General features: G+C 45.5%; 1 long non-coding RNA gene across 1 annotated transcript; it reads right to left on the reverse strand.

The window, feature by feature from the left end:
• Nucleotides 1-57,333: 57,333 nt before the first annotated feature.
• Nucleotides 57,334-411,887, reverse strand: LOC119969048. The gene is made up of 2 exons (XR_005461288.1): nt 411,573-411,887; nt 57,334-57,597 (listed from the first exon to the last, which is right to left on the reverse strand). It is a non-coding gene; the product is annotated as an uncharacterized LOC119969048 (long non-coding RNA).
• Nucleotides 411,888-576,716: the final 164,829 nt, after the last annotated feature.

The raw sequence follows: 576,716 nt of genomic DNA on the forward strand, positions 1-576,716 counted from the left end.
ACCTTATTGTTAAAAGGTTAAGTACATCTGCAATTACTAGCTGAAATGGCTTTAATTCATAACTACCCCACAAATACTGCAACTTCACAATATTCAATGCATGACCATGGTGAGTGAGGCAGAGCATGACTAGAATCTATAATTAAGGACAAACAACAGTTCAAGAAATTTGAATTAATTAGAGAGAGCCACTAAAGATTTGTAACGAGTGGATCATATCTCATGAACCTAATTGAATTTTTTGTGAAGTAACTAAAGCAGTGAATAGGGACAAGACTATGGATATAGTTTCTATATGACCTTCCAGAAGGCATTCAAGGTGGTCCTGCATAAGAGATGATTAGATAAAATTGAAGTCATTGAAGGCAAATTGTTTGCCAAGGGATTTGTTAATAGTGTAGAGGATGCAGAGTAGAGATGATGGGCATGTACTCAAATTGGAGGGAGTTATCAAGTACTATTCCCACAAGGATCTGTGCTAAGACCTAACTTATTATATATTTACTGACAACTTTTATGATAGTGTAGAGAGACATATTTCCAAACTTGCTGATAACTCAAAGTTTGCCTGCACAATAAGCGGTGTGGACACAGAATTACAAAGAGACATTAATGGATCAAATGAACAGGGCCAACTGTGACAGGTACTTCAATGCAGGTGAAGTACGAGTTGGGTGAAGTTTAAAACCATCTCCTATTAGCTGAATTGACAAGCTAAAATATGATTGATAGTTTTTTGCCAGCCAAAGATATTAAAGGATAGAGAAGTAATTGGATCGAATTAAGTCACAAATGGCCACAATGTCACTGAATGATGGAATAGACTGACTTATGCCTGTTTCTTTTAAATGCTGTTTTTGCATACTTAATGGTGGATCAATTTTTGAATATTTGTATTCAATGCTACATCTGCCAATTGTCTGAAGTCGCTGCATAAACAACAGTAAGTGCCATTAACCAGACAGTTACATTCAACGACAGCTCTGCCACCTCCATTCCTCAGAGACTTTTACAGATTTAGCATCTTCTTCTTTTAAACTTGACAACTCTGACCCCAGACCCCCTGTGAAAACCCCTTCGCTGCCACACCACTCCACGTTCTCTAGACAATCATAGCCTTCCCCTGGTGACCCCAATACAGCCCTCTCCTGATTACCTTGGTCCCCCCTACCGATGACCAATGATATCTCGATCAGTGTCCAACAGATGTTGTGGGCATGCTGCAATGACACCAATGCCCATGCTAAAAGTGATAGGTACCATAGTAAAATCACTCAAAAAGGATGTGCTTTTTGGGCATATATGTTGTTCCTGGATAAAAAGTTGATTGTCATGCAATGTTACCCGAGGGTGTTTGGAAATTTGTTCCATATTTCTGAACTTAAAAATAATTTCTCAATCTCAAAAAAAACTCACCAAGTCCAATAAACAAAAAACACTAAAAGCTTAGTGGCACACAGGTTATTCTAACTAATTAATGAAGAAAAAGGACACTATTGTCCAAACACTTTGCGCCCAACGCTGATCCTGCTGCACTGGGTACATCGCGGGAGAGGCTCAAAATGGATTTTGCACCGGGAACAAAACCGCTCGTGGGTCACCTGACTCACAGTGCCAGGGTCGGTTTGGATCACGCCCCTCGCTTGGCATAATCCAGGTAATGATATTTAAATAAGTCATTAAGCTCATCTAAATATGCGAGCAAACGGTCTCCCAGCTCCCGGGAGTCACCAACTGCACTGGCGATGCCTCTCCTGGGTGCCGATTAATATTGGTATCACAAGGCGTGATGGCCAATCTGGGGGTCTCAGAGCCATTGGAGCCCCCGACTGCCGGGTTCACACTGCCAGGGGCAGGGCCATAACGGTTGGGGGGTGAATGAGGAGAAGTCCTGAAAGGTGGGATATGTTCATTTGGGGGCAATGCCAATTCCCACAAGGATGAATGGATGTGTGCATGGTCACCCCAATGGTGGGGCTGGTGGTGGGGGCAGATGGGGGGGGGGGGGGGGGTTAAGCTAACGTTATTGATGGAGGGTGGGGGAGGATGTTACCATTCTGGGATGGAGGATTGGGGGCATTGCCCATGTCTGTGCATTGTCCGTGTGTGACGGGCTCTGAAGCACATTTTGAGATCCCGGGTACCCATTCAAAATGGCTCTTGATCTCGGAGGAGCCGGTCTGACTGGCAGGTTTTGTTTCCCACTGCAGAAAGAATTTCTAAGTGTGGCTTTGACGGATGAGAGACTATCAAACCCCCCAAAAATGACCATGTGTGAGTGAATACAGATCTGGATCTCACCCAAAAAGTAGACAGAAACACCGCACCAAACCCGCCCAAAATGACCTTTGGGTGAACTGCGCCCGAAATGTAAAAGCATAACCACACTGATATCAGCAAATAATTTATCTTTCTTCTAAACCAAAACTATTTCCTCTCACCCCTCTGAAATAACAAAAACTATTTTCGAACATAGAACTGTACAGCACAGTACAGGCCCTTCGGCCCACAATGTTGTGCCGATCTAGTCTGAAACGAAGATCAAATCAACCTACTCTCAATCATTCTAGTTCACTCCATATGCCTATCCAATAACCGCTTGAAGGTTCCTAAAGTGTCCGACTCCACTACCATAGCTAGGAGTGCATTCCACGCACCAACCACTCTCTGAGTAAAGAACGTACCTCTGACATCCTTCCGATATCTTCCACCATGAATCTTATAGTTTTTTTTTAAATAAACTTTTTATTGAGGTATTTTTGGTATAGTAACAACAACAATATAAACAATATGCATTAAACCATAAACATAGTGCAAAAGCCATTTACCTCTCGTATAGGTCCCTCCCTTATTGACCCTGTACTCTAATCTAAACCACTACCCCCCCCCCCCCCAACCCCCCCCCCCCCCCCCCCCGGTCTGCTGACGATTAATTTACAGGAAAGAAGTCGACAAATGGTTGCCACCTCCGGGTGAACCCGAACAGTGACCCTCTCAAGGCGAACTTGATTTTCTCCAAACAGGGAAAGCTAGCCACGCCCGATAGCCAGGTCCCCGACTTTGGGGGCTTTGAGTGAGTCCCTCCATGCTAATAGTATCCGTCTCCGGGCTACCAGGGAAGCAAAGGCCAGAATGTCTGCTTGTTTCTCCTCCTGGACTCCCCGGTCTTCTGACACCCCAAAAATCACCATCTCTGGAGCCAGCGCCACCTTTGTTTTTAACACCGTGGACATGAAGTCCGCAAACCCCTGCCAAAATCCCCTAAGATTTGGACATGTCCAAAACATGTGGACATGGTTCGCCGGTGCTCCGGCACGTTTTGCGCACCAGTCCTCCACCCCAAAGAATCTGCTGTTTGGGCCACTGTCATGTGAGCCCAGTGAACAACCTTAAATTGCATCAGTCTGAGCCTGGCACATGTTGCAGACATGTTGACTCGACTAGACGCGTCTGCCCATAGACCATTAGGACCATAGGGGCTGGTTTAGCTCACTCGGCTAAATCACTGGCTTTTAAAGCAGACCAAGCAGGCCAGCAGCACGGTTCGATTCCCGTACCAGCCTCCCCGGACAGGCGCTGGAAGGTGGCAATTAGGGGCTTTTCACAGTAACTTCATTGAAGCCTATTCATGACAATAAGCGATTTTCATTTTCATTTCATCCTCTATCTCATCACCCAGCTCCCCCTCCCACTTGTACTTCAGCTCCTCGGTCTGCATCTCCTCTGATCCCATAAACACCTTTATAAATGTCCGAGATGCTCCCTTCTCCTACCCACCCTCTGGAAACTACCCTGTCCTGAATCCCCCTTCGCGGTAGGAGCTGGAAGGTTGACACCTGTTTACGAAGGAAATCGCGCACCTGCAGATACCTGAATTTGTTTCCCCTCACCAAACCAAACTTTTCCACCAACGCCCTCATACGCAGAAAGCTCCCCTCTATGAACATATCCATCCTCTTGATCCCGCTCGCCAACATAACCGGAACCCTCCGTCCATACTCCCCGGGAAAACCGGTAATTATCACAGATTGAGGCCCAGATCGATGCTCCCACTGCTCCCACATGCCGTCTCCGCTGGCCCCAAACTCTGAGGGCCACCACCACCACTGGACTGTTGGAGTACCGTGCCAGCGGGAACAGCAGAGGCGCAGTTACCAACGCCCCCAAACTGGTGCCCTTACATGAAGCCGCCTCCATAAGCACCCATGCCGACCCCTCCCCCACCACCTGATCATGGCTATATTAGCCGCTCAGTACTAGTTGCTAAAATTTGGCAGCACCAGCCCGCCCTCTCTCCGACTCCGCTCAAGGATTACCTTCCTCACTCGTGGGGTCTTGCCCGCCCAGACAAAGCCCGTTATCACTCTGTTGACCCGCTTAAAGAAGGACCGCGGAATAAAGATCGGGAGACACTGAAATACAAATAGGAATCTCAGGAGGAACATCAAATTCACCATTTGCACCCTCCCAGCCAGAGACAACGGAAGCGCGTCTCATCTCCGAAAATCGACCTTCATTTGGTACACAGTCGGGCCAGATTCGATTCATGCAGTCGGTCCCATTCCCGCGCCACTTGGATGCCTAGGTACCGAAAGCTTCCCTCTACTAACCTATACGGCATCTCTCCCAGTCGCCTCTCCTGTCTCCTCGCCTGGACCACAAACATCTCACTCTTTCCCATATTAAACTTATCCCTCAAAAACTGGCCAAATTCCCCCAGAGTCCTCATTATTTCTTCCATCCCGTCTATTGGGTCCGAAACATACAGAAGCAGGTCATCCGCATAGAGCGAAACCCTGTGCTCCACCTCCCCCGGACCAGTCCTCTCCAGGCCCCTCGAGGCTCTCAGAGCAATTGCCAATGGTTCTATAGCCAGCGCAAACAACAGTGGGGAGAGGGGGCATCCCTGTCTTGTCCCCCGGTGCAGTCTAAAATAGTCCGATGTTGTCTTATTCATTCGCACACTTGCCACAGGAGCCTGATACAGTAACCTGACCCAGTCAATAAAGCCCTGCCCGAATCCGAATCGTCCCAGTATCTCCCACAGATAGTCCCATTTTACCCAATCAAAAGCCTTTCTGCATCCATGGCGATCACTACCTCCACCTCCCTACCTTCCAGGGGCATCGTGATCACATTTAACAGCTTTCTTACATTGGCCACCAACTGCCTGCCCTTAACAAACCACGTCTGGTCCTCCTCAATAACGTCTGGTACACAATCCTCAATCCTGGAGGACAAGATTTTGGCCAGCAACTTGACATCTACATTCAACAGGGAGATCGGCCTGTCGGACCCAAACAGCTCCGGGTTCATGTCCCGCTTAAGAATCAGTGAAATTGTTGCCTGTGACATCGTCGGGGCAACACCCCTCTTTATGAACCTTATAGTTATGCCCCCTTGTAACAGCTACATCCACCCGAGGAAAAGATCACTGAACGTCCATTCTATCTATCCCTCTCATCATCTTATACATCTCAATCAATCCCTGTGGTACACCACTGGTAACTGGGCTCCAGGTTGAAAATTTACCATCTACCACCACCCTCTGTCTTCTATGTGATAGCCAGTTACTGATCCAATTGGCCAAATTGCCTTCTATTGCCATGCCTCCTTACTTTCTGTATGAGCCAACCACGGGGCACCTTATCAAACGCCTTACTAAAATCAATGTATACGGCATCAACTGCTCTACCTTCATCTATGTACTTAGTTACCTCCTCAAAGAATACAATCAAACTTATGAGGCAAGACTTACCCCTCACATATCCGTGCTGACTATCCTGGATTAAGCTGTATCTCTCGAAATGATCATAAATTCTATCCCTCAGGACCCTTTCCAATAATTTACCTATGACCGAAGTGAGACTATTCGGCCAATAATTCCCAGGGTTATGCCTATTCCCTTTCTTGAACAAGGGGACAAAATTTGCCTCTCTCCAGTCTTCTGGCACTATTCCTGTAGACAGTGAGGACATAAAGGTCAAAGCCAAAGGCTCTGCAATCTCATTCCTCGCCTCCCAAAGAATTCTAGGATATATCCCATCAGGCCCAGGGGACTTATCTATCCTCAGGCTTCTCAAAATTTCCAACATATCTTCCTTCCCACTGTCTACCTCCTCCAGCCTACCAGCCTGTATCGCACTATCCTCCTCAACAACATGGGCCCTCTCCTTTGTGAACACTGAAGAAATGTATTCATTTAGGGCCTCTCCTATATCTTCAGACTCCATGCACACATTCCCACTACTGTCCTTGACCGGCCCTAACTTTACCTTGGTTATTCTTTTATTCCTCACATAAGTGTAACAAGCCTTGGGGTCTTCCTTGCTCCTACCCGCCAAGGACTTCTCATGCCCCCTCCTAGTTGTCCTAAGCCCTTACTGGAGCTCCTTCCTAGCTATCTTGTATCCCTAAAGTACCCTAACTGAACAAAGAGCTTTGACAAAGAGTCTTTGGGCTCGAAACGTTAGCTCTTTTCTCTCCCTACAGATGCTGTCAGACTTGCTGAGATTTTCCAGCATTTTCTCTTTCGTGCCCGAACTGAACCTTGTTTTCTCATCCTTACATAAGCCCATTTCTTCTTCTTGACAAGACATTCAACCTCTTTTGTAAACCATGGTTCCCTCACTAGACCATTTCCTCTCTGCCTGACAGGGACATACATATCAAGGACACGCAGTATTTGCTCCTTGAACAAGTTCCACATCTCAATTGTGCCTATCCCTGACAGTTCCTGTTTCCATCTTATGCTCCCCAATTTTTGCCTAATCGCATTGTAATTACCCTTCCCCCAGTTATAAACCTTGCCCTGCTGTATGTTCCTGTCCCTCTCCATTGCTATAGTGAAATTCACCGAATTGTGGTCACTATCTACAAAGTGCTCTCCCACAACCAAATCTAACACTTGGCCCGGTTCATTACCCAGTACCAAATCCAATGTGGCCCCACCCCTTGTCGGTCTATCCACATATTGTGTGAGGAAACCCTCCTGTCCACACTGGATAAAAGCAGCCCCACCCAAACTATTCGAATATGCGGTTTCAATCAATATTTGGAAAGTTAAAGTCACCCATGACAATTACCCTGTGACTACCGCATCTATCCAAAATCTGCATTGCAATCTTTTTCTCCACATCTCTGTTACTGTTTGGGGGCCAATAAAAAAACTAACAAAGTGACCAATTGCCAACAGAGAACAACCAACCTTCTCCCAGCAGGGTGCGTAAGGTGGGCTTTGTGGTCACTCCATGATTAATGAGGAGATGCAATTCAATTTGAACAAAAAGGGTAAAGACTGCAGACAAAGCTTTGTTTGGCAATCCTGCAGAGGACTCCCAGCGGAGGCAAATGGTTTTGGGAAGTTGAAATGCTGGCCATTCAGAGACTGTGGCCAGGATTGTCCAATCTGAGTGCGCTCTGCCACCACTACTGGCGAGTTCAGAGAATTTGGCACTCAGTCAAAACTCCATTCACTGCAGCAGGACCAGAGAATCTCGCTGGTGTGAATGGGAACAGAATTCCAGCCAGCATGTTTTATTTCTGCCTTTTTCTTAAAGTAACAAGTGCATTCTGCAGTTACTGCTGCCATCATGTAAATTCCAGAACAATGAATGCTTAAGCAAATTAAATGAATGATAAGTTACATGTTATCCCAAATAGCCTAATCGTGATCAGAATGCTTATCTATAATGTTTAACATCAATTTGATGAAAAGAAACCTAATAATTCCATCAACAGTTCTTCCAAGACCATTCCTTGATGCCCCGACCACCCCCCCCCCCCCCCAACCCCGCCAAAATCAAAATAAATGCACTGGGGAACCCTTTGCGGATGTTCAAAGGATTTGCTTGGCAATTACCCGGAAGTGCGAAATTCCTCCGGATGATTGACCTACACTGGGAACCATTTGAAAATGTGATTCATATCACAAACTTCGGATGGTTCCAACCGTTTTACACAAGCATCCACAGTATTTTTATTTGTACAAAGTATTGTTGCTACTTCAATATCCTTCTTCTCCTTTTATGTTTGTTGGATTGTTGACTTTTATTTTTTAAACTGTGAATCCTGGTAACATTATGACAGAAATTGGCTTTGAGTTATTGAATTTATTATGAGAGGTTACTGTGTTATTGATTGCGTTCATTTACCTGCAATTCTTTATCAGCGATTTGAAAGAGCAAAATTACATTTTCCGGGAAATTGTGCCGTGATTCTCCTAGGCTCTTACTGTTTGTGTCATTTCTCCAGGTTTTCCATTGACCTAGCAGGTTATTGACATCAGAAAAATTCACACAAATTAACTTGTTTGTATTTTTCACCAACTACTTGACAGGAAATTACTGCTGAATATATTTTTTAAAATTATAACTACTTGTCGAGCAGCACGGTGGTGCAGTGGCTAGCAGTGCTTCCTCACGGCGCCGACGACCCGGGTTCGATCCCAACCCTCGGTGACTGTCCGTGTGGAGTTTGCACATTCTCCCTGTGTCTGCGTGGGTCCCACCCCCACAACCCAAAAAGATGGGCAGGGTAGGGGAATTGGCCATGCTACATTGGCCCTTAATTGGGAAAAAAAAGAATCGGGTACTCTAAAAACGTGTAACTACTTGTATTGACAACTCAAAATTAATTCCATCATGTCCTTGAAGAAGGTAATAATAATAAGCGCTTATTATCATGGTATGCTACAGATACAAGGCACCAAAGTCTTGCCGACAGCCAACCATTTAAACCATCAGTAGGACTGTATTGATGTGGAAAAATATGAAGTTACTTGCCAATTCCACGTAAATTACCAGTTTCCAGCATTGTGATCGCTAGTGAAAATTAATTGAGCAAATTGCACACAGTGTAACAGTAAAAACTGATTGGTGTAACCCTATTTTGTTCTCAGTCTTCCTGAATTAATTTACCTTAATTCTGGAGGCATTCAAAACCCTCAGGTTCAAGTATGCAAATCAATGAAGCGCATTTTGCCTTTAAGCACGATACAGAAACACTCAAGTCCCATGCCAGAGGTGCAAATTTGAAAACAGCCATATGGTGAGCTCCAAAAATTATTCAATTATATTTAACCCTGCTAAAGGTGCTTGTATCTGCGAGAAAGTTGAGAGTATGTATTCTGCTGATAACTGTAGGAAAGGGACAAGTCTGTTAGCAACATGGTCCAAACTGCAGCAGTTTCTTTAACTGAAAAGCAGCAAGAGACTGATTAGCTGCTGTTTACTCTGCCACACTGAAAGTTATATTTGCAAAAAAAATGGCAATTAGTTATGCTTGAAGTCACATCATTGGAGTCAGATAGAGTGCTTTTATTTCAACCTCTGCTCAGGAAATACAGAAAACGACAATACATTGAACTGTGAAGACCGAAGGGAACAAAAACTAAATCTAAAATAAGCAACAAGAAATTAACAAAGAACGTCAACATATTTGGCTGGCTAGTGTTCCACTGGGGCTCAGCATGGACTCAAGGAGCTATACATTGTTTTTAGACTGGGAACATTATAGGCTTCTGGTGTCAACCTTAGTCAAACAGTTTTGGACCAAAGCATCGCCCCCATTTTATTTTGTGTTTTTTTGCAGATTTGTTTTTTTTTTGCCCCGTTTGTTTTGTGTCGAAGCTTGCTGTCCTGCAGTTCCCACCTCATCTGGACACACCTTTTTTTTCTTTTATCTTCTTTTGGATTCAAACCATGTAACCTTTTGTCATTTCTTTTGTCCCGCCCTCCACCCTCTCACTGACCTCCCCTTTTGCTCTTTTTCCATTCTCATCCCTCTTTAAATTGTTCAGGGCCTGTGCATTTCTGACTTTTGGTTCCGATGGGGGGAAGGAGCCATGCACCAGAAATGTTAGCTGTGATTCCCTGTGCACAGCGGCAGAATGTCCATAGTTGTTATTTATATGTATTTCCACAAGGCATTTCATAAAGTTCCTTATAAGAGACTGTTAACTAAAGTTGAAACCTATGGAATGGAGGGCAAGTAGTGGTCTGATTAGGAAATTGACTGAGGGGTACGAGGCAGGGAGTATAGAAAATGGGCAATTATGAGGATGTGACTTGTAATGCCCTCAAGGATCTGTGGAATGGCCTCAACTATTCATCACATTTGCTGATGACTTTGATGAGCAGATAGATGACACAAATATAGGTGGCATGGTAAACAGTGTAGGTGAAGCATAAAATTACAACAAGATATTGATAGGTCAATTGAATGCGCTAAACTGTGGCAAATGGATTTCAATCTAGGCAAATGTGAGGCAATCCACTTAATAATAATAATAGTAATAATAATAATCGCTTATTGTCACAAGTAGGGTCAATGAAGTTACTGTGAAAAGCCCCTAGTCACTACATTCCGGTGCCTGTTTGGGGAGGCCAGTACTGGAATTGAACCCGCACTGCTGCCTCGTTCTACATTACAAGCCAGCTGTTTAGCCCACTGTGCTAAACCAGCCCCATGACATTCCAATGGTGCAGAGAGTGGATGTTTAAGTTTGGTGCTGATCAACCAGACTGCTCTGTCCTGAATAGTTTCATCTCATGGATATTTTGATCCACCAATCCCCTTGAAGCACTTCAGCTTTGTTCTACTTTCCTTGCCTCTCTTTTTGAAATCTTCTCCACCCCTCTCCATGCCTACCCAAACCTACTCCCTGAAAGGTCCTTCTTCCTTCCTCCTTCAGCCTCCACACTGTGTCAGAGTAATTTAAACTTTAATAAAGCACATTTCTGCACTTATTCTACTCTATCCTATTGGCTGGAAATTACAGCAAAAGCAACTGACACATTGCATGCCAAAAGTGCATTTTTTATTCAACAGGACTTTCTTTTGAAAATAAACTTCCTACTTAAACTAATGTTGCAGGGGGATGGGAACCAGATTAGGAAATTAGAGGTCAGTAAAGAGGCAGCAACTAAAGCCAGTAAGGTACTAGATAATAAACTCAATGTGACTAAGGGGAAGAGTAGACAGGGAAGAGATGATGAACGCAAAGGGACAGGTGGTCTGAGGAGCATTTTTTTTAATGCGAGAAGTGCAGCAGGTAAGGCAGATAAACTTAGGTCTTGGTCTAGTTCCTGGGAATATGATGTCATTGGTATTACTGAGACTTGGTTGAGGGAAGGGCAAGACTGCCAACTAAATATCCCAGGGTATAGATGCTTCAGGAGGGATAGAGAGGGCGGTAAAAGGGGTGGAGCAGTTGCATTACTGGTCAGAGATGATATCACAGCTGTGATTAAGAAGGGCACGATGGAGGATTCGAGCACTGAGGCAATATGGGTAGAGCTAAGGGGCGCGATTCTCCGCTCCTCACGCCGGGTGGGAGAATCGCGGGAGGGCCGCTCTGGCACCCCATGCGATTCTCCCAACCCCCCAAAATGGCGTGTCGCATTTTGCGGCGACCGGCGATTCTCCGGGCCGGATGGGCCGGTGGCCTGACGACGCCGACAGGTTCACGCCAGCGGCAAGCACACCTGGTCGCTGCCGGCGTGAACATCGTGCGACAGGTAAGTGTGGGGGCTGTGGGGGCGGAGAGGGGATCGAGCACCACGGACGTGCTCGTGAGGGGACTGGCCCGGGATCAGTGCCCACCGATCGTCGGGCCGGCGTCTCTAAGAGACGCACCATTTCCCCTCCGCCGCCCCGCAAGGTCAAGCCGCCACGTCTTGTGGGGCAGCGGAGGGGAAGACGGCGACCGCGCATGCGCGGGTTGGAGCCGGCCAACCTGCGCATGCATGGCTGATGTCACTTAGGCGCCGCCGACCGCGTCATTCTCGGCGCGCCGCTTTGACGCAAGCATCAAGGCCCGGTGGCCGAGTTTCTCACAATGCCCGCTCCTAGCCCCCCGGGGGGGGGGGGAGAATCGGGGGCGAAGAACGGCCTCCGACGCGGAGTGAAACACTCCGGGTTTCACTCCGGCGTCGGCCGTTGCGGAGAATCGCGCCCAAGAAATAGGAAAGGTGCAGTAACATTGTTGGGACTTTATTACAGGCCTCCCAAAAGCGAGCGTGAAGTAGAGGTACAAATATGTAGATAGATTATAGAAATATGGAGGAGCAATAGGGTGGTCATGATGGGAGATTTTAATTTCCTCAACATTGAATGGGACTCATGTAGTGTTGAAGGCGTAGATGGAGCAGAATTTGTAAGGAGCATCCAGGAGAGTTTTTTAGAGCAGTATGTAAATAGTCCAACTCGGGAAGGGGCCATACTGGACCTGGTATTGGGGAATGATCCCGGCCAGGTGGTTGAAGTTTCAGTCGGTGATTACTTTGGGAATAGCGATCACAATTCCGTAAGTTTTAGAGTACTCATGGACAAAGACGAGAGTGGTCCAAAAGGAAGAGTGCTAAATTGGGGAAAGGCCAAGTATAACAAAATTCGGCAGGAGCTAGGGAATGTGGATTGGGAGCAGCTGTTTAAGGCTAAATCCACATTTGAAATGTGGCAGTCTTTTAAGGAAAGGTTGATTTAGAGTGCAGGACAGACATGTCCCTGTGAAAATGAGGGATAGAAATGGCAAGATTAGGGAACCATGGATGACGGGTGGAATTGTGAGACTAGCTAAGATGAAAAAGGAAGCATACATAAGATCTAGCGACTTAAAACTGATGAAGCTTTGGAGGAATATCGGGAAAGTAGGACAAATCTCAAACGCACAATAAAGAGGGCTAAAAGGGGTCATGAAATATCTTTGGCTAACAGGGTTAAGAAAAATCCCAAAGCCTTTTATTCGTATATAAGGAGCAAGAGGGTAACTAGAGGAAGGATTGGCCCACTCAAAGACAAAAGAAGGAATTTATGCGTGGAGTCAGAGGAAATGGGTGAGATTCTTAATTAGTACTTTGCATCAATATTCACCAAGGAGAGGGGCATGACGGATGTTGAGGCTAGGGATGGATGTTTAAATAATCTAGGTCAAGTCGGTATAAGGAAGTGGGAAGTTTTGGGTATTCTAAAAGGCATTAAGGTGGACAAGTCCCCAGGTCCGGATGGGATCTATCCCAGGTTACTGAGGGAAGTGAGGGACGAAATAGCTGGGGCCTTAACAGATATCTTTGCAGCATCCTTGAGCACGGGTGAGGTCCCGGAGGACTGGAGAATTGCTAATGTTGTCCCTTTGTTTAAGAAGGATATCAGGGATGATCCAGGGAATTATAGACCTGTGAGCTTGACGTCAGTGGTAGGCAAACTGTTGGAGAAGATACTGAGGGATAGAATCTATTCACATTTGGAAGAAAATAGACATATCAGTGATAGGCAGCATGGTTTTGTGCAGGGAAGGTCATGTCTTACAAACCTAATAGAATTCTTTGAGGAAGTGACAAAGTTAATTGATGAGGGAAAGGCTGTAGATGTCATATACATGGACTTCAGTAAGGTGTTTCTTAACGTTTCCCATGGCAGGTTGATGGAAAAAGTGAAGTTGTATGGGGTTCAGGGTGTACTAGCTAGATGGATAAATGACTGGCTGGGCAACAGGAGACAGCGAGATGGAAGGGAGGGTCTCAAAATGGAGAAAGGTGACTAGTGCTGATCCACAGGGATCCGTGCTCAGACCACTGTTGTTTGTGATATACATAAATGATCTGAACGAAGGTATAGGTGGTCTGATTAGCAAGTTTGCAGATGATACTAAGATTGGTGGAGTTGCAGATAGCGAGGAGGACTGTCAGAGAATACAGAAAAATATAGATAGATTGGAGAGTTGGGCAGAGAAATGGAAGATGGAGTTCAATCCAGGCAAATGCGAGGTGACGCATTTTGGAAGATCTAATTCAAGAGCGGACTATACGGTCAATGGAAGAGTCCTGGGGAAAATTGATGTACAGAGAGATCTGGGAGTTCAGGTCCATTGTACCCTGAAGGTGGCAACGCAGGTCGATAGAGTGGTCAAGAAGGCATACAGCATGCTTGCCTTCATTGGACGGGGTATTGAGTACAAGAGTCGGCAGGTCATGTTACAGTTGTATAGGACTTTGGTTAGGTCACATTTGGAATACTGCATGTAGTTCTGGTCACCACATTTCCAGTAGGATGTGGATGCTTTGGAGAGGGTGCAGAGGAGGTTCACCAGGATGTTGCCTGGTATGGATGGTGCTAGTTATGAAGAAAGGCTGAGTAGATTAGGATTGTTTTCGTTGGAAAGACGGAGGTTGAGGGGGGACCTGATTGAGGTCTACAAAATTATGAGAGGTATAGACAGGGTGGATAGCAACAAGCTTTTTCCAAGAGTGGGGGTGTCAATTACAAGGGGTCACGATTTCAAGGTGAGAGGGGAAAAGTTTAAGGGAGTTGTGCATGGCAAGTTTTTTTACGCAGAGGGTGGTGGGTGCCTGGAATGCTTTGCCAGCGGAGGTGGTAGAGGCGGGCACGATAGCATCATTTAAGATGCATCTAGACAGATATGTGAACGGGCGGGGAACAGAGGGAAATAGATCCTTGGAAAGTAGGCGACAGGTTTAGATAAAGGATCTGGATCGGCGCAGGCTGGGAGGGCTGAAGGGCCTGTTCCTGTAATGTAATTTTCTTTGTTCTTTGTACTTTCCTACTCCTCAGGAGCAAAACATAAAAGTGCACATATTTCAGTTTGGTTCTGCTGCACTTGTTTGAATTTTGACTCAAAAAGAATTAGTTGAAAGAAACATGACCTTTATTACTGAGCAGACAAATGTTATTTTGACATGAGTTTCCATGTATTAAACAAGTCAATTGACTGTAAAATTGCTCACCTGTCCATCAGAGGTTTTTGTGACGAAGCTCAACTCAACAACTCATTTGATTGATGATGAAAGCTCAGATTACAATTTTGTTAACGATTGAAGGGAAATAAAAATATAAAAGCACCAAAGATGTTTCTATTGTCAATTATAGAATTGACAATAGATTCTATAATTGACAATTATGAATCAGAGTGAGAATGGTGTCCCAATCTCCGAGGAGCCAGACCTGCTGGCTCAAGGTCCTCCACACCTTATTCACAGCGCAAATCTCACTACCTCCAAAAAAATGTCTAAGTGTGGGTGGATAGCGATCTGGATCACACTCACCCACCTGGCAGGAATTGTACCATGTTTCCCAGCAGAGGTGAGACTTTTATTTGGGACAATTTCACCAATGTTGTCATACGTCTTGTCCAATACTTGACTATTGCTTTAATAGGAGTTGCGTTCTTCTCTAGCAGTGCCAGACAAGATACCAAGAAAAATCGCACTCTGATTAAAATTTCCTTTCCTATCGACAACTTTCCCTCTTTCTCACTAAATATTAATTTCCCTATTTAATCAACATTTATATTAGTCAGTATTCTATATACTCTACTTCCATCCAAGTTGCAAATAAATGACAATCCTGCATAAAAAGTTTGGAACACTTCCATCTTCAAGTAATATGCTGTCGACTCTCATACTTTGTGTCACCTAAAGTGGGATTTTCCTGGAAATCGACAAAGGCCAAAGGTGGGCGGGAAAAGCGGCATCCGCCATATACTCTGGGACTCATAATGAAACTTCAATGATCAAGTCCCAGGACATGTCGCTCACCGATTCTCCCACCATGCCATCAGCTTTGAAACGTGAGGATTGGGGCGCAAATTTGAAAGGTTACCCCAGCACACAGCGACCAAACCAGTCAACCCTGAAACCCCCCGCCCCGACACTGCCCATGCACCCCACTGACAGTGCCCAGCCACCCCTTAGCTGCCCCCTGGTACTGCCCGTACACTAGCAAGAGTTGCCTGGGCACTGCCCGGGGATGCCCGGCTAGTGCTGTGGCAGCACCCTGGCAGAACCCTCTCTCTCCCCGAAGTGGTGCATTTATCTGAGCTTCTCCGCCGAACCCAGTCAAGCTTCATGCTGTTTTGCCATCATGCCACTGTCGATGGGTTATTTTAATGGGGGGGGGATTTGTGATTCCGACATAGGGGCCTGACAATTAAATGGTATATATTCAAACTATGTTCCAGATGATCACGGGCCTGTCACTGACAGGAGAGAAGACAACTGCATCATGCATTTACGCCAACGTAAAATTCGATTTTGCACTTTGCGCAATATTTTCCACTCCCATCACCTACCCCGGTCGACATGAACAACAGCAGAAAATCCTGGCCTTAATCTTCATTACCTAACTTCTAATTTCTTCCCAGTTTCAATACCATTGTGCTAAAATATGGACCTTGATTTTTTTTTAAAATCGTGCCACTTACTTGTTGGATAGCAGTTTTGAAGTTAAAAATATGATATTATTCTAAGCAACGTGGTCTCATCTCACTGATTTCTTGGTGGTGCTCTACATGTCTGGTGAAAATAATGAGGCTGAACTGAAATGTCTTAGTCCTATCAATGCTGCAGTGTACAAAGGCTTATCCACATTGAATATGTCCAGTTATAAAAAAACTTCAAAGAAAGAAGAGATCAAAGAAAACTAATGGTAAAATGATACCCATCCTTTCCAGTATTTTTTCCATTTTACAGTGCTTCAGTTCATATTCGATGCTTATGTAAAGCTAAAACATGAAAACCAAAATTATGAAATATAAAATTATCACATCAAAGTTGAGCTGAATAGAAACCGCAGCACACAACTGTTCAATTATGTTGTACTGGAATGTGGGCTGGAAGAAGTAAAAGATAAGCATTTCATCTCAGTCCTTTTCATTATTCTTATTTATTATTTGTATTTTTCCCGAGCCAAACTTAAATCCCTGTACTCTTCCTTGAATAGACAATTCATTGAATTCATTTGTGGACTCATCAACTAAATGCTATTCATGTGCACCAGATTAGCAACTTTCAGCCACAGTAAATTTTTCAACAATTGTGGTATTATTATACATGCCAGTAAAGTCAGGGTTAATATAATATACACAGAGAGCCACTAGAGGGAACTAGTCTCAGATGTATATAAGGGATGATGCAGAGCCTTGTGGGACAGAAGGTTGGAGCAGGTGGCAGGAGCAGGTGCTGGCTAGAAGGACTGAAGATAGTGAGAGAGCAAGACAGCAGTTCATTACATTAGTGAGTTTTAAAAAAAAAAGTTAGAGTACCTAATTCATTTATTTTCCAATTAAGGGGCAATTTAGTGTGGCCAATCCACCTACCCTGCACATCTTTTGTGTTGTGGGGGCAAAACCCACGCAAACATGAGGAGAACGTGCAAACTCCAGAAGGACAGTGACCCAGAGCCAGAATCGAACCTGGGACCTTGGCGTCGTGAGACAGCAATACTAACCACTGCGCCACCGTGCTGCCCATGTTAGTGAGTTAGATCAATGCAAATAGTGAGTGTAGTTATGTATGATCAAACAACTGTTTGTTTCTTCGGGATAAGTGACGAATCCAGCTAGTACTGATAATAAAATAGTTTTGTTGGTTTACAAGACTCATTGTTCTGATCAAAACCATCTGGATAGAGCAAGGCAGAGTTCAACAAAGCAATGTTCATATTTTGTGAACATACGAGTAAGGAGGAGCAGCGCATTCGACCCTTCAAGCCTGCTCCTCCATTCAATAAGACCAATCTGACCATAACCTTCCGCTTGTCCTTGATAACCTTTATCCTTGTTTATCAAAAATCTATCTACCTCATCAAGAATCTATCTACCTCAAAGACACTTAAAATCCCTGCCTGCGACCGGCGGAGACCCTGTGCGAGCACCCGAATATGGCAAAAGGTATTCCTGTGCTCACAGAACGCCGGGACCCGATCGGATTGCAAACATGCCCCCCCCTTCACCCCCCAGCAACCCGACTACCTTAATCAGCGCCCAGGACCTTGCCAGACCTTGCCAGAATCCAGCTGAGAAGGTTGTGCAGTGCTGGTCCAAGGAAACAGAGGAGCTCCTACGTGACTGCTTAGAGACAGTGGACTGGTCCATACATAAGAACTCAGCGCCCAATTTAAATGAGTATGTCATCACTGTCACAGACTTTATCAGTAAATGTATGGACGACTGCGTGCCAAAGAAAGCAGTACATACGTTTCCCAACCGGAAGCCATGGTTCAATCGCGAGATTGACTCCCTACTGAAGGACAGGTCTGAGGCGTTCAAGTCAGGCGACCCAGACCTATACAAGAAATCCAGGTACGACCTCCACAAAGCCATCCGAGATGCCAAGAGAGAATATCAGACCAAGCTAGAGTCACAGGCTAGCGTTACAGACTCTTGGCGGTTGTGGCAAGGCCGAAACAACATAACGGGCTACAAAGCAAAGACGAGCAGTATCTCCAGCAGCAGCGCACCCCTCCCCGATGAACTCAATGCATTCTATGCTCAGTTCGAGCAGGAAACCAACGATCCGCTGTCGACTGCCCCAGCAGCCCATAACACACCCATACCCACCATGACAGCTTCCAAAGTCAGATCGGCGTTCCTGAAGGTGAACCCTTGGAAGGCGATGGTCCGGACAGGATCCGTGGTCGTGCACTCAGAGCCTGCGCGGACCGGCTGGCAGATGTGTTCATGGACATCTTTAACCTGTCCCTACTCCACTCCGAGGTCCCCACCTGCTTCAAGAAAATCTCCATCATACCGGCGCCAAAGAAGAACCAGGCAATGTGCCTCAGTGACTCAATGGCCCCGATGGCCCTGACTTCAGTCATAATGAAGTGCTTCGAGAGGTTGGTCATGAAGCGCATCACCTCCGTACTCCCAGAACGCTTTGATCCACTGCAATTCGCAGACCGTTGCAACTGGTCCACAGCAGACGCCATATCCATGGCCTGACACTCATCCCTAGAGCATCTGGACAACAAGGACTCCTACATCAGACTCCTATTTATTGACTACAGCTCTGCCTTCAACACCACAATCCCAGCCAAGCGCATGTCAAAGCTCCAAAACCTAGGACTTGGCTCCTCACTCTGCAACTGGATCCTCGACTTTCTGACCAACAGACACAATAAGTAAGAATAAACAACAACACCTCCTCCACAATAGTCCTCAATACTGGGGTCCTGCAAGGCTGCATACTTAGCCCCCTACTCTACTCCCTGCACACACGCGACTGTGTGGCAAAATTTAGTTCTAACTCCATCTACAAGTTTGCTGACGATACAACCATAGTGGGCCGGATCTCGAATAACGACAAGTCAGAATACAAGAGGGAGATGGGAGGGAGATAGAGAACCCAGTGGAGTGGTGCAGCGACAACAATCTATCCCTCAATGCCAGCAAAACTAAAGAGCTGGTTGTTGACTTAAGGAAGCAAAGTACTGTATGCACCCCTGTCAGCATCCATGGGGCCAAGATGGAGATGGTGAGATGGTTAGCAGTTTCAAATTCCTAGGGGTACACATCTCCAAAAATCTGTTCTGGTCCACCCATGTCGACGCTGCCACCAAGAAAGCACAACAGCAGCTATACTTCCTCAGGAAACTAAGGAAATTCGGCATGTCCACATTAAGGGGCTGGTTTAGCACAGGGCTAAATCGCTGGCTTTGAAAGCGGACCAAGGCAGGCCAGCAGCATGGTTCAATTCCCGTACCAGCTTCCCCGAACAGGCTCCAGAATGTGGCGACTAGGGGCTTTTCACCGTAACTTCATTTGAAGCCTACTTGTGACAATAAGCGATTTTCATTTTCATTCATTTAACTCTTACCAACTTTTACAGATGCATCATAGAAAGGATCCTATCTGGCTGCATCACAGCCTGGTATGGCAACTGCTCGGCCCAAGACCGTAAGAAATTATAGAGAGTCGTGAACACAGCCCAGTCCATCACACAAACCTGCCTCCCATCCATTGACTCCATCTACACCTCCTGCTTTCTGGGGAAAGCGGGCAGTACAATCAAAGACCCCTCCAACCCGCTTACTCACTCTTCCAACTTCTTCCATTGGGCAGGAGATACAAAAGTCTGAGAACACGCAGAACAGACCCAAAAACAGCTTCTTCTCCGCTGTTACCAGATTCCTAAACGATCCTCTTGTGGACTGACCTCATTAACACTACACCCTGTATGCTTCATCCAATGCCGGTGTTTATGTATTTACATTGTGTACTTTGCGTTGCCCTATTATGTATATTTTAAAATTTTCTTTTCATGTACTTAATGATCTGTTGACCTGTAGAAAAATACTTTTCACTGTACCTCGGTACACGTGACAATAAACAAACAAAATCCAATAAAGAGTCTGCTTTCACTACCTTTTGAAGAAGCCTCAATATCTGTGAAGAAAATGAATTTTGATGGGACAATCTTCAATGAAACACTAACCCTGTTATTTGCAGGTAATATGAAATACAGATTTCAAAGCTTCATTACTGACTGAATTTTGGTATATAATTAATGAATGAAATCCCCAGTACAACAGACAGTCAATGTTCATGGTCAGTGCAGACTTAATGGGCCAAATGACATCCTCCTGCCCAGTTGGGATTCCATGCATTCCGTGGTTAGCTAACAAATACGACAATGCAATGAATGCATTCTTCGAAGCAATCTCTACCGCCCATAAGAGATCAATACTTTTGCAACTGCTCTGTAATCTTCATGGTTGAAAACAGCACCAAAATTGGAGCCCGTAACTGTTCTTTTTTTAAATTATAGTCATAAGCCCTTTAGGGAATAAATTTTCTTTGTACCTTAAAAACCTACTCTGACACAGTACAACAAAACTGTCTCTTTATTTTACTGCTCACTTAAAAAAATAACGTACACCATGATTCTATATTAGAATAAAGAATGCCATCTAACAATATTCTATAACATCCCTACATCTTCAAAGCTTAAGGTAGCATAAAGCACTCACGTCTTGAGAATATTTCAGGCAGCCTATGAAATCTAAATTGTTAATCCAGCTAAACACATATAAGGATTTGCCACTCTTATGCTGCAATATGCATAAGCAAAATCACTACGTAAACACAGTAAGGAAACGCTACTCATTGTCTAAATGTGCAATGCTCCATTCAATTTAGTATTCAGTAGAAGTACCAAAGACTACTAGAGCAGGTACTGTTATCGAGTGAACCAATTACACTGTTAACACTCCTGCTTCACAGGAAAAGGTTCTTCACACACTCAACACTATTATGAAGAGAACTTAAGAAGTCTGCAAAATCGAGACTCAACACATGAAATTAATTCAGACTACCAATTCTCCTTCCCACTTTGTCAATCTTCCTTCATTGTTTCCAACTTTTTATGCATTTATTTCAGATTTCCAGCATCCACAGCACATTCGTTTTTTTCTCCAATTCAGACTTAGGCTTCCCATTTTCCCATCCACCAAGTCTCAGCCATTCATACATTCCCTGCATCTTCCCATTGTCTAATATCAGTATAAAATCAGTTATTTAACTGTCTTCTATTTTCTAAAACAAAAGCACTTGATTAACCATTCTACGTCTGTTGTGTGGGATGTGCTTTTCCCTTTCCCACTTTCTTGTTTTGTTCCTTTGAAATATTCACCTGGATTTTATTTTACAATTCTGATATTGAAACTATTAACTTGTCTGTTTCTCTGTCCACAGATGATGGCTGATTTTCAGAAAGTTTCCAATATTTTCAACATTGGTTTCAGGTTTTCAGTATCTACAGTTTATTTTCTGACTGTATGCTCTGTTAGTCGATGTTTACTTACACAAAATAAAACAGGTAGATTCAATTTTATGTGCTCCATTGATAAGTGGAGACGTATGTTTCTTCAAATTTAATAAAAATCTAAATTAACATCCATGTCAATATTAGATGGTATGGAACAGTAAGCAAGTCACTTGGCGATACATTGGATGTACTCTGGTAATCTGTCGTATAAACAAGCTTAGAAATGTAGTTTTGGAATGCAGGATATTAAGACAAACAGCAAATGATGCTGGATAATTTCAACTTCATCATCGAGAGTACATATGGGCGGTGTGGTAGCACAGTGGTTATCACTGTTGGTTCACAGCACCAGGGACCCGGGTTCTTTACCCGGCTTCGGTCACTGTCTGTGTGGACTCTGCACGTTCTCCCTGTGTCTGCGTGGGTTGCCTCCGGGTGCTCCGGTTTCCTGCCACAAATCCTGAAAGACATGTTTGCTAGGTGAATTCGACATTCTGAATTCTCCCTCAGTTTCACCAAACAGGTGCTGGAGTGTGGCGATGAGGGGATTTTCACAGTAACCTCATTGTAGTATTAGTGTAAGTATTCTTGTGACACCAACAAAGATTAATAGATTGTTATTATTACCGATGATGTGTGTTTAGTGCAAACGACTTGAAAAATATTGCACAAAGCTGTATACTGACAATTTCTGAGCACAATGTTATAACTAATTCATTTGTATTAAATTTTGTCTTTATTACTTTAACAGAAAGCTTAGCATGATTAAAATAAATGGGCTAATAGTTTAGTTAAAATGGTGGAAAAATAAAATTGAGGTGAGCATTGAGATGAACATTGCTCTCAGTAATTTCCAGACTTGTATACTTTGTAGAATAAATGTTTTCTGTTAGCTTACTGCAGTAATTTAATCTATTTGTACTATCCACACACTCAGAAACAAAAACTTAAACAAATTACAGCTCACCATAATCATTTGATTGAATTGTTCAAATCATCCTTGTCCCATCTTGATTTCACTAGTTTGAGTAAAGACCATTGAATAAATTATTCAATAAGACTTTATTTACATTATCTAATTAGATAATGATGACACCAAGTTAACATTGCATTCAAATCTAACATGACTAGTTAAATTCAATGAAATTTGAATAATTACCTTACCACATCTAAATATCTATTTATCTGACTCATCAGCACACAAAACGTAAGCATATTTGAATTACAAGCAGTAATAATCATTAGCTGAAAGGCTATGTGATGGGACAAAACAATTATTGACGTCCGTAATATGTTTACAATGTGTTGAGCAACACGGTGGCGCAGTGGTTAGTGCTGCTGCCTCACAACGCTAAGGTCCCAAATTTGATCTGGTCCAAGGTTTGCACATTCTTCCCTTGTTTGCGTGGGTTCGCCCCCACAACCCAAAAGATGTGCAGGGTAGGTAAATTGGCCACACTAAATTGCCCCTTAATTGGAAAAAAATGAATTGGGTACCCTAAATTTATATTAAAAAAAAGAAAAAAATGTTTACAGCGTGTTAAGAAATAGGAACTTACCTGGTTCTGAGCAGAGGCCAAAGACTCCTTCCCCTGGCACTGCCAAAAGTTTGAGGCATGAGCAGAGCACGGCAGGGTGACAAGCTTTGCATGCTCCATTCTAATTAGTTTTTAGTTAAAGGGCCTGGCCACCCAAGACATTGAGAGTGTGCTTCTACAATGCAAATAAGGATCACAAAACACAGGTTTTGGCATGGTATCGAGGAAGTCCCGGGACCAACAGAGGAAACCGATGGGAATGCATATTAGAGTGGGACTAGCTGTCTCATTGTAATGTTCATGTTTGCCAGAAAGTGAACTCATGCAGAATCGGCAAGATTCAAGTTGCAACATCTCACAAGAGCGTGTTTAATCTCGCGAGGTGTGGCGAGCCGTGCAGATCCTGGAAGAGGGATCTCCCATCAATTACCGGCCGCACTGCTTTTTGGGCGCACCAGTTGGTAGATCACGCTCTAGATCTTCAAAAGTCAAGAACTGAAATCTCTTGTGAGGGAGACAGAATTTTATTGTGATTGTATAGTTCACAGTGAACACAGACGTCTGGGTAGGTTGCTGAGAAATTAATGGAATCTGTCTCAATTGCATTTTCTACTTATTATGCAGTGCAATGTAACCATAGATTACTTGTTAATTGCATGGACCTCATATTGATTCTGAATGTTAGAGTCTGAATGTTAGAGGATAAGATAACTGATTTTTTTCCATTTCTGACTATGTATAAATTAGCTTATTTTCTTTGTTTAAAAACTGTGGAATCTTGAGGCTTTTTTTCCACTTATTAGGTGCCTGATTTTTTCAAACTGTCTTCCTTTTAAAAAGCTACTAGTGTCAGCTTAGATCTGGTCCGGGGTCATAATAAATGTTCAACATTAAATTAAGCCATAAATGTAAAATAGTTATTTGACAAGATGTATAAATATATCTGGCGGGATTCTGTTTCTGAGAAGTTGACGCCAACCCAGGATTTATGGACTTTCACAACAGCAAAACTGCCGCAACACCTGGACCGATTCCACTACTGTTCAGGGGCCAGCATCAGCACCATGTGGAACACAATCGATTCTAATGAGAAACAGTGCGGGATTTGTCAGTTCTGCGATTTACACTCAGGAAGCTGGCGAGCTGGAGCCGCATATATACACTGCACTCCATACACATACCATCCCAGCCAACAAGGTGGAGGCAAGGAGAGCAGCTCCACACTTCATTGACACTGGGTTGGAAACCTGTGATAAAGTGAGGGGAATCCAACGAGCTTCTTAAAAGTTCTTTATTTCAGCAGCAGCATCATACATGCAGAGGGCCCAGTTACCTTTCACCGCATCCTCGTTCCTTTTTAGCTGGCTCTACAACTGCCAAACTTTCATGCTAGTGCTGGGTTAACTCTGTCCAATTGAGCACGGGTCACAACTCATCCACAACTGGATGAGCCCTGTGCAGGTTATTACACCACAAAGTCGGAAACTCCTCGCAAGGACGCCCATTGAGGAGGAGAGGATAGGAGAGGATCAAATGCGTGTAAACCCCAAATGGCCAGACAACAAACCCCAAAAGCCCCAGGTTGGATAAGGCGCCACCGAACAGGGAAGCAGGGCGGGCCGGCAGGTACTCCACCAAGCATTACGTCCTGCCCGACACCCTCCCCAGTCACACAGGGGGGCGAAGCTTCCAACAGCCGAATCCGGGGGGTGGCACACACCACAGAATCGGACCCATCAGCTCTTGTCCCAATTCGGCATGGCATGCCTTCCAGCCTGAGGAAAGAGGTGGGTGGAAACATCATTCAAGGTCCCGGAACTTCATGGGCCTCCGACCAGGCCCGGAAGGAGGCTGCCAGCCATCGCCGATCATTGCGCCTGGGTGCAGGTGGCAGAGGCTGTCAGCACCGTGGGCAACATTATCCGGACTGGCCAACAATGCAGAAAAAACTGCACGAACCCATCAGGGTGGCCAGAGTCAGTAGGCAGCACTGTGCCCCTAGCACATCCCACACACCCGTTACCCGACAACCCCCCTCAGTCCAAAGGGCAGACAAACCCTCATCCTGTCCCACATGCAGACACCATACTAGCCACCATGGCTGGGTTTCTCGGCTACTGAGGCTGCCCACTCCATGGGCCCCATGAGTCAGACTGTCTGACACTATCATTTACTGTTTCTCCACGGCAACCCAACCCCACCCCACCCCAGGAGAAGGGTACGCACAACTGCCGGGAGCGGGAGACGACAGGAGGGGGACCGCCAGACCTGCAACCCTTTACCTTGCCTGAGCAGAGAGCCCTGGATGGGGTTGGCAGCCCAGAAGAAAGGGAGATTGCCGAGGTTGAGCTCTACCACGGCGAGAAAGTGAGACCATGCTTAGTTGTAGTTCCCTGTGACACGTGTGACAACCCCCCCATGATACATGCGCCAACCCCCCCCTCCCTCCTCCAATACCACCCTTCTCCCAACACCACCCTCAGTGAAGATGCCCCTGGGACACTATCTGGTGCTCACCAAACAGCTGCTCTGGTACAGCAGGTGGAGGTAGATACACCCAAGGGGGCAGACGGTTAGAGGGCAGGCTGACCCGAGGAACTAGCTGCCATTGAGACAGGTCTCGAGCTTTTGGAACAGACAGTCACATCTATAGTGGAGATGCAGTCGCAGAACCAGCGACTGGCTACATGTTCACATAAAACACCTATTCCCACCGTTACAACCAGCCACGATGCTCTCTCATCGGGGTGTGAGGGGTGGGCTGGTCTGGGCTGCCTGGGGAGGGAGGGATGTGGATGGGGTATGGATGAACGTTGCAGGGGGGGGGGGTAGGTGGACCCTGTGGGTGGTCTGGGCTCCACACCACCATCACCGCCTCCACACGACCATCCCCACTACCACCACCCCAGGGATGCGATGGGATTGTGTGATGGAACGGCCAGCTCATATGCAGGGATCACCCAGGTGGACGGTGGAAAGTACTACTGTAGGCAGAAGTCAGACATTGGCAAACTATGCGGAGCACCAGCGCTCATCGCAAAGCAGGCTGTCATCATCCTCCATCCCATGGCCAGACCCGCTGTTACTGCCAACGGATGGGTGGCGGGGAGGGGGGGGTCGCATGTGGTGTGGGCAATGACTTGGGTCAGGTATAATACGGTTTAATACCTGACTAACACTGGTCTTCATCCCCTCCACCAATCATCCCCCCCCCCCCCCCACCCCCCGACATAACTATCTCCCTGACCAGCCACCAGCCAGACCTGAATAGTCCCTGAACTGACTGTTCGCTCATCCACTCACTGAGAGACCTGGACCTTTAAAATCTTACCCGAATACAGCAGTTAATGTTGTGAAATGGGGACATGTCGTCTCCTTGCGCCCGATGGCTTTACACCCGAGAAACTGCACCGCTCCTTCGATGCTTCAGCCGTAATCAGGAGATATGGCTGAAAATTCATAAAAGGGTCCAGTTGCAGTGATATGAATAGACAGCAGCAATCCATTCAACATGGCTGACTCGAAACTTTGAGTAATTGTGTTCAGTTCCTGGGAGAATGCAGGTATTAACTCAGGAAAGTATGATAGGTGCCTCCTGGAACTGAAGCAAACAATTTTTTTAATGTTGCCAAATGGCTTTTCAGAGTGCTAGAAAACCCAAGTTACTTAACTTGAAGTTACCAGGCGGAGGAGAAACTTTGTTGCATTTTTGAATCACAAATCTGAAGTAACATAGGAGCAGGAGTGGGCCATACAAGCCCTTGGCTGGAACTTTCTAGCCGTTCGTGCCGGCGGGAACCTCCGGTCCCACCAATGGCTCACCGTGGGTTTCTCGGTAGTGAGACATTCAAACAACGGGAAATCCCATTGACAACAGCGGGACCAGAACATCCCACCATGAAACATGAGGGCGGTTGCATGGAAAATCCCTCCCCTAGAGTCTGCTCCACCACTCAGTTAGGCCTTCGCTCATCTTCAACCTCAACTCCACTTCCTCACTGACCCCATTAATCCGACAATTTTCTTAACATCCAAAAATCTATAAAACTCAACATTGCATGCACTCAATGACTGAAAATCCCAGTCCTCTGGGATGGAGAATTCCAAAGATTCACAGGAATGTTGAAATTTCTCATTTTCCTAAATGGCCACCTGATAATCCTGAGAGTTGAGCTTGTATCATCAGCAAACACGGACACATTATTTGCACTTAGTCTCTTCAGCTAAGTCACCAATACAAATTGTAAATAGGCATTGAGCCTCGCAGCACCCCATTAGTAATAGCCTGCCAACTTGAAAATAAGAATATAAGAACTAGGAGCAGGAGTAGGCCATCTGGCCCCTCGAGCCTGCTCTGCCATTCAATGAGAACATGACTGATTTTTTCGTGGTCTCAGCTCCACTTCCCCGCCTGCGCACTGTAACCTTTTGTTCCTTTACTGTTCAAAAATTTATCTATCTTTGCCTTAAAAACATTTAACGAGGTAGCCTCAACTGCATCACTGGGCAGGGAATTCCATAGATGGGTGAAGATGTTCCTCCTCAATGCAGTCCTAAATCTGCTTCCCCTTATTATAAGGCTTATCTGGTAGTTCTAGTTTCACTCGCCAGTAGAAACAACCTCCCTGCTTCTATCCTATCTATTCCCTTCATAATTTTAGCTGTTTCCATAAGATCCCACCTCATTCTTCTAAATTCCAATGAGTATACTCCCAGTATACTTCGTCTCTACTCATAAGCTAATCCTCTCAACTCCGGAATCAACCTTGCGAATTTCCTCTGCAAAACCGCCAGTGCCAGTATATCCTTTCTTAAGTAAGGAGACCAAAACTATACAAAGTACTCCAGGTGTGGCCTCATGGTAGCACAATGGGTAGCACTGTTTCTTTACAGCTCCAAGTGCTCAGGTTCGATTCCCGGCTTGGGTCACTGTCTGTGACATCTACAAGTTCTCCCTGTGTCTGTGTGGGTTTCTTCCGGGTGCTCTGGTTTCGCACAAGTCCCGAAAGAAGTGCTGCAAGGTGAATTGGACATTCTGAATTCTCCCTCTGTGTACACGAACAGGTGCTGGAATTTGGCGACTATGGGCTTTTCACAGTAACTTCATTGCAGTGTTAATGGAAGCCTACTTGTGACAATGAAGATTATTAAAATTACCAGCATTCTACAGCTGCAAAATAACCTCCCTGCATTTAAACTCCATCCTTCTAGCAATGAAGGACAACATTCCATTTGCCTCCTTAATTACTTGCTGTGCCTGCAAACCAATTTTTTTGCGATTCATGCACAAAGACACCCAGGTCCCTCTGCAAAGCAGCATGCTGCAATTTTTATACCATTTAAATAATAGTCTATTTTGCTTTTATTCCTACCAAAATGGACAATTTCACATTTATCAACATCTGTCAGACCCTTGCCCACTCATTTAAACTATCTATATCCCTCTCCAGACTTTGTGTTCTCTGCACACTTGGATTGACCACTCATCTTAGTGTCATCTGCGATCTTTGACAGATTACACTTGGTCCCCAACTCCAGATCGCCTATGTAAATTGTGAACAATTGTGGATCCAACCATTATCCCGGAGGCAGACCACTAGCCACTGATCATTAACCAGAAAACACTCATTTATTTCCACTCTGCTTTCTGTCAGTTACCATTTTTACATGAATCAGTTAATTCTTTTGTTTGTTGCCTGCTCCACCATGATGTTATTATTTGGTGGCCGATAGAGTACGCCTATCAGTGACCTTTTCTCCTTACTAATTTCCACCCAAATGGATTCAACCTTTTTCTCTACAGAACCGATATCATCTCACTACCGCCCTGATATCATCCTTAAATATCAGTGGTACACGACCTCCATTACCTCCCTGCCTGTCCTTCCAAATAGTCTGATATCCCTGGATATTTAGTTCCTAGCTGTGACCATCCTGCAACCTTGTTTCGAATGCTACAAGCATTCAGGGAAAGTGCCTTTTTGCAAGTTTTGATACTTCTTTTTGAATCCTAACACTTCCATCAATAACATCTCCTGAGTTCTTCTTCCCTTTACCTTTTTTCATAACTTATGATGTAGTTGAGCTCACCTTCCCATGTGCTGACCTGCTGCTTTGTTTCCTATCCTCTTTCCTAGCCTTGCCTACGTTGTTTGTCCCAACGTGGACCAGAAAACTAGATCCTCTCCCTCCCGCTCCAATATATTTTCAAGCCAGTCAGAGATGTCTATCATCCTGGCACTGGGCAGGCAACATACCATGCAGGACTCTAGATCCTGCTTACCACAGATGCCATCCTCCCCCTAATTATAGAATCCCCAGTTGCCAGGGAGAGGGATAGTCAATGACTATGGAACAGGGTTTGTCCAGGGGATAGAAGACAGTGATTTCAACCTTCCAAATATTTAGCTGGATGAAAATTATTTGTCCAATAATTTACTGGAGAATTAGTGGGCAATACTCCAAGCTCAGACCATTTGTGATTTCAGTGCTGAGGCTATTAGTGAAGACTGTTATAGAGGACTCTATGAAGGAGTGAGCTATCTCTAACAGCAACCTCTGGATTTCTGCATTCGACTACATACCTACTCCAGAAAGTGCTGACAGATTTCCTTCATTTTAATGCCGCGTGCCGGTCGCCTCACTGTTATTCTCATCAGAAATTTGGAGCCCTTGTGTTTACTTAGTAATAAGTGAAGCTTTGTTTTTACAGTTTACCGAACTAATAATGTTGCAACCAAAATCCTTGAGTAATCATTAAAATTTTGCCAGCAGCAAATGTTTCACACCTCATCAAACTGTCACATATGGGGTTGTTATTTCAGTATTTCAAGTCCACAACATTGCAAAGAGATGAATAACGTTAATTAATAAGGTGGCAATAATTCAGAAATGTTATGTAATAACTGTCACAGTATGAAATCCAAGGATTTATAACCATACTTGTGCAGTCATTTGTTAACTGTGCAAATTTCAAAGAAATACTTTGGGTTGGATATTTCAAACCAGCAATGTTAAGGCGTCTGCCCAGAGTGTTTCTTTAAATGGCAGTTTACATTAACGGTCTATGCAAGCGTCCATTCATCCTGCCCAATTTACAGTTTACTCAAACAAATACTCAATGTATATTAAACATATTCTACTGTTGTGCATAATGGTTATTGTTTAATTCCCATGAACCAAGCGCAGATACCAACATATTTAGGAAGTGAAATGAGAGTTGTTGGTTTCTTCAGTTTGAATTTATTTTTCATGTCATTGGTAACTGAAAGAACCATGCACGTGGATCTTTAAACACCGTTTTAAAGTGAGACATTCCTTTCGTAATGTCAAGGGAAAATGTTAGAAGCCATTGTTAAATACATCCCAGCAGGGCACTCAGATAAACTCAAGGTAATCAAGCAGAGTCAATATAGTTTTGTGTGTGCACATTTTCCCCATGTATGCGTGGGTTTCACCCCCACAACCCAAAGATGTGCAGGTTCGGTGGATTGGCCATGTTAAATTGCCCCTTAATTGGAAACAAAATAATTGGGTACTCTGAATTTATTTTTAAAAAACAGCTTTGTGAAAGGGAAATTATGTTTGACCAATTTATTGGAGTTCTTTTGGGGGGGGGGGGGGGGGGATGCGCTGCGGATGAGGGAAGACCAGTGAATATGCTGTACTTGGATTTCAACAAGGCATTTGATGAGGTGTCACATCAAAGGTTAGTGCAGAAACTGAAAGCTCATTGGATAAGATAGTAGCATGGTTAGAAGATTGGCGGGCTAAAGGAAACAGAGAGTAGGCTTAAATGGGTCATTCATGTAGAGTTGAGATTGGCAGGATGTAATGACCAGTGTGCCACAGGTATAAGTGCTGGTGCCTCAATTTTTCACAATTTATATAAATGATTTGGACTAAGGCACAGAAGTTGTGGTTGCCAAATCTGCTGATGATAGAGAGTGAGGTGGGAAAGTAATCTGTGAAGAGGACATAGAGAGTCTACAAAGAGATATAGATAAATTAAGTGAGTGGGAAAGATCTAGAAAATGGAGTATAATATATGGTAAATAAGAAATTGTTCATTTTAGAGGAAGAATAAAAAAATAGCATATTATCTAAATTGAAGATTGCGGAGCACTGAGATCCTGGTGTCCTTAGAATTTATAGTGCAGAAGAAGACCATTTGGCCCATCGAGTCTGCACTGGCCTTTGGAAGTAGCACCCCACCAAAGGCCGCACACCTCCACTCTAACCCGTAACCCAGTACCCCCACCCAAACTTTTTGGACACCAAGGGCAATTTAGCATGGTCAATCCACCTAATCTGCAAATCTTTGGATTGTGGGAGGAAACCGGAGCACCCAGAGGAAACTCACGCAGTCACGGGGAGAACATGCAGACTCTGCACAGACAATGATCCAAGCCGGGAATTGAACCTGGGACCCTGGAACGGTGAAGCAATTTTGCTAACCACTGTGCTACCATGCCACCCACCACGGTGCTACTATGCCGCATGAATCGGGAAAGGTTAGTACGCAGGAACAGCAAGTAATTGGGAAAGCTAATGGAATGTTATCTAGAAATCGTGGACATTGTTTCAAAATAGGTAGTCGCCCATTTCAAAATAGGGAGTTGCCCATTTAAGACAAAGATGAGGATATTTTATTTCTTTCAGAGGTGATGAGTCTTTGGAACTCTCTTCCTCAAAAGTTAGCGGAAGCTGAGAGTTTGAGCATATTTTAGATAGAGTCTTGATAAACAAAGGGGTGAAAGATTATTTGGTAGATGGGAATGTGGAGTTGAGGTTGCAATCAGATCAGCCATGATCTTATTGAATGATGCTGTAGGCTCAAGGGGCTGAATGGTCTACCCTAATTTGTATAGTCATACAAAATCCTGATGAATGATAGGGCATTAATACTTTAGAATGGATTCTCGACCAAAGATGATGTTTGGTTCACTAAAAATCTGCAGCACATACATTAACCAGATAGTGATACTTACAAAAACAAATATGCTGTAGTACTTCCATTGTTAGGATTACATGCCTCTTTTCACTGCAATGAACATTTAGCCCTTGGCACAACACAACTAATGTTGACATCAATCCACTGAAAATAGTACTGAAATGTTTACACAGGGCCTTAGAAGTTACACAATGCTTATATTCTGGCACTGCGTATTTTAAAACTTGTTGTCTCAGAGACATAATGGAAGTTTTTCATACCACTGAGTCTGTTGTGGAATTCAATTAATCATAAGCTCTGATGTATGGATCAGAAGGCTGATGTGCATCACGAAGCTATGCTGCTGCAAACCAGGAATAACTTTAGTCTTTTCTGCATATGCTCACTGATGTTTCTGATTGATCCACCAGGTCAAATCAAAAGAAAAGGACTGCATATTAAAATCTCTCCTCGTGTCTTTACTTTTCCTGCTTTATCTTAAAACACTATTTTTATTCCATTAGTAGTTTCTAATTAGTGAAAAAAGGTTAATTCCCCATCAATTTCTTTTACCATTTCTTTCTTTCTTAATATACATTTAATTCCCCCCCCCCCCCAATCTTATCCACCTTTCCTGCACCTTTCTCCTCTTTGCCTTCCCCTCCCCCCCCCCACACCTACAGTTCATCCTCTGAAGTTAGTTCCCTGCTGTTTGACCTTTCACATCTTTGGAGTTGCCAGGTATCGTTAAGATACTGCCACAAGATTCAAGGTCAAGTTTAAAGCAATTAAACCGTACACCAATTAGTAAGTTCAAACAAGACACGTTTATTATATTACAGTAATCTACTAATCATGCATATAAACTATAAGACTAGGCTAATCCTACCACTACTAGGCCAAATACTTATCTGGATAAGGGGACTGCCGGATCAGGGAAAAACGGCTTCTAGCTTTGTCCTGGGTCCGCAAGCTTCCATTGGTTATGGTCTAAAGGGGTCAAGAGTGTTTATTCCCGTAGCGTGCGTTGTGACTTACTTGCTGGCGGCTTCTGTCCAGACCTCTCCTGCACAAGGTTCTTCTGCTGCAACAGTGTTCTGCTGGGAGGGCTAGCTGGTCAAGGAGAGGCTGCCAGAGAGAGCGAGTTGGGGTCGGGGTCTCTGTTTTATACTCCTCTCAGGGTCTTGCGCCCACCTGGGCGGACCCTCTATACTCTTGTAATTGATTGGGTCTCTTCCCAATCGATTGATTTGAATTCCCCAATAGGGGGCCGTTGCTTGATCACTGGGGCGGTTCTTGGGACTTATTGTTTTGGGCTTCATTGGCGCCGAAAAGTCTGGCCTTCCATTCAATGTATCGATTAGTGTTAACTTGTGTCTTTTGTGCCTGGGGATCGCCCGGTATCGCCTCATTAATATGCTAACTGTTTCTTTTCATAGTGTTGTCTGGTTTCAGCAACAGCCAAAACTGGTTTCTGCAGCAGTCCAAATATACAAGCGCTCTGCAAGCTGCTTGCTTTTTACAACCTGTCCATTTTCCCGGCATTCCTTGCACTCTTCCATTTTGTGTTGGGCAGTGGTCACCCCAGGTGGCTACACTACCATAATTGGAAGCATACATTTGAACAAAACATCACAGTAGATATGGAACATTCATAACTTTTCGACCAAGTCTCCAAAGAATAAAGAAAATAACTTTGTTTTATTAATTAACATACCATTTTGAAGGAATATTTCAGTAAAGACGGACAAAAGGGATATTCTCTTATGTAAGTAGTATTGTAAATTGTAACATCAAATTTAAGTCCTTTGAAGAGAGTTTAATGCAGGACATTGTAACATTATTTCACTGGTGCATAAGAGTTGGAGTATTTCTTTTCAAACTCCAACATCACTTTGTTACCAATGACTGCACTTTTGCTATGACAAGGGTGGGATATACTGCACAACCCGCCTCGTGTTTCATAGCAGCAGGAGGTGATCTACCATTGGCTGGCGGCAGGATTTTCTGACCCCATCATTGCCAACGGGGATTCCTGTTGAATGCATCCCTCGCTGCTATGAAGCCTGTGGCAGGGGTGTGCAGATGGCAGAACCGGTAGATTCTGCCGGCATGTTCGGCCGGAAAGTTCTGGCAAGATATTAAGTACAGGTCAAGCATTTCTTGGTCAGGGGAGGAATAAAGAATGTTGAATCACCCACCAAGTGACGTTTGGGTTTAACAGTAGATAGCCAAAACAACTTTCTACCTGTAGCTGGTGTTTGGTGCGTACAGATTAGCATTAAAGGGGGGGTGGGAGAAATCATACAAACTAATTAGTGAAATATATTTTCTTCAATGTGTTGAGGTGTGCTGTACTATTCAGGCCCCATGGTTCAGCAACATCCAAGATCCAATCACTCAAAAAGGTCAAAGATTGGATTGAGTAGCTGAAGACTGTGAAACTACATCAAGGCAAGTTGGTGCAATCCGAAATTGAAAGGGTGGAGGGCGTGAGAAAAACTGCTGACAATATTTTCCTTTTGAAATGTATTTTATTCCAAACACAAACCAAATTTTGTTACAAAGAACATTCACGCATACCATTAATAAACAACAGCTTTTGACAAATAGTCATTCAGACTCAAAACATTAGCTCCCTTTTCTCTCCACAGATGCTGTCAGACCTGCTGAGATTGTCCAGTATTTTCTCTTTTTGTTTCAGCTTCCAGCATCCGCAGAAATTTGCTTTTAAATTAATATACGCAGTTTGCACAAATTTTCCTCTTTATATCCATCCCTTTCCCCCCACGGATAAGAACAGATGATAACCATCAGACGTAACACTCTTCCTCAGACCCCTGAGGGCAAACTCAATCTTCTCCAGGCTCAAAAATTCCTGTACGTCTCCCATCCATGCCACCACCCCAATGTTGATGCTGACCGCCAGTTCAGGGACAGCACGGTGGCACATTGGTTAGCATTGCTGCCTCACAGCGCCAGGGACCTGGTGCAAATTCCGGCCTTGGGTGACTGTGGAATTTGCACTTTCTCCCCGTGTCTTCTCCGGGTGTTCTGGTTTCCTCCCACAGTCCAAAGATGTGCAGGCTTAGTTGATTGACCATGCTAAATTGTCCCTTAGTGTGTAAAGATTAAGTGAGGTTATGAGATTGCAATGGGGTGGGCCTAGATGGAGTGCTCTTTCAGAGGATCGGTGCCGATTCAATGGGCCGAATGGCCTGCTTCTGCAATGTAGGGATTCTATGATTCAGCAATATGTTTCACTGGGCAATCAAGGAGGCGAAGGCCATCACATCGGCCCCCTTTGACCCCCCCTGCAGCTCCGGCATTTCCAACACCCGAATATCACCACGAAGCGGCGCGGCGTTAGCCCAAACCACAGTATCACCGACAAAGCCTTAAACCACCTCCCACCCCTCCAGTTTTTCACCCCCCCTAAACATATTGCTGTGGTTCACCGGCCCTCTTCCACAGCGATCTTTGATGAAAATATTTTCAATATAGATCATCACATATGTTCAAAAATATAACCTGCCAAGTTGTCTAAAATTACTTGAGTAAAAACAAAATACTGTGGATACTGCAAATCTGAAATAAAATCTTGAGCTAATCGAGCTATTTTCTGCAATACACGAACAACATCATTATTTAGATTGCTCCCGCTCCCCACCCCCCCCCCCCCCCCCAATCCCCCACCAGCTTGTCCTCAACCTCCCCGACAGTGACAGTGGAGAGAAAACTTCAAATGACCAGTAAACCCTTTCTGTGTGTGTGTTGGGGAACATATTTTAGCTGAGAGTTGAGGCAGAGATTCTGGTGAACTGAGAACAGGCAGCTGAAGCTGTTGAGCCCTGCCTCTCTCCAACCTTTCCAGCAAGCTCTGTGCCATGTTTGTTGATCAAGACCACCAGGGGGATACCGACTGCAAACAGAGTCCTCCAAAGACCGAAATCCTGATCAACATCACGGTCTCCGTAGGAACAACCAAACTAACCAACCACATCTTTGCACTGAAACATCAGAACTACTGAAGGAGCATCTGACCAACAGAGTCACCAAGCCACAAACTATATAGTCCACACCGGAAAGACCAACCCACCTAAGCCCACACCTCCACCCTATCCCCACAACCCAGTAGCCCCACCCAGTCTTTTTGAATACTATGGGCAATTTAGTATGGCCAATCGACCTAACCTGCACATCTTTGGCATCATCTTGGTGCATATTCTATCTTGCGAAATTGGTTATTTCCTATGAACATCCATGTGAAAGAGAATCAGTTACATTGTGTAAAACTGGCTGCTCATTTGCAATGAGCCAACTCTGACTTTTGTTGTTGATGGATGTACGAAATTGGAGCAAGCCTTGGCCACTCAGTCCTTCAGGCCTGCTCTGCCATTCAATGCAATCATGGCTGGTCCGATTGTTACCTCAACCCCACATTCCTGCCCACCTCGATAACCTTCACCCCCTTGTTTATCAAGAATCAAGAATCTATTTAGCTCTGCCGTAAAAATATTCAAAGCCTGTACTTGCACCACCTTTTGAGGAAGAGAGTTCCAAAGAATCATGACCCTCTGAGAAAAAAAGTTTGCTCTTTGCAGCCTGAAATAGGTGACCTCTTATTTTTAAAAGGGTGACCCCTACTTATAGATTCCCCCACAAGAGGAAACATCCTCTCCACACCCACCCTATCAACATCTCTTCAAGGCCTTAAAAGTTTCAATCAAGTTGCTTTTCACTCTTCTAAACTCCAGTGAATACAAGCCGAACCTGCCCAACCGTTCCTCTTAAGACAACCTGCCCATTTCAGACATTTGTATAGTAAACCATCTCTTTATTGCTTCTGACACATTGACATCGTCTCAAATAAGCAGATCAAAACTGTACATAATACTCCAGATGTGGTCTCACCAGTGACCCTTGTATAATTGAAACATAACTTCTCTACTTTTGTAATCAAACATTCTTTGTTCTCCTAATTACTTGCTATACCTACATACTGGGCTGGATTCTCAGTCAGCGGGATCCCCCGTTTCACCGGCAGCACACTCACGCGTGTGGATTTCCCGACAGCGTGGGGATGCCCACAATGGGAAACACCATTGGCCAGCTGCCGGGCAGGAGAAACTCGCTGCCCGTGGGGGCGCGCCTTACCAGGAAATGTGTGCGGTGGGACGGAGAATACCAACCACTAGTTTTTTTGCGATGCATGCACCTGAATACCCAGGTCCCTCTGCAATCTCTCACCATTTAGATGTTAAGTTTATTTTTTTGTTCTTCCTTTCACATTTTTTCACATCATACTCCATTTGCCAGATCTTTGCGTACTCTTAATCTTCATCTCCATAGCATTAATGCTGTTCCCCTACTAAAGTGCCCAAAATTGCATACATTCAATTATTTACTTAATCATTGCCTTGGACAATCATATCACTCTTTACTACTGCATTCAGTGGCTCTGTGCATCAAGCCTAAAATGCTATTGTCCTTTACCTGCTGACTCGTGTAATTGTTGCTTTTTTGAACAGCTACTTCTCCCTTTACAACTGCACCTGTCCTTCCAATCCAATGCTGCCAAGACTTGCTTTCCTCTCAGAATGTTACTTTATCTACATTAGGTAACCTCTCTCACCTATCTGTCTATTCTATGGCTTCCTGTATTATTATTACTTTTAAGGTACTTTGCTATTTGCCAAATTTTCTTCATTAATGTTTATGCAAATGCCAAGAGTGTTCCCCCATTTCTTGGTCTAAATCTGCTGCATGTGAGGGGAATAAAAGGTGAACCAGCACTGAGACACTACTTTCAAATCCTTCTCCAATCGAAGCAATCTTGTAATCACGTTCCTGTACTTCATGCGACACATCTGAATTTTTGTAATAAACATCCCATCAGATGCCTGATGAAAATTAAAATACACTTCACCTATATTCCTATTATTACAGAATCATACAACACAACCTACCCTGCCTGTGCCACTTCTTTGGTACAGCTATCCAATTAGTCCTCTTCCCCTGATGTTTCCTTCATTAGTCGTGTAAAGAAATTTCCTTCAAATATTCACCAATATTCCTTTGGAATGTTACTGCTGAATATATTTTCATAACCTCAAGCTGTGCATTCTAGATGACAAGTCTTCATTTTCATGTTGCCCATGGTTCTTCGGCCAATGACCAGAGTTCTGCATCCTTTGGTTATTTATAATTTTGCCCCTGAAAACAGTTCCTCTTTATTTACTCGTATTTTGGATACATCTGTCAAACCCCCTCTTAACCTTCTATGATGTTAACAAACTCAGCTTCTTCCCTTTCTCAAAGTAACTGATGTTCGTCACCTTAGATACCCTGTTGTAAATCTTTTCTCCACCCATTCCAAGGTCAAGACATCTTTCCTGAATTATGGTGCGTTGAATTGACTGTGATACCCCAGTTGAAGCCTAATCAGAGTTTTGTGAAGGTTTAGTTTTGTGACATCTGCAAATTTTAAAATGCTGTCATGTGCAATCAGTCACTTCTCAAAGAGTCTAAGGGCTGGACCTTTAGACCCACTGGGGTGGGAAGAGAGGCAGGTGGGTATGGAATTTCACATCATCAATTTGGGCAAGTGTGTGGGTCCCCATCCTGCCTCCAGGAAAATGGTCCATGAGCACGTTGGAGATTAGTTGAGATCCTACTTGTTGAACTTTCTCCCTAACTTCAGAAAATCTGACCATTGGAGCTAAATACCAGTTCTTGCTATGTCATTGGTACCAGCATGTACGTCAACTTCTGGCTCATCCCATTCTCCCTGCAAAATATTTTGCATCCTCTTCATAATAGTGTTACTGTGGCAACACATAAATAAATTGTGCAGGATTCACAATGAAGGTGACAGAAATGACTTGTCTGTTTCCCTAACAATGAAATTTCCTGTCATGACTGTATTTCTACACTTGTTGCTCTTCATGTACATTGGTGCAATGGTCCAGGCTGAACTCTTTCAAGGTGTCTTCCTTCCCAGCAGTCTCCCATGTTGGGTACCGGTTTAAGGATGATACACATCCTCAACAGCCCTGCCCCCCACCTCTCCAGAGTGGTCACCTATTTAATACGCTGAACTCTTTTTGCCTGTAGGGTGGTCACCTCCTGGAAATTCAATTCAAGAAAGTGCCTCCCAGTTTCACACAGTGAATTGCACTGCCCTTCAAGGTTAGAAATCCTGAGCTTGAACTCAAGCAGCTGGAGTACACATGGGGCGGGATTCTCCAATAAAGGGGCTCTGTTCCCACGCCGGCACGAAAACCGGCACCAATGGCCCCCAAAAGTGAGGAATTCTCCACTTTCCAGGGGGCTAGGTTCATACCGGAGTAGTTCCTACAGCTCAAGCTGGCGCCGAAGAGCTGGCACGAGTTCGCGCATGCGCAGAACGGGTGGCATACTTCCGAGCATGTGCGGAATGGGCGGCGTATTTCTGCGCATGCACGGGGGTTCCCTTCTCTGGGTCTGCCCCCGGGCAATATGACGGAACCCTACAGGGGCCCGGCGTGGAGAAAAGGAGGCCGCCATGGAACCAGCCCGTCCTCCAATCGGTAGGCACCGATCGCGGGCCAGGCCAACGTGGGGGGGGGGGTCAGATCCCCCTGCACCCCCCCAAGATGGCCCCCACACACTTACCTGCCAGGTCCGCCATGTGTGAGGTGAGTAATTCACGCCTGGGAGACTGGGTAAAACTTGTCAGCCACTCGGCCCATCGGGGCCTGGAAAATCGCCGGGGGGCCGTTGTGGTGTGGCGGGAATCCTGCCGGTGCCCGAAAAAATGCGCCGGAGAGGCGGGGCGGGATTCTCGTCTCCCCGGGAATTCTCCGACCCGGCGCAGTTTCGGAGAATCCCGACCACGGTCTCAGAGCCACATGGGCCGGGATTCTCTGCCGGCGTGATTCTCCCTTCTACAGGTGCCCAGGGGTTTCCCAACGGCGTGGGGCTGCCCCACAATGGGAAACCCCATTGACCGGCCAACGTAACGGAGAATCCCGCCGGCGGGTCGGGGTGGAAATGTGGGACTGCGGGGCGGAGAATCCAGCCCATGAAGTGTCCTGAAGTTCACATTATGACACAAGAATTGCAAGTAGCAGGTCTCAACTACCCATTTATGGTCTAAAAAATTCTCAATTCCTTCTTTAAGATTCTAGTTCATACCCTGTTTAAACAATCAACTTTTAATGAATGGCTCCAGCCCATGCTAATACTCATTGGGCATGATTCTCCGGAAAGATTTCTAAGTGTAGTAGTGAGTGGGAATTGCTGCGAGCTTCCCGGCACTCGGCCCAGTGAGGCCGGCAACGGCATTCAATGTCAATTAGTCCACTTAACAAGGCTTCTCGCTGCAAATGAAGGTTCACCAACCGATTTGCCAGCACCGCGCTCGCGTGGCCTTCGATTTTCCTGGCAATGCTTGTCAGTGACTGGGCCACTGACGAGATCGAGCAGCATTTTAGCTACACTTGCTCAACCAACCCAGCCAGCTCACAATGATGGTGGCGATGAGAGACCAGCATCCCCCCCCCCCCCCCCGATTTGAGGACGCTGACAGAGGGAGGTTCCAAGACACCATGGAGGCCAGGAGGGATGTTCTGTTCCTCCGAGGATCCCGAAGGGTGAGCCACAACCCGCCATTCACCCCCTCCCACCACTGTGAACAATGTGTATAGCTAGCGATGCCCTCTCTGTCTCCCCTCAGGAAAAGCTCTTCCATAATTGATGTGTCAGGCCTAAGAATCCTCCCCACCTTCTGGAAGCATTCCCGCGAGTTGACGGGGGTGGCTGAGGACAGAGCGGTCAACCGCACGGATGCCGAAGATGTGAGGAACTACCGGGCTCCACCCGGGGGGGCCTTTCAAATGTGAGTTGTTATCGCCTTACTGATGGACTGGCTCATCCCTCCCACTGACCACATGTCCATTCTCCCACAGTTCCTCCATCTGATGGTGCCGGCCCATCCTGGGCAGCACCTTCCCCAGCCTCCCAGGAGACCACCTCGGAGAAGAGGTCCGAGGATGCCACCATAATAATCGCGGCACAGCTGCCATCTCCACCCTCCACCAGCGCAGATACACGCACCTCGATGGGAAACGTTAGTGGACAGGCTTCTGGTGCAAATCTGGTGAGCACCACACTTCGTATGGTGGAGGCAGGAGTTCCCAGCCGAGACAATGGTCAGAGGGCTGCTGGATCCCAGGATCCAGCTGGGTCCCAACCTGGAACAAAGTTACCCGGAGCTGATAGAGACAATAGGGAGCAGCCGGGACATTCAGAGGGAGATGTCAGCGTCACTTCAACAGATGCACAGCTGCTTGAAGGAATTCCAAAGGCCACAGCGCAGGAGATATCACCAGCAATGCATGGCACCGAGGCCAACACTGCTATGGTGGTGACCGCAGAAGAGAGCCTGGTGTACGATGTTGGCACCATTAATGAAGGTGCCCAAGGCATCGTGCAGTTGGTGACAGCCACGGCTGAGAGTCTTGGTAGGCTGTCTGCCTCACTGGGAGATGTCACTCAGTACCAAGCTGACCTTGATTGATGTTCTGTGGGACATGTCCTGCTCTCAGATGGGAATGGCCGAGGCACTGTGGTGCTTGTCTCAGTCACAGGTGAGTATTGACAATGTGCTGCGGAGCATGACCCAGTCACTGAGGAGCATTGCCGAGGGGATCAACATGATGGTGTGGACCATGGAGACTTGCCAGGGCTGGCAGAGCCAGATGATGCAGGGGCAGCCAACTGGGAATAGGGGTGCTGGGTGCCAACCTAGACCCATTCCATGGTGTGGTGACAGTGGCCACCAGCTCCCACAAGTTCCATCACTCTGACGAGGCTGCATCTCCCAGTCAATACATGGGACAGGGCGGCACAGATGTGCATGTGCTGCTGACAAGTAAGCCGGGGCCCTCCGGCCTCAAAGCTCCCAGAAGACGCCTGCCAGGGGCATCGAAAGCCACGGGATGGGTAAGCATCTGGCTGCCTCCACCTCAGATGTGCATCCTGGGGAGACACCTAGATGTAGTGGTAGAGGTTGGAAGGCCAAGCACATCGAAGATCACTGAGGGCACCAGGGGAGGAGGTGGGGGTTGAGGGAAGGCACCGTCGAGAGAGTGGGGAATTGTATAACACATTAAACACCCTTGTGCACAACCATTATGACACTTATGTCACTTTCTTCCGCAATGCGGGCTGACCTCCGAACCCTTGGCCCATGTCTCTAGGCATCTCGCCCTCCCCATGCCACCCACCCACCCTCCAGCTGTGCACATGTCCCCAGAGCTGTGTCCCATCCGTTGGCTGTTTGGATGTTGGTTGCTAAGGGTGTGGTCTTGCCTCCCGCAGAGTTCAGGCATAGTGTCCAGACATCAAGGTGTGATTGGGATACTAGGCAATGACTCCCACATACAAATGACCCACCCATCCATGGGAATCCACTTGGATTGTGTGAAGTGGTCACTTAACCACGACTGGCAATTCCCCATTAGCAATAGCCTTCAGCCGCATGGTCAGATGCCTCGGCAGACGACAGGGTTATGGGTGGTCATTGGGGCAGATGGGCAGGGACAAGGATTCCCCCCAGAATGGGTACACCAGGGGTTGGCATGGTAGTGCCGCAAGCAGTTGCCCCACCAGCGTCTCCCACCCTCCTATGGCTGTACACCTCGGCGGAGGGTGCCCCACCCCAAGGCGAATGTCCCCCACGCCCTACTAAGCACAGGGTCAGCAAGCCCAGTGCCCCAGGCTCTTTGCCTGTGACCAAAGATGGCTATTCACCTCCTCGGCTCCCCACAGAAGCCTTTTCATTAGGTTCACGTTTTTCAAAAGGACTTCTAATCAGCGCTAGCACGGCCACTTGCTGGTGAAGCCGCTAAATTACGGAAGGCGTTGGATATGGAGTAGTTCCCATTAATTGTATGGAAATAGGCTTAAGTGGTAATAATTGGTTTCTCGCCACACTACGGCAAGATCCTAATTTCATCCATGGGAGCGGGCCGGTTGCATCGTGCACTGTTTGGCGTCTGGTGTGGTTCTCATTTTTGGTTTCTCCCGCTATTCACTGGCCTTGTTTCACTTGAGTGAGAGCATAACGAGGCCAGCGAATCGCACCCATTGTTTCTTATTTTCCCACTTTGTCAGAGTTGCAAAGCAAAGCTCAGAGTGTGGACAGGTGCAAACCACTAATCCACCTCTTTGCCTGCTCCAAAAAACAATTCAAATTGAATCCAATTCATGGTCCCAACAAGAGAGACATAACAGATCCAGGCATTACACATGACCTCATGCTCATCTTAGCCAAAAGGCCGAGAAGCGATCACACCCATTATTTCTGCTCCTATTGTTATACTTAAGTTAATTGAAGTGTTTTTCATTTCCTGGTTCCTCGATCGAACAAATATCTTAGAGAATGAGAAAAAGGAGAAATATGCAGCAGTTTACCTGCTTCCTATGATGTTACACTTTTGAGTTTACTCTTCACTCTGGTTCCTTCCTCTCACGCTTGAATATTTCCCTCCCACTTAGAACATAGAACATAGAACAGTACAGCACAGAACAGGCCCTTCGGCCCTCGATGTTGCGCCGAGCCATGATCACCCTACTCAAACCCACGTAACCACCCTATACCCGTAACCCAATAACCCCCCCTTAACCTTACTTTATTAGGACACTACGGGCAATTTAGCATGGCCAATCCACCTAACCCGCACATCTTTGGACTGTGGGAGGAAACCGGAGCACCCGGAGGAAACCCACGCACACACGGGGAGGGCGTGCAGACTCCGCACAGACAGTGACCCAGCCGGGAATCGAACCTGGGACCCTGGAGCTGTGAAGCATTTATGCTAACCACCATGCTACCGTGCTGCCCTGACTTGACCTGCTTTCATCAAAACTCATCTGGCTGTACTTTAGTGCAAGATATGAAAGTGAGAGGTTGCTACCAACTGATGTTAGAGAAACTGGTCTTTTGTTCCCAAATTCATCCTTCTTGAACAAATGTCTTAAGTTGGCTCCTTCACAGTTCCTTAATGTAATTTGCACATATTTTTTTATTTTAAACATTTTTATTCTCCTCTTTTTTCACATTTTCTCCCACATTTACGCCCACCAACAATAAACAATAATCAGTAACAAAATATGTCAATCCCCATATCAATAACAATGATCCCATCCTCCCACCAAACCCCAAGCATTAGCCCGCATGTTCACATAAACAAATGACAAAAAGTAATCAGGAATCACCCATAGTCACCATTAACACACACAGCCCCCCTACTCCCAACTCTCCCACCCCCCCCCCCCCCAACTAATGTTCGATGTTATCCAGTTATTGAAAGTGCACAGGGTCTAGAGGTTGCTCTCCAACCCATCAGGATCTGCCTTTGGGCGATCAACGAGGCGAAGGCTACAACTTCTGCCTCCGCACCCATTTCCAACCCTGGCTGGTCCAACACCCCGAATATGGCCTCCCGGGGGCCCGGGTCCAGTTTCACATGCACCACTTTAGAAATTACCTTAGAAACTTTAGAAACCTCCTTCCAGTAACCCTCCAGGTTTGGATAGGACCAAAACATAAGAACGTGATTAACACCTTCCCCCCCCCAACAACATTCACACATATCTTCTACTCCTTCAAAGAATTGGCTCATCCTCGCTCTCGTGTACCTTCAGCTGTATGAGCCCCAACCTCACACACGAGGTGAAGGCGTTCACTTTCCGGAGCACCTCACACCAGAACCCCTCCTCCATATCCTCTCCCAAATCTTCCTCACACTTCGCTTTGATCCCTTCCAGTGGTGCCTTCTCCTCTTCCAAAATTGCTCCGTAAACCGCCAACAGAACCCCCTTCGTAATTTGCATATTTAACAAGGTTTGAAAAATTGTGGCCAAAACCTCTGCTATCTCCCATCAGACATCTTTCAAACGCCCAGGAACGTGCTATCTAGCCTTGATGAATAATCTGTCCAGAATTATGTTTTACTTCAATCTCGGTGTTCACCCTCTTTGCATCCCTCGGAAGCACCAAGCACGCATCTTACGCTGGCTGCCAGTTAAATTGCCAGAGAGCGTGAAGTTGTGGTTAGGGGCCGATCGCGGTTATAAGTGCACATGATCCGCTTCCAGACCTGCCGATTGCCTGTGCCCAATGAGTGCAAGGTTCAGGCCCTCGTTTCTGTGTTATGTCTCAAACGTTTATTATTTTTCACATAAAGAGTTTTCTTATACTCCTTTTCACCTTCACACTACATTTTCTTTAATATTTTCAACTTTAGTTTATTCAGTCTTCCCTTTTATGTTTGCTAAGTTCTAAATTTTCTAACCACATTCTCCTTTGATGTGCACACTTTTCATCTCATGGGATAATATTTATTTTGTGCTCTATCCATTTCACCACATTTCAGTTAATTTGAGCCATGTCCTTTTATTTCTCTAATGTTTGTCTTCTTCCAGCCATACGGCACCATTATTCTTTTCTACATTTACGTCAAATCTGATTGGGCTGTGATCATTTTTTCCAGTTATTTTCCTACTCAAAGATCCATTGCATCCCCCACTTTATTTTCCAGAACTAAATCAAGTAAGGCTTCTTTCTTTGTTGGATTGGAAGCATGTTGCTCCAGGAAACAGTCTTTGATGTATTCTAAAAATAATTCACTAGTTGCTTTTTCATTGTGTGCCAAAATTACTTGGTGTTTCACTTTTTTTTGCAGCAAGCCATCTGTAACCTACCCTCTAATTTCATGTCTTTGTGAGATCAGCAGGCAATAGTCTCTGTCCTATTACCAGCTAATGTTAGTCACAGAAGACTACTGTTCCCTCGTGCCCATTAGCAGTTCTTTGTAAAACCTGTTCTCACTCATACAAAGGCTCTTTAAGCAATCTCAGAGAGCATTTTGGCATAGAGGGATATAATACTAATAACTGTCGTTTTCTTCCACAAAACATAATTTCACTCACTTAAACTCAGTCATCTCATGCTATTAGGAAATGTCTCTTTTTCCCCAATACTCAATATATCACAACAAGTGATACTGAAAAGTGAGCATGTGGATAGTGTACATCCAGTTGAAGTGAATTTTCAATTCTATGTCATGATAGTGAAACTTGTGCCATCATGTTGGATAATGGAAATTGTTAGAATGTTGTTGTGGAAATTAAACAAAACTTTTAGCTCGCAGCAGGTGATTTCAGTTTTAACATTGCATTTCTCTGTGGCGCTGAGGACCCGGGTTCGAATCCCGGCCCTGGGTCACTATCCATGTTGAGTTTGCACATTCTCCCCATGTCTGCATGGGTTTCACCCCCACAAACCAAAGATGTGCAGGTTAGGTGGGTTGGCCACGCTAAATTGCCCCTTAATTGGAAAAAAATTAATTGGGTACTCTAAATTAAAAAAAAACTCAAAACGTTGTATTTCCTTTCAAATATTTTATTGTGATGCTCTCAAATGATTTGAAGAGCCTTTATGGACCAGGAACCCTCATGCCCAAAGGAATTTAGGACTTTGACAGCAGCAAGGAGACTCTTCTGAGAGGAAGAATAGAAAAATACTTATCCATTAAAACCTCTAAATCTGTTGTTTAAGGGATGAGGGATCAGGCGAGCTTTGTATACAGGGGATCTTGAAGGTTTGAAAGGGAACGGTATCCTGTCACAGTCAGAATTGCAACGAAGCAGGCTGGGGGTGGTGTTGTGCTGCAATCAGCATCATAGTGGATTAGGCTGGGAATTGCATTGCAGTGAAGCAGACTGGGAACGATGTCCAGCAGTGAACATCTCAGTGAAGCAGTCTAGGAACAGTGTCCTGCAGTCAGTTCTAGCTGAAAAAAACCCAATTGAGACGCACCAGAGATAAGTAAAAGTCAGAGGCGGTTCAATAAATTGATAAGTAATTATAATGAGTAATACAAGGATAAGTAGATTAAGTTGATTGAAGTAGAATCAGATAAGGAGACAAAGTTAAGGTGAGAGGAGTTTCTTTTAAGATTAAGTAGTTTTAAAATTTCACAAGTAACACAAAGGGGAAGGTGATAAGTCCGAGGTCGTGGTACACATTGGTGCCAACAATATAGATAGAGTGAAGGATGAGATCTTGCACAAGAATTCAGGAAGCTGGGCAGATTAAAAACCTCAAAAAGGTTGTAATCTCTGATTTACTCCTGGCCAAGTGCTAGTGAGAACAGAAAAAGGAGAATAGGTCAGATAAATGCATGGCTCAAGTGTTGGTGCAGCAGGGAGGGTTTTGGATTCCTGGATTGCTGGGATCATTTCTGGGGAAGGTGGGGCATGTACAAGTACGACGGTCTGCACCTGAACCAGAATGGGACCAACAGGAATCAAGACAGAGGGGGCAGCACGGTGGCACAGTGGTAGCACTGCAGTCTCACGGCGCCGAGGTCCCAGGTTCGATCCCGGCTCTGGTTCACTGTCCGTGTGGAGTTTGCACATTCTCCCCGTGTTTGCATGGGTTTCGCTCCCACAACCCAAAGATGTGCAAGGTAGATGGATTGAACACGCTAAATTGCCCCTTAATTGTAAAAATGAATTGGGTACTCTAAATTTTTAAAAAGAAAAAAAAAAGGAATCAAGACAGAGGGAATTCAGCCATGTTGAGTTCCAAGGGAGTAAGGCAAAGGTGAATGGCCTCCACTTTAATGCTGGGAATATTATAGCTAAGACAGATGAGTTAAGTGCATGAATTGACATGTGGAATTGTCACATAGTTGCCATCACAGAGACATAGTTGGAGGAACTGGCAACTCAACATGATGGTGTACAGGATCTTCACGCAAGAAGGAGGAGATGGTGTCGCAATATTAAGTAAGGAGTCAGTTACTGCAGTAAGGAGGTACGATGAGCGCAATGTACCAGATGTCGCCCACCGGATTCGGAGTGGGACGCGGCCAATAGATCCTGGGTGAAGCCTCCCCCCGGGATTCCCAACAGCTGCTACACCTCAGCATTGTGATCTGGATCCCGCCCACAATGGGTGCCCACATCTCAGCCGGATCCCTTTCGCCACTGGTCCCCACAAACAGAAAACAGGTGGAAATGTACTTGGGAGTCTCCCAGGCGATCGGAGGCCCCTGGGTGGTTGGCCTCTGGGCAGGATGGTATCCTGCCACTAGTGGTGGCACATGGGCACTGCCAGCCTGGCAGTACTGCCATCGCACCGCCACACAGGTGCCAGACTCGCACGGCCAGGATGCCCAGGTGGCACTGCCAGGGTGCCAGGCTGGCAGCATCCAGGTGCCAGGCTGGCATTTTGCCTCTGCTAGGGACTGGGCCCGGGGGGCAAGTCCTGCCCATGTGAGGTGGGCTGTAGTTGGGCCTGGGATCCCCTTCTCGGTGAGTTGGGCATTGGTGGGGTGGGGTCCACGGAGTAGGGGGTGTGGGGCCATCGTTGGAGCGCCTCAGTGCAGGAAATTACGGTAAAGGACAGTCTTGGGGGTGTTCCCTGCCGTGGCCTGAAACAGCAATAAAGTCTGCATGTTCTCCCCGTGTCTGCGTGGGTTTTCTCTGGGTGCTCCTGTTTCCTCCCACAAGTCCCGAAAGACATGCTTGTTAGTTGAATTGAACATTCTGAATTCTCCCTCAGTGTACAGGTGCCGAAGTGTGGGACTAGGGGATTTTCACAGTAACTTCATTGCAGTGTGAATGTAAGCCTACTTGTGACAATAATAAAGATTATTATTATTATTATTATTAAAGAGGTTAGAGAGAGTGGATTTTTTGAGATGTATTCAGGAGAGCTTTGTATGTCAATATGTAGAATATCCAACAAGGTGCTGGATCTAATTCTGGGGAAGAAGCCGGACAAGTGGCAATGGGGGAGCATTTCAGTTGTCGTGATCACAACACAGTACGATGGCTTCAGATAGTTGGGGGAAGATTTTATGTAACCAAGGTGGGAGCTGGCCAAAGTATACTGTGAACAGCTTATTGTGGGAAAGTCTACAGCGGAGCAGTGGGGGGGAGGGGGGGGGGGGGGGGGGGGGGCGCGCGCGCGCGCGCAAAAAGGAAATGGGATGAGTACAGGCCCAATATATTCCCATTAAAGGAAATGTAGAAGCAACAAGCCCAGAGAATTCTGGATGTTTCATATTATTCAGGACCAGATACGAAAGAAAAGGGAGGCTTTTAGCAGGTACAACAGGAATAAATTAGTGGAGTATAGAAAGTGCAGGGGGAAACTTAAGAAAGCAATTAGGAAAGCAAAGAGGGGCATGAAAAAGGAGTGGTGGGTAGGATTAGAGAGAATCCCAAGATTCTGTAAGTATGTTAAGGAAGAGGATAACCAGGGAAAGTGTAGGGCCCATTAGGGATTAAATAGCAATCTTTACATGACATTGGTAGGATGTTAAATGAGTACTTTACCTCTGTCTTCACTTGGGAGAAGGAGCGTATAGGAACAACATTTGGGGAGAGGGACTGAGGTTCTTGAACAGTTTGATATAGGAAGTGAGGTTTTAGGTGGCTTAAAAGTGAACACATCCCTAGTTCGGGATGAGTTATATCCCAGGCTACTGTGGGAGGCAATGGATGAAATTACAGGGTCTCTACCCCAAATCTTTAATTCCTTGCTGGCCACAGGGGAGGGCCTTGAGGTTTGGAGGATAGGTAATGTGGTTCCACTTTTCAAGTGGGGTGGCAGAGATAAACCAAGGAATTACAGAGCAGTGGGTCTCACATCAGTTATAGGAAACCTATTGGAGAAAATTCTGAAGGAGAAAATTAATCTCCACTTGGAGAGGCAAGGTTTGATCAGGGATGTAAGGTCTTGTTCACTGAGGCTATATATATCAGCAGAGACCTGTTCTGGGCCTCTTGCGTTCAGACGTGTTGAGGGGGCTGATCCTCTGCTAGTAGGGCCTGTTTTGGGGATATTGCCTCCTTCAAACTGGATCTTGGTATCCATCCCATCCATTCTGCGGTGGGTCATGCAGCTGATGAGAAGGTAGCTGCTGCTGCTGCTGATGCAGTTGACCCTGGTGTCGTCTCTGCTCTTGAACATTGATAAATGTGGAAGGAGGAATTGCATAAACTGCTCCCATGACATGGTGAAGGTGGGCAGCAAGGAAGTGCAAGTGAAGGTTTGGTTAGGTGAAGTGCCTGCCAACTGATCAAAGCATTTACAGCTAGTCAGATTCAGCAAAGAAATTCCTCGTGCTGTGCACTTACCTTGGGAAGCCTCGAACATTGTAAACAGACCAGGAAACAAGTTTCATGACTGGGAAATTCAGGATTGATTGTCAAAACAGCAGATCCTTAACAACCTCAACAACTTCTTGATTACTTATGCAAAAAGTCAAATAAGTTCCCTGCACTCCTACAATCCTGCCCCAGGAGAAAGCTGGCAATGGTTGGCTCATCAGGATCTTGACTCATTGTCAATTTCTGCGTACAAGATATATCCCCAAATACATTTCCAATGGCTGGGCAAAAATTCTGCACAACTTGGACTTATAAATACATTTTGAACTGTATTTAAGCTAGGCCAAAATGCAGCGCAGTAACTTTTTTCTCCTTCAGCGACAGAACCATTTCATATGCACTATTAGAGTCATAGAGTCATTGATGTTTACAGCATGGAAACAGGCCCTTTGGTCAGCTTGTCCATGCCACCCAATTTCTATTACTAAGCTAGTCCCACTTGCCCGCATTTGGTCCATAGACCTCTCTACTCACCCTGCCCATGTAACTGGACTCCCAGCGACAATTTCAGACTTCCTTGTATCAAATCCCAGACTAACCTACAATTACACTTTCAAAGGCAGAACTGAGGACTATTATTTCTGGCATTGACCAATACAATTCATAAATAATTGGTAGTGAATTCATTTAAACAATGCATATAACTCAGAGATGAAAGGCATGATTTCAATTAAAAGTTATCCTTCTCTCCAAAATTGCATTTTCAATTTAAACTTGAGAAAATGCAATTGCCTGCACTGGTTCTGACATACTGCTGGGACAAAATATTTACACTGACTGTTACAGGGTTATTTTTCTCCACTAATCATTTGTCGATTTCCATACTTTCCCAGTGGTAACCTTCATTATGTGTGCTATGGTATTCTAAACTGGAAATAATTCACATGGGTACTCTATTTTAATTGGCCATGTTGTCACCCACTTTTGCGGGATTCTCCATCCAGAAATGCCGGAATCGCGAATTGAGATCAGGTGGAGAATTGGGCATCAGCCGAGAGTAGAGCTCAGCGTCAGGCACCCAACGGAACACCATGCTCTGACACCTCAATGGTGGCGTGAATGCGTTTCGTGCCCCACGCCGGTATACAAATCATACTATAATGGCCGTTAGCATATCATTAACCAGCCCGAAAGTCTCTGGCGTCCTACTCGCTCCGCCCATCTAGGTCACTGTCTGTGCGGAGTCTGCACATTCTCCCCGTATTTGCATTGGTTTCCTCCGGGTGCTCCGGTTTCCTCTCATAGTCCAAAGATGTGCAGGCTAGGTGGAGGAACCCCCCACCCCCACTTCCACCTCCCTCAGAACCCTCAGACCCCAGGCAACCCATCAGGTGTTGGCATCCCTCAATGCACTAATCCGGGTGGGAACGGAGACATCCAGAGCGTAGCCCGAACAGTGGGCGCATGCTGTGGCCCTTGCCTCCCTCCCTGGCACACTGACCCCCCACCCACCCCCACAGAGTGGGTGTCCCAACAGTGGCACCATCATCTAGCCCACCCTAAAAAGCCTCCGGCCGGCACCAATCCCGGCCTATCCATGTGCCCCTGCACCCATCCATCCTGCCCTAACCCATATTTTGCACAACCCATATGTTGCACAGAGGAATCACGGCACACTACAGCTACGATCCCAATGGGTGTCAACCCCCTCACCTAGCACTGTCCACGAGCCTTGCAGCACACATGTCACCAAGCATGGCTCTGGTCGGTGGCACATGGTTTCCCCCCCACAACCAGGTGGCACCTTGCTAGCGGGGTACCATGCGGCCAACCCAAGGAACGCACCTAAGGACATCTGTTGCAGTTGTCGCTGATGGCATCTATACATAGGCCACGGATTGACGTGTGGAACATGCAGGGACCAGGGGCATCATCGAGCGATGCAAAGGCATCCTGAAGGTGCAGTTGAGGTGCCTGGACCACACTGGAGGTCCCTCAAGTAAGCCCTAGGAGGGTCTCCCATATTGTGGTGGCCTTCTGTGTCCTCTACAACATCACACAGCAGAGGGGCGACATGCTGGAAGAGGATGTGGAGGAACGGCATGCCTCATCTGATGAAGAGGGTGTGGAGGAGGGCCAGGGAATGGGTTGTGTGCCACCTTCACCTGGGGGCACAGATACTGCACAGTATGAGATATTCGGACACGGAACCACAAGGTGTTGGAAGCTGGTGGTCTGTGTCTGCAGGGCACCCGGCCATGATGGGCGGTACAGATGTTGGTCTGTAGTGCAGGGTAGGGTGCAAGGGGGCTGTCGGCAAATGGGGTGTGGTCGCCCTCTTACGGTGGGGGAGTTGAGGGGTGGGGGTGTGTGGGACGGGGTGATGCCAGGAGCATGGAGGTGGCAATTCACCATTTCTGTCCTGGGGGGTTGCCATCCTAACCCAGCACTGGCTACCGGTCTGCCTGGAGGGGCTACATGGGGGTCTGCCAGGGGCAGGAAGTGGTGGCTCACCCAAGGCCGTCCCGAGGAGATTGTGCAGCTTTTTACGGCACTGCTGGCTGGTTCTCGTGCTGGTGCCCATGGCGCTGATTGCCTCTGCCACCTACGGCCAGGCACAGTTGAGGTCGCCGGATGGCAGCCTCCTAGCTGCCCTGGGAACAGTGTGCCTGTCTCTCCTCCACTGCATCCAGCAGTATCTTGAGCTCTGCATCCGCGAATCTCGGGGCTGCTCTCCGAGATGGCATCTCCTTGGCTGGAATGAGTGTGTTGGGGGTGGAGTGCTGATATACAACTCCGGATTGTCAGGCTCGCCAGTGCCAATCCTGAATGAAGCGAATCCAACGCCAGTTGGAATTACACTAGTCCCATGTGGTGCAAGTGCTGGCCCATTAGTATGTTCTGAATTGCTCTGGGATCAGTACCGCCATTGAGACTATGGAACACCTGGCATTCAGTCCCGGCATCAGCATTCGTTTCTCAAATGTCAACAATATCCAACAGGTTTGATGGCAGTTTGTATTAATTGTAATCACTAATACATATATGACTGGTATTACGAGAATGACTTACATGCAAAAAAAAGTTTTTCCTTAACACCAGCGTGTGCTTAACAAAAGTATTAATTGACAAGAAATAATAGAAAGAACAATTGGGCCTCACGGTAGCATGGTGGTTAGCATCAATGCTTCACAGCTCCAGTGGTCCCAGGTTCGATTCCTGGCTGGGTCACTGTCTGTGTGGAGTCTGCACGTCCTCCCCGTGTGTGCGTGGGTTTCCTCCGGGTGCTCCGGTTTCCTCCCACAGTCCAAAGATGTGCGGGTTAGGTGGATTGGCCATGCTAAATTGCCCGTAGTGTAAGGTTAATGGGGGGGATTGTTGGGTTACGGGTATACGGGTTACGTGGGTTTAAGTAGGGTGATCATTGCTCGGCACAACATCGAGGGCCGAAGGGCCTGTTCTGTGCTGTACTGTTCTATGTTCTATGTTCTAATTCATGAAATAACCCCTGCAGTATGTGGGTTAATGTAACTTCAATTAGGTTTTAGAAATAATGATTATTTCAAACTGCAATATATATCTCTATTTTGTTGTGTTTTATTTTCAAAATGTATCTGTCTGCGCTACAAGTATTTCCAGCACATAATTTGGTTTCATAGCATTTTTTCAACAAAAATTAATATAAAAATACAAACCTCTCTTGGAATGCAAAGCAGGTTTATACTTCTTCTTCAACTACTTGGCTGGAATTCTTCAGTCGTTGGGATTCTTTGTTCCCGTCGGTGGTGCACGCACCCCCGCCCCTGCAGGTTTCCCGGAGGCATGGGGAGGCTTCAATGGGAAATCCCATTGACAATCCCATTGACAATCGATGGGAGGAGAGAATCTTGCTGTGAGCTAACAGTGCGCCACTGAGAAACACGCGGCTGGGCGACCAGAGAATCCAGTCCCATATTTTGTTCTTCCTATGTACTTGCAATTAACCAATTGTTTTGTCATTTCAAAGAGCTTGAAACTGTTTTTTCAACATCTCTGACTGTGACAACCCTAAACTTTGACTCCCAGCTCTACTTCATGGTTGGGACTGGGAGAATAAGTCCCGTGGATATTCTATTTTAATCGGCCACGTTTACACACACTTTATTTCACCTATTACAGAACTACCCGAATGCCGCGGAAAAGGATAAATAAAAGAATAGTTGGATAATTTATTTTCTGAACTGCCTTAAATGTTGTAAAAACAATATATACGCAACACAACACCAGCATTTTTCTGACTGGAAAGCATTGTTTATTCTAAACTTGACCGTTATTCTCCTTAAGCAGCATTAGCATTCAATATTTGGAGGAGTGTAAAATAATTCTACTGTCTTGCCTGTGATTCTTCTGATCATTACAGAATATAACAGCCTCACTGCAGATGACAAGACAGATTTTCCTGGTCAAAGCAATGAGCATCTGTAACATCTGTTCATCTGTGTTCCTAATTTCTGTAATGCTTGGTAACCTCGGTCCAAAACATTCAGGGCAAAATTCTCCGCCCCCCACGACGGGTGGGAGAATAGCGGGAGGGCCTTCCCGACATTTTTGCCGCCCTCCCGCTATTCTCCCCCCCCCCCCCGCCGAAATCCCGACCCGAATCGCTGCCGCCGTTTTTTTTACGGCCGGCAGCGATTCTCAGCTGTTAGATGGGCCGAAGTCCCAGCCCTTTCCGCCGTTTTTACGAACGGCAAACACACCTGGTCTTGCCGTTCGTAAAAACGGCGTCACAAACTCGCTATTAATAACCATGGCACCGATTGGCACGGCCGTACCACGGCCGTGCCAAGGGTGCCATGGGCCCGCGATTGGCAGCGGGCCCGATGCCCGGGCACTACTTGTCCTTCCGCCGCCCCGCAGTATCCATTCGCGGGGCGGCTGAGGGGCAACCCGGCCCGCGCATGCGCGGGTTTCGCGCAAAAACGCGATGACGTCACCCGCGCATGCGCGGGTTGGAGTCTTCCAAACTGCGCATGCGCGGCTGACGTCATATGACGCGTCAGCCGGCGCTAACTCCGGCAAGCGGGCTTAACGATTTTCGTTAAGCCCGTCTTGCCGGAGCCTACGGCGTCGGGCTGCTAGCCCCGACCGGGGACCAGAATCGGTCCCCGGTCGGGAAGGGGCGCGCTGCCGAAAGGTTTTACGCCAGCTTTACGATTTCTCCCGTTTTGGGAGAATCTCGCCCTCAATTCCTCCACATGATTGCTAAACATTCCAAAGAATAGCTTAACCTTAAAACAATTTAACTGGGTCACTGTCTGTGTGGAGTTTGTACATTCTCCCCATGTCTATGGGGGTTTCACCCCCACAACACAAAGATGTGCAGGTTAGGTGGATTGGCCATGCTAAATTGCCCCTTAATTGGGGAAAAGAAATTATTGGGTACTCTAAATTTATTTTTAACAAATAAATTTTAAAAAATAAAATAAAAAACTATTTAAGTTAAATTCCTACCATAGGAACAGGCATAAGTTACTCATCCACTTAAACCTGTTCTGTCATTTAATCAAATCAATGTTTATCTGTACGTCAACTACATTTATCCACCTTTCACTAATAGCCTTTGATATTCTTAACAGACAAAGCTCTTTCTGATCTTATTTTTTAAGGCTATTAGTGAGTTATCATCAAATCTGTTGGGATGAGAATTCCACATTGCACTACCCTTTGTGTGGCAATGTTCTTCCTCATTTCTCCCTGATTGGCCAAGCTGTCATTCTAAGATAGCACCCCAATACCCTTAAATCCCCAAAGCTAACAGCTCTTCTGTATGTACGCTGTTTAATTTTCCTGCAATTTACATACCTCAATTCAATCTCTTCTCATCGTTTAAACTCAGGAGAATGCAAGCCACGTTTAGTCAACCAGTTCTCATAAATGAACCCTTCAAGCACTAGTACCATTCTGAAGATTATGTGCGATAACTCTCAAGTATGATCATAGTCCAAAACTGAATATAGCACTCTACATGGGCCAGTATTTTTAGGCCCTTCCTGCTGGCAGGATCTTTCGGTCCAGCCAAAGGTGACCCCATTATCCCAACTGACCCCCCCCCCCAGCCAAAGGTGACCCCATTAACCCCACTGACCCCCAGTCAAAGGTGATCCCATTAACCCCACTGCCCCCCCTCCCCCACCCCCGGTGGATTCTCCGGTAAACGCAGCAGGCAAACAACGCAAATGGCCATTGACTTCACGGGGACTGGAAGGTCCAGCTGTTGGGCAATGGCGAGCTGCCTCTGCAGCAGGGGTGTGGGGGGGATATAAAATCCAAGTCATGCGTATGATCATAGCCCTGCATAACTGAAGCATAAGCTTCTTCCCTCTGTATTCCAATATTCTAATACATTGTTCGACTGCATTTTGTCAATTGGTTTCAGTGGTGAGAGTACCTGGACCCAAATCACTTTGCTCTTGCATGGTTGCTTGCTTTGTCATTAAGACATTTTTTTCCCCAGATCTAAACTAGATGATCTAACGTTTCCCCACATTAAACACCTTCTGGTTGTTTTGTCCACTCATTTAATCCGCACATTCCTTTGGAATATTCTGGTCCCATGTTCACATTTCATTGTAGTTCCAAACTTACCACCATTTTCAAACTTGGAGATACAATGCAATATTCCTTCACCAGAGTAATTGATTAATATGGTGAAAAGCTACGACCACCTACAGATCCTTGGAGAATACTATTTCTACAATTATCACATCAACTATATTTTACATTAAATAATACAACTTGAAGTCATCTGTTTTCAGTCTCGACGTAGTTCATATTACCATGAAACAACACATGTCAAAGGTTTGTTCCAATGAAGTGAAATGGATATCTTAATCTTGTTTAATATTAGAATTAGATTTACATCTTGAATTTAAAAAAATGTACAAAGCAGAAATGAGTCTCGAGGACAAGTGAAAACTTTAAGTTGTGCCTAAATATGTTGCACTATTGAACAAGAAAGCCAACTGAAAAGCTATGAATCACTGAAATATGCAGAAGAAATTCAAGCACTTTTTAATCTCACGTATCTTTAGAAAGGGTGGAACATTATGATACATTATGACAACACTTGACACAAAAGATGACCACCAATAACACTTTAATAATTTATGCAAACAGATAATTCATTTACGTTCCTGCATTAAAATTCAATCAATTAAACTCATTGAATGTCCTTTGCCAAGATTTCCAATGTGAATTTCAAAACACAGGAAACATATTAAAAAGACCAATTTTCCCTTACTGTGGCTGTTCCATCTAAATAAAGATGCATGCCAGTATATTTGCTGGACTCTTTTCCTGGATTTTCCTCTGGCATAATAAGGAATCCATGCACTTCACCACTTACCTAGAGTCAAAAGAGAAAAGAAAATTGCTGATAAAGTGGCTTTTTCACAAAAGCAGATGTCACTTATATATCACATTTAGTATCTTGAATTTGTCAGAGCAACGTTGATTACTAGATTAAATCACTGGAGCATTATGTTCAAAAAGCTACTGAAATAAAACGGCTTCTCTCGCTGATGGTTGCTAATGGTCACAGTGTTGTCTGAACTGCAAGATCACTATCAATTTGGATCTAAAAGGTTTGAATAAGTGGTAAGCAGAGAAAGTGTGAAAGGAGTATACTGAGGGTTATCATCAAGCTAAATGATCAATCCAGGGAACAGAAGACTTACTCATGGTTGGCTTGTATTATATTTATTTTATAATTGCTTACAATAAAATGGCACAACCCATGCAATCAGCACTTAAACAACATTATTCTGAGCCAGGTTTGGAGTAATCTAAATCCGACAAAATCTAGACCTGTCAGCAACCACTACATATGCATATTTTAGATTTTCTGATATTAACTAAAGGTTTATGAAGAGGAGCTGTAATTTTGGCAAATATTCCAACCGGAAACTGAAGCCCCAAATTCCTTCCACCAGGTAAAGGGCACAGATTTTGCATGATATCGGAATATTCTCTATTTTCAGTGCAACTAATGTCCATTTCAAGTCCATTGATAACATTACATACATTTGAGACAAAACAAGCTAAGTACATGAGGGGAGGAAGGAATAAGGTGAGGAAGGAATAACATATGTTGACAGGGTTAGATGAAGAAAGGTGAACAAAAGCTAGTGTGGAACATAAAGGTTAACATAGAGCAAATGGTCAAATGGCCTGGTTCTGTGCTATCAATTTACTGTAGTTACCTTGATTACACTCTTCCCATCCAGCTACCTGTAAGAACACCTAATTTTCTTGTTGTTCCTTCATCATCTCAGTCATATCTGCTGAGGCAATGTCACTGTAATGATATCATGGCTGTGTTGTATAGAATTAGAATTTACAGTGCAGAAGGAGGCCATTTGGCCCATCGAGTCTGCACCAGCTCTTGGAAAGAGCACCCTACCCAAGCCCACACCACCCTATCCCCAGAACCCAGTAACCCCACTCAACCAACACCAAGGGAAATTTTTGGACACAAAGGACAATTTAGCATGGCCAATCCACCTAACCTGCACATCTTTGGACTGTGGGAGGAAACCGGAGCACCCGGAGGAAACCCACGCACACACGGGGAGAAGGTGCAGACTCTGCACAGACAGTGACCCACTCGGGAATTGAATCTGGGACCCTGGAGCTGTGAAGCAATTGTGCTAACCACTATGCTACCGTGCTGCCCACTAATGTAATTCACCGACTGACCTCGAGGAGTCTCACTAGTATATAAGTGAATGTTATAGTCAAGTGATCCCTCAGTTGGCTGGAGGGAGCTGGAGAGAGGTTGCTTGTGCATGATCAATCTATTATTTATATGTTGTTTTACACACAGTTAATGTTAATAAATTGTTTATAGCTTTAGCTACAAGTGTTCTTGTAATATAAATCAGGCCATCCGACAAGAACATTACAGTCATCTTTCTTGCCAAATTTTCCAAAATATCAATTCGCCCCAGCCACCAACAATTAGGATTTCCTCACAAAAGTGTCCATCCCATCACCTGATTTCACCCTTCTCCTGTGGGGACTGCACTTATTCCCACTTTCCACTCAACTATACTCAACATTCAACAGATCTTCTTTCATTATTTCTGTAATTTCCAGCTCAAACACACAACTGAACCAATCTACTACTTGTCTTTCAAACGCCCAAAGGGCCAGTTGCCTCCATAACAGCACCCCCTCTCCTCCAAACTATCAGAAGCCACAGTTTAGAGATTCCATATGCCTTCAATGCAATCAATCAAGCCATGAACTGGTGTTAATCTAATTAAGATTAAAGGGAAAGATATTGACCACCCAAATCTCCCTTATTATCTTCTCAGTGAGTGAGTGTAATCCATTCAGAATAATGTCTCTAGATGTTAGGCAGAGTGTAGCTTATTAAAGTCAAAGGCTTTTAAACAAAATAGCGTTCAACTTAGTAAAGCTATAAATTGTTGCTTAGTGGTTTAAAGGGTCAATAAGGCACTTTGTTAAGAGAAAAACATAAATTTATTTAACTACACAGATATATTCAGAAGTCCTATGATGCAAAGAATAAAATGGCATAAAATGCAATACTTATACAGATGGTGAACCATCGACCCACAATTAAAGGCCTGGCCACTGTCATCATATATCCATGCACAGTAGAAAGGGAACAGAGAAATGATTGAATTCAGCAAGTAAAAGCCTTTCGAGATTACACCTCTGACACTAGTCAATAAGACCATTCGAAAAAGTGCACTTTAGATTACATTGCAAACTTTGCAAGCTCATAAATCCTAATAATTCTCTTTGAATGCTACAATTTCAACATCAGAGGAAATATATCCTGCAACGTATTTAAGTGCTGTGAGGTACATCATGTCCAGTACAATTTTTTTAATAATCAGATGATACGACCATTGTAGAATATCAGAATCATATAGCTCAGAAAGTGGGCATTTGTCCCATCAAAGATGCAGCCACACTTTGAAAGAGTGACCAGCATATAAAAACAATTATGCTTTTCAATTCAATTTTGGGGTTCAAGGACTGCTTTCCTTTATTGTGAGAGACTTACACTACAACACCCAAGGCCCAAGTCATACTATAAAAGTAAATTCATGAGGAAATACTGAAGATGGAGCCGCTCAATAATTATAGTGGTGAGGGTAAGTAGAAACACATTGATGAATCAAAAATTGATTGCCCAAACACTGGAAAATGTTCCCAAAAAGATTTAAACATTTATTTATATAATTCTGTTTGGTTCTCAGGATTAAAACTGATTACGTTTCCAGTTATTTTACGGGATATAATTTGACCAGTACATCAATCTTCACCCTTTAATAAAGGCAGACTATTAGGATGCAATAAAAAAGGACTTTATTTGTCATCTGGTCACTAGAACATGAAAAGTAATCCATCTCCAATAAATATTTTATGATATGAAAAATATAATCACCCCGCCAGACTTTATAATTTAATCTGATGAAATAAAATTATTGAAATGGGAAGGGAGGGGTGGTTGTGGCTGAACTCGAATTTTAGAAACACGTTTTCTTGGTTGGATTTAGTTATTCTTCCCATTTAATTACAACATCAACAGTGACAGATTCAAGACAAAAGAAAGAAAAAATATTTGATATGTACGGGTTGAAGCGGTAAATGGAACTACTGATCCCTTGAGCTACACGACAGGAATACCACTCTTGATTAATAAGGGGATCAGGGGTTATGGGGAGAAGGCAGGAGAACAGGGATGAGCAACACATCAGCCATGACTGAAGATTTGATTGGCCGAATGGTCTAATTCTGCTCCTATGTCTTATGGTCTTAAAATATAACTCAGCCTACTTGAAAAAGATAGTAACATAGATACACACATCATGGGAAACTTAGACATTCGAAAACATGAGTCATAGAGCGGTAGTAGTAGATTACAAAGAATCAATTAATACATCACACCACATGCTGCTTCTGAATTGCACAAAGTTTCACACTGAGGCTGGGAGAGCAGCAGACCAATGTTGATTAATCTATTGCATCCTGTCACATAAGTGGAGGGGTCATCTAAATCATTACATAGAAGGCCAACAGCAGCATGGTCTCAGAGGAAAGATGCTCTATATGGTAGTCTGCCATTCAGAATAATACCAGTGTATCTGCAATGGGGAGCCCAATTAGTTGCACAGGAACATCTCCCAAAAATGCTCCTGCTGCTTCGACAGAAAATTTCAGAATGTAATACAGTCTCCAGATTAGAAGAAATCGAAAATAAATGTTTCAAAGCAACTAATAGCACAGATAGAACAATTGGCAAATTCCGCATTCAATTGTTTTTGCATTTGGGATTTGAGCGTCATTGGCAAATGGCAGAATTTATTACCCATTCCGAATTGCCTGTGAGCTGAATGGCTTCCGAGGCTAATGCAGACGGTATTTAAGTGTCAACCACAATACTGCTGGTCTGGAGCCTCAACAGGGCAAGGATAGAAGATTTCCTCCCCTGAAGGACTTTCGTGAAATAGATGGGTTTTTACTGTAGTCTCAACGTCTACAATACTGTGGCTAGCATGTTATTCCAAATTCAATTTGTTGAATTTCAATTCCCCACCTACTGTGGTGGGATTTGAGCTCATGTCTCAGAAGCATTAACCTAGGCTTCTGGATTACTAGTCCAGTAACATTATGAGCAAATGAGTTCCCATGCTGGACACATTTAACTACAAATAGAGGGCAGCATGGTGGCACAGTGGTTAGCACTGCTAACCCACAGTGCTAAGGACCCAGGTTTGATCCTGGCCCCGGGTCACTGTCCGTGTGGAGTCTGCACATTCTCTCAATGTCTGCGTGGATCTCACCCCTCCCAACACGGGCAGGTGCATTGGCCATACTAAACTGTCCCTTAATTAGTAAAAAAAAAGAATTGGGTACTGTAAAAAAAAAAAATTCAAATTGCAGACAGAGAAATATAGGGCGTAATCCTCTGGTCATGCGGCGCAGCGGCGAGCTGCTTTTCCGGTGCAGCATGACCATTGGAAGCCAGGAGACCCCACTCCTGGGATCTAATCTTCCCGCAAGGCCTTGTGAGATTCAAAGCAATCTCGTGAGTCGTTGCAAGGTGAATCCCACAATGGGCAGGATCACTTTTGAGCAAGTCTGCATATTAGAGCGAGACAGTAAGCCTTACTATAATGTGCAGGTTCCAGAGGTACCTGAGGCTTTGGGATTCAATCCCTTTGCTTCTGGGACCTCGGATGAACGCTGTTTGATACTGGTCCACACAAATGATGAGCAGTCGGAATGGCACTTGTGGAGTCTCCAAGGAGAACTGAGGCCCCCTGCTGCTTGCCCTTTGGGCAGGCTGCAGCCCTGGCACTGCTGGTGCCAGCTGGGTACCCTGGCAGTGCCATCTTGGTGCCAGCCTGGCATTGCTAAGGTGCCCAGGGGGCACTGCTAACAAGTTGCCAAGCTGGCATTTTCTGCACATGCGATCGGGCCAGGGTGGTCGGTGTGGGTGTTAGGCGGGGGACCCTTCCACGTTGCGTTCAGGCTTGGGGGGGGAGTCGGAGATTCTTTTGGGGCCTCAGAGATCTTTTAAATGGCATCCCGAACTCTCACTACAACAGGGAGTTCCGGAGAGCGGATCTCCCCATTATAAAAAAAGGGGCCGTGTGTGGCCTCGGTCGTGCATTCCCCGTCCAGGCCCCTTATTCAATACAAGTCACGTTGAACAGCCATGTGATTCTCAGCACTGCGAATGCCAGAAACACACAGCTAATCAGCTGCTCGCTTGGGGATTTTGTTCACTTTTGGGAAGGTCATACCCATAATATTTTGTTATATTATTATATTACTCCCATAAGATTTAGGAACTGTATTATCATGCATAGATAGATACATTACATATAAAATATATATTTACTCACGACAACACCGCAGTCTGTATACCAAACTCAGGAAGTATCATTATAGAGCACATAGCGATGTCAGTTGCAGCATGTGTGAATAAAAGTATGATTATTTGAAACTTCTGGGAATCACAAGAAATAACGGGCGGGATTCTCCATTTCTGCGAGTATATGTTGACCGTGACACAGAACTCGTGGGGTTCCACGACAGCAAAATTGGCGCCTCACCTGGATCGATTCCGCTACTGTGAAGGGACTAGCACCGGTACCACGTGGAACACAATCGGTTCCAATGAGAAATGCTGCGATATTTGCCGGTTTCGTGTCTGACACTCAGGAGGCTAACAAGCTACAGCCGCATATACAAACTTTACTCCCCACACACACCATCCAGCCAACAAGATGGCAGCAAAACGCGCAGCTCGTTTGGCCCAGGCCAACACCACACGGGTGGCGTCTGCGGTGGTGGCATTGTGGCTACAGTCTGGGCTGTGGATCAGCACGTCCAAGGCCCGGGCATTCTGTGCAGGTGCTGGCCGTGGCCCTGAACAGGATTGACGTCTAACAGGCAACCATGTGCCAGAGCCACTTGGAAATCACAGCGGCGCTCCGAAGCATGACCCCGTCACAGCAGGCCACGGCTGGGAAAGTGTGCGGCCGGCGTGACGCAGGTGCAGAGGGAGGTGGCCCAGTTCCAGAGGGAGAGGGTGCAGTCACTGGCTTATGTAACACAAAACCCAGAAGTTGCTGGCACAGTCAATGGGTGATGTGGTGCAGTCACATGGCCGCGAGCATGCAGACCCTGGTCGAGCCCAGGACTGGCAGCGCCAGGTGGCAGGGCAGCCTCAGGGGATAGCTCTGCTCGTACCCCTGTCCCATGGAATGGCACAGGCGCCATTGGCATTTAGAGGGAGGAGAGGTGATGGGGCCCATGCTGGTGACTCCCGCAGGGGATGTGCCCAAGCACCGCAGCGCCTCAGACTTCCCCCCTCCTCCCCCTTCTGGCCATGGTGCATCTGGTGGAAAGCGGGCGGAACAGGGTGGCATCATGCCACCTGGGAAACCCGAGCAGCAGCCGGGCACAATCAGGGCCGGTCATCCCAGAAGAAGCCCACCAATGGGGACCCAGGTCGCAGGGTGGGAATCACAGCAAGCTGCCTCCACTCCTGCTGTCCCATCTGGGAACCCACCCAGACATAGCATTTGTGTCCATCAGGCCAGAAAGTTAGACACTATTTAAGTTGTGTTTCTAAAAGCATGGGCGGAGTTTAGTTATGGGGACTAGGGCATAAATCGTACATACGTTGTCGCATTAAACACCTGTTACCACTGTTCCAACCTGTCTCGGTGCTCTGTCAAATAGTGTGAGGGGTGGGCTGGTCAGAAACGGGGTGCGGATAGGGAATGGGAGGACATTGTGGATGGCATAGACTCCCTACCTAGTTGGTGAGCCTGGAGGCGATCAGACCATCCCATGTGCGTTTGTCCTGGGCCACTGTCTTGCCCATTCTCCCCCTCCCCCACATCCTCTTCATAGGACATGGCCTGGTGTTCATCCTTCTTCTCCAGCACATTGCCCCTCTGCTGCACAATGTTGTGGTGGATGCAGCAGGCCACCACGATGTGGGTGACACTCTCGCTGCATGGGATTCATTGTAGCGGGCCTCGGCGTCGGTCTGTGAGCTCCAGATGGGTGTTATCAGCCATGGCCACATTGGATAACCCATGTTGCCCAGGAACCAGCCCTCAGCTGCGGGGGGCAGCTCGAACATGTCAGGACTCGTTAAGTGCGCTCGGATGAAATATGGACTGGGGGAGGAGGTATTTAGATATCTGCAGCTCCGGGATTTTGCCAAGAAGGAGGTTGAGAGCTTCCCGATAGCACCCGTCTCCACATTGGTGAAAGAGGTACTGACGCCAGGGGGAATGGAGACGGGGGTGCTGTTGGCGATTTATGGGAAGATTCTGGGGAGGACATGGTATCCTTTGAGGGGGTTAAAACTAAGTGGGAGGACGAGTTGAAGGAGATTATGGGAGATGGTTTGTTGTGCGAAGTGCTCCGGAAGGTAAATGCCTCAACCTCTTGCATGTGGTTAGAGCTGGTACAGTTGGAGGGGATCTATAGGACGCACCTCCCAAGGGCGAGGATAAGCCGACTCTTTCAGGGGTGGAGGAAGTGTGTGAACACTGTGGGATGGACCTAGCAAATCACGTTCACATGTTCTGGTCCTGTCCGAAGCTTGGGGAGTTTTGGAGGGAGGTTTTTAAGGTCATCTCGGGGGTGGTACATGTGAGGGCCAGGGCCCCTAGAAGACATTTTCGGGATGTTGGACTGCAGGCGGGTGTGGGCGCAGATGTCATAGCCTTTGCATCACTGGTTGCCCAGAGGCCGGCCTACAAGGATGGAGGTCAGCTTCTCCGCCCTTTGCCCTAGCTTGGCGAGGGGACCTGCTGGAAGTTTGACGCTCGAGAAGGTGAAGTTTGAGCTGAGGGGTAGAATGGAAGGGTTCTATAATTCAGGGACATTATTTATTCTGCACTTTCATAAATTGGATGCTATCGAACATTAGGTGGGGGAGGGGGAGAGTTATTGCGGGGGGGGGGGGGGTTGAGTACATTATTTACTGTGTATGTAATGACCGTTGATTCTCTTTTGGTCTTTTTGGTTTTGTTCTATTTGGAATGCAGGGATGATGTTTAGGATTGTATGTTGAAGGGGATGCTGGTTGGAGGTTTTATATTGTATCTGTTATTGTTGGTTATCTTTTGTGTATTTGATGAAAATGTTGAAAATGAGGAGAATAAAAAAAGGTTTTAAAAAAGTGTGCTAGGACGAAGGCATCGTGCATGCTGCCCGAGTATCAGGCGCAGACATGCATGATGTGCAGCTTATGGTCACATATCACCTACACGTTCATCAAGTGGAACCTCCTTTGGTTAATGAAGAGCAGCCTGTCATCTGCAGGTGCTCGTAGGGCGACTTGCATCCCATTAAACACCTCCTGGACCCGGGGCATCCTGTCAATGGCGGCGAGCCCGCTGTCCAGGCATTCCTGGTGGGCTCGGTCCACATTGAAATGGATGTATTGAGCCACCTGGACATATAGGGCCTCCATGACAACACAAATGCACCTGTGCACCGAGGTCTGTATGATCGTGGACCGGTCCGCATTTGGCGCCTGGAAGGAGCCAGTGGTGGAAAGGTTTAGGGCGACCATCAACTTAACGGCCACCGGGAGCGGGTGTCCTCCCCATAGCCCTGCGGTGCCAGGTGTGCCACGATCTGGCAGATATGTCGCACTGTCTCTCTGCTCAGCCAGACTCTGTGACGGCATACCCGGTCCAGCAGGTCCTCATATGACAGGCTTTGCCAGTGCACACGAGGTCTCATGTGGAGCCTCCTTGGCACCTCCTCGGCCTGTTGGGTGGCTTGCTGTCCATCCTGGGCGGCTGCCACGTGTTCTTCTGCAGCATGCTCCACTGCTGCCCACTCCACTGCAGCCCGCTCCACTGCTGCAGCTTCCTCCTCCTGGAGCAGATTCAGCATGTACAGCCGCAAGGCATCCCTCAGGGCTGCAGCGACCAGCAGGAAGGCCACCAATGCGGGCTGTATTCCAATATCCGTTGTCTGCAGGGGCAGAAAGACCGACATGTTAGTATGGTGCTTACCTCTGTGCCCAACTAGGTCCAATGGCCGATATGGGACCCTGGTTGGCACTGCGGGCTCTGCCCCCGAATGTCCCACCACCCTTTCCGCACCCCTGGCTCTGTTGGTACCCGGCATGTGGGGGCCTCTAGCCCTGGCGGCATCCCTGATGCCAGGGGTATCTCTACCTGGCGCTGCCTTTGCCAGCAGTACACTCCACGGCGCCACCTGGCGCCCCCGGAGGGGCTACAGTGGACGCTGCCCCTGGGTGGGTCGTCTGATGCCCAACCGGCAGGTGGTGGCGCGGTGTGTGTGGGGGTGGGGGGGTGGGGGAGGAGGTTAAGGCAGAGGGGTTCTGAAGGTGTGGGGGGACCAAAACAACTGGTGGCCTACAGAACCAGGGGCTAAGGTGGGTGGTCAGTGGGGTATAAAGCAAAATGGCTGCCTTGCCGGCCTCAGCAATGGCGGTCCGTGACTGGACACCGACCCAAGTCCCGTGTGGGGCCACCCCGACCACGCCCCCCCCCCCCCCCCCCCCCCCCCCCCCCAGCCCTGGCAGGCCCTTCCCACCCCAGCCAGCCAGCCTGGAGACCATAGTCCCACCTCTTTGTGCCCGACCTTCTTTCTCTCCCTCATCAGCCAGGACGTCAGTTTCACAATTCTTCAAAGCATAAGTGAACTGCACTGTCGAGAACTCAGCCCCTCGGAGGCAGAGAATCGCAGAGGAGAATACCGGGTTAGGCCTGCTCATGACATGCAAACTGTGTTTACTGTACGTGTGTTCTGGACAGCATTGAGGCCACTGTCGAGGTGGCAGAGAATCGTGATTTGGGGTCAAATTGGCGCCCGCCCCGATTTTGCCGTTGGAACACATTCTCCGCCCAATCGCGATTTGCGATTTCGGCATCAGCCAACGGAGAATCCCACCCAACATATTTGTTCTGTTTGTACAAACTTTCTATCAATTGGAAAATATACCCCAAAACGCGAGCCTGGGCACATTATTATTCCTGGATTACTAATGCCCTCCAACAGTGGCCTTAGTGCAGTAGCTGAGGAGCAGCTGGTTGGAAAGCATATCAGGAGAATTATGTGCCATCATATAGCTCAGCAAAAGTGACAGGAGGCACACCCCATTAAGCAATGACCTATTAGCCACTCCAGGAATGGAGTCTTCTAATGCTTACATAGCTGCATAACAAGTAGTTGCATTCCGAAGTAGCTGGTCTCTGTTTTATCTGTAATTGACTACTTGACGAATCAATCGCCAATTTTCAGATGTGGATCACATGGTTTAGTGACACACAAATCTACTGTACATTGGGAACAATTCACCACAGCAAGGGCACATTCACAAAGCACAAAAACTGACCAAATCTTCCAGTCTCCGGATCATCAGAGACTGGACCTATGACCATAGATACCATTGGGACCCTGCAGAAGACCTGATACACAGAACTCCATGGCAACTGCCTGGAAAATTTGAACTTCTTTCCATGCTGCCTGGCAACCTGCACCAAGGAAGATGGTTGGGGTTGTTGGAGGTCAATCATCTCAGTTCCAGGACATCACTGCAGGTGTACCTCAGTATCACAGGCCCAACCATCTTCAACAATAACCTTCCTTGCATGCTAAGGCAAGAAGTGGGGGGCAGGGGGGAGCGGTTTACTCATGATTGCACAATGTTGAACACCAGTTGCGACTCCACAGATACTGAAGCAGTCCATGTACAAATGCAGCAAGACCTGGACAATATCCAGCCTTCGGCTGACAAGAGGCAAGTAACAATCACACCACACAAGTGCCAGGCAATGAGCATCTCCAACAAGAGAGGATTTGACTAAGAGAGGATTTAACCATCGCCCTTGACATTCAATGGCATTACCATCACTAAGTCGCCTACCATCATTCTGGGGCTTGCCATCAACGCAAAAATGAACTGGACTAGCCATATAAATACTGTTGCTACCTGATCAGGTCAAAAGCTAGGAATCCTGAGGTGAGCAACTCATGTCCTCACTCCCCAAAGCCTGTCCACTATCCTCAAAAATACAAGTCAAGACTGTGATGGAATACTCTCTGTCATGTTCTGTAGACTGGCCAAACTAAATTATAAACTACAGAACATCTAATTTAAACAATTTATTATTCAACATCTATGTGATTAAGATAACTAAGATATATAAAATATTGAACTGCCAACACTAATTAACTATTGTAGAGCTCCTTCAAAATACGTCAGTCTCCTAGCATGATCTACTCCCGACTCCTGGAACCAGAGTCACATGATAGGTTAACATTAGTGGTTGGAGGTCGTGCATAAAATTATGTACATAACTGCTTTATGTACATAACTGCTTTATGTATATCATCACACTCTCCACTTGCCTGGATGAGTGCAGCTCCAACAACAATCAAGAAACTCAACACCATCCAGGACAAAGCAGCCAGGTTGATAGGCATCGCTTCCACAAATGTTGACTCTCCACCACCGATACACAATGGCAGCAGTGTGTACCATCTACAAGATGCCCTGCAACTCACCAAGTCTCCTCAGACAGCATCTTCCAAACCCACAACTGCTACCATCTCAGAGGACAAGGGCAACACCACCACCTGGAGGCACTACCGCCTGAAGTTTCCCTCTAAGCCACCCACCATCCTGATGTAGGAGCATACTGCCGTTCCTTTACTGTTGCTGGGTCAAAAGCCTGGAACTCTCTCCCTAACAGCATTGTGGGTGCATCTGCACCACATGGAGTGCAGTGAATTTGGAAGACAGCTCAGCACCACCTTCTCAAGGGCAATTCGGGATGGGTACTAAATGATGGCCTCGTTGATGATGGCGACGTGCCAAGAATGAATTTTTAAAAATGTCTCCAACTCTGAACTAGATTCAGAAACTTCATACAGTTCCATTGTACTTACCTCATCTACTTAGCTCACTCACCATACCCATTTACCCACCGACCCCTCCCCACTAACCACTTATCCATCGCACCAACCCTTACCAAATAGCCTCACCCAATCAATTTACCTACCCACTTACCTCACCCATCTATCCACCCTACCCCTACATTCATTCTCCAGTTACCCATTTGCTCATATTCAAAGAGTGGACATTAAAAATGAACATATAGCCGCTAGTGCTGTAAAATGCTTCCCCCAACTCTAGTCCACTTCAACAGAACTCTACATTTATGGAAACACTGGATCCTGAAGGAAATGCAGAGCAATGTCAAGTTGGGGAATTTGAGGGGAGCCACAATCTAACGATGGTTGCTACTCCTCAGATGATCCTGGCTATATATTCACTGAAAAGCTGATTCAACAACCAGGACAGGTGCAGGGAGCCCAAATCCTGTTCCAGCAACATGACAATTAAACTTTCAACTCACAAATCTCCTTTGAACTCGCTCCTGCACAGTTTAAGATTTATGTAAGCACTGCTCAGAATTAACTGGATTAAAGTCATATGGCGAGCGAATTGAGAGATGCTTTGCTTTTTAAAAAGCTTCAAATAAGATTCCAAAAAGATAGGCAATCCACAGGTAAAAAATCAAATGAAGCCTGCAGGACAATTTCAAAATGGCATTGCTCACAACCATTTTTCCTCCTCATAAATGTGACCATTCTGCTACAAGTTATTCAAGGTCTATCCTGTTTTCTCTTCCGAATAACTTTTCCTGAGTTTGGAAGTGCACAATTCCATACAAACAGCTGCTGCTAAACATTGCTGACAATAACTGATGGACTTGGGAACAAGTGCAAGAGAAGATTACATACTTAGTGTAGCAAAGAAAGACTAATTAACAGCACATATATCAGGTAAATGGCAGAAAATGACTTCCACACCAGAAAGCATTGATGTTTGAGAGTATTCCAGATTTACTTCTTATCCATAACCAAGTTCTTACAAAATTGTGGATGCAACTCGCATATCATCCATTAGAAGCATACAAATACACTCACATCAATCTGGTTACATATTGGTATCCAGAATGGATGTTAGATTGCTTTCATGGCAGCTATCAGTGATCGCCTGTACCTTAACAAAATGCGCCAGAGGGCTGACAACAAGCAACAATTTCCCACTAATTGAAGGAGATGGAAGTGCTGGCTGCTGATCGACTCACTTGTTCATAGAATTCCTACGGTGCAGAGGAGGCCTTTCAGCACACCGACTTAACACTGGCCCTCTGAAAGAGCACTCTACTAGGTCCACTCTCCTACCCTATCCCTGTAACCCCACCTAACCTGCACATCTTTGGACACTAAGGGCCAATTCAGCATGGCCAATCCACCTAACCTGCACATATTTGGATTGTGGGAGGAAACTGGAGCACCTGTAGGAAACTCACATGAACACGGACAGTCACCCAAGACCGGATCCGAACCCGGGTCCTTGATGCTGTGAGGCAGCAGTGCTAACCAGTGTGCCGTCCTGGTGTAGACGGGGCATTACCTGAGCCATTGACATACAAACTGAGGGAAGTGGGAGTGCAGTTTCAAAGTTGCAGTTTGGCTCCAGGCATCCTTGCTTCAGAATGCAAAGCTGCTTGATTGATTCTGAGAACATTGAGGCAGTGCCCTTGGCTAATTTACAGGCACATGTAATGTCTGAGGTCTGCTGAGCTCCCTGGAATACCCCCTTTGCCCTATATTCACAGACATGAAAAACATCATTCAAACTGACAATCTTCAGTCATTTCCTTATTGTAGCTTCTGGCATCGACATGACAAAGTGAAACATTGTCTCGCTATTTCCTGTTCACGTAAAGCAGGGCAAATCTAATCCAGTCAATTATCGCTCCATCAGCCTACTCTCAATCATCAGCAAAATGCTGGAAGGTGTCATCAATAGTGCAATCAACCAGCACTTCCAAAACAATAACCTAGTTTAAGTTCTATCAAGGCCACTTAGCTCCTGACCACATTGCAGCCTTGATGAACAATAGTACTGGATTCTAGAGGCAAAGCAATGGCAATGTTCCTTTACATCAAGGTACATTTGACCAAGTATATCACCCAAGATCCACAAACCTAAAGTCTAATGAATCAGAGGGAAAAATCTCCATGAACTAGAGTCTTACCCAGAACAAAGGAAATGGCCGTAGTTGTTGGAGGCCAATCCTCTCAACCCCAAAACATTGATGGAGGAGCTCCACATGAAAGGGTCTTAGGCTCAACCCAGCGTCCCAGATATCCCTACTTATATGCGTTCAAAGACAATTTATACCGATCACCTGTTTCTCTTAACCTTAAAATGTAATTGAAATGACAAAGCAAACCTTGATGAAATTGACAAGACGTCAACAAGAAGTGGGGATGTTTTCTGATAATTGCAGAGTGTTCACTATTCGTGACTCCTCAGATACTTGTGCAATCCATATCCATCTGGAGCAATACCTGGACAACATTAATTTTCATCCAACCCTCTTCCAGGAAATTACCAACTCATCCTGCAGAAAATCTAGTCATTGCTCTTTGACATTCAATGACATTACCACCATCAAATCCCTCCACCATCTGCATCCTAGAGGTTATTATTGACCAGAAGCTTAACTGGACTTGACACATAGGTAATATAGCTGCAAGAACAGTTCAGAGTCTGAATATTTTGTGGAGAGTTACCAACTCCTGATTCTCTAGATTCAGGAATTGTGCATCCGATGCCCCACATGGGCATAATGCCACCTGGGCACCGTGACAGTGCCAAGGTGGCGCCTTGGTGGCACGGCCAAGGTGTCCAGGTGGCACTGCCATGGTATAAGGCATCAGGGTGCCAGGGTACCACCCTGCCCAGAGGCCGACCACCCAGGGGCCCCCGATCGCTTGGGACTGGCCAGGGTGTCAGCTTGCCCGATGGCAAGTGGGCCCCTGATGAAGTGGGCCCCCTATATCAAATAAAAATGCAATAAGGAAACAAACAGAGACAACTGTTTTAGTAATAAAAAGGAATAAGAAAAAAAAGAGAACAGGACACAAAACAGTGCATGAAAAGGAACAACAAAGTTGAAGGAACAGACAAGAACATTTGATAACGTTCACAGCAAGGCTTTGGAATTCGTAAATAAATGTAATGACAGGATTTCACAGATGAATATGGATGAAAATCAAACATTGGAAATTGATGCATTGGAAACAGCACTGCCAGTTAAGAGGCAGAGGAAGAAGAGAAGAATGGCAGATGAGCTTATTGATGATGAAAGAAATTCCTCAGATTCTTTAGCTGATTTTCGAGTAAATGTGTTTAACCTAATAATGGATCGCATTGCCCAGTCACTAGAATCACGCTTTGTGCAACACAAACAGTTGTATAAAGATTTGTCCTGCTTGGACCCAGCAAAGTTTAAAACTATTGCAGAGAAGGACCTTGAAGATGAAGCATTGGAAGGTATTATTAAGCTGTTTCCACAAATCAGCAAAGATCAAGTAATATTGGAATTGTTTTCTTTTGCTTCAAACTTTGATGTATTAAAGTTATTGCTTAATGATGGTGAGAATATGGATTCCAGTTGCAACAATTGTAAAATTTGCAGCACTTGCCCATCGTGTGTACTAAAAATTCTGGCATCCAACAGACTTCATGACAAGGCATATGATAACCTTTATGAACTTTATAAAGTCATCTGCGCACTATCAGTTACTCAAGTCCAATGTGAGAGGACATTTTCAAAGCTAAAGATCATAAAGACAAGGTTAAGAAATTCACTGTCTGAGGAGAATTTGGAATCATGCATGTTGTTATCCATTAAAAGGAATTGTTAGATGAATTGTATGCAGAAGCAATTATTGGCAGATTTGCACAATCATGGAGCAAACACAAACGATTGCTCTTAATATAGTGGACTGCATGCAATGCTCTATTGTGCTTTTGAACTATCTGTTAATGTGTAAATTGTGCAGTAAACTATTTAAAAATATCAACCAATTACTTAAAATTTAAAAAAATAAATAAAAAATTCAATTATAACATTCTGTATTTACATTTAGTATCTACTGCCAGTAATATGTACAGTACATGTACACTGTAATTAATAAGAAATACACATTTTTTCGAGAAAAATTTTAATTGTACCCTTTTTGCCATATGTATTTTTTGAAAATTATATTTATTCGTTATGAAAATTAAATGATAGCATTGTAGTTGTGGGTGGGCCCCCTTTGTCTCCTGGCAACCAATATTTTTAGACCCAGTCCGCCACTGATGACGAGGCTAGCAAATCCCACGAGACGCCTCTCATGAGATTTACCAGCCTCAGCGCATCCCAAGTCCGACGCGGCAAGGCCGATAGATCGCTCCCAGAGTGACATGGGCGCTTCAGTACACAATGATTTCTGAAGGTTACATTATGTCCATCTAATGTGGTTGAAGTTTTGCCACAAGATATCATTAGCATGGTGTCTATGGGGTTCTTTCTTTCAGAAGTCATTTATTAAAGTTCTCACAAGAGATTATTAGAGAGAAAAAACTTGGAAAAGCCCTGTGACATCAAGCTGTAATTACAAGACAGAGAGCAGGGATGAAAGGAAGATTCTCTGATTTCAAGAATATAACAAGTGGTGTTCTCCAAGAATTAGCATTTGTACCTCAGCTTTTTATGATAGTATTTTAATGATTGGATCAAAAAAAGCGGTAAACACAAATTTTCAGATGACACCATGTTGAGCAAAGAGGAGCAGAAAGTTCCAAAAGGACAAGCTGGAATACAAGACGGGAAAGTAATATAATCTGCTCAAGATATAAAAAAAGCATAGCTTGATTGAGGGTTGATCTCATTGAGGTGTTATAAATCATGAAACAATTTGATGAATTAAATACAGATAATCCATTGTCTCTTGTCCAGAAGATAATCTTAAAATTAGAGCTAGGCCATGAAATCAGAAAGCACTTTTTACACAAAAATATCAGAAATTCCTCATCTAAAAGGATGCTGGATCACTTGGGGTTGATACATTTTGAGAAACAAGTGTATCAAGAAATATGGAACAAAGATTGGTAAATGGAGTCGAGGTAGAGGTAAGAAATAATCTAGTTAAATGACAAAGCATGTTTGAGTGGCTGGCTCTTGTTCTTGTTTATGGCACAATTATTCAGAGACAGGATGACTTTCACTGCCACGAATAGTACAGTCTAAATAAGGAGACCACAGATGTCGGCAGAGTCTACTGAGACAAACCTTTCAAACAGAGCTCTTGGGTGAAGCGCAAGTCATTTACTCTCATGTGGGACTTAGTGTGCCTTGGGTATCAGTGGGTGCAGCTGCTTTTGCATTGACTTTCATGATAACCTTCCCTTGCTGCTGTTGCCTGTCCTTTTTGTTGCCATCAGTAAAGCTTTACGTGACAACTGAAAGAAGATGCGGAATTTCCTTATTCCGTGTTACCCCTGTCTAGTGCCTTTCACTCTGTGCAACTAAAAATACAATTTTCTTGGGTTGCATTGTTCAAGTGGAAATGCAAAGCTGCACAATGTTCCTGAATTGGCTTTACTTGCTTTTTATTAAGTTAAAACTGACCCATGTGCTGGAACAGACTCAATTTTATCAATTTGCAATGACACAGAAAATTGTCTGGAAAAATGCAACACACGGAGGAATTTTGAAACTGATTTTTGGTAACGTTCAAATATGGTGTACATAAGTGACTGCTGGAAAATGTTGTGAAGCAAAAATAAAGCAACATGTAAAATAACAAAATAAATTGTACATGAAATAAGTTACAGCACATAAATTAAAATATATGTTTATTATATAAAGTGCATTAAGAATGTCACTCTAATGCTCGCTAATTTAATCAATGGCCCTCTGGGAACCGCTTCATATTGACAATTCTAACCATATGCTAACCACATGCTAAAAGATAAGCATTTGGTCAGTCACTGAAATTTATTTTTTGTTTGGAAGTCTTTTTGCATTATATATTCATATATAATATGATTAAATAATGTGATCTATTGTATTTAGATTTCATGAGAGGAAAATAAAGAGCAATAATCTATCAAGTTACATCTGCAAGGGAAATGTTGAGGCTCAGAATCTCTGCTTTTCGAGGAGTATAATGGTTTTCACTTGTGTGCCATTGCTGAATTATTCTACAGTGAATACAGAATAATTGAACGCCAAAACTTTCACAATACAACAGACAAGCTACGTGTGACATTTGGCTAGCTGGGGAATGTAGTATTAGCTCTATTTGCATTATGATGCTGGCAGACATGCCAACCTACAAAACTCTACTTGACAGTTTAGACACATACAATGTCACTATTCCTTACAACTTTGGACTACTTAAAATGCAGCAGGAGTCACAAAATAAAATTACAATGCAGAAATCTAAAATTAGATTGTTGTTCCATGGATTCTATATCACAGCCTGACACTCAAATATATATGGAGCACAGCAGATCCCATAATAAATTAAAATGCACCAGCTGGCATATATATGTGAGTCAATGATGTGATGGTCTTAAAACTATCCCAATTTTTATCTCTATAGAATGGGATTCCATAGTATGACAGTCTTTTCAGCATAATTATGCCCTTTTGAGAAAAGTTTTTAAAATCACAAAGTGTATTTTAAGTTGTCACATGATAATGGGTTTTTCTTCTTTAAAATAAATATCCAAGTTTCCCCATTTCTGATCATGAGCAGCAACTCAAAAGTGATGACGAATGTGTCTTTGCTCCAATTGTATTTCTTACGAAATTTGTTATTTCACTCAGCAGAAAATGGCCTGTTGCTCGTTCTGGGTGAGTGTGCTTAACACTCAATTTGGCTCTGTTTCGTTACTTAGCTCTGGAGTCGCCAGGTATCGTTAAGATACCACCACAAGTTTCAAGGTCAAGTTCAAAGCAATAAAACCATACACCAATTAGTAAGTTCAAACAACTGAGTTTATTATAATACAATTATAATACTACCCATGCACACGCTAAGATGATTAAACTGTTCCTACCACTAAATAAACCAATACTTATCTCAAAGGGAACTGCCGGATCAGGGGACAAGGTCTCTTGCTCTGCTCTGGTCTGCAGAATTCAGGTTGGTACGGGTTAAAAAGGGGTCAGGAGTGTATATCTCTGGTAGCGATCGTTGTGAGACACTTACTTGCTGGCGGCTGCTGTCCCAAACCTCTCCTCTCTCTCAGTCAAGATCTTCTTTGGTAAAAGCTGGTCGAGATGCTGGTCCAGAGAGGAGGGCTGTTTAAGAAGAACGAACTAAGTGTGGGACCTGTCTTTTATAGGTCCTAAGGCTTCGCGCCCTTTTGAGTGGACCCTTTTCCTGCTGGGAATCGATTGGGTGTCTTCCCAATCGATTTGTTTGAATCCCCCCAATACTGAGGCTATCTCTCGGCTACTGGGCGGGCCTTTAGGTGCTTTGGTTTCGAACCCCGCTGGTGCCGGGGTGTCTGGCTTCCCATACACTGTTGCAATCACTTCTCTATTTGTGTCCATTGTCCCTGGGATCGTTTCATTGCTATGTTAACTATCCTGGAGATTGCCTCATTAGTATGCGCAATGTTCATTTTGGTGCTGTCTGCTCTCTTAGCAGACAGAATACACATTGGCTTGGTGCAGCCTGCTTGTGCTGCAAACATTGTCCATTTTAACCTGCATGCTTTGCGTTCCTCCATTTTGTATTGAGGGAATGGCCAACTTCGGTGGCTACAGGCCTATCATTACACACTTCTGTGAACCATTGCTTTTCCACATCCATTTGTTGCTTTTCAGATAAAATACCGTACCGCCGCCCCCCCCCCCCCCCCGAACAGATGCTAGAATGTAGTGACTAGGAGCTTTTCACAGTAACTTCATTGAAGCCTACTCGTGAATATATGGGATTATTATTATTATTAATTGAGAAAGTTCAGACAATTGTACGCATGTGGTGTTAACTTGAGTCTCACCTTCCTTACTGATAGTTTTAACAAATGAATGATGTTGACTTTTTTTAAGCTTGGAGATGGAAATCCATTAATCAAACTCTACCAGATTGTTTGTATGTGGACTAGCTGGATCAGAAACTTAAGTCCAAGAAGGGCATTCAAGAAAGGTTCCATGACTTAATAATAACTTCTGAGGGAATGCAAAGATGGAACTGTAAATCACTTTAATATGGGATGCGAGAACATAATTGAACAATTGAATATGAAAGTACAAACTTGTGCACCAAAAAAATTAGTCTTGCACTGACGCAGATATAAATAAGCAAGAATATTGTTGATGAAGGTAGATGCTATTATAAAGGAGTCTCACTATATTTACCTTGTACCAACTATAAGAGGACAAGAAAACCAAACAGCAATACATGAGTCTTGCTGATCTGACTCTGCAATAGTGCTTACTCAAATGGGCATTACCATTATCCAAATCAGTTTGAGACTTCAAAATGTCAAGTTTATTATAAAAATAGTGACTACACTTCAAAAGTAATTGTGTGAGAAGCACTTTTAACTGTCTGGAGAATCTGGCAGGCACAATACAAGTTCATTCTTTTACTGCCCACAATTGTTGCTGCAGACAGTAAGGGCAGGAATCTCTGCTTGGGAGACGATGTCTGGTGCTAAATCAAACATCAGCATAAATCAAGAAGTGAGCCCTAATCCTTTGCCATGTTAATTTATGCATGGCTAGGATTACGGGGAACTCACTAGTGCATCCCGCTAGTGGGCCGCCATTTTGAGTGGGTGGCCCAATAGTGAGGTCCAGCAGCTGGGGCACCCACAATGCAATTCTGCCCCCTAACCCTGGGATTATCTGGTTCATATGCTCCCGCCCCGCCACAATATGAGGGTGACCCGACCCCCACACTAGATACCCCCTAATTAGAGAGGGTCCCATAAGATGCCCCCTAATTACATAAACCTCCACTGGAGACCCCCGATTAGAGAGACCCCCTGCCTGGAAGCTACAGAGAAGCCCAGGCAGAGGCAATGAAAAGAATCACAGCTTTAAAACTCACCTGTGCAATACACCCTGCTCGCTCAGGCAGAGCACCTGTCAATTCCTAGAAATCGAAACCCAGTCAGCTGGGTTTAAATTCCCTCAGATCTTTGATGTGCAAGTCTTTTATTCATTTCTCTGTGAAATTGGTTTCTCTAGGCTGTGTTTGACAGCTTCCACACAGACACAGACAGCTGTCTACATTGTTTCATTCATCTTCATACTTGAGTGGATTTGAAGTACCCAACTGTGAAACTAACCACAATGTTTCTAAACATTTAGCTATGATTGACAACTCCTAGACCACATGAAAGACAGTTGAGGGAGTTTTGTTAGTTTCACAACTGGGTACTTCAAAGCCAATCAAACATGATGGGCCTCGCGAGGTCCTCCATGTCAGAGCCACATTTGTCAAGACTTGCACCAATCTCCTGCCCAGACGACAGGATAATCACGCGGGGCTGGACAATATGGTGGCCGTCCCAGTAATAAGGTGCATATTGGTCTTAATTACCTATTTGCATCCTCCCACTGGGACGAGCTGCAAGCCTCGATCTTGGCTCTAGCGGTGGACCAGAGCATCAGAGCCGCCTGTTTTCTGCCCAACAATGGATTCTCTGCTGCATCGGAAACTCCACTACCAGCGGTGGGTTACATGGAATCAAGCTCGAAGTTTCCAAAAAAACAACTAAAAATGCAAAACAAAATCTCCTAAACTTTCAACTTAAAAAAAATTAAAAGCTGTATGGAATTGTTAGGAGCGAAATGCAGCTTGACTGCAGAAATAAAGCTAGGTGTTTTGAATTAAGGCTTAATGCTGTGGATGTCATTTTTATACCCAAACTTCATTCATTTCACAAAATAAATGCCTGATTATTAAAATCAAGTCTCATCACTTCATTTAGATGGCATAGCCAGGTTTCACACTCCACACAGCTGTATGGAGTTCTGATTGTCCATTTCGAATAAATCTTTCCTTTGAGTACAATGTGCAAGGACGCTATTCAGCCATGGACTTGAAAATTACATTACTTCTTGAAGTATATGAATTTAAAAGTTTTGATTGGCTTTACATAATACAACATGGAAGGTGACATAAACCATATTCATTTCTGATCACTGAATCCTATTCCATGAGCAGCTTATGCAGAAATTAAGGGAATGTTCGGCCTGAAAAGAAAGCATTATAGATACGGGCACAATTCTCTCAAAAACCTTCTAAGTTTATTTGTGGCCGGTTTTTCAGGGAATTTCCCTCCAGCTCGGTCAGCAAGTTCCCCATTGCTATTCAATGACACTTAGTCACTTTTTTTAGACCCTGGGGAGCGTCTCACCGGTTTAGCCCACACTCGGTAATTTATTTTAGCACTGCGGGAGCTGAACTCCCGAGATCGGGTCGTCGTTTTGAAAATGTGCCCCAATATCCAAGTCTCTTGTGGGTCCCCCAGATCTCCCACCCAGAAATAATGGCACCTCCCACACATATGGGCATGACCCTGCACCCCCCAAGTGAGAACACCCCGCTATGGGATCCCTGGGGGTCCCCCCCCTCTTCAGGCCCCACTACACCCACTTACAGGCCCCGCTCCTTTTATGACTCCCACCCGTCATCCCCTCTAACCTCCCAGAGGTCCCTACTTACCTGCCCTGCACACCCTTCAAATCCCCCCCACCCTCCTTTCATGGGTATGGCCCCCTTGGGTGCCGATGCACCTGGTCCATAATTGTTGGACCAGTGCTGAACGGCGCCCGGCTGCGGCCATGCTGAGCAGGCCAGTGGATGCCACGAGGCAAATGGATCCCGGGTAAGTTCGCTGAAGTCGGTTTAAAATCGGCTTCGTCGAGCACCATTTGGTCACGCTCCCTGTGGGCGAGATCTTGACTTGGATGCCTTGCAGGACTTGGGTGAATCCCGTGAAGTATGAAGATTTCTGGGAAGCCCACAAGGGCTCTCCCAGCATTCACCAGTCGCACGACACTCGAGCGAGAGTGCAATGTGGCCGATGGATCACGCCCTACCACTCATACATCATATTCTACAGGAGTAAAATTAAATTGGATCTGACATAAAGATGGAACATTCTTTCTGACATTAGGTTTGATTGTGCAGTAGGAATAATGCGTGAGGATGAAGGCTGGGTACAAAATGACAATGAAACTTCCACATATATCCCAACATGCAGTTGCACTATTGCAATGTCCGGCTAATTCACTGCCACCTGCATTTCATAGTATCAAAGAACAAAGAACAATACAGCACAGGAACAGGCCCTTCGGCCTTCCAAGCCTGCACTGGTCATAACACCAACCTTTGCCAAAAATCCTCAGCACTTCCTTGTGCCATATCCCTCTATACCCATCCTATCCATGTGTTTGTCAAGATGCCTTTTGAACGCCGTTCATGTATCTGCTTCCACAACCTCCAATGGAAACACGTTCCAGGCACTCACCACCCTCTGCTTAAAAAAAAACGCCTCACACATCTCCTCTAAACCTTGCTCCAAGGACCTTAAAACTATTACCCCTGGTGACTGACCCGTCCACCCTGTGAAAAGAGCCTGGCCATCCACTCTATCCATGCCCCTCATAATCTTGTAGACCTCAATCAGGCCACCACTCAACCTCTGTTTTCCTAATGAAAACAGTGAGTCTATTCAGCCTCTCCATGTAGCTAACACCCTCCAGACCAGGCAACATCCTGGTAAACTTCCTCTGCACCCTCTCCATAGAACAGTGCATAAGGAGGCCATTCGGCCCATTGAGTCTGCACCAGCCCTTGGAAAAATCACCCTACCCAAGCCCACACCTCCACCCTATCCCCGTAACCCCACCCAACCATTTCCCCAACCAAGGGAAATTTAGCATGGTCAATTCACCTCACCTGCACATCTTTGGACTGTTGGAGGAAATCGGAGCACCCGGAGGAAACCCACACATACGCAGGGAGAACATAAAGACTCCGCGCAGGCAGTGACCCAAGCCGAGAACTGAACCTGGGACCTTGCAGCGGTGAAGGAACTGTGCTAACCACTGTGCTGTGGTGCTGCCCTCTCCAAAGCCTCCACATCCTTCTGGTAGTGTGGTGACCAGAATTGTGCGCAATATTCCAAGTGCAGCCTTACCAAGGTCCTGGACAACTGTAGCATGACTTGCCAGCTTTTATACTCGATGCCCCATCCAATGAAGGCAAGCATTCTGTATGCTTTCTTGACTACCGTGTCCATTTGTGTTGCCACCTTCAAAGATCTGTGGACATGCACGCCCAGATCTCTCTGACTTTCTATAGTGTTTTGCCGTTCCCGGTATATTTCCCATCTACCAAAATGCATTACCTCACATTTGTCCAGATTAAACTCCATTTGTCATTTCTCTGCCCAAGTCTCCAACCTATTGATGTCCTGCTGTGTCTTCTGACAATCCTCAACACTATCTACCACTCCACCAACCTTGGTGTCATCCGCCAACTTACTAATTAGACTGGCTAAATTTTCCTCCAAATTGTTTATGTAGACTACAAACATCAGAGGCCCAAGCACAGATCCCTCTGGAACACAACTAGTCACAAACTTCCATTCAGAAAAACACCATTCCACTGCTAACCTTTACCTTCTGTGACCGAACCAGTTCTGTATCCATCTTACCACCTCACTTCTGATCCCATGTGATTTTACCTTTTGCACCAGTCTGCCATGAGTCATCTTGTCAAAGACTTTACTGAAGTCCCATGTAAACAGCATCCACTGCCCTCCCCTCATCAATAATCTTTGTCACCTCTTCAAAAAACTCAAAATCAAGTTAGTAAGGCACGATCTTCCCTTCACAAAACCAAGTTGGTGAGGCACGACCTTCCCTTCACAAAACCATTCTGTCTATCGTTTAAGAGTCCATTTGTTTCCAAATGGGTATAAATCCTGTCGCTGAGAATTCTCTCCAACAACTTACCCACGACTAACATGAGGCTCACCTGCCTAAAGTTTCCAGGATTATCCCTGCTACCTTTCATAAACAGCTGTAACACATTACCTATTCTCCAGTCCTCTGGGATCTCACCTGTAGCCAATGAGGATATAAAGATGTCAGTCAAGGGCCCAGCAATTTCCTCCCTTGCTTCCCTCAGTATTCTGGGGCAAATCCCATCCCGCCCCGGAAACTTATCTACCTTAATATCTTTTAAAATACCCAATACCTCCTCCTTTGTAATGTCAACATGATCCAGACTGTTCACACACCCCACCCAAGAATTATCTTCCACAAAGACCCTTTCTTTGGTGAACACTGACGCAAAGTACTCATTTTGTACCCCACCCACTTCATCTGACTCAACATATAGTTTCCTCCCACTGTCCTTAAGTGGTCCAACCCTTTCCCTGGCCTCCCTCTTGCTTTTTAACATATGAATAAAAAGCTTTGGATTCACCTTAATCCTACTTGCCAACGACATTTCATGACCCCTCCTAGCCCTCCTAATTTCCCTCTTCAGTACCTTCCTACTTTCTTTATCCTCCTCAAGGGTTTTGACTGTCCCCACCCTTCTCGACCATACAAAAGTCTCCTTTTTCTTTTTGACAAGGTTCACAATATCCCTCCTGATCCAAGGCTCCCTAAACTTCCCATTTACCAATCGACCGAATCACTTGGCCCAATGAGTCTGCACCGACCCTCCGAAAGAGCAGTCTACCCAGGCCCGTTCCCCTGCCCTATTCCCATAACTGTATGTGGTGATCATGGCTGGTCTACCTCACCTGCATATCTTTAGACTGTGGGAGGAAACTGGATAACCCTAAGGAAGCCCACGCAGACACGGGGAATGTACAATTCCATACAGACAGTTACCCAAGGCTGGAATCGAACCTGGGTCCCTCACCTTGTGAAGCAGCAGTGCCAACCACTGACAAGAATCAGACAATTTTTTCCCTCTAATTTTCTTATTCACAGCTTAAAACATTCTAAGGGTGGTAAAGCACAGGTGAAAACAAACAATCGGGAATCCATCAGCATTCCTTACAACCATTTTCTCCAATACTTTGAACCAAGAGGGAAATATCTTTCAATATCTTAACACTAATTCTTACCTTGTTTTTCCCTCATCAACAATTGATGAAAAATCTGTTATACAATTCATCATAACTCCGAAATGATTAAAGGAAATACACTATCAATTAATTTCACGACATTATCTTTGATTACTCACGTAGGAACTAGAACCAACTGAGATAGTCATATCTGTGGGAAGTGACATTTTTTATAAACATTCCATGCTACAAACTAACGATAGAGGGCGCATTTCTCAGGAAAGATTTCAAAATATGGTTGTAGGAGGGAATTGCTGCAAGCTTCAGGGCGCTTGACTCAGCGAGGCCAGCAATGTTATTCAATGATAGTTGGTCCACTGAACGAAGCCTCACGGGCTTTTCGCAGCAAATGAAGGCTTGCCAGCCGCTTCGCCTGGACCGCGCTCACCAACCTCCCCACTAACAAGTTCGAGCACCACTTGAGCAGCACTTGCTCAGCCAACCCCAGCCAGCTTGCAACAATGGCGACGAGGAGACCGGCCCCAAGATTTGGGGACACGGACCTGGGGAGTCTCTTAGACACAGTGGAGGCCAGGAGGGATGTTCTGTTCCCCTGGGGGCCCAGGGGGTTTATCCATAGGGCAGTCAGTGCTAACTGAGATGAGGTGGCTGAGACAGAGAGTGCCGGGTGTGTAACAAGGAAGACTGGCCTCCAATCAGGGAGAAGGTGAATGACTCAAGCCAGGGAGCATGAGTGAGTAGACACTCCATGCCCCCTCCATGGGAGAGTTTACCCCCCTTACCCTTTAACCCCACAACCCCTCCTTCACACACATCCCTCCCACCACTATGAACCACATGTGTGGCTTTTGATGCTTTCTCTGTTTTTCCTCAGGAAAAGCTCCCCCACAACCAGCGGGAGAGGGCCCAGACTGAGAACCCATAAGAATCCTCATTACCTGCGAGGAGCGGGCCCTGGAGGTGACTGGGGTGGCTGAGGACCGAGCAGCCACCAACATGGAGGATGGCGGACAACGCAGAGGTGAGAAACCACCGGGCTCCACCAGAGTAACTGCCATAATGTGTCAAAATTGCCTTACTGACTGACTGACCCTTCCTTCCCACTGACCACACGTCCATTCTCCTGCAAGTCCGCCAACCGACAGCGCTGGCCCATCTAGGGCGGCACCCTCTCGAGCCTCCCAGCAGATCATCCCGGAGGAGAGCTCCTAGGATGCCACCGTAATAGTCACGGAATGGCTGTCATCCCCACCCTCCACCAGCGCAGATAGGTGCATCTCAGTGGTCAGGCTTCTGGAGCACAATCTGGTGAGCACCACACTGTTGCTAATGTGCATCAGGTGCAGGCAGTAACCAGCAAGTGAGACAGCAGTTGGAGTGCTGCTGGATCCCAGGACCCAGATGGGTCCCAGCCTGATGCTGAGCCTGTGAAACAGAGTTACCTGGAGTTCATGGAGATGTTAGGGAGTGGCCGGGACATTCAGAAGGAGATGCCAGCATCACTCCAGCAGATGCATAGCCACTTGGAGGAGTCCCAGGGACTATGGGCGCAGGAGATGTTGCCGGCAATGTGTGGCACTGAGGCCAACACAGCTCGGGTGGCGACTGCAGTGGAGAGCCTGGTGCACCATTAATGAAGGTGTCCAAGGAGTCACGCAGTCTGCATTGACTATGGCTGAGAGTCTAGGCAGAATGTCCGCCTCACTGGGGGATGTGACCCAGTACCAGGCCGATCTTCAGAAGGTTCTGCGGGACATGTCCCGCTCTCAGGTGTGATTTGGCTGAGGCACTGCGGAGCTTGTCCCAGTCACTGAGGAGCATTGCCGAGGTCATCGACACAATGGTGTGGACCATGGGGAACCACCACAGCTGGCAGAGAAGGGCTCGAACCACCTGCCCCTCCTTCTCAAGGTGAATCCCAGGGCTCTATGGGCACTGAGTGGGAGGAGGGGGTGCTAAATGACACCAACACTTCCCATGGAGTTGCGATGATGGCCACCAGGTCCCCCGAGTTCCAGCCCTCTAATGAAGCTGTGTCTCACAGCCAGCACACAGGACAGTGCACGGCTGTGCCTGTACCGCTGACAACTGGCGATCTCAAAACACAGAGCTCAACATTATCGATGAAATGAATGAATTGTGATAAGTGAGCCAGAGCCCTCCAGCCCCAGAGCCCCCAGAGGCTGACCGCCAGGGACATCGAGGACTACGGAATGAGGTAACCAGCTGGCTGCCTCCACCTCAGATGTGCATCCTGGGGACACACTTAGACATCGTGGTAGATCTAGGAGGGCAAAGTACTTTGAGGATCATTGGGGGCACCTTAGGGGGTGGGGTGGGGGGGGGGGGGGGCGGAGGCAGCACCATCAGGACACTGGAGAATTGTCAAACACAATAACACCTTTCTGCACAATCAGTATGATGTCTCTGTCACTTTCTTCCGCAATGCGGGATGACCTCTGAACCCTTGGCCCATCTCTCCAGGCATCTCCCCCTCCCCACAGCACTCACCCACCCTCCAGCCATAGACATGCCCCCGGAGCTCTACCCCATCCCCTGGGTGTTCGGACGTTGGCTGATGCGTGTGGTGTTGCCTCCCACAGTGTTCAAACACAGTATCCAGGCAACAAGGTGAGATATGGATGCGAGGCAGTGACTCCCACATGGTACATGGCCCACCCAATCACAGGAATCCACTTGGGCTGTGCAAAGTGCTCACTTAACCACAATTATCAATTTCCATTTAGCGATAGCCTTCAGTCATGTGGCCAGAGGCCTCGGATGTCAGTGGTGATTATGGGTGCTCGGTGGGGGCTATGGGTGGTCGGTGGGGCAGACAAGCAGGGACAAGGTTTGACCCAGGAACAGATAAACACTATCCAGCGGTTGACATTATGGTGCTGCGAATGGTTGCCCTCCCCTCGGTTGCCCCCCCACCCTCCCAATGACAGCCCACCCCTGTGGAGGGTCCCCAACTCCCAGCCGAGGGTCTACCGCCCCCCACCTAGCACTGGAGTGGCAAGCCCAGCACCCCAGGGCTCTTTGCCTGCGACCAAAGATGGATACTCACCTCCTTGGCACCCCACAGAAGCCCTTCCACCAGGTTCAAGTTTTTCAAAAGGACTACTAATCGGCGCCAGCACTACCACTTGCTGGGGAAGACACTGAATTACAGGAGGCCATTGGATGGGGTGGCTTCTGTTAATTATCTGGAAATAGTGCTTAAGTAGTGATAATTGGTTTCTCGCCTCCGGTGAGATCCCGATTTCGCCTCTTGGAGTGGGCCGGTTGCATCGCAAACTGTTTGGTGCCTGGTCAGGTTCTCATTTTTGTTCCCTCCTGTTATTCAGCAGCCTCGTTTCACTTGAGTGAGTGCGTAAGGAGGCCAGAGAATTGTGCCCAGAGTCTTAAAATTCAGGAGTAACAAAGGGCATGAAACGTTTTTTGAACGAGTCCGAATGGAATGTCACCAACCGGAAACCTCAACTCAATTGATGTTTCCACAGATGCTACCTGAGCTGCTTAGTATACCCAGCAATTTTTGTGTTTATTTCAGATTTTCAGCATCCAAAGTATTTTACTTTTGCGTGACTAAAATAATGTTGCAATTAATAATCCAAACCTGTATTTCAGAAGACTGATTTAATATAGATGAGCTCTCATTCATTCCTTTAAAAAAAATTAGGGATTTTAAATTGGGCATAATTACATGATTAGTTCTAATAGTACTCAGTTTTATTAGATTTTAAAAAGACACTTAGCCATCATCAAAATTGGGAATGAAATAAATGACAGCCACTGTTCACAGTTTATGCAGCTTGCCTGCTCTTTTGCTTATGATCAATCCAAAATGGAGTATTATGAAGCTTTGGAGACAACTGGTAAATTTTGATTAGGATCAATCCGATCATGTTGTCAGGTGAGTTGCCGAGATCAAATCTCATCCTTTCCATATGGATAATATTCTGCTTTTCTATCGTTCGCACAAAGTAAACAATCTCTCAGTATACTCCATCAGTCAGATTTTTTGCCTAGTGAACCTATCCATATCCCTTTGCAGACTATGCTGTGCCCTCCTCAAAACTTGCTTTCTACTTGTCTTTCTGTCACACCATATTAGGGGAATGGGGGGTGGAGGTGGGGGGGGGGGGGGGGGGGAGACAGTCAGTGGGAGCCAAATAGTCAGAGATGGAGTCAGAGCACCGGGGGGAGTCAAAAGGTCAGGAGGGAGTTGGGGTGGGTCAGTGGGGAGTTCCCAGAGTCAGTTATGGTGCTATCACAACTATCAGCATTACATGGGTCAATGTAGTACTAAGAATAGCCACTAGAGGGAGCTGCAGATACTACTATATAAAGCAGTGATGCTAGACCTGAGGGGAAGTACAAGCAAAGCGCAAGCAGGAGACAGCTAGAGTAAGGTCATCAGAACATTTAGTGTGAGGTTAGATTATAGTTATACCAGTGAGTGAGATTAGCAGTAGGTGAGCGTGGTTAGATGTCATTGATCAATTCTGTATTTTAAAAGGACTAAGTGTCTAAACCCAATTTAGCAGTGTAAATAAAATCATAGCTTTGTTTAACTAAAAGCTATACTGTGGTCTTTGTGGAATACTACATAATTCATACTAAATAAGCAACACAAAGAATACCACATAAGTTGTATAGTAACCCAGACGTTAGACCTGTTCTCTTTTTAAATCAGCCTTTCATTCCCTGGGTAACTGTCTAGGTAAGTGAGTGAGTCAGAACCCTTCAAAGTCATCGACTGAAATTCAGGGGGTTAACTTCAGAGGGTCCTGGGAGAATTGACCATCAGAAGTTGAAACTTCCTGGGCAATTCACATGGAGTTCTTGCTTTGGTACATCATAGGGGTCCCATAGAAGTTACTTCAAGATGCATCAGTCTCCAACCAGCCAGAGACTGGAAGATCTGGACCAACATTGTTAACAGCTTCCAGGAAAAAGGCATGCAGACCAAATAAAATGATCAGAGATTTTTTAAAAAACCAACATTTTAATCATATATAACACAACACGGTGGCACAGTGGTTAGCATTGCTGCCTCACGGCACTGAGGTCCCAGCTTCAATCCCGGCTCTGGGTCACTGTCCGTGTGGAGTTTGCACATTCTTCCTGTGTTTGTATGGGTTTCACCCCCACAACCCAAAGATGTGCAGGGTAGGTAGATTGGCCACACTAAATTGCCGCTTAATTGGAAAAAATTAATTGGGTACTCTAAATTTATTAAAGAAAACAAATATATATGTATAACACAACATGGAGGCAATGACTTTAGGAACATTAAGCCAATAGCTCTATTGCTCAGATTTTACAGTAAAAATAACTTGAGGCTATGAGCTCTCACTGGAGATCTTAGATATGGCAGAAGTTAATGCTTGTCCATTCAAGTAGTAGTGAGTTTTTGAACAATGTGAAATGTTTTAATTACTGTCAAGCAGCCTCACTGGCACTCAAAAATAACCTTTGCAAGCATGGGGTCTCATTCCATCAAAGGTTTAATAATTGTTCGAGATTTTCAAAAAGTTAAAATTATGTTATTTCTTTGTTATCTCGCTTTCAATCGGATTTTCTTTTTCCTTATTTAGTTCTAACTAAGTGATTTGACATTGAATTAGGCATTCTAACTTACACTTCTTGGTCAAGACTGCATGCTTCAGTGAGAACTTTTTAATCCGACTGGTTAACTGGATAGCCCATTCTTTGCCCTGTTAACACAATTCTCCTGAAGAGGGTGTTGTGCTGCCGCAGAGTGTTAATGACTGGAAGGTCCAGTGTAAGTTTAAAGACAACAAAGAGCTCACATTTTTTTGTTCAATGCAAAATCCAGGCCATTGTCTTGCTTTCGCCTGTTGCTGCCAGGTATTACCCAGGAAGAAAAAACAGTTCAGACCAGTATTCTTGTTTCCCTTTTTTACTATTTGTTCATTCTGGGTAGCCCTATTGAATAATGTGTCTGTTCAATCCTTGGCAGATTTCTGCCCACACATATATCAAGTGCCAGGCATGGAGTCATCCATGACACACAAAAATATCAAATCGCCTGATTTTTGTCTGTCACTTGCAGATGGTGCATCTTGTTTGGAGCTCTTTCGCAAGGAGATTCCACAGTTCTGTCAATCTATCCTTACTAAACAAAAGTTTGTCTTCCTTAGACCCACCTCTTCTGTTTTAGCATGTCCTGACACACAATATATGGGAGATCCTCCATGTAGAACAATAGTAACACTTTAATGGCAACAATGTTATCCCTGTGGAGAAACTTAGAATTTAATCAAATGACAAACTCAATTTAATCAAATTAAAATCACAACTCTAGCTTCCTTCTGAATTCTCTTCCTTAATACTCGTTCCATCTGTGAGAGACACATTCTCCATGTTTTCTGAGGCCAAAAAGGTGGGAATCCTCTTTCTGAACTCTTTAGTCACAGATTGCAAATTTTTAAGCATATTAACACTTGTGCATTGTTTTCACCTTACAGCAATGTTGTTTCGGTCTCTTTGTGGTATGCAAGTGGTTGTTCGGCACTCCTGATACTGTTTACCCAGTTTTGTCATTTGTCACCTACATATTGCTTTGTACAACAATTTCCAGTTAAAATATTGTACCCATACTGTTATAGTCAAGGCAAAGAGGAATTACAGAGATCCCTGTTCCTTTCCATTCCATTCATAATTAGTAAGCTTTTAAAAGGAAAATCACTGAACAAAGAACAATACAGCACTGGGACAGGACCTTCGGCCCTCCAAGCCCGCACCGATCGTGACACCAACCTTTGCCAAAACCCTTTGCACTTCCTTGTGCCATATCTCTCTATACCCATCCTATCCATATGTTTGTCAAGATGTCTTTTGAACGCCATTAATGTATCTGCTTCCACAACCTCCCCTGGCAACACGTTCCAGGCACTCACCACCCTCTGCGTATAAAAACCTGCCTCGCACATCTTCTTTAAACCTTGCCCCATGGACCTTAAACCTATGCCCCCTGGTGACTGACCACTCGACCCTGGGAAGGTGTGCCTGCCCATCCACTCTACCCAGGCACCTCATTGTGTTTCTTAAGTGGAGGGACAGTTTCAATAACCAGCAGTGAGTTTCCATCAGTTTAAATAAAGATGATTGCTTTGATGATGGATGTGCTCACCCGAAAACATAATGCTACCGCACTCAGTCTCACATACAAACATACTCAAGGAAAGTACAATTGAAGAGAACAGTGCACTTTTACAAGTTATAAACAAAATGAACAGTTTAGAATTCACAAGGAGGTCCTATTTGGGAAAACATGCATTGCATGCCTGATGGAAAAGACGTGACTCCAGAAACGCAATTTAGCCAAATTCAACAGTCAGAGTCACGGGGCGAAATGGTTTTCAGGATTTTCTCAAAAATCTAGGCTTTCTGCAGGTCAGTTTGCTGCATTGGTTCAGTTGAAAAGGAACAGACTTGGAGACATTGTGGCATTAACAGTCCCTGGTTCTTAAGGCATAGATGCAATTGACCTTTTTGCTGCTGCCATTTCCGTCTGCTGACAGCACTTATAAAGATTAGACATGGCAAACATGACATGCCTTACCATATGGCTGCTCTCATTTCCATTTTCAAAATTTGGTGATGGTCTTGGCTTGATTAGCCACAACCTGCTTTATTTCCTGGTTTATTGTTGACACAATAACAATCTTTGTTTCAAAAAGACCCATTCAATTCAGGAACATCTTTTGGATGGTCTCAGGATATGGGTAGCTGGCACCTCTTTTTCTGGAATGTGTCCTTTGTCTTTGTGAGACAGTGTAACAGTTTTTGCATTTGCAGATCAGGTCAGATGACCCTCAGCAGCCATGCTTTGCAGCATATATTGTCCATTATAAAAATAAGTCAGTTCCAAAAGACTCCACACCAAGTAATGCTCTTATTTTAAACGTTATGAATATGACATACCTTTATTGGAACCCAGGACAATGTCTGTGAAGCTCACCACCCAGTTCAGGACTCTTATAGCAGACAATTGTTTGCTTTTGAGATTGCCATTGAGTAATATACATAGTAAAATAGATTTTCAAAAGATACCTCCAGTATTATATGTTTCTTAAGTGCTCTCTCTGGTGATGGGAAAGCTATTGCAGTATAAATTACTAGATGTGATAAAGGTCACCTTTATCATGCTCAGAAAAAAAAACTCAGGATGAACAAGCAGCTCTGGATGGCATAAGCAAGATCCAGATTACAATCACTTGGAGTGAGACAATCATTGTTTTCATTCATGAAAGGAGGTTTTAGAGACCTTGTTGAAAAGTGATGAACATTGATCCAATGCAACTTTAGAACTTGGCCTCCAACTACATCTCACATAGGAGTAGGTGTGCTGCTCTCAAGCTATTGACAATAACTTACTTCCATATGCGTTCAGGAAAAGCTTAAAATTTACAGATTTTTGCAATTACAGCACAAGAATTCCTCAGCAGATCTTTCAGGAAACATCCATATACACTCATTTCAAAGGGGTAACACTGAGCATTAGTATGGTAAAAATATTATGGTAGGTCAGTAATGTAGCACAAAGGAACATGAGACATGAGCATATTCACTAATTCTCACATAAAAATACCTGAAACTTTCGAGCCATTGCTACATTGAGAATCCATTTTCATAACAACAGCAATAAGGAATTGCTTACAAAGGTACAAAAAGGTAATTAAGTCTGGGAATTAGTAATAGTTTGCAGGCTTTAATGGAACATCTCCAGCCTTGGGTAACTGTGTGGAGTTTGCACATTCTCCACTTGTTTCCGTGGGTTTTCTCTGGGTGCTCAGCTTTCCGCCCACAGTCCAAAGATGTGCAGGTTAGGTGGATTCGTCATGATAAATTACCCCTTAGTATCCAGGGTTGTGCAGGTTCGGTGCAGTTATGGGGTTTCAGGGATTGGGCAAGAGTCTGGTTGGGGTGCTCTTTCAGAGGGTTGCTGCAGACTCGATGGGCTGAATGGCCTCCTTCTAGCTGAATGGAATCATAAAATCATAGAATTTACAGTGCAGGAGGCAATCTAGTCTGCACCTGCTCTTGGAAAGAGCACCCTACTTAAACTCACACCTCCACCCTATCCCCGTAACCCAGTAACCCCGCTAATCGTTTTTTGGACACAAGGGAAATTTAGCATAGCCAATCCATCTAACCTGTACATCTTTAAACTGTGGTAGGAAACAGGAGCACCTGGAGGAAACCCAAGCAGACATGGGGAATCAAACCTAAGACCCCGGAGCTATGAAGCAAATATACTAACCACTGTGCTACTGTGCTGCCCACATAGGTTGCCAAACATACTGCATCCTGTGGAGCTTGAACCCCGAGTTCTTCTTTTCATGCTGCGACTTGCATCATTTCTTTTTCTCACCCACAGTACGTTACAAGCTTCTTTCTATGCTGATGTTATGAAGCATCCAGTATATAGTGAAACCATTTTACTAACTCTTTTGGGGACACATCAGAAAGCTCCCCTGATAACCTTCCAACACAGTCAAGTTGAGGTAGCTCCTCCACCCTTGCCAGATACAACACTTGGAGAACTAACTAATCCTAGTGGTCCTGTTACAGTGGTGACTCTCCGCTATTGATCTCCTTCAACATGTTAACATTTTTGTTCAACACTTGCTCCTCTACTTGTACCTCTGTTTGCGCTCCCAACCACTTTGACATCGACTTTCATTTGTTTTCAGTAATATGTCATGCACTTACAATCAAAGCAGAATCATTCTGCATGACTGCATTCAATCGATTAAACAAAGCTCAGCAAGCAAAAAATCAAGTTAATTTTCATTTGAATGGTTCACTCAAGGGACCAATATCAGAGCCAGGGACAAAAGTCAGCAACCACTCCATTAAGGCAAGCATCACATTATATTAATCCGTAATACACAATTAACAGTTTAATGTCAACGCCGATGGTTTTTTTGGGGATAAATTAAGCATGAAGCAAAATGTATTGACTTTGATTTTCAATGTAATAATAATCAATACAGGAGACTCCTGTTCAATAAAGTATAACTGTGGTGATCTTTTGCAACAGTAAATTACTGTCCTACTATAAATATCTTTAGTATGTAGTGATCATAAATCAAGACAAAATTAAATCAATGCACCCAGTTCATGCAAACATTAGATGTCATTCTGTGGTGTTTCAGTGCACCCAGTTTAAATCAGGGTTGAATTTCACTCTGAAAGCAAATAACGTTTCAAGTTAAAAGGTCAGCTTTATTTGTTCTTGCATGTATAAGAGTAAAGGATGTTAAGGCGGTCAGATTAGCTCTAAAAACATCTACAATCGGGGCGAGATTCTCCTAGCCCTGGGCCGGGCTTTAAAGGCTGCAGCAATATTTTATCCCTCAATTGTATTCTTAACTTAAAGAAAGACCTATCAAAGTCATTCACATTCAAAATATTGATCATATGGCATAACTGTTTTGATTTCAGAGAATGTGGCAGCCAATTTGCTCACAAATAGCAATTAATAAAATAATCATATAATCAGTCAAACAACCAAAAAATTCCTATTGCAAATTGGTCCCTCCAGCCTCATCGTTGATCAATACCATAATATTTTGTTCACAATCACATTGAATATCAAAGTGAATACATCCCTGCTATTGTGCTTATATTATACCAAAATAAACAAAGGCTTACATTAATTGTTAATTGTGTATTAAGGGTGTGTACATTAATTCGGTAGCTATAATGAAGTGGCCAACCTTTCTCTATTTTGTTGAAATGAAATGAAACAAAAATCGCTTATTGTCACAAGTAGGCTTCAAATGAAGTTACTGTGAAAAGTCCCTTGTCGCCACATTCCGGCGCCTGTTCGGGGAGGCTGGTACGGGAAATTGGTCCTGTTAGGGAATAGGTCTAATGAACATGAATTCAATTTATTTTCTTGTTAAGCTTTGTTCAAGCAATTGAGTGGAGTCATGTAAAATTTCTCAGGCTTGACTGCAATGAGTTAAATAACTAGATAATCTATTTTGGCATGGTATGGGTGGCATGGTAGCACAGTGGTTAGCACAGATGCTTCACAGTGCCAGAGACCCAGATTCGATTCCCAGCTTGGGTCACTGTGCGGAGTCTGCATGTTCTCCCTGTGTCTGCGTGCGTTTGCTCCGAGTGCTGCAGTTTCTTTCCATAATTCCCGACAGACATGCTTGTTACGTCAATTGGACATTCTGAATTCTCCCTCAGTGTACCCAAACAGGTGCAGTAAGGTGGTGACAAGGGGATTTTCACAGTCACTTCATTGCAGTGTTGATGTTAGCCTACTTGTGACACGAATAAAAATGATTATTGTAGTTAAAAATGAATATCAGCCAAGTTAAAGGGAACTTCCCTGATTTTCACAAAGTGTCATAGGATCTTTTACATTCAATTGAAAGATCAGGAGAGAGCATGATTAACTGGCTCATCTAAAGGATGGCAACACTCTGTTGTCATGTAGTAGAGTGCTGACCTACATTATTGTGGGTTTATTTTGGGCTTTGTTGGATTCATACTGTAGACAATTTATTTATATTTATTCACGTTAACTAATAACAAAGGTGAAGTAAGGCCAAGACAAAGCTGGAGCTACTCTCGGAGATGCTTCATACTCATCTCCTCTTGGCGAGCGACGTTACTGTGACAGAGCTCTTTACACACATGTTCTGTAGCTAGCATTAGAGTTAACCCTTTACTCTACAGTTATGTACTTCGCCTTAAACACATGACCCAACTCATATGTACCACTGAGCCGACACATATCTGATGTAGAATGTTTTAAGACAACTTCAAACAACTTTATTCACCTTAGACATACTTCTATGTTTCCACATCAAATGATTTCTCTGCTTCCAAATTACTGGATTGTTTTTCCTTATAAATAGTAACATTTTAGGCAGTGAGAATGAATGAATAGTAAATCTGTTTTAGTGGGTGTTAAAGGAAGAATATTGGCTAGGACACTTTGAGAACATCCTCCTTCATGAACAATGCCACCCAACTGAGAGGCAAGATCACGACATATCCTATAAAAAAAATCACCCCAACTGTTGAATCCAAGCAGAGTGACCACAAGAAAATGGAAGGTTGGAGGCAAAAACAAGATTTAATGAAATACACAACTATTTTTGATAATGTCCCAGATAAGATGTAGTTTGTAAAATTCAAGTGTATGGAATTGGGGTAATCCATTGGCATGGATGGGTGGTATCGTGGTACAGTTAGTACTGCTGCCTCACAATGCCAGGCACTCAGGTTCAATTGCGGACTTGGGTGACTGCCTATGTGGAGTTTGCACGTTCTTCCACTGTCTCCATGGGTTTCCTCTGGGTGCTCCGGATTCCTCCCACAGTCTAAAGAAGTTGTTAGATGGGGTTATGGTGATAGGGCGAAGGAGTACAGGTACACTGCCCTTTCAGAGGGTCAGTGCAGACTTGAGGTTATGCGGAGAAAGCAGGATTAGGCTATCGAGTAGGATGCTTAGCCATGATCGTGATAAATGGTGGAGCAGGTGCGAAGGGCCAAAAGGCCTCTGCCTGCTCCTATCTTCTATGTATCTATGCATCTATGAGCTGAATGACCTTCTTCTGCATTATAGAGCTGTTTGCTAAAATGTGTAAATTAACCAATGTATGAAAATAGAATACATTGGGCGGGATTCTCCATTCCTGATGTTGGACACGTTCCATACAGCCTCTCTCTCTCCCTGATCAGCCACCGTGCCGGTTTCACTATTTTTAAAAGCACAAGGGAACTTCGCCGTCGGGAATTCGGCCCATCAATGGCGGAGAATTGCAGAGGCACCGGAGAATACTGGGCCAGGCCCGCTAAGGATATGCAAATGGCGTTTACTGTATGTGCGTTCTGGACCGCATTGACGCTGCTGTCGAAGCGATGGAGAATTGCGATTTGGCGTGAAATCGGCACCCGCAGCGATTTCAGCGTCGAAACCAATTCTCCACCCAATCGCGTTTCGGAATTCAGGCCTTGGCCAACAGAGAATCCCACCCAAGGTGTTTTTAAAAATACTATTGTAAAGCACTTTGAAAAGGAAATGCAATAATCAGGGTGGGTGACATACCCCAGCGAGTCGGACATTCTGCCGAAATCCTCAGCCATGGCCGTCACCGACTGTGCGACGCCTTGGAAACCTTCACTGATGGTGCCGATAGGATTCTCAAGGGGCTTGACAGGGTAGATGCTGAGAGGATGTTTCCCCCTGTGGGAGAGTCTCGGACCAGTGGGCATAATTAAAGAGGAACTAGAATCAACAAAGAGTTTGCTGAGATACTATATTCAATAAAAATAGATAAAAGGAGGAAGGACTAAAAAGGGCTGGCAGTGGTTAAAATGAATTAGTCACATGATCCAGAGGGGATGCATCTTAGGCCACAGAGACAAGTGTACAAATTACAGTGGTGCTGGCCACAATATTCGAATCCTTTTTAAATATAGGGATGTTGCAAAAGGACTAGAGGATTGTAAAGATTGCACCCTTGCTCGAAAGAGGGAAGAAACATAACCTGGCAATTAAGCCAGTCAGTTTAATATCGGTGGGCAGGTGGGGGTGGGGGGGATGTTTGCAAAAACAATTACATAATGAATTATTTAGATGAAGTAGTTAAAGAGAAGTTGTTTCCACTGGCTGAGGAGCTGATACCGAGAGGGCGTAGATTGAAGATAGTTGTCAAATGACTAGATACATTATGAAAAACTTATACGTAATAAGTCGTTAGGATTTGGAATGCACTACCTGACCGGGTGGTGGTGGTGGTAACTGATGCAAAGACACTCTTCAAAAGGAATTGATAAATACTTGACTAGCATAAGTGGGTTTATGGGTTATGGAGATAGGGTGGAGGTGTGGGATTGGATGGGGTGCTCTTTCCAAGGGCCGGTGCAGACTCGATGGGCCTAATGGCCTCCTTCAGCATTTTAAATTCTATGAAATCTATGAAATTTGCAATTGTTCACATGCATTACAACAGTACTTTTACAAATGGCAGAAATACCATAATGTCTTGAAGAATGACAAAAAACCCTATGCTGTCATCTTATTTATTTGTTCTGATTTTATTGGACTGACAGCTGTTTTAAAAATAAACTGCTTGAAGGGAGAATAGTCATCTCCATCCTTTTCCCTGCCATTGATTGACAGACATGGAAACCTATTCAAATGTGGTTCACGCCCATTGTGGGCATAAAGCTTGTGGCATCGCCACGGACGACAGGAAAATCATGAAATTCAATCTTTCTGGCAAGAACCGCATTTTCTGATTCCTGCAAGGTCTTCCGGCTGCCTCACCGATCCTGCACACGGCTAGTGTAGGCTCAAAATCACCCCAATATTTAATAAATATGCTAACATCCAGCAACAAAAAGGAAGATTCTTCTATGGCTAACAATTATAGATCCAAGAAGGTTATATTGTTTAGTTAAGTGACAAACAAACCCAGTCACATCTTAAGCAATAGAAAATTATTGGAATATGCAGTTATGCATCCTGTACAAAATAAAACAGATTAAAATTATAAAGAGCATGCTCTAGGCAGGTTTTATATTGCTTTTGCCTTTGAAATATGAAGATGTTTGTGTATAAAAATATTTACCTCCAAGGCAGGTTACATCGTCAACAAGCCAACATTCCATACTGTAGAAGGCCAGACATTTCCATAATATGCCATTACCACTTTATGAGTTTGAAAAACTTGTCTTTATTAGACTGCAGTTTCAAATCTAAAAGCTAATACTTGATCAGGTTGTAAAATATAAATGACAGTTTCATGGATTTTCTCATAAGTACCATAACAGATATTCATGAAGCATTTCAAAATTGTTACAAACAGGGGAAACTCTAACAGAACTACACAAAAAAGCCACCTGCAAGCATATTTCAGACGGACTAGAATAACATGAAGGCAACTGCGATTATTTCAATGTTCTCCTAACTGATACATCCATCTTCCACCCACATTCATCTCCCACCCATCGTAAGCTACAGTTCATCCGAAACTGTGCGACGACTTTTTCCATCCGACCCACCCATATGCTGTGGCGGGCGGGAACAAAGAATCCAGTGGCAGGTTAAAAATTAGAAACCCACTGGCATAAAAAATATTTGTGATTCCGCCAATGGCGGGTTGGTTAGCCCACTGTCCAGTGGCGTATGCCCCATTTGCATTCATTGCGATCTCATGACTTCTTGTTAAAACAGCTGCATGCCAGAATCTTGTCATGACTTCCAATTTTGCAACATACCAAGGTGAACTTACATCGGCCTGAAACTTGTTTGAAAAGGACTGGCCTCGTGGGCAGCACGGTGGCGCAGTGGTTAGAACTGCTGCCTCACGGCACCGAGGTCCCAAGTTTAAACCAGGCTCTGGGTCACTGTCCGTGTGGAGTTTACACATTTTCCCCGTGTTTGCATGGGTTTCGCCCTCACAACCCAAAGATGTGCAGGCAAGGTGGATTGGTCACACTAAATGGCCCTTTAATTGGAAAAATTAATTGGGTACTCTAAATTTATTTAAAAAAAAGAAAAGTGTGGCCTATAATATCAGACCACAGCTCACTCACAACTTTGAGGTGAGTGTCACATACATAATCGACCAGTCACAGTGCTATGCCAGTCGTGTTGCAATGTACACCACACGTAGGGTTAGTCTCCTCCCACTCTTTGCCTGCGTTATTCAGAAGGACAACGCTGTGTGTTGTAAAAGCCTCCACTTTCAAACACTGACCAGTATTGCACCCAGGATTGGAGAGTGCATTAATGTTTTGCTCCCACTGGCTCACACCATTGTCCACAAGGACACTCAGGCAGAACGCCGTATTCAGAAATAGCCATTTTAACTGTGGTGGGGATGATGAACAGAAAGGGGGCAATGGAGAAGGAAGGGCAAGCAGGTGGAGGAGGACAGGGAACAATGAAAGGGTGGGAGGCTGAAGTCTGACAAGGGTGCATGAAAACCCTGTCAAACAAAGGAGTCAAATGGATAATACGTTTGAATGGAAGGGGATGTAGACAGACTCTGGAACAGAACTAAAAGAACTTATGAAGAAGGTATCTTAGAGGAGCATCTTGCAATGCAATGTTTTTCACAGAAATTTGTTTTGAAACGTCGGTTGTGTATGAATGAAAATCAGTGTTTCTATAAAGAGAATAAATCTGTTCATTATATCTTAAACTGATGTGATGTTGGTGGTAGATCTGAATTTGTGCCCCTATAAATTGGTTCAGACTGAAACAGTGTGGTTAGGCAGTGCATGCTTGTAAAGATTGGCTCCAGTTCTGTCCTTCGCTAACTGGTTTTTGCAAAAGCATATGTAACCACCTACAACCACATGGCACTCCAAAATGTAATCCTACTGTGATTCTGGACTCTTGACAGTCATACCTCCAAGCTAAATCCCGTACTCTAGGACTCCTTCCCCACTCTCCACCTTTAAGGTGATCCCGAAAAGACCTCAACCCAAGCTACTGATCACCCTTTGGTGATTTCCTACTCTTTTGATTCCTACCTTTTTCTTTACTCTATACTATACTATACTTTTCTATACTAAAAAAGCATGTTCTTTTCAAAAGGATTAAGTTGTATGGAACCAATTTCAGAATGTAGTTTCAGATCCAAAACTATTACGAAAATGTCATCAAATTTTTATCAAACTGATCTAAGCCTCAAGAAAAGGCAGAGAAATAAGAAATTAAGGAAACAGAATTTCCAACAGTATTTTTGTCAAATTTACCAGAGCTAGTAATGAACATTAATTTTGGTACAGAGAACACATGCAGCCCCATTGAAAATAAATTAAATTACCACTATTACAATAAACACTGAGTAAGCATACAAGGTACATAATAGAATGCAACTGCAGTTAGAACATTTGTGTGAAAAACGCAATACTCAAAATTTGCAGTTCAACATCCTAATATCAACTGTACTTATCGTTATATTTGTACACTCACCTCAGCATTTGAGCACAGCGTATGCTGCCACTGAAGTGTATTTCTTGTTTTAACATTTCTGTACGATTTTCCTTCCCAGGAAGCATGGATCGCGTTCCCCGATGGGATGGAGAATAGGGGGTGGGATTCTCCGAGCCTCCGTGATGAAATCGCGCTCGGCGTGGGGGCGGAGAATGGGCGTCTGGCGCCGCTCCCGCGATTCTCCGGTCCCCAGAGAATAGGCAGGAATCAGGCACACGGGGTCAATGCAGCGCCGGTTGGGGCCATTGAAAGAGGCGCGTGTGATCGGGGGAGACCTATCTTCTTGGTGCCGGTCCATGTTGTAGATCGGCCATGTCGCGCGGGGCAGCCAACACAGGCCACTGCCGTGCGCATGCGCGGACCCCCGACCAGAAATGCGGGGCCCCGTATCAGCAGCCGGAGCTGTAAGGAGCACTCCGGGGCCCTAGTACCCCACTTCAGGTAGGAGAATCACTCTGGACTTTATCCAGGTAAGTCCAGAGTGATTCGCGCACATTTTTTCACGGGCGTGGGGACATGGCCCCATTATTGGAGAATACCGCCTTGGGATTCTGTGCAAAAATCGGGAACGACACCGGTTGTCAACCTGGTCACGATACTCCGACCCCCCCCCCGCACTGTTGGCGGGAAGGAGGCGTGCGCCGGCGGGGGATGTAAATTAATGCAAATGGGTCTCAATGGCCCATTTGCATCCATTCAACAGGCCCAGCACCTTGTGCTTTGGCTCTCCGTGATTCTCCAGTCCCCGTGGTGTGAATACTGTGGGCGCAGATCACTTGTGGTCCCTACCAGCGTGGCTTTGGCATGGTGGATTTCGAGGTGGGGCAAGGGAGAAACCCTACCTGAGGAGTTAACCCCTCCACGAGGTCCAGCATGCCAGGGCCATACTGGTAAAGACCATCTGAGCCCAGCCGAGGCCCCCCCTCACCCTGGGACCCCTGTAATAGGGGACCGCCACAGAGGACTCCTGTAATAGGGGTACAGTCCGGGATCTCTGGAACATAGAGATTTCCCCCTCCCCCAAGGACCCATGTAATAGGAGGAACCACTCCAGGGACCCCTGTAATAGGGTTATCTCTCAGGGACCCCCTGAGCAAAGGCATCACCCTCCACATGGACCCCCGTAATATGGGTACACCCCCAGAAGAACCTCCTGAATAAAAGGACCACCGCCCCACAGAAAAGAGATCTCTGTCTGGAAGCTGGAGAGCAGTCCAGATAGGGGCAGTGAAAACAATTATAGCTGTATCACTTACCTTGAAGCCCCACGCGTTTATTTCTCTAAGAACAGCTGTGACCTGCTTAGTTCCCACAGATCCATTCATTGCAAGCCCATGCACAGCTTTCTAGCAATGGTTTGTGATTGACAGTTTCTACAAACCATCTGAAGCTTTGATTGATTCATCTCCCTTCATGGTTCAGTGGTCTAAGTGCTGAAATGCAATGTTTATAAACATCAACCACATCAAAGAGAAGCAACTGCAATGCAATCTCATGCTTAAGTGATTGGAATGCACTTATCTCTCTTTGATGTGGTGGATGTTTGTAAACATTGGTGTTTCACCACCTGGGCCACTGAATTGTGAAAGGATATGAATGGATCAAAGCTGCAGGTGGTTTCAACAAGCTGTAAATCACAGACAACTACTGGAAAGGCATGGATGGCTTGCAGCTAATGGGCCTGTGTGAACAAGGCACAGGCCACAGCTACTCTTCTTGGAGGAATGGACAGTGGAGCTACAAGGTAAATTTTACAGCTGTAAATTGTCTCACTGTCCCTGTCTGGACTGCTCTCTAGCTTCAAGACAGGTGTTCTCATTTCTTAGGATGGGGGTGGCGGGTCACTGCATGGGATGGGGGTCCCTTTAGGTATGGGCCCCTGTCGAGGTCACCCTGTTACAGTGGTCCCTGGGGGGGGGGCTCCCTATCACAGGGATCCCTGGTCTGGGGGGAGGGGGCAGGTCACCCATGTACTTGGGGTACAGGGGGCACCCAGGTAATCTGATGGTGAGGGGCTGCTGTGTGGTACCGGGGGGGGGGGGGGGGGCTGTGGGGGGAGGGGTAGCTCATGGCTGCTTTGCTGTATGGGTGGGGGGTTTGACTGGCCTGAGGACCTCACTGTCGGGCCACCCACTCAAAATGCAAAAATGTGCATGGCAAGGAACACAGAATTGCTTGCCGGTTTGAGCTCTCTCTCTCTCTCTCTCTCTCTCTCTCTCTCTCTCTCTCTCGAGAGAGAGAGAGAGAGAGATCGGAAACCGGTTGCAATTCAGTTCTGGTGGGAGAACATAATCCTCCACATAGAGAATCCCACCCCATAAAGTCACCTTGCAAAGATCCATTTTTAATAATGAAAGATTAGTTGGATATCTCTGGCAAGATGATGCTGGATCACCTTCTTGTGGTGTTAATATTGTGTGGTGAAAGTTCGCACACTATTGCTAAGGTAAATAACTCCATGATTTTGTTCTAGCAGCTATAAAGTTCTGTGACTTGGAGGTGCTGGTGTGTCGTGCACATGCCAGCCTTAACTGTTAAGTTGTGAGGTCACAGGTTTGGGTGGCATTGCTGTTGAATGCTTTATGGGTTATTGTGAGTTATTACTATCCTACTGTAGATAGCACACACTACAACCACACTATTTAATGGTGGAAGGAATGACATTTGCAGCTTTGGGATGTGGATCAAGTGGATAGCTCTGTCCTGTGTAGTGCTGAGCTTTGAACATTGTTGTAAATTTACCTAGTTGTGTAACCAAAGGGTATTCCATCACACTCCTTGTGCATTACACATAGGACCATGATTTTAGGCGGTCAGGAGACAAGTCAATCAAAGCAGGATACCTAACCTCTGACCTCCTCTAATGGCTATATCATTTATGTGGCTAGTGAGGTTCGGCTTTTGGTCAAAAGTAACTCCCAACTCCCAATACAATGCTTGTAGCAAAGAACTCAGTAATGACAATTCCATTAAACGCTGAAGGGAAATGACTTATGCTCATTCTCACTGTAGATGGGCACTGCCTGACACATGTAGAATGTATGTTATTTTCACAGTTTAAACCTCACTACTGCTGATGGATATCCTATCGATTTTGTTATATAATTCACCACTCAATTTATTATGCTACGAGATGCTTTCCAGAGGCTATCGATGTTAAGAAGACAATTTGCATACACTCCACACATCTTTCAGCTCCCCACACCTATGCTAATGCAGTTTATGGATAGCTTTGCTGAGGGATTCTCCATCAGCGGGATCCTCCATTTCACTGGCAGCGCACCCACTCCCATGGGTTTCCTGGTGGCATGGATGGCCACAATAGGAAACCCCATTGGCCAGCTGCCGGAAGGGAGGATCCCGCTGCTGACGGCGGGCCGGGGTGGCGGGTGCTTGAAACTGGGGCTGGCAGGACATAGAATCCTGTCCATAATGTTTCGTTCTATTTAAAATACATTTTTTGCATCCATATTAAATGTTATCTGCCACTATTCTATTCACCTGTTTTGTTAACCACTACTCTCCAGTTTGTAACCACTTAGTTTTGACCAGTTTGCACTGATTGTGGAATTCAAGTTGCTCATAATGAATTAGAAACAGTTGGTGTCTCCACATTGATGTCTGCAGTTCACCATTCAGCACTTTCGCATCCACATTTTAAAATACTACTGTAGCAAATGGCTGATCTTGGGGTAGAAACAGATTTGTCTTACACCTGTTTCAGGCATAAGTCTGGAATAAAGTGCATTAGCACCTGTGCTTAAATTGTACAGGTGTTTGTCCCACTTGTAAATTAATTGAGGCAACTATCCTAGGCACTAAAGGACTTTAAAAAAAAATTATCAATGAAGCGAGAGTCAGTCATTGATCCTTCACATTCAAGGCTCAGCAGCACCCTCACCTACCAAAGGGACAATTTTTGATCAAAAAAGAATATTTCTACCTTTTATACCTACAAAACAAACCTATCCATAATAAACAATTGCTTTCTTTTTAAATGGTCCTATTATATTTTTCCAGGATTGCTCATCGCATTGTTCTGGAGATTAATCTTCAGTTTCTGGAGATTCCTGACTAGAGGTAGCCTTTCAACGAAACACACAACACTGCAGCATGGGACCCGACCTGGGGGTGGGGCATACGGAGAGGTGACTGTTGTGGTGATAACACCAATCAGAGCATTCATTGCTTTAAATTTGCTGATCAGCAGGCAATACAGAACAATATCAGGCTCCAATTGGTGGATTCCCCTCTAGGGCAGGGAAAAAGTTTGCCAGATGTTGAAAGATGGTGTCGACTTAGGAGATCCGAGTTGGTGTGAAATTTCTGAACTTTCTGATTCTCCCACCCGGCATGGGGGGTCGGAGAATTGCGCCCCTGGTGTCCAGAACTAGTAGAGTCCTTTAGCAAATTCAGCAGCCAACATCATTGAATGATTCTCACAGATAGCAAAGCAGGAAGCAATAAACTGGTTTTCATATTGGAATGTTATGAAAGCAAAATAAAAATTGAGACAAGGGACCATGGTAAAAGATGAAATTTCAAACTTTGAAACAAATAATTTTTATTTTAAAAATGTCTGCGGAATTATCTTTGAATGGTGAGAATTGGCACTCCACAAATATAAGTTGCACAAATATAAGTTTTTCAAATACAGAGAAGTTAATCAACAGTGATTAAAAAAACAAATTAGAGCATCAATTTTTTTCCAATTAAAGGGCAATTTAGCGTGGCTAATTCACCTATCCTGCACATCTTTTGGTTGTGGGGATGAGACTGCAGCCACCTGGGATGGCCAAGTCCCGATTCCAAAATGGACACTTGCAAAGAGTAAAGGGAAACATGGACAGTGCTAGGAAAACAAGCAGGTGCAAGGTTTGCCTGTGGATTGGAACTTGCAGCTCCCAGACAGAACTGATACTACAAGCCATTAGCATAGTAATGAGCTATCTCCGGGGACAAAAGAGAAACATTTAAGCAATCGGTACCTGGGCAGACTCCCCAGCACCAGTGGAGACTAAAACAAAGGCAGGCAACGACCCCTTTATTGGAGGAAATCAATACAAATGATTAGGACCTGGTCCAATTAATTGGGGCCAAGTTCAGGAAATGCCCAGAAGGGCGCGAAACCCTTCGGGGTATAAAGAGGAGTGCCCAAAGTCAGATCGCTCTCTTCTTCTTCACCTTCATCTTGGCCTTGGCTCTCAGCGACGAGAGACCCGCCAAGCACCAGCCAAGTAAGTCTAAGGTCAATCCACGCTACGAGATAGGCACTCCTAGCTACTATTCTATACCAGTTCGATGCCAGCAGCCTCAGAATCGGACAACGGCCATTGTTCCTCTGACTGAGTGGGCACTCGAAGCTAAGTATAGGCTTTTAGTAGTAGTTGTAGTTTAGTGAGTAGAGATTGTGCATGAGTAATAATTGACTGTGTGTGTAAATAAATGTGCACAGATTTCAAACATACTCACTGGTGTATCGAGTCTTTGATCAGTATTCGGTTTTGAACCTTGTTGTGGTATCAAAAAGATACCTGACGACTCTTGAGCAAAGGTAATTAAAACAGAGCAAATTAAGGAAAGGATAACGAGCAACAAGACCCACGCAAACACGGGGAGAATATGCAAACTCCACACGGATAAGAGTCGGGATTGAACCAGGGGACTCAGTGCTGTGAAGCAGCAATGCTAACCAGTGCACCACCATGCCACCTGATCACAGTGATTATAACTTAAGTATGTAATTAAAAACTCTTCATTCAATGGATTTAACATTTAGCAAGCATTTTTACTGCAAGAACAGTAGTGTAAAAAGGTGCACATCAAAGCAATGGCTTCTAATTGATTTCCATCTGTCAGGTTATCTAGATTTCAAATTTTAGCCTCGGGTGTGTGGATAACAGAGTATTAATGGTGAACATTGATAATTTCACTGTCATTGCAAACAGAAAATCAATGCTGTTGTTTCTGTTGTGTGCTTACCTAATCGTTACATTTACACACCAGCCCCACTCCTCCCAAGGGGTTTTGTGTACTTTGGGTGGAACTACGGGACAGCATCATGTTTTGACAGTTTGATCAGCTCTACTGGAATTATTTTAGTGCTGTAATTATGAAATCTTTGAAGAAACAATTGAGGGCTGGTTTAGCTCAGCAGGCTAGACAGCTGGTTTGTAATGCAGAACAAGGCCAGCGGTGCGGGTTCAATTCCTGTACCAGCTTAACCAACTATGCACCAGAATGTGGTGATGAGGGCTTTTCACAGTAACTTCATACTTGTGATAATTAATTATTATTAAAATCAGTTTTGTTTTAATATTTACCCATATCACATTTCCCGTTAATGTGAGGGGTGGCAATTGCTCAAAATGGACAAATTTTCTCCGCAGCTTCTGTGAGTAGATAATTTGAAGCTCAGTTTCAAACGCTTTAATCACAACCCCAGACAACACATTAGCAGGTAATCCTTTCAGAAATGGCTCCCAGTTACAATGAAGTAAAAAGTGCGAAAGAAACCCGCAATTGTGAAATAGCAGTATTAAGGACTGTCTTCAGATCTGCACAGGAACATTACATCTTCCTGTCCTTTCTGATTTCATTCTCTGAGTGCCCATCCAAAAACAGAAAATTGTAAATTGTTACAACAATTTCTCATGTGCCCGGTTTTCCTAATCCTCAATAGATTATTCTACTAATATCGTACAGCCAATTTCCTTGCATTATTTATTGCACCTAAAGTTGATCTCTCAAGCGATATTTTTCAAACAGCTTAAGTTACAAATTCTAGCATATCTACCTTGGGATCGAATTTAGCAGCATATTTGAACAATACAATTAGGACGGGTATTCACTTTATAACCTTTTGGTGATGTATTAGTTTTTTTTTACAACAACAACGAACCGTAATAAAATACCAACAATAACAATAATGATAATAATAAACATTCGCCCATCCTCAATGAACACCAAAACATATTAACAACAACTTAAATTAACACAATGTTAAGTTACATAACCATAGAAAAAATAGAAACAATAATAAGGAACATTTCCCCCCCCCCCCACACGCCCCAGGGTTGCTGCTGCTATTGACCAAGATACCTATCTTTGAGCCAGGAAGTCCAGAAAAGGCTGCCCCCATTTATGGAACCCTTGTATTGATCCTCTCAGGGCAAATTTGACCCTCTCCAATTTTATAAATCCCTCCATGTCACTGATCCAGGTCTCCACACTTGGGGGCCTCGCATCTTTCCACTGCATCAAGATCCTCCGCCGGGCTACTAGGGACGCAAAGGCCAGGACACCGGCCTCTTTCGCCTCCTGCACTCCCGGCTCCACCGCAACTCCAAAAATCGCGAGTCCCCACCCTGGTTTGACCCTGGATCCAACCACCCTCGACACTGTCCCCGCCACCCCCTTCCAGAATTCTTCCAGTGCCGGGCATGCCCAGAACATATGGGCATGATTCGCTGGACTCCCCGAACACCTGGTGCACCTGTCCTCACCCCCAAAGAACCTACTCATCCTAGTCCCGGACATGTGGGCCCGGTGCAGCACCTTGAATTGGATGAGACTAAGCCTCACACATGAAGAGGAAGAGTTGACTCTCTCCAAGGCATCCGCCCAAGTCCCGTCCTCTATCTGCTCCTGAAGTTCCCCCTCCCATTTAGCCTTCAGCTCCTCCACTGACGACTCCTCCACCTCCTGCATTACCTTATAGATGTCAGACACCTTCCCCTCTCCGACCCACACCCCCGAAAGCACTCTGTCCATCGCCCCCCGCGAGGGCAGCAAAGGGAACTCCTCTACCTGCCGCCTAGCAAACGCCTTTACCTGCAAGTATCTGAACATGTTCTCTTGGGGGAGCCCAAATTTATCTTCCAGTTCCCCTAGGCCCGCAAACCTCCCACCAATAAACAGGTCCCTCAGTTTACTGATGCCCACCCTATGCCACCCCCTAAATCCCCCATCAGTGTTCCCTGGGGTGAACCAATGATTTCCACCTAATGGAGCCGCCATCGAGCCCCTTGTTTCCCCCCTATGCCGTCTCCACTGTCCCCAGATTCTTAGGGTCGCCGCCACCACCGGCCTCGTGGTATACCTCTTAGGAGAAAGCAGCAATGGCGCCGTTACCAAGGCACCCAGGCTCGTACCTCTGCAAGACGCCATCTCCATTCTTGTCCACGCCCCCCCCCCCCCCCCCCCATCACCCATTTACGCACCATTGACATATTGGCCGCCCAATATTACCCCAAAAGGTTGGTCAGCGCCAGCCCGCCTCTATCCCTCCCTCGCTCCAGGAAAACCCTCTTCACTCTCGGAGTCCCATGTGCCCACACAAAGCTCAAAATATTGCTAGTCACCCTCCTAAAGAAGGCCCTAGGGATGAAGATGGTCAGGCACTGAAAGAGGAACAAGAACCTTGGAAGCACCGCCATTTTGACGGACTGCACCCTCCCTGCCAACGACAATGGCAGCATGTCCCACCTCTTGAACTCCTCCTCCATCTGATCCACAAGCCTGGTGAAATTATGCTTGTGAAGAGTCCCCCAGTCCCTGGCCACCTGCACCCCCAGGTACCTAAAACTCTCCCCTGCCCTCCTAAGCGGGAGCCTACCAATTCCTTCCTCCTGGTCCCCAGGGTGCACCACAAACACCTCACTCTTTCCTACATTTAGTTAATAGCCTGAAAAGGTCCCAAACTCAGCTAGCAGCTCCATCACCCCCGGCATCCCTCCCACCGGGTCCGCCACATACAGTAGCAGGTCATCGGCATACAACGACACCCTATGTTTCTCCCCACCCCGCACCAAACCCCTCCACCTCCCTGAATCCCTCAACGCCATCGCCAACGGCTCGATTGCCAATGCAAACAACAAGGGGGACAGGGGGCAACCCTGCCTGGTCCCTCGGTAAAGCCGGAAGTACTCCGACCTCCTCCCATTCGTGGCCACACACGCCATCGGGGCCTCATATAGCAGCCTCACCAATCTAATAAACACTTCACCAAATCCAAACCTCCCCAGCACCTCCCATAAGTACCCCCACTCCACTCTATCGAAGGCCTTCTCCGCATCCAGCGCCACCACTATCTCAGCCTCCCCCTCAATCGCCGGCATCATGATGACATTCAACAACCTCCGCACATTCGTGTTCAGCTGCCTTCCCTTAACAAAACCTGTCTGGTCCTCGTATACAATCCCTGGCACACAGTCCTCCATCCTGGTGGCCACGATTTTTGCCAGCACCTTGGCATCCACATTAAGGAGAAATATGGCCCTGTGTGAACCATACTGCTGGGGGTCCTTGTCCCTCTTTAGGATTAACGAAATCAGCGCCCGCGACATCGTCGGGAGCAAAGTCCTCCCTTCCCACGCCCCATTACGTGTCCGCACCAGCAAGGGGCCCACTAGGTCCACAAACTTTTAATAAAACTCCACCAGGAACCCATCCGGCCCCGGCGCCTTCCCTGACTGCATCGGCCCAATCCCCTTAACCAGCTCCTCCAGCTCAATCGGCGCCCCCAACCCCTCCACCTGCTCCTCCTGCACCTTCGGGAAAGATAGCCCCTTCGAGAAACCTCTCCATTCCCCTCCTCTCTACCGTTGGCTCCGACCGGTACAGTTCCCCGTAAAAGTCCTTGAAGACCTCATTGACCTCTACCCCCTTCCGCACCACATTCCCACTCTTGTCTCTCACTCCAGCAATTTCCCTAGCCGCATCCCGCTTGCGGAGCTGATGAGCCAGCATCCTACTCGCCTTTTCAACATTTTCATACACTGCCCCTTGTGCCTTCCTCCACTGTGCCTCCGCCTTTCTAGTGGTCAGCAAATCAAATTTAGCCTGTAGTCTGCGCCTCTCCCCCAACAGTCCCTCCTCTGGTGCCTCCACGTACCTCCTATCTACCTCCAGCATCTTCCCCACCAGTCTATCCCTCTCACTCCTCTCCCTGTGTGCGCGGATGGATATCAGCTCCCCGTGAATCACTACCTTCAGGGCTTCCCAGACCATTCCCACCTGGACCTCCCCCGTATCGTTCACCTCAAGGTACCCCTCAATACTTGCCCGGACCCTCCTACACACCTCCTCCTCCGCCAACAACCCCACATCCAACCGCCACAACGGGCGTTGGTCCCGCACCTCCCCATCTCAAACTCCATCCAATGCGGAGCGTGGTCGGAGATTGCAATGGCCGAATATTCGGCCTCCTCCACTCTCGGAATCAGTCCCCTACTCACCACGAAGAAGTCTATCCGAGAATAAACCCTATGTACATGGGAGAAGAAAGAGTACTCCCGTGCCCTCGGCCTCACAAACCTCCATGGGTCCACCCCTCCCATCTGGTCCATAAACCCTCTCAGTACCTTGGCCGCCGCCGGCCTCCTACCCGTCCTTGAACTGGACCGATCCAGTGAAGGAACCAACACCGTATTGAAGTCCCCCCCCATAATCAGACCTCCCACCTCTAGATCCGGGACTCGTCCCAGCATATGCCTCATAAAGCCCGCATCGTCCCAATTTGCGGCATACACACTAGCAAGTACCACCTGCTCTCCCTGTGCCTGCCCCTAACCATAACATACCTACCCCCCTTAGCCACCACCTCAGATGCCTCAAACGACACATTTTTCCCCACCAGAATCGCCACTCCTGGTTCTTCACATCCAACCCAGAGCGGAAAACCTGCCCCACCCACCCCTTCCTCAGATGGACCTGGTCCGCCACCTTCAGGTGGGCCTCCTGAAGCATTGCCACATCTGCCTTTAGCCCCCTCAGATGAGCAAGTACCCTCGACCGCTTCACCGGCCCATTCAATCCTCTCGCATTCCAGGTGACCAACCGGATCAGAGGGCGTCCCGCCCCCCTCCCCCCGTCGACTAGCCATAGCCCGTCGACTGCCCGCCCCAGGCCAGCACCCCCTGCCCGACCAAGTCCCCACAGCGACAACACCTCACCTCTGTCCCCCCAGCCCCCACCAGCTCCTTCCTGACCCTACCAGTAGCAACCCGGTATTCCCCTTTCCCCCCCCTCCCCCCCAGGCTAGGAACCCTCCTAGCCACGAACTGTCCTGCATTGTACTTCCGTGGGTCAGCTAACTTCTGCTGACCCCGGAAACTCCCACCAATAGCCCGACCCCTCCCAAAGTGGGATCATCCCCCATCCTGTCCCTCCTCCAGGCACCGCTCCAACGCGGGGAAGAACCAGTTAAGGCCACGCCCCCCCGTCATCGTCTCCACCCCCCAGCCCCGCAACGCGGGAAACCAGAGGAAAGCCTGTGCTTTCGCATTGCCCCACCACACCCTTCTGATGCAGCTCCCAAATACCAGCCCCACTCCATACCCCCAACACGATATAGAATACAACAAACCCCCCAACCCCCCCGCAAGATACAAAACTCAAACAGTGCCCCCCAACAAAAAACAGAACACCCCAATAAATAACCATATCAAAATTACAAAAGTACAGAAAAAGAGAACACAGCAACAGCAGAAATCAACAATAAAGCATTACAACCGACCCCGCAACCCTCAACCCCTAGGTCGAGTCCAGTTTCTCCGTCCGCACGAAGGCCCACGCCTCCTCCGGGGAATCAAAATAATAATGCCGGTCCAAATAAGTTACCCACAGGCGCTCAGGCTGCAACATTCCAAACTTTATCTTCTTCTTGTAGAGCACCTCCTTCATCCGATTAAACCCGGACCGCCACTTAGCCACCTCCGCACTCCAATCCGTACTACCCCATTCTCCTAATTGCTGCTCTTCACCTTCTTGGCCCAGCGCAGCACACACTCCCGATCACTGAACCGGTGGAACCTCACCAGCACCGCACGCGGGGGTTCGTCCTCCTTAGGCCTCCTGGCCAGTACTCTGTGCGCTCCCTCCAACTCCAGGGGCAGATGGAAAGATCCTGCCCCCACTAGCGAATTCAGCATCGTGGCCACGTAGGTTGTCAGATCCGACCCCTCCAGCCCCTCCGCAAGGCCCAAGATCCTCAGATTCTTCCGCCTCATGCGGTGATCAAGCTCCTCGAAGCGGTCTTGCCACTTCTTATGCCTCATGCCCTTCCACCTTACTCACGAGGACCACGGCCTCCTCCTCTCGTTCAGTGGCCTGCGCCTGCAACGCCTGGATGGCAGCACCCTGGGTCGTCTGAATTTCCGAGAGCTTTTTATTCGTTTCCTGCAGAGAGCTCAGCACCTCAGCCTTGAAATCTGCAAAACAGCGCAGGAGAGCAGCTTGCTGCTCCTGGGCCCACAGCTTCCACTCCTCTGGTGCTCCGCCGGCCGCCATCTTGGATTCCTTCCCCCGTTTTTTCTGGGGAGCTGCTGCCGTTTTTTCCCCCGTTCCACTCCGAGTTCGAGTCATGAAATGCGGAGAAAGTCGATCAGCACACCTTCTCCCACTGGGAGACGTCGAAAGAATTCCGTTTTGGGCTCTAAAAAGAGCCGAAAAGTCCGTTTGAATCGGGAGTTCACAAATGTGCGACTTCCTACGTCATCACCGCCACCAGAACCCTGGTGATGTATTAGTTGACATCAAGGGTTTTTGCAAAAGAAAATACATCACATGATCTGGAAGATCAAAAAATGTCAATACTGTAAGGTAAGGCCACCATAGTCCTGATGGCCATTGGCTGTAAATACTGTAGTATCCTCCTGGAGCCTATAGTCTATACAGAAATTTGACAGATATTCACTGTTGCAGAATGAAACACACATTAGAAGAGATTTATTTTGCTTTCAATTTGGAGTTCACAAATTTCAAGGAAGAAAACAAATCCATTAATTCCATAATAATATGCACAGAATATTTTCCGTTGTTACAACACAAATATCAAATTTTATATGCAAAAACAAAATCTGTCAAACCATAATGAATGAAGACCATGAGACAAAATTTCCTTTATTTCTCCTTCACTAGCCTCCAACCCTCGGGCCCAGATCTTTATGCAGTTGGCCAACTCCAGTAGCCTGCAAAAATGGCAGATCAAAGCCATGCCCGCATTCCCGGCAGATCTATTTATTGCCGGAAGGGGAAAATGGGGATTATGTGAATCACACTGTGAGAAACTGAAAATCAGCACGACCATTTGAAATTAGTGGCAAATTCAAATAGACCCCATTTGCACTGTTCGCAAGGATCTTAACCTCCAGTGTCAGAATCACGATTTTAACGATGAGGAGTAAATGCTCATGAAGGGAGGATAAAGTCTGTTGATGTGTCACAATCTGAAAATGTTTTAAACCTGCAGCCCTTTAAAAATGAAAAAAAAACACAGGCTGCAGCTATCAGAGTAAAACACCTGTTTTGGAGTATACTGAACAAGCTATCTGCTGAAACTTAGAAAATAGCATCAGCCATCTGTTCCCACATTTTCAATAGACTTCATCGTTGACATTTCTCAGTGGCTGTCAATACAACTGAACCCATTATTAATATTTGGCTACAGTTCAGAAGCTCAAATACCACATTTTTGCAGGGTTCACATTGTGATTAACAGTTTTAAGAGGAAGTTCAAAGATTTGCCTTCTTTAGTGAACAGGAAGGTTCCATGGGGATGTGAAAGGGTTATGTGGATGGAGAAGTGATATGGGACAGGGAGGTGGCATGGGAGCAAGTGGTGGGGTTCGGGATAACTGGGTTAAAGACTCAGGGAAACAAGGCAAGGCATCTAACCAGCCCATCTCGTCAGTAACCTGCCTATGTGACTGCTTCTGAACAGGCTCCAAAGGCTGTGGGCCTAATTCCACCCAATTTCGGAAAATTCCCAGCTTGAGCTTGCTGCCCCGATAGTGAAAATCCAGCTCTTGGAATTTAAGTAATCAGTACAGAGCTGGTATGAGCGGAGAGCATACACATGACTAAATACTTACCTTGTGCCAGGAGGAGGCCTCCTGCAACAGCTTAAAGTTGCACTTACTTTGTGATTGGTTGCAGTAGAACTTTCATTGCTTGCATATCAAATTTGTTATCCTATTTGGCTCTCTCATTTTGGAAATATGCATATGCTTTCCCATTACTTATATTTGAGATGGCATTTTTTGTTTGCTGCTCAGATTTGGAAGAAATATTTGTCCAATGTTGAATGACATCTCGGGCTGTACTGGTGGAATAAGAAGGGCCTGTTTTAAGAAGGCACCAAGAAGATCTTGCTAATCCCACTTCAAAATTACTGACTACATAGTCTCAGATACTTGTAGTCAGGAGGTGATAAATGGGATCAGCAATGTCCTGAGCACATCACTGCAGCATAACAACATATTCAATGACCTTATCAAGAAAGACAATGTTGATGGCTACTACTTCACATCTTTCTCTTCTCCATACATTCCATCAACTTCCCCTTTGGCACCCATGTTAATTCATTATGCACATTTCACCATCTCTTTTCCTTCACACTACCCTACTTCTGCATGCAGATATCTTGAACGATCCACTGACAACTTCTTATATCACCACACCACCACCGCCCCCCCCCCCCCACCTTGCCATAATTAGCCACTTCTTTCTACATATTGATTTTCACAAACATCACAGATGAGTGCAAATAGATTTGTCGTCAGCCTTCCAACCTGGTACCAGAAGACATTACACCATAAAAGACAAATGCCTGCAACTGAAAAGACTCTACAATACAATGTGGCTAGCAAACTTAGAGATTGGCAACATGTGAGGGATAAGTATTTCAATATTGATCAAGAACTCGCTTCTTTTTTGAAAAAATATTATTTTTATCACAAACATTCAGCAAAACCACAGGCATCCAATCCAGTTTTCCGATAGCCATCACAAACCTCCCCTGCGTATCCACCACAATGTCCCCACCTCAGATGCCACCCATTTATTCACCAACACCATCACCCCCTAGTCTTCATGTCCAGTCTCAAGTGGAACAACTGCACCACCCATCCTTTCCGCAAACTTGGCTGGTCCCCTATCTCTAAGTGCATCTCCTGCAAAAAGGCCACGTCCGCCTTCAAACTCCTCAGGTGCGCAAACACATGTGACCGTTTGACTGGCCCATTCAGGCCCCTCATGTTCCACATGACCAGCCTGATCAGGGGGCTCCCTGTCCCCCTCTCCTGCTGATCAGCCATATCTCTTTTTGGGCCAGCTCCCAATCCGTGTCACGCAACTCTCCAGGTCCACCCTTGGATATCCACCGTCACCGATCCTTTCCAACTGCGCCACACCAGCCTTGTCAGCAACCCTCCCGACCCTTGAGCAAAGTACCAACTCCAACTCCCCCCACCCCTGTGCCTGCCTCCCGGAAACACCCCCCCCCCCCACCTTGTTCCCATTACCCAGCCCGCCAGCTAGCATGGTGGCCCCTACCCACCTGCAAAATCCCGACCACCCCAACTCCCCTCCCATGATAACCATACTCCCCCCTAAAGAGCAACAGTCGGTGCACTCACCCTCGATGTTCCCCCACAAAAAGCCTGCCCTCCAGAAAGTCTGCTATTAAAAACATTTTTAAAAGGAAAAAAAACTTTTCAAACACATGCGTAAACGCCTCCAAAGTTCAATGTTTTCACTCTCCTCCCAGTCCATTGCCCCTTATAATCACCATCGCCTCTTCTGGTGTGAAACAAATGGTACTCCACTTCTGGAAAGTCAGTCAGAGGCGGGCCAGATACAGCACTCCAAACTTCACACCTTTTTTTTAAAGAGGACAGCCTTCACCCAGTTGAAGCGGCCCTCCTCTTCACCAGTCTGCCTCCAGGTCCTGGTACAGCCACAGCTCGTTCCCTTCCCAGATGCATTTCCTAGTCTGCCTCACCCACCGGAAAATCTTCTCCTTGTCCAGAAAGTGGTGCAACCGTACCACCATTCACATTGGCTGCTCAGCTGCCGGCGGCCTCATCAGTAGCCTGTGCACTCGTCCACCTCCAGCGACTGGTCAAAAGCCCCCTCCCCATCAGCTTCTCCAGCATCTTGACCACGTACGTGCCAGCTTCCGCACCTTTGATGTCTTTGGGCATCCCCACGATCCTAAGATTTTGTTTTCTGGAGTAATTCTCCAGATCCTCCATTTTCTCCTGCAGCCACTTTTGGGTATCCTGCATCACCCCCACCTCAGCCACCAATGATGTCTGCTGCTCCTCATGCGCCCCTACCACCTCCTCCATCTTCTTGTTCCCCGGGTCCTGTGACCCCAGCCTCTGTTCCACTCTCTTGATCCTTGATTGAATATGTTCCACAACCTTGGCCAGGTCTTCCAGGGCCTCTTTCCTCTGCTGGCAGAACTGTCCATTAAGGAACTGCTCCATTGACCACTGGTCGGGCAGAGCAGCTCCCATGCCCGTTGCCATCTTATCCTGTTGGATACAACGAAGACTCTCCTGCTTGAGCAACTTTTTTTTCTTGCCCCACTCCTAGTTTGTGGATCCATCCCCCAGTCACAACAGAGGCCTAAAATCTTTCCCAGGCACTCCTACACTTCTTGCATTCAAATGCTTTGCACTTTGGGCGGAAGAATGACTGAAAAGATCCACCTGGAGTGGGAGCCACCAAATGTGCAAACGCTCACTCCCTGGCCGCCAACAGAAGTCTGAGGAACTCCCTTCCAACAGCACTGAGTGTACCTACACAAGATGGACTGCAGCATTGCAAGAAGGCACTTTACCACCACCATCAATGGAACATTCATCTATTGTGAGTTGCAGCTATATGTTTCCACAAATACTATCTGCTAGATGAGATTTTAATGCAAAGTTGCAAGTTCACAGGTGAAAACTAAAGCAGTATTTTAGTTCAGGAGGTTGAAGACCAAAGCTTATGGGCGCGATTCTCCGCTGCCCAAGACGGGTCGGAGAATAGCGGGAGGGCCTTCCCGACATTTTTCCTGACCTCCAGCTACTCCCCCCCCCCCCCCCCCCCCCCCCCCACGGCCGTCCCACGACACGAATCGCTGCTCGCCGTTTTTAACGGCGAACAGCGATTCTCCCCTGGCCGATAGGCCGAGTTCCCAGGCCTTTACGGCCGTTTTCACGAACGCAAACACACCTGCTCTCACCGTTCGTGAAAACGGCCGCAAAGTGCCGTCCCGGACAACCATGGCACCGATTGGCATGGGCCCGCGATCGGTGCCCATCGGTCCGATACCCGCGCACTCTTTGTTCCTCCGCTGCCCCGCAGGATCAGTCCGCGGGGCGGCTGAGGGGATGATGGCCCACGCATGCGCGGGTTTGACGCATATGCGTGATGATGTCATCCGCGCATGCGCGGGTTGGAGCCGTCCAACCCGCGCATGCGCGGCTGACGTCATCGTGCGCGTCAGCCGCCGTGACGCTTGGCGCGCGGGCTTAGCGACGGTCGCTAAGCCCGCAATGCCGTTCTTCACGGGGCCGCGCTGCTAGCCCCGACCGGGGGGAGAATCGGGTCCCGGGAGGGGGCGCGGAGGCTGCCGTGAAACACGGACAGTTTCACGGCAGCCTTTACGACTCTCCGCATTTGCGGAGAATCGCGCCCTATGTGTTGTAGATGTTAACAGGACTGCAAGATTGAACCACCCACATATACACAAGAGTGTAAAATAAAAATTTGTTTGTGTGCTTATCAATATTATTTAGGGGTGCCTACCCTTTTCTTACAAGTGCAATTTTTTTAATAATATCAAAATATATGAAAACATAGCTTCTATACAATAAATTGATACCATCTTTGTTATTTAGTAATTAAGAAACAGTTGAGTACTTAAAACATCACAATGTATCTTTCTGGTATAAACAGAATACATAATTGAGAAACTCCATTTACACCTATTTATATTTTATAAATAGAATAAGCTTGCCTGTGTTTGTTCATTCTACTCAACAAATTTTCTAATCAGTGTCACCCAACTAGAGTTTACACATGTACTTCAATACTTCACTGCAAATTGAGCCAAAAAACACGATGCATGATAACCGCACACAGATTCTTTTTGGAAACAATCAGTCTGCATGAATCTGTAAAATAAGAAAAGACCTGAATGTTCATCAAGGTGGAGAGGCTCTCCATTACGAAAATGATGGGTGGTGGCCCCAATTAGGAAGCCCTGATCCCAAACAGGGGTGGAGGGGAGGCAATGAGGATGGATTTTAAGTTTCACATTTGTGCTTCACTGCACGTATTAAAATGCAATTGCCCGAGGCTGATCTGATTTTTGCTGGGAGGCTATCCAAACATGTCTTGTGCACTTAATATGAAGTTTAAAGCTGCCAGAGTTCTTTGCAGAGGTAAGGTATCCTTGTAGATATGGTCCCTGTCCCAGAATAGGTGGTGTGCCCTTTTGGAAAGGTTATGTGCCCTTTGGGATTATTAAAAGTAGACATAAATGTGCATAAAAATTACAAACTCATTGGACTGCAAATCGCATTGGAACTGTCAAGAGAGCTGTCAAAAGGAATTGCCAAGAAAGCTGTGTAAGGATGCAACAGAGCTGGTAAAGGCAGCTGCCAAACTGTCTAGGCATTTAAAACTACTGACCTTAAATGTTTGTGAGAAACTAAAACTGCAGTGCTTAAAGAAAGTATTTGCTATTTCGACCTGTCCATTGTTATCAGCCTGAGGGTCATCAATGGAAGATTAGTGCTGCACGATTGACTTCACAGCCATTCATTATCAGTGGGGTGCTCACCATTTCATAGCTTGATTGAAGGATCCAAGTGCTCATAAACTCTTTCACGTCAGACTGTGAATTCCAATTCCAACAAGGGATAAAAGGAATGTACACACAGTGAATATTTTAATAGTGAATTCATCCATAGATATTGAAGAACTTTATTTAATCTCAGTATGGGTTTAGAGATCTGCCAATGTTGGACACTAGGTCAGTTGGTATGGTGGGTTTAAGGGCTAAGGGTGGTGAGTGGGGGGCATGGGTTGGCACTAAGTTTGGATAGGAACTATAGAGGGCCATGGGATGGGCAGAGGGTAGACAATGTCATGGATGATATCAAGGACCATGGGTATAAGCAAAAGGCAGAGGGTCACATGGAGGGCAGGAGGGAACGGGGTCATTACTGGCATAGATTGGCATGGAGTGCATGAGGGGCCAGAGGAATGCGTAGAGGGGCATAGGTTGGTTTTAGTGGAGCAGAGGATGGGGTGGATGTTTGAGGTAGAATCATAGACCATAGAATTTACAGTGCAGAAGGAGGCCATTTGGCCCATCGAGTCTACATCAGCCCTTACAAAGAGAACCCTACTCAAGCCCAAGTATCTACCTTATCCCCATAACCCTCACTTAACCTTTTTGGGTGCGAAGGGCAATTTAGCATGGCCAATCCACCTAACATGCACACCTTTGGATTGTGGGAGAAAAGCTACGCAGACACTGGGAGAACGTGCAGACTCGCACAGACAGTGACCCAGCCGGGAATCGAACCTGGGACCCTGGAGCTTTGAAGCAACTATGCTAACCACTATGTTACCGTGCCGCCCTGCAGGCCAGCTGACGATGAAAGCAGGACATAGGTGACCACAAGGACAGCCATGTTCTAAGGCAGGCAAGTTAGAAGGCACACCTCTGCTCTCTTGGACTTGTCCCAGTTGTGTTGAAGGCCCTGTAGCCTCAACCCTCACCCACTCCCCATGCCACCTCATGCCCTCTACTCACTCACAGGGTCCCTTATAGCCCCCATATCAATTATGACCACCCCAACCAACCCCCTTGGCCATTTATAGCCACATGCCTACTCATGCCCTGCATCTACCCCATGCTCTCTTATGCAAATTATGCAAACTCAAAGCCTCTCCATGCCCAGTCATCCAGTCTATACAATGTACGGAATCAAACCTGGATCTCTGGTGCTGTGAGGCAGCTGTGCTAACCACGATACCACTGTGCACATTTCAGACACAGTTCTCCAGTACAAACATTCTTTTTCAAAGAACAGAGATTTAACCAAACATTCTATGATTTTTCACAGCAATTAAGTCAATGGTAGCAAATTTGATCTCATTACAAGAATTTTTGGATCGTAGTGAATTTGCCACTCCAAACATGCGCTGGAATACTTTTTGATGCGTTATTTTCCTGAAGGTAAAAATATAATTTTCTTAGGAGTGGTAGGAGGCAAAGGATACTTATATTACAAGGTGCATAAATCATTAAAAGTTAGATTTTGATTGCAATGTTCTGCTTATATACTTTCCATTTGAATCTTGAAAAGTACTGCTCCATAGCACTCCATGGTTCTAAGAACATATTCCAAAGATATAAAATGCAAATTACATTTTGCCGACATGATCAGTTTTTTGATCCATTGTCTAGCACAACCGGATTATGTTCTGTTTTAGCAACCACCAAGATACGTCAATCAATGTCAAGATAATGATGATTGACACATGAGCATGTTTTACATATTGGGGAAAAATTATGTTTGCGCAGTTGGTGCAGCAAGATCAGCTCTTCAGTGAGATGTTTTAAGATTTTACGATTCTATATACTTTGGAGACTTGGACAACCTACTACAGGCACCTCAAAGCACTGGAAAAGTATCACCAGCGATGCCTTTGTATGGATGCTTCAAATCCGGTAGCAAGAAAGGTGGTTCGACAGCTGCATCCTTTCTCAAACCAACGTGCCTGGCATTGAGGCGCCACTCACTTAAAATTAGTTTTGCTGTGCGCGACATGTTGTTTGCATGTCTGGCACCAAACTCAGAAAGCAACTGCTGTACTCAGAGCTTGGTCACGGCAGGACATTCCCAAGTGGACAGCGAAAAGGTTTTATGGACTCCCTCGATACTGACTCATGGGAGACACAAGCTTGTGACAGACCAAAATAGAAAGGGTTCATTCAGGAGGCCACAGAGCATATCGGGAGCCTTCATCAGTAACATACAGCGTTAAAGATGGGGCATAAGAGGGAACACACACAACTTCAAACAGCCCATCTAGTCAACCGTTCAAGTTACACCTGCCCCCACCTGTGTCAGAGTCTACCGATTGCACAGTGGATTCATTAGCCATTTTAGATCACATCAAACTGGAGTGGAAGCAAGTCAATCTCAATCCTGAAGAACTGCCGAGGAAGAGGGGAATAGCATAATGAGGAACAAATTTAACTTTTGGAAAAATTACTTAATTTCAATTTGACCAACTAGTCAGCAAAAAAGTCTTTTCAATGTATTAAGTCAATTATATCATTTCCTTGACCTCAGAATCAGAGGTCTTAAATTTGCCCTATCTTAGATAGGTGTCTGTCAGGCCAACTTACTCTCTCTGGGGCATGTGTAGCAAGGGAAACGTCGTTAGAGAAAAACAAACTCTGTGCTTGACTGACACAAGTATTGCAAGAAGAGCTCTCAGAAATTGGTCACATATTGATTTAATAATTTATTGACATTATGTGTGCAAAATAATGTAATGGACACTGCGTAGTGCTTAATAAGGGGCTGGTTTAGCATAGTGGGCTAAACAGTTGACTTGTAATGCAGAACCAGGCCAGCAGCGCGGGTTAAATTCCTGTACTGGCCTCCCCGAACAGGCGCTGGGATTTGGCGACTAGGGGCTTTTCACAGTAACTTCATTGAAGCCTACTTGTGACAATAAGCAATTATTATTATTACTATATGGAAAGGAAAATGAATAGCTAATGTGTAAGTGAGCCAGGACTTTTGAGCAATAACATCATATGCACATTGAGCACCATGAACTCTGTACTTGAATGTAACGTGAGCTAATTTGTAACAAAAGTGGCGATTAAAAACAATTATTATGGAGCAAGGAAAATCATGCAAGAACGGCAGCTTGTAACAAATAGAAGTTATATCGTCGAGAGAAACTCTGTCAGATATTTATGCAGTACTGTTGGGAATTAAACAACAAATATCGATACTGCAGAAATGATAACTTGCATCTATTTCAAACTGCCGTCTGTAATTAAATTGAGTGTGAATTACATATAGGAGTTTACAAGATTAGATGAATTGCACTTCGGAAATTCCACAAGAATAAATTGCTGCAAATAAAAGCACATTTATTAACATTACAGAATATCCATGCTTAAACAAGGAAAACAGAATTATTTTAATCATTAAAAAAGGAACATGGATATAATTTGTGTGTTCAATTATGTGACCAATTATAAATTATAGCTCATTTGAATTTCTCATTACAGAACATGAACAATTGATGGGTTGCCAGCATGAATGTTTTCTACTTCATCAGTTTATAAATGCTGCTGTGGACAAGTAGTTTCCTAGTTTGTCGATAAAGGCATCAAACTCAACGAGCTGTCTACCGGCTCAGAACAAATATACTTATGATAAGGACAATCCAAGTATTCATTCACCATTATTTCTCACATGTCAGATTTGGTACTGTGTCATCTAAAATTCAAGTCACAAAAGACATAAACCAGGCTATGGGTAGAAGTGGACATAAGCTAAATTTTGGACAAGCAAATTGGGCACCCATTACTCTGAGGCAATTGGAATGTAACTGGAACATGTGGTTATTTTCAGCGCCTGTCCTCAAGTAGGCTTCCAATTATCTCAAAACTGATAACATTAACTTTGTTGATTACAGCATAATCAGCCAAAAAAAAGGGGATAAAAGGAACAGGATTGTAAAATCATACTAGTATACAAAATGTCAGAACTCAACGGTGATATATATTGTGCCAAACTGCGCAAAGGTAAGTAAATCTGATGCACAGTTTAAGTTTCAGCAATACTCTTGGTATCAAAATGGACTCTCAGTTGAAGCAACAGAAAGGTAAATAATCCTAACATGAATGAGAGAGATTTACAACACAGAATGAGATCATTTATCCCCTTGTATCTCTGCCAATTCAAATCTAATCCCCCTGGCCCAGTCCCTTTCCACAGTCATTGATCAACCTTCCTCTGATTCAAATGTTTATCCAGAGTTCCTGTGCCCTGTGATTAAGCATTCCAAATGTTAACATTAGTCCAGTAAAGAAATTTCCTCGAACCTCTCGAGGATAAATTTGATGCCAGGGTCATTGAACACAAAACTACTCTATGAGCCACTTAAAGGCAATTTAAGAAAATGATTCAACTGTCAGGCCCATCGAGGTTAAATCCCCCATTTTCTTTCCTATCCATAATAACTTGGTAATTAAAGACAGCTCATTGATGCTGACAGCTAAATTAGACAGTGGTTAACAGCTGGGAGTGACACTGAGATGCCCACTTTGTACATATTGATTGAGCAGCTCGATCAGAGTTTTATTTTTCACCTGAACATATGGGACTACGATTTACTGTAGCTAGTGGAAAAGCATTCCATTGAGCATTTCATTTGTGTGACCTTTTGGACTGGAAATTAGAGAGCTCACCATCATGATAAACTCTGCAAGGCAGCTTGGACCAGTATAAATTGAGGCAAGCATGTGTCTGCTTAACCAGATTGAAATATTGTTCATGAACAACATAGTGTATGAACCGGGAAGAGTAAATTAGAACAGTGAATTCAATATCATATCATGAACAAAAAGCAAAGTTAAATGAGAGAAAGAAAGACTGGACTAAAAAAAACATCTATTTAACGTCTCGTAAATTTCTGATTGTAAGACTGACTTTGGTCTTGGTTGTCCTGCTAATTTTTGTCTACCAATCTTGGCATTAGTTTCTTCAGTAGGACTGGAAGTATTGTGAGGAGTTTGCTGCTCATCAGGAGTCAGGATAGGACTGGCTTCCAAACAAAATGTGTGATGTGTATATTTTTATATTTCTGTGTTTATGTATATATTTTGTGTAGATAGGCTGTGTGTGACCAGAGTTAATCAGATAAAAGATTGTTGGAGTCAGAAGTGAGATTTTCTGTGGGGTCTAGGACATTGTTAGACAACGTAGGCTGGTGAGTGGGCTCCATGAGTGGCCCCCCATCATCTCAGCGGGCCATCGGATTGAAATTGTGCATGTTCACTATCCATGACCCCACGACAATAAGATGAAATATATTTAATATACATTAAATATTTCATAATGAATTATAGAAACTGTTTAAATTACTTGTATATTAATAAAACTATTGGGCGGAATTCTCCGCTCCCCACGCGGCGTGGGAGAATCGTGGGAGGGCCTCCCGACATTTTTTACGCCCCCCTGGCACCCACGCGATTCTTCCCCCCCCCCTCGGAAAAAGCGCCGCTCGCCGTTTCTCACGGCGATTCTCCGAGCCCGATGGGCCGAGCGGCCGGCCCTTCACGCCCGTTTCACCATGGCAGCAACCACACCATTTGGGGCATCTAGGGGCCCGATTGGCACGGGAGCACCATGACTGTGCTTGGGAGGGGACAGGCCCACGATCGGTGCCCACTGATCGTCGTGCCAGCGTCCAAAACGGACGCACTCTTTCCCCTCCGCTGCCCGGTAAGATCAAGCCACCAAGTCTTGCCGGGCGGCTGAGGAGAAAGACGGCCACCGCGCATGTGCGGTTCGCGCCGTCTGCGCGATGAAGTCATCCGCGCATGCGTGGGTTGGAACCGGCAACCCGCGCATGCGTGGATGACCTCACAAATGCGCCGTTTGCACATCATTCCCAGCGCGTGACGAGGTTGCAGCCGGGAAAGACGGAGGCCCGCTCCTAGCCCCCCGGGTGGGGGTGAATTAGATGCAGGGAGCGGCCCTGAGGCCGTCGTGAACCTCGGCCGAGTTCACGACGGCCTCCACGATTTTGGCCACCAGTGGAGAATTCCGCCCATTAACTTCAAATGGTAAAAACAAAAGAAATATTTACGCTTTGATTAGATGCAGAGGTAGCACACAGCTCCCAGTCAACGTTGTATGCAATTAGCTTTGTGCCCTTGCTTCAGATGCTTTCACTTTAGTAATGCCAGTAGGGAATAAAAAGGCATGCGGATAGAAATCAATGGAATGTGACAACCATATGAAATGAAAATTAAATGAAAATTGCTTATTGTCACAAGTAGGCTTCAAATGAAGTTACTGTGAAAAGCCCCTAGTCGCCACATTCAGGCGCCTGTTCGGGGAGGCTGATACGGGACAATGCATGGACAATGGTTAAGAGGATGTCTCGTGGCCGTGCTCAGAACCCAGATGACCCGCATGTCACCCCTGGGCCGCAGGTTGCACATCATTGGTCTAAGGAATGAATGACTGAAGGTGTCATCTTCTTCCATTTTTTAAATGGACCTGATGGTGGGTTTTAGCTTGCAAAGTAAAGAGTAGATCTGAAATTTACATTTGGGAATAAGTGCTGAAATTGATGCATAACTATTGCATTTCAAAGGAGGTGCAAAGGTGTCAACACATATTTGCATTTTAAAGGAGATTTGTGAGCAAACAGGGGCAGGAATTTTTAATTTTATTGACCCTGAATAGAGGGAAAATAGGAACATGAAAGGTATTAATATTTGGGAACCTGAATTTTCTAAAAGAAAATTTGAAGACAATGGAAAACTAAGATGAAAAAGATTTTCATGACAATATGGCTTTAGTTGCTGTGGGGTGGGGGGGGGAGGGGGGGCGCCCTGCTGAATGCCACCTCCTGTGTATTTGGAGTATGCTGGATACGTTGTGAAAGTATTTTTACTGAAGGAAATTAACTCCCCGTTTGGGGTCAGGAAACTATTCGTCCTGTGACAGTGTTTTTGAACCACCTTTTGGAAAAACCACATCAGTGTGGAGCTATTCTGAGATGTTGTGGATTGTATTTCTTTTTAAAATAAAGCAATTTCTCAGAATGGGCAATATTTCCTGGATTTTATGGTTAAGAATTTATTAGGGGCCACTACGCTATGAAAGGCACTCAAGGCAGTGATGGGGGGGTGTTCACTTTAGTAATACCAGTTTCTGGATGGATTAGAGTTCCCCAAGGTGGGGGGGGTTGGGGCGCCGCTATTGGGCTGGTGGAGGTGATGGAGAGCATTGGAGCAATGCAGGCAGGTAGGCCAGGTCCGGATGGGTTCGCTGTGGAATTTTATAAGAAGTTTGGGGGGACCTGGGGCCTCTGCTGGTAAGCCCATATAATAGGGCGAGGTAAAACGGGGAACACCCCCCTACATTATCGAAGGCGTACATATCCCTAATACTGAAGAAAGATAAAGATCTGGAACAGTGTGGGTCCTACCGTCCGACATCACTATTAAATGTGGATGGTAAGTTGCTGGCAAAGATCATGGTCTCACACATTGTGAACTGTGTGCTGGGGCAATAAAGGAAGACCAGACAGGGTTTTAAAGGGAAGGCAATTGTCGGTGAATGTTAGCAGATTATTAAATGTGATAATAATGCCCCCTTGGGACAAGACGTACAGGTGGCAGTGGCAATGGACGCAGAGAAGGCTTTCGACCGGGTGGAGTGGGAGAATCTGTGGGAAGTGTTAGGATGTTTCGGGTTCGGGCAGGGGTTTGTGTACTGGGTCCGGTTGTTGTGTAAGGCGCCAGTAGCGAGAGTGCGCACAAATCGAGTCAGTTTGGGGTACTTCAGGCTATACAATGGGACAAAGCAGGGGTCCCACTGTTCCCAATGCTTTTTGCTTTGGCAATAGAGCCACTGGCTATGGTGCTTAGAGCTTTGAGGAGTTGGAGGGGGATTGGGGGGGGTGGGGGCTGGGGGGGTGAGCACAGGGTCTCGTTGTATGTGGATGGCCTGCTGCTGTATATTTTGGATGCACTGGGGGGTATTGGGGGAATCATGAGTATCCTGGAAGAGTTTGGCCGGTTTTCTGAATACAAGCTAAATATGGGGAAGAGTGAGGTGTTCCTGATCAAGGCCAGGAGACGTTTGGGAGAGCTGCCGTTCAAGGTGGTGGTGGTGAGCTTCAGGTTCTTGGGCATCTAGGTGGAGTGGGGACGGGCCCAGCTGCATAAGCTCGGCTGGTAGAACAGATGAAGGGGGACTTTAAGAGGTGTGATGTGTTGCCAATGTTGCTGGCCGGGCTAGTGCAGACAGTGAAAATGACGGTGCTGCTGGGGCTCTTGTTTGTCTTTCAGAACCTCCCAATCTTCCTCCCAAAATCATTTTAAAAAAAAAGTCAACGCTTTGATTTTGGGGTTTGTGTCGGCGGGGAAAACCCCATGGGTTAAGAAGGCATTGTTTGAGTGGGGGCAAGGGGAGGGCGGGTTGGCCTTGCCATATATAATGAATTATTACTGAGCAGCTAATATAGCCTTGGTTAGAAAGTGGGTAGTGGGGGATGGGTCGGCGTGGGGGCGGATGGAGGTGGCCTCATGCAGGGGAACGAGTTTAGGGGCATTGCTGATGGCACCTCTGCTGTTCTTGCCGGTCTGAGGGTATGGGGACAGTGGCAGAAGCATCCGAGGTTGGAAAGTACCTCGGTGTGGGTACCGATTTGTGACAATCACAGGTTTGCATCGGACGGGTTGGTTCCGAGGCTTTAGGGTGACGACAGGCAGGGATCTAATTGTTTGCGGACCTATGTGGGGGGGGGGGGGCAGCTTTACGAGCTGAGAGGACCTGGCGGAGGAATATGGGCTGCCCAGCGAGAATGGGCTTAGATACTTACAGGTTTGAGACTTTGTGAGGAAGCAGGTGTCGTCCTTTCCCGGGTTTGCTACCTTTGGGATTACAGGATAAGGTGCTATTGAGGGAAGGAGTGGGTGAGGTTCAACTCTCCGAAATTTATAATGAACTAATGGACTGAGAGGGAACACTAATAGAGGAAGTGAAATGGAAATAGGAGGACAAAGAGGTGGGGGGGGGGGGGGGGGGGGGGGGGGGGGTGGAAATGGAGGTTGGAATGTGGGATGAACCCTGAGGAAGCTAAATGTGTCCTCGTCATATGCGAGGTGCAGCCTTATCCAATTCAAGGTAGGGCACTGAGTGCACATGACAGTGGCTAGGATGAGTAGGTTTTTCAAGTGGGTAGAGCATAGGTTTGGTTGGCAAGTTTGGAGGCCCACGAACCATGTAACCATGTTCACATGTTCTGGGCATGTCCAAAATTGAAGGAGTTTTGGCAGGGGTTCGCAAAAATTCCGAGATGCTGAGGGTGAAGGTGGTCCCGAGTCCAGAAGTGGCGATATTCAGAGTGTCGGAAGACCAAGTAGTCCAGGGGTAAGAGGGGCCGATGAACTGGCCTTTGCCTCCCTGATAGCCTGGAGATGGATTTTGCTTGGGTAGAGAGACCCAGAGCCACCGAAACTGGTGGGGGGGGGGGGGGAGAAGAAGAGAAAATTAAGTCCACCTTGAGCGGATCGGTCCATAAGTGGAAAACGTTCATTGACTTCTTCAAGGAGGATTAAGTTGTCAGCGGGGGAGGATAAATGCGTTAAAACGGGGAAGGCAGGATGGGACAATGAGAATAGCAGGTGGTTTGGGGGGTTGGTTCGCTAGTTCTTTATTACGATGTTCCTGTTTGTTTTTGCTCTTGTTTTTTGTTTGTATTTACTATTTATACAAATGCCTTAATAAAAATATTTTTAAAATAAGAATCTATAAAGGCTGCTGTCAGAAAGTATAGTTTTATTATGTACCTTTGGGAAAACATTTTTGGGGTTGTTTTGTAGGATTTTGGAGAGTGTGGCTGCTACAGTTTGTTTTTTGCCCTGGACGTATACCACGTATAATCATAGATTGTTGGTATTGAGTTTTGAAAACACAGTGCATTTTGAGAGTTTAGTCAGGCTTTTGTTCACTGAGGACAATGAATATGCTTTAATTGGCTATGGTTTTATTGAGCTTTGCCAAGGTCGACACAAATGAGTTTGGTTTTGAGACGGGGACCATACAGAACACCATGCGGTTGGTTATATAACCAGGAAGATGATCTCCAAATTTTTCATCTGAATCAGCTGTTCCTACACTTGCTTCCTGAGCACGGGGGGGATACTTTCCTGGCATGAGCAGGAGTACAGATTTAGCATCCTCCCTCAACTTGATGTTTAGGCTTTCTTCAATCACCCTAATCCTGTCAAGAGCTTTAGGAAATCTTTTTATTCTTGGATCTAGGCCTTTATTAGTTGTACTCACCGTTTTTTGTACAAAATTAGGGGCCGGGATTCTCCGACCCCCCTGCTGGGTCGGAGAATTCCCGGGGGAAGGCGTGAATCCCGCCCAACTGCCGACTGCCCTATTCTCAGGTGCTGTTTATCGGGTGGCGGCAGGATTCCCGCCATGCCGGTCGGGGGCCGTTGACAGTGCCCACCCCCCCCCCCCCCCCCCCCGGCGATTCTCCGAGCCCAGACGGGCCGAGCGGCCGTCCAATATTGGCCCGTCCTGCCGGCATGAATCACTCATCCCATACACCGGCGGGACCTGACAGTTGAGTATGTGGGGTGTGGTTCTCGGGGGGGGGGGTATCCGACCCAGAGGTGGGGGCCCACGATGGCCTGGCCCGCGATCGGGGCCTACCGATCTGCGGGCGGGCTTGTTCTGTGACGGGACTTCTTTCTTCCACACTGGGCCCCTTTTGGGCTCCGCCATATTGCCCGGGGGTTGGCACGGAGAAGAGAAACCCCGCGCGTGCACGGAAATATGCCGGCCAGTCTGCGCATGCATGAGATCACACCGGCCGATTCATTCATGAGCGAACTTGCACCGGCTGGAGTGGCACCATCCCCTCCGGCGTCCACCTAGCCCCCGAAACATCGGCGGATTCCTTACTTTCGGGGGCTGTTGATGCCGGAGTGGTTGGCGCCAGTTTTCCCACTGATGTGGGGACTTAGTCCCCAGAAGGGAGAATCCCGTCCAAGGTCTTTTCAGCTGAGCAATGAACAGTTCCGGTTGTCGACCAAGAAAAGGGTCTCGTGGAAATTTTTGCCTTTGTACCTGATTTTCACTTGCAGAGAACCTTTCACTGGGAGTTTGATGATTCCTGCTTAAAACAGGTGCACTGTGGGTTGCATTAACCGTTGGGTCAGCAGCTATGGTTCTCTGCCTAATAGGCTGCTGCATCCAACGTAAAGTTTGTGGGATGGCCATCAACTGAGGTGTCTACATTTCAGAGTGGAAATTCAGGATCTTTGATTTCACCCAAGAAAAGTGTCCACGTGGTTTGTGTCTTAACCTTGTGAATCGTCCTGGGGTCTTCTGTGCATTTTGATATTTTGGCTTTGCATCGCTTCCGAAAGTGTTTTATTCGGTCAATTTCAAAGCTTTGGGCTGATTTTGTTGGATATTGACTTCAGTTCACTGTAATCATAGCCTCAGCCATCAGCCATTCTGTACAGCTCATTAATGAAGGAGTCGAGGGGTTCCCCGGACTGCTGGGCACGTTCATTAAATGTATTCTTTTCAAGGAATTTGTTACTTCTCAAGTTGAGTTAAGTGATCTTCAAACTGTGGTGGTATGATTAGCATAGCTGCCTGCCATTGGTGCAGAACACCGGCTTACCATTGGCCCTGGTCGGTCATGTGCCTCTCGACCGATTGGTTGAGACCAGGCATGTGACGGCTCCCCGATTGGTCGAGAGGCTGAGTTAACCCTGCCTCCAGGACGGGGTATAAATACCCAGTACTCCCGGCGGTCGTCCTTATACTGTAATCGACCGCAGGGCTAACATCTAGCTGATTAAAGCCATACTTTTGTACAGCAACTCGTCTCGCATTCAATTGAATTGGTACATCACAAACTTTATCAAATTTTGCATTTGATTTGTCGATTCCTTGCCCAGCTATTAGATCATTGGCAATTGGGGCTACTGAATAAAGCACTGTGTTCAATTTTTTAAAAATCCAGCTCTGAAGCAATCGTGGAGCTAAAGAACTTATTTTTCCAAAGTCCTCAATTATGCAACTGATCTGGACTTTGGATAATTCAAAATTGACCTGAAAATAAGGTTTTTAAATGGCAGGTTCAGCTTTAAGAGGTTTCGGAAAATCCAAGATTGTGACGCCATGTGCTTCTGCACAAAGGGTTTTCCAGGGATTGCTTGTTTTGTTGGACTCCCACAGTAATGGTGTCTGCGATCCTAGCATTTAGGTTTTTTCAACAGTGGTCATCTGGATTGACTGGATTGACTGGTGTGACTGGTTAAGAGTCTTCCCCGCTTTAGTGCAATGTTCTCAGGTCTTCGAAGCATCGAGTCCTGGCTTTTGCTGGGTTTTAAAGTATGCGTAATTAGTGATTAATTTTTAATTATCTTTTTCTTTTTGTTCAGAGCAAGCTCAGCTCCTATGTGATGAGATTCTATCTTGGCAATCGGGTTTCTCAGACAACAATTTAAATGGTAATTTCAGACCACTGCAGTACTGAACATTTTTTTCAGGACTTGTGATGTCCAGGAATTTTACATTTTTAGCTCACCCCTACTGATTCTGCACACTCGATCTTCAAGCTGGATTTCCACAGGATTCACTGAAGTCTTCAGCTTCCAAAACTTTCTTTGAAGTTTTTCTCTGGTGATCTCCTTCTGCGCCTTTGCTTCTTGATCTTTTCTTCAGGTCAGAATGTGTCTTGATTTTTTTTCTTCAATTTTCTAGGGTTTTAATTTTCCTCTGCAGTCTCTGTGAGTTTTTGAGTTATTCTATTTGCTGACACCATGCTTTAAGGTGTTGAGTGCAGTTCAACAGGTCTTATTAAGGTGTTCGTAGTCATAGGTAGTTCAAAAGTAAGCATTTATTAACTGCTGGAAATTAAATACATAGATATAGACAACATTCAAGCTAGGAGCTGTCTGAGGCTATTATTACATTTGCTTCTACACACAGCTCTGCCACCACAACACTGACTCCTCGGTGTGGGTCAGGTATTCCCTTACATCACTGTGCGAGTGGTATTGTTCTCTGTCCCACATTAACCCTTATACTCCACCGGCCTTGCCAGAAATGTCCACATCCCATGAAAGAATAAAATAAAGAAAAATATTCATATACCTCAGGAATATAATAGACACATTTCCTTTCAGAGTGAGTAATTTATTACTGCTCATTTCTGCAATGCATTAAAGTTTATTTCCTATTTCGGGTTTCCATACATCTGTCCCTCATCTTACACAGTGTTTGTTCTGTAATTGAAAACATTTTAATTTAGGGTTTTTAAATAATAAAAATTGTCGAGAGGAATGAATCCCTATTGTTGCTTAGCATATGGATTTATGAAGTAGAATATTTCCCATGTTGATTACACAACTCTTTCTGCTGTAGCTCTGTGAGCAGTGAGAGTACTTCCAATTACACTTCCAGTTTGTAGTTCGCCAGAATGTAGCTGGAGGGAAATTTTCTTCAGGTAAGCAAAAACAATTTTAATAAACCCAATAAATGGTGCCTTACTCTGGGAATAAAATGCACCACTCAGAGGAAAGGACTTGATGATTATTCGCAGCATTAATCTTAACATCTTTAATCAAAACCACTAAATCGGTCACATATTCTGCCAGCTGCTATGTTGGCAAGTGTTTGCCTATTCTCCAGCTGCACACATACTATTTTATAACCCAATGTCGTTGTGGTATTCCCCCGATCACATACATTGAAAAAGCAGTCCCATCTCCTTTAGGCTTCTCTGAAATTGACTGCTGCATTATTAAATGAGCCAAGAATTTGTTTCAAATTAATACCTTGCACTTGGCACAGCATACCAAAGTGATCATAAGTTGATTGGTGATGTGTAACTTGCATATGATTTCACACTGTATAAACTGTCGGTTTTGAACCTACATTAGGCAATCAAAGTTATTTGTCCAGATTTTCTCCAGGTATAATGTGGTTACTTTTCCTCAATTGGATCTTAATTGTTCTTTCAGAGAAGCCATTTGCAGACAAGGGGCTATAGTCAGTTATTCGGTTTCAACGAAGTAAATCTCAGAACACTTTTTGCACCATATTAAAGAATAACGACAGAAAAGCAATTAATAATCCATAAGCCTCAATGCATCTATATATTCTATTTTCAAAAAAAAGTGTCAGGATTTCCGGAGTTTTAAGTGGTTGAACATTTAGTAGCTCCTGCTCGAGGTGGAATTTTTGGAACTTTGCACCGCTATAGCGGGTGTCCTGTGCATGAACAGTGAGAGATAGAAATTCTCCTCCAGTGGGGTCTGTTTATGGCTTATCAAACGAGGAGTGGAATGATCACGGGGCAGCATTCTGGCCAGGAGGACTTTCAAAATGCGACAGAGGGGAAGATGGCAGGGAGCTCTGGGACATCGCAGCTGGCCCAATGATCTACTGAGCAGTTGGTGGAGTTTCTGAATGCCAAGTTCCAACAGCAGAGGAAAGAGGCCTTGGAGGACCTGGCTATGGTGGTGGAGCTGATCAGGACGGCTATTGAGAAAGTGGAGCAAAGGCTGGAGGTGCACAGTGAGTACTGGCTGGCCGTGTTGGAGGCAGATATGGTACTCATGGTGGAGGGCGGAAGCGGCTGTGGGAGAAGGTGGAGGGCCTGGAGAATCTCCAGACTGTGGGGCTGCTTGAAGGGATTGAGGGAACGTAGCCCACAAAGTATGCGGTGAATACGCTCGAGAAGTTGGTGAGGGAAGGGGGGGTCTTTGACCGACTTCCCGAAGGGGATCGGACACATCGAGCGCTGAGGAGGAGGCTGAAGGTGGGGGAGCAGCCGAGGGCGATGGTGAAGAGGGTGCATCATTTTCTGGATAAAGAGAAGATTCTGCATTAGTGAAGGAAGGAAATGTGTTGCGTATCTATCAGGACTTGGTTGTAGAATTGGCCAAGTGGCACGCTCGGTTCAATAGGGTCAAAGTGGCCCTCTACAAGAAAGGAGTGATGTTCAGGCTGCTTTTTCCGGCTTGACTGTGGGTCATGCACCAGAGTCAGGAATTCTATTTTGATACGCCTGAGGAGGTGAGTCAATTTATGTGAGACCATGGACTGGAGGACATGTGAGGACATTGAACTTTGGAGATGCCAGCACGGAGAATGTATGCTGGGTGGATTGTTGCATTTACTGTGTTCGGGCCTGGATTTGGTCAATGTGTTAAACTGATCTTGGGGATTTGTGGGTGAGGGGTGGTCGGGGGGGGGGGGGGGGGGGGGAGAGGCAGTTGCCTCAAGTGGGGTACACCATGCTCGCAGATAGGCTATTTGACGGGACTGAAATGGAAGGTTGATCCATGGAGGAAGTTGAGGAGGGGGTTGTTTTTCTGTTTCTTTGTTTATGGAGGGTTGGGAGAGTGGAGAGAACCATTTGAAGGTGGGGGGCTATGTTATTCTCTAAGTCTGAATAAAGATTGTAGACTTCCAGTTAACACAAATACTTTATTCAATGGGTTTGTTCTGTTTCCAGAGTTTAACTAGCTATAATACAGTCAAGAGGTATAATCAGTGAAGCTAATTAAACTGCCTATGCTGAGCTGTCTCTGTCTGCTGCTGCTGCTCACTAACCCTGTGCTTCTGAAAGAGTCGGATCCTCCCTTGGGCTGGACCCATCTCTGATGCTGCCCTCTAGTGATGCTGTGGCTGTTACACCAGGGACTACAGACAGATGTATGTGCAGATGTATGTCCAGATATACAGATCACTACAGGGGCCAGACAATCTTGAGGATGGGCTGGGTGGGGCAGGTATTCCATTTGGGGTTGGCTAGAAAGACAAGAGGGGTGGCAGTGTTGATCAATAAGAGGGTTGTGTTTGAGGTGGAGAGTATAGTGTCAGACCCTGGGGGTGGATTTGTGATGGTGAGTGGAATGTTGGAGAGGGTGCCCGTGGTGCTGATAAATGTGTATGCCCCAAATTGGGACGATGGAGAGTATTTCAGAGAGTTTGGCAAAGAGCCTGTACCTGGACACATACCGGCTGATAATGGCGGGGAGATTTTAATAGGGTGCTGGACCCTAGCTTTGACCGAACATGTCTGAGGTCACTGAAGGTGTCAGCAATGGCAAAGGAGCTGTTGGGATTTATGGAACGCATGAGAGGGGAAAACCCATTGCGGTTTGAGAGGCTGAGGGTGAAGCTATTTCCGTACTTCTCGCACGTCCACTGGCTGTACTCCCGGATTGATTTCTTTGCCCTGGACAACGCACTGTTGGCGGGGGTAGTTGGAATGGAGTATTCAGCAATTACGGTGTCTGATAATGTACCGCACTGGGTGGAATTTTGGGTAGCAAAGGGGAGTTCCCAGCGGCCGCAGTAGAGGTTGGATGTGTGGCTATTGGCAGATTAGGAGGTTTGCGAAAAGGTGGAGGTTGCTATCCAGAACTATGTGGAGCAAAATCAGATGGGGGAGATTTCTGCCTCCACACTGTGGGAGGTGCTAAAGTCGGTGGTAAGGGGGGAGTTTGTCTCAATCCGGTGGAGCGGGCTGAGAGTTTGAGGTTTGTGGAGGCTATTCGGAGGGTTACCGGGAGGTACCCAGTAGAGTCTGAGGAGGTGCTGTTGAAGGAGAGGCAAAAGCTCCAGATGGTGTTTGAACTTGTGTCCATGGGAAAGGCAGTACGTGTATATGGGGAGAAAGCCAGCAGGATGCTTGTGCATTAGCTGAGGAGCAGGCGGTGGTGGTGAGGGAAATTGGCCAAATGAGAGATGACGGGGGTATTGTTGTAACAGAGCCAGAGGAGGTGAATAGGGCGTTTGAGGTTTTTTTTAAAATCGGAAATTGTATAGCTCAAAGTCTCCGGTGGGGGATGAGGGCATGAGGTGGTTCTTGGATGGGTTGGAGTTCCCAAGGATGGCGGAGGGGAATGTAATTATGATGTCCTCAGAGGGCCACGATGAAATGGTCTTGGCAGTGGACGCGAGGAAGCATTCGATAAAATTGAGTTGGTGTACTTATTCGAGGTGCTGGGGTAGTTTGGGCTTGGGCAGGGATTGTGAACTGGGTTCAGCTGTCGTGTAATGCGCCTAAGGACCAACAGGTTAAACTCAGAGTATTTTGGGTTGCACCAAGTTGGGGGGGGGGATGCAGGTGCGTCCACTCTCCCTGCTGCTCTTTGCCCCAGCGATTGAGCCTCTGGTGACGATGCTTCGGGACTTTAGGGGGTGGAGGGACATTGAGCGGGGGCGAGGACGTGAAGCATTGAATTGCTTTGTACATGGATAATCTCTGCTGTATATTTCGGACCCGGTCGGGAGCTTCAGCAGGATCATGGGGACTTTGCAAGAGTTTAGCCTCTTTTCGGGGTATAAACTCAACATGGGGAAATGAGATATTCCGAATTAAGGCCCGGGAGCAGGGGAAGAGCTTGGGGAGGCTGTCGCTTTGGCTAGTAGGCGAAGAAATCAGATCCATCTCCAGGCATCGATTCTGTAAGAGTAGCCTCCAATTGGACTTTTACCAAACCATGAATGTTTGAATTGTTCAGTTATCATAGAATCCCAACAGTACAGAAGGAGGCCAACCCTCCCAAAGAGAACCCGGCCAAGGCCGACTCCCCCGCCAATCCCTATAACCCCACCCTAAAGGGCAATTTAGCATAGCCAATCCACCTGACCTGCACATCTTTGGACTGTGCGAAGAAATCGGAGTACCCAGAGGAAACACACGCAGGCACAGGGAGAAACTGCAAACTCCACAGAAACAGTGACCCAAGGGCGGAATTGAACCCAGGTCCCCGGTGCTATGAGGCAGCATTGCTAACCATCATGCCACCACGCCGCCCTGTGTTATGTTCCAGAATTCCCTCGGGATTCATATATTCATAGAATTTACAGTGCAGAAGGGGGCCATTCGGCCAATTGGGTCTCCACCGGCCCTTGGGAAGAGCACCTTACTTAATCCCACACCTCCACCCTATCCTCATAACCCAGTAAACACACCCAACCTAACCACTGTACAGTTCTCTTCAGAATAGACTTACAAAATGATCCCCCGTCAGACCACCCTACCCACCCTACCCAGCTGGCAGCCTACTTACCCTCCCACCCTCCCAATGTAACCAGCTGGCATACAGCCTACCCTGCCACCTTACCCAACTACCAATCTACCAATTTACTTCGCTCATACTCACTGACTAACACAGTGAAAAGCTATTTACATGTCCCAAAGCATTTCACTTTGTTGGTGATTGAAGACTCAGCAGAATAGGCAAATGCTGCCATAAAACGTGGGCATGCCTTGGCCTCCCCACACAATGCTGCACTAAAAGGAAGGACTCTGAGAATAGGTACATTTTACATTTTTGAAGAGCCCTAATCTAGAAATGCAACATTCTAGTGCAAGGTACAAAATTCGGTCTGGCGTGGCAAACCAATGCCAATTGGCACTCTTCGGAAGTTTCGGCCCATACATTCACTTATCCTGATTAGGTTGTTTGAACTTTCTAATTCAGGAAAAACAAATTGCCCTTTTTCAACAGACGTACCCTGTTGACAGGGAAAGGGAAAGATAGCACTCGCTGCCGCATGCGTGCTCTAACCTTTGAGCTTCTCTATTAGAAAAATATTGTACGTAGACACGAGCGCAGCAGATGCAGTGCTGAGTAGCACATTAAATAAAAAAAGATTGTGTCAGTTTATTGCAATAACAAAGTAGCCTTCAGTGGTGAGTTTAATTCGTATCCATCACACAAATACAGCAGCTTTATGCCATTCGACGTGTGCCAATGTTGAGGCCAGTGATAGCACTTTCTTGAAACAAGTCCAGAATTTTACTCTTCCCCAGACAAGTTTTGAGGTGTCAGATGGAAAAGTTAAAAGTGCATGGGTGGGATTTCCTGCAGGATCCCAGCTATCTCGACCCAGATGCAATTACACGGTGGGAATGGCTTGTCCTCCGGTGTCAAGCCCACCTTTTCCCCGAATAAGGCCCTTAGGTGGCCACTTAAGGACCTTTTCCCACCCAGCCTTGTTTTGTAGACTGCCGTGCATGGGTCAGAGCACAGTGGGAAACTGAGAAATGAATGAATCTCCATCTTGGGTGAGAAGAAGTGCGGTGCCTCAATCTGATATCCCCGCCCTGGCCTATTCCCCCCGTCCCCTCCAACTCCAACATACCTCCCCCCCGACTCCCCACGGTATCTCCTAATCTTTAGACTGAGGCAGTGCAACACCTCTTCTAGCCACTGTGACACTGTGCATGGATGGGCCAGGGAGCTGTTGGCTCTGTCCAAGGGCTTGAAATGGCAATAGGTTTGTGGGGGCGTAGGCCCAACAGTAAAAGTGGCAAAATCAGATAACAACTTTTGGAATTTGATGTTTAACCATACTTCTGCCCCTTATTTGAAGCTGTTGTATCATCTAAGTTTGAATGACAATATTATTCGCCTCACTGTTCTTTTGACAGTTAAACCAGGGCCACTAAGTTGTTCAAATAGATTGGGAAGGCAGCACAGTGGTACCATCTCTGGACAAGTAATCCAGAAACTCTGGGTAATTGTCTGCAGATCTGGGTTTGAATCCTGACACAGCAGATGGTAAAATTTAAATTGATTTATAAAAATCTGAAATTAAAATTGTAATGATGACGATGAAAACATTGTTGATTGTCTTTGAAAATCCATTGGTTCACTAGAGTTCACCAAGGAAAGAAAATTTGCCACCTTTACCTGGTCTGGCCTACATGTGACTCCAGATATTTCAACGCTCTCTGAAATGGCCCAGGAAACCACACCGTTCAAGGGCAAATTGGGATGAGCAATAAATGCTGGCCAGCCAGCGATGCCCACATTGGAATCTTGTAATTTTCTTGGAAGAAAAAAGTTGGTATAGTTTGACTTTGGATTAGTTGGTGCTTGCCTTAATACTGCATACTATATTTTTTCAATAACTGTGGGGAGTTTACATCATTTATTTACCACACTACAATATAATTTGCTTTATATGCAGGTGTCTTTAAAGAAACTTGGAAAGAGACTTGCACAAGAAACACATTTGATTTATAATACATGCACAGGAACAACAACTTAAATCAAGTTTTTGAAGGAAAAATGTTTGGAAATATTTTTTTGCATTTAATTTCTGATATTTGTTTTTGTAAGGATGCATGATAATGTAGCAATATTAAAGAGACAGATAGTTTAACTGGCTTGGCTGTGATAGCCTGGAAATTTGCAAGGCTTTTTAATGATTCTCATTTATTACTGGCCTACAAATGTGATCTGTTAATTTGTTTTTCATTTGCTCGTCAATACTCTACATCAAATGTAGAAAATAAGCTCTCAATGAATTTTATGCATAGTACTGTTGTACTGGGCTCCAGTGAACCAGTGCAACTCAAAACATTGAACATGGATGAACAATCTGTTTATTGAGGTACTGTGCAACATTATCGTCAAATAATATCAAACATTGTGCCTGATGTCTTCACAACAATCAATACACTGGAACAAACGGTTTCCACTTTGAATAAGGGTTCACTGTAATCAGTGGTACATATTAGAAAATGGATTTCCCAAGATGGTGAAAAAGTAGGGCCAATTACAGATAAAAGAAAAGGGGACTTGCACATGGAGACAGGAGAAACAGCAGAGATATTAAACAAGTATTTTGCAACTCATCTAGACAAAAACGATACTGCCAGGCTGAGGTGAGAGAGAGGAGGCAACTCATAAGAATTTACAATAGAGAAGGAGGAGGTGTTAGAAAAGCTATCTTTACTTAAAATAGATAAGGTACCAAGTCCAGATGAAATGCATCTCAGGGTATGCTGAAGAAAGTGAGGAAATTGCAGAGATAATAGTGATAATCTTCCAGTCTTCCCTTAGACACAAGAATAGTGCTGGAGGACCAGAGAACTGTGAATGTTACACCCTTGTTCAAAAACTTGTGCAAGGATAAAGCCAGCAACAGCAGACCAGACATTTTGACCTCCGTGGTAAGGAAACGTCTGGAAACTATAGTTCAGGTAAAGAATCAATCATCACTTTTAAATTTGCAGAGTAATTAAGGAAAGCCAGCATGTATTCATTAAGGGAAAATAATGTTTCATAAAATTGATGGATCTTTTTTGAGGTGATAACAGAAATGGTTGATAAGGACAACACTGCGGTGTATATAGATTTTTAAAAGGCATTTGACAAGTGCGGAGGCTGCCACGGCAGGTCAAAAGCAAGGAATGTGTGGAATTGACCTCCCTTGTCACCAAAGCCTGTCCACCATTTACAAGGCACAAGTCAGGAGTACAATAGAATACTCTCCACTTAAGTGCAACTCCAACAACACTCAAGAAGCTCGACACAATCCATGACAAACAGGCCCGCTTGATTCTTCCCCCTTCGACAAACACGCAAACGCTCCACCACCATCGAACAGTGGCAGCCGTGTGTACCATCTACAAAATGCACTGCAGTAACTCACCAAGGTTCCTTAGACAGCACCTTCCAAACCCACAACTACTACCATCTAGAAGGACAAGAGCAGCAGATACTTGGGAATCCCATCACCTGGAGGTTCCTCTCCAAGTCATGAACCACCCTGACTTGGAAATTTATCGCCACTCCTTCACTGTCATTGGGGCACTCCATCTCTAACAGCAGTGTGTGTACCTACACCCAAAGGACTGCAGCGGTCCAAGAATGCAACTCAGCACCACCTTCTGAAGGGCAACTAGGGATGAGCAATAAATGCTGGCCTAACCCGAGATGCCCACATCCCATAAATAAATTTAAAGAAAGGAGTAGGCCGTCTGGCCCATCGAGCCTGCTCTGTCATTCAAGAAGATCATGGCTGATCTTTTTGTGGACTCAGCTCCACTTACTTGCCCAGTCATAACCCTTAATTCCTTTATTGTTTAAAAATCTATCTATCTTTGCCTTGAAAACATTTAACGAGGTAGCCTCAACTGCTTCACTGGACAAGGAATTACAGCAATTCATGACCCTTTGGGTGAAGAGGTTCCTCCTCCACTCATTCCTAAATCTGTTCCTCCTTATTTTGATGCTATGCCCCCTCGTTCTAGTTTCACTCGTCCTGCTTCTACCTTAACTATTCTCGTCATAATGTTGCATGTTTCTATAAGATTAAATTCCAATGAATGTAATCCCAGTTTACTCAGTCACTCCTCATAAGCCAGTCCTCTCAACTCTGGAATCAACTTAGTGAATCTCCTCTGCACCCCCTCCAGTGCCAGTGTGTCCTTTCTCAAGTAAGGGGACCTAAACTGTACACAGTACTCCAGATGTGACCTCACCAGCACCCTGTACTGCTGCAACATAACCTTCCTGGTTTTAAACTCCATCCCTCTCGCAATGAAGGACAAAATTCCATTCATCTATTGCACCTACAAAACACATTTTGTGATCTATGCTCAAGGACACCCAGGTCCCTCGGCACAGCAGCATGCTGCAATTTTTTACCATTTAAATAATAGTCCATTTTGCTGTTATTCCTACCAAAATGGATGACCTCACACTTACCAACATTGGGCAGGATTCTCTGGCTGCGTCTGCCTGGCGACCAGGGAATCCCGCCCAAGGTCAATGGACTTCTCCATTGTCCACGACTCGCCCGTGGCATTCCTGCGGCACACGTGGCAGAAGAATCCAGCCCATGCTACTCCATTTCCCAGATTCTTTTAGAAAGAATATGCAATGTTACAGGAATAAGACAGGGGAGTTGGATGAGGTAGAATGCTCATTCAAAGAACAAGTGCTCAATATCCACCTCCTGCACTCTAAAGGTTCTGTGAAGCAGGCGTCAATCACAGAATTTAGGACACTGACCTAGCCTGTTATTTGTAGCTACTCCTGTGAGGACATGTGCTGGACACTCCTTCATTTTGACTTTTTTTTTTCACCTCAATTGTTTTTCTTTAGGTTTGCTTTCTTCTCCACACGACAAGAGCTTTTATAAATCTGGTTTATCTTTCACTGTCCAATTGGTATCCTGTTTTTGAATTTGTGCTCTTGGATAAAAGAATACACAGAGGGCGAAATTCTCCGACCCCCACGACGGGTCGGAGAATAGCGGGAGGGCCTTCCCGACATTTTTCCCGCCCTCCCGCTATTCTCCCCCCCCCCCCCCCCCCAACTCCCGGCACGAATCGCTGCCGCCGTTTTTTTACGGCCGGCAGCGATTCACAGCTGTTCGATGGGCCGAAGTCCCAGCCCTTTACGCTGTTTTTACGAACGGCAAACAGACCTGGTCTGGCCGTTCGTAAAAACGGCGGGAACAACTCGCTTTTTATAACCATGGCACCGATTGGCACGGCAGTACCACGGCCGTGCCAAGGGTGCCATGGGCCCGCGATCGGTGGGCACTATTTGTCCTTCCGCCGCCCCGCAGTATCCATTCGCGGGGCGGCTGAGGGGCATCCCGGCCCGCGCATGCGCAGGTTTCGCGCAAATACGCGATGACGTCATCCGCGCATGCGCGGGTTAGAGTCTTCCAATCCGCGCATGCGCGGCTGACGTCATATGACGCGTCAGCCGGCGCTAACTCCGGCAAGCGGGCTTAACGAAATTCGTTAAGCCCGTGATGCCGGAGCTTGCGGCGTCGGGCTGCTAGCCCCGACCGGGGACCAGAATCGGTTCCCGGTCGGGAAGGGGCGCGCTGGCGTCAAACCCGCCCGGGTTTGACGCCAGCCTTACGATTTCTCCCGTTTTGGGAGAATCGCGCCCAGAGAATCTGAAGAGGTAGAAAGTGAAGAAAGACAACTGGAGGACAGAGAACTATATATTACAGAGGGTACAAGGAGTCAAGAGTAGCAAGAGATGCGTTCCCAATGCACATGTGGAAAATGTTCAAATATGCCATACAGATAATTTGTCATTAAGCTTTTGAAAAGGCTATTTTTCTTTTCTGTTAGTACTTTGTAGTCTGGAAGCATTTATGGTCAGTTGTTTCACCTTGCAAGAAATCTGTGGTGCCACATTATGAATTAAATAAAAAGGTGCACTGATTAAAAATGATTTAGAAATGAAAATTCATTGATATTGTTTAGGCACCAAAGATTACAGCTTTATATAAATGTACGTTGTTATTTTATTTGTTGTCAGATTGTCCTTCCAAATATTTCAATTATATGTATTTGAGGAAGGGTCCGACATCAAAACATTAACCTATCTCTGTCTCTTTACAGATCTAGAGCCAGAATTTATCCATCATAACAAGCGCTCGTGCAAATTTACCACAACTCTGCTTGGACATAGATATGCTAGAGTTTTCTATGACCTGGTTTCGAATAGAGCCTCTGTTTACCGCAAGCACTGTGCAGACTGAGTAAAGATATTATGATACTTTTTTCTTGGTACATTGAGTTGTTACAATTTCAGATCCAAATGCAACATTCCTTAAGCTAGATAGCTGCACAGCTGCCCAGCAAGTAGGAATGTGCCATGAATGAAATCAACAGGTGCTTGCGAGCAGCAGCTCCTTTAAGATATGCACTTTCGCAGTCGGAATCCCATAACAATCTGAAAGGGACAGCACAGTGCAACAAAAGGGCTTCAGATAGCGATGGAGAATTAGAAGCAATGTTGTCTATACGCCATGCAAGAAGAAATGGGAATTGTGGCCTGGACTGGAGAGCTGGCTCATTTACTTCTTACATACGCATGCAGCTGCTGGCCAGCAGGAAATTCCTTTGGACAGCAAGGCATCCAAACAAGGTGATAATACAGTCGTAAAAAAAAATTAAATGACTCTCAGCTGGGGGTACAGGCTGGAATTTATGAGAGGGTACACGTCACATCAAAATGCCAATTAAAACCTGTTCCAGCAGGGACCTCAGTTCTCCACTGGATATCTCCAGAGGTCATCAAATAATAATAATCTTTATTATTGTCACAAGTAGGCTTACATTAACACTGCAATGAAGTTACTCTAAAAAAATCCCCTCATCACTGATGTGTTGGGTAAGCTGGGTCTATGTGGACTGCGTTTGAAGCAGTGTAGGGAGAGAGAGAGGCTTCCAACACTTGAAGAGATGCAACACGATTTTATTGAACAATTAACTATAATACATTCTTAACTGTGGGTTGACACTATGCTGACTTGACTGCAGACCCGAGGCTAACCTGACCAGACTAACTGACTACCACATGGTGTTTGTTCTAGCTGCTGCTCACGAGCTCTGACTCTCTCATGTGTGTCAATCACTGCCTGTCTGCACTCCATCATATACCTGGATGTATATTTTGACAATCACCACATTACGGCGCCTTGTCAGATACACCAACGGATAATTCAGAACGTCCAATTCACCTAATAAGCACATCTTTTGGGACTTGTGGGAGGAAACCGGAGCATCTGGAGGAAATCGGGGGACCACCTGGCCCAGAGGGACAAGGAGCCACCTCCCACAACACAGACATGGGGAAACATCCCCACTGACCTGGGGAGCCACCACCCCTCCCAACATGGAAAACCACCCCCACCGGCACAGAGAACCACCCCCACAGACCTGGGGAACTACACCTGCCCCCAGTCTCAAGAGTGCTCCCGGATATCTATCTTCATTTAAGTGTGCTGGTTTAGCACAGGGCTGATTCGCTGACTTTGAAAGCAGACCAAGGCAGGCTAGCAGCACGGTTCAATTCCCGTACCAGCCTCCCCGAACAGGCGCCGTAATGTGGCGACTAGGGGTTTTTCACAGTAACTTCCTTTGAAGCTTACTTGTGACAATATACGATTTTCATTTCATTTTCCGGAGATCTATCCACATTTTGTGGTCGACCGCCTTCTTTCTCCAATGTGGGCCAATGGCATTGGATACCTTTTCAATATGGCACTTGGACACGACAGTAGACTATGTGTCATCCAAGCCTGCCTCACCACTGAGTATGGCGCAAAACACCCGGGTGCATAATTAACGAGGTTGTGCTAGAATATTTTCACATTTTCCCACTGGCTGCCACAGCGAGAAACACTCCATGTCCCACCCCTGCCACGGCACTTAAGTCTCAAAATGGGAGAACTCTACTCATAGACTTTGCATAACCGATGAATCATTTGGCTGCTGTAAATCTCAAGACTTTGCTCATCACGTGTAAAACAAAATGTGCAAAACAGCTACAAGGCTTGTCTGAAAGAAATTTTTAGTATCAGATCCTGGAGACGTTCCTATTGTAATCAAAAAACGTACTCCCCTTTTTGTTAGGAAACTTGACAGTTCAAAATAAATTTAACTTAATTGAAAGTCATGTGAACAATCTGAAGCTGCACCTGACTGTCAAAACAAGCTGGGCATTTTAAGAAAAGGAGATATCCACAAAAGTAATAAACATTACTGTAAAGTATGCATACAAAGGCAAAAAGTCATTGTTAATGTATACCAAACTCATTATACGAGTATGGGAGATCATAAAAGATGCAACAGAGATTACATGGCTCAGGAAAGGTACATATCATGATGTGAAAATATTATAATATAGAAAGTGATGTTCATGCTTCGAATCATCTAGTCTCAGTCACCATTGCCATGTTGTTGAGGCAAAATATTTCATCCAATTATGAAAGAGCTGTGCAATATTAACAGGCAGAATAACGAACCATGATTTAATAAATACATAACACCAAGCTAACTAATTGTATCATGTCTACTTCAGTGTGGAAGATGACTAATCAGTCTCAGTTTGTTCTATTTATTTTCTCTTTCGTAGCAGAGAATCATTTAATTGCCTTTTACACTTGCAATAAAATAAGCCGACATAAAAGCAAAGTAAAATAATGGAACTTTAGAAATTTGGACTAAAAACAAAAAATATTGGATTTGGTAGCACCTGTAAAAAGAGAAAAACTGAGATGATGGGCTGAAATTTTGTGGAACATCTGAGGTGGGCCTGGAGGTGGATTTTCTATCAAAATTGTATTGTCAAGCAGTTTTCAGGTACAATCCAGCCTCAGCAATTTTAGTGGTGGTTTCACCTGGTGGGTAGCGGCAAGCAGTCGAAAGTGGCAGGAGATCATTTGATGAAGTAACAAGCCAGCTGAGAGCACTTTGGGGCAGAATAAACTTTTGGAGCAGAGGTATGGGCAGCATGCAGCCTCACAAGTATGTCCATGGAGAGGAGGCATTAGGACATCCAAACCACAGATGTGGAATTCCAAATTATGAAAGAGGAATAAATGGGTGAATGAGCAGAGTGGCACACACGGTGGCTATTGTGTGAGCAGAGCTCATAGAGTTTAGTGTTGGAGGAAGCGGGTAGGGTCAGGGAGAAGGTGCTCTTGCAGGGTTTGGGGGTACATCTCGTGGGCTTGGTGAAAATGCGGACAATACACTTTCTGTTCATGATGGATCTCCCTCTGGCTCAGGTTAAAGCCAAAGTAAACTGTTGCACATGTATCCCTGAGAATGAGATGCACATGGCCGATGTCCTCAGTGTCTGAATGTCAGTGGGCGCTCCTCGATAATCTGCGTCAATGCAGCTTTGGTCACATGACATTGGTGTGTAAATGGTGCCTCAGTCAGAGGGACCAAGTGGGCGACTAATGATGACAAGACACCATGAGCAGTGGCTCTCTCAACATCTTTATTGCCTGCCCAGCCTTTTTCATGGTGGTGCACTCAGGTGATCTATGGTATGACTCAATATAACAATTTTTTAATGAGCAAACACAGATCTCAGATAATTCTGATGCTTCAATGTTATTAAAGTCCTGGAATGAAGGGGTTGTGCATTACAAAGGTCAGGGGCATTGAATAGTCATGATGCCCAAACTGAGGGCCGCTTCTTCCCAGGTGGCATTGGCAGTCCTGTTACTGGTCCTCCAACCCGCACGGGGAACAGGGTGCCCCGTTTTGCCTCCACCGCAACCAGCAGCCTGGCCAGGTTGGCATTCCCGAAGTGTGGAGCAGGTCTACATGGTTCCATGGTCATGTGCTGCCTTGGAGTGCATTCAGAGGGAGCATTTATGAGCAGCCTCCCCTCTTAATAAGGTGCATTCAGGCATGATTCCAATGCATCAGCTGGTGGGACAGCTGGTTCTGCTGTGAAGCTCATGAGGAATCATTTTTGGCATTAGCTGCCATTAAATACAGGTCACAGTCATGCCGGCTCAGCCGTCGCGAAGCACCCGGGAAGTCGCTTCCATGCGACACTTACAACATTCCGCATTAAATCCCACCCACTGTGTTCCGCTCCTCTCAATGCCATTTCAGAATTCATGTGGCATTTAACATATATTGGCATCATAATCACCCAGCTCCTTCTTCAAACTAGATAAATGATTATTCCAGATTGATGACATGAAGGCTGGTTTCCAGCAAATCAAAGGAACTAAAATCAACAGTTTCCATCCATTTACTAATACCAGTAACCAGTACCAACAGCTAAAAGGATGTTGGTTATGCAGTCACAGTAATAAGGATATTGTCCTAAGATTAAACCTTAAGAACACCATTTGTGATAGAATAAAAGCACCTTATGCCACACCTAATTCATGTGACTATCACTCAAAGACTGCTTCACACTGAAAATATGAAAAATAAGTAAATTTTGTAATAATTCAGTTCACGCAACACCATTTGATTCCAACAGGCTCATGAATTAAACAGTATAATTTTGGCTACTGGGTGCTTTTGCATATTGGCACTTGCTCCCCACATTGTAGCCAAGGCTTGAAGCTTACAGAGCACTTAATCCAAGCAGTGTACGATAATGCAACCTAGAAATGCCTTGGAGCCCTGCATCTTCGGCACTATTGCACATTAGGCTCATTAATGCAAATCAAAGAAGGTCCCCAGGACATACTGAGTTTCTGAACAATGTTCCTTCGGCCAAGTGCTGACGTAAAGTGATTGCTGGAAGGAAAGCTGGCTCCCTTCAGTTGGGTTCTTGTGCATACAAGCACATTTAGTTTTCATTCTGTATGCATCAACATTTTTTCTGCGATATCACTACTGTATAAAGGAATTTATGGAAGGCCATCATGACAGATTCTTAATGCATTGAGCACCTATGCGCTATTCAGTAAATGTGAATATCACAGCTGTACTGCGGGAGGAAACTTCAGAGAGCTCATACACCGAGGCAATATGGGTAGAGCTCAGGAATAGGAAGGGTGTAGTCACAATGTTGGGGGTTTACTATAGGCCTCCCAACAGCCAGCGGGAGCCAGAAGAACAGATATGTAAGTAGATTTTGGCAAAGTGTAGAAGTAACAGAGTTGTTGTGGTGGGTGATTTTAACTTCCCCTCTATTGTCTGCGACAATAGGGCGTGGGTGGGGCAGAGTTTGTAAGGAGCATCCAAGAGGGCTTCTTGAAACAGTCTGTAGATAGTCCAACTGGGGAAGGGGCAGTACTGAACCTGGTATTGGAGAATTAACCTGGCCACGTGGTCGACATTTCAGTATGGGAGCAGTTTGAGGACAGTGACTACAATTCAGTAAGCTTTAAGGTACTGATGGATAAAGATAAATGTCGTCCTCAGATGAACGTGCTAAATTGGAGGCAGATGTTAGAGGGAAAATCAACGTCTGGCATGCGGGAGGATTTCAAGTGTAAATTGGTAGGAATTCAGGACCGGCACGTTCCTGTAAGGATGAGGGATAAGTATGGCAAGTTTCGGGAACCTTGGATAATGAGAGATATTGGGAGTCTCGTCAAAAATAAAAAGGAAGCATTTGTCAAGGCTAGGAGGCTGGAAATACATGAAGCAAGTGTGGAATACAAGTAGAAGTAAACTTAAGCAAGGGGTCAGGAGGCTAAAAGGGGTCACAAAAAGTTATTGGCTGGCAGAATTAAATCCCTAGGCTGCTGAAATTGTTAGGCCTAGGACACTACCCTGAGTAAGCTCCCATAGAGATGTTCTGGAACCGCAATGATTGATCTCCATCCATGATAACCATCTTCCTTTCTGCCAACTATGACTCCAATCAGCAAGAGTATTCCCCTTGATTCTTATCAACTCCTTGCTTGGGCTCCTTGATGCCACACTTGAACAAATGCTGTCTTTATGTCAAGGGCAGTCAACAGACTATCATGAAGATCTCTTGTTGTCAAAGACCCAGTTGTGTTTTATTGTTGCCAAAGACCCAGTTGTGTTTTATTTGGAAGGTTGGCAGAGTTAGTTCTGTGCTGGATATCTTCAATGTTGAACTTTTGAGAAAGGCAGCTGCCGAGATGTGGGAAATATTCAACAACTTTAAATGTCTTTCTACCAATAAGAACAACTGGATGTGTAGATGCTTGCCATGGGAATAGCTGGATTTTGCTCTTGCTGATGTTGAATGAGATACCAACAGTTTTGAGTTGAGGAGATTGAGGGTGGCCTGAAAGTCGCTTACTGTGTGAACTATCATCAGCACATTTTCAGTCATGTATATGCTACACTTCAATCATTTGGCAGCTCTTTATCCTCGTATTATTCCGATAAAAAATACACTTGATCGTAAAGTAAGTAGACATCACTGAACATAAAATGTTTGTTTTGTTCTAAAATATATAAAATTAAGATGAAGTGCTAGGTTTTATTTATCTATTGTGATTGCATGTGCATAGCCTGAAGTCAAGCATTTAGTCCAAGTGCTCTAATCACTGAAATAGCCGAGTGAAACACCTCAAACAAGGCAATTACAGAACTACACAACCCTTACAACTGGAAATATGTGGCTTACAATGTGTAACTGGCATAGCAAAAAGAGAAGGAAAGTCACACAGGTCCCACTTATTGTTGTTTCCCCGGTAAAGTGTAAATAGATTGAGAAGGTAGAATTAAGTTCAAAACAATTTCATTCATTCAATAAACTAGATTTAACTGGAGAAAAGGAAAAGCAAAGTACGATGTTTGATGGAAATATGAAATAAAAATAGAAAATGTTAGTTATCATCAGGTCTTGCGGCATCCATGGAGGAAGAAGCAAAATTAATCCTTTGTCAAACTAGAAGTTATGTTTTTTACTCCTGTCGTCTCGTTTCCATAATGGAGACAGTGGTGGTCAAGGCCACCGGCCACAGAGTGGGTGAGAGCATCACGTCACCTCGAAAGAGGAGTCCTGCCAAATTAATGGGGGAGCTGGTAGCATAGTGGTAATGTCACTACATTAATAATTCAGAGGTACAGGCTAACGATCTGGGGACACAGATGCAAATCCCACGACAGCAACTGGTGGAATTTAAAATCAATTACTAAAAATCTGAAATATAAACCTAGTCACAATAATAATGACCTGGTAAACTGCCAATGATTGTTGTAAAAATCCATTTGTTTCATTAATGCCAATCAGGGAAGGAAATCTGCAATCCTTTCCCAGTTGACCTTAATGTGTCGCCAGACCCAAACAATAGGCATAATTCTCTGGCCTCGTTGCGCTCTCGCTCAAGCATAATGAGGCCGGTGAATAGCGGGAGAGGCCAAAAACGAGATCCCCGCCAGACACCAAACAGTTTGCGATGCAACCGACGTGCTCCCATAAGCAAAATCGGGATCTTGCCGTAGCATGACAACATAGAACATAGAACATAGAACATAGAACAGTACAGCACAGAACAGGCCCTTCGGCCCTCGATGTTGTGCCGAGCAATGATCACCCTACTTAAACCCACATACCCGTAACCCAATAATCCCCCCCATTAACCTTACACTACGGGCAATTTAGCATGGCCAATCCACCTAACCGGCACATCTTTGGACTGTGGGAGGAAACCGGAGCACCCGGAGGAAACCCACGCACACACGGGGAGGACGTGCAGACTCCACACAGACAGTGACCCAGCCGGGAATCGAACCTGGGACCCTGGAGCTGTGAAGCATTGATGCTAACCACCATGCTACCGTGAGGCCCCAAAGGACAAGAAACCAATTATCACCACTTAAGTCCCATTTCCATAAAATTAACGAGAGACCCCATATCCAATGGCCTCCCATCATTCAGTGGCCTTCCCAGCAGGTGTTCACACTGGCGTTGATTAGTACTCCTTTTGAAAAGAGTGAACCTGGCTGAAAGATGAGGAGCCAAGGAGGTGAGTAGCCATCTTTGCTCATAGGCAAAGAGCCTGGGAGCACTGAGCTTGCTGCCCCAGTGCTCGGCAGGGGGTGGGGGACCCTTGGCTGGGGGTGGGTGTCCCTCTGCAGGGATGGGCTGCCATGGAGAGAGGGGAGCACTGGTGGGGCAACTGGGACAACCGCTCGCAGCACCACCATGCCAACCCTTCGATGGTGTGTACTCATCCCGAGTACACTTGGCCCTGCCCGTCTACCTCAAAGACTACCCATAACGCACCCCCCCACCCGACTGCTGAGGCCTCTGGCTGCACAGTGGAAGGCTATTGCTGATAGGGAATTGGCAATCGTGATTAAGTGAGCACTTGACACATGCCAAGTGGATTCCTGTGGGTGGGCATGACATGTAGTAGGTGGGAGTCATAGCCTAATATCCCAATCAAACCTCGATGTCTGGACACTGTGCTTGAACACTGCAGGAGGCAACACCACTCACGCAACATCCGAAAACCCAGTGGATGGGACAAGCTCCGGGAACAAGTCCATGGTCGGAATCTGGGCAAACGCCACGGGGAGGGGGCCAAGGGAATGGCTGAAGAGATGGGCGAGGTCCGGGGGTCAGCCCGCATTGCAGAAGAAAGTGACAAAGGCATCAAATGGTTGTGCAAAAGGGAGTTTAATGTGCTGTACAATACCCCACTCCCGGTGGTGCCCCTCCCACCCCTCCCCACCCCCTACCTAACTCCTCCCTCGGTGACTTCATTGACCTCAATGTGCCTGGTCCTCCTAGCTCTACCACTACGTCTTGGTGTTTTCCCAGGACGTACAGCTGAGGTGGAGGCAGACCTCTTCCGGGCCCTCAATGCCCCTGCCGGGCATCCTCGAGGGGCTCCGGGCTCAGCAGCACATGCACAGCCTTGCCGCTGTGTCCCGTGTGCTGACCCCATGCCATGGTCTCATCACTGTTGTCACTCCATGGGATGGGTAATCAGCGCCCCCTCATACCGCAGTGCCCATAGGGCCCTGAGGAAGACCATGGGGTGGAAGGGCAGCTGGTTCGAGCCCCAGCTGCCGCTTCACTATCTGGCTGGGCAAGCCTTGGCAGAACCCCAATATCTGTCCATGCCCTCGGTGATGCTCCTCAGTCACTGGGACTCCTCAGTGACTGTGACATGCTCTGCAGTGCCTCAGCCATGCCAACCTAAGACTGGGATAAGCTCTGCAGTGCCTTGGCCATGCGCATTTGAGAATGGGACGTGTCCTACAGAACCTCATTAAGCTCGGCCTGGTACTGGGTGACATCCCCCAGTGAAGCGGTCACTCTGAGCAGGCCACGCTCGGCAATACATCGCCAATGTCCACCTACTCCTGGGACACTATTCTCAGCAACCAGGACATGCTCTGGAGCACCTCAACGATGCCCACCCAAGACTACGACATGCTCTGCAGTGCCCCGCAAGGTCCACTCGAGACTGGGACACGTCTCTCAGGGGCTGGGGCATGTTCCGCAGAACGTTGGCAATGCCCACCTGAGACTGCGACATGCTCTGCAGCACCCCGTAAGGCCCACATGCATCAGGGACACATCCCTCAATGACTTGGACATGCTGTCGAGGTGCTCAGCCATGGCCGTCACTGACTGAGCCATGCCTTGGACACCACCACTCATCATGCTGATGTCGTGCTCCAGGCTCTCCACTGCGGTTGCCACCCTAGCAGTGTTGACCTCAGTGCAGCGCATAGACAGCTTTATCCTGCGCACCTGTAGCCTTTGGGACTACTCCAATCAGCTATGGACCTGCTGGAGTATGACTGAATCGCATGGCTGCACCTTACTGACTGCATCAGCTTGAGGACAGCCTAGTCCAGATGCTCAGCATCTGAATGTGACTCATCTAGGTCCTGCGATCCAGCAGACCTCGGGACTGCTGCCTTCCCTAGACCTATCTGATGTGCGGGGGCATGTTGTGGTATTGTGCTGGGCTGAGGTGAGGGGGAAGGTGCCAGGCGCAGGGCTGTCAGGGGGGTAGCAGATGGGGCCGGTGCTAGAGGGTCGATGCCAACTCACGTGTGGCCCGATGGAGGTCATTGAGCTTCTTGCGGCACTGAGTGGCCGTCCTCCTTGTGACACCACTCGAGCGGGTGGCTGCTGCCGCTGCCTCTCAGGAGACATTGGCTGACCGTCCAACTCCCTCAGGGGACAAGGTATCCATCAGTCTGGCCCGGTTCACAAACCGAATCACGGCACTGGTCTGCATGGTGGCATGGCTACGCACTCTCTTGTTGTGCAGTATCGATTTAAGTGCAAATCCTCCTCATTAGCAGGGAGCTGCCGGGCGCGACCCCGGAAAATCAGCCAGTGGGACAGTCTTTTGCGGTGTGAAACCCATGGAGCATCATTATTTACCCTAATAAACGTCAGATACTGGTGATGGCCTCACTGGGTTGGCTGTCGGGAAACAACCATGTTTCCGGCTCGCTTCCACACCATTATCTGTGTTCTCATCTGACAGATTCTGCCACATCTGCTGGGTATTTTAAGAACATTCCATTTCACCTGTAGATTTTTGTAATCCATCGTATTTGTATCCTAAAACTATATAACTGGGTTACAAATATAAATTCAAAGACAGGGTTGCATTTTTATCTCATTTTTCTCATGGAAAATGACTTAACACATGTCATTAGGAACTAGGCTGAGCATCAAGAGACTGAACAAGGATAATGGATAGGTACTCTAGTTGGCAGGATGTGACTAACGGCGTTCCGCAAGGATTTGGTTCAGGACTTCAACATGTTCACCAAATTAATTAACAACTTTAGATGTTAGGGAAGAAAGCCACATATCCAAGTCTGCTGGTGACACAACGTAAAGCAGCAATATAAACAGCGCAGATGGAAATTTACAGTGAGGTATTAATAGATTCAGTGAATGAACAAAACTTTAGAAATTAGAATACAGCTAACACATATAATCAGCTTGAAACCGGGAAAGGAATAGCTCAAGCGCTCTAAATTTTGTTTAACTGTAAGCTGCTTTGGGTTTCGATTCCCTCTGAACAAATCTAGTGGAATGATTAATCTTAGGTAATTATGATAGGCTTGGGCAAGGCACCACAGTTAGATAAATGCGTACATTTTTAAGAATTAATTTATGGGATGTGGGCTTCGCTGGATAGGTTTATTGCCAACCCTAGTTGCCCTTCAGAAGGTGGTGATGAGTTGCCTTCTTGAACTCCTGCAGTCTTTCAGGTGTAGGTACACCCATGATGCTATTAGAGAGGGAGTTTCAGGATTTTGACCCAGCGACAGTGAAGGAACGGTGATATATTTCCAAATCGAGGTAGTGAATGACTTGGAGGGGAACCTCCAGGTGGTAGAGTTCCCAGGTATCTGCTGTGCTTGTCCTTCTAGATGGTAGGAGTTGTGGGTTTGGAAGGTGCTCTCTCAGGAACCTTGGCAAGTTACTGCAGTGCATCTTGTAGATGGTACACAATGCTGCCACTGTTCGTGGTGGATGATGTGTTGGGCAGGCTGGATCGATGTGAACTGCACTTGATGCAGTGTAGTGAGAGACAGACCTCCAACACTTGATGAGATGCAACACGATTTTATTTAATGTCTTAACTATTAATCATGTTTAACTGTGAGTTGACACTATGCTGACTTGACTGGAGACCTATGTGCTAGCCTGACCAGACTGCATGGTGTTTGCACTGGCTAGCTCACGAACCTGACTGTCTCAGTGGCTGGGTCCCGAGAGAGCGGGAAACCGAGTGCCCTCTGGCTTTATAGTGTCCTGTCTGGTGATTGGCTGCTCTGTTCTGTGTGCTTACTGGCCATCCTGTGTGTCAATCACTATCTGTCTGCACTCCATTATATACATAGATGTATATTATGGTATCTCCCCTCCTTTGTTTTGTTAGATAATAAATATTAAGGTGCGTGTGCGTGGGGATGTGTATATGTGCATGACTATATACAGAATGTGCTAAAATGAACGTATATACATAGGAAGGTGTCGCTAGTGCACATATAGGGCAGGTGAAATGGTAAAACAATATTTACAGAGGTCAAAACGATGAGGTAACAAGATATACAAAAGTTCAGTCTATAAATCTAGTCTTTGTGGCGGGCGACGAATTCTGGTTGATCACCGCAAGGGTGGATCAGGGGCTGCCTGCACTTGGACAGGCGGGACCGCCGCCAATGCGGTGGTCGCAGGGGTCGGCAGGATTCCTGGTGGATCGGTGGCCTCATGGTAGGGCATGTCCGGGGGAAGCATCGTGTGTGCCAGGGCATCTCGGTTAGGTGGCGGGCGTGGAACTCTGCGCAGTGCCCTTCTGTAGGAAGGAACCATCAGCCATGCGGACGAGGAACGATCTCGGGGCCACTTGCTTGACTACCACAGCTGTAACTGACCAGCCGCCGTCAGGCAGTTGTACACGGACACGATCAGTTGGGACCAGCTCGGGGAGATCCGTGGCATGAGTGTCGTGAGCCGATTTCTGTTGGGCCCAAGACTGCTGCATCTTTTGTATGACCATGAGGTGGTCAAGGTTTGGAACATGAATGGCTGGAATCGTGGTTCGCAGAGTGCGATTCTGAGCATCTGCGCTGGAGACAACCCAGTGGACAGCGGGGATGCCCTGCATGCCAGCAGGGCCAGGTTGAAGTCGGAGCCTGAGTCTGCAGCCTTGCATAGCAATCTCTTAACAATATGGACCCCCTTTTCGGCCTTCCCGTTTGACTGCGGGTACTGGGGGCTGGAGGTCACATGACGGAAGTTGTATAAGCGTGCAAAATCAGACCATTCCCGGCTGCAAAAACAGGGACCGTTGTCACTCATCACCGTGAGCGGTATCCCATGCCTGGCGAACGTTTCTTAAAGGCTTTAATCACTGCCTTTGATGCGAGGTAGGACAGTTTCACCACTTCTGGGTAACTGGAGAAGTAGTCGACCAGGAGGACATAGTCACGCCCCTTGGTGTGGAAAAGGTCGACACTGACTTTGGACCATGGGGAGGTCACTATCTCATGTTACTGCAAAGTTTCTTTGGGTTGAGCTGGCTGCAATTTCTGACATGTGGGGCAGCTGAGGACTGTGCTGGCAACGTCCTGGCTGATGCCCGGCCAATAGTCTGCCTCCTGAGCTCTGCATCGGCATTTCTTAATCCCCAGGTAATCCTCATGGAGCTGGCCGCGCACCATAGCTCACATGCTCTGAGGAATCACGATTCTGTCGAGCTTCATGAGGATGCTGTCCACTACCATCAGGTCGTCTTTTACGTTGCAGAACTGGGGACATTGCCCCTTCTGCCAGCCATTCGTGAGGTGCTGCATCACTCACTGTAGCAAAGGATCCTTGGCTGTTCCCTCATGAATTTGGATGACCCTCTCATCAGAGGCTGGAAGGTTGGAAGCACATAATTGTACCTGCGCGTCAATTTGGCAGACGAAGTCCGTTTGTTCACAGGGTGTGGTCATTGTCCTGGAAAGGGCATCTGCAACAATGAATTCTTTGCCTGGCGTGTAGACAAGTTCAAAATCATAGCGGCGTAGTTGGAGAAGAATTCGTTGTAACCGAGGTGTCAAGTCATTTAAATCCTTCTGGATTATGTGGACTAGTGGTCTGTGGTCCGTCTCTTCCGTGAATTTTGGGAGGCCATAAACATAGTCTGAAACTTGTTGATTCCCGTTAGGAGGCCCAGGCATTCCTTCTCAATCTGCGTGTACCGTTGCTCAGTGGGGGTCATGGCTCTGGAGGCATACGCAACTGGAGCCCAGGACGAGGAGTCATCCCGTTGGAGGAGCACCACCCCAATACCGTCCTGGCTCACGTCAGTGGAAATCTTGGTCTCCTTGGTTGGGTCGAAAAATGCCAGAACCGGGGCTGTGGTGAGCTTTGCCCTCAGTTCACGCCATTCTTTTTCATGAGCGGGCAGCCACTGGAATTCCGTTGACTTTTTGACGAGATGGCGGAGGGCTGTGATGTGGGACGCCATGTTGGGAATGAACATCCCAAGGAAGTTGACCATCCCTAGAAAGCGGAGGACCACCTTCTTGTCCTTTGGGGTCTTCATGGCGTTGATCCGAAATCTTGTCAGCATCTGGCCGCACGTCTTGCTGCGAGATGTGGTCACCAAGGAATTTGATGTCTGATTGACCGAATGAGCATTTGGCTCTGTTGAGTCGGAGACCATGCTCATGGATACTGTGGAATACCTGCTTGAGGTGGGCGATATGTTCTTGGGGAGTTGTGGACCAGATTATAACATTGTCAACATACACTCGCACCCGCTCGACATCCTCCATCATCTGTTCCATGATGCGGTGAAATACACCTGAGGCAGAGATGATGCCAAAAGGCAACCGGTTTTTGCAGTAGCGACCGAATGAGGTATTGAATGTGCACAGCTTGCGACTGGATGCGTCCAGCTGTATTTGCCAGAACCCCTTGGCGGCGTCCAACTTCATAAAGAATTTGGCATGAGCCACCTCGCTGGTCAACTCTTATCGTTTTGGTATTGGATAATGCTCCCGCATGATGTTGCGGTTTAGATCCTTGGGGTCGATGCAGATCCAAAGCTCCCCTGATGGCTTCTTGACGCAGACCACGGAGCTGACCCAGTCCGTGGGTTCTGTGACCTTTGATATGATGCCCTGGTCCTGGAGGTCCTGTAATTGCTGCTTGAGGCAATCCTTGAGGGGTGCCAACACCAGACGTGGTGCGTGAATTACAGGGGTGACGTTCGGTTTGAGCAGGATTTTGTATCGGTATGGGAGCGTGCCCATTTTGTCGAACACGCTGTGGTACTGCGTGATGATGTCATCAATTTCAACCTGGAAGTTTTCATCAGGTGAGGCTGTTGCCTGTGAGGATGATATGGTGTGGATTCGCTGAACCAGGTTCAGGAGTTTGCAGGCCCGAGCACCGAGCAGGGATGCTCTGTCAGGTCCTACGATCTCAAACCGGAGCATCACTTTAATTGACTTATTGGACACTCCGAGTTGGCAAGAGCCACTGGCAGCTATGGCATTGCCATTGTAGTCAAGGAGGTGGCAGGCCGGTGGAAGAATGCTTGGTCTGATGCGGATGGTGTCGAGGCCAGATTTTGAAATGAGGTTCACCGATGCGTCAGTGTCCAGTTTGAACCGGATTCGAGCCTTGTTGACTGTGAGGACAGCACACCACTCATTGTCGGGATCCACGCTGAGTATCGGGAGGTGCTTCACTATCTTAGAGAAAGGCAGCGCATGCGTCGTAATGATGCCCACTCGGTATGGGGATGTGAGGCACTCAGCATCAGGATCTGGTGGGCTGTTTCAGTCGGAATCAGGCATGGCCTGCTGTATTGAACGGATGCTTCTGCACTGTGGTTGGGTTCGCTGGCTGCTGGGCGGTGGAGCAGATCTGCAAAGGACTGCGTAGTGGCCAAGCTTGCCCCACTGTAGACATCGTCATGATTTTGCCGGACATTGCCGCTTTAAATGGGCGGAGCCACAATTTGGACATGTCATGACGCCAACGTCAGTGCGTTCCGTGCGCCACCGCGCACGCGCAGTGCAGTTGAATGACGTACGCACCTGCGCAGTCTGGTTGTCTGTCTCGCTGGCCCCTCGGTCGTGGCGCGCATGCGCAGGGGCCCGGGAAAAGCTCGCGAAATGGCCACTCTCGTCGATATTTAGACACTGCATTTGTGCGATAGTCTGCACCCGTTCCGCCTCATGGGAGGCTAGCTTTGCAGTTTCCGCCGCCCTGATGTGGGAGTACCGATTGTTAGCATGTTCGTGGAGAATGCACTTTTCGATGGCGATAGTGAGGGTGAGCTGCTTGACTTTCAGGAGCTGCTGGCGAAGGGAATCGGAGTAGACCCCGAAAACGATCTGATCCCGGATCATGGAATCAGTTGTCGAGTCATAGTTACATGACTGCGCGAGGATGTGGAGATGGCTCAAAAAGGACTGAAAAGTTTCATCCTTACCCTGAAGCCTCTGTTGGAAAACATACCGTTCAAAGCTCTCATTCACCTCAATGTCGCAGTGGCTGTCGAACTTCAGCAGGACTTTTTAAAATTTTGTCTGGTCTTCGCCTTCAGTGAATTTAAGGGAGTTGTAGATGTGGATGGCGTGGTCCCCGGCTGTGGAAAGGAAGAGTGTGATCTTCCTGGCGTCCGATGCGGCCTCGAGGTCGGTGGCTTCGAGATAGAGTTGGAACTTTTGTTTGAAGATCTTCCAATTTGATGAGATGCATCACGATTTTATTTAACGTCTTAACTATTATACATGTTTAACTGTGGGTTGACACTATGCTGACTTGACTGGAGACCTATGTGCTAGCCTGACCCTACTTACTAGCTACCGCATGGTGTTTGCACTGTCTAGCTCACAAACTCTGGCTGTCTCAGTGGCTGGGTCCCGAGAGCGCGGGAAACCTAGTGCCCTCTGGCTTTATTTTGGTACTGTCCTGTCTGGTGATTGGCTGCTCTGTTCTGTGTCATCCTGTGTGTCAATCACTGCCTGTCTGTACTCCATTATATACAAAGATGTATATTATGACAGTGGAGGGTTTGAATGTTTGTGGATGAGCAATCAAGCGGTCTGCTTTGTCCTGGATGGTGTCAAGCTTATTGAGCTTTTTTGGAGCTGCAGTCATCCAGGCAAGGACTTGTGTCTTGTAGATGGAGGACAGGCATTGGGATGGGACGGGACGGGGTGGGGGGGCTGGGGGGGGGGGGGGGGGGGGGGGGGGGATGGGGTGGTATCAGGAGGAGGATTCCTAGCCTTTGACTTGCCCTGGTAGCCACAGTATTAAGGTTCAGTTTCTGATCAATTGGCACCTCCAGCATTTTGACTGTGTGAGATTCAGTGATGGTAATGCCATTCAATGTCAAGGGGCGATGGTTGGATCGTCTCTTTTTGGAGATGGCCACTGCCTGGCACGTGTGTGGCGCGAATGTAACTTGCCACTTGTCAGCCCAAGCCTGAATATTGTCCAGGTCTCACAACATTTGGACACAGACTGCTTCATTATCTGAGGAGTCGCGAATGGTGCTGAACATTGTGCAGTTGTCCTTATACATCCCATTTCTGACCTTATGATGGAAGGCAGGTCATTGATGAAGCAGCTGAAGATGGTTGGGCCTAGGACACTACCCTGAGGAACTCCTGCAGTGATGTCCTGGAGATGAAATGATTGACCTCCAACTACCACAACCATCTTTCTTTGTGCCAGGTATGACTCCAACCAGCAAAGAGTTTCCCCCTTGAATCCCATTGACTCCAGTTTAGCTAGGCTCCTTGATGCCATACTTGGTCAAATGCTACCTCGATGTCAAGGGTAGTCACTCTCACCTCTTTTGTCAATGTTTGAACCAAATAGATTACCATATTACAAAACTGTGCTGGACTTTTCTTTTAACCTTGCTTAAAAAGGATGCCTGCTGTAATGTAGAAGTTAGTTGGCATGTCAGAATAGAATGTGTTACTTTAGTGAATTACCACAGGTCAACTGCTTGATAAAGAACAAGAACAGTGGACTGAATGACAATCTACAAACGGCCCACAGGCCTTGTGAACAGCTTTGTGCATAAATAAACTAAGACAGCTCAGAGAGGAATCATGAAACTTTGGGAGTTAGTTTGACAGCCAGAGATGAATGTCACTGGGTAGCATGAAAATGGTCAGGGAGAGCAGCAGCATGTTATGAAATAAGGAAAGGATAAGACAAGAACTTGATTGATCCAAGACAGAAGGTGCATGCACATGTCAGGGAGTTAATGGTAGCTGGATAACATTAAAGGCAGGTTTTCATTTTATGGTTTGGACAAAAAGCTGCATTTTTAATTGGGTGGATTGAAATAAAGTAAATCTTTATAGGGTAATAAGATCAGATCAACAATCCATCCAGGCGTTCCCTGTTGAAAAAATATCAACGCAATGACTTTCGGCGGCTTCAGCGCAGTTACGTGGGGCATAAGAAGTCTCTTAAGGGCGACTCGGGTCCAACATTCCCAAGTGGTTCGAGAAGATAAGCTGATTTGGGAAACAGAAGTGGAAAAAAGAAAGAAAGAAAGAGTTGTTGAAAATGCCAGCCATTCGGCAAGGTCTGGACGGTACTCACCACAGCAAGTCTTCACTTAAATTTGTAATTGTGTTCCTGAAAATTGTGTTATTAAGTGAAACATAGCTTCCGAGAGGAATCAATGTTAAAAGCAGAGTTGGGTTCCTTGGGATATTTCTCACCCTGAAAAAGCAAGCTGAAATACTGTGCAGGTGCAAACTCAGCATCCTTAGCTGAAATAACTTGCAAAATAAATTGCTAAATATCAAAAAAAGACTGTATAAATTCAAATTAGATAGTATTCACCAGACTCTCTCTTCTCTTCCCATTTTGGTCAGTCCCCATGAGTTGGTGGAGATGCTCGACCTCCTCAAGGATACTTTGAGGACATACATTTCAGTTGTGGCAGTTTTGAAAGTGATTAGTGCCTCACTGAGCTTTCTCATTGACTTTAAAATGCCCACTCTGCCTTACCACCTGCAGAGTTGAACAAGAGCAAAAATAAATCAGGAAATTATGAAGTCAGGTTCCGGAAAGGCGAGTATTTTTCACCTGAACATGCTCTGAGACAAGGAAAGCAATTTTACTTGTGCACTGTACAAATTTTTGTGCATCTCTCTCAAAGACCTAAAAATGAACTCTGCTGCACTTGATTGAGAGTTCCACAGTGGACACACCCTGGAACATTAAAATTAAAATCAGCCAGCAGAGTCAAGCAATGGGTCTTTTCTTCACAAAACTGAGCAGGTAGGCTTCAACTTCTTCCTTGCAAAATGAAATCTTGTTTGTTTGGATATTCTTTTTGGAAAAGTTTCAGAGTTTGAGAAAAGAATTACGATTCTTTTGAGTGCAATCGAACTTCCAGGTATAGAAGCCACTAAAATGTACATAAATCAAAAAAGGCAGATCGAATGCTGGCCATTAAAGGTAGAGGGCTACAATACAAAGAACAAAGAACAAAGAAAATTACAGCACAGGAACAGGCCCTTCGGCCCTCCCAGCCTGCGCCGATCCAGATCCTTTATCTAAACCTGTCTCCTATTTTCCAAGGTCTACTTCCTTCTGTTCCCGCCCATTCATATACCTGTCTAGATGCTTCATAAATGATGCTATCGTGCCCGCCTCTACCACCTCCGCTGGTAAAGCGTTCCAGGCACCCACCACCCTCTGCGTAAAAAACTTTCCACGCACATCTCCCTTAAACTTTCCTTCTCTCACTTTGAAATCGTGACCCCTTGTAACTGACACCCCCACTCTTGGGAAAAGCTTGTTGCTATCCACCCTGTCCATACCTCTCATAATTTTGTAGATCTCAATCAGGCCCCCCCTCAACCTCCGTCTTTCCAACGAAAACAATCCTAATCTACTCACCCTTTCTTCATAGCTAGCACCCTCCATACCAGGCAACATCCTGGTGAACCTCCTCTGCACCCTCTCCAAGGCATCCACATCCTTCTGGTAATGTGGCGACCAGAACTGCACGCAGTATTCCAGATGTGGCCGAACCAAAATCCTATATAACTGCAACATGACCTGCCAACTCTTGTACTCAATACCCCGTCCGATGAAGGCAAGCATGCTGTATGCCTCCTTGACCACTCTATCAACCGGCGTTGCCACCTTCAGGGAACAATGGACCTGAACTCCCAGATCTCTCTGCACATCAATTTTCCCCAAGACCCTTCCATTGACCATATAGTCCGCTCTTGAATTTGATCTTCCAAAATGCATCACCTCGCATTTGCCTGGATTGAACTCCATCTGCCATTTCTCTGCCCAACTCTCCAATCTATCTATATTTTGTTGTATTCTCTGACAGTCCTCCTCGCTATCTGCAACTCCACCAATCTTAGTATCATCTGCAAACTTGCTAATCAGACCACCTATACCTTCCTCCAGATCATTTATGTAGATCACAAACAACAGTGGTCCGAGCACGGATCCCTGTGGAACACCACTAGTCACCCTTCTCCATTTTGAGACACTCCCTTCCACCACTACTCTCTGTCTCCTGTTGCCCAGCCAGTTCTTTATCCATCTAGCTAGTACACCCTGAACCCCATACGACGTCACTTTTTCCATCAACCTGCCATGGGAAACCTTATCAAACGCCTTACTAAAGTCCATGTATACGACATCTACAGCCCTTCCCTCATCAATTAACTTTGTCACTTCCTCAAAGAATTCTATTAGGTTTGTAAGACATGACCTTCCCTGCACAAACCCATGCTGTCTATCACTGATAAGTCTATTTTCTTCCAGATGTGAATAGATCCTATCCCTCAGTATCTTCTCCAACAGTTTGCCTACCACTGACGTCAAGCTCACAGGTCTATAATTCCCTGGATTATCCCTGATACCCTTCTTAAACAAAGGGACAACATTAGCAATTCTCCAGTCCTCCGGGACCTCACCTGTGCTCAAGGATGCTGCAAAGATATCTGTTAAGGCCCCAGCTATTTCGACCCGGTCCTGGGGACTTGTCCACCTTAATGTGCAACAGGTGATTAAGAAGGCAAATGGAATTTTGTCCTTCATTGCTAGAGGGATGGAGTTTAAGACTAGGGAGGTTATGTTGCAATTGTATAAGGTGTTAGTGCGGCCACACCTGGAGTATTGTGTTCAGTTTTGGTCTCCTTACTTGAGAAAGGACGTACTGGCGCTGGAGGGTGTGCAGAGGAGATTCACTAGGTTAATCCCAGAGCTGAAGGGGTTGGATTATGAGGAGAGGTTGAGTAGACTGGGACTGTACTCGTTGGAATTTAGAAGGATGAGGGGGGATCTTATAGAAACATTTAAAATTATGAAGGGAATAGATAGGATAGATGCGGGCAGGTTGTTTCCACTGGCGGGTGACAGCAGAACTAGGGGGCATAGCCTCAAAATAAGGGGAAGTAGATTTAGGACTGAGTTTAGGAGGAACTTCTTCACCCAAAGGGTTGTGAATCTATGGAATTCCTTGCCCAGTGAAGCAGTTGAGGCTCCTTCATTACATGTTTTTAAGGTAAAGATAGATAGTTTTTTGAAGAATAAAGGGATTAAGGGTTATGGTGTTCGGGCCGGAAAGTGGAGCTGAGTCCACAAAAGATCAGCCATGATCTAATTGAATGGCGGAGCAGGCTCGAGGGGCCAGATGGCCTACTCCTGCTCCTAGTTCTTATGTTCTTATGTTCTTATGTCTTTTAGAATACCCAAAACTTCCCCCTTCCGTATGACAACTTGACCGAGAGTATTTAAACATCCATCCCTAGCCTCAACATTCGTCTTGTCCCTCTCCTTTGTGAATACCGATGCAAAGTACTCATTAAGAATCTCACCCATTTCCTCTGAGTCCACGCATAAATTTCCGCTTTTGTCTTTAAGTGGGCCAATCCTTTCTCTAGTTACCCTCTTGCTCCTTACATACGAATAAAATGCTTTGGGATTTTCCTTAACCCTGTTAGCCAAAGATATTTCACGACCCCTTTTAGCCCTCTTTATTGCGCGTTTGAGATTCGTCCTACTTTCCCGATATTCCTCCAAAGCTTCATCAGTTTTGAGTTGCCTCGATCTTATGTATGCTTCCTTTTTCATCTTAGCTAGTCTCACAATTTCACCCATCATCCATGGTTCCCTAATCTTGCCATTTCTATCTTTCATTTTCACAGGAACATGTCTGCCCTGCACTCTAATCAACCTTTCCTTAAAAGACTTCCACATTTCAAATGTTGTTATACTCTGCCTTTCCCCAATTTAGCACTTTTCCTTTCGGACCCCTCCTGTCCTTGTCCATGAGTATTCTAAAACTTACGGAATTGTGATCGCTATTCCCAAAGTAATCACCGACTGAAACATCAACCACCTGGCCGGGATCATTCCCCAATACCAGGTCCAGTTCGGCCCCTTCCCGAGATGGACTATTTACATACTGCTCTAAAAAACTCTCCTGGATGCTCCTTACAAACTCTGCTCCATCTGCGCCTCCAACACTACACAAATCCCATTCAATGTTGGGGAAGTTAAAATCTCCCATCACAACCACCCTATTGCTCCTACATTTTTCTATAATCTGTCTGCATATTTGTACCTCTACTTCATGCTCGCTTTTGGGAGGCCTGCAGTAAAGTCCCAACAATGTTACTGCACCCTTCCTATTTCTCAGCTCCACCCATATTTCCTCAGTGCTCGAATCCTCCATCGTGCCCTCCTTAATCACAGCTGTGATACCATCTCTGATGAGTAATGCAACTCCTCCACCCCTTCTACCTCCCTCTCTATCCCTCCTGAAGCATCTATACCCTGGGGTATTCAGTTGCCAGTCCTGCCCTTCCCTCAACCAAGTCTCAGTAATACCAAAAGCATCATATTCCCAGGTACTGATCCAAGCCCTAAGTTCATCTGCCTTACCTGCTACACTTCTCGCATTAAAACAAATGCACCTCAGACCACCTTTGCGTTCATCATCTCTTCCCTGTCTACTCTTCCCCTTAGTCACATTGAGTTTATTGTCTCGTACCTTACTGGCTTTAGTTGCTGCTTCTTTACTGACCTATAACTTCCTAATCTGGTTCCCATCCCCCTGCCACATTAGTTTAAAACCTCCCCAACAGTGTTAGCAAAAGCACCCCCTAGGACATTGGTTCCATTCCTGCCCAGGTGTAGACCATCCGGTTTGTAATGGTCCCACCGCCCCCAGAACCGGTTCCAATGTCCCAAAAATCTGAACCCCCTCCCTCCTGCACCATCTCTCAAGCCACGTATTCATTCTGACTATTCTTGAATTTCTACTCTGACTGACCCGTGGCACTGGTAGAAATCCTGAGATTACTACCTTTGAAGTCCTACTTTTTAACTTATCTCCTAACTCCCTAAATTCTGATTATAGGACCTCATCCTGGCCCTGGTTAAACTGCACGTGGGCTGGAATTCTATTCCCCCACCAGCCCTCCCGCCTTGGCAGGAAACAAGCTGGTGGAGTAGACTGGTATTGAAACCAAGTTTTCAGATGACATGGCATAGGGATTTGTGCCTGCCCTTACCACCCTCCTTTGGGATTTCATCAGCAGTGAGGTAGGTGTCAGGCTCTTCAAAAAAGAAAATTAATGGCTACCACCTTAGGTAGAACTCTTCTACCGACCCTCTAATGCTGTACTTCACCAGCTCCAAATATAAGAATGACATGAGGTCACCCAACCAACTGTAACTAGGAAGCATTCACTCTTGCCAAATTCAACTTGTACCCAGAGAAGGAGCCAAAGCTGGGAAACGATGTACATTGGCCGATAATTGCCGACTCTTAATGAAGCCTGTCTGGTCTACCGAGATCACCTCTGAGAGGCAGATCCCCAATCCCAGTGTCAGCACTTTGGTAAGTAACCTGACGTCCGCATTTAAACATGAAATTGGTTGATACGACCAACATTCTGTTTGGTCTTTCTTTCTTGAGAATCAAGGGGATAGAAGCCTGTGTGAGGGTAGCTGGCAACAAATCGTGGGATAAGGAAACATTAAACATATGCAGAATTAAAGGTTCCAATTGCTCCTCAAACTTCTAAATTTCGATGGGGACGCCATCAGGGTCAGGAGCTTTACTCCTTTGCATCAACCCAATGCATTTCAGAATTTACTCTGGGCCTAACTGAGGAGTGGATTCCAACTCCTAACGCACCCCCCGCCCCCCTTCCACAGCTGTGATGGATAATCTATCCAAAAAATCAGTCATGACCAAACCCTCAACAAGAGTCTCCAACCTATGGAGACTCCAATATAATAATTCAAAATTATTCAAAAGCCCCAATGTCCTGAGGAGGGGCGGAAACCAGGCTGCAACTTAAGTCACATACCTATGCAATCATCTGGCAAGCTGCCTGTTGCCTCAACTGGTGAGCTGAGAGCCGACTGGCCTTCTCTTCATATTCATAAAACATATCCCTTGAGCACTGCAATTGGCCCACTTCCTATCAGTTGGCAATAGTTCAAATTGTGTACATGCAACCTTTTCTTACATGGCACCAAGTCCACCTAAAGAATGGGGTCCACCAGCCTCTGCTGCTCTGCCCTCACTGTCTTTACCATGTGCACTTCACAGAAAATTGTCTCCCCCCTGATAACCACCTTCAGGGTTTCCCACAGTGTAGAAGATGGAATAGACTTATTTTTATTAAATTTAAATATATTCCCCAATGGCGCGGACATGCGTTCACAGAATCTCGTATCCACTAATAATGCCCTATCTATCCTCCATGGCGAATTCTTGGAGGGACCTGTTTCTAGTGCCAAATCAACCAAGTGTGGGGTATGGTCGCAAATCACAATCAGTGAGTAACCCACCACCAAAGGGCGGAGAGACCTATCCACCCCAAAAACGTCAATACACTAGTATATCTGGTGCACATAGAAGAAAAATGAAAAATCTTTATCCACCTGGGTGCAAAAAGCACCATGGATCAGTTCACCCCCCTCCCCCGCAATGTGTTTCCATGAAAAAAAAACAAAGCTCTGGCCCCCGCCCCTGAAGGAATCAGACAATTGGACTTAGACTGATCGAGAACCTGAACACAATTTAAGTCACCATCCAAACTCAGCTGATACGATTCCTGATCAGAGTCAGAGGCCAGCAACTTCTTAACAAAATCCGTGTCATCCCAGTTTGGAGCAGTCATTAACCAAATCCACAAGAGGTCTTGTCAAAGATCCACAGAAAATAACATAGCTACCATTGGGATAAGCCAAATCTTAGCAGCAGAAAAGTTAACTTTTTTATTGATTCATGTTGCAGCACCCTCGGCCCTACCATCAAAGCCAGAGTGAAAAACATTGTTCCACCGCCCTCTTCCGCAACCTTTTCTGCCGCAAGTGAGTCTCTTGCAGAAACATCGGAATTTAAACTCTTAAGGTGAGAAAATACCCTAAGGTACAGAAATCAGGCCCACCCAAGATGTCCAGCAAACCCATTCAAGGCTAAACAAATAAAAATCTGCAGTCACCGCCAGCAAACTATCCCCATCCCCCCAAATCCAATCCTCGCCTTAGACTCTGCCACACCCAAATAAGTAGAGATAAATCAGCAAGGCAAACATAAACTAAAACCTATTTCTGCTAAACCGAAACAAAACAAGAACACTAAGCTCATCATCTAAAATTGAATGACTATAATGATTTGCAGTCAAGCCCATAACATTCCTCCCATTAGCTAGTTCTTCAGTTAGCAGGGTGGCTACCACCTCGAGTGAAGAAAAATGATTACAAAGAAAAATAAAGTATATCAACCCCTTAAAACATTTTACCCCAACAGGTATATTTTCATAAGAATTAGAACAAACCCCACATAAAACCAAACCCCAAACCTGAGCCGAAACTGTAAAAACATTCAACTCCAACAGGAACAGGAAAATGCAAAGCTAAACATGGAACCCCAGCAAGTCAACAATTCAACATGCCAATCCCCAAAAAACTCAATCATACCACGTCCAACCCATGTTTCTTTACAAAGGAGTCCACCTGTCCCGGTGCATCAAAACAATAGTTCCCCCCCCCCTCAAAAGTCACTCTTAGCCACGCTGGCTACACCACCCCAAACCAGACTCTGCTTTTGTACAGGGCAGCCTCGGTTTTGTTGAACGCAGCCCTCTTCTTCACCAGCTCTGCTCTGACATCCTGGAAGAACTTAATTACCCATTTCACGACCCACTCCGTTTATTTTAAGCTATAGCACTTCATGATTACCGGACATGGTAGTTGCTCAGGGCGAGATATCTGCCGGAGTGTAAGGTGAGCTCGGTCCAACTCAGGAAGGGACATGAATCCACCCCCCCCCCCCCCCCCCCCCCCCCCCCCCCCTCACCTCCCCCCATTTTCCGGAAGGTCTCTGCAAAATACTCAGGCAGCCCCATTATTCGGACCTTTTGTCTCCTGGAATGATTCTCCAAATCATTCACCTTGTCCTTCAGCGATTTATTTGATTTGGCCACCAGAGATATCTTTGTTTCCAGGGAGAAATCTGGTCATTATGCCTTGAAAGGGCCACCCACATTTTTGCATGGCTACATGGGCCTTCACCATTTCATTGGTCCTCTCCCAAGCCATTCGGATGGGAGCCATGGCCTCTTCTATTAATTTGCAGAGGTCCCCTGACACAACCCGCACTGTTTGTAAAATTCTGTCATCAAGGTGCCTGTGAGCATCTTGGCCATTAATGGAGGGGCCAGAGGCCGAGAGGCTACCTCCGCCATTTTCTCAACTGATGAACCCAGAGAGACCTCAATGATGAACTTCTCATGTATGCCATTTTTCCCACTCCCGACTTTTTTGGGCATTTCGCCTATATAGGATTCTTATCCCATTAAATATGTGGGTTGTTAAAAGAAAATAGCCAAGGTACTAAAGAAAAGGGCTAAAAAATGCAGTAATTTAGTGGGGGAGCTGCCTTGTATTCCTCATACAAAATGACACTGGAAGTTCAAATGAATGGAAATATTTAAGAGCAAGCTTGAAGATGATCTGTGGAACATTAATCTAGAGTCAGCATTTTCAAAATGTAAAGATTCAGCAATTGACCTGTATTTTGTTGCAAAAGTGACAACCCATTTGCCTTCAGCCCTATTATTTGTTTTACATAGAACATAGAACATAGAACAGTACAGCACAGAACAGGCCCTTCGGCCCTCGATGTTGTGCCGAGCACTGATCACCCTACTCAAACCCACGTATCCACCCTATACCCGTAACGCAACAACCCCCCACCCCTTAACCTTACTTTTTAGGACACAACGGGCAATTTAGCATGGCCAATCCACCTAACCCGCACATCTTTCGACTGTGGGAGGAAACCGGAGCACCCGGAGGAAACCCACGCACACACGGGGAGGACGTGCAGACTCCGCACAGACAGTGACCCAGCCAGGAATCGAACCTGGGACCCTGGAGCTGTGAAGCATTTATGCTGGATGGGCCGAGCCGCCGCTCCAACACACAGGGCGAGATTCTCCGCACTCCCGACGGTGCGGAGAATAGCGTGGTTCGTAAAATTTTACGGCCACGCTGTTCTGACGCCCTCCCGCTATTCTCCCCCCCCCCCCCCCACGCCCAACTCCCGACACGAAACGCTGCCACCGTTTTTTTACGGCCGGCAGCGATTCACAGCTGATAGATGGGCCGAGTTCCCAGCCCTTTACGGCTGTTTTTACGAACGGCAAACACACCTGGTCTGGCCGTTCGTAAAAACGGCCGTAAACACTCGCATTTTATAACCATGGCACCGATTGGCACGGCAGTACCACGGCCGTGCCAAGGGTGCCATGGGCCCGCGATCGGTGGGCACCGATCGCGGGCAGCGGGCCCGATGCCCGCGCATTCTTTGTCCTTCCGCCGCCCCGCAGTATCCATTCACGGGGCGGCTGAGGGGCATCCCGGCCCGCGCATGCGCGGGTTTCGCGCAAATACGCGATGACGTCATCCACGCATGGATGACGCCAGCCTTACGATTTCTCCGGGTTTGGGAGAATCGCGCCCACAGGGTCCAGCCGGCGCCGTCCACCCCTGGTTGCTGCCGGCGGGAACTCTGCGTGAACATCGGGGGGGGGGGGGGCGGCCTGTGGGGGTGGAGGGGGGGGAAGAAGGGTTCCTTCACTGGGGCGGGGGGACCTCCGAAGGGGTTTGGCCCGCGATCAGGGCCCACCGATCTGCGGGCAGGCCTCTTCCCCCCCTCCCCCCCTCCCCGGGCCTACATTCTTTCGCGGTCAGCCTCTGAACACCTACGTCATATTGCATCGGGGCCGGCACTTGTAAGAAGTTCCCCGCGCATGTGCAGGATGGCGCGGCCCAACTGCGCGTGCGCAGGATTGAAGTGCCCCAACTGCGCATGCGCGGGTTGGTGCGGCACCCATTTGGCACCGCGTAGGGACGCTGGAGTAGCATGAATCACTCCAGCACCGTGCTGGCCCCCTGTGGGGGCCAGAATAGGTCGTGCCCGGGTCCTGTTCGTGCCGTCGTGAAACTGAACGGAGTGGAGAATCGCCCCCACTGTTTTTCCTGTCATTCACTAAGGTCTTGAAAACTATATCCAAGCTGAAAGCCCGACTCCAGCAAGATTTGGTCCATGCAGATTTCTCTGGAATTAAAATAGAATGGCTGGCATTCATCAACTGTAATTCAATCTCATCATCTTCAAATTTCAAGACAGAGGCTTTATACAGTGAGGTATTGAAACTGGCTTTGCCCTTTAGACCAGACCCTTTCTCACAGGTAATCTCCTTACCTCAAACAAACCATCCACACATACCAAGAAGCCTAATCAATATTGGGTTAAATTCAAATAGTTATATTTCAATTGGAATTCACATTCAATGATGCAAAACTACAGTTAAAATGTTGTGTTTCAACAATAATTGTAAAATTCAGCTCACATCTACACTAGAGCTAGGAACAGGAGTAGGCCATTCAACCCCTTGAGCCTGACCCGCCATTCAATGAGATCATGGCTGATCTGTGGCCTAACTACATATACCTGCCTTTGCCCCAGATCCCTTAATATGTTTGCTTAACAATAATTTTATCTATCGCAGATTTAATATTAATAACTTATCTAGCATCAATTTCCATTTGTGTGCAGAAGTGCTTCGTAACATCAAAGGAAAAATGTGTAATATTAAATTATTAAAAAGGCATCACAAAGAATTCTAAACGTTACAGAATTTGAGGGGGTCTTGACCACACCGTGCACTATTGACCACTCCATTGACACTTTGTAGTATGCTCCTAAAAAATGGACACCAATGATCAAAAATCTAAACTCTCCTATGCAGAGAATTAAATGTTCAAGCTGTAAAAAATAATTGGTTTGCAAATACTTTTTTTACTGTCCAGCCCTACGACATTGCTTCCCTTGCAATCTTCTCATCCACTCACTTGGCAAAGTTGATGCATTTTCTGTTGGTTTAAGGTTGGCACGTCCCAGGTCTGAGGATTGGCAAAGTCTGTCTTCGGAATGCTCCCTAACTGTTTAAATCTCCCCTTGAGGGAACATCTATTTTCAAACCTTTAGGTCTTCAATTTTCTCAGCACTGCTAGCTTAAGTAATTCCTGCATAAATTAGAAAATAACCAGCCTTAAGCTGCTAGCTTCTATAGGTGCAGATATTGAAATCTCCTGGGCCAGACTTGGTGCTGTGGCCTTCTGGTGGATCACCTCGTCATCAAGTATTAGAAATGTCAAACAATGGAGTGTGGCACATTTCCAAATTTACCAAGCTCATTCATGGTCCTCATCTTAGGGCCTCACGGTAGCATGGTGGTTAGCATCAATGCTTCACAGCTCCAGGGTCCCAGGTTCGATTCCCGGCTGGGTCACTGTCTGTGTGGAGTCTGCACGTCCTCCCCGTGTGTGCGTGAGTTTCCTCCGGGTGCTCCGGTTTCCTCCCACAGTCCAAAGATGTGCGGGTTAGGTGGATTGGCCATGCTAAATTGCCCGCAGTGTAAGGTTAATGGGGGGGATTGTTGGGTTACGGGTATACGGGTTACGTGGGTTTAAGTAGGGTGATCATTGCTCGGCACAACATCGAGGGCCGAAGGGCCTGTTCTGTGCTGTACTGTTCTATGTTCTATCTTCCTCAGTGAAAATTACTTCAGTTTAGTTACTACTTCAATATAAAAATTCATAATTCTTGTTTTAAATTATCAAGTGGCAGGCAATTATCCAAATGTTTAATTGCAGGTTTATGATTTAGTGCCCCATCTTGGCTCGAATGCTGATACAAGTGCTTCTTCCTCTTTAGTTCCATGCCATGTTGTTTAAAAAAAACAAAACAATAATTATCCAGTACATTAGCAATCTAATAATTCTGAGATTTTCCAATCTCCTCTCCTGTTAGTGCTTCCTGAGATTTTTTCTCACCTTTGATTGACATACTTTGGGAGGTTTTCGTAGTCGGCTCTGTGTGTTCCATTCATCAGTTTGAAAACAGTGTCAAATCTCATTATCTGCATTTACCCCCCCCCCCCCCCCTACCACCCCCCTCCGGTCACACACAGTTTGCATTTTCAACGAAAGGGAAAATGCTGGAAAATCTCAGCAAGTCTGGCAGCATCTGTAGGGAGAGAAAAGAGCTAACGTTTCGAGTCCGATGAGCTTTGACAAAGAGTCATCGGACTCGAAACGTTAGCTCTTTTCTCTCCCTGCAGATGCTGCCAGACCTGCTGAGATTTTCCCGCATTTTCCCTTTCGTTTCAGATTCCAGCATCCGCAGTAATTTGCTTTTATCCAGTGTTTGCATTTTCAAGCTTTTCTCGCTAACTGAGGTTTTTCGTGTCCTGGTAAATCTGCATTACACCTCTCCCAAGGGTTATTATGTTCTTCCTATTTTGTATTTAATAGAAACATTCTCAGAAATCAGGAAAATGAATTGTGAAAATGATGTATGTTTAAATTTCCTCCAGGACTAACTTATAGAAGAGAATAGGGAACTGGAAGAAAAAGCACTTGGTGCTAAATCGTCTGTTTTGTTTCCAATTATTATTCCAAGAGCATCTAAAAGCAGCATTATTTCACAATGGATTATAGTTTCTGATTGATTACAACAATATTTGCACTCATCAAATGTGGAACATTAGAACACAAAACCTAGCATGTTCATTTCCCTTCCTGCTCCATCAGCGTCTGCACATGTTAGTTAAAAACAGACACTAGCGAACTGATCAGTTTCATCAAATTGACCAAACTCTTCACTGAATCTTACTTTTGAAATCACCTCATGGTTAAGTCAACAGGTTAAGTGCAATTCTTAAAGACCAACAAATAGTTTGCTTCTTCCAAATTCTAACACACTTTGATTCTTCTTGCGCCTCTTAAAAGAAACTTTGGCATGTGCTTTGTTTCTTGAGGAGGGAAAAGGCACACATTTGATTACAAATCCATTTCTAGTCATTTCTGAATTGTAAAAATCCTCTGCAGATTTTCTACTTCAGACAATGGAGCCCTGTGGTATAACTGGAACAGCAATGCTTCATATCATGACAGTAATCTTATAAGCAAGTTGCACTTTTGACAAGATTTTCAAATTCTGGGCAACAAGGCATTGTAGCGGGGTGATAGATTTTGCATCAAAAATAGCCTTGGCACAATAATATTCTGAAAACAGAAAGGAGATGCAAGAAAAAAAATCAGATCTGTGGGAAAGCATCAGTTATGTTCAGGTACTGGGACTTGTCCGTATTAATTTCAGGATATATTCCCAAAAATCAAGACAAAACAATAACCTCAAAAACAGTTAACATAATCATAGATAACGGTGTTCAAAAATAGATATTAAGATAGAATATTTAATAAGACTAACAGTGATGCTATCAATCCATGCTCATTGTTGTTAAGGAGTAAATTGGACAGCAAATTCCAGCACCCACACATGCGCAGTTAAAAGCAGAAATCAGCTCGCCAATTAGGTCCACAAGCTTTGCTGCACTGATAACTATCTAATAAAGAACACTTACTTTCATGAGTCTCATTCCTTCAGGTTTTAATCAAACTTGAACTTCAGCTCAACAGAGGGCCCTCCACGAAGTGCAAGCTGAATAAATCAGCAATTCAGGCACAGACTTAAAGTAATTTACCAGACAAGCAAAAGCAATGAGAAATAACATTGTTTTGGGCAGTGAGTGGAAGGTCTGGATGCACTGCCCGGGGGTGTGTGGAGGAGGCAAGTTCAATCAAGGCATTCAAAAGGAAGTGGACTGTTGGTTTGAAAAGCCAAGATGTGCAGGGTTCTGGGAGGAAGGTGGAAAAAGGATTTCAGGGGAATTGTTCATTTGGACCACCAATGCAGACACAATGCCCCAAATGGTCCCTTCTGTGCTGTACAAATTCTGCAGTTCTATGATCTGTCCATCTGAATATTGAGAGCCAGAGGGAGTTTTCTGACAGGTGTAACATTCCAAGCAAAAACTGATATTTAAAACAATAATGCTTGAGCTACAGTGCGCAGCTCAAATGTCAACTCAGCTCAGTTTGTACTTGGTGACAAAAAATGATTATTAAAAAAATTATTTTGGTACCCACTGTTTCAAGTTTCAGCCTTTGCACAGAATGTTCTAACCGCCAACTCCCTCTGGCTCAAATCATTCAAACAGACTTCAGGTTGGTTTAAACATCATAGAATTACTACAGTGCAGAAGGCCATTCGGTCCATCGTGCCTGTACCCACCACCTTAAAGGCATACCTAGGCCCACACCTCGCCCTATCCTTGTAACCCTACCTAACCTTTTTTGGACACTAAAGGGAAATTTAGAATGGCCAATCCATCTAACCTGTACATCTTTGGCTTGTGGATGATAACCAGAGCAACCGGAAGAAACCCACGCAGACGCAGGGAGATTGTACAAACTCCACACTGACAGGAATCCAAGGTCTGAATCGAGCCTGGGTCCCTGGCGCTGTGAGGCAGCAGTGCTAACCAGTATGCCACCATGCCGCCCCTAGACATTGACAGTAACCTATGAAACAGAATTTATGCTGATCACAAATCACCTTTCGCCTCCAGCTATAAAAGTCACATTTTTTCTGAAGTGGAGCACTGGGTATGGCTTCAGCCTTGGGAACAAAAATGAACCTCCCCACTCCAAGGACATGAGAGTTTAAAAATTGTATCAAGTTTGGAAACTAAATGGAGAGTTTAAGAGTTGCATTTATTTTAGCCTTGTTCAGATTATAGTCATAGATTTAATTTTGGGACAAAAATATTGCTTTCATTTTTTTCTAGTTTATAAACTTACTTCTGCTTCTGAAGACTGAATTGAGAGATAATGGTGCCAAGGGGTAGTCCAAAACCAAATGTTACAGAGTTTGATGCTGGTTAACCTGGGTGCTTTATCAATTGCTTTCTTAAAGCTCATTGCAAAATAAACACCACTGAAAGTTCAGGGAATGGGGATTCACCCATATTTTACCATTTCTTGGTTTGCTGATTGTAGTACTTTGCAGTAAGAAAATATTCACATCCTTTGAGTTTTGCTAGCATGGGTTGGCTGAGTGCAAGTCAGCACTTTGACTGTTGCGAACAGCCAAAGGGATATGCTGTTTGATATGATCCATTGGGACGTGCGGTCTACGTACTGAGCATCAGACAAGCACTGAAGTTCAAACATTACATTATTCATTTATGTGGTAGGCAGAACATCATCTTGGATGGATGCCACTGAATAACAACAGCATGGATTAGCTAGATACACCTATTTTACAAACCTTTGGGATACTTTACTCATCCAGGATAATTTCAGGTCGACGCGGCTTTTTTCAGGTTCAAAAGTGGAGGCCTTAAAAGCCCATTTATGAGTATTCACGATACACAGCGAGGAATGATCTGATCGGGGTAGCCATTATCCTGCAGGATAGTTTTGATGTGCTCTATTTTGGCATCAAGCGTGCACAGTGACCAAATGGCTTGGATGCTATTTACAAGATTTTTTGATGTTTGTGTTCACAGGATGTGAGTGCCAGTGGCTAGGCCAGAATATATTGCCAATCCCTAATTTCCCTTGAGAAGGAGATAGTGACTGCCTTTTACTGCATTTAATCAGGTGCACCCATAATGCTGTTTGGAAGGGAGTTGCAGGATTTTGAACCATTGACAGTTAACAAACACCATGGTAGTTCCATGTCAGGATGGTGTGTGGCTTGGAGGGGGGAACTTGCAGCTGGCCTTTCTAGATGGTAGAAGTCAAGGACTTGGAAGGTGCTGTTGAAGGAACCTTGGGGAATTGCTCCTTGGGTATGGTACACACCGCTGCCCAGTGAATCAGTGGTGAAGGACGCAAATGTTTAAAGTTGGTGTATGGCACACCAATGAAAAGGGCTCTATTGTCCTGGATGGTGTCCAGCTGAGAGCAGTTTTAGAGTTGCACTCATCAAGGCAAGTGTAGAGTATTCCAGCACACTTCTCACTTTTACCTTGCACAACGTGGACAGGCTCAGGGAGTCAGAAAGTGAGTTACTCACTGCAGGATTCCCCAACATAATTTGTTGTAGGAGGATTGAAAAGCTATTCAGAGCCTCTGCTATCTTTTTTCCCTCAAACATTATAGAATACACAGAATCAGTGCTTGAGGAATTAAAACAGAAAAGTTCAGGATGATTATGAACTACTTCCAATAAAGGGGATGAACTTCTGCCATAGAGGAGAAGGTGGGATCAGGCTATTGAGTGGGATGATTCATCATGCTTATAATGAACGGCCGAGCAGGCCAAATGACCCACTCCTGCTCATATTTTCTATGCTTCAATACAAAGCCATGATGCAACCTCATCTGGAGCACTGGACTCTAAATCTCAAAGGATAGACTGGCATCAGAAGGAATACAGCTCAGATTCACCAGAAAAGTACTAGGGTTCCAGGGATGAGACTGGCACAAACCAGGCTTGTACTCCCTGGATAAGGGGGAAGTTGATTGAGGTTTTAGGAATTTGCAAAGAATTAATAGCTTGAGAGAAATTTTCAGTTGGTGGAAGAGTCGAGGACAAAGGGAATTTTTAAAATCAGAGACAGGCTATTCACGTGAAGGGTGGTGGGAGAAGTGTGGAATTCTTTCCCACAAACATGAGTCGATGCTAATTCAATTGATAATTTCAAATCTGTGATAGCTTTTTGTTAGCCAAGAATGTTAAGTGCTGTGGACCCAAGATGGTTGGATGGCATCAAGATACAGATCAATCATTTGTCATACTCACTTTCAGCTCTTCTAATTACCTCATTGCAGAAATGATTGTCTTCTTTCTGCCCTGTAACTTTTCTATGGTTTATTATTTGTTTTGACTTTAATCCATCACTTATTTAAAAGTTTCCCTCTTGATTGTGGGAGGAAACATAATCTGGAGAAACAGTTTGAACTGTGCAGCATAAAGCAAAAACATGAAGGCGCTCGAGTGAGGATGGTAGATTTAAAATTACATTTGAAATCCACCGAGTCAGGTCTTAAATATTGTTGATAATCTAAATCCAGTATAATGAAAAGCTATCTGTCATACGCATATTCAGAGAATCTAGATGTGAACCGAATTGGTAGAATCTACGATCCGCGGGGAAATTAAACCACGTGTAATGTAGTTTATCAAGCTTCAGAATGATGGGAGGCATTAAAAATGATGGGTAAATTTGGCACTTAATCAAAATTAATAAATGAAGACTTTCTCATTTAAAGTACAAGTGATATTGTGAGCGCAATGATTTCAATCAGGTTCATGAACATTGGAGTGTGCAATATGTTTATTTATTTTTTTTAAATTATTTTTATTCTCCTTTTTCACATTTTCTCCCAAATTTACACCCAACAATAAACAACAATCAGTAACGAATGCAATGTCAAACCCCATATCAGTGACAGCGACCCCATCCTCCCAAACCACCAAACATTAGCCTGCATGTTAACATAAACAAATGACAAAAAGGAATCAGGAATCACCCATAGTCACCATTAACACATACAGTCCCCCTCCCCCCAACCCTCCCAGCCCACCCCCTAATGTTCGATGGAATCCTATTCTCGAAAGTGCACAATGACTAATGCCCACGAATTGTAGAACCTCTCCATCCTTCCCCTCAGTTCAAATTTGATCTTCTCACGAGTCAAGAATTCCAGCAGGTCCCCCCTGCCACACCAGGGCACAGGGTGAACAGGTTGATCTCCACCCTAACAGGATCCACCTTTGGGCAATCTACAGGTCAAAGGCTACAACATCTGCCTCCGCACCAGTTTCCAACCCCGGCTGGTCCGACACCCCGAATATGGCCTCCCGAGGGCATGGGTCCAGTTTCACATGCAACACTTCAGAGATTACCCTAAAATCCTCTTTCCAGTAATCCTCCAGCTTTGAACAGGATCAAAACATCTGAACGTGGTTTGCGGGGCACCCCCCGCAACATTCACACACATCTTCTACCCCCTCAAAGAGCCGGCTCATCCTCATCCTTCTAAGGTGTGCTCTATATACCACCTTCAGCTGTATAAGCCCCAACCTCGCACACAAGGTGGAAGCATTCACCTCACACCAGAACCCCTCCTCTATACTCCCTCCCAACTATTCTTCCCATTTTGCCTTGATCCCTTCTAGAGGCGCCTTCGCCTCTTCTAAAATAGCCCCATAAACTGCCGATACTACCCCCTTCTCCAGCAATGTGGAAGCCAGCTCGACTGGGAAGCTCTGTATCTCCTTTCTGGCAAAGTCTTGAACCTGCATGTATCTAAATATTTCCCCCTGCTCCAGCCCATACTTCGCTCCCAGCTCCTTCAATCCTGCAAACCAACCCCCACAAAACAAATTTTTGTGTGTCCTATTTCCTTTCTCCTCCCATCTACGAAAATTTCCAACACACTTCCCTGGCTCAAATCTATGCTTCTCCCGAATCGACATTTCCCTTGACCCTGACCCCAACCTGAAGTGCTGGTGAAACTGCCTCCAAATTCTCATCGAAGCTTTTATTCCCCGAGCATTTCTCCAGGACCATCGGGAGCGGCGCTGTTGCTAGCACCTTCAATCCTGACCCCCTGTACATACTCTCCTCCATTCTGACCCATTGGGAGGCAACCCCTCTGACCCATCTTCGTATCTTCTCCACATTTGCCGACCAGTAATAATACACCAGGTTCGGAAGACCCAAACTCCCTGCCTGCTTTCCTCTTTATTGAACAAGTAGTATATACAACTCATAATTTAATGTACAATATCCATACCAGGTGTTTGTTGCTTGGGAATTCAAACGGAGGACAGTTGAGCTCAGTACCCGAAGCTTTTAAAAATGTCATTACTCATCACAAATATTATTTTTTTATAAATTTAGAGTGCCCAAATCATTTTTTCCCAATTAAGGGGCAATTTAGCATGGCCAATCCACCTAGCCTGCACATCTTTGGGTTGTGGGGGCAAAACCCACGCAAACACGGAGAGAATGTAGCAAACTCCACACGAACAGAGACCCAGAGCCGGGATCGAACCTGGGATCCTGGCGCCATGAGACTGCAGGGCTAACCCACTGTGCCACCGTGCTGCCAATAGTATATTTTATTAATTTCTGTCACTCTCTGTATGTGATAATCCATAGACTTTTGCATCATGTTATGGTATTGGGTGCACACGGCTCACTCAACAGGTGTGGTACAACAGAAATGGAAAAGTCTTTTTAAAACAAAATAATGTTTATTCTATGAACGCAAGTTAACCTTTTTAAAACAAACATGAATATCTTGGCAACCATTAATTCAAATACACCCCCCAAAAAATACAACACTAAGTAATCTGTATGCTGTCTTTTAACATCCAAAAGACTTAACAAACCTTCAAACAGAAGCACATCAGAGTTTACATTCAATACTAAAATCATTTATAATTCTGAATTCACTAAATGATTAAGATAGTCTCTGGATGGCAGACTTCAGATGCAGCTCACTGAAAAACTCAGACACACCCAAGCTTTTTCTCAATCTGAAACTAAAAAGCAGAAGTAGAGCTCAGCTCCACCCACATTCTGCATCACTCCAATAGCATGAGCCCCATTTCTTAAAGGTACATTTCTTAAACACCCATTTCTTAAAGGTACTCTCACATGACAATCACAAGACATGAAAATTAAAATTCACCTTCATCTAAATAAAATTTAATTTGCTTATTCTATATCAGCAATTAATGTTTTCCTTCTGGAATAAAACAGTTTTTCCAATGAACAAGACATTAAAATGGTTTTCTGTTATTTTAATACAAATTATAATTCTAGCAAATTAAATTTTGAACAAGACTATTCAGTTCACCTAATAAAAGACGGTAGGAAAAATTAAAAAGCCGTCACAAACCAAAAATTTGCCTTTTAATAAGGACACAGAATGTCTACACTGAGTAAAATAAGAAATAGAGTTTTATTTTTACAAAACAATGGGTGCCAGAAAAGCAGCTCGCCATGGCACAGTGTGGCCATTAAAAGGCGGGAAACCCCACTCTCGGGTATACGCAATCTCGTGAGACGTTGCAAGGTGAATCCCGCCCACAATAGTCGGGATCACTTTTCAGCAAATCTGCATATTAGAGCGAGACAGTAAGCCTTATTCCAATGCGCAGATTCCCAAAGTACCTGAGGCTTTGGGATTCAATCCCTTTGCCTCAGGGATCTCGGGGCGAGTGCCGTTTGGTACAGTTCCCCACAAACGCAGACCAGATGGAATGGTACTTGTGGGGGTCTCCAATGGAATTGGAGGCCCCTAGCTGCATGCCCTTTGGGCACGGTGGTGTCCTGGCACTGCCAATATGCCCAGGTGGCACTGCCAAGGTACCAGATTGGCACTGTCAAAGTGCCAGGTTAGCACTGACAAGGTGCCAAGCTAGCATTGTTTTCACACGCGGGATTGAGCCCGAGTTGTCCGGCTTGGGTCTTGGGGGGTGCTGGTGGGGGGAGCCGGGGGACCCTCTCACATTGCATTCTGGCTGGGGTGGGGAAGGTCGGGGATTCTTTTTGCAGCCTCAGAGATCGGGGCGCCATTTAAAAATCTCGCTACAACGCAAAGTTCCCGCCAGCTCCCCATTGTAAACAACGGGGCTATGTGCGATCTCAGCCATGCATTCCCCTTTCAGGCCCCTTATTCAACACGAGTCATATTGAATAGCAATGTATTTCTCGACACTGCGAGTGTTGTAAAACATGCGGCTAAATGCGCTCGCTCAGGGACTTCGTTCCCTTTTGAGAAGATCGCGCTCAATATGTACACTACCCGGTCTGATCTCTAAATCATAGAACATAGTGTGCCGAAGGAGGCCATTCGGCCCATCGGGTCTGCACCGACCCACTTAAGCCCTCACTTCCACCCTATCCCAGTAACCCAATAACTCCTCCAAACATTTTTGGTCACGAAGGGCAATTTATCATGGCCAATGCATACCTTGGTTAATAGAGATACCCCGCCCTAGTGAGGGAGCTCATACTCTGCAAGGAGCACGGTCAAGACAAGCATTCCCATCCCGTAGGTTCCGTGCAGGATATTACACATCCGAAAAGCAAAAAGTAGCCCTCGACAAGATTAAGCCATGCAAGAAGTGTGTGCGGGGAGGAGGAGACAGTATTTTCACCTCGCCCCACTTTGAACTTCGCCCATTAGCTTCTCTGCTTCAGTGTTACACAATCAGGATGAGTGTAAAGCTGCCTGCCGGTTCACTTATTCCCTCTTTTGTGTTACTATCCAAGACAAACAGTATGTTGGAATCATTCCTGCTGAGGCTGAGTCTACATTCTTTCATGGGTATTCGGCAGTATCCTGATCACTCACTGCTCAAAAAAAGCACTTGCTCTTATATAACCATTGGTCATCTCAAAGTGCTTTAATTTTAATTAATAATCTTTATTGTCACAAGTAAGCTTACATTAACACTGCAATGAAGTTACTGTGAAAAGCCCCTCGTCACCACATTCCGGCGCCTGTTTGGGAACACTGAGGGAGAATTCAGAATGTCCAAATTACCTAACAGCACGTCTTCGGGACTTGTTGGAGAAAACCGTAGCACACGGAGGAAACCCATGCAGACACGGGAGAATATGCAGACTTCACACAGACAGTGGCCCAAGTCAGGAATCGAACCTGGGACCCTGACGCTGTGAAGCAACAGTGCTAACAAACCAATTGTGGTGTGATCACTTTTGTAATGTCATAAATATGACGGAAAATCTGTAAATCATCTGGGGCGGAATTCTCTGACCCCCCCGGAGGGTCGGAGAATCGCCCGGGGCCGGCGTCAATCCCGCCCCCACCGTGGCCCGAATTCTCCGCCACCCGGGAATCGGCAGGGGCGGGAATCGGCCTCACCAGTCGGCGGGCCTCCCCCCCATGGCGATTCTCCTGCCCGCGATGGGCCGAAGTCCCGCCGCTGACAGGCCGTTCCCGCCAGGGGTGTATCAAAGCATGTCTGGTGCCGGCGGGATTGGAGGCGCGGGCGGGCGCCAGGGTTCTGGGGGGTGCGCGGGGCAATCAGGCCCCGGGGGGTACCCCCACATTGGCCTGGCCCGCGATCGGGGCCCACCGACCGGCGGTGCCATGGGGGCACTCTTTTTCTTCCGCCCCGCCATGGCCTTCACCATGGCGGGGGCGGAAGAGAGCCCCCTCCGCTGCGCATGCGCCGGTATGACGTCAGCAGCCGCTGACGCACCGGCGCATGTGCGGACTTTGGCCGGCCGGCGAAGGCCTTTCGGCCCCAGCCTGGCGGTAGAATTCCGCACCTTTGGGGAGGCCCGTCGCCGGAGTGGTTCACGCCACTCTGTCCCGCCGGGACCCCCCGCCGGGTAGGGGAGAATCCCGGCCCTGTTTTCTGTGGTGCTGATTCAGGAGATAAATATTGGCAAGACATGAAAATGAAATGAAAATCGCTTATTGTCACGAGAAGGCTTCAATGAAGTTACTGTGAAAAGCCCCTAGTCGCCACATTCCGGCGCCTGTCCGGGGAGGCTGGTACAGGACATTGGGGATACTTTCCTGCTCTTATGCAAATTAGTGCCGTGGGATATTTTACATCTAGCCAAACAGACAGATGGGGCCCCTGAAACACAGAAGTTGTAACAGTACAATGTCTCTTCAGTACTGAAATTAGAGCCTCGATCTTTGTGCTCAAGAATTGGGATGGAGTCAAACACCAGAATGGCCCCGAGAAAGACGAATACTTCAAAGTTTAACAACAATGCAGTCAATTACCGAGAGGAGATACTTTTTCTCCATGGGAGAAGCCACCAGAGCAGTCAGCACCAACACAATGCAGAAGAGGACCAACATCCAGTGTAGGAAGAGGTTGAATAATGCCATCTGCTCCACCAGACTAAGTCGATCTTCTCCTCTCTTTTTTAAAAAAATAATTTTTATTGGAATTTTTTGAAAAATATATATCAACAAAACAATAATAACAATAATAATAGTAATAAACACCCCCCCGGCACCCGTAACAACGCATATAACAGACCCCCCCCACCCCCTCCCCCAACCCCAATAAACAACAAAATAAATTAACAATAAGCAAATTAACTTAAACACTATCCCCCTAACAACCCCCTCCCCCTTTCCCCCCCTCCCGGGTTGCTACTGCTGCTGACCTAGTACCTTATCATTGAGCCAGAAGGCCAAGGAAAGGCTGCCACCTCCTAAAGAACCCTTGTACCGACCCCCTCAGGGCAAATTTGACCCTCTACAACTGAATTAATCCCGCCATGTCGTTAATCCAGGTCTCCACGCTCGGAGGTCTTGCATCTTTCCACTGCAGCAAGATCCACCGCCGGGCTACTAGGGACGCAAAGGTCAAGACATCAGCCTCTTTCGTCTCCTGCACTCCCGGCTCCCCCCCAACCCCAAATATCGCAAGTCCCCAGCCTGGCTTGACCCTGGATTCCACCACCCTCGACACCATCCTCGCCACCCCCTTCCAGAACTCCTCCAGTGCCGGGCATGCCCAGAACATATGGGCATGGTTCGCTGGACTCTCCGAACACCTGACGCACCTGTCTTCGCCCTTAAAGAACCTACTTAACCTAGATCCGGACATGTGGGCCCGGTGCAGCACCTTGAACTGGATGAGACTAAGCCTCGCACATGAAGAGGAGGAGTTCACCCTCTCCAGGGCGTCCGCCCATGTCCCCTCCTCAATCTGCTCCCCCAGCTCCACCTCCCACTTAGCCTTCAGCTCGTCTACCGACGCCTTCCCCACCTCCTGCATTACCTGGCAGATGTCAGACACCTTCCCATCCCCGATCCACACCCCCGAAAGCACCCTATCCCTTACTCCCCGCGGGGGCAGCAAAGGGAACCCTCCACCTGTCGCCTAGCAAATGCCTTGACCTAAAGTTACCTGAACATATTCCCCGGGGGGAGCTCAAACTTCTCCTCCAGTTCACCAAGGCTCGCGAACCTCCGGTCGATAAACAGGTCTCCCAACTTCCTAATGCCCGCCCTGTGCCAACCCAGGAACCCTGATGCTTCTGCACTGAAGAATGGTCAATGTGGACTTTGTAGGTTTTAATGGCAAACTGCATTGGAGTCAATCTTACTTGATGCATCTTTCAATGGCCTCCATGTAAAGGTGATCAGGTTTGATCGTGAGTTACATACCCATCAATGTTCAAGGTATTATGCTATCCTGGTAGCTTGCAGTGTAATGTGTTCACGTTTACAGCTAGACATCAGCGCTATAGTAGTCACCACTTCTCCACCTGTGTAATGCAGAGCTACAGACCTCAGGTGACTCCTGAAATACTTGCTAGAGACTAACTACTGTGAGATCAGAAGTGTGTGACAAGGCCCCAGGCTGGGCTATTACATAGTGCTGCTGTGGACTTGAAGGTCTGGCTATTGTGTCTGCCAAATTCCCTGAGCTAGTTCTCCAATGGACAATCATCATGGTTATCTGATCAGGAGAATACTGGCAATGTACCTGGTTTCTGTACGGGCATCCGAGACTTCTGTAATGAAAACGTAGAGGCCTCATGTGTTTAGAGCTGAGCTCTTCTGACATGTGCTCTTTATTATCTAATCAACTAATTAATACTGAAATGCAGTGTCTGCATCCTCAAGCCACAGATGCACAGAATGTTTGGATACTCCAAATAAATGCAGGGTCATAAGTGATTGTCAGCAATCATATGATGCTCCTGCTGAAGCTCGCTCTGTGCACACAAAGGTGACCCAACCTTCATGATTGACAGTGACAGATCAGCGTGTCCTAAAGAACAATCTCCTGTGGACTCAGTATGATGATGAGGCCTGAACACTAATCTTGCATGAGGAATTGCCTGTGGAGAGATGCCACAGTCCAGATTTCAGATTGAAGGCTGCTGTAGGCAGTGGAATGTCAGCAGGATGCTAGAGACAGCCACATGCTTCAATGGCTGCCTAGCATTTCAAGCATGAGGCCTTCATCACACAGATTGTAAATATTCATTCTAAGATTGATAACCTCCAATGAGATGCTGAGGACAGCTTTAAAGTCATTAATGCCGAGGCAGCATGGAGGGCACAACTAAAATAGGCTCATTTTAACTAGTTATCATCATTGACCTGAAAGGTTGTGGGTATAAGTACCTGACAGGTAGATTTGTTATGCCCGATCTGTTATTCCTCTGTAGCCCCACCTTCATTCCTTCATGGAACTCAGTTCTTTTGACATTCTCCACATCAGAGGTGACACGCAACTTCTCCACCTGGCAATTCACCCCCTTTTGTAGCATCAGATCGTGCAGAGTGCAACAAGCCATGATGATGTGGGAAAGCCTCTGAGGAGAGTACTGTAGACTTCCAGCTGACTAATCAAGATACCTGAAACACATCTTCAACATGCTAATAGTGTGCCCAGTCAAGGAGCGTGTCTCAGAACGAGTCATATTGTACCTCTCCTCTGAAGCACTTTGAAGTCACTTAATGGCAGTCATCAGCCACATCTTTTGCAGGTTGTCTTTGTCTTGGAGGAGCCAATGCTTAATGTGCTCCTCCAAATGATTCAGGATGTACGAGCCAAGAGAGATCCCAGGATATCTTGCACAGACCGGCATAATCTTGTTCTGGTGGTTACTTATCAACTTAACATAGAGTAAGAACCTTTTCTGTTGATGAATCATAGTGGTTGCTGCCAGGGAGCTCTTACAGCAACACACATGCAGTCAGTGGCACCATGCACCGTAGGAGGCCAGAAAATGTTGAAAACCTCGCTGCTCTGGCAGCCAGGCTGGCTTCATCCAGGGCAAACTGGATTAATTTTGTACCTCAATAAATAGGGCAGCAGTAACCTCTTGGGTGCATTTCGGAGCATATGCTTGGGGTATGCCGCAGAGGTCCCACTGGACTCCTGGAACACGTGACTTGCAAAGGAAGTCCAGTGTAGTGGTCACCTTTTGAGTCATTGTCAATGAATGGCCTCCCAATCCCTGCAAAGTCAGCTCTACCCAAAGAACTTTCCAGATGTGAGTCACCTTGACAAGCAAAGGTTTCTATCGTACTTTCTCTCACCTATATGTATGAGAGGTCTTCGGTACACTCTCAGCTGTACCAAATGCCTTCACGGAATGTGTATGTCACCCTCGGCTTCTGATGGGGCTCACATTCCTCAGGATGCAGTTCTTCCCTTTGCCCCCACTGACCACCGCCAGACTGGAGCCCGCTTTCTGTCTATGGAGATCTACAGGGCATTAGGCATACGCAATTGGATCCTCTGGAAGTTGCATTTTCCAAAGAGAGGGGCGAACGGTCATTGGAACACAATCAAAATATGGCCCCAGGCAGAATGGATCTCGAAAGAATGCACACCATGTGTTAAAGTACACAAATTAATCAATTTTCAGTCGGCATTTGAAGCATGTTTCAACTGTACAGTAATCACCATTTGATGAAGTGCAAATTAGTAGAATACCCTTTTTCTCAGTCCAAAGTACAGTATTTGGCCCCTCCCACAAGCCAGATAGACCCTTCCTAGACCAATGGCAACCAACAAATGCCTAAAACATACTGAAAACGAATATAGACCTCTGCAAACATTCATGTGGCATATCACAAAAACTAATTTGCCAAATAACAAAGTCACATTAAATAATGTTCCCGTTTTCATTACAGCGCATGTATTTAACACAAATTATTCCAAAGATTTAGCCAGTAGGCACAAATGGAAACCATTACTGCCTGCTTCACCTGTAAAGCAAAACACTAAAAGGCAGTTTGTCACTTTGCTGTATTACATATTCTTTGTTTCTGCTGGTTTGAAGTTAACTGCCAGTTTCCCTTTGGGAGTTACTCTCATAAAGGAATGATGTGGAGATGCCGGCGTTGGACTGGGGTGAGCACAGTAATAAGTCTTACAACACCAGGTTAAAGTCCAACAGGTTTGTTTCAAATCACTAGTTTTCAGAGCACTGCTCCTTCCTCAGGTGAAACAAACCTGTTGGACTTTAACCTGGTGTTGTAAGACTTCTTACTGTGCTCATAAAGGAAGGTATTAGCCGAAGAATATGTGTGTCAGTTTGCTGATTATCTGCTTTAGATCTCTTTTTTAAGCAAAAAGTTTTTGAAATATAAATTCTTCTGGATTTCCCTACCAAGGCATCAACTCAGAAAAATTGATCCTTCACTTCCTTCTGAGCCACAGATGCACATATTGCACATGGAAGCAATCCTTCTTCGAGTTGCTTGGCTATGCAAAGATGCACATTTTTATAAATGTATTGCACAACTTTCTAGCTGCTAACTGCGACCTTATGATCAACATATTATTATTATTATTCCCAAAGCATCCCCCAGCACATGGAAGAAGCAGCAGCCATGCACTGTCATGGCAAAGTTAGAGCATGACTGATATTGTACATTGTTAATAAATGATCATTCAGCAAATGAAGTCACTTCACACCTGCTTGTTGCCTCCAACACACCCACAAACCCCTTTACTTTCCAAGACTTCTGCAAAGAGAGAAGTTCATATTTTCCTTGCATTATCCATCTCAGAAAAGTGATGGTCAATCTGTATTTACTTTAAAAGCCATTTATCAGGAACCACCAACCAAATACATCCCATTCAGTTTTCCACCTCAGCAATCACCAAACACAAATTATCGAGACATCTGTTCATTTGCTATTTGCAAAGACCTCTGTGTGTGCAAATTAGCTGCCACATTTTACGAAATTACAGTGACTGTACTTGAAAATAAACAATGTAGTGTTTTGGGATGCCCTGAGGGATGTGATAATAAATCACTACATAAATGCCAGTTCTTTCATGAACAGTTAGTGGTGAAGTGAAGGCTCGAATGTTCATCCAGATCATGACAGCAGGAGAATCGGAAATTAAACACAGAAGCAAACATGTTCGAGCACATTAAACCCCTAGAGTGCTGACGGAGGCCATTCGGACCATGGGGTTTGCACCGACCCTCTGAAAGAGCACCCTACCTCAGCCCACTCCACCCACCCTATCGCTGCCAGCCCTAATCTGCACATCTCTGGACACTAAGGGGCAATTTTATCATGGCCAATCCACTTAACCTGCATATCTTCGGACTATGGGAGTGTAGCCATGTAAAATGGCTACCTGTAAAGGATTGGATTGGATTTGTTTATTGTTTATGTGTGCGACCAACTGCAGCAGAACAACCAAGTTCAAGGACCCGCGACCAATCCTGAAGGACGAGCCCAGTTGAGAGGAACCCAACCACTTCCAAACTGACCACATGAACCCGGATAAAGGCCTCATCTCGCACAGTGCCGGTCACTCGAAGTTAAGTAACGGTCATCTTAGTTGTCAGGTGTAGTTTAGTATGGAGCTGTGTGTGTTATTGCATAGAGATACAAGTCTTGTGTTATTAATAAACTGTGTTTTTGAGCTAACATAATGGTTGTGTGGTCATTTGGGCGATATAAGAAACAGCTTGTGGTTCACCCCAAAATCAAGGAGGCAACAGGAGGAAACCGGATCACCCGGAGTAAACCCACACATAGGGAGAACATACAAACTCCACACAGACAGTCAGCCAAGGCCGGAATTGAACCCAGGTCACTGACGCTATGAGGCAGCAGTGCTGTCCACTCAGCCACATGCTGCCCCATTCAGTCAAATTCCCATTTCTGGACTTATAGATTCAGGACTTTAAAAATGAAATATTTGCAGGTAATCAACTTGAGCTTTAAAGACAAAAACAAAGATTAAATTACAAATCAAGCTATAAGAATAAAATTATGTTAACTATTTTGGTTACTTAGTCTTCTTCATATTTATTAAAACAATCAAATCCTAAGATTGTAAATCCCCATCATGAAGAATTAAATAACAAAGGAGGAATGAAGCAAACGTTTTTTTAAAGCCCATAGTGGATGCTGGTTAGGTAATTAAAGTGCAGTTGAGTGCAACAAAATTAACTTGGTTGAAAGCCAGGATGAGATGTGTCCAATGGAGCCTGTGCTCCTGGGAACCCCTGTCCCTCCAAGGCTGACACTGACCCAATTTATTTTTCTATCACAGCAAAATCAACATTCAACAAATTCCAGAGCGAAGAGGGTTAGCCCCTTTGTTGAAATGATGTTCGCCCAGCAAGTGACTTAATGTCTCAGAATGGAAAACAAGCACATTTTACTCAAAGTTTATTAACAAGCCTTTCACAAACAGCAGGTATGTCAAAAAGCCTTTGTAACCAATTCAGTTCATGAATTTAGAAAGAGGTGTTGGTAGAAAATGGAACTACAGAAAGGGGGAAAACTGGTGCTTGCAACTCATCTCACTCTGTTTCATCAACTTTAGCATCCATCTCCTCTGCTGCTGTGCCTAAGAAGCATACAATAATGTTTCCCGACTCTAAAGGATGGAATTGAGTTCTACCTCCAATGTACTCGGAGATGTACTGAAGAGATGAAGCGAGACTATGTTATCTTATATTTCCAACCTATCTGAATTACTGGACAGGGTGAATGACAGACAGATTTTAGCATCATGAGACGGAATAAATGATGCAGCAAAGAACACTAGTCAGATGTTGTTTCTCTACAAAATAGACATAATCTAATGACACCAAATCAAACAAACATGAAGAGTGCTATCCAGCATTTTTTTGTAACTTGTCCATTGAAATAAAGAGTTGCATTTCAGTGATTCTACTCAGTGCTACTCCTCTGCAATCATCTTACTCATTGCTTCCAATCCATATTCAGAACTTTTAGAAGTGCCCTTTAACTGGTCTGTCAACTTTTTTGTCCTGCTCACTGAGATTCGTGCAGGGCTCCGCCAGAAAATTTGCCCCTATGTTTTACATGTTGGAAATTTTTAAAACTACATAAACAAAACAAGGTAGGGTAGAAAAGAAAAGCGGTGCTGAAATAGTGTAGGAAAAACAGCATATCAGTAAAAGGTATCCTATTTTCCTCTGATTCCACCTAACTTAATGCACAATTTAATTTCCAAATTGAATAGGTGCAATAGTTTTGATAAAAGGATGTTTCCATTGAAATAGATTGTCTGCTCAGTGCCTTCTGATGCTTATGCGTGTAAAGCCATACAGAATGAGAAAACATTGCTTGACAGCTCTCGCTCTGCTGTCAATTTCACAATGTTTATTTACGCAAGGTTAGGAGTTTTAAAGGGCTTATATTTTATTTTATTGATTCTTTAAAAGGTCTGGATGATAGAAACTTATAGAGTTACAGTGAAATAACTTTTTTTTAAACATAATGGATATTGATGACATTTTACACATCCAATTGTCACTCTAGAATTAATTGGTTCTATTTAATGTATAGTGGCTCAGTGAACATGGCAGCACCATATGTTGACAAAGAGAAAGAGGGACTGTGGAGGGTGTGGTAGCATAGACCCTTTTAAAGGGTGAGCCCTCAGGGTCCACATGACCGCCTCGGGGCATATGACATGGGAGCGCGTGAACTCCGACGAATAGGGAAAAGGCATGGGACCCTGGAAGTGGGGTCCTGACATAATGGATCCTGGAGCCAGAGAGTGAAGACCTGTTTTGTGACTCGTGACTGTATATATGTTGCCTTTGCTTGTTACCAATAAACCTTTGTTCTGTTAAACTAGACGTTGCCCTTCCCTCGAACCAACACATTGGTTGCAAGTGTAACTGGATTGATCGCAAGTTTGCAGTGGTTTAGAATTTGAGGGGCGGGCGAGGGTAGGTGGGGGGGGGGGGGGGGAGGGGGGGAGGTGGTGAGAAGGCTGAATAATGAATAGAGAAGTCAAAAAGCATTGATTGCATCATAATATATTGAGTGAAAAATGCCCAAGATTGGGAAGTTAGACCTATTCAACAAGGTGGCCGAAGACTGGAGCCAGTATATTCAGTGGCTCAGTTACTTCTTTACAGAAAACAAAATAACAGAGCAGGATAAACGATTTGTGAGCCAACAACCATATAAGGAATTTGACATCCTCGGAAGCTCCTGACACAAAATCAGACCAGTTGGTGAATCTGGTCAGGGGACATTTAAATCCCAGACCGCCGATCATACTACTGCAATATAAGTGCAATTCGGCTATCAGTGACTCCATCTTCATTGTCAGACACGTTAAATGGTGATGCATTGTGAGTTTGGTACAGTGCTGGGTGATATGCTTCGATGTCATTTAGTATGTAATATTGACAACACAAGTGTGCAAAAGAAGCTTCTGGCTGAAACAAAGATTACCCTAGACAGGGCGATCAAGATTGTTCAGGCAACCTAGTGTGCCGAGTGGAGCACGTCAAGAACTTCAAAGGTGCAAGAGGTTGAGGTGAACTAGCTGTGGAGAGGAATGGCTGCTTGACACCTATCCAAAATGACAGGCACAGAGGAAATTCAGCCATGATCCCAGGAACAGGACCATAGTGAGTGGTCAGGAAATAAATTGGGTCATCAGCCAAGAAGTCAAGACAACTGCTACCAATGTGGGGAAGACTGCTCCCAAGAATCATGCCATTGCAGAAGGTTTATTTATTTTTTGGAGCATTCAGAAGGACCATATCACAAGTCTACAGCGGTTTAGAATTCGGGATGGAAGGGAGAAGCCTGAAAAGCGAACATAGAAATCAAAAAGCATTGATTGCATCAAAAATTACTGTTGACAAGCCCATCAGAATGTGCCAATCAAAAAAAAAGTAATGACTCCAGTGAACAGAGTGGAGAGGAATTCAATTGAAGAACCTGGACTAAACATGGTAAAAGTGAGCAAAACAGTCCCAATTGATGTAGTCCTCAGAGTAACTGGAGGATCACCAAAGATGGAGGTTGACACCGGGGCGTTGGTTATGGTCGTGTGTGAACAAACCTTCAAATATCTTCGAGGAGGAGTTCAGTCTTAAACTTGAGTAGCACAATAGCCAAGTTGGTGACATAAATCGGGGAGAGTCTGAAAGATTTGTGAACAACCATGATGCCAGTGTCATACCAGAAACAGAATGCCAGCTACCTATGATCATTGTCGGTCAGGTCTCATGGGACGTAATTGATTGCACCAAATCAAATTGAACTATTTGGAAATCTTCAACTTATCGGGCTGTGGACTTCCAGGAAGGCATATGCAAATATAAAGATGTTCCAAATATTCCAGAATGAGTTGGGTCAAATAAAGGGTATAAAAGGTCAAGATTTACATCATCCCTGAGTCTACACCAATGTTTTTCAGAGCAAGATCAGCCCTTTACGCATTGCACAAAAAACTGGAAGCCAAACTTAAATGCCAAGAAGAACTTGGAATTATCAGACTGATTCAGTTTTCTGAATAGGCAGCCCCCATTGTCCCTGCGTTAAAACCAGACTGCTCAGTTAGAACATGCGGGGATTGCAATCTTACAATCAACCAAGCAGCTCAAGTAAGTAAATACCCAATTCCACAAATTGAAGACATTTGTGCGATTTTGGTAGGGTTTGGCGGAGGGTGGGGGGAGAGAAGGTGGGCAGGCTCACATATCTATTTGCAGTTATATTTGGATGAAGATTCCTGAACGTATGCAACAATAAACAAGCATAAAAGGTCTGTTTTATTGCGCCAGATTATCCTTTGGCATATCCTCTGCCTGTGCGATATTCTAGTGCACAATGGAAAATTTGCTCCAGGGTATCCTGAAGGATGTGGACTACTTGGTTGCTGTTCTAGTAATAGGAACATCACATGAAGAGCGCTTAGTCAGTCAAGAAGAGGTATTGAGAAGATTTAGAGATGCTGGAATCCGGCTGAAGCACGAGAAGTGCACTTTTCAAGTTCATGACTGCAAAGGGCAGCACGGTAGCATGGTGGTTAGCATAAATGCTTCACAGCTCCAGGGTCCCAGGTTCGATTACCGGCTGGGTCACTGTCTGTGTGGAGTCTGCACATCCTCCCCGTGTGTGCGTGGGTTTCCTCCGGGTGCTCCGGTTTCCTCCCACAGTCCAAAGATGTGCGGGTTAGGTGGATTGGCCATGCTAAATTGCCCGTAGTGTCCTAAAAAGTAAGGTTAAGGGGAGTTGGGTTACGGGTATAGGGTGGAAACATGGGTTTGAGTAGGGTGATCATTGCTCGGCACAACATCGAGGGCCGAACGGCCTGTTCTGTGCTGTACTGTTCTATGTCTAAAGGGTCCAAAGTGGATTCAAAAGACTGCACCCACTTGATGACAAAGTGAGAGCCATAAGAGAACTCCGTGCACCTAAGAACATGGCAGAATTAAAGTCCTTCCTTGGGATAGTAAAACATTTCTGTCATTTTATTCACAACCTAGCAACAGCATTGGTGCCAGTTCACTTGCTCTTAAGAAACACCAGCGTGCCATTGGAAGGAACCACATGAGCAAATACACACAGATCGAGACGAACGGCATTGCTGTGGTAGAAAGCATGAAGAAATTTCACCAGTATGTTTATGGGCGACATTTCACAATAATATAGAACAAGCTTCATCTGGGGCTCCTTCGTGAAGACAAGCAGATACCTCCAATTGCCAGAGTACAACAGTGGGCCTTGTTGCTGGTGACCTCAGAATACATCTTTCTGCAAACACACAAATTTCAAATGCTGATGCGTTGAGTGGGCTCCCACTTCTAAGGAATAATAATAACAATCATTACTATTGTCACAAGTAGGCTTACATTAATACTGCAATAAAGTTACTGTGAAAGTCCCTTAGTCGCCACACTCCGGCACCTTTTCGGGTACACCGAGCGAGAATTCATAATGTCCAATTCACCTAACAGCACGTCTTTCGGGGCTTGTGGGAGGAAACTAGAGGAAACCCACACAGACAAGGGGAAAACATGCAGACTCGCACAGACGGTGACCCATGCCGGGAATCAAACCTGGGACCCTGGCACTGTGAAGGAACAATGCTAACGACTGTGCTACCATGCTACAACACCATTGGTGCCTCAAGAAATCATTCTGGCATTGAATGTTCTTGACACTTTGCCAAGTATTATCAGGTCGTATAAAGAATTGAACACACCTGTCTAAAGTAAAGCTCATTATCGGACCGGGTCACACCATAATATATCTAACTAGTAATATAACCTTACTTTAATTGGAAGGACAAATTCAGTTGCGAGGATGGAGTCACGTTCCGGGATTACCAGTGGTAGCTCCATCCCCAGCCAGAGAGCCCTTGTCAGAAGAATTGCACAGTGCCCATCCGAACCAAACACAAATGCTAGTTCAAAGCTACATTTGGTGGCCTGGCATAGATAAAAATATTGAGCGCATAGTGCGCCAATATGACCCCTACCAGACACAGCAGACGTTGCTACCCACAGCCAACGTCAACCCTTGGAAGCAGCCTGGTTGTTCATGGATGAGGGTACATGTGGACTTCGTTGGCCCTTTCTTGGGCAGAATATTCTCATCTTGGTCGACACGCACTAAAAGTGGTTGGAGGTTCAACAAATGGGAATGACTACTTTGGTGGCCACAATGGAGGCCCTGAGGCAGATGTTTGCTACCCATGGCCTCCCCGAAGTAATAGAGTCTGACAACAGCATTCCATTCACTGGAGAATAGTTTCTGCACTTTGTCCGAACAACTGGCATTAGCCAAATGGAAACAGCCCCCTATAGTCCTGCTTCAAATTGGCTAGTGGAGAGATCTGTGCAGACGTTCAAGGTGGCCATGAACAAGCAGTCCAGCAGACCACTACTGTCATGACACCCGAGACTATTGCGCAGTAAATTCCAGCACCACCTGACCTGGTGTCACGACACAGGTGTAATCAGATTTTATTTAAAATGCCTGAGGTCCTTGATTGAGCCCAATAAACTGCAGTTTCCAGGTTGGTAACTTTAACACAAGTAACATTTTATTATGTAAAGTATCATAATTAAATGGACGGAATTTGTAACTATCTAATACCCATTTTCCCACCCCCTTCCTACCCCCCCCCCCACCCCCCCAACACTCTATCTATATAATATATATACACACACAGACAAACAACACAGAGGGGAATATGAATAAAAATAGAAGGATAAAGATCTTTGATACACTGGTACGACTTTTAGTTGGTGTTTTTCTGAAGTTCAGATTTTGTTTAGATACTACTTCCTTTTAGGCTTGAGTTGATTTCCTCTAGCAAGGTTATCTATCTTCTCTACAGACTCAGCATCATTACAGGTTCACAACTGTTGCGACCTAAATGAGACCCATGGGCAGGGCAGATTAGGCTCCGTACGAGTCTCGCGGAGTATGAGCTTCCCCGCTGAGGGCAGGGGAATTAACCGGGACATAAAAAATGCAGCCCCAGTGTGGGTTGGGTGCAGGTAGTCCCTTCTGGGACCAGTGTATATAGCATCTTCAAGGGCACTTGAAAATTCAACCTGGTGTGATAGGGTGAAGTGAACCTACTGAAAAATTGATATTAACTTGGGACTTAATCTTGTATTGCCGCACATTTTGCCAGAACGGAGACATAAATTAAAAGCATTGTTAGACATAGTTAAATTGCATTAGTTATAGGAAACCACCTTTCCTTCGGTTTGGTGTATTAGGTTGCCTTTTGAGCAATACTTAGTTTATGTTGATTTTAGTTTGTTACAGTAAAAGTCTTAAAACATAAAATATTGCCCTTCAATTTTTTCTATCCATCTCTAGGAAATTTGTCTCTTTTTAAAAAAATGTTATGTGCCTCTACAGAGATCAAAGAACGGGTTAACGGACGGAGACAAGTAGGGCTAAATGGGTCATTTTCAGCTTGGCAAGTTATAATTAGTGGGGTTCTACAAGTATCAGTGCTTGTGTCACAGTTATTTACAATCCATATTATTTATAATTTTGATGAAAGGATCAATTTTAACGGAAACATTTTTGCTGATGAAACAATGCTAGGTGGGAAGTAAGATGAGGATGCAATGAGATTTCAAATGGATATACAGAGGTTGGGCAGAATGTTCCCAGCCCCAAAGCTTGTAGCTGTGAGACTGCTGAGCAAAGTTTCCACCAGCGGGACCGGCTACTAATCAGCAGATGATACGAAGATTGGTGGAGTTGTGGATAGTGAGGAGGGCTGTTGTCGGCTTCAAAGAGACATAGATAGAATGCAGAGCTGGGCTGAGAAGTGGCAGATGGAGTTTAACCCTGACAAGTGTGAGGTTGTCCATTTTGGAAGGACAAATCTGAATGCGGAATACAGGGTTAATGGTAGGGTTCTTGGCAATGTGGAGGAGCAGAGAGATCTTGGGGTCTATGTTCATAGTTGTTTGAAAGTTGCCACTCAAGTGGATAGAGCTGTGAAGAAGGCCTATGGTGTGCTAGCGTTCATTAGCAGAGGGATTTGTAGCCACCTAAGATGGACACTGGGCTACCAAAATGGAGAACTGCTAAGGCTGCAGGGAGAAAACAGCCTTAGCAGGACAAGCAGTCTGCAGAAGGCTAATTAGCATTCTGCACGTACAAAACCAGTTTATGGCCAGGTGTAAGATCTCAACCAAAGGTGTAAATGGCAACAACGCTTTGCATAGTAATGAGGTGATCCAGATCTGGGCCCACACAATAGAAACATTTGAGTTTGAATGGATACTTTGAGTGGACGCCCAGACGAAACGGCACCAGAAGTATCCATCACAAAAGACCCTAGAGACCGCCCCACCCATCGAGAAGAGACCCTCAGATTGGGGGATTTGTAAGATATCGATTGGGAAATGGCCCAATCGATACATGGCAGGTAAAGGCCCGCCCCGAAGAGGCACGGACATTGGGGGACCTATAAAGGTAGACGCCGCACATGGTTCTGTCTGTTGACTCCGGCCCAGATCAGCTGTTTTTGTGCTCCGGCTTGGACTGCTGTTTTGGCTCCGGCTCCGCTTCTGACTCCGACTCCAGCCTCCAGAAACTGTCTTTCATCACCGGCCGTTGAGCACCAGCCATCGTTCAGTAAGTGCCAAACGACGCTCGCTACGTGACCCCGGCATTACCTTTACTCTAGCCGACTATTAGAGAACAGAAGGTGCAGTCCGGAAAGGAACAAAGGCCTTGTCCCCTGACCTTGCTGGTTCCTACTTAGATAAGTATTTAGTCGTTTAATAGTAGAAATAAGTATTAGTCTTTAGCGTATGCATGCATATTTATTATATTTGTATAATAACTATCAATCGTTTGAACTTACTAATCGGTGTATAGTTTTATTACTTTGAACCTGACCTTGAAATACTTGTGAGGTGTCTAAATACGGCACCTGGCGACTCCGAGCTGAAATTACATACACAGAGCTGTAGTAGTGTTAAGCACACGGCCTTTAAACGGAGGCGTGTTAATACACTCCAATAAACGCGTAATACACTCAAGTAAAACGTGCAACAGATTGAATTTAAGAGCCGTGAGGTGATGATGCAGCTGTACAAAACCTTGGTCAGGCCACATTTGGAGTACTGTGTGCAGATCTGGTCACCTCATTTTAGGAAGGATGTGGAAGCTTTGGAAAAGGTTCAAAGGAGATTTACCAGGATGTTGCCTGGAATGGAGAGTAGGTCATACGAGGAAAGGTTGAGGGTGCTAGGCCTTTTCTCATTAGAACGGAGAAGGATGAGGGGCGACTTGATAGAGGTTTATAAGATGATCAGGGGAATAGATAGAGTAGACAGTCAGAGACTTTTTCCCCGGGTGGAACACACCATTACAAGGGGACATAAATTTAAGATAAATGGTGGAAGATATAGAGGGGATGTCAGAGGTAGGTTCTTTACCCATAGAGTAGTGGGGGCATGGAATGCACTGCCTGTGGTAGTAGTTGAGTCGGAAAAGTTAGGGACCTTCAAGCGGCTATTGGATAGGTACTTGGATTAGGGTAGAATAATGGAGTGTAGGTTAACTTCTTAAGGGCAGCACGGTAGCATTGTGGATAGCACAATTGCTTCACAGCTCCAGGGTTCCAAGTTCGATTTCGACTTGGGTCACTGTCTGTGTGGAGTCTGCACATCCTCCCCGTGACTGCGTGGGTTTCCTCCGGGTACTCCGGTTTCCTCCCACAGTCCAAAGATGTGCAGGTTGGGTGGATTGGCCATGAAAAATTGTCCAAAATTCTATGATTAACCTAGGACAAAAGTTCGGCGCAACATCGTGGGCCGAAGGGCCTGTTCTGTGCTGTATCTCTCTATCTATCTATCTAGCCCATCGAACAGAGATGGGAAGCCAACTTGAATAATCAACAATCTTAACAAGAGCTATTTTCCAGGCAATTCCCATGGCCCTAATAATCATCTAGAGGGGCCTGCCTGCTTGGCCCCTCCAATTAAACAGTTTGCACTTACCGCCTCAGCATGCCTCCATGTTGAGATGCCCTCTGAAACCCCTGACATGGCTAAAGAGAACCCTCCTGTCAACAGTGGTATGTGGAGGCTTCACAGCTGCTGGCCCTGTGACCCACATTCTGCCTGCATCCTTAATTGGACAGTTAGTCTGGAAGCTGCCGAATAAAAAGCCACCTCCAGTAACATTGCTGAGACAGTACTGCTGCCAGGAAGTGTGGGCTTGGGAACCTCCCCATTTGGTTCCAACTTCAGGGTCCTGAAGCCTGTGATAATATCCTGCTTCTTAATGAATAGAACGAAAAAAACAGAAGGAGTGGGATGTGGGAAAATGTGGGACAATATTAGGAAGAAATGCATAATGTTTGTCAAAAAGAGAAACAACACGGCAGCACAGTTGCTTCACAGCGCCAGGGTCCCAGGTTCGATTCCCGTCATGGGTCACTGTGTGTGTGGAGTCTGCATGTTTTCCCCGTGTCTGTGTGGGTTTCCTCCGGGTGCTCTGGTTTCCTCCCACAGTCCAAAGATATGCAGGTCAGGTGGTTTGGCCATGATAAATTGCCCTTCAGTGTCCAAAAAGGGTAGGTGGGTTTATTGGTTTGTGGGGATAGGGTGGAGGCGTGGGCTTAAGTAGGGTGCTCTTTCTAAGAGCCGGTGGAGACTTGATGGGCCGAATGGCCTCCTTCTGCACTGTAAATTCTATGATTCTATAAGTAAAGGAATTCAGAGGGATTTGGGGGTCCTGGTGCATGAAATGGCAGAAAGTCAACATGCAGTTTCAGAAATCAATTAGGAAGACAAAGGTACGTTAGTCTGTATTGCAAGGAAATCAAAGTACAAGAGTAAAGAATTAGAGTAAAGAATTATATAGGGCCTGGATGAGACCATACCTAGAGTAAAGTGTACAGTTTTAGTCTCCTTCCCAAAGGAGACCAAGCTACTTTTCTTAGAGAAGGCACGATGAAGATTTATTAGATTAATTCCTGGGATGAGAGAGTTTTCCTACAAGGAGAAATAGAGTTGAATGGCTTAAATTCGCTCAGATTGTGAAGCAGGAGGGGCAACCTCATTGAAAAGTATAAAAATCTTAGATGGTTTGACAAGATTGGTGATGTGCCCCTGGTTACAAAAATTTAAAAATCAGAATGTGAGTGTCATGGTTAGAACAACTATATTTATACAGTGTCTTTAATATAATAAAGAAGCCCAAGGTGTCACAGGAACATTAATACAAATATGTAATTGAGCCACATAACAAAATATTAGGTCAGATGACCAACAACCTCATCAAAGATGTAGGCTTCATGAAGCATCATAATCACCCATCACACTCTAAGGAATTACAGTCGTTTTATCAAACAGTCCATGCAATTATTCCTGTATCCTTGCTTCGCCAAGTAGTAATTTCAAGTGACTGTCTCAAGGTGTATTTTTCAGTAAAACCTGTACACATGAGTTTTCATCCCCCTAGCCATGACAGGATGAATCCCCCGGAATCATTAGATAGGTGCAGGAAATATCTCTTCTGGGGATAGTCTTCCACCCACATCTGGTTGCGACAGCTCACAAAGTCAAGCAGCCTTTTCTCTCTGACCACAGAACTTCTATTATCTGTCTGTATCTGTCTATGGCATTCATCAACTTGTAGAGAAGCCTGTAGCCTGATCTCAAAATTGTTTCACCTGTCCTCATCCCTGATATATTTGATATTTTTCCAAGTGAGTGGGCTTGGGCAGGGGGGGGGGGGGGGGGGGTGGGGGGAGAGAGAATCTTCCAGGTGATGGTGTTTGCATGCTTCTGCTGCCCTTCTCCTTACAGATAGATGGTAGCAGTCGTGGATTTGGAGTGTTTCTGAGTTCCTAAAGCACATCTAGTTGGTGGAAAACACTGCTGCCACTGTTCATCGGTGATGGACGAATGAATGTTTGTGGATGGGGCACCAATCAAGAGGGCTCCTGTGTCTTGGATGGTGTCCTGCTTTTCCAATGTTGTTCGAGCTGCAGTCATCCAAGCAAGCAGAGAGTATTTCATCTAACAGCTACAGATTATGAACAGGCTTTGGGGAGACACGAGGTGAGTTATACATCACAGGATTCCTCGCCTCCAGCCTGCTCTTCTAGCCACAGTATTTCTATGGCTAGCTTTTGGTCAATGGTAACCCCCAGGATGTTGATTGTGACAGATTCAGCAATGGTAATGCCACTGAATGACAAGGGGAGATGGTAAATTCTCTCTTGTTCGAGATGGTCATTGCCTGATACTTGTGCAGCATAAATACTACCTGCCACCTGTCAGCCCAAACCTGAATATTGTCCAGGTCTTGCTGTGTTTGGACATGGACTGCTTCAGTATCCGAGGGGTCACAAATGATACTGAACATTGTACAGTCATCAGCGAACATCCCTTTCTGACCTTATGATGGAAGAAAAGTCACTGTTGAAGCAGCTTAAGATGGTTGGGCCCAAGTCACTGCCCTGAGGAACTCCTGCAGTGATATCGTGAGATGATGGATCTCCAGCAAGCGCAACCATCTTCTTTTGTGCCAGGTATGACTCCAACCAGAGGAGGATTTCAACTGATTCCCATGCCTCCAGTTTTGCTGCTTGTTGCCTTGATGTCAAGGGCAGTCACTCTCAACTCATCTCAAAACAATTTATCTTAATTCTTGAATAATTATGACTTGCAAATAAAAAAGCAATCACATTGTTTGAGAACTAATTGATCATCCAATTAGAGGTTATTCAACTTTAAAACGTAGCTTTCAAATTGCTAATTTAATGATATATACAAAATTAGTAAGAATTAACAATGCAACAATATACTAAATGTAATGATAATTGTTTAGTTAGCTAATGAACAGAAAGTATCTTACCATAAAGACCAACTTCATTCTAAGGATTTGGGTTGCAATCAACCAACTCTGTAACACTATTTGAAGTACATTTTAGGAAAAGGGTATTTCCAAGAAAATGCTTTTTCACAAGAGTCATGATTGTTGGAGGCCTTTATCTTTCAGTATACAATTGAAAAAGGAATCATTACTTCAGGAAGGGATACTTTCACCACAAAACAGAAATTGATTCTCTGGCTTTTCTTGCAGACTGCAGGAATTGGCTACACTGTGTCTCAAAACCAGAAACAGCTCATCATGTGCTGACAGCGACACTTCCAACAGTAAGAAGCATGTCGTCTCATGGACCCCCGTACTTGCAATCTTCTGTATTCACTTCAAACATTCAGAAATGTGTAATTCTCTTCAGGCTGTCACACAACAACATTCCAAATGTACTGAAAGTTTCCATTATTGACAAGTTCTGGATTGATACCCAAGATAACGAAACACGCTAATAATTACTTTTGTGCTCATCGATAGACCTAATGCTTGTATCAACCGAATGGCTTTCTCTTAGTCTTCAGACCCAATAAGTCTGCACACGGTTCCTTATGAGAAGAGGAACCAGCATCTTTAATATGTTTTTCATTTTTTTTCACAACTTTCCAGCAGAAGTCATTGAAACTGTCACCTTAAGAGCTATTCAAATTAACGTGCCATGGTCTTATTTTCCGACTAGTTGTGCATTGAATCAGAAAGGATTAAAAGAAGTGGATGAAAGGAAATAAGAAAAAAAAACATGCTTGCTGTCATCCTTTTACAAAATTTTCTGTATGTGCCAGAGTGGTACATTGGAATACATAGAGTAGATACACAAGAATAACAATGTTTTTATTTAAATAAAATTTTAACATTCCAGCTGCAGGAAATAATACCTTAGTGAAACAGCTATTTGTATTTGGGCACCCTCCCCATGGTCTTCAAGGATACTGGGTATGAGCACATCTATGGAGAAAAGTATGGAAACTTTGATGGAAACTGAAACTTCATCCCATTATTTCCAGTCTGTTGCAGTGCATATTTAGAAGTATACATTATAAGCACAATAACAATTTTAATGGAAAATCCTTCTTTTATACCCGCACCAGTTTATCTCTTCATGCCCAATGTATTCCTAAATATAGTTCAATCTGACAATGCTGCAGAAACACTCACACATGTTTTGCAAAATTTCTATTATAAAACCATCACTGACTAGGATTTAATTAATCATTTTGGCATTCACCCAACACATTATAAAAAATGTCACCAACTCTTTTTGTTCACCAATGACAGCTGCTTCTTTGATCTCTCCACCTCCATCTCCACATTTACATCCTACTTTAAAATATCTCTCTTTGGTTCAAACATTTTGTCACAATTATGATACCTCATTTTTGACTGATTTTCCTTCTTTGTGGCATTTTCTACACTACATGCTTCATGGGGTGGGGGTTGTGTTGAAAGTAATTTGATGTGATAACTGATAAAGGCAGAAAAGAAAACTTATCCTCTCCTTTTTGGGCAAAACAAACAGGTGGAATGAGGGGAAAATTATTTTTATATGTTAGTGGTAATGTCCCAGAATCAATGCTTTCAAGGGTGGTAGAAGTCGAGATGATCAACCATTGCAGAAGAAAATTGTCAAGTCACTTGTAGGAAATAAACTTGCAGGCCTACAGCAGAAGAATAAGAATGGCTAGATTACTCTAAAAAGAGTAACGGGCTCAATGGGCTGAATGGACACCTTCTTGCATACCTTTAACTATGATAGTCTAAAATTAGTGATCGGAAAAAGAATGGAAACCCTACAAGGGAGAACAGAAGGACATATAGAACTCTGCCACCTGTTTCCTAATGCACACCAGGTCTCATTCGCCTATTACCCCAGTGCTCAATGACCTAACATTGGCTTCTGTTCAAGCAATGCAATAATTTTAAAATCTCATCCCCATTTTCAAAGCCCCCAATCTTTGCCCTTCCCTAACTCTTGTAATTCCCACAAACCTGCAACCCTCCAAGATATCTGTACTTATCTAATTTGGGCTTCTTGGCCATCCCTGATTGTAAGCAGTCTTCCATTGGTGGCCATGTTGAGACCATGTTTGGTGTTGAGACCCAAAACTCTATTTATCTTTGCTGCTTTCCTGCTTTAATCACTCGATAATTCATCTCTCTTCGATCAAGCTTTTCGTCATCTGCCTAATCGCACCTTACTTGTCTCAATTATGGTTTATCAAGCTTCCATGAATACATTTTATTACATTAAAAGTGCAATATAAACATAAGCTGTTCTTGTTTATCTCAGGAATGATAAAAATGTTCCCGAATCTGGAAATGTCAACTACAATATGCACTAACCATATTCAAGAAATTTCAGCAAAATTTAAGGTTCAACAGAATCTTCATTATCTGCCATACTGGAGACAACTCTGGCCAAAATACAGAAAGCAATTCTTGTAAATTATTAAAACATGCTGCAATCTTAATCTCAGACAAAAGTCATACATTACCTTTAAAATTACTTGCAATTGTATCATTTCTTTCATGCCCATGTGACACCTCAAAGTGCTTTGCAACCAAAGAAGTACTTCTGAAGCATATTCACTGTGACAATGTAGGAAACGTGGCAGCTATTTGGCACACTGCAAACTCCCAGAACCAACATGGATCTGGTATGCATTAGGAAACAGGTGGGCCAGGACTCACCGGATGCACTGCCGGCGCAGGTTTGCGCAAGCGTGCAACAGCAGTTTCCACGCCAACGCATACGTGTGATACCCGTTTCCGCACCGACATCTCTCAGCATGGCGTAGCAACACAGCGGGACCGTGCAGAAGAAGGTAGGACCCCACCCCGAATCGCGCATGCCCACTGATCGGTCGTCCCTGATCGCGGGCCTGGCCATCGTGAAGGCCCCCCCACCCCAGAGTCTGATCTCCACCCGCCCCTCCGCCCCCCACCAGGACGACGACCACGGCCGTGGGTCCAAGCTCCCGCTGGGTGGTACCATATGTGAACCATGCGGCGGAATTTGGCGGAAACTCGGCCGGTCGACCGCGAAAAATCACCACGAGGGCCTCGTTCAACAGCCCCCGACGGGCTAGAATTTTCGGCATCAACGGCGATTCTCCAACCCGGCACGGGCTCCAAGAATCCCGGCCGTGATGTATTTTTGTGATGTTGAATGAGGGATTATTATTGACCAGTGAATCGGTTATACCTCACTGGCTGTTCTTCGATATAGTACAGTGGTATCTTTGACATCCACCTCACAACTCTTTAAGGTGCAATACTGAGAGAATGCTGCACTGGAGCATCAGTCCAGAATATTGTGCTCAAGTCATCGAATTGCTGCGGTGCAAATTAGGTAATTCATCCATCGAGTCTGCACTGACCCTCTGAAAGAGCACCTGTACTTAGGACCATTCCCCCATCCTATCCTTGTAACGCCACCTAACATGCACATCTTTTGACACTAAAGGGCAATTTAGCATGATCTATCCACTTAACCTGCACATCTTTGGACTCTGAGGAAACCAGCGCACCCGGCGGAAACTCACATAGACACGGGGAGAACGTGCAAACTCCACAGAATCACCCAAGGCCAGAGTTGAACTCAGGTCCCTGGCGGTGTGAGGCAGCTATGCTAAACATTGTGCCGCCATGCCATCCCCAAAATCCTAGAGTAGACTTGAATCCACAACTTTCCAATCCAGAGGCAAAATTGCCCCTGAGACATGAGTGACACACGTTGAAATATAACATTTAAAAGTCAAATAACTGTAATCTCTTCGCCAGAATTTTATGATCCCCTGCCAGCACTTTTGTCGATGGAGGCTGGCCTCAAAATTCCTCAGATGGCCTTCACACCGCACTCCTGCTTGCTTCAACCACTTAAAAATTTTACACAGAGATTGGTAAGGCCAAGGCCTCCCTTACTCCATCTGAGGACATTGAGCAGTCAACGATTGACCACTTAAGGGATGTTTCCTTCACAGTCTTAAATCGCTGGGGGAGACGCCTCCATCAACCTCCTCCTTTTAATGTTGGGTGACCCCCTCCTCCTCTGAAAGGACAGGCTCCTTCAGGTCTTGCCTTGCCCCCTGGCCTCCACCAATATTCCCACCTGCCCTGTCCCACCTTCCCATAACTCCTGGTTCTTATGCCATGTGGACAGTCTGCAGTCCTAGTACTGTTCACTGCTAGAGCTGCTGACCAAACAGATTGACTGGCAGCTCTAAAGTGGGACTTCCTTCTCAATGAGGGGCAGACGTCCCACTTCCAGCCAATTAGTGCTTGCTGGGGCATTAAATAGCTGCAGGGGATGTATTGCCTGTTGACTCCTTGGGTGGCAGGGAAACCCCAACATCCTAAAAGTCCTGGCACTAATGTTTTACGACATATCACATTCAAAATTGCATTCATAATTTGAAGGAAGTTTGTTGAAAGCTTCCAAATGTTATTAGATTGATTTCCTTTTGTTCAGCCAGTCATCTGGCACATAAATCTATTGCCACATTGGTGACCCCAGATCAATCTACCTAGAAATCATGGGCCAGTAACTCTTAAGTGCTGTAACCACAATGTTTACAAATATTAACCATTTCAAAGAGAGTTAAGTGCTGTCAATTTCCAATTTAGCACTTCAAAGTCACGCAAGGGTGAAGGTGGGGTGATTGCGTGGGAGCAAACCCGATCCCACTGCCATCAGGAAACCGGAGCATAGAGGTTGACTCACTGCCCGGCACAAACCCCGATTTCAGCTGGACACGCGATTCTCCACCCGATCGCAATCCGCATTGCTGGCGTTGTGGGCAAGAGAATCAAGCCCATTGTTTATTGCAAGGGAAATTGAATACAAGAACATGGAGGTTATGCTTCAATTATACAGGGCATTGGTGAGACCACATTGGATGTATTGTGTACAGTACTGATCTCCTTATCTAAGGAAAGATGTAAATACGTTGGAAGCAATTCAGAGAAGGTTTACTGGACTAGTATTTAGAATTGGTGGGTTGTGTTCCGAGGAAAGGCTGCTGAAGCCTAGAAGATGAAGAGGTGACTTGATTGGAACATATTAGACCCTGAGGGAATCGAACAGGGTAGATGTCGGGAGAATATTTCCTCTTGTGGGAGAGCCTAGAACTGTTTAAAAATGAGGGATCCTTCATTTAAGACTGAGATTCAGAATTTTTTTTCTCTTAATGGATTGGAATTCTCTTCCTCTAAAGGCAGCTGAAGCAGTCTTTGAATATGTTTTCGTAGAAGTAGATAGATTCTATTTTGGACCCTATTTTTTTTTAAAGTCTATTTATTGTGATATTATATTTTTATAAAAAGTTTGCAACAAGCAAACAAACAAAAGTAGACAGATAGCCACAGGTGTCAATGTAAAACAGATGCATCACAAAACAGTAGTCATTCCATAATTGGGAACAAATAAGACCAGGTGATTCAGGGACAGGATATCCAACATGTCCCTTCAATGGATAAAAAGACACGTCTGCACCCAGACAGGATACAGGCAACATTATAGACCTACATCTCACCTTCAGCTACAAAACAAAATGGCAGAAGAAGAAAATAATATCCCGAGAACCCAAGTGCTAAGGAAAATCAACTAACTCTTACAGCTCAGTTTAAACTCTTCTCCAGACCTAGACTGAAACAGGCAACCATTCTGCATGTTCAAGATGGCAAAATGACAACAATAAAGACAAACCGAGGACCACACACAACCAAACCTTAATGCTCAGCCTAGGGTCCCCCATTGAATTAAACAATGGTGCACTTACAAAGTCCCCACTCCTGTGCGTCGATCTAAGACAAAGCAGATCACTGGACCTCCAGCACCACTACCGCCCTCAATAGGACAACAGGATATCTTGGGGGCAAGAAATAAAATATGTATAAACTGATGGCAATTGTCGGACAGGGCGGGGGGGGGGGGGTAGGGGGACCGATTCGAGGTTGGAAGGGACATCAGAGTGACCCCCAAACTGGGGTGTGCCCTTGGGAGAGTCGACCAACCCACCCAAGTGGTGAAAATAACTAAGGACCATCCACAGGCACCAAGATCACATTAGTCTATGCCTCAATTCTGAGAGCACTAAGTTTGCGGATCACATGGCAGCAGGAAATGTGGAAATTCAACAGGAAGTGGATCCTGTTCCTCATGGGCATCCAGTGGACTCTACTCCGAGAGAGGTTGAGGGACATTCTTTCACTAGCACCCAACCTCCTTTTTTGTCCACAAGTCCAACTCAACCGAGCCAAGATTCACCAGTGCCTATTGAGTTACCAATGGTTCTACATAGATTATAACATTGTCACAAAGCTCCGGAAGTCTGGTATATAGTCGAAACATGAGTGTCATTATGATTCTTTCCTTCAACGGGCTTGAAGTTTAAGGAGGAATGTTATGTTCTGTGTTGTGGCCGTAGTACAAATGCACACAGAACATCTAATTCTTTGATGAGTAATAAGTTTTATTGACAAGGTGAACACATGGAAAGATAACTAACAAACTATGATACAAACGGTAATGAGATAACTGAATTCTGTGAATTCTCCTGGAGCTACTTCTAGTGTGACACTCCTCTTGTACAACTTACTGCCAACAGCCCAATATCCTGAGTCACTTGGCAGATCTGTATTGCCACCAGCTGGTTGGAGGTTGCATCAATAACTATATACATTGATAAACAACTATATACAAAACTTGCACCGGCATATCACCATAGGGGAAAAAAGTGTAAGAGTGTTATAATCCTATTTGATTATATGTACGGATGTCTTTAACAAATGTGAGCATGCGGTTGTGATGTCATCCATAGCGTAGGCTTGTGCAGGTTTTCAATATCGGCACGAGTTGTGTATAACTACTGCTGGTGACTGAAACAAAGCTGTATTAGTATCTTGACATTTTCATAAGTAAAGATTGAATTTTTCCAACACTTTTGACTACCTTTCTGTGCTCAATTGACCACAGACTCTCTTTCAAGCCAGCCTGGCCCTCAAAAAACAAACCAGCAGCATCATAATCGGTAGCTTAGACCCAGACATATGCTGCTTTGCGACTGTTGGATATGAATGACACCGAGATGAGTATTTTGGTTTGCCCCCCCCCCCCCCCCCCAGAGGGGGCGGCATGGTGGCACAGTGGTTAGCCCTGCCACCTCACAGAGCTAGCAACCCGGGTTCAATTCCAGCCTTGGATGAGTCTGTGTGGAGTTAGCACAGTCCTCCCCGTATCTTCGTGGGTTTCCTCCAGGTGGTCCGGTTTCCTCCCACAGTCCAAAGATGTGTATGTTAGGTGGATTGGCCATGATAAATTGCCCGTCAGCTTCGCGAGAAGTGCAGGTTAGGTGATGCGTATAGTGCTGGTTGGATTGGTGAAGATTGGATGGGCCGAATGGCCTCCTTCTGCACTGTCGGGATTCTATGATTGTGAGGTGGAATCTTGGCAGACTGCACCAGCAACTATCACTGGCTCTCTTTGGGGGCAATTTCCCTAGTGCCACTCCCTACCTTTAGTCCCACAGCCAGGCACTTTCTTCCCTTTCAGATTCCCCCTCAAATGCCTCGATTGAACCTCGTACCACACTCTCAAGCAGTGCATTCCAGATCCTAACCACTTGCTGCATGTCTCCATTGCTTCTCCTGCCTATTACCTGAAATTCTGATCTCTCGTTCTTGATCCTCTCACCAATGGTAATAAGTTTCTCTTTAATTACTGTGTCCAGACTGCTCATGACTTTGAATAACTCTATCAAATGTCCTCTCAACCTTCTCTACTCCAAAAAAAAGCAACCGTTCTAAACTAAGTAAATTAAGTTCCGACGAGGAAAAAAATATGCAGTTACTATGCTGTTCGAGCAGGCATGTCGTCAACAAAGATGAATTGATGGTTTAGCTGGAGTGGAGGTGTTGCATATCAGAGAATTCTCATATGCTGTGAGGCTTCTTGTAGTTGAATTGCCAGGAAGTCAGTTTCTCAGTGAGCTTGAAATTGGAACAGGTTGGGGAAAGTTATTCTTCCACCTTCAATGTACAGTTGTTTTCCCGTTGCTGTGTCGTGTCTTGCAGCTAGTTTGATGGCTCTTCGATCTGAACAGCTTCTGTTTTTCAAAGAACAGTTAACAAACATAGCTGCCTTAATCATGTGATCAATTATGAGTTCAAAGTCCTTCTCCCAAAAATATTTGTCCGTTGTTTCTTCATATCCTGTTTTAACCTTTCATACATTGAGAGATTTTGAAACAGCACTGTTTTTTTGTAATGGAATGACTTCATTCGATTTAAATTAACCTTTTAAATGCCTTTCAGAAAAGACTTTGAGTTTCCATGTCTTTATGGCCCAGGGTGAAGTAGAAAGGCAAGTCAGCAGTTGTATGACAGCCTTGTTCTGTTGATAGTTCATCCTTAACAAAGGGATTCGAAAGGCAGCATGGCGGCACAGTGGGTTAGCCCTGTCGCCTCACGGCGCCGAAGTCCCAGGTTTGATCACGGCTCTGGGTCACTGTCCGTGTGGAGTTTGCACATTCTCCCCATGATTGCGTGGGTTTAGCCCCCACAACCCAAAGATGTGCTCGTTAGGTGGATTGGCCATGCTAAATTGCCCCTTAATTGGAAAAAATTAATTGGGTACTCTAAATTTATAAAAAGGAAAATAAAACAAAGGGACTCGTGTATTTCACAAACCTCTGGGATTCCTAATTTCAATTCGGTATTTGATTGAGTTTCGCGTCTCAACATAAACTAATATAACAAAAGTCAGCTGGTATGCTGCCAGCCATCTTAAAAGCTGTTGTGTCCATTTTAAAAATACAGTTCGAAAATTTGTTACATATTTAAACATGTACTGCAATCAAACACCCAGGTCCTACTGCTCCTGTTCCCCTTTATAACTGTACCGTTTATTTTATATTGTTCTCCTATAAAATGTTCTTCCTATCAAAATGATTAATTTCATACTCCTCCATATCAACTTTCATTTTCCACTTTGCCCATTCCACCAACTGCATCGAGGGAACAGCGTTGGAGCAGCACTCAGAGTATGGGAGGTTGAGGAGGCAGGTTGTAAATAAAGACTGTTATATCTAAAATATTGCAAGGGGTTTCGTTCTGCAGTTGGACAATTTCCAAATTTCTCAGAAACTCTGTCCTTCAAGTTTTACATCTTTGTTGCCTGAACCTGAGAGCACAGATATGATGTACATTATTACTTGCAAAACAGTCTCTATGACTGTACAACTACAGTAAAAAGGTTACAAATCTTTCTGGGAGTGTACGGTGGCATATGCATGGAACCTAATTCACTGACCGAATGTGTTATCAAACCTTCCCCATGCCGAATGTAAGTGTCCCTTATTTCATATCCTCAGAGCTTGTCACCTTGGCTGCTGCACTAGAATTTGGCCAACAATTAAGACCAAATAATTTCGACCAAATCAGCAATATTCGGTTTTATTCAGTAAAACACAAACACAATTTTATTTGCGTTCTATGCTTTCATCTCTTTGGTTTCATCAGCCATCTCTGCTCAATATTGAGCAAGCGACAAAGCAAAGCACTCTTCATTTTTAGGGCCAATTCCACTTAATTTCAGCTGCTACTTCAGCCTCTAGGCAGACCAGTTCCCAAATCTTCAACAGTATTTACTGTGAAACTGTTAGAAGATGACCAGGCACAATTCATGGAATGTGTCTTGCTTCTTAATTTTTCCACTTCAGAAATTATCTGACATCTGTGATTCAGCTTTCACCGCTACCAGCCAGCGAGTCTATGCCCTTCAGCTTTACGGTAACTCAATATCCTTTACAATATATGAGAACTGGTGGGTTGTTTAAAAATCTAAGGACGTGATTGCATCTAGAGCTACAGGAAAGTAATCATAGACAAGTGCCCGATATCTGCAGGTAAGAATATGGCCTATATGGTGAAGGATCACAAAGCTAACCAGTGAACAGATGCAGCCCAATTGTCATTGACAACACTGCCCAAATCTAATGTTCTTAAAATCTCTGTCTCCTTAAAATGAGCATCCTGATCAGGAATCCGTCAAATAAACACCTTCAAATGGGAAGGACTGCACAGTATAAAAGTGCCTTTTATTGATTTAACTGAATAGGTTATGGAATCCGTATTCATGCGTGTTTTTATATAATTATCTGAGAAGATTTATAAATCTCAGTACAATTTAGAATGAGATAGAAAGCCAAGAATAATAAACTAATCAATAAAATGATTAACACATCAAACTGTAAACCAGGTGATTAGTAATCATACAGCATTGCACAGGAATATGACCCTTTGTTTATTTCTAATTATAATCTAATTCACAACTCTTCAGAGAAACAATATTCAATACACTTCATTTTAATCAGCCAGGATTTCCTGGCCACTCCATCTACCTCAAAACTATAACATACCATCAAATCAGCAGTCGCGCTTGTTACGATCCCAGTTCATGTTATAACTAAACAGAAGGTCCCAGCTTGTTACAATCCCAGTTGATGTTATAACTCAACAGAAGATCCCAGGATTGTGCTGGCTCAAAAGACCATAAAATTTAATTTATGAAACGTGGAAGAACAGTGGTAATTAGTATTAACAAGAAGAGAAAAAAATAATTGAACATGAAAAGATTGAAGTATAATTCAATACTCCTTTACTTCCCCTCTTATCTTAACAATCACTCACAGGTTTAGGATCAACATGGATTAAAAAGTGCATCTTCATCTACAATGGTCACATTATCACAAAGTTTGTTTTAAGCACAAGATGACTGTGGGTAAATACACTTTCCACTCTGAAACCCAAATGAATGTTTGTGCATGTATTCTCAGAATCCCCCAGATGATTTTCGCATGAGAGTTTTCAAACTCAACTCTCAAAAACATGCTTTCAAATTTTCTCTCATAATTAGGTTTTCCCTGAGTGGTTTGCGCACTGGAATCCAGTCCATGTTTTACAAATGAAACTGTTAAACAAAGCTTCCACTCTACTTTTAACAAAAAAACCAGTCCAGGATTTTACACCAACCCCTTTAGGTCTTGATTGCTCTGAAAACTGCTCATAATTGCTTTAACTATTGATACCTAGACTGTAATAAAATGGCATCAGACAATTGATTTAACTTTGACGACTGCTGTCCAACTTTAAATCTGGTTACTGTAATTGTCTCTTTAACTCAGAATAGTCTGTTTACTCTTCCTTGAATTCTTCTGAACAATACCTTGGTCATTTTTCACTTAATTCCAGTCAGCCTAGACATACTTTCTGTCACAATTCCCTGGTTATCTGGTCTGTAACTTGTATTTTAGGAAATGTTCCTCTTCACAGCTTCTGTCCTGTCCAGTTTTTCTTCTGGCATAGTTGAGAGATGTTCACTCCCCGAGGTCCTGTCTCCAACTGCCAACAGATGCAGCTAAAAGTAAACTTAAAAGTTTTTTAAAAAGTCCTTACAAGAGCCTCCAGTTGTGAAGCACCCGCTGCTTGTTATATTTATTCTTTATGCAATAGCCCTCTTTAAGCACAAAAGAATCACAATTGGAACTGAACCCTGCCTCACACATACAAATAGCTTTGTCCAACATGAATCTAACTATACGTGTGTCCCCAGGCACAGAAGCATGATATTAAACCCACTTAAAATTACACCTTATTTTGAATATTTACCAATAGAAATATAAATCCCTTTAAATTACTTTTGTTTTTGTTACAGTGTAACTTTAAAAAAAGGACAAACTTTATGATGGAAACAACAGTGAGGCTAACAGGAGTATTATTTCTGTGCAAATGCACATTTAAACATGAAAATTCAGAAGTTGCTGTCCAAGATGCGATGCTTCACCTCCCTACAAGGTGTATTGGAACAACATCCTGCTGCCTTGCTCGCTATTCAAATGTATTGTGCAGCTTGACATTCATGTAATAGTATTGCAATGCAATCTAAACATGCCCAAAAATAGTACGGCTTGTCCTTTTCACTCTGAGTACATTTTCAATGATGTACTAAATTCTGTTTCTACTAAACAACATTTGAAGAACTGAAAAATAAATGGAATAATGATTCAACTTTCAATTATTATTGGAAATATTGAAATAGAATGTGTAATTACTTGCTTCTTTGTCTCTTAAACCAACTTTTCTTTCCCTCTTTATTTTGTTTTCTGTATTGATTTGGTACTGAATTCAAAATATTGGGTGCAATTCTCCGGAAAGATTTCTGTGCATAATAGTAAGTGAGAACTGGCGCAAGGTTCCTGATGCTTGACATAGCGAGGCCAGCAACTCGATTCAGCATTAATTGGTCCGCTTAATGAAGCCCCACGGTCTTCTCACTGCAAATGAAGGGAACACGCTCATCAGACCCCCGCTAACAAGGGCGAGCAGCACTTTGACAGCTCTTGCACAGCCAGCCCCACTCAGCTTGCAGCCATGGCGCCGAGAAGACCGGCCCAAAGATTCGGTGATGCCGACCTGCCAGGCTCTGAGACGGGAGGAGGTCAGGATATATGTCCTGTTCCCCTGGGGATTTCCGGAGGGTGAACACAGGGCAGCTAGAGCTGTCTGGGATGACGTAGCATCTGTAAGCTCTGGGAGCATGACCAAGCAAACTAGCCTCCAGTGCCGTAAAAAGGTCAATGACCTACACCGGGCAAACAGGTGAATAGACACCATTGCCCCTCAACACCTCCACCCCCCACCCCCCCAGCCATGAGACCTTCCCGTCCCCATACGGGAATCCACTCCCCCAACTCTCCGTGCAGCCCCCAACCCTCCCTTCACCCACCCTTTCCCTTCAGCCCTCCCCCACACCCTTCCTTCACACACCCTTCCCACCACTGTGAACTACACGTGTGGTTAACGGTGTCCTTTCTGTCTCACCATCGGAGAAGCTCTCCCACAATCACCGGGAGAGAGCCCAGACTGGTGGTGGTTTGCCTGACTTAAGAACCTTCACTACTTTTGAGGAACGGGCCTTGGAGGTGAAGCATGTGGCTGAGGACAGAGCAGTCACTAACACTGAGATTGGTGGAAGCCACAAAAGGTAGGATGCACCGGGCCCAACCTGGAGGACCTGTCAAACGTAACTTGTTATTGCCTTACTGACTGATCCATCCCTCCCACTGACCACTCCGGCCCTTCCCAGGTGACCCCCTTTCCAGCCTGCTAGTAGAACACCTCGGAGGAGAGCTACAAAGAAAACACGATGTGTCACACCAGTCATCCCCACCCTCTACCAGCGCAGATACAAGCACCTCGGTGGGAAATGTTAGTGGTCAGACTTCTGGGGCACAATCTGGTGAGCACCACACAGCTGTTGATGCATCGCAGGTGGAGGCAGGAACCCCCAGACAAGACAGCAGTTGGAGGGTTGCTGGATCCCAGGTCCCGGTTGGGCCCCAGCCTGATGTTGAGCCACTGGAAGTGGGTTACCTGGAGCTGCTGATGTTAGGGTGCAGCCAGGACATTCAGAGGAAGATGTCAGCGATACTCCAGCAGGACCATAGCCACTTGCAGGAGTCCCAGAGGCTATGGGCACAGGAGATGTCACCGGCAATGTATGGCATGAGGCCAACTTTGCGAGGGTAGCAACCACAGTGGAGAACCTGGTGCATAATGTCTGCGCCACTATTGAGGGAGTCCAAGACATTGCGCAATCGCTGACGGCCTTGACTGAGGGTCTCGGTAGAATATCTGACTTGCTGGGTGACCCAGTACAAGGCTGACCTTGATGAGGTTCTGTGGGACATGTCCCACTCGCAGATCAGAATTGCCGAGGCACTGTGGAGTTTGTCCCAGTCACAGGTGGGCATTGCCGAGGCGCTGCAGATCATGTCCCAGTCACTGAAGGGCATTGCCAAGGGCGTGTAAACATGATGGTATAGACCATAGAGAGCCACCAGGGCTGGCAGAGTCAGATGATGCAGGGGCATCCGGGGCTCGAACCAGCTGCCCCTCCTTCACAAAGAGAACCCCAGGGCCATATGGGCACTGAGCGGGAGGAAGTGGAACTGAGTTCCTCCCTGGAACTGTCCCATGAAGAGGGTACGGTGGCCACCAGCTCCCTCGAGGTCCAGCCCTCCGATGAGGCTGCGTCTCGCAGCCAGCATATGGGACAGAGTGGCACGGCTATCCATGTGCCATCGACAAGTGCACTGGGGCCCTCCGGGGACACCCTCCAGGCGCATCGAAGGCCATGAGACAAGATAAGCAGCTGCCTGCCTCCACCTTTGATGTCCACCCTGGGGACACACCAAGACATAATGGTAGAGCTAGGAGGGCCAAACACATTGAGGATCACTGGGGGCACCGGAGACGGGGGTGGAGGGAAGAGGAGTAGGTAGGGATAAGCGGGTGGTAGGGAGAGTGGGACGGCACTATTGGGACAGTGGGGAATTGTATTACATATTAAAAATCCTTGAGCACAAGCAGTTGCCTCTGTCACTTTCTTCCTCTATGCGGCCCTCCAAACCCTTAGTCCACCTCTCCAGGCATCCCCCCGTCCCTGTAGCACTCACCCACCCTCTAGCCGTGGACATGTCCCCGGAGCTGTGTCACATCCCCTGGGTGTTCAGATGTTGGCTCCTGCATGTGTGGATGGCCTCCCGCAGTGTTCAAGCACAATGTCCATGCATCAAATTGTGATTGGGATGCGAGGCAATGACTCCCACATGCTATATGGCCCGCCCACCCACGGGAATTCATTTGGATTGTGTGAAGTGCTCAGTTGACCATGATTACCAATTCCCTATTCGCAGTTGCCTTCAGCCACATGGCCAGAGGCCTCGGACGTCGATGGGGGTTATGGGTGGTCGGTGGGGTAGACGGGCAGGGGCCAGGGTTTCCCCAGGAATGGGTACACGATTCATGTTTTGGCATGCTGGTGCCACGTAGTTGCCCACACCCCCTTCCCATGGCGGCTCACCCTCTGAATGGTAACCCCCCACCCAGCCGAGTGTCTCCCACCACCCCGTCGTGTGCTGGGGCAACAAGCCCAGTGCACCCGGGGTCTTTTCCTGGAAAAGATTGCTACTCATTTCTCTGCTCCCCGTAGAAGCCCTTCTGCCAGGTTCAAGCGTAGCGTAAGCGTAACCAGCTGCCGAGGCTGCCGATGAATGACAGGGGGGGGTTGTTGAATACGGGGTGGCTCCCGTTAATGGTATGGAAGTAGGGCTTAAGTGGCGATAATTGTCTTTTGCCATGCTACGGCGTGATCCTGATTTCACCCACAAGAGGGGGGCCAGTTGCATCGCAAACCGTTTGGCGGGATTCTCATTTACAGCCTCTCCCGCTATTCACCAGCCTTGTTTTGCTTGAGCAAGAGTCCATGCGCCCATTAACTTACACTTACTGTCTCAGATTCTGTACTGTTCATTTACATTTCTTCAATCTGATTTGTTGAGATACAACGGTCTCACTGCTCAGCTCCCTCACTGCGCCACAATTACCTCATTTGGAAGCACCATTGACCGCAGGTTATTGTGCAAAACCCCATAGCAAGCCATTTAGAAAATGTAAATTTAATATCAGCTAATTACAATGAATTCCCACCCATAATATTTACTGAAGGTCCTCAACCTCGAAGACTCAGACTTATCAATAGGCAAATATAAACAATACCAATTACATGCAGACATCCAACGAACCAAAGGCCAATTGCTCACATTAAACAGAAGCAAACAAGCTATATCATGGCCAGACCACCAGATTGGCAGTTTCTGGTACAACTAAGGGGCCATCTGAAATTGAGTGTCTATTTCTGCGATTTTCTCATCCATTTATATTTGTATAATATAATGAATGTAGCCTGTAAGTTGTATTGCAATTACGTAACAGTCATATTTTGAGCAAATGTAGACAATTGTCCATCAAGCCTACTGTTCTATCAGTTTCCCACTGTGATTCCAGAATTAACTGTCTTGCCTCCTTAATATTAAAGTAATTTAAGCATTAGATCAATCCTACTTGAGAAACATTTTAAAGCATAATTATAGCCCACAATTATTTAATCCAACTTCCCGCTCTCTTTCTCCTCATACAATGAATGCTACAAATTAAATCTTCAACACCTTCTCTCCAGGCAATGGAGAGAAAGGTCATGCGGTATCCTTTTAGTACTATTCGGATGTCTTTAGAACTGTTGCAAATATCATGTGGAGTGCTTATAAAGCTATTATAATCATGACCAGCTGCAGAAAAATGGTGTTAAATAAACTCAATATTTTTGTAATGGCAAAAGAAAAGGAAAATTAGTGAAATGCAAATTAGATACATGGAGGACACAAAAATGGAACCTTCAGTAATACTCTAAAGCCAATATTTGAAAATAGACAGAATACATAATTAGATCAGAATCTCTCCATGCCAATTTGTCTAAAGAAGTAAAAGATTGAGCCATGAAACTAAGAAGGGACTGTGATTGGTTATCAATAAAGCAACATAAAATATAATAAAAGTTAAACCATTGTATTGAAATTAATGTCACAATTATTTCTTTGAAACCTAACCAACGTTAAAGAAAGTTTTGCTTTCATGCTAAACCAGAGGTAAAATTTGCATCTCCACTGCAATTTCTAACACTAATGGAGCCTAAACGTAATACTGTATTGTGGATTGAGCCATTTATTGATGTTTGGAACCTTCTTCAATTCTCCCAGTTAAAAATAATGCAGCTGAGTATACTGATTTGATCAGATGCAGAACGCTCCAACAAGGTGATCATTTGTCACATAAAACTAAACAGTGAAGGGTTGAAGTTCCATGGAGTCCTCCTGAACCTCTGCTGTAACTTTCGCAGAAATTTGTTGGAAGCCCTGTAGAAACTGAAGAAATTACAATTTATATAATTTCTCCAAGGCTTCGGCCAATTTCGCAAAGTTACTTTGCAGATCAGAACTCCTGCCAAAGTGGCCATCAACTGGCTAGTTAACCAATGAGATCATGGCTGAACCATATTTTATCCCCAGCCACAACAATACGCATGTACTTTTCATTTTAGTCTTTAACACTTTCTTATTAACAATTACGTATATGTCAATTGCTTGGTGATGCAAGAATTTTTTAAAAAAGTGCTCATAATGAATAAGAACTATGGTTATTTGACATATTTTCTAAACACGTCCACTATGGCCTGAACTGGCCATCATCTTATATCATGGCAATGATGTGCTGGTAACACATGCCACCGAAAATGCTAAAAGATCAAGGAAATAATCAACTGAGTTATGCTACGAGTTGAAATGTACAAAGCTGCCTGGCACATTTGCAGCACTCCACTGTCAATAAAAGTTCATCACCGCCACTCAACTCTCCACTGTAATTCACATCAAGTTTAATAAGAACATCAGTTTAATAAGCAACCTACTGCGGATTCTGGAATCTGAAGCAAAATAGAAAATGCTAGAAAAACTCAGCAGCTGTGGCAGCATCTGTAGGGAGAGAAAAGAGTTAATATTTTGAGCCTGCTTGACTCTTCTTCAGTTCTGTTTTCTCTCCCTATAGATGCTGTCAGACCTATTGAGTTTTTCCAGCATTCCCTGTTTAGGATCACTAGTGTGCTGGATTTACACTTTGCAGTTAGTTCGACTGAAAATAAAATAATGCGATTAACCTGCAATGATGGGCCAGCATGTTAGTACATCACTCTGGACATAGTGGGCGCGATTCTCCGCACTCCCGACGGTACGGAGAATAGCGTGGCTCGTAAAATTTTACGGCCACGCTGTTCCGATGCCCTCCCGCTATTCTCCCCCCCCCCCCCCCACGCCCGACTCCCGGTACGAATCGCTGCCGCCGTTTTTTTACGGCCGGCAGCGATTCTCAGCTGATGGATGGGCCGAGTTCCCAGCCCTTTACGGCTGTTTTTACGAACGGCAAACACACCTGGTCTGGCCGTTCGTAAAAACGGCCGTAAACTGTCGATTTTTAAAACCATGTCACCGATTGGCACGGCAGTACCACGGCCGTGCCAAGGGTGCCATGGGCCCGCGATCGGTGGGCACCGATCGCGGGCAGCGGGCCCGATGCCCGCGCACTCTTTGTCCTTCCGCCGCCCCGCAGTATCCATTCGCGGGGCGGCTGAGGGGCTTCCCTGGCCCGCGCATGCGCGGGTTTCGCGCAAATGCGCGATGACGTCATCCGCGCATGCGCGGGTTGGAGTCTTCCAATCCGCGCATGCGCGGCTGACGTCATATGACGCGTCAGCCGGCGCTAACTCTGGCAAGAGGGCTTAACGAAATTCGTTAAGCCCGCGATGCCGGAGTTTACGGCGTCGGGATGCTAGCCCCGACCGGGGACCAGAATCGGTTCCCGGTCGGGAAGGGGGGGGCTGGCGTCAAACCCGCCCGGATTTGACGCCAGCCTTACGATTTCTCCCCATATGGGAGAATCGCGCCCAGTATTTTTGGGTGTGCTTGCTCTAGCCAGCTTTGGCAGCTAAAACGCTGGAAGATTCATAAGGCAATTATTTTCAGGGCCCCCACATAGTTCTATGTTTTGAAATTTAAAACATTGCGATAGTCTATGCAATGAGCACTCCCTTGTTTCTGATCATTCTGGATGACCTAGTGGAAGAAGGTATACTACTAATTCTATGATCAACTATGCTGATTAAATATGACATATCCACTGTTCAGCAAAGAGACTTGTCCATCAACTCCCACAGATTACAGGCTTTCCAAAGATGCTATGGTTGGGATATTGTATCTACAGGAAGTATAATTACTCAGTAATTACCGTGGTAGTTGTGTGTAATGCCTAGCTGAAGATTCTTCTGAATATTAGGATTTAAAGACAATGGCTAAGATTTTCTGGTCCGCCCATGGCAGGAATCGTCGCAGGCAGGACAGAACATTTTATGGACTTGTCAAACGTCCTCAGACGTTGGGCGGGGTTTTCTCGTCCTGCAGTGGGTTTGATTGTAAATATCTCATTTAACATCAAGTTAGGTTACTTTTGACTCGGACAGAGTTTCCGACTACAGGACAACCTATTTCTTCCTGTAGCAGTGCCCATCGCTGTTCTTGTGCCAGTCCCACAGCAGATTATACTTTCATCCAAGCTTGTGACCTTGAGGCTCAATTTTGTTTCTTACTAGCCTCTTGAGCTACACCTTAGACAAAAAATTCTATAAGTCATATTCCATCTCATACTAATTTTTGATCACCTATCACTTTGTATTCTCACCACCTCTCTTCTACTGTATTCTCATTCCTATCAATGCCAGCTTCTTCAACTAAGCTTATGCCCTCAGCCCTTCTAACTTTGGCCAATTGTTCAGCACTTGTCACATACCTATCAAGGACAGATATACCTATCAGGGATGGTATAACGTTCGCCATCAAACTCAAACATCATGAAATTATCGTTCTAAACCACTCCGCCTTGGTACTTCTCCCCATAAATTTTGCAAAGTTCTCTTTACCCATTCCTTTCATACCCATTTTCTCAGCTAAATGTCACTGTCAATAATGCCCCAAACTCCCCAACAAGATAAAGGAGTTGGTATTGGTGCTTCTCAAAATATACAATATGTTAAAAAGAGACATTTTCTTCGATGTGCTGAATGGGGGAATTTAAATTTACAGCATGTGCAACAATATCATTGTCACTGCTATATAACAAAATTTGGTATATAAATAGCTCTTTTAAGAATTAAAATGTCCCAAGGCACTTCATGGATGGATTATATAACAAAATAAAGCACCAAGAGCAATAAGAAGAAATTCGATCATAGAGTTTACAGTGCAGGAGGTCTTTCTGCCCATCGAATCTGCACCGGCCCATGGAAAGATCACCCTACCTAAGCACACACCTCCACCCTATCCCCGTAACCAGTAACCCCATCTAACCCTTTTGAACACCAAGGGAAATTTAGTATAGCCAATCCACCTAACCTGCACATCTTTGGACTGTGGGAGGAAACCGGAGCACCCGGAGCAAACATGCAGACACGGGGAGAATGTGCAGACTCTACACAGACAGTGACCCAAGCCTGGAATCGAACCTGGGACGCTGGAGCTGTGAAGCAACTGTGCTAACCACTGTGCTATCGTGCCGCCCATTATAACCGTTTGGTCATGAGGAACTTGAGTATTGCTGAAAAAGGAACTATGTCGGAGCTTTTTGTCATTCAATCATTTGGACACTTGGCAGGAAAACCAAAATAAGGGAAAAACAATAACTTATTTGAAGTTTTTTGAAGAATAAAGGGATTAAGGGTTATGGTGTTCGGGCCGGAAAGTGGAGCTGAGTCCACAAAAGATCAGCCATGATCTAATTGAATGGCGGAGCAGGCTCGAGGGGCCAGATGGCCTACTCCTGCTCCTAGTTCTTATGTTCTTATACTGTTTGAAAAGAGAGTTCTGATAACTTGGCAAGTGGATTTTGATTGTAAGAGGTGAAGAGAATACATCAGTTGATAATGACTGATTATTAACTGCCAAGCATGGTTCGAACACCGAACCAACCAGTCCAAAAATGTGCGGGTTAGGTGGATTGGCCATGCTAAATTGCCCGTAGTGTCCTAAAAAGTAAGGTTAAGGGGTGGGGGGTTGTTGGGTTACGGGTATAGGGTGGATACGTGGGTTTGAGTAGGGTGATCATGGCTCGGCACAACATCGAGGGCCGAAGGGCCTGTTCTGTGCTGTACTGTTCTATGTTCTATGAAATTTAAACCAGGTAGTTTGACCTTAACTGGTCAAGGCATTGTCCAGAGGAATGACCTAGCAAATTGCATGTCACTTATTTTGTTGAGCAAAAACAGGTTCTTTCTGCCTGCAAAGAACAGGGCCTTGTGTATTAATATATATGAGGTACAAAGGGCAGAAAGGTAGCGCAGTGGTTAGCACTACTGCCTCACAGTGCTGAGGACCAGGATTCGATCCCAGCCTGGGTCACTTTCCGTGTGGAGTTTACACATTCTCCTCGTGTCTGCGTGGATCTCACCTCCACAACCCAAAGATGTGCAGCGTAGGTGGATTGGCCAGTGCTCCTTAATTGGAAAAAAAAATTATTGGGTACTCTAAGTCTATATTTAAAATTACACGTGATGTTAAGCTCAGTGCCACCAGCATCCATGTAGAAACTGACATGTTTTTGTATCAGCGACACTAAAAGAAAACAGACGTGCTAACTTCAGTTTCTCCGCTTGGGCACTGTGCTTGCATTGAACAGGATGTTTTTTGAAGTGGAATTATCAACCTTTACTTTGCATCTTAAAAATATGAACAAAATGTGGTGAAAAGTAGCATTATTTTGAATTTATTGTTTTTGAAAGTACAAAAACCTCATTAAAAATTGATTCCATCAGCGTCAGTATAATTGATCCAGAATGAAGAGACTATTTTATTTGGATATCCGATAACTTTTATTTGGGTGATAAAGCCTAACCATAATGTCTTTCTCGATTTCAGCCAGGAGCAGGCTTACGACATACCAGGGTTATAATTGTCAAGATTATTATGATACCACATAGTTACAGTGCAAGTCTGTCGTAAGTCAGCAGATACATCATCCTAATTTCAAAGCGAAATGCATTGTACTGTGGAATTCTATTCAATCCATAATCAGAAGAGCTCTCTGGAAGGTGAAGTACCCAGAACACATTAATCAAAAACAAAGGCCTGAGCTATTTATTGAAGCCAGAGACTGAAGACACGCTACCAGTAGGAAACAAAGAACCCTCATGTATCTCTTGATCCACAATGAACTATTCTGTCCTGCCTCTTGGAGAGTGCACAGTTCACAAGAGATCCTGATCAAAGCAATCGGCAGCCTCGGCCTCATTAATTAGGAAGGAGCTGGCAGGGGCAAGGGAAATGTATTCTTCGATGCTTCCTTGAGAACAACAGGATATGTTTTCATTTGCAGCCAAATATTCATCTTGTTATGGGAATATGAAATAAATATAAATTTAGTTCTCAATCTTAGTTCCAATGTGCAATGTGTTACTTAAGGGACAAAAAGAGAAAATTCTGGTTGTGCAGATTGGACCACAATAAAATTCCATACTTCGACTGAACAGGGCATCGAAGGGAGAAGGGACGAAGACCGTTAGCAGAATAGGGACATAACATAACACAAAAAAAAATCAAGTCAGAGGGAAAACAGCAGTAGCAGGTTTCAAGGGAGTCATACAAGGCTGGGTGACCTCTAATTCAATGCTAAGAATATTACAGGTAAAACGGATATGTTAAGTGTGAGGATTAACACGTAGAATTGTAATATAGTAGCAATCACGGAGACGTGGTTGAGGGATGGGCAGGATTGGCAGCTCAATATCCCGGGATATAGAATCTTCAGGCGAGACGGAGGATGGGGTAGTAGATAAGGAAGTATTGCATTATTAGTTAAGAGGTCAAATCCTTCAATTAGGAGAGATGATATCCTGGAGAGGGCATCAAATGAAGCTTTGTGGGTAGAGCTTAGGAATAGAAAAACAGATAGCAGTATTGCCAGGTGTTTATTACAAACTGCCAGATAGTCCACAGAAAATTGAGAAAATATGCATGCAATTCACAGAGGTGTGTAAAAATAATAATAGGGTAATTATATGTGGTGACTTCAACTTTCCCAACATTAATTGGGATAGTCATCGTGTTAAGGGCTCAGATTGAGTGGAGTTCCTAACATGTATACAGGAGAACCCTTTAACTCCATATGTCCAACAAGAGATGGTGCAGTGCTGGGCCTAATTCTGGGGAATGAAGCTGGAAAGGTAGGGGACATTTTGGTGATCGCGGCCACAATATGGTACAATTTAAGTTTGTAATGGACAAAGAAATAGACAAGTTGCAAAAAAAGGGTTTTGATTTGGGAGAGAGCAGATTTTAGTAAAATAAGGCAGACTTTGGCCAAAGTAGACTGGAAAGAGTTACTTGTGGGGAAATCTACAGAGGAACAATCAAAAAGAAAATCGGGAGGTTAGAGACCCAACATGTTCCCTCCAGGGTACCAGGCAGGAGTAACAAGCCTAGAGAACCACAGGTGACCAGAGACATTCAGGCTATGATGAGAAGGAAAGAGAGGCTTTTAGCAAGTACCAGTGGAGCAAATCAACAGAGGCATTAGTAGAGTACAAAAAGTGCAGGATGGAGCTTAAGGCGGCAATTAGGAGAGCAAACAGGATATGAGAAAGGTCTGGCTGGTAAAAGTAGGGAAAATCACAAGATAGTCTATTCGTATATCAATGGGAAGAGGATAACCAAGAAAAAATAGGGACTAAGGGGGAAATCTGTGAGTGGTGCCAGAGGACATTGGTAGGGTGTTGAACAAATAATTCACATCTGTCTTCACCCAAGAGAATGAGGAGGCAGATACGTAATTCAGGGAAAGAGATTGAGGCTCTTGAGTAAATTGTCACAGGGAGTGATAAAGTATTGGAGGAATTGGCAGACTTAGGTGATTACTACTTTCCCAACATTAATTAGGATAGTCACCGTGTCGGGCAGCACGGTGGCCTAGTGGTTAGCACATCCGCCTCACGGCGCTGAGGTCCCAGGTTCGATCCCGGCTCTGGGTCACTGTCCGTGTGGAGTTTGCACATTCTCCCCGTGTCTGCGTGGGTTTCGCCCCCACAACCCAAAAATGTGCACATTAGGTGGATTGGCCACGCTAAATTGCCCCTTAATTGGAAAAAATAATTGGGTAATCTAAATTTTAAAAAAAAGGATAGTCACCGTGTTAAGGGATCAGATGTATTTCCAGGTGGGGATTAGTTGTGTCCCAGGATGCTGCAGGAGGTGAGGGAGGAGATTGCAGGGGCTTAGAACCAAATTTTTAATTCATCTCTATCACAAGGGAGGTGCCATAGGACAGGAGAACAGCTAATTTGGTCCCACTGTTTAAGAAAGGTTGTGGAGATAAGCCAGGGAACTGCAGACCAGTGAATCTCACATCCGTGGTAGGGAAACTATTGGAGACAATTTTGTAGGAGAGATTCTATCTCCACTTGGAGAGGCAAAGTTTGATCAGGAATAGTCAGCCTGGCTTTGTTAGAGCAAGGTCATGCTGAACAAATTGTATTGAATTTTTTGAACATGTGGCCAGGTGTGTAGATGAGGGTAGCGCAGTTGATGTAGTTCACATGGATTTCAGCAAAGCCTTCGACAAGGTCCCACATGGGAGGCTTATAAAGAAGGCAAATGCACATGGGATACAGGGTAATTTGATTTGGATTTGGTTTATTGTCACGTGTACCAAGGTATGGTGAAAAGTATTTTTCTGCGAGCAGCTCAACAGATCATTAAGTACCTGAAAAGAAAATGAAATAAATGAAAATACATAATAGGGCAACACAAGGTACACAATGTAACGACATAACACCGGCATCGGGTGAAGCATACAGGGGTGTAGTGTTAATGAGGTCAGTCCATAAGAGGGCTGTTTAGGAGTCTGGTAACAGCAGGGAAGAAAAACGTGGATTCAAAATTGGCTTAGCTATAGACAACAGAGTGTGATGACAGACGGTTGCTTTAGTGACTGAAAGCCAGTGTCGAGTGGCATACTACAGGGATCTGTGAAGGTCCACCATTGTTTGTCATTTATATAAATGATATAGATGACTATGTAGGGGTAAGGATCAGTAACTTTGCGATGACACAAAGATTGGCCTGGTGGTTAACAGTGAGGTTTGGTGTCTTGGGGTACAAGACACAGACGGGATGGTCAAACGGGCAGAAAAGTGGCAGATGGAATTTCACCCTGAAAAGTGAGAGGTGATACACTTTGGAAGGAGTAACTGGACAAGGAAGTATTCATTGAATGGCCTGACACTGGGAAGTTCCGAAGGGACCTTGGCTTATTTGTCCATAGATCCCTGAAGGCATAAGGGCAGGTTAATAGGATGGTGAAAAAGGCAGTTGGGACTGTTGCCTTTATTAATCGAGGGATAGATTACAAAAGCAAGGAGGTCATGCTGGAGTTGCATAGAACTTTGATGTCACAGCTGGAGTATTATGTGCAATTCTGGTCGCCACATTATAGGAAGGATGTGATTGCACTGGTAGGGGTGCAGAGGTGATTGACCAGGGTGTTACCTGGGATGGACCATTTAAGTTATGAAGAGAGGCTGAAAAGGCTTGGGCTGTTTTCGCTAGATCAGAGTAGACCGAGGGCAACCTGATCAAGGTGTACAAGATTATGACGGGCATGGAGAGGGTGGATAGGGAGCAGCTGTTCCCCGTTGTTGCAGGGTCACTTACAAAGGGACATAAGTTCAATGTGAGGGGTAGGAGGTTTTGGAGGGAATTTGAGGAAAAACCTTTTTACCCAGAGTGTGGTGACGGTCTGGAACACATTGCCTGGGAGAGTGTTAGAGGCAGGTTGCCTCACATCCTTTAAAAACTACCCGGATGAGCACTTGGCTCGTCATAACTTTCAAGGATATGGGCCAAGTGCTGGCAAATGGAATTAGGTAGGCAGGTCAGGTGTCGTTCATGTGTCGGTGCAGACACGATGGGTCGATTCTGTAATTACTCCACTCATGCCTCCGTTGATTTGCTCCACATGTACTTGCTAAAAGCCTCACTTTTCCTTCTCATTATATCCTGAATGTCACTGGTTACCCATGGTTCTCAGGGCTTGTTACTCCTTTTTAGTACCCTTTCCATTAGATTTGTACTTGGATGTTTAAATTCTGATATTCTTTGTCTGTCAAGTTTCTGAAGTGCAAGCTGATAACGCTGCAATGAGGAAACCAGACATCTGGTTCGAGAGTGAAGAGGGCAATAAATTTCTGCTTCCCTAATCAAATCTGTTTAAAGAGTTATATTTAATTTTCAATGTTAGAGAGATTGACTAGCAATAATTAACATATTTGTTAAAAGGGTACTTAAACTGAAGTGGACAATGGGCATGATTTACAGGAAAAGTTTCCAAGTGTGGTAGCAAGCGGAAGTTGCCAGGTGCTTCCCAATGGCTGGCCCAGTGAGACCGTCACCTGTATCTAATGGCAATTAGGGCTGGTAATGATGCCCCATGGGGTTCATGTTGAATATGGCTGTTCCGCTTGCTCATTCACCTGGATCGCATCCAGCTGCTCCATGCTAACGAGGGGCAGCAGCTCTAAAACCGATTCTGCAGAGCAAACCCCAGACAGCACGCAGCCATGTCACCTCACTGACCTACTCAGAGATTCAGACCTGGCAGACTGTTGGACCTGGTGTAGTCAAGACAGGACACCCTGTTCCCCCAATGGGGTCAGCAGATCAGCCCGAGATCAGCCAGAGCCACATGGGAGGCAATGGACGAGGCCGTCAACTCGGGCAATGTGACCAGGAGGGCCGCCACCCAGTACCACACGGGACAGCATGGTAGCACAGTGGGTAGCACTGGTGCTTCACAGTGCCAGGGTCCCAGGTTTAATTCCCAGCTTGGGGCACTATCTGTGCGGAGTCTGCATATTCTCCCCATGTCTGCGTGGGTTTCCTCCGGGTGCTCTGGTTTCCTCCCACAAGTCCTGAAAGACATGCTGTTAGGTAATTTGGACATTCTGAATTCTCCCTCTGGCCAGGACTGTGGCCCAAACTGGCGCAGGAATGTGGCGACTCGGGGCTTTTCACAGTAACTTCACTGCATTGTTAATGTAAGCCTACTTGTGACAATAAAGATTATTATTAACTCAATGAATTCACTGGGCCACATGGGTGAGTTAGCATTGGCCCCCAGCATCGGTCCCACCTGCGCGCCCCACACATCCACCCTCCCCTGGCTCGTCCTCCAGCCCCTCCTGGTCCGTCTCCTCCTCGTCCTCCTCCTGAGATGAGGCCGCCTGTTCCTCCTCTTCCACCCTGCAGCATGTCCTCTCACTGCTGTGCCATGAAGTGGGTGACAATCCAGAGGGTGAACTGCAGTGCACCACCAGAGTGGTCGAGCCATCAGAACTGTGTTCAGCAGTTTCATGCACCATGAAATGACAGCTCAGGTGCCCACATGGGCATCGTTACATCGGGCATTCGCATGGATCTCTGACCTCTGTACTGTTGTCATTAGCCAGGACTTCAGCAGGTTTGTCTTAATCCCCAAGAGCCAAAGGGTCATCGTGCATTGTCCCTCGAAGACGGTGCAAGGCAACATGCACGTCATCTATTACCCCCTATGCCTGGACACCTTGGTGATGTGGCAGAATCCTACAACCTAAGCATTTTGATGGGCTTGGCCCAGCTCAAAGATTATGTAGTCAGCTGCCCAGGCAAACAGGGCATCCGTGACTTCTTTTAAAAAAAATATACTTTATTACAAACATGCATCAAAACAGGTTACAGCAAATATATACCCTGGAAAATATACTTCCCAACAATCAACTGTACAGTCTGTCCAGATTTTTCCCCTTTTTCACCCTCCCCCCACCCCCCACCCCCCCTGCGACGAACAGCTCATCCAACATGGTCACAAACATTCCCACCTTTCCTCAAACCCCTCTACTGAGCCCCTTAACTCATAATTTATCTTCTCTAACTGCAGGAAGTCGTACAGGTGACCCAACCAAGCCGCTACCCCGGTGGCTATGTCGACCGCCACTCCAGCAAAATATGCGCCGTGCAATCAGAGAGGCGAAGGCCACTGCATCAGCCTTCCTCCTCTCCAAGAGCTCTGGCTTCTCTGAAACCCCAAATATCGCCACCAAAGGGTCCGGGTCCACCACCTCCTCCACTACCCTGGTTAAGACCGCGAACACTCCTGCCCAGAAGCTTCCCAATTTTTTGCAACTCCAAAACATGTGTGCGTGATTCGCTGGCCGCTCTCCACACCTCTCACACATTTGCTAGCTCCTGAAAGAACTCACTCATTCTCGTCTAAGTCACATGGACCCTGTGCACCACCTTAAACTCTATCAGGCTCATCCGCACACAAGAGGAGGTCCCGTTTACCCTATGCCGTGCCTCACTCCATACTCCCCAATTGATTTCCCCTCCCCATGTCTCCTTGATCTTCACCACCCACTCACGCCCCTGCTCCCCCAGTCACTTGTGTATATCCCCAATTCTTCACTCCCCTTCCATATCTGGAAAGAGCTGTCACTCCAGCAGGGTGTTCACCGGTAACCTCGGGAACCCCTTCCAGATCTTGTGCACGAATCCCTAAACTGCAGATACCTGAACTCACTACCCCTCGGCAGCTCCGCCAGAGTGGCTAACCCTTCCTCCAAATACAAATCCCTCATCATGACCAGCCCCACTTCCCTCCATCTCCTGTATACACTATCCATCCTCCCCAACTCCAACCCATGATTCTCGCACAGCGGCGTTAGCGTCGACATCCCTTCCATTCTAAAATGCCTCCTCAGCTGATTCCATATCTTCATCATGAACTGCACCATCGGGCTCCCGGAATACCTACCCAGAGCCATTGGCGACGCTGCCCTCAAACTAGACCTCTTACAAGATTCCTCCTCTATCCTAACCCACTCTACCCCTTCACCTTCCCACCACCGCCACAGCTTGTCCACATTCGCCGCCCAATAATAATGAAGCAAGTTCGGCAACGCCAAACCCCCCTGCTGCCTCTGCAGCAGGGTCCTCCCCACCCTCTGCACCTTCCCCGCCCATACAAAGTCCGAGACGACAGTGCCCACTTTCCGAAGAAAGGCCTTTGATATAAAGATCGGGAGAGCCTGAAAGATGAACAAGATCCTCGGCAGAATATTCATTTTCACCACTTGGAACTTCCCCACCAACGTTAAGTGCAGTGTACCCCCCTCTCAGGATCATCCTTGGCCCCCTCCACCAGCTTTGTTAAGTTCCACTTATGGAACCCGGTCCATTCCCTTGCTACCTGAATCCCCAAATACCTAAACCTATCCCTCGCTACCGTAAATGGCATCCACTCTCAATTAGCCCACTGCCCCAGCTCATTCACCGGGAATATCTCATTTTTCCCGACATTCAATTTATACCGTGAGAACCCTCCAAACCTCCCCAGCAGGCCCATAATCCTTCCCATATCCTCCAACGCTTCCAAAACATATCAAGAGGTCATTGGCATCGAGCGACACCCGATGCTCCCTCTGTCCCCTCATAATCCCCCCGCCCCACCACTGACCACTAGAGCCATCGCCAACGGTTCTATGGCCAGCACAAACAGCAATGGTGAAAGTGGGCATCCAACAGCCATCTTAGATTACTCGCGAGCTGCCTGCCCTTCATGAAGCCTGTTTGATCTTCTGCAACCACCCCCAAGACACAGTCCTCCAACCTCCCCGCCAACAACTTAGCCAATACTTTCACATCCATTTTCAATTGTGATATGGGTTTATACGATCCACATTCCACCGGGCCCTTCCCTTTATTGGGGATTAGTGTGATAACTGCCTGCGCCATAGTCTCCGATAACTCCCCCTTCTCCAGTGCTTCATGAAATCTCCCCAACAGATGTAGTGCCAGGTCTGTCGCAAATTCCTTATAAAATTATCCCAGGTACCCATCTGGCCCAGGGGCCTTCCCGACTTCATACCCCTGATACTATCCAGCATCTCCCTCACCCCCAGGGGCTCCTCCAACGCCTGCCTCTTTGCTTCCTCCAACTGGAAAAATTCTAGCCCGTCCAGAATCTGCCCCATGTCCCCCTCCTCTCCCCCCGGGTCTGCATCGTAAAGTCACCATAGAAAGCATCCTATCTGGCTGCATCACAGCCTGGTATGGCAACTGCTCGGCCCAGGACCGCAAGAAACTTCAGAGAGTCATGAACACCACCCAGTCCATCACACGAACCTGCCTCCCATCCATTGACTCCATCTACATCTCCCACTACCTGGGGAAAGTGGGCAGCATAATCAAAGACCACTCCCACCCAGCTTACTCACTCTTCCAACTTCTTCCATCGGGCAGGAGATACAGACGTCTGAGAACACGCACAGACTGAAAAACAGCTTCTTCTCCGCTGTTACCAGACTCCTCTTATGGACTGACCCCATTAACACTACACCCTGTATGCTTCATCCGATGCCGGTGCTTATGTAGGTACATTGTGTACCTTGTGTTGCCCTATTATGTATTTTCTTTTATTCCCTTTTATTCCCATGTACTTAATGATTTGTTGAGCTGTTCGCAGAAAAATACTTTTTCACTGTACCTCGGTACACGTGACAATAAACAAATCCAAACCAATCCAATCCAGAGCCAGGATCGAACCTGGGACCTCCACATACTCCTTAATCGCTGCCCGCACCTCATCACAAAAACCTCCATCCACCAACAACCCCCGAGTGAAACCTCCACCCGGGCCTCTGCTCTCGTCCTGTTCTAAACCGAATCTCCAGCCAGTGGAGCGCATGGTCTGAAATAACTATCCCCGCATACCCTGCCCCCTCCACGCCAACCAAAATCCCCCAACTCACTTCAAAGTAATCAATGCTCGAATACACCTTATGGACGTGTAAAAAGAAGGAATATTCCCTTCCCCCTGGGTTCTGAAAACGCAATGGTTCCACCATACCCATCCTCTCCATAAACCCTCACAGCTCCCTCGCCATTCGTGCCCTACCCATCGACCTAGGGCTCGACTTATTCATGCTCAGCTTCAGGTCACAGTTAAAATCTCTTCCCATGATCAACTGGTGCATGGCCAGCAACCCCCTCATAAAACCCACATCATCCCAATTTGGAGAAAACACATTTACCAACACTACCGGTGCCCCTTCCAATACCCCACTCACAATCACATATCTCACACCCGGATCCCTCATCTTCTTTGTGCTCACATATCCCATTTCTTTGCCATTATAAATCGGCACTTCGCTCCATTTCAAATCAAACCCCAAATGAAAAACCTGCCCGGCATACCGATTCCTTAATGTAACCTGGTCCTTCACATGGAGGTGAGTCTCCTGCAGAAAGACCACCACTGCTTTCAAGCTCCTGAGGTGCGTTTACACCTGTGACCTTTTAACCAGCCCATTCAGTCCCAGGACGTTCCACATTACCGGGCTTACGCCTCCAAACTGGCATCCGTGACTTCACGGATGCACCTGCGGGCTGTAGGTTGGCATATGCCACACAAGTCCCCATTCAAGCCCTGGAATGAACCCCAGGCATAATAGCACAGGTGCCGCACCATCCCCTTGTTGAGGCGGAGCCCCCTGTGGCACATGCTGTCCGACAGCTCCTCGAAAGACCAGGGACGTCTGTACACCTTGGGCTGTTGCCGACTTCCCCCTTTGGGTCCCTCCCTGACCTGATGGGCGACCGGGTCCTCAGGCTGTGGCGTGGGCCTCTGCATATGGCGTGCCACCTCGAGTCTCTGTCGATGCTGCTGCCGTCTCCAGCTAGTGGCCGCCTGGGTTGGCATCACCACTGCGAGTGCAGCTGCTGCAGGGTCCACAATGTCACCCATAATGTGATACCTGTAGGAATTAGAGAGGGCGAGAGACCAATAATCAGCTGATTGCTCAATTTCAAAGATAGCTACTCACCTCTTCCGATCCCCATGGCAGCTATTGCACTTGCTTCACGTTTTTAAATAGATGTGCCAAAAGCTGTTCGTTGGGGAGCCGATTAGATCATTAGAGCCCATTAGATAGGGTGCCCCGTTCCCTTAACGAAATGGAGATTCGTCTTAATTGATGATAAATTCCTTGCCACGTCCAAATGGGGTGCAGATTTCACTGCTGAGAGCGAGCCGATTTGCTCGGAAACCTCTCCGCTTCTGGTGCGGATCCCGATTTTGGCCTCTCCCATCATCTAACCAGATCTGCGCTGGGTGCAATGTGGCCGTTAAATCACGTCCAATAACTTTCTTTGGACGGTTTAGTTGTTATGTACCGCACAAATATAGCGTCTTCACATCATTCAATGCATATCAGTGCTGAGGCTGAGGAGGATGATGTTTCTGCCAATTTGACCGTGGAGTATCGCATTTTGTGAAGCACCATTAGGAGTTCTGTATTTCACAGCACATCTGTTTCCTGTCTGAAATTATTGTAGCATTTCGAGGTAAAAAACAGCACGATTAGCCTCACCATTTTGACAGCAAATTATACGCCAATTAGTTCTATCGGACGGCCAACAGTTATTGTGCTGGAGGAAATTATGTGATGAAAGGTTCCATGACATTTTAAATTTTTTAGATAGAGGTTTACTTTCTTTCATGTGAGCTTATGACCACTGATTTGCACAATATGTTTGGTATAAGATTTCATATTACATTCAAAAAGCTGCAAAGGGTTTATTGTTCTTTGAATTTTGAATATTGCAAAGAGGAATTAGACAATATATATTTCTGAAATCATTATTGGGCATTAAAACACTATTTTCTTCTGTCATTCTCCTTTCTCAAAGGTACTGACTCCTTTCTCAAAGGTACTGACTCCATGCTGGGGTGGCAGAGGTACTGACTCCATGCTGGGGTGGCGGAGGTACTGACTCCATGCTGGGGTGTGGTTCCAACAAGGCCAGTTACACTGAGGTGCTTCGCCCAAGTAGCCCTTTTTGAATCTTGACAATGAACATTGCAGAAATTGATGTGTTTAAATAGCCAAATCCATCCATCTGTCACAATGCTCACACGAGTATGATTTCCATTACAGAATGTATTTCTTCCTCGTCATGCCATTTGCTGCCCCCAAGTTCAATATTTTCAACATTCTCCATTTTTCATGAACATATTTTCATCTCGGCAATATTAAATGTTCTTGCTTCATCAGCATGGCTACTGCAATTCCAATCTATACCTTCTTCACTTCTACCGCTTAATGTATCCACAGTAACCAAATTTCAAACGTACATAATTTCTGGTCCTATCCTTGCATCCTATCGTGTATGAAGTTTTGTCACCAATTATCCCTGTCCTCGCCAAAATTCCATCCAGTCTCCAAACCGGAACCATGAAGTTCAAATTGAACTATGAATCTATCCATAGCTTCACTCCATCTTCCCCCTGAAACCTGCAGTTATCCTGGCACAAACCCATCAGTGGTTGTGCCATCAGTTATCAAACCTCAACTCATGTGCACTGCTTTCTTAAATTTTCTACCTTCCTTAATCTTTTTTCTAATTTTCTAATGGTCATCAAAACCTTTATTATCGTCTTTGTTCACCTATCCTTACTTTTGACAGTGAGTCTATACTCTACTCTCCCTCCAAGTATATTTTGTCTGTAAAAGAGGAATTGAGTGAAATGTTTTGATAAACCCTGGATGATTGTTCCCTCCCTCCCCTCATTCAAGATGCTGGATATCTGAAATCTTCTTGAGGAGATCAGTCAACAGCACAGAATGGGAAATCAAACACCAAGCCTTTTCTATAAAACTAAACATTCATAGACGTTACAAAATTCAGTCGAGTTGGAGCCAACATTTACTCTGTGCACATAGAATTCACCGATCAGCTGAAACATAAGGAAATCTGCATTTAAGAATCTTATGGGACTTAACCAGAAAGTTAACCACAAAATGTTAGAGATTAAACCCTGGTCCAACATCTCGGTAATTCTACAATCGACCGCCCAATCACCACACCCTGGCCACCTGCCTGACCCGACTACCTCACCATCAACCCTCAAGCTGATCATCCCCTGCTAGCCCGACAGGACCACATCACAACCTGATACAATTGCCCCCTTACCCACTTTGCAGACCTATCCATTTATTCACTCACCCATTCACCAACATTTAAAGGCTGTTCTTTGCATGTGGCAACTTGTGCCATAAAATGAGCGTATCCGGTCTTCCCCAACTTCGCTTCAACTGGTTCCCCGGGCGAAGCCGTGCTGTACATTTCTTTGATGTTTGGGATCATAAGATCCTAGAAGAAATGCACAGCAGCATTATGTTGATAGAACCTTCATGCAGAGTGGCAATCGCTCATCACTGTCCCTCCTCAAAAGATTCAGGTCATTAGCTTGCTGCTGGGAATGAACACTTATACATTTATAGTCCTGTGTCCACCTTGCAGGGGTTCAGACAGGCATCAGAACTGCTGAACTCTGTATTTCCAACTGATGCTTAATCACACAAAAGTGGATTAAGTACATCACAAATGAATGCAAGTCTGAGAAAACAGGAGAAAACTCCATTATTGTATAAGTAAATTGCTTATGCTCGGATGAGATAATCAAAAAATATTCCTGAAAGTACAGCAGAGAAGCTATGTATTATTCTAAAAAGATAGATATGTCACCAAAGCTTTTCATCCATCAACCATGAGGAAAAGCAAAGGAATGTCTAATTCTATGTGATCACAACAATTTATACAAAAGAAAAGGGTGCTGATTGTTTAGCAAGCTGATTATGGTTGGCCGGGGGGGTAATAGGAAGAATATCGAATGCACTCAATCAACCCCTACTTGCAAAACACAAAACAAAATGTCTACTGTTAGATCTGATTCTATGATTGGGCAGCACTTGCTGAAAAATCCTGAGTGCACAAATAGCTGTACTCAGAACATGACTCATTTACACTTGACATACATTTATATGCAAGGATCATACATTCAAGCTTTTATCTTTTTTGAATTACTTGGAGGTTGGAGAGCCTATAGTTCTCCATGGCAATTTCTTGGCCAATTAGAGTTGACTAAATGCAACACACACCATGGGCGGCATTCTTCGTTGGCTGATGCAAGAATCGGAAAACGCAATTGGGCAGAGGATCGGTTTTGACGCTGAAATCGTGGCGGGCACCAGTTTCATCCCAAATCATTATTCTTCGGTGCCTCGATAGCAGTGTCAATGCGTTCCACTCTGCACAATCGGTAAACACCGTTGGCATATCATTAGCAGGCCTAACTCAGTATTCTCCGGGGCCTCGGCGATTCTCCGCCTCCATCAGGGCAAATTCCTGACGGTGAGGTTCACTAGTGCTTTTAACAAATCGTGAACCAGGCACCGTGGCTGCCGAAGGAGAGGGGCTACGGAAAGTGTCCAACATCGCCATAGTTTGCTCACTGTAATGCCGTTGGCCAGGGGGCATGGCCAGGTGGTGGGCTGTGGGGTCAGGGTGGATGGGCACCGAACACCATTGCCACAGCCTTCAAGCCAGTCATGCAGCTGTGCATGCCGCTGACGTCCCACTGTGAGAGCCACAGGTAGTATGGGTTGTCCACATCCATAGGTGCCCTCTGGCCCCAGCTGACCGATCAGCAGAGTGGGCGTGCTCCAGCGCAAACAGTGCCATCTTGTTGGCTGGGATGAGCGTCTGTGGGGAGTGAAGTGTATATATGCGGCTACAGCTCGTCAGTCTCTTAAGTGTCAATATCAAATCCGGCGAATCCCGCAACGTTTCTCATTGGAATCAATTGTGATCCATGTGGCGCCAGTGCTCGCCCCTCAACAGTTGTTGAATCTGTCTAGGTGCAGCGCCAGTTTTGCTGTTGTGGAAGTCCGCGAATCCTGCCTTGGCATCAACACTTAAGTCTCAGGAACGGAGAAGTCCACCGCATGTCTTTCAATAAGCATCAACACTACTGATCAAGTAAATGAAAAACAGCTTCAGAGTAGTTGGGATTCATCAAAGCCATAACAGAAGGCAGTTTACTGCAATTGTCGTATCTTACATTGTTCGCAACCATTCAATGTAAAGTTACAATTTACTACTATGCAGATTGTTCCTCACTTAATATTAAAGGTTTAAATCAGCTCAAAGTGAACAGATTACCCAAAATTATATTGCGTGGGTTCAAAATAGTTTACAAATGATTACCTTTGCCCTCACCTTCAACAACAAAGCCACTCACAGAAACCTTTTGCCACCAAGATTGTGGCCATCTATTCAGAGGTACAAATGCAGAGGCAGGCTGTGATGTAGTCCTATGTAAAATAAATGAACAGCCAAGCTCAATTGTGGAAAAAAAGTCCTCACTTAAAGTTGCAGTTCCATTTCTGAAAGAGGAGACTTTATAAAGTGAAGTGATTTTAAGCAAATCATATATTTCCATTAAAGTTATAATAAGGTTCTGAGAGCCTTCATCAGTACATTGCCTCCTTTTTGGTTAGGAGTCTGTTCTCAGGAGATTTCTGATCAGAATGGAGTGAAGCGGATCATAAACACACTTGGAAAAAAAACTCACTTCCAGCAATTTAAAGGTACCCCTCCCACCTGTCACTGCTCATTTCCAGAGTCCTTGTTCACAGTGCGGAGGTTGGGCAGCACAGTAGCATGGTGGTTAGCATAAATGCTTCACAGCTCCAGGGTCCCAGGTTCGATTCCCGGCTGGGTCACTGTGCGGAGTCTGCACGTCCTCCCCGTGTGTGCGTGGGTTTCCTCCGGGTGCTCCGGTTTCCTCCCACAGTCCAAAGATGTGCGGGTTAGGTGGATTGGCCATGCTAAATTGCCCGTAGTGTCCTAATAAAGTAAGGTTAAGGGGGGGTTATTGGGTTACGGGTATAGGGTGGTTACGTGGGTTTGAGTAGGGTGATCATGGCTCGGCACAACATTGAGGGCCGAAGGGCCTGTTCTGTGCTGTACTGTTCTATCTATGTTAGGAACTGGAGAGAGGGCAAGACAGGGAGCGGCAGAAGCCACATGTCAGAGGGTCAGCAACGAGACAATGAGTCAGGGAACGGGAGACACTGCTCCAAAGTCATAGGGAGGCATGGTGGTACAGTAGTTAGCAATACTCCCTCACAGCACCAGGGACCTGGGTTCAATTCCGGCCTTGGCTGACTGTGTGGAGTTTGCACATTCTCCCCATGCCCTTGTGGGTTTCCTCCGGGTGCTCCGGTTTCTTCCCACAGTCCAAAGAAATGCAGGTTAGGTGGATTGGCTATGCTAAATTGCCCCTTAGTGTCCAAAGATGTGCAGGTTAGAATCATAGAATCTCTCACTACAGTGCAGAACGATGCCATTCAGCCCAACAAGTCTGCACCTGCCCTCTGAAGGAGCACCCAACCTAGGGCCAATCCCTCACCCTATCCCCGTAACCAAATAACCCCACCTAACCTTTTGGACACTAAGTGGCAATTTAGCATGGCCAATTCACCTAACCTGCACAGTTTTGGACTGTGGGGGAAAACCAGAGCACTTGGGAGGAAACCCATGCAGACACAGGAGAATATACAAACTCCACACAGTTTGGTGCTGTGAGGCAGCAGTGCTAGCCACTGTGCCACCCACTAGGTGGGGTTGTGGGGATAGGGTGGTGGGATGGGCACGGGTGGGTGTTCTTCAGAGGGTGATGGGCCGAATGAACTTCTTTTGCACTGTAGAAATTCTACGGTTCTATTCTATTCTTACGTCAAATTGGCAGGAAACTACGTTAAAATGTATCTCGTGACGCTAAATTACATTACAGGACCCATGAACTTACTGAAATTAAAGTGAAACAATGTTAAATAGGAATTCACTGCAGCGACTATGTTGTGGGCAGCATGTAGAACTCAGGTCAAGTTAGGTAGAAGGCATGGTGCAGTAATGCAATAAATGTCTCTGTAATGAATTCTTCAGATTTCTTGTATCATCATAGCGAAAGTACAACGCATTGCCAAAGACTGCTCTAGGCTGAAATCCACTCGCACAAAGCTACTTGCATTGCATTCATTGCCAGTATGGTCAAACTATACATCAAAAGACTGAATAAAACACATGAATTAAAACATAAAAATATATGATTGTGTCAAGTAATACACAACTACCCAGATCAGTAATGATGGCATGCACGAACAGCTCTTCTTTTTCACCTTCTCCTCTTGGTATCTCACATCTTCACGACTTGTAAAATTACTCAAGGGTTTTAGTATAGATCTACCCTTTCTCTTGACCATCTACTGTACAAAGGCCTCTTAAAGTTTCTTACTTTATATCAGTTTTCAGGGTGGATCTGGATGGATTATTGACAATGCCATTTTGCTCAAGAAGTAAACCATACATAAACCATATAAAACAAACGTATTTGTCTAATCCTTGTGCTGGAATGCTTACCTTTAATACCATTCATCTGCCATTAGTTTATTGCACAGTTGCACATAGCTACTGTCCATAATCAATCAGGTCCTTCCATCATCCTTTCCTTATTTCGCCTCTTTCCTATGGTCTGTTCCATAGCTCTCTTAAATACCATCCTCAGAGACTTCATTACTTGCATTGGCCTGCGAATGGATAGCTCATAAGGCTTTCCAGCAAAAGTGGCCTATTTCATTGTCAGATCGTTGAATCATACAACTCATTGAATTTACAGTGCAGAAGGAGGCCATTTGACCCATAGAGTCTGCACCAGCCCTTGGAAAGAGCACCGTACTTAAGCCCATGCCTCCACCCAGTAACCCGGCCTGACCTTTCGGACACCATGGGGTAATTTAGGATGGCCAATCCATCTAACCTACACATCTTTGGACTGTGAGAGGAAACCGGAGCACCAGGAGGAAGCCCATGCAGACATGGGGAGAAAGAGATTGAACCCGGGTCCCTGGAGCTGTGAGACAGCAGTGCGAACCACTGTGCCACTGTACTGCCCCAATCGAAACAAGAGTTGTTTACTGAGCTAACTCCCATTCTACTTCCACACATCAGCAAGCTTAATTAGTCAAAATAAATAAAGAGTCAAACACAGCTTTTTCATGTGGTTAGTTATTTAAATATCTGCTCTGTTGATATGGTTAGTTATTTAAATATCTGGGACGGGATTCTCCGAACCCCCGGTCGCAGAATTGGCGGGGGTCGGCGTGAATCCCGCAACCGCCGGCCGCCGAATTCTCTGGCACTCCAAAAGTCGGCGCGGCGCGGGTTGCGCCGCCCGCCCCAGAGAATGGCGGGGACTGGCGCAACTCAATGTGCCCTGGGGCTGCTCGAAGTCTCCGGCCCACGATGGCCCGAAGTCCCGCTGGTTTTTTGCCGGTCCCGCCGGTGTGGATCAGACTAGGTCCCTTACCGGCGTGACCTGGCGGCGTGGGCGGGTTCCGGGATCCTGGGGGGGCGCGGGGCAATCTGGCCCTGGGGGGTGCCCCCACAGTGGCCTGGCCCGCGATCGGGGCCCACCAATCGGCGGGTGGGCCTGTGCCGTGGGGGCACTCTTTTACTACGCGTCGGCCGTGTCAGCCTCCACGATGGCCGACGCGTAGGTGACCCCCGCCCTGTGCATGCGCGGGGATGACGTCAGCAGCCGTTGCGCACCCGCGCATGCGCGGACACTCGCCAGCTGGCGGAGTGCCTTCGGCCCCGGCTGGTGTGGCGCCAAAGGCCTTCCACGCCAGCCAGCGGGGCGCAAACCACTCCGGTGCTGGCCTAGCCCCTGAAGGTACGCTGGGTACGGGAGAATCCTGCCCCAACTCTGTTGATGAGCTCATTTCTAACAATTAAGCATTATATTTAGCAGTATATAGAAACATTGAAAAAAGGCATAGGAGGCGGCCATTTGGCCCTTGGAGCTTTCTCCAGCATTCATTAAGATAATGGCTGATCATCCAACTCATCAACATGCTCCTGCTTTCCCCAAATATCCTTTGATCCCTTTAGCCCAAGAGCTATATCTAACTCCTTCTTGAAAACATACTATGCCTTGGCATCAATTGTTTTTGGTGGTAGTGAATTCCACAGGCTCACTAGTCTCTGGATATTTTTCCTCATCTCAGTCCTAAATGGTTTACCCTGTATCCTCAGTCTGCCACTCCTGGTTCTGGACTCCCCCGCCATTAGAAACAACCTTCCTGCATCTACCTTGTCTAGTCCTGTTAGAATTTTATAGATTTCTATGAAATCCCCCTCATTCTTCGAAACTCCAGTGAGTATAATCCAAATCAACTCGATCTCTCCTCATATATGAGTCCCGCCATTCTAGGATTCTGGTAAAACTTCACTGCACTCCCTCCATAGCAAGAACATCCTTCCTCAGATAAGGAGACCAGAATTATGCACAATATGCCAGGTGTAGTCTCACCAAGACCCTGTATAATTGCAATACATCCCTGCTCCTGCGCTTGAATCCTCTCGCAATGAAAGACAGCATACCATTTGCCTTCTTTTTCATCCGCTGCAACTGCATACTTGCCTTCAGTGGCTGGTGTGTTAGGACACCCAGGTCTCATTGCACATTCACATCTCAATCTATAGCCATTCAGATAATAATATGCCTTCCTGTTCTTGCTCCCAAAGTGGATAACCTCACATTTATCCACATCATACTGCATCTGTCATGCATCTGTCATGCATTTACCCACTCACTCAATTCGTCCAAATCACACTGAAATATATTTGCATCCTCCTCACAGCTTATCCTCCCACACAGCTTTGTTCCATCTGGAAACTTAAAGATTACATTTAGTTTCCTTATCTAAATCATTAATGTACATTGTGAATAGCTGGGGTCCTAGCACTGATCCATGCAGTACCCCACTAGTCACTGACTGCCATTTGGAAAAAGACCCATTTATTCCTACTCTTTGTTTCCAGTCTTCTCTCCATCTCAATACACTACCCCCAATACCATACATTTTTATTTTTATACACTAATTTCTTTTGTGGTACTTTGTTGAAAACCTTCTGAAAGTTCAAATAAACCACATCCGCTGGCTCCCCCCATCAAATCTACCAGTTACATTATTGAAGAATTTCTGTAGATTTGTCAAGCGTAATTTCAGTTTCATAAATCCATCTTGGTTCTGTCCGACCCTGCCACTGATTTTCAAGTGCTCTGCTATTGAATCTTTTATCGTGGACTCTAGCATTTTCCCCACTACCAATATGTCAAGCTGACTGGTCTATAATTCCCTGTTTTTCCTTTACCTCCCTTTTTAAATAGTGAAGTTATATGAGCTACACTCCAAACTGGAGGAACTTTTCCAGAATCTACAGAATCTTGGCAGGTGATCACTAATGCATCTTCTATTTCTAGGCCTACTTCCTTAAATACTTTGGGATATAAATTATCAGGCCCTGGGGATTTATTGGCCTTCAATCCCATTACTTTCCCCAACACCATTTCCTGACTAATATTGATTTCCTTCACTTCCTCCTTCTCACTAAACCATGTATTCCCCAACATTCCTCGTGTGTTATTTGTATCCTCCTTTGTGAAGACAGAACCAAAGTATGTATTTAGTTGGTATTATATTTCTTTGTTGCCACAAGGAGAAAGATATTGAGGTGCCTACACTTTGGATTCTTTCAAAACACAATGAGATGTTTATAGAGACAAGTTGTGCATACAACCGAAGAGGGAGAACTTTGCAAAGCTTGCACGAAGACTCTGCTGATGTCACTGCACATCACGTAACACTTTACCAGCAGCTCTAATACATAACACCCCTCCACTTTTACTTCATTCGTGCAATGACAACCATTAACTTATAATACAGATTTATTTATTCATTATTCTAGTCATACATACAGTTTAATTAGTCACTCTCTGTGGTGGTCGTACGTTCTCCATGTGTCTGCGTAGGTTTTCTCCAGGTGCTCCAGTTTCCTCCCACAAGTCCCAGAAGATGTGCTGTTAGGTAATTTGGACATTGTCAATTCTCCCTTGGTGTACCTGAACAGGCACCGGAATGTGGCGACTCGGGGCTTTTCACAGTAACTTCATTGCAGTGTTAATGTAAGCCTACTTGTGACAATAAAGATTACTTTTACTTTATTCCTTTTTGGTAGAATTTGTCTTCTGGATCTTGGCTAATCAAAACCTTGAAAGTGTCCTCATTCCCTTCAGTAGATGGTGTTTCCTGGGTGATTACTCAAGTATCTGTCAGATGGGTATTGGAAAGCCCTCAGAAACAGAATCTGAACTTGTAATTCTACCTGGTCTCTATTTTGAAGTATGCTCTTTAGATTTTCCGAGGGAAGAATCAAAGTTTCAGAGTATTTGCTTCATGCAGCAAGTAAGTGCTCAACATAACGTTGCCAAACTCTTTCATCATTCGTCTGTATGGTGTATGATAATGGACCTGACTTCGTCAGGTTCACAACAGGCACCCATTTCTCACTGGTGGAGCTCTGAGCTAGCATGCTCTCTCCCTGGTTGAACACTCGCTTTTTAGAGCTTTTCTTCCTCCAAGCAACTTGCGTTTCTTGTTGTTTGACAATTTTTAAAGTCTCAGGTTCGGTTGACAAATTAAACTGTATTTGTAGTTTCCTTTTGAACAGCATTTGCTGGTAAACTCTGCACTGCAGTGAGTACAATGTTCCAGGAATTTGTTTACTTTTCTTGCCAATGTCCCCTGATGCTTTGACGCTTTGACAAATGTTTTAAATGATTGCATGCTCGGCCAAACTATTTGTTCCAGAATGATACGGAGCTAACTTGATATGGTGCATACTATTTGCCTTCAAGTACTCCTCAAACTACTTCAAAGTAAACTAAATACCATTATCTCTAAATCTCCTCCGGCGTTCCAAATCTTGTGAATATTTGGTCTGCTCAGTCATCGTTGATTTTGTAATCTCAGACTCCAGCCATTTAGGCTGCGTCCACAGTCAATGAGAACATGCAATCCTCCAGTGGACTAGCATAATCGATGTGTGTTCTCTGCCATGGCTGTGTTGGCCTTTCCCATGGATGTGATGGTTGTAATGGCAGAGTGTTCCTTAGCTTTGACATCAGCCTATTTTCCTTTTCTCCATTTTGAGCATCTAATTCTGGCCACCAGCTCCTTCAACCTCACCACACCAGGATGTTCTTCATGCAGTTGGTCAAGGACTCTACCACGCAAGCACAAAGGGATAACCACGCGGATTTCCCATAATTAAACTCCATTCTGCATTGTTAACTCAAGTCTTTGTGTCGAGCTTGAGATCTGGATTTTTCCAATGAACGTCTGACAGTGTTCCTTTTTGGTCTATGTCCGCCACCTTCCCCATTACTGGATCAGTTCTCGTATACCTTTCAACTTCAGAAGATGTCACAGGTACATTATTCATGAGCAAGGAATACAGGATGTCAACTAAATATTCTTGACGTTCATGCTTGGTTTGTAATGGCAATCATTACAAATCATCAGCATTTGCATGCTGCTCTGATTTGCGATATTGGATATTGTAAGTGCGTGCCGACAATATCAATGACTATCTTTGCAATCTACCAACCCAAAGATTATCGTCAAGGGTCGATGATCTGACAGAAAAAAAAGTGAAATGATGTCTATAAAGTTAATAGTGGAATCATCGTACACAGAAAACGGTGCTCAAAGTCTCTTTGAGCGAAATTTGTTTCTGCACTAGGAAGAGTTTGTGAAGCAAATGCTATCAGCCTTTCCTCTACTGAAGGCATTGTGTGTGAGAGAAATGCACCAACCCCATAGGGTGAGGCATCCCAAGCAAGTTGCAACTTCAGTTTGGGATTATAATGAACTGACAGTTCTGAATTCTGTCAGGCTTCTTTCACCTTATGTATTCATTTTCACATTAATTTGACCAGTACCATACCTGTTTAGCACATAGCAAAATGTGTAAAGGCTTCAATTGTGATGCTAAATTTGGCTAGCATTTACCACAATTGCTCAATCCTAAAACATCCTTAATTGTGTCACATTTTGAAGGCATGGTGCTTCTACGATTGCTGACATTTTCTTCGGCTCCATGCATCAGCTTCTTCATCGATGATAGGTAATTTATGGACAGCTTGAAAAGGTTGCACTTTTCCTATTCAACTCTCAGATGGCGTCTCTTCAGGCGAGCTTACTAATTCTCCAAGTGTTCCCTGTTCACTTGAACCAGTGATGAGTATGACATCTCAGTAACACTGTACTCCAGCCAGTCCATTTAGAATTTGATCCATGGATTTTTGAAAAATAGGAGCAGATCTTATTCCAAAAGGAAGTTTTCATTTATATATCAGATCGTTGAGCACCACAATGGTGAGTAGTAGCTGTAATTCAGCAGCCATGTTCATTTGCAGGTATGCCTGTGAAAAATCAATGTTACCGAATTTCTGTTTCCCAGGAAGTCCAACAAAAAAGCCTTCTATCAGCTGCAGTTGATAATGATCTGTGCACAATATTGGGTTAATAGTTGTTTTAAAACCTCCACAAATTGTCACTGAGCCATCACGTTTCAATACAGGAAGTTTTGGTGTTGCATAATCGCTTGTAGCAACAGGTTCAGTGACTCCTGTTTGTACTAATTGTTCTAGTTTTTCTTCAACTTTTAGACTGATGGAATATGGTACAGTTCGAGCTTTTGTGACATTCTGGTGTGAAGTCTTGCTTGATTTTTAGCTTACCTCAACTCCAGTCATAGAACCTGATGAATCTTCGAATACCTTCTCGTACTTCTTTAAATCCATGAGTTAATTTACTGCTTCCCAGTTAAGCCTAATCTTTGCCAACCATGCTCTGCCAAATTGAGTCAGATAATTCCCACTGATAAGGTTAGAGGCAACTTCACCGTCTGTCCATTTGCTGCTACTTTCACCAAAATGCAACTTTTTAATGGTACAACCCACTTCAGTGTACATCTTTACACTGGATGGTTTTAAAGGCAGATGCTTCAGCATTTGATGATAAATTGTCTCAGCTATCAACTAAAAAGCTGGTGCAGTATCGACTTCCATTTTAACCTCATGATCTCCAAGTCATGGATGTATGCAAAAACGTTATTAATTGGCCCGCAGTGACGAGATGTTCCTGCAATACCTCTGCTAATCTTTCGAGTGATCTTAAGCTTCATCGAGTAGTTCATAGATATGACTAGTCTGTTTAGATGTGTTTTTGTTTCTTGCAATTTCTTGGGTGTAGGAGAGATTTTGACCAATGTGTCTTGGCGATATGGCCCTTCTTGCAACAGTTCTCGCATGTATTTGTTTTACTCCAGCATTCCCCCATTGAGTGTATAACCTGTGTACATTGGTGACATGGTTGCAGCTTTGCAGCCTTGTTCCTTGTGGTATCCATTTTTTGGATCTTCGCTCCAGCTCCTTTCTGTGAGCTTTCTTTCTTTGCTAGCTCCATATTGTGGCAAATTCCACAGTAACTATTAGAGTTAAATCACTGACAATAAACAGTTTCCTTCAAATAGCTTTACTGTAGAGCCCCCAAACCAGCCTATTATGAAGAGTATCACCAAATGTTGCACCAAATTCAAAATATTTTGCGTAAAGTTGCTACGAATTTGATGCACGATCAATAACCACAGAAACGAAGGAGTAGGCTGAATTGAAGGCTTTAATCTACAAGATGTTCCCCAGCAGCTTGATTACAGAAAGAGCAATGGCTGCTGGGAACATGGGTTATTTTACCCCGCCTCATTGGGCGGAGCTACCTTACGTCTTGACCAATGGGAAAGCAACACTTGGGCCAATGAGCAGCGAGCCTTCTCCATCAATGGTAGCTCACACTCCCAGGTACCATAGTACCTCTAGTCATACTACCACAGAATTGTAAAATGCCTTCATCTTCTTCCTGACTATGGCGGTGGAAAGAAAACCTTTCTGCACTCACTAATTGTCTATGAGAGATATGTCCCTGTCAAATTTTCATTTTGTCAATGTAGGACTTATCTCCAGCTTTTGTGGGGTGAACTAAATTTTGTTGCGTTTTATACCCCACTGAGCTGAGAAATGGTGAGACCTTTAGATCCTCCGGTGCCTGACTTGCTTTGAGATATGATTGGAATCTTTCATTAAATGGCTTCATTAAATGCATCCATGTCACCCATTGTTCCCACCATTTCAGATTCCGACTCCTAGCATTCATCCTCAACCAATTTCCTCCTTTATGATATTTATAGAAAGAATGCATAAGCGATCCCCTTTATTACAAGCAACTAAAATTATTTTGCATTTTGCCTGATTGCAGTTCTATTTTTGTTCCCGACTAGTGACTGTGCAGTTGGCAAACTTCAAAATCCACACTACCATTTAACTTTGCCATGTGCACGGACTCTGCAGCCCAGACCCGGCTCATTTTAACAGCAAGCAAGCTTTCCCTGACTGTCGGGCTTCTTACTCACAGTTGCAGTCAAAATTTTCTTTTTTAAACCTTCAGCATCGGCGATAGTGTTTCACCCAACGTGTGTGTGAGAGAGACAGAGTCCAGTCCCAAGAATTCTCCTTTGCTCCTGATGTCGTTTCCACTGGTTGGTTGACAATTTATTTCTTCCAGCAATTTTTCCTGTCTCAATTCTAGTTGCCAATTTTCTCTTCTGACACATTTCTTTGTTGCCGCAAAGAGAAAAGAGAAGGAGGTGCCTACACTCTGGATTCTTTCAAAGCGCATTGTGACGTTTATTAAAAAGGTGTTGCTGATACAATCTAAGACACAGAACTCCACAAAGCCCATGCAAACACTCTGCTGACATCACTTGAAGCTTGACCAGCAGGGATGTATTCTCGGATACGTAACAGTTGGTTAGCCATTTCTTTGTTCCCCATTATACATTCTCTTGTTTCTGACTGCATAAGACAAACACCAGATGGTATAAACACACCAAAATATTTGTCATATCCAGAGCAATGGGAAGCCATGAAATTCTTGTGCTACAAAAGAATTTCTGATATAGTTCAAAAAATATTATGTACATTTAATATTGGAGAAGTACATCAAAACAAGTTTCCAACCCTTAAAATATGCATTGTTTAAGTTGTTGATGGGCACAATTTAAAATGTTGCTCAAATACTCAATAAAGCAAAACATGCGATGAAAAATTTAGTACATTACAATTCCGGCTGTTTGCTTAAATCATGTGAACAATGTGGAGACTGAATCATTAGGTTGGAGTCAGTTTACAGATAAACAATGATAGATTCAACTAATTTTCTCAAAATCTTTTGGAATATTCAACAGCTATTCGTTCAACAGTTATTGATTGCTAATGTGAGGAGACACATGCTGACTGTACAAGTGACGAACTACATATGGAAAGCCTCATGGGACAAGGACCACAAGCAGGTCTGTATTAACCAATAAGTGGTTTATTTATATATACAGTCCCGGAGAAATAAGCAGAGTTCAGGACAGCAGGGATTGTTTTGGCTTCTTTTCTTGCCCACCCACTGATTCAGACAAAATGAATTTTATACACAGCTTCACATTTCATGAGCCTGTGATCAAGAGACATCAGCAGCAAGATTATGAGGGGGGAAAAAAACATTTAATTCTATCATCCCAATATGAACCTATTAACAATGTGGTTCAGCAATCACTGGTTGCAACTACTTAATATCTTCTTCTGACCAACAAAGTTGGGCAGAGCTTGTTTTCACCATGGAGGCGCGAAACAGGAACCCGATCTGTTGACAGGTTAGAACGTTTCCTCCCTGGGTGGACCATAAGACCATAAGACATAGGAATCGAATTAGGCCACTCGGTTCATCAAGTCTGCTCCACCATTCAATCATGGCTGATATTTTTCTCATCCCCATTCTCCTGCCTTCTCCCCATAACCTCGGATCCCCTGATTACTCAAGAACCTATCTATCTCTGTGTTAAAGACACGGTGAATTGGCTTCCACAGCCTTCTACGGCAAAGACTTCCACAGACAACTGAATAAAGTTCAGATTTTCACGGGTGTACACCTTTAATTGATATGTAGAGAGGTTCAACTTAGAACCAGTGGGGACAAGAGTAGAGGTGGGTCAGATGAAGTGTGGGACATATTTAGGTACCTTGCAGGAGTTATCACACAAAGGCTGCTGGTTGTCCCGAGGGAGAGAGAGATCTGTGATTGTGCCAAAATCTTCCAGAACACCAAAGAGAGGCAAGTTCTCGCAAAGGAGTCAGAGATCTGCATCCAGAGCAGCAAGTTCTTGTTCCACTGATGCCAATTTGAATCAAATAGTGGAAGCCGTCAGGGAGGTCTACTTCCTAGAGGGTGGCAGGAGAAGCCTACCTCTTCATAAAGAACAAGCGCCCATCTATTCATCATCATTTCTCTCTGCCTACAATTCCTTCAAGATCCACTTCTTGAGGGCCATTTGTGGAGAATGCAGTCGACCGCTAACACGATGGAGACTTTTGCAGTCGGGTATTGGAGTGGACCACATAGCTAATCCAGATATGGGAATTGCATCTTCAGAAGTCCAAATCCTACTTAATGGTTGCCCTGCTGACAGGTAGCAAGCAGCATTGGTTGTATCACTTCTGCCTGGGGCTCTTTTAGAATGGGTAGCCATCTTTTCAAGGAATTTGAAGATCCATGAAGATCTCTCCACATATCTTAGAGGCTGAAGTGAAGTTCTGATATAGCCTGCGCTGACAGAACATGAGGGAGTCATGTCAACTAGCAGCAAAGTAAGCACAGTCATGCAGAAAACTTGTTCTGGTTACAGACTGTCATAATATACATCCAGGTATATGATGGAGTGCAGACAGGCAGTGATTGACACACAGGATGACCAGTGAGCACACAGAACCACAGCAGCCAATCACCAGACAGGACACGACTACTATAAAGCCAGAGGGCCCCAGTTTTCCCGCTCTCTCGGGATCCAGCCTCTGAGACAGTCAGAGCTCGTGAGCAGCAGCTAGAACAAACACCATGTGGTAGTCAGTTGGTCTGGTCAGGTTAGCCTCAGGTCTCCAATCAAGTCAGCATAGTGTCGACCCACAGTTAAGCATGTGTTATAGTTAGTTGTTCAATAAAATCACGTTGCATCTCTTCAAGTGTTGGAAGCCTGTCTCTCTCTACACTGCATCAAACACATAGATCCAGCATACCCAACACATCACAGATCATTTGGACATTAAGGGAATGAAAACCCTTCCTACTGATGCATCTCACTGGCCAGTAATTGGGTACCTAGATGGCCACATGTTTGCAACTGATGATATCCTTGACCTGGAGGAATCCAAAAATGGAGGTAAAATGCAATTTACTATGAGGCCGTGTCTGTTGGTACAGAAATGTGCTGTCGAGCTCTGATAAAGAGGGCATCAGTGACCTGTGAGATGCAGTGGTGTGCCATTGTTTTTCAGATGCCACCAGATTCCGCAACTGAACCTGGGGTAAAAAGTCTGAAACAAAGATGTTCAAGATCATAATGACTTTGATGTCCACTGCAGGGCATGGTGATCAGTACTGTGGGGTCTTCAGCACTGAGCGACAGATCATTTGCCTGGACAAAGTCCCCTGCGACACTCGGTCGCCGCCATTTCCAGATAGCCCCATCTCTGGTCGTTAATCGTGTATTGAGGGCATGTCCTTCATTGCCATTTTGCCCTTCCTCTCCTGTGCCCTCAGTGTGCCTTTTTGCCCCTGCTGTGAAGTATGTTGTCTCTCGTTAATACGAAACCCCAAATCTGTCTTCCGTTCCCCCACTGACAGCAGGAGCATTCCTTCAGGGCCAGTGGCCATCTATTGTCCTCAGCAACTTTTCTGCTCGTATGACATGGCAGGGGATGCTAACACATTCAAAGCCTAGGTGGAGTAGGCCAATGTGTGTGGTCAAAATTTTAAAAATTCATTCATGATGTGTAAGTGATGCTAGTAAGGTCAGCATTTGTTGCCAATTTCATACTGCCCTTCCAAAGGTGATGATGAGCCCCCACTCTGAACTGTTGTGATCCACATGAGGAAAGGATAACATAAATAGCACCTCCAATGGTGCTGTATTCCCTCAGTACTGCAATAGTCATTCTGGATCCATTAATTCTACTGGAGGAACTAGAAAATTTAGGCTCCATCCAAATATTTAAGTGCTGGAGGAATAAGTAGATATGAAAATCAATGGAAAACGTATATGGGTCATTCACAGTTTAGATGCTTTGTATCAATGACTGAAATGACTTTACACCGAAGGATATCATTCACCCACTATCAGCTGGAATAGGCTCTTTTAGGAAGCGATGATGCCTGGCCATGCATTCTAACCAAGCATGAACACAATGGCATAGTTAACTGACGACTTTTTTGAAATCTAAAAAACTTAATGCAACAGAATATTCTTTTTGATATTTAAATGTAATGCTCATCAACCAACATATTAAAGAAGTGGCATTTGGTTTAGTAGCACATCTTCAATCACTGAAGAATTGTGTCATGCTGTCAAGTAAACTAAAATCAAATGAACAAAATGGTCAATACTTGAGGATAAAATCTGGACAGACATGTACATCTCAAGAGATAAATGAAGGAATAGGATTAAACTTGAAGCTTCTTGGGGGACGAAACAGAGAACACACATGGAACAGAAAAGCAAAAAATACTTTTTAGCTCACATCATAAGAGCATGGAACATCAGCTGTGGAACTTGAGAGAGAATGGCACCAAGGATGATATCAAGGTGTAAACAGATATCCTTTCTTCTTCATCATAAAATCTGTGACAAACCATGGATCCACATTATTCTGTGCTGACCATGCATGCAAGGTCAGCAAAAGTGGCAAGCTTTATTAATTAACAAGGGAATAAGAGTGCCAAAATAGAACTGTTCTGCAGTAAAATGCATTACGGATAAGTAAAGGAGAGCAAAAAAGCATGTCATCACATTTGTAAGTCATATTGTTGATCAGAAACACGGAAGAATGGAAGCTTCTTGTGATACTCTTTCCAAGACTACTGCAACCATAGGGAAGGCAACATGGTAGCATAGTGGTTAGCACAGTTGCTTCACAGCTCCAGGGTCCCAGTTTCAATTCCCGGCTTGGGCACTGTCTGTGTAGAGTCTGCACGTTCTCCCCGTGTATGCGTGGGGTTCCTTCAGGTGCTCCGGTTTCCCTCCCACAGTCCAAAGATGTGCGGGTTAGGTGGAATGGCCATGCTAAATTGCCCTTAGTGTCCAAAAAGGTTAATTGGGTTTACTGGGTTGAGGGGATTTGGCAGGGGAGGAGTTTCCAGGGGCCTGTGCAGACTCAATGGGCTGAGTGGCCACCTTCTGCACTGTAGATTCTATGAAAACATCAAAAACACAATGCCACCAAATTTTTCAAAGCATAGGTGTGAAATATCTGCTCGCTCAACACACAGAATATTTAGTACCTTACTTTTTAACCTGCAAATTGTCTGGTGCCTGTACATAAACGGATATAATTTTGCTTTAATTGAAAATATAATTACTAAATTCAAAAAGCTGCCTGAGAGTCTTGTGGCACAAGTGGTATCATCGCTATCTGTGCAGCGGAAACTCCAGGTTCAAATCCTATTCTGAGACTTGATGGCCATGGAAGGGGCTATAACGTGACTAAACAAGTTGATTATCAATCTGCAAATTTTTCTAATTCCTCTTACCGTTTGCTGTAAATGCGAGTTTCCTGACCAGCTAGAACCTGCAGAAGGCAATAGCAAACCACAGCAGTACTTTGCTAAGCTTAAAAATGAACCAATGCATGGAGGACCATGGTGACCAACAACCTATTAGGGCATAGCACCTAGCAAGAGGGAGCAGGTGTGAGTTAGAGAAAGCGCGAGAAGAGAGAATATAGCTGCAATAAACACAATAGTATGATTCAGTTGTTGGCTGGTATTAACATACTTCACGGGTGGGATTCTCCCATGCTGCGCCATATGGGAGAATCGGCGATCGCGCCATTTTTCCCGTGGCGCTAGTCTGCCGCCGGCAGGCGAATCTCTGAGGAGCGGAGAATTGGTGCCATTTGCGGCGGTGCATTTGGCGTGGCGCCGGTCGTGGGCCGTTTTACGAGGCCGGGCCACCGATTCTCCGGCCTTGATGGGCCGAGCGGCTGCGCCGTCCACACCTGCTCGCAGCCGGCAGGAACTCTGCGGGTAGGGTCGGGGGGGGGGGGCAGCTTGTGGGGGGAGGGGGTGGGGGTGGTGGGGGGGGGATGAGGCTCTCCTTCACCGGCGGGGCCTCCGATGGAGTCTGGCCTGCAATCGGGGCCCACCGATCGACGGGCCGGCCTCTCCAGCCCCAGCCCCTATTTTATTACGTGGCCGGCCCCTGAACCCCCACGCCATGTTGCATCAGGGCTGGCACGTTGAAGAAGTTGCCCGTGCATTCACAGGTTGACGCGGCCCAACTGCGCATGCACGGGTTGGCGCTGCCCCCAGTGCATGACAGGAAGTGAGGCTGGAGCGGCGTGAACCGCTCCAGCGCCGTGCTGGCCCTCTATGGGGGCCAGAATCGCTAGTGCCCGCGCCCGTTTCACGCCATTGTGAAACGCGACAGCATTCACGACAGCGCGGACACTCTGTCCCGCGATCAGAGTATCACGCCCCACAGAATCAGAAAGCTTGCTATTCTTGTGAATCAGTTGAGGGAGGCGAATTGGCTCTCAATGGTAACATCTGTGGAAATATTACAACAGATCCATCTCACTGTTTGATGAATCACCAAAACCAGCTCCATTTTCACTTTAGCAAAGGACAAACCAAGATATCCTCCTTTGACCACAATATAATGGGCGCAATTTAACAGAAACGTTTCACAGTGACATTTCTGGTGAGCTTTGCTGGGAGATTAAAGCAATGGGTTTAGCCATTTCAGCACATAATCTAGGCTGATGCTTCTCTTCCAAACTGAAGGACTGCTGCAGTGCTGAGATGCTGATTTTTGAACCATCCACTATATTCATTGGGTCTTTTGCCAACACTTTTCTCAATCAGCAGCAAAGTCTGATCAACTGGTTGGCGTCCCGATCTCCGAGGCCCCAATAAGAGTTTCCGACCTCTCCACCAGCCCGAAAGAGACATGGGAAAGTCCCCAACACCCATGCCGAGCAACCCCGACCCAATCACACGCATAAAAATGCCAGCTTGGCACCTTGGCAGTGCCAACCTGACACCCTGGCTGTACCCTTGCCTACTGCAAGTGCCATCTGTGCACCCAGGTGGCACTGCCAGGGTGGCACTGCCGGAGTACCCAGGTGGCACCAGTTTATTTCACTGATTTTGTTTTCTTTTCTAGTTTCTTTTATTATTTTCCAGGTTTTAAGTGAAGGAAGATGTGGGAAATACAACTTTGTATCTTGTGGGGCGGGGGGGGGGGGGATTCCAAAGCAGAGACTGAATTCCTCACTGTGTAAATTCAGAACTATAAATGCATGTTTGAAAGATACAGAAATAGAATGAGTCTTCCATAATATTTAATAGCTAAATAGTAAGATCCCGTTTGCAACAAACATTTAAAAGAGAAATTCAAATACCCCGTAATTAACCAACAACAATGCCACACAACTTCATTTAAAAATGTTATTGTATATTGTGAAAATGTAAGCAGTGCAAGCAGTATTAATAAACAAAATGGTTTCTAAAGATTTATGCGATAAACTGACCTTTGCTTGTTACTTTTTCTCCCAAGAAAATTTCTCTTATCTTCCAAAATCTTGAAGGTTCATTCTACCCCCAAGACCAAGCCAAAGGTATAATCCTCCAGAATTTACTTTAACTCTCCTTAGTATTCCAGCTTTCTCCAAGATAAAAGATTTATGTGGATCATTCGGATAGATTTTGGCTAAGTGACTGTCTAATTTTCTTTGAAAACCTCGTGACTTTGTGAACTTCTTGTCCTGGCTTTGAGCATACCTAAACTGCTTTTTGCCAGTCTGTACCCACAACTTCTGTACAGCTCTTTCCAAGCTAAATATTCAGTCTGACTGCTATCAAAAGGACCACTTGATGCACCATCGATTGCACGCGAGGCGAGTGATTTACCAATGTCAGGCTTCTGAGCATTTATACCTCGTTGATAGAGGCGTGGTTAACTCAGCCTCTCGGCCAATCGGTCGAGAGGCACATGACCGACCAGGGCCAATGGTAAGCCGACGTTCTGGCCCAATGGCAGACGAGTATGCAGATCATATCATCACATTCACCCCTTACGGAGAAGGAAGGCGGGGTGGGGGGGTGTGAACGAGACCCGGGGGGGGGGGGGGGGGGGGGGGAAGAACTGATGATATGAGTAGCCGTCGGGAGAATAATTTTCTCTCCGTACCCTTGTCGAATTTGGGGGCTTGCCACTGGCCCAGACATAACAATATTTACAAAAGGAAGTCCATGGGACCGTAGAACTCTAGATGGATTCGATCAGTCGTTTGGTGGTCCTTGACGTCCTGGCCGAGCGCCGTAGTGGAGGAGGTGTCGTCGGATCGGCTGATGGTCCTGCTGATGTCCTGGAGTCCGGGAGCGATAGACCTCGAGTAGTCTCCGTCACCTGAGCTGGCCGCGGAGACGCCATGGATGAGGGATGGGGAAGCTGAGTGGGGTGCTGGGGTGAAAAAGGGGAGGGGGGGTCTGTGGTGGGGGGGGGCTGCACGCCGGCGGGTGCCAGGTCCCGGAGGGAGACCGTGTCCTGCCGACCGTCGGGGTACTCCACATACGCATACTGCGGGTTAGCGTGGAGTAACTGGACATGCTCCACCAACGGATCGGACTTGTGCACCCGCACATGCTTCCGGAGCAAGATGGGTCCGGGGGTGACCAGCCACGTCGGGAGAGGGGATCCGGAGGACGACTTCCTAGGGGAAAACAAGAAGACGCTCATGAGGCGTCTGATTAGTTGCAGTACAGAGGAGTGAGCGGATAGAGTGCAGTGCATCGGGGAGCACCTCTTCCCATCGGGAAATAGGGAGATTTCTAGACCGGAGGGCTAGTAGTATGGTCTTCCAGATGGTACCATTCTCCCGCTCGACCTGTCCGTTACCCCGGGGGTTATAGCTGGTCGTCCTGCTAGAGGCGATGCCCCTGTCGAGCAGGAATTGACGCAGCTCGTCGCTCATAAATGAGGACCCCCGATCGCTGTGAATGTACGCGGGGTAGCCGAACAGTGAGAAGATGGAGAGTAGGGCCTTAATGACGGTCGATGTGGTCATGTCGGGACAGGGAATGGCGAAGGGGAAGCGGGAGTGTTCGTCGATAACCGCCAGGAAGTAAATGTTGCGGTTGTTAGAGGGAAGGGGCCCCTTGAAGTCAATGCTAAGACGTTCAAAGGGGCGGGATGCTTTGATCAGGTGTGCGCGCTCGGGGCGGTAGAAGTGCGGTTTGCACTCGGCGCAGATGTGGCAGTCACGGGTTACTGACCTGACTTCCTCGATGGAGTAGGGCAGGTTGCGGGCCTTAATGAAGTGGTGTAGGCGGGTCACCCCTGGATGGCAGAGGTCTGCGTGGAGGGAGCGGAGGCGGTCTATCTGCGCGCTGGCGCAGGTACCGCGGGACAGGGCATCAGGAGGCTCATTGAGCTTCCCAGGACGATACAAGATATCATAGTTGTACGTGGACAACTCGATCCGCCACCGTAAAATCTTGTCATTTTTGATCTTGCCCCTTTGTGCATTATCAAACATGAAGGCTACTGACCGTTGGTCTGTGAGGAGGGTAAACCTCCTGCCGGCCAAATAGTGCCTCCAATGTCGCACGGCTTCGACTATGGCCTGGGCTTCCTTTTCCACAGAGGGGTGGCGGAGTTCGGAAGCCTGGAGAGTTCTGGAGAAGAAGGCCACGGGTCTGCCCGCTTGGTTCAGGGTGGCCGCCAGAGCTACTTCTGAAGCGTCGCTCTCGACCTGGAAGGGGAGGGCCTCGTCGATGGCACGCATCGTGGCCTTTGCGATGTCCGCTTTGATGCGGCTAAAGGCCTGGCAGGCCTCCGTCGACGGCGGGAAGGTCGTGGTTTGCATGAGGGGACGGGCCTTGTCCGCGTAGTTGGGAACCCATTGGGCGTAGTATGCGAAAAACCCTAGGCAGCGTCTGAGGGATTTGGGGGTATTGGGGAGAGGGAGTTCCATCAGGGGGCGCATGCGTTCGGGGTCGGGGCCTATCACTCCGTTACGCACTACGTAGCCGAGGATGGCTAGGCGGTCGGTGCTAAACACGCATTTATCCTTATTGTACGTGAGGTTAAGGAGTTTTGCGGTTTGGAGGAATTTCTGGAGGTTGGCGTCATGGTCCTGCTGGTCGTGGCCGCAGATGGTGACATTATCAAGGTACGGGAAGGTAGCCTGTAATCCGTACTTGTCGACCATTCGGTCCATCTCCCGTTGGAAGACCGAGACCCCATTCGTGACACCGAATGGAACCCTAAGGAAGTGGTAGAGGCGCCCGTCAGCCTCGAACGCGGTGTACAGTCGGTCACTCGCGCGGATGGGGAGCTGGTGGTAAGCGGACTTAAGGTCCACAGTGGAGAAGACCTTGTATGTCGCGATCTCGTTTACCATGGTAGAGATACGGGGGAGAGGATACGCGTCCAGTTGCGTAAACCGATTGATGGTTTGGCTATAATCGATGACCATCCGGTTTTTCTCCCCCGTCCGGACCACCAGCAGTTGGGCTCGCCAGGGACTGTTGCTGGCCTCGATGACCCCTTCCGTCAGCAACCTCTGGACCTCGGACTTGATGAAGGATCGGTCCTGGGCGCTGTACCGTCTGCTCCGTGTGGCGACGGGTTTGCAATCGGGGGTGAGGTTAGCAAACAGGGAGGGAGGGTCTACTTTGAGGGACGCGAGGCTGCAGACAGTGAGGGGGGGTATAGGGCCGCCGAATTGAAAAGTCAAGCTCTGCAGGTTGCACTGGAAGTCCAGTCCTAGGAGTGCCGGTGCGCAAAGGTCAGTGAGGACAAGGAATTTATAATTTTTAAAAACCTTCCCTTGGACCGTGAGGTCCGCGATGCAGCACCCGGTGATGTGGACGGAGTGCGAACCTGAGGCTAAACCGATTTTGCGTGTTACGGGATGGACAGGGAGCGCGCAGCGTCTTACCGTGTCAGGGTGAACGAAGCTTTCCGTGCTCCCGGAGTCCAGCAGGCAGTCCGTCTTGTGGCCGTTGAGGTGGATCAGCGTAGTCGTTTTGGCGAGCGTGCGTGGATGAGACTGGTCGAGTTGAACGGCCGCGAGCCGTGGAGAAAATCCGTCGTCGCTGTCCGATTCCATGCTGGAGGAACCTTGCGTGGCAGATGTGGAAGTCGGTGGCCAGGATCCATATGTGGGGTGAACGGCCGCGAGCCGTGGAGAAAATCCGTTGTCGCTGTCCGATTCCATGCTGGAGGGACCTTGCGTGGCAGATGTGGAAGCCGGTGGCCAGGATCCCCAGGTGAGGTCTGTTCCCCAAGATGGCGGCGCCCAGGACCCGCACGTGGGGTAGGGGCCCCAAGATGGCGGCGCCCAGGACCCGCACGTGGGGTCGGCACCCCAAGATGGCGGCGCCCAGGAAGCCCTCGTGGCCGCTGGAGGCGGAGCTAGCATTGCCGGCGCTGTGAGCGGAGAGGCGCGCAGGCCGGCTCCAAGAGGTGAGTGACCGGCATCAGCTGTGGGGATGCGGAAGCCGGCTCCAGGACGCCGGCTAGGTGCATCAGCTGTGGGGATGCGGAAGCCGGCTCTAGGACGCCGGCTAGGTGCATCAGCTGTGGGGATGCGGAAGCCGGCTCCAGGATGCCGGCTAGGTGCATCAGCTGTGGGGATGCGGAAGCCGGCTCCAGGACGCCGGCTAGGTGCATCAGCTGTGGGCGGAGGTAAGGCGCGCGGGCCGGGTGCGGGGGGCCGGGGGCGGGGGGGAGCCGAGTCGCGCTGCGGGCAGGCAGGGACCGGGGGGCCCGGAGAGGCGAGCCGGTTGGGCGCCGGGGCCCGGGGGTGGGGGGAGCCGGGGTCCGGGAGCGAGGGAAGCAGGGCCGCTGCGGGCAGGCAGGGACCAGGGGGGCCCGGAGAGGCGAGCCGGTCGGGCGCCGGGGCCCGGGGGCGGGGGGGGGGAAACGTGCGCGGCGGGCAGGCAGAGGCCTGGAGGGGCCGGGGGGTGCGCATGTCGGCCGGCGGGGCGCGAGTCGGGAGCAGCTGGGGCGGCCCTGGAGGAGAGAGAGAGGCACACAGGCCGTTTGCAGAGGCCTGGGGGAGGGGGGAAGAGTGCTGTGCAGCTTCCAGAAGCGCTGCAGCCAGCGATTTGGCCTGGCAGACTGTGGAGTAGTGGCCCTTCTTCCCGCAGCTCTTACAGAGGGCGGAGCGGGCTGGGCAGCGCGAGCGAGGGTGCTTAGCGTACCCACAAAAGTAGCAGCGGGGCCCCGCGGATTTATCGGGGCGCCCCGCGGCACAAGCCTGAGGGAGGCCGGGAGCGGTGGGTAGCTGGTGGGAAGCATGCCAGGAGGCGGCCTGGCCAGGGTCATAGGTGCGAGCGCTTTGATCTGCGACCTCCAGGGAGGCGGAGAGAGTCAGTGTCTCCGTTAAACTGAGTTCGTCTCTTTCCAGCATTCGCTGGCGGATCACAGGGGACAGCATCCCAGCCACGTAAGCGTCTCTGACGAGTAGCTCCATGTGCTCTGTAGCGGACACCGCTTCACAGGCGCAACCTCTCCCCAGGGCACAGAGGGCCCGGGCGTATTGGTCTAGAGACTCACCGGGGACCTGCTTTCTGGTGGCCAGCAGATGTCGAGCGAATACCCTGTTGATCGGTTTGAGGAATTGTCCTTTTAGCTTCCGTATAGCGTCGTCATAATCCGTTTCGTCTTCGATTATTGAGTAAGCGGCAATACCCACGCTGGAGTGGAGGACGTGTAGCTTCTGTGCCCCGGTGGGGGGGGGGGTGGTTGTAGATGCCAGGAACCCTTCGAGGCAAGTCAGCCAGAGTTTGAAAAGTTCTGTAGAGTTCGGAGTTTGCGGGCTGATGCGGAGGCATTCGGGCTTGATGCGGAACTCCATCTTCAAAGTTGTAGTTAATTAAATTGATGCACCATCGATTGCACGCGAGGCGAGTGATTTACCAATGTCAGGCTTCTGAGCATTTATACCTCGTTGATAGAGGCGTGGTTAACTCAGCCTCTCGGCCAATCGGTCGAGAGGCACATGACCGACCAGGGCCAATGGTAAGCCGACGTTCTGGCCCAATGGCAGACGAGTATGCAGATCATATCATCACACCACTGTAGATTTCTTCCTCCAGCTTCAAACTGGGCAATTCTATCAGCCAAATTCCCCTTCACAATTCCCAAACTGAACTTAAGTCTCCATCCACATTCTGCACGGCGAACACTAAAGGTAGTGCTGCTCAAATGTACGCAGAACATGGATTTTCTTTGGCTCTCCCCACTCGGGTGAGCTGCAGCCTACACAAAAACAAACCTGCAATTGCCTCTGTATGTTCCCAAATCCAACTGCCTGCTTCTGTCTGCAAACACGCACAGCTAAATTAAACAAAATAATCTTCTAACCAAGGCTCCACTCTGACTCACTGGGCAGGAATCTCCATCCCAGCCAGCAGCGTGATCCTCCGTCCTGGCAGCTGGCCAATGGGGTCCCACTGTGGCCATCCTCACGCCGTTGGGAAATCCGCAGGTACGAGTGCGCTACCAGAGAAGCGGAGGATTCTGCTGATGAAGAATCCCACCCACTATCTTTGCAGAATGTGGCATGCTTTGAGATAGCTCAAACAGAATGGAAACAAATTAATTTGCCTGAAACACAACATTTTGATTATTTATATAGCTAATGGAGTTGGGTTAACTCTGTCACCAGACGGGCAGCATGGTGGCGCAGTGGGTTAGCCCTGCTGCCTCACGGCACCGAGGTCCCAGCTTCGATCCCAGCTCTGGGTCACAGTCCGTGTGGAGTGTGCACACCCACCCTGTGTTTGCATGATTTTCGCTCCGACAACCCAAAGATGTGCAGGCTAGGTGGATTGGCCGCACTAAATTGCCCCTTAATTGGAAAAAATTAATTAACTCTAAATTTTTTTAAAAACTTTCACCAGACTCCTTGATTCCATTACAAGCTCAGAAATGGATCATTCATTTTTAAATTTTTCACCATCAACTCAGCCCTTGTAAGATAAACATAGGTTAGATTTTAACTGTAATTAACTTAAAGTTTGTTTGAATTGCAGTTACTTCAGGGTCGCTCACCTGTTTCAGAATCTGATGCCCCCATTTATCTGCAGTTGATCATCATAAATTAGAGAATTTACAGTGCAGAAAGAGGCCATTCGGGCCATCAAGTCTGCACCAGTAACCCCACCGAACCAAAGGGCAATTTAGCATGGCCAATCCACCTAACCCTGCACATCTTTGGACTGTGGGAGGAAACCGGAGCACCCGGAGGAAATACACGCAGACACAGGGAGAACGTGAAGACTCAACACAGATAGTGACCCAAGCCAGGAATCGAATTTGGGATGCTGGAGCAGGGAAGCAACTGTGCTAATGACTATGCTACCGTGCTGCCCCTAAGTTGAAAGGTTAATTCCTTAAACAAAAAGTGATAGAACATGTGAATTATGAACTAGGTTTTGATAACAGACATTTTCATCTCAAAGTTAAAATTATTTTGCTCTTAGGCAGCTGAAAAGGGCTAATCACATCAATGAATTAAAGTCACCGGATGAAGAGAATGTATGGTTTTCAAATTATTCTCAATTTACAGACACGGAGGAATTATAATTAAACAATCTTGAGATACACATACACTTCACACCCTGTGAAATATTGTAATCCAGCTTCAGTAGAATCCCAAATTATGGTTGTTGCCAAAAAAAGGTGGCTGCACGTTTTGGTCAATTTTCAGGATTCTGGCCTGCTTTCTATATGTGTGGGTTCTGGTGACATGCATGACACTACTATAAAGTCATCTCTTATTTTTATTTTCAAAATGTCATCAATTCAGGGTAAAAGCAAACTATTGTTCTACTGATAAAGTACAAAAAGATGTTGAAGAAACACAAATCTGATGCACGGTAGCATAGTGGTTAGCACTGTAGCTTCACAGCTCCAGGGTCCCAGGTTCAATTACCGGCTTGGGTCACCGTCTGTGCGGAGTCTGCATGTTCTTCCCGTGTCTGCGTGGGTTTCCCCCGGGTGCTCCGGTTTCCTTCCACAAGTCCTTAAAGACATGCTGATAGGTGAATTGGACATTCCGAATTCTCACTCAGTATACCCAAACAGGTGCCGGAATGTGGCGACTCGGGGCTTTTCACAGTAACTTCATTGCAGTGTTAATGCAAGCCTACTTGTGACAACAATAAAGATTATTCAAATTTGATCGTATCTTTAATAAATTTTGAAAGTCGGAGAAAGGTTTCCAACCAGACCGGAACATTTTTTGATTTCCCAAATGTACTCAAGCGCATGTAAATGTCTGATATAATGAGTACTTCTACATATTGGTCTGATCAAGCTACTTTCCCACTGTAGCTATTAATTGTTATTTACTGTGATTCAACAATGTGCTATTTTGTGAAGCTTGGAAACTAATTACCAATACAACGTTACGTCAGAGACAATACATTTCAGTTGGAGGTGGTTAAAATCCAACAAGTTCACCAATGTGAGCACTAGGAATCAAAATATTTAGCATGTCAAAGTATAATTAATATTTTATAGTCAAATTTGATTTCCCATGGAGAAGTTTCTAAGATAATTCAAGCAATGAAATTAGTTAATTTAAACAGCTGAAATAAAAAGCATGCTTCATCGTTAAGTAAACAACAGGATGGGGCACAGTGGTTAGCATTGCTGCCTCAAAGCACCAGGAACCAGAGTTCGATTCCGATCTTGGTGACTGTGTGTGGAGTTTGCATGTTCTCCCCGTGTCTGCCTGGGTTTCCTCCAGGCGCTCCGGTTTCCTTTCTCAGTCCACAGATACGCAGGTTAGATGGATTGACCGTGATATAATTTGTCCTTGATGTCTAAAGGTCGTGTCGGCCTACAGGAATAGGGCGGGGTATTGCGCCTTGGTAGGGTGGTCTTTCGGCGGGTCGGTGCAGACTAGATGGGCTGAATGGCCACCTTCTGCACTGAAGGGATTCTATGATTCTATGATAGTTTAAACTATGATAAAAGCAGATCCACTTGCTGTTAAGTGGCGAAACCAGTCTCGCACCTACTGGAGTAAAATCATAGTTGGGCAATTTTCTGCACAGGATCACAATCACGCCCTGCATGGAATCAGCTCTGAATGGATCCAGTTTTATTTGCACAGCTGAATTTCTATACATTAAAATTAATGGGCTTGAAGTGTGTAATAATAAACTAAGTGGCACATAATAGCTTCCCAAGCTTCAGTCAACTAATGAAGAAGGAAATCAGTAAGTATGCTCACAATAAATTAATTAGCCATCAGTAAATTAAGGGTATGAGTCGAGAACAAAGGGCAAGGCTGAGTGTTAATTTTTAATCTGATAATATTCTAAGACAGTAATGATGTTGGCCTGGACTTTGCACTGATAATGATGACAGAACTGTCAGCATTCAGTGTCATTGCTTCTCTGAAACTGACAGCAACCGCAAGAATCCACACAGACATTTAAATGCATAAATCCACTGTAGGTAATTCTACACTTCCCCACAAGTTGTGCTGTTGAAGTCTGCCTAAAGTGACATCAATAAATCATTGACCTGATCAGAACTTGACTTTTAATACCATAAGTTTTGCTTCAAAAACAAAACCCTTGGAAAAGTTTCATCATGTTGAATGCAGTGTAACTGGGTTTTTAATTATGTTTATAATAATTGCTGAACAGCCTCCCTGACCCTCAATTTAAAAAAAAAATTTAAATGTAAAATTTCTCAATTATAATTGAAAAATCACATTATATCAAGCCAGATATTTTAACTCCTACTTGAAGATCATCTGCATGTCTCAATTAGGTTATCAAACAGAGTCACAAATGAGTGAAAACCTTTATTTCATTGTCTGTTGTCGGTTAGTGTACTTCAGTGAGATTGGCTGCCTAGCCGACTTGGCATTATTACTGTTGCAGCATGTCTCGCACCAGATTTCATTTGACATTGAGAAGGGGAAATTCCACATCAGCGAATACTAGACCTTTGTGGTTAGCTTTCTTTGGCGAGCGCTGTTGCTTTGTACGTGGTTGCAAAATCTGGGTCACTGTCATTGATTAATTCTAATTAATTCTAACATGATTAATTCTGGGATTTGTGATCAATTTCTATAATATCAAACATTTGTGTGTGCCCTCGGCCATTTTATTAGTGACCATGTTGACCATTCTAATTGGCAATAAAGATTAAATTATTATTTCATTTTTCTTGTCTTATAACCGTGGGCAAAAGATAGTATTGTGCTAGAAGCTGCCCACAAAGCCCTTTCACAGGGGAGTGATTCAAAAGAGGCTCAAAACATTAAGCCAGTACTTTGAATACAATGAATATGCACATTTTAAACATTTTCTTGAATAAACTTTGCAAAGAAACTAACAACCCCTACATAATTAGCAAATGGTTCTGTGCCTCTTTTAAGCCATTTTCCGTAATTTAAAGCTGGGGCCACTCTCAAGATGATGGATTAAAAATGTTTATTTTGTGATAAGCCCATTTTCAAATGTAGTAATGAAAGTGCAAAAGTTATCAAGATATTTTTTAAGAATCAAAAATGTTTTAGAACACTGCCCAATTGCAGTGATTCACTACAGTTTTTGCATTCGCTGACTCGTGTTGGAGCAAACTGCCTCGCTTGTATGTTATACATGTATAGGATTTAAATAGGGAATAATTGAATGAACTATGGAAATAAAAGTTTGATCTCTGGCTTATTTTTTCCCTCCCCTATGTGATTGGAGACGTTGTGCCTTAACCTTTCAAGTGTCACTCTGTCTAGAGAACAACATTTGTGCAGACTTCTGACAAAAGGATTTTTCTTTTGTATCTGCAATGATATGAAGTTCTTTAATCTCAGCTAAATTGGAGTGCATTTTGTTTTGTAAGGGCATTCACAATTTTACCCTGTAGCTCTCTCGAGGTTCTGCTGCACTAAGAAAATTGCATAATTGAAAGCATTCAGGGAGCCCATACTGAGTAACCATAGCTGTGGAGTGAGTAATTGCTGAGAGAATGGATTGACAGTAGAAACCATGAATTATAAAGACCACAAGCAACACAGAGTAAAGCTAACTGTTAATTAAGGCAGAGGAACAACCCCCAAGATACTCGAGCAGGGACGGAAGGTGATCATTCTTGCCAGGAACAATCATGCACCCAGAGGTGCTACAGGATTTTGGAGTGTGGTGACTGGCAAAAGAAAATGCTAGGCAAGAAATCTAGGATGGCAGACAGAAGAAAAATCATTATACAGAATATATCTTAGTTTGCAGAGATGATGCTTTGTAACAATGGATCATGTTGTAAAGCCCAGGTAAAGTAAATACTGACACAAAATATTCACATTTGCTGCTCAGAAGTACAATGCACTCAGGTCTCATCTCCCAACATATGCAGACAAAGGCCATAAATTGTAATACAGCCTGATATTTAAAGCATGTTCACTTATCTTATAGACATCTATAAAGTAATGAGGAGCACAGATAAGGTAGAAAGTCAACATCTTGCCCCAAAGGTAGAGGCGTCTAGAACTAGAGGGCATAGGTTTAAAGGCGAGAGGGGAGAGATACAAAAGAGAGCAGAAGGGAAATGTATTCACAGAGGTAGTGAGCATCTGGAACGAGCTGCCAGAGGCAGTGTAGAGGTGGGTAAATTGTTTTCCTTTAAAAAAAATTAGATACATGGGCAGGGTGGGAATAGAGGGTTATGGGCCAAATGCAGGCAAGTGGGACTAGCTTACGGATAGGAACTGGGCTGCATAGACAAGCTGGGCCGAAGGGCCAGTTTCTATGCTGTAAACATCTATGACTATGTACGTAACAGTATGTTACTGTTACTTACATAAAAGGTTTCATTAATCTAAATTTCCCCTTCACTTCAACAGTGACTAGCTGAGAAGCAACATGCAGGTTGGGGAGATGAAAATGAAGAGAAGCAACAGATTTGTAGGGGCTGGTTTTTCAAGAGTAGGATCAGTTTGTGTGTCAGAAACCTGCCTCCAATGGGAAACTGACTGCATTTCAGATGTTCATCGGGTGAGCCCTTAATTGTAAAGGAGACAGGTTTTAAGTCCAATTCGAGCCAGTGTAAGCAATCAGACTTTCACAATGACCTACACCATTGATGAAGGTACTGGAGGGCATCACCCAAACTATCCAGGCACCTGACCCAGGGACCTCTCAGCCTGTGATGCCCCATTCATCATGAATCTCATGTATTGTCCAGCCTCGTTGAAGATAATGGCCGTGATTTAACTAAATGGGAACAAAGTCCCATAGCGAGCACATTTAGCCACGTGTGTCCTGCAGCATCGAGAAACACAACACTATTAAATGTCACTTAGGTTAGATAGGGGACCTCAGAGGGGAACATAGTCCCATTTTCTGCACCAAGGAGCTCCCCTCGCCAGATGTCATTTTTAAATGGCATCCCAATCTCTGGAGCCTCCAACGCGACCCCCAACCGTACCATCCCCCCCTCCCCCAACACCTATGCAGGGCATGCCCAGCCCGATCGCCTCCAAGCAAACAAAATGCCAGCTCGGCACCTTGGCAGTGGCAGCCTGGTACCCTGGCAGTGCTCCTGCCAGCTGGCAGTGCCACCTGGGCATCTTGCCAGTGCCTGGCTGGCATCCAGGTGACACTGCCAGGTGCCTGGCTGGCACTAGCAGTGCCAGGTACTACCCGTCCCAAAGAGCATGCACCTGGGGACCTCCAATCCTCTGGGAGACCAGCACGAGTGCCTCTACAAGGTCCCTGCTTGTAGAGATCAGTACTGAATGGCACAACGGACGGAATTCACAACACATCTTGCGAGATTGCATTAGATCTCGCCAGGCAGTGTGAGCCGGGTAGATCCTGGGAGCAGGGTCTCCAGGCTTCTATTGACCATATTGCGCATTGGTGCACTGCTTTTCGGATGCAGCGTGGCCATTCGAGCACACCCAATATCCGTAACCTGAGTAATGCACAGGGGTGGAGTCGCTGACAAAATCCCACAGTTGTCCACAGCTGATCCTTGAAATGATCCATTGGCAAAGCAAGTCATGGCCACAGTTACCTTTACTGTGGATGACAGGACTTGGATTTCAGTGGTGCGAGGTCTGCAATGACGAGCACACAGATATCTTTTGCTGTCCTGCAGTCACAGTCGCCAGCAGCACTAGTTCCTGCCATGTTCAGGTATCACCAACATTTTTCCTGGCATCCACCTGCGGCCATGAAAATCTGGCCCCTGATTTTGTGTTTGAAATTGTACACAAATGTATATAGTTCTTCAGTGAATATGCTAAATCACAACTGTTCCAGATACCTATCTCTGCATTCGCAGCTTATACACTTTTTACATTTATGCTACAGATATGTCAGAAGCACAAGATCAGCAAGCAAGACCCTCTTAGCTATCATGAAGCAAATCAAACCCTTTGCAGCAGTGCAATAGTTATTTGTTTGTAGAGATAGGAGGACAACACAAGGACTCTGATTCCAAAGCATGACAGTTGGGTACAGTAACTTGCCAGCACCTCTCCAGTCACAATCAAGTACTTGGTCTTCATTTGTCTACTCGTGGAGTCAGGAGAACTTCCTGTATCCTTACAGGCCCTCCAGCTGAACATGGGCAGCTTTTGGGTGCCAAATGAGGAAACAGTTTGTTCAACAAAGCGGTAGCAGGACACCAGAGGCACACTTAGCAGACGTCAAGGTGATCACCAAACCTGTTTCTTCCCAAAGCACATCACTGCAGAAATATCAAGGAACAACAGAGTGCATACCATGAGAGGTAAGCACCGAAGCACACCATGCATCTTTATTACTGTTGCTCATTCTGGGTGAGTGTGCTTAACACTCGATTTGGCTCTGTTTCGTTACTTAGCTCTGGAGTCGGCAGGTATCGTTAAGATACCGCCACAAGTTTCAAGGTCAAGTTCAAAGCAATAAAACCATACACCAATTAGTAAGTTCAAACAAATGAGTTTATTATAATACAATTATAATCTACTCATGCACAAGCTAAGATGACTAAACTATTCCTACCACTAAATAAACCAATACTTATCTTAAAGGGAACTGCCGGATCAGGGGACAAGGCCTCTTGCTCTGCATTGGTCCGCAGACTTCAGGTTGGTGCGGGTTAAAAAGTGGTCAGGAATGTCTATCTCTGGTAGCGATCATTGAGAGACAGTTACTTGCTGGCGGCTGCTGTCCCAAACCTCTCCTCTCTCTCGGTTAAGGTCTTCTTCGGAAAAAGGCTGGTCGAGAGGGCAGGTCAAGAGAGGAGGGCTGGTCAAGAAGAACAAACTAAGTTTGGGACCTGTCTTTTATAGGTCCTAGGGCTTCGCGCCCTTTTGGGCGGACCCTCTACCTGCTGGGAATCGATTGGGTCTCTTCCCAATCGATTTGTTTGAATCCCCCCAATACTGAGGCTGTCCCTCGGCTACTGGGCGGGCCTTCAGGTGCTTTGTTTTCAAACCCAGCTGGTGCCGGGGTGTCTGGTTTCCCATACACTGTTGCAATCACTTCCCTATTTGTGTCCATTGTCCCTGGGATCGTCCCATTACTATGTTAACTATCCCGGAGATTGCCTCATTAGTATGCGGAATGTTCGTTTCGGTGCTGTCTGCTCTCTGCAGACAGAATACACATTGGCTTGGTGCAGCCTGCTTGTGCTGCAAACTTTGTCCATTTTAACCTGCAAGCTTTGCGTTCCTCCATTTTGTATTAAGGGAATGGCCAACTTTGGTGGCTACACTACTTGCAATAAGATATCACTTTATAACTTTTTATCACATTTATGCTTTCCAATAATCAGCAATAATAATTAGACTTGGCTCATCAAAAAAAAAGATTAACCAATGAACAAAATCAGGCCAGAAAATTCTGTCGGCAACACACCGACTCAAACTGGGACCTTGGATGGGTTATCTGAGAAATGCAAATCTGAATTAACTAGTGTAAGTTAGAAACATTAATTAATATCCTGTAAATCACTCAATTAATTTGGGGGCAAGGGCAAACTTTCACAGCATTTTATTTTCTTTGAAGCATAACTTGTAATTGGAGTGTCTTCCTAAAGAAATTGAGGAGGTCATGCGGAGTCCAACATTGAGAAAATTACCAGAGCGATTTAAAAAGCAGCGGAAATGAAATTAAACTTCTGTGGCAACAAATGGTACAGCCTGGCAAAGAAACTTCCAGAGGTGTAGATTCAGCAGTGACAAGTTGGATACAAGTCGTGTTGCTCTGCTTAACTAAAGATCAGAGCAGTGAATTGGATTGGATTTGATTTGTCATGTGTACCAAGGTACAGGGAAAAGCATTGTTCTGCATTCAATCCAGATCATTCCATTCATGAAAAAACATAGGACATACATAAATACACAATGCAAACAAATCAGCACAGGAATTGGGTGAGCATAGGGAGTGTAGTACTACTCAGGAGAGAAGATGTGTGAAGAGATCAGTTCAGTCCATAAGAGGGTCACAGTGGAGAATGTCCAAGGAGGGAGCAGTGGCTTGAACTACCTTGAGCACATGTAACCTAGCAACAAATGAGCAATGTGGCAAATTTGAAGGCAGCTATCTTTAGACCACACAATCGACCAGAAACATGAACTAGCTATTTAAACTAGAGTGTTTGTCAAACTTTTATGGATTTCTGCTAACCCTTATAATGCTTACAAGAAAGCTTGCAGCTCTTGCTTACCAGGTATTTCCATGCTGTAGCATGGCTTACTTGCATGCTGCAAATGATACTGCCACACACATTTAAATGACTTCAAGGCAAAAATGTACCTCATCTGCAATTCTGTATGTTAATATGTTAGACCTCATTCCAGCAAGTGGCAGCAGAACTACACCACGTGACCCTGGAACCTCAGGACACCTGGGTGAGGAATCGTCGTGGATAGTCAGGTTTTCTCTTCACTCTCTTATTCTAGTTTGTTAGTAGTATTTGTATGGTTTTCTCTCCAAGTTATTAATATTTAATAGATCTTAACTAGTCTCAAACTAGATGTTCCTTGGCGCACTGTCTCATCCTTGCAATGCACTAGAACGTAACAATCTAGATAAAGCATCTTTATCTACCCATTCACAAAATGTAATACAGAATAAGTTCTTCCCAGCATGTTTAGGACTCACATCAAACTTCGATTTTGTGTTTTCTTATTCAATTTCATACTGTTGGAAAAGAGTCTTCTTGTACACAGTATTGTAGCCCTGTTATGCCCATGTCCCTGCTCTGTTTCTGGAAGCTTTCCGCTGGAACAAATCAGCAATTCAAGTCTCACAAAAACAAATTCCACTTTACAGAACCCCACATCATGTACAAGCAACAATGTAGCTAAATCCCAGAGGATTTAGACAGTGATCTTGAGGAGTTTAAGTACTAAGCATTAGGAGGTTATCACAATGTACCAGGATGTTATAAGTTATTGTGGCAATCAGTGGAACGAGAACTGGCTTAAGGAAAAGCTATCAACCTTTTCAGCCGGCTGAACTCAAAGAAATAAGGGCAACACGGCGGCGCAGAGGGTTAGCACTGCTGCCTCACGGCACCGAGGTCCCAGGTTCTATCCCGGCTCTGGGTCATTGACTGTGTGGAGTTTGTACATTCTCCTCGTGTTTGAGTGGGTTTTGCCCCCACAACCCAAAGCTGTGCAAGCTAGGTGGATTGGCCATGCTAAATTGCCCCTTAATTGGAAAAAAAATGATTTGGGGACTCTAAAATTTATTTTTAAAAAGAATTCAAAGAAATCAACCTCCCATTGCAAATTGAAGGATGTTGACCAAGAATGATTGTTCATTGCAAATTGAAGCTGTCTCGAACTGCCAAAGAACTTAAACATCTGGCATGAGTTTAAGCCATATCTGTGTTGTCATGAAGGAAGAGGACTCTGCACTGCCTTCTCTCATGCATGTCAGCTCTAGCAGAACAGGTTCAAGACCAATGAGCATCTTTCTCATGAGCAGTTATACTATTACTATATATAGGCATTGGGCACGACTCGACAACAGCCCCCATGTCCAGCTTCAACATGTTTGGCACTTGGGCTAAGGGAATTTTGTCTCTTTTACCTCACTACTCCCTCGAGCTCTCTACCTCGCAAGTCAGATGTGCTGCAGGAGATCCTCATTGCAGGTTCATGGGAAAACCACTGTGAAGGCATTGCTACATTCAGCTCAGTGCAAATACCAATTGTCGCAGAGGAACAAAATCAGGCAGGACCAGCCAACTACCACAGAAGCAATTGTGACGCTGTCTCAGGGGTCAGTACCAAGTGCGGAACCATCTGATTCATAAATAATTCCCAACAGAAGTGGAAGCAGTAGAGTAAGTTAGTTCAAAAATCACTAAAAACATGCACACAAAATAGCTACAAAGTACCGGATAAAATGTTGGAAAATCATGCTTGCACTACACAAGATTTTTATTCTATATTTAACTTTGTTCCAAAACATTTATTTCTGATGGCGCTGAACAAAGTAACAGCAGAGCAAAATTGCTGGCAATGGATGAATGGCAGTAGAGGTAATGCAGAACATAATGTTGGGAACATCTGATTCTGTGTAGGTGGATATAAAGTTAAAAGGTGGGGTAGGATGGTGGTGCAGTGCTTAGCACTGCTGTCTCACAGTACCGAGGTCCCAGGTTCGATCCCAGTTCTGGATCACTGTCCATGTGGAGTTTGTACATTCTCCCCATGCTTGCGTGGGTTTTGCCCCCACAACCAAAAAGATGTGCAGGGTAGGTGGATTGGCCATGCTAAATTGTCCCATAATTGGAAAAAAGTGAATTGGGTGCTCTAATTTTATAACAAAATAAATAAGTAAAGTTAAAAGGTCACTTTATAGGCTTATTCAAATACTTCCGGATACAAATGTCTTCCAAGTTGCAAAGAAGCTTACACGGCGATATTTTCAGTGGTTGCTTGCAAGACAACAGAGGTTGTAAAGAAGCACCGAGATACCTGCAGAAATTTCTATACAAGTACCTTCTTTGATTTCCAATTTCCCCTTTCGTAAGATTTCTTTCTGTACATTGTTAAACCTGGCAGCACATAATAATAATAATAATCTTTATTAATGTCACGAGTAGGCTTAACATTTACACTGCAATGAAGTTACTGTGAAAATCCCCTAGTCACCACACTACAGCACCTGTTCGGGTACACTGTGGCAGAATTCAGAATGTCCAATTCACCTAACAAGCACGTCGTTAGGGATTTATGGGAGGCAACCGGAGCACGTGGAGGAAACTCACGCAGACACAGGGAGAACATGCAGACCCCTCATAGCCAGTGACCCAAGCCGGGAATCGAACCTGGCCCTCTATCCAGCCCCACTGCTCCACGATCCCTCCCCCTGACAACAGTATAAATCTGAACTCATTTTCAGTTCTCTCCAGCCTTGAGAAAGAGTCATCCAGACTCGAAACAAGAACTCCATTCTCTCTCCACAGATGCTGTCAGGCCTGCTGAAATTGCCCATTTGCTGTTTTTCTTTCAGATTCCAGCATCCTCAGTTTTATAATATTATGTATAATTGAGGTTTTACTTTAAAATCCTACTACCTTCCAATTGCATATTGGTGTCCGTCCCCCCTCCCCCCCACCTCCCGTGTGCAGCATGCATGGATGCATTGTATTTTGTTCCTACTATAAAGTGCCTTTTCTCGTGGTGTTGACTTCTCATTAATCAAGCACGTAAAAGGGGCACTCAAGCATGTAAAACGTGCCTTGCATTTGTCTGAAGGGCATGTACTCAAAAGAAAGTTAGTATTGAATTCTGTAAATACAGAGTACTGGAAAGGATGATGGAGTGCTCTCCATAGAGGCGAGGCAGGCAAAGAAAATGTCCTTTTCGGGCACCAGTACCATTTGTCACACACAATTTACAGTGCAGAAGGAGGCCATTCGGCCCATCGAGTCTGCACCGGCTCTTGGAAAGAGCACCCTACCCAAGGTCAACACCTCCACCCTATCCCCATAACCCAGTAACCCCACCCAACACTAAGGGCAATTTTGGACACTAAGGGCAATTTATCATGGCCAATCCACCTAACCTGCACATCTTTGGATTTGTTGACTTAAATGATTGCCTTTAATCCCATGGGTCTTCCACCCATTTCAAATATGATATTTTTATCCTTCACAAAGTTCCTTTAATTCACCTGAATTTAAAAAAACTTAGAAATTGTGCTCTAACTTCCATCACCGATGTACAAGACTTCTTCATTTACTACCATTATTTTTCATCCAAATTTGCTGCCAGTTAATTTACTTTCTCCTAAAAACTGTTCAATCGAAGCATTAGTCCAAATTTATTTATCCTGTGCACGATTACACCAGGCGAGTCACAATCTTTTGAAAGATTAATAATAATAATCTTTATTATTGTCACAAGTAGGCTTGTGTTAACACTGCAATTAAGTTACTGTGAAAATCCTCGAGTCGCCACACTTCGATGCCTGTTCAGGGACACAGAGGGAGAATTCAGAATGTCCAATTCACCTAACAGCACGTCTTTCGGCACTCATGGGAGGAAAATGGAGCACCCAGAGGAAATCCACGCAGAGTCAGGGAGAACGTGCAGATTCCGCACAGACAGTGACCCAAGCCGGGAATCAAACCTGGGACCCTGGTGCTGTGAAGCAACAGTGCTACACCGTGCTCAAACACAGTGTGCGGGATTCTCCCAGCCCGGGGCCGGGCCGGAGAATCCCCCCAACCGGGCCACGCTGTCCCGATGCTGGCACGTGATTCTCCGTGGAGCAGAGAATCGGCGGCGTTGGTGCCAGCCCGGCTCCGCTCGCGGGCCGCCGATTCTTGGGATGGGCCGAGCGGCCGCTCTAAAAAGGCAGAGTCCCGCCGACGCCATCCACACCTGGTCGCAGCCGGCGGGAACTCTGCGCACAGGGTCGGGGGGGGGGCTCCGCCCCTGGGGGAGGAGGCCTCCGATGGGGCCTGGCCAGTGATCGGGGCGCACCAATCGGCGGGCTAGCCTCTCGCTCCCAAGGCCTATTTTTTTCCACGCCGGCCCCTGAACTCCTGCGCCATGTTGCGTTGGGGCCGGCGTGTTGAGGGAGGCCACCGCGCATGCGCGGGTTGGCGCCGGCACCACTGCGCATGTGCGGATCCCGCAGTGCACAGTTCACACCGGGATGGGAAACTGGAGCGGTGTGAACTGTTCCAGCGCCGTGCTGGCCCCCTGTTGGGGCCAGAATCGGTACTCCCAGCGGCCGGTTCACGCTGTCATGAAATGCGATGGCATGGACCCTCTTGTCGCCGAATGGGAGAAGCCCGCCCAGTGCATCTGCAATTGGCAAATAACAAAATAAGGGCTATTTTGAACATCTTCAGATTAAATTGTGAGTCCACACCAGCAAAATCCAAGGGTAAATTTTCCTGAGCAGTATCAAAGACTGTGAAGAAAAATTAGTTCCACTAATCAGTCTAATTGACAAAAAAAAATAAGTTCATAGGTTACATTACAATTACACAGAACTCAAAACTGGAACGTATCCTCAGTATATTCAACCGTTGTTGCTCATAAATTGTCAAATGTGCCCAAGACAAGGATACTGGGATGCTTATCCTTGGCCCGTGACAACTAATTTCACTGCACAATGGAAGTTCATACGTGCAGCAATTGTAATTAGAGAAGAGAGTAATTCAAAACCAAAATACCGTAGATATTAGGAATCTGAAGTAATAGTATTAAATGCTGTAAATGCTCAGGGCTGGTTGAATCAGTGGCAAGAGAAACAGAATTAACAGTTAAATTGGATGAAAGATTATCGACCTGAAATGATCACTGGAGTAATCTACTTTCTCTCTGACAGTATTTTATAGGAAAACAAGTTTCCTGCAATGTGGTAAAGAGTAATTGGAAAAAGAGTAATTGAAAGCAAGTGAAATCTTAGTTAAAAAGGAATTCCTATCTGAAAATAATAATCCATAAATTAGAAAAAAGTGAAAAAAAACACAGACCAGCTTGGTTTATCCACTGAGGTGAGAATAATCTATATGGACTGATTGGGTGAAAAATAATCCTGCAAAAAAACAGATTAATGAAAACAAACTAAACTCCACGTAGCCCTCGTGTCATAAGAGGTAAAAAGCTACTGCAACAATGGCAGTATTTTGGAATGTTTAGTTAACCACGAAGGGAGTCCACACCTAGTTGCAGAAAGAAATAAAGTTTATTTGCAATAGGTATTGGGCGTAATTCTCCGATGTCGCGCCGGAGCGACCTCGCCGTCGTGAACTCGGTCGAGTTTCACAACGGCGTCGGAGGCCGCTCCTCGCCCCCTATTCTCCCAGCCCCCGGGGGCTAGGAACAGCGCCACGTAACTTACGCGTGCCAGGCCTTGGCGCCGCATGAAAGTGGCGCCGCGTAATTGACGTCACCTGCGCATGCGCAGGTTGGCTGGCGCCAAACCGCGCATGCGCGGTTGCCGTCCTCAGATCAGGGGGCAGGGCTACACCCCTAACCAAGGGTGCCCTAGACACGGAGGATTGATCTTGCGGGGCGGCGGAGGAAAAGAGTGCGTCCTTTAGAGATACCGGCCCGCCGATCAGTGGGCACCGATCACGGGCCAGACCCCTACTGAGTGCCCCCCTGGTGCTCGATCCTCCCTCCCCCCCAACAGGCCGCCCACGCAGCTTTCGTGCGTTGTTCACGCCGGCAAGCGACCAGGTGTGGTTAGCGCCGGCGTGAACCCGTCATACCGGGCAGGCCGCTCGCCGGAGAATCTCCGCTCGCCTGCTACAAACAGCGAGCGGCGATTCTCCGAGCGGCCTGTCGTGAAAAGCGGCACGCCGTTTTGGGGGGGGGGGGGGGTGGAAGAATCGCGTGCGGGTGCCGGGGTGGCGTGGCGGGAATTGCCCGGCACCCCTGCGATTCTCCCACCCGGCGTGGGTGTCGGAGAATTGCGCCCATTATTTTCACGGCACAAAAAAATCCCAGCCGTATCTCTCGTCTATGCCGGTACCCAAACTGGCCGACTTTGTACAGAGGTTTAGCGACGCATGATTTAGGGTTCCCCGCCCCCTTTAATGGGGGAGCTCTTATTCAGCGAGGCTCAAGAGAGGTTAATAATTGCCACTTTGTAAGCCCCTTGCGGGTTAAGACAGAATGGGAAATGTGAAGAGGTGCACAAACAAAAAGAACAGCCATTACAGTTATGAGAGAACCTGCTTAGCCAGTGTAGACACAAAATCAAAATACCGTGGATGCTGGAAATCAGAAATAAAAAGATAATACTCTGAGAATACTCAGGCAGGGCATTGTGTAGTGTGTAGTACAATAAAGTATTCTAAGATCCAGGCAAGTGACCAAAAGGAAGCGATGATGGATTGGAACAAAAATTTTATTTGACTTGCTCACTGCACACTACTCCCCAAAGGGGCTTCCATGCCTGGCCCACACTAGGGCAGGGGTATTTATGTCCTAGGGCACCCTTGGTTAGGGGTGTAGCCCTGCCCCCTGATCTGGGAAGATCATACCCGGGGGAGGCCACAGGGAACCTAATGCTAAAGACCCTGTGGCCTCTTTATAACAAGTATGCTAACCAAATCCCCATAAAGGGTTAACTGTAATAGTCTGTTTCATCATATACTCATCTAATCTGTGTGTCTAGGAGAAAGTAGCATAGAAGCAAGTGCAAGGGATTGTTCTCATAATATGTTAGAATAAAGTTACCGCTAATACTGGTAGCCATCTTCGGGACTTATTGAAAGTAATCCAAACCAACAATTCAATAACATATGATGGGCAGCAATTTGAAAAAAAAAGATGGCAATACAAAAGTCTCCACCAGAATGCTTAGAGACAGTCACAGGCCTCAATCAGCCTGATTTCACACCAAATTGGGTCTCACAGCAAAGCCAGTCTGAATACGTCAATGTATTTTTGTACACAATGGGCAACTGAACAGGCAACATCCCAGTTACCCCGGGGGTCGATAAAAGTAAAGCCACATATTCCAAAATCATGGATGTATTGGAGACATATTTCAATCTCTGCAAGAACACCAGCAAAGCTCATTGAATGTACCCAAAGATATGGGAACAGTATTGACACATTTACTAATGATTTCCACCAATTGGTAGAAGACTGTGAGTACAACAATCTTAAAGAGAACGTAATTTACAACAGCATAGTTGTTGGAGTAATGGATAATATATCAGATAACTTACAGTTTTAGAAATACTTCATTGGATTGCCTTCACCAGCATCAAGTAGGCAGGCCAAGATGAGGAGACAAAACCCGATTGATAGTCAGAGGAAAGAGTGAGAGTGTCCAAATCCAAAAGTAACAGATGCAGTCCTATTCTTCAGTCATAAAAAGGGAAAATAGAGAGAGAGACATGCAGCAGGAAAAGCAATGAATTACAGCAACCCAGATGAGCTGCTGCTGGTGTGGAAAGGAAAGGCATGATATTTGTTCCACCAAAGATGCGCAATGGCATTGGTGTAAAAACATGGGGCATTCTCAGGCAGTATGCCACTGTAGAAACTATTGGGGCACAAAGATCCTGGTAGAAGATCACAGGATAAACTTTAAAGTAGACACTGGCTGCAGCAGTTTCACTTCTTTCAGATGCTGAATCCTGCTTAATCAAGATAGTTCTTCAACCATTCTACAAAAAGCTACATGGACCAGGATAAATGAAACTGAAAGTTCTGGGTGGGCTAGAAGCTACTTTAAAGCACAAAAAGAAAGGAATTACTGAAGTATGATACATAATTCAATACCAGAGTTGTTCACTCTTAAGTGGAAAGGCATGAGTGGAATTGAATCTAAAGTGCTGAATAGAAGAAATGAAGAATGGTGAAAGTGAATCAGGAGACTGCAGTGCAGAATTTCTGAAGTTATTTGCATAAATTGGGAGAGCTGAAAACAGCATATTGTATGACACTGAGCCCAAAAATGAAACCAATATGCTTATATATACGCAGACAGATTCTAGACTTATTACTTCCAGAGGTAAAGAAAAATATTGATTGAGTGGGAAGACAAGGAGTCATTTCATCTATAAAACAGAAAAAGAGTTTGTGCGCAGGGATGGTATCAGCTCTGACGTCAAATGATTCCAAAAGAATACATGTTGATTTCAGACAACTCAATAAAACTGTAAAAAGAGAATCCATCCAATGCTACCAGTAGATGTGTGTTTAGCTAAATTAGGGAAGAGCTCAATTTTAACTAACTTAGATGCTAACAGCAGCTTTGGAAAATACTGACAGAAGGAGAGTCCAAACGTCTCGATTTACACTGCCCTGTTTGGAAGATCCTGGGTGGGACTCTCCATCCAACCAGCCCCGTTTTCCAGTGTGGAGAGCCCATGCCAGCAGTGGGATCCTCCATTCCGGCAGCCGGCCAATGGGGTTTCCCATTGTGGTCATCCCACACGGTCGGAAATTCCGCAGGAGTGGGGGCGCTGCCGGCAAAGCGGAGGATCCCGCCGATGGAGAATCCCGCTGCCTGTTTTGACAGTTTACCCTTTGAAATAACATTAGCACCAGGGATCTTCCAGCGAACAATGTATAATCTTTGAGGGCTGACAGTGTCGTTTGCCATATGGATGGTGTTGATACATGCATCCACTCAAGCTGAGCATGATATGAATGTGAGAGCAGTGCTGAGAAGACTAGAGGCAGGATCGACACAACAGGAATTTTGAGTGTTTACAGCCAACAACCAGGTTTCTTGTTTACATAGCGATTGTAAAAGGAATAAAGGTTGATCAACTGAAGACAATAATTGATGAAGAAAATAATTTCTAGTTCCAAATAATGTAATGGAGTTACAAAGGTTTATCTGAGTGGTGTATCAAGTGTATCATTTCTCAACAAGCTACTATGAGTTGTTACAAGTAATGAGCCCTAGCAAAGCTGGAGTGAATGGGAATCAGGGAGTAAACTCTCCACTGGTTGGAGTCAAACCTCATGTAAAGGAAGATGGTTGTGGCTGTTGGACTTCCTCAGGTGTCCGAGGACCAACCAGCTTTAGCTGCTTCATCAATGACCTTCCTTCCAACACAAGGTCAGATCTGGTGATGTTCGCTGATGATATCACAATGGTCTGCATCATTCGCGACTCGTCAAGACACTGAAGCAGTTCAAGTGCAAACGCAACAAGACCTGGACAATATCCAGGCTTGGGCTAACAAGGGACAAGTAACATTCGTGAAACTCCAAGTGTCAGACAATGATCATCTCCATTGAGAGAGATCAAACCTCACCTCTTTTGACATTCAATGGCATTACATTCACTGTGGGTTACCACTGACCAGAAACTGAACTGGACTAGCCATATAAATAGTGTGGCTACAAGTACAGGTCAGAGGCTAGGAATCCTGTGGCGGGTAACTCACCTCCTGACTCTTCAAAGCCTCTTCACCACCTACAAGGCGTAAGTTAGGAATGTGACGGAATATTCCCTACTTGCCTGGATGAGTGCAGCTCCAACAACACTCAGGAAGCTCAACACCATCCAGAACAGCCAGTCTGCTTGATTGGCACCCCTTCCACAAACATTCACTCTCTCCACCACGATGCACAGTAGTAGCAATGTGAACCATCTACCAGATGCACTGCAGGGTCTCACCAAGGCTCCTTCCGCAGCATCTCCCAAACCTACCATCTTGAAGGACAAGCGCAGCAGAGAAATGGGAACACAACCACTTGGATGTTTCCCTCCATGTCACTCATTATCCTGACTTGGAAATATCTCACCGTTGCTTCACTCTTGTTGGGTCAAAATCCTGGAACTCCCTCCCGAATGACAATGAGTGCACCTACACCACATGGACTGCAGCATTTCAAGAAGGCAATTCACGACAACCTTCAAGGGAAATTAGGGTTTAACAACAAATGCTAGCCTATCCAGTGAAGCCCACATCCCTTAAAAATGAATTTACAAAACGAATAGTGTTGAAAGAAGCACATCGAAGCGTCAGCGTGGAATATGGACGCCACTCGCCATATTGGCCATTTGGTTACCTATTTTACACCTGTGAAGCAAATGCAGCCTGACCCAATTTCTCAGCCATTTTCTATTCAATTATATCCTCTCTGGGTGCACTGGTTTCCTCCCACAGTCCAAAGATGTGCAGGCTAGGTGAGGAAGGTTGGGGGGGGGAGGTGGAGTGGGCATAGGTAGGGTGTTCTTGAAGTCATTGGAAAACTTGATATCCAGATGTATCACATGTACAATTCACAGACAGGGCTCAAAGAAACCAATAATGTCATATTTTCCTAAAAGGCCACGGGAATGCCTCGGAATGGAGCCATTTGAACATAAAGGTTAAATGTTCATTATAGTGGAAAATTGCTGCTCAAGGTTGATTGAAGTGAAATCATTACATGGACACAGATGGGCAGCAGGATTTTCCATTTCTGAGACTAACTGTTGACACCAACGCAGAATTCGCAGACTTTTACGACAGCAAAATTGGCACCACACGTGGACTGATTCTGCGGAGGGGCTAGCAAGCGACAAGTAACATTTGTGACACACAAGTGTCAGACAATGATCATCTCCATGTGCCATGCTTAATTGGCACCCCTTTCACAAGCATGGCACATGGAGAACACAATTGCATTTAATGCAAAATGGCGCACTGCCAAGCTGCAGCCTCATATACACACTTTGTGGTGATATGCATCACTGTAGATACACAAGGGGTTAGTGTAAGTAAACATAGACTAGCTAGACACTAGAGGGAGCACCAGAGACATGACACACAGACACTCAACCAATTGGTCAGTAAGATAGGACACGACCAATGGGCATTCACGATACACACAGAGATGACCACAGGAGGGCATTACACCAACCCATATAAAAAGGACTCAGCACACATGATCTTCCTCTTTCCAATGGAGACATTCAGTGAGTACAGACACAGGGTTGATTCAACAGCATACCCACCACGTGGATTGTAGCAGATTGGTTCGTCAGTCTGAGTAGCTATAAAAGGATTAACAGTAGAGGCGAATCCGAGTAGGAGAATTGTAAATAGTTTAATAAACGTGTTGAAGTTATTTCCACGTCTGAACCTTCCTTTGTCAGAGTGAACATTAAGGAAGCAGCTTATGCTACGCTAAGAGAATAACAAGACACACTTCACTCCCCACACATATCCCAGCGAACAAGATGACAGCGAGGACGGCAGCTTCACGCATACCCGAAGTCGAGCTGGAGATCATCTTGGACGCGATGGAGGAGAGGCAGATGAAACTGTAGCGCAGCCCGGGAAGGAGGCCGACAGCTGCAGCCATTTGTCATGTCTGGGCGCAGGTGGCAGTGGCGGTCAGCACCACCGCAATACCGTCTGGACCAGCAAACAGTGCCAGCAGAAAGGCCAGTGTGAGTAGGGAGTACTGTGCATCTGGCACAACCCGCATCCGACACACCCATAACCTATACCCCCGGACCTGGAGAATGACCGAACCCCCACCATCCCCCACATGCCGGTATCCATAATGGCTGCGCATGGCCAGGTATCTTGGCCACTGAGACCACCAGCTACCCACCCCCCAGGCTGCACGAGTCAGACTGTCTAACACAAGCATTTTCTGTTTCCCTCCCCCACAGGGGAAAGGAAACATGCACAACTGCCGGGAGCGGGAGACTGCCAGACCTGCGGCCCCTCACCCTCACATGGCCGGACAGAGAGCCCCGGACATAGTCGGCGGCCCGGAGGATTGGGAGGTTACCAAAATGGAGCTCAGCCACGGGCGAGGAAGTGAGACCCTGCTGAGTTGCAGTTCACCATGACACATGTTCCAACACCCCTCTCCAACAACCCTCATCACCCTCACCCCCACAACACCCTCATGCCCACTCCACCCTCACTCCCACAGCACGACCCTCCATCCCTCCCTGCTCCAATCATCCACCTTGTCTTGTGTCCTACAGGACCTGCTAGGGATGGGGTGGGTCCAGCAGGCATTCCTCACCCTAAGCAGTGCCACAACCAGAGTCCACCCCCCCCCCCCCCCCCCACCCCCCCCACCCCCCATGAGCTGAGCAGTGGCAAGTCAACCAGCTCGGACACCAGTCCTCCTCCCGAAATTCAGGAGACCGTGGAGCTCGGGTCAGAGGATGACCGAGTTTCCATCATAGCTATCTCCAACACTCTCCACCATCCCAGAGACACTCACCTCGGTTGCACGTGTTAGTGAAGAGGCTCCTGGGACAATAACTGTTCGGCCAGCTAGAGACCGGTTGGGTCACTCTTCAAAGAAAGAAGCGCAGAGTCTTAGGACCATCTTGGTGGGTAATGGAGGTGTCGAGAAATTGGGTGTCCATGGTGGAGAGGGCGCTGAGCGAGCCAGGAAATTATTAAGTATTTCAATCATGGAGAGCATTGGAAAAGTTACAGATGTAGGTGGGATGAGACTGGACAACGTGAAAACAAAGAGTCGAGATAGTACAAGGCCCCTTCCTGTTGATTCCCTATTGCCCTTTCTTTATTTTTGCTGTTATTAGTTTTGATCCACAGATGCTTAATTAACATGTATCTTAAGTCAAGCAGCAGAGAATGAGGAATTCAAGAAGTTGCAATGTCGTATACGATGCTGCGAGTGTCTGACCAGGAGAACTCAGACTTCTAAGCACCTGAGAGATGGGGTGGGATTTGATTTGATTGATTGGTTGATGATTTTGCCTGGTAACAGGTGGTGATTGGATCCTACTCAGAACAACAAGGGGAAAATATTCACCTGAAGGAATAAACCTAACAGCAAAAGAAATAAAAGCAAATACTCATTCAGCAATTATGGCCGCAATCTTCCGAAAAATTTCCAAGTGCTGAAGCAAGCAGGAATTGCCGTGTGTATCCCAGTGCTCGGTCTGGAGAGGCCGACAACACTATTCAACTTTAATTGGCCCACTTAACAAGGCCTCATGGATTCCCGTCCCAAATGCCAGCTCGCTAGCTGATTTACCATGACCGCACTCGCCAGCTCCCTGCTAACAGGCTCGAGCAGCACTTGGACTGCACCTGCTCAGCCAACCCCAGCCAGCTCGCTGAGGAGACCAGCCCCAAGATTCAGGGATGCCGTACAGATGAGGCTCCTGGATGCGGTGGAGGCCAGGAGGCATCTCCTGTTCCCCCCGAGGGTTCTGGAGGGTGAGCGACAAGGCAGCCAGTGCTGCCTGGGACGAGGTGGCAGCAGCAGTCAACTCGGGGAGTGTGACCAGGAGGACTGGCCTCAGTGTCGGATAAAGGTCAACAGCCTGCAACGGGCAGCCAGAGAGAGTAGACATCAACGTCCCATGCCCCACCTGCCCCCCAAGGGAGCATCCCCTCAGGCAACCCACAACCCTCCCTCCAGTGCCCTCCCCCTTCTGCACTCCCTCCACCCACCCCTCCAAACTTCCCCACACCCCGAACCTCCCTTCACAAACACTGCCCCCACCCCACCCCTCCCCCATAACTGTGAACCACGCATGTGTCTAACAATGTCCTGGATAAGCCCTCCCATTATCGATGGGGGAGGACACAGACTGGCGGTGGAGTGCCGGACTTGAGAATCTTTACCTCCTTTGAGGAGCGGGCCCTGGAGGTGTCTGGTGTGGCCAGGAACACGGCTGTCACCCACACTGAGGCTGGTGGATGCCACAGAGGTGAGGGATCACCAGGCTCCACCCAGAGGACCTGTTAAACAAGAGTGCTGACTGCCCATCCCGCCCACTGACTACATGTCCATTCCCCTGCAGGCCCAACAGCCAGTGGCACTGGCCCATCCCGGAGATCCCTTCTCCTGACTCCGAGGAAAACACCTCGGAGGAGAGGGGTCATCCCCACCCTCCAACAGTGCCGATTCACACATCTTGGTGGGAAATATTAGTGGTCAGGCCTCTGGGGCACAATCTGGTGAGCACCACACTGTTGCTGATGTCCATCTGGTGCAGGCAGGAACCCTCAGGAAGGACAGCAGTCGGATCCCTGGACCCAGCTGGGCCTCAGCCTGATGCTGCATCCCGGCACAGAGTTTCCCGGAGCTAATGCAGACAATAGGGAGTGGCCAGAGCAATCAGAGGGTGGTGTCAGCATCACTCCAGCAGATCCGTATCCAATTGCAGGAGTTCCACAAGCCATGGCGACAGTAGATGACGCCAGCAATGAGTGGCACGGAGGTAAAGACTGCCAGGATGGCGACCGCTATGGAGAGCCTGCTGCACGACACTGGCACCATGAGCGAAGATGTCCAAGGCGTGGCTCAGTCGGTGACTGAGGGTCTCAGTGGTAATGCCTGCTGCACTGGGGGATGTCATTAGTACCGGACCGAACTTGATGGGGTTCTGCGGGACATGTCCCGCTCTCAGATGCCAATGGCCAAGGCACTGCGGAGCTGATCCCAGTCACAGGTGGGCATGGCTGAGGCACTGCAGAGCATGGCCAAGTCACTGAAGGGCATCGGCGGGGGCGCCGACACGATGGTGCGGACTATCGGGACCCGCGAGGGCTGGCAGGGCCAGATTATGCAGGGGCAGCCGGGGCTCGAACCAGCTGCCCGTCTGTCCCAAGGTGAACCCCAGTGACCCCTATGAGCACTGACCGGGAGGAGGGGGCGCTGAGTGCCAATCCTGGCCAGTCCCATGGGGCGACGACCAGCTCTCCTGAATTCCAACCCCAACGAGGCAGAATCTCAGGGTCAGCACACGGGACAGGGCAACAAGGCTGTGCATGTGCCGATGAAAAGTGAGCCAGAGTCCTCTGGCCCCAGAGCACCTAGAGGACAGCCGCCAGGGCATCAAAGGACATGGGACAAGGTAAGCAGCTGGCTGCCCTCTCCACCTCAGATGAGGCATACACCAAGACATCATGGTGGGTCTAGGAGGTCCAATCACACTGAGCGTCACTGAGGGTATCGGGGGAGGGGTTGGGGGCTGGGGAGAGGCACTATCGGAAATGGGGTAATGTACATCACATTAAACAACTCTTTACACAATCATTATAATGATTGGCACTTTGCCTTTGGCACTTTCGTGCGCGATGCAGGATGACCCCCGGATGCTTTGCATGCCCTTGCAGGGGACCCTCCCCTCCCAATGGCATTAACCCACACTCTGGCCGTGGTCGTGTCCCGGGAGTTGTGCTTCATCCTTGAGGTGTGCGGATGTTGGCTGCTGCGTGTGTGGTGCTGACCCCCACACAGTGTGCAGGACAATGACATGCTAAGTGGCCCATCTACCCATGGGAACCCACTTGGCATGTGTCAAGTAATCACTGAACCACAATTGGTAGTTACCTATTACCGATAGCCTTCAGCTGAACAGCCAGAGGCCTCAGCATTTGCTGTAGGTTACGGGTGATCAGTGGCGCAGACGGGCAGGGACAGGTGTTGCCCCCGGCCTAGACAAGAGTTGGCATGGTGCCGCCACGAGCGTTTGCCCCCCCCACCCCCCCCCCCCACACACCATCCCACGGCAGGTCACCCCAGCCGAGGGTCCCCCACCCCACCAGGCACTGAGGTGGCAAGGCCAACACCCAACACCCCTGGGAAAAGCCTATTGGGAAAAGATTGCTACTCCCCTCCTCAGTTTGCCACAGAAACCTTTCCATTAGGTTCACATTTTTAAAAAGGAGTCCCAATGGGCCCCAGCATGAGTACTTGCTGGGGAGGCCGGTGAATGACAGAAGGCATTGTATGACGGGCGGCTCTCATTAATTGTATGGAAATGTGCTTTAAGTGTTGATAATTGGTTTCTCGCCATGCTACGGGATTTGGAATTCACCTACGGGAGCGGGCCGGTTGCATCGTAAACTGTTTGGCGCCTGGTGCGGTTGCCGTTTTTGGCCTCTGATATTCACCGGCCTCATTACGCTTGAGCGCAAGTGTAACGAGGCCGAAAGATCGCTCCCCAAATCTTGTAATGACCGAAAGTGTCCTTTCGGCATAGTACACACATCAAGAGTAGAACCATAATGAAAACTATTAACATTGCAACTATTTGCAAATCCTTGGAATTGGTGGCTACCTTGAGATTTGAAGGTAATTTTTTGATAGTAATAACACCAGTCAAGCTGCAACTAATGTAAGCTGTAGATGCCAAGTTCTTATGTTTGGTTTCAGCCCCCTCAGATTTCAGAGCTTTTAAGAGTAAGATTTTGATAATTATAATGCTAAGCTTGAAAAGAAAACAGCCAACTTTGATTAATCTTGCTGTTTACCAAATAAACTGTTGGCCAAACTCCATCATCAGGCCAGATCTTTATCATATTGTGCATAACATGGGTTAATATGGTTATGTATTTCACTGATAGATGGGATGTGGCACCTTGGCTGTGCTGTAGATAATCTCTTGTTCAAATCTCTAGCAATGAACCCATATAAATGCATATCCAGTTCACCGAACAAGCACATCTTTCGGGACTTGTGGGAGGAAACTGGAGCACCCTGAGGAAACCCACGCAACACAGGGAGAATGTGTAGCCTCAGCACAGAGAGTGACCCAAGCCGGGAATCGAACCTGGGTCCCTGGCGCTGTGAAGCAACAGTGCTAACCACTGTGCTACTGTGCCATGCAGATGGAACAAAAAGGTACCTGCATTTAACTTTGATGTTTTACTTGGAACGCCATAATACAAATGAGTTGTGTGTAATTCTCAATGTTATAGTTAACTGATGTAAAAGCTAAGGGCGCAATCTACTACCCGGTAAAGGCCTCCCCCCAGGCTTCGTGACAGGTAGTATGCCTCACAGGATCTAGCCAGACCCCGTGAGGTGTTGCGATCAGAATCTGACTCATAATTAGCAGGACCAAGCCTCGCGTGCCTCAGTAGGTTGTAAACCCACTTAGACGTGATTACCCGGGATCAACCAAGCTCCCGGCATCTAAACGGCCTCCCCAGGGAGACGCTAGCCAGGTGCCATTCAGTACAGGTCCACTCAAACGTGGACCAGGTGGAATGGCACCCAGGGGGTCTCCCGGGCCATTGGAGGCCCTTGGGTGGTCAGGGATAGAATGGCCCTTGACCATCCCTTGTAAACGTGGGTACCTTTGTGCTGCCAGGCTGGCACCTTGATACTGCCACTCTGACACTGCCAAGGTGCCTAGGTGGCACTGCAAAGCCACCATCGAACCGGTTACCTCAGCACCATGAGGCAACAGTGCTAATTCTTATTAAAACATTAGAATGAAGGATGGTTATTTGCACAATGCAATTAAGCTACTCCATTCATTTTTGAGTTGCTATGCCATGTAATTTGCTTGTATGCCTGGCAATAAGGATTGCATCCCAAGAGTGTTAACAGACCCAAGTTTGACTTGTGCTAATAGTTCCTGCTGTATCAATGTTTACTTGAAATCACAGGCAAATTGCAGAGAAATTGAACATAATGGCCTAGAATTCCGATCAACAGATGGTTGTACCCCGAACATATTCAACCCCAACACCCATCCAAGGAAGCGTTATGGAAGCCCTCAGAAGTTTCAAAACATCAATGTGGGAATTGTCGGGGAAGTTTGGACTTCCAATCGACAATTAATTTGCATCCTTCTCCCACCGATCCTGCACGATGAGGAAAATCCTAAGACCTAGTCGCTCTGGATTTAAGAGGACCAGTTTATTTAGTGACGAGATCTTGTTAGATCTTGTGCGGCGTTCCGGGCATCGCAAATCTCCCGAGAGGCCTCTCGCGAGATTTAATGGCCTCGCCGTGGCATCACGCCAGGTGTTTTTGAGGCCGTTCGATAGTAGCCGTGGTGTTATTTTTTCTGGAGGTTTTGCTTATCTTCACAGTAGTGACAAAAGGATAACCGGGTTGCCACACCGTCGGTTACTTTCAAGTAAACATTGATACAGCAGGAACTATTAGCACAAGTCACACTTGGGTCTGTTAACGCTCTTGGGATGCAATCTTTGTTGCAGAGGGGCCGAAGATGAAAGAGGGAAATCTTCCAAGTGCCTCTGATAATGGCACCACATAATCATGTGACACTATACAGAAGGACATTGGTTGCAATATATAATAGATATTGTTCCAGAAATTGCACATCAGCTTCCAACCTATTTTCTGACCAAGCAAATAAATTCCATTGCAAGATAATACTAACTGTCAAAGTGCATTACAGTAACTTTTCATGCTGTTGTTTACAACCTCCCATCGGAGTTGATGTCTAATGAACTCAGCAATTGTTAATTTACAATATTAGCGACATGGCAGCAGCCACTCGGAGATTGAAACACAAATTTTTCACTGATGACTCAAAGAAGTCACAAAATCCTGACTCACTTTTTACACTGCCATAAAAAAATTGAATCAATAAATGAAGGCACCTCAACTGCCAAGGTACTCTGGGGAAACTCAACACATCACAATTCTGTGGTTGGTGAGAAATGCTAAAATGGCACAAAGCACGGCAGATCTGCATCAGCAAGGAGAGACTAGGCTTATAACACTGAACATCCCACAGGGGTGCATGTCAACTGTGATCCAAATAGTTTGCCATTCAACTGTCATTTTTCAAATATGTTACATTCCTAGAATTTTTTTTTAACACCATGCAACATTTTATTTTATTTGACAATAGCAAAACAGCTTTTATACTGCTGTGACATGGAATGTGACTTACGTTCAAGCTGGTGAAGCTACAACACACACACTACTCAGCAGAAGCAGCACGCAATAGGCAGAGTAGCTAAGCAATCCCCCATCCAGATCAGATCAGGTCAAAGCGGTCTTCCTGCCACATCTAATTGTGCAGTTGTTAATGGTGATGGACAATTAAACACCGAGAGGAGAGTCCAATGAGAGTGAGAGAGAATGAGAGGGAGAAATTGATAGAGAGGAAGAGAATGAGGGAGAGAGGAAGAGAATGATGGAGAGAGGAAGAGAATGAGGGAGAGAGGGGAAGAATTTCTCACTGGAGCTTTTCTCACTGGAGCGAAGGAGAGGGGTGACGTAATAGAGGTGTACAAGGCGATGACAAGGGCAGCATGGATAGCACCTTGGCTTCACAACGCCAGGGTCCCAGGTTCGATTCCCCACTGGGCCACTGTCTGTGCAGAGTCTGCAAGTTCTCCCAGTGCCTGCGTGGGTTTCTTCTGGGTGCTCCGGTTTCGTCCCACAGTCCAAAGACGTGCAGGTTAGGTGGATTGGCCATGATAAATTGCCCTTAGTGACCAAAAAGGGTGGGAGGGATTATTGGGTTACGGGGATAGGGTGGAAGTGAGGGCTTAAGTGGGTCGGTGCAGGCTCAATGGGCCGAACGACCTCCTTCAGCACTGTATGTTCTATGTTCTACGAGAGGCCTGGATAGAGTGGCTAGCCAGAGACTTTTCCCTCGGGCGGAAATGGCTGTCATGAAGGGACATAATTATAAGGTGATTGGTGGAAGGTATAGGGGAGATGTCAGAGGTCTGTTCTTTACACAGTGGTGGGTGCGTGGAATGCACTGCCAGCGGAGGTGGTGGAGTCAGAGTCATTAGGGACATTTAAGCGACTCTTGGAAAGGCACGTGGATAGCAGTAAGTTGAAGGGGGTGTAGGTTACGTTGATCGGTCCAACATTGGGGCCGAAGGGTCTGCACTGTGCTGTTCTATGTTCTAATTTGAGATGGACCAATCACCTCCCCTTAAATTTAATGGCATTATCTGAATCCCCCAACATCAATATTCCAGAAGCTACTATTGGCCAGAGTCTCAACTGGACAAGCCACCTAAATATGGTGACGACAAGATGAGGTGAAACACTATCTAATGTTTTCGAGTAACTCACTGTCTAACTTGCCAAAGCCTGTCGACCATCTAAAGGCACAGTTTAGAAATATGATTCAATATGCTCCACTTGCATGGAAAAATGTAGCTCCAACACATTCAAGAAACAGCAAAGTATCCAAGCCAATGGCATCCGCCTGAGACACTTAATCCACCACCTTAAATATTCACTCATTCCATTACTGACACTAAATGGTTGCAGTGTGCACTATCTACAGGGTGCATCCAAACAACCTACCAAGGCTTCTCCAGCTACAGCTTCCAAACTCATAACCTTCACCTTGAAAAGGAAGGGCAGCAGGCATACAAGAATATTACCACCTGAAAGTTTGGCTTTTGGTCACACACCATCCTGACTTTGAAATATATTAGCATTCCAATTCAGTTCCAAGAGTTCGATTGGTAATCAACGGCAAGATGCGTATACCGACACCAAATTACCACTCAGGGGTATTTAGGCATGGGGAATAAATGTTGGCCTTGCCACCAATACCCATATCCAATGAATTAATAAAATACAACATATGTTTACTGAGGTGTCAGCCATAACTCCGTTGATAGCACCTACACCTCTGAAACACTCGGTTCCAGGTTCAAGTCCCATTCCAGGACTTAAGCACAAAAACAATCAAGGACAATTGCCCAGAGCAGTACTGAGAGAGTCCTTCATTCTCAGACACGAGGGCGAGCCAACGGTCGCGTTGCACTCTCCCTTGAGCTCGGTGCAGCAAGTGAATGCCGGGAGAGCCCTCTAGCGGGCTTCCCGGAAGTCTTCATGCCTCAAGTCCCGCAAAGCATCGGAGTGGCAAGATCAAACGGCGCATCCAGCCCCAAAAATGGGCTAAGCTAGTGAGAAATTACCCAGGCATCAATAACATCAAGTGTCATTCAATAGCAGTGGGGAACTCAGAAACGTTCTGAAAAACCCGTCATAAACTAATTTAGAAATCGGGGAGAATCGCATCCATGGTGTCCTTTGGATGCCTTGAACTGAAACCACATCTTGGGAGGATGAAAAAGGCCCTTGCCATTAATTTGAAGAAGAGCAGGGTAGTTATCCAATTTGTTCTGGCCAATATGTATTCCTCTCTCAGCAGCATAAAAATGTATTATTATTGCATTGCTCTTTCTGTGAGTTTCTGAGCACAAATTAGCTGTTGCATTTTCTGCACTTCATGTAGTATTCCAAAGATGCTTTCCCAGTTGTTTGGTGCGAACCCCTGAGCAATTACAGCAGAAGCAAATTAATCAAATTTGGCGACTAGGGGCTTTTCACAGTGAGATTTCCATGCCATTTTGTGCTTTCTGTATCTGCAGCTGAGTTGTCCTGTCGTAAGCGTCCTGAAATCACTGCTGGTACCATGTGTTGTTCCTCGTGTCTTAATAAAGCTCGCAGTCTCAAGTGTGGAGAAGATGCTTTATTGTGGGTTCGTTCAGTTTCCAGAGCTCGACCTAGAACTACCTTCCAGTGCTAACTACCAGCTTTGCTTGCCGTGTGTCCTGCTTACCAGCCCCCCTGCTGTGAAGAGTGTGTCCTCACTTCCTGTCCTGATCTATTAATATGGCTCTCCCGTGCTCCCTCTAGTGGTCGCTCAGTTGTGTTGCATCTGGTTAACTTGTGATCACCACACACAGTAACTTCATTGCAGTGTTAATGTATGCCTACTTGTGACAATAAATATTATTATATTATGAAGTTACTGTGTAAATCCCCAAGTCGACACACTCCGGCGCCTGTTCGGGTACACTGAGGAAGAATTCAGAATGTCCAATTGGCCTAACAAGCACGTCTTTCAGGACTTGCGGAAGGAAACCGGAGCGCCCGGAGGAAGCCCATGCAGACACAGGGAGAACATGCAGATTCAACACAGTGACCCAAGCCAGGAATTGAACCTGGGTCCCCAGGCGTTGCGAAGCAACAATGCTAACCACTGTGCTATCACGTTTACCTTTTATTCCTTCAGAGTAACATGTGTTACAAATATTTTAGTATGATTCGTCTTCCAAAAGGTGCTCCAGTTTGGGATACCTGTTTTCAAGTTTAGCTTAAAAAAAAAACATCCGACAAATTTTGTTCTGTAACAACGTCATTCAAGAGGGAGAAAGAAGGAGCAGAATTTTATTTACATTAAATGCTTTTTTTTGTGATATATTAACAGTCACATAGAGGATTAATGAGCATGGGGCCAATTACCAGAAGCAATATCTCAGACAAGGCATCTTAAGTTATGCCACAATCTTTCAAATATTATCTACCTCAAGGTGCTTGCACAGAATATGCTTACTTGCAATGACTGAGAAACAAGCTATTAATATGCCTGCATGCTCTTCAGCTTAACAATGCTATAAAGTTGGCAGAATTCACTGCAGGTAGAAGTATTAGTGCATTGATGCTACAAGTAGAATAATGAGGATGTGGTGCTTGAACTACATGCACATGGGCTAAGTAGAAAACATAGCTGAGATTACTTGCTTGCCAGACTCAATGCAAGCAGTAAATTTAATAAGTGCTTGAAAAGTACGACATTGTACCAAGTGGAAATAATATGATTTGTGCATGGTGTATAGCTCCACTCAAGCATCAGAGCCACCAACAGAATATAACTGCATTTGATGACGCTATTCTGTTGACAACTGGAATGAACAATGAATTAAATTGTACCCATTGAAAATATACAGTTATTACTGACTTTTACTGATTAACTGTGCGCTGCTGAAATAGAACCTTCAGAGCTGCATACAATCATTGCAATGACTTGATATTAAGCCATTGTATTACACCAGATGCTTTTGGAGACACCCAAGGTTGAATGGCTTGACAGTACAAAAGTAATTTTTTTCCACCAAAGATATAACATTCTCAACATTCTCCTAGTGGGTTCCTTCTCCAGGGCTCAGCCATGCAAAATTCTCGACAAATGTTCTTCTCCAACTTTCACTTTGATTTCCCAACTTTGAAATTAAGATTCATTCTTCTGATTTTCAGTACATCAAATCATACTTTATGGATACACCATTTTGCTTGGGAAAAAAATGAAAATTAGGACTTCAGCTACATTCTGCATCACGTCTCGTATCAGACTTCATGTTGAATACATCTTTTAAATATTATATGCTTAACACAAAAGCAAACCACTTAGTCCAAGGCCTGATGATATCAAAAACCACCACATCATTAAAGTTCACCTGAAGGGATTGAAGTAGGCTAATTATACAAGTGTGAGATAGTAGGCAATCCAACAGCCATTATTGCAAATATTGTTACTTGAATAGATATGGATACATGGGATAAACTAAATCTATGATTATTGATTCACTTAGCCTACAGTTAAGAGAAGGTTGCGTATTGCAGAAGCAAATTATGTACCTCCTGAACTTTTCTGAAATTATTTATTAACCGATTAATTTTCTTGAAAGAATAATCATTATCCAATTTATGTTTGCCTTATATAGTTTATTTATTTGAAAGATTTTGGGCATGATTTAATGCGCAAGAAACAGAGTCCCATTTTGGATGCTTTTTTTTATGGCCTTGACAAAGAAAACCCTGCCGAGGCTGCATTTACCACATTTCTAAATGCCACCCCAACCTCTCACTCCCCCCCCCCCCCCTCAGACAACCCACTGCAGCCTCAAGACCCCCCCTCCCCCCACTTACCATTTAGGGGGTCCTAGAGCCCTCCTTACCCCACCTCTTAAAGGAAGGGCACCCCCGCACCCAAACCCTGGCACAGATAACCTGGCATCTTGTCACTGCCAGCCTGTCAGTGCTCCTACCAGCCTGGCAATGCAGCCTGTGTACCCTGACAGTGTGGCACTGCCAAGGTGTCTAGGTGGCACTTCCAAGGTACCAGGCTGGCAGTGCCAAGGTGCCTGGGTGTGAGGAGTGCCAGGGTACACCATGCCCAGAGCCTGGGTGTCTCTTCCCCAAGTGCCACACATTTGTGTTGACCAGTCTCGTGAGATCTCGTTAGATTTTGTGAGACATTCTGTCGCAAATCTAGCAAGAGGCCTCCGACGAAATTTAATAGCCTCGTAGCGTCATCGTATCAGGCGCAATGAGGCCATTTGATCACGTCCCATATCTTGAATTTTACAGGTTACCTGATATTACAATGGCTCCTGCTGAACAAAATATTAATTGATAAGCTCTCGCTTAATAAACACAGTTGAAGGAAATGGCCTCAGTTATACTTGCTTTATTAAAATAACATCTAAGGATAAAGGCATCACTAGTAAGGTCGGCATGCACACATAAGCCACTGCTGAACGTGACAGAAACAAATCAATTTGCTCTGCCATGTGTGTTAAATTGCACCTTCATCTCAATGAAGCAGTAGGAAGAGTTTCTTTTAAATTTAAGAACCCATTTGTGGAGCATGGAAGATCAAAAATCAGCAAATAAATTAGAATGCTATCTTAGTTGACAATTTTCTGGCTAGGCAGTAACACCATACTGTGATACATCTGGAAATGTTCATTAATCATACCCCAAAATCAGTTAAATTTCCTGCCACCTGATGCCTCTAAATCTCATAATCTCTCTGCAGCTCAGATAATTCAATGAAAGGTCTCTTGCTCTTTAATTATGCTGTTCTTATACATATAGATTCAGTCCTTTTATACCTTTCCCACCTTTCGCAGGCACCGAATGTAATTTTGCAGCAAATGAAGTTTTCTGTCTGCTATTAATCTTTCAACTGCATGTACAAGAAGGCTCAGCAGTTTGATTGGTTTTCACCGGTAAGGCAGAAGATGGAAAGGATGGGGAAAGAAAATGGACCTGCTAGCTGCAACAGCACTGAGAAATTACAAAGTCTATTTCAAAACTAAAACTGATGAACAGAATTAAAACTCAAGGTTTGTCATTTAACAAAGGACAATTTCAAGCCCAAATTAAACAATATTTTAAGATAATGAGCTGCATTCTCCGCTTTGCGACGCTGGCAGTAAGAAATGCGATCGGACGGGAAATTGCATGCAATGGAAAGAAATCGCTGTTTGTGGCAGGCGCCGATTCCATCACCGTGCTCCAGTCCCACGCTGTCGGCATTATCAAAGAGTGAAGCCCGCTCGGGTAGACCCATGCAAAATCGTTATTTGCATACATTTAAGTGTCATTAGTAGAACACTTCATGTTCCACCCCTCTACAATTCACTGCCCCTCTTAGGCAGAGGTGTTCCAGGAGCAAAGTTTTGCAAGTTTTTACAAGAGGAGCCTGGGTGTCATAGCTAATGGATGGGTGGGGGGGGGGGGGGGGGGGGGGGGAGAAGCAGGAGGACAAACAAAACTCTCAAAAAGCCTCAAATATTGTCAGGCTTGCTGGGAGGTGGTTGTCCAGGTCAGGGACAGCAGCAGGGAATGACTTGATGCCATGTCTGAGAATTCGGGATGCCCCCTTGGGATCGGGGTGGCTTGGCTCAGATCGCCATTGCTGGAGTATGTGGATTTAAATGCATCCCTTTGGCACTACTTACGGATTCCTCACACTGCTGACTTCTCACTGTGTCCTGTGAATGTTCAGAGAGCCTCTGGTGATTTGGGAGCCCATCCAGGCCACCCCTCTGAAAACCCTCAGAGCCCAGCGGTGTCATCAAGGGGATGACCATGGCTAAGGTCAATCAGTGGCCCACCAGGCACTGGCACTCCTCAGAAGCATTGCCCCCCTGCAGAGGATGCAAGGGATTAGCAGGGCACACCCCAAACAAAGGTCACCTGCAACATGGCCTATGGAACCGTGCCGGGCCTCGACCCCTCTCAGGGCCTCATCAATGTCACACACTCCTCAGCATCATGAGCTGTGTCTTCCTGGTGAGGCTGGCATAACTGTCTGCCCAGGTGCTGTTCAGGAGGGCGGATCGGAGTGTCCCTCCTCCTCATTGGCATCGAACAGTGGGTCCACCTTGACTTCCAAAATCGGGAGGTGGGGGGGGGGGGGGGGGGGGGGGATGAGAAGAGAGAATACTGGAGGGGGGGCAGGTCCTCTGAGCCATCGTCATGGTTGCACGGACGTGTGATGAGTGGAGTGATTAAAAGCATCTCCAGCATGTCAGGCTCTTTAGCGCTAATTCTGGCCACAGCGGTTCCACCACCCGCTGGGCCGGGAATTGCTTTCAATTCACTCCAGCAGTGCTGGCCAATTTACATGTCCTGAATCGTAGAATTAAGAGCGGTCCCCACGGAAACACAAACCGCATGCTATTCAGTCCCGGCAGGAACTGAAATAATAATAATCTTTATTGTCACAAGTCTTTGACTCCCAAATGGAGAATCCAGCCCAATATGATTTGTGCATATGGCAAGTCTTGGCAATACTGAACTTACTTTGAGTACAGACATCCAAAGTGAGTCAGCTTTGTGTCATGTTAAATTAGCAATAACAATTGTACAACTTTGAGCTTCTACCCAATATGTGCAATGATTGCAGAAAAAGGTTTGACTCAAGATAATTAATTGCTGCTGGCTTAATGCTCTTCAATAAGTATTGTCTTGGCTAATGGTGAGGTTGTGGGGCGGGAGGGGGGGGGGGGGGTAATAGTCTTCACAATAATCATTTCAAATCTAAAGCTACCTTAAGAGAATGGAAAACAATTTTGAGGAGACTTTAAACTCAGCTGGAAGTCCAGAGAATCCCACCCATTGTGTTTTAAATAAATGTGCAACTTAAGTCCAACTTGATTCTCGGCTGGGTAATTTGCATCCGCTACTAACTGTAATGCGACTGCCAACAGCATAGGCCCATCACCTGCTGGCTTACTGAAAACACTCTCACTCTTTGAGAGTCCTCCCTGCATTTGGCTCTTCAGTACAGCATTCCACATGAAAATTTCAATTGAACATATTTTTCTTTTGATTAGTGTGAACAAGATTTCATTCCCCCTGTTTGTAAAACTATATTATAGGGTGCATCGATGGAATGATTTTTTTTTCTCTTTTTTTAAAGTTTAGAGTACCCAATTCATTTTTTCCAATTCAGGGGCAATTTAGAGTGGCCAATCCACCTAGCCTGCATATATTTTTTTTGGGTTGTGGGGGCGAAACCCGCAAACACGTGACCCAGAGCCGGGATCGAACCTGGGACCTCGGCGCCGTGAGGCAGCAGGGCTAACCCACTGCGCCACCATGCTGCCCTCGATGGAATGATTTGATGGTTCTTGTAAGCTGGGGGCGGCACGGGAAGAGCAAAAAGCGAACTACGAAATAAGGACAAAAGACATTTTAGTAACTTTGCAGTACAAGGTATATTTTGTGAAATTCTGCTAAGGGTGCATGTGGCTCATTTGTGATAGGTGTGAAAAATAAGGCATATCGTTTCCTGGGCATGCGAAGGGCAAACAAAGATAGAACTTGTATTTATATTGTGGATTTTACATTCTGAAAATGTATGAAAATTAACTAAGTCTGAAGTGCGAAAAATGCATCAGCAGACCTGTGCAACAGCAAGGTTCTCAAAAATAACCAATAAAACAAGTAAGATAAGATAAATAAACAATTAATCAATTTTCACAAAGTTGGAAAAGGTACGAAGAGAACAGCTCCGTCTTTCTTCAAACTGCACCGTGAAATCATTCTGCTCAGCCAAGACCATGCATTTTGTTTCCCCCGAGGTCCACAGCAACCATCTAAAACACACTATGAAGCAGTGCCAAGTGGATGAGGTGAAAGGAAATTATTACTAATTACATGCAGCAAGGTCAGCAGTCTCAAGTCATTGGAAGAAGATTCCAGTCTGGGGGGAAAAGGCTTCACTGTCCCTTCTCTGTCATGACCTTGCTAACTCAGTGAATCTGCACAATACAGCAATGGTTGTGTCCAGGGCCTCAAATGAATACCTGCCAGAAGGCTCAGGAGTTACAACTATGGGTTTGTGCTATGCTGGTCAGTGTTAAGCAGCACAATCAATTACATTTCCCTCCAAATGTCAGCAAACTTTGTCATTTGCAGTCAGACACAAGGGATTCAAGCAACATAATGGACTTGACTCACAAGTTCATTCCATGCAGCTTCCACCTGTGGTTTCTTTGGAGAATGGCCTTCAGCTCAAATTATTCTGTCGTGACAAGATTTTTTTCAGACGTATCCAAGCAATGATCTGACTCTGTCTACCAAGAATCAACGTGAATGTCTAAGTAATGGTGTATCCGAACACGGCATGCAACGTGCTCGCTCACCTGTCTGTCATAATATCAGTGAAAATCATCTGCCTCCTTCATTGCCCGAAAAAGTACAGAAAACACCCCAAAGGAATACTTACATCAGAAAGATAATGAGCTCCCTAACAAGGACAGCTGTGAAGTGACAAAAACGGTAATTAGCCATCAGGATGGTTCGAGCAAATTCCAAATGACTTCCACCATGTAACAAGACCAAAACAGAACACAAAAGAAAATTAGTTGCTGAGGGATTCAGCAGCATCCCATGACAAAAAATGAATCATTTTGCCAGTGATCCATCAGGATTCTGTTTTCTTTGTCATGATACCAATGGCAAGACAATCAAGTTAACTCAGAAAATTGCCCATCTTATTTTGATGCACATGGTCTCAGAATATAGCCAATATGGTATGATGGCATTAGTAATGACTACAGTATAAATATAACCCTTGGTTCTAATCTCCACATGTGGAAAAGTAGCAAAAAAGCCAACAGCAACCATTAAAACTAGATTTTTGATGCTAACGTCACATCCATCAGAAAATCAATGCTTATGCTCTTTGCAATGTAGGTCAGATCATGGAATTCAAATATAATTGATAGCTCATTCACCTCTGATTTAGAAGTTGAAATTTACGCTTTGTGACTTCAGCAATAATTTTGATGGGCATTTCAGTGCAGCATGGAGCCAGTGTTATATTGTTAGAGGTGCTGTATTTTTGTCAGGAGGTCAAACAGAAGTCTTCTTGACAAGGTGGGCTATAAAAGATTTTGTGCCACTACCCAAGCAGCAACAAATTCACCAGCATAACCTTCAAATGCAGCTCAACATAATCATTTATCCCATCTGCAGTTTGTGGGGCAGTTTACACCAAAATTGTATGTTATTTAAACCACAAACGCTGACCTTAATTCAATATGCACACTTCCTGATATCTTGAGGCATTGATGCACCATCAATTGGACTCGAGTCGTAGTGAAGTTCCAAACAACAGGCTTTAATACGCTAGATGTGAGCCCGGCAGTGGTCATACAGAGAAAGGCCGACTGCCAGCCAGTACGAGCTCTTATATCCCGCCTTGTAGGCAAGCTACCAACATCTCAGCATGACCAGCCACAACCAATTGGCAGAGAGGCACACGATGTGCCTGGGCCAATGAGCAGCGAGGCTGCTGTACCAATGGCAGCTTGATTCTCCAGTAATATGATCTTTCTAGCCATACTACCACAGGCATTAAATAAATGTTCTTTTTAATGATGTCTTTGTCATTTCCTTATTCCATATAATAATTTATTTTATCTCGGCCTTTTAAGTGATATGTTCACATCTGCCATTATAACATGCTTTTAGTAGCTCTTAGAATCTGTTTTTCTACTTCACTATTTTTACTGATGTTCACAGTGAGAAGTCTTACAACACCAGGTTAAAGTCCAACATGTTTGAGATAGATAGAGAAATACAGCACAGAACAGGCCCTTCGGCCCACGATGTTGCGCCGAACTTTTGTCCTAGGTTAATCATAGAATTTTGGACAATATTTCATGGCCAATCCACCCAACCTGCACATCTTTGGACTGTGGGAGGAAACTGGAGTACCTGGAGGAAACCCACGCAGTCACGGGGAGGATGTGCAGACTCCACACAGACAGTGACCCAAGTCGAAATCGAACTTGGGACCCTGGAGCTGTGAAGCAATTGTGCTATCCACAATGCTACCGTGCTGCCCTTAAGAAGTTAACCTACACTCCATTATTCTACCCTAATCCAAGTACCTATCCAATAGCCGCTTGAAGGTCCCTAACTTTTCCGACTCAACTACTACCACAGGCAGTGCATTCCATGCCCCCACTACTCTCTGGGTAAAGAACCTACCTCTGACATCCCCTCTATATCTTTCACCATTTATCTTAAATTTATGTCCCCTTGTAATGGTGTGTTCCACCCAGGGAAAAAGTCTCTGACTGTCTACTCTATCTATTCCCCTGATCATCTTATAAACCTCTATCAAGTCGCCCCTCATCCTTCTCCGTTCTAATGAGAAAAGGCCTAGCACCCTCAACCTTTCCTCGTATGACCTACTCTCCATTCCAGGCAACATCCTGGTAAATCTCCTTTGCACCTTTTCCAAAGCTTCCACATCCTTCCTAAAATGAGGTGACCAGAACTGCACACAGTACTCCAAATGTGGCCTGACCAAGGTTTTGTACAGCTGCATCATCACCTCACGGCTCTTAAATTCAATCCCTCTGCTAATGAACGCTAGCACACCATAGGCCTTCTTCACAGCTCTATCCACTTGAGTGGCAACTTTCAAAGAACTATGAACATAGACCCCAAGATCTCTCTGCTCCTCCACATTGCCAAGAACCCTACCATTATCCCTGTATTCCGCATTCAGATTTGTCCTTCCAAAATGGACAACCTCACACTTGTCAGGGTTAAACTCCATCTGCCACTTCTCAGCCCAGCTCTGCATTCTATCTATGTCTCTTTGAAGCCGACAACAGCCCTCCTCACTATCTACAACTCCACCAATCTTCGTATCAACACTAGCTTTCGGAGCACTGCTCCTTCCTCAGGTGAATCTGAAGGAGCAGTGCTCCGAAAGCTAGTGTTTGAAACAAACATGTTAGACTTTAACCTGGTGTTGTAAGACTTCTCACTGTGCTCACCCCAGTCCAACACTAGCATCTCCACATCATTGCTGATGTTCAGTTTCTCTCCCAATTTCTTGATCATAATTTTCTGGTGTCTAAAACTCTGACAGCTTTGGCCGACTACTAATCTTGGCAATAAGACAAGTTCCTCTTTTAATCAGAAACTATTCTTAAGCTCTTGGTTCACCACCAATAGATCACTGTTTCCATAGAGTAAAAGGATACCTTACCTCTCCAAAGAACTCCAGCAGCTTTAGACTCTCTCCTGTCAGGTTTGAAAGTGCTCAAGTCATGCTTTGGACTTCCACTGATGAAAATCACATCAGCCAGAGGCAGTTGTACTTTAACATATGCAGTTTACTCTGTGAACCACAGAAGAGCAACTTGAAAAGTTGAAACCCACTCCCACTACACACCCCTCCCTCCACTCCATACCCATCCAAATCCAGCCCTGTAACAAAGGTGCCATGTTCAGGGGCAGGAATTCTGGATTTAGTCCTACATTGCCATTTTTTTAATGATGGAGACACTCTCCACCTTATAAAAATTCTGGCCTCAAGAGTCTACTTATTAGAAACCCAGCCAGAGACTGCTACCATCGTCTCCAAGCGCATCCCTCTCATCTCTGATCTCTCACAATCAAACTACTCAGGCTTAATGTTATGACACCCTGGGCTACAGTGCCGTGAATTCCAGCCTCACTTGACCTGGAGTCACAACACAACTGAATTAACAAATAATTCTTTAACAAATGACCTGAAGTCTTTGTCCCTTGGCAGCCCAATAATTAGTCACCAGGATTGTAAATTTAAACACTATTAGTTTTAATTAATCATAAGAGCTATAATGAAATATGCAGCAAATACAATTAGTTAGCTATCATCTAATTTTTAATCCTTATTTTTTTCCCACCCAATACACACACAGGCACATACAAGACAAACAAACACAGAGGGGTGAAAATAATCAGTAAAAATTAAGAGTCTTTGTTTCAGATAGTTGTTTCTAGCACACTGTCCTTCAAACCAAACATGCGGTCGTCATTTGTGCTTTCCAGTCTGTAAGGTTTTCTGGAGAAAATACATGAGAGAGCAAGTCCTTCCCCTGAGTGTCCAGGATAAAACAAATGTCTTCCTTAGGCCTCTGGAAATTATCCCACTCAGGTAGGATCCAATCACCTCCTGTTACTGGGCAGAATATGGCCTTTTGGCTAATTCATTGGCTACCAGCCAACCAATCGAACAGGTTCTACCCCTCCCAACCCCTTGCTTGCCACAAAGTCTGGGTTTTGCCGTTCAAAACCTCTCAGCACCATATACTATAGGCGTGATCTACTGGCCACATTGTGTCTGAACTGGGTGCAGTGCAGCCGGTAGATGCCAGGAGAGCCGTCTTCCGGAATATACCTGGCTTGCCATACCTCAAGAGATCTAATGGGATTGTGGGTAGGATCAGTATTTGGGAAATATGTTCATTAGATTGAGACAGCGAGTCTCATTCGAAAATGCAGCTCGCCTGATCTACCAAGCCTCTGGGATCTAATCCCTTTGCCTCGGAGTTCTCAAGTGAGTGCCGTTGAGTGCTGGTCCCCACAAATAGGGACCAGACAGAATGGCACTTGGGAAGGGGGGTCTCCCAGGTATGCTCCGAGGTGATTGCCCTCTGGGTATGTGGCACCCTGGCACTGCTGGTGCCAACCAGGCTCCTTGGCACTGCTAATCAGGCATCCGCACAGTGCCACCTGGGTGCTAGCGTGGCACTGTAAAGGTGCCCAGATGGCATTGTCAGTATTCCAGGCTAGCAGTGTCAGGGTGCCAGGCTGGTATTTTTCCATGCTGGGGGTCGGGGGGTCGGGGGGGGGGGGGGGGGGGGGCACAAAAGACCACATTATAACTGAGTTGGGGCTTTGGGGGGGGGGTGTTCCGGAGGTCACGTCAGTGTGTAGAGGGATCTGATTTCCTCCTGCATGGAGGAGTTCCAGCGGGCGGAGCTCTTTGGTGCGCAAAACGAGACTAAGTGCAGCCTCAACGGGTGTTCCCCACTGAGGGCCCAGATTACAACAAAGTCCCGTTAGATAGCATGGTGCTTTTCGGCAGGAAACACCTGGCTAAATGCACTCGACAAGGGACTCTATTGCCATTTGGAGAGACTGCGTCCTATGTTGCAACTTCTTGAATTCCTCATTGTCTCTGCTGCTTCACTGAAAGATACATGTCCATTAAGCATTTATGGATCAAACATGATAACGGCATAAGAAAGAGGAACTAAGGGAATCAACAGGAGGAACTCGTATATCACTGTCAAGCAGACAGTGGGCCAAATCACATGATCATCCTTCATTTACCCTAAATTTAAAGCTACAATCTCAGAATATAACAATTTTAACACATACAATTGCCTGATCGGTTTATCGGTTTGATCCAGTGCCCATTCATCTTTTCCCCAGATAGTAATCCAGAGTTCATCATCTTTGAGGTTCTTTGGAATAATTTGAACCGTAACTCTTCAAGTACCCTCTGAAGAAATCCGTTGTCACTTGTATAGATCTACCATTGGTTCAAACATGTAAACAGAAAATAGGATCCTCCCCTTCTACTCTAGTTCTTCTCCATTCACTAAGTGATATCCTTAACCATGGCACTAGGCAACTGGCAGTCTTCAGGGCACTTTGTCACAGCTCAGTGAACAAGGTTTGTCCCCCTGACTATACCATACCCTACCACTGCCACATTTATCTTCAGATTCCCCACTGAATAGCCTCTTTTAGCACAAGTTTCTCACCTTCCCGTCAGCCTTTTTTCTCATTCATATAAGCAGTTGGTAATCATCAGATAAGGTCAAAGATTTGATTCACAATGGTGACACACAATATTTTACTTTAACTACCTGGTTTACCTATAGGCTTTCGTATTTTCGACAGCTTAATCAAAGTAATAGGGAGACTTTAGATGTAAAATAAGAAATACGGCTACTGCAGAACTGGTTTTAGATTATCAGGCTACTGTATGATATGCCAGTATAGATGCAACTCTCATCCCCCCACCTTTGTTCAAACCACCATCAGGCTATACCAAAGGCAAAAAATCTATCTGGTAAAATAACTGATTATACAATCTCAGCGTTCACCCAAAATCCATTACCCTGGGAGGAAGCATTCTGATTTCTCAATATTAGAGGAAACAAAAAGTACTACTCATAAATTATTACACTCATGTCGTCAAGATGCATACAAAGCTCAGTACATAATTCACATTGACTGTATCCTGATCCGGTTCATCAAAAAAAGGAGCAAGTAACTGTACACAGCAAGAAAATAATTCAAAGCTTCAATGTCAACACAAAGGAGGTCTGTGAAAATTATTTGGAGAGACCCCGTCCTATGTTGCAACTTCTTGAATTCCTCATTCTCTCTGCTGCTTCACTGAAAGATACATGTCCATTAAGCATTTGTGGATCAAACATAATAACGGCATAAGAAAGAGGAAATAAGGGAATCAACAGGAGGAACTCTTATATTACTGTCAAGCAGACAGTGGGCCAAATCACGTGATCATCCATCATTTACCCCAAATTTAAAGCTACAATCTTAGTAGTTTTCTCAGACGCGACCAAAAGTGAGCCTCCATAAGCAGCATCACAGTATGTGGGGCAATGACTGCTGGGGTGATGTTTTGCAAAGTGATGCAAAGGTCTGTTTGATTTTCTGGACAATACAAATGCCATGATTTTTTACTGAGTGTAAAAATAAAAGCATGCACAATTGAGCAAAATGCATCAGTGTTAAAACTAGGAGCACAAATCCAAATTGCAATTTTATGTCAGCGAGTTTTAGATTTCTTTCTTCAGACTTCATGTACTTAGTGTTTCTCCTCCCCACGTTTTCACCCACGCTTCATTGCAAGTAAAAGATATTCGTACATACATGGGTCTCAAATTGCAAAGTTAGATTCCATAAAATCCATAAACATGATTAAGTGGTGGTGTACTGGTATTGTCACTCAACTAGTAATCCAGAGACCCAGGGTAATGCTCTGGGGTTCCAGGTTCGAATCCCATCATGGCAGATGGTGAAATTTGAATTTAATTTTTAAAATCCTGAATTAAAAGTATAATGACGACAATGATTAAAGTCGTAAAAACCCATGTGGTTCAATGATGTACTTCAGGAAAGGAAATCTGCCGTCCTTACCCGGTCTGGCCTACACGTGACTCCTGATCCACACAGGTGGAGTTGACTATTAACTGCCCCCCTCTGAACTGGACTAGCATCTCACTCATTAAAGGGCAGTTTGAGATGGGCAACACATGATGGCCCAGCCAGCGATGCCCACATCCCAAGAAGGAATAAAAAAAACAGAGGCTTGGAATTTAGATCATTCTCAAGACATCAGTGTTTCATAGGCTGTCAGTATTGCAAGTATTTTAAAATTGACATTTATGATTTTGTCAAAGGGTAAGCAGTGTCAGGAATTCACAGAATGAGATATTTTTCAAATAGAGATCCTTTACGATCTCATCCAAATCTTGACTGAATATGTCTAGCGTAGATCTGGTTCTATGTGTACTGGGAAATAGGCCTTCCTCAGGTCAAGGAGCAGTGCTCCGAAAGCTAGTGTTTGAAACAAACATGTTGGACTTTAACCTGGTGTTGTAAGACTTCTTACTGTGCTCACCCCAGTCCCACGCCGGCATCTCCACATCAAGTTAAAAGAGATACTGTAGCCTGTTGGGTATTCATAAAGGCACCAGCAAAGTGATGACAACAGCAAAGTCTGATGGTAAAGAGGCCAACTCTGTATCTGCATAAGCAACATAAACAGTGGGGAAATAGCTGTGAAGAACAAGATGTGCAGTCAGGAAGTGAGCACAGTAGCCAATTGGAGAATGGCTGCTGCAAAGACTTGGACTGATAGTGATTTACCCCTGTGTCATGAGAAGAAACTGAGAAGAAATTTGACTCAAGTGAGTCACGACTCTTTGAACATTTGTCATTCAAGGACAATGATTGATTAGTGTCAGCCTGTGAGCACATGACTGGAAGCATGAGATCAGTGCCAACAAGAGACCAATCTGTATAAGGAGAGACAAAGAGACTTCATCAGCGTAACCTCGAAGCATAACAGCACTAAGAAAGAAACCCAAAGCCTCCAACTTGAAGACAAAGTCCAATTACCACAGTGCCCAGCCAAATGCGATTGTGTTGTGACGTCCTCTGTACGTTCCACTAGTTAGGTAAGAATTAACAGTTTAACCCATGCTTTTGAACTTCTAGTTATAATAAAGAAAGGTAGAATCATTTTCAATGCAGTGACTGAGAGAACCTCTTCTGTGGCATGAATCAGGATTTTATATGGTTTTCATTAAAAATGCAATTTGATTTAAAGATAAAGGTTGTGTCTATCAATTGACTGGAGCAAGGGTCTTGGTCAACACAAGATATGGATAGAAAGGTTATGAACAATACAGCATGCTGGAAAAATAAGGAAACTCTTAACATTGCATTCTGAACACTCTGCAGATAGCTTTAAAGGAACAAAATGGTATCTGTTCTCTACTAATTTTGAATTAACAATGAATTTGATAACACCTTTTTGCATTTTTAGGTTCAAGCCAGATTATGGTCTGTTTCCAATTTCACGATAACATCCATAAGGATGGGACAATGAACAGATTATTTAACAACCATGCTCCTTCAATATTCTCAACCTAGAAGAATCTGATGAAAGGATTAGATGAAGAGGGCCAATAAGTGGCTTGCACAGAGCAATGGAAAGTTGTGGAAAATAGCCTGTTTGTGTTGCAAACTCCATGAGGGTTATTCGAATCATGAGGAGTCCTGAAAAGGGAGGAAGTAGATTGCTTTAATCCACAGTAACGTAAAGGTACAAAGCGGCAAGGAGTAAGTGCAACTAGTCTCAGCTGGGACCATCCAAAGATATCAGTTCCCTTCTGGGTGTTTTTTGTACGAAGAAATTAATGAGCCCCGCTTTGGGCCTCCTCCCCTCTGGGGGAAGTAATTACATGAGCCCCACAGTCAGATCAATCAGGTCATCCCTGTGGATCTAGTGGGGGTTACAAAAAACCTTCCCCCTAAAGTCCGCAAGTCTCTCTGTCATAGAGGGTGGAGGAGACCTCCTTCATTGCTTCTTCAACGGTTACGCCTCTGGCTGTTGAGGGTTCAGATGGGGGCTGGTAATGCATTGGAATGCATCACTTCTGCACAAATCATCTGGGGCGCGGGGGGGGGGGGGGGGGGTGGCGGAGAAAGAGATTCATCTGTGACAGCTACTTGACGTGACCAACTTCCGAAAGCATGGACCTTGGTGACTCCATGTCAGACCCCAAGTCTTCCACCTCTTGCTTGTTTCTGGGCCCCTAGGCGGCATCGCTTCTTGACCTTGGGTGACGGGCAGGAGGGATGAAGGGCTGGCTCATCTGGTGGAGTCGGTCCTGATGCTGGCTCCCTTCCACTAAGGTGGTCTACAGGCTTTTGCACCATCTGCTCCCATGTTTTCACCATATATGGCACCGGTCCAATCTTTTTTAGTACGATTCCTGGTATCCACCGGATACCATCTCCGAAGTTCTGGGTGTATACAGCATCTCCTGGCCAAAAACCTGTCCTGTGTCTGTCTGCTGCAGTACTGTCTCTCGAGATCCTCTATACTTTCCCGCTAAAGTCAAGGAATGTCAGGCTAAGATGTGGCCTCAGCTTTCGGTCCATCAGTAGTTTCAGCGTTGCCACTTCAGTTGTTGTGTGTGGTGTGGTACAGTAGCTGAATATAAACTACACCAACCACATCTCCATGGATCCCATGGCCTGTATCCTCACTCCCCTCTTGAATGTCTGCACCGACCACTCTGTCAGATCATTTGAAGAAGGGTGGTATGGGATGGTCCGAATGTGCTTTACCCTGATTGACTTCATGAAATGAGAACTCCTCTGTTGTAAAAGGAGTGGCGTTGTCCATGACAAGCGCTTCCGGAATGCCGTTGGTACTAAACGAGAGGCACAACCTCTCGCTGGTAGTCCTCATGGTGTTCGGCATTCAGTGGTGTTCCATAACCATTTGGAATGGGCGTTGACTCGTGGCAGGAAAATCGAGCCTTGAAAAGATCCAAAAAGATCAGCATGCAAATGTACTCAAGGTCGGCCTGGCCACACCCAGGGGAGGGATTAGGGCGGTATGGTAGCACAGTGGCTAGCGCAGTTGCTTCACAGCTCTAGGGTCCCAGGTTCGATTCCTGGCTTGGGTCACTGTCTCTGTGGAGGCTGCACATTCTCCCAGTGTCTGCGTGGGTTTCCTGTGGGTGCTCCGGTTTCCTCCCACAGTCCAAAGATGTGCAGGTTAGGTGGATTGGCCATGATAAATTGCCCTTTAGTGTCCAAAAATGTTTGGTGGGGCTACTGGGTTGGGGGGGGGGGGGGGGGGGGGGGGGGGTAGGGTGGAGGTGTGCCTTGGGTAGGGTGCTCTTTCCAAGGATCAGTGCAGTCTCGATGAGCCAAATCGCCTCCTTCTGCACTGTAAATTCTATGATGCTATGATTCTGAGATTTTGATCTTCCTTTTTAAAACAAAATGTATTTTATTACAAACATGTATCCAAGCAGGTTACAGCAAATAAACACCCCTGAAAACATACTTCCCAACAATCAACTGCACAGCTTGTACAGATTTCTCCCCTTTTTCACACTCCCCCGCCTCCCTTCCTTCCCCCCACCCCCTTGTGATGCACAGCTCCTCAAACACGGTCACCAACATATCCCACGTTTTCACAAACTCCCCTGCCGAGACCCTTAACTCATACTTTATCTTCTGCAGCCGCAGGAAGTTGTACATGGTCACCCAACCGTGCCGCTACCCCCGGTGGTGATGGCGACCGCCACTCCAGAAAAATTTGCCGGCATGCAATCCCTGAGCTCTGGCTTCGCTGAAACCCCAAATATCGCCACCAAAAGATCCGGGTCCACCTCCTCCTCCACTGCCCTGGCTAAGACCGCAAACACTCCCGCCCGGAACCTTCCCAATTTTTTGCAACTCCAAAACATATGAGTGTGATTCACTGGCCCCCACCCACACCTCTCACACTCATCAGCTACCCCCAGAAAAACACACTCATTCTCACCCAAGTCATATGCACCCTGTGCACCACAAACTATATCAGGCTCATCCTTGCACAAAAGGAATTCCCGTTTAATCTTCGCAGTGCCTCACTCCATACTCCCCAATGAATCTCCCCTTCCAACTCCGCTTCCCATTTCTCCTTGATCTTCACAACCCGCTCATCTACCTGTTTCCCCAGCCACTTGTATATATCCCCAATTCTTCCCTCCCGTTCCACATTCGGAAGCAGCAGTCGCTCCAGCATGGTATATCCCGGCAAACTATGGAACCACCTCCAGACCTTACGCGCAAAGTCCCTAACCTGCAGATACCCGAACACACTGCCCCGCAGGAGCTCTACCCTCTCCATTAGCTCCTCCAGACTGGTGAACCCTTCCTCCAAATACAAATCCCTCACATTGACCAGCCCCACTTCCCTCCAGCTCCTGTATACACTATCCATCCCCTCCGGCTCAAATCCATGATTCTCGCACAGCAGCGTTAGCACCGACATCTCTTCCATCCTAAAATGCTTCCTCAGCTGATTACATATCTTCACCATGGACTGCACCACTGGGCTCCTCGAATACCAACTCGGAGCCATTGGCAACACTGCCATCACCATAGCCCCCAAACTAGACCCCTTACAAGGTTCCTCCTCCATCCTAAACCACTCTACCCCTTCCCCTTCCCACCATCGCCGCACCTTGTCCATATTCGCAGCCCAATAATAATGAGCACAGTAAGAAGTCTGCGACACTTGAAGACGTACTCGTACACCACCAATAGTGGTGTCCAATGACGCTGTAATCAGCTGATGCCAACCTGAGCAATGGCTTGTAATCCGTTCTGATCATGACGTGCCACCCCATGAATACATTGGTGGAATTTCTTCACCCACGAAAACTATAGCCAGCCCTTCCTTCTCGATCAAAGTGTATTTGCACTTTGCATCAGCCAAAGTCCTTGATACATAGGCTATTGGCCTCTCTATCCCATCGCCCGTCCCATCATCCAGCCACTGGGATAACACCACCCCCTCCCCCCCCCCCCCCCCCATCTTCCCAGTTCCATCTGGAGAAGCATTCCATGTGAACAAGAGAGGCATTGATGAGTCGTGAGTGTCAGCAGGTCAGAAAACAACAGTTGCTGCTTCATCTTAGCAAATACTTCTTCTTGCGGCATCCTCCATGCCAGTCCTGGTGTTATTTTAGTGGCGCATGCAGTGGTGCTAGCATGGTCACCAAATCTGGGATGAATTTCATGTAATAATTCACAAGTCCCAGGAACAACTGGAGCTCGGTTATGTCCTCAGGCATGGGGGCTTCTTTAATGGCCTGTACCTTCTCCTCCATTGGGTTCAGGTTGTACTTGTTTATCTAGTACCGTAGGTATGTGACCTGTTTTCCATGAAAAACGGATTTGCATGCCTCAGAAAGCCTGAGGACGACAGGTTTTGATGACATTAAAAGTAAGGGCACCACAGGAATTCAGGAGCATCACCTTCTGATGGTCATCTCTGACAACAGTGTTTGCCATGAAAAAGTAACACCTTCACAAAGTGTACTGGGCCCAGTCTTCTGGGTAGAGTCTTCTCTACTCACATCAAAAGCATAGAGTCTCCCGACGAACAGCATTTTCAAATCTGTGCTAAACTTGCTCCTCTGTAGCAAGATTCAGCCGTGGTCTGCACCTCCAGCAATGTCGCCTGTAGTTCCATTTTGTCCTCGTTGCCAATACTATAATCAGGAGGAATGCCGAAAAGGTAGGAAATAGATTGCATTAACCTAAAGTAACACAAGGCTGCAAAGCAGTGGAGAGTACAACTAGCCCCAGCCATGACCATCCAAAGATGTTGGCTCCCTTCTGGGCCAGCTTTTATCTGGAGAAATTACGAGTTCCACTGTTGGGCCTCCGCCCCTCATGAGGGAAATTGTAATGGTTGAGCCCCATGGGGAGATCAATCAGGTTGTTCCCATGGGTCTCGTGGGGGTTACAACAGGGGGTATTTTGCCCATCTTTTTTGGGAGTTGGGGAGCAGAATCAGCGGCAGGATCAGGAAATCCTGCGGGTGTCCCAAATTGCAGTTTATGCTGGCGGAATTTCCAATTTCAATTGTCCCCGCCTTTGACTTAATGGAAATCCCGACATTCAACGTCACAATCCCAATTCGAATATATTTAAAACTAATTACACCTCAGTCTCTCTTTCTCCACATGCCAACATGAAGCACGACAGGTCTCGCATTACGTGCATATGGTGAGCCGAGCCCACAGAGGCATACGGGCAAATATAGCCTCCACGGGGAGGAGGGCGAAGAGGAACATGCTCAGGCTGTGTCAGAGGGTTGTTCTGTGGGTGGGAGGTTCTATGATTCATTTTTGTATTGGGTGCCCTGACCTTTTAAAAACTAAGTTGCTGATGGGGTGGGCTCAATCAAAACGTGCCACACCTGCAGGCTGTCGTGGAGCCCATCTCTTAATTTATTTTCATCTATGTGCCGAATAATACGCAGGGAAAGCTGCATTTAAAGCTGGTGGTTCTCTTCACCGTTCTTCCTGCCCACTGCACCACTCCTATTTTTGAGAAGATTTCACCCTTTTTAACTATCTGTTTATGTCACCAAGCATCAAATCACAATAATTCCACGTTGAAATGATGTTGCAAAATAAATTGCATCCAAAATAAGGGCCAAATGATGGGAATAGGCTGAAACAAACAAATATGGTCATAAAGTCATACCATCACAACCATTTTCGTGTAACCCTCACCAAAATGTTGCATGCCCATGCTTTAATACAATTGATGGAATAACTGTTGATTGTACTATCACTGACAAAAGGGAAAACAAATGCTGGTTTCTCCAGCAACTGCAGCCTGGTTAACATGCCAATTTATAAATGCTAGTTGAGTGCTTCAACATTCATGCTAATTGTTTGGATGGTAAATGTAGTAGACATATGTAGCATTGCTGTCACTTTGGTTTAGTACCTTCTGTTAATGTTCCAAAGCTGGCTATGTTTTCTTACACAGATCCAAGACATATTGGTCGACAACTTCTGGTTAATATATGGATCTCGTTTTAGATAAGGAAGAGATTTTGGGAGAATATCCTCTCCACCACAGTCCAAAGAAAATCTATTATATCAAAAGGTTGAAAGTGGCAATTTTAATCCTCAGCAAGTGGCAGAAATCATGCAGGTACAGGAAACAATGAAGTTATCAAGTCCCAACTGCAATTTACTTGTAGGCTGACTGAGAAAACTGTTTTGGCTTTCCTGTCATGAGAAAATAACGGGAAGATGATCAGGGACCAGGAAAAACACATTTAGGACATTTTATCGATATTGCCAGGAAGAATAGAAGTGCTCTTCCACATCCAAAAGGAATATTTAGACCTTAACCTCTGAATTGATTAATACGAGGAGAGTTCAGCTACCACCTGAAATTATGCTTCTCCTGCTGCCCAGCTGCGGTTTGCTTCCCATGTCAAGCAGACAGTTAACACACAAACAGTAACTTGTATTTATATAGCACCAGAATGTAATCAAACATCCCATGGTGCTTTGTAAGACAGATATTAAGCAAAATCTGACATCAAGCCATGTAAGGCACGATTAGGGAAAGAGGTCAAAAGCTTGGGCAAAGATGTTGGTTTTAAGGAGCAGCTTAAAAAGATCTTAAAAGGAGCAGAAAAAAGGGGCAGCACATGGTGCAGTGGTTAGCATCGCTGCCTCCCTGCGCCGAGGTCCCAGGTTTGATCCCGGCTCTGGGTCACTGCCTGTGTACAGTTTGCATATTCTCCCTGTGTTTGTGTCGATTTCGCCCCCACAACACAAAGATGTGCAGGGTAGGTGGATTGAACATGCTAAATTGCCCTTTAATTGGAAAAAAAATGAATTGGGTACTCTAAATTTATTTTTAAAAAGCCGAAAATAAAAGAGGTAACAAGGCAGAGAAGTTTAGGGAGGGAATTCTAGAACTTAGGCAACTGAAGACAGTCACTCCTGGTGGAAGAATTATTAAGTGTGCAAATATCGGAGAGTTGTGTGGCTTGAGGGAGATTACCGAGATAGGAAAAGAGGCCATGAAATAATTTGAAAGGATGGGAATTTTAAAATAAACACATTGCTCAATTCAGAGATAATGCAGGTCAGTAAAAAGGGCTTAGTGTGTGTAAGGACGCTGGAAGCAGAGTTTCTGATTACTTCATTTATGAAGGGTACAATGCAGGAGGCAGACCAGCAATGCGTAGAATAGTCAAGGCTTGTGATAACAAAGTCACAAATAAAGGTTCCAGCAACATATGAGCTGAGACAGAAGCAGAGTGGAGCAATATTACGGAGATAAAAATAGGTGGGCTTTGTGGTCAGAAGCACTTTGCAAGGCATAATATCACATCAAAGTTACAAACAGTCTCCTTCAACTTCAGACACCATCCCCACCTCTCCAGGACAGGGTTGGACTTGGTGGTTAGGAAATCACTTTTGTAGCAGGAAAATGAAAGCTATGGTTTCAGTGTTCCCAATATGTTATTGGAAGAAATTTTTGCTCATCCAATACTGAAGTCAAAAATGCAGTGCAACAATTTAGTAACTGCAAAGGAGTCGAGAGATTGTGGTGTGATACAGCTGAGTGTCATCAGCATACATGTGAAAAATTAATGATGGTGTTTTTAGATTGCATCGCTACGGGACAGTGTGTGGGGATAGACATGTCTTGTTATGCTCTTAGAACATAGAACATAGAATGATACAGCGCAGTACAGGCCCTTCGGCCCTCAATGTTGCACCGACATGGAAAAAATCTAAAGGCCATCTAACCTACACTATGCCCTTATCATCCATATGCTTATCCAATAAATTTTTAAATGCCCTCAATGTTGGCGTGTTCACTACTGTTGCAGGTAGGGCATTCCACGGCCTCACCACTCTGCGTAAAAAACCCACCTCTGACCTCTGTCCTATATCTATTACCCCTCAATTTAAGGCTATGTCCCCTCATGCTAGCCACCTCCATTCGCGGGAGAAGGCTCTCGCTGTCCACCCTATCTAACCCTCTGATCATTTTGTATGCCTCTATTAAGTCACCTCTTAACCGTCTTCTCTCTAACGAAAACAACCTCAAGTCCATCAGCCTTTCCTCATAAGATTTTCCCTCCATACCAGGCACATCCTGGTAAATCTCCTCTGCACCCGTTCCAAAGCTTCCACGTCCTTCCTATAATGAGGCGACCAGAACTGTACGCAATACTCCAAATGCGGCCGTACTAGAGTTTTGTACAACTGCAACATGACCTCATGGCTCCGGAACTCAATCCCTCTACCAATAAAGGCCAACACACCATAGGCCTTCTTCACAACCCTATCAACCTGGGTGGCAACTTTCAGGGATCTATGTACATGGACACCGAGATCCCTCTGCTCATCCACACTACCAAGAATTTTACCATTAGCCAAACATTCCGCATTTCTTTTATTCTTTCCAAAGTGAATCACCTCACACTTCTCCACATTAAACTCCATTTGCCACCTCTCAGCCCAGCTCTGCAGCTTATCTATGTCCCTCTGTAACCTGCAACATCCTTCCGCACTGTCTACAACTCCACCGACTTTAGTGTCGTCTGCAAATTTACTCACCCATCCTTCTGCGCCCTCCTCTAGGTCATTTATAAAAATGACAAACAGCAACGGCCCCAGAACAGATCCTTGCGGTACGCCACTCGTAACTGAACTCCATTCTGAACATTTCCCATCAACTACCACTCTCTGTCTTCTTTCAACTAGCCAATTTCTGATCCACATCTCTAAATCACCCTCAATCCCCAGCCTCCGTATTTTCTGCAATAGACGACCGTGGGGAACCTTATCAAATGCTTTACTGAAATCCATATACACCACATCAACTGCTCTACCCTCGTCTACCTGTTCAGTCACCTTCTCAAAGAACTCGATAAGGTTTGTGAGGCATGACCTACCCTTCACAAAACCATGCTGACTGTCCCTAATCATATTATTCCTATCTAGATGATTATAAATCGTATCTTTTATAATCCTCTCCAAGACTTTACCCACCACAGACGTTAGGCTCACCGGCCTATAGTTACCGGGGTTATCTCTACTCCCCTTCTTGAACAAAGGGACCACATTTGCTATCCTCCAGTCCTCTGGCACTATTCCTGTAGCCAATGATGACCTAAAAATCAAAGCCAAAGGCTCAGCAATCTCTTCCCTGGCTTCCCAGAGAATCCTAGGATAAATCCCATCCGGCCCCGGGGACTTATCTATTTTCACCTTGTCCAGAATTGCCAACACTTCTTCCCTACGCACCTCAATGACATCTATTCTAATAGCCTGGGTCTCAGCATTCTCCTCCACAATATTATCTTTTTCTTGAGTGAATACTGACGAAAAGTATTCATTTAGTATCTCGCTTATCTCTTCAGCCTCCACACACAACTTCCCACCACTGTCCTTGACTGGCCCTACTCTTACCCTAGTCATTCTTTTATTCCTGACATACCTATAGAAAGCTTTTGGGTTTTCCTTGATCCTACCTGCCAAAGACTTCTCATGTCCCCTCCTTGCTCGTCTCAGCTCTCTCTTTAGATCCTTCCTCGCTTCCTTGTAACTATCAAGCGCCCCAACTGAAACTTCACGCCTCATCTTCACATAGGCCTCCTTCTTCCTCTTAACAAGAGATTCCACTTCTTTGGTAAACCACGGTTCCCTCGCTCGACCCCTTCCTCCCTGCCTGACTGGTACATACTTATCAAGAACATGCAATAGCTGTTCCTTGAACAAGCTCCACATATCCAGTGTGCCCAACCCTTGCAGCCTACTTCTCCAACCAACACATCCTAAGTCATGTCTAATGGCATCATAATTGCCCTTCCCCCAGCTATAACTCTTGCCCTGCGGGGTATACTTATCCCTTTCCATCACTAACGTAAAGGTCACCGAATTGTGGTCACTGTTTCCAAAGTGCTCACCTACCTCCAGATCTAACACCTGGCCTGGTTCATTACCCAAAACCAAATCCAATGTGGCCTCGCCTCTTGTTGGCCTGTCAACATATTGTGTCAGGAAACCCTCCTGCACACATTGTACAAAGAATGACCCATCTAATGTACTCGAACTATATCTTTTCCAGTCAATATTTGGAAAGTTAAAGTCTCCCATAACAACAACCCTGTTACTTTCGCTCTTTTCCAGAATCATCTTCGCCATCCTTTCCTCTACATCCCTAGAACTATTAGGTGGCCTATAGAAAACTCCCAACAGGGTGACCTCTCCTTTCCTGTTTCTAACCTCAGCCCATACTACCTCAGAAGAAGAGTCCCCATCTAGCATCCTTTCCGCCACCGTAATACTGTCCTTGACTAGCAGCGCCACACCTCCTCCTCTTTTGCCCCCTTCTCTGAGCTTACTAAAACACCTAAACCCCGGAACCTGCAACAACCATTCCTGTCCCTGCTCTATCCATGTCTCTGAAATGTCCACAACATCGAAGTCCCAGGTACCAACCCATGCTGCCAGTTCCCCTACCTTATTTCGTATACTCCTGGCATTGAAGTAGACACACTTCAAACCACCTACCTGAACACTGGCACCCTCCTGCAAAGTCAAATCTGTGCTCCTGACCTCTGTACACTCAATTTCCCGTACCCCAAAACTACAATCCAGGTTCCCATGCCCCTGCTGAATTAGTTTAAACCCCCCCAAAGAGCACTAACAAATCTCCCCCCCAGGATATTGGTGCCCCTCAGGTTCAGATGTAGACCATCCTGTCTATAGAGGTCCCACCTTCCCCAGAAAGAGCCCCAGTTATCCAGAAATCTGAATCCCTCCCGCCTGCACCATCCCTGTAGCCACGTGTTTAATTGCTCTCTCTCCCTATTCCTCATCTCACTATCACGTGGCACGGGCAACAACCCAGAGATAACAACTCTGTTTGTTCTCGCTCTGAGCTTCCATCCTAGCTCCCTAAAGGCCTGCCTGACATCCTTGTCCCCTTTCCTACCTATGTCGTTAGTGCCAATATGGACTACGACTTGGGGCTGCTCCCCCTCCCCCTTAAGGACCCGGAAAACACGATCCGAGACATCACGTACTCTTGCACCTGGGAGGCAACATACCAAACGTGAGTCTCTCTCGCTCCCACAAAATCTCCTATCTGTGCCCCTGACTATTGAGTCCCCAATTACTAATGTTCTACTCCTTTCCCCCCCTTCCCTTCTGAGCAACAGGGACAGACTCCGTGCTAGAGGCCCGTACCCCATGGCTTACCCCTGGTAAGTCGTCCCCCCCACAAGTATCCAAAACGGTATACTTGTTACTCTTGGCTTGGCATAAGCTGCTTCCTTGATGTTCACTCTGACAAAGGTAGGTTAAGACGTGGAGATAACTTCAACACGTTTATTAAACTATTTACAATTCTCCTACTCTGATTCGCCTCTACTGTTAATCCGTTTATAGCTACTCAGACTGATGAACCAGTCTGCTACAATCCACGTGGTGGGTGTGATGCTCACTGAGTGTCTCCACTGGAAAGAGGAAGATCATGTGTGTTGTGTCCATCTTATATGAGTTGGTGTAATGCCCTCCTGTAGTGGTGTCACCTCTGTGTATCGTGAATGCCCATTGGTTGTGTTCTATCTTACTGACCTATTGGTTGAATGGCTGTGTGTCATGTCTCTGGTGCTCCCTCTAGTGTCTATCTAGTCTACATGTATTTACATTAACTCCTTGTGTATCTACAGTGATGCATACCACTACATCCCCCTTTTCTTCGTGTTACATATTTTCTGTACACTGTTAAAGAAAATTGAACAAACTAGGTAGATAAGTGATGTTATGTACAAGTTATGATGACAGTGGTCATTAAACAATAAGTCCAAATCATATGCATGAGTACAAAATTCATCAATTATTATGGTCGAGTGTCTTTCTTGTTTGGTTGGTGAGGTGGTGATGTTGATGGTGGCATTGCAGTATCCCTGTGTGTAAGGAACCAAGAAGTGGTCAAATCACTTTGTTGTCTGATTTGGAGACTTTTTTTCTTCCGATGCTTGTGGTAGCGACGTTTGATGGCATCTGTCCTGAAAGCCAGGTTGCCTGTTGGTAGTACAGAAAAACGTGAATTGGGGAGATGCATCGTCCTGCCATGGTATGTCATTGTACTGAACTGAACAGTAACAGTGTACCTCATGGGCAAAGTTGTACCATGTCCTACCAGTTGTAGTTCCATTGGTGTAGTCTTTGTCATGCTTGTTGTCGACATTGTTGCCTTTGGTATGCTTCTCGTTATTGTCGTTGATGTGGTTTTCATAGGTTGTGTTGTTGTGTTGGATGGGTCTGTTGTTGTGTTTGCTGCGCTCAAGGACCACACTCTGTGGATAATACGAGTCCTTCACAGAGTTACTCGTGTCAGCGTGCTTTGTGGCATCTTCTGTTTCCTTGAGCCTGCCGTCACTGAATTTGCGGCGCTCCCCATCTGGAGTCATGTCCGACTTACTTGAACCAGTTTTGGCTTGTGGTTGCTCCCCATCTGGAGTCTGGTCTGTTTCACCCGAGTCGGTTTTGGCTTGTCGATGCTCCCTGTCTGGAGTCATAGCAGGTTCACTGGAGTCAGCTGAGATTTCTTCATGCTCCCCGTCCGGAGTCATTTCAGGTTCACTTGAGTCAGCTAACGTGTCTTGATGCCCCACGTCTGGAGTCAAAACATTCAGGAATGCATTGTGGAGAGGCTCAAGCGAATGAGGTTTGAAGTAACGTGGTGTCACCGGAGTCACCAGTAGACTCACTGTGATCGTCGAGTGCCTCTGTACACACTAGCTGAGGTCTGTCACATTGCACATCTTGTATGGGAAGTGGAATGCTGCCGTCACTTGTCTCACATACAGTGGATAGAGCCTCAGTAGCTTCTTGTTGTTCACTTGGGCTGGGTAGGCTGTCAGAGTCTTCTTCTTGTGGCTCAAACAATGTGGGTGGACTGTCATAGTTGCTTTGTTGTTCATTGGAGTGTGGTAGACTGTCATAGTCATCTTGCTGTTCACTGGAGTGTGGTAGACTGTCATAGTCTTCTTGCTGTGCAATTGAGCATGGCTGACTGTCATAGTCATTCTTTAGTTCACTTGAGCGTCGCAGACTTGCATTGTCTGCTGCTGGTTGCTCAGAGGAGGCTGCTAGACCCTCATGATCTTGTTCATGCAAGGACTGCGCTTTGGTGTCTTGCATCTCTTCTATCATGGAGTCTGTCCACGAGCTCGCTGTGGAGGCTTGTGTCACTGGAGTCACTTCTTGTGTGGAGGCGTGCAGTTGTCTCGCTGTTGAGTCTTTCATCGCTTCCTCTGTAGAGGCTGGGACCCTTTGTGGTGCGTGGATCACTCTCTGTGTGGAGTCGGGAACCCATAGCGGTGCATGGACCACTCTCTGTGTGGCAGCAGGCCACTCTCTGTGGGCATGTACCACTCTCTGTCTCTTGATGTCAGGCCGCAGCATAATCCCGCACTCACGAGTCGGGATGTCATATATGCTGGCTGAAGATCCTCAAACCCGAAGAACACATCCACGTCGGTGTTGGATTCTTCAATGTAGAACACATCTCGTTGTGGTTTGGATTTAGTACTGGGGTCACCATCTCCAATGAAAAGACCTTCATCTGAGTCGTAGGCTTCTAGGACCATATCATCACTTTTTCTGTCGGAGCTGGCATTGGGCTCGTGATGTCAAGAAGAAATAAAGGTCGGAGTCGTAGTATTCAAGGACTGTATCATCTCTTTGGGTGGTGCTAACTGCTTGTTGCAGGGTTCTGCGGAGGTTACTTTCAGCTACTGGTCGAATGTCAGGCATTGTGCTGTCGTTCCAGGTGAAAGAATCAGGTTTTACAGCTTTAAAAACATTTTTTCGTCTTTTGGGACATTTCCCCTTTAAGTGGGCGTGGTCCGGGGCCTCGGACGTCACGAAGCGTGTGACGTCGGTCGTTGGAAGCGATTGCGCATGTGCATATTGCTGTTCCTTTACTGGGGGACTTTTTTGCAATTGCGCATGCGTGGCTTCTCGTGCATGCGTAAACGGACCTTCCCATTCTGTGCGCTTCTCGCGCAACTGCACATGTGCAGTACCTTTTTCAAGATGGCCGCCGATCAAAATAGTCGTTCTCTGCTCCGGGAACTCAGCCTCGTGTAAATACTGGCCCCTCGCTTACCGTTTTCTGTTGGTTTGTTTGTGTTTTCCTCGCAGTATTGTTCGAATTTGTCCAGGACTGCCTGGAAGTCGCTCCTGTTTTGCCCTTTGGAGAACTTGAATGTTTTGAAGATTTCTTCTGCTCTGGCACCGGCGATGGTGAGCAGAAGCTCTATCTTTTCCGCAATGGCCTGGTCTTGTAGGCCGGCCGCCACCAGAAAGATCTCAAACCTTTGCCTGAATGCACGCCAGTTTTCATGGAGATTGCCGTGGCACTTGAGCCGCTGTGGAACCGGAATCTTCATCATCTTGCCTGGGTGTTGTTGCTGGTTGTCACTGTTTGCTGAGTTGTAACTATATGTATTGAAACAGTCACTCAACTGGTACCATGTCTTATTATGCTCTAGACATAGCATTAGCTGCTTCCTTGATGTTCACTCTGACAAAGGAAGGTTCAGATGTGGAGATAACTTCAACACGTTTATAAAACTATTTACAATTCTCCGACTCGGATTCGCCTCTACTGTTAATCCTTTTATAGCTACTCAGACTGATGAACCAGTCTGCTACAATCCATGTGGTGGGTGTGATGTTGAATCAACCCTGTGTCTGTACTCACTGAGTGTCTTCACTGGAAAGAGGAAGAGCATGTGTGAGGGTTAGGGTTAGGGTTATCAGCATCATACACCAGCACATGGCTTAGAGCAAGGCTGGTTCAGTTTGACTGAGTTACTACATTTAGATTAGCAGAGAGTCGAACTCATTGAGAACTGTGCTAATAGTTCAATAAAACACACTGAACTCACTTCAAAGTCAGGAGCATCTTTTACTCAAAACTGCATCAAGTGGCAGCTTGTGTTATTCCAAATGACATAACACAACAATTTCCACTAAGTAAAAAGCCTGGAACTCCCGCCCCAATAGCACAGTGGGCCAAATATATATATATATTATAAAAACAAATTACTGCGGATGTTGGAATCTGAAACGAAAGGTGGAAAATCTCAGCAAGTCTGGCAGCATCTGGAGGGAGAGAAAAGAGCTAACGTTTTGAGTCCAATGACTCTTTGTCAAAGCTAACAGACAGAGAGAGTGGGAAATATTGATACTGTGGAGTGAGAATGAAAGATGAGTCATAGCCACAGAAACCCAGGGAAACTGGGTGCTAATGGCCACAGATACCAAGGGGAAAGAGTGTGCATGGCAGTCCCCAGAGAGGACAAAAGATGAGAAAGGTCAAACAGCAGGGAAACTAACATCAGAGGATGAACTAGAGGTGTGGGGGGAGGGGAAGGGGGAAGCAAAGAGGAGAATGGTGCAGGAAAGGTGGATAAGATTGGGGGGGGGGGGTAAATTAAGTGTATATTAAGAAAGAAATGGTAAAAGACATTTAAAATGAAATGAAAACAAATGAGTCGAGGTGGGGCTGATCATCTGAAGTTGTTGAATTCGATTTTCAGGCCGGAGCTGTAGTGTTAACAAAAGACCCTGCTCCCATGCCCACATGTCTGTTCTTGGCCTGCTGCAATGTTCCAGCGAAGCGCAACGCAAACTGGAGGAACAACATCTCATCTTCCGGTTAGGCACACTACAGCCTTCCTGAGACTTGGAAGACTTGCTGAGATTTTCCAGCATTTTCCCTTTCGTTATATATATTATATATATATATATATATATACACACACACACTTTTTTAAAAAAAATACGTTTACCAAACAATATCAATACCAGTAGCTCCTCTTGAAAGATATTTTCCAAATAATTCTCTTTTCCCTAACTTCAGGAAGTTGGTGTAACAATATTTTAAGCAATAAAATGTATCTTAATTTATAAAAGTTAAAAATGTTAGTCCACATGAAAAAGTCTTTCTATCAATTTCTAAAGTAAAGATCCATGCATCATTTCTTGTTCCTAAGTTACAATTGTACGGGGCAGCATGGTGGCGCAGTGGGTTAGCCCTGCAGCCTCACAACGCTGAGGTCCCAGGTTTGATCTCAGTTGTGGGTCACTGTCCGTGAAAAGTTTGCACATTCTCCCCGTTTGCGTGTGTTTTTCCCCCACAACCAAAGATGTGCAGGCTAGGTGGATTGGCCACGCTAAATTGCCCCTTAATTGGAAAAAAATAATTGGGTACACAAAATTTATTAAAACAAAGTTACAATTGTACATTAACATTATTGATGTGAAATTGGAGTTTCTCTCAATCACCCTTCTGACAGCTCAAAATCAGCACATACTTGCTCAAAGTAGCCTCAACCATCTATTCTCATTTCAATTGGTTCACAATGTGGCTACGAAGCTTTATTTTTGCAAAAAATTTTTAAACTAGCATTTAAAAAAAAAAATTTGATGAAAACAAATTTGGGAATTTAAATTTTGATTATTTTGTAAATAATTTATCAATAGGAAAAAATGTTTTGCAATAATTTACTCATGCAACTATTGCAAATTAAATACAAAAATGGCAATTTTATACTCAAAAAACCCTTATTAATTCATTACAGATACAATATTAAGTCATTGTATTTGTAATTTACTCAGTGCATTGAAACAAACCAAAGGAAAGGATAACTCTTGACAAGCAACTGCAGCTTACTTAAAATCAATTTTTATGGCAGTGTTAGTCTTTGACAACCTGTACTTAATTCCTAATATCATCCATTAAAGTAATCTAGCATTCTTCCCATTAGTTCTGTTTCAAAAAGTATCAGATGCTTCAGTTCACTGCAGCACAACTCAATTATGAAACAATTGATGTCAGCACACAGGAAACACTACTGCAGATTTGCAGCATATAAATTGACGGGACATATAAGACAATTTAATGTTTCCGCCGCCAACAATCTGTTTTTACCTATACTCAGCGTATATGTCAGCCCCTCATTTTTCTGCTAATACAGGCAGGTTGAGGGCTTTACTTGCATGAGAACTCTCTCCAATGCTGCCTGAATGTGAAGGGCCGTTACTTTCAACACACCTCGAGAATTCTGTTGTCTTCTCCATGTTTGGATTAAAGGCTGTATTGAGGTCTGGAGGCAGCTGGTTCAGTGAGAACCTAAACTGATACTCGGTGAGCAGCATGTTGTAGCTTGATATCATTGTTGATGACACATTCCATCACTTGGCTGATCAAGATTAGATTAATGGGTTGATAATTGACTGGTTTGGGTTTGTTCTGCTTTTTGTGGACAGGGCTAGTTCTGGAACACAATACTCCAGCAGCATGTTGTCAGTGCCCACAGCTTTTGAAGTAACCAATGCCTTTAGCTATGATATCGCATGAAGCACATCGGATTGGGTGTAGATGGTACTTGTGATGGTGGCCCTCAGGAGCAATATGTAGTGGAACCAACCAGGAAGCAGGCTATTCTGAATTTGGTTTTGTGTAATGATGAGGGATTAATTAACTACCTCATAATTATGGATCCTCTAGGGAAGATGATCATAGCATGATGGAATTTCAAATTCGATTTGAGAGCAAGAAACTGGAGTCCAACACAAGCATTTTGGAGTTAAACAAAAAGTAATTAAAAAGGCAAGAGGACATATTTGGCACGAGTGGACTGGGCAGGAAGACTAAAAGGTAGGACAACTGATGAGTAGCAGTCGTTGTTTAAGGAGATATTCAATTCTAGTCAGCTAAAATGTATTCAAGAGGGGAAGAAAGATTGTGAGGGGGGAAAAAAAACCCACCATGGCTTAGCAAGGGAGTTAAAGTTAACATCAACAAAAATCAAATCATATCATATTGCAAAGGCCAATAACAGGCTGGAAGATAGGAAAACTTTTGAAGATCAACAAAAGGTAACTGAAAAGTAATAAAAAGAGCAAAGGTAAATTATGAAAGAAAAGTAGCACAAAATATAAAAAGGGATAGCAAAAGCTTCTATAAGTATATATACAAGGGAAGAGAGTAGTTAAAATGAGTGTTGGTCCCTTGGAAGATGAGACAAGGGAAACAGTCATGGGGAACACAAATGGCAGAACACTAAATCAATATTTTGTCTTAGTTTTCACAGTGGAGAACATTAGCATCATTCCAACAGTAACAGGTCATGCAGAGGTAATAGGAAGGGAGGAACAGTCATCATCAATAGGTAAAAAGTACAAAACAAACTATTGGGATTGATGGCCCACAGAATCAAAGAATCCTTGCAGTGCAGAAGATGGCCATTTAGCCCATCTAGTCTGCACCGAACTTTGAAAGACCACCCTACCTAGGTCCAATACCCTGTCCTATTCGTGCAACCCATCCTAAGGGGCAATTTAGCATGGCCAATCCGCCTGACCTGCACATCTTTGGACTGTGGAAGGAAACTGGAGCACCCGGAGGAAACCCACGCAGGCACGAGGAGAACGTGCAAACTCCACACAGTCACCAGAGGCCTGAATTGTACCCAGGTGCCTGGAACTGTGAGGCAGCAGTGCTAACCACTGTGCCACTGTGCTGCCTTAGGGTCTTAAAGAAAGTGGCGGTGATGGATGCGGGAAAGGTGCCAGTTGATTGGAAAATGCTAATGTAATGCCCTTATACAAAAAGGGAGGCAGGCAGAAAGTAGGAAACTGTAGGCCAGTTAGTTTAGCATCTGTCATTGGGAAATTGTTAGAATCCATTATTAAGGAAGTAATAATAGGACAGTTAGAAAGTCAAAATGCAATCCATCAGTCAGCATGATTTTATGAAGGATGAATTGTGTTTGACTAATTTGCCAAGTGGATAATGGGGATCCTACTAATTTGCCAAGTGGATAATGGGGATCCTGTAGATATAGTATATCTGAACTTCCAGAAGGCATTTGATAAGGTGCTCCACAAAAGGTCAATACACAAGGTATAACACACACAGGGTTGTGTAATTCATTAGTTTGGATAAAAGACTGGCTAACCAACAAAAGGCAGAGAATCGGGATAAATAGGTATTTTTCTGGCTGGCAAGATGTAACTAGTGGTTGCCACAGGGTTCAGTCCTCAGGCCCAACTATTTACAATTTATATTAATGACTTGGATGCAGGGAAAGAAGGTACTATAGCCAGATTTGCAGATGACATGAAAATAGGTGGGATACTAAGTTGCAATGAGGAAATAAGAAATTTAAAAATGGAAATAGATAGGTTAGGTGAGTGGGCCAACATTTGGTAGATGGAGTACAATGTTGATGCTCATGAGGTTATCCATTTTAGTTGGATAAATGGAAAGATAAATTAATATCTAAATGGGGAACCAACTTCAGAGTGCTTCAGTGCAGAAAGATCTGGGTGCCCTCATGCACGAATATCAGAAAAAAGAAAATATAGCAGGTAATAAAGAAGGCAAATGGAATTTTGGCCTTTATAGATAAAAGTATACAATATAATAGGAAGACATTGATAAGACTGGAACTGGAGTACTGTGTGTAGCTTTATCGAGGAGGGATTTGGTTGCACTGTAAGGAGTTTAGAAGAGGTTCACTGGATTGAATTCCAGAGATGAGGGGTGAGATCTATCAGCTGTATTGCGTGGGGAAATCAGCGTGGCACAGCTGCTGGCTGCCGGGAAATCCCTCTTCCGGGATCAACCTGGCTCTCCATGCCTCACGCGATACAACACAGTCTCATGAGACATTGCAATGTGAATCCCACCAACTATGGACGGGATCCCTTTCTGGCAAATCTGAGTGAGACAGCTAGTCTCACTCTAATGTGCATTCCCGAGATCTAACCAAGGCGTGGAATTTAACTCCTTCGTCCTGGAGATTTAGGATGAGTGCTGTTTAAAGTCCCCCACAAACGGGGACCGGACAGCACAGCACCCATGGTGGCTTCCCAGGTGATTGGAGGGCCCCAGGTGCTTGCCCTCTGGGCAGAGTGGCACCCTGGCATAGCTGGTGCCACCTGACCACTCTAGAACTGGCAACCTGACAATGCCACCTGTGCCAGCATGGCACTTCCAAGCTGTCTAGGTGACACTACTTGGGAGGCACTGTTGGGGTGCAAAATTGGCCCTGCCAAGGTGCCAAGCTTGCATTTTTTGTGTGACAGGGATCAGGCCCAGTGGTGCCTGGTGCAGGTGGTAGAGGGGAGCCAAGGACCATCTCTCAGTGAGTTGGGGTTTGGGGGGCTTGGGGAAGGGAGGTTCGGGTGTCACATTGGGGATTTGAGGCATCAGGGTGCCATTTCAAAATGTTATCCCATCTCTCCCTGCTCTGAGGAGTTCTGGCAAGCGGAGCTCCTCAGTGCAGAAAACAGGACTAGGTCTGGCCTCGGCCATGCAATCCCTGCTGAGCCCCCGATCTGTCCGGCTGTTAGATGGCATGGTGTTTCTCGGCGCTCTGAATGCCAGGAAACAGTCCATGGGACTTTGTTCCCATTCGAGTAAAACGCGCCCATGGGATTTGTCTTTTGAAGAGAGATTGAGCTGTTTAGCCCTATACTGTCATGTATTGAGAATAATGAGAGGAGATCTAATTGAGGTATACAAGATGATAAAAGAAATTGACAAAGAAGACAGAACAGATGCTTCCTCTTGTGGGGCAATCTAAAACGAGAGGTCACAGTTTTAGGATAAGGCGTAGCAGATTTAAAACAGAGATGAGAAGAAATTACTTCTCTCAAAGAGTCATGAAAATTCACAATCCCAGAATGCGGTGGATGCCAGCACAGTACGAGTACATTTAACGGTCACGGCGCCGAGGTCCCAGGTTCAATCCCGGCTCTGGGTCACTGTCCGTGTGGAGTTTGCACATTCTCCCCGTGTTTGCGCGTGTTTCACCCCCACAACCCACAAGATTTGCAGAGTATGTGGATTGGCCACACCAAATTGGCCCTTGATTGGAAAGAAAATGAATTGGGTACTCTAAATTTTATAAAATGAGTAACGGGGGAATAAACAGATTTCTAATTAGCAATGGGCTGAAGGGTTATGGAGAAAATTCTCTGACTGAGTCTTTTTGTGCTGGCTGTGCCTTCATTGAGATTGGGGATGTTTGTAGAGCTGCCTCCGCTGATTAGTTGTTTAATCATCCACCACCACTCAACTGAATATAGCAATTTTCCAGAGCTTTAATTTAATCCATTGCTTGTGGGATTGCTTTGTTCTATTGGCATGGCTGAATACCTGAGAGATTGTGTGGAAGCTTGAATGCAGTGGCAATCGGGAGTAGAGGACTACTGAAAGGAGAGATTAAAATCCTGTACATGGGTCCTTGGTAAAGGCATAGTCATCTTGTGCTGTTGGCCTCAGGTTGGCACCTCATATTTGATATGCCTGGTGCTTTTCCTCGTGTGCAGGATTGATCCATTGGCATGATGGTAATCATAGAATGTGAGACAATGCTGAACTATGAGTCACAAATCGTACTTGACTACAATTCTGGGGCTGATGGCCCATAGCCCAGTTTTGAGTTGCTAGATCTGGTCCAAATCCAGTCCATTTAGCACAGTGGTACTGCTATACAACATGATGGAAGATATCCTCAATGTGAAGAAAGAACTTCATCTCCACAAGGACTATGCAGTGCTCACACTTATTGTGGTGTTATGCATGTACACATTAATGTATACAGTTGTCCATCAGTGCACATAATTATCGGTACAACCTCCAACCAGCAGGTAGAAATAGAGATCCACCATGTGACTCGAGACACCAGCCAGTGATTGTAAGTCGTATAAGAGGATAGTAGCATTTGGAGTTGCTCCAGGAGAATTCACTGAATTAAATTTAGCAGCCATCATCTGTATTATAGTTTATCAGTTATCTTTCTACGTGTTTGTTAATAAACCATCATTCCAGTTAAACAATTAGACGTTCTGAGTAATCATTACAATAATCATTACACAGAACACAACACTTATTAATACTGGCTTGGGTAGATGCATCTTGTTATAATCTCAGCTGATGTTACGACTGGACAGTCAGGTGCCAGATTGGAACCCTGGCTCAATACACCATAACATTGATTTTTTTTGTTCAGAGACTTGGATCGCTGAGTCACAGGACTGCCAATTAACGCTTAACAAAAGAATAAAACATTTATTAAACATGAAAAACTAACTACAACAACTCAACCTATACCTTCACTGGCGTACACAGACTTTCAAGGATAACACCAATTAAAAAATATATCTTGTACTAAAATGTTCTTGTTAAGTACACAGTCCATGTAAACCAACAGGCCAACTGTGGCCAGACATACTACACTCTGAAACCAAGTGGCAGGTATCACCCAATATACCTTCTGTTGATTTCTCATCAAGTCCCCCCAGACCAAAATACTTATCACACCATGAGCCAACTGATCTCACTGTAACTTTGACTTTCACAGGAGGGCTTCTAGTCTGAAAGAACATACTTTCAGATATTTTCACACACAATACTTTCTCTCAGCTGCCTTCAAATGAGGATTCACTTCCTGAACTTTAATCTCTCCTTTCGGTAGTTCTTTGCCCTATATTGCCACTGCATTCAAGCTTCCATACAATCTCTCAGGCATGCAGTCATACCAATAGGGCCCAACAGCTTCAAAGGTTTATTAAGGTGTCACCGACCTTGGATTACTTCAGATGTCTGGTTTCTCACAAGTCAACTTCAGCAAATCGACAGATTTCAGCTCTGTCTTTAACTGAGAGTCTCTATCTGCCCCTTTAACTTCAGTGACCAGTACTTTGTTCTGATTCCAGTTCTTGATCTCTTTGACTTCATTCTTCCTGGGACTGTATCTTTCATTCACTGGTTTCCAGAACTATCTGTTCTTTAGCTTCTGGTACTTACTTTATCCTACTTACTCCATTGTCCTGCTCCTCTGCTGGCGTTTTCTGAGAGAGCTTTTTATTCTCAGATACCTAGGTCCAACTGAATCAACAATGCTCATGCTTTTCGGTGTGGGTCCATGGTTGCTAAACAACAGCCTAGCCTTTATTTAAACACTTTTTGTTTCCACATCATAAATCCTTCAATTACAATGCAGTCACAGTTTGAATTGACCAAAACCCACAGACAAAGAACAAAGAAAAGTACAGCACAGGAACAGGCACTTCAAGCCTGTGCCGACCATGCTGCCTGTCTAAACTAAAATCTTCTGCACTTTCGGGGTCCGTATCACTCTATTCCCATCCTATTCATGTATTTGTCAAGATGCCCCTTAAACGTCACTATCGTCCTTCCACCACCTCTTCCGGCAGCGAGATCCAGGCACCCACTACCCTCTGTGTAAAATAAACTTGCCTCGTACATCTCCTGTAAACTTCGTCCCTCGCACCTTAAACCTATGCCTTCTAGTAATTGAGCCCTCTACACTGGGAAAAGCCTCTGACTTTCCACTCTGTCTATGCCCCTCATAATTTTATAGACCTCTATCAGATCGCCCCTCAACCTCCTTCGCTCCAGTGAGAACAAACCAAGTTTATTCAACCTCTCTTCATAGCTAATGCCCTCTATACAAGACAATATCCTGGTAAATCTCTTCTGCACCCTCTCTAAGGCCTCCACATCCTTCTGGTAGGGTGGCGACCAGAATTGAATACTATACTCCAAGTGTGGCCTAACAAAGGTCCTATACAGCTGCAACATGACTTGTCAATTTTTATACTCAATGTCCCAGCCAATGAAGGCAAGCATGCCGTATGCCTTCTTGACTACCTTCTCCACCTGTGTTGCTCCTTTCAGTGACCTGTGGACCTGTACACCCAGATCTCTCTGACTGTCAATACTCTTGAGGGTTCTACCATTCACTGTATAAACCTTACTTATATTAGACCTTCCAAAACGCATTACCTCACATTTGTCCAGATTAAACTCCATCCGCCATCTCTCCGCCCAAGTCTCCAAATGATCTATATCCTGTTGTATCCTCCGACAGTCCTCATCGCTATCCACAATTCCACCAACCTTTGTCATCTGCAAACTTACCAATCAAACCAGTTACATTTTCCTCCAAATCATTTATATATATGCCGAACAGCAAAGGTCCCAGCACTGCTCCCTGCGGAACACCACTAGTCACAGCCCTCCAATCAGAAAAGCACCCTTCCATTGCTAATCTCTGCCTTCTATGATCGAGCCAGTTCTATATCCATCTTGCCAGCTCACCCCTGATCCCGTGTGACTTCACCTTTTGCACCAGTCTGCCATGAGGGATCTTGTCAAATGCTTTACTGAAGTCCACATAGACAACATCCACGGCTCTACCTGCATCAATCATCTTTGTGACCTCCTCGAAAAACTCTAGCAAGTTAGTGAGACACACCTACCCTTCACTAAACCATGCTGTCTCTCGCTAACACGTCCATTTGTTTCCAAATGGGAGTAGATCCTGTCTCGAAGAATTCGCTCCAGTAATTTGCCTACCACTGACATACGGCTCACCGGCCTGTAGTTCCTTGGATTAACCTTGCTACCCTTCTTAAACAAAGGAAGGAACAACATTGGCCATTCTACAATTCTCTGGGACATCACCTGAAGACAGTGAGGATCCAAAGATTCTGTCAAGGCCTCAGCAATTTCCTCTCTTTCCTCCTTCAGTATTCTGGGGTAGATCCCATTAGGCCCTGGGGACTTATCTACCATAATATTTTTCAAGACGGCCAACACCTCGTCTTTTTGGATCTCAATGTGACCCAGGCTATCTGCACACCCTTCTACAGACTCAACATCCACCAATTCCTTCTCTTTGGTGAATACTGATACAAAGTATTCATTTAGTACCTCACCCATTTCCTCTGGCTCCACACAGATTCCCTCGCCTGTCCTTCAGTGGGCCAACCCTTTCCCTGGCTACCCTCTTGCTTTTTATGTATGTGTAAAAAGCCTAGGAATTTTCCTTAATCCTATTTGCCAATGACTTTCAGTGACCCCTTTTCGTCCTCCTGACTCCTTGCTCAAGTTCCTTCCTACTTTCCTTATATTCCACACAGGCTTTGTCTGTTCCCAGCCTTCTAGCCCTGACAAATGCCTCCTTTATCTTTTTGACAAGGCCTACAATATCTCTCATTATCCAAGGTTCCCGAAATTTGCCACATTTATCCTTCTGCCGCACAGGAACATGCTGGTCCTGAATTCCTTTCAACTGACATTTGAAAGCCTCCCACATGTCAGATGTTGATTTACCCTCAAACATGCGCCCCCAATCTAGGTTCTTCAGTTCCTGCCTAATATTTTTACAATTAGCCTTCCCCCAATTTAGCACATTCACCCTAGGACCACTCTTATCCTTGTCCACCAGCACTTTAAAACTTACTAAATTGTGGTCACTGTTCCCGAAATGCTCCCCTACTGAAACTTCTACCACCTGGCTGGGCTCATTCCCCAATATCAGGTCCAGTATAGCGCCTTCCCTAGTTTGACTATCTATATATTGTTTTAAGAAGCCCTGCTGGATGATCCTTACAAACTCTGCCCTGTCCAAGCCCCAAGCACTCAGTGAGTCCCAGTCAATACTGGGGAAGTCTCCCATTACAACAACCCTGTTGCTTTTACTCCTTTCCAAAATCTGTCTACCTATCTGTTCTTCTATCTCCTGCTGGCTGTTGGGTGGCCTGTAGTAAACCCCCAACATTGCGACTGCACCCTTCTTATTCCTGATCTCTACCCATATAGCCTCGCTACCCTCCAAGGTGAGGTGTCCTCCCGCAGTACAGCTGTGATATTCTCCCTAACCAGTAGCGCAACTCCTCCACCCCTTTTACAGCCCCCTCTATCCTGCCTGAAACATCTAAATTCTGGAATGTTTAGCTGCCAAGCCTGTCCTTCCCTCAACCAGGTCTCTGTAATGGCAACAACATCATAGCTCCAAGTACTAATCCAAGCTCTAAATTCATCTGCCTTACCTTCTTGCATTAAAACGTGTGCACTTCAGGCCATCAGTCCTGCTGTTTTCAGCAAAATTTCCCGGTCTTCTCTACCTCAGAGCCATACTGGCCCTATTCCCTAGTTTTCCTTAAATTTTTTCACCCTCTGGTACCCCCCCACCCCCCGCCCCCCGCCATACTAGTTTAAACCCTCCTGTGTGACACTAGCAAACCTCGCAGCCAAGATATTTATGCCTCTCTGGTTTAGATGCAACCCGTCCTTCTTATACAGGTCACACCTGCCCCAGAAGAGCTCCTAGTGGTCCAGATAATGGAAACCCTCCCTCCAACACCAGCTGTTTAGCCACGTGTTTAGCTGCTCTATCTTCCTATTTCTAGCCTCACTGGCACGTGGCACATTGAGTAGTCCCGAAATTATAACCCTAGAGGTCCGGTCTTTTAACTTTCTGTCTGGCTCCCTGAACTCCTGCTGCAGGACCTTATGCCCCTTCCTGCCAATGTCGTTAGTACCAATATGTACAATGACTTCTGCCTGTTTGCCCTCCCCCTTCAGGATGCCCACTACCCATTCTGAGACATCCTGGAACCTGGCACCAGGGAGGCAACATACCACCTGGAGTCTCTTTCACGTCCACAGAAGAGCATATCTGTGCCCCTGACTATACAGTCCCCTATGACTTCTGCTCTTCTGCACTTTGACCCTCCCTGCTGAACATCGGGGCCAGCCGTGGTGCCACTGCTCTAGCTGCTGCTGTTTTCCCCTGATAGGCTCTTCGCCCCAACAGTATCCAAAGGGGTATACCTGTTTGAGAGGGGGACAACCACAGGGGATTCCTGCACTGAGCGCCTGCCCCATCTGGTGGTCACCCATCTCTCTGCCTGCACCTTGGGTGTGACCACATCTCTATAATGCCTATTTATGACACTTTCCGCCACCTGCATGCTCCTAAGTGCATCTAATTGATGCTCCAACCGAACTATGCAGTCTGTGAGGAGCTGCCATTGGTTACACTTGCTGCAGATGTAGTCGACCAGAACGCTGGAAGCGTCACAGATCTTCCACATCTCCGTTGGAGCACTGAACCCCACTGAGTGACATTTAAGCACTAATTAATTAACACTTGAATTATTGAATTACATTTAACTATATGGCCCTAACGCTAGATGATTTTTACTGTAAAAGTAAATGCTAAATACTGATCTCTGCCCTCAGGTTTAGTTACTGCGCTATCTAGTTAATCAAATCGATTTTTTTGCAATATTATTTTATTTTCAAATTTAACAGATTCCCAACCAGCCAATCAGGTCACAGCTTTACTGCGATGTCACTTACAGACCCCCCCCCCCCCCTCCACACACAATTTGAAAAGGTAAGAAAAATAAAAATTACTTACCTTCCGAGGATGCTCTCTGGTTCTCTCCCTGCAGGTTAACAATTACGGGCCAGAAGAGAGAGAACAAAATGGTAGGGAAAAAGCACCTTCTCCCACTCTGCACCAAATTACCTCACTGCACCAAATTACCAAGTTCCAATTCCCACTCTGGATGTGTCTCACTCACTCAGGCTGTGTCTCCTTCACCTGCGCAAAGCTTGCGGGCACCCTTGTTTAACGTGAAACTAACTAAGTTTTAATCCTTTCTTGCACAGAAACACAAATTTAAATTTACTTAAATTTCTAATACCCACAAATGCAGATGTAGGTTACGTAAAACTACCTCTGTTTCCTGATGATCTACAATGAGTAAGTTGGTGAGGGCAAGGTTAGATCGGATTTTCCCTCTTGTTGGGTCTCTTGTTTCCTGTCTCAGTCCCAGTCTGGCCAGTGTTTGCTTCAGTAGTGATGCTGTCAATCCATTCTGCTAAGTGATGAACATTGAACTCCCCCACCAAGAGTACATTCTGTGAACTTGCTGCCTTCAGTGCTCCTTCCAAGTGGTGTTCAACATGCAAGAGTATGATTCATCAGTTGAAAGGGGCAGTAGGAGATAATCAGCACGAGATTTCCTTGCCCATATTGGACCTGCTGGCGTGAGATTTCATGGGATCCAAATTACCCACTGTGCTCCCACCTTTAGTGGATCTGTTCTGCTGATGGGACAGGACAAACCCTAGAATGGTGATGGAGAAGTTTGGGACATCAGCTGTCAGATATGTTTTGGGAATTTCTTGTTTGGAGATCAGGCATGATGAAAGATTGAATGGAAGAGACTCAAGTGGCTGAATGGCAGACACCAAATAATATTTCCCAAAATATACTTCTCTGTTAAACTGAGACAGCTAGGTTTATATCTATTACACAAACTTGCAATCATCTGCATTCTTCCTCACTATTTGTTATTATCAAGTTGGGAAACATGCCAAACTATGTGCAAAATATTTACAGAAATAGCACACAAAATAACAAGTTCTCAAACCAGATCCCTTTGTTAAATCACTACACACATCCCCAAAACACATTCTTTCATTCTTAATCTTTGTTTCTGGATCCTAATTATCCCAATATTTTACACTCCAACACCAGGTGTTTCAATTTTCATAAGTCAAATGGTACTTGAAAGCCACCAACAATGCGACAAATGCAACATCAGTCATATTCCTTTTAGTAGCTACTCTAAGGGCAGAATTATCCTATTTTGAGACCATGTGCAGTGATGGGCTAATTTCTGCTAATTCCACCAGTTCAGCCCAGTTTGTGTCAGATTCGGAACATAAAACTAGCAGAAATTATCCCGGGTCTAGTATGATGTTAGTTACTCTTAAAACTGTGCGCCGCTTTCACTGATCATTGCTGTTTGCTACTTTCAGCCATGTTTCTATTTCTGATCACTTCAAGCACACAGCTCCTCTGGAATTTCAAAACAAGGTGCTGTAACAATGGTGGCATTTCTGAATCTGTGCCCAACGTCAATGCTTTGGGAAACTCTTTTTAGTCCAGCCATTGTTCACCATTAGTCAAAACTATTGACATATTTATTTCTTTTAACACTGTAATTTTTTTTAAAAAGCATGTCCACTGTGCACGCACAGTCAACTCAATTGAAACATAATCAGGATATCAACCTTATCTGAGCATGAATAACATTCCATGATTGGAATTCCACACAGATCAATACGGTTATTACTTTGTTTCAAGGTTTGGATAAATTTATGCAATCCACATACATATTTATGTTGCATCAAATTGTTTAATTGGATTCTGTGATACAGAGGCATAGCCTGTAACTTCTTGGCTCCCCAGTATTAGATTTGGGAGGTACTCAAAGATGCTCCAGGGAATCTGTAGTAATCCATGGGAGGCAGGAGTTCCGTCACCACACCAATATTTATTTTCAATAATGATATTACAGGAGCAGCTACAAACAGTGCTGCTAGCAGTCCAGTCAACTAAAGACTGGCTCACAAAGCCTACACAGGTGATTATATGGGCCCCCTCAATGAGCTATCATTGAGGGAGCTCATACTCCAATTGGCCAACCAATAAAGTTCATTATTGGAGTTCATTACACCTCTCCCCCCAAGGTCCGAGGAATTCCTGCCAGCTGGCATTCCTCTGAGCTTCTTCCTGCTCCTCATGTCTGGGTCTGTCACCTCTGTGTGGTCCGCCGGGTCGTTCTCCGAAGTGGGCGTGGTGTACCTTATAGGTGCCCGTCTTTTCCTTGATGACCTCCTTGGAAGTTGTTCTTCCTCCTCCTCGGGGAGGGGTGTCGCGGCGGCCTCGTCGACTGTGTCCATCTCTGACTCTGATGACTGGATGACGGGGTCTGGAGAAATTGCTTGGGGCTGGGTTGTGGGTATCCTTTCCGTCTGGGCTATCCCAGCTTGAGGCGGTCCTGCTTCGCCTGCCTCCAGGTGTGGTTCCGCTGCCCTTATTTGGTCTAGGTGTTTCTTCAGCACCTTACCTCCAATTGAAACCTCATAGGATATGGGCCCCGTTTGGGACTCTACCGTGCCTTTGACCCATGTTGGTCCATTCCCATAATTCTTGACCCAAACCGGTGCCCCCACCTGGAAATGTCTCTGCTGCCGACTATTATCATGCCCCCTGCATTGGGCCTCCTGTTGTTTCTCCACTTTCCCCGTTAAATTTGGGAAAAGGAGACTCAACCTCGTTCGCAGCCGCCTTCCCATTAAGAGTTCAGCTGGCGGTATGCCCGTTGTGGAATGCGGTGTGGTCCTGTAATCAAACAGCCAGCGGGAGAGCTTTGTGTCTATTGACGCTGCCGGCTGCTTCTTGAGTCCCGCTTTAAGTGTTTGGACCGCACTCTCTGCCAGGCCGTTGGTCGCTGGATGGTAGGGGGCCATTTTGATGTGACGGACTCCGTTTTCCTTCAGGAATTTTCCAAATTCCCCACTTGTGAATGCCGTTCCGTTGTCCGACACCAATACCTCCGGAAGTCCATGTGTTGCAAACGAGGCCCTGAGCTTTTCAATTGTCGATGCTGTGCTTGCCGTGTTTACCCAGTGGACGTCCAACCATTTGGAGTGGGCGTCCACTATCACCAAAAACATTGAGCCCATGAAAGGTCCGGCGTGGTCAATGTGCAGGCGGGTCCACGGTCTGCCTGGCCATTCCCACGGGTGCAATGGCGCCCCTGTTGGCACTCCTGGCACCGACGTACCAAGGCTGCTATGTCTGTGTCCAAACCTGGCCACCAAACGTAGCTTCAAGCTAGCATCTTCATTTTAGACACCCCTGGGTGTCCGTGATGTAACTCAGTTAAGATTGCCTGATGGCCCTGAGCTGGGACGATTACCCGGGCTCCCCATAATAGGAGACCGTCTTCTACGGTTATTTGGTCCCTTCTGCTCCAGTATGGGTGCATCTGGGGCTCCACTGGTCTTTCCAGTTCCCCTGTTAGCAGTAAATGCTTCACCTTGGCTAAAACTGGGTCTTTTTGCGTCCACAACCGAATATGTTGTGCGTCTACTGGTAGGGTGTCCAAAAAATTTAGAGTCATTACTGTCTCCTCTACTTTTGGTATTTGCGGCGGAGTGTCCGGGAGGGGAAGTCTGCTCAAAGCATCTGCATGTGCGACTCGCGTTCCCAGTCTGTGCTCCAGAACGTATCTATATGCCGCCAGTAGCAACGCCCAGCGTTGGATTCTAGCTGATGCAATCGGGGGTATTGACTTGTCTTCTTTTAATAACCCTAATAACGGCTTATGGTCCGTCACTATGGTGAATTTCCGCCCGTACAGATACTGGTGAAATTATTTTACTGCGAATATCACCGCCAGTCCTTCCTTCTCGATTTGGGCGTACTTCCTCTCAGCCATCGCCAAGGTCCTCGAAGCATAGGCTATTGGCCGTTCTTCCCCATTCCTTCCTCTATGGGCCAAGACGGCTCCTACCCCGTAGGGGGATGCATCACAAGTGACCACCAACTCCTTCCTTGGGTCATAATGCTCTAGGACATTTTCGGATGACAGCTGTTCCATAATGTCCCTAAATGCTCGGTTTTAGCGGCTGGACCATTTCCATTCGTGCCCCTTTTTTAGTAGCTGGTGGAGGGGTTCTAGGATGGACGCCCTATTTTCAATAAATTTTCCATAATAGGTTACCAACCCTAGAAATGATCGTAACTCCTGGACCGTGGTGGGAACTGGGGCTTCTTTTATTGCCCTTACTCTGTCTTCTAATGGATGCAAGCCTGACTCGTCTACTTTATATCCCAGGTACGTCACTTGTGGGGCCAGAAAAACACATCTTTCCCTTTTTAGCCGTACGCCTGCCTTTGCGAAACGCCTGAGCACTTCCTCCAGGTTCCTTAAGTGTTCCCTGTTTGTCCTACCCGTGATTAAGACATCGTCCAAATAAATTGCCACCTGCGGTAGTCCCTGCAGAATATTTTCCATCATACGCTGGAATATACTGCGGGCTGATGACACTCCAAAAGGTAGCCTAGTATAACAAAAAAGGCCGTTCAGGGTGTTGATCGTAGTGAACTTCTGGGAGCCCTTGTCCAGTTTTAACTGCAGGTAGGCGTGGCTCATGTCTAGTTTAGTGAACAAAAGCCCACCTGCCAATTTGGCATATAGGTCGTCTATTTTCGGGATTGGGTATTTGTCCAGCAGTGCGTATTTGTTTACTGTCTGTTTGAAATCTCCACAGAGACATATCGAGCCGTCTGGCTTCAAAATTGGTATCACCGGCGCTGCCCATTCCGAGAACTGTACTGGTCTGATAATGCCGTCGCGCCGTAACCTTTCTATTTCATCATCTACTTTCTTCATTAATGCAAAAGGTACCGTCCTGGCCTTACAAAATTTCGGAAGGGCTTCTGGGTCCACGTGCAAAGTTGCTTTGGCGCCTATGATTTCCCCCAAACCTTCCTGGAAGACCTCCGGGTATTTTTGGAGTACTCCACTCAACTGCCCGCTTCCACTCTGGAAAATTTTCATCCAATCTAATTTTAGGTCTTTCAGCCAGTTCCGCCCAATTAAGCTCGGTCCGGAGCCCTCTACTATCGTCAACGGTAATCTGAACAATTGTTTCTCATATTCCACAGGTACATGAGTCGTGCCTAGAACTTCCAGGGTTTCCCCCGTGTAGGTTTTAAGTTTCGTCGATGTTTTTGTTAGGGTTAGTGGCTGGAGTCCATCTATGATTTTTCTATATGCTGCCATTACCATTACTGATACGGCCGCACCCGTGTCTATTTCCATTATTGTCGGCCGCCCATTCACCCGTGGGGTAATCCTAATGGGTTCTGCTTTCTTCGTTGTAATATTATATAATTGTTCCCCTTCGGAGGAGGATGGGGCGTCTAGGTTGTGTACTTCCCTGCGTCCCCACCTGCTATTCCTCTTTTGCCACCTCCTTCTAGGGTTTCTGTCGTTGTTACCCCATTCTGTCTGGTGCCAGAAACGGTCTTTCTCTGTTGGGGGAGCCTCAGCCGGTACTTCCCTCTGTCTCCAGTTAGTCCTGGCAGACTTGGGGGCAGTTCTGGGGTTTTCCTTTTTCCCTCTATTCCTCAGGTTTTTCCTGAGAGCGGCTATCTGGTAGCAGGACCCGTTGTGGTAGTCCCTCTCACAGTTATCTACCTCCATTGGCGTGCCCTGTAGTTCCTGCGCCCCACTTGCAGCGTTTTCTAGGGACAGTGAGAGCTGTAACGCCTGCCTGCAGTCTAGCTCCGTTTCCGCCAACAGGCGTTTCTGTATTGTGAGGTTGTTTATACCACACACTAACCGGTCCCGAAGCATTTCATTTAGCGTCGGGCCGAACTCACATTTTTCCGCCAGCCTTCTCAGGCGGGTCAAGAAATTTGTGACTGACACCCTGTCTTCCCGCTTCGCTGTGTAGAATCTGTACCTACGCAAAATGAGGGGTGGTTTTGGGTCGTAGTGCTCTTTCACCAATTCCGTTACTTCTTGGAAAGTTTTTGTGTCCGGCGCATCGGGATAAGTCAGACTACATATAATGGCGAAAGCAGAGGGTCCGCACGCCGACAGCAGGATAAGCCGTATCTTTTCGTCCGTCAGTATATCATTTGCCCGGAAGAAGTAACACATTCTCTCCACATACTGGGACCAGTCCTCAATAGCCGGGTTGAATGCCTCTAACCTCCCAAAAAACTGCATTTTTTTAAATGGCAAGGCTTACCCTCCGAGTGCGGCAGCTGGTCTCCGCAAAATTCGTAGTTTTCCTCGTCGCCACTGTAGTAATCCACGGGAGGCAGAAGTTCCGTCACCACACCAATATTTATTTACAATAATGATATTACAGGAGCAGCTACAAACAGTGCTGCTAGCAGTCCAGTCAACTAAAGACTGGCTCACAAAGCCTACACAGGTGATTATATGGGCCCCCTCAATGAGCTATCATTGAGGGAGCTCATACTCCAATTGGCCAACCAATAAAGCCAATTGGAGTTCATTACAGAATCCCTCTCAGAAATTTCAGGTAAAGTTGAAACAGCAATTGTCCAGAAGGGCTAATGTACCAGGGCAATTGCACTGCGCTGGGAATCATCTGACATAATGATTTAAATCATTAACTTTGGATGGTTCTGCCAATGTTCTGCTAGTAGTTATTCTGAAAAGTGAGAAGAAATAAAACCACTTCTAACTGTGTTGTTCCTCATGTCTTAATAAAGCTCGTAGTCTCAAAGTTGGAGAAGATGCTTTATTGTGAATTTGTTCTGTCTTCAGAGCTTAACTTACGGGTACCTCAAATGCTGCCTGCCTTTGTGTCTGTGTCCTGCTACCAGTTCTGCCTTCCGTGAAGTGTGTCCTCACTTCCTGTCCCTGTGTATTTATAGTTCTCCCGTGCTCCCTTTAGTGCTTGCTCATTGTATTGCATCTACTCAGAACTACAATCACCACACTAACTACAGTGTAACTATTTAAAAAACGTTGACCAATCTCCGCACGCGACAGTCCTGACCACACAGGGGACACCCCCACCGCAATGAACAAGCTCCCAAGGAATTCTCCACTTTGCTGAGCCAAACCCCCCCCCCCCTTCATACGTCTGATCCTTCCCCCGACACCGCACATCTGACCCCACGTCCTGATGTCTGAAGCCCCATTTCTCCCTGGCATGTTATTTTTAATGGACATTTAAATTCACCTGCTTCACAACAGCTAGTATTCTAAAAATGATATGTCCTCCATCACTCCATTTCATTTAGACTCAGACGCTGGACCAGGGACCCACTGCAGCACCTGAATCTCGGCTGGCCCAAGACAGGGAGGTCGAGTGAGAGAGGCACTGAAGAAATTTAGCACACATAAGTGGGTTCAGAGTAGAAATCCGATGCAAATTGCTACTCCAAGGAGGTTAAAGCTCATAGAGAAGTAAACCTTCCATAAATCAGGCCTGGATGATCTGTTCCTTACTTCATGTGTTAAACACACAACTTTATTCAGGTGATTTCTCTAAAGACAAATGATTTTGTTTTTTGCATCTCTGAACAAGAAAAAATGGAACACTTGCAGTTTTCCACAGCAAAATTGTGGGGTTGACATCGTTCCTGACAAACATTCCAATTCTGATAATATGCAAATTAACTACACAGAAAACATGCAATGTCTAATCGAGTGAGGAATTTCACTCCCTTAATAACATTTGAATTCAAGACATTTTAGCTGTGTACAACTCTGCTCTTGTGACTTCTAATCAATTAAATGTGTGAATCAATCAGCTTCTGGTCAGATAAATGGGAAATCTTTTCGTAGTAGTTTTATAATTATTACAGATAATTTATAGTTTCGACCATGAATTAAAACAGAGTACTGGTACAAAAACAGATTCTAATTTATGCCAGAATTAGAAAGCATGCCAGTTTAACAGGCTGTGGGCGCGATTCCCCGCTCCCCATGCCGGGTGGGAGAATCGCGGGAGGGCCGGGCGAATCACGACACACCGCCCTGGCACCCCCCGCGATTCTCCCACTCCCCCCGCTCAGAGAATCGCCGCTCGCTGTTTTTCACGGCGACCGGCGATTCTCCGGCCCGGATGGGCCGAGCGGCCTGACGTTCCCGACCTGTTCACGTTGGCGGCAACTACACCTGGTCGCTGCCGGCGTGAACATGGCGCCAAAGGCTCGTTTGTGGCTTGTGGGGGGGCGGAGAGGGGAGTGAGCAACACGGCCGTGCTCGGGAGGGGACTGGCCCCTGATCGGTGCCCACCGATCGTCGGGCCGGCCTCTCCAAGGGACGCACTCTTTCCCCTCCGCCGCCCCGCAAGATCAAGCCACCAATTCTTGCGGGGCAGCGGAAGGGAAGACGGCAACCACGCATGCGCGGGTTAGAGTCGGCCAACCTGCACATGCGTGGCTGACGTCATTAGGTGCGCCGGCCAGCGTCAAGGCCCGGCAGCCGAGATTTACGGCACGCCGCTCCTAGCCCCCTGGGGGAGGGGGGGTGAATAGGGTGCGAGGAGCGGCCTCTGACGCCGTCGTGAAACTCGGCTGAGTTCACGATGGCCTTTCCGATGCTGCGAGGGAGCGGAGAATCGCGCCCTGTGTTTTTGTTGTACTGCAAGATTACTTAAAGCTGTGCAGTCATGAAACTTCAATTTCCTTCAGCATTGTTAGGACGACTCATCCAAAATGATTGTATAAACGGTTGCATTGGCTCTTCTGTAATAGTGGTGCTCAGAATCAGTTGCATGTTATGTGGTGAAGTTGCTCTGCATATCTCCCTATTGGTGTCAACCTGACATGCAAGATCAATAGTCTGTGTGATGTTTCAATATAAATGTACACAATCAAGTTGAACTCAGTAACCAAAACATGTACCCAAAACCTTCAACTTCATCTGGTACCCTGTGCCCCATAGCAAGGGCACACTTGCAATACAAGGTATCCTGCACATTCATCTCAGGAGGAATCTACAAGATGCAAGTGCACACCAGTACCTGCATCAAGACTGAAGCCAATTTATTTGAAGTGCATCATTTACACTGGACCAAGCCAGTATAATAAAGGCATTCCTCCGAATTCCTGCATCTGCAGCATTTTACTTTGAAATATTCTGATCTTAGTCAGGTAAAGCTGGATGCAACTCCATTTGGTATTGCTGTGCTCTGACTATGGAAGGTAAGAACATTAATAAACAGTATTATTTTGTCTCAAATTCCATGCAGGGAGAACATGATTCTATTGGGCAAGTACATTTCTGCATAATCTGGCTATTCTCAGGGCGTGCCTGAATTTTAAAAAAGGAGTCAATCAAATAGGGAATAATCTGAAGCAAAAAGCGCTGAGAAAGCAGAGGTGAGAGAATATGAAATAGCCAGAACTTTTCAGCAATTAAATTCAATTCAATTTATTTCTTTCAAAAAATTTTAGTCTCTCTTCTCATCTTGGTTTTAATCACACACTTAATTGAAACCATTACTGCAAGCATTTCATTCAAGTTTGACTTACTTTCTGATGCAAGGTCATCAATTTGAAATGCCACCCTTTTGCTCACTCCACAGATTTAGATTGTGGCGAACCTGGCACTGCGAGTGCTAGGAGGACACCCGCTCCTGGTGGCCATCAAGTTGACAGCGACTCAACTTCTGTGCCTCTGGCTCATTCCAGGGTTTAAATGGGGACATGTGTGGGATTTCACAAACATCGCGCACAGGTGCAGCCAAGATTTCACGGACTGCCGATGCTCCCATTAACATCCACTTTCACCAGACCCACCAGGATACTCGGGCTGTTGGATTTACTGCCATCGCTGACATGTCCCAGGTCCTGGAGTTATTGATGGCAAGTATGGCGCTCTCAGAGCACTGATTCAACAGGGGGCGACCTTCATTAATAGGAAGATGTTCCACTCCCTGAACGTTCAATAAGTGTGTTTACCAGCTGCGTGTCTGTACACGATACGCAGGCAGCGTGCACGTTGCACACATCCTGGTGCACTCTGAGGCTCCCAGCACTTCTGATGTGCTCCCTTGGGTACAGGACTGGCTGGTGGGCGACAAGATGTACCCATTGAGATCATGGCTGCTGACGCCTGTGCGGAGGCCCCAGACTGAGGTGGAGGGGCGTCATAATGATGCTCACCCAGCAACCAGGAGCATCATGGAGCGGGGCATCGGGCTCCTAAAGGTGTGCTTCCGCTGCCTGGACCACTCTAATGGGGATTCCACAATACAACCCCCAGAGGGTCGTGCACATAGTGGTGGCCTGCTGTATTCTGCACAACGTTGTGCAGCTGAAGAAGGGGGAAGAATGGCAGACTTTGTTGAACGAGGACGATGGCCTCGAAGAGCCAGGTGAGGATCTAAACATTGCTTGACAGTCCGCGGAATGATTTCTTCGGGGCCGAAGAAGTAGGGAGAACCTGATCAGCTTCCCATTTCGGCAACTTAGGAGGCCAAAACACTGGCAGCTCCAATGCCATTGCCACCTCCTCTCCCCGTTCCTTCTATCCCATAGCCTTCGTTCCCCCCCCCCCCATCCTCTATCTTGCCCCTTAGACTTTCACCACTTCCCCATGATCACAGCTCCTGCTCCCTTCTCCCTCGATCATCTCAGCATCACAAGGCAGTGTTGGGCCTGGGTGGCAGATGGAGAAGATAACGAGAGATGAGCTCTGGTGCTCCTGGCTCTTTAACAAAGTCTGCCTCCTGGCTCTTTAACATACCATGTCCCCCCAGATGATCCCTGGTAGTGAAATGGGGAACCCTTTTAATCAGCTATGTTATTTTGGGGGATGGATGGGGCATAATAGAGCAATCTTTGGGATCATAGACTTGCGACGCGGTCACACTAGGCTGTCTCACACTGCAGCTCCCATGGTCTGCCACTTCTCTGTGAGGGTGGATGCCTGTGGGAAGTCCATAGGCCTGATGCACCATGAACTCCTTGCCCCCCCCCCCCCCCCTCCTGCCATCGTTACCACCCAAGACCCAGCTCCAAATCAATCTTCCGAGCATTTGGAGGCAGATCGAACTGGTGAACCAAAGTGTTTAATGCTGCATTTTTACATATTGTGTCCCCTTCCCCCTGACTCACTATGTTCAACTACACCCATGCCAACTTTAGTGTCATCTATCTTTTTGATCATATGTGGCCTACCGCTCCTTCTAGGTGTTCCCTCAGATTGCATATCAGGAGTGAAGGCAGCCTGCTGCTCGTCTCGCCCTCTGCCCTGTGATGCTCTTGGCGACCATTCTCTGGAGGGCCTGGCTGAGTCCACCAACTTTTGGATGTTGACAAAGTGTCACCCTGTTCTGCCAGTTGCTCAGCAGGTGTGTCAGTGTCAGGTGGAGGGGATTTAGAAGGGCTAGAATAGGTTGGACCCCATCCCTTCTTCCTCCCTCGGGGTGCTTACTGGCTCCCAGCTACTCTATGGGTCAGAGGCCCAACTGGAGTGAGCTCCACTGGTCTCAATATCATCTGGCACTACCAGTCCTGGAGATCTACCATCGTTTGAACCATTCTACTGTTGCCCTTAGCCATCAACAAATGAGGCTTGTCCCTCTATGACTGCGGCATGTCCCTCTGTGACTGGTTAAGGTCAGTCAGCCCCTAGCCAATGCACTCTATGCCCTCATCCATGATCCTTTGTGAATGGACCAAGCTCTGGAGCGCCTTGGATATGTTGCTTTTGACCGGGCTCTCCTGTCCTATGCCTCAGCCTCAACCATGGATAGCACAATTTGACCAAAGCCTTGGAGGTCCTGACACATAGCTCTGACTTATTGCCACAAGCCTTCCACCACTGTTGCCACCCTTTCATCGTTGGCCTGTGTGTCACATCAGTGGCATCATCTCCTGCGCCTGAAGCCAATTGAACTTCTCTCATTGTACTTGCAGACGCTGGAATGTTGCTGATAGTCCCTCCGATACAAATTGTGGCTCAAAATCTGCATCTGCACCAATGATGGGATAATATTTTCCAGAGGCACGACATCTGTCTTGAGGGCTGCTGTTCCCTGGGATCGGGCAGCCCCCTGACCAGCGTTATGATGTACTCCAGCATGTGTCCACTGCTTATCAGAGGGTGATCCAAGAGCTTCATCATTAACATGCTATCCCACAAAGGATATCCCATTCTCTGCGATGGTGGGTAGTGCTGGTGTAAGCGGTGCCGTAAAGTCAGTGCCTTCCCCCGATGTCAACTCCAGGGTGTTTCAAGGTCAAGAGTCGGGGGGTGGGGGGGGGGGGGGGGGCTGCGACCATGGATGACCCAGCCCACCTGATGAGGAACCTTGAAGACAAAGGGCATGGGGTCAGCTCTTCGTAAAGACAGGGATGTAGGAGAGGAAATACTTGAGAGAGTGTATCTGGATAAATTTTCATTGGACACTCAATTCTTCAGTGCATGCTGAACTACATGTCAGCCACAACTCACTGCTCAGTCTCTCCTGTGAATTCCATGGGCCTGTGAACCCATATCTCAAGCTTGCCCCAGCCTATCTTCTGACACTCCTTTCGATTATGGACCGCTTTATCATTTGGTAACATAGCGAGACCCTGGCACACCAGTTTTATTAGGAGGGGGGGGCAGGCTTCTAGCTGGTGGCATAAGTAGGCAAGGCACCTGGCCAAGCAGGGCAAGCTATGTGTTGGGGTTCTGAGGGACATGTTATAGGTGGAGTTTTACTGACATACAAGGGTTGGTGGCAGATGTTGGGAATGATGCCAGCATCACACACGTGGTTACTCACCTGCTCTGCTCAAAGGAGGTTGTTCATCATCTTCCTGCATTGCATGTTGGTCCTCTTCGTGAGTCCACCAGTAATCACTGCATCTGCCATCTCATTCCAGACTTGATTCATTACAGCTGGCTGTTGTCTCTGTTCCACCCTGAGGAAAAGGGTATCGCTCCTCTCCTCAACAGCATCCAACATCTTTTGGATGTCTGCATCAAGGAATCACAGTGCAGGTCCTTCAGTAGCCATCTTCTTGGTTGGAATGAGAGTATGGGGTAAGTGAAACGTTTAAAAGCAGCTCCAGCTTGTCAGGCTCAAAAAGGGATTCCCGACCCCAGCGAAGCACAGACCTGAGGAAATCAGAACTCGGACGAGATGCATGTGGGCAGCGTGCATGGATGGAATCTCGCCTCCCCGGCACTCTTAACGACAGTGCAAAAAAGTTTGAATTCTCCATTGGCGGGAGCACTTAGACTTTGAAATGGAGAAACCCACCCAGTGTGTTCACAGCTTCTGGTCTGGTTCATCACTTTCTTGTCTGGTTCAGACACAACTGAATCAAGAAACCATTGCCCTTTATGCTGTTTAAACATTTTAAGTTTGTATTGTAAAGTCAGCTGCATCCCAATTCAAAACTGGGGATTTTGTGGACATTCTGACAATTCCCTTGACCTTCCTTCCTCCTGTAATACCTTGGAGGGTGTCGCTGTAGCCACTTTCGTATGCTTTGCCAAAGCTCTGCCCAAGGAGATGAGTTTTATAGAAATGCACCACGGCGTAATGGTTTATCTTATTGACCTCAGCTCTCGAAGCCGCCCATTATAATTACAACCCCAGTGGCCTGATTTTTAGGACTTTTCTTTTGGTTTTCTTTGACTCCCCCTCACTAGCTATTGATCTGGCCCACACCCTGGTCACTCACCTTTCCCAACTGAGCTTAACTTGGTTCTGTTCCTCTTGAAGCACTGTCCAATACATGGAACTGACAGGCTATGCACTGCCATCTCACCAGGAGGAACCAGTCTGCTTATCGGCTCTTTATCTGAGCACTAGCCCAGTGCTGTGTCGCCAAAAGGTTTCTTTACAGTTAGCACTTTGTCATCAACACTCTCCAACGCTGCAACTCTGTTTCAGGCTGACCAAAACCTCCGAGCATCATCTTATACCATGTAGCACAACTGAAGGCCGTTCACTCTGCCATGCCTATACGTAATCTTGCTATCACCTGTCTGACCACTGCTGGTCACCATATTGTGTTATTAGTCATCAGTACCTTGGACTTATTTAGTGTACAAGACACCAGTAACTCATGCTATGGATTCACGTACGAAACAAAGACTGGACACAAGAAAACTGTTCTACATTGGTATAAAGCTTGAAGGCAACAGAGCTGTGAGTGTTCTGTTCAAAGCAGAAATGAAACAAAGACTGGATCACATGACATTTTCCTTCTCTTGATATCTTTCCGATATCCCTTTGAACCATATTACAATGGTTGGGGTGGGGGAAGGAGGCGGATAACACCACCATGTTTCAACTAACACTGGTGAGATTCCATATCAATGGTAATGAAAATTATTAATTTTTAAATTAATTATTTCATTAAAATAGAAATTCCATGATATCTTGCAGGCACTTCCAGTATTTGAGTTGGGGCAAACCTATTTTGTAACCAATCTAAAGTGTAATTTATTTATAACTAGCATGCTTTTAACTTATTCTGCCTTTCAGCACAAAAAATATACAATACGGATTGGAAAGTTGAGTTATCGTCAATCTACTAATTAATTTAATTCATACATGCAGGTCAGTTCAATTCACATTCTTCAGTAATATATTATATCACGTGGCATAAATCAACCTATTCTCCAACATTCCAACTTCAGATTACAGTTGTAGTTTTGAATTATGGATTAAGATTAATTTTAATTTACGCATCCAAAAATCAATGCAGTCAGCACAGTTAACTTAATGTAAAATAAAAAAGTACCTTCTAGAACTATCCAGTTATCTTGGAAATTTTTGATATTTGGCCCTCTTAATTAGTGCTCGCACACAGAGGAACAAAGATACAAACGTTAAAGTTAGTACACAGGAGCTTTAACAGAGCCCAACACTAAATTAGAATGAAGGCAAAAGAAAATAATTCGACCTTAAGATAGTACTATGTGGTAAAAATGATTGTATTTTGTGTTTCTTGCTTGTATTATGAGTTAGGCAGTAATCATTTTACGATAAATCGATTTAACACCTGCTTAAAAATACATGCAAAACCATTAACATGCAAAAACAGTATAAATAATTCCAACTTTCTCTATCTGTTAGCTTTGACAAAGAGTCATCGGACTCGAAACGTTAGCTCTTTTCTCTCCCTACAGATGCTGCCAGACATGCTGAGATTTTCCAGCATTTTCTCTTTCGTTTCAGATTCCAGCATCCACAGTAATTTGCTTTCATGCAAAACCATTTCTAGGTAGTGCAGAACTTGAATATTGCTCAAACGAGAGACTTGTTGCTCAAGCTATTCATCTTGCAATCATCAGAGCAAAAGCAGGAATGCAACTACATCAATTTATACCACAGGTGATGAGGGATCTGTTCAGTTGAGAGCCTATTGTTCCCATCAGCATCCTTTGCTCCTGCAATATAAATTATTGTAATGGTTTGAAATTTGACATTCTTACATTTGTCCAAATGGTGTAAGACAGAAAGCTTCGGCAATGTCTTACTTTTCAGCAAAATAATTCGAAAGGGTTTTTATGTGAAATTCAGAGAAGATGCTTTTTTTTTAAATCGCACTTTCCAACATTGAGGAACAACCCAAGGTGCTTTATAGGTCGGGTATAGTAAGTATGAATGCCAAGTTAAAGGAGGGAAGATTAGGAGGGCTGAATAAAAGCTTTGTCAAAGAGAGGGTTTTATAAAAGTGCCTTTTGAATAAAAAGAGGAAAATGTAGTGAAAAGTTGTGGAGGCAGCAATTCTAATGTGGCCAGGCCGCTGAAGAGATGGTTTCCATTGACGGGGTTGCACCGGAGGCCAAATGCAGTCATGTAGTGACAGGGCCTGCAGCAAAGAATCAACTTCAGGATAAACAAATAAGAATTTTACTTCAGAGATGCCATCATATACTGACTTAAATATTTCAGAGAACTTATATTGTTGGATAACTTGTGAGGTGTTATTAATTCCACAAAGGAAATATTCATTGAATCATAGAATTTACAGTGCAGAAGGAGGCCATTCGGCCCACCGAGTCTTCACTGGCTCTTGGAAAGAGCACCCTACCCAAGGTCCACACCTCCACCCTATCCCCATAACCCAGTAACCCCACCCAACACTCAGGGCAATTTTGGATACTAAGGGCAATTTAGCATGGCCAGTCCACCTAACCTGCTCATCTTTGGACTGTGGGAGGAAACCGGAGCACCCGGAGAAAACCCACGCACACACGGGGAGAACGAAGGTTGACACTTTTAATTGTAAAAAGTCCGAGAAGCAACTCAATGGCACAATGTAAGATTTCATTTGGTTTAGTTATAATTTCTAGATTGATTAAACTATAAGATAATTAACTCATATTGGACATTGGAAAAAAACAATTTGTTCCACAAGGAAAATTATTAGTACTGAAAGATAAACAAATTAAGTTCCCTTTTTATAAAGCTACATTTTAGTTTTCATTTCATTACACAACACAGAACTCTGGAATGTCACAGGGAGCAATGGAAATGTATAAAAATGAGCTATTTGTAATGAGCACAGAACTTTTTAAAAACCGAAGTTATTGATCTCAGAACTGTAGCATGTTTTGAATTCCCAAATAACTAATGACTTGGACAATTGTCTGTTGAAGTATTATTCAGAGTCCCATGTGTTCAATAAAATATAACATTTTAATAATAATAATCTTTATTGTCACAAGTAGGCTTACATTAACACTGCTATGAAGTTACTGTGAAAAGCCCCTAGTTGTGACATTCCAGCACCTGTTCAGTTACACTGAAGGAGAATTCAGAATGTCCAAATTACCCAACAGCACATCTTTCGGGACTTGTGGGAGAAAACCTGAGCACCCGGAGGAAACCCACGCAGACATGGGGAGAACATACAGACTCCGCACAGACAGTGACCCAAGCCTGGAAAACGAACCTGGCACTCTGGTGCTGTGAAGCAACAGTACAAACCACTTTTTATCCAATGTTCATAGAACCTTATTGAAATCATTACACTTGCAATAGTATTTGTACTTGAAACAATAATGTGCTTCATTCATTAATTTTGATTACATTCCACCATTACCCATCACTTTTCAATGCCTTCCATCATCCTGAAGTTTGACAAACAAAACACCACATGCTTTAAATTTCCCCATGGATCCCAGACTCAATCTGGTTCACATATGGCTTCTACGGATAAAATAGTAAATGCATGTTAATTTAACTGGCATTGGACAATCAACAGCATTAAAGGGGCTCAGGCAACAGGCAGAAACTTTCTTAATTTTAAATCCAATTTTCTCATATTCCTCTGAGTGATGCTTTATCATTCAAATTCGCTACTCCCAGATTTTTCTCTCTTCCACAATCATATAGACCAGCACATAGCCCAGCCTCGTGCTGCCTGCCCTCTCAAACGGCACAACTAATCAGGGACTGCCCGCGGCCAGCATTCTTAAAAGCCTGTCGGAGCCATCAGGGACTTCTTCCCACAAAATGCCACAACCGAACGCTCCATGACCTTCTCCACAACGCAACCCTGAGTTTGAAAAACCCTGGCATAGAAGGTTAAAGGTCAAGTGCTGGAAAATGGGATTACAATAGTTAGATGCTGATGGTCAGTGCCTATACAATGGGCCAAAGGACCTCTTTCTGTGCTGTAAAACACTATGACTCTATAAAGATCTCGGAGTAATCACATAAGTAAACTATTGCAAGGGTAGATAGCCAGGCCCATGCATGTGTTTAAGTTGCATATGAGCCTCTATCCAGCTGTCTTTTGAACCCCAGCAACATATCTTTCTATTCCTTTCTCCTTTATTTTAATCCAACCTTCCCTGAAATGCATCTTTGTCATTTGTGACAACTGCTAATGGTAGTGAGTTCACATTCTAACCACTGAGTAAAGATGTTTTTCCCTATTGGATTTATTAATACATCAAAACATACATAGAAAATAAAAACATGAGGATGCCATTCAGCCCTTCGAGCCTGCTCCACTATTCATTATGATCATGGCTGAGAATCAAGTTCAATACCCAGATCCTGCCTTCCCCCATATCCCTTGATCCCTTTAGCCCCAAAATCTATATCTAATTCCTTCTTGAAATTACACAATATCCTGGCCTCAACTACTTTCTGTGGTAATGAATTCCACAGATTGACCACTCGCGAGGTCAAGATATTTCTCCTCACCTCAGTCCTAAAAAGGTTTACCCCTTATCCTCAAACTATGAACCCTAGTTCTGGACTCCCCCACCATTGGGAACATTATTTAACAATCTACCCGGTCTAATCCTGTTAGAATCTTATAGGTTTCTCTGAAATCCCCTCTTCTAAGGATTTTGCTCTATTTTAGTTATTTTTTTAAAATAAATTTAGAGTACCCAATTATTATTCCAAAATTGAGGGGCAATTTAGTGTGGGCAATCCACCTAACCTACACATCTTTTGAGCTGTGGGGGTGAAACCCACGCAGACACGGGGAAAATGTGCAAACTCCACACAGACAGTGACCCAGGGCCAGGATTCGAACCAGAGTCCTCAGCGCCGTAATCCCAATGCTAACCACTGTGCTACATGCTGCCCTGAAATCTCCTCTTCTAAACTCCAAAGAATATAATACTAACCAACTTATGTCTCTCCTCATATGACAGTCCTGCCATCCCAGGAATCAGCCTGGTAAACTGAACTCCCTCGATAGCAAGAGCATATTTCCTCAGATAAGGACACCAAAACTGCACACAATAATTACTCCAGGTGTGGCCTCACCCATTCCCTTTACAATTGCAGTAAAACATCCCTATTCCTACACTCAAATCCTCTCATTATGAAGGCAACATGCCATTGCCTTTTTTACTGCCTGCTGTGCCTACGTGCTGAATTTCAGTGACTGATGCACGAGGTCACCAAGGTCTCGCTGAGTATCCACCTCCCTCAATTTTCAGCCATTCAAATAACAAATAAGGGCAGCACGGTAGCATTGTGGATTGCACAATTGCTTCACAGCTCCAGGGTCCCAGGTTCGATTCCCGGCTTGGGTCACTGTCTGTGCGGAGTCTGCACATCTCCCCATGTGTGCGTGGGTTTCCTCCGGGTGCTCTGGTTTCCTCCCACAGTCCAAAGATGTGCAGGTTAGGTAGATTGGCCATGACAAATTGCCCTTAATGTCCAAAATTAAGTAGGTCCAACCATCTTCAGCTGCTTCATCAATGACCTTCCTTCCATCCTTCCTAGGTTAGGTGGATTGCCCACACTAAATTGCCCTTAGTGTTGGGTGGGGTTACTGGGTTATGGGGATAGGGTGGAGATGTTGACCTCGGGTAGGGTGCTCTTTCCAAGAGCCGGTGCAGACTCGATGGGCCGACTGGCCTCCTTCTGCACTGTAAATTCTATGATAATCTATGATAACTTGTCTTCTATCTTTGCTACCTAAGTGGATAACCTCACATTTATCCACGTTATACTGCATCTGCCATGCATGTGCCCACTCACTCAGCCTATCCAAGTCCCGCTGATACATCTCTGCATCTTCCTCACAGCTCACCCAACTTTATATCAGCAGCAAATCTGGCGATAATACATATAGTTCCATCATCCAAATCATTAATATATAATGTGAACAGTTGGGGTCCTAGCACAAATCCTTGTGTACCCCACTAGTCACTGCCTGCCACTCGGAAAAAGCTCCATTTATTCCAACATTTTGCTTCCTGTCTGCTAACCAGATTGCTATCCATCTCAAGACACTACCCGCAATCCCATGCGTTTTAACTGTCCATGGAAACCTTCTATGTGAGATCTTGTTGAAAGCCTTCTGAAAGTCTAAATAAACCACATGCACCAGTAATACCTGGTCAACGTCACTAGTTACATCTTCAAAGAATTCTAGTAGATTTGTTAATGATTATCTTTGTGGTGTATGAATAGGAGCACTGCAATTGGTGCAGAGCACTGGTTTCCCACTGGCTCTGGCTGGTCATGTGCCTCTCGGCTGATTGGCTGGGACTAGTCATGTGGCTGCTCACCAATTGGTTGAGAGGCAAGTAGACCCCGCCTCCGAGGTGGGGTATAAGTACCCAGAGTTCCCGGCGTTCGGCCTTTCACTGTAGTCGACCACCGGGCTAACATCTAGCTGATTAAAGCCTATGTTTGGACCTTCATCGTGTCTTGTGTCCAATTGATGGTACATCAATCTTATATTCATGGTTGAGTTTGGAAACATTTTATCAATGCTACCCCAGCAAATCTTTTCATAAAATTGAAGACATCCATCAGGTCACCCTCAATCCCACTTCTGGAAGAAAAAGTTTGTTTTTTGATCAGTACAAGCTCGTCAATTTTGGTACTATTCTATTAAATCTTTTTGCACACTCCAATGCCTCTATATCCCTTTTTTAAAAGACAGAGCTCAAAACTGTTCACAGCACAGGTAGCACAGTGGTTAGCACTGCTGCCTCACAGCGCAGAGCCCTGGGTTCATTTCCAGCCTTGGGTCACTGTCATGTGGAGTTTGCACATTCTCCCAGTATGTGTGGGTTTCCTCCAGGTGCTCCAGTTTCCTCCCACAGTCCAAAGATGTACATGTTCGGTGGATTGGCCACAGTGGGAGCAGTATGTACCAGCTAGAAGATGCACCCAACCAACTCACCAAACCTCCTTAGGCAGCACCATCCAAACCCATGACTGCTACCATCTAGAAGGGCAAGGGCATCAGATTAATGGGAACACCACTACCTGCAAGATCCCCTCCAAGCCATGCAATATCCTGACTTGCCGTTCCTTTACTGTTGCTGGGTCAAAATACTGGAACTCTCTTCCTAAGAGCATTGTGGGTGTACCTACATAACATTAAGGCAGCTCACCACCAATTGGGGATGGGCAATAAATGCTGGCCTAGCCAGCGACACCCTAATCCCAGGAACAACTTTTTAAAAATTTGATCTAGTGCATCTGTTTCAATGGGTTCTCCTCTCACGTTTTCAGGTAATTCTGGAGTCCTCCAAAAGTCCATCCTTGGTGACGTACAGTCTGCTTCCGCAACAATGGCAATGATACCGAATGCTGCCGCTCCACATCTTACACTCCCTCCAGTGCCTATTTCTGGATTGGATTGGATTGGATTTGTTTATTGTCACGTGTATCAAGGTACAGTGAAAAGTATTTTTCTGCAAGCAACTCAACAGATCATTCAGTACATGGGAAGAAAAGGGAATTAAACAAATGCTGTCAGCCTGCATGTCTAATACCCTGTTCTGTCCTGGATACACTTCATTGCCCTCCAGCCATCATCATCAGTCCTCATCACTAATTCCATTCGCTATCTGGCCATAACCACAGGTTGAACTATAGGATGCAGGTTGGCTGCAAGCACAGCTCAGAAAATGCTTCCCTGCTGATCCAGTCCCTGTGAAGAGGTTTCACCTTTGGCATAATCATGTAGGGACAGTAAGGTCTGCAGATATGGGAGGCAGCATAACAGTAGCTGCAGGCAGTCTAGCTCGTATGCATCATCTTTCCTGTATGCCTCCCCATCAACCCCACACCCTTCATCTTATGTCACTTTATCGGAAAATACAGATTCATTCGAGCAGCACCGTTTTAGAAATGGATTAAATCAAGCACAACTAATAATCATACTTTGACTGTCACACAACTGTGTAGTTTACATTTTGATGCATTTCTTTCTCTGAAATGCTGTACAATATTCACACTGCAATACCTTCTTTTGTACATCAAGTACAAGTTTATTAGATTAGTGACAATTTAATGTTCATGCATCATACTGCTTTTGAAATTTTCAAAATCTAGCTCCGTTCCACATTTTTATCATAGAATTTACAGTGCAGAAGGAGGCCATTTGGCCCATCGAGTCTGCACCAGCTCTTGGAAAGAGCAGCCTACCCAAGGTCAACACCTCCACCCTATCCCTATAATCCAGTAACCCCACCCAACACTAAGGGCAATTTTTGGACACTAAGGGCAATTTATCATTGCCAATCCACCTAACCTGCACATCTTTGGACTGTGGGAGGAAACCCACGCACACACGGGGAGGATGTGCAGACTCCGCACAGACTGTGACCCAAGTCGGAATCGAACCTGGGACCCTGGAGCTGTGAAGCAGTTGTGCTATGCACAATGCTACCGTGCTGCCATTGATCTCTTTTACTTTGTTAGTTGTCCTTATTGTATAAATCAGAAGGAATGTCACTTGAGCTGGTTTTCAGAAGTTATTTTTAAGAAAAATAATTACAGATCATTTGTCAAATACAAATTATTTGCACGGTTTATGAGTCGATCAGTCAGAGAACTGCAACAATGAACAGATTAGAAGCAATTCAGAAACCCAGACTTCACACAATTCAGAAAGTAAGGGCATAAAGCAATTTGCTGGTTGCATTGGTGAATTGCAAGGAGGAGAGGTAGGAATTAAATTTGAACTCTCATTAATTTGAGTGTACAATTTCTCTGATACAAACAGACCTTATGAATGGTGGTACATTTTAAAATCCACTGGAGAACAACCCACTTTAAAACTTGTAGAACCACAAACCTCAAAAGAGGCATCTTAATCAAATGATTAAGAAATAGAAGCACAAATTATCCCAATTTGGAAGACTGGATTGCCAGGTCTCAGTATGGAGCCCTCAAGGGTAAGGTGTGCAGATGGGAGGAGAAAAAAACATCACAAATGTTATTTTAATTGTCAAACCAAAATGAAGGGCCAAGGTCCATCATGCAGAACAGCACCATGATTGTGGATTTATAGGTGATGCAGCATTCAATCAATAAGTGGTGATTTTAAACACCAACATGGATTTAATACTGGGAAACAAAATTTTTAAAATTTGACAATTGGGATGAATTGAGTTACAAGTAGGAGATTGTGTAACAAACCTCAATGTAAACACATTGCAATGTCGGGCAGAGGAAGAACATCCAAACAGTGGACTGGATTCTCCGATTGGGAGACTGTGTTTCCCCGCCAGGGTTGGATTGCACCAATTTTACAATCTGCCTGGAGTCATAAAGCAGGATGCCATTCAATGTTTCACACCATGGAAATTTATGTATGCCGTGGAATACGAAGGATTCCCAGGGAATCCTATCGGGCCGCCACCTTGAACAGGCGCGATTGCGTGGTCTCGCAGTCAGTCACTACCCTCCCCCACACTGCAAATCAGCAGCCCCCCCCCCCCCCCCTCCCCCCGGCACTGCAACTCCAGACCCGGATTGCCTGGGTGCACCCCCTGCTGATCCCCAAGTACAGGGTTGACCAGACCCACACCACCCCCTCCCCTAGGACCCCTCCCACAGGGACCCATGCCTAAAGGAACTCCTTCCACAAAACCCCCCACACACAGAACCCCCACCAAAAAAGGGACCCTTGTCTGGAAGCTAGAGAATCATGGGGATGCCAGAGCATAGGGCACTGGAACCACTACAGAGATGCATTTATTGACATTCTCCCCGCTAGTATGCATCTTGGACTTCATTCACACCGCCAGCAGGGGATCTTGATTTTCCCTCCTGACGCCCAATTCTCCATCCCATCGGGGAACACATCCCAGGTCAGAGAATCCCACCCAGTGGGTCTAAATTTTAGAAGAAACATAAGAACAAAAATGGATCAGAAGGCCACTGAGTGCAGGTACAAAGGTTTGACAAATTGCGGGACATAGATGATGCAGAGTCAATCATATGATAAACTTTTTTTCTCAACTGCTACCTGGGAATGCAAACCAAGTTACTATCCCACTTGTGGAAGCAAGATTAGAGCCTTAGGCTTGAAAGGTTAAAAAAAAAGTGATTCAAGTAAATCAAGCTTCCTGGGAATAAGGAGAAACAGTATAATCTCACACACTATTGTATTATGCTGAAAGCCTTGGCCCATATCAGATTAGCAGAACCCTCAGGACAGGACTAGACATTCTTCATCTTGCTTTGTGAAAAATTAAAATTGAGTGGTTCTTAACACAAGTGCCAGTTTATTATGCTGCTTTGTGCCACAGCCAAGATGAATTGTACTCTATTTTCACAACTTAAATAACAGCAATGTGTTTAATTTAAATTGCCAGACATTTGAATGATTTTAGTAGAGAAAAAACAACTTTGAATGATCAGCAATCGACGGACATTATGAGGAAAAACTATAAACCTTCTGTGAGTTATGTAACTGCAGACCTAAAATGTAATTACCTTAAACCCATGCAAGAGCGTGAACCATGGGCTATATATGAATCTTCAAACGTTTACGCATCAAGTTATCATACAAAGCCAACATTTTTGAAATATTACCTGGACCTTCTGTCTTGAATTACAAAATTAGTTATGATTGTTTAGTAAAATTAATTAAAGTATGTAAACAGTTATTCTTGTTCGAGGGTCATCATAGCCAACAACTATAAAATCTAGAATTAGAACTGTATCATTTAATTTCCTATTTTTTAAAGAACACTGAAGACTTTACTCTAACATAGTCTTCCACAACATTTCCCAAGAGACACTTGATATTATCACTGCCTTCACAATAACAGCAAAGTTCTAGGTTTCACTTAAAAGAATTTAGCAGTAAGTATGCCAATGATCAATACTTCAATGGTCCAAGAAATGCATATTGGTTTGTCAAGAGTTCAGCCAACTATTCATTGAATATAATTTGCACTCAATATAAGTAAGCTTGTTTCTAATTATTCATTAACAAAAGAAACTTTAAAGACGGTACAAGGAGACAAACTATTTTTTGTTGTTCCAAAACATACCAACAGCAAATCAAAAGGTACAACTTTCATGCAAGTTCAGACTCCAGCTCAGGGAACACTTGGGTTACCAGTAAAAGGCAAAATAATTCACAAGAATGCTTGCAAAAACCAATGACATTCATTTACAGTTTACTTCCAACATATTTCTTGGAGATAATTTTATGAGCCTTTAAGTACTGTTCCCAAAATGTATAATTACATTGAAAAACAAATCAAAGAGGATTTTATTAACAGGTCTTTTGCAGAACACAGCAAATTACAAATGCATTTACATTAAGTATGTCAGTATTCGAACAAGCAACTGGAGGTCAGGTTTGATGGTTGACCAAGTTTAGTTGGCAGCCAAAGATCATGCGTTGAATTAAATTAGAGATATCTAGTTTCCCAACACCCCAGAAAATGTTTCACTGTATGGCTTGCTGGCAATCCATTAGAGTTTCCTGACCAGTTCTCAGCCTGTCAGTTACCCAAATTCACTACTCATGACCCAATTCATTTATTTTAAATATTTAATCAGTGTGGAGAGACAGACACTGCATATATTTACACTGCAGTTCTATTAGCCGCATAGGTCATAATAAGCATCGTAAAGCACACAGATGTCATGATAATTAAATGCAACTACTGTATAAACCAAGCAAAATTGTATTTTACAGCTATACAAATTCTAAAGATGTGTCTTGCTCAATTAGAATAGAATACCATCTTCGTCCCCATTGAAAAGTTGGTCTATTTCAAGCAGAAACAGTCTACCAATAAAGCTCTCCCCAACTCTACCAACTCTCCCCAACAAGCCGCCTCTCCTCCGCCTTACCCACTGGCAACAAACAAATCCTTCAATTGAGCCAAAAGCAGCCTCCGCCTTACATAAAATCCCTCCTCCGACACTTTAAGAGTGAACTTAATTTTCTCCAATTGTAAGATTTGTCATACCCCAAAACCACACCGGCATCTTCAGCGGTGCCACCAACCTCCACCCCAATATGATTAGTTGCTGGGCAGAGTGGCGAAGGCTATGACATCCCCCTCCCCTCCAGTAGCTCATGCAGCTCCAAAACTATGTCAATTGTGACCAATTGTCATGGCGCCATCCTCACTTCCACAATCTCTGCAGTGTCTCGAATATTGAGGCGCAGAATCCCCCTGGCTTCAGACAAGACCAAAATACATGGACATGATTTGCAGGTCGCCTTGCACACCTCTCACATTTGCTTCTCCCTCAGGGAACAACCTACTCATACGAGCCAGTGTCATATTTGCCCTGTACACCACCTTAAAACCGTGTCTGGCTCAAATTCACCCGGTAGATAATTTCATTCCGGCCCACTCCCCGAACCCTCCACCCCAATGTCTATTCCCAGCTCCTCCTTGCATTTCCGTCTTATCTCCTCCACTGGCACTTTCCCCATTTCCAACAAACACCCATAAATATCCTAAATCTTCTCTTTCCCCAGCTCATCATATGTTAACAATCGATCCAGTAGGATGTGCCTTGGCAGCTGAGGAAACAAGGGGATCTCCTTGCGCACAAGGTCTTGCACCCTCTGAATTCACCACCGACTTCTCTCACCTCCCACACCACCAGAACACCCATATGCACAATCCCTCCATTAAAGATACCTGCGGCACTACGAGCCAGGAAGACTGGATTGGCAGCGGGTCTGTTTCATGGGATGGAGGATGATGATAGCCACGTCGTGAGACAATGTCTTACTCATGCCCACAGAAGCAGCTTCCACCCGAGTGATCCCTGCATGCGAGCTGGCCAGTCCATCACATGGTCCTGTCGAGTCGCTGGGGAGGGGGTAGCTACACGGTCCACCCAGTGGGCCTCACTCGTCCACCACCCCTCACTCCCAGCGGCCATCACTGGCCGCCCCACCCCCATCAGACAGGGCACCAAGGCTGGTTTTAATGGTGTGCAAGTGTTTATCCTGAACAGTAATGTACAGTCTGCGCTGTAGCCCCTATATCTAAGCTGTGCCCTTCACCCCTGCCAACTTAACTGGTGTCTAACTTTCTTGCCTTTCGGGCCCTACCTCTACGCCTCTGTGGCTCCCCAGCTGGTATAGCACAAGTGGAGGCGGACTGCTGTGACTGCTGCCCTGCGACAAGGGTCCCTATTGGCTCACATCTCCTGGGGTGAACTGGCCTGGATTGGCCGGCTGCTCCTTGGGCGTTTCGGGTGGCATGGTGCCAGCCTGTTCTGCCCGCTGCCCACCAGATGCTCCAGGGACAGGAGGGCGGTGGGGGAGTCCGAGGTACTGTGATGTTCTGGGATCTCCCCTGCAGGAGTCACCGGCATGGACCCCAGCACCTCCTTCTCACTTGGGGTGCCCGATGGCCCCCGGGCTTCTCCATGGAATTGGGGGAGGGGGGGTGTGAGTAGAGACATCCCCCAAGGCCCCTTCAACACCTGCCGCTGCCAGTCCTGGAGGCCCACTCTGGTATCGACAAGGGTCTGCACATTCGCGGCCATGGAGCTCAGGGAGTGAGCTATCTCCGTCTGGGACTGTGCCACCACACTGAGGGTCTGTGCCACATCAGCCAGTGAGATGGCCGCGTCACCCATGATGTGGGCCACGTCTCTCAGAGTGTGGGCCATATCTGCCAGTGAGTGGGCTACCTCCCTCTGGGACTGGATCATCTCCCTCTGTGTCGTCTCTGGCACTGATTGGGGGTTTGGGGGGGCCCTTCCACTCTCTTGATGCCCGGAACGCAACAGCCAAAGGTTCAAAAGCTAACGCAAACAGCAGTGGGGAGACTGGGCAGCCCTATCACGTGCTCCTATTTAGCCGAAATAACCCAAGTACATGGTGTTCACCATGGGGGTGGCACACAGGAAACGCACCCATGGGTGGCCCAAACCCAAACTGCCCCAGGAGCTCAAACAAGTACCTCCATTCTACCCAATCAAAATCCTTCTCCGCATCCATTGAAATAATAACTTCCGGCGCCTTTCTCCGAGACGGAATCACCACCACATTCAACAGTCGGCTAATGTTGCTCGACAACTGTCGTCCCTTAACAAAAGCTGTCCGAGCCTCACAGACCACTTCTGGCATGCACCCCTCCAGCCTCCTCGCCAGCACCTAAACATGGGTGTTTAACAGGTAGATGGGTCTGTAAGACCCACACTCCACTAAGTCGTTATCCTTCATTTGAGATCAAAGAGATCGATGTCTGAGTCAGCGAGGCCAGCAGCTCCCCCAAGCCAATGCGTCATTATACATCCCCAGGAGATGGGTTGCCAACACTGCCAAAAATTGTTATTTTAAAAAAAAATTCTACTGGAAAGCCATCTGGCCCCGGCGCCTTTGCCAACTGCATCACCGCAATGGACTCCACCATCTCCCGCAGTCCCAGTGGTGCCTCCAATTACTGCCTCTTCCCCCTCTCCACCTCCAGGAATACCAGCACATCTAAAAAGTGCCCAACTCTATGACCTGCCCTCAGGGCTCGGACCTGTACAGTCCCAAGTAAATCATCTTGTTAATTTTCTCCAGTGTTGTCACCAGCACTCCTCCACCATCCCTCACCTGTTCTATCTCTCATCGCCTGTCATCTCAACTGATGGGCTAGCAGGAGGCGGACCTCCTCTCCATACTCATAAAACACTGCCCTTAAGCGACAAAGCTGGCCCACCACCTTCACTGGCGTCATTAGGATCAATCTCCCCTTGTAGCTTCTTCCTCTCTGCTAACAACTCTCCAGTTGGGGGTCACTGAGTATATATGGTCCACTTCCACGATGGTATCCACCATGCCCTCAACCTTGACCCTGTAACGCCTTTAGGATATTATCTCCTCCCGGACCACTACCTTCAACGTGTCCCAACCTTGACCCTGTAACGCCTTATAGGATATTACCTCCACCCGGACCACCACCTTCAACGCGTCCCAAAATGTGAAGGGAGGTTTCTCCGTGCTCTCAACCTTGTCCCTGTGGACCTTTTAGGATACTACCTCGTCCCGGACCACTGCCTTCAACGCCTCCCAAAACATGAAGGTTGAGATCTCCCCATTTTGGTTGAACTCCACATAGTCCTCTATCACCGAGCCCATCTTCTCGCAGAACTTGTCCGCCAGAAGCACCAAATTGAACATCCACGAGGGTCTCTGGCCTCTTCAAACTTCACATCCACACAATGTGGCACAAGGTTCTGAAATCACAAGCACTGCATATTCCGTCCCCCCTAGAGACTATTCTGTCTTGGATCCCCATTGGCGGGAGGTGTGGGAAGGATGGGACCTGTCTACGGACAAAGTCCCACAACTGTAGGTACCTAAAATAATTTCCTCTTACCAGACCAAATTTCTCCTCCAAGCTCCTCAAACTCGCCAGGTTCCCTTCCAGGAACATAGCGCCCACCCCCGCCCGCCGCCATGCTCGAAAACCCCCACCCATACTCCCGGGGGAAAACCGACGGTTGTCGCAGATTGGCTCCCAGACCGACGCCCTCATCTCCCCTACATGCCTCCTCCACTGGCCCCATATCCGCAGGGTCACCACCACTACCGGGCTGGTGGAGTACCTGGAGGCGGCAGCGGTAGAGGAGCCGTGACCAGGGCTGCCAAGCTGGAGCCCCTGAACGAAGCCACCTCCACCCGGTCCCAGATAGACCCCATACCCACCATCCACTTCCTTATCATAGCGATGTTGGCCGCCCAGTGTTGCACGTTTTGCTATGGGTGTAAAACGCGTTTATTGGAGTGTATTAACTTGTCTCTGTTAAAGGCCGTGTGCTTAACACTACTAGGCTCTGTATATGTATTTTTCAGCTCAGGAGTCGCCAGATGCCGTATAGACACCTCACAAATATTCCAAGGTCAGGTTCAAAGTAATAAAACGATACACCGATTAGTAAGTTCCAAACGATCAATATTTATTATACAATTATAATAAATACGCATGCACACACTAAGGGACTAAGCTATGACTAAACTAAGCAATCAGAATACTTAACTACACAGGAACAGGCAAGGTCAGGGAGCGAGGCCTTCGTCCCGGTCTTGGTCTGCAACCTTCAGAAAGCGTGCTTGTCACTGGGGGTCTAGCGGACTTGGTTCGCGTAGCGAGCGTCGTATTGGCACTTACGGTTCGGCGGCTGGTGCTCAACGGCTGGAGTCAGGATACGAGTTGGAGTTCTTGGTCAAAGCCGGAGCACGAAACAACAGACAGGACCATGTGTGGGGGTCTACTTTTATAGGGGTCCCCAATGTCCTTGCCTTTTCCTGGGCGGGCTTTACCTTCAGGTATCGATTGGATCGCTTCCAATCGATATCTTTTGAATTCCTCCAATGTGAGGGTCTTTCTCGATGGTGGGGGCGGTTTCTATAGTGGATACTTCTGGTGCCGCTCTGTCTGGACATCCACTCAAGTATCTTATTCAAACCCAAATGTTGCCATTGTGTGTGCCTAGATCTGGACTGCCTCATTAGTATGTAAAGCGTTCTGCCATTATCACCTTTGGTTTGAGATCTTCCACCTGGCCAGAAACTGGTTTTGCTGCTTGCAAAATGCTAATGAGTGTTTGCAGGCTTGGCTAAACTGCTTTTCCCTGCAGTCTTAGCGATTCTCCATTTTGTTTAGTTCAGTGTCCATTTTAGGTGGCTACAGTGGCTACACCAGTAATAATTAGTCAGACTCGGCAAAGCCAGCCCTCCCTCACTGCGGTTCCTCGCCAGCATTGCCTTCTTCGCCCGCGGGGATTTTCCCGCCCAGACAAAGCTCATGATCATCCTGTTAACCCTTTTAAAGAAGGACTGAGGGATAAAGATCGGGAGGCACTGAAAAATAAACAGGAATCTAGGGAGGATTGTCATCTTTACAGTCTGCATCCTCCCTGCCAGCGACAGCGGGAGTGCATCCTATCTCCGAAACTCTCCCTTCATTTGCTCCACCACCCTGGCCAAATTTAACTTGTGCAGCCTGCCCCAGTCTCGCACCACCTGGATTCCCAAGTACCGGAAATTTTCCTCAACCAACCTAAATGGTAGCCCTCTCAATCTGTTCTCCTGGCCCCTGTACCACAAACATTTCACTCTTGGCCATATTCAATTTGTATCCTGAGAACTGGCCGAACTTCCTCAACATTCCCAGTATACTTCCCATCCCGGCCACTGGGTCCAACACGTAGAGGAGCAGGTCGTCCGCATAAAGAGAGACCCTATGTTCTACCCCGCCCCTCACCATCCCCTTCCATCCCTCTGTGGCTCTCAGCGCAATCGCCAGCGGCTCTATGGCCAGTGCAAACAGCAGCGGGGAGAGCGGGCAGCCCTGTCTGGTCCCACGATACAGCCTAAAGTACTCTGACACTTCTCTGTTTGTCCTGACACTGGCCTTTGGGGCCTGATATAATAATTTGATGCAATTCACCAGTCCCTCCCCGAACCCAAACCGTTTGAGCACCTCCCATAGATAGTCCCACTCCACCTGGTCAAAGGCCTTCTCGGCGTCCATCGCCACCACTACCTCCACCTCCCTGCCCGCCGGGGGCATCATTATCACATTAAGTAATCTTCTCAAGTTGGCCGAAAACTGCCTACCTTTCATGAACCCAGTTTGGTCCTCCCCAATCACCTCCGGTACGCAGTCCTCAATTCTAACCGCCAGTACCTTTGCCAGGAGCTTGGCATCAACATTAATCAGGGAGATTGGCCTGTAGGACCCGCACGCCTCCAGGTCTTTACCCCGCTTCAAAATCAGTGATATAGTGGCTTGCGACATCATCGGCGGCAGGGTCCCTCTGTCCCTTGCCTCATTGAAGACCCTCGCCTAGACCGGGCCCACCAACTCAGAGAACTTCCTATAAAACTCTACTGGGTATCCATCCGGCCCCGGGGCTTTCCCCGCCTTCAATGCCTTTAGGCCCCCCATTACCTCCTCCACTCTAATCGGGGCCCCCAGCTCATCCACTCGCCCCCCACCTACTGTTGGGAGTGTTAACCCGTCCAGAAACCTTTTCATCTCCTCCGGTTCTTCCAACGGCTCCAAAGTAAACAGCTTGCGATAGAAGTCCCGGAATACCTCCTTTGCCGTTCCTGACTTGGCCAATGACTGGGGCTTGACCTATCCAACCTGGGATCTAACTCGCAGTTGAAGTCTCCACCCATTATCCAATCTATGCAAATCAAAGTCCAGTATAGATGCCAAAGTCTTCTTAATTAATTTCACATTTGGATCCCATTTGGGTGCAGACCTTCACTATTGAACCGGCGCCCTGCCAAGCCCCACTTACCATCACTTACAACCCTCCCAGGTCCTGCAGCTCACTGGCAACCACAAATACCACCCTTTTGCTGAACAAAATTGCGAGCCCAAAAAGCTCTAAAATTAATGCAGGAATACAAGGGTAGATATCGGTTGCTGGAGGCGTTGTTGTGTTCTGTGATATGGTCATTGCAATGATGTACACAATGATTGAACGAGAATGATTTATTAACTAACAGGTGGAAAGATAACATAGGAACTATAATACAGACAAAGGTTACTAAATTAGTTCAGTGAATTCTCCTGGACATACTCTAAGTATGACTATCCTCTTTTATGTCCCACGACCACTGGCAGGTGTCTCCAGTCATGCGATGGATGTCTGACACCACCTACTGGTTGGAGGTTGTACCAATGCTTTGTGCACCGGTATACAATTATATATATTTATGTGTACATGCATATCATCACACCCCCCTTCCTTTGGATGTATTAATATTTACAAACATGTGTTCTTTAAGCAACCTGATATGCATGATAACTTTCAACATATGATGTGCATGGTTTATTACAAGTTCAGCCCGTCAGGCTTGTGACGTGATCTGGTTGATCTCCTGAGTGATGGCAGAATCGGTGATCATGTTCCATCTTCATTTCTTGCTGATATTCATGCTCATTCTGTATTCAATGCTGCAGATGCTTCTCTGATCACTGGCTCTGTTGGGTGGTCGTGTCCTCTTCAAGTTTGGGATTACTCACCAGCTGTTCTGCTGGACTCAGTACAAAAGTCTGTTGCACTTTCAAAACGCTCTTTGGTTCTTTCGCAAGACTGAACCATTCTCAGTCATAATCAGTAACGAATGTGGACCTGCCTGTTGCAAAACCTTTGCCAGTCTTGGCCATCCATTGCCATTAGCATTTTCGAGTCTGACATAGACTATCATAGACCTCTTTCTGCCTCCTCTTTTGAAAGTGCAATTTCCACTCCAGTCGTCGATCCACAGGGAGAGTTGCCATGGAAGGCAGGGTCGTCCATAGCTGTCTATTCCTGAGAAACTGTGCCAGCAATAGTCCATTGACAAGTGGTGCTGAACGATAGCTAAGAAGCAACAAATAGATGTCTTTCTGGTTATCAATGGCATTTTTTTTAGCAGCTGTTTTACGATGTTCACCCTCTTTCTACCTTCCCGTTCGACTGGGGATATAGAGGACTAGAGGTGATGTGCCCAAAATCATAGTGACTGCCAAATTCAGCCCATTCAAGCCCCATTGTCCAACGTAGCAATGCTTGGGATACCATGCTGGGTAAAAATCGTTTTGGCATGCTGTAAGACACACTGAGCAGTCGGGTTCGCCAATTGTGCCACCTCCGGATAGTTCAAGAAGTAGTCAATAACTACAAGGTAGTCTCTCCCATATGAAGTGGAACAGATCCATGCCCACTTTTTGCCACGGACTTGCGATAAATTCATTCACATGTAACAGTGGTTTGCTTTGCTTGCAGCAGAATTTCTGACATGTCATAGTGGTCTTCCATGTCTTGGGTGATGGCCAGCCAATAGATTGTATCCCTGGCCCTGCGCTTGCACTTCTCAATGCCCAGGTGCCCTTCATGGAGTTTCTCGAGCATGAGCGGTCTCAAGGAATGCGGAATTACAATCCTGTGCTGTCATAAATGAAGGCCATTCACCTCACTCAATTCTGACTGCGCATTGTAGGACTTAGAGCAGGAACCCTTAAGCCATCCCTCTCAGAAACATTTTATTACCTTCTATAGGATTATATCCTTGGCTGTTTCTGCCTTTATTAGGCGCGACTTCTCATCGGAGACTGGAAGCGACGCAGCGATGAGATTTATATGTAGTTGGACATCCTTATCAACTAGGTGCACCTTCTTGATGCCCATGACTCAAGAAAGTGTGTCAGCGATGGCAAGGTACTTGCCTGGTGCATAGATGAGGTCAAAGTCGCAGCGCTGGAGCTTCATCATTAGGCGCTGTATTCTCGGGGACATTTGATGCAAATGTTTTGTAAGATGCCTTTTTTTGTCTGTAGGCCGTGGCATCATTACAATGGCCTTGATCTTTTCGTTATCCTGCTGCACACCTTGTGCCAAGAGCCTATCCCCTAAAAAGGTAATGCGATCAATCCTGATTTGGCATTTTGTTTTATTGAGCTTGAGGCTGTTTTTTTAAAACCCTTTGTCGGACACGAAGAAACCTTCCATCATGCTCTTTACGTGTGGACCCCCAGATTACGATATCGTCGACATAAACGTGGCCACCTGGTAACCCTTCCACTCCGTGGCAGGTTGGAAAATTTCATATGCCTAAATTATGCCGAATGGCATCCTGAGGAAGCAGCAGTACCCGAGAGAGAGGGAGAACAGTCCTTCCCTGCCAAAAGGGAAGTTCAAACTACAAACAGTTCCATTAAACAAAACTGCCAGCTTTCAAGCGAGTATATGACCACCTGCTCCCCCACCCCAACGGTAGCCCCACATTGGTGGAAAGGTGTCCAACAGGTAGCATAGACCACTGGAAAAGAACAGACGGATATGGGGCACGGAGGGAGAGAAAACACCCCTCTCTTCCCAAGAGGGGCCACAGTTGGAACCCAAAAAAAACAGCATCCAGGCTTTGAAAACTATTCAATCCAAAGACTGCAAGAGCGAGTTCTCTCTCTTCCACTTTCAGCCCAGCAGCAGGTCAACCATATTCACCCCTTGCTTCAGTCTAAGCCGACAAGCAGAAAGGCAGCCATTAGCAGATACACAGTCCCATGGCAGCTACAGATAGGCAAGTTCTCTCCTCCCTCTCACATTAGCAACTTGCAGCAGCAGGCTCCTCTCCCCCACCATCCAACAGGTTGCAGCATTGTTCTCCATTGAAGCAGGCTTCAAAGTCCGAAAAAGGCAGCCAATATCCAAAATAAAACACCAGGGGCAAAATTCTCCGACCCCCAGCAGGGTCGGAGAATCGCCTGGGGCCGCCGAAAATCCCGCCCTCGCCGTGGCAGAGATTCACCACCACCCAGGAAGTGGCGGCGGCAGGAATCACGCCACTCGGATCGGCGAGGCCCCTGCGGCGATTCTCTGGCCCACGATGGGCTGAAGTCCCGCCGCTGGGAGGCCTCTCCCGCCGCCGAGGTTTGAACCACCTCTGGTGGCGGCGGGATCGGCGGCGTGAGCGGTCCCCCGAGGTCCTGGGGGGGGGCGGGGGGCGATCGGACCCCGGGAGGTGCCCTCACGGTGGCCAGGCGGAACAGAAACCCACATCGCGCATGCGCCGGTGGTGACGTCAGCGGCAGCTGGCCGCTGACGTCACCGCCGGCGCATGCGCCGACCGGCGAAAGCCTTTTGGCCAGCCCCGCTGCCGGGGGCGCCGGTTTTTTGCGCCAGTCTTCTGGTGCCAACCGCTCCGGCGCGGGGCTAGCCCCCAAAGGTGCGGAGAATTCCCCACCTTTGGGGAGGCCCGACCCCGGAGTGGTTGGCGCCACTCCCCTACGCCGGGACCCCCCGTCACGCCAGGTAGGAGAGAATCCCGCCCCTGGTCTGGAAACAGGTTTACAGCCAGAAACAGCAGGAGCTCAGAGAAATACAACCTGCAGCCAGCAACAATTGCACCTTTTGGCAAATACATTGTTGAGCTGATTGTTAAAGACAGGTGATGAGTATTGCGTCAACTATCAGGGCACAACTGGAGCAGTTGGGTGTGGAGAACAGAAAGAGCCAGTTACTTCAAGGAGAGATTAACCCTACTCAAGGTAAATGACAAACTTCAGACTTATTCTTTCTCCACATGCAATTCTTGGAATTATTATGGTGGCAGAGGATGAACATTAAGCCTAGGTAATTGATTGTTATAAAAGGATGTTTTTGTCCCTGTTCTCTGAAAGGAAAAAAAGCATACTGCTGCTCACAAATTTAAGTTACAGAATGACAGAAGGACAATGCAAAATATCAGGCTTAAGATTAGGTAGGAGTAGAAGGTTTTCAAAGTGGAACATAAATGATTGATAAATGAAGCGGGTTTGGACCTTCTGTTACAGTCTGGATAAATTCGCCAAAAAGGATGTTATTGGAAGCATATGAAGCACCATCAACCTTTGATAGATTTATGAAAACAGATGATTTGACCGTGGGGAAATATATTATGGGCTTTGAGAAATGATACAAGGGACTGAAGAGAGAACTTTAAATTCTGGAATCTGTATTGGCATTCAAGTTACTCAATTATGCACACATTTTGCATTGCACTAGACTTTAAGTATTCTCAGGGCTTCGATTCCAAAGTAAAGATTCTCTTTTGGATCAAATGACTGATGCGATGCCGTAAAAATTATTTTTCGGAAGGCAGTCATGTCCAGCTACTTTTTATTGAATGCAGGCAACTCTGTCATAAAACAACAGTGGTGGATTTGATAGGGGTAAAGTTTCAAAATTTAGAAAATGTTAAACCTAGAGCCCAGTGCAAAGATGGGGTGACTGATCGGCGGTCTGAGAATGGTCGTACTTTTAACCAATTTGTGAGTTGAGACAAAAAATGTTGTTCTAGAATGGTGACCACAGATGCTTAAACCCAAGAAATGCACAAGGAAGATGTTATCAGTGTGATTCCAATTATTCTGCAATACGTTTCCCACAGCGAAGGAATTACGTTTTTGAAATAAAGCATGAAACAGATAATTGAGAGGCCGAAAATGATGATGGGGACTGCCATGATCAAATTGTGTTTCTCACAGAGTTTGAATCCAGTGATAAGCATTTTGATGGCTGATTCATTCAATTGTGCAGTTTTAGATAGCTGTTGCACTTCCTCAGTGTGTGGGGTAGACTGGTTTAACTGCTAACTGGAGTTTCTTAATGAGACAGATTGGCGGAAGGTCGAGGAATATGAAAGTATGATGTACTTCAGTTTGGAGATGACAACAAGCTAATGTCTTCCAAAAGGGTAGTACTTCCTTGCAGGATATCTGCGATCAACCTTTTCATCAGTCCAGACATGTTTTCTAGCGACATACCTCTATTGTTAACCAGATCTTCAATGAAACAAGCACAGATGACACGAGACATGTAAAATCACAGTGATAGTGTTCGGAAAAACTGTGGATCTACATTTTACTAGGTCAGGCAATTACTGTCTGCTGTTAAGGAAGTCAGAAATTTCGCAATGAGTTGAAGTTTTGTTAACTTTGGGATTAAAAATGCATTAAAAGAAGATTATTTGGAAGTTACATAGGCAGTTTTCACATCAGCCGCCACAAAAACAGAAGGAAGCTTTATTGCGAGATGCTGGGCTGCTTGATTCAGAACACGACAAACCTATTGGGCCTCTTTTGGCTCGATGCAAAATTTGTTTCAAATATCAGAGGACACCACCACATCCTGTTGTGAAGCTTTCCACTAGCCAGAGAATTTAACAATGTAGTGACAATGCACTTCAAAGTACGGGACAAAAATAGGGTTTTGTTTTGCTACCCTGTACAGAAATGGCAATCAGATCTTGAATATCTACTGTAATAGATAATAAGGACAAATGTCCTAGTGTCAATAAGGTCAAGGAGAAATGGATGGGAACAGCATCAGGAACACAAAATTCCTGACAGAAAATAGTGAGGTATGTGTAAAAGTTTTAATACCATAGTAATGCACACTACAACTGAGAGTGTGTTCAATAATGGTCTGTGCGAGAGGAACCATGCAGTCATAGCATGGGAAGTACATGCAAAGAATGCTTTGCAAATGGTTGTGGTGTACAGACCGAATGAATCCAAAGTTGCATTCGGTCCTATCAGAGGCTCCCCCTGCTGTCGAAGGAACTAGCATGAGTTCTATTATTTTCTTCTCATCTGAATGCTTTGCATGCAAGCAAATGCTTTCACTAAAGCCAAGGTTTCAGTGAAAATTTGGCAAGCCCATGGAACCACACAAGGTCAACAGGAATACAGTTTAGACAAGGAGACCTGGTATATTACAAAATAAGAGAAGAGCAGAAAGAATGTAAAGGCCCTGGCAAAATGAGAGGCAATGAGAGAAAGGTGGTAATTGTGCAACATAGGAATCAAACAATTGGGGTTCATTCTTCAAGACTAATTGGTACTGACTTTACCTTTACAAATTTGGACCAAAACAGAAAAGAGGCACTGTGCATTTCAACATATAGGGCAATTATGAGAAACCCAACAATGAACAAAGTAACACTGAAGCTCACGATAAGGCTATTTGTTCAAAATTGACAAATATGCAAAGTAGGAATGAAAGGGACATGCATGACAGAAGAGGCAGTGGCCACTGGTAAATATAAACGTGGATTAAATGTGCAGGTGAAGGTCAGGAGAAAAGACCCATGGACTGGCAAAAGAGGTAAAGATGTGGAAGGCCTGAAAGTGCAGGTGTTCTGACAGTGAATCGGAAATGGGTCATAATCCTTGGAAATTATTTCAGACTTGCAAACAGAAGTCCGACCACATATGGGAAAGATTATGTAGAGGTTGTAGCTTGAAAGGCTCAGCCATTGAGTAAAACAAGTAAAGAATGACAGTGCATCTGGTGTCAAAGGAAAAAGAGATCAATTGAGAAGGTTGATGGACAGTTGATCTGGTTGTGCCCTCAGACAAGACCTGAAGCTACTTATACTGTGTTTGAGCCAAGAACTAATGATGAAATATGCTACAATTGCAAAAGGTTCTAAGATGCACATTGTGTCAAATTACAAATAGTCACAGCTGGAACAGTTGTGTGTGGAGAACAGAAAGACTATTGTGCGAATATATCTGCTCAAGGTGTAAGACAAGCTTCAGACTTCTCTCTCCACATGCAATTATTGGAATTCTCAGGTATTTGATTTACTGTAAGGCATCCAAAAAACTTCATGATACCATTTTTCAGAGGTGCAAAAGATTTTTCGCTCTTTTTACTTACCCATATTATTTCCAAGCCTGATGCTCTGATTAGGAATTCAAACTAATTAGTGGAAGAGGGAAGACAAGTTAGAGCACGTTATTAGGCGCATGTTAGGAATACATGAGCGTACTGCTCCAGATGAAAACGTGTTCAGAAAGAGCATCGCTAAAAAGAATTGTTTCATAGACACTAGATAATCTTGAGCTTTATTTATGATTAAAAGCCTAGGAAATGCTATAGTTTAAAAAGGTTTTAAGTGGACTTTTAACAACACTTAAAAGAATAAACAACACACCACGCGAGCCCAAATCAGCAGGTTGATTTGACTTGAACAAAGGTAGTCTCCAACATTTCAGACCTCTGTACCTCAGCAAAACCTCACTGATATCCCTTAAACGAACTTGATTGCACTCAACTTCCTGATTTCAAGAAGCTCTCTCACTTCTCTATATATCCTGTTCCAGCCAGAGACCATGTAAGATCAATACCAGGTTTTAGTAAAGTGATTATGCCATGCACCCACTAAGAGGCCAGTGGATATGGTGAGCAGCCAACGGCAAGGGTTGGGGTGATTCTCAGGCCTCCCCCACCCCTTCCCAGGGTGGGCTCTTTGCTCAAACATGGGAGTGCCTTTGAATTCCAGCCTGCCATTGGGTTAATATCAGCAGCAGTGGGATGAGGCTCCTAAGTGGGCATTAATCCCACTACATTGGCAGCGGGGCAGAAAAGCTGTCCAAGGGCCGGGCCACCACAGACTTAACCAGGGTGGATGCAGGAAAGTGGCAGTGTTCCCACCCACCACTTCCACCAATTAAATGCTGCCGAACACAAACATTTGCAGTGGGGTAGGGGGCCACAAGATTCCATTTCAAAGCTTAGTGACAAAATGCTACTTTCAAAAACCACAAATTAGAATAGAAACACATGAGGTAACAGATGGCAACACACCAATGGCAAAAACAAATCAATGTAGAATGGTATAGTTGATATATTCCCACTTTCCCTATGCCTGCTGAATTATTTAACACATAATTAGCCAAAGTTATTAGTGCAGATTATTTTAAAAAGCTGTTGACTTAAATTACACTATTGCAGAGCTAAGATGATCCACTTGTTATTATCATATTCAAGCTTTTAATTATGGTTTGCAGTGAATAAATTGGTAATTTCAATGAGCAACCAACTGTCCATGTTTAGTTTGATGAGCTGACTGGCATAAGTTTGGTTAATACCTGTAACAACAAATTAATATTAAAATGCTACAAAATTCTTGTAGACCTCTGCGCCTGAATTATGTACAGTAAGAAGTCTTACAACACCAGGTTAAAGTCCACCAGGTTTGTTTTGAATCACTGGCTTTCGGAGCACAGCTCCTTCCTCAGGTGAATGAAGAGGTGGGTTACAGAAACACATACATAGAAAAAGTTAATGATGCAAGACAATTCTTTGAATGCGAGTCTTTGCAGATACTTAAGTCTTTACAGGTCAGATGGAGCAACTGGAGAGAGGGATATTCACAGGTTAAAGAGGTGTGAATTATCTCAAGCCAGGACAGTTGGTAGGATTTCACCCGAGGTGTGGTACATTGGCGAGACAGGTTTTTAAGTTTGAGTATGCCTTTTTGTCTCTATAGTATGTAGTTAACACACCGATCAATTCTGTACATCAATGTAGTCACATGGATGAAACTTATGGGCTACATGTATCCTGTTGACACCATCGGGTTTAGGTTTTGAAGAAGATTTTTGAAAAAGCATTGAACAGAAGAACTAAATACTGTGTCTAGATGAACAACTGAAATAATAATAATATTTATTGTCACAACTAGGCTTACATTAACACTGCAATGAAGTTACTGTGAAAAGCCCCTAGTCTCCACATTTTGGCTCCTGTTCAGGTCCACAGAGGGAGAATTCAGAATGTCCAAATTACCTAACAGCACATCCTTCGGGGCTTGTGGGAGGAAACTGGAGCACCCGGAGGAAACCATGCAGACACAGCGAGAATGTGCAGACTCCACATAGCCAGTGCGAACCTGGGACCCTGGCGCTGTGAAGCAGCAGTGCTAACCACTGTGCTACCGTGCCGCCCTATATATTTGCAGTTCACAATTTTTAGTTATGCCTGCTGCAAGTTCAATGGCTTTGGATGGTATATAGAAAGAGTGAGCCTACATATTTAGCCACATAATTTGTTTTCTTCCAGTGAGATTTTCATAAATCTGCCTCCAGAGGGTGAAGTTGCAGCCACTATTGGTAGTTGTGGTGTGAGGTAAATGAAGTGTTAGATGCATGAAAATACAAGTTTATGCAAAACCTGGTGCGTTATGCTGCCAGTGTTCTCATTGATTTCTTTTAAATGCAACTTATTTTTGCGCACTATCCTCCAATTTATTGGTTTATAACGTTCAAGTGGATCCATCAACGCAAACAATGGGCGACGACCATTGTAATGTTTACTTCTCACTGCTGCTTGTGAACCCTTGCTATGCACAAACTGGGCCTCCATATTATAACAATAACTACACTTCAAAATAATTCATTTGGCTATGAAGTAATTGGTGATTTTCAGACTGTGAAAAGCACTCCATAAATTTCTTCATTTACTTGTGCAACTATGTAAAATTAGGGAAGGGTGACAGAAGAGACAGATGCCAAAGAGAGAAATTAATTTCAGAGTGAGCGCATTTATGCAAATTTTTGGGTTAGTGGAGAAGAGGAAGAGGAGGAACTACTTATGAGTTGATGTTGCCATTAAAGCATGATTGTGAAACAATCCAGCTATTCATTCAATCAATTTTTGTTCCCTCTGCATTCTCACATTTATTTTGACGCAAGACTTCTGTCGTAATTCAATAGGATTGGATGCAAACTATTTCATAGAACTCCATGCAATTTATAAATCAATTTGGTTTGAATTGTTAGGAAAAATTTAATCTCCAGACAACAACAATATTTCCAATAATAGAATGTCAGCATAACATTGACGACAATCAAAGCAACTCTAAATTGCTCAAACCCTTAACATTCAAATAGCATAATAATGAGGAAACAAAACATAAATATTTAAGTTTAAGTTTAAGCAAGACTGCAAGAAAAGAAAAATTTGAAAGAGTAATTTTTGAAGAGGCTCACACCAAGGTGAGGTTTTTGAATTACATTCTAAGTCCTATGCTCATTAATAATTTTCAATAATTTTATTTTTGGTTTTGATTGAAATGTACAGAATTAGTTCCTTACTATACTGAAAATGAATTCAGCTACAATAAAAACCACCAGTATCAATATCACTATTTTCTTGTGAAAGAAATATACACAGAATTGACAGAAAAGATTAATGCAATGACAGAAAATGTCTGAACAAGGATATGTATCTGTCCGAGAGATATTGTCAGTTGTAATTCTCAATCGCGCTGAAAGTCCAACCACTTTTATGAAGAAAAAGCTACAAAGCAATTCTGGAATGCTTACCCCTTGGCAGTCGGTCTAGGTTAACTGCAGATCAATTGGATCTGCTCCAACTAGGACTGATCCATTTTCCAGCAAGACCTCCTTGATCGTCTTGGTCCAAAGGCGCCACCCTGATCGAAACCTTTTTGTAACCAAAGGGTTTCTGGGATACTTGATCAGTCCTTGATTAGTCCACATTAAAATGAACTTTAGTCCAAAATATCATGCGTGGACAATTTTCTCTATAGCCTGATTTTCCTGGCATCCCGATGAACATCACCTTTTGTTTCTCTTAAAAGTTCAACTTGTCGTACAGGTGGGCTGAGACCACCCAAACTGTGTATCAAACGAGAAGACAGCTTCCCCCAACCCCCTCAAATAACATGCTCCAAGAATCATTTTGCACCCGTGTTACCTTTGCAATTATGTTAAGAATATTCTTGTAATATTAATGATCACAATAGGCAATTTCAAATATCGCTGTTTCTCCAAGTGAATCTTCCTTCAAATAAATTAAGACATAACTACTACATTCATTATAAAACATTGATTGGCAAACTACCCTGCAAAAACATTGAGATGAACAAATTTCAATTTGATATTGATGCAAATTGTGCAATGCAATAAAGGAGTGAAGTCACAAGGACACATATCAATGTAACTCTAATGCTTTGCTTGAATCCCTGGCAACTGAGTTTATGGTGCAGTGCACAACTTGATTTGATTAGATACGCAATGATTAATAGTATTAACTACACAACTGTGAATTATGGAGCTCAAAAAACATTTGAAATTGATGCAAATGATGCAGTCACTACTCCATGCTACCAGTTAAGTTTTCCATAAAGCTGAATTTCGAATGCTTCAGAAGGGATGTTGTGAAACTAGGTACATTACTACAGATTGCACAGATCATCTAAAATTAATATACAAATATTATACAGTGAAGAATTCAAAAGCTGCAAAAACACGTGCTTTCACCTTGCATGCTGGCACCAAATAACATATTTGAAGCACGTGCCAACTGGCTTTGATGAAATTCTGTAACAGAGGCATATGTAACACATTTATTGCAATATTTTCTGTCAATGAATTACAATTTCTTATGCATGAATAAAAGCAGCAATTCAAAGTAATTCCAGATTACTTTCTAATATTAATGATTTTTGCAAACTTAAACATTGCCGTTAACAGTCTAACAGATCGAATAAGATCAGAATACGATGAGCTTCTATCACAGCATAAGCTGTGAAGCATTGCAGGGCAATTTCGAAGCCACAATGCTACTCAAGGCGGATGTCATAAGGTACCAGGGCACGGGGCAGCACAGTGGTTAGCACTTCTGCCTCACGGCACTGAGGTCCCAGGTTCGATCCCGGCTGTGGGTCACTGTCCGTGTGGAGTTTGCACATTCTCCCTGTTTTGCATGGGCTTCGCTCCCACAACCCAAAGATATACAGGGTAAGTGGATTGGCCACACTAATTTGCCCCTTAATTGGAAAAAAATTGGGTACTCTAAATTTATAAAAAAGGTACCTGTGCACAAGTTAGACATTTTGTTTTGGTTGCCACAATACAATGAAATCAAAGACAATTCATAATGGTCAAGGTATTGCCACTATTTGTACATCCTCCAGACAATTTTGCACATAAAAAAAAAGTCCCAATATTATAAAACCGCCTGTGGTTTTTCCTGGCATTGTAACCCCTCACTTTTTCTGTTACAACAGACTCAACTAAAAAGTAAATTATGCTTCCTTTGACCAAGCAAAGCCCGAGGAGACTGACTTTTGTTTTGCAATTATCTAGGATTTACCCGGTACATTATCCCACCCGGGACACAGGTTTGGAATGCTCGACTTCCCCATGCTCCTTGCAGAATACTAGCCTCCCCCACGAGGGGAAGGTATCCAAATTACCCAGTGTATTCACATATGCAACTCTCTGATGGGGATCATCTGTTCCAGATAATTCCTAAATCAATACGGTATTTTAATTGTTTACCTAAATTCTTCTTCAAATATACAAGATGTTCATGGGCTGGATTCTCCTTTGGCAGGATTATCCGTTGCGCCAGCAGTGCACCCACACCTGGGAATTTCCTGACGGCGTGGGGCTGCCCACAATGGGAAACCTCATTGGCTGGCTAGCTGGCGGGATGGAGAATCCCGCTGCCAAAGGAGGTGCGTCGCACAGAGAATCCAGTCCCTTGTCTTTCATTTCTGCAATGTGTAAAATAAAGACAGTTATGTTCTCTCCATTTTTTAGGACTGCATTGTTTGCGAAAATCCACGTGAATTAATTATTCATACCCGATAACCTACTGAGCTATTTATTTTAATGCTAAATTATTCCTTTACTTCAAACAATGGGCGGGATTCTACGTCCAATGACGGCAGATGCACAAAATGCGATTGGGCGGAGCTGGCATGGCTGGCTGGGGTCGGGGGAGGGGAGAGTCTTACAGAGTAGCGCAGGGCGACCAGAAGATGGGGACCAGTCCCCCGGACCAAGGTGTCCAGGCACGGACCGCCAATGCCACAGCCTGCAAAGCAGCTATCTTCATGCGCGCCCGACTGACCACCCACCGTGTTCCATGGTTGCACAGTGAGATACCGGCTGTATGGGTACGCCCCGCCCAATAAACCTCCTCCCCCTTTCTTTCCCCCCCCCAACCAGGAGACACCCACCCGTGGGGTATCACGCGGACCACCCGAGGAGCATGCCCACAGTAGCCCCTACAGGAGGGCAGCCAACGGGGGCCTGAGAGCGTACCCTTGGAAAGGGTATGGCCAGCCAACAGCACCCCTGCTAGCAGTGATGGGGGCTAGTGCCAGAGGCTTCTGTGGTGCTGAGTACCGATGGGGCTAGGGGTACGGTGCAGAAGGCAGAGTGCTGTGGGAATGTGTGTGGGGGACATGCGGGGCAGAGGCTGCAGTGCAGGCTGGAACCACCGTGGAGCCCGTTGGAAGTGCTGGGGCACGGGGATGTGCACCATGCTAACATGTCTGCCCTTCACCCGCTGCAGAAAATGGACTTCACAATCAAACCAGGAATGGCGGCCTTCATCCTGGCCGCTACAACCCTGGGGGTGCACTGAGGCTGTACGAGCAAGAGCTGCTTGGGGACGACCCTGCAGCAGCAGAGCTTGCCCCAGAGTAATAGGAGCCAGTCGTTGCAGAGCGAGAGAGAGCCGTCCAACAGGCCGAGGAGGAAGTGGGAAGGAGTCATTGTGTGTACCGGCAGCCCCTGTCATTCAAGGTCCTGCCAGTCCAGGAACTCCATCCAAGACTCCGACTGAGCAGGCGACATTGCGACGTATCTGCCACATCATGACGCACCTGGAACCGCAGGGATATGGTGACCATAAAGGGGATGGTCGCCCTGAACTTTTACGCCACGGGGTCCTCAAAGGCGCCGAATGGGAAGCCACCTGGGATCTCAGACCTGAGTACGTATGTGCATCCGCGCCGTCAGAGGTCCTGTATACCCAGTTGGCACAATGTTAAATTCAATGTGGACCGAGCCCACCCGGATGCCCAGGCAGCAGAATTCATCACAATCGTCGGGATGCCCCAGGTCCAGGACGTGATGCATGTTCCCCTACGAGCACCAGGCCATGACGGACCGATATTCACAAACCGAAAGGGATTCTACTTGATGAACGTGCAGCTGGTGTGTGACCACAAGCTGCCCATCATGTTCGTCTGTGCCCGATTCCCGAGCAGTGTGCATGACACCTTCATCCTGGCACACTCAACGGTTCCTGATATCTTCAAGGCGCACCTCTATACAACAAATTGGCTCTTGGGTGACAGGGGTTATATACTGTGATCGTGGCTTATGATGCCTATCCGGAAGCCACAGACTGACATGGTGGTCTGCTAAAATATCGCCCATGCAGCGACCGGGCACATGATTGAGTGGAGCAACAGCATACTGAAGATGCCAATCAGGTGCCTGGACCGCTCTGGAGGGCCCACAATATGGTGCTAGGAGAACTTTCCACATCGTGGTGGCCTGCTACGTCCTCCACAACATCACGCAGCAGAGGGGAGACCATCTGGAGGAGGGCGATAAACGCCAAGTCTCATCCGACAAGGAGGATACGGAGGATTGACACGGCATAGGGCAGGCAGAGGAGGCCGCACAATGTGTGCGCCAGGGCCTGCGCATACGGGATTCTCTAACTGCCTCCAGGCTTGCCGACTAGGGCGCCTGCCCGACAGCACAAACATCCTATCCCACCCTCCCACCCTGGCACAGGCGTTTATTTTGAACATCACAGGTGAACATCTCTAACACGCTTCGTGCCCCAGCCTCTAACGCTGCACCCATGCCAACTTAACTGGTGTTTACCTTTCTGGCCTTACGGGCCTTAACGCTACATCTAGGTGGATGCCCTGGTGGTACATCAGGGTTAAAGGAAGCCTGCTGTGACTCCCGCCCTGTGACCTGCGTTCCCTTTCGTGGCTGTACTCTGGAGCGACTGGTCCCAAATGGTGTGGTGCCACCCTGTTTTGGCCGCTGTTAATTTTGTGCGCCAAAGGCGGTAGTGGGAGGGGAGGGGGGGGGGTGGTGGAGGGGGGGGTTGGGGGGAGAGAAAAGAGTGGGCCAGCGCCATTGACGCCCTCAGTCATAACCCGTTGTGAGTGGGCCAATCTCTGAAGGGCTGTTGCAATGTCCAGATGGCCCTGGTACACAGCTGCCTGTGACAGGGCAGCCATGTCCTGTGCCTTGTCTTTGCCCAATGCCTTGAATATCCTGACCCATGGCAGATACCTTCACCCAAAGGCCTCCACCGCAAACGCCACCTGTGTGGTGTTGGCCTGGGGGGCATACGTGGTCGGCACAGCTTCCTGTCCCTGCAGGGGGTTGGACTCTTCCAACTGCATCTGCAGGCACCGGATGGTTGCAGACAGCCCCTCATGTAATCCCTGGCTCTGTGTCTGCATCTCCATTATCAATGGGACTGCCCTTTCCAGAAGCCCAAGACCCATCTGGACAGCGGCTAGTCCCTGAACTCAGGCCGCCTCCGACCATCCGCCTCCTGGGGGTTCCACCTAATGTACCATTGCACATGTGTGGTGCGCAGAAAACAGTGCCCCAGGACCCTCTTCACTAACACATCCAACCGAGGAGAGTGTCTCTAGGATCATGGGGGGTATGACGGGAAGTCTGTGTCGTCCACAGACTGATGCTCCGAGGTGTCAAGGGCTGACATTTGGGTTCTCTCTTTGCTGTCTATTGGTACCTCGTCGCTGGAATCTGCTTAGGGTTGGGCTAATGGACGGGTTACCAGAAGGTCCCGCATCATTGCCACGTGACCCTACAAGATATGACGCACGATTGGATCACGGGGTGAGGTGGTGGCAGTGTGGTCAGGGCGGGGGGGGGGGTTGTGCCCCACGTGACACTGCAAGTCAGTGGAAGTTCACTCGTTTGCCCAATGCCGATTCCGTCTTTGCGACTGCCCTCTTCAGGCCTACCGACTAGGTCCAGTCCAGTGCCAGCTGCTCCGCATCAGTCAGGGGCCACAGGTCTGTCGGTCCCCCTCCGGTCTTCTCTCTCTCTCTCTCTGTTGTTATGCGGCACCTTCTCCTGGGGTTGGGGTGGGGATGGGGGGGCGGAGACAGGGTTTGGGCAGCTGGTGGCCTTTGACACAAGGGCACCCAGCCATGGCGGGCAGTATGGATGCTGACATGTGGTGCAGGTTGAGAAGTGCTCACACTGACAGTGGGTGAGGGTCGGTTGCCGGGGGTGCTTGGGATGGAGGTTGGTGCCGGGGGTAAGCTGCTGACTCTCACCCCAACTGCCTTGAGGAGGTCCTGCAACTTCTGCTGGGACTGCTGTCCGGTCCCATCAGTGTGTCCCACAGCACTCACAGCCTCTGCCACCTGCCCAGTGGTGGGTGGCAGCCTCCTGCCCAACCTGGGGAATAGGGTGGCTCACCTATTCTCCACGCATGCAGCAGGATCTTGATCTCTGCGTCCGTGAACTAGGGTGCCATTCTGCATGCTGCCATCTTATTGGCTGGGATGAGTGTGTCTGAATGAAGTGGAGTGCTAATATGTGGCTGCAGCACGTCAACCTGAGTGGCAATCCTCACCCCATCAAATCGGACACCGTTTTTCATTTGAACTGCTCGAGTTCCATGTGACGGTGGTTCTTCCGGAACTGCTGTCCAGTCTTGTCAGTGGGGCTCACGGCCACTGCAACCTGCACCCAGGCCTGGTGTACGGTGGCGGGTGGCAGTCTCCTTCCCCACCCTGGGGAACAGGATGGCCAGTCTCTCCTCCACAGCATACAGGAGGATCTCGATCTCTACGTCCAAGAACCAAGGTGCTGCTCTTCCTGCTGCCATCTGGTTGGCTGGGATGTGTGTGTGTGTGTGGAGAGTGGAGTGCTAATATGTGGCTGCAGCTCAGCCTCTAGAGTGGCAATCCTGACCGCGCTGAATTGGAGACCGTTTTTCATTTGAATCGCTCTTTAGTGTATAATGAATTACTCTGGGACCAACGCCAATTTTGTTGTCGAAGTCCACCGATTCAGTCCCGGCATCAACACTTAGGGCAGGATCCTCCGACCCCCCCCACCCCCGGCAGGTGATGGAACCACTGGGGGGGGCGGGGGGGGGGGGGGGGGGGGGGGCGGCGTGAATCCCACCCCGCCGCTCCGACGCCGGCTACTGAATTCTCCGGCACCATTTTTCAGGAGGGGATCGTTGGCAGTGGCCCCCCGGCAATTCTCCAGGCCCCAATGGGCCAAGTGGCCACCCGTTATTGGCCAGTCACGCCAGCGTAAAATAGACAAGATCCATACCGGTGGGACCAGGCCCGCAATCGGGGCCCACTGATCTGCGGGCGGGCCTGTGACATGGGGGCACTCTTTCCCTCCGCACCGGCCTCTAAGGCTCCGCGATAGCACATGAGCAGGAAAAACGCCAGCAGTTCTGCGCATGCACCAGAAAACACTGGCGGTCGTGCGCATGTGCCAACTCACGTCGGCCGGCGGAGGCCCTTCTGTTGGTACGGCGCCAACCCCACCGGCGCCAGCGGTTTCTGGTGCATGCGCAGGATTCCGCACCTTCCGGGTGGCCCGACTACGGAGTGGTTCACCCACTCTTTGGCACCTTTAGGGCCGCCCCGCCGATCCCCCCGCGGGAGAATCCCGGCCTTAGTCTCCGAAACAGAGAATCCCGCCCAATATCTCAACAATAAGGCTCAGTAAGTAACGAATTGTTATAAGTATTCACTATGGAATAAACTACATACTGATTTAGCATAGAAATTTATATTGATATGATTATTTTAAGCTCAACTAGTTTCCAATAAAGGGTGCAGCTTTTTGCATTTTGAGGCAAGTGGGGGGGGGGGGGGGGGGGCCTTGGGGGAGCCTGACTATTGTTGTGCACTGCTGCTGGTACTTTGTTTTGGTGCTTGGTTGCATTTTCTAATTTAATGACATCTTTATGTGGAAATATAATTATAATTATGACTGACTGAGAAACAAATCAGAAGCAATAAACAGAACATGCCATGGATTTGATAAAGTGGTGTGGACAGTTGCTCTGTGTAGATGTATTACAAAATGAAAACTCAGTTCCGTTTTACTTTCCCTCGTCCCATCTTAATTTTTTAAAAACATGATTGATAGTTCAATTTCCTTTCAACCATGTCACTTGGATAGGAAATTAATTGACACCATGGTTCTGTCAAGTAAATCTTGCTGTTACAGCAAGTTTGGTGATCCATAAAATTTGGTCAGACCACAAAAATTAAAGACAATGGAAGCATCTACAAGAGTGCAACGTCACTTTGCCCTCATCAAATGGCTCTACAGAAATCAATGGAAATAATGGTCGTCAGGTTGAAAGAAATCACCAATTAAACCTTTAATAAGAAGCAACACAATTATTCAATTATTAATGTTCTATTTTTCTATTGTTTTAAACTCAAGTTGTTTCAGTAAAAATATGGTTTGTTTTAATGAATTTGCTTTTCACAGACACTAATGTACCTTTCAAATACATCATTATTTCCCTACTGTAAACGTGGTAATCTTACTAAGACTTGTGAAAATCTGACTTTGTACTTACAAAATTCAAAAGGACTAATAAAAGTTGCTCTCTAATTCTGACAGAGTGCAAGGGCATTGCTGTGATTTTCAAGACTCAATTTTGTCACTTTTTAAGATTATCAAAGTCAACCAAATGCAATGTCATTGGAGCTTAGTGAATGCCACAAGAAAAAAAAACACAGGCATGGACAAGCTCCCTTCCTGGCAGACATCCACTCTTCAAATAAAGTTGTCAGCTAATCCAGTCAGAGTACAAAAAGAACAATCAGATCAAACAATTTCACTTGCTGTTCTTCTTTTGCAATCTACTGGCAACAGAATGCAAATAGGTACTTAATAATGGACTTCTTTATAAATACACAGCGGCAAAGACTTGAGTTGCTCAACACAGTACAGTAGGAATGCTTTTAATCGTGAAACAGATTCTTCTAATTGGCAAAACTTGCATGGGGGGGGTGGTATACGGTGAAGCCAAGCATTCAAATATTAATAATAATCTTTATTGTCACAGGTAGGCTTACATTAACACTGCAATTAAGCTACCATGAAATTACCCTAGTCGTCACACTCTGGCTCCTGCTCAGGTACACGGAGGGAAAATTCAGAATGTCTAATTCACCTTGCAAGCACATCTTTGGCTGATGGGGGAAACCAGAGCACCTGGAGGAAACCCACGCAGACACAACGAGAACATACAGACTGCACAGAGACAGTGACCCAAGCCGGAAATCGAACCTCGGACCCAGGCGCGGTGAAGCGACGGTGCTAACCACTGTGCTACCGTGCTACCAGTATTGCAAATCTTGTTGGAAGAAAACAAAATGTAGCCACAATAATGCTAGTCCTGTTTTTCTCTCCCTTTTGGGGTTGCCAGTGGTCTCTCCATTGCAACCTGCTGCATATGAATAGTGTCAAGAAGAATTTGCGAGGATCTTCTCCAGATTTCCTTCCCATCTGCATGGATTATCACCACTTTATGGGCAAAAGAGTGGCATATATGTTCAGAACAGAAGATGGGAAGTGCAGTACTCCAATTTTGGGTCTGCTGCTACTCTGTTCCAACTGTGTGGAGCAAGTTAAAATCAGCCCACCTGGAGCTAAACTGCATGTTCAAAATATGATGTGGAGATGCCGCCGTTGGCCTAGGGTGAGCACAGTAAGAAGTCTTACAACACCAGGTTAAAGTTCAACAGGTTTGTTTCAAATCACCAGATTTCAGAGCACTGGACCGGAGGAAGGTGTAGTGCTCCGAAAGCTAGTGATTTGAAACAAAACTGTTGGACTTTAACCTGGTGTTGTAAGACTTCTTACTGTGTTCAAAATATGTTCTGGAAGTCTTTGCACAAATTTCTACCCTGTTATATTTCACAGCCTTGGTTACATGACTCCAATTGTTCTGCTACATTTCTGCATAAAAAATATTTTATCGACTTGACGCATGTGTCACTCTTCAAATTACTTTCTAATAATTGGCTATTAATAGCCACAAAAGACATAATGCTGAATACTTTACAGAAAGTATCAAGTTTTATTTATCATATTTGCTCATTATTAGTGTCACCCACTCCCTACTTCTGTTTCAGCAAATCTGTTCTCATTTACTATGCAGATTTCATTCTTCTGCAACTCCATTCAAAGTATCTCCCAGTTTGTAATTACTTCTAATGAACTAGTGCGCATGCATTTTGTTTTTAAACTTCCATTACCATTCAATCCCATATTATCCCCAAGACTTCTGTTGGAAATATTTTACATGTACATGGCTAATAGCTTTCTGAAAGCTACATCAGAGAGAATGTCACAATTAGTGTATGTAATATTCTCAGAAAAAAGAGAAGTTGCACCAGGGAGGATGGTCTAGCTTGAAATACATGCGCTTCATAATTAAGCTTCTTTTATGTGAAAGCCTTCTGCCTCCCACTAAAATACATCCCATTAACTTATTCACTGATGTTAGTTTAGTTTGCCCTGGTCAGCTCTGTTGCTCTATTAAATTCAACTCCTACATGTGCTGTCTTCCAATCCTAGGGAGAGTCAACTGTGCTCAGCACAATCCTTTCAGAAATATTTTCCTGCCAACAGTCAGAGCCTTGAATTATCACTCCAATAACATGCCTTCCTCCCTTTTTCGCCCACCCTTAAAAAGATTATTCAAAAGCAAGCTCTCAAGTCTGGTTAAAGTAGTTGTTGACCTAATTTAGCAAGTACATTTACCAAGCTCACTTCCAAATTCACTGCCAACTTTCCAAGTACTGGCAAACTTGTGCTGTTACTCAATATTTTTGAACATATGCAATTACATTCTCTCTTCAAATACCTTTTTATATTTAAAGTGGAGGCATGTTTGGAGAAAGGGGGAATAACAAACACAATATGGAGGGGGTGGCGTGGGGAAAAGGGCAAAATACAGAGATCCACCTCTTCAACTTCCATAGTATTCACTGCCTTGTACCAGTAAGCAGAGGTAGGTTTATGTAATCTATGTTTGTATTGTTGGTTACTAGAATAAGTTATATATTTAAGGGATTTTAATTTAAGAAATTTAATTTGAGAAAGGGATTAAATAATGGTGTTTGCATGTACTGGGGCTTTGGTTTTGTTTCAAAGTGCCTGCATTGTGATTTAAGAGTTTACGACATGAAAAGTAAACAAGAGCTGAAACAAAGACTGAGATGTTGCATAGCAACAAAGGACCACCTTTAAGTTAGAAAGACTTTGAGTTTAGTTTTAACTGTACCCAGGGCAGAGTGAAATCAGCTTTGCCATAAGCAGAAGTAAGAATGGAGTAATGCGAAGAAAGCAAGTCCCAAAACTGAACAGATAGTTCTCGAAACCAGGGAATGTAAACAAATCCCAGAAGGAATGAAGTAATAGTAATAAAGGAACGGCAATTTAAACAAGGTACTCTTCATGGAAGCTAAATTTAGAGCTAAAACGTGCAGACCTGGTAAAGTTGGAGGACGAGCAGCCAAATATTTAAAGCCACGCTAAGATTGGTGACCTTAGTACAGCAGTAGTGCCCCATTGGCATCACTGGTTACATGAGATTACATGGAAGCTTGAATGCATGCAGCAAATTAAGGCAGAAGAATACTGAAAGGAGATCCTGGATGTGGATCCTTGCTGAAAACAGTTGAGAGAAAGCATTGTTCAGAGGAAGATTCTAAGGTGGATCTTTTTGAAAGTGGAGTTTGGAAACACTTGTGTGATAATTATCCGGGGCCAGGGCAAGGGGGGGGGAGGGAATTTGAGGAGAAATCCACCACACCAGTTCAATTGGGTGGCATCTGTCACTTGGTTTCAGAGTGGGGCAGTGTCTGACCACAGTTGGCCTACTGGTTCACAGGGACTGTGTATTTACTGAGAACATTATAGCGTGGATATATTTTGTAACCTGTATTATCCTAAGAATCTGCATACATTTGTAGTGTAAGTGAAGGAGTATTGTATTGTAGTCACATTTTCATGTTTAATAAATGTTTTCATTGTTGTTGAAAGCTAATTGACAGTCCTGTGACTATTCATCCACATTGTCTTTAAAAAAGGTAAAAACAGTTTGGTCTTTTGAGCCAGAGTTCCATTCTGGAAACTTTCTGTCCAGCAGTAACATCAACTGGGACCATAACACTTGCCCCTGCTTCAGGCATTCTGCTACTGAAATTCTCAATTTGCTATGTCACCTACAGACTCAAATACATTCTTTTCTGGCTTCCCATTCTCCATAATCTTTCAATTATTCAAAATTCTGCTGTCTGTACATTTATCTTGCACCAATTCCCACTCATCTATCTCTCCAATCCTAGCTAATTTGTGTTGGCTCTTTTAGTTAAAATTCTCAACCATTCATTGTTCCACCCCTCATCTGGTTTTGCAAGTCCTTCAGTCTCAGAGTTCTCCATAATTTTCTCTGACTTCCAACCCCTCCCCCACCCCACCATGAAACCCTACATTTCTTTGCCCTGCTATTGACAGTTCTGTTTTCAGTCACCTGGGGTCGATGAAAAGCCTCCAATAAATCCCTTCAAAACTTTTAAGGTTGCTTTTGAATCCTACTTCTTTGATAAAGCTTATTGTCACCCTCCTAATATTTCATTCTTTGGCTGGGCACTTATTTTGTCGGTTTACACCTATGAAGCATTGTGGGAATTTCTTTATTAACTGTTCTCTGTAAATGCAAGTCGTTGATGTCTGAGACAGATTATGAAAAACAGCAGAGATGATGAGCGAGCAAAGTGGTGGAGGGGAAAGAAAGAGGTAATTACAATTAGCCAGGAAGAATGATGAGAATTGGAGAGTGCGTTTTGAAACGTGTTCAGTGGATGCCTGGTGAAACAACAGGAACCTACTCCACAGGGAAGCAGAAGCTAGGGACCGTGTAGATAACAATTTCATTAACGATTTTTTTTGTAGCTTGATTAAAAAACCTGTTGTGGCCTCTAATTTCCAGAGGCTCCAAAGCTATGTTTGCTTCACTGACCTCTTATGATGTGCAGATCTGCTATATAAAACCTTGGGTAGGCCACATTCGGAGTATTGCGTGCAGTTCTGGTCACCACATTATCAGAAGAATGTGGAATGTTTGGAGAGGATACAGAGAAGGTTTGCCAGGATGTTGCCCGGTCGAGGAGTTATGGAGTTTAATCCAGACAAATGTGAAGTAATGCATTTTGGAAGGTCCAATACAGGTAGGAAATATATAGTGAATGGTGGAATCCTCAAGAGTAATGACAATCAGAGAGATCCAGGTGTACCGGTCCACAGGTCACTGAAAGGGGCAACACAGATGGAGAAGGTAGTCAAGAAAGCATATGACATGCTTGCCTTCATTGGCCGGGGGTTGAGTATAAAAATTGGCAAGTCATGTTGCAGCTGTATAGAACCTTAGTTAGGCCATGTCATGATATGCAAACATGCAGCTAATGAACACATAGAATAGGGCATGACCAATGAGCAGTCAGGACACTCAGGGGTGGTATCTCACTGTAAAAGGGATGAGGCACTCACACCCCGCCTCTTGCCACAGACCAACATCTACAGAGTGAGACAGGGTGTATCCTCAGTGTCATGTAAGAGTACCTTTAAGAAATGGGTGGTTATAAACGGGTGTGTATATCAATATCCGTACTGAGTGTACCTTTAAGAAATGGGTGTTTACTACTGCAGTGATGTCAGAGAGTGGGTGGAGCTGGGCTGTCTGTCAGTTTTTTACTTTCGTTTTTGAGCAGGCTGCAGGGTGTGTTTTAGTTTTGTTTTCAGTATTGGAGCTGAAGCCAGACAGAGCAGGTGTACTGTTGATCTCTCTGCCATCAAAAGACTATCTTTTGATCATTTGGTGAATTCAGAATTATAAATGTTTTCAGTAGTGACTTTAACCTGATGTGCTTCTGATACAGGTTTTGTTTTTAAGTCGTATGGATGTTAGAAAGGAAAGCTTAAAGGATTACTTGTGTTGTAGTCTTTGGGGGTCATATTTGAATCGATGGTTGCTAAGATGTTCACTGTATGTTTTAAAAAGGTTAACTTGAGTTAATAGAATACAGTAAGAAGTCTTACAACACCAGGTTAAAGTCCAACAGGTTTGTTTCAAATACGAGCTTTCGAAGCACTGCTCCTCAGGAGCAGTGCTCTGAAAGCTTGTGCTTGAAACAAACCTGTTGGACTTTAACCTGGTGTTGTAAGACTTCTTACTGTGCTCACTCCAGTCCAACGCCGGCATCTCCACATCATGGTTAATAGAATAAACATTGTTTTGCTTTAAAAAATACTTTTCCATTTCTGCTGTACCACACCTGTAGAGTGGGCCATGTGATCCCCATACCACAATCTATTCAAAGTTGTGGGACAGGTGAACTCCATGATACACTTTGGGGTTCTCTAAACCCTGGCCCATAACATCAGCATCACACCCCAGCATGTGGCTTAGAGCAAGGCTGGTTCAGTTAGACGGAGTTACTATATTTAGATTAGCAGAGAGAGAGTCGAACTCATTGAGAACTATGCTAATAGTTCAATAAAGCACATTGAACCCACTTCAAAGTCTGGAGCATCTTTTTTCAAAACTGCATCAAGTGGCAGCTTGTGTTATTCCAAGTTACAAAACACAACAGGCCACACTTGAGTATAGTGTTCAATTCTAGTCGCCATGCTACCAGAAGAATGTGGAGGCTTTGGAGAGGGTGCAGAAGAGATTTACCAGGATATTGCCTGATATGGAGGGCATTAGCTATGAGGAGAGGATGAATAAACTCGTTTGTTCTCACACAAACATCGGAGGTTGAGGGTCAACTTGATAGAGGTTTACATAATTATGAGGGGCATAGACAGCATGGATAGTCAGAGGCATTTTCCCAGGGTAGAGGGGTCAATTACTAGGGGGCACAGCTTTAAGGTGCGAAGGGTAACGTTTAGAGGAGATGCACAAGGCAAGTTTTGTTTTGACACAGAGGGTAGTGGGTGCCTGGAACTCTGTGCCGGAGGGGTGGTGGAAGCAGGGACGATAGTGACATTTAAAGGGCATCTTGACAAATAAATGAATAGGATGGAAATAGATGGATACGGACCGCAGAAGTGGAGAAGATTTTAGTTAGGATGGACAGCATGGTCGGCGCAGGCTTGGAGGGCCGAAGGGCCTGTGCCTGTGCTGTACTTTTCTTTGTTCTTTGAGTGTCGGCTATGAGGAGAGGTTGAATAAACTAGGATTGTTTTCACTGGAAAGACAGAGGTTGAGGGGAGACCTAATAGAGGTATACAAAATTATGAGAAGGATAGACAGGGTGGATAGTCAGAGGCTTTTTCCAAATGTGGAAGTGTCAATTACAAGGGGGCACAGGTTCAAGGTTAGAGAGGGAAAGTTTAAGGGAGATGTGCGGGGTAGGTTTTCCCACACAGTGGTGGGTGCTTAGAACATGCTAACAGAGGATGTGGTAGAAGCAGCCAAATTAGCAACATTTAAGAGACATCTGGATGGATACGTGAATAGGGCGGAAATAGAGGGATACAGACCGAGTAAGGGCAGATGTTTTATTTAGGATATCATGATCGGCACAGGTTTGGAGGGCCGATGGGCCTGTTCCGGTGCTGTACCTTTCTTTGTATATGCAAATAATCTCAAGTCTGCCATTATTCCGATGCATGTTCTGGCAGTGGCATATTGGAACTGAATCATCACATTGAACCAGTCTGTTTGTAGTATCATGTAAACTCCATAAATCAGTTATTTATCTTTGACATATCACTTATTAGACAGCAGAAAGGCCTGCAGTGGCTTAAACAATTTACTGCTGTTTCCAGTTCCAAAGACAGAGGTGTGCAATTTTCAACCATATCCAGAATTGGTCACACACTTACTCATTGAAGCAATACATTTGTACAACTCCAATAACAACTTATGCACTTCTCTCACCTCGCTCCAGGCAGCATGAGAAAATCAAGCATCAAGAAGATACAAAATTATAGTTTGTTTTAAAAATCATGAGTCGAAGAAAAAGGTTACCAAGTTACGGTTTATGTGAATAAATTTAAATTGATCAGGCAAATGAACAGTTCCTGAGCATGCCAAGGGTTGAGAACTAATGTGGAAAGAATGATATACACAGCTTTTCAGATCAGAATGATGGCAGCAATTGTCACTCTTCCTGCAACTGTAAACTACCTTAAAGGCCTCATCCACTGGATTTAATTGTGCACGAATAGCTACCTTAATATGACCTATTTCCACCTTCAGATACCAAAGAAAAGAAATTGCTTTTCATACAACCAAGTTCCAGAAGATTGTTGGAAGCGACTGGACGGCATAGTGGCACAGTGGTTAGCTCTGCTGCCTCAGCGCCAGGGATCCGGGTCTGTCTGTGTGGTCTGTGTGGAATGTATACGTTCTCCCTGTGTCTGCGCGAGTTTCCATTGGGTGGTCTGATTTCCTCCCTCAGTCCAAAGCTGTGCAGATTAGGTGGATTGGTCATGCTAATGTGCTCCTTAGTATCGAAAAATAGGGTGGGAGAGTGGGGCATGGGCCTGAGTAGGGTGCTTTTTCGGAGGGTTGGTGCAGACACTATGGGCCGATGGTCCCCTTCTGCACTCTAGTGATTCTATAATCCTATAAATGGATAGACGTACCAAAATTTCAATTAGACGGAGTAGGCTATTTGGTTCCTGGTGGTCCCTCTGCCATTTGATACGATCAGAGTTCATCTGACTATCAGTACTTGCATCTCCACTTTGCTATCTAGCCCTTTTAACCTTAGATTCTCGAGTGACAAGGCAGGCAATGCAATCTACTTCAGTCTTGAAAACATTCATTGACACTGCTCTCTGGGAAAGATAATTCTCAAGACTAATGTCCAGAGAAAATAAATTTTCCTCATATCCATCTTAAATGTGAGACAACTTATTTTTCAACTGTGGAGAAATATCCTCTCCGCATTGCTGCACTTTGCAAACACCTTATTGTCCTCTTCACAACATACTCTCCTACCTATCTTTGTATCAGCAGTAAATTTAGCAACCATACATTTGGTGCCTTCATCCTATGTTGAAACCTGGTGAACTCCTAACTACAAAATCTACCCAGTCCTAACACCTGTGTTGTACTTAACAGTCATTATCGGTATGAAATTCCTTTTCTTCCCATCTTCACTTTCAGTTGCTCCTGGATTGTTTGCTTTTCTTAAAACACTAAAGCTGTCCCATCCAATCTCCTCCTTTTCATAACTTTCTTCAAATCTCAAAATTGCAATTCTCTACAATCCTTATTTCCTCAATTGGTCGAATGTATTGAAGTTATTCTGCTGGATTATTGTCCATGATTTTGTCCGATATTGGGCAGTCCTCCAACCTCCTGCACCCCACCTCTCACAGGCAGGGCACCCCCAGGGCCGAACCCCGGTTCAGGCAAAATGCCACCTGGGCACCACCAGCCAGCACTCTGGCAGTGCCCCTGCCAGCCTGAATATGACACCTGGGTTCTGACAGTACCAGGGTGGCACCCAGGTAGCACTGCCAGGGTGCCCAGGTGGCTCTGATAGGCTGGCAGTGCCATGGTGCCCAGGTGGCATCAGCAGTGCCAGGGTGCCACCCTACCCAGAGGCTAATCACCCAGGGGCTCCAATCACCTGGGAGATTCCCCCTCAAGTGCCATTCCGCTTGGTCGCCATTTGTGGGGACAAGTGCTAAATGATGCCCAGCTGAGGTCTCCTCGGCGAGGCCGGTAGATCCTGGGAGCAGGTTAGATCTGGTGCCGGGAGAGTTAAGTGAGCTTTTAAACTCACTTAACTTTGTAAGTCTTGGTCCCACCCATTGTGAGATCTCGTGGGGCGTAACGACTGTCAAGATTCCCAGGAGAGGTCTCTCGTGGGATCTACCGGCCGTGTCCTGTCCGGTAAATCACACCCCATGTGTGTGTTCTTTACTTTGTAATATCACATGAGGATAAGTTGTACTGATTGAAATAAGCAAGTTCAATTGTATCTGCTGTTCTATCTGTTCACCTGCAAACAAAAAAGCTGATCTATTTGTATATTGCTGAAAACAGCCATATTGCCAAAGCTTTTAGTCTTGCATTCCTCAGGGCAAAATGTAAAAATACCAATTTAGACAAACGCAACAATATATATATGACAGGAGAAAAGAGATGCTGTTACTTGACAAGTTGATGTTGATAGGTCTAGGCATTAGCATGGAGAAAGCAACAAGGAATTATAGACTCGCCAAGCTCCCAGGTAATTCCATAAATTCCTTTTGTTTGCAGAGAATGTGATCCTGCATATATTGTTTCTCAGCAAACATAAATAAGCCATATTATGAGTTTGACTGTTCATCTTAAATTCATTGTTAGTGTCGCAATTTGTGCATTCACATCCAGGATTGTTAAGCAAATGCTACCCAATCAAAGAATCAAGACAACTTGCTGAACAATCCTGAGCAAATGCAAATAGCCACTCACAATAAATTTGTGAACTGTCGAACATGTTACGTTACTCATTTATACTTGCTAAAAGTGACATGCATTCAGACACAGGAACCCGTTAGCCGCAATAAAAAGGAAATATGTTCAAACCTCAACATCTTTTCAAATTACTTGGGACCTTGGAGAGCCTATAGTTCCCTTTTACTTTCTCCATGGCAATGCCCCAGCCTCTCCAGATTGACTTAACAAACAATAGCACCATAAGACTTAGAACGAGAATTTGGCCATGCGGCCCATCGAGTCTGCTCTGCCATTCAATGAGATCATGGCTGAACTGATATAATCCTCAACTCCACTTGAAATGAAAATGAAAATGAAAATCACTTATTGTCACGAGTAGGCTTCAATGAAGTTACTGTGAAAAGCCCCTAGTCGCCACATTCCGTGCCTGTCCGGGGATCGAACCGTGCTGCTGGCCTGCCTTGGTCTTAATTCAAAACAGTGATTTAGCCCAGTGTGCTAAACAGCCCCAGATGAAAATTGCTTATTGTCACAAGTAGGCTTCAAATGAAGTTACTGTGAAAAGCCCCTAGTCGCCACATTCCAGTGCCTGTTCGGGGAGGTTGGTACAGGAATTGAATTGCGCTGCTGGCCTGCCTTGGTCTGCTTTCAAAGTGAGCGATTTAGCCCTGTGCTAAACCAGCCCATTTCCTGCCTTATTCCCATCAGCCTCAATTTCTTTTCTGATTAAAAATCTGTCTGTCGTAGCCTTGACAACCCAGCGTGTATAGTTCTCGGTGGTAAGGAATTCCAGAGTTCACTAGTCTCTCGAGACGTAATTCCCCCTCGTCTTGGTTTTAAGTGCGCGACCCCTTACTCTGAGATTATGCCTTCTGGTCCTAGATTCTCGAACAGGAGGCAACATCCACTCAGCATCTACTATATCAAGCCCCCTCAATAAGGTTATCTTTCATTCTTCTTCAGTCCAATGAGTACAGTCCCAATTTACTTAATCCCACCTCATAAGAAAATCCCTCAATATTCGGAATCAACAGAGTGAACATTCTTTGGACAGCCTCCAATGCCAATATTCCTCCCCTTGGATACGGGCATCAAAACTGTTCACAGTATTCCAGGTGTAGTCTAAGCAGTGCTTTGTGCCTCATTTCATTTCATTTCATATAGTTAGGACTTCCATTTGATGCACTGTTTGCTTTTTCAATTACCTGTTGAACTTGCATGCTAGCTTTCCGTGATTTATGCACCCCAAATCCCTATGTGCCGCAGTGTTCTGCAGTCTTTCTCTATTTAAATAATATTCAGCTCTTTTATTCTTCCTACCAAATCTTCACAATTCCCTAAATTAGATTCCATCTGTCAGGTTTTTGCCAACTCACCTCAACTATCTATATCCCTCTAGATTCTGTGAGTCATCCTCATCACTTGCATTCACACCTATTTGTCATCTGCAAATTTGGCAATAGTACATTCACTTCCCTCATCCAAGTCATTAATATATATGGAGTAATTTTAGCCACAGCACGGATCCCTGTGGCACTCCACTAGTTACAGGTTGGCATTCTGAAAATGCCCCACTTATCTCAACTCTGTCTTCTACCAGTTAGCCAATCCCCTATCCATGCTAATATACTACCCCCAACACAACGAGTTCTTATCTTATCAAGGGCCTTTTGTGTGGTACCGTATATTACATCAACTGATTCCCCTTCATCTATCCTACTCATTACCACCTCCCGAAAGACGTGCTTGTTAGGTGAATTGAACATTCTGAATTCTCCCTCAGTGTAGCTGAACAGGTGCCGTAGTGTGGTGAATAGGGGATTTTCACGGTAACTTCATTGCAGTGTTAATCTAAGCCTACTTGCGACACTAAAGATTATAATACACTAATGAGTGACACATTTTGACTATGCTTGATTCTATCATGCAATTCTAAATTTCTGCTATTGCATTATTTATAAAACATTTTCCCAATGAAGGATGCCAAGCTAACTAACCTATAGTTCTTGTTTTTTTTGTCTCCCTCAATTTTTGAAGAAAAGGTGTTGCATTGGCAGTTTTCCAATGCACTGGGACTTTTCCAGAATTTAAGAATTCTGGAAGATTACTACCAGTGCATCCACTATTTCTATAGTTTGTTCCTTTAATATCCTGGGATGCAACCCATCTGATCCAGGAGACTGACCTTTAGCCCCATTAGTTCCCTGTTTTTCCTGAAGTATTAATTGTAGTGAGCACATTAAATGTGGCACTCTTGTGTCTCTCTTTTCAGCAATGTTCAAGTTCCGTCCCACCAAGTGACTTTTTGACCTAGCAGCCTCATTTTACACAAATATTCAGATTATAAAATGTACACAACCAAATGATTGTTAAATATGTAATGAATGCGGGAAGTGTGAGTTGACTCTTTAAAAAGTACCTGCTCAGATGACTCAGCCAATTGCCTGTAGAATTATTGGATGACCTACCAGAAGAGGCCATTTGGTCCAGCAGGTTTTTCAAAGAGCAATCAAGTTTTCCCCAGGCCACTGCTTTTTTCCTCGTGGGTTAGATAAAATGTTGCACCAGTTGCTTTTACTGTAAACAACACATTTTGTTCATTATGAGATGATGCTTAATAAGGTCTCTATTGCGAGGTGACGATTCACAAATCTGCACCATCAGGTCTGTGCCCTAGATGTGACATCTTTCAGGTGCCTGCCTTCAGTGCCACTGTCTTCTTGCTAGGTTCATCCGTCATCCATAGTTCCAGACTTCATGCACTTGTGGGGAACATAGGTGGCACCCACCTGAACTACATTAAAGGTGTTAATACCCTCACTTAGTTTACTTCATCAGCTTCTTGGAGGCATAAATGAGAGCAGAGGACATAATGTCTTATCGACATTCAAAAGGAGTATGCAGATGGCAATGACTCAAAGGTGCCAGTCTGCCACAAAAATCCTCAACATTTTCCTAACTGCCCTATAATTTTTTGCCTTTAAATATTTATCCAATTCACTTTTGACGGCGATGATGAATCTGTATTTATCATCCCATTAAGGAACAAATTCCAAATTCTAAGTTGCAAAAAAAAATATTTTCCCTGTCACCACTGGTTCTTTTGCCAATCACCTCAAACATTTGCCTTCTTGCTATTGATCCTTCAGCCATTGGATACTTTTTATATTTTTTTTTACTCTCTGACTCTTTCATAATTTTGAAGAGGTTCATCAAATCTCTATCAGCCCCCCCAGCTACACGCTCCACCTTAACTCTCAAGCACAGAACTGTCATTTCCCGTCCCTGGACCCATTCTCGCAATTTCTCAAAAACCTTCAAACCCTTCTGTAATGTGATGTCCAGAATTGGCTCCATTTCTCGAGCTGATGTCGAATTATTGTTTCATACAGGTTTGACACCAGTTTCCTGTTTTTTGAACCAGTGCCTCTATTATAAAGCTCTTACGCTTTTTTTAAACTTTAATGTGCCCAATTCTTTTTCTCCAATTAAGGGGCAATTATGCTTGACCAATCCACTTTACCTGCACATGTTTGGGTTGTGAGGGTGAGACCCACGCAGACACGGACAGTGACCTGGGGCCGTGATTAAACCCGGGTCCTAAGCACCATGCGGCAGCAGTGCCAACCACTGTTTCCACTGTGGTGCCCCACATATGCACTATTAACTTGTTGTAAGAGTCCTTCCTGCTGATTTCCTTTCTTCCCATTTATTTTGTTATATTATTTTGGGATATGGACTCATAATAAGAATGTGCCTTTAAGTAGAAGGCTCAAATTTGAAGCAGCCTATTTAGTTCCCAGCTTTTCTATTTTGAAAAGGAGAAGCCAGACTCTTCAGCACTGAGTGGATCTTGGGAATCAGGTTTGGAGGAAGATTGCTTAGCTGACAACCGGTGGGTTGATCGGGAATAGTGTTCAGTCTGACAACAGTCGGTGGTTCTCCCTCTCTCTGTCTCATTGCAAAAGCAGTGAGCGCCCGGCACGTCCTTTGCTCTGAACTTGGAATGATGCGGTGTCTGCAACGAAGGTTGACAACTTTACCAGAGAAAAGCATCTCCAGCCTGGAAGGAAGTATCAAAATGAAAGCTGAACTTCACAAAGACACTAACTAGAAGTCATTCCAATATATCAAAGATCTGTATCCTTTTATTTTCATTAATATTTTCTTACAGTTTTACCCTTGTGTTGTTTATGCATACATAGAGTGTGGAGTAGTTCTGGGGGGGGGGGGGGGGGTATTTGACAGTCAGTTATATTTTCTGTCCATTTAATTGTAATACAGGACATAAAAACGTATTTGGGTTAATGTTACTGTAGTTTATTGGGTTCAGCTAAGGACCTCAGGTATTTTAAATAAAATCAAATTATACCTCTGTTGTGATTCCGGGTCAAGTGGGGCTGGAATTGACAGCGCACTAGCTCAGGGTGTCATGACACTGTCCACCTGACCCAAGTGTTCCCAACATTTTTTTTAAATGAAAGAGAAAGGTGTCCCGGTTCACACATAAAAAACATGGCAAATTTAATGTACTGAATGGCCTTTTGCAGTGTAGCATTGCATGATTCTCTTATCTTCCACCACTGGTTCCAATCTCCTGATACCTGTACTGCCATGTGTCAAACACCACAGATAGCTCTATAATGCATCATACTAGGAAGCCTATACATGAAAACAAGCGACTCATATCAGCATTACTTCCAGTAAAGTTTTAATACACTGTCTACTTTCCACAAACCTTCATAGAACAAATGGACGAAGTCATTCCATCGATGAATGATAGCACTTAGGTTACTTACTACTGTGGATATTTTGAAAACAAAGTAACACAATGAAATTTAAGACTCAATAGTCTCAGTGAGGTTATTTTATGAACACTGAGGGCATATCAAATTTTTCTTGGTATTTTAATGAGGGTATTAAACAAATTAAAGCAATGGATTTACAATTCAGTGAAAAATGTTCTGGAAGAATTTGATACAAGTAGAATGATCATAGCAAGTTTCTATTCATAAAGTTATACCACTGCAATTTCTATTTTCATATCCAAAACAGCACTGGTCACTATTCTGATGATCATATATGTTCTGCCTTATTTTCCTTGGGTTAGCCACTTTTGACATTATGGCTGGCAATTATTGACAGCCAAAAAAAGTAGCCCTGACTTGAGGTTCTATGCACTGTACTTTCAGCAGGTATTATTTACTTCAATAGTCAAAAGATAAACGTATATTTTTCATACAATGTATTTCTAAAAAAGGGGTGTTGTTTTTAATTGCATAGTTTCCCAGATGGGATTCTATCTTAAGGATTGATTAATTATGCAGATCAATATGATACCTCCCTTTTTAACTTGCCAACCAGGTTTACAAAAGTGAAAAGGAAGTGTCACAAAAATAACAATGTTACAATTATTTGATTTTGGTAGAACAAACCAGCATACAACGAATACAGTGATAACACGGACTTAAGCAGGATTGAACACCACTACCTTTGAGGTGACAGTACCAAATGAATTGTTGGTTACACATTCAAACCAGTCCCGTCAGACGTGGAAGAACACAATATGCTTAATTTCAGAAGCTATTTGTAATTTCAATCCAATTCCTATATTTTCAGCACATTAATGGAGAACAGTTCAAGGTTGGAGAAGAAATCAAAAGCTAAAAGAAAAATCACATTTGCCCAATACAAGTGCAAGTTGTTGTGAATGTAAATTCAGCAGTGAAACAGTAATGAAGGCATGGGCCCATGTTTGCATTATGCCATTGTTATTTAGCTTTACAATATTGTGTCATTGTATCAAGTCTCATTAGGGAGCAAAGAAACATTCAAGCCATGTACTTAATGCCCCGAGGAAAAAAGGCAGCCAGTACCCACTGAGTGAATAGTAACCACTATTATGCATGGACGATTATACATCAGCCTATATGGAATACTATACAATCCAAAATTGATACTGCATTCCCCACTGAGTGCTGTCATGGCAACAGCCATTGCCCTGCTCATAATGCCATGCATTTTCAGTGAGGCAGATCATTTTGTTGATAACCATTGGACATAGTCAAGATGCAGATCCCAGGAAAATGCACCAACTTTATTTGGGAATGTGGCATGTTTTATCAGTAATTGCCATCCCACTCTTCCTCCAAATTGTAAAAATAAAGATTACTGGTGACTCATTAAAACCAACAGGATAAGCTTACAGAGCTTCTACAGTGAATTGCTGACCCATACTGATCCTGATTTGTGCTAAATAAGCTGATATCAGCCAAGACAGAATTATAGGTATTACAATAGCCTCAGAACCCTTAGGAAAGAGAGGATTTGCTAGTGCTCTTCGGGGGGGGGGGGGGGGGGGGGGGGGGGGGGGGGGTTTAAACTAATTCAGCAGGGGGATGGGAACCTAAATTGTAGTCCCAGTGTACAGGATGTTGGGAGTAGTGAAGTCAGGGATAGGGTTAAAAGTTCGAAAGAGGGCACCGGCAAGCAAGACACTGGTTTGAAGTGTGTCTACTTCAACGCCAGGAGCATCCGGAATAAGGTGGGTGAGCTTGCAGCATGGGTTGGTACCTGGGATCTCGATGTTGTGGCGATTTCGGAGACATGGGTAGAGCAGGGACAGGAATGGTTGTTGCAGGTTCCAGGATTTAGATGTTTCTGTAAGAACAGAGAAGATGGTAAAAGAGGGGGGGGGGGGGGGGGGCATTGTTAATCAAGGAAAGTATTACGGGGGGAGAAAGGACGTTTGAGGACTCGTCTACTGAGGTAGTATGGGCCGAGGTTAGGAACAGGAGAGGAGAGGTCACCCTGTTGGGAGTTGTCTATAGACCTCCGAATAGTTCCAGAGATGTAGAGGAAAGGATTGCAAAGATGATTCTCGACAGGAGCGAGAGTAACCAGGGTAGTTGTTATGGGGGACTTTAACTTTCCAAATATTGACTGGAAATACTATAGTTTGAGTACTATAGATGGGTCAGTTTTTGTGCAGTGTGTGCAGGAGGGTTTTCTGACACAGTATGTAGACAGGCCAACAAGGGGCGAGGCCACATTGGATTTGGTACTGGGTAATGAACCCGGCCAGGTTTTAGATTTAGATGTAGGTGAGCACTTTGGTGATAGTGATCACAATTCGGTTATGTTTACTTTAGCAATGGGCAGGGATAGGTATATACTGCAAGGCAAGAATTATAGCTGAGGGAAAGGCAATTATGATGCTATTCAGCAAGATTTAGGATGTATAGGATGGGGAAGGAAACTGCAGGGGATGGGTACAATCGAAATGTGGAGCTTTTTCAAGGAACAGCTACTGCGTGTCCTTGATAAGTGTGTACCTGTCAGGCAGGAAGTTGTCGAGCAAGGGAACCATGGTTTACTAAGGAAGTTGAAGCACTTGTCAAGAGGAAGAAGAAGGCTTATGTTAGGATGAGACATGAAGGCTCAGTTAGGGCACTTGAGAGTTACAAGTTAACCAGGAAGGACCTAAAGGGAGAGTTAAGAAGAGCGAGGAGAGGACACGAAAAGTCGTTGGCGGATAGGATCAAGGAAAACCCTAAGGCTTTCTATAGGTATATCAGGAACAAAAGAATGACTAGAGCAAGATTAGGGCCAATCAAGGATAGTAGTGGAAAGTTGTGTGTGGAATCAGAGGAGATAGGGGAAGCGTTAAATGGATATTTTTCGTCAGTGTTTACACTGGAGAAAGACAATGTTGTCGAGGAGAATACTCAGGTTCAGTCGACCAGGCTAGATGGAATTGAGGTTCACAAGGAGGAGGTGTTAGCAATTTTGGAAAGTGTAAAAATAGATAAGTCCCCTGGGCCAGATGGGATTTATCCTAGGATTCTCTGGGAAGCCAGGGAGGAGATTGCAGAGCCTTTGTCCTTGATCTTTATGTCGTCTTTGTCGACAGAAATAGTGCCGGAAGACTGGAGGATAGCAAATGTTGTCCCCTTGTTCAAGAAGGGGAGTAGAGACAATCTTGGTAATTAGAGACCTGTGAGCCTTACTTCGGTTGTGGGTAAAATGTTGGAAAAGGTTATAAGAGATAGGGTTTATAATCATCTTGAAAAGAACAAGTTGATTAGTGATAGTCAACACGGTTTTGTGAAGGGTAGGTCATGCCTCACAAACCTTATTGAGTTTTTTGAGAAGGTGACCAAACAGGTGGATGAGGGTAAAGCGGTTGATGTGGTGTATATGGATTTCAGTAAGGCGTTTAATAAGGTTCCCCACGGTAGGCTATTGCAGAAAATAAGGAAGTATGGGATTGATGGTGATTTAGCGGTTTGGATCAGTAATTGGCTAGTTGAAAGATGACAGAGGGTGGTGGTTAATGGCAAATGTTCATCCTGGGGTTCAGTTACTAGTGGTGTACCGCAAGGATCTGTTTTGGGGCCACTGCTGTTTGTCATTTTTATAAATGACCTGGAAGAGGGTGTAGAAGGATGGGTTAGTAAATTTGCAGATGACACAAAGGTCGGTGGAGTTGTGGATAGTGCTGAAGGATGTTATAGGTTACAGAGGGACATAGATAAGCAGCAGAGCTGGGCTGAGAGGTGGCAGATGGAGTTTAATGCGGAAAAGTGTGAGGTGGTTAACTTTGGAAGGAGTAACAGGAATGCAGAGTACTGGGCTAATGGCAAGATTCTTGGTAGCGTAGATGAACAGAGAGATCTAGGCATCCAGGTACATAAATCCCTGAAAGTTGCCACCCAGGTTAATAGGGCTGTTAAGAAGGCATATGGTGTGCTAGCCTTTATCAGTAGGGGGATTGAGTTTTGGAGCCACAAGGACATGCTGCAGCTGTACATAACTCTGGTGCGGCCGCTCCTGGAGTACTGCGTGCAGTTCTGGTCACCACATTATAGGAAGGATGTGGAAGCTTTGGAAAGGGTTCAGAGGAGATTTACTAGGATGTTGCCTGGTATGGAGGGAAGGTATTACGAGTAAAGGCTCAGAGACTTGAGATTGTTTTCGTTAGAGAGGAGAAGGCTGGGAGGTGACTTAATAGAGACATATAAGATAGTCAGAGGGTTAGATAGGGTGGACAGTGAGAGTCTTTTTCCTCGGATGGTGATGACCAACACGAGGGGACATAGCTTTAAATTGAGGGGCGGTAGATATAGGACAGATGTCAGAGGCAGTTTCTTTACTCAGAGAGTAGTAGGGGTGTGGAACGCCCTGCCTGCAACAGTAGTAGACTCGCCAACTTTAAGGGCATTTAAGTGGTCACTGGATAGACACATGGATGAAAATGGAATAGTGTAGGTTAGATAGGCTTCAGATGGTTTCACAGGTCGGCGCAACATCGAAGGCCGAAGGGCCCGTACTGCGCTGTAATGTTCTATGTTCTATGTTCTATGAAAGCTGGCCAGGATCCTGCTCATATATTTTCAGAGAGTAGAAAATCTGAAAATTCTTGTTGAAGGGAAGAGCAGGACTAAGATCTTTTACTATGACTTTGGCCTCCAAAAAAGATGCTGCCACTCAAATATAAGGCTAAGGCATGACCTTGAGAGGTACTGGAATGTGCAGAAATATATTGCAGTAAGGAATCAATGGAGGCAAAAACAAAACCATGCATAGATATATTTTATTATTTCTGCTCCCTTGGCTTCATAAAGGAAAGTAAAATAACTTACCTGGTTCAGTTCCCCAATTAACTTCCCCCTAGTCTTCATTAAGGTTGGGATAGCTTTCCTGCACAGAACTCAACGATATCATCAGAGATGAATTGGGAATCCAAACTGTTTTGGCTATCAAGATCTAAAACTGTTCCCATTCATTCCCAGATAGATGCTGGTCATCGAGGATGGCTATGTCAGAGCTACTAGAATTGAAGGTAGATTGGTCTTGTGCGCAGATGCATGGCTGGAAAGGTGGTCCTTTTTCATTTTCTGTACTGTAACCATTTACACTTTCTCATCACTTATCTTCTGCTTCTATATTTGCTTCATCATAACCTCCTTTGTCTTATACCATCATCCTGGTTATTTAAATCACATTGGTCCTTCAACCTTGACATAGATTCTCCAGTGTTATTTCCTTTCTATGCCTTCTATTCCATGGCTCTTAATCATTAACAAGTTCTTCATGTGTATTATCTTCCCTTTCTGAAGAATGGCCATTGGACCCAAAATGTTAGCTTGGTTTCTTTCTTCAGATGTGACACATGATGTGCTGGTGTTTCCAGCATTTTCTGTTTTTAATAGATAAACTAAAACTAGTTAATAAAAGAAAAATACTGTGCATGCTGGAAATCGGAAATAAAAACAGAAAATGCTAGAAGAGCTCAGAAGGTCTGACAGCATCTGTGGAGAGAGAAACAGCTAATGTTCTGAGTCCATTTGATTCTTCAGAGTTGAAGAGAGTAGAGATGTGATGGGTTTTATGCTGTTGAAAAAGGGGATTGGAGTAGGTGGAGCAAAACAGAAAGTCATGGATAGGTTGGAGTTCAAAAAAGAGATTAAACAGCAAAGATGTCATGCACACAAGCCAAATGTTCGCATTAAGGTCTAATGCAGGTGTTAATACTAGTACCACAATGTAATATTTACGCAACAACATCTAGGGCATGCTTCCTTTTTGATTTATTTAGCATTGTAGATAATTTCTCATGTTTCAGTGGAAACCTGTAATTGATAACTGTCAGAGACCCTATCCTCCCTACTCTTTGGAGCACATTTAGTCATTCACTCCTTCAGCCAAGTGGAATAAATAACAATGAACACACTGCAGCCAAGTCAATGCAGAAAGAGCAAAAGACCAATCATGGAACAAAAACACCATCAAGAGCTCCATGTAGCCAGTAATGATATACTGAACACTAATATGATTATTATGTTTCTTGTGGCTCGTTTTCAGTTTATGAAAACAGATTTTCCCTCAGACAAAAAAAAATTGCACATACACTTTTCATATGCTACAGTTAACTCACTTAGTCAGTGCACTCAGAATATGACAATACTCATAGGTCCAAATGCAATCCATTTTTGTTGTGTTCAGTTTAATGCCTAATGCGCATCAGTTGGTAACTGTAAACTGAACAATGCTCATGCTTTCCCACCTATCTCTAAAAGGGCCACACCTAATCTCAAAATGCTGGAGCACAAATTGGCCAGTCAATCCTCAAACCCACCAACAACTTTGCCTACTCCCAGGATTCCAACTTCACATCAAAATCTGATACTATCACCTGCTAACATAAGAGTTGATCCAAACTTTCGAGCAGAATTGTATTATTTTACATGTTAGCAATATCATTTCAATCCACTATAAGTATTCATCTGCATCATAGAGGTATATTTAACACCGGCATCTGTTCTTTAACTGTTCATTAGAAAATATCAGAAACAAAATGCCACCTGATCCATCAAAACAATATTCTAAGATTAAAATTTGGGCTAAAAGATCAGGACCACACCAGCTGGCAGATTCTATGATGGAGGGAATTATTTCTCCATGGAGCAACAGGCCATTTTACATAAAGCCTTTGACTGTGCATTTTCCAATATGGCAAATGTTCTGAAAACAGCCGGAGGTAAGGCAGTCAACACCATTAAGTCATAACATCCCAGTATTTTAACAAACTGCCCCTGGAGATTTTTTTCAGAAGAGTAAATCTCTGCATAAACTATTTTCAATGCAGCTGGCCTTGTACAGCAATGTCACCTTCCTAAGCATCAATAAATCTACAATCATTCAAAAATTAGCCAACCGTATTATACATGCCATTTGCACATCCAGAAGAGAAATAATTACATACATCTGGCTGGAAAGCTCCGCTTGCCAATTATGTAGAGGGTGACATATTTTGCTATTGAAAGACAAGTAAATCATCAACACTGGTGCAATTGTACTTTTCTCTTTTATTGCATTTGATTCTTTGCAGCTTGTCAGAGTTCTTCACAGTGAAGCATTTGAATTGTATAAATACATGCACTTTAAAAATAAACTTCAATTGGAAACCTATGTTGGTCTAAAAGTTTATTTAACTAATGTATAATTTGAATTGACTCACTACCCGAATACAGATGATTTTTTAAAATCGAGGTAAAGAAAAGAAAAAGCAGCACTAAAATGGCAGTCCATAAACTGCACGTGAGAGTTGCCGCTCTCCAAATCACCGTAGCCTTGCCCCACGTTCCCACGCCTGTAATATAAGCACCCTTGTAAACATCCTTTTCTCAACTGTCCCCCCCCCCCCCCCCCCCCCCCACGTCCCCCCCCCCCCCCCCCCCCCCCCCATATTACTCCTCCACTACCACACTTTAATGGAAACATCACCTGAATGTACTGGCCTCATGAGAAACCTGCCCTTGCTTTCCACAGCCCATTGGTGCAGGCTTCAAATACAGAAAACGCATTCTTTATGCCCAATAACCGTGAAAGAAAAATACCTTGTAGGCTGCCATTGTTGGTATAATATAACATTTCAGATATTCTAAATGGAACTCATTCAATAACTGTTTTAAGATCAATCAACACATTTGAGAGATAAAACATTTTACAAATGAGAAATGTATTCAATGGATGGGAACAATACAATCCACCTAAACTATTCTATAATCCAAGCATCAATCATGGATTATGTTTAAAAGTCTGCATATAAAAGAAGCAATGGAACACATATGCACCGCTCATGGGACACAATTGTGAACTTGGCACAAGTTATTGTGTTTGCCTATTTATGATGAATATCTTGAATCTTATAATTAATTTTATCCCCTAACAAATTTAATTTTGTGCATTTTCTACAAATTTAAGTAAGCCACTCTGATTAATATAGATAACTCTTACTAAAAGAAAATATACAAAGCTGGATATTCCAGCAGACAAATAATGGGAACTATGCAGAGACATATATTGTACAACATACCCTAAAGACTAAAGTTCTACATGTTTTCTTACCTTAACAACCTTGGTCAAAAAAAAGGCAAGACAGTGCAAAATCTTGTTCACATAATAATAATAATTTTTATTATTGTCACAAGTAGGCTTCATTAACACTGCAATGAAGTTACTGTGAAAACAAAGATGGAATTTGGACTGGAATGACTATTTAAAAACAAAATCCATATAGGGAAACCAAAGTAACAAGTGGTGCAAGATGGGAACATGAAAATACAAACAGGAAGCATTGCATCTGGTGGGGCAATCCAGAAAAAGGAGGACAATCTTAAAATCAAAACTATAGGATATAAGAGCAAGATCAAGATGCACTCCTTCGCAAAATGCCACGATGATTGTGGAATCCAAAACATACACAGGTAAATAGAATTAAAGCACTGACCAACCACAATCTCATCAGATTGCAAAATATGCTGGGGCTGAATAACCTATGCCTGTTACAATCAAAGGAATAAGTTAACATCTCACACAATATAAATCATCACCTTGTCTTTATTGTATTGAATAACTGACACTTAGACAATCATGTTTGGAGTAACCCACAGGAGGTGACATCTATCCCATGAGCTGTTTCCATCTTCCATAATTCATTGAATATGTGCAATAAATAGCACATGTATCACAATTGCATTGAAGCACATTAGGCCTGCAACCTGATCGATATAGAACATTTGATTATCACTGCGCCATTTGGAATGACCATTTTGAAATGGTCTGAATAGATGGCCAGACTGAGCTGAAGAGTGCAACATGATGTACCTAAAAAAATTGAATATTATTGCACTTTGTGTGATGGTTATTTTGAAACATTTGTAATGTTCTTTCAGATATTTTACAAATGAAGTATATTTTTGCAAAAAATAAACTTTCACAATTCAGCTGAACAAGCCGAGTTCAACGACTGTTACTTTTGGTGGGAGCCAAAACTAACGTTGATTAAAGTAAACTTTGCATGCTTAATCAAAGATGTTAAAGTACGATAACCTTCCAAGAATAAAAAAATATTCTGATACCCAATGATCGGATTTAGCTGAATTTAGTCGGGTTTACTAGATCTGTAATACAGACTGGGAAACTCGAGTTTTCACACTTCTGATAATCAACAGAAATTAAGGTTTGGGATCGTGGAGGAAAGAAGGAATGGGGTAAAAAGCACAGGAAAAATTTGAAAATATTTTGTATGGATCGCATTGTTATTTTTGGAAATTTTTTTGAACTTTTCATATACAAGGCTGCCTTGATGCTTCCCCTCATTGGAGTGGTGTTATTGCACTTCTTGCGTGAGTGTCTCAATTCTTGTGGGTAGAAGATGTTTGAGATTCTCACCTGGCCTACTTATTCACTTTGATATGAGAAGACAGCCCACGCACAACAAAACAGCTGACTCTTGATGCACTTTAGCGTTCATGAATTTGAAATCTACCCAAACTTCAGAACCTGTACTCATAAACACGATTTTGCTTTCCTGTATCAGCATATTGTCTTCATGTCAGAGTGGAACGCCTGCACTGCCAGAAAATAGGCTGCAACTTATCCCCATGCACATGGATACCAGCTGAGGAGGAGACCAAGAAAACTACTCTCAGGACATTGCCTTACCCTCCCATCAGCTTCATTTACATATAATGACCCAGATCTAAAGACCTGCAAAAACTTCAACTTCGAAAGTTTCCCCCATATTTTTTTCAATCTTTATTGTCACAAGTAGACTTACATCAACACTGCAATGAAGTTACTGTGAAAAAGCCCCTAGTCATCACATTTCGGTGTCAAGGGTAACAGGTGGAATTCAGAATGTCCAATTCACCTAACAAGCAGGTTCTTCGGAACTTGTGGGAGGAAACCCACACAGACACAGGCAGAACGTGCAGACTCCACACAGACAGTGACCCAAGCCGCAAATCGAACCTGGGACCCAGAAGCCTTGAAGCAATAGTGCTAACCACTCTGTTATTGTGCTGCCCTTGTGTGAGAGAATCAGAAATGCTCATAATATAGCCATAGTTGACCATATTGCATTTTCTGTTGAAAAATACAGATACCAAAATTAAAGAAATCCAGATTTCTATGGAATAGCCATAAAGCCCAGAGCGCTGAAATGTTGAGATTTGGCAGGGACTTGAAGTCCCTCATTTCTTTTTATGCTTTGTTCTTTGAGCAGCTCATCAATTGCAGCCTAATTCACATGCAGTGGACATGGATAGCTGGAGGCAGTCCAGGGATGAAAAAGGGCAGGGCTAAAAAAATAAGTGTCAAGGACCACTGAATCATTGTTTTATTTCAACACTCTCGCGAATGAACGAGTCATAAGAAAATACTCTTTTCTATATTTATTTGTCGATTTTTCACAAATTCGCACCGCCGTGGCACATCTACATCTATTCACACACGATGGTCAGTTACAAACGTAAATCGAGAGAATAAAGAAGAATATTGTGTTACTGTGCCGCCTTGAATATCAAGAAAGACATTTTAAACATCGGGAGGTTCCCGCCAGGGCGTTTGGAAGTTATTTTCAAAGATTTTCCGAACTCGTAACCGTGTCTGTATGTTTGTGGGTTAGAACTATACTGTACTACTGACGATGTTTCCTCCAAGTACAAACCTTTGAAAAGTCAATCTGCAATAACCATACTTTCACGCTTCTTCGCTGTTAAATTGTCGGATCCCAGCCCAGTGAACTAGTAAATTGAAATAATTGACGGTCTGGTTTTAAACCGACTAACGCTTGTGCTCTCTAATGGCCAACTGTGTCAGCGCCGAGTGATAAATGTTAATGAGGACTGATGAAAGGGAGGTAGAAACGAATCGAAGAGAATAAAAACAGTGGATTATTAAATATATTCCGGACTTTCGCTCAACTGCCTTGGTCATATATCCCCCTACAGGTCAACGACACACACTGCTGTTGCACAGTACACAAGGCGCACTGTTCAGTACGAACCACAGATTAATTGCAACCAAGAATATCTCCCAAACCTAAAAATTATTCTGCAGTGACACGTAATAGAACACATCGATGCCCCCCCCCCCCCACCCCGTTTATTTGCATCGCTCTGTCTCGTATGAGAAAAACAGCGCAACTGAGTTTACTGATTACAAATCCTACTTGTGTTTCACATTACAAAGTGTAGCAAAATAAGGTAGCGGTGAAGCAAAAATATAGGAACGACACCGACGTTATGGAAATGAGCGAGTCAATCATGTCCAATGTAACAATATCAAATGTCACTGTCTAATTGTCGCCCAAACGACACAGATGTTCATCTCTTGTTTAAACTCCCAGTCTTCATCACGAACAGTTAACCGAGCCAGCACCAAATAAATCCAATAAAGGAGTATTATTCTCCTATTACAAAAACCTGCTCCCAGTGCATGGCCATGCTTCGACACTTTATAAAGATGCTGCTGCATTCCCTCCCTACGGATTAAGGCGTCACTTCAAACATCGGGGCGTGCCAATAAAGAAGAATTTAAACCACAATAAGAAGGGACTTGTTTCTCATCATTGTCGCACTGACATTTGCGACAATGCCATTGGAATACGAAAACCGTGAATTCGGTTTGAGGATCCCTCAGCTTCGGGGATCTCCAACAACTGCATCCGACAGTAAAGCGTTCAATTGCAGATTTAGCCGATTGGGATCGGATGAACCGGTTCTGTTCTAACTTCAGGTCCGCGACGAAGTAACGGTTATGTTTACAGCGACGCATTACACCAGCCTTATGCTGGCACCACATACGCACAGTAACCTCAAAGATAAGACACCCCACACCGAATACTGGACATTCGGACTGGGTTATATAATTTAGACGTCCAGGTGACAAACAAGTATATAAAACTATGAATTATGCACATTTTATTAACTTGTCAACAGCCCAGCTTTCCCAGGGTTGACACAGGCAGGTCCGTTCTTCTCACTAAAAAGGTAATATTGGGAGATTCAGAAACGGGTTAGGCAGTTGTACTCTTTCAGATATTCATTACTGTATTTACAAACCACTTCGCAAGCCCAGATTTCTATCGAGCTGTCTGTGACAAGACAGGTTTTGCCAAGTCCTTTGTGCTTTTTAATAGCAATGTGGCATTTAACATTTGCGGAATTACATAATTTTGAACTTGACAGATTGTAAAATGTGGATAGGTATATCATCGCTATATACATTACATATTATTTTCAACAAAACGAGTCGGATCTACAAATTCCTGTTCAAAACACGTACAGATGACTCCAGCTCAGATGACAACTGTGCTTCGCTGCAGTCTTTTAGAAGGCAGTTACCTATTTCCACCCTCCTTCTCGTGCGATTTTGAGTACAAGTTACCATTATTTGCACAGAGTGCCAAGATTGTATTTTGAAATTACGTTTTTACAAGTTCCCTACCTTGAAATGCAAAGAAGAAGAATCCCAGAACCCCGAAGCTGTGCACCACGTAGAAACGCATCGTATTTGTCTTCGCTAAAACAATCCCGGCAAGGAAGCAAGTCCTTCTTGAAATCCCACGGCTGTGAGTGTCTGTGTACGCAATGGACAGTGTTAGACTGCGATCCCGATCGCTCAATGCGTCTCTCCCTGCTCCAAACAGACAAGTGAAAATTTTACAAACAGTGCAGCTCCCGCGCAACAACGCCACTCAGCGTCGCGAATCTCAATGAACTGTGTGTCAGCACACTCAGCGGGAAAGGACAGCTCAGCACAGCTCACTGCTCCCACTGCAATTCCAGCAAACGCTTTTATTTTGGGTCAAGCCAACAGTAATCCTTTCTATTTTTTTAATTCGCCTTTATTTTAAATGGACACGAGATACCATCAAACTGGCACACTTCCCCCTTTTCACATGGTAGATGCTCCCTTCCCACCTCTCACGCACTGGATCACACAACTAACAGAGCAACCACCTCAGAGAGGGGTAGTGCGGTTCACCGACAGCCTTTGCCGGGTGCCAGTTAGAAAACTCCTCGCAATTTTAAAGAGTGAGTTTTATGTTGCTCTAATAATGAATTAACAGATTCTAAATTTGCACCGTCACCCTTTCTGGGGCTGACAAAAGAATTGGACGGAGGGTCGACATATTTGTAAATCCACCCCCTCTTTAGCAGGTGCTGAGTTTGGTAGATGCAGATCTGTAGTTCTCTTCAAGAAATCACCCCGAGCGTGAGCGGCGTGGAGTCGCACCATTTACACAGGGAGGAGCTGCACCTGCTCCCGGGCGAGCCGCGCGCCGGCACTCACTCGGATCACACCTGCTCCCGGGCGAGACACAGGCCCGCACTCACTCACTCGGATCGCACCTGCTCCTGGGCGAGACACAGGCCCGCACTCACTCATTCAGATCGCACCTGCTTCCGGGCGAGCTACATGTCCGCACTTTTCACTCAGATCGCACCTGCTCCGGGGCGTGCAACACGCCCGCACTCACTCACTGAGATCGCACCTGCTCCCGGGCGTGCAACACGCCCGCACTCACTCACTCAGGTCGCACCTGCTCACGGGTGAGCCACATGACCGCACTCACTCACTCAGATCGCACCTGCTCCCGGGCGTGCAACACGCCTGCACTCACTCAGATCGCATCTGCTCCCGGGTGTGCAACACGCCCGCACTCACTCACTCAGATCGCACCTGCTCATGGGCGAGCCACATGACAGCACTCACTCACTCAGATCGCACCTGTTCCTGGGCGTGCAACACGCCCGCACTCACTCACTCAGATCGCACCTGCTCACGGACGAGCCACATGACAGCACTCACTCACTCAGATCGCACCTGCTCCCAGGCGTGCCACATGCCCACACTCACTCACTCAGATCGCACCTGCTCCCGGGCGTGCCACATGCCCGCACTCACTCACCCGCACTGACTCACTCTCGCACCTGCTCCCGGGTGTGCCGCACGCCTGCAGTCACTCAGATCGCACCTGCTCATGGGCGAGAGAAACGCCCACTCTCACTGACTCAGATTGCACCTGCTACCGGGCACGGAACACGCCCAGACTCTCGCACTCAAATTGCACCTGGTCCTGGGCGAGGCACACGCCCACAATTTTTACTCAGATCGCACCTGTTCCCGGGCGTGCCACACGCCTGCACTCACTCACTCAGATCGCACCTGCTCCCAGGCGTGCCACACGCCCACACTCACTCACCCGCACTGACACACTCTTGCACCTGTCCCGGGTGTGCCACACGCCCGCAGTCACTCAGAGCGCACCTGCTCACGGGCGAGAGAAACGCCCATTCTCACTGACTCAGATTGCACCTGCTACCGGGCGCGCAAGACGCCCAGACTCTCTCACTCAGATTGCACCTGCTCCTGGGCGAGGCACACGCCCACACTTTTCACTCAGATCGCACCTGCTCCCGGGCGTGCAACACGCCCGCACTCACTCAGATCACACCTGCTCACGGGCGAGCCACATGCCCGCACGCACTCACTCAGATCACACCTGCTGCCGGGCGTGCTACACATCCACACTCACTAACTCACTCAGATTGCACCTGCTCATGGGCGAGCCACATGCCCGCACTCACTCACTCAGATCGCACCTGCTCCAGGGCGAGCTGCCCACACTCCCCAACTCAGATCACACCTGTTCCTGGGCGTGTTACACGCTCACACTCACTCAGATCGCATCTGCTCCCAGACGCGCAGCACGCCTGTACTGAACCACTAATATCGAATATGGTACCAGGCGAGCCACATACCTGCACTCACTCACTCACAAATCACACCTGCTCCCAGGCGAGCCACCCACACTCAATCACTCACAAATCGCACCTGCTCCTGGGCGTGCTACATGCCCGCACTCATGAACTGACTCACTCACTCAGATCGCACCCGTTTCCAGGCGAGCCGCACGCCCGCAATCACAAATTCAGATCACATCTGCTGCCGAGCCACCTGCACACACTCACTCACTCAGTAACTCAGATCGCACCCGCTCCTGGGAACGCCACACGTCCGCACTCACTCACACAGATCACACCGGCTCCAGGGCGAGCCACCCACACTCACTCACACAGATCGCACCTGTACCCGGGCGTGCGACACGCCCGTACTCACTAACTCAGGTCGCACCTGCTCCCGGGCAAGCCCCCACACTCACTCACACTGATCGCACCTGTTCCCAGGCAAACCACGCACACTCACTCACACTGATCGCACCTGTTCACGGGCGTGCTACACACCCACAGTCACTAACTTGGATCGCACCTGTTCCCGAGCGAGACACATGCCCCACACTCACTCAGAACGCACCTGCTCCAGGGCAAGCCCCCACACTCACTCACACTGATCGCACCTGTTCCCAGGCAAACTACGCACACTCACTCACACAGATTGCACCTGTTCCCAGGCGTGCTACACACCCACAGTCACTAACTTGGATCGCACCTGTTCCCAGGCGAGACACATGCCCCACACTCACTCAGATCGCACCTAGTCCCAGGCGAGACCCACGTCCCACACTCACTCTGATCGCTCCTGCTCCTGGGCGATCTGCCCATCCATCACACCTGCTCCCAGGAGAGCCACCCGCACTCACTCACACAGATTGCACCTGCTCCGGGGCAAACCACCCACACTCACTCACACAGATCCCACCTGCTCCAGGGCGAGCTGCCCACACTCACACAAATTGCACCTGCTCTGGGGCGAGCTGCTCACACTCCCCAACTCAGATCGCACCTGTTCTTGGGTGTGCTAAACATTCACACTCACTCAGATCGCACCTGCTCCCTGACGCACTGCACGCCCGTACTGAACCACTAATATCGAACATGGTACCAGAAAAGCCACATACCTGCACTCACTAACTCAGATCTCACCTGCTCCCCAGTGAGATGCCCGGCTGCACTCACTCACTCACAAATCGTACCTGTTCCCGTGGCGTGCTACACATCCGCACTCACTAACTTACTCAGATTGCACCTGCTCCCAGATGAGATGCCCACCCGGTCTCACTCATTCAGATCGCACCTGCTCCTAGGCGTGCCACACATCAGCACTCACTCACTCACTCAGATCGGTCCTGCTCCTGGGCGAGCCGCACTCCTGCACTTACTCACAGATGCACCTGCTCCAAGGCGCGCCACTCACCTACACTGACTCACTAACCCAGATCACCCCTGTTCCCAGGGCGCTACATGCCCACACTCACTCATGTCACACCTAATCTGGGGTGAGACACATGCCCCACACTCACTCTGATCGCACCTGCTCCTGGGTGATCCGCCCAACTGCACTCCCATCCCACCTGCTCCAGGGCGAGCCACCCACACTCACTCACACAGATCCCACCTGCTCCACGGCGAGCGACCCACACTCACTCACACAGATCGCACCGGTTCCCGGGCGAGCCGCCCACACTCACTCACACAGATCGCACGGGTTCCTGGGCGAGCCGCCCACACTCACTGACACAGATCCCACCTGCTCCAGGGCGAGCCCCCCACACTCACTCACACAGATCCCGCCGGTTCCCGGGCAAGCCGCCCGCATCACTCACACAGATCCCACCTGCTCCAGGGCGAGCCCCCCACACTCACTCACACAGATCCCGCCGGTTCCCGGGCAAGCCTCCCGCATCACTCACACAGATCGCGCCGGTTCCCGGGCAAGCCGCCCACATCACGCTTGGGGCAGCACGGTAGCATAGTGGTTAGCATCAATGCTTCACAGCTCCAGGGTCCCAGGTTCGGTTCCCGGCTGTGTCACTTTCTGTGCGGAGTCTGCACGTCCTCCCCGTGTGTGCGTGGGTTTCCTCCGGGTGCTCCGGTTTCCTCCCACAGTCCAAAGATGTGCGGGTTAGGTGGATTGGCCATGATAAATTGCCCGTAGTGTCCTAAAAAAAATTAAGGTTAAGGGGGGGGTTGTTGGGTTACGGGTATAGGGTGGATACGTGAGTTTGAGTAGGGTGATCATTGCTCGGCACAACATCGAGGGCCGAAGGGCCTGTTCTGTGCTGTACTGTTCTAAATTCTAAATCACTCACACAGATCGCACCAGTTCCCGGGCAAGCTCCCCACACTCACTCACACAGATCGCGCCGGTTCCCGGGCAAGCCGCCCACATCACTCACACAGATCGTGCCGGTTCCCGGGCAAGCCGCCCACATCACTCACACAGATCGCACCAGTTCCCGGGCAAGCCCCCCACACTCACTCACACAGATTGCACTGGTTCCTGGGCGAGCCACCAACACTCACTCACACAGATCGCACCGGTTCCCGGGCGAGCCGCCCACACTCACTCACACAGATCGCACCGGTTCCCGGGCGAGCCGCCCACACTCACTCACACAGATCTCACTGGTTCCCGGGCGAACTGCCCACACTCACTCACACATATCGCGCCGGTTCCTGGGCGAGCTGCCCACACTCACTCACACAGATCGCACCGGTTCCTGGGCGAGGCACCCACACTCACTCACACAGATCGCACCGGTTCCCGGGCGAGCCGCCCACACTCACTCACACAGATCGCACCGGTTCCCGGGCGAGCTGCCAACACTCACTCACACAGATCGGACCGGTTCCTGGGCGAGCTGCCAACACTCACTCACACAGATCGGACCAGTTCCTGGGCGAGCTGTCAACACTCACTCACACAGATCGGACCGGTTCCTGGGCGTGCTACACGCCAACATTCACTCACACAGATCGCACCTGTTCCTGGGCGTGCTACACGCCCACACTCACTCACACAGATCACACCTGATCTGGGAGTGCTACACGCCCACACGCACTCACACAGGTTATACCTGTTTCCGGGTGAGACACATGCCCCACGCTCACTCTGATCGCACCTGTACCTGGGCGGTCCGCCCACCCGCACTCCCATCACACCTACTCCCAGGCGAGCCACCTACACTCATTCACTCAGATCGCACCTGCTCCGGGGCGAACCGCCAACACTTGCTCACACGGATCGCACCTGTTCCCGGGCATGCTACACGCACACACTCACTAACTCAGATCGCACCTGCTTCCAGGTGACCGCCCCGCCAACCCCCCCCCCCCCCCCCCCACACCACACACACAGATCGTACCTGCTCCACACTCACTCAAACAGATCGCACCTGTTCCCGGGCAAGCCGTCCACACTCCCTCACACAGATCACACCTGCTCCAGGGCGAACCGCCCACGCTCACTCACAGATCACACCTGGGCCCGGGCGCACCACATGCCCACACTCACTCACTGATCGCACCTGCTCCTGCACTCACTCACTCAGATCACTTGTCTCCTGGTGCTCACTGGGGCCAGAGAACACATGACTGTACAACACGATTCGCATTGTATAAGGGGCCTCAGTGGAGAACGCACAATTGAGGCCAAACATTCTTACACCCGTTTCTTACATTGAGGAGAGAGGAGCTCTGTTCATCGGAACTTCCCAGTGTAGTGAGGGATTGGGACGTCATTTAAAAATGCTATCCCGATCCCCATGTCCCTAGAATGATCTCTGCCCCTCTCCCCCCGCAACCTGAGCACAACCCCCCCCCCCCCCTCCCGCGCACATCTGCCAATACCCATGCAGGGCACCCCTGGCCAAATTGCACACATGCAAAAAATGTCCGCTTGGCACTCCCAACATGAGTATCCATGCCAGTTGGCAATACCACCTGGGCTGTGCCATGTTGGCACCAACAGTGCCAGGATACCAGCCTACCCAAAGAAAATGCAACTGTGAGCCAGTTGGATCCCGGAGCAGAGTCTCCCAGCGTTGATCAGCCACCAGCGAGCTGATTTTCAGGTGCAGTGTGGCAATGTGCTCACACCTTCAGACCGCACCTGCTCCCGGGCGAGCCGCGCGCCCGCATTCACTCTGCACCTGAAGTTTCATCAGTACTTGAGCTCTACCCGCCAAGCCACAGATGAGGACTTCGAATGTACACGTCTCTTTGCCCATTAGGTTTCCAGCGCTACTCCACCTGATTTCACAATGCTTTCAGTTCTAATAACCCCGCTCTTTTAACAAAAAAAACTGCAATATTATTGTTTAATGGAGTTAATGGACTTTGGTGCGTATATAATCCTCCCACGGAGTTAACAGATACACAATATTGGGAGAAACCTTACTGAAATCATTGATGTACTTCCATTTACTTTTTAAAAATTGGAAATAATAGATTCCACCTCTTCTCCAACTGTTGCAAATTGGAGAGCATCAACTTGTATTTATACAGCACTCATAACAACCACCGAGTTTTCCAAGCATCTCGCAGCCAACACATTGCTTCTCACACATAATAATTTGTATTCGTTTATTCTCAAAATCAGGAACACGAAATTAATTAAAAGATTCTGTGTGTAGCGAGGGAAAAGATTTACTCACTGGCATCATGCCTGATCGCACACATCTCGTCTTCCCCAGGACTAAAGATGAAATCGGGACTATGTCACAGCCGACCCTCGTTCAACGCGCATCTTCCAGGGCAGTGAAAGACCACCTAGATATTGCGACAGTTTTAACTGCAACGGCTGGAACCAAGACATTTCGACATTATTTCTGAATTCTGCAAACAGGAGCCTCAACTGTCCAATCCAGAATTAACTTCAGGACCTCGCGGTTTCACTTCAATCTGGGCCTATTTGATAACGCATTAGAAATGCTGATTGATCTTGCAATTTACACACATGCCAATTATTAGCGTTTAATGTGAACAAGCCAAGGTTTTTCGGGTTTGTTGGCTAAAAGCAGCTTGAGCTGCAGTCAGTCCCATTCTACCTGCTGCTGTTGCTTTAAGAGACTTTAAGATTATTCAGTCAGACTTCAAGAATACACCGGGGAGTACGGTTCTCACAGCTTCAGGAATTCACGCCGAATGGACAGCAACGTATAATTCTTTAAAATCACAATTCAAAGGCAAATAAACACATTGGGGGAAAGTGAGAGCCGGCGGGTGTGTGGGGCAGGGGAAAATGACAAAAATAAAGCGTTGGGCCAGTTCACGACGTATTTCTGCCTCCTCAAACTTTTAACGGAGTCGGATTCAGTGCGGCGACCGGGGGCGGGAGCCAATTATAGCAATTGGGCAGGTTATCATAGAGATTTCCCCCCGAATTTCCAACTTCCTGGAGGCAACTTGAATCCCTGCAGTGTGCGAAACTTGGCAGCTCACAGGAGATGAGTGCACAGTGGGAGATCCCAGCCACTTGACATTTACATGGTGTCTGACTAAATTGCTGAAGTTGATGAAATTGCGAGCATCTCCAGGCATTGGCCTGCCGTTGCAGTAACTCTCCCATGAATTACTGTCGCTGAAAGGGATTGCGTCAAACAGAAACCTTCTGGTGTCTTTACCCGATTATTCCCGGTACTTTCATTGCTCCCTCTGATGTCTCAGTGACGGCTGTTGGGCCTGCCGCCTTCTCAGTCTGCCTATCCTCTCCAATTGGAGGAGGGCATAAATTGCTTGTCTCCCGTAAGCTCACACCTGGACGTGAAGTGAATGGGTTCCAGTCTGGACACGTAAACATTATCTATGTCCAGAAGATTCAGCCTATCATTTCAGCCCCTCAAGTCGGTGTGAAGGCTTCACTTCGTATCAGTCTTTTGAATCTAATCCCATTCTGTTGTTCCTATCCCATAGCGTTTAATATTTCTATTTTTAAATAAACTATCTAAATTCTGTTTTAAAATAATCCATTGACTCAACGACTTGTGGCAAAGATTTCTACATTCTAACCGTGTTTCATCTGAGGAAAGGTTTTCAATTTCACACCCCCTCCCACCGTTTCCATCTCCAATTCTTCATTTAAAAATATATATATATTTGCATCGTAAAAAGGAAGTTCTGTGTAATGGTGTGGAGAAGCCAGGAATGGTGGTGTACATTGGCATCTGCTGGAGGAGAAGAGGTTGTCAACTTGAACTTGAGAAGAGTAGAAGTGATCCATAAACTGGTGGAGCCAGAATGTCTACAGTGATTTGGTGATCTTGATTAGCAAGGGGTAGAGCGCCTCAGCGATATGGAGGGAGATGTTGGAGTGGATGGAATCTCCATTGGAGGAGTAAGAAGAGAATGCTTGGAAAGTAAAAGAAATGTGAGGGAGTATAGCCTCAGATTTCACCCTACACCCCTCCTCCCCCTCCCGAAAAAGACCACTCTGCCCCATAGGAATGCATCATCAGCTTGGATTCCTGGATATGATGTCACTTAATTGCAAGAAGAAAAAGGACGACACAAGGTTGGTGGAATTGTGGATTGCAATGAAGACTGTCAGAGGATACAGCAGGATTTAGATTGTTTGGAGACTTGGGTGGAGAGATGGCAGATGGGGTTTACTCCGGACAAATGTGAAGTAACGCATTTTGGAAGGTCTAATGCAGGTGGGGAATATACAGTGAATGGTAGAACCCTCACGAGTATTGACAGTCAGAGAGATCTAGGTGTTGGCCACGGAAAGAACATTTGTATGCTCAGTTCAATAAGCTGATAATCAGCTCAGAAATCCTTCCTTTAGTTCCCAAAGGGAAAAAAGTGTGTATATGAAGATACGCAAAACAAAGCCAATCAATGCTACTTACACATTTGACAAGATCTGTGAAATAGCTATTTGTTGGCAAATTATACAGTGGAGGAATTATTACTGATTTCATATTTATGGGAACTACAAATATAAATGTTCAGATTATCCACTTTCCCAATCTTGGGCCCCATGTATATTTTTAATTAATTTGATAAAGACATTTTCTAAATGTATCTATCATCTTTGTTTTAGCTTTATATAGGTTGAAAATTGATAAATCTTTCCAATGCCAACGGGCTTTTGTTGGTTTCAAATTGTTAATTCTTTATGCATGGTTTTAAATTCCAGCTATCAATCTTATTATCTTCTCTGGATGCTAAGGGTCATTATCTTGTACATTCTCCTTAGTTCCTTGGCAGTACTTGAAATCTACTCATGACCTTAGTGACAAGATATCAGCATTTGTATACTGATTTCTGCTGCAGTGCTGCAATACCCTGCAATTGGTCTAATCAATCATTAACAACAGTTGCACTTTTTGGGTGACTAACTATAGTTGTATACAGTAGTATTTGCAACATGCAATGTTTCTTCCTTGTAATTTACAATGCTTCCATCCAGAGTAAGTTTTCACGGGGAACTATCAGGCTTGAAGAAATTCCACCCCATATATTCCAGAGAAAGTACACAACCTTACCATTCACCCTTCACTCTTTCTGATTGAAGTTTATTCTCTGGGTAAGTGATGAATATTATTCTTTCATTGCAAGGTGACCTTCAGCTTTTCCAGATGAGCTTGTTTTATTGCTCCAGTGCGAATCAGAAATATTAATAAATTGCACTCCCAACTACGGTCCCCTAATTAACAAGGGAGTAGTTGCCTTTTAGTTCTTATAGCACTTGACCAAGCCTTTCCCTAGAAATGCTGTAGATTCTACCAAAGGAGCTTTTCTGCACTTTTGAGACAAATCTGTGAGAAACCAATTTTCCCCACAATGGGAATGCACAATAGCAGCATGCCCATGCCATTCTGATATGTCTGTTTAATTGTACTTACTAAATTTACCATAATGTGCATTTTTAGTTGGAGTGAAGACAATTTAATTCTTCTACAGCTGACCATATATTATGCAATGGCTCTGTCAATAAGCTAAAATGCTCAAAAGTTCAATTGATGTTTAAGTTTCTATTTGAAGTCAATATTGATTAAAGAATCTCAGAAATGCTCTGAAAGAGGCAGGGTGAGAAATTTGGCTTGTTATCACCCATATTTTGGGCAAATTTAGAGTTCCAAAATTGTTTCCACGGTGCAAGCACTTTCATGGCAAAACATCATATTTAGCGAGAGTGTTAATTGCGTGCACAATGAACATCCAGCAGAAGTGTGCAGTGCAGGCAGATGACAGCAGCAATCAACAGGCAATGCAGATTTAAGAATAGTTGTGCCATTTTGCAACTTAAGCTTGCAAAGCTGAGCTTGTTTTTAGCAGCAGAAATGACCCCAACTCTCATCAATGCTATTTAAAGGAACCATCAAATATTTACAGGTTAGTTCCTGGCCAATTTCTTCTGGCTGTTATTGTGAATGTTGGATGCTTTCACATTGTTTTAAGTTGCAAACGTTTACAGGATGTTTCGGAAGAACTTTTTTCTGACTTCAAGGTTTCTGCACCAACCATTTGCTCCTAGAAGGGTTGCACTGACAGCCACCCCCTTTGGCTTACAGCATTACTTGGAGAATGAACAGAGGTCATGCAGAGCAGGGCAAGCTTCTGGAAGAGGATGGAGGAGTAGGTGAAGAACAACTCTCAGCTATAGATCATACCACTCAGTGAGTGCTGGAGCAATACTCTTACTCAGCGAGGAACAATGTGTGCAAATTACATTTCCATTTCACTAAGGGGGTCCTTACTGAAATCTCCCTGCTGCTGCCACTAATACAGTCTCAGAGAAGGGCAATGATTGCATTGCCAGTGGTGATGAAGGTGTCCATGTGATTAACTTTTACATTTCTGTCTTCTCCCAGATTGAAGCTTCAGGCATTTGTGATATCTCATACTTCTGTAATCGTAAAAGGGTTCTCTGCTCACTGAGGGTTCACTGAGGCTCTCTGTTCAATTAGAACTAAGTGGTATTCAGTCTCTCATTCCAGAAACAAGCAGGCTAAATAAGCATGCAATTTTGGTAGGACTTCAGCTCTCCACATTGCGCAGGATGCCATTGAAGTGCATGTATTTATAGGTGCTACGTGTCAATTCTGCCCTACACCAGAATCAAAAAGGATTCCACTCCTTGAACAGACAGCTGGTGTATGATCATAGGCAGCACATCATGCAGGTCAATGTCCAATATACTGCAATAGTTTTGTTGCTTTCAGCTGCATGTGATCCACCAGGGCAAACCAAAGGTTTAGTCAGAGGCTCATTAAAGAGAAGTGTGTTGATGTGAGCCTCTTGAATGGATAAATATGATGCAGAGATGTCAAATGCAATAATACAAGTTGGGAGATGCCCCAAATCATTTGCTTAAATACCTCAGCATCAGGACTTTTCTCAACTCCCACTAATGGCTCACATTTGGCTCAATATGTTTTCCTAGATCCTCATGTTCCTCTTCTGAGTTTTTGTTCGACCAGAGGGTGCCAGATGATCCATCATCTCTTAATTTACCATCTTCTTCCACATCTACAATACTAATTTGTGCAACGCACAGTAAACAATAATTATCCAAAGAGACACAAGCTAATGCATACTGCAAGACTCCAGCTGATCAGCTGCAGCAGCAGAATATCATTTTTAGCAGACCAATGATCCTTTTCATAGTTGTCCAGGTGGAAGCATGATTCAATTCTTTTAAGACAAGAGTTCAGGCTATTGAAGTTGCATGACTGGACCTTCAGTCTCAAGTCAGCGACAAAACTGACGAACGATTCGCTAGGTTTCTGGGTACCCGTTTGGAAACATATATCTCTCAAATGTCTCATTCTTTTTGGTGGAGCAGTGTCAATCAAGTACCAACTACTTCATCGTACCTCTTGCTATCCTCCTCATTGTCAAAGGCAAAAGTTCAATTGCTTATTGGCCTGCTACCGTAAGCAGCAACACTATTTGCCTTATTTCAGGCTGTACCTGAAGGCTTAGAGTTTGAACTGCTGCTTGAAGAGCTACCCGTTCCCATCTACGTTACCCGATACTTGAAGCTGGTGGGGCACTTTCAGTCCGTCCATCTTGAGCTTCAGTGCCTTTTGCTGCGTTGAGTCGCCAATGGTTGCAGTTCACCAAACTGGTTCTTCTGCCAAATTTTTACTTTGTCACTGCTATCGTTACCTTCAAATCGTCATCACTCTGGTACCATGTTGTGTTTGGTGTTCGTTGTCGAGCAAGGAATCTACAGAACTGCTAGTGACTTGTCCAAATCAGGATTTTTGTTAATGTGCACGTTGTAAAGTAACGATCAGATACAGAGCAAGTTATCATAAAGTTTCTTTAGACACCCCTGGAACTACCCCATGCAGGACTGTCCTCATGTACATCTTACAATCTTCTGAGGATCACCGTCTCTGCCCTGACTTATATCTGACACCACCTGCTGGTGGGAGTTCACACTGCTTCATACATGGCCACCTGCTTGTGGGAGGTCTCACTACTGCATTCTTTGAATATTATCTACAGGCATATCACCACAGTAGCCTGATTGGTGTCATCAGCCACCTCTTTAATGGATATCCTTTGTTTTCAATTAATCAGCCATCTAGTGGTGCTGAGTTGATGAACAGCTATGGCACCTGGGAGTGCCTGAGGATATAGGCATCATGGCTACTCCCACGATATCATGTGTACATCTGTAGGGCCTGGGGATGATAATGACATATTGTCGACTCTTTCAGGGAATTTAATTCTCTTTGGTTCAAAAACACTCCTGGCTGGCCCATGGGTGCCTTGACAGCCATATCTCTGTAGGGTTGATTGCTCTTATGCTTTAGGGAACTCACATTTGCCCCATATTTTCTACAGTGAAGACAGACACAAAATACCAATTTAATATGTCAGCCATTTCCTTGTTTTCCAGTATCTATTCCCAAATTCGCTCTCTAGAGGACCAATACTAGCTCCAGTTACTCTTCTTATGCAAATACATGTAGAAACACTTACTCTCTGCTTTTATAGTACAAGCTCACTTTCTTTCATACTCCCCCTCTTTATTTAGTCATTCTTGGTTGGTTCATAAAATTTGTCTGATCTTCTGACCTACCACTAATCTTCATTGGTTTCTAAAATGTTTCTTTCAATTTGATACTGTCCTTAACTTCCTCATTCTGCCATGGATGATGCATCCTTCTCAATGAGTCTTTTTTTCTCACTGGGATAAATATTTGCTGATAGTTATTAAATATCTCCTAAAAAGTCTGCTACTGAAACGCTACTGTCCTATTTTTTAAACCTAGTTTCCCAGTTCACATTTGCTTGATTGGCTGTCATAACCTTGTATTTACCTTAATTCAGGTTTAAAATACTAGTCTTAGACTCACCCTTTGCTCCTTCAAACTGAACATGAAATTCTATCATCTTGTGATTGCTATTACCTATAAATTTCTTCACTGAAGTTACTGATCAATTCTGCCTCATTGCCAAATCTAGAATAATCTGCTCTCAATTGGCTCTAGAGTGTGCTGTTCTGAGAAATTGTCTCAAATACACTCCATGAACTCATACTCCGCGAATCTGATTCACCCAAACTATATATCGATTGAAGTCACCAATGATTGTTGCAATATATTTCTTCCAGATCCTCTTTATTTCTTCCAGTATGCTCTTCTAACCACTGTAAGAGGGCTCATGGACTACTTCCACATGTGATCTTTTACATAACCAGTTCTTATCTCTACCCAATCTGATTCAACACCCTGATCTTTCATCTGAATCATCTCTCACTTTTGCACGAATGATATCCCTGATTAACAGAGCTACCCAGCATCTTTTCTCACCTTCTGAACTTTTCAAACTGTCAAATATCCTTCAATAATCGGGCCCCAGCCTTGCTCAAGCTGCATAACTGTCCCTGTAATGGTTTTTATGTCATACATGTTTATTTCTATCTAGATCACAGATCATAGACCATAGCATTTACATGGGCCATTTGGCCCATCGAGTCTGCACCGGCCCTTGGAAAGAGCAGCCCAGTAGCATAGTGGCTAGTACTGTGGGTTCACAGAACCAGGGTCCCATGTACGATTCACCGCTGTCTATATGCAGACTCCGCACTGTCTGTGTGGAGTCTGCATGTTGTAGCCATCTAAAATGGCCACCTGCAAAGGAACATGGGAATTGTGGTCAACTTGGACACATACAAGTACACAGCCTCTGTATTGTGCAAAGAAGCCAGACCTGACCGAAACTTGCATCCATTAAAAGTCAATCACCATTTCCCCTGGGACAATAGAACTTGAATCAAGGAACAACAACAGTAGCAGACTAACCTGCGCCACTCCCCTTATTTGGAAAGGCCTACGTGCCTGGGACAGTGACAGCTAGGACCCGCCCAGGCACCGAGGTATCCGCTCCTTAATTGGCCAAGATCAATGAGGGTGATCGAAACCCTATTGATCCATTGGATCTGGAGTTAGGACCGCCCAAAATGGCACAAAAGAGAAGAAGGATAAGAAGCCCTGCGCACTAGGGATCGGTCTCTTTTGGACTGGCCTGTGTGCGACCAACTGCAGCATATCAACCAGCCAAGTTCAAGGACTCGCGATCGCTACCTGAAGGACAGGTCCAGCCGAGACGAAACTGACGACTTCCAACTGACCCCGTGGACACAGAAAAGGGCCTTATCTCCCGCACAGAGCCGGTCACCCCGAAGTTAAGTAAAGGTCATCTTAGTTATTAGGTCTAGTTTAGTGCGTAGCCGCCTGAAGCATTGCATATATAAAGAAGTCTAGTGTTTGTTAATAAACTGTCCTTTGAACTAATATACTGGTTGTGTGGTCATTCGGTCAACATAAGAAATAGATTGTGGTTCACATAGAAATAAAGAAGTCACCAACGTTCTCCCCGTGTCTGCGTGGGTTTCCTCCGGGTGCTCCGATTTCCTCCCACAGTCCAAAGACATGCAGTTTTGTTTGATTGGCCATGCTAAATTGCCTTAGTGTCCAAAAATGTTAGGAGGGGTTATTGTGTTAGAGGGATAGGGTGGAAGTGAGGGCTTAAGTGGGTCAGTGCAGACTTGATAGGCCGAATGTTCTGAGTCAACACCTCCACCCTATCCCCATAACCCAGTAACTCCACCTAACCTTGTTAGACATCAAGGGCAATTTAGCATGGCCAATCCACCTAACCTGCACATCTTTGGACTATGGGTGGAAACCGGAACACCCTAGGAAACCTACGCAGAAACGGGGAGAAAGTGCAAACTCTGCACAGGCAGTGACGCAAGCCAGGAATCGAACCTGGGACCCTGGAGCTGTGAAGCAACTGTGCTAACCACTGTGCTACCATGCCCCCTTTGTGCTTACAAAGAACAAAGAAGGCTCCCACCACCCTCTGTGTAGAAAAAAACTTGCCTCATACATCTCCTTTAAACATTGTCCTTGCACCTTAAACCTATGCCCCATATTAATTGACTCTTCCACCCTGGGAAAAAGCTTCTGACTATCAACTCTGTCCATGCCCCTCATAATCTTGTAGATATTTATCAGGTCGACACTCAAACACTGTCGTTCCAGTGAGAACAAACCAAGTTTCTCCAACCTCTCCTCATAGCTAATGTCCTCCATACCAGGCAATATCCTGGGAAATATTTTCTGTACCCTCTCCAAAGCCTCCACATCCTTCTGGTAGTGTAGTGACCAGAATTGAACACAATTCATCCATTTGTTATGAATGCTGTGTATATTTAGATACAAGGCTAGAATCATCTGGCTGTTCACTGGCAACGGGATTCTCTGCTCCAACTGCCAGCGCAGCCCACTCGTGGGTTTCCTGGCAGCGTGGAGTGGCTTCAATGATAAATCTCATTGACAGCAGTGTAAACACAGAATTCCGCCACCAGCGAATGGCGTTCTGCCTCCAGCTACCAAGAAACACACAGGTGTGGGATCCGGCAAGAGGCTTTATTGGTGTCTTTTTGCCATTTTATGTGCTCTCTTGTCTTAATTGCTTGTGCGCTCTCATTTGTATTCCATCCCTTCCTGCCAAACTCGGCTATCATTCCCTAATTGCTACTTTGCTCAATTACCTACTTCTTTCTCATTGATTTCCTACATCTCCTCTCACATGATCCCTTTCCCCACCATTTAGTGCAAAGCCCTCACTACGACCCCAATGATATGACTTTCCAAAATGCTTGTCGCAGCAAGGTTCTGATGAAGATCCTCCCAACGGTACATCTCCCGAGTTCCCTAGTACTGGTGCTGGTACCCTTGGAATTGAAACCATTTCTCCCACATCAATGCTTGTGGTACATAGGCATCTCTCTCATCTTATATACCCTTTGCCAATTTTCTTGTGGCTTAGGTAATGCGGTCCTGCTGTTCAATTTAGCTCCTAGCTGTTCAGAACCCCTAAGTAGAACCTCTTTCTTAGACCTATCTATTGTCATAGTAGCAACATGGACGATGGCAACTGGATCCTCCCTCTGTCACTACAAGTTCCTCTTCAGCCCAAGCAGACATCCTGACACCTGGCACCAGTAAGGCAACACAGTCATCGGACTCAAGCTTTTAGCTGCAGAGATCGCTCTTTCTCTCTGATTACACCAACCTCTACTACCTTTCTATACCTATTAACTCTTCCCTGCTTGAATGGCTTCCTGTGCCATGGTGCCACAGTCAGCTTACTCATTCACCTTACAGCTCTCACTTTCATCCTTACAGGACAATTGCAAAGGCTGAGGCTCCTCCACTTCTACTTTCTGTGTCCACACACCTGAATCACTCACAAGCACACCCCCTGACCATTCTAAAAATCAAAAGATCCAATCATCATAGAATCATAGAATTTACAGTGCAGAAGGAGGTCATTCAGCCATTGGGTCTGCACTAGCCCTTGGAGAGAGCACCCTACCCAAGCCCACAACTCCACCCTATCACCTTAGCCCAATAACCCCATCTAACCCTTGTGGACACAAAGAGCAATTTAGCATGGCCAATCCACCTAACCTGCATATTATTGGACTGTTGAAGGAAACCGGAGAACCAGGAGGAAACACACGCAGACACGGGGAGAATGTGCAGACTCCACACAGACGGTGGCCAAGCCGGGAATTGAATTTGGGATCGTGGAGCTGTGAAGCTCCCACCCCATCCCCCTTTAAATGTTGTAGGGTAATTAAGTGGTGCTTAAACATTATGACTTTGGGAATATTATTTCACAGGATGTGGGCATCGCTGATTGGGCCAGCATTTGTCCATTCCTAATGGCTGTTCCCCTGCATCTGGTGCCAATGTCCATTTAGGTGATGGAAGTTGTGGGTTTGTAAAGTACTGTTGAACTTTACTTGGTGAGCTACTGTAGTCCATCTTGTACATGGTGCATACTGCTGCCACTGCACATCGGTGGTGGGGGGAGTGAATGTTCAAGGTGATGAATGGGCTGCAAATCAAGCTGGAAGTTTTGTCCTGGATGTTGTTGAACTTCTTGAGTGTTGTTGGAGCTGCACTCATCGAGGCAAGTGGAGACTCTTCCATCATGCTCCTGAATTGTGCCTTATGGATAGTATGTGGATTTTGGGGAGACAGGAGATGAGTTACTTGCTACAGAATTCCCAGCCTCTGACCTCAATATTTACAGGACTGGTTCAGTTTCTGATCAAGTCATATCCTCCAGGATATGAATACTGTGTGATACAGCAACAGAAGTGCATTGAATGTCAAGGGCAGATAGTTAGATCATCGAATTTACAGTGCAGAAGGAGGCCATTGAGCCCATTGTGTCTGTATCGGTCCTTGGAAAGAGCACCCTACTTAAGCCCACACCTCCACCCTTTCACCGTAACCCAGTAACCCTACCTAACCTTTTGGACACTAACGGCCACTTTTGCATGGCCATTCCTCCTAACCTGCACATCTTTGGACTGTGGGAGGAAACAGGAGCACCCAGAACTTGTTTCTTGTTGGAGATCGTCATTGTCTGGAACTTGTGTGGCACAGAGGTTAATTGCCATTTAATATCCTAAGCCTGAATGTTGTCCAGGTCTTGCTGCATTTGGAAATGGGATTCTTCAATATCTGAGGACTCACAAATGATACTGAGCATTATACAATCATATGAGAACATCATGCTTCTGCAATTTTGATGGAACGAACATCATTGATGAAGCAGGTGAAGACGGTTGGGCCTAGAATCCTGAGAAATTCCTACAGTAATGTCCTGGGACTGAGACAATTCACCTCCAACCAGCACAACCACCACACACATCTTCCTTTCTGCAAAGTATGACTCCAATCAGTACAAAGTTTTCCTCATTATCTCTAGTGACTTAAGTTTCACTTGGGCTTGTCGATGCCCCTCTCTGTCAAGGGCAATCACTCTCACCACACCGCTTAAGTTCAACTCTTTTGTCTATGTTTGGACAAAGACTGTATTGAGGCCAGGAGCTGAGTGGCCCTGGCAGAACCCCAAATGACTGTCAATGAGCAGGTTATTGTTGAATAAGTGCTGCTTGATAACACTGTTAATGACCCCTTCCATCACTTTTCTGATAATCGAGAGTAGATTGGTGAGGCAATAATTGGCAGGTTTATATTGGTCCTGCATTTTGTGGGCAGGACATACCCAGGCTATTTTCAACATTGGCAGGTGATGCCAGTGTTGTAGCTGTGCTGGAACAGCCTGGGCGTGCCTAGTGCTGGAGCACAAATCTTCTGTACTACTGCTGGAATGTTGTCAGGGTCCATAGCCTTGTCAGAATCCAGTGCCTTGAGCCATTTCCTGATATGCCAAGTGCACTAGATCTGTGATGGGATTAATTAGCTGAGGAAGGACCTACTTATGGTCTGGCATCCACTTTCTCAGTTTTTTCATGCATCATTCTGCTTGGTGATGGGACACAAATACCTTTCGAGGTACCATGATTTTTGTTATCTGTCTTAGAGTTTTTGATCCTATCAATGTGGGAAAGACCTTTGCAGAATTTCTGGAGTGGAGATTATACATCCTGAAAAACACAATGCCAAACTGTTTTTTAACAATATGGCTGACCTATGACTTGTATTATTTGCCTCAAATGTCTGCTGTCCCATTGATGTCTACCTATTCTATAATTTTGAAGCACCATTCCTCCAAGTATTATATAGTGGTACTTCTGTATTCAATCGAGCCTGACATGTACATAATCTTCTATTCACTTTTGTTAAGATAGTTGCTCGGGTAAAATTTTGAAACAGAACCATTCACTACTAAATTTAATACATTTTTTGTTTATATCTGCATGTCGCCAGTTTTTTCTTTTGCTGAGTTAACGATAATACATATGATAGTATTGTATTTAATAGTGATCATTGAATACATCTACACACAAATGGTTGGGCAGAATCTAGGAATGCAGAATGTTTCCTATCATTACTGCCATAGCAAAGTTGGATGCAAGGGGTCCTAATATAGGAGTTTTGTTCAGCTGTGTTACTGCCCGTTCAAGAAGATTTAAAATTGAACTCCTACCTCCACAAGGAAATGTCATTGATTGCAGGCATATCAAGTCACACCCCTACCGTGCGTGAATTTCAAATATTTTTCCAAAAAGAAAATCAGAACTTTAACTGGCTTGGAACAATTAACTGCAGGAGCAGAAGACCTCCTGTAATGATATTGCTCACCCACATGTGGTCCATCTCAAACTTTTCCTCAGTTCACCTACTGCTGAGACCCTCAATCTTGCCATTTACTGAAATCTGGTGACCTTTGATTTCATTGGTCAAATATTCTGCTGGCCTCCAGCTTCTATAAAATTAAGTTTGCCCCATTTCCTAATTTGCACCAACACTCATCACCCCTTCTAATCGCTGACTCACTTGGACTCCCGGTCCACGAACTCTTCAATTTTAAAACCTTTATCCCTGTTTTTGAATCCCTTCATGACTTAATCCAACTCTATCTCTTAATTTCTTTGAATGTTAATTTGGTATCAACCTGTCTTTCGCTGGGACCTTTCATTGTTCTGATTTATGTTTGTAAATATTCAGCCATATGAGAATAGGGTCAAGTCAAGTACAGCCGAATCAAATCTCTAGTTTTAACCACCTCCCCCATCCACCCCGCCTACCCTTTCTGCATGTTTTTCAAGTTTTGTCTGAAGTTCTGAGTGTAGTTATGATCAGATATGTGTACGAAGTTCTCAAACGTTAGATTTTGGGTGGGATCATCCCAAAACTGCACAGAGCATTGGATCAGGTGAGTAAAGCTGTGTGAAACACATTAACTTCAGAGCCAGTACCTGGGGGTGGGGAATCTGAAATTGGGGTGCTCTTTTTAAACTGTGCCCCGATCTTAAAGTTTAATTCAAGGAATCCCTGCCCACCACAAACTCCAAACACTCCCCAATATGGATACCCGTCTCCCCCCCCCCCCCCCCCTTTGCAGGTATATAGAACAACCGCCTCCCCCAATGCAAAAGGCGACCCCCTCAATTGAGGAGGGTAACCCACCTGGCAGTGTCCCCAATAGGTGCCAGGTTTCAATGCCCAGGCATGTCCATCATTTTGCAGGTGCTGCAGGGGCCTCTGGGACCCTGGCATGGTCATCATGACTGGTCTTGACAAACCTCTAGTGATTCGTTGAGGTGTGATATCATAGAATTTACAGTGCAGAAGGAGGCCCTTTGGCCCATCGAGTCTGCACCGGCTCTTGGAAAGAGCACCCTACCGAAGACCACACCTCCACCCTATCCCCATTACCCAGTAACCCCACCCAACACGAACGGCAATTTTGGACACTAAGGACAATTTAGCATGGCCAATCCACCTAACCCGCACATCTTTGGACTGTGGGAGGAAACCGGAGCACCCGGAGGAAACCCACACACACACGGGGAGAACGTGCAGACTCCGCACAGACAGTGACCCAAGCCGGGAATCGAACCTGGGACCCTGGACCTGTGAAGCAATTGTGCTAACCACTATGCTACCGTGCTGTCACACCACCGGGAGAGAGTCTTTGGCGGACGTTATGGCATCAAGTCCAGCAATTATATGTTAATCTATTGAAATGTATGGAAATCAGGTTCACGCCCAGTGGTCGAGAAGATCTCGTCAGCGCAAATCCCTTTTCTGGCCACTTGCGAGTGTTTGCAGCTATTATGAGATTTGCTCCCATGAACCACAGGACAGAATGATTCTGCCCTTTAGTTTGACAACAGGTTGCACATCTTTACTCTTTTTATGATGCAAAATGCAGGAAGCCAAAGAAAATATGAAAGAAGATATCTAAACAGGAGGTACCTTTAACCTATAAAGTAAAAATTACTTCATCACTTAACAGTTTCCTGCAGACTTTTGCATTGATTTTGTGCCTTCTGACAACTCCTTTACATTTTTTTGTGTGATTTGCACATAACGCCTGGGCTGAATGTATAATTGTTTATTATGTCTTGAATATGGTTCTCCAGTAACCAGTGTTATGACTCCCTGAGCAAACCCCCTCTTGACCTGGAGTCACAACATAATTGAATTAACAAATAATTTTTCGAAAAATACCCAAAGTCTTTGGCCCTTGGCTGCGCAATAATCACATCACCAGGTTTGTCAGTTTAAACACAATTACTTTTTATTCATAACAAGAACTATAATGAAATACGATACACATACAGCTGGTTAACTATAATCTAATTCCTAATCCCCCACTTTAACTTCCACCCACCCTCTACACACAAACATACAGGGGAGGAGAGGTGTTAAATAATAAGTAAAAGGAAAAAGAGTCTTTGTTTCAGATGGTAGTAAACCATCCTTCAAGGTGAACTTTGAGATCCAGGTCTCTGTTTGCAGCCTGTAATGGTGTCACTGTAGATTCATTCATTCAGGTTCTCTGCAGATTCAGAAATACATCAATTCACAGCCTTTCAGGAGAGACAGAGAGATAGAAAAGAGAAGGAGCAGGCCTTTGTCCCTGTATGTCCAGGTGTAAACTCTGCTTTCATAAGTCTCTGGAAATCATCCCACTCAGGCAGGATCCAACCACCTCTTGTTACTAGGCAGAATATGGCCTTTTGGCCAATTCATTGGCTACCAGCCAACCAATCGATCTGAGTCCTACCTTAGCTCTCTGGCATCACAATGTCTGGATTCTGCTGCCCTAGGCCAGCAACACCATATACTATATCACAACTTCTTGAATTCCTCACCCTCTCTGCTGCCTGACTTAAAGATGCATAGCCGCCCCATGGATCAAAAATGATAATGACAAGAATAAAGAAAGGGGAAATAAGGGAAGCAACAGGAATAAACCTTACACCAGCCACAACTCAAAATGTACATGCCACAGGAAAGTCCTTCCAGTTATTCTTTGCCGGAGACAAGTATTTCAGGACGTTTTCATGAAACCTTCAATCACTTATGTGGAAACTAGGGGTATAATTAATTAACGATGTAACTGAAGAACTGAAAACATTGATTACTGTTAAATCAAGATGAATACATTTAAGTAACCAAGAAATAATGCAAATGCAAAGCATTACAATAGGATGCTGGAAAAATAAATCATCAAATTCTATCTTGGATCAAATTACATTCTAAACAATGCGGAAGTTGAATTTTCACAAACAATACTGAATAGATACAACAGATTGAAAATCAACATATTAGACAGAAGTAGCATAACAACTGAACAAAACAGAATAAAAATATAGCTATCTACTGGTGAGTGATGCCACTCGGGGACACAAAAATGACAGATAATGAAAGGTCTAGCCAAGAAAGCAGAGATGAGATACCAGAAATAGAACAGACAAATCTATGGGGGAAAAAAAGTACAAAATTGTAAGGGTTCAAATTTCCTAAAAACCTGAAACCTCATTATCAATGTAAAAGGGAAACGCAATAAAATGTTAAAAAATGAATGGTTAATCGAATTTAGTGATGTTGGTTCAAAGAGAAATGTTGGGGAACACTTCTGCTGTCCATTCAGTGGGCAACATGGCATCTGACTTTTCTGGTCCTGCCAGGATTGGCACTAGAAATTAATGGAATCCAAAATGCCAGCATCATCCAGCGTGACTGTTCTCTGACGCTGTTCCTGGTACTGGGCATATTCAGCAGTTGGGGGGAGTGTAGTATCATGATCACCCCTTAAGGTGGTTGAGAAGCTCTTTAAAATGGGTGTTTAGATTTTTGAGAGGGCTCATGGGCTGCAGAAGCTGAGACAGACCAGGTGAAGGGAGGTGGGTATACCAAGCAGGGTCAATCATGGCCACCTCGGATATTACCTCAGGCCATTAAAGAGTGAATGCTGGAGAGGGGCACTTGGAAATTGACAAAAAGATGCACTTGGCACTGCAGAAGTTGGGGGAAGAGTCAGTAGTAATCACTTGGACATGTGGGTGGATGTCACCCACCTCTCAATGTGGGGATATAACATAAGGGGCAAGGTTGTTAAGGACAATTGGGTAGCCACCAGACCATAAGGAAGGCAGCAGCTAGCTATGGACGTGGCTCACTAATTTTGGACCAAGTGGCAGGAAAGTTGACACCTAGGCAGCAGAAGGAGAGATGAACTAAAGGCATGGAGGCACTCAGCATAGAATTTAATCATGAAGATACAATTCTCTGGAGATGATTGAGGACCAATGCCGTATGAGAAACTACAGATGTCCAAGGAGATAGTTTCAGACATCAGTGCCCTTTTGGTGGAGAAACCTTGCAACACTGGCCTTGAACTTCATTTCTGGCTCCTTTAACGGATCAGCTGAAGACCACGGTAGTTTCTCACAAATCACTGCATCTTGTAGGTCATTGTTACACTCTATTCCAGAGGGGGAAAGTAGATTAAGTCAATAGCAACCCTGAATATGTTGGTGGTAGAAGATCAAGGATGAAATGCCTCTAAATATCAAATGTAAATGGTTCAATTCTCTCTTTTGGACATGGTCATTGCCAGGCATTTGTTTGGCAGAAATGTAACTTGCCACTGATCAGTCCAAACCCATCTAAGTCTTTCTGTATGCGGAAATGAACTGCTTCTCTCTCGGAGGATTGTTAATAGTACTGATTATCAGGAAACATTTCCACTTCTGATATGATGATGAAGTGAACATCATGATGAAGCAGCTGAAGGCGGTTGGGCGTAGATGCTACACTGAGGAACTTCTCCTCCAGTGAGGCCCTGAGGCTGAGATGAAATGAAATGAAATGGAAATCGCTTGTTGTCACGAGTAGACATCAAATGAAGTTACTGTGAAAAGCCCCTAGTCGTCACATTCCGGCACCTGTTCGGGGAGGCTGTTACGGGAATCGAACCGTGCTGCTGGCTTGCCTTGCTCTGCTTTCAAAGCCAGTGATTAGCCCTGTGAGATTGGTCTCCAACAGCCAGGCATAGCTCCAACCAGTGGGGAGATTCCGCTTGATTCTCATTTACTTCAGTTTTGCTTTGGCTCCTTGGTACCACACTTTAAACATTGCCTTGATGACAAGGCAAACCACTCTCACCCCACCTCTGGAGTTTAGCTCTTTTGCCCATGCTTGAACTGAGGCTGTAATGAAGCTTTGAGTTGAGTGGCCCTGGCATAACTCCAATCAAGGATCATCGAGAATGTTATTGCTGAGTAAGTGCCGTTTGATATTATTGATGACACCTTCTATAGCAGAATTTGAGAGTGAAGTGTTCGGGTGATAATTGGCTGGATCAAATTTTGTCCAGCTTTTGGAGGGAATTGTTTGTCCGATTTTCTATATTGCAGCCAGATGTTATTGTTAACTCTACTGGACTGGATATAAGCTTGGCGAAGGGCACAATTAGTTCTGCAGAGCTATACTTCAATCGCACTGCTGAGATGTTGTCAAGGCCCATAACCTTTGAAATATCCGGTGACTTCAGCTGTTTCTTAATATTGCATGGAGTGAATCAGATTGGCTGAGGACTGGCATTAATGATGATGGGGACCTCAGGAGAAGGTTGAGATGGATTAGCCATTCAGCACTTCTGGCTGAAAATGATTGCAAAAGAGGTAAATTTGTGAGGAAAAGGTCAAGTTGTATTTTTTCTCTTCACCACATACCAAAGGTTCTCTCATCACATGCCACAGACCTAGTCTAGCAGCTAAGTCCATTCATTCTGCTATAAGCCACTCAGTGAATAGACATTGAAGTCTCCAGCCTGAGTACATTCTTTGACATTGCTATCTATAAAGATTTTTGCAAGGAGTGTTGAACCTGGAGGAGTACTTATTCATCAGCTGAGATAGGCCATCAGGTAATAATCAGGTGGATTTTACTTTCACAGATTTGTCCTGATGCCATGAGAATTCATGGGTCCAGTGGCAAAATTGAGGACTCTCAAAACCACTCCCTCCCGACTGCATGTGGCTCTGCCACTGTGTCTGGGTGGCAATGATGACGTCTGGAACATTAGCAATAAGATGGAATTTGGTGAGTATGATTGTGTCAAGCTGTTGCTTAACTCATCAATGAGACAGCTCCCCAAAGTCTGACACAAGTCTCCAGATGTTTTGAGAAGGACTGTGCAGCGTTTACCTTTATCCATTCCAGGTATTTGGTACTCTGATGTTCTTATTTGACTTTACTATTGCTGTTTGATAAAATGGAACGGCTTGCCAGACCACTTCAGAAAGCAGTTAAGAATCAACCACATTGCTGTGGGCCTGTAGTCACATTCAGGAAATACTGGCTAATGGCAGCCAGATTAAATTCATCTTTATCTGATGTCTACTACTCTTTGCTTGGTTGCATTTCCTGTAAATTCAAGACTATTGTCATAAAAGACATCTTTTGTTGAAATGAACTGAACTATTTTTATGAAGGCAATGAACAGCAATCGAGCAAGTATTGAAGGGTTTTGTTTCATTTATTTGACTTCTGTTCGCGTTAAATAAAATTCTAATTTAATGGACATGTTATGAGTGTTTATATGTTCAGTAGAAATTGTGGTATCTTAAATTGTTTTTATTACTTTTCATTAAAAATAAAGCTGTTGTATCTTTTGTTTCTCCGACTGTTCACTCAGTACTCTACAGGTACAGATGACTTTCATGTTTTTGGCTGCTGACCCAAATGTCTGTATAATTTGATATAGTGTTACTGCTCCATTTCTCTGGTTGATTTTTGCTTCTAGATCATTTGTCATGCTCTACTAGTGTTTGTCAAAACCGTTTCAAGTATTATTGTTATGTTGCGGGTTGAGCTTTGTTCCATCGTTGCTTTTGTTCTGACGCGTTGGTCTTTACTGATAAGAAAATGGTTTACTGTCTCCTGTCTTGTTTGGCCTTTTCTTTGAATAATTTCTGAGCAGTTATGACACTGCAATATTTGTTTTTGATGGCACTGCTTTCTGATTACACCTTTTTTCTATTATTTATACAAATCGTACATTCTATTAAATGTTAAACATCTTTGAATCGATGCCTTTACCAATTGCTTTCATTTCCTCCCCTTTGTTAGGTTGCCTTGCAACATTAGACCGAAAGCTCATTTAAATGTGATTCTTGATCTATCAAGAATCAAGTGACTCTCTTAGTAGCCCCCCCCCCCCCTCCCCCACTCAATGTTGAAATTTGGAATGGAACTATATCGTGATGATGGAACAGTACCATATTGGTAATCCAGAGTAAGCCAGACACTAGGACTCACGCTCCAGAGAAAGAAATTCAAAGTAGCTCCGGAGAGAGTGGAGGGGGCGTTAATGCAATTAATTAACGGATCTGGAATTTTATGATAATCATGAAACTACCATTTGTTGTTAAAATTCATCTGGTTCACTAACATCCTTCAGGACATACTGCTGCCACAAGTGAAAAAGATTTTTGTGGCTCATTTTCAATATCTGAGTGTTGATGTTGTGGCAAGTCGGTGAAGTTTTGTGTGTTCATTCACTGGTGGAGCAAACAGCAGTTGGGATAAGATGGGGGAGGTATTATGGCATCACGGTAGCATTGTGGATAGCACAATGGCTTCACAGCTCCAGGGTCCCAGGTTCGATTCCGGCTTGGGTCACTGTCTGTGCGGAGTCTGCACATCCTCCCCGTGTGTGCGTGGGTTTCCTCCGGGTGCTCCGGTTTCCTCCCACAGTCCAAAGATGTGCAGGTTAGGTGGATTGGCCATGATAAATTGCCTTTAGTGGTCAAAATTGCCCTTAGTGTTGGGTGGGGTTGCTGGGTTATTGGGATAGGATGGAGGTGTTGACCTTGGGTAGGGTGCTCTTTCCAAGAGCCGGTGCAGACTCGATGGGCCAAATGGCCTCCTTCTGCACTGTAAATTCTATGCTATTAATAGCCTAAATCTTCTAATCAGGACTGTATCCCAATTTCCGACAATGAACAGACAGAAAATACACACGTGCTATCCTCCAAATTTTCAGAGCACATCTTCTAACGCAGGATCCTACAAAACTAACTCAGTGCGGAAATCCTCAGAGAATGCAGCGGAAAGGATATATGTAGAAATAACACCCTCTTTTGACAGAACTAGCTGCTATTTTCTGTAAGTGAAAAGTTTGAATGTCCAAAGCTTATTTGAAAAGCTATGGAGAGAGGGCAAGTGCATAAGGGGTTAGGGTGGGTAATATAAATGGGTAAGTGGCTTGGGTGGGTAGAGTGGCAGGTGACTGAGGTGGTAGATAAATAGGGTGGAAGGTGGTTTAGTGGGTAAATTGTTTGGGTGACAGGTGGGTGAGGTGGATGGGTTGGCAAATGGGTAGGCTGGCAAGTGAGTAGGGTGGCAGGATGACCAGGTGGGTGAGTGGTTAGATAGGTCTGTGGTTTGTCGGCTCAGGTAGGGTTATCAGGTTGGGACTACTTAGGGGAGGGCCAGGGAGAAGTAGGGTGGTGAAGGCTAGTGAGGTGGGATCAAGAGGAGTTATAGGGATCATTGTGAGTGATGTGGGAGTGGGGATCAGTTCTGTGTTTGCCCAGATGTTAAATTAAGTTTTAGTCTGTGTACCATTTCCTGGGTAACTACCCTGGTGAGTAAGTCTGAAGTGTTGAAGTCTCTGGCTCTAATTCAGAGTTGGTGACTTTCTCAGAGGGTCCTGGGGAGCAAGGGAATTTCCCATAGAAAGTTGGAACTTCTGAGCAATTCCCTTGCAGTCCTTGCTAGGAATTTCACCTGCAGTGCATCTTGAGAGGTAGGTCCGGTCTCCGACATTCAGAGATTGGTCATTCTGGGTTATTTGTTTCAAAAAAACTAAGAGCTAAACTTACTCTCCTGCCATTTATATGTGATGGTTGGTCAGTCTGTGTCATAAACCACTGTGTTCATCTGTTGAAGATCCAGTGATATGGTGACCTGTTTTTTCATTCTATTATTCTCGGGTAGCTTGACCCCATAGACTCTAATTTGTACTTCAATCTTCCTTTTACTTTCAAAATGATGTGTCTCCTGCTGTATTTGTTTTAAATAAATGTATTTTACCTTTTATCAATCCTGCCTTGGAAACACCTAATAGAAAAGTAGGCTCATTTTATTTGTCACTTTTCCTGTTGATGGATGATGCACTAATTCCAGCACTTCTGGGCCTTCACGACACCCAAACCTGAATATCTTGACTGACCTCTAAATGCTATAAACTGCCTTGTTCTTCACTTTGCATATGTCCAACAAAAAGACTTGCTAATTATTGTAATTCCGTATGTACTTCCTATACACACATTTTCTGTGACTTTTTGTTGCACCTGAATTTAAGACAAACATTTTAAAGGTTTTGGCTTAATGAGAACAGCATATAAACACATTTAATAAAAACAGAAAATATTGGGAGTGCTCAGTAGATCTGGCAGCATCTGTGAGGAGAGAAAGAATTAACATTTCAGATCGATAACCTTTCATCGGAACTCAGAATAGCTAGAAATAAAAGAGGTTTCTTACTGCTTTCAAGATTAAGGACTGTCTTTTCTGGTTGCAAATTGGGAGGACTGGAGTGCCCACCCACAGCCCCCTGTGCTTATGTAAAATAGAGTGTGATGACATTGGGTTGCAATTCGTGTCACCGTGCCAGTTCTCAATAAAGCAGAAGGCCCCAGAATCAGAAACCTACCTGACATTTTGGAAAAAGAAAAGCTACTTAGCTTGTTAAAGACCCCATTGACTGCAATATTTCTTTGCTCATTCAATTTTTTTAGTGGTTGAATAGGAAAACATTTGAGAGTGACTTAAGCCAGGTATGAGAAGATACCACAAGGGTAGATAAAAAGGCCTGCAAACGGGACCAGGCTTGCATGTAGCAGCACAGTCTGCTGGTGTAGGTTTGCATGTTATTAGATGTTTTCACTGTGTTTAGACTGCCATAACAAATAAGGAGAGAGTGAGAGGGCAGGGGGCCTTTAATGTCGTAGCCGCAACAGACTTCCGGTTCATGGCATAACCCTTCTCCTGCCTGACACCCCCACCTAGATACCCAATGAAGTGTGGAGCCCCACTTCACAAACCAAATTGGCCTCCTTCCCACCAGGAGGCCTCTGATTCACCGTCTGACATTTGATTTGGCAAAGCACACACATCCCATCCTGGAAGCCCAGCAGAAACCATAAAATGTGGCCGTTATGGACTCAAGTACACGGCTAACTGGAGTCCATATCAATCAGTTTAGAAATAATTATAAGATTTTTAAAAATAAAAATACTACTGGGCATTATGCCATGTAGCCTTCAGCTCCTTGAGGCCAAAAATGACAAATTATGAGCAGATGCCACCATAAAATGTCAACATCAGAGAGTGCAGGCAATGAAGTATCGCCAGGCAGCAGTTGTATCACTCTCTGCCACAAAAGGAGCATATTTGGCCAAGGCAAAATGGGTCCATTCAATCTTGTTCGGTGCTTTTGCTCCACTCCAAAGAAAACCAATAATTTAAATAGAAAATTGTGCATTACGTTTAATACTTTCATTTGTTTTGTTTACTTTTTATAAAAGTTATTTACTAGCTTCTTTTAGGATTCGTGCAACACAGATAATTTCCCATCAGAAATGTGAAAGATACACAAACTCTCCCTCCATCTCTCTTTATGGCATGTCGTGAGCAAAGAGGGAAATTTATGCATACTCTTCGCACTTTCCTCTGAAGCCTAAGCCAGAAACAAGAAGTTGGTGCGCAGAGAGGCAGGTAGCAAATGCTGAAGCAGCCATATGACATCTCAAAGCTGTAGTTGGTAGTAATTAAAGGGATCATCAAAACTGTTATGTTTAAAAGATTGATCAGAAATATATATTTTAGTATTATAATACACTCGATCAATAAATGTTTCATATATTATGAAAAGTTTAATTTGAATGCTAAATGGCAATTTCTGAAAGTTCCCATGGGGATGGGGTAAATTCTGACTGAGAGTGTATGCTCCAGCCAATTAAATAATTTCAATTTGTAGCAGTACTTCTGGTGATTTATAACATTTGAACAACTGCATTGTTCAAGAAAAGTTCATCACCATTCTTGAAATTTAAAAAATTATGGCTGAATCACCATTGAGCTTCTGTATTTCTCCATCACTAATGTACGAAAATACCAATATTAAGCATTCCCAATTTGCCTGTGTGCACCTCAAAGTGAATATGTGGTTCTGAAGATTGGATCACTTTTCAATTTCAGACATTTCAGTATCAAGCACTTTCATTTCAAGGACAGCACAGTGAGCTGGAGAGTAAAGCTCCCTCTTCTCTGCCTCATCAATGCACCTCAGTTCCAAACTCAGACAATCCCTTCCCACTGAGCCAATGCAATATTTTCCACTTCCCACAGCAGCTATCCTTTGAGCTTTTTGAATGAGATTGTCAATTTTGTGCCTGATTAGGGGAAGTTCAGTGCCCACATCTGCAAGGATTGGAATTTTTACTCCTCAGATTCATTTTGCAAAGGGTCAACTGAGCAATCAGAGAGAAGACTTTCAAATAATTTACAGAACAATTTAAACAAAGGGCCCACAGGCACAGCCTGTGTGCTAATTTACTATGAAACCTAGCCCTCATTCACCCAATCTTTCCCTCATGATAGCAAACAAACAATACTGAAAACAGCTCTGACCTCAGGAAATTTAGACACTGTACATAGATCAATTTCTCAATATAAATAATTATGCCACCTTTAATACAATAAAAATGATTATTTCTAACACAGAAATAACATTGTTAGAAATAATGTTATTTCTAACATTAGAAATAACTTGCTGATGATGAGATATACAAACAAAGGAGGATAATATGCTGACTGGCTTGTCCACTCACAATATTATCAGGGGAAGATGTTCAAAGTAGATAATCTATCAGCACATCCAGTATATTCCAATGAAGTTGGCAACCACAAATGGGGAAGCATTTACACATTCGGTCGATAGGCTAATATTTTGCAACTTAGATGGTTGCCTCTTGATGTGCTACAACAGCACTTTAACAGCGCATGTCCATTTGTAACGGTTGCTGAAGTTTGGGCCACCGTTAAATCTTTTAAATTAATTTGAGAACCCTTGACCCTTTGCTCTCCTTGCTTGGTGCCCCTGTAAAGCATCTGCTCTTCACGCAAACTCATTCACTGAAACTTTGCTCCACTCCGTGTGGTGGGATAGTAGATCTTCACTGGCTACTGCAGCCCAAGATGTTGACCCAATCCCTGGCAAATTGTGATGGGCCCAGAATATCATAATGTTGTGAAAAATCTTATCCATTCAGGTTAGTCTATTTGTGTACATATACACACAATACAAACACATCACACTACTGCTATGATCCTGTTTGTGATTGTTATCGATTAGAGAAATCTAAACACCCAGCAATCAACCAATAAGCTACCCCACAAATTTTGAGTTCTTTAAATTAAAAACAAACTTTATTGTATATAAGAATATTTAATCAAAGTAAGCATTTTAACTATAGTTTATCATTATTTATGCTATGAACTGAGTTCTAATTTTCACTACCACAAAGAGTTCCTTTATCTTACAAAATCTTAATGTTTCATTCAACTTTCTTGGGAGTCACCAAAAAGTATGCCACAACCCTCAAGAATGCACTTAAATTCTCCTCAGCATTTCAGTTATACTTTGCGGTGCTATTTCACGTAAATCCTGACAACAAATTTTGGATTAAATGACCCTCTGACTTGTATTTAATGTTTCACAACTGTTCTAATTGGTGGCAGATATCAAACTGTTTTCTCACAGCTTCCAAGCTAGCTCTGCCACAAGATTCTTTGAGGATCATTGTAGATTTTTTCCGCTATCTGCAAGCTGGAGCAAATCATCCACCTACATTTTCCCTCCCGAAATCCAAACTGATGTTGAGCTACACCTACATACCACGCAGTGGATAATAAAGTGTAGGTCTGACTTACAATCATCTCCTGTTGACTCTCTAAATGCAGTGAGATGCAGTCTGCACCAAAACAAAACAGCAACTGTCTGCTTTCTGAGAAAACACCCAGATAACTTATACAAGTAAATCTTCAACCCAAAGCCCAATTCTATGAAAATGTGGCAGGCTTTGGGATGTCCTCAAGCAGAAATGTAAGTTTTCTTTTCAACACATTGCCTTTACCAAGGCTTTCTGGCCCTGCTGCGGTGGGTTTTCTGTGGTTCATTTGAATCTCCATTAACTTCAGCAAGACTGGAAGATCCTGTCAGTGAGAGGGGTTGGAAAATCCCACCCCATTGTTTCTTTAAATCATATGAATAATTTATATTTACAAAGGATGTAGTTGCCCTTTCTTCAGAATTCCTGGTTCCATAAATAACCTCCACCCTCCCCCCAACCATTCACAAAGCCACTTTCAGCTCCTTTTATTGAAATAACAGTAGACAGCCTATCTTTCCTAAGAGGTCTGGAGATGCATCATACATGGTTCAAGTCCTCGCCTTTCTAAGCCTGATTCCATTAAACAAACACTTGAAACTCTACTTACCTCAGGCCCATTTGAATTGCACTTACATCAGGGTAACTTATCACTTCCTAAATCAGGTGTTCCATTTAATGCACATTTAACACTTATTAAAAGCTATATTCCTAAAACTAAAAGGTGTATTCCTAAAACATATGAATTATGAACTAAATTTTACAATACTACATTATCCACAACTTCAATTTTCAGGTAGTAGTTTCGTATGCAAAATTATTACTGCTTCACCTACAAATCCCGACCAGTTATATTCTTTCAGACAAAGAATGTGACACTCCATGATTTTGTATATTGGCAAAAATATTTGTCTTACCTGAGGAACATGGAACATTTTTATTGTTTTGAAAAATACCATTTTAATTTAACAATTTAAAATATATTGCAGTACATGTGATGGAATATTATTATATTAGCATGCATTCAATGAAATAATCATATAGTCAGAATAAAGAGATGTAACAATATATTTGAAGGCGTTCATATTGATGAGCAGTCTCTTTAATTTGCTGTAGACACCAGCACCATGTTTATTTTGTCAGACTGCCTTTCTGTCCCATGTGTTTAGTTTCAACCGATAATATCAATGTCCACATTTCAAAATTTCTATATGTTCATATTATTAAAATAACAAAAGATTGGATGTATTTAGACTGCATTTAATTTTCCTTCTGTAGTTTTCCAACAAGAACAATTTATTGGCATGAATAGTATTTAAAGCAAATTCTCATTACAGTATTTTACAATGAAAAGCATGTGAAAGACAGTCAAATTAAGTGAAGTCAGGAAAGAGGTGAGTACAGCTGTGGAATTGTCCTTTTTCAGGCTCTGCATAATTATAGAACAATTGTTCCTGAACAACTCTGTCATTTTTTAAAAAATCACCAAAAACTACTGTGTCTAACAATGACCTCCAGACAGTATGTATTTAATGTTTTTATTAAATTGAGAAACTCAAATGTCCTATGGCTAAAACAATATGAACTGAAGCTTTATGCTGAGAAGGTCTTCCTAGCAATCCTATCTGATTATAGACGGTGAAGTGTGAGCGCCTTTTTTAGTTTACTCGTGAGGAGAATAGGTACCACACATTAATACCTCGTGGATATATAGAGATATAGATATAGAGAAATACAGCACCGAACAGGCCCTTCGGCCCACGATGTTGTGCCGAACTTTTGTCCTAGGTTAATCATAGAATTTTGGACACTAAGGGCAATTTATCATGGCCAATCCACCCAACCTGCACACCTTTGGACTTTCTACTCAACCTTTTTATTCCTTCATGGGACGTATGTGTTGCCCGCTTGGCCAGCAAATGTTATTGCCCAACCCGAATTGCCTGTGAGAAGGTGGTGGTGAGCTGTCTGCATGAGCTGCTACAGTCCTTGTTGTGTTAGTACATCCCCAGTGCTGTTAGGGAGGGAGTTGCAAGATTTTGACCGAGTACTAGTGAAGAAATGGCATTCTAATTCCAAGTCAGGATGGTGAGTGCTTGGAGGGTAAATTTCCATTGGTTGTGTCCGTGTCCCCATGCAACTGCTGCTCTTGTCTGTCTTGGTAGTAGAGGTCGCAGGTTTGGAAGGTGTTGTTGAAGCAGCCTTGCTGAGGTGCCGCAGTGCATTTTGAAAATGGTACACACTGCTGCCATTGTACATCGGTGGTGGAGGAAATTAATCTTTAAGATGCTGGTTGGGATGCCAATCAAGTGTGTTCTTTGCACTGAATGGTGTCAAATTTCTTGAATGTTGTTGGAGCTTCACTCATCCAGGCAAATTCTGAGTATTCCATCACAGTCTTGCCTTGTGCCTTGTAGATGGTGGACAGATTTTGGGAGTCAGGAAGTGAGTTATTCCCCTCAGAATTCCCAGCCTCTGACCTCCTCTTGTATCTATAATATTATATGGCTGGTTCAGTTTATGGTCAATGGTAACCCCCAGGATGTCAATAGTGGGGAATTCACTGATCAGAATGGCATTGAATGTCAAGAGGACAAGGTTGAATACTCTCTTGTTGTAGATGGCCATTGCCTGCCACTTGTGTGGCACAAATATATTTGCTACAAATCTGCACAAGCCTGAATGTTGTCCAGGTCTTGCTGTTAATGGGAAGGTCTGCTTTAGTATCGGTGGAGTCATAAATAATGCTGAACATTGTGTAATCATCAGCAAACATCTTCACTTCTGATCTTAAGGCCGATGTAAGGTCATTGATGAAGCAGCTTGAGTTCATAGAATAAACATTGTTTTGCTTTTAAAAATACTTTTCCATTTCAGCTGTACCACACCTGCAGAGTGGGCCATGTGCCCCCCATACCACAATCTATTAAAATTTGTGGGTCAGGTGAACTCCATGATACACTTTGGGGTTCTCTAAACCCTGACCCATAACAAATTGGGGGCTCGAGGGGGCTACAAGTCTATCTATTGGATAGGCTTACTGAACTTAAAGACGGTGAGGGGTGAGCATATTGCTTTTCAGGTGTGGTATTCCAGTTTAAGTGGGGAGTGTGTTGTGGACAATGGCTCTTTCAGAGGCTCTGAAGTTTTTGGGGGTGGAGGCGGTCACACGCAGTACCTTATGGACAGAGACTAAAAGCAGACTGTTAGATTTGGCAAAAACATTGCAGTTAACATTACCTGATAAAATGCGAAAGGTGAGATAATTATGGCAGTGGCTAAACATTTAAAGTTGCCTACGATACAGTTTGACTCATTGGAAATGCCAAACGTGAGAAAGAATTAAAGCAGCTTGAATACGAAAGAGATAGAGAGGACAAAGAAAAGCAGAGAGAAGAAAGGAGAAAAGAAAGAATAGCCCTAGTAGAACAAAAAGAAAGAAAGAGGGTGATACAGATCAGGGAAAAAGATAAAGAGAGAGAGAGTTTGAGCTTCAGAGAATGGACATGAAACATGCCAGCCAGTTAAAATTGGCAGACGTAAAGGGAAATGTACAGTTGGATGATAGTGATGAGGATAGTGAGAAAGAGCGTCATAGTCAAAGGCTTGGTGGGGATCTATTTAAATATGCCCAAGCATTGCCAAGGTTTGATGAGAAGAAGGGAGAAGCCTTTTTCATTTCATATGAGAAGGCAGCTAAACAAATGAAATGGCCACAGGACATGTAGGTGTTACTGATTCAAACAAAGCTGGGAGGTAGGGCTAGTGAAATGGTTGTTTCAATACTGGAGGAGGTATCTGGGATGTAGGAGGAGGTGAAAAAATCCATCTTGGGTGCATATGAACTAGTGCTTGAAGCCTACAGACAAAGGTTTAGAAATTTAAGGAAAGATTTTGGTCAAGCATACATGGAGTTTGAAAGGCTCAAACCGAGTAATTTTGATTGGTGGATAAGGGCTTTGAAATAGACCAAACATATGAAGCTTTCAGAGAAATTATACTTCTGGAGGAGTTTAAAAATTTAATTCCTGATGTAGTGAGAACTCATGTGAAGAGCAGAGGATTAAAACTGCGAAATTAGCAGCAGAAATGGTAGATGATTAGGAATTAGTTCATAAATCAAAGCTTGGATTCCGACATCAGTTTCAGCCTGTGAGGGATAGAAACTGGGAACATGAGAAATACTCAAGTGGTAGAGGCAAAGGTGATCTGATGGGAGATAATAAGGGGAGTGTACTTCAGATTAAAAAAGCAATCCAGGAGGGTGGAAGAAACATGAAACGTTTGAAATGTTTCCACTGTAATATTCTAGGATATTTAAAGTCACAATGTTGATGGTTGAAGAAAAGCACTGGGAATACTGATGTGGTAAAACAGGATAAGGCAGTGGGGTTTGTTAATGTGGTAAAGGAAAGCCCAAGTGAAGTGAAGGAGGTGCAAAAGATTGTACAGCCTGATCAAGAAGTGATTGATAAGAAGGTGCCAGATCTCTTTAAAGAATTTACTTGCGTGGGTAAAGTTTACTCATGTATAACAGGAGGAGCAGGTGCAGAAGTCACAATTTTAGGAGATACGGGAGCTAGTCAATCTTTAATGGGTAGAGTTGAAGAGTTATGTAGTTTGGGAAGAATGTTGCCAGAAAACGTGGTAATATGTGGAATTCAGGGTGAGAGGAATAGTGTTCCATGATATAAGGTATGGTTGCAAAATCCAGTGAAGAGCGGTGAAGTGTTAGTAGGAGTAATACAGAAACTATCTTGTCCAGGAATACAGTTTATCTTGGGTAATGATATCGCTGGATCGCAGGTGGGAGTGATGCCTACTGTGGTTGATAAGCCAGTGGAAAATCAGGCAACTGACGTGTTGAAGGATGAATATCCTGGTATTTTTCCGGATTGGCAGTAACAAGGTCGCAAAGTCACTGGTTAAGACAAGAGGAGAAACCAAAGAGTGAAGATGACGTTGAAGTGCAATTATCAGAAACGATTTTTGATCAGGTGGTTGAAAAAGAACAAGAACAGGTGGAGGATGAGGTGGATATTTTTAGTTCAGGAAAAATGGCGGAGTTACAACAGAAAGATGTAGAAATAAAGCGGGTGTATCAGAAAGCATATACGGAAGAGGAATCTGAGTGTATATCAGAGTGTTAATACCGTAAGCGTGATGTCTTGATGAGAAAATGGAGCCCTTTACATATACAGGCGGATGAAAAGTGGGCAGAAGTTCATCAAGTAGTATTGTCGGAAGGGAATAGAAAGGACGTGTTGCGAGTTGCACATGAGGTACCATTGGGAGATCATTTGGGAATAAGGAAAACACAAGCTAAAATACAAAAACATTTTTATTAGCCTGAACTACATAAAGATGTAGTTAAATTTTGTCTATCATGTCACACATGTCAAGTGGTAGGGAAACCTCAAGCAGTGATGAAACCAGCGCCCTTAATACCCAAAGGTTGAGGAACCTTTTACAAGAGTACTAATTGATTGCATAGGACCACTTCCTGATACGAAAAGTGAGAATCAATATCTTTTAACTATAATGGATGTGTCTACTAGGTTTTCAGAGGCCATTCCAGTACAAAGAACAAAGAAAAGTACAGCACAGGAACAGGCCATTTGGCCCTCCAAGCCAGTGCCGACCATGCTGCCTGTCTAAACCAAAATCGTCTACATTTCCTGGGTCCGTATTCCTCTGTTCCCATCCTATTCATGGATTTGTCAAGATGCCCCTTAACTGTCACTATCATCGCTGCTTCCACCACCTCCTCCAGCAGCAAGTTCCAGGCACCCATTACCCTCTGTGTAAAAAAACTTGCCTCATACATCTCCTCTAAACCTTGCCCCTTGCACCTTAAACTTATGGTCCCTAGTAATTGACCCCTCTACTCTGGAAAAAAGCCTCTGACTATCCACTCTGTCTATGCCCCTCATAATTTTGTAGACCTCTATCAGGCCGCCCCTCAACCTCCATCGTTCCAGTGAGAACAAACCAAGTTTATTCAACCTCTCCTCATAGCTAATGCCCTCCATACCAGGCAACATCCTGGTAAATCTCTTCTGCACCCTCTCTAAAGCCTCCACATCCTTTTGGTAGTTTGGCGACCAGCATTGAACACTATACTTCAAGTGTGGCCTAACGAAGGTTCTATACAGCTGCAACATGACTTGCCAATTCTTATACTCAGTGCCCCGACCAATGAAGGCAAGCACGCTGTATGCCTTCTTGACTACCTTCTCCACCTGTGTTACCCCTTTCAGTGACCTGTGGACCTGTACGCCTAGATCTCTCTGACTTTCAATACTCTTGAGGGTTCTACAATTCAATGTATATTCCCTACCTGCATTAGACCTTCCAAAATGTATTACCTACATTTGTCCGGATTAAACTCCATCTGCCACCATCTCTCCGACCAAGTCTCCAAACAGTCTAAATCCTGCTGTATCCTCTGACAGTCCTCATCGCTATCCGCAATTCCATGTAATATTACAGCTAAAATGATTGTGTTGAAGTTACTTAAATTCTTTATTAGATATGGACTAACCACAGAAATACAATTGGATCAAGGATCAAATTTTACCTCAAGTTTATTCAAAGAAGTTATGGATAACTTAGGAATAAAACAATTTAAATCAGCTGCGTCCCATCCAGAATTGCAGGGACCGTTAGAAACGTGGCATCACACATTAACAACAATGTTGAGGGCTTATTGTCATGATTATCCAGAGGATTGGGATAAATGAATTCCATTTGTGCTGTTTGCAATTAGGCATACACATAATGAGTCAACCAAATTCAATCCTTTTGAACTAATTTTTGGTCATGAGGTAAGAGGACTATTTAAATTGATTAAGGAAAAATTGGTGAGTCAGAAATCGGAAATTATATTATTGGATTGCGTGTCAAATTTTAGGAGACAAATAAATAAAGCAGGAGATTTGGTGAGACGACATTAAAAAGTTGCACAAAATGTGATGAAACGGGCCGCGGACAAGAAATCCAAAGTTTGTAGTTTTGCCACTGGAGATAGAGATTGAGTGTTGTTACCAGTGGTGGGTGAGCCTTTAAAAGCAAGGTTTTGTGGACCTTATCAGATTGAAAGGAAATTAAGTGAGGTGAATTATGTGGTTAAAAACACCAGATAGAAGGAAGTCTCACCGAGTGTGTCATGTGGATATGCTTAAAAGGTACTTTGAAAGGTAAGGAGAGAAAAAGGAGGATGTTTTTCATGATTCTAACTCAAAGTGATGAACCAAATCCAGATGACTGTGAATTTGACATACCTCAAATTAAATTGGAAAATGAGGATGTTCCTAAAATTGGGATAAATTGTTGAGTTACCTTCCAGAGGAAAAACAGACTGACCTGAAAGAGTTATTTATATCACATGGGCAAATTTGTCGAGATAAATTGGGAAATACCAAAATGGTTGTACATGATGTATATGTGGGAAATGCTGTTCCAATCAAACAACATCCATTAGACTTAACCCTTTAAAATTGGCACAGGTTAACAAAGAGATTGAGAGTATGCTTAAAAATGGCATAATTGAAGTGGGTTGCAGCCAGTGGAACACTCCCATAGTGATGGTAGCGAGACCAGATGACACCCAATGTTTATTTGTGGACTATAGAAAGGTCAATGCAGTTACAAGAACGGACTCTTATCCTGTCCCACGTTTGGAGGATTGCATTGAGAAAGTGGAACAATCAGCTTTTATTTCCGAACTGGATTTACTTAACGTTTACTGGCAGGTACCTTTATCTGAAAGGGCAAAGGCGATTTCAGCTTTTGTGACTCCAGATGGTGTATACCAATTCAAAGTTATGCCATTTGGCATGAAAAACGCCCCAGCCTCATTTCAACGGTTAACGAACAAAGTTGTTTCAGGATTACCCAATTGTGCGGTATACATCGACGATCTGGTAATTTTCAGCCAGACATGGAAAGAACACTTAAAACATCTGATGGAGTTATTCCATCAACTTCAGGAGGCGGGTTTGGTGGTAAACCTAGCCAAAAGTGAATTTGGAAAAGCCCAAGTCACTTTCCTTGGCCATACAATCGGACAGGGTCGAATGGTCACAAGGGATGTGAAAACAAAGGTTATTGAGGAGTTTCCAATACCCTCGAGACGAAGGGAAATAATGCGATTTCTTGGCATGAGTGTATTTGATCGATCATTTGTGCCAAATTTAATACTGCAGTGATGTCATAGTGTGGGTGGAGCTGCTGTCAGCTTTTAGTTTCACTTTGAGAAAAGCTTGGGTATGTCTGTGTTTTTTTTTGGTTTTGTTTCAGTGTTGGAGCTGCAGTCAGCCACAGAATGTGTAATGTTATTCTCTCTGCCATGTAAAGACCATCTCTTGATCATTTGGTGAATTCAGAGTTATAACTGTTCTCAGTAGTGAATTTAAACCTGATGTGCTTCTGTTAAATGTTTTTTAAAGTCTTCTGGATGTTAAAAGGAAAGTAAGGATTAGTGTTGCATTCTTCGGGGGTTGTATTTGAATTAATGGTTGCTAGGATGTTCACTGTATGTTTTAAAAAGGTGAACTTGAGTTCATAGAATAAACATTGTTTTGCTTTTCAAAATACTTTTCCATTTCTGCTGTACCACACCTGTAGAGTGGGCCATGTGCTCCCCATACCACAATCTATTAAAAGTTGTGGGTCAGGTGAACTCCATGATACACTGAGGTTCTCTAAACCCTGGTCCATAACAAATTGAAGAGCTCACCATCTTACCCATCTAGAAGCAACATCTCTTAATAAGCCACGTATTACATTTTACTAACCTAGAGGGTTGCACCTCTGCTTCTTTTCCTCTTTGAGGCTAAGAACAAAAATATAACAGTGGAGAAAGTTGATGATGATGATTTGGGCCATAAACAACCATCAACGAAGATCTGGGCCAGAGAAAACCACCAACAAGTACTTGGCCCAGAATTAATAATTGATGAAGTTTCGGCCAGAGAAAACCTTCACCGAGAATCCGGGCTGGAAACAATCATCAATGAGTTTGTGGCATGTAAAAAAAAATGTAAAAGTTTTCAAAAACTCTTCAGACCTTGGGAAGTCGTCAATGAGTAAACTGATTGATCGCGACCTCCGCTAAAGCAAATAGCGTTTCAAAAATAAATCGACATAACTATGAGTAACTGGTTTTCTTTAATCTTTAAGCAAGAAAATGAAGTTTCAGGCATACGTACTACTTGTAGTGGGTAGACGCTGAAGAGACTGCGCATGTGGCACTATAAATGGGATGCAGGAATGGGAAACCTAGAAGGCTGCCGACTCTGTAACCTATTGCTCGGAAACTGATAGCCCAGGCAAGGGAAGAACAAGTTTGTTGTGGGTTAGGATATTGATTGCTTCAGGAAATGAAATGGAAGGGTGAAAGGCTGGAAACTGAAGAAGTTCAGACCAAGGCATTGTGATCCAAAAAATGGCGGGGAAAGTGGCACCTTGGGCACCATGTCGCAAATCAGGCACCACAAAATCTTTAGGTGACAATTTTCCTCAGATCGGTTGGGCCAAAAACATTCATGTTGTTTCAAATTATGGACCACCCAGCTAACCCAGGAAAAAGACTTCCAAACTTTAATGACAAACTTGCTGGGACATTTGTTCTCCCCGTCCGCAGATGATAGCTGAAAGATTCCACTTCTATCGTGCTGAAGAGGAAGGGGAAAACTTTTCACAATTCATTGCAACACTACAACAATTAGTACAAAAAGTTCTGTGAATTTGGTCAAACAATTGATGATACACTTTGACACAAATTGGTCTGCGGACTCAGAAATGAAAGTATCCAAGGGATACTGTTGACTGAAGGTGCATTAACCCTGAAATCTGCTGTCGAAATCACGACTTCCATGGAAGTTGCAGTGAAAGAGGCTTCGTTGTTTGGAGACCAAGCAAAAGTTCATAAGATAGACGCTGCTACAAGCATGGCCGTGGAAAAAACAACTTTGTCATCACCTCACTCACGCAAAACATTCAGCAAATCAATTTTGGAGTAAGGAGAATTAATGCAAATATTGTGGTAGAGTAGACCACATTGCCAGAGCATATTGGTCACATCAAACTTCATCATCACAGAAGAGGTACACCAAGAAAAATACAGTCAAGTTTGTTTGTTGAGTTTATTAGTTTAGCGACAGAAATAAAGATGCACTTTTGGAAAATGTATCCAGTCAGCTTCAAGAGTTCAAGCTTGGGACTTGTCAGTACAAGATGATTAACAATGCTTTTGGGTTTATGTAAAACTTGATGAAAATACTGTCAAGGTGGAGCGGATACGGGCGTGGCAGTATCACTAATACCTAAGACCTGAGGAGTTCACCATCATACCCATCTAGAAGCAACATCTCTCAATAAACACTGCACTATGTTTTTACGAACTTAGAGCATGGCACCTCTACTTATTTTTATCTTTTCTGATAACAATATAACAGATCCAAGGTCTGCTAAGTTTCTACCTATTCTAACTTATCCTCCGCATTCAGAACGAGGTGAGGGAGATACATAGAATCCATAGAGTTCATAGAATCCCTACAGTGCAGAAGGAGATTATTTGGCCCATTAAGTCTGCACTGACCCTCTGAAAGAGCACTCTACCTAGGCTCACTCCCCCACCCTATCCCCATAACCCCGCGCATTGATCATGGCCAATCATCCTAATCTGCGCATCTTTGGACACTAAAGGGCAATTTAGCATGGCCAATCACCTAACTTGCATATCTTTGGACTGTGGGAGGAAACCTGAGAACCTGAAGGAAACCCACACAGACACAGCGAGAACATGCAAACGCCAAAGACAGTGACCCAAGGCTGCAATTGAACCAGAGTCCCTGATGCTGTGAGGCAGCAGTGCTAACCACTGTGCCACCATGCTGCATCTCCAGAAATGTGCAAAACAGGTGGATTTGCCATGCTAAATTGCCCCTTAGTGTGCAAAAGGTTAGGTGGGGTTACAGGGTTATGGGGATAAGGTGGAGGCATGGGCTTAAGTAGGGTGCTCTTTCTAAGAGCCGGTGAAGACTTGATGAATCAAGTGGCCTCCTTCTGCAATGTAACTTCTATGATTCTATGATAATATGTCTACTCCAGTTGCAAACACCCTACCTAAAAGCACTGTGGACCAACACCACACAGACTGCAGCAGTTCAAGAAGCCAGTCCATCACCACCTACTCAAGGGAAATTCTAGATAGATAATTAATGTTGGCCTTGCCAGCAATATCCATGTCTCATGAACAAACCTAAAAAAGGTGCATCATTTCCAGAATTCCCAGCTACATTCGTGACACACTGTCATTTTGGGATTGCTGAAAGAAAACATGTGGGGCGAAATTCTCCGACCCCACGCAGGGTCGGAGAATTGGCGGGAAGCGGCGTTATTTCCGCTCCCGCAGGTTTGGTAATTCTCCCGCCGGTCATAAACCGGCGTTGTGCAAATCCCGCCGGCAGCCTGTGAAAACAGCTGGGGCCGGCGGGATTTCATTTTTTAAAAAACTTACCTTAAATCTCCGGCCCGGATGGGCCGAAGTCCCGCCGCTGGGAGGCCTTCTCCCGCCGCCGAGGTTTAAACCACCTCTGAAACGGCGGGCTCAGCGGCGCGAGCGGGCCCCCAGGGTCCTGGGGGGGCGGGGGGCGATCAGACCTGGGGGGGTGCCCCCACGGAGGCCTGGCCTGCGATCGGGGCCCCCCGCTCACTCCGCGGGGCAGTGCCGTGGGGGCACTCTTTCTCCTTCCGCTCCGCCACGGCCTCCGCCATGGCGGACGCGGAGGAGAACCCCGCATCGCGCATGCGCCGGCAGTGACGCCAGCGGCCAGCTGCCGCTGACGTCACTGCCGGCGCATGCGCCGACCGCCGAAAGCCTTTCGGCCAGTCCCGCTTCCGACGGCGCTGGGTGTTTGCGCCAGTCTACCGGTGCAAACTGCTCCGGCGCGGGGCTGGCCCCCAAAGGTGGGGAGAATTCCCCACCTTTGGGGAGGCGCGACCCCTGAGTGGTTGGCGCCACTCCCCTACGCCGGCACCCTCCGTCACACCGGGTAGGGGAGAATCCAGCCGTGTTTTGTACTGTTCCTTGTTGGCTGTGGTGAAAGTGACATATTTAATTGCTCTGGAAAGCAATATATCACACACTGTTATATGAAGCAGTACACAGCAAACTGAAAAATTTTACAGATGGATCCACTAGTCCTCTAGCAAAGGCCGGAGGCATAAAACATTCAAGGTGGCTGTCATCTTCATTGCAGCACCTAGTTTGACCTTGAGCTGAGCTGCAGATACTCGTTTGGTCTGTTGCGTAACTCTGTCACTACTTGTGGTGATCCACTGTGTAATTGTGTGTGTGCCTATATTAGGGGATGTACAGTAGTACCTATACTACAGGTTTGCCGGTAGCCCCTGCCGGCTAGCTCCGCCCACAAGGAGCCGTATAAATATGCATGACTTCTCCTGAGCAGCCATTCTACCAGCTGCAGTCGGAGGATAAACATCTAGCTGTAATAAAGCCTCCATTGTACCCATTCGAGTCTTTAGTATAATTGGTGGCGCATCACTACTCTTTAGTGAATTGTTGCCTCCAACATCAATGTTTCTCTCTTGGGTCCCGATATTTCCTTCATGGCCAGTATTTCAATTGGCAAAGTAGTGAAGCATCCATTGTTAACTTTATGGAGGTATGATTAGCACTTGACATGACACTTGGATTTGAGAGAATAACAGAATGGCTAGAATGTTGTCACTTCCAACTTTATAACATTTAATTTTCATTTGATCCCCATTTAACGCATACACAGTCAAAGTACGTTTTTGAATACTGCAGACAAGATACACATGACATTCTGAGGAGCAAAAAACTGCAACGCTGGGGCAGCACTGTAGCATGGTGGTTAGCATAAATGCTTCACAGCTCCAGGGTCCCAGGTTCGATCCCTGGCTGGGTCACTGTCTGTGCGGAGTTTGCACGTCCTCCCCGTGTGTGCGTGGGTTTCCTCCGGGTGCTCCGGTTTCCTCCCACAGTCCAAAGATGTGCGGGTTAGGTGGATTGGCCATGCTAAATTGCCCTTAGTCTCCTAAAAAGTAAGGTTAAGGGGGGGGGGGGGTTGTTGGGTTACGGGTATAGGGTGGATACGTGGGTTTGAGTAGGGTGATCATTGCTCGGCACAACATCGAGGGCCGAAGGGCCTGTTCTGTGCTGTACTGTTCTATGTTCTATGATTCTCCGGAACAAATTCTAAGTGGGGGAGAGAGTGGGGATGGCCGCGAGCTTCTCTGCACTCGTCCCAGTGAGGCCGGCAATGCTGTTCTACATTAATTTGTCCACTTAACGAGGCCTTAAGACCGTCTCACTGTAAATAAAGGCTCGGTAGCTGATTCACCGGGACCACACTTGCCAGACCCCCGCTAACCAGGTCGAGAAGCACTTAAACAGCACTTCCTCAGCCAACCCCAGCCAACTTGCAATAATGGCGCCCAGGAGATTGGCCCCAAAATTTGGGGACGCTGACTTGAGGAGGGTCCTAGATGCGGTGGAGGCCAGGAGGGATGTCCTGAACCATGAGGGTTCTGGAGAGTAAGTCATAAGGCAGCCAGTGCTGAGATGGCAGCAGGTATGAGATGGGGGAATGTGACCAGGAGGACTGGCCTACAGTGCCGAAAAAAGGTCAATGATCTACACCGGGCAGCACGAGTGAGTTGATACCAATGCCCCTCACCCCTCACACTGTTAGTGGACAGGCTTTGGGAGCAAAAACTGATGAGCACCACATTGCTGCAGATGTATATCAGGTGGAGGCAGAAACCCCCAGGCGAGACAGCGGTTGGAGGTCTGCTGGATCCCAGGACCCAGCTCGGTCCGAGCCTGATGCTGAGCCTATGGAGTCGATAGGGAGCAGCCAGGACATTCTGATGGAGATGTCAGAGTCACACCAGCAGATCCATAGCCATTTTGAAGAGTCCCAGAGGCTACAGGCGCAGGAGATGGCACGGACAATGTGTTCCACTGAGGCCAACACTATTAGTGTGGTGAGCCTGGTGCATGATGTCGGCACCATTAGTGAAGGTGTCCAAGGCGTCGCACAGTCAATGACTGCCATGGTTGAGGGTCTCAGCAGAATGTCCGGCTCACTGGGGAATGTCATCCAGGACCAGGCTGACCTTGAGGTTCTACGGGGCATGCCCTACTCTCAGATGGGCATGGCCGAGATACTGCGTGTGGCGTTCTTTGTGTTGCTTATTTCAGGATGGTTTGCGTAGTGTTCACAAAAACCACAAAATAGCTTTAACTTGAACAGAGCTATAAATTTATTAACTCTACTACTTTGGATTTGATACAGACTCCGAAAGAATACACAGTTGATTATTAACATTTAAACTACACTCATCTGCAGCTAATCTTAATACTGATATAAAATATGATCTGCTCTCACTTACACAATCTGTACTTCTGACTCTCTCAAACTAATTCCTGCATACACTCTCCCACAAGGATTAGCATCACTGCCTTACATAATTGTAACTGTTGCTGCCTCTTGTGGCTACTCTAGATACTTTATTAACCCTTGCAGTTCTTACAGTTATGATCTTCCCACACTGCAGAGCTTGTCCTAATTGCAGGTGGGCATTGCCGAGGTGCTGCACAGCATGTTCCAGTCACTGAGGAGCATCGCCGAGGGCTTCAACACGATGGTGCAGATCATGGGGAACATCCAGGGCTGCAGAACCAGATGATGCACAGGCAACCGGGACTCAAACTTGCTGCCCCTCCATCCTAAGGTGAACCCCAGTGCCCTATGGCCAACACTGTTAGTGTGGTGAGCCTGGTGCATGATGTCGGCACCATTAGTGAAGGTGTCCAAGGTGTCCACTGACCGGGATGAGGGGGCGCTGGATGCCAACCAGGACCGGTCCCATGGAGCGGTGACAGTGGCCACCAGCTCCCCTGGGTTATACCCTTCTGATGAGGCGGTACCTCGCAGTCAGCACACAGGACAGGGCGGCATGACTCTGCATGTGCCACCAACAAGTGAGCCGCAGCTCTATGGCCCAGAGCCCCCCCAAAGACGCCCGCAAGGGGCATCGAAGGCCACAGGACGTGGTAAGCAGCTGTCTGCTTCCATCTCAAGTGTGCATCCTGGATAGACACCTGGAAGTAGCAGTAAAGCGAGGAGGGCCAAGCACATTGAGGATCACTGAAGGCATATGTGGAGAGGAGGAGGGGGTTGGTGGGGGTAGAAAGCGGGTGGGGGGTGGGAGTTAGGTGGGTGGGTGGGGCACCATCACGAGAGTGAGGACTTGTATTACACATTAAACACCCTTGTATACAACCATTATGACACCTTTGTCACTTGCTTCTGCAATGCGGGCCTACCTCCAATACCTTGGCCCATCTCTCCAGGCATCACACCATCCCTGTGGCACACACCTATCCTATGGTCATGGACATGTCCCCAGAGCTGTGTCCCATCCCCTGAGTGTTCGGATGTTGCATGTGTGGTCTTGCCTCCCAGTGTCCAGGCATCAAGGTGTGATTAGGATGCCAGGCAATGACTCACATGCCATATGTTCCGCCCACTGACAGGAATCCACTTGGAATGTGTGAACTGATCACTTCACCATGGTTGCCAATTCCCTACTTTCAATATCCTTCAGCCACACAGCCAGAGGTCTTGGCAGTTGGCGGGGTTTATGGGCAGTCATTGGGAGAGATGGGCAGGGCCAAGAGTTGCCCCAGGAATGGGTACACATGATCTAGAGGTTGGCATTGTGGTGTCACGAGTGTCAGTTGTCCCCTCAGTGCCTCCCCACACCCTCCTATGGCGGCCCACCCCTGCAGAGGGTCCTTCACCCCCAGACAAGTGTACCCCCACCCCAATCGAGCACTGCAGTTGTTAGTCCAGCACCCCTGGGCTCTTTGCCTGTGAGCAAAGATGGGTACTCACCTCCTCAGCTCCCACAGAAGCCCTTCCGCCAGGTTCACGTTTCTCAAAAGGAGTACTAATCGGCGCCAGAATGAGCACTGGCTGGGGAGACTGCTAAATGTTGGATACGGGGTGGCTCCTGTTAACTGCACGGAAATAGGGCTTAAGTGGTGGTAATTGGTGTCTCGACACACTCCGGTGAGATTCCAATTTCAGCTATGGGAGTGGGCCGGTTTCATCAGAAACAGTTTGGCATCTGGCGCGGTTCTCATTTTTGGTCTCTCACGCTATTCACTAGCCTCGCTTCAATTGAGCGAGAGAGTAACGAAGCCGTAGAATCATGCCTGTTCTCTTTTTACTATAGGAGCATGGCACAAATGCAAGTGGAACTGATGATACAAATATCTCGAATATCTTTGTGCGTCCTATTTTCAATTAATTTTCAGCATTGAAACATCTCTTACAAGTGCACAGGACACGATACACATTTCTCAGCACAAGCAAGCACTAAAATGACAATCTCACTCACAAGATTTTATGTTGTAGTAATTGGAAAAAAGCACACACATTCAACATAAAATTTACTTGTTGGATTGGAGCTCAGGACACAATTCTTGTGTAAAGTTTGGCAGTTTTTCTCTTCATCTCACAATGACATTATGAGTTGGAAATTAATGCTGATTGTCTAGAAATAATTGAAAACTCGCTTGGTACTGATAATTATCATCTTTGGTGAATCCCTCCTCATACTAACAGATGAACAAGGATCAGGAGTAGGGCATTCAGTTCCTCGGGCCTGCCTTTCCATTAAATAAGATCATGGCTTATTTAATGGTAATCTCAAATCTGTATCCCCTCTACCCCGGATAACCTATCATTCCCTTATTTTCTAAGCATCTATCTCCCTCTGCCTTCAAAACATTCAAAGATCCTGCTTCCACCATATGTTCATGAAGAGAGTTCCAAAATATCATGACCATCTGAGTAAAGAAAATTCACCTCATCTCAGTTTTAAATGGGCGACACCTTTGACTGGATTCTCTGCCCTGCTGCACCTGTTTTTGGGTGCGGCGTGCCCCGGCCAGCAGCAGGATTCTCCGTCCCGTCAGCCGGCCAATGAGGTTTCCCATTGTGGGCACTCCCACGCCGTCGGGAAATCCACGGGCGTGAGTGCTCTTCCAGCGGATCCCGCTAACGGAGAATCCAGACCCTTATTTTTAAACAGTGACCCCTAGTCCTAAGTTTTCTCACAAGAGAAAACATCCTCTCCACAACCACCCTCCCCAGAAGGGAAAAAACTAGTTCACACTAATACTCTTATTTCCCTGTTTCACTGGTGTCCCATTTTAAAGTCTATGAGACCAGTTCTGAACATTAGATGTTTTTTTCCCATTTCTTACTATTTTTTCCTCAGGATCTTATATGTTTCAATCCTCCAAAACAAACCCCTGTTGGAGAATTTCTAACAATTGTCTTCAGCAGAGTCTTAAGGCAGGTTCATAACAGGTTGTTTGCTTGTCTATTCTGTACCTGGGGTTATGATGTGTTGTTAACATTAATTTAAAACAAAACCATTTCTTTACTGTGTAAAGGCAAAGACATCACGCACAGCATTTTGGTCTCTCTAAAGTTTTGGAGCAGAAAGATACAGGTTTGTGGTCTTAATTTGCTATCTGATGAATGTATCTTGTCAAAAGGGCCTGGGAAGAAGCACTGTGGGTGAGCTTTTCCCTGATATATAGGGAGTAGTACGAGAAAAGCCACTTTTGGCTCCTCTAATGGAGTTGATGAGAGCAACATGGGCCTGGGAGTAAATTCCCTTTTCCAGTTTCCCAATCAGGAGACAATACAGAACATGAAAGAAGATAAGTTTGGGGGGAAATTATCAACAAAGAAGAGACAAAAATACCAATTAGTTTTCTCCCCCCCCTTGAGCTATTTTAGACTGTCAGCTTGTATTCCTCTTTTAGGTCTTGGCTAATTAATCTACTTTTACTCACTCCTGGTGTTTTGTTGAAATCATCTCCTGCATTGTAATAATTTAGGCAGTTAGGCAATGGAAGAATTGTAATACCATGTTTATCCACTTCCGGCTACTTATTAAAATTTTAATTGCTTGAAGCAGTTGCAGTTTGGTGTTCTGTAATAAACAATATTTTCTCCCAAAGCAACAATGGCTACAAAATTCAATCTAGTTTCAAGCTAGCCTGTGCCACTAAAAGGCAGCCTGCAACATTTAAAGGGGATGTGCATTCTAGATCATAGATCATACAATTTACAGTGCAGAAGGAGGCCATTCGGCCCGTCGAGTCTGCACCGGCTCCTGGAAAGAACACCCTACCCAGGGTTAACACCTGCACCCTATCCCCAGAACCCAGTAACCCCACCCAACACTAAGAGCAATTTTGAACACTAAGGGCAATTTATCATGTCCAATCCACCTAACTTGCACATCTTTGGGCTGTGGGAGGAAACCGGAGCACCCGGAGGAAACCCACGCACACACGGGGAGGATGTGCAGACTCCGCACAGACAGTGACCCAAGCCGGAATCGAACCTGGGACCCTGGAGCTGTGAAGCGATTGAGGCTATCCACAATGCTACCGTGCTGCCATCTGGCTGATGTCGGTGCTGGAATCATCCTTGTAGTGAGTTTCCCTCAAGAGACAAAAAGGCAAAACATGGAACAGGCTCCAAGGCTCTCCAATACAATACTGGAGGCATTAGTGTGAGGAAATGAACAGGAGGTGAGGGACTCTCTATCCACAGGAGAGTAGGAGACCCTCCAAACAGACAATGGGAAGGCATTAGGAGCAGCTAACTGCTGCAGCCAATAATAACAGATTGTCCTGAGGACCTGGATACAGCAGCAAGAAGATCAATGACCTCACATGAATTGTCAAGGTGTGTGAATGAATTTTCAAATGTCATATCCTTACTGAGCCCCAAGCCTCACACACAGTTCAATGCATCACTGCACCCACCAACTTCACGTACCTGCCAATAATCCACATCAATTGCAGCTCTTGCCTCATATTCATAGCTTACCCTCACTGCCACACACTAACACTGCTACATGCTTCATATCAATATCTCACAGCCGGTGCGCATTGCTAGCTATTCAACCATGATAGGCACATCACCGAACCATGGTACGCCACACCCACACTCACTGACACACTTCCCTCTCCATTGCACAACAAGTTGGCACACGACTGGAGCAAGCAGGACATAAACAATAGAGGCAGGCAGGTCTGCACATCCTCAACCAAATGGAGGAGATGGTGCTCAACATTATTGCAGTGGGGATGACGTAGGCTGTGGTCAGTGGGGAGACCACTGAAGATGATGGTATGTTCAAACATTCTCCTCCTTCATATCCCATTTTCCCTTACCCTGACTATTTATTTTGCCATACGAATTGCAAATGGTCCATGTATACACTTCTTGGTTAAACCCTTGCCCCATCACCACAGCCTAATCTTATGGCTTTCTCCTTACAGATGCTCAAGAAATGGCACCTAACCAAGCAATGGCACATGAGCAAAGGGCTGAATTCTATCCTGAGGGTTAATACAAGAGGCATGCAGGCTCCACATGGCTGGCTCACCCCACAACAATTTATCGGCTGGAATCTCCAGTCTGGAGATTTCTGTCCACATTGGGAAGAAAATTCTCCAAGAGCTGCAAGCCAATCAGAGGGCCAGACTCTGGCACTCAATATCCAGATCAGACTTGTCCAACCTTTTCACTTGTCGGGGTGGGGTATATTTTTCTCTCTCAAGGGCCGATGATCAAATTTCAGAAAAACAGGGCTAGATTCTCCAAGTCTGGGGCTATGTCCCCACGCCGGCATGGGTACGGTGGCTTTTTATGCCAGAGAAAATGGCATAAAACGGCCACCGATTCCCCATTTTGTTGGGGACAGCACCCAGCTCTAGCTGCCGATACTGCCCAGAGAATTGCCAGGTTCGTGGCTGCGCATGTGCACAGCGGCAGCTGGCAGAGGCCATGCAGTGCTACATGGCGGAGGCCGCTCGCAGACCCGGCCTGCGAAACAGTGCCCCCCTTTGGCTGGCTCGCGCGCCCCGGACCAACCCTCACAGTGCACAATGCCCTGAATAAAGTCCCCCCCTTCCCGCGGATCGGCTCTCTCCTGAGGGTCCGCAGCAGGCCACACTGAGTTCGCGACGGATGAGACTACACACTACCGGCGCTGTTGGGAACTCGGCCGGTTGGGGGCGGAGCATCGGCGGGCAGGCCTCAGGCAATGTCCTGTGGCCGTCGACAAGTGGCGCGGCATACTCTGAGTGAGGCGCTTTGGAGGGGGCGGAGCATCGCGAAAGCGACGCCGTCCCCGATTTGGTCGGCCAATCGCCGAATGTGATTTGGCCATCGGCGACTGGAGAATCCAATCACTAATGTTTGGCAGAACAATAAACTGAATTTCAAAAAAAGTTGGGGTTTTAATGTAAGAAATATTTGCTCAGCAAAACTACTACAATAAATTGTGAAGTTAAAAAGAAGTAAATAATAAAAATGACCAAAGTGTGAAAGGGTCAGTGTATGTGGGCGGGTGAGTATGAATGGGTGAGTGTGTATGTGTTGCTATGTAGTGGGAAGAGTGAGTGAGAAGCCTGAGACTGGGCTTAATGCAAACTCACATTCACACCTGCACACTCAGTCTCTTGCACTCACCCCCGCACACTCACTCATTTACATATTCTCACTTCCACACAAGCACAGTCTCTCACTTCCACGTCCCCCCCCCCCCCCCCCCCCCCACACAAACACACAATCAGTCAATCTCCATACTTCAACCATTGGGGTAGCACATTAGAGTACTGGCAAGCACAGGGGAAACAGGTACTAAGGGAATGCACAAGGCTGATTGATCTTTGCATAGAATATTGTATGGTTTACTTGATAAAGTGTTTTCGCATGTTTGTTTGTAGTTGAGAGGAAGCTGTAATGATCAAGATCAGGGAAAAAGTAAGATGTGGTCTAATTGGTGAATGGGGAACATAGAACATAGAACAGTACAGCACAGAAGAGGCCCTTCGGCCCTCGATGTTGTGCCGAGCTTTGTCCGAAACCAAGATCAAGCTATCCCACTCCCTGTAATTCTGGTGTGCTCCATGTGCCTATCCAATAACCGGTTGAAAGTTCATAAAGTGTCCGACTCCACTATCACAGCAGGCAGTCCATTCCACACTCTAACCACTCTCTGAGTAAAGAACCTACCTCGGACATCCCTCCTATATCTCCCACCCCGAACCTTATAGTTATGCCCCCTTGTAATAGCTACATCCAGCTGAGGAAATAGTCTTTGAACGTCCATTCTATCTATCCCCCGCATCATCTTATAAACCTCTATTAAGTCGCCTCTCATCCTTCTTCGATCCAATGAGAAAAGCCCTCACTACCTCAACCTTTCCTCATAAGACCTACCCTCCAATCCTGGCAGCAGCCTGGTAAATCTCCTTTGCACCCTTTCCAATGCTTCCACATCCTTCCTATAATGAGGTGACCAGAACTGCACACAATACTCCAAATGTGGTCTCACGAGGGTTCTGTACAGTTGCAGCACAACCCCACGGCTCTTAAACTCAAGCTCCCTGTTAATAAATGCTAACATACTACAGGCCTTCTTCACAGCTCTATCCACTTGAGTGGCAACCTTTAGAGATCTGTGGACATGATCCCCAAGATCTCTCTGTTCCTCCACATTCCTCAGAACCCTTCCTGTAATCCGCATTCAAATTTGTCCTACCAAAATGAATCACATCGCACTTATCAGGGTTAAACTCCAACTGCCATTTTTTGGCCCAGCTCTGCATCCTATCAATGTCTCTTTGAAGCCTACAACAGCCCTCCACCTCATCCACTACTCCACCAATCTTGGTGTCATCAGCAAATTTACTGACCCACCCTTCAGCTCCCTCCTCCAAGTCATTTATAAAAATCACAAATAGCAGAGGACGAGCACAGATCCCTGTGGTACACCGCTGGTAACTGGTCTCCAGTCTGACAATTTTCTATCCACCACCACCCTCTGTCTTCTATGTGATCCAATTGGCCAAATTTCCCTCTATCCCACACCTCCTTACTTTCTTCATGAGCCAACCATAATGAACCTTATCAAACGCCTTACTAAAATCCATGTATACAACATCAACAGCTCTATCTTCATCTACACACTTAATTACCTCCTCAAAGAATTCAATCAAATTTGTGAGGCAAGACTTACCCTTCACGAATCCGTGTTGACTATCCCGGATTAAGCTGCATCTTTCCAAATGGTCATTAATCCTATCGCTGAGGACCCTTTCCATTAACTTACCGACCACCGAAGTAAGATTAACCGGCCTATAATTACTAGGGTCATTCCTATTCCCTTTCTTGAACAACCACTCTCCAGTCCTCTGGCACTATCCCCGTGGACAGTGAGGACCCAAAGATCAAAGCCAAAGGCTCTGCAATCTCATCCCTTGCGTCCCAAAGAATCCTTGGATATATCCCATCTGGCCCAGGGGACTTGTCGACCCTCAGGTTTTTCAAAATTGCTAATATATCTTTCCTCAGAACATCTACCTCCTCCAGCCTACCCGACTGTATCGCTCTCATCCTCAAAAACATAGCCCCTCTCCTCGGTGAACACTGAAGAAAAGTATTCATTCAACGCCTCTCCTATCTCTTCTGACTCCATGCACAAGTTCCCACTATTGTCCTTGACCGGCCCTAACCTCACCCTGGTCATTCTTTTATTTCTCACATAAGAGTAAAAAGCCTTGGGGTTTTCCTTGATCTGACCCGCCAAGGACTTCTCATGGCCCTTCTCGCTCTCCTAAGCCCTTTTTTTTTAAGCTCAATCCTTGCTACCTTGTAACCCTCAAGCGACCCAACTGAACCTTGTTTTCTCATCCTTACATACGCTTCCTTTTTCCTCTTGACAAGACATTCAACCTCTTTTGTGGACCATGGTTCCCTCACACGGCCATTTCCTCCCTGCCTGACAGGGACATACCTATCAAGGACACGCAGTATTTGTTCCTTGAACAAGCTCCACTTTTCATTTGTGCCTTTCTCTGACAGTTTCTGTTCCCATCTAATGCTCCCTAATTCTTGCCTAACCGCATCATAATTACCCCTACCCCAATTATAAACCTTGCCCTACAATATGGCCCTAGCCCTCTTTATTGCAATAGTGAAATGCACCGAACTGTGGTCACTATCTCCAAAGTGCTCTCCCACAAACAAATCTAACACTTAGAACATAGAACATAGAACACTACAGCGCAGTACGGGCCCTTCGGCCCTCGATGTTGCGCCGACCTGTGAAACCATCTGAAGCCTATATGACCTACACTATTCCATTTTCATCCATATGTCTATCCAGTGACCACTTAAATTCCCTTAAAGTTGGCGAGTCTACAACTGTTGCAGGCAGGGCGTTCCACACCCCTACTACTCTCTGAGTAAAGAAACTGCCTCTGACATCTGTCCTATATCTATCACCCCTCAATTTAAAGCTATGTCCCCTCGTGTTGGTCATCACCATCCGAGGAAAAAGACTCTCACTGTCCACCCTATCTAACCCTCTGACTATCTTATATGTCTCTATTAAGTCACCTCTCAGCCTTCTCCTCTCTAACGAAAACAACCTCAATTCCCTGAGCCTTTCCTCGTAAGACCTTCCCTCCATACCAGGCAACATCCTAGTAAATCTCCTCTGAACCCTTTCCAAAGCTTCCACATCCTTCCTATAATGTGGTGACCAGAACTGCACGCAGTACTCCAGGAGCGGCCGCACCAGAGTTATGTACAGCTGCAGCATGTCCTTGTGGTTCCGAAACTCAATCCCCCTGCTTATAAAGGCTAGCACACCATATGCCTTCTTAACAGCCCTATTAACCTGGGTGGCAACTTTCAGGGATTTATGTACCTGGACGCCAAGATCTCTGTTCATCTACACTACCAAGAATCTTGCCATTAGCCCAGTACTCTGCATTCCTGTTACTCCTTCCAAAGTGAACCACCTCACACTTTTCCGCATTAAACTCCATCTGCCACCTCTCAGCCCAGCTCTGCAGCTTATCTATGTCCCTCTGTATCCTATAACATCCTTCAGCACTATCCACAACTCCACCGACCTTCGTGTCATCTGCAGATTTACTAACCCATCCTTCTACACCCTCTTCCAGGTCATTTATAAAAATGACAAACAGAAGTGGCCCCAAAACAGATCCTTGCGGTACACCACTAGTAACTGAACTCCAGGATGAACATTTGCCATCAACCACCACCCTCTGTCTTCTTTCAGCTAGCCAATTACTGATCCAAACCGCTAAATCACCTTCAATTCCATACTTCCTTATTTTCTGCAATAGCTTACCGTGGGGAACCTTATCAAACGCCTTACTGAAATCCATATACACCACAACAATAGCTTTACCCTTAACCACCTGTTTGGTCACCTTCTCAAAAACCTCAATAAGGTTTGTGAGGCATGACCTACCCTTCACAAAACCATGTTGACTATCGCTAATCAACTTGTTCTTTTCAAGATGATTATAAACCCTATCTCTTATAACCTTTCCCAACATTTTACCCACAACCGAAGTAAGGCTCACAGGTCTATAATTACCAGGGTTGTCTCTACTCCCCTTCTTGAACAAGGGGACAGCATTTGCTATCCTCCAGTCTTCCGGCACTATTCCTGTCGACAAAGACGACATAAAGATCAAGGACAAAGGCTCTGCAATCTCCTCCCTGGCTTCCCAGAGAATCCTAGGATAAATCCCATCTGGCCCAGGGGACTTATCTATTTTGACATTTTCCAAAATTGCTAATACCTCCTCCTTTTGAACCTCAATTCCATCTAGCCTGGTCGACTGAACCTGAGTGTTCTCCTCGACAACATTGTCTTTCTCCAGTGTAAACACTGACGAAAAATATCCATTTAACGCTTCCCCTATCTCCTCTGATTCCACACACAACTTTCCACTACTATCCTTGATTGGCCCTAATCTTACTCTAGTCATTCTTTTGTTCCTGATATACCTATAGAAAGCCTTAGGGTTTTCCTTGATCCTATCCGCCAACGACTTTTTGTGTCCTCTCCTCGCTCTTCTTAACTCTCCCTTTAGGTCCTTCCTGGCTAACCTGTAACCCTCAAGTGCCCTAACTGAGCCTTCATGTCTCATCCTAACATAAGCCTTCTTCTTCGTCTTGACAAGTGCTTCAACTTCCTTAGTAAACCACGGTTCCCTTGCTCGACAACTTCCTCCCTGCCTGACGGGTACATACTTATCAAGGACACGCAGTAGCTGTTCCTTGAAAAAGCTCCACATTTCGATTGTACCCATCCCCTGCAGTTTCCTTCCCCATCCTATACATCCTAAATCTTGCCAAATAGCATCATAATTGCCTTTCCCCCAGCTATAATTCTTGCCTTGCGGTATATACCTATCCCTGCCCATTGCTAAAGTAAACATAACCGAGTTGTGATCACTATCACCAAAGTGCTCACCTACATCTAAATCTAACACCTGGCCGGGTTCATTACCCAGTACCAAATCCAATGTGGCCTCGCCCCTTATTGGCCTGTCCACATACTGTGTCAGAAAACCCTCCTGCACACACTGCACAAAAACTGACCCACCTATAGTACTCGAACTATAGTATTTCCAGTCAATATTTGGAAAGTTAAAGTCCCCCATAACAACTACCCTGGTTACTCTCGCTCCTGTCGAGAATCATCTTTGCAATCCTTTCCTCTACATCTCTGGAACTATTCGAAGGTCTATAGACAACTCCCAACAGGGTGACCTCTCCTCTCCTGTTCCTAACCTCGGCCCATACTACCTCAGTAGACGAGTCCTCAAACGTCCTTTCTACCGTCGTAATACTTTCCTTGATTAACAATGCCACACCCCCCCATCTTTTACCATCTTCTCTGTTCTTACAGAAACATCTAAATCCTGGAACCTGCAACAACCATTCCTGTCCCTGCTCTACCCATGTCTCCGAAATCGCCACAACATCGAGATCCCAGGTACCAACCCATGCTGCAAGCTCACCCACCTTATTCCGGATGCTCCTGGCGTTGAAGTAGACACACTTCAAACCAGCGTCCTGCTTGACGGTGCCCTCTTTCGAACTTTTAACTCTATCCCTGACCTCACTACTCTCAACATCCTGTACACTGGGACTACAATTTAGGTTCACATCCCCCTGCTGAATTAGTTTAAACCCCCCCCGAAGAGCACTAGCAAATCTCCCCCCCCCAGGATATTGGTACCCCTCTGGTTCAGGTGAAGACCATCCTGTTTGTAGAGGTCCCACCTACCCCAGAATGAGCCCCAATTATCCAGGAAACCAAAACCCTCCCTCCTGCACCATCCCTGTAGCCACGTGTTCAACTCCTCTCTCTCCTTATTTCTCACTTCGCTAGCACGTGGCACGGGTAACAACCCAGAGATAACAACTCTGTTTGTTCTAGCTCTCAGCTTCCACCCTAGCTCCCTGAATTTCTGTCTCAAATCCCCATCTCTCTTCCTACCTATGTCGTGGTACCTATGTGGACCACGACTTGGGGCTCCTCCCCCTCCCCCTTAAGGATCCCAAAAACACGATCAGAGACATCACGAACCCTGGCACCTGGGAGGCAACACACCGTGAGTCTCTTTTGTTCCCACAGAACCTCCTATCTGTTCCTCTAACTATGGAGTCCCCAATGACAAGTGCTCTGTTCCTCTTCTCCCTTCCCTTCTGAGCAACAGGGACAGACTCTGTGCCAGAGACCTGTGCCCTATTGCTTACCCCTGGTAAGTCGTCCCCCGCAAAAGTATCCAAAACGGTATACTTGTTATAGAGGGGAATGACCACAGGGGATCCCTGCACTGCCTGCCGGTTCCCTCTCCCTCCCTTGACGGTAACCCATCTACCTTCGTCTTTTACCTGAGGTGTGACTACCTCCCTATAACTCCTCTCAATAACCTCCTCCGCCTCCCGAATGATCCGAAGCTCATCCAGCTCCAGGTCCCTAACGCGGCTCTCGAGGAGCTGGAGTTGGGTGCACTTCCTGCAGATGTAGTCAGAAGGGACACTAGAGGTGACCCTTTCCTCCCACATTCTGCAGGAGGAACATTCAACTGCCCTAGCCTCCATTCCCACTGAACTAACTTCCCAACTACTGAAAAATAAAAATAAATACTTGTTAGTTTAGCAATCCAATGGACAGAACTTTTTTTTTTGGTTAGAGGAGGAGGATGGGTGGGAGACACTACGTAAGTAGTGTTTCGGGTAAAGCTGTCACTTGAGAACAGCCCCTTCACAAACCACCTTCAACTTACGCTGACCGCACTGCACGTATGCAAATCTCCCCGGAACAGCCAATCAGAAGCTCTGCTCTGCTGCCCTCTGCTGGATGCTTGCCTTCCGTCGAACTCCTCGGGTCACTGATGCAGGTGCACCTTCAACTTACGCTGACCGCACTGCACGTATGCAAATCTCCCCGGAACAGCCAATCAGAAGCTCTGCTCTGCTGCCCTCGGCTGGATGCTTGCCTTCCATCAAACTCCTCGGGTCACTGATGCAGGTGCACCTTCAACTTACGCTGACCGCACTGCACGTATGCAAATCTCCCCGGAACAGCCAATCAGAAGCTCTGCTCTGCTGCCCTCTGCTGGATGCTTGCCTTCCGTCGAACTCCTCAGGTCACTGATGCAGGTGCACCTTCAACTTATGCTGACCGCACTGCACGTATGTAAATCTCCCCGGAACAGCCAATCAGAAGCTCTGCTCTGCTGCCATCTGCTGGATTTGGTACTGTGTTCATGTTCATGACAACTACCCTGAGATGTACACACCTATCCATAATCTGCTTTGCAATTTCTTCCTCCACATCTCTATTACTATTTGGAGGCCTATAGAAAATGCCTAACAATGTGACCGCTCCTTTCCTATTTCTAACCTCAGCCCATATTACCTCAGTCGGCAGATCCCCATCGAACTGCCTTTCTGCAGCTGTTGAACTATCCTTGATTAACAATGATGCTCCTCCTCCTCTTTACCACCTTCCCTACTCTTACTGAAACATCTATACCCCGGAACTTCCAACAACCATTCCTGTCCCTGTTCTAACCATGTCTCCGTAATGGCCACAACATCGTAGTCCCAAGTACCAATCCACGCTCCAAGTTCACCTACCTTATTCCGGATGCTCCTTACATTAAAGTAGACACACTTCAACCACCTTCCTGCCTGCCAGTACACTCCTGCGACCTTGATACCCTTCTCAGTACCTCACTATTCTCAACACTTGCTTCTGGACTACAGCTCATTTTTCCAGACCACTGACAAATTAGTTTAACCCCCCCCCCCCCCCCCCCCCCCCCCAAGAACCGTAGCAAATTTTCCTCCCAGGATATTGGTGCCCCTCTGGTTCAGGTGCAAACCGTCCTGTTTGCACAGGTCCCACCTTCCCTGGAATGTGCACCAATTATCCACATAGCTGAAACCCTCCCTCCTACACCATCCCTGCAGCCATGTGTTTATCTGCACTCTCTTCCGGTTCCTCAACTCGCTCGCACATGGCACTGGCAACAAACCAGAGATGACAACATGGTTAGTCCTGGCTCTCAGCTTCCACCTTAACTCCCTAAATACCTGTTTTAAATCCCCGTCCCGACTCTACCGATACGCACCACGACTTGCGACTGTTCCCCCTCTCCGTTAAGGATTCTGAAAACACGGTCCGAGACGTCACGTACCCTGGCACCCGGGAGGCAACATCCCATCCATGAGTCTCTTTCATTGCCACAGAACCGTCGACCTGTCCCTCTAACTATTGAGTCCCCAATAACTATTGCTCTTCACCCTCCCCCCTTCCCTCCTGAGCCACAGGGATGGACTCAGTGCTGGAGATCCGGTCACCGTGGGAATTGGGGCTGTGTTTACTGGAAGTGCAATGTGATGAGTTGATCACAAATTACATGGCTGGAAAGGGGCTGTGTAGGTTGACTCCTCATTTCCTCTTCCTCATCCTCTCCACCTTTGCTGCTGATCATATCCCTGATGAAAAAGATTGCACCCTCATGAAGTTAAAGATGTGCAGAATACAGCAGATCACACTGAATCATGAAAAGCAATCTGAAGAGCACTCCAGGGCTCCAGGCAACAGACATATTGCTTAAGTACCTCAATGGTTTGCTTGAGAACAATTTGTATAGCAGCATAGCTCTCATAGCATGCTCTTCACATATTTGTGGGTTGTGCACAAGCACCATGAGCAAGGTGGTCAGTAGATAGCCTTTGTTGTACTCTACCTAACTTGCAGTAATTCAAATTCTGGCGGTGAAGGGATCTGGACCCTACAATTGTGACATTTTTGCTCACATGTACTCAATGCTCTCAATTACAAGTTGTCACCAATAGTTCTAATTTGGAATAAATTTGATATCAGATTTAATAGTGCACTCAAAGCTAATGCATTCAAAGCTATCTAACACACTCAGAGCTATCTATTATACTCAATAACATGCATTGCAAAATACAAGGAAATTAATCACCAATAATATTTGAACTTATTCAGTCTTTCATTTCGTCCAAACAAATGCGCTGCAAGAAACTACAAGCTTGAGAGAAGCACCTGATCCCCGTCAGTTCTTAATTCATTTCAGTCTCAGGGTCCACATGTTCCACCTACCCACTTCCCAGGTCTCATGGTCTAAACTGTCCCCTGCCTCCAATCTCAGGGTTGAAACTCTCCTCTCTCTCTCCCCCAGTCTCCACACACTCCCAGTCTCTAACCCTAATTTCCACACTTTTCCCCTCTCACCCTCATCGCCACACTCTCCCCCTCTCATCCCTCAGTCTCTCCACTCTCACACCCAGTTTTCACACTCTCCACCCATTCTCCATAAACTCCATCCAATCTCCACACTCTGCCCCTCTCCCTCTAAATTCTCCACACTCTCCCTGCTCTCTCCCCTTCCCTCCAACCTCCAAACCTCCCCCTCTCTCCCTCCAACCAGCAAACTCTCCCCTTGACACTCCCCTTTCCTGCAGCTTCTCTTCCCCCTCCATTCAGTCTCTTTCCCCCCTCCCTCCAAACATATTCCTCCGATCCTCACCTCCCTCCAATCTCTAGGCCCAGATGCCTCACAGACTTTCCAGGCCTTGGGGTCTCCAAAACTCTCTCCGAGCCCCCCCCCCCCCCCCCCCCCCCCCCCCCCAAGTCTCATTGTCATGGCCCTGTTCCCTGCACTGATTTAAAATCTTCATAGGTCTGTCCGGACAACATCACTTCCAGTTTCTGGCTGGTCCTGTAAATGGAGATCTTTGTTCGGAGTGGGTTGGAGGGGGAGATGGGAGGGGTAAAGGGGGGAGGGGGAAATGATGAAAGAAATGAGGGGAAAGATGGTGGGGGTAGGGGGAGAGTGGAGGTGGGAAAGGTGAATAGGAAAAGGACAAGAGGAAAAGGGGTAAGTTGGGAGTGGAAAAGCAGAGGGGATGAGGACAGAAAGGGGAGAGGGGGAAAGAGGGGTATAGTGGGAGACAGAAGGGGAGGGAAAAGGTGGTGGAGAGGGTGCAAAGGGGGAAAGGTTGGTGTAAGAGGAGGGGCCAAGGGGGAGGGAAGAAAAAGGAGAAAAGGGGAGGCATGAGAGGAGGGGAGGGGATAGGGGGCTAGTGGGATAAGGTGAAAAGGACAGCATTTGTCAGTTGATAACCATACTTGCAATATCAAATAATAGTTATATGTGAAAATTATAGTAAAGTGGTCAGTTCAGAGGGAAAATGAAATAGAATGACAGCCAGATGATTGTTTGTGAGTGCAAGTGATGCCAAATTATGACAAAATGAATGCATTTCAAAATAATTGACATCAACTGTGGACAAAATGATTGCAACTGAGTGTGGTTGGCATCAAATGAAAGTTGTTGAAAGCAAGTGATGTCAAATGATATTAGAATATTGGGCCGGGAAAGGCATCATGACTGCTGCCTGTAAACTGGGTATTAACCTGTATGATGTGCTGAATATTGTTGCATATCAACTGGACATTGAGAGAGTGGATCCATTTGCGGTTACAATACATCTCTGAATTTGCATTCCGCACCTACAAAGTAACATGTGCAGTCAAGGGACCCCACACCATCAAAAACCCAGCCAAATTTTAGCAAAGCAACATGTTTACTCCACCAGCTTCTGTCCGTACAGACAGTAAACTTTATATTCCCTTTCTTAAAAAAAAATACAGAGCATCAATGACCTCTCTTGTGTAGCAGTAAATGGAGATGCTGTCTGTTTCAATCTCAAAAGGAGCCCGACATTCAGAAGTCGAAAGCCATCACCATTTTTACAGGCTTTGGCAATGCAGTCTATACCCTGCTCTGAAGCTACAGGACAAGTGTCAGATTTTGGTGAGCACTTCCTCCATGAAACTGAGGTGGCACACACACTAATACAATAACAAACATACTGCAGATGCTGGAAATCTGAAATACAAACAGAAAATGCTGGAAAAAAATCAACAAGCCTGGAAGCATGTGTGGGGGCATATGAGTACTTCCAGCATTTTAGGTTTTCATTACACACACGGTGTTCCTCACTGTTAAGATGGGTGAATTGCGGAAGCACGGTGGCGCAGTGGTTAGCCCTGCTACCTCACGGCGCCGAGGTCCCAGGTTCGATCCTGCCCTGGGTCACTGTCCGTGTGGAGTTTGCACAATCTCCCTATGTTTGCGTGGGTTTCGCCCCCACAACTGAAAGATGTGCAAGGCAGTTGGAATTGGAAAAAAATAATAAAAAATAAAAATAAAAAACATGGTTGTATTGCTCCCTGGATGATTCTGGTCTCATAGGGCGCTCCCTTCTTCTCCTCCTCCTTTTCCCTCTTTGGATAACGTCTCCTCCTCTCTGCCATATCTCTCCATCCTCCCTGTCATGTTGTTGGCCAAAGGGGGAATTACAGTCAACAGAAATCAATAAACAACTAACTTGAAAATGGTTGATGATCCATTTAAATAACTGGTGCGTGGTTCCTTACAGGTTCAGCTGTGTCGGATTAAGTGAGGGGGTTAGCTGGAGTATTGATATTGAAAATCACACTACTACAATCAAATTGGTATGACACATGGACCAATATTGCAATCTGCCTCTTCCATGTACATTCAACACTCCTCGTGCCCGTGCTAATAAACTGCCCAATGTGGCAGCTGGCATGGCCAGCAGAATTGTGTGCATGCACAGCGCAGACCATTTTGGACTTGACATGGTGCCCAGAGTGCTGAAAATATGGGCATGATGCAATTGAATTTTGTGGCCAATATCGCCTCAACAATAGTATACAAACTCCAATAATAAATCTCCAATATCAAACTCCAGTAATAAATCTGATAAGCTTTTCACATATAACAATAAACACATTGGTACAGTATGTTGTTGCAAATGTAAAAACCTTCTCCATGGACTAATTGGAGTCATCTTTATTCCCACAACCACCGAACCAGAAAGTTTCTGAATATTGCCGGAGAAAAATAACAAAGATCTAGTGACTTGCACATGAAAGAGATGGAAAAATCAATGGTCTGTTGTAAGGCAACATCAGCAGTTCTATAAGATTTGTCCTGGTTTGCAAGTTCTCTTGCTTGGGGGTGATATATAGCACATGCGGATCTAAAGAAAAGAGAAGTTAGTCAGTAAAATTTATTGATCAGATCATTATTAAAAATATTATCTGATTATCTGCCTTAATATTAAAGAGCTCTTGCCTCATAATTTGCTGTGGTTAAAGAATACCTTTTCCGCTCTTAACATTCATGCTTGATATTTTCCCATTAAATAAGGGATAATTCTGATTATTTTTGATTTCTAGTAAACATATTATGCATCCTAGCATATTATGCATAATGATCCTTGGGTCATTATAATTACAGTTCTTCTCATGAGAAGTACGTTGTTAGCAGATGTACAAATTTATTACGTCAGAGCACAAGGTCAGATATCTCATATATAATTATTTTCCTGTATCTCAACCTTCTTCTTGTGTTGGATATCTCATAGAGACAGTTAAAGGAAGATAGAATATTTATTAAAAAAGAATTCTAAGCAGAAAATAAGAGGTGGAACTGCAGTTCAAAACAAAGAACAAAGAAAAGTACAGCACAGAAACAGGCCCTTCGGCCTTCCAAGCCCATGACGACCATGCTGCCCGACTAAACTACAATCTTCTACAATTCCTGGGTCCGTATCCCTCTATTCCCATCCTATTCATGTATTTATCAAGATGGCCCTTAAATGTCACTATCATCCCTGCTTCCACCACTTCCTCCAGCAGCGAGTTCCAGGCACCCACTCCCCTCTGTGTGAAAAAACTTGCCTTGTACATCGACTCTAAACCTTGCCCCTCGCACCTTAAACCAATGCCCCCTAGTAATTGACCCCTCTCCCCTGGGAAAAGCCTTTGACGATTCACTCTGTCTATGCCCCTCATAAATTTGTAGACTTCTATCAGGTCGCCCCTCAACCTCCGTCATTCCAGTGAGAACAAACCAAGTTTATTCAACCTCTCCTCATAGCTAATGCCCTCCATACCAGGCAACGTCCTGGTAAATCTCTTCTGCACTCTATCTAAAGCCTCCACATCCTTCTGGTAGTGCGGCGACCAGAATTGAACACTATACTCCAAGTGTGGCCTGACTAAGGTTCTATACAGCTGCAACATGACTTGCTAATTCTTAAACTCAATGCCCCGGCCAATGAAGGCAAGCATGCCGTATGCCTTCTTCACTACCTTCTCCACCTGTGTTGCACCTTTCAGTGACCTGTGGACCTGTACACCTAGATCTCTCTGACTTTCAACATTCTTGAGGGTTCTACCATTCACTGTATATTCCCTACCTGCATTAGACCTTCCAAAATGCATTACCTCACATTTGTCCGAATTAAACTCCATCTGCCATCTCTCCGCCCAAGTCTTCAAACGATCTAAATCCTGCTGTATCCTCTGACAGTCCTCATCGCTATCCGCAATTCCACTAACCTTTGTGTCATCTGCAAACTTACTAATCAGACCAGTTACATTTTCCTCCAAATCATTTAGATATACTACAAACAGCAAAGGTCCCTGCACTGATCCCTGCGGAACACCACTAGTCACAACCCACCAATTAGAAAAGCACTCTTACATTGCTACTCTCTGCCTTCTATGACCTAGCCAGTTCTGTATCCACCTTGACAGCTCACCCCTGATCCCGTGTGACTTCACCTTTTGTACCAGTCTACCATGAGGGACCTTGTCAAAGGCCTTACTGAAGCCCATCGAGACAACATCCACTGCCCTACCTGCATCAATCATCTTTGTGACCTCTTCGAAAAACTCTATCAAGTTAGTGAGGCACGACCTCCCCTTCACAAAACCATGCTGCCTGTCACTAATACGTCCATTTGCTTCCAAATGGGAGTAGATCCTGTCTCGAAGAATTCTCTCCAGTAATTTCCCTACCACTGACAAGTAATTGGCCATAGTTAATCATTGTGAAACAACTGTGTACTTGTCTCTTCTTCCCAGGAGAAATGTTTGTTGTTTTCCTTATGTTCCCAAACATTTCACTCGAGCACAATGTTTAAAAATTGTGAAATATGTGTTGCAGAGTTTTGTCATTCATATTCTCACAGATCCACTTCATTGGAAAAGAACAATGCCAAGCATCATGACATTAACAAAGATTTGTGGAATTCATGTTGATCCCCAAGATTGTACACATTTCTTAGGCTAAGAATAGTTTTATACATTTGGACTGAAGTGAGTGATGACATTCATGCCGTGCTTTCAAAACAAGTTTAGACCTTCATGTAGTTTGCCAAAGGCATCAATGATGGCCAATCACAGCTGTAGTATTTTAACCCTCAGGAATGAATTTAGGGGCTATTGTCTGATGTCCAAAACCAAGAGTGGCTCGGTAGCACCACTAACTATCGAGCTGGCTGAATCCTAAAGGACACAGCTGCTAGACTGGGTATGTGGCAGGGAGTGAAGGGGCCAACATGAATGAAAAACATACTTGAACTCATCCTCAACAATCTGTCTGTCGCAGATGCATCTGTCGCTGGCAGTATCGGAAGAAGTGACCACTGCACAATCCTTGTGAAGACAAAGTCCCATCTTCACATCAACAGCAGCAAAATTCTACTTAACCACAATATGTAACCCCATCGTCCAGTATATCCCCCACTGGTTTAGCTCACAGGGCTAATCGCTGGCTTTTAAAGCAGACCAAGCCGGCCAGCAGCACGGTTCGATTCCCGTACCAGCCTCCCCGGACAGGCGCCGGAATGTGGCGACTAGGGGCTTTTCACAGTAACTTCATTGAAGTCTACTCGTGACAATAAGCGATTTTCATTTTCATTTCATTTCATTTTCATTTCATTTTTCACTCTACCATTGCCCCAAGCCAGGGATCAACCCTGGTTCAATGAAGAATGCAGGAGGGCACCCCGATAATGAGATGCCAACCTGGTGAAACTACATCACAGGACTAGCTGCATTCTAAACAACATAAGCAGCAAGTGATAGACAGAAAAAGGCAATTCAACAAACAACAGATCAGAACTAACTCTGATGTCCTGCAACATTTAGTCATGAATGATGATGGGCAATTAAAAAACAATTGAACAGCTCACGGGAGGAGATTCCACAAATATCTCCATTGACAATGATGGGGTAGCCCAACACACTAGTGCAAAAGACAAGGCTGAAACATTTGCTATAATCTTCAACCAGAAGTGCCAAGTGGATAAATCATCTCCGCCCCTCTGGAGACCCCCAGCATCATAGATTCTTTGGCGAATTCGATTCACTCAACGTGTATCAAGAAATGGCTGAAGACACAGGAAAACTGTAAATGCTATGATCCTTGACAATATCCCAAACCTATCCTCCAGAACTTGCTGCACACTAATTATAGCTAGAACACTGGCATCTACCCGGAAATGTGAAAAATTGCCCAAGTATTTCCTGTAAACAAACAACAGGACAAATCCAACCCAGCCAATTACCACCCATCTGTCTACACTCAACCAATAATAATGGAAGGGGTCACTGACATTGTTATCAAGGGTCACTTGCTTAGTAATAAGCTGCTCATTAACTGTCAGTGTGGATCCTACCAGTTCCTGGCCTCATTACAGCCTTGGTTCAAACAAGAAAAAAAGAACTAGACTCCAGAGGTGAGAGTTGTAGCCCTGAATATCAAGGTTACATTTGACTGAATGTAACATCATGGAGCCCGAGAAAAACTAGTCAATGGAAATTAGGTGAAAACTCTCTGCTGGTTAATTCAGACCTATCACAAAAGAAGATGGTTGTGGGTGTTGGAGGTCAATCATCTCAGTTACAGGCCTTTGCTGCAGGAGTTCTTTGGGGTGGCATCCTAGCCAAAATATCTTAAGCTGCTTCATAAAATGACCTTATCTCTATCATAGGGTTGCGGATCCTCAGGTACTGAAGCAACTCGTATCAAAATGCAGCAAGACCTAGACAATATCCAGGTTTGCGTTGACAAATGGCAAGTAACATTTGGCAAGCAATGGCCATCTCCAACAAGAGAGATCCTAACAATTATCTCTTGACATTTAATTGCATTATCATTGCTGAATCCCCCACTATCAATATCTTGGGGGTTATCATTGACCAGACTTGGCTAGCCATATAAATACTGTGGCTACAAGAGCTGGTCAGGAACTAGGAATCTTGCAGTAACTCATTTCCTGACTCTCTAAACTCTGTCCACCATCTACAAGACACAAGTCGGGTTTCTGACGGAGTACTCTTCACTTGCCTGGGTAGGTGCAGCTTCAACAACACTCGAGAAGCTTGACTCCATCCGGGACAAAGCAATCGAATTGCTTGGCACTTGCTTCAAAAATATTCACTCCCACCACTGCCAATGCACAGTGGCAGAAATGTGAATCATCTAGAAGATCATCAGGAACTCACCAAAGCTCCTTAGATGGCATCTTCCAAACTCTTGGCAATTAATATCTGGAAGGACAAGGGCAGCAGACAATGGGAACTCCACCACTTAGAAATTCTCCTCAAAACCACTCACCATCCTGACTTGAGAATATATCACTGTTCCTTCACTGTCGCTGCGTCAAAATCCTGGAACTCGCCCTCTAACAGTACTGTGGTTGTACCTTCACCACATGAACTGCAGCAATTCAAGAAGGCAGCTTGTCATCACTTTCTCTAGGGCAATTAGGGATGGTGTAATAAATGCTGGCCTTTCCCAGTGATGCCAACATTGCATGAATTAATTAAAAAAACATTCTGGAACCTTGAGACAATGGAATGAAATGTGCACAATACGTTTTTAGGCAAATTCAGCTGGTTGGAAGATCCCTTGGACAAGGAATTGGGTATAGCACATGCCTAAGGCCTACCTGTCCAATTTTTCAATTCCCCTTACATGTTCCAGCTCTGCAGAACTATCCAGAATTGAACCCTATAGAACTGGAACTGCAAAGAAAATAAGTAGCTAAGTCATTGCCGTAACATGTAGCTACAGGGGCTGGTTATTTAGCACAGGGCTAAATCGCTGGCTTTGAAAGCATACCAAGGCAGGCCAGCAGCACGGTTCAATTAGCTTACCAGCCTCCCCAAACCGGTGCTGGAATGTGGTGACTAGGGGCTTTTCACAGTAACTTCATTTGAAGCCTACTTGTGACAATAAGCGATTTTCTTTTCATACCATACACAGATTTGGATTCCGTTATGACCATAACAGGCAGCAAGCTGCTGAGCATATCTTTATATTAAGTGGAGATTTTCATGCAAATGTTAAACAGTTGTTTTTAAATTTGAATTTAATCAGATCCAACTGTTTCTTTTTTTAATAACTGTCACGTCTCAAAAGTTATTAATCCCTGAAGTGCCTCTTTGTTTCCTGTGTGTGCAATAATGATCACTGTCACTGTACGAAATGAAATTAAAATGTACATATTTATTCACTGAGGTGAGGAATTATGGGCAGGATTCTCCGCTGGCGTGATTCTCCATTTTGCCGGGGCCTGGGGGTTTCCCGATGGCATGGGGCTGCCCCACAATGGGAAACCCCATTGACCGGATGGCGTAACGGAGAATCCCGCCGGCGGGTCGGGGCAGGAAAGTGGCATGACGGAGCGGAGAATCCAGCCCTACGTTTCTGAGAAATTGCACATTTTCTGTATACTTCCAATTCCCCACTATGAAGGACTTGTTGTCGCCTGAAACTTTATGTACACTGTTTCCACATGTACCTCAACTCCAACCTGAGAAAAACAATCTCTACCTTTAAATGTGAACCCCTCTTATCATTGTTGCACATCTAAGTTTGATTCCATTTGTCTGTGTCTGACAATATTGAGAAATTACAGGTTTGTGACTTTAGTCTTAAATCTGTAATGAAGCAATCTATGGATTATTCATCTTTTTGCACTCTTGTTTTAAAGATAAACCGTTCATACATTTTATCAATTTGAGCTTTACAATGAAAATCACATTTTTCAATAACAACATCATATTTTTTTTATCATCTTCCCCGGAGAATTGGAAAGACTTATAAATTTCAATAGCCTGCGGTCCAGCCATTGTTAAAAATAATGCAAATGTTCTGTTTGATCACATCTCAGAACATGGTGAGCAACCACACAATGATAAGATTTCTGCCATTCAGAAGATGACAAAGAAGACAAAAAAGTAGTTTTGAGATTCCTTGGTGCAGTAAATGTCCTCGGAAAATTTAGCCCCAACCTAGCTTCATGAACAACAGCCTTGCGTAACCTCATTAAGAAGAACACATTATTCTCATGGACTGCAGGGCACAAAAAGGAATGGTTAGACCTCAAGTCATCATCGACTACAGCACCTATACTTTCCTTCTTTGAACCTGGGCAGGAAATAAAGATTTCCACAGATGCAAGTCAAAATGGAATTGGCGCAGACTTACTTCAAAGGAATGAAGATACTTTTTGGACGCCAATTGCATATGCATCTTGATCGATGACTACCACAGAGCAACGTTACGCTCAGATCAAAACAAGAGTGTTTAGGCTTGCTTACGGGAATGCAAAAATTCCATGACTACGTCTATGGACTTCCGATGTTCACGGCCGAAACAGATCACTGACCATTAGTTCACATAGTTCAGAAAGATTTGAATGATATGACTCCAAAACTGCAATGACTACTCATGAAACTAAGATTGACTTTCAACTGGTTTGCAATCCAGGTAAAAATCTTATAATTGCCGATGTATTGTCTCATGCTGCAGACACAGATGAACAACAACCTCAGATAATTCAACTAATAGAAGCTCAAGTGCAACTTCTAGCTGAAACTCGTCCTGTTTCTGATGAAAAACTCAAGCTCATCAGAGAGGAGACTCAAAAAGATGAAATGTTACGAGTCATCAGTCATATAAAAAATGGTTGGCCGAAAGGACACTGTTCGAAATTCAGAAATATTCAATCTGACCTCACTGTTGGAGATGGTTTTCGACTTTGTCTTGATCATCTTGTTATTCCTATGACACTAAGGCACATGATACTCCAGAAGGTTCGTGAAGGTCATTTAGGAATTGAAAAGTGCAAACACCGAGCGAGATAGACAGTATATTGATGAGGAATAAATAATAATAACAATAGCTTACTGTCACAAGTAGGCTTCAATGAAGTTACTGTGAAAAGCCCCTAGTCGGCACTTTCCGGCGCCTGTTCGGGGAGGCCGGTAGGGGAATTGAACCCGCGCTGCTGGCCTTGTTCTGCGTTACAAGCCAGCTGTTTAGCCTGCTGTGCTAAACCATCCCCTAGTAATAATGACACAGCCAATTTTGTACTAGAATGTGAGACATGCCAGCGAAATCAATTGACACACAGTAAAGAAAAACTCACGTCTCATGATTTCGAGAAGACTCCATGGTCGAAAGTTGGTATTGATGTTTTTCATTTTCATGGTCGTGATTATGTCTTGATCATCGACTATTTTTCAAACTACCCAGAAGTAATAAAATTGCCTGATTCTACTCAAAATCCGTGATTAAAGCGGCCAAAGAAATATTTGCTCATCATTGGATACCTTGCAGAGTCATGACAGACAATGGACCTTGCTTTCACAGCAATGATTGAACAGAATTTGCTCGTAACTACAATTTCACTCGTGTCACATCTAGTCTTCTTTATTCGCAGTCTGATGGCAAGGTTGAAAAAGGTGTTCACATTGTGAAACTACTTTTCAAGTAAGCACTTGACTCTGATTCAGATATGTTCTTAGTTTTATTGAATTACAGGGCTACTTCCCTCTCAACTGGTATATCTCCTGCTCAGTTGTTAATGAACAGATCGTTGCGTACAACTCTTCCATGTCTACGACTATCTGATCCTGATCTTCAGCCAGTCATAAACAAAATGCAACATCAGAAGCAGCTTCAGGAGAGATACTACTGTACAATGAAAAGTCATTGGAACCATTTAATCCCGATGATCCAATGAGAATTCAGATTCCCACTCGAGGATGGTCTGATCTAGCTAAGGTCATACGTCAAGCAGTAACCCATTCGTACATTGTTCAAGCGACTGATGGTTCTGTTCTTGGAAGAATTTGATGTGCTCTTCTGAAAGTTCAATCATCTCGTACATTATTTCCAAGTCTTCAGTTTGCTGATAATTTATTTTGTACTACTATAGCATCTGCTAAGCTACAAGATGACTTCCAGAAGCCGTTAAAAACATCTACCACTCCACTGACTGGATTGAGGAGATCATCCAGAATCAGAAAGAAGCCTGACAAGGCTGAATTTACAAAGTGAAACAAATGAACTGTTTAACAAATTTTAATTCACTTGTTAACTTCTGGTATCCATATCAATGTATCATGTAATAATGTTACTCATATTTTCCTTTTTGTACTTGTACAAAATGTCTAGAGAAAAAAGGGGATTTAATGATATGTATAATCTTAGGAGAGTAAAGGGGTAACAAGATGATGTTCATGTATATCAACACTAGATGGCATCACTGAGTGGTCTGAGAAAAGGCTGTGTCTCTAGGCATTCTGGGAGAAGCAGTTGGAGAAATTGATGTCGAAGGATTGTGTGAAGTTGAGTTAGAGTGTAGGTTATATATTAGAGGGATAATTAATTACTGTATTATAGATTCAATATTATTAATTTGTTAACTGTTAGTAGAGTGTGCGAACCAATTTAAGTAATGTAAAATAAACTAGCTTGATTTAAACACAGCTTTATGTTCTTTGTCAACACTACGACTTTGGTTATCTTGGAGAACAATACAAGGAACATAACAACCTCCATCTGGGACTGTGCCACATCATGCTGTGACTGTGCCACCATTTTCGTGATTTGTGCCACATCAGTCAGTGACTGTGCCATCTCCCTCTGGGACTGGGCCACCTCCCTCTGGGTCTATGCCACATCGGCCAATGCCACTGCCACACTCAAACATGGCCCACAATGACTGGGCCACGCTCTGTAGCGCCGCTGCAATTTCCAAGTGGCTCTGGTACATGGCTGCACATGATAGGGCAGCCCTGTCCTGGGCCTCGGCCACCACCTGCACAGATTACTTCAGGCCTTGAACATGTTGACCCATGGCCGAAACCTTCACCCCAAGGCCTCCACTGCAGATGCCACCCGTGCCATGTTGTCCTGGGTGGCACGCATGGCTGGAACCACCTCCTGCTCGCGGTTGGACTCCTCCAACTGCACCTACAGGTGCCGGATGCAGGTGATGGTGGGGGTGATGATGGGAGGTGGGGTGACACACGTGCCAAGGGGAAACACAACTCAGCATGGTCTCACTATCTCCCCCAAATAGCGACCTCTGCCCTGGCGACTGCCCTTTCCTCAGGCCCTCCGACCCCATCCAGTGCCCTCTGTTCTGCTGCAGTGAGGGGCCCGCAGGTCCATCACTCACCCTCCAGTCTTCTCCTGCTCTCATGGTGATGTGCCTCTTTCTCCTGGGGTGGTTGGGAGCAGAAAATGCAGTGTTATACATTATGATGTGTACAGGCCATGGGGTGGGTTTCTGGTGACATGATTGGCCAGGGAACCCAGCCATCGCGGCCGGTATGGTTGCTGTCATGTGGTGCAGGGTGGGGTTTCGGCCGCTCTCTGGGTGCGGGTGGGAAGGGTGGGTTTATGGGTGTGTGGGATGATGGAACCATCTATTCAGCGAACATGTGTAGTTGGATCTGAACAGAGGCTTTAATACACTTACAACAGAGCCAGCCTATTCGTCGTTGAACTCCAGGTGACTGTAGGCTGGCTCTAAGGCATTGATCTTTATACATCGGTCCCAGGGGGAGGAGTCCTGGGCGGAGCCAAGGGAGGAGCCCAGTACAAACTCTCGCGTACTCCCAGAGCGACTCCCCCTGGTGGTCGGATAGTGCACTTACAATGGTGGATAGTGAACATATATACTATATACAGCATTGATCTTACAACGGGTAGATAATGAACATATATACATGGAGTGATATTGGCAACTATATATAGTGTGAGTCACATTCACCACATTCACCCCCTGTTAAAAAAAATCAAGTCCGGCGGGGGTGATGGCTCAAAGAGTCAGTCTGTCCAGTGGATGAATTGTCCGTTTTGATCTGCGGAGCACCGGGCTTGCAGCCTCTTGCCGTGGCTGTGCGGGCATCGAGATCTGGGGTACGGTTGCCGGCTCCGGGGCGAGTCTTGTCCGAGCCTCATACACCTCCTGGTCGAATGGAGACTGGGGGCACGGGGGGCAGGCTGGTGCTGGCACTCGGGACTGGTGGGGTGAGCTCGCAGAATCGGGGGCACAAGGGGGCGGCCGCATAGGGAACGGGGAAAGGAGTTCCTCGGTGGAGTAGATGGGGGGCTTGATCCAGCGGGTGCCAGGTCCTGGAGGGATACTGTGTCCTGGCGACCGTCCGGGAACTCAACAAATGCATACTGTGGGTTGGAATGAAGCAGGCGCACCTTTTCAACAATGGGGTCGGTTTTGTGCGCCCTGACGTGCTTCCTTAGGAGAACCGGGCCTGGCGTCCTCAGCCACGCCGGAAGTGAGACCCCTGTGGTAGTGCCATTGGAAAAAATGAAGAGCCACTCATGGGGGGTTTGGTTGGTAGCTGTACACAGGAGGGATCTAATTGCGTGGAGCGCGTCAGGGAGGACTTCCTGCCATTGGGAAACTTGGAGTTTTCTGGACCTGAGGGTCAGTAGGACGGTCTTCCAGACCGTCGCGTTCTCCCTCTCCACCTGTCCGTTCCCCCTGGGGTTGTAACTGGTAGTCCTGCTCGAGGCGATGCCCTTGTCGAGCAGGTACTGACGCAGCTCGTCACTCATAAAGGACGCACCCCGGTCGCTGTGCACGTAGCTGGAGAAACCGAACAGGGTGAAGACACTATGCAGGGCCCTAATGACTGTGTGGGAGCTCATATCGGGGCATGGGATGGCGAAGGGGAATCGGGAGAACCCGTCAATAATGTTAAGGAAGTACATGTTTTTGTTAGTGGAGGGGAGTGGCCCTTTGAAATCGATCGCAAGGCGTTCAAAGGGCCTAGAAGCCTTGACCAGGTGGGCCCTATCTGGTCTATAGAAGTGCAGTTTGCACTCCGCACAGATCGGGCAGTCCCTGGTGACCGCTTTTACCTGCTCGTTGGAGAAAGGCAGGTTTCGGGCTCTGATGTAGTGGACGAGCCGGGTGACCCCTGGGTGGCAGAGGTCATCGTGGATGGCTTTTAGGCGGCTCATTTGCGCGCTGGCGCATATCCCATGGGATAGGGCATCCAAGGGCTCGTTGAGCTTCCCCGGTCGATATTTGATATCGTAATTGTAGGTGGAGAGTTCAATCCTCCACCGAAGAATTTTGTCATTTTTAATTTTGCCCCTTTGCGAGTTGTCGAACATGAAGGCGACCGACCGTTGGTCGGTGATGAGGGTGAACCTCCTACCTGCGAGGCAGTGCCTCCAGTGTCGGATAGCCTCCACGATGGCTTGTGCTTCCTTCTCGACTGAGGAGTGTCGGAGTTCTGAAGCGGATAGGGTACGGGAGAAAAATGCAACGGGCCGCCCTGCCTGATTTAAAGTGGCTGCTAGAGTTACCTCTGAGGTGTCGCTCTCAACCTGAAAGGGAGTGGATTCATCCACCGCCCGCATGGCTGCTTTGGTGATGTCGTCCCTGATGCAGCTGAAGGCCTGGCGCGCCTCAGCAGACAGGGGAAATAGTGTGGCCTTGAAGAGTGGGCGGGCTTTGTCCGCATATTGGGGGACCCACTGGGCGTAGTACGAAAAGAGCCCCAAGCACCGTTTGAGGGCCTTGGGGTCATGGGGGAGGGGGAGTTCTAAGAGGGGGCGCATGCGGTCCGGGTCTGTGCCCAGAACTCCGTTCTCCACGACGTAGACGAGGATGGCTAGTCTGTTTGTGCGGAACACGCATTTCTGCTTGTTATATGTAAGGTTTAATTTTTGGGCCGTCTGGAGAAAACGGTGGAGGTTGGCGTCGTGGTCCTGCTGGTCATGGCCGCAGATGGTAACATTATCCAGATACGGAAATGTGGCCCACAGCCCGTACTGCTCCAGCATTCGGTCCATTGCTCGTTTGAACACCGAAACCCCGTTAGTGACGCCGAAGGGAACCCGGAGGAAATGGAAGAGGCGACCATCGGCCTCGAATGCCGTGTAGTGGCGGTTCTCCGGGCGGATTGGGAGCTGGTGGTATGCAGACTTCAGATCCACCGTGGAAAATACCCGATATTGGGCGATCTGGTTTACCATGTCTGCAATTCTGGGGAGGGGATACGCGTCTAGGAGCGTAAAGCGATTGATGGTCTGGCTATAATCGATGACCATGCGGAATTTTTCCCCGGTCTTGACGACCACCACCTGAGCTCTCCAGGGACTGTTACTGGCCTCTATGATCCCCTCACTGAGTAGCCGTCGGACCTACGTTCTGATAAATACCCTATCCTGCAGGCTGTACCGCCTGCTGCGGGTGGCTACCGGTTTGCAATCCGGGGTGAGGTTGGCGAAGAGAGGAGGGGGGGGCGATGCGCAGCGTGGCAAGGCTGCAGATAGTGAGTGGGGGCAGGGGCCCGCTGAGGGTGAGACTCTTGAGATTACATTGGAAATCCAAGCCTAAGAGGAGTGGCGCGCAGAGGTCGGGCAAGACATACAGTTTAAATTTGGAATAGCTAGCGCCTCGAATCGTTAGCGTTGCTGTAATGCGGCCTTGGATTTGGATGGAATGGGAGCCCGAAGCGAGGGCGATAGTTTGGTTGACGGGATAAATAGGGAGGGAACAGCGTCTTACCAGCTCTGGGTATATGAAGCTCTCTGTGCTCCCGGAGTCGAAGAGGCACGACGTGTTGTACCCGTTGATCTGGACCTCCGTCATCGAATTTCTCAGATGCTTGGGGCGAGATTGGTCGAGGGTGACTGCGTTGAGTTGCGGGCCGCGTGGTGGGTGCCCGGGGGAGTCGAATTCTTCCGATCGGGCGTCCTGTCGAGTAGATGCTGCTGCGTTCTGGCGAGCTTGATGCAGCAACACTGAGCTGAGTTGCCGGTCATGTGGTGACTGCCCGCGGAGGTTGTACTTCTCCGATGAGCTGTTTGAGTCTGGGGATGCAGCTCGGGCCCGTGGATTGCACGTGGAGGGTGGTGATGAAGATGGCATCCAAGATGGCGGCCCCCATGAATCGCACGTGGTGGGCCGCATGGTGGAGGTTTGCCAAGATAGCGGCCCCCATGGATCGCACGTGGCGGGAGGGGGCGGAGCCTGAGCGTAGGCCGCAGCGTTTCGGGCCCCGCGGGCCTGCTGGTGCTGGGGGGCGATGTTTGTGGACTGTTGGGGTGTTGAGGGCTGGGGCCCTTCTGCCGAGGCACACTCTAGCATAGTGGCCTTTCTTCCCGCAGCTGCTGCAGGTCGCAGATCGGGCTGGGCAGTGCTGCCGCGTGTGCTGGCTTTGTCCACAGAAGTGGCAGGCTGGAGCAGTTGAATAACTGGTTTGGGGAACTGAATAGTGGCAGGGTGGAGCAGTTGAATAACTGGTTTGGCGAGTTGAATAGCTGGCTGGGGGAGCTGAGTAATTATCTGGAGCAGCTGGATAGCTTGAGTAGTTGACTGGGACAGTAGGGCGACCGGCTGTGGCAGCGAAATAGCTGGGGGGCCTTGCGGCACAAGCTTGGGGGTCCTCAGGTCGGGGGCCCATGCGGGGTTAGCGGGATCCGCGGGAAACAAGTTGAGGCTGCGGAAGGAAACTTCCATTGTGATAGCAGCCTCTACGGTAGTCTCTAAGCCCTGGGCCCCATTTTCTAATAGTCTCTGGCGTACACAGTTAGATCGAAGGCCCGCTACAAAAACGTCCCGCACAGCAAGCTCCCTATGTTCGGCCACGGTTACAGCCCGGTAATTGCAGTCATTTGAGAGATTGTTCAACTCGCGTGCAAATTCAGCTAAAGTTTTAGTAGACCGTTGTCGGCGAGTCGTGAACACATGGCGGGCAAAGACCTCGTTCATGGGCCTAATATACATTTTGTCCAAAATCGCCAGCGCTGCGGTGTAGGAACCGGCTGGATTTAGTTGTGTAGAAATTCTGTGGCTTACCCTCGCGTGCAGTAGGCTGAGCTTTTGTTCCTCCGTAGTTTCAGCGGTGCTGATCTCGGCCAGGTAGGCCTTAAAACATTTCAGCCAGTGGCAGAAGGTTTCTTTCGCCTCTGCATCCTGCGGATCGAGTTCTAGACGTCCTGGTTTTAGAGCGGATTCCATGCTTTACTTCGGCAGCTTCTTAAGTGTATTAAATTTATGGAACCATCAATTCAACGAACACGTGTAGTTGGATCTGAACAGAGGCTTTAATACACTTACAACAGAGCCAGCCTATTCGTCGTTGAACTCCAGATGACTGCAGGCTGGCTCTAAGGCACTGATCTTTATACATCGGTCCCAGGGGGAGGAGTCCTGGGCGGAGCCAAGGGAGGAGCCCAGTACAAACTCTCGCGTACTCACAGAGCGACTCCCCCTGGTGGTCGGATAGTGCAACTGCACTTATACTGGTGGATAGTGAACATATATACACGGAGTTATATTGGCAACTATATACAGCATTGATCTTACAACGGGTAGATAACAAACATATATACATGGAGTGATATTGGCAACTATATATAGCGTGAATCACATTCACCACATGGGACATGGGTTGGTACTTGGGGAACAGTGCAGCCTACTCACCCTGGCTGCTCTGAGGAGGTTATGCAGTTTCTTCCAGCACTGTTGGCTGGTCATGATGGTGTTGCCCACAGCACTGACGACCAATGCCACCTGCGACAGGCACGGCAAACGGTGGCAGCGAGCAACCTCCTTCCCAACCCGGGGTATCGGGTCCACGTCCCCCAATCTGGGATATCGGGTTCCCCCCCAATCCGGGGTTATCAGGTTCACCCTCCACCCCCCCCACCCCCTGCGTCCAGCAGCGTCTCCAGTTCCGTCATTCGTCTTTTTGCCATCTTGTTGGCTGGCATGGTGTGTGGCGAGTGAAGTGTGTATGTGCGGCTGCAGCTTCTCAGCCCCTGAGTTACAATCAGCAACTCCGGCACCGTTTCTCATTGGAATTGCTGGTGTTCCATGTGGCGCTGGTGCTAGCCCCTTAGTGGTCGTTGAATTGGTGCAGGTGCTACGCCAATTTTGCTGTTGTAGAAGTCCATAATGCTGCCTTGGCGTCAACATGGAATGGAGAATCCGGCTGCATTTCTTTGTGGAGGTGGGGGACAGTGACGGGTGGGTGGGCGGGTCATTTGCAGTTGCATAGTTAACAAGAGACCCTCAAGGCAGACCATTGAACAGGAATGGGAGCAGATGGAAAGGGAGATTAATGCCTGTAGTTTGGCCCTGAGGATGCAGCTTTCAGTGTTCATAATACCATTTCCATCCCAGTTGGCTAACATTCCAGTTTATACTGACAAACTGCTGAATTGTCAGAAGTGTCATCCATCAGATGAGTTTGGTGTGTTCCATTGGTTGAGATGGATACTGAAGACTTTCTGGCATATTCAAAGAACAACCAAGGGATTTTCAGATCATCATTTCTCCAAACACCAAAGGCCGGAGTAAAATGAAAGCTAGAATTCTCACTTTGAAAGTAATTGAATGAGGAGATTTCGTTGAGCATTTCACAAAATGCTAATTTATCTTTTCTTTTTATAGATGTTGACTGATCTATTGTGCATGCCCAGTAATTAATTTTGTCCTTAAGAGTTATGAACTGGGGATTACATAGAGGTTCATGAAACGCGAGTGAATTAGAAATGAGGATATAGGTCCATATCAGTTAAAATAATTCTGCTCAAGATTTATATCAAGAGCACTTTTTCACAAAGGATATGGACATTGCTGGTAGTGGTGGGCAACCTTCTTGAACTGCTGCAGTTCCTGTGGTCTTGTTATTTATGATGCTTTGATACAACAAAGTGTCTTGCCAGACCACTTCAGTGGGAAAGAGTCAATAGCACTGGAGTTACAAAAAGGTGATACCAGGTAAGGATGGCAAGCTTCATTCCATAAGGATATTAATGAAATCAATTCTGTTTTTACACTTTTTGCTGTTACCAGGCACTGCATTCAAATTCGCAAACTGCAGGTGATGGCTTCGCTCAAGTTTGAGCCAGTGCCTGATGATGTCATTGGATTTGATTTGCATATTTAAAGGTGGATTCCGTCTAATTTGTTTCAACAGCTTTGCTGCCTGTTCATGAATGCTGGTAAAAATCAGAGACAAGAGAATCTGGTCAGAACATCTGGAGATAAAGTGTGACAGCGGACTTAACTGCCTGCGGTAAGCAGTTAAATACGTTAAATTTTGCAGGTTAAATAATTCTATCTTAGCAGAGAGGCTTGAAATCTACCCCTTTAGTACTTTTATACTGCATAAAACAAACGTTTTGGAGTATTTTATGAAGTAATTTGTAATGGAAATATATGCTTATGAAGATAGCATAAGACAGCAACTCACTAATAATGTTGTAATGGGTATATTTGCTACTTCTGCATACATGGTGTAATTAATGATGGCTGGAGGTGCATAAGTTCTTGATTATGCATTCACAGCAAAACATGGGCAGCACGGTGGCACAGTGATTAACACTTCTGCCTCACAGCACCAGGGACCCGTCTTTGATTCTGACCTCAGTTGACGGTGGAGTTTTCATATTCTTTCCATGTGTGCAGGTTAGTTGATTTCATAGAATCATAGAATTTATAGTGTCGAAAGAGGCCATTTGGCCTATCGAGTCTGACCGACCCTTGGAAAGTGAACTCTCCTTAAGCCCTCACCTCCACCCTATCCCGGTAACCCAGTACCTCACCTAACCTTTTGGACACTAAGGGCAATTTAGCATAGCCAATCGACCTAACCTGCGCTTCTTTGGATAGTGGGAGGAAACCGCAGCACCCGGAGGAAACCCACGCAGACACCGGGAGAAAGTACAAACTCCACACAGATAACAATCTGAGGCTGGAATTGAACCTGGGACCCTGGAGCTGTGAGGCAGCAGTGCTAACAACTCTGTCATGGTACTGCCCCATGGCCTTGATTAATTACCCCTTAGTTTTTAAAGGTTAGGTGGGGTTCAGGGGATAGGACAGGGAATTGGGCCGGAACAGGGTAAGGTGCTCTTTTGGAGGGCTGGTGCAGACTCAATGGGCCGAATGGATTCCTTCTGCACTGTAAGGGTTCCATGAATCTATGAACAGGAGAATAAAATTTACCATTATTTGTTTTAAGATAGGAACATAAAAATTAGTTCAGTATAAAGGAACAACATTCTTGTATCCGGATACACGGTGAAGTGATGGAGCCCAGATGATCTGATAATGGTTGAGACATTTAATTTCATTCTCCTGTGCCAACCTGTGCGAAGCCTTGTTCCCACCCCTCCAGAAATGTGATCTTTTAACATGTAGGTTTTAAAAATTAATATTTCTATCAAATTATTAAGGAATACTTTGACTTGAAAATATTTCCTTCTACTGTCATTCAACTTTAAATACTCTTAGAAAAAATACAATGCAATGATCATCTTCCTCTGAATCACCGGAACAGATGTTACGTTTGAGGTAGGAGTATCTGTTATCTTACAAGGATGAGTTCCCAGCCCCCACACTGTCTTATGATGTTTCAGAAAAATTGCCCAATTAATGCCAGCTAAGTTGGATTCAAGAGTGGTAGTTTAGCGCTGTGAATTTATATCCACTGGGACCTATTGAGATTGCGAGACTCATTTCACTTATGACTCTTAATAGGCCTTAGACAAAGGACATGTTCATCTAATCTATGATGACTGGTTTTGGACCCAAGTCCCAGTGGTGAAATAATTATTTTCAAATTCATTGTGCTACCCTTTAAAAAAAACCTAAACAATGAGGCTTGACATTGTTGGAGGGTGCTTTTCTTTAATTTTGAATATGCTAAGCACCATTTATAATTGGCCTCATACTCGTTAAATTGATGACTCTCCTATGTTGTAAACTTTCAACTGAAGGTCATATATCCAGCTGATTTGGTTTGCATAGAAGAATGCAGCAGAGCTGTTGGCAACAATACTAACTCTGAGTCTGTAAGGCTTGTAGCTCATTTTGACCTGTAAATTGTAAGAGAATAAATTAATGACTCACCCAAAGGTTCATATGCTTAATTATAGTCTGATAATCCATCAGAGTCTTCATTCTTCGATTATAATGCTGAAATTTAAAAGCTACTTTGTACAGATAGTTACTTTCAGTAACTCTTCTTTCTGTCTGAAGCCATAAGAAGACCATTCACCAATTTTCAACTCAAGTCGGCTGAGTTTGCAATCTCCACATGGCAAACTCCAAACTATTACTTATTCTTATCAGAAGTTGTTCTTGTTTTTAGCAAGAGGAGCCTTCAATGTGATTTACATATCTTTGCCGCCTCTTGAGTGCTGTCTGAAAATGTCTCACAGTTCAGCAACGTCTAAAGAGCAAAGCAACCGCTGCCCAGCTCAGCATTTTTTACAAAGCATGCTGGTTAAATGTCAGTCTTAAAATTATGTAAATTTGCTTCTTCCAGAATGAATTGTGTGCAGGGTGTGGTGTTGTATGTTGGTTACTTCGGAATGATTACTGAGACATTGGTATGTCTAAACAACAATGGGTCTATTTTATACAACTGAACTATGCACCGTTACCCATGAGTAGATGTTACACTGCTGAAGCCATGAACAGTGGTGAGATGGAAGGACAGAAGATCAGTGGCATCACAATATCTCTGTTGATTGGAGAAATGGAAGTGGAGGACTTCCAGTTACCTGGAGACAATATAAAATATAATGCATGCAAGTCATCATATTAACTTGATTTCAGCACCAAATGAAATATGATACACTACATAATGGTAAATTGCAATATACTTGCCTTGTTAATGCTAATTTGTATATTTTCCCTACCTCAGGGTGTCACACATGCAGCCGTAATCCACAGAAACCTTGACTGATGCATTCTGAGAGGAGCTAATTTCTTCTGAGGCTACACTGTCATAGGACTCGTGCTTACAATGCACCAGCTCAGATTCTCATACTGCAGTCAGACCAGTTTGATAGGTGGTTGGGTTTTCATCTATGGCTCACTTATCAGAAGCAAACAACAACCGACAGTGGTGACTGATATTGCAGCCCCCTCTTTACTCTGCTCAGCTGAACACAGATGTTCCAATCCATAGAGCATTGAAAGAAAGGATATTTAATATGGAGCACCAGGAAATAAAGAGATGGTGTACTGACAGGCCTTCTAAGCACATTGCTCACAATTGCAAAGTGAAAGCAACAGTTCACCTCAAATATGATGAATCTAACATTGAAGGACATTATACCTCCTGCTTGGATAAAGTGACCAACTCTATGGAACATTAATCACTTAACCCTTGAACATCGTGACCACGGCTGTGCAGAACCTGGATCAGAAAAAATGTAGTTTTGACTTCATTGTGCCTCAATGATCTGTACCAAGTTGCACTCCATCAGAGAGATTGGCATGAAGTGGCCCATGAAAGGAATGACAGTGAAAGGGGACCTGGAAATGGACCCTCAACTCAAAATGCTTCAATTTTTCAATCCTTGCCCCCTCCCACTTTTGTCAGTACCCTCAGGACTTGTACTGCATAAGAGCAGTAAAAAAGGAAGAGAAAACCTTATGGGTTGCACAAAGTGTATCAGAAAGTGATATGTTGTGAAGGTTCCTTCAGTAGAATCAAATATAAGTTCTCATTTTCACCATTTACTGCTATGCATATTCTGGTTTTCACTGGCAACCCACCTTTTGTCTGATTATGAATCGGAAGATATGGAAGCCAATGGGAGGATATGAAAGCTGTAATGACCTCCAATGAGCATTATTGGTTGGCCAATTGGAGTATGAGCTCCCTCAATGATAGCTCATTGAGGGGGCCATATAAGCACCTGTGTAGGCTTTGTGATCGAGTCTTCAGTTGACTGGAATGCTAGCAGCACTGTTTGGAGCTGCTCTTGTATATAATTATTGGCAATAAATATTGGTGTGGTGACGGGACTCCTGCCTCCTGTGGATTATTACAGTGGCGACGAGGTAAACAAAGAACTTTGCGGAGACCAGCTGCCGCACTCGGAGGGTAAGCCTTGATATTTCAAAAAGCCATTTTTTGGGAGGTTAGATGCATTCGACCCAACTATTGAGGACTGGTCCCAGTATGTGGAGAGAATGTGTTATTTCTTCCGGGCCAATGATATAATTACGGACGAAAGGAGATGGGTTATCCTGCTGTCGGCGTGCGGACCCTCAGCTTTCGCCATTATACGTAGTCTAACTTATCCCAATGCGCCGGACACAAATTCTTTTCAAGAATTAACGGAATTGATGAAAGAGCACTACGACCCAAAACCACCCCTCATTTTGCGTAGGTACAGATTCTACACAGCGAAGCGGGAAGGCAGAGAGTCAGTCACAATTTTCTTGACCCACCTGAAAAGGCTGGCAGAAAAATGTGAGTTCGGCCCGACAGTAAATGAAATGCTTCGGGACTGGTTAGTGTGTGGCATAAACAACCTCACAATACAGAAATGCCTGTTGGCGGAAACGCAACTAGACTGCAGGTAGGCGTTACAGCTCACACTGTCCCTAGAAAAGGCAGCAAGTGGGGCACAGGAACTACAGGACACGCCAATGGAGGTAGATACCTGTGAGAGGGACTACCACAACGGGTCCAGCTACCAGATAGCCACTCTCAGGAAAAGCCGGAGGAATAGAGGGCCAAAGGAAAACCCCAGAACTGCCCCCAAGTCTGCTAGGACTAACTGGAGACAGAGGGAAGTATCGGCTGAGGCTCCCCCAACAGAGAAGGACCGTTTCTGGTACCAGACAGAGTGGGGTAACAGCGACAGAAACCCTAGAAGGAGGTGGCAAAAGAGGAATAGCAGGTGGGGATGCAGGGAAGTACACAACCTAGACGCCCCATCCTCCTCCGAAGGGGAACAACTATATAATATAGCGATGAAGAAAGCAGAACCTATTAAGATTACCCCACGGGTGAACGGTCGGCCGACAATAATGTAAATAGACACGGTAGCGGCCGTATCAGTAATGGGAGTGGCAGCATTTTTAAAAATCAAAGATGGACTCCAGCCACTAACCCTAACAAAAACATCAACAAAACTTAAAACCTACACGGGGGAACCCCTGGAAGTTCTAGGAACGACTCATGTACCCGTGGTATATGAGAAACAATTGCTCAGATTACCGTTGACGATAGTAGAGGGCTCCGGACCAAGCTTAATTGGACGGAACTGGCTGAAAGACCTAAAATTAGATTGGATGAAACTTTTCCAGAGTGGAAGAGGGCAGTTGAGTGGAGTACTCCAAAAATACCCGGAGGTCTTCCAAGAAGTTTTGGGGGAAATCATAGGCGCCAAAGCAACTTTGCACTTGGACCCAGAAGCCCTTCCGAAATGTTGTAAGGCCAGGCCGATACCTTTCGCGTTAAGGAAGAAAGTAGAGGTCGAAATAGAAATGTTACAGCGCGACGGCATTATCAGACCAGAACAGTTCTCGGAATGGGCAGCGCCGGTGGTACCCATTTTGAAGCCAGATGACTCGATACATCTCTGTGGAGATTTCAAACAGACGGTAAACAAATACGCACTGCTGGACAAATACCTGATCCCGAAAATAGACGACCTATATGCCAAATTGGCAGGTGGGCTTTTGTTCATGAAACTGGACATGAGCCACGCCTACCTGCCGTTAAAACTGGACAAGGGACTCCCAGAAGTTCGCTACGTTCAACACCCTGAAGGGCCTTTTTCGTTACACTAGGCTACCTTTCGGAGTGTCATCAGCCTGCGCTATATTCCAGCGTACGATGGAAAATATTCTGCGGGGACTACCGCAGGTGCCGATTTATTTGGGCGATGTCTTAATCACGGGTAGGATGAACAGGGAACACTTAAGGAACCTGGAGGAAGTGTTCAGGCATTTCACAAAGGCAGGTGTATGGCTTAAAACAGAAAAATGTGTTTTTCTGGCCCCACAAGTGACGTACCTGGGATATAAAGTAGACGAGTCGGGCTTACGCCCATTGAAAGACAGAGTAAGGGCAATAAAAGAAGCCCCAGCTCCCACCACGTACCAGGAGCTACGATCATTTCCAGGGTTGGTAACCTATTATGGAAAATTTATTGAAAATAGGGCGTCCATCCTAGAACCCCTCCACCAGCAACTAGAAAAGGGGCAAGAATGGAAATGGTCCGCCTGCCAAAACCGAGCATTTAGGGACATTAAGGAACAGCTGTCATCCGAAAATGTCCTAGAGCATTATGCAAGGAAGGAGTCGGTGGTCACTTGTGACGCATTCCCTTACGGGGTAGGAGCCGTCTTAGCCCATAGAGGAAGGAATGGGGAAGAACGGCCAATAGCCTATGCTTCGAGGACCTTGGCGATGGCTGACAGGAAGTACGCCCAAATCGAGAAGGAAGGACTGGTGATGATATTTGGAGTAAAAAAATTTCACCAGTATCTGTACAGGCGGAAATTCACCATAGTGACGGACCATAAGCCGTTATTAGGGTTATTAAAAGAAGACTTTCTAGAAAAAAGTCCAGAGTGATTTGCGCCCATTTTCTCCCGGGCATGTGGACATAGCCCCATTTTCAGAGAATTCCGCCCCGATTCCTGGCTGGCTGAAGGCAGCTCACTTGCTCTCAGTGACCCAGTTTCACCTCTCCTGATCCACGGTTCTCCCTAGTGATCTGTGCCTTTATGGTTCAGTGTCACTGGAAGCTGGGGTTGATCAACAGGGCAATTTGTGCAGAGAGCGCACAATAGCAATGAATGGGTAAGTGACAGTTGCCCTGCACATTGTGGGATATGTCCTTATGAGAAACTGATGTGTTCAGTCACTGAGTGGGTTGGAAACCTTGCAGAGAGCACATGGAGGAAGCTGTAGGCTGAGCAGCCAACCTTTCTGTGTAACAGGAATACTGTTGTCTGACCAGTATTACAGGACAACATCTAATCAGAACAAGGATCCATAGAAAGGACGCAATAAATGTTCAGTTACAGAGGTGGATGCTATCTATAACTGCCGAACACCAATATCCATGCAGCACAACTATACCTTCTCAACTTTCCTTACTCTGCTGCTACATCATGATGCATTCCCAGGATCTACAGCAGAAGTGGAGACAGCCTGTTGTCTGCTGTGCCTTGTTCTCTGTGATAAACCTGACAGGCATCCTCTGGAGGACTGAGAAGAGGAGGGCTCAGACTTGCTTTCTGGGTGCTGCTGTGTGGCAGTCCCATCCTCTTTAACCTGTGCAGCTGGAGCCAAAGTGGTCCCAGGACGAGGAGATTGGGATCAGGCGATCACCTGGCTGGATGACCTCAGTCTGCTCACCAGCTTATCCTCCTGCCTATGGATTTCTGAGGGAGCCTGGCTTCTTCCTTGGAATGTAGGGGCAGCTGGAGTGAGCTCGGAATGCTCCATCATCCACTGTTGATGGTTCTCGTGGATGCCCACAAGCGCCTGCACCATAGAGTACATGTGCAGTGTGGGACAGAAGTCTTGCACTATGGTCTCCACTGCCCTCATTGTGTTGACCTGACTGCCTCAGGGTGTTGGCACTGTCTCCTTGGACAGAAGGCGGTAGGATTATTCCATTCTGCCTTTCAATCCAAAGAGAATAGCTGACATCCGTTTCTGATATTCTCGGCTTTATTTTTGGAGCACCAGCAACTGAGGCATGACCAAATCCAGAGACATATCATCTGACTGGGCCTCAGAGGATTCCTGGCCTCCAGCAATCCTCCGAGTGCCGGCATACCGGGATGTCCCTTCCTCCACCTGGATCAGAGAGAGTGAGGTTCTCACCTGTTTGTGATCTTTTCCAAAACTGGGTCCCACTGAGGTATGTGTCTCTGCGCTACTGGAGGGAGTAGGTGAAAACTGTGATGGTTCTTCAGTCTCCATGTGAGAGAAATAATCTTCGCTGGTGTCAGAACTTTCTTAGATCAGGCTGGTGCATTCCCAGGGCTGCACCCCTTAAATGCCCACGAGAGAAGAGCAATTTCATTAGTGCCTGGCAGGGGGCTTCGCATACAAGAAACATGAATCACGTCACTTTGGTGTGATGGATGATGGTGTGCTGGATCCTCACTTGGTTTGCAGGTGCCCACCTCATCATCAGCACAGGAGGGGTTGAGTTCCTCCCTGGGCAGCTGGAGGGCTCTCTCCTCACATTTATAGAGGAGTTTCAACTCAGGTATCCCTCCAAAAGTCTGGGATGTCTCCACCTTTTTGTGAGCCAACTTGTCCTGCATGATAACAGATAGAGAGAGCGTGGGCAGGATGTTTGCCAGGACAATGCTAATGATGCCGGACTAGTGTGAATGGTGAGTGGGAATAGTGAGGTAATGCGGAGATAGCCCACAGGGCAGATGAAGGTGTGTGGGAGAATGAGTGGTGGTGTCCCTTGAGCTGGCTGTATTTAGATCTCTGTAGATATGTGATGGATGTGCAAGTGAGAGTTGAGCTGCGTGATTCTCCCTTCCGGGGTCTAAGTCCCCACGCCGGCGGGAAAACCGGCGCCAATGACTCTGGCGTCAACAGACCCCCAAGATGAGGAATTCTCACCTGTCTCAGGGGCTAGGTGGATGGCGGAGTGGTTGGCGCTGCTCCAGCCGGCGGCAAAGGGATGGCATGGTTCCGCAAATGCGCAGATCGGCTGCCATATTTTGGTGCATGCCTGTGGATCCCGGCCGAGAGTGATGGGGGAGTAGCTTACCTTGGGAGAATGGAGGAGATAATTCATCCTTTTACAGAACTGGATACCTGTCCTCCAAGGCAGGCAGAGGCCACTGTTTCCACTGCCTCCCATGCTGTGTTGGTGTCACCGCTAGTTGGTATGCTCCCTGTGCAAGCATAGATGTTTTCATGACATGTCTCCACTACATGCAATAGTCTTGTGACGGTGGCATCTGAGAACCTGGGTAGTGATTATTTTGCAGCCATGCATATCCGTGGACTAGAGGGAAGTGGCGGTGAGTGCTGGGGTGGCCTTTAAATGGAGCGCCCCGATGATTATTGCACTCAGCTGATAGTTGGGTGGGTGAATCAGAGGCTGCCTGCCATGGTGATTACATGAATCCAATGGAAGAAATGTTATTCCCTCCTCCCCCCACCCAATCCCTAAAGATATGGTGCAAAAATTACTACACACAGTTGTTTTCCACCCACAATCACACTCTCCGAAATGCAGGGAAAGTTCCATCCATAAACCCACATGGTGGCACAATCTGCCTGGCATCATTGCAGATCAGGTTCATATAATTGTCAGTCCCAGCAAACAAATCATTAGAAGCTTAACAAAGGAATTTGTCAGCCATTTATTGGGAGATCCTAGATATACCTCCAGCAGAGCGCTGAAACGATCTGGTGGCAACGATGCAAAAAGCAGCAGTCACTTTGACAGTCATTGGTCCAGTGGAAGATACTTCTTCCTCCATCAGGCTGCAGATACCTACCATCACATGACATGACAACTTCAGCCTCTTGGAAGAACTGCGGCTCGATCAGGCCAATAAATCTTAACCTCTGTCTGCATGCCATGTTTCATGGGTGATGGCGCTTGTAAATTGCATCCATCTGCTGTTTTTTTTCTCTGATATCCATCTGCAGTTTTCAACAGCAATCTGTTGTTGCTGCTGCTGCTGCGAGTCATATTGCTCCTCATCCAAAGCCTAGTCTAAGGCAGCCAAGATTCCACCAAATGGAGTTGAATCAGATAATCTCCAAGGTGTAGAAAGTAAACTCTCATCAGAAATAATGTAAGTAAACCCTTTCCCATTAGTAGATAGGAAAGCATCTGAGTTTTTAATGGAGTATTTACCTGGCCTATATTCAGCACCATCAATTGCTGCTGAGTTTTCACCTTGGTTTAAATGGTAGTTTTAGGAAGCTCAGGAATTCCATGTATGTATCATTAAATTTAAAAGCCTGTTGAAATATCAATCCACTTGAGCATTTAGCGTGTATTGACAGGTAACTCATGTTTCCTGAAGGGGTCGCATGGGGTTAATGGCATGTTGTAGCCAGTTTCTGGATGCACTCATATTTTAGCCAGTTTCCATGGCCTCCACACACACGCTGAAACCCATATGCTCCTCAATGTCAAAAAAAAACTCTGTCTTTCTCTTCTATTTGTCTTAGCTTTGAGACCTTATGGTGTTGTTGCTAATGCTCATGCCTTTTTTTGCACAAAGTGCTGTTCATCCATCATCCCTGTGTTCATTGACTAATATTGTCTCTGGTTTATGCAACACCGCAAATTTAAAATTCTCATTCTGGTTTACAAATCCGTCCATAGCTTCACACCCAGGAGGAAAAAAGACCCCAGTAAAATGGGGGAAAAAAAGAATATTGGTCCAAAGTGTTTTTCCTTCTGCACCCTCCCCCCCCCCCACCCCGTCTTTGAATTAGTTTTCAACTCCACAGCTCTACGCAGCTGCCAAGACTCTAATGCTTAGAATTCCCTCCTTATATTTCACCAGCACTCCCAACCTTTCTTCCCGTTCCTATGACACTCCCAAAAAACTAGCTTGTTGACGGAAACTTAAGACTCATTGCCCTAATATCATAGTATCTGGTTTGATGTCAAATTTTGTGTTACAACACTCCAGTGAAGTGTCTTGGGTTGTTTCATTATATTGTGGCACAATATAAATACAAGTGATTGTTGCTCTTTGAGCAAGTGGCTCAATACCACCTCAGGCAGTTCACCCATTTTAAATCAATGAAGGCAAGCGGACCTTAGGTAAGCCCAAGGAATGTGGAGTCGGAGTAGATTCCATGCAATTCCTCACTTCAAAGTAACATATTTTGAAATTTTGAAAAAAAACACCAGCCACTTCAAAGAGAGTTAAGTGCCGTCAATTTCCAGCTCAGTAGCTCAAAATGACTCAAGCATAAAGGGAGTGTTTGGATAGGAATGTACTTAACTCTCTTTGAAGTCGTTGATGTTTGTAAACATTGTGGTTCCAACACTTCAGAGTTACTCATCAATGAAGGGAGATAAAATGCAGCAATGTGTTTGTGGAAGCTGTCAATTGCAGAAATTAATGAATGGCTTGCAGCTACAAGATCTGAGGGGTTTAAACACAGGTCACTGCTTTTCTCCTTCGAGGAATGGACATATGATGCTTACTTTGTCTGAGCCAGCAGGTGTATGCCCAGGTGAGTATGACAACAGTAATTTGTTTTCACTGCCCTGCCTGGACTGCTCTCTAGCTTCCAGATGGGGGTCTCTTTTCCAGAGTCTGTGGGGGGTGGTCTTTTAGTTAGGGACTTTCTGCGGGGTTCCTTTAGTTAGAAGATGTCTGTGAGGGTCCCTTTAGTTAGGGGGCCTCTGTGGGGAGTTTCTTCAGTTAGGGGGTTTCGGAGGGCGCTCTTCAGAGTATCTCTGAAGTCGAGTCACCCCTGACTTGGTCCAAGGGGGACCCAGAAATCTGGGGGTTGGGGTGGGAGTGCTGATTTGCGATGCGGAGGGGGCTGCTTTGCAATGCATTGAGGGACCAGCCACAGGACCTCACTACCGGGCCATCCACTCAAAATGGCAGTCCGATAGTGGATTCCCTCAGGAATCACTTGCATACCTTGCTATGCATAAATTTGCATGGCTGAGGGTTGGTAATCACTTCAACTCTGGAGGGAGAACATAGTCCCCCAAATGGGGAATCCTGCCCATTGTTTACATTTGAATTACCTCTGGGGTGCAGATAATGTATAAGGGCTATTGCGTTTGCTCGTGGCTAAACACATCAAGGGACATCTTGTAAGAAGAGACACACGAATGCCTTCTGCTTTGGGTACAGATGATGTAGTTAATGGGAGGAGCTCAGTCTGTCTCAAACGGCAGTTGGTCCGAGAATTCCCATCTGAACAGAGGTGTTTCAGTTTGGTCCTGAAATGTTCTCTCTCCAAATGTTATTCACAGAGACAAGCAAGTAGAAACCTGATTGTTAGCTTTATTGATGTGTGGTATTTGATACGATATATATTGGAACAAAGAAAGAACAAAGAAAAATTACAGCACAGGAACAGGCCCTTCGGCCCTCCAAGCCTGCGCTGATCCAGATCCTCTATCTAAAACTGTTGCCTATTTTCTAAGAATCTGTATCCCTCTGCTCCCTGCCATTCATGTATCTGTCTAGATACATCTTAAATGACGCTATCGTGCCTGCCTCTACCACCTGCACTGGCAATGCGTTCCAGGCACCCACCCCCCTCTGTGTAAAGAACTTTCCACACATATCTCCCTTAAACTTTTCCCCTCTCACCATGAACTCATGACCCCTAGTAATTGAGTCCCTCACTCTTGGAAAAAGCTTCTTACTATCCAACTTGTCTATACCTCATGATTTTGTAGACCTCAATGAGGTTCCCCCTCAACCTCCGTCTTTCTAATGAAAATAATTCTAATCAACTCAACCTCTCTTGTTTTGCTTAATTGGAATATAATGGCAGGTTTTGGAAATAAGTTAAGGTTTTTTTATTTTCGGTGATAACAAAGATGGGCTTTTACTTCATGGTTTAAACAAAGATTTTAATGCACTATTGGGAACTTTATATTGAGAAGAACCTTTACAGGACAATTACATCCCACAAATATAACACCAAGGTCCACCCCTTGAAATATATAAAGGATAATCTTTAGAAACAAACGTTGCACAGGCAGTTGAGAGAAACTCGGAAGGCTGGATCCATGCTGCTTTTGGTCCAACAATTGGGTAGTTTTGGGAGACATCAAGTTAAAGCAAGCTGTTTTTTTCCCACGGAGAGGAAAATAAATAATAGAAAAAGAGAAGAACTGTACATGCATGCCAGCAGCCTTGCCTGACCTGGGTTAGTACTTGCTGCTTGTCACTGCCCCATGTTTTTCTGCATAAATAGTGTGTTACAACCATCTTAAACTCAACATACACATTCATTTGGTTGTAATCTGCCCCAATCCATCAATCAGATTGATGGATAACAACAAATTGTGTTTAAATTAAATTAAAATCTCTACACCCCATGCATCAGTGGAGGAGTAAATGAATGTTGTGCCAATTGAGTGGATTGCTTCTTCCAGATGGTGTTTTCACTCTTCCGTGTCAATTGAGATAGTCAATCAGGCAAGTGGAGAGTATTCCATCTCACTCCTCATTTGTGTCTTAAAGATGGTCATGAGGTTATTCATTTTGTTAATTAGAATATAAAAGCTGACTAATTTTTAAAATATGTGAAACTTCTGAATGTTGTGTTTCAGGGAGACTCCGGATACTCTAAAAGGGATGCAGAGAGCGAGCACACAGGTACACAAAGCAATTAGGAAGGTAAGTGGCATATTGGTTTTTATTGTAAGGGGATTGAAGTACAGGAATAAAGAGGTTTTGCCACAATTTTCCACTTTTTCTGAGGAGAAGCCACTGCTGTAACTGTGATTGAACAGCTTGGCTAGAGGTGCAACAAGTTTTTAGAACTACAGCTGAGATGTTGTCATAGCCCATAGCCTTTGTTATATCCAGTCTGTTCATCCATTTCTCTATATCACATGGAGTGAATCAAATTGGCTGAAAACTCAGACGTTTATCAAGGTTTGGACATCAGGAGGAGGCCAAGATAAAACATCCACTTGGCACTTTTAGCTGAAGGTGATTGTTATCACTTCATCCTTGCCTTTTGCATCACATGCTGAATTCTGCAATCATTAAGGATTCTGCTATCATTGAGTGTCTCCCACCATTTATGAGTTTCTTCCAGGATTGCAGAGCTTTGATCTGATCTATTGGTTGTTGGATAGCTTAACTCTGCCTGTTGCAAGCTCCATCCACTATTTAACATGCATGTGGTCCTGTTTTGTAGTAACGCCAGGTTGGCACCTCATTCTTAGGTATGCCTGGCACTGCTTTTCTATACACGTTATTAAATAAGTATTTGTCACCTGGTTTAATGATACAGGTTGAGAGAGGAACATGCCAGAACATGAGTCTACAGATTATGGTTCAATACAGTTCTGTTGCTGTTAATCACTGAAAGTGCCTCACAAATCCCCAGTTATAATCTATCCCATTTAGACCATGGTAGTGCCACACAACTCAATGAGTGTGTCTTCAGTGAGAAGACAGGATTTTCACTCTACAGCACTGTTCAGGTGTTTGTCCTGCCAAAACTATCAGTAGGTGCATCTACAACAGGTAGATGGGTGAGGATGAGGTAAAGTAGATTTTTCCCTCATATTGATTCTCTCACTAACTCCCGCAGACACAATCTGGTAGCTATGTCCTTCTGGACTCCAATGTCTTGGTCAGTGGTAGTGCTAACAAGCTGCTGTTGGTGATGGACATTAGTGTTTCCCACCCAAAGTCCCCCTGCTATCCTCAATACTTCTTCCAAGTAGCCTTCAAAGTGGAAGAGTACTGATTCATCAGCTGAAAATTTCCTTACCCATGTTTAACCTGATGCCATATATGACTTCATGGGGCCTGGAATCAGTGTTGAGGATTCCAAGAGATAATCTATCCCAACTGTATACTTCTGAGCCATCGAAACTGTCAGATCTGTCCAGACGGTGGAACAAAGCATACCCAGGGAAGGTGATGGTATGGCTTGGTTGCTGCCTGAGACGTATGGGCGGAATTCTCCGCTCCTGTGGAAAATCGAGAAGGCCGTCGTGAACTCGGCCGAGTTTCACAACGACCTCAGAGGCCGCTCCTCTCACCTTATTCACCCCCACCCGGGGGGCTAGGAGTGGCGCTCCGTTATTCTCGGCCGCCGGGCCTTGTTGCTGGCGCCAAGGCCCGGCGCGCATAGAATGACGCGGCCGGCGCTTCTAATGACGTCAGCCGCGCATGCGCAGGTTGGCCGACGCCAACCCGCGCATGTGCGGTTGCCGTCTTCCCCTCTGCCGCCCGCAAGACATGGCGGCTTGATCTTGCAAGGCGGCGGAGGGAAAAGAGTGCGTCCCTTTGAGACGCCAGCCTGATGACTGGTGGGCACCGTTCGCGGGCCAGTCCCCTCCCGAGCACGGCCGTGGTGCTCACTCCCCTCTCCGCCCCCCACAAGCGTCAAACCAGCGTTTGGTGCCATGTTCACGACGGCAGTGACCAGGTGTGGTTGCCGCCGTCATGAACCGGTCGCGAACAGCAGTCCGCTCGGCCCATCCGGGTCGGAGAATCGCCGGTCGCCATGAAAAACTGCGAGCGGTGATTCTTCCGAGCGGGGGGTGGAGAATCGCGGGGGGCGCCAGGGGGGCGTGTCATGAGTCGTCCGGCTCTCCCGCGATTCTCCCACCCGGTGTGGGGAGCAGAGAATCGCGCCCATGATTCTATGAGTATGACTGTGTCAGGCAGTTTTCCGACTGGTATGTGGGATGGCTCTCCTAATTTTGTCATAAATCCCCAGATTTTCCCCAATCACTTTTGATCCTAAATCTCTAATTCGGATCATGCTTCGGAAATTAAGCACCAGTCTATTTAAATCATCCTGTGTCATCATCTGGCACAACTATTTTAATATGAAACAAGAAATCGAAAGGTTGGTGTGATAAAAGGATTATCTTTATTTATTAAACATCTTACAAGCATTAGTTATGTTCTTTTGCTCCACAAAAATAATTACAGTAGCTGTCTCAAATAAAGATCTATTCCATTTCCTGCAAATTATTTTCCAATTGTTTTGTTGTTTGAAATAAATCCTTGTGTCTAATTTCTATCACACTTTGAAACAGTTTTAATCAACAATGTCAATGAGAAACATGTTTCGTATAACCATAAAAATCTGTGATTATTTTGAATGTTCATTATCTCATTGCTGACCCATCCACGCTTATTAAGAAGCTTCAAGTGCAATAGATTTGGAGGAACATCAACACCACAAGCAGACAAGGTCAGGAATCAATTAATTCAGCACAAGATCATCCATAGATACCAGGAAATGTCACAGTATTAAAATCAAACTCAAGTGGTTCATTTTTCATGTTGTAGATAGAAGGAGCAGGTAGATTTTGGAGTTGGGTTTAGATTTCCCTTTTAGAGTGCAGCCAAGTTTACCTGCTGACCTTTATACAAGGCACAGTGCGAAAATCTTCACGCATGTTAAAAACCGTGCAAAGAGAAGAGTGATGAAATACTTGAAATGTTCCAACTAATTTCCATGAATATATTCTGCCATAAATGGTGATGCATCCTGCCTTTTTTCCCCCCTCTAGAATCTCCTTTAAAGGGACTCTCAGGTAAGAAATAGGCTGGGGTTTGATTTTCAATGTGAAGCTTTTCATTATGAGTGCTTCAAGGACCTTTCCTCATACCTCAGTCAAGTGACTACTCTTCATGTTTTATGCATAGGCAGTATTAGTATCCTTTTGCAACTTAAACATATGTTCACAAAATTACATGTGTGTGATACATGCATGCACACACTTTCCAGTAAAATCACAAAGCAGCAGTTAGAAGTTGGAATCCTTGATGAGTTCTTTCTTTCGTACTTCAGGACCACTGAAGTCAATTGCAACACACCAACTGTCAACTCAATTAAGATCACAATAGGTCGGCACAGGCCAATCGCTGAGCCAGAAATAGCAATAGAAGCAAAAGAGGATAACAGCTAATTTTTCTTCCCTCTTGGGAAGAACAGGGATGAGAAAAAGAGGAATGAGAACTCTCGAGAGTGAAAATTCTCTGCAGAGTATTGTCCTTTAACTCAAAGGGTAGAATTTCATCCAGACAATAGGGGTCTCGTCCACTGCCTGGAGAGCCGGTGAGAACCCGTGCCATTTCCTTCGGGAAGGCCTGCCTCATTGAGCCCAGACATGTACTGGTGCCCAGCAGCAGCCCTTCCTTAGGATTAAGGGTCCCAGAGGCAGAAATCCTATCCCCAAAGCTGCCAGCCGATCCTTCATGCTCAGCTCCATTAAGGACAGGTTTGAATTGGGAAACAGATTTCTCACATTTTAACCCCCTCTCAATCCAAACTCACCTGTTTCTTTCAGTTAAATTTCAGCCCATTCACTCAGATTTGTCTTGCTGTGTCATCCTGAATATTCCAGGATTTACTGGGTACATTTCAGCGGACACAAGTTAACATCCGCTGAATGGCGCATTTAGCAGGGTGTTACTTGGTGCCTGCAGTGCCGGAAAGACCCCGTTATTCAACGATGCCTGGTCGTATTTTGGCCTCAGTAAGGAACTCCTCATCAAAGCCACTCTTCAAGTCATTTCCAGAAGACTACTCGCAGATCGGGGTGCCATTTTTAAAGGCAGTCCTGATCTTTCAACCCACCTCTGCGGCCTCAGAACCTCGTCACTTCACCCAACTCACATTTTCCAGGATTATTGAGCCCCCACCTCTTATGGACAAGCCCCCCCCCCCCCATCCCCAGGCCCAACACCTGGCTTGGGCAACCTGCCCCTGAACACCCTGGCATTGCCAGTCTGGCACCCTGCCAGTTCCCCTGTCAGCCTGACTGTGCCACCCAGGCATCTTGGCAGTGCCAGGTTGACACTTTAGGGTGCCAGTGGCAAGATGCCAGGTTTGCACTGCCGCAGGTTTCAGGGATGCCAGAGTGCAACCCTGCCCAGTGCCCGACAACCCGGGGGTCTCAACTCCCCAGCAAGGACGTCCGAGGTGCCATCATGTCTGTCTCACAACTTTGTGAACCAGTACCAAATGACGCTCATTCGAGGCCTTGCTGGCGAGGCCGATGAATCCCAGACCCCAGGTGAATTGGGCGAGTGCATATTTAAATTAGCCTAAAGGATCATCTAAATATGCACACCCGGATCTCACCCAAGAGCCAATTCGTGACATGCTGTGAGATTCCATTAAGTCTTGCAAAACGTTTCAAATGTCTGGATGAAAGCTTCTTGCAAGATTCAATGGCCACGCCCCAACATCAAGTCAGACGAGACAACTAAATCACGCCCACTGTTTTTATTTCAGCTTTTCAGAACCTGCAGTATTTTTGCTTTCTTTCATATATATAAATGTAAAAATAGCTGTCTTGTTATCGACATCTTTGTAAAAGAAAATGTCTTTCCTCAATTCATCTGGCAATCAAGAACCTTTTAGAATTTAAACAAGAATGAATATTGTGCTTTCATATTATTTTGAAAAGCATTTCATTATTGTACTGGCACCTCCGTAAAAGTGTACACCACGAGGATAAGTCTCTTCAGAGATAGATTGTAATTATTAAATCACCTGTGCCAAAATTGTGCCCTTCAGGCAGAATAATGTTGTACAAGAAGCACTCTCCATTCACTACATACATAATTTATTATGTGTCAAATTAGAGGGAACACGTTAAGTATGAAACAGTGAATAAAGAATATAATGATGCATTTATTGTCCTCACAGGTTAGTATTTTTTACCCACAATTCTCCATCATAAATAATAGAATGCCATAATTTTAATCAATTATTCTGCCTTGACAGATCCTCTTGCAAGATTTGCGATGCTTGGAATGCCTTGTGGGATCTAATGTGATCTCACAAGGTGTTGTGATCTGGATCTCACCTTCGTTAGGCGAGGTCTGAATCAACACAATTAAATATGCCTGGACCCGATTCTACGGAGGCCCAGGAACTGACAGCTGTGCCTGATAAACCTCGCCATAGCGGCGTTCAGCATTCGTCCACATAAATGTGGGCCAGGCGCAACAATGACTGGGGGTGTCTCCCAGGCCACTGGAGGTCCCTGGGTGATCAAGCTCTTGGCAGGGTGGTAACCTGCCACTCCCGCTGCTACCCAGATACCATGACACTGCCAGCCTGGTACTGCCACCTGGGCACCCTGGCACTGCCATCTTGATACTGCAAGGGTTCCCTGGTGGCACTGTTTTGCTGATAGCGGCACTGCCAGATTGCCAGCCTAGCATCCTAGCAGTGCCAAGGTGCCCAGGTGCCAGGTTGCCCATGCTAGGGATTGGGTCAGAAGGTGCCCAGCCCTTAAGAGGTGGGGTGAGGGGTGCTCGTGAACCCCCAAAGAGGTAAATTGGGGCAGAGAGGGGACCAGGAAGTCACAGTGAGTATTCCAAGAGCGGTCAAATGGTCAGGGCATTTACAAGTGGCACCCCGATCTCTTCCGACACTGACAAGCTGAACTTGCCATTGCAGGAAGTGAGGTAAGTGCGGCCTCACTTGGGAAACACAGTGTGGGAAACAAAGTTTTTTTTTTAAATCTTGTTGACTCTTATGCCAAGTATTAGCTTTCTGACTGTTCTACTATCAGCTCACACTGACAGCAACCTGCCACACAAAAAATGAAAACCTTAATGTGCAAGCCAGCTATAACTAACAGCAGTTGTCTTGCAATTGCAAAATCTGGCAATATGTTTTTCCAAAAAATTACAAATGTCAAGATTGGTCAATTCTTTTGGATATTTAGTTAAATATGGCTTAATAATCTGATTCCTGTGATGAAGGAAAGGGGAATTTGAAGTAAAAAAAATTACTGTAGAATTGACCACTGTCATGTTATTATAATGAGGTCATACATGGGCATATTTACTGTGTAAGGCACAAAGTAACAATGTTATGAACCTGGGTTAATGCATGGTCAATTCCAGCCCTACATGCCTCAGAATCACAACATAAGTGAATTAACCAATAATTCCTATAAAAATACCCAAAGCCCTTTACTGCCCAATAATCACAGGTTTGAAAATGTAAACATGATTAATGTTGATTTATAAAAGACCTATCATGAAAAATGTAGTAAATACAACTGGTTAACTATAGTCTAACCCCTGACTCCACTTCAACTGCCTCACCCTCTTCCCACACATGCAAGACAGACAAACATGGGCGGGGGGTGAAAAATAATCGGAATGAGAGTCTTTGCTTTTTTAGCGCACTTTCTTCACAGAAAGCATGCTGATTAATGTTCTTGGTTTTACAACCTGTTGTTATGGGCCAGGGCTTAGAGAAGCCAAAGTGTATCATGGAGTTCACCTGACCCACAACTTTTAATAGATTGTGGTATGGGGATCACACGGCCACTCTACAGGTGTAGTACAGCAGAAATGGAAAAGTATTTTTTAAAGCAAAACAATGTTTATTCTATGAACTCAAGTTAACCTTTTTAAAACAGTGAACATCTTAGCAACCATCAATTCAAATACAACCCCTAAAGAATACATCACTCATCACTGAGTAATCCTTAATAACTTCCCAAACAACATCCAGAAGACAAAAAAAAACACCTTTTCACAGAAGCATATTAGGCTTACATTCACAACTGAGAACATTTCTAATTACGAATTCACCAAATGATCAAGAGATAGTCTTTTCATGGCAGAGAGATCAACAGTACACCTGCTCTGTCTGGCTTCAGCTCCAACACTGAAAACAAAACTAAAGCACACCCTGCAGCAAACAGCCTAAAATTAAAGTAAAAAAACTGACAGACAGTCCAGCTCCACCCACACTCTGGCATCACTGATAAACACCCATTTCTTAAAGGTACATTTCTTAAACACCCATTTCTTAAAGGTCCTCTCACATGGCACTGTAATGATGGTCTGTGTCGTTTAAATGCATTACTCAGTTTTTCCTGGAGAGGCCCTTTTCTTCACATCAAACTTTGCTTTCAGTTGTGACTTGTCTTCAGTCCTCTATCTTTCCGGAGAGAGAGTTGATTGGTCCTTCTTTTGCTTGCACAGCCTCTCATGGTTCTCCTGCACATAGATTCATCCGCACTCTCTGCTAGTTCAGAAACACAGCCTTTCTGGAGAAAAACAGAGAAGGGAGATCTTAACAGATCTTCCTCAGGACTGCCTGGAGTCAAATTGAACCCAATGCAACACTGGAAGCTCTGAACAACATTCCAGTGGGATCAGATCCAATCACCACCTGTTACCAGGCAGAGCACAGCCTGTCAGACCAATTAAGTGTCTCCGAGCAAATCAATCAAACCAAGTTCCCACTGATGCAGGCCAGTCTGCAATTTCCAGCATAGCCTTCTGGATTCTTCTGTTTGAATTAAAGGTACAGGCTGCTTTCCTTAGAAAATGTAACAGCAACAATAAAAGAAAGAGAAAATAAGGAAATAAACAGAAAAGACACTTCCAACAATCACTCATGAGGAATTGGATAAACGCATTTGTAATAATTCACAGGAGGTAGGAGTCCCATCACCACACCAATATTTATTGCCAATAACTAGATACAAGAGCAGCTCCAAACAGTGCTGCCACAATTCCAGTCAACTTAAGACTGCTCACAAAGCCTACACATGTGCTTATATGGGCCCCCTCAATGAGCTATCATTGAGGGAGCTCATACTCCAATTGGCCAACCAATAATGCTAATTGGAGGTCATTACAGCATTGAAGAATCTTTTACACAGCCAGTGGCAATGACCTTGAACTTGCTGCCTGTGACGGAGTTTGGCAATAGACACAATAATTTTATTTTATTTTAATTGGATAGAAACCTGAGAGAAATAAAGCTGTGAGGATACAGAGACAGAGCAGGAGAATGACTCTGACTGGATTGCTCCAGATAATAATAATCTTTATCAGTGTCACAAGTAAGATTGTATTAACACTGCAATGAGGTTACTGTGAAAATCCCCAAGTCGTCACACTCCGGCGCCTGTTCGGGTACACGGAGGGAGAATTCAGAATGTCCAATTCACCTAACAAGCACGTCTTTCGGGACTTAAGGGAAACCGCAGCACCCGGAGGAAACCCACGCAGACATGGGGAGAACATGCAGACTCCGCATAGACACTGACCCAAGCCAGGAATCGAACCCGATTTATTAAAACAAAGCACACAAGTGCAGCAGTTATATTTAGATATAAAGCTTGAAGATATCAGGATATAAAGGCAGGATTCTCCATTTGGGAAAAATGTTGATGCCTGGACTGTATTGCATGTGGTTCACATTCCCGTTGGGAGCACTATTTGGTAAGCGGGTCAGGACATGTAAATGGGCCAGCACTCTACCGCTGCAAATTCACTGAAATTCCCCGCCCAGCGGCTGTCCTAACTGGGGGAGAGGGGAAATGTGGGTGTGGTTGGCTGCCACATTTGTCAGACCGCCGCCATATGTACATATACATTAAGTGTAAATTGACCCTTATATTATGCGAAGCACACCATACCATAGTTGGCATGGGCAGATAGGTTAAAGTGTGCAACAAATTTTTTCAAAAGATCATTTTGCTTGCAGCCCTGTTGGTACCTATTACAGAGCTCCTGCACTGCCAGTGCTTCAAGAGCCTCTGATCTATCTGCCTGGCTAGCAGCTTCCGAGTGCAGGACCTTCTCTCAGTGAGGGATGGGAATCCTACAATCTCCTTGTTGTTCCAGCAGCTGCACGTCATTGCTACTGGAGAACATTTTTTGTTGGACAGTTTTTGACAAAACCTTTTAGTCAGCCCCTGCCTCCTAAATCTAGCTCTGTGTGTGGGAACAAATGGTTTGCGCAAAATCCTGGTAGTCAAGAAAAGGTATTTCAGCATGTGCCACATCGCTACCTGTGGACGGACAAATACTTATTGTATTGTAGCAAGTGCCAGCAGAAATCAATCAGTAGCTAATTGGGTTTTGAGTGAGTGGAAGTGGTTAGGATGGGAAGATGAAGGAAAGGGAAGATTTGTGATAGAGTGGAGGAAATGACAAATCAAATATCAAAAGCTTTCATGGCATAAAGTCAATGAGAATGGCAATAGCATACCTAAAGAAACAAAAGACGTGTCTTGATGAGGTATGAATGGCAGGTGCTTGATACATATTTTGTTTTTTTACTTATTCCATTATTATTCCCTTTGGCTTTGTACCATTAAATGTTTTTTTTTAAATAATCGAAGCTGACCTCCCCCTATCACACTCTCCCCACTTTCATTTGCTCAAGATGAACTTTCATTAGTTCTGATGAATGGTCACAGATCTGAAATGTTAGCTCTGGCTCTTTCTCCACAGATACTATCAGAGCTGCTGAGTGTTTGCAGCACATTTCATTTTTCCTTCAGATATCATTCTGTGGCATTTTATTTAAAAAAAACACATTTATATGTAGTATTTGTAGTTTTTATAATAATAACAATAACAGCAACATAAACATGGTACATAAAACATCTCTATTACGCTCTATGCACCCCCAATCAATGAAACGATAGCCTAACATCCCCCCCCCCCCCCCCCACCTAAATTTCTGCCTCTGTTGACGTTTTCATTTTCTCCAAGAAAGTCAACGAATGCTGCCACCTCCGGACAAACCCTAACATTGACCCTCTTCGGGCGAACTTTATATGTTTTGGGCATGCCCGAAGCTTGGAGGGTTTTGGCAGGGGTTTGTTAAGACTATGTCGATGATACTTAAAACACGGGCAATGCCAAGTCCAGAGGTGGCGATCTTTGGAATGTCGGAAGAGCCGGGAATCCAGGAGGAGAGAGAGGCTGATGTTTTGGCCTTTGCCTCCCTGGTAGCCCGGAGACAGATACTGTTAACGTTGAGGGACAGGAAGCCCCCAAAATTAGAGATCTGGGTTAATGACATGACTGGGTTTCTCAGTCTTGTGATATTTTACTTTTGATTGTAAACTTTATCTTCATAAAGATTTTGAAACATGTCAACTATTTTCTTTTTTCAACAATTTTTAAACACAGTTTAATAGAAACTAGAAGTGAAACAAAACTATTCAGTCAGGACACTTGATTTATTTACTGATGCATTCTGGAAAATCAAGTACACGACACGTGCACAGATTGCAGTATCATAGCTGTGGACAAAATATCAGATCCAACCTTGAGTTTTTGGTGGAGATTGGAGCCTTCAAATAAAAACTTTAATGGATTTCTCTAAAGGGTACAAAAGTTAATTTGATAGTTAAATTTAATCAAGTAATTGTAATTTTTTTGAGAGTATTTATGTTGTTTAAACTTTAACAGCACATTAGAAAAGTCAGTTACTGATTCAAAATTATACCAATGAAAAAGATTCTATTCAATTTTTTTCTGAAAGCATTTACAGAGAAATGGTAATATGATATTCCCTGTAGGGAAATTGTGCAAATATAGGGTGAACAGTTTACATTGGTGGTTTACATTGTAAACAGGTCATACGATTTTAAATTAGAAATAAGTAGATAAAAAAGCACAATAGCAAGCACACCTTTTAAAAAAGAATGTATTGAAGCACATTTGTTTTCGCAAGACAGAGGCAAAGGCTATTACATAAGAACATAAGAACTGGGAGCAGGAGCAGGCAATTCAGCTCCTTGAGTCTGATCGATCATTCGACAAGATCATGGCTGATCTCACCTTGGCCTCAACTCCACTTTCCTGCCCATTGTCCATAACCCTTCAACACGTTACCACTTAAAATCTGCCTGTCTCCTCCTTAAATTTACTTAATGTCCTGGCATCCACTGCACTCTGCAGTGAATTCCACAGATTCACAACCCTTTGAGAGAAGTAATTTCTCCTCATCTCTGTTTTAAATCTGCTACCACTTACACTAAAGCTATGACCTCTCATTCCAGATTGCCCCACAAGAGGAAGCACCCACTCTATGTCTTCTTTGTCAATATCTTTTATCATCCTGCATACCTCAATTGGATCTCATCTCATTCTTCTAAACCTGAAACAGTATATGCCTAAAGTGCTCAATCTCTCTTCATAAGACAAACCCCTCATCTCTGGATCAATCCAGTGAACCGCCTCTAATGTAATTACATCACTTCTCAAATAAAGGGACCAAACTCGTACACCGTTTATTCACTGCTATCGCCAGACCCCTAAATCATCACAGCAAAGCAGTGACCTGATTGGCTGGTAAGGAAAGTGCTCCAATTAGCAGTAGCTGGGAGAAATTTAACTCTGTGTGTTGGTAAGTATTGTGATTGGTAAATAGAATCCTTATTCCTTTCACTTATTCATTATTTGATATTATATTTGTAATCAGTTAAGATAAAGTGTAAAAATGGCAGGAGATCCCAGACCCGTGTTATGCTCCTCGTGCTCAATGTGGGAGTTCAGGGACACGGCCGATGCCCCTGGCTCCTCCATGTGTGGGAAGTGTGTCCAGCTGCAGCTCTTGTTAGACTGCATGATGGCTCTGGAGCTGCGGATGGACTCACTTTGGAGCATCCGCGATGCTGAGGAGGTTGTGGATAGCACGTTCAGTGAGTTGGTCACACTGCAGATTAGGATTGGTGAAGGAGACAGGGAATGGGTGACCAAAAGGCAGAGAAAGAGCAGGAAGGCAGTGCAGGTGTCCCCTGCGGTCATCCCCCTCCAAAACAGGTATACCGCTTTGGATACTGTTGGGGAGATGACTTACCAGGGGAAGGCAGTAGTAGCCAGGCTCATGGCACCGTGGCTGGCTCTGCTGCACAGAAGGGCGGGAAAAAGACTGGCAGGGCTATAGTCATAGGGGATTCAATCATAAGGGGAGTAGACAGGCATTTCTGTGGTTGAAAACAAGACTCCCGAATGGTATGTTGCCTCCTGGGTGCACGGGTCAGGGATGTCTCAGATCGGCTGCAGGACATACTGAAGGGGGGCGGTGAACAGCCAGTTGTCGTGGTGCATATAAGCACCAACGATATAGGTACAAAACGGGATGAGGTCCTACAATCAGAATTTAGGGAGTTAGGTGATAAGTTAAAAAGTAGGACCTCAAAGGTAGTAATCTCAGGATTGCTACCAGTGCCACGAGACAGTCAGAGTAGAAATTCAAGAATAGTCAGAATGAATACGTGGCTTGAGAGATGGTGCAGGAGGGAGGGGTTCAGATTTTTGGGACATTGTAACCGGTTCTGGGGGCAGTGGGACCATTAAAAATCAGATAGTCTACACCTGGGCAGGACTGGAACCAATGTCCTCGGGGGTGCTTTTCCTAACATTGTTGGAGAGGTTTTAAACTAATGTGGCAGGGGGATGGGAACCAGAATAGGAAGTTAGAGGTCAGTAAAGAGACAGCAACTAAAGCCAGTAAGGTACTAGATAATAAACTCAATGTGACTAAGGGGAAGAGTAGACAGGGAAGAGATGATGAATGCAAAGGGACAGGTGGTTTGAGATGCATTTGTTTTAATGCAAGAAGTGCAGAAAAGCCTTTTATTCATATATAAGCAGCAAGAGGGTGATTAGAGAAAGGATTGGCCCACTCAAAGACAAAAGAGGGAATGTATGCGTGGAGTCAGAGGAAATGAGTGAGACTCTTAATGAGTACTTTGCATTGGCATTCACCAAGGAGAGGGACATGACGGATGTTGAGGCTAAGGATGGATGTTTAAATACTCTAGGTCATGTCGGCATAAGGAAGGGGGAGGTTTTGGGTATTCTAAAAGGCATTAAGGTGGACAGGTCCCCAGGTCCGGATGGGATCTATCCCAGTTTCCTGAGGGAAGCTAGGGACAAAATAGCTGGGGCCTTAACAGATATCTTTGCAGCATCGTTGAGCACGGGTGAGATCCTGGGGGACTGAAGAATTGCTAATGTTGTCCCTTTGTTTAAGAAGGGTAGCAGGGATAATCCTGGGAATTATAGACCTGTGAGCTTGATGCCAGTGGTAGGCAAACTGTTGGAGAAGATACTGAGGGATAGGATCTATTCACATTTGGAAGAGAATAGACTTATCAGTGATAGGCAGCATGGTTTTGCGCAGGGAAGGTCATGTCTTACAAACCTAATAGAATTCTTTAAGGAAGTGACAAAGTTAATTGATGAGGGAAGGGCTGTAGATGTCATATACATGGACTTCAGTAAGGCGTTTGATAAAGTTTCCCATGGCAGGTTGATGGAAAAAGTGAAGTCGTATGGGGTTCAGGGTGCACTAGCTAGATGGATAAAGAACTGGCTGGGCAACAGGAGACAGAGAGTAGTGGTGGAAGGGAGTGTGCGTCTAGTGGTGTTCCACAGGGATCCGTGCTAGGACCACTGTTGTTTGTGATATACATAAATGATCTGGACGAAGGTATAGATTGTCTGATGAACAAGTTTGCAGATGATACTAAGATTGGTAGAGTTGCAGATAGCGAGGAGGGCTGTCACAGAATACAGCAAAATATAGATTGATTGGAGCGATGGGGAGAGATATGGCAGATGGAGTTCAATCCAGGCAAATGCGAGGTGATGCATTTTGGAAGATCTAATTCAAGAGCGGACGAAATGGTCAATGGAAGAGTCCTGGGGAAAATTGATTTACAGAGAGATCTGGGAGTTCAGGTCCATTGTACCCTGAAGGTGGCAATACAGGTCGATAGAGTGGTCAAGAAGGCATACAGCATGCTCGGCTTCATTGGACGGGGTATTGAGTACAAGAGTCGGCAGGTCATGTTACAGTTGTATCGGACTTTGGTTAGGCCATATTTGGAATACTGCGTGCAGTTCTGGTCGCCACATTATCAGAAGGATGTGGATGCTTTAGAGAGGGTGCAGAGGAGGTTCACCAGGATGTTGCCTGGTATGGAGGGTGCTAGCTATGAAGAAAGGTTCAGTAGATTAGGATTGTTTTTGTTGGAAAGATGGAGGTTGAGGGGGGACCTGATGGAGGTCTACAAAATTATGAGAGGTATGGACAGGGTTGATAGCAACAAGCTTTTTCCAACAGTGGAGGTGTCAATTACAAGGGGTCACGGTTTCAAGGTGAGAGGGGGAAAGTTTAAGGGAGATGAGCGTGGAAAGTTTTTTACGCAGAGGGTGGTGGGTGCCTGGAACGCTTTGCCAGCGAAGGTGGTAGAGGGAGGCACGATAGCATAATTTAAGATGCATCTGGACAGATATATGAACGGGCGGGGAACAGAGGGAAGTAGATCCTTGGAAAATAGGCAACAGGTTTAGATAAAGGATCTGGATTGGTGCAGGCTGGGAGGGCTGAAGGGCCTGTTCCTGTGCTGTAATTTTCTTTGTTCTTTGTTCTCTTTTTTTCTAAATGACCCTCTTATAGACTGATCTGATCCCTTCACATATCTGCTCTACTGCGTGGTACTACACTCCTGTGTGCTTCACCTGATGCCTGTGTCTATGTAGTTACATTGTGTTTATGCATGACGTACGTTTTTCATATATGGAATGATCTGTCTGGACTGTAAGCAGAACAATATTTTTCATTGTACCTCGGTGCACTTGACAATAAACAAAGCCAATCCAATCCAAATACAGTACTCCAGGTGCGGTCTTACCAATGCCCTGTATAGTTGCAGCAACATGTTCCATACTTTTATACTCTATTCTTTTAGCTATAAATGCTAAAATTCCATTGTTCTTTTAATTACCTGCTGTACCTGCAAACCAGCTTTCTGCATTTCGTGCACCAAAGCACCCTGAAGTTTCTCTCCAATTAGATAATAAGTGCCGTTCCAGTTTTCCGACCATAATGGATAATCATAGAACCCCTACAGTGCAGAAAGAGGCCATTTGGCCCATCGAGTCTGCACGACCCTCTGAAAGAGCACCCTAACTTTGGCTCAATCCCTATCCTATCCTTGTTGCCCCACCTCGGGACAATTTAGCATAGCAATTCACCTAACCTGCACATCTTTGGACTGTAGGAGAAAACCGGAGCACCCGGAGGAAACCCCCGCGGACATGGGAAGGATGTGCAAACTCCGCACAGACTGTTGCCCAAGGTCGGAATCGAACCTGGGTCCCTGACAATGTGAGGCAGCAGTGCTGACCACTGTGCCACAGTGCTGCCCTCGTCTCACACTTACCCACGTTAAACTCTATCTGCCAAATGTTGGCCCACTCACGTAACCTCTCTATTTCCATTTGTAAATTTCTTTATTCCTCATTAGAACTTACTGTCCCACCTATTTTAGTGTCACCTGCAAATTTAGCTGCACTACCATCTGCCCTTATATCCAAATCATTAATATATATTGTAAGTAGCTGCGGCCTCTGGACCAAAACATGCGGCAGCCTGTTACAATAGTTACATCGTGGCAACCAGAAAAAGACCCATTTATTCCAATTCTCTGCCTTCTGTCGGTTAGTCAGTCTTCTATCCAAGCTAATGAATTATCTCTGACCCCATGTAATCTTACCATGTGTATTAACTTTTTGTGCGGCAAGTTATCAAATGCCTTCTGGATGTCCAGCTATACTACATCTACATGATCCCTATTATCCATTTGGTTTTGTACATCTTTGAAAAACTTGAGCAAATTAGTCAAACACAATTTACCTTTCATAAACCCATGGGTTGCGTTTTGACTTACCAAATTTCCTGTTATTACTTCTTTAATAATGGAGCTGGGTTAGCTCAATTGGCTAGACAGCTAGTTTGTGTTGCATAGCGAGGCCAGCAGTGCGGGTTCAATTCCTGTACCCCCTGAGGTTATTCATGAGGGTCCGCCTTCTCACTTTGTCTCTTTCCTGAGGTGTGGTGATCTTCAGGTTAAATTACCACCAGTCAATTCTCCCCCTCAAAGGGGAAAGCAGCCAATGGTCATCTGGAACTATGGCGACTTTACTTTCAATAATGGTTGCGAACAATTTCCCAACAACAGATGTTAAAACTGGTTTATAGTTTCCTCCTTTCTGCCTCCCTCCCTTTTTGAATAAGAGTGTTACATTAGCATTTTTCAAACCACTGGAAACTTTCCAGCATCCAGGGAATTTTGGAATATTCTAACTAATGGACCCACAATTACCCTGCCACTTCCTTAGAGACCTTAGAATGTAGGACCTTGGGACCTGACTGCCTTCAATCCCAGTAGTTTTTTTCATACTTTTTCCCTATTGATGATGATTGACCTGTGTTCCTCCCTTTCAATTACCTCTGCATGACCTGTTATTATTGCAATGGAACTAATGTCCTCCACTGGGAAAACTGATGCAAAATATTCATTTACCAACTCTGCCATGTCTGTGTTCCCCGTCTGATCCTCCAAGGGACAAACATTCACTTTACCTACTCTCTTCCTTTTTTTCCCATACTTATAGAAGCTTTTGCTTTTCCTTTTTTATATAATTTACCTTTACACTTTCTATATATTTTTTAGTTATCCTTTGTTGATCCTTTAAAGTTTCCCAGTCTTCCAGCCTGCCACTGGCCTTTGCAATACGGCATGCCTACGTTTTGTCAGTATGTTATCTTTAACTTCCTTGCTTAGCCATGGATGTGTTTTTCCCCTCTTACAATCTTTCCTGCTCCCTGGAATATATTTTAGTTCAGAGGATTTGAATATCTCCTTAAACAACTGCCACAGCTCATCAACTATCCTCTCACTTAGTCTCCCTGTTGAGCCCACTGGGGCCAAATCTGTCCTCACACCTACATAATTATATTTGCTTAACTCAGAACTGTGGGACTCTAGCTTCTCACCCTCAAATTGTATTTGAAATTCTATCATGCTAGGATCACTCTTCCAAAATGATCCTTACATACGAGGTCATTAATTAGTCCTTCCTCAATACATAATACCATTTCCAAAATATCCTGCTCGCTGGTTGGCTTCAAGAAACAATCTTGAATACATTCAATGGACTCTCCCTCGAGGCTACCCTTGTCAATTTGATTAATCAAGTCTATATGCATAAATCACTCATGGTTATTGTTGTATCTTTCTTACAAGATCCCAGTGTGTCTTAGTTTATAATATGCCCCACGTCAGAATAACTGTTTTGAGACTCATAGATTACTTTGACCAGGGACATCTTTCCTTTGCTTTATCATATTTCCACTCAGACTGATTTCACGTTTTGATCTCCAGTGCCGATATTATTTCTCAATACAGCACTGATCCTTCCTTCACTAGCAAAGCTACACCAACTCCTTTTCCTTTCTGTCTATCTTTCTGAAGTACTGAGTACATTTGGATATTCAACTCCTAGACCTGGTCTCCTTGTAACCATGTCTCAATAATCACCACCAAATTATACACCTTTGACTCTCTTTGCACTATTAATTCATTAATTTTGTTCTGAATGCTTTGTGCATTTAGACACAAGGCCTGTAAGTTTGTTCCATTATTAAATTTCCCTACTCCTATCTGATTCCTTGGTGCAATATGACATTTACATGTTCTCTCCTTCCCTTTTTAAACTGGTCACAATCCACCTCATCACTAACCTGCACCCCTACCTTTTCCTGGAACTTGGATTTTCTAATTTTCCATCCCACGCCACTATTTAGTTTAAAGCCCAATCTATAGCCCAAGTTATGCAATTCACCAGGACTCTTGTCCAAGTATGTTTTAGCTGAAGACCGCCCCATTGGAATTTCTCCCTCCTTCCCCAGTTTTTGTGCCAATGCCCTATGAATCTAAATGCCATGATCTATGAATCCAAATACATTTCTCCCAAATGAATCTTGGAGCCACGCATTTACCTTTTTAATCTCAATGAATCTGTGCCAATTAGCTTGTGACTAATCCACAGATTATTACCTTTTTTCCTGATTTTTAACTTAGTCCCTAGCTTCTCATATTCCCTCAGCAGAACTATTATCCCTGTTCTATCTATGTCGTTGGTGACTACATGGATCATTGGATCCTTCCCCTCCCACTCCAAGTTCCTTTGCAGCCCAAATGAGACACCTTGAACCCTGGAACCAGATAGGCAACACAACCTTTGGGACTCTTGATCTTAGTAACAGAGATCAGTGTCTATGCACCTGATTATACTATCCTTGATTACGACTAAATTTCTATTCTCTCTCCCCACTTGAAATGCTCCCTGTACCACGGTGCTGTGATCAATTTGCTCATCCTCCCTGAAGTCCATACTCTCATGCACACAGGGATCAAGACTCTATAACCTATTGCTCAAGGACAAGGGTTGAGACTCCTGCAACCCTACATCCTAGATCCTCCTATCTTCTTCACTCATAGTCACACTCTCCTGTCCCTGACTACTGGCTAAATTCACAGTAATTAATCTAAGGGGTGTGTGACTGCTTCCTGAACCAAAGCATCCAGATAGCCCTCCCCCTCCCTTATGTATCACAGCATCTGTAGCTCAGACTCCAGTTCATCAACTCTGAGCCAACATTTCTCAAGAAACAACACTTGCTACAGATGTGATCACTAGTAACCACAATTGAGTCCACAAACTCCCACATCATGCAAGTGAAACACATTGCCTGGCCCTGTATCTCTATTTTATTGAATTGGTTTTAAATTTTTTAGTGGCATTGGTATTCATATATTATACAAGCACCTATATGGAATGCAATGGGGACATTCTCTGAGGCCGCTGGCCTATGGTGGGAATATTGATGGACCACTGAATCAGGCGTCCAGATGTCATATCCTGTGCAAGTCTTCTGGCCTACCATGCTCTGCTGGCCCTGATGGGGTGGAACACGCAAACACCTAATTCAGCTTAATTTCCATATCATTATTGGGCAGAAAGCTAAATTCACCAATCCCCTGGGATACTCCAGCTCCCATAGCTGAAAGTAATACTGGCGTGAATTGGTGCCTTTCCTGACAAGTGGGGACCAGGCACCATGAACTCTGAAGGACACTTGCCTCCACGGTGCCAAGCTGGATCCTACATGGAAAGTGGAGATTGGTGGGGTGAGGCTTGGGTTAGAATCATAGAATCAAAGAAAAGTTACTGCACAGAATTAAGCCATTTGGTCCATCTTGTCCATTCCAACCCTAGGACCCCAAGTGCCCTTTCTAATCACACTTTCCAGCACTCAAGTTGGCCTGGAGGGGCTCAGGCAGTGGTCTTTTCCAGGTTGGGGATTATTTGGCAGGTCTTCCCTTCACTAGAATTGAAAATCAATAAATTGTCTTTCAGCATGTCATGTTCTAGTTTGAAGGCTTCCCTCTAATATATTGAAACCCTTTGATGTCTCACCCAGTATGTCAAGTTCAATTATCTGTCAGGTGAAGGTGAAGGTGTTCTCTCTGTGGCCTTAAAATCATTAAATTCTCGCCCAGTACCTCAATAGAAATGATATGTCAGAAGAAAATGAAAGTCTACCCTTTAATGTGGTGGAAACATTTGCAGTGCTATTTTCACAGTCAATTCTACCAAGTGTTATTTTTTTCACACCTCTGAAAGCTTTGAACTGCATTGTTTACAATCAATTTCATGGCCCATTGCATTTTACAAGCCTCTTCATTACCAAGTCCAGACAATTTCAAAGGAGGGTATCTGTTGTTTATTTTTATAGATTTTGGGGTCCATTAAATTTGAAGTGTTTCCTCTTTAAAGCAGATGTTCTTTCCAACTGCATTTTTAAAAAAGAGGCTGTCTCTTTGTTCTGAAGAGCTTCCTAGAAAGTCCAAGTGCTCTGAGTGCTCACCCCATACCTGCTCTTACTAGGAAATCAGGCTCCTGCCGGGCCGTTCGGGAGTCACCCGACCCAGTCCGCCCTGTGCAATCTGGATCTCGCCCTCACTGGGCTAGAAACAGATCTGAATATTCAAATGAGCCTAACCCAAGCAACTTATTCACCCAGTCCCTGGGACTCAATGGCCTTACTGACATGACCTCGCTATGGCGCCTTTTAGTACTGGTCCACACAAACATGGACCAAGCATAATGGTACGTCGGGGTCCCTCAAGCCATTGGAGACTCCATGTGGTCTGGGACAGGGCACGGTGGTATCCTGGTATCTGGACACCTTGGCACTGCCAGGGGTTGGGCCCGGGGGTGGAGGGTGTTACCAGGGGACTCCCCAAGGTTATGGGGATAAGGGTAGTCAGTAAAGTGGAGTGGTGGGCCGGAAAGGAGTGAGGAGCGGGGGAAGATGGGTAAGCCGGTGAAAATGGCACACCGGTCTGCGGACAGCCTTTCCTGCTGGTGAGCTGCAGCATGCCAGCAGGAAATCACTCTCAGTGCGGTCTCGGCAGAGATAAGCTCCCCGAGGCCAACAAATATGGCAAAGTGCCGTTTGATAGTGGGATGTTTCTTGGCACTGCAGTTTCTCTCCGCCAAGACCACACTGAGAGTGATTTCCTGCTGCCATGCTTTCGCTCACCACCGAGAAACACTTCACTGAACGTGCCCGACAGTGGACTTAGTTTGATGTCTGCTGAAACACACCCAGTGTTTCTGTACAGCTGTAGATGTTGCCTTTTTGACTCCTTTTGTACAATTTGGGAATCAAGAACATTGGCAATGGGTTCCTGATCCATAATTTATCAAACAGAGTTTTGATAGAAAGATGGATTAAATTTAAAAATGTAAATCTGCATGTACCAAATGAATAATGTAAAATTCAAGGATAAACCAAAATGCTTTGCAGAGATGTGATCTCATGCTTTTCACTTTTACAATCAAAATATTTTCTCTCATTCTCTCATGACTACCCGTTTACATCAGCAAAAAAGCAATTGCTTGCAAATGAAATATTTAATCAAAGATTATCTGAAACAGAATAGTCTTAACATTTCTTGCGTTTTAAGATTAGTTTCTGTGGTACGGCTAATGCAATTGATGATGGATGCAATCTGAATGCTTTTTCAACCTTCCACATCACTTTAAGTCGTATTTTCTCTCAATCATTTAACCAACATTCAGTTATCTCAGTTATCCCTGTCAGGTTCTTCTTTATAAAGTGCAAGAAAAATAATGAAGACTATTTTTATTTGAATATCTTCCAAAAAGTTCTCATGGATTTAACAGCAACATTGAAAACACATCACAAATGGAGCCTAATAAATTCTTGCATTGTGTTATCGTGGAAATGATTTGTTTGTTTTGGGAGCTAACTGATTAATAAGTGAAGATGGTGAACACAGAATCATAAAATCATAGAATATACAGTGCAGAATGAGACCATTCATCTATCGAGTCGACCTGAGCCCACACCCCCACCCAATCTCCATAACCCAGTAACCCTACGTAACATTTTGGACACCAAGAGCCAATTTAGCATGGCCAATTCACCTAACCTGCACATCTTTGGACTACGGGAGGAAACCAGAGCACCCGAAGCAAACCCACTCAGACACAGGAAGAAAGTACAAATTTCACACAGACACCCAAGGCCAGAATTGAACTCAGGTCTCTGGAGCGGTAAGGCAGCAATGCTATTCTCTGTGCCACCGTGCCGTCCCAGCAGCTATAGAAAATATAAATTATTCCAGATCAGTAAAAAGAACAAGATGAGTGGGTATGATTATCGTAATATATTATTGTTTGGTATAAATTGATTTGAGTTGGCAATTAGATTTATACCATGCGCAAATGTGGTAAAAAGGACATTTTAAAAATAAGTGGGCAATACACATGATGCGTGGGAAGAAGAGATTTTGTGACATCATATTATGTATACCTGCATTGTCTCCTGATGTATATAGCTAGCTCATGCACATACTATATGGAATCAAAAAAGTCTATTGGAATATTAACCTTTATCTGAAGGGGGTTGGAAATCCAAGGAAGTGATTTTTCAGTCATACAAAGCCTTGGTTCGCTTCCATAAGAACTAGGAGCAGGAGTAGATAATTCAGCTTCTCAAGCCTGCGCTGCCGTTCAATGCTACCTTGGCTGATCACTTCTTGGCCTCAACTCCACTCTCCTGCCCTTTCTCCATACCCTTCCACCCATTACTAATTAAAAATCTGTCTACCTCCTCCTTAAATTTACACAATATCCCGGCACCCACTGCACTCAAGAGGTGAATTGCACAGATTAACAACTCTTTGAGAGAAGGAATTTCTCCTTATCTCTATTTAAAATCTGCTGCCCCTTATTCTAAAGCCATGACCTCTCATTCTTCATTGCCCCACAAGAGGAAGCATCGGCTCTACGTCTACTTTGTCAATACCTTTAATCATCTTATATACCTCAATTTGACCTCCTCCATTCTTCTAAACTCAAGTGCGTAGAGACATAAACTGTTCAATCTCCATATGGAGTTCTGTATTCAGTTTTAAGCACTGACCCTCAGGAAATAGATTTTTGCAGTTGACGGGGTATAGCAAAGTAACCCACTAAAAATTGAGACCACAATGCAAGATTACACCTATTCATTGCAATAGAAGCAGAAGGCCAACTTTGTTCTGCCTGTTCAACTGAATGATCTGTGTCCAGCTAGCACTGATTTTTCTGTTGCTGGGCTAGATGCATGTGAATGGATAGCACCACTGAAAGTTAGCAGCTCCTCTTTAAGAGGAGATGTATTTGGCCAGAGCAGTGCTGAGAGCCTTAATTAATTGAGGAAAACCTGCCATGTGAAAGGGTGAGGAATGACAAAACAGAAAAGAGAGTGAATACCAAAGTTTGCATTTGAAGTCTTGGTGGAGGAGAAAGAAAGGAAAAAAGATGTCCCATATCCATCGTAGGAAAAGATACCCTGCATGCATACAGTCAAAATGCTGCTGAAGAGGCAGTCATGGTCGTCACACTCTGAGGAGCTGGATGCGGTGCTGCAAGAAGATCAATGACCTTGTTCGAGTGGTCAAGGTCAGTAACATCTTCAAATGGCATATCCTGTTACCTGCATCAACCTCGCCCATTTTTTCAAATGCTCTCAGTAAACACACAGGGCGCGATTCTCCGCAAATGCGGAGAGTCGTAAAGGCTGCCGTGAAACTGGCCGTGTTTCACGACAGCCTCCGCGCCCCCTCCCGGGACCTGATTCTCCCCCCCCGGTCGGGGCTAGCAGCGCGGCCCCGTGAAGAATGGCATCGCGGGCTTAGCGACCGTCGCTAAGCCCGCGCGCCAAGCGTCACGGCGGCTGACGCGCACGATGACGTCAGCCGCGCATGCGCTGGTTGGACGGCTCCAACCCGCGCATGCGCGGATGACGTCATTGCGGACTGATCCTGCGGGGCGGCGGAGGAACAAAGAGTGCGCGGGTGCGGCCGTGCCAATCGGTGCCATGGTTGTCCGGGACGGCACTTTGCTGCCATTTTCACGAACGGTGAGAGCAGGTGTGTTTGCATTCGTGAAAACGGCTGTAAAGGCCTGGGAACTCGGCCCATCGGCCAGGGGAGAATCGCTGTTCGCCGTAAAAAACGGCGAGCAGCGATTCGTGTCGTGGGGTGGCCGTGGGGGGGGGGAGAGAATAGCGGGAGGTTGGTAAAAATGTCGGGAAGGCCCTCCCGCTATTCTCCGACCCATCGTGGGCAGCGGAGAATCGCGCCCACAGTCCTTGTAACCCAACAGGTGAACTCTGAAACCAAGTGGTACATGCAACCCAATTGAAGTTCTGTGGATTTCTCCTCAGATTTCCTTCAGTTGATTGTCACACAAAGGTTTCCAAACTCCACTCTGAAAAGACAAACGTTCGAATCTTCTGACAAAACAATGCTTTCCCTCAGCTGTTTTCAACAAGATCCACTTCCAGAATTTCAAACTTTCCTTTCAGTATTCCTTTGTTGTGAATAGCCTCAGGCTTTCATGTTTTTCACACAATCTCTCAGGGATTGAGCCACAAAGTGCCAAAAAATTGTTTCACCTATGGCTTCGCAGGCCACAGGTATCACCAACCTTAAGATTGCTTCAGATATCTGGCTTTTCATCAGCAAACTTCATGAAGTCTGCCCTTTTCATCAGCCTTTAACTTTCATTAACAATATAATGTTCCATTCTTGTGCCTCTAACTCAGTTTCCTTGAATTTCTCTTTTCATTCCTGGTTTCCAAAGCTAACAGTCCTTTAATTTCTGATACTTCCATTCTTTCCCATTACTCCATTGTTTTGCTTCTTACAGCGCTTAGAAAGCTGTCTCTCTCTACGTGCTGAGCACCTTTCTGCGAATGATTCACTAGTTGCTAAGTAACAACTCATTCTTTCTCCAGGCTTTTGTCTACTCTTCATGCCATAAACTCTCTAAGCACAATGGAAATACATTTTAAAATCAAAACAGAACTTCCCATACATGCAAACACCTTTGTTCATCATGAATTTTACAACTTCTTACACAGAAACACTAAATTAATTTAATTTCATTCTATACTTTATTTCTAATTTCTAAGAATACACACACAAATCACATAAAACTACCTCTGCTTCCTGACACTATTGCGTCGAGCAGAAGGAGAACATCAAGTTCATGTGAAATGTTGCATAGATAGAGACCAGTGCTACATGCAACATCAGAGGTTTACAGACCTGTGAGAAGTTGGTCAAGATGGTGACCCGAAAATGAAGCTGATATAGGTAAAGTTAAAGCTATTTGATGGAACAATTCTCATGTCAAGAGGACAAAGTTGAAAACCCAAAGCAATATGAAGGAAGAAGATCTGCAGTTCTAGATAATGGACACTGAGCAAAATCCCGACATCTCAGCTGAAATGAATCAAAAGCTTGGACTGGTAACCTCCATTTCGCAGAAGAAGTTTGTAGTCTTTCACAAGCCACCAAACCATTGCCTGCTGAACAGATCCTGACAAATGGCAGATATTTGCACATGTCTTGGATGTCTTCCTGCTGAATATTATTTTCATCATAGAATTTACAGTGCAGAAGGAGGCCATTTGGCCCATCGAGTCTGCACCGGCTCTTGGAAAGAGCACCCTACCCAAGGTCAACACCTCCACCCTATCCCCATAACCCAGTAACCCCACTCAACACTAACAGCAATTTTGGACACTAAGGGCAATTTATCATGGCCAATCCACCTAACCTGCACATCTTTGGACTGTGGGAGGAAACCGGAGCACCCGGAGGAAACCCACGCACACACGGGGAGGATGTGCAGACTCCGCACAGACAGTGACCCAAGCCGGAATCGAACCTGGGACCCTGGAGCTGTGAAGCAATTATGCTATCCACAATGCTACCATGCTGCATTGAGGTGGAAGAGCGTGTGAGACCAACTCAGCACCATCTGAGGAGAGTTCCATCTGTCATGAAGTCTAGCTTAGAGCTTGACAAGATGGAAGTAATCAAGAAAGTGATACCTGCAGACGGGATTAGCAGCATTATAGCAGTGAAAAACATGGAAAGCTGAGAGTGGGCAGAGATCCAAAGGACCTCAATAAAGCTTTGAATAAATCTCATCACTCCATGCAAACCATTGAAGAAATTTTGCTGCAGCTTGTCAAGGCAAATATCTTTACCACTCGAGTTCCAAAGGATGGATAGTGGCAAGTAAAGTTAGTTGAAAGCAGCAACTTTCTGATCACTTTCTGGATGCTATATGGGCAGTACAGATGATTGCTCATGCTCATGATTGCTCATGATTCCCGTAACAGCCTCCCCGAACAGGCGCGGAATGTGGCGACTAGGGGCTTTTCACAGTAACTTCATTTGAAGCCTACTCGTGACAATAAGCGATTTTCATTTTTTAATTTCAGTTTAGCATGTCTTACTGCTCTGGAAGAGTCTCAATGCAGACAACATGCGATGGTTAATGATCTTCCAGGAGTGGAAGTGATCCTGGATGATCTGCTAGCCTGTGGATGTGGTGATATGATGGAAGAAGCCATTTTTACTGACCATGTGAAACAGACCAAAAATAAGAAATGTTACATTGAACTTCAGTTACAGCCTGGAAGGAGACAAGGTAAAAGTTCATCACCATAGTTACCTTCATAACCATTGGCAATGTGGTCCTTCGCTGCTCAGGGCTGCAGTTAAGACTGCGCCAAGTAACATATATCAGTGAGAGTGAGGATGATACCATGGCTTACATATTTCAATTACGAGGACAGGCTGCTAAAATTGCCTTATAATCTCTGAGTATAAGGTATTCAACGGTGATAGAATAACAATTTTTAAATTATATGGAGATTCAGAAGAGTACATACACCCAAACTAGGCTGAAATTTATCAAAAGGTAAGTAGTCCTGCCGAAAGTGAGAGCTGGGCCCTTGCATATTGACAGCAGTCCCTGGTTGATGATGGTCAGGAGCACCATGAGCCTTCCAGAGCTGCCGGCCAAATCAGAGGGCCAGCAGTTTTGGTGGCCTTGTCAGTGGCACCATGGAGGTGGCCACTGCTGTGGCTACAGGGGGAAGAAGAAGAAGGAGCCTCCATGCTGAGGTGCCTACAACAGCCAGGTTAAAAGTTTTATCTAATATGCAGGGGCCACTTAATTGTTATAATTTTCCACCCACCTCTGGATGGTGGTTGCCAGTGCCATTGAGGCCTATGCTGTTGAGAATATCCTATAGCAGAGGGAAAACATTGGACTCCCCTGTGATGCCTTACACCATCATGTTACAAGGCCTGTCACCTCGCATTCTGTCACCATAAGGCTGGTACAGTCAAGCCCATTATCTATTCGGATGAGGCAATCCAGAACAAGAGGACATAATTGTAAAAAGAAATGCTATTAGGAATTTAATCATGAAATAGTTTTACACACAAAGGGGAGTGGAAATATGGAACTCTCTGATCAAATGCTTGTATACACTGAAAATTTAAAAACTGAGAACAACAGCTTTTAGTTGGGTGACGTTTGAAGCATATTGAGTGACGGTAGATAATTAGAGGTATATAAATGAAGTTAAGGTATCGATTGGCCATGAGCCAAGTTAATAGTGGAACAGACATAACAGGCTGAATTACCTCCTCCTGTTCCTATTGCATTGCTCAGAAGACCTCTTCACAATTCAAAGATCTCCGTGCATAAAGTAGAATGCATCGGTGAGAGGAATGGAGCTGTGAGATGCCAAGATAGTGTGAAGGTGCTTATTCATAGAATCGCTACTGTGCATAAGGAGGCCATTCTGCCCATCAGGTCTACCAGGTCTACACTGGCCCTCAAAATGAGCACCCTACCAAGGCCCATTTCCCCCCACCCCCCGTTGGAGGAAATCGTAGCCCCTGAAGGAGACCCACAAATCGAACCCAGGTCCCTGGTGCTGCAGGCAGCAGCACTGACCACTGTAACGCCATCCCCCATGGAAAAGAAGAGTTCGTTGGAAAAAATCCTCTACCATTGTCACCACATTTAATGAGCAACTCAATAATACAAAGAAATACGTGGGAAAGGAAACAGTAACAATAGAAAAAAGTAACTTGTGACCAGATTTTGGAAAATAAATTAGAGATGTGCATTAAGGATAATGACCAATCTAAACTTCAATCATGGAGCTACAAAAGATTGCAGCAGTTGCGACTGAGGTTATTAAGAATGAAAGAAGGAAGCTGATTGTAAAAGAAAATATCTGCTGAGTAGATGAACAGTTTATTTCACACAGCTTTTAAATCCGAAAATTGGATATGCAGGTTTGACATCTGGGTTCATCACAAATGCTTAAATAAAATAGAATACCCCCCTGAACTGAACCAGAGAATTGAGTTTATGTCGTTTGATTGAAGGAGGAGACCATTAGGTCAAGTCTATCCATTGAACTGCTTTTACTCAATTCCCTTGCACAATACATGAGGAAGTTCTTAACTGCTATTCAATCACTGTTACATTTTTTTTTAAATTTGTACCTTGGGGCCATAAATGGTTTTGAGAGACAGGATAGACATCTTTGAAGAGAATTACTAAGCTAGGAGTGGTGGAAATCCATTGCCATTAATAAGGCACTGATAAAGCTGATGTGGAAACATCGTGATGGATTGAGATTGCCTTTTGAGAGTATTCCGAATGAGCTAGATTTTAAAAGCTGCAGCATTCAGTTATTAAAATGTTTTATTTCAAACACTATTACTGCTCCTGAACAAAATAACTGTTACAGAAATAGTTGATGTTAAGGGCTCATTAAAAGAATCATTCGTGTAGAAACTAATAAAAAATTGAGATGCTAAAATGACTTCCTGGACTGTTGGAGGGATAATTGTTAACTAATCCAACAATAGAAATATTTTGGACTATTAGACTAACAGGACTATTAATATTTTCCTGTGTTCTTCTTTCGCAACAAAATTTAACTGACCTAGCCACAGTACCAACTGAGCGATGCTAAACACCCTTGGCTTGTAGAGTTCATCTATTTTATCCATGTTTTCCAGTAGTTTACTGATAATATGACAAAAGAAAGGAACCAGCAATAATGTACAACTTCAACCAACTTTGCATATGCTTTGATTTTATTTTTAATGACTAATGTAAAGGATAAAAGAAGGCAATGATTAAGTCTTGAATTTCCTATGATATTGAAAACTGACTAAGTTTTGTTGTAACTATTTATGGCATTAGAGTAAGCATTTAGTTTAACTTCATGTCTCATTGCCAGATATCTATTTGTACTTCCTCATAATGCCGAACATGTCATGCTGTTATATGTCATATTGGAATGTAAGAGAATATATGTGGGGGTGTGAGAGTGACAATAACCCAAGGATAGTGTCCATCATAGAACTTTACCAATACCCTCACAAACGTTCATGGAGTTGAAGACTCATACGTTGTGCATCAGTCCTCTCTTCTATCTTTCTTTCCAATTAGACCATCAAGTTACAAGCTGGTTACTGGGTGATACAAATTACCTATCTCTTTTGGAGATGGTTCAGGTCTCCTGTTGGATACAAAGCTGACACAGAAGCCAATAATCTGGTGGAACAAACAATCAGCATGCTGCTTCCATTGTCTGGACAGTTAGAGGGTGGTTTGCAGCACAACCTGAACAAATATTTTTTCTTTGTTTTTATAAATTTAGAGTAGCCAATTATTTTTCTTTTCCAATTAAGGGACAATTTAGTGTGGCTAATCCACCGAACCAACACATCTTTGGGTTGTGGGGGTGAAACCTACGCAGACATGGGGAGAATATGCAAACAGATATCAATGGTTAACTGCGGCATGCTGCACAACTTTGCAATCAGTATCGAGGCACTCAGATATGTAATAGCATGAGGACTAGAGTGTTTGATGCAACTTAATTTACTGATGTCCATTAGGTCTAATTAGCATGATTGATTCACATTCACATACTTTGCAAATTAGATCTGCTCAGTTCCCAAAGCCCATGCACACTCGATCACAGCATACAATCTGAACTGCCCTGTTGTATATGGTATACTTTTCAGTCAGAAAAAAAACATTTTCAGTGGAGCAAAAGATCTTGCTTTCCTCCATTCAGAGAACATCCAAGAAAAATGCTCACTGGAAACCATGCTTCAGAAAGTGCTCCCAGGAGTAAACTGGCTTAATATATATTAATGCATTGAGCTTTAAGCTTTTGTTTGTTTGTTAATGGGGTGTCAAATAGTAATTATTGGGAATTGTGCAATTTTTCTCAATCTTGCCTTTAAACCTAAATGGCATTAATGATGTCTGTATCATAGATAATATTAAAGTCTTAGACAAATCTATCAGAGGTCTAACAGTGAGAATAACGCAATAAATTATTGTGCAGGGGCAGCACGGTGGAGCAGTGGTTAACACTGGTGTCAGTCTCTCACTCTCTCCAATTCCTTACAAATATTACACGCGATGGATGATATCTTGGACCTGGCGGAGGCTGCCCTCGTAGTGCTGCTGGCAGGCCAAGTGGCCAGACGCCCGAGAAGGCGACAGCAGCAGCGTCAACAGAGACTCGAGGTGGTGGCCCATGTGTAGTTGGGCTCACCCATTACACCCGAGACTTGTTAATCCTCTGTTGCGTTATTTCGCACTGCGGGTTAGCCTGCACCCTCCTTCCTCCAATTGCACTCTGTCCATCCCAGGCCCAAGATCTCTGCGCTTCCTACTACTAGACCTGCTCCCCACCACTTCCCAGGTTCCCTGCTAACAGATCTTGGGCATCCCCCCCCCCCCCCAAGATATACAACATGCAGGTGATGGATGTACGCTTACACTCAGCAGTCAGGCAGGAGTCAGACTATTGCATAGATTGAGAAGCACCAGAGCTCGGCTCACAGCATGTTATCATCAATCTGTATTTTGTCCGGTTGACAGTGCTGACACAGTCCCATCACCCTGGAGTGATGTAACACAGACCCTGGGAGGGTGGAACAGGACGATGGGGGGTGGGGGAGTGTGGGTAAAACAGTTGTGGGAGATAGTAGGTGAAATGAGGAGACTGGGTATGATGAAGGGCAAAGCCACATTCAATGAGAAGAGGGCAAGGATGAGTGCTGCCATCTGCCCTGCACCCTCCATCTGATCCCGCAGGTCCTCCCTGAGCATGTCCTTCAATCCTTCCTAGTCTGGCTTCTCATCCTCGGTGGCTGTAGGTTCCTCCTCCTCCTCCACCTCCAGCACATCGCCCCGCTGTTGTGTCAGGTTGTGGAGGTAACAAAAGACCTCCACAAAGCTGGTGACCCTCTGGGGGTGTACTGCAGTGTGCCGGAAGCGTGTATCCTCCCCCTCAATGTGGTGCCATCTCCTTGGTGATGCGGAGTCTTCTCCCGCACATGCTGTCCAACATCAGTTGAAAAGACCAGCCATGCTTGCACACCTTGGGCCGTCATCGGCATCCCCCTCTGGGCCCCTCCCTGGCATGATGGGTAGCCGGGTCCTTGGGGTGTGGGGCGGGACTAGCACAGGGGCTGCCGCCTTAAACCTCTGTTTACACTGATGGCGCCACCTTCTCCGGCGTCTGGCCTGCAAGCAGCACCATGAGGGTAGCTTCCGAAAGATCCACAATGCCATCCATACTATGATATCTGTAAGGATTTGGAGAGGGTGAGAGACTGACAATTAGCTATGGCTTCCAACTTGGTCATAGTAGATACCCCAGACCTCATAGACTCTCACATCCACTGCTGTCCCTCATGGTGCATTCCAACACTCCATGCTCATGCACCCCGGGTTGCAGCTATGGCCCCTGGGCACGGGCCCCCAGAATACGTACCCCAGAAACCTGCTGGAAAGTTACCTGGGTCAAACGCTTGTTCACTCCCCAGTCCACACACACACCCTTTTGTCATGGGGATGTCCCTAGTTCCATGGCCCAGTTCTTGGGTGTGATAATGTTGGCTGCTGCTTCTTTGTTGTTGGTGTCTCCGGAGTTATCCGGGGTCAGGAGGGTGGGGGTGTGGGGTGAGGTTAGATCACGCCTAGGGGTTGAAGTGTCCAATCCCGTTCTGAGGCCAGCTAAGAGCCACTGAAATGGTTCTATCTGTTGCTGCTAGCATACTGCCAGTGGTAGTGGATCATCTGTTGAATGGAAAGACCCACAGGAAGGCTGCTTATTTTTACTGAGGAGTTTTTCCAAAGAAGCAGCACCCAACATTATCCCAGTTAAAAACAAACAGCCTTCCTGCGGGTTCAGGGGAATGGAATGGATCCTACTGATTGAGTATCCTGTGGCCCACAAAGGTTGCCATCATCAACAAACATCCCTTCAGTGTCCCCCTGCCTTACTTGTTTCTGCTACCCTAACCTCACTCACCTGGGTTCTAGGGCCACATTTTTGCTGCTGCTTCAGGTCGGATGCCGTCTCTCCAATTGGCTGGCAGCTCTTGATGGTGAGGTCTCCACATTTAATAGGACGTGAGTCCCCATTTCAGGCACTCAATTGCCTGATGACCTCAGAAATAGGTTGGGTCTCCCAGAAATGACTGAGGTGGGGCTGCCCTGTCTTTCCATCCTGCCACTGAGGGCCACTCAGCATTAAATCAAGCCCGCTATCTGAGAAGGTTTCATTTCACCAAATTAATCATTAGTTGCATTATACCATCGGAGGACTCAGACCTACTGTTAGTGAAGAATGGCATCATTGCATTGCACTATCAAAAGTAAAGATACTAATTTATTTTAGCTATTAGGATTTTCCAAGCAATAGTAGGTAACTTTGAAAAGCGTTTTCATTTTGACACTTCTCCTAACTTTTGAATTTGTTTGTGGAATGTGGGTATTGCTGGCAAGGTCAACATTTGGTGTCCATCCCCAATTGCCCTTGAACTGAGTGGCTTGCCTGGCCATTTCAGTGGGCGGTTAAAGTTCAATTATGTTTCTGTGGCTCCTGAGTTACATGCGGGCCTGACCAAGTAAGGATTGTAGCTTTCCTTCCCGAAGGTCATTAGTGAACCAGACACGTTTAAATGACAACCAATAATAGTTTCATGGCTATCATACTCAGTGTAGCTTTATTTTCCAGATCCTGCAGTGCCCCCACCCCCGGGCCTCTAGATGACCAGTTCCGTAATTTACTACTGTGCATTGTCTCTCCCCTAAACTTGATAATGAGCAGAACCTGTTTAAATATGTTTAGTTAGATATTTGCTGAGTAGCATGACATTTGGTCTTCAATTTTTAAGAGATAAACAAAGCACTGAAGGTCGGATATTTTTAGATGAATATCCATTTTCTGCTTAATGTCAAGGCTCATGATGTGAAGATATTCATTTTTGAGGCAGTTTATGGTAATCTGGGACGATGCCGTGTCTACTTTAACTATTATCCAGCACTCCCACGAAACTAAGTAATTTACTGAGTAAATTATTAGACAGTGCCCAATGAAAAATCAGTTCTAATTACACCATTAGATATCAATCCCAATTTTATGCCAATTATGTGACATCACAGCTTAACACAAATGTTGATGGGATGAAACTCATCTTGGGTGTTGGGGTAAAATGGATGGTAATGTTTCAGCAGTCTGATTTACACTGTACCTGATATTCAAATGTCATGCAAGGTGTAAATGTTTTGTTGATTTGCTTATGTCCAAGATACATTTCATACTGATATATTCCAAAATTAATTTCCATCTTTTCCTCCTATTTAAGTGCACGTGCGGCACATATCTCCATATTGATATCTCTAACTTCTATTCATGGATAGATTGAAATATTCATGGCACACCAATAAATGATATTACTGTGTCATCCATTGGCCACCATATGTAAATTCATGATATTGTCTACTGCTTGTGCTGAAAAGTTTCCCTTTCTGACTGTGACCAAAATCTGCTTCAGAATTGAAATATTTACTGAAACTAGTGTCACACTGATACATTATAGACTTATGAAGTGTACACCTAAAATGGCTACTTTTCTTTAAAGTAATATGGGCGCAATTCTCCCAAAACAGGAGAAATCGTAAGGCTGGCGTCAAACCAGGGCGGGTTTGACGTCAGACCCCCCTTCCCGACCGGGAACCGATTCTGGTCCCCAGTCGGGGCTAGCAGCCCGACGCCGTAAGCTCCGGCATCACGGGCTTAACGAATTTCGTTAAGCCCGCTTGCCGGAGTTAGCGCCGGCCGACGCGTCATATGACGTCAGCCGCGCATGCGCGGATTGGAAGACTCCAACCCGCGCATGCGCGGATGACGTCATCGCGCATTTGCGCGAAACCCGCGCATGCGCGGGCCGGGTTGCCCCTCAGCCGCCCCGCAAATGGATACTGTGGGGCGGCGGAAGGAGAAATAGTGCGCGGGCATCGGGCCCGCTGCCCGCGATCGGTGGGCACCGATCGCGGGCCCATGGCACCCTTGGCACGCCCGTGGTACTGCCGTGCCAATCGGTGCCATGGTTATAAAATGCGAGTGTTTACGGCCGTTTTTACGAACGGCCAGACCAGGTGTGTTTGCCGTTCGTAAAAACAGCCGTAAAGGGCTGGGAACTCGGCCCATCTATCAGCTGTGAATCGCTGCCGGCCGTAAAAAAACGGCGGCAGCGATTCGTGTCAGGAGTTGGGCGTGGGGGGGGGGGGGAGAATAGCGGGAGGGCGTCGGAACAGCGTGGCCGTAAAATTTTACGAGCCACGCTATTCTCCGCACCGTCGGGAGTGCGGAGAATCTCGCCCTATGGACTTGAGAGATCAGATGATCTTTTCCTTCCTGCTAATACACATGGAACTACAAGGCCCCTGAAGATAGGTTCAATGTCCAGATAAGGCTTGAAGAAGTCATTAAAATGCAAACAACATTTCTGAATACATCTTTCAGAAGTCAAGATCCTTCCTGTGGTTTATGGCTGCACTCCTCCAACTTATGTTTTAAAAACTGGTCTCATAATACTGCTTGCAGACTTTTTGGGTGCAATGATCCCGAAAAATTTCTGCAAGTCCAATTCTTGCTGGTGGGTCAGTACGATCCAGATTGCGTTCTACCCACTCTTAGAAGTTTTTTGGAGCTTGGGGAGATTCCGCCGGGAAAGAGATATGTGGCATCGAAAGACACCAGACAGCCCGACAGACTGCTGACCCCCCCCTACTCACCAACAAAGACCTCCCCCATTTGCTGACATCAGTCCCCCACTCCCAATCGCCACTACCAGCGCTCACCCCGCACAAATGAGCAAAACCCTGCTATGGGGTCACCAATGTCAGCCCCCCCCCCCTTTCAGCCTTTCCTCCTTCTTGCCCTCCCTTCAGGCTCCCTTCAGGGCCTCCCCCTTCAGTCTCCCCCCTCCCCTTTTCAGGCTCCCCATTTTTAGGCCCCTCTCATACCCCACACCTTGAAGTGCCAACCTGGCAGTGCTAGTTGGCATTGCCAGGGTGCTGGGGAAGTGCCAGGGCACTGCCCAGCCATGCTCCTGACCACCCGGGGGCTCAAATGACCTGCAGGCCCCACTGCAAGGTCATCACGTCTGGTCTCTGCTTGTTGAAGCCAATAGAGATTCAATTTCCGGGAGCTGGGTAAATCCAGCTTAAAACAGAAAATGCATGTTTAAATTAAAATTTTAATATGCTAACTTGATGCATGCCCCCAGCGAGGGCATGATCCAGATCGTTCCGGGCACCATGGGTTGGGACATCGCGTTTGGCTTGGCACACCGCAAGAAGCTTGTTTTTGTGCTCTCCCGCTGTTCATTGGGAATAGTGGGATTGGCACCTGGTGTAAAACAGCCGGAAAATCTCGCTCTGCAGATTTTTGGAGCAGACAAAGAAGAAACATCCAGACCAGCAAAGGCTGATGACCCTGCCTGAGAAAGACTAGTAGGCAGAGACCAATGTTGGTCTTGACCTCTCTACCTGAGGAAGAAGACCGGGGGCTGGATTCTCTGATTTTGAGACGAAGTGCTGACGCCGATGTGGAAACAGTGGTGTTTTACAACAGCAAAAATGGCGCAACAGGTGCCCCGGTTCAGCAACTCTAAATGGGTTAGCACCACCGCCACGTGGTACACAACTGGTTCCAAGCAAAATGGCGCTGGATTCACTGTGTCCGTGATTGGTGAGCATGAGGCCCACACACCGCAGCCGCCTTAAATGATCCATTCCTCCACACATACAGTCGCAGCCAACAAGATGGCTGGAAGGAGAGCAGAGCCATGGTTCAGGATCGCTGAGCTGGAGACACTCCTGGATGCCGTGGAGGAGAGGCGAATGACCCTGTACCCCGGCCCGGGAGGAAGGCCAACAGGCGCCACCATTTGCCATGTCTGGGCGCAGGTGGCGGATGCGGTCAGCACCGTGGGCAGCGTCGCCCGGACTGGCATGCAGTGCCAGACGAAACTGCATGACCCCTTCAGGGCAGCCAGGGTGAGTAGGCGGTGCTGTGCCCCTGCCACAAGCCCCACCCCACACACCCGTAACCCGGCCTCCTCCCCCCCGCCAGGGGGAACGGCCTCTCCCCCACCCTGTCCCAGATGCCCGCGCCTATGCCAGTCACAATGGCTGGTTGCCCTGACTGCTGATACCACCATCTACCCAACCGACCCGTCTAACAGTGTTGCTGGTTGAGGCACCTTTGTACATTTGCAAGCTGCAGCCCGTCCGTGTCCATGTGGTGCCCACTGTCTTTACGAGTGGTCATTTCAGAAGTCCACAGATCCCCCATTTTGATCCTTTAGACGAAGCATAGTGGATCACACATCGGATCAATACCTGCCCTGCAGCCCCAGTCACCTGTCCGTCAGGTAAGACCCCAATTCTACATGCACAACTTCCTCATACATAGTACACAATAACAAAGACTAGTATAAATGTACATTCCATAATGGACCTAATACGATCAGAGAAATGGAAGTGTCCGTACTGTAAGGTACAAAAAGCAGTCAAATGCAGAGGTGGGTCAATATCGAAAATCGAATACAGAAGTGGAGGAAACTACAGAACATTTAGACGGCAGTGCAGATCAATGTAAACAGGCTTTCCTTAAGAAATTACAGTTCTACAATGGTCATATACAAGCCAACCTGGATACTCAGTGCAAAACAAGTATGAGTCCCCGGAGATCATTGGCTTGCCTGGATTAAAGGAGCTCGTACAGTAAACGTGAGTCCCATGTCCTGGCGCTTCAAGATCTCTGCTGCCCACCTACGGAATTGGACCGTGAGAATGATGAGGTCAATCAAGGTAAACAGGAGCAGCATGAGAGCCAGGTGGGGGCAGAGTCGAACAATGGTGTGTCTCCGAAGGTCAGAGCCCCAATCCCAGGAATCATCCCACCAAGTTCTGGCCTTGCCTTCTGCATCTGTCGGGTGACAGTCTGAGGTTGCTGTCTCCGGACATCCTGGGGGACCAAGCATAGTTTCTGTTATTATCGAATGCCTAATGTCTGCATTATCATGTTGCCACCATACATGACCTCCCCCTTTTCACATTTCATTGCAACATGTATGAACCCAGTACAGCCTTCTCTTGGCTGAGGCTTGGCGTGTCGGAACCTGTATTTGCCCACCCCTTTCTTAACACAACTATATGCTTGTTGAAGTCTGGCTTAACCAGCCGAACTTCAGGGTGGCCAGCTGTATACGGTTTCGTCCCAGGAGCACAGAGGTAGGCCTGAGGAAGGGGGGAGGCCGAATTTTAGGGCAGCCCGATTCCTCCACAGCAGCAATCACCATGGGGTTGCTAAGAGTAAATAGCATGTGGAATCTGTCATAAGCGACCTCTGTAGAAGAGTGAAGCATGAGTTGTGACCTGAGTCACTGAATACATTTTTCATCCCACAACCAAACGGTGGGGTGTGGGGCAATGGTTTTGGTCTGAGACCTGCCCAAGTGTTTGGTACTGTAAGTAGCCATTCAGATAGTGGATGTCGGAGGGAAGGAGGGGTTAGTAGTGAGAGAGGTGCGTATAGTCCGCGGGAGGCGAAGAATGTGTGGGATCTCGGGTAGGGCGGGGGAAATGCCGTTCCTCCACTCCCTGAGGTTTTTGAATGGTTCCATGGATCCCAGGTAGGGCAGGGGAAATGCTGTTACTCCACTACCCGAGTGTATTGAAGAACAGGTTGAGAGTATATTCCTAGGAAGGGGCTACTTCCCAGGTCTGGATAGACCAGTGGGTTATAACCGCCAAGAACGCAATGGCAATATGTTGGGTGTCCAAGGACTGATGACAGGACGAGTGTGTGTTGTTGGTGAGGGACCACCCCCTATTCTGTGGAAGGTGCTTTGACCCCCATGTACAGCAACAGTAAAGATCGGACTCGGATCGGGGGTGAGGAGGGAGAAGATGGTCAGGGAGTGAATATGGCAATTGCTCTGAGTAGTGGGCTTTAATTGTGGAGCTGTGTGGCAGGCACACAATGTAGTATGGGTTAGTGGTCTGTTATCCGTGGGGGGGGAAAGACGGCTCAGCCTGAGTGCTGATGATGAAAGTGCTCTCAGAGTTTGATCAGTGAGAGGCGAGGGACAGTTCTAATTGCAAATAGCATGCAGCAAGGAGAAGAAGGGATGGAGAGACAAAGGTGAAACAACGCACAAACAGAAGAGGTGCGTGCGTGGAGCACAGATAACGGGGCAGGTTCCATCAGAAATGGTGTACCATGCTTATTGGGAGGCGTCTGATTGTTATCATCTGGACACCTCAGAATGTTTGTGCTCCACACACTTCAGAACACTGCTCTCTGCAGTTGTTCTTGTAATACCCCCGTGGGAGGTTCATCCTTGGAATCATCTATCTCCCCTGGTTGCCAGACCTGCGTCTGTCGGTTGCTTGCATTCATTAGGTTCAGGGTTACCGTGTCCTGGTCCTCGAATCATTCGGCTAATCTGACCAATCGTCTGGCGTGGTCCCATGTCCAACAAGGAGACTGGGGAGTGTGAGTGGTTGTGGCCGGTTGCGTTGTGGGTGGGAACTGCTTTGTGAAGGAGTCAATGATAACCAGTACATCCTTAAATCAATTTCTGCATGGAGGGGGTGGGCCGATGTAATCCACATGGGGATTCGTCCAGGGATCCGCCACAGGACAGGCATGTCCTATAAGTTCTCTCCTGGCATCACTGTCAGGAATATTCTGGTCGCAAATGAGGCACTCTTCAATGTAGTGAGTGACATCCTCCTTTAGTTCCGGGCACCAACATAATGGTTGTCCGTAGTGGTATCCATACCCAGGTGTCCGTGTCCGTCATGGGATAGGTATCTGAGCTGGTTTCAGTCCTGGGTAAAGACTGCATCATTCCCGCCCTTCAAACAAATCCATCCTGTATGGTTAGCCCGTCCTTCCATGTTTTTTATGAATATTTTTATTCTCCATTTTCACATTTTCCTTCAAAATTTACACCCCCCCCCCCCCCCCCCCCAACAAGCAGTAAACGGTAACAAATACAAAGTCAATACCCTTAACATCAACAACGATCCCATCCTCCCACCACCCCAACCAACGGCCCGCCTGTATATGCATCAAATAAAACAAACCTTCCCATGGTGGAAAAGAAAACAAAGGAGAAAAAAAAGGAGTCCGGAATCGCCCATGGTCACCATTAACCTATAGAGTCCCCCCTTCCCCCCCCAACACTCAATGCCATCCAGCCTCTGAAAGAGTACCGTAAATGACACCCAAGAGTTGTAAACCACCCCCCCCCCCCCAACTCCTCCCCTCCACTTCCTCTTGCAAAACTCCTCCCCCCAACCTCGGTTCCTTCCCCCCAACTTTCCACCCCGGCTAGACTCATCAGACCCTGTTCTGCCAGGTTCCGATGGCCGCAGCCCCTCCCCCCACCTTACCCCCGTGTGCACTGGCCGGCTTAAACCAGCCAGCATGGAGGCCCCCGCCCGGGTCTCTTTCCCCCTTGCCCGGCCCCAGGAAACCCCAGAAGTCCCCTTTAGCACACAAGCCCCGCATACACACCCACACCCCAAAGGACCCTCATTACGACTGAAAGTCCCATTTCTTCCCTTGTCCAAATATACACAAAGTTGGCTCCTGTAGTCCACACACCAGCACGCAGTGAAACAAAAAAGAAAAATTACAGTCATGAGGCTACATCGGTACATGACCATTTCTGAATTCTGCCACAGTCCTTCTGCCTTTGCAAACTCCTCCGCTGCTTGCATATGGATGATAAGGGCATAGTGTAGGTTAGATGGCCTTTAGATTTTTTCCATGTCGGTACAACATCGAGGGCCGAAGGGCCTGTACTGCGCTGTATCGTTTTATGTTCTATGCTTCCGCCATCCCAAAATAAAAGTCCTTGAACTTGTAGGTCACCCTCAGCTTCGCTGGATATACAATGCCGCACTGCACCTTGCTAACGTACAATGCCCTCTTCACCCCGTTGAAGGCAGCCCATCTCCTCGCCAGCTCCACCGTAAAGTCCTGGCATACGCGTATACCAGCTCCAGCCCACTGCACCACCCGCTTCTGCTTAGCCCAGCACAGGACCTTCTCCTTTACACTGTACCTAAGGAAGTACAGAGTCACTACTCTTGGCAGCTCACTCGCCTTTGGTACAGGCCTCCACGACCGATGAGCCCGATCCAGTTCATATCGGGAGGGATCCTCCCCCTCCCCCAATAGCTTCGCCAACATCGTGGCAAAATACTCAGTCGGCCTCCATCCTTCCACTCCTTCGGGCAGCCCCACAACCCTCAAATTCTGTCACCTGGATCTGTTTTCCAGGTCTTCCATTTTGCCTTGCAGGTCCTTCTTGACCTCTATAACCTTCCGCATCTCCTTCCCCATCGAGGTAAGTTGATCACTGTGCTGCACTGTGCTGTCTCTTCCACTTCCTTCAGCGCCTCGCCTTGCTCCCGCACCTCCGCCACTGCGCTTGCCACTGCCGTCCTCACCGGAATAATCGCCTCCTCCACCAGTACTTTCAAAACCGCCCCCATCTCCTTCCTCATTGCCTCCATGTGTTTTGTGAACTGCCTTTTGAATTCCACGGCCATCATCTTAGTTATTTTTTCAGCCGTGAGCAATGCGGCCTCCCCTGGTGCTCCAGCCTCCATTTTCTTTACCAACCCAGCGGTGACCTTTCCACTCCCGGACGGACTTTCAGCTGCTTTTTTCACGGCCATTTTTTTACTGATCCTCGATATTTCCCTTCCCTGTGCTTTCTCCGAATTTTACTGCCTTCACTGCCACTAGGACCGGGAGTTAACCCCTGACCATGCCATTCCCAAACGGGAGCCCTCCAATGCACGGCTGCCTCCTGCTCGCTGTCACCAGAAGTCCCCTGTCCTCCCATGTTTCGTAGGGGGCTGGGTATCACCATTCAGGATCTGTCCTCGGGAATTATCTGTGCATTGGGACTGAACTAGATCGGCTATGTTAGTCTGGGAGATGTCAATCGCATTCATCGGCTCACCTCCGGGTGGCTGCCAGAGATGTCCATTACGGGCATTCGCCCTGGCTAGGGGGTCGGTCTAGCAGTTGCCAGGTAGGGGCTGCGGGGATTGCTCTTCACCTCAATGATGCCGTAGGTGTGGCCAGTGGCTACTTATAGTTCGGCGTGGTGTGGTCATTTGTCCATCCTCCTACCAAGTATGCCCAGCCGCCCCTGGGCCTATCTCGGTGCCTAATAAAGTCTGGCCACATGTGCCAACCTCCTCCTTTGATGTATCTCCATATTACGCTCTCCCATATGGGACACCTGTCTCCTCCTGTCATCCGCGCCTCTACATCTCTACCTTTTGTCCGAGCTGCCATATTGACGTTAGGGAACAGGGGGTAGAGGGCTGATTAAACAGTGAGTACGGCTTGTGGCTATGTTCCGGCACTAATCCCTCAGAAGCTGCGTGAAAATCTGCCGGGTTGACCCTATCCTCCCTTGTTAGGTACGCATGCAGTTTGCCCACACTTCCAAAATCCAGTGATTTGTCCAATATGGAGTTCACATCTGTGGTTCATGTTTGATCTGTGAATAATCCTCAAGATTAGGGACGTTTATGTTCCCTTCGATGAACTTGGATATTGGCCGTTTTGTGGGTCGATTGCCTACCTAAGTCAGGCTCAGGTGGAATCTCCAAGACTGTCCTGTGGGATATTTCAGAGCAACAATTATAACTCCCAGCCGAATACCACCAGGGTTGCCAGATTTGTTGTACCTTCTGAACCACAGTGTGTCTCCAACCCGTATACAATGGACAAATGACCACACAAGCTGCATGCAATAATATTAGTTAAACACACAAACCAGAATTAATATTAGTCAATCACACACACATACAGGTTGGACTCTAAACTAACACACATGAAAGATCAACTTAACTTCCAAGTGACTGGCATGTGCAGAGCAGATATGGCCTCATCTGGAGTCTGTCGTCTGGCAGTGCTGGATATCTGTTGCTGGTCATCTGTGTCCCCGGCACTGCTCGCTCTGTGGGTGGCGTGGATGGTCCCCTCCGTGGCTGGTACAGGTATCACTGTTGTTGTCATTGGTGGTCGAGTGAGCGAGTGGTGGGCTGTGCAGCACTTTTTATCCCTTGCAGGTTTTGCATGCTTTTGGGTGGTCCCAGGTAGATGTCCAATAGATCGATAAGGCCTATAATCGATATAGATCGATGGCCGTGGAATTCACTCTGATCGATCTCAACCAATTGGTGGTGAACACCTCGATGGCGGGGCGGGTTCCAGTCAGCATGTAGGACTTCCCAAATAAGGAAACCGACGCCACCAAGTTGGCCACATATTGTTAGTTTCTACCTGCAGCCCATTGTCCCGGGATGGCCTGTCAACGGCATTTTCCCTGTTTCAGTTTCTGCAAGGTCCGGGCTGTAGCCCTTGTATATTTGCAAGCTGCAGCCTGTCTCTGTGTTGGCCAATTTCCCATCTATCTGTGTGGGTGGCCATTTTGGATGTCCACAACACTCATCCTCACCCCCTCACTCCCCTCACCCTTACCCCCCTTACCCCCTCAACACCAACTTGTTTTCCATCGGTGTCCCTGGTCCTGGCGCCCGTCACTGCTGCCAAGGACACTGTTGGCTGACAATGCCCTCACTGGGGGCTGCCTTGGGTGTGGTCCTGGGTGGTCCCCCGGTGGGGGGCTGCCGGTTGGGTAGTGTGTTCAGTGACGAAGGGGGCAGGCACTGTGGCGGGGAGGGGGGGAGGTGCCGGTGTGGGCGCACCCTCACAGCCGGTGCCACTGTGTAGATCCAGGGGCAGGGGTGGGTGGGGAGTGGGTGTTCCGCAAGATGGCGGTCGTGCCTGTGCATTGCCCCAGTCCCGTGAGGGACACCCCGGCTGCTTGGCTCACTCCCTCCCCTCCCCTTCCCCAGCCCTGGCAGGGATTTCCCAGCGCAGCCGGTGTCAAGGGCCAGCAGCCTGTAGTCACTCCATGATATTTGCTACTGCCGCTCTCTCACTCAGCAGCCAGATTTGTGAGAGCACATGTGAACCATGCCATCGGGAAATCGGCCAATCGGGAAATCGGCCCATCGGACGCGGTGAATGGCAGAGGCCCCGGAGCATCGGGTGTCAGGCCCGCTAATGATATGCCGACTGTACTTTCAGCCACCCGGAAAATGCCGCATTTGAGCCATTTTCAGGGTCCCGGGGCATCCCAATTTGGCTTCAAACCGGCGTCTAACGCGATTTCGGAGTTGGAAGCTATACTCCAGCCAATCGCGTTTCACGATTCGGCAAACAGAGAATCCAGCCGCAGGACTTTACAAAGCTTTGATATTGCACCTTGTCCGGCATGGAACAATCTGCCCCCACAAACAATAAACAACGGTGAATCTTCCTAAAAGTTCCAGAGGTTTTTCTTCAATTGTTTCAAGACTTCACCCGGGGGGGGTAAGCAAGTGTGATAAAGAACTCTTGAACTCTTAAGACCTAAATGCATGCTACATTTGTAATCACAATCTTTTCTTGAGAATGTATGTAACTGTATGAGTGCGCAAGTGGATGCGGTTGCCCATATATTCAGGTGTTGAATAATAATAAACATGCATCTTTCTTTTTAAACTTTCGAGTATCCTGCCATTTGTCTGTCTAAGTCAGTTACAACACTCAGGAGGTTCAAGCATTTCATTTTAAATCATATGCTGTCTTCAGTCAGTCAAGAGGTGAGAAAAGGGGAGCCAGCCCTATCATCTCTACCCTGTCTATAACACAAATGAATTAAAATGTATGAATAATTCAATCCAATAATATGAATTCCTAACCCCAAGAAAATAATTGTGCTGTATGGAATGTTTCCCAGTGGAATCAGTCATTAAAAGCTCAGAAATGAATGATTGGGGCAAGGATCTACTGTCTCCTACAGCAGAGACAACATCAATCCTGGTACATCAGTATGAACACAATAACAAAGGAATCTGTGAGTTCGGTCATTAAAATAAATGTTATTCTTATTGTGGGGATGACCATGCAAGAAAACTTTGCTAGCCTCAGCATATGCTATTGTTGAAATATCTGCAGCTTCCTGGTGGGTCTAGCAATTAAATTACCACAATGGCTTAAAATATTAATGTTCATGGATTTGATCATAAACCCAAGCACAGCACTGTTTAAGTCTTCTCACCCTGGATATGACTAAACTAATTCTGATGAATAGTGTGGAGGTCAGACTCAGAGGTAGAAGGACACAAACTGCATGCTGACAGGTGGGGTAGATGGGGGAATATGCAGAGCTTGCAAGTTCTTATTTTAGAGTTTGTGGTAGCTTCCATTGTTGACATTCTTCAATTAATTTTATCTATGACATTTCGAAAATGATAATGGATTCATTCATATCGAATCAATCGCAAAATTCTAATCATTTCCCAGTTACAATCATAGTTTCAACCCCTTACATTACCCCATATCCATCAGATGAATGTTCAACAATGGATGAACTTTCATTTTACTGAAATTATTGGCAGATCTAAAAATTGACCTGGTCTAATTGTGTGATGCGGGAGGCTGTTAATCTGTATGAAAAGGAAAGATAATTAGCTTACGCAGGACATAAGAAAGCTAAATTGGCTCAGATATTAAAAAACCCTTATAAATGAATGAATTAGAAACAAAGTGGGACGTCCGATTGTGACAAATATCAACATTTGACTAAACTGGAGTCCAAACTAATGCTATTTGCTCACCAGACTATAGGTGCAATCTATCAAATGAAACGAGGAACAGAGCCTGCAGACGATCGGCAATCAACCGAAAGAATCAGAATGTGCCGCAGCGATTTCAAATACAAAAGATAATGAAGAACATAGCATTGAACTTCTAAAGATTAGTGAAGTATTTAAAGATTGCTACTACAATGCGAAGTAAAAAGAGACTGGGCTTAGTCAAGTTCTTTCAGAAGATACTTGACTTTAATTTGATATGCTGAACCAAAGAACTTTGAAAAATCCATGGATTTACCAGGGTGAAAGCAATTAAATTACCAAAGAGTGAAAAGTGCTGTGAGGCAATGATTACACTAATGGGTTTTTAAATGTTCTTGCAAGTGTTAAGTCCATTACTACTCAAACCAGCACATAGATGTAAGAAATGGATAGATTATCATACTCGATGAAGACAGTAAGGATTTCAGGGGATGACAATAAAAAGAAACAACTGCTTAGATACAGAAATTACCAGCGAATCTAATTTTTAAAATAAATTTAAAGTACCCAATTCTTTTAATTTCCAATTAAGGGGCACAGAGGCGAGGACATCTGGTCTCTCCAGCGCAAAGTTTAGTGCTTGTACCATTTGTTTTTTTTGTAGAAATGTGTTGTGAACTGTTTTAATAATCAGAGTATCCACTCCCCCCCCCCCACTCCCCGTACATTGGTACTGAGGGGAGGGTACCCTGTTTCTCCAACACAAAATTAGCGTTTGTATCATTTGGCCTTGTATATATTTTTTTACTGTTTTAATAAAAAGATATGGCCAATACCTGACACATCTTTGGGTTGTGGGGCTGAAACCCACGCAGACACGAGGAGAATGTCAATCTGGTTTTTAAACATGGATTGGGCACAGATGCAGAAACACTTGCATCGAAGCTGAATTTCAACTGACAGAAATAATTCATGTTGAGAACATATTGGTGAAGGGTCTTTTATTTAATTTGTTGTATTTATTGTTGCCTCCCAAATTTCCTATTCCTTGTATTGGCACAACATTTGGATGAGTATCAGCTAATGTCTGAGCCTGATGTGGAGTCGTTGACATACAGGCACACTTTTGGATGAGTCAAAGAACAAAGAACAATATAGCACAGGAACAGGCCCTTCAGCCCTCCAAGCCTGTACCAAGCATGATCCCAACCTTGGCTAAAACACTCAGCACTCCCTTGTGCCGTATCCCTCTATACCCATCCTATCCATGTATTTGTCAAGATGCCTTTTGAACGCTGTTAATGTATCTTCTTCCACAACCTCCCCTGGCAACGTGTTCCAGGCACTCACCGCCCACTGTGTAAAAAACCTGCCTCGTATGCCTCTTCTAAACTTTGCCCCATGGACCTTAAACCTATGCCCTCTGGTGACTGACCCCTGCACCCTGGGAAAGAATGCCTGCCCATCCACTCTATCCATGTCCCTCATAAACTTGTAGACTTCTATCAGGTCACCCCTCAATCTCCGTAATTCTGATGAAAACAGTCAGCGTCTAATGGAAAAAGTCAGAGCATGGCATGGTAGCACAGTGGTTAGCCCTGTTGCTTCACAGCGCCAGGGTCCCGGGTTCGATTCCCGCTTGGGTCACTGTCTGTGCGGAGTCTGCATGTTCTTCCCGTGTCTGTGTGGGTTTCCTCCGAGTGCTCCGGTTTCCTCCCACATGTCCCGAAAGACGTGCTTGTTAGGTCAATTGGACATTCTGAATTCTCCCTCTGTGTACCTGAACAGGCGTCAGAGTGTGGCGACTCGGGGATTTTCCCAGTAACTTCATTGAAGTGTTAATGTAAGCCTACTGTGACAATAATAAAGATTATCATTCAGCCTCTCCGCATAGCTAACGCCCTCCAGACCTGGTAAACCTTCTTTACACCCTCTCCAAAGCCTCCACATCCTCCTGGTAGTGTGGCAACCAGAATTGTGCGCAATATTCCAAGTGCGGCCTTATCAAGGGTCTATACAACTATAGCATGACTTGCCAGTTTTTATACTTGATGCCCCGTCTAATGAAATCATTCTGGAAACTATGGGTGGGATTTTCTCCACCCACTGCCCCCATGTGCGGTTTGTTTTGTGGCAGCAGAGGTGGCCCGTCATTGGACGGCAGCGGGGTCTTCTAGTCCCGCTGCTGTCAATAAGGTTTCCCATTGTTCACGTACTCTGCAACCGGAGGATCTGCTGTGGGAGAGTTGCTGACGGCAGGACATGGATCCTGCTGGCATGAACATGTGGGAAATCCCGCCCTACATGTCGATTAACGTTTTTGTGTTCACAGCAGTGAATGTTGGCCAAAAGTATACAGTTCCAGTGTTAAATCAATGTGTAAAATTGGCTTATCAACAGTAGTGCAATTTTCAAACTGGGACAGCTGAATAAATGTGCAGCAATAGGAAGGGACCCCACTCTCACGTTTGCCATTTGAAGAGGTCATTAACGACTTACAATTCAGTTGCTGGTTCAATTTGTCTGACTCTTGTTTGATTCCAGACATGTCTGGTGCTTTCTATGGTAGGTTAAGATTGTCAAAGTCTGCAGGGAGTGACCGTAAAGCATTTTCTGCTAACTTCAAGGTTTCTGCACAAATCAGTTGTTCCCAGACATGGGTGCGCATAGCCATTCCCAGAATACAACATCACTTGGAGAATGAGCAGAAGCCATGTAAAGCAGGAAGGTTTTCTGGCTTAGGGAAGAGGAGAGGAAGAAATGTTCTTAACAGGAAACCACATCTGCCCAGGGAATTTAAGCAGTAATTTTCCTGCCTCAAGCTCATCAAAAAAACTATGCATAATTGTTTACGTATGTCCTCATGAAATCTGTGCCATTGCAATAAAGTTTATGTGCCTGACTGGAGCTGGAGACACTTACATCTCCATTTGCTGTCCATCTTTGCATGAGTGAAATCACTGATGCTCTTTGTTCATGGAGTACTAACTAGGTTTCACTCTTTCTTTCTAGAGAGAGGCAGGCGGGACAAGCATGAAACATTAGCAAAATTATAGATTTCCCAATGGAACAGGGTACCATTGACTGCACACACCTTGCTTTGTGGGAATTGCATGTTAGATCTGCTTTAAATTGCAACCTCAAGGATTCCACTGCCTCAAAGTTCACCTGGTTGTTTAATAGGATTCAAACCAGTAAGTGAAATCAAAACTAAGACACAGAGCCTCCCCTTGCTGAACAAGAAATTGGTGACTTTGTCCAATTTCAACGCTCCCCGCCCAGACCCATTATTGTGGGCTAAACCCCGACCTCTGGTCCGGAGGTTTATTCTGGATATCAAAAATTAAAGACTACCAAATTGAGGTTTGCATTCAGCATGTTTATTTATCATTCCAAAATCTTACACTCAATATATATGATACTCACGCATCCATGTGGATTTGTCCAAGAGCTGGAACAGAGCAAATGAACAGTTCTCTCCTTCTCCAAGCAGTTGATCAAACTACTTAATCCTGAGCTAGTTTACTATTGGGCCTCAGGGTACAATTTCCTGTAACCTATCTATGTATGCTACTTGGATGATCACGTCTGGATAGGCTGAACCTACCTCTTTGAGGCTCGGTGATTGGCCAGCATACACCTCAACGTCAGTCACAGTCAGTTGACCTTTCACCAGTCTCTATCATCTATTTAGTTATTAGCAACTTCATCAAGTTCTGACCACCTTGTAATCTTGTTCTTCAGCCCTTACATGACAACAAGACATAAACTCACCTCCGTCAACTTCCAGATCTCCAAGCAATTAGCCTATATGGCACGTCAGTTACACGTTTAATGATAAATTTAGAAATTTTTTGGCAACTTGTAGGTTCCATGCATCACTTCCTTTTTGCAATAGCACAGTTATTCCACACTTGGCACATCCCCTTCTTCCTACATCTAGACATTTGCTCACAATAAGCAGCTTTTTATACATACCATTCCCTCTTCACTAATTTACACATAGTGCACAAGTTGATGGGGGTTTGCTAACAGTGTCCCAACTATCCCCTATTTATATCTTCAATTATCCATCACCTGCTTCCCTTAACAATGTAGTTGACATTAATAAGCCTGAACAATGTAATTGTTAAGCCATAGACAATAATGTCTGGCCATGCACAATTAATGTGCCCACTATCTTGGCAGCAGCCAAAATGCCTTCAGTGTGCGACCGTCACTGTGTCAGCTGCATTTGAGCCAGCCAAGATATGGCTACTGCACAACACTGGCACAACTCAGGCAGCATGGTGTTATAGAGATTAGCACTGTAGTCTCATGGTGCTAGGGACCCGGGTTCAATTCTGGCCTTCGGTGATTGTCTGTGTGGAGTTTTCACATTCCCCCGTGTCTGCGTAGGTTTCATCCGGTTAATCCGGTTTCCTCTCACAGTCCAAAGACGTGCAGGTTAGATGGCCTGGCCATGATAAAATTGTCCCTAGTGTCCAAAGATATGCAGGATAGGTGGGGTTATTGCAGTAGGGCAGGAGAGTGGTCCTAGGTAAGGTGCTTTTTCAGAGGGCCAGTGCAGATTTGATGTGCATATTTCTGCACGGTAGGAATTCTACGGTTCAATGGCTATCTGTTGACCGCATATCTCATCATTCAGGTGCACAACCTAGTCTGGCCTACATGTGATTCCGGATTCACAGAAATGCATCCTATGTGCCCTGTAAATGACCCAACAAGCCTCTCATTTATATAAAACTGTTACAAAATTAGATGGACCACACAGTATCAACCTACGTACCGGAATGACAATGGCATACACAGTCCTGTTGACCCTGCAAAGTCTTCCTTTCTAATATTTGGGAGTTTATGCCAAAATTGTTAGTGCTTCCCCACAGAAGCCAGACCAGAGCCCAACAGTGGCTAAGATACTGGACATTTTGTTTTAATTTTTAGACTGTGTGGAAAGATGGATTTGCTCCAGGAGTGACTGCTGGAGAAATAGGGTTGGGTTATTTTTCAAATACATTTTTCAAATAACAAAAGAAAAACAATATTTAAACTTCAAACCTAACAAGAACAGCTTACATGCATCTCATAACCCTAGCACATGATTTTCCATTAAACAGCACACTAAATGAGTATACAGCTCTCAACTCCACTTACACAAACTGGCAAAAATGATATTTGCATTGCAGAACATATTCTGGCAGGTAATGAGGCTCTTTCAGATGCTGTCTGAAAGCCTGTCTCTGTGGCAGTTTTACATGGCCTCTCCCGATCGTTCTCCAAATCCATCTTCCTCCCATCTGTTTGAACAGGATTCTTTTATCTCTTTGAGCTCCGCCCAGCCCCTCAAAGATGGTTCTGTCCAGATGTATTAAGACTTGAACTCATCATTGTTATCTGGACTTTTGATTGCCCACTCCCATGTACACCAAAGAACAGGGCCATGCTATGAATATGCAACTAACCTCCAACTTATGGACAAAAGAGACCACAAGACTCCATAATGGGCTAATGGCTGGCCAGACAAGAGTGTACCGGTGGACAATGGATCTTGAGTGGATCACCCTGGCTGAATAGGGGTATCCTGTTATTACCATTAACAAGTTTAAGTTGGAATGGGATAATGTAACTCAGGGCAGGAATGGGCATATACCTCTTACTCAGTGCTAGTTTTAAGCTCAAGTTGTTAATGTCTATATAGTCCACTACATCTTCGATCCAATTTCCTGGCATCTCTCAGCAGTCACACGAGTCAAAGCAACTAGTCAAGCCTGACATAGTCATACTTACAGAATCATATCTTACAGAAAATGTCGTAGACACCACCAACCCTGGGTATGTGTTGTCTCACCGGCAGGACAAACCCAGCAGAGGTGACAGTACAGTGGTTTGCAGTTGGAATGCAGTTGCCCTCTGGGTCCTCAACATTGATTCAGAAATCCATGAAGTCTTCAGACAACAGATCAAACATGGGCAAGGAAACCTCCTGCTGATTATCATCTAGTGTTGCCCTTCCTTAGTCAATGAAGCAGTATTTCTCCATGTTTAGCACTAATTGGAAGAAGCACTGAAGATGAGATCTTTGCACCCTGTACAGGCCATTTTCTCAGGGGCCAGTGCTCTCCAGCGTGTGCAAAATGGCCTTGAGCCCACAGTCATGTGTAATATGCAGATGTCTCCACCTATCAAATGATCTGATGACTTACACTTGCCACATTTGTGAGCAGTTTAGGTATTCTGGATCTGATGGGGCTATCTTACTAACCTATATCAGATTAAGCCACCAAAAGAGGGAAATCTGTTTTTCTGATAAGACTCAGAATAGCTCTTACGAGGGGAGGTTACTTTTCTCTGTCTTAACCTTGTAATGCAGAACAAGGCCAGCAGCGCGGGTTGAATTCCTGTACCGGCCTCCCCGAACAGGCGCCGGAATGTGGTGATGAGGGGCTTTTCACAGTAACTTCATTGAAGACTACTTGTGACAATAAGCAATTATTATTATTATTAAACAGCTAAACAGGATTTCAGTTACTTTCTTGTGGAAGAATTTCAAATACATTCCTCATGACTAAACCTCCTACCTCTGTCGGTCATGGATCCTTGTCATTTAAGACTTCCTAAATGAGTGTCTAGGATCTAAAACGTATTGAGAGTCAGACTGCACAGTTTAATTTCTAATAATAGTATTTTTATTATAAAATACTCTCAATTGATACATTCAGAATTGCAGAGTTAAAAATATAAATCAGTTAACAGTCCTTTGTTAGCTGCTAACAAACTAACTCCTCTAAGAGAAGGATATATTTAAACATGGAAAATCTTAAAGTATCTCATATACATTTTAATACATTTCTGAGAAGTTTAAGAGAAACATATTTACAAAAACCATGATGATCTTTGTTTGACGAATCAGGTGGAAGAATAGAACTTTGGCTGCACTGCAGCAGGAGAGGGAGAGAGTGTCAGTTCTGCGAAACTGCTCCTCTTTTTATGTATAATTTCTCCTATTTAGTGAAGGGATTTCCTGTATCTTATCTTTTGATACTGTCTAATTTCCTATAGCCAAATGGTCAGGTTTGTGGCTTTATCAACAATATGTGATTTAATGATCTTAGTGTCTGCTTGAATGCCAGGTGTCTAAGATACATGGTCGGACAGGGAATTGTTTGAGACACATTTCTACTTCTGTCTATTTTCGATATGTCAAGTTTCTTAGATATGTAGATGTTCAGACAGCCACTCTTCCGAATGGTGTGATTTTTTTTTCTTTATTTTATACATTTAGAGTACCCAGTTAATTTTTTCCAATTAAGGGGAAATTTAGCGTGGCCAAGTGACCTACCCTGCAAATCTTTGGGTTGTGGGGGTGAAACCCATGCAAACATGGGGAGAATGTGCAAACTCCACATGGATAGTGACCCAGAGCCGGGATCGTACCTGGGACCTCGGTGACGTGAGGCAGCAGTGCTAACCATTGTGCCACCGTGCTGACGTGTCTGGTGTTATCGTAAGTGTCAAAAGTTATATAAGCGAAGAAAAAAGGTTGCTAATTTATTTTAGTTGCTATCTTCGAGTCTCCTTCCCACGGTCTAGCTTTTGGTTATAATTGCAGGAAGTTAATTTAAAGAATTTACGGGCTGTGAATTCAAGGATCTTCCTCATCCCGCATTTGTCTGGAATGGCTTAATGATCCTCAGGGTCAGCTAAAGTTCTTTTTAGATCATGGTGACTTTTGAAAGACCTTTTGTTGAAGTGGTTTTATTCTACTTTCTATTAAAATACTTGATGTATTTATTTATGCTTCTTATACTTATCCTTATTCTAAACCAAATTCTGCGGACAATGTGATCTCCATCACACATTCTGCAGGATTTGGTGTTTTGAGGACTTGGAATGTATTCATTGCCAATGGTTTTGAAAGTAACAGCCACACTCAACTTCTATGCAGTGGCTCCTTGTGCAGCTCTACTGGGGATCTCTGTGAGATCTCCCAATTGTACAGCCATAAATGCAATCAGGAGGTGAGAGCCATTTTTGAAAATACCCACAATTTTGCTAACTTCAACAGGGATCAAGCAATCCAGGATACAACAGTACTGGGCAACAGCACATATTCTCTCACAGCAACTGAGACAAATAACAGGAGAGAAAACTCGCAATGAGGACTGTGACAGGAAAATTGCTGAAAAGAATTGACAAATTGTATGATGGCATCGGGAACAATGGAAGATTCTTGGGACTGAATTTGTGCACACACAGACGTCAAGAGAAGTAATGCCGCTGATGTGAAGGTTCAACAGAAATTTTGACAGAAGCTGTGAGTAAGAAGACTGACAATTGGGGAAGACTTGTTTGCTTTGAAGTGAGTGGAATCTGCGCTGCAGGGACCGTGCACATGGCAATGCTATGTGGGCTGTGGGTAACTGGGATTTTTAAGTCTGCCAAATCTGTATGGGCCACTATCAATTAGTGGATTCAAAGAACAACGTAAAACAACTTCTGAAGAAGTATGAGAAAGTGCTCAAAGATTCACAAGGCTCCATGACTGGAATCGAGCTACCCCTAAAAATCAAGCATGATAGCACACCCAAATGTCTCAAAGCTAGAACCATACCATATTCCTTCAAGCCTTAAGTTGAAGAAAAAGTAGAAAAATTAACGAGGACAGGAGTCATTGAACCTGTTGCTACAAGTGTTGGGCGATGTCAATCGTTCCTGTATCAAAACAGGATTGGTCAATGAGAATTTGTGGAGATTTTAAAACTACTATTAACCCAGTTTTGGGAGTAGATCATTATCTGCTCGTGCTGATTGACGACTTGTTTGCTCGACTTGAGCTTGATCTTTCACAGGCATATCTGCAGATGAATGTGGCTGCTGAATACAGCCACTACTCACCATTGTGACGCTAAAATCATAGCTTTGTTTACGTTAAAAACTATTCTGTGGTCTTTGTAAACAATATGGCAACATCCTGAAATAAGCAACAGAATGAACACCACAGATATGATATTGGATCTCCGCATCAATATTAGCGTTAGATGACTCCACAGGATGTGAGGCATTGTTGAAGCTGAAAGGCAACTCTGAGAGTTGGTTGACTAGTTCATTCTTGGTGACGACTTCAATTCCATGTGTATTGGGCTGATCATCAGGTTTTCCTCTCCATGAGAAGGTATAACCACCGAAATCTCCCTTCAATTGCCCTTCGCCTACTCTTTGGGCCTCTTGCAGGACAGTAATGTCAATGTTGAACTGCTTGAGTTCACGGGCAAGAGTACAGGTCTCCATTCCAGTCAATTGTTTTTCTCATGATCGATGAGTGTTTGTACATTCCAGCGTCCGAAATTGAGTTTAACTTTGATTTTCTGACCGTGGGTAGTTGAGCCTGCTGGAAGCAGTTTTCCAGCCTGGTTGGGAATAGAACAGACTATTTTTAGGCCACCTTTTCTAGACCTTTCCCCATGAGTGATGAGCAGAGTGGATCCTGAAGAGAGCTGCTCAGTCATGAAGAAAACTGCTGAAATGCTCTCCTGTTCCTATTCCAAGAGCGAGACAACTGAATCAAACTCCACCGCCTACATGTTGGTCTGAAGCTAGGGACTTCCAGATCTCTCAGTACTATCCCTGTCAGCATCACCGATCACCGCATGGTGGGAGGCGTGTTGGTTTCCTCTCAGTAAACGCCTGGTTTGGGCATCATTTAATGTGGGTATGCCTTTGCATACAGATGTGCTGTCCTTTACAAAGTGCAGGTTCAGTTCCAGTGGCAAGGGAACCTGATGACTGGAGATCTCTCTACTCTTGCAGTCTTCATCCACCATCGCAGCCATTGATATCAAATGAGCATCTTCCGCCTGATCCGGGTTGAAGGTGTGTTTTGGATTGTGCTTGATCTGGTTCTTCTCCTCCAAACCTACCCTTATGGGTGACCCTGTCAGGAGTTTCAGACTATCGATGACATTGCTCTCGGGACCAATTGTGTGTTAAAGGCTCTCCACCATGTCAAGGTGGCAATCCAAGGAAATGTACCTAATATTATTACCCTGTTGTTTTTACACATCGCTGAGATTTGTCTACATATCTGCTCTTCTTATTGTAATGGGACACTCATTGTGGTGTGATGGTAGTACACTGCACAGAAGATAGGCCCCAGATTGAGACAATTGCCATAAGTGGGTGCAGGAACCAAGGTATCACACGTGATTAACAGTAACAAAGAAGAACAAAGAACAAAGAAAAGTACAGCACAGGAACATGCCCTTCAGCCCTCCAAGGCTGCGCCGACTATGCTGCCCGTCTAAACTAAAATCTTCTACCCTTCCGGGGTCCATATCGCTCTTTTCCTATCCTCATCATGTATTTGTCAAGATGCACCTTAAACGTCACTATCATCACTGCTTCCACCACCTCCTCCTGCAGCGAGTTCCAGGCACCCACTACCCTCTGTGTAAAAAACTTACCTCGTACATCTCCTCTAAACCTTGCCCCTCGCACCTTAAACCTATGCCATCTAGTAATTGACCCCTCTACCCTGGGAAAAAGTTTCTGACTATCCACTCTGTCGATGCCCCTCGTAACTTTGTAGAACTCTATCAGGTCGCCCCTCAACCTCCTTCGTTCCAGCAAGAACAAGCCAAGTTTATTCAACCTCTCCTCATTGCTAATGCCCACCATACCAGGCAACATCCTGGTAAATCTCTTCTGCACCCTCTCTGAAGCCTCCACATCCTTCTCGTAGGGTGGCGACCAGAATTGAACAGTGTACTCCAAGTGTGGCCTAACTAAGGTTCTATATAGCTGCAACATGACTTGCCAATTTTTATACTCAATGCCCCGGCCAATGAAGGCAAGCATGCCGCATGCCTTTTTGACTACCTTCTCCACCTGCGTTGCCTCTTTCAGTGACCTGTGGACCTGTACATCGATATCACTCTAACTGTCAATATTCTTTATGGTTCTACCATTCACTGTATATTCCCTACCTGTATTACACCTTCCAAAATGCATTACCTCACATTTGTCTGGATTAAACTCCATCTGCAATCTCTCCACCCAAGTCTCCAAATGATCTAAATCCTGCTGTATCCTCTGACAGTCCTCATTGCTATACGCAATTCCACCAACCTATGTGTCGTCTGGAAAATTACTAATCAGACCAGTTCCATTTTCCTCCAAATCATTTATATATACGATTAACAGCAAAGGTCCCAGCACTGGTCCCTGCGGAACACCACTAGTCACAGACCTCCAAAACTTCCACTGCTACTCTCTGACTTCTATGACCTAGCCAGTTCTGTATCCATCTTGCCACCTCACCTCTGATCCCGTGTGACTTCACCTTTTGTACTAGTCTGCCATGTGGGACCTTGTCAAAGACCTTACTGAAGTCCATATAGACAACATCCACTGCCCTACCTGCATGAACTATCCTTGTGACCGCCTCAAAAAACTCTATCAAGTTAGTGAGACATGACCTCCCCTTCACAAAACCATGCTGCCTCTCGCTAATACGTCCACTTGCTTCCAAATGGGAGTAGATCCTGTCCCGAAAATTCTCTCCAGTAATTTCCTTACCACTGACATAAGGCTCACCGGCCTGTAGTTCCCTGGATTATCCTTGCTACCCTTCTTAAACAAAGGAACAACATTGGTTATTCTCCAGTCCTCCGGGACATCACCAGAAGACAGTAAGGATCCAAAGATTTCTGTCAAGGCCTCAGCAATTTCTTCTCTTGCCTTCTTCAGTATTCTGGGGGAGATCCCATCAAGCCCTGGGGACTTATCCGCCTTAATATTTTTCAAGACTCCCAACACCTCGTCTTTTTGGATCTCAATGTGACCCAGGCTATCTACACACCCTTCTCCAGACTTAACATCCACCAATTCCTTCTTCTGTTGTGGGCAAAGTTTTGGAAAGGTTTGTAAGAGATAGGATGTATAATCATCTGGAAAGGAATAATTTGATTAGAGATAGTCAACATGGTTTTGTGACGGGTAGGTCGTGCCTCACAAACCTTATTGAGTTCTTTGAGAAGGTGACCAAACAGGTGGATGAGGGTAAAGCAGTTGATGTGGTGCATATGGATTTCAGTAAAGCGTCTGATAAGGTTCCTCACGGTAGGCTATTGCAGAAAATACGGAGGAATGGGATTCAGGGTGATTTGGCAGTTTGGATCAGAAATTGGCTAGCTGGAAGAAGACAAGGGATGGTGGTTGATGGGAAATGTTCAGACTGGTATCCAGTTACTAGTGGTGTACCATAAGGATCTGTTTTGGGGCTGTTGCTGTTTGTCATTTTTATAAATGACCTGGAGGAGGGTGTAGAAGGATGGGTGAGTAAATTTGCAGATGACACTAAAGTAGGTGGAGTTGTGGACACTGCAGAATGATGTTACAAGTTACAGAGGGACATAGATAAGCTGCAGAGCTGGGCTGACAGGTGGCAAATGGAAATTAATGCAGAAAAGTGTGGGGTGATTCATTTTGGATGGAATAACAAGAAGACAGAGAGTACTGGGCTAATGGTAAGATACTTGGTAGTTTGGATGAGCAGAGAGATCTCGGTGTCCATGTCCATAGATCCCTGAAAGTTGCCACCCAGGTTCAGAGAGTTGTTAAGAACGCGTACGGTGTGTTAGCTTTTATTGGTAAAGGAATTGAGTTTCGGAGCCATGAGGTCATGTTGCATTTGTACAAAACTCTGGTGCGGCCACATTTGGAGTGTTGCGTGCAGTTCTGGTCGCCACATTATAGGAAGGATGTGGAAGCATTGGAAAGGGTGCAGAGGAGATTTACCAGGATGTTGCCTGGTATGGAGGGAAGATCTTATGAGGAAAGGCTGAGGGACTTGAGGCTGTTTTCGGTAGAGAGAAGAAGGTTAAGAGGTGACTTAATTGAGGCATACAAGATGATCAGAGGATTATATAGGATGGACAATGAGAGCCTTTTTCCTCGGATGGTGATGTCTAGCACGAGGGGACATAGCTTTAAATTGAGGGGAGATAGATATAGGACAGATGTCAGAGGTAGGTTCTTTACTCAGAGAGTAGTAAGGGCATGGAATGCCCTGCCTACAACAGTAGTGGACTTGCCAACACTAAACGCATTCAAATGGTCATTGGGTCGGCATATGGACGATAAGGGAATAGTGTCAAAGGGCTTTAGAGGGGTTTCACAGGTTGGCGCAACATCGAGGGTCGAAGTGCCTGTACTGCGCTGTAATGTTCTATGTTCTATGTTCTCTCTGGTGAATTCTGATGCAAAGTATTCATTCAGTACCTCACCCATTTCCTCTGGCTCCACAGATAGATTCCCTCCTCTGTCCTTCAGTGGGCCAACCCTTTCCCCAGCTACCCTCTTGCTTTTACATGTAAAAAGCCTTGGGATTTTCCTTAACCCTATTTGCCAATTACTTTTTGTGACCCCTTTTAGCCCTGCTGACTCCTTGCTTCAGTTCCTTCCTACTTTCCCCAGCACATCATCAGCAGTCAGCATGGACAGGAGGAGATATGAAATGATTGTGTCTCTATTTACATTTGTGAACACTATATACATGTGGTTAATACCTGTGCCAATGTCGTGCAACTACATTTTTTTTTACTTTCCTTACCCTGCCGCTAAGACTTGGTGCTCCCCCAACAGCCACAGGTAGTTTGCAGACTGCTCCACCTGGTGCTTGTGATGATTTTGGCTGGCGTCCTCTGGAGACCTGAGACCTGAAAGGCCCCAGACTGCTTTGGATATCCTGCAGTGGGGGGGGGGGGGGGGGGGGGGGGGGGGTGCAACTTCATTTGTCTGTGGAGCTGGAGGTGATGGGGTCACAGGATTGGCTGTATGCTCCTGGAAACATCTGGCTACGGGGTGTCGAGCTGCTGGATCTGCTCCATATGTATCCCCGAGGTTCATTGGCTGACTCCTTGAGGAGGTGGTGCAGTTCGAGTGACATCTAGGTGCCCCGCAACCATCTTGGGTTGACACTGATGGATGCCACCAGTGACAGTGATGGAGTGTAGTTGCTGCAGCAGTGCAGGACCTACTAGTGTGGACCTTAGTGCATTTGCATACTTAGGGTGTCACCTCAAACTGAAGATACAATCTGAGGAGTGCAGCTGGCACCTCTTGCTGATTTTCCTGTGCTTGCCTTTGCAGCTCCAGCAACTGATTTGGGACCGTGTCCATCAGACTTGGTCATCGCAGAATCATGGCCTACTGCAATCCTGTGAGTACCAACAGCCTCTGGTGTCCCTGCCTTTGCCTAATGTGGACCAGATCGTGTGCTGTACTCACCAGACTGTGACCCCGGGGCTACACTAGAACAAGGTCCCAACAAGGTTTGTGGCTGTGCTGGTGGAGGATATGGGTGAATGCTGTGACGGGCCTTCAAAGGTGCTGGCCTCATGAAATGAAATGAAATAAAAATCGCTTATTGTCACAAGTAGGCTTCAAATGAAGTTACTGTGAAAAGCCTCCAGTCGCCACATTGTGGCGCCTGTTCAAGAAATCTGGTACGGGAATTGAGCTGTACTGCTGGCCTGCCTTAGTCTGCTTTAAAAGCCAGATATTTAGCCCAGTGTGTTAAACCAGCCCCAGTATCTGAGGTATTGCCATGGCTGGAACTGAGGGTCTGGCTCATGGATAGTCTCTGCTGCTTCCCAGATGTGCCCACAAAATAAATGAGAAACAATTAGTGCATGACAGGCGACTCTGAAACAGGAGAAAGCACTCACAATATGGTTGTCTACTGGACGATGCAGGATCCTAACTTGGTTGTATCACACTTACCTCACCGTCAACAGAGACATCCTCTTTAGTCATCTCAAAAGCTCTTTTCTCAAAGTTCTTGATATTCTTGATCTCAGGAACTCGATCCCTGGTCTGTGACCTTTAGCTTGGAGATGCAGAGAGTGTGAGCATGACGCATGCAAGATGATAAGGATGTCTGGCATATGGCTGGCAAGTGTTGTTCTGGATAGGATTTTGATGAAAACCTCAGAAAAAAATGAGGCCAGATGGAGATGTGAGGGTGTGTGAGAATGAGTGACAATGTCATTTGAGGTGGCAGCAGGTGAGATCATAGAACATAGAACATAGAACGATACAGCGCAGTACAGGCCCTTCGGCCCTCGATGTTGCACCAACATGGAAAAAACTAAAGGCCATCTAACCTACACTATGCCCTTATCATCCACATGCTTATCCAATAAACTTTTAAATGCCCTCAATGTTGGCGAGTTCACTACTGTTGCAGGTAGGGCATTCCACGGCCTCACCATTCTTTGCGTAAAAAACATACCTCTGACCTCTGTCCTATATCTATTACTCCTCAATTTAAGGCTATGTCCCCTCGTGCTAGCCAACTCCATCCGCGGGAGAAGGCTCTCGCTGTCCACCCTATCTAACCCTTTGATCATTTTGTATGCCTCTATTAGGTCACCTCTTAACCTTCTTCTCTCTAACGAAAACAACCTCAAGTCCATCAGCCTTTCCTCATAAGATTTTCCCTCCATACCAGGCAACATCCTGGTAAATCTCCTCTGCACCCGTTCCAAAGCTTCCACGTCCTTCCTATAATGAGGCGACCAGAACTGTACGCAATACTCCAAATGCGGCCGTACTAGAGTTTTGTACAACTGCAACATGACCTCATGGCTCCGGAACTCAATCCCTCTACCAATGAAGGCCATCACACCATAGGCCTTCTTCACAACCCTATCAACCTGGGTGGCAACCTTCAGGGATCTATGTACATGGACTCCGAGATCCCTCTGCTCATCCACACTACCAAGAATTTTACCATTAGCCAAATATTCCTCATTCCTCTTATTCTTTCCAAAGTGAATCACCTCACACTTCTCCACATTAAACTCCATTTGCCACCTCTCATGTGGCATGTGAATGTGTGATGGGCTTGTGGGTGTGTGAGTTGAGAATGATGAGATGCAAGTGGGGAGGGGGTGGGCTGGGGGGAGGGGGGGGAGGGACTACATGCTGAGCCAGAGGGAGGCAGGATGTAAATAGGGTAAATTAAGGGAAAGACAAGACAAACCTTTCTGCATAATACAGTAAATAAACATGGCCAACAATGTACATAACTGTTTATAAATTTTGAAAATGCCAATAAAAAGATTTTTAAAAATGAGAGAATGATGAAATGGTTGACTTCAATTTGCAGAATGGGAGAGATCATTCATCCTCTTCCTGTACTGGGTGGCGGGCCTGTTGTGCAGGGCATTTGCACTGCCCGCTGCTGTGACCACCTTCTAAGCCAGTCTGGTCGCCTTGGTGGAAGGCCTGCGGCCAGAGCAGGGATGGAGAATATTGCAGCAGGTCTCGAGTCTGTCCAACAGACACACAAGTGAAGCATCAGTGAATTTGTGCTCAGTGTGCTTTCTGCCTTTGGAAGCCATGAATTCTCTGAAGCTGCCCTAGGTTGCAGAGAGTATGAAAGCTGTGCAGGGGCATCATTTACATATGGTGCCTGAAGTTAAGAAATGCTAGTCACTGTGGGGCGGGGGAATGAGGTGCCACTTGCTAATTAAATGGTGCATTCCACGTGAATTAATAATTGTGAGTGAAATGGTGTGCTCCACGTGAATGAATAATTAATACAGTCTGAAATATTGCGTGAAAATCTGCTATTACAGCCAACAGGTGGAACACCTTTTTATGCCCACAAATTCATTTAGTGTGTTTCGTGGAAAATCCCAGCCAAGTGGAGTTAGAGTCCAATAAAAAAAATGATTAAAGAATATACATCTTTTGATTGTCCTTGAGATGTAGATTTTAAAGACTGCAGCTTATTTACATTCGCTGCTTTCTTGGATGTGTTCATATGTCGAAGAGTTTACAATTATTATAATATCTCGGTTCAGTGGTTTCTGGTAGAGTTGGCTTCTCTAACCGGGTGACGCGCTTATTCCCAATGAATGAAGCGAGCATGAGCAGCTCCAGCTTATTTCCTCTGCTGAAAATTTTCTAGACACCATCTGTGTCATTTGCAACCTCTCTTATTAGCTGGCAGCCTTGTCTTGAAGTACTTCACCCATTGTGTATTTCCAAGAGGTTTTGGGTGTGCCTCTTGGTCGCAGCCACTGTTTAAATATATAGTACTTTGCATATTTTTAATATCAATTTTTTAGATAGTTATGAGTTTCAATGGGTATCTGGATTGGAGGAAATCTCTCCCTCTTTGCACTCCTCTGAAGGCGATTGTTGGTTTCTCATCTTCACATAGGTTTGCACTGTCTCAGTTCAAACTGCAAAACTTCAAGTTGGAAGATGAACAAAAATAAAGGGCAAAGCCCCTTGTAACACCTAGAACAAATAAAGATGTTTGTACTTGTTGGGGGCCAATCACCTCAGTCCCTGGACGTCAATGCAGGAGTTCCTCAAGGTAGTGTCCTAGGTCAAACCATCTTGAGCTGCTTCATCAAATGCCTTCCTGCCATGATTAGGTCAGAAGTGGGGATGTTTATGAATAATTTTGCAATCTTGAGCACCATTTGTGACTTCTCCAATGCTGAAACAGTCCACATACAGTGGGGCGGCACAGTGATTAGCACTGCTATCTATGGTACTGAGGACCCGGGTTCGATCCCGGCCCTGGGTCACTGTCTGTGTGGAGTTTGCACATTCTCCCTGTGTCTTCGTGTGTTTCACCCCCACAACCAAATGATGTGCAGGTTAGGTGGATTGGCCATGCTAAATTTCTCCTTAATTGGAAAAAAAATAATTAGGTTCTCTAAATTTATTTTAAAAAAACAATCCATATATACCAAGACATGGAAAATATTCAGGCTTGAGTTGACAAGTGGCAATTAACATTCATGCCTCACCGGTGCGGGGAATGACCATCTCCAAGAAGAGAGAATCTAACCATCTTCCCCTGACATCCAATGTATTATCATCACTGAAATCCCAGCTATCAACATCCTGGGGTTTAACCAATAAACTGAACCAGCCATATAAATGCTGTGGCAAGAGCAGGTCAGAGGCTTGGAATTGTTGAATGCGTAACTCGCCTCCTGACTCCTCAAAGCCTGTCCACCATCTATCTACAGGGCACAAGTCAGGATGTGAGTGTGACTCCCCACTTGACCTGATGAGTACAGCTCCCACAAAACACAAGAAGCTTGATACCATTCTGGACAAAGCAACCTGCTCGATTGCATCACCTTCAACATTCACTCCCTCCACTACCCACGCATAGTGCCACCTATAAGTTGCACTGTGGCACTTCACCAAGGCCCCTTCAACAGTACCTTCTACACCCACCCTACCACCAAGAAGGACAGGATGCATGAGTACCCCATCACTTGGAAGTTCCCTCAAGTCACACACCGTCCTGAATTGGAAATATATTGTCATTCCTTCACTTTCACTGCATCAAAACCCTGTAACTCCCTCCCTAACAGCATTGTGAGTGTACCTACACCACATAGGCTGCAGCGGTTCAACAAGGCAGCTCATCAATAACTTCTCAAGGGTAATTAGGGATGGGCAATAAATTCTGGCCTTGCTAGCAACATTCATATCCCATGAATCAATAAAAAAATTAATGCACACGACGAAAACCATGGAACCACATAGAACAGAATGAAGCAGAGCATTAGCATGCTGGAACAATGATTCTCCTGTCTTGAACCTTCTGGAGGAACTCTATAACCCATTGCAGAGCAGGTGTCAAGATTTTTGATAGTCTGATGCATTCTGCACAACATTGTTATATTGAGGGGGCTACCCTTCCCACCCCAACAGTGACCGCTAAGAAGCAGGATCATAAGAAGAAGAAGAACGAGGAAGAAAAGACTCAAACACACAGCCCCTTTCCGGCTGGGGTATCAGTTGATAAATTATTTGACTGATATCAGTAACACAGTCCAAATTCCCTCATCACTAAGAGTGCCATGGCTTACCTTGCCTCTGTTGCTGACTATCATTATTTGCTTAGTTATCGTGCAAAGATAAATATTCCAAACCATAGTTATGATTGAAATCATGTTATAATAATAATCTTTATTGCACAAGTAGGCTTACAGAAACACTGCAATGAAGTTACTGTGAAAAGCCCCAAGTTGCCACATTCCGGTGCCTGTTTGAGTACACAGAGGGAGAATTCAGAATGTCGAAATGACCTAACAGTATTCTTTTGAGACTTGTGGAAGGAAACCTGAGCACCAGGAGGAAACCCATGCAGACACACAAGATCGTGCATACTCCACGCAGACAGTGACCCAAGCCGAGAATTGAACCAGGGACCCTGGAGCTGTGAAGCAATAGTGCTACCCACCGTGCTACCGTGTCACCGATAAATAATGTCCTCCTGAGAGAGGAAAGCAGTTTGTTCTTCCACTGCCACTCCACTAGAGCGATGCCTCAACAATCCTAATAATCCGTCAGAGGACAAATTGCTGGACACCCTGGAAACCCCTCTTTTAACATTAATGCAGAATCATGGCCGCAGCAGTCTGAGCCTGGATGGCAGTCAGCTGATCTGGCATTATTGAAGTTTCCTCTTCCACTGCAGCACATGGAGGCTAGGTGACTTCTACTTGTGCTGCAAAGCAAATTGAGATATTGGTGTCATACACATCGTCATACTTGGGTCAGCAACTTTGCTGATCGAGTTGGTCACGATTTCCATGTTGGAAAAGATAGGCCACATGCACTGTACAAAGCTATGTGCCAGGTTGGTACAAAACTCCTCTGCGCTCTTTTTTTTATGCCTATTTAATGGAATTTTCAATTTTTTAATAAAACAAAAAGTACAAAACAAACAAAAGCAAAAAGATAGCTTAAGGTATCAATGTGCAGCAGGTACAGCATAAAATACCAGTCATTACAACATGAGGAACAATAAGACCAGACGGATCAGGGCCAAATCCCCAACAAGTTCCTTCCATGGATAAACAACCAGGCTGCACCCACACAGGTCACAGGCAACATTTTATATCTACTTCTCACCCATCGTTACAAAACAAAATGACAATATAAGAAAACAATATCCCGAGAACCCCAGTGCGAAGGGAAAATTTACTAACTCTTACTGTACAATATAAACTCTTCTTCAGATCCAGACTGAAACAGGCAGCCATCCTGTACCTTTGAGTTGGCAAAATGACAAAAGCAAAGAGAGAGAACCGTATACAGCCAAACCTTAATGCTAAGCAGAGGGTCTCCCATTGAAGAAGTAAAAAGAGACCAAGAACAAGAAACCGAGCTTTGATAAACCCATCTCCCAGCCCCAGATCAAAGAACAAGACAAATCATTGAACAACAGCACCAGCACCACCCTCAAAAGGGTAACAGGATATTATGGGGCCAAGAACTAAAAAGGAGGATAGAGAAGCCCCAGTCAAAAAAAAAACAGGGGGAAAACGTTTGTGAAAATGTAGCTACTCCCACCCTCCCCCCCCCCCCCCCCCCCCACCATGCACTTTAAACACAGGTAAAGTCACCATGGTTCCAGATGACCATAGGCTGCTTTTTCCTTTGATGGGGGAGAGCTGACTAGTGGTGATTTAGCCTTAGGATCAAGCAAGGGACAAGGTTTAGAAGATGGGGCCTTCATAAATAATCTCAGCCAGTATGAGAATTGAATCCATGTTGTTAGTGTTGCTCTGCATCATGAACCAGCTGCCCAACCAACTAAGCTAAACCAGCACCCAATAGGTCTATAGGGTTTTCGATCACTCTCATCGATCTCAGCCAATTAGGGGGCGGATACCTCGATGGCTGGCGGCTCCTAGCTATGATTGTCCCAGGCACGTAGACCTTTCCAAATAAGGGGGGGGGGGGTAGCGCCGGTTCATCTGCAGTCGTTGATGGTCCTTAATCCGAATGCTATTGTCTTGGGCAAAATGGTCATTGATTCTCAATGGTTGTAAGTTTCAGCCAAGTCTGGTTTCTTTGCACAATACACAGAGGCTGTGTACCTGTCTGTGTCCCAAATTGACCACAATTCCTATGGTCCTTTGCAGGTGGCCATTTTACATGGCTACAAGTGATTATCTAACTCCTCTCCATCAGTTAGCAGGTAGCGGCACTATTATTTTCCACTGCTTCAGCAGCAGCCGACGTATACCCGAAGTCTCATCACGTCTGGATTCTGATTCTAATCTACCCTCTAAGAACGGTATAATGTCAGTGTGGTGGTATGATTAGCATAGCTGCCTGCCATTGGTGCAGAACACCGGCTTACCATTGGCACTGGTCGGTCATGTGCCTCTCGACCGATTGGTTGAGACCAGTCATGTGACGGCTCCCCGATTGGTCGAGAGGCTGAGTTAACCCCGCTAGGCGGGGTATAAATACCCAGTACTCCCGGCGGTCGTCCATTTACTGTAATCGACCGCAGGGCTAACATCTAGCTGATTAAAGCCATACTTTTGTACAGCAACTCGTCTCGCGTTCAATTGATGGTACATCAATTTAATCAGCTAGAATTTTGAAGATGGAGCTCCGGATCAAGCCCGAGTGCCTCCACATCAGCTCGCAAACTCAGAACGCATCGGAAATCTTCAAACATTGGCTGGCGAGTTTCGATGGCTACCTGGCGTCTGCAAGCAGCCCCCCCACCATGGCACAGAAGCTTCATATTCTCCACTCCAGCGTGGGCATGGCGGCCTACGCGATGATAGGGGAAGAAAAAGATTACGACGCGGCCATGGATAAGCTGAAAGGACAGTTTCTTAAGCCGGTAAACAGAGTGTTCGCCCGACATCTGCTGGCTACCAGACAACAGCTCCTTGGTGAGACGATTTTTACCAGGCCCTCGCTGTCCTGGGGAGGAATTGCACCTGCCTTCAAGTTTCAGCCACTGAGCACATGGAACTTTTGATTAGAGATGCTTACGTAGCTGGGATGCAGTCTGCCGCTATCCGCCAGCGGATGCTGGAAAAGGACGACCTCAGCCTAACTGAGGCACGGACTCTCTCCATCTCCCTGGAGGTCACCGAGTTAAACGCCCGCGTCTATGTCCCCAGCCGCTCTGCAGCGCCCTGGGCCTCCTGGCACGCTTCCCCACCGCCATCCGCCGCTCCCGACCCCCATCAGGCCTGCGTCGCGGGACGCCCTGACAAGTCCGCGGGGCCCCGCTGCTATTTCTGTGGGTTCGCCAAACACCCTCGCCCGCGCTGCCCGGCCCGCTCCGCCCTCTGTAGGAGCAGCGGGAAGAAGGGCCATTTTTCGTCGGTCTGCCAGGCAAAATCGGTCGCTGCTGTACCGCGCAGTGACCGGGGATCCCCCCCTCCGGGCCTTTCTGGGCCCTTCCAGCGCACCGCGCCAATCTCTCCCCCCCGCCCCTGGGCCCCTGTGCCCGGCCTGCGCGCCTCTCTGCCCCCGCTCTCAGCAGCTCCAATCGGCCCGCCGGCACCGCTAACCCCGCTCCCACAAACCACGAGGGTCCCGCGGGCACCGCCATCTTGGGCCCCGGACGCCACGTGTGGGTCCTGGGCGCCGCCATCTTGGGGCCCCGACTTCACGTGCGGGTCCTGGGTGCCGCCATCTTGGGGCCCCGACTCCACGTGCGGATCCTGTGCACCGCCATCCTGGACTGGCACACAAGGTCCTGCCAGCACCTACTCAGCCGACGACGACTACGACGATGAATCTTCTCCACGGCTCGCGGCCATTCAGCTTGACCAGTCACGACCACGCACGCTCGCCAAAACGACAACGCTGACTCACCTCAACCGCCACGAGACGGGCTTCCTGCTGGACTCCGGGAGCACGGAAAGCTTCGTACAGCCCGACACGGTAAGACGCTGCGCGCTCCCTGTCCATCCTGTAAAACACAAAATCGGGTTAGCCTCAGGTTCGCACTCCACCCGCATCACCGGGTGCTGCATCGCGTACCTCATGGTCCAAGGGAAGGTTTTTAAAAATTATAAACTACTTGTCCTCCCTAACCTTTGCGCACCGGCACTCCTAGGACTGGACTTCCAGTGTAACCTGCAGAGCTTGACCTTCCAATTCGGCGGCCCTATACCCCCCCTCACTGTCTGCAGCCTCACGTCCCTCAAAGTGGACCCCCCCCTCCTTGTTTGCTAATCTCACCCCCGATTACAAACCCATCGCGACCCGGAGTAGACGGTACAGGGCCCAGGACCGGACCTTCATCAGGTCCGAGGTCCAGAGGTTGCTGAAGGTAGGGGTCATCGAGGCCAGCAACAGTCCCTGGCTAGCCCAAGTGCTGGTGGTCCGGACTGGGGAGAAAAACCGGATGGTCATCGACTACAGTCAGACCATCAACCGGTTTACGCAACTGGACGCGTATCCTCTCCCCCGTATTTCCGCCATGGTAAATGAGATTGCGAAATACAAAGTCTTCTCCACTGTGAACCTCAAGTCCGCCTATCACCAGCTCCCCATCCGCGCGAGTGACCGCAAGTACACCGCGTTCGAGGCTGATGGGCGCCTCTAACACTTCCTCAGGGTTCCATTTGGTGTCACAAATGGGGCCTCGGTCATCCAACAGGAGATGGACCGAATGGTCGACAAGTACGGATTACGGGCTACCTTCCCGTACCTCGGTAATGTCACCATCTGCGGTCACGACCAGCAGGACCATGACACCAACCTCCGAAAATTTCTCCAAACCGCAAAACTCCTTAACCTCACTTACAATAAGGATAAGTACGCATTTAGCACCGACCGTCTAGCCAGCCTCGGCTACGTAGTGCGTAACGGAGTGATAGGCCCCGACTCTGAACGCATGCGCCCCCTGATGGAACTCCCTCTCCCCAATACCCTCAAATCCCTTAAACGCTGCTTGGGTTTCTTCGCTTACTACGCTCAATGGGTTCCCAATTACGCTGACAAGGCCCGTCCTCTCATTCAGTCCACGACCTTCCCGCCGTCGTCAGAGGCCTGCCAGGCCTTTAGCTGCAACAAAGCAGACATCGCTAAGGCCACGATGCGTGTTATCGACGAGTCCCTCCCCTTCCAGGTCGAGAGCAACGCACCATAAGTAGCTCTGGCGGCCACCCTGAACCAAGCGGGCAGACCCGTGGCCTTCTTCTCCAGAAGCCTCCAGGCTTCCGAACTCCGCCACTCCTCAGTGGAAAAGGAAGCCCAGGCCATAGTCGAAGCTGTGCGACATTGGAGGCACTATTTGGCCGGCAGGAAGTTTACCCTCCTCACAGACCAACATGAGTGGCCTTCATGTTCGATAATGCACAGTGGGACAAAATTAAGAACGACAAGACCTTACGGTGGCGGGTCGAGTTGTCCACGTACAACTATGAGATCTTGTATCGTCCTGGGAAGCTCAATGAGCCTCCTGATGCCCTGTCCCGCGGTACCTGCGCCAGCGCGCAGATAGACCGCCTCCGCTCCCTCTGTGCGGACCTCTGCTATCCAGGGGTGACCCGTTTCTACCATTTCATAAAGGCCCGCAACCTGCCCTTCTCCATTGAGGACGTCAGGGCAGTAACCCGTGACTGCCACATGTGTGCAGAGTGCAAACCACACTTCTACCGCCCCGAGCGCGCACATCTGATCAAAGCATCCCGCCCCTTTGAACGTCTCAGCATTGACTTCAAGGGGCCCCTTCCCTCTAGCAACCGCAACATTTACTTCCTGACGGTAATCGATGAATACTCCCGCTTCCCCATCGCCAGTCCCTACCCCGACATGACCACATCGACCGTCATTAAGGCCCTCCTCTCCATCTTCTCCCTGTTCGGCTACCCCGCGTACATACACAGCGATCGGGGGTCCTCATTTATGAGCGATGAGCTGCGTCAATTCCTGCTCAGCAGGGGCATTGCCTCTAGCAGGACGACCAGCTATAACCCTCGGGGTAACGGACAGGTCGAGCGGGAGAATGGTACCATCTGGAAGACCATACTACTGGTCCTCCAGTCCAGAGACCTCCCTGTTTCCCGATGGCACGAGGTTATCCCTGATGCCCTACATTCTATCCGCTCACTCCTCTGTACCACAACAAATCAGACATCTCATGAACGTCTTCTTGTTTTCCCCAGGAAGTCGTCCTCCGGATCCCCTCTCCCGACGTGGCTAGCCGCCCCCGGACCCATCTTGTTCCAGAAGCATGTGCGGGTGCACAAGTCCGACCCGTTGGTGGAACAAGTCCAGTTACTCCACGCTAACCCGCAGTATGCGTACGTGGAGGATCCCGACGGTCGGCAGGACACGGTCTCCCTTCGGGACCTGGCACCCGCCGGCGTGCGGCCCTCCCCCACTTCACCACAGACCCCCCCCTGTTCTTTTTCCCCCAGCGCCCCACCAAGGGCACCCCTCCCCCATCCATGGCGTCTCCACCACCAGCCCGGGTCACGGAGACAGTTCAAGGGCCATCGCTCCCGGAGTCCAGGACATCAGCGGAACCACCACCATCGGCTGAACCAACGTCACCAACTCCACTGCAGTGGTCTGCCAAGACGTCACGGGCAACAAAAAGGCTGATCGAGTCCATTTAACCTTCAACACCACCATGGACCTTTGTATGGACAGTATGTACTGTTGTTAAATGTCTGGGCCAGTGGGAAGCCAAGGATACATTTTTTTTTCCTTCTCTCACTACTACTCATACCACCAGTTCTCCCCCCCCCCCACCAGCTCTCGTTGACATCCCCCCCCCCACTTCTTTCTCCACAAGGGGTGAATTTGGTGGTATGATTAGCATAGCTGCCTGCCATTGGTGCAGAACACCGGCTTACCATTGGCCCTGGTCGGTTATGTGCCTCTCGACCGATTGGTTGAGACCAGTCATGTGACGGCTCCCCGATTGGTCGAGAGGCTGAGTTAACCCCGCCTCCAGGGCGGGGTATAAATACCCAGTACTCCCGGCTGTCGTCCATTTACTGTAATCGACCGCAGGGCTAACATCTAGCTGATTAAAGCCATACTTTTGTACAGCAACTCGTCTCGCATTCAATTGATGGTACATCAGTCAGTATCTGATCTGGTGGCTGCAAATGTGAAATCATGGGATGGTGCTCTGCCCTTATAATCTCTCCTCTTAGTCTTGCTCTCCTGCCTGGCCAAGCTGCAAGTCTTGGGTACAAGATAAGTGAAATGCAGAAGAGAAATATTGTGATACCAGCAAGGCAGCAAAATAAAAGGTGCATGCTTATATTATTTGTAGCTTGTAAATCAGAAAAGTGTGTGGGGTAGCAGGGATGTGGATTGTGAGAAAGATTGTGTTGGAAAATACTGTGATCTTCGATGATATCAGTATCACCATGTGATGAATGTATTGCTGTAACAATTCACCTTGTGCTTATCT

The sequence above is a fragment of the Scyliorhinus canicula genome, chromosome 7 (genome assembly GCF_902713615.1).
Source record: "Scyliorhinus canicula chromosome 7, sScyCan1.1, whole genome shotgun sequence".
Taxonomy (NCBI): Eukaryota; Metazoa; Chordata; class Chondrichthyes; order Carcharhiniformes; family Scyliorhinidae; genus Scyliorhinus; species Scyliorhinus canicula.